At 39.1% G+C, this 576,716-nt stretch overlaps 18 protein-coding genes, 1 long non-coding RNA gene and 82 other non-coding genes across 123 annotated transcripts in view; 9 read left to right on the plus strand and 92 right to left on the minus strand.

Annotated features, from left to right (window-relative positions):
* The first annotated feature begins 1,039 nt into the window (after positions 1 to 1,039).
* LOC144078622 (G-protein-signaling modulator 2-like) lies at positions 1,040 to 20,028 on the plus strand. 4 transcript variants are annotated; one of them, XM_077606866.1, is made up of 16 exons: positions 6,487 to 6,884; positions 9,398 to 9,453; positions 9,570 to 9,619; positions 10,742 to 10,877; positions 12,488 to 12,627; positions 12,853 to 12,976; positions 13,146 to 13,261; positions 13,689 to 13,844; positions 15,145 to 15,253; positions 15,798 to 15,951; positions 16,157 to 16,242; positions 16,351 to 16,530; positions 17,229 to 17,391; positions 17,882 to 18,067; positions 18,158 to 18,255; positions 18,422 to 20,028. In XM_077606866.1, exons 1-16 carry the CDS (start codon positions 6,722 to 6,724, stop codon positions 18,587 to 18,589), a joined length of 2,085 nt encoding a protein of 694 aa, XP_077462992.1. In that variant the 5' UTR covers positions 6,487 to 6,721; the 3' UTR covers positions 18,590 to 20,028. The 4 variants fall into 4 exon arrangements, with proteins under 4 accessions (XP_077462993.1, XP_077462992.1, XP_077462991.1 ...); XM_077606867.1 differs by lacking the exon at positions 6,487 to 6,884 and adding an exon at positions 1,040 to 1,159 and having other exon boundaries at positions 9,398 to 9,619; XM_077606865.1 differs by having other exon boundaries at positions 6,633 to 6,884; positions 9,398 to 9,619.
* On the minus strand, positions 19,855 to 26,551 carry mcoln3b (mucolipin TRP cation channel 3b). Its single transcript, XM_077606869.1, has 14 exons — positions 26,363 to 26,551; positions 25,076 to 25,293; positions 24,836 to 25,003; positions 24,449 to 24,602; positions 24,294 to 24,369; positions 24,126 to 24,222; positions 23,678 to 23,777; positions 23,477 to 23,589; positions 23,245 to 23,394; positions 22,666 to 22,767; positions 21,984 to 22,106; positions 21,677 to 21,883; positions 21,456 to 21,583; positions 19,855 to 20,246 (listed from the first exon to the last, which is right to left on the minus strand). The coding sequence occupies exons 2-14, from the start codon at positions 25,289 to 25,291 to the stop codon at positions 20,207 to 20,209; spliced, it is 1,674 nt and encodes a 557-aa protein (XP_077462995.1). The 5' UTR covers positions 25,292 to 25,293; positions 26,363 to 26,551; the 3' UTR covers positions 19,855 to 20,206.
* A 13-nt stretch (positions 26,552 to 26,564) lies between these two features.
* On the plus strand, positions 26,565 to 44,367 carry dnai3 (dynein axonemal intermediate chain 3). 4 transcript variants are annotated; one of them, XM_077606862.1, is made up of 22 exons: positions 26,565 to 26,730; positions 27,686 to 27,758; positions 27,935 to 28,119; positions 28,421 to 28,525; positions 28,842 to 28,967; positions 29,075 to 29,274; positions 30,808 to 30,918; positions 31,113 to 31,309; positions 32,195 to 32,286; positions 33,231 to 33,320; positions 33,468 to 33,560; positions 35,385 to 35,501; positions 36,682 to 36,755; positions 37,259 to 37,409; positions 38,039 to 38,117; positions 39,678 to 39,793; positions 40,810 to 40,870; positions 41,055 to 41,197; positions 41,410 to 41,617; positions 42,035 to 42,126; positions 42,338 to 42,451; positions 43,686 to 44,367. In XM_077606862.1, exons 2-22 carry the CDS (start codon positions 27,713 to 27,715, stop codon positions 43,794 to 43,796), a joined length of 2,511 nt encoding a protein of 836 aa, XP_077462988.1. In that variant the 5' UTR covers positions 26,565 to 26,730; positions 27,686 to 27,712; the 3' UTR covers positions 43,797 to 44,367. The 4 variants fall into 4 exon arrangements, 3 of the variants coding, with proteins under 3 accessions (XP_077462988.1, XP_077462987.1, XP_077462990.1); XM_077606861.1 differs by lacking the exon at positions 26,565 to 26,730 and having other exon boundaries at positions 27,504 to 27,758; XR_013301263.1 differs by lacking the exons at positions 26,565 to 26,730; positions 41,410 to 41,617; positions 43,686 to 44,367 and having other exon boundaries at positions 27,504 to 27,758; positions 42,338 to 42,448.
* LOC144078624 (uncharacterized) lies at positions 38,397 to 41,481 on the minus strand. Its single transcript, XR_013301264.1, has 4 exons — positions 41,404 to 41,481; positions 41,118 to 41,178; positions 39,657 to 39,754; positions 38,397 to 39,468 (listed from the first exon to the last, which is right to left on the minus strand). It is a non-coding gene; the product is annotated as an uncharacterized LOC144078624 (long non-coding RNA).
* A 4,890-nt stretch (positions 44,368 to 49,257) lies between the features above and the next one.
* On the minus strand, positions 49,258 to 49,328 carry trnag-ccc (transfer RNA glycine (anticodon CCC)). Its single transcript has one exon. It is a non-coding gene; the product is annotated as a tRNA-Gly (tRNA).
* A 170-nt stretch (positions 49,329 to 49,498) lies between these two features.
* trnag-gcc (transfer RNA glycine (anticodon GCC)) lies at positions 49,499 to 49,569 on the minus strand. Its single transcript has one exon. It is a non-coding gene; the product is annotated as a tRNA-Gly (tRNA).
* Positions 49,570 to 50,221: 652 nt separating this feature from the next.
* trnag-gcc (transfer RNA glycine (anticodon GCC)) lies at positions 50,222 to 50,292 on the minus strand. The gene has a single exon. It is a non-coding gene; the product is annotated as a tRNA-Gly (tRNA).
* A 652-nt stretch (positions 50,293 to 50,944) lies between these two features.
* On the minus strand, positions 50,945 to 51,015 carry trnag-ccc (transfer RNA glycine (anticodon CCC)). The gene has a single exon. It is a non-coding gene; the product is annotated as a tRNA-Gly (tRNA).
* A 170-nt stretch (positions 51,016 to 51,185) lies between these two features.
* Positions 51,186 to 51,256, minus strand: trnae-cuc (transfer RNA glutamic acid (anticodon CUC)). The gene has a single exon. It is a non-coding gene; the product is annotated as a tRNA-Glu (tRNA).
* Positions 51,257 to 51,426: 170 nt separating this feature from the next.
* Positions 51,427 to 51,497, minus strand: trnag-ccc (transfer RNA glycine (anticodon CCC)). Its single transcript has one exon. It is a non-coding gene; the product is annotated as a tRNA-Gly (tRNA).
* Positions 51,498 to 51,662: 165 nt separating this feature from the next.
* On the minus strand, positions 51,663 to 51,733 carry trnag-ccc (transfer RNA glycine (anticodon CCC)). The gene has a single exon. It is a non-coding gene; the product is annotated as a tRNA-Gly (tRNA).
* A 651-nt stretch (positions 51,734 to 52,384) lies between these two features.
* trnag-ccc (transfer RNA glycine (anticodon CCC)) lies at positions 52,385 to 52,455 on the minus strand. Its single transcript has one exon. It is a non-coding gene; the product is annotated as a tRNA-Gly (tRNA).
* Positions 52,456 to 52,625: 170 nt separating this feature from the next.
* trnag-ccc (transfer RNA glycine (anticodon CCC)) lies at positions 52,626 to 52,696 on the minus strand. The gene has a single exon. It is a non-coding gene; the product is annotated as a tRNA-Gly (tRNA).
* A 170-nt stretch (positions 52,697 to 52,866) lies between these two features.
* Positions 52,867 to 52,937, minus strand: trnag-gcc (transfer RNA glycine (anticodon GCC)). The gene has a single exon. It is a non-coding gene; the product is annotated as a tRNA-Gly (tRNA).
* Positions 52,938 to 53,372: 435 nt separating this feature from the next.
* On the minus strand, positions 53,373 to 53,443 carry trnag-ccc (transfer RNA glycine (anticodon CCC)). Its single transcript has one exon. It is a non-coding gene; the product is annotated as a tRNA-Gly (tRNA).
* Positions 53,444 to 53,854: 411 nt separating this feature from the next.
* trnag-gcc (transfer RNA glycine (anticodon GCC)) lies at positions 53,855 to 53,925 on the minus strand. Its single transcript has one exon. It is a non-coding gene; the product is annotated as a tRNA-Gly (tRNA).
* Positions 53,926 to 54,095: 170 nt separating this feature from the next.
* trnag-gcc (transfer RNA glycine (anticodon GCC)) lies at positions 54,096 to 54,166 on the minus strand. Its single transcript has one exon. It is a non-coding gene; the product is annotated as a tRNA-Gly (tRNA).
* A 170-nt stretch (positions 54,167 to 54,336) lies between these two features.
* Positions 54,337 to 54,407, minus strand: trnag-gcc (transfer RNA glycine (anticodon GCC)). Its single transcript has one exon. It is a non-coding gene; the product is annotated as a tRNA-Gly (tRNA).
* A 170-nt stretch (positions 54,408 to 54,577) lies between these two features.
* Positions 54,578 to 54,648, minus strand: trnag-acc (transfer RNA glycine (anticodon ACC)). The gene has a single exon. It is a non-coding gene; the product is annotated as a tRNA-Gly (tRNA).
* A 652-nt stretch (positions 54,649 to 55,300) lies between these two features.
* Positions 55,301 to 55,371, minus strand: trnag-gcc (transfer RNA glycine (anticodon GCC)). The gene has a single exon. It is a non-coding gene; the product is annotated as a tRNA-Gly (tRNA).
* A 170-nt stretch (positions 55,372 to 55,541) lies between these two features.
* trnag-gcc (transfer RNA glycine (anticodon GCC)) lies at positions 55,542 to 55,612 on the minus strand. The gene has a single exon. It is a non-coding gene; the product is annotated as a tRNA-Gly (tRNA).
* Positions 55,613 to 55,782: 170 nt separating this feature from the next.
* On the minus strand, positions 55,783 to 55,853 carry trnag-gcc (transfer RNA glycine (anticodon GCC)). Its single transcript has one exon. It is a non-coding gene; the product is annotated as a tRNA-Gly (tRNA).
* A 1,223-nt stretch (positions 55,854 to 57,076) lies between these two features.
* On the minus strand, positions 57,077 to 57,147 carry trnag-ccc (transfer RNA glycine (anticodon CCC)). Its single transcript has one exon. It is a non-coding gene; the product is annotated as a tRNA-Gly (tRNA).
* A 202-nt stretch (positions 57,148 to 57,349) lies between these two features.
* trnag-gcc (transfer RNA glycine (anticodon GCC)) lies at positions 57,350 to 57,420 on the minus strand. The gene has a single exon. It is a non-coding gene; the product is annotated as a tRNA-Gly (tRNA).
* An 893-nt stretch (positions 57,421 to 58,313) lies between these two features.
* Positions 58,314 to 58,384, minus strand: trnag-gcc (transfer RNA glycine (anticodon GCC)). The gene has a single exon. It is a non-coding gene; the product is annotated as a tRNA-Gly (tRNA).
* A 170-nt stretch (positions 58,385 to 58,554) lies between these two features.
* trnag-gcc (transfer RNA glycine (anticodon GCC)) lies at positions 58,555 to 58,625 on the minus strand. Its single transcript has one exon. It is a non-coding gene; the product is annotated as a tRNA-Gly (tRNA).
* A 170-nt stretch (positions 58,626 to 58,795) lies between these two features.
* trnag-gcc (transfer RNA glycine (anticodon GCC)) lies at positions 58,796 to 58,866 on the minus strand. The gene has a single exon. It is a non-coding gene; the product is annotated as a tRNA-Gly (tRNA).
* A 170-nt stretch (positions 58,867 to 59,036) lies between these two features.
* Positions 59,037 to 59,107, minus strand: trnag-gcc (transfer RNA glycine (anticodon GCC)). The gene has a single exon. It is a non-coding gene; the product is annotated as a tRNA-Gly (tRNA).
* Positions 59,108 to 59,277: 170 nt separating this feature from the next.
* trnag-acc (transfer RNA glycine (anticodon ACC)) lies at positions 59,278 to 59,348 on the minus strand. The gene has a single exon. It is a non-coding gene; the product is annotated as a tRNA-Gly (tRNA).
* Positions 59,349 to 60,000: 652 nt separating this feature from the next.
* On the minus strand, positions 60,001 to 60,071 carry trnag-gcc (transfer RNA glycine (anticodon GCC)). The gene has a single exon. It is a non-coding gene; the product is annotated as a tRNA-Gly (tRNA).
* A 170-nt stretch (positions 60,072 to 60,241) lies between these two features.
* On the minus strand, positions 60,242 to 60,312 carry trnag-gcc (transfer RNA glycine (anticodon GCC)). Its single transcript has one exon. It is a non-coding gene; the product is annotated as a tRNA-Gly (tRNA).
* A 170-nt stretch (positions 60,313 to 60,482) lies between these two features.
* On the minus strand, positions 60,483 to 60,553 carry trnag-gcc (transfer RNA glycine (anticodon GCC)). The gene has a single exon. It is a non-coding gene; the product is annotated as a tRNA-Gly (tRNA).
* Positions 60,554 to 61,776: 1,223 nt separating this feature from the next.
* trnag-ccc (transfer RNA glycine (anticodon CCC)) lies at positions 61,777 to 61,847 on the minus strand. The gene has a single exon. It is a non-coding gene; the product is annotated as a tRNA-Gly (tRNA).
* Positions 61,848 to 62,049: 202 nt separating this feature from the next.
* Positions 62,050 to 62,120, minus strand: trnag-gcc (transfer RNA glycine (anticodon GCC)). The gene has a single exon. It is a non-coding gene; the product is annotated as a tRNA-Gly (tRNA).
* An 893-nt stretch (positions 62,121 to 63,013) lies between these two features.
* trnag-gcc (transfer RNA glycine (anticodon GCC)) lies at positions 63,014 to 63,084 on the minus strand. The gene has a single exon. It is a non-coding gene; the product is annotated as a tRNA-Gly (tRNA).
* A 170-nt stretch (positions 63,085 to 63,254) lies between these two features.
* Positions 63,255 to 63,325, minus strand: trnag-gcc (transfer RNA glycine (anticodon GCC)). The gene has a single exon. It is a non-coding gene; the product is annotated as a tRNA-Gly (tRNA).
* A 170-nt stretch (positions 63,326 to 63,495) lies between these two features.
* Positions 63,496 to 63,566, minus strand: trnag-gcc (transfer RNA glycine (anticodon GCC)). Its single transcript has one exon. It is a non-coding gene; the product is annotated as a tRNA-Gly (tRNA).
* A 170-nt stretch (positions 63,567 to 63,736) lies between these two features.
* trnag-gcc (transfer RNA glycine (anticodon GCC)) lies at positions 63,737 to 63,807 on the minus strand. Its single transcript has one exon. It is a non-coding gene; the product is annotated as a tRNA-Gly (tRNA).
* Positions 63,808 to 63,977: 170 nt separating this feature from the next.
* On the minus strand, positions 63,978 to 64,048 carry trnag-gcc (transfer RNA glycine (anticodon GCC)). Its single transcript has one exon. It is a non-coding gene; the product is annotated as a tRNA-Gly (tRNA).
* A 652-nt stretch (positions 64,049 to 64,700) lies between these two features.
* On the minus strand, positions 64,701 to 64,771 carry trnag-gcc (transfer RNA glycine (anticodon GCC)). Its single transcript has one exon. It is a non-coding gene; the product is annotated as a tRNA-Gly (tRNA).
* A 170-nt stretch (positions 64,772 to 64,941) lies between these two features.
* Positions 64,942 to 65,012, minus strand: trnag-gcc (transfer RNA glycine (anticodon GCC)). The gene has a single exon. It is a non-coding gene; the product is annotated as a tRNA-Gly (tRNA).
* Positions 65,013 to 65,182: 170 nt separating this feature from the next.
* On the minus strand, positions 65,183 to 65,253 carry trnag-gcc (transfer RNA glycine (anticodon GCC)). The gene has a single exon. It is a non-coding gene; the product is annotated as a tRNA-Gly (tRNA).
* Positions 65,254 to 65,664: 411 nt separating this feature from the next.
* Positions 65,665 to 65,735, minus strand: trnag-gcc (transfer RNA glycine (anticodon GCC)). The gene has a single exon. It is a non-coding gene; the product is annotated as a tRNA-Gly (tRNA).
* Positions 65,736 to 65,905: 170 nt separating this feature from the next.
* trnag-gcc (transfer RNA glycine (anticodon GCC)) lies at positions 65,906 to 65,976 on the minus strand. The gene has a single exon. It is a non-coding gene; the product is annotated as a tRNA-Gly (tRNA).
* A 411-nt stretch (positions 65,977 to 66,387) lies between these two features.
* On the minus strand, positions 66,388 to 66,458 carry trnag-gcc (transfer RNA glycine (anticodon GCC)). The gene has a single exon. It is a non-coding gene; the product is annotated as a tRNA-Gly (tRNA).
* Positions 66,459 to 67,440: 982 nt separating this feature from the next.
* Positions 67,441 to 67,511, minus strand: trnag-ccc (transfer RNA glycine (anticodon CCC)). The gene has a single exon. It is a non-coding gene; the product is annotated as a tRNA-Gly (tRNA).
* Positions 67,512 to 67,713: 202 nt separating this feature from the next.
* Positions 67,714 to 67,784, minus strand: trnag-gcc (transfer RNA glycine (anticodon GCC)). Its single transcript has one exon. It is a non-coding gene; the product is annotated as a tRNA-Gly (tRNA).
* Positions 67,785 to 74,548: 6,764 nt separating this feature from the next.
* On the minus strand, positions 74,549 to 74,619 carry trnag-gcc (transfer RNA glycine (anticodon GCC)). The gene has a single exon. It is a non-coding gene; the product is annotated as a tRNA-Gly (tRNA).
* Positions 74,620 to 74,789: 170 nt separating this feature from the next.
* On the minus strand, positions 74,790 to 74,860 carry trnag-gcc (transfer RNA glycine (anticodon GCC)). Its single transcript has one exon. It is a non-coding gene; the product is annotated as a tRNA-Gly (tRNA).
* A 408-nt stretch (positions 74,861 to 75,268) lies between these two features.
* Positions 75,269 to 75,339, minus strand: trnag-gcc (transfer RNA glycine (anticodon GCC)). Its single transcript has one exon. It is a non-coding gene; the product is annotated as a tRNA-Gly (tRNA).
* A 411-nt stretch (positions 75,340 to 75,750) lies between these two features.
* On the minus strand, positions 75,751 to 75,821 carry trnag-gcc (transfer RNA glycine (anticodon GCC)). The gene has a single exon. It is a non-coding gene; the product is annotated as a tRNA-Gly (tRNA).
* A 170-nt stretch (positions 75,822 to 75,991) lies between these two features.
* trnag-gcc (transfer RNA glycine (anticodon GCC)) lies at positions 75,992 to 76,062 on the minus strand. The gene has a single exon. It is a non-coding gene; the product is annotated as a tRNA-Gly (tRNA).
* Positions 76,063 to 76,232: 170 nt separating this feature from the next.
* Positions 76,233 to 76,303, minus strand: trnag-gcc (transfer RNA glycine (anticodon GCC)). The gene has a single exon. It is a non-coding gene; the product is annotated as a tRNA-Gly (tRNA).
* Positions 76,304 to 76,466: 163 nt separating this feature from the next.
* On the minus strand, positions 76,467 to 76,537 carry trnag-gcc (transfer RNA glycine (anticodon GCC)). Its single transcript has one exon. It is a non-coding gene; the product is annotated as a tRNA-Gly (tRNA).
* An 8,866-nt stretch (positions 76,538 to 85,403) lies between these two features.
* Positions 85,404 to 123,319, minus strand: syde2 (synapse defective 1, Rho GTPase, homolog 2 (C. elegans)). Of its 2 annotated transcripts, none has more exons than XM_077607175.1 (8): positions 122,963 to 123,319; positions 113,379 to 113,659; positions 112,663 to 112,996; positions 104,081 to 105,213; positions 98,946 to 99,072; positions 90,064 to 90,245; positions 89,327 to 89,558; positions 85,404 to 86,603 (listed from the first exon to the last, which is right to left on the minus strand). In XM_077607175.1, the coding sequence occupies exons 1-8, from the start codon at positions 123,078 to 123,080 to the stop codon at positions 85,909 to 85,911; spliced, it is 3,102 nt and encodes a 1,033-aa protein (XP_077463301.1). In that variant the 5' UTR covers positions 123,081 to 123,319; the 3' UTR covers positions 85,404 to 85,908. The 2 variants fall into 2 exon arrangements, with proteins under 2 accessions (XP_077463301.1, XP_077463300.1); XM_077607174.1 differs by having other exon boundaries at positions 121,112 to 123,319.
* Positions 123,320 to 131,321: 8,002 nt separating this feature from the next.
* On the minus strand, positions 131,322 to 137,136 carry c8h1orf52 (chromosome 8 C1orf52 homolog). Its single transcript, XM_077607180.1, has 3 exons — positions 136,705 to 137,136; positions 136,230 to 136,440; positions 131,322 to 132,197 (listed from the first exon to the last, which is right to left on the minus strand). The coding sequence occupies exons 1-3, from the start codon at positions 136,972 to 136,974 to the stop codon at positions 132,043 to 132,045; spliced, it is 636 nt and encodes a 211-aa protein (XP_077463306.1). The 5' UTR covers positions 136,975 to 137,136; the 3' UTR covers positions 131,322 to 132,042.
* Positions 137,137 to 165,199: 28,063 nt separating this feature from the next.
* On the plus strand, positions 165,200 to 245,295 carry col24a1 (collagen type XXIV alpha 1). 2 transcript variants are annotated; one of them, XM_077607642.1, is made up of 61 exons: positions 165,200 to 165,751; positions 175,866 to 175,939; positions 178,791 to 178,855; positions 179,283 to 180,649; positions 183,343 to 183,396; positions 188,247 to 188,300; positions 191,769 to 191,822; positions 192,256 to 192,309; positions 192,963 to 193,007; positions 193,386 to 193,439; positions 195,980 to 196,024; positions 197,871 to 197,924; positions 198,610 to 198,654; positions 199,938 to 199,991; positions 202,214 to 202,258; positions 203,289 to 203,342; positions 203,451 to 203,495; positions 203,924 to 203,977; positions 204,100 to 204,153; positions 205,033 to 205,086; positions 206,093 to 206,146; positions 206,228 to 206,281; positions 207,317 to 207,361; positions 207,922 to 207,975; positions 209,466 to 209,510; positions 212,175 to 212,228; positions 214,066 to 214,119; positions 215,842 to 215,895; positions 216,981 to 217,034; positions 218,770 to 218,823; positions 218,954 to 218,998; positions 221,559 to 221,603; positions 222,257 to 222,310; positions 222,867 to 222,920; positions 223,005 to 223,058; positions 223,415 to 223,468; positions 224,313 to 224,366; positions 224,641 to 224,748; positions 225,847 to 225,900; positions 227,396 to 227,503; positions 228,143 to 228,196; positions 228,485 to 228,538; positions 228,659 to 228,715; positions 229,810 to 229,863; positions 230,311 to 230,364; positions 231,113 to 231,166; positions 232,225 to 232,278; positions 232,830 to 232,937; positions 234,928 to 235,035; positions 235,111 to 235,218; positions 236,529 to 236,582; positions 236,703 to 236,765; positions 237,212 to 237,265; positions 237,360 to 237,395; positions 239,026 to 239,061; positions 239,867 to 239,893; positions 240,672 to 240,737; positions 240,857 to 241,019; positions 241,140 to 241,249; positions 242,777 to 243,013; positions 243,973 to 245,295. In XM_077607642.1, the coding sequence occupies exons 1-61, from the start codon at positions 165,689 to 165,691 to the stop codon at positions 244,117 to 244,119; spliced, it is 5,238 nt and encodes a 1,745-aa protein (XP_077463768.1). In that variant the 5' UTR covers positions 165,200 to 165,688; the 3' UTR covers positions 244,120 to 245,295. The 2 variants fall into 2 exon arrangements, with proteins under 2 accessions (XP_077463768.1, XP_077463769.1); XM_077607643.1 differs by lacking the exon at positions 178,791 to 178,855.
* Positions 245,296 to 246,168: 873 nt separating this feature from the next.
* Positions 246,169 to 265,732, plus strand: znhit6 (zinc finger HIT-type containing 6). Its single transcript, XM_077608036.1, has 10 exons — positions 246,169 to 246,377; positions 250,205 to 250,270; positions 252,873 to 252,979; positions 254,363 to 254,448; positions 255,734 to 255,837; positions 258,456 to 258,524; positions 258,971 to 259,051; positions 259,131 to 259,211; positions 262,774 to 262,898; positions 265,248 to 265,732. The coding sequence occupies exons 1-10, from the start codon at positions 246,199 to 246,201 to the stop codon at positions 265,472 to 265,474; spliced, it is 1,125 nt and encodes a 374-aa protein (XP_077464162.1). The 5' UTR covers positions 246,169 to 246,198; the 3' UTR covers positions 265,475 to 265,732.
* Positions 265,733 to 270,604: 4,872 nt separating this feature from the next.
* ccn1 (cellular communication network factor 1) lies at positions 270,605 to 273,159 on the minus strand. The gene is made up of 5 exons (XM_077607104.1): positions 272,802 to 273,159; positions 272,500 to 272,719; positions 271,967 to 272,311; positions 271,677 to 271,879; positions 270,605 to 271,567 (listed from the first exon to the last, which is right to left on the minus strand). The coding sequence occupies exons 1-5, from the start codon at positions 272,847 to 272,849 to the stop codon at positions 271,265 to 271,267; spliced, it is 1,119 nt and encodes a 372-aa protein (XP_077463230.1). The 5' UTR covers positions 272,850 to 273,159; the 3' UTR covers positions 270,605 to 271,264.
* A 7,296-nt stretch (positions 273,160 to 280,455) lies between these two features.
* On the plus strand, positions 280,456 to 362,720 carry ddah1 (dimethylarginine dimethylaminohydrolase 1). Of its 3 annotated transcripts, none has more exons than XM_077607934.1 (6): positions 280,456 to 280,871; positions 314,490 to 314,589; positions 323,524 to 323,597; positions 351,723 to 351,842; positions 357,806 to 357,949; positions 361,677 to 362,720. In XM_077607934.1, exons 1-6 carry the CDS (start codon positions 280,578 to 280,580, stop codon positions 361,791 to 361,793), a joined length of 849 nt encoding a protein of 282 aa, XP_077464060.1. In that variant the 5' UTR covers positions 280,456 to 280,577; the 3' UTR covers positions 361,794 to 362,720. The 3 variants fall into 3 exon arrangements, with proteins under 3 accessions (XP_077464060.1, XP_077464062.1, XP_077464061.1); XM_077607936.1 differs by lacking the exon at positions 280,456 to 280,871 and adding an exon at positions 295,911 to 295,931; XM_077607935.1 differs by lacking the exon at positions 280,456 to 280,871 and adding an exon at positions 307,816 to 307,957.
* On the minus strand, positions 326,542 to 326,612 carry trnag-gcc (transfer RNA glycine (anticodon GCC)). The gene has a single exon. It is a non-coding gene; the product is annotated as a tRNA-Gly (tRNA).
* Positions 327,836 to 327,906, minus strand: trnag-gcc (transfer RNA glycine (anticodon GCC)). Its single transcript has one exon. It is a non-coding gene; the product is annotated as a tRNA-Gly (tRNA).
* trnaa-ggc (transfer RNA alanine (anticodon GGC)) lies at positions 328,564 to 328,634 on the minus strand. The gene has a single exon. It is a non-coding gene; the product is annotated as a tRNA-Ala (tRNA).
* On the minus strand, positions 328,927 to 328,997 carry trnag-gcc (transfer RNA glycine (anticodon GCC)). The gene has a single exon. It is a non-coding gene; the product is annotated as a tRNA-Gly (tRNA).
* trnag-ccc (transfer RNA glycine (anticodon CCC)) lies at positions 329,280 to 329,350 on the minus strand. Its single transcript has one exon. It is a non-coding gene; the product is annotated as a tRNA-Gly (tRNA).
* Positions 329,721 to 329,791, minus strand: trnag-gcc (transfer RNA glycine (anticodon GCC)). The gene has a single exon. It is a non-coding gene; the product is annotated as a tRNA-Gly (tRNA).
* Positions 330,801 to 330,871, minus strand: trnag-gcc (transfer RNA glycine (anticodon GCC)). Its single transcript has one exon. It is a non-coding gene; the product is annotated as a tRNA-Gly (tRNA).
* Positions 331,507 to 331,577, minus strand: trnag-ccc (transfer RNA glycine (anticodon CCC)). The gene has a single exon. It is a non-coding gene; the product is annotated as a tRNA-Gly (tRNA).
* On the minus strand, positions 331,860 to 331,930 carry trnag-ccc (transfer RNA glycine (anticodon CCC)). The gene has a single exon. It is a non-coding gene; the product is annotated as a tRNA-Gly (tRNA).
* On the minus strand, positions 333,017 to 333,087 carry trnag-gcc (transfer RNA glycine (anticodon GCC)). The gene has a single exon. It is a non-coding gene; the product is annotated as a tRNA-Gly (tRNA).
* On the minus strand, positions 334,076 to 334,146 carry trnag-ccc (transfer RNA glycine (anticodon CCC)). The gene has a single exon. It is a non-coding gene; the product is annotated as a tRNA-Gly (tRNA).
* trnaa-ggc (transfer RNA alanine (anticodon GGC)) lies at positions 335,862 to 335,932 on the minus strand. The gene has a single exon. It is a non-coding gene; the product is annotated as a tRNA-Ala (tRNA).
* Positions 336,225 to 336,295, minus strand: trnag-gcc (transfer RNA glycine (anticodon GCC)). The gene has a single exon. It is a non-coding gene; the product is annotated as a tRNA-Gly (tRNA).
* Positions 336,578 to 336,648, minus strand: trnag-ccc (transfer RNA glycine (anticodon CCC)). Its single transcript has one exon. It is a non-coding gene; the product is annotated as a tRNA-Gly (tRNA).
* On the minus strand, positions 337,019 to 337,089 carry trnag-gcc (transfer RNA glycine (anticodon GCC)). The gene has a single exon. It is a non-coding gene; the product is annotated as a tRNA-Gly (tRNA).
* trnag-gcc (transfer RNA glycine (anticodon GCC)) lies at positions 338,099 to 338,169 on the minus strand. Its single transcript has one exon. It is a non-coding gene; the product is annotated as a tRNA-Gly (tRNA).
* trnag-ccc (transfer RNA glycine (anticodon CCC)) lies at positions 338,805 to 338,875 on the minus strand. The gene has a single exon. It is a non-coding gene; the product is annotated as a tRNA-Gly (tRNA).
* On the minus strand, positions 339,158 to 339,228 carry trnag-ccc (transfer RNA glycine (anticodon CCC)). The gene has a single exon. It is a non-coding gene; the product is annotated as a tRNA-Gly (tRNA).
* trnag-gcc (transfer RNA glycine (anticodon GCC)) lies at positions 340,315 to 340,385 on the minus strand. The gene has a single exon. It is a non-coding gene; the product is annotated as a tRNA-Gly (tRNA).
* On the minus strand, positions 341,374 to 341,444 carry trnag-ccc (transfer RNA glycine (anticodon CCC)). The gene has a single exon. It is a non-coding gene; the product is annotated as a tRNA-Gly (tRNA).
* Positions 343,160 to 343,230, minus strand: trnag-gcc (transfer RNA glycine (anticodon GCC)). Its single transcript has one exon. It is a non-coding gene; the product is annotated as a tRNA-Gly (tRNA).
* Positions 343,887 to 343,957, minus strand: trnag-gcc (transfer RNA glycine (anticodon GCC)). Its single transcript has one exon. It is a non-coding gene; the product is annotated as a tRNA-Gly (tRNA).
* Positions 344,249 to 344,319, minus strand: trnag-gcc (transfer RNA glycine (anticodon GCC)). The gene has a single exon. It is a non-coding gene; the product is annotated as a tRNA-Gly (tRNA).
* trnag-ccc (transfer RNA glycine (anticodon CCC)) lies at positions 344,602 to 344,672 on the minus strand. The gene has a single exon. It is a non-coding gene; the product is annotated as a tRNA-Gly (tRNA).
* trnag-gcc (transfer RNA glycine (anticodon GCC)) lies at positions 345,043 to 345,113 on the minus strand. Its single transcript has one exon. It is a non-coding gene; the product is annotated as a tRNA-Gly (tRNA).
* trnag-ccc (transfer RNA glycine (anticodon CCC)) lies at positions 345,396 to 345,466 on the minus strand. Its single transcript has one exon. It is a non-coding gene; the product is annotated as a tRNA-Gly (tRNA).
* Positions 345,749 to 345,819, minus strand: trnag-gcc (transfer RNA glycine (anticodon GCC)). The gene has a single exon. It is a non-coding gene; the product is annotated as a tRNA-Gly (tRNA).
* On the minus strand, positions 346,110 to 346,180 carry trnag-gcc (transfer RNA glycine (anticodon GCC)). Its single transcript has one exon. It is a non-coding gene; the product is annotated as a tRNA-Gly (tRNA).
* trnag-ccc (transfer RNA glycine (anticodon CCC)) lies at positions 346,463 to 346,533 on the minus strand. The gene has a single exon. It is a non-coding gene; the product is annotated as a tRNA-Gly (tRNA).
* On the minus strand, positions 347,542 to 347,612 carry trnav-gac (transfer RNA valine (anticodon GAC)). Its single transcript has one exon. It is a non-coding gene; the product is annotated as a tRNA-Val (tRNA).
* Positions 347,905 to 347,975, minus strand: trnag-gcc (transfer RNA glycine (anticodon GCC)). The gene has a single exon. It is a non-coding gene; the product is annotated as a tRNA-Gly (tRNA).
* trnag-ccc (transfer RNA glycine (anticodon CCC)) lies at positions 348,266 to 348,336 on the minus strand. Its single transcript has one exon. It is a non-coding gene; the product is annotated as a tRNA-Gly (tRNA).
* Positions 362,721 to 364,192: 1,472 nt separating the features above from the next.
* On the minus strand, positions 364,193 to 373,781 carry mpl (MPL proto-oncogene, thrombopoietin receptor). The gene is made up of 12 exons (XM_077607606.1): positions 373,500 to 373,781; positions 373,271 to 373,391; positions 372,801 to 372,985; positions 372,412 to 372,569; positions 370,177 to 370,327; positions 368,528 to 368,642; positions 368,267 to 368,436; positions 366,924 to 367,066; positions 366,190 to 366,349; positions 365,434 to 365,515; positions 365,208 to 365,295; positions 364,193 to 365,108 (listed from the first exon to the last, which is right to left on the minus strand). The coding sequence occupies exons 1-12, from the start codon at positions 373,588 to 373,590 to the stop codon at positions 364,629 to 364,631; spliced, it is 1,944 nt and encodes a 647-aa protein (XP_077463732.1). The 5' UTR covers positions 373,591 to 373,781; the 3' UTR covers positions 364,193 to 364,628.
* Positions 373,782 to 375,295: 1,514 nt separating this feature from the next.
* On the minus strand, positions 375,296 to 397,377 carry tie1 (tyrosine kinase with immunoglobulin-like and EGF-like domains 1). 3 transcript variants are annotated; one of them, XM_077607604.1, is made up of 24 exons: positions 397,126 to 397,377; positions 395,052 to 395,348; positions 394,850 to 394,960; positions 394,596 to 394,688; positions 392,817 to 392,948; positions 390,350 to 390,490; positions 390,110 to 390,238; positions 389,750 to 389,895; positions 388,431 to 388,575; positions 388,199 to 388,357; positions 387,935 to 388,075; positions 387,108 to 387,410; positions 384,824 to 385,114; positions 383,681 to 383,874; positions 383,400 to 383,546; positions 383,257 to 383,320; positions 382,998 to 383,108; positions 380,743 to 380,933; positions 379,445 to 379,558; positions 378,551 to 378,621; positions 377,240 to 377,280; positions 377,042 to 377,138; positions 376,866 to 376,965; positions 375,296 to 376,768 (listed from the first exon to the last, which is right to left on the minus strand). In XM_077607604.1, the coding sequence occupies exons 1-24, from the start codon at positions 397,187 to 397,189 to the stop codon at positions 376,697 to 376,699; spliced, it is 3,354 nt and encodes a 1,117-aa protein (XP_077463730.1). In that variant the 5' UTR covers positions 397,190 to 397,377; the 3' UTR covers positions 375,296 to 376,696. The 3 variants fall into 3 exon arrangements, with proteins under 3 accessions (XP_077463730.1, XP_077463729.1, XP_077463731.1); XM_077607603.1 differs by having other exon boundaries at positions 394,596 to 394,751; XM_077607605.1 differs by lacking the exon at positions 387,108 to 387,410 and having other exon boundaries at positions 394,596 to 394,751.
* A 9,227-nt stretch (positions 397,378 to 406,604) lies between these two features.
* On the plus strand, positions 406,605 to 413,982 carry c8h1orf210 (chromosome 8 C1orf210 homolog). 5 transcript variants are annotated; one of them, XM_077608228.1, is made up of 5 exons: positions 406,605 to 406,739; positions 409,270 to 409,451; positions 409,546 to 409,658; positions 409,795 to 409,974; positions 412,043 to 413,982. In XM_077608228.1, exons 3-5 carry the CDS (start codon positions 409,586 to 409,588, stop codon positions 412,243 to 412,245), a joined length of 456 nt encoding a protein of 151 aa, XP_077464354.1. In that variant the 5' UTR covers positions 406,605 to 406,739; positions 409,270 to 409,451; positions 409,546 to 409,585; the 3' UTR covers positions 412,246 to 413,982. The 5 variants fall into 5 exon arrangements, with proteins under 5 accessions (XP_077464354.1, XP_077464351.1, XP_077464352.1 ...); XM_077608226.1 differs by adding an exon at positions 408,288 to 408,360 and having other exon boundaries at positions 406,636 to 406,739; positions 409,270 to 409,658; XM_077608225.1 differs by having other exon boundaries at positions 409,270 to 409,658.
* A 1,688-nt stretch (positions 413,983 to 415,670) lies between these two features.
* On the plus strand, positions 415,671 to 435,173 carry ap1m3 (adaptor related protein complex 1 subunit mu 3). 2 transcript variants are annotated; one of them, XM_077608048.1, is made up of 12 exons: positions 415,671 to 415,918; positions 418,387 to 418,543; positions 419,620 to 419,687; positions 420,400 to 420,530; positions 422,124 to 422,271; positions 423,248 to 423,374; positions 425,992 to 426,134; positions 426,251 to 426,322; positions 427,494 to 427,652; positions 428,781 to 428,906; positions 428,986 to 429,061; positions 434,061 to 435,173. In XM_077608048.1, the coding sequence occupies exons 1-12, from the start codon at positions 415,877 to 415,879 to the stop codon at positions 434,081 to 434,083; spliced, it is 1,272 nt and encodes a 423-aa protein (XP_077464174.1). In that variant the 5' UTR covers positions 415,671 to 415,876; the 3' UTR covers positions 434,084 to 435,173. The 2 variants fall into 2 exon arrangements, with proteins under 2 accessions (XP_077464174.1, XP_077464175.1); XM_077608049.1 differs by lacking the exon at positions 415,671 to 415,918 and having other exon boundaries at positions 418,389 to 418,538.
* A 2,731-nt stretch (positions 435,174 to 437,904) lies between these two features.
* Positions 437,905 to 451,020, minus strand: tmem125a (transmembrane protein 125a). 2 transcript variants are annotated; one of them, XM_077607378.1, is made up of 3 exons: positions 450,746 to 451,020; positions 439,533 to 439,810; positions 437,905 to 439,461 (listed from the first exon to the last, which is right to left on the minus strand). In XM_077607378.1, exon 3 carries the CDS (start codon positions 439,441 to 439,443, stop codon positions 438,745 to 438,747), a length of 699 nt encoding a protein of 232 aa, XP_077463504.1. In that variant the 5' UTR covers positions 439,444 to 439,461; positions 439,533 to 439,810; positions 450,746 to 451,020; the 3' UTR covers positions 437,905 to 438,744. The 2 variants fall into 2 exon arrangements, with proteins under 2 accessions (XP_077463504.1, XP_077463503.1); XM_077607377.1 differs by having other exon boundaries at positions 437,905 to 439,810.
* Positions 451,021 to 460,924: 9,904 nt separating this feature from the next.
* ebna1bp2 (EBNA1 binding protein 2) lies at positions 460,925 to 466,405 on the plus strand. Of its 2 annotated transcripts, XM_077607852.1 has the most exons (10): positions 460,925 to 460,985; positions 461,553 to 461,634; positions 461,948 to 462,031; positions 462,464 to 462,636; positions 463,360 to 463,483; positions 464,054 to 464,143; positions 464,241 to 464,316; positions 464,464 to 464,557; positions 464,644 to 464,812; positions 465,269 to 466,405. In XM_077607852.1, exons 2-10 carry the CDS (start codon positions 461,560 to 461,562, stop codon positions 465,314 to 465,316), a joined length of 933 nt encoding a protein of 310 aa, XP_077463978.1. In that variant the 5' UTR covers positions 460,925 to 460,985; positions 461,553 to 461,559; the 3' UTR covers positions 465,317 to 466,405. The 2 variants fall into 2 exon arrangements, with proteins under 2 accessions (XP_077463978.1, XP_077463977.1); XM_077607851.1 differs by lacking the exon at positions 460,925 to 460,985 and having other exon boundaries at positions 461,068 to 461,634.
* On the minus strand, positions 465,976 to 468,549 carry cfap144 (cilia and flagella associated protein 144). Its single transcript, XM_077607853.1, has 4 exons — positions 468,363 to 468,549; positions 468,183 to 468,242; positions 467,731 to 467,834; positions 465,976 to 467,648 (listed from the first exon to the last, which is right to left on the minus strand). The coding sequence occupies exons 1-4, from the start codon at positions 468,478 to 468,480 to the stop codon at positions 467,553 to 467,555; spliced, it is 378 nt and encodes a 125-aa protein (XP_077463979.1). The 5' UTR covers positions 468,481 to 468,549; the 3' UTR covers positions 465,976 to 467,552.
* A 24,562-nt stretch (positions 468,550 to 493,111) lies between these two features.
* On the minus strand, positions 493,112 to 497,169 carry dmrt2b (doublesex and mab-3 related transcription factor 2b). Its single transcript, XM_077607395.1, has 3 exons — positions 496,906 to 497,169; positions 495,614 to 495,719; positions 493,112 to 495,415 (listed from the first exon to the last, which is right to left on the minus strand). The coding sequence occupies exons 1-3, from the start codon at positions 497,080 to 497,082 to the stop codon at positions 494,598 to 494,600; spliced, it is 1,101 nt and encodes a 366-aa protein (XP_077463521.1). The 5' UTR covers positions 497,083 to 497,169; the 3' UTR covers positions 493,112 to 494,597.
* Positions 497,170 to 532,593: 35,424 nt separating this feature from the next.
* lrp8 (low density lipoprotein receptor-related protein 8, apolipoprotein e receptor) overlaps positions 532,594 to 576,716 on the plus strand; it is a 102,995-nt gene continuing 58,872 nt past the window's right edge. For all 4 annotated transcript variants that reach the window (XM_077606487.1, XM_077606489.1, XM_077606488.1 and 1 more), the window contains exons 1-3: positions 532,594 to 532,842; positions 533,575 to 533,700; positions 570,374 to 570,496. In XM_077606487.1, the coding sequence (XP_077462613.1) occupies positions 532,776 to 532,842; positions 533,575 to 533,700; positions 570,374 to 570,496 (316 nt within the window). In that variant the 5' untranslated portion in view covers positions 532,594 to 532,775. The remainder of the gene's footprint in view (positions 532,843 to 533,574; positions 533,701 to 570,373; positions 570,497 to 576,716) is intronic.

Genomic DNA, 576,716 nt, shown 5'->3' on the forward strand with positions numbered 1-576,716 from the left:
TGATAAATTATGATACATACATTTTTACCCGTGACCCAAATGAGGATAAAGCGGTTAAGAAAATGAGATGAAATACATTTTTATCAGGGGGAAAATATCACATAGCGCAAAATTCATGCATCAAATACGATATTCTTGGCAAGCAAGAGACTCCTACTAGATCTGCATTTTGTCTTTTTTGATTCTTACTTCATTCATCATTTTATGAACCGCTTTGTCCTCATTAAGGTCACAGGGGTGCTGGAGCCAGAGGCGGGGTACACTCTGAATCAGTGCCCAGCCAATCGCAGGGCACAAGGAGATGGACAACCATGCACACTCACACACATACCCAGACCTAGGGGCAATTTAGAGTGTCCAATCAGCCTGCCATGTATGATTTTGGAATGTGGAAGGAAACCAGAGTACCTGGAGGAAACCCACACAGGCCCAGAAAGAACATGCAAACTGCACACAGATGGATGTGACCTGGATTTGAACCCAGGACTCCAGAGCAGTGAGCCCATCGCGCCAACCACTCACCGTGCCTCCGGATTCTTTCTTTGTTTTTACAATTGTGTGTGTTTTCAACTTGATGTAAAATCTAATCTGCTGCAATTTTCTAAACCGTCCACTCAAATCTCATACATTGGTTTCAATGTCATTTAACCACAGTGAATAGCATAAAAAAACATTCAAACCTTGGGAAGTATTCCAGGAAACCTCCTGGGAATATAATGGATACAATCCTTTCCTGTATGCACTGGCTGATCCATGCACTTACTGTACTGCAGGGGGCAGCAGACGTCTATAACAAAGGTTTAACGACTGTAAACCCTATGTCTTACACTTTCCTCTCACGGCGACATTTAGTCAGAAATTTACTTTATTCATTTTATAAATTGGATACATTTTTAATAGTTGTTAAATAAGACTTTTATTTAGCAGTGATTTCTTTTTTAAAGTACTATTCTACTTAGTACTAAAAAATTCCAATGGTCAGTGAACGCAACACACGAGTTTCTAAATAAGAAGCAGATTTTTGGGAGGTGAGGGGAGTGGCTTTCAAAGTTGTGCTTCCAAAGGCAGCGCTGTCTTCTTCCTCACAGATGGACGGATAAATGTCGCTATAAACATCTGGAAAAAATAAAATAAAATTCTTGGGGACTACTTGAAAAAGGTAGGAATATTTCTTCCAACAGTTTAACAAATTAGTGGAGTTACGTACGTCCTTTGAAGTTGTGTTCTCAATTCTATCGCCTGGAAGTGAGGCTATGCGGTTCATTGACTTCTAAGTAAATTTCAGCTTTTTAGAGTTTTACATTTGAGGTTTTTCAACTGTGGGATTAACAATCTATTTTAACGGGAAACGCGATTACATAGTCATTGTAGTCTGACTCATTCTTAGACGACGTACATTTTCTGTCAGTCTTCGTTAGTAATTTAAGAGTCATCGCGTCCACTCAGACTGCTCAATCAATAGCAACCAAATATCCAAAATTGAGTCATTTGTCTATTTCTCATTTGTTAGCAAGAAAAGTAATGATGATTTTATTACTCGAGATTTTCAGCTTTAAGTGATTTTACAGTGTTATTCATGTCCATCTTAATAAGCCATTATTACGTATTATTATTTTTATTATAAAAGGGATTGATTTAAAAAATGATTTGATCTTTTACTTTTTATTTTAAATCACCTATATGGTCTTTCCTCTATATTAAGGTTTAGAATTATAGGTCTCAACAGCATAACATTAACTCAGTTCAGTGGAGTTCACATTGGCTGGGCGTTTACATGTTGGAATTATATGGTTAAGGATGCCAAATATAGTCTTTTAAAATATACATGTTATGTATTCACTCACATTTCATTTTCCCACCTGCTGGTTTTTAGGACTGTATTGAATTAAACCATATTCATCTGGACGCAGCCTACTTCAAGTCTAAATTGTACAGTAGAGTTGTAATAACAGTGGCAAGCCAAATTGTAGGTATTTATTATACACAGTTTTTGTATTCAATGCAATCTAGTCCACGGGCGGCCCGGCGGCTTAAGTGGTTAGCACGTCAGACTCACAGCTCTGGGATCCTGGGTTCAAATCCAGGTCGGTTCACCCGTGTGGAGTTTGCATGTTCTCCCCGTGCTTGCATGGGGTTTCTCCGGGTACTCTGGTTTCCTCCCACATTCCAAAACATGTAGGCTGATTGGACACTTTAAATTGCCCCTAGGTATGAGTGTGAGAGTGAATGGATGTCCGTCTCCTCGTGCACTGTGATTGGCTGTCCACCGATTCAGGGTGTCCCCCGCCTCTGGCCCGAAGTCAGCTTGGATAGGCTCCAGCACCCCCCCGCGGCCTTAGTCAGGATTAAGTGGTTCAGAAAATGAATGAATGAATGAATGAATCTAGGTAGTCCAATGGCTAAAAATCATGATTACTAGTAGAGAAATTTGAAGTGCAACAGGAAACGTGAAAAGATTTACTATGGAATTTTATCAGTTCTTTTCATCGATTGTCACTGTTTGTACATTTTTTTATTTTGTTTCTGTCAAAAATTCCATCATGTCATTTTTATGGAATCATGTAAAACAAGTCACACTGAGTCATAGTAGTAGTGGTGGTAGCAGTAAATTTTAATTGATAAAAACCTTACATTTATAATGACAACAAAGATCAGCAATTAATTATAGGTCACTGACAATAGAGCTCAGACAAATAGTTTCATTGTTGATCATAACAAAGGTTTATAGCAGCAGTAAAACAGTTGGACGTATAAATAAATAAGAGACGTATAGACCATTTCGTAATTTACATATTGCAAGATAACAATTGTGTCATTGGCCTCCTTTCTCTTGACAACTATTATATGGCATACATTTGTCACAAGGAAAACATTAATTGCTCAACTGTTAAGAGCAAAACATTGTACAACTGTTGACAAGCATTATTTTCCTAGACAAAAGTTTTGCTCTTCAATGTAAAATTTGTACACTAAGCTTTTGGATGATTCAACACGTATTCAGTCAACAATGGAGAGGAAAACAACAAATTCAGCTGGAATTTTGTCAGAAAGCACATTAATTGTGTGATATTATTTATACAGAACAACTTGCCGAGCCAAAAGAATAATTTGCTATTGGTACATTCACGGAATAAGACCATGTTGAAGCCATTCTACATGGTGTATTTCTTAGGGCTTTTAAATAAAAGTACGTTTTGTTACCTAACAATTTGAATGATGCAACCACATGTAAATCTAAATCCTTGACTGTGTAATGGGTAATAACCAGACAGCATGTAACCCTGTTACAGTATTTATACTGTATAAAATGCAGCTAGTGACGGCCAGACAGTTTTTAAGATGCCCGGCTTTCACTTACTGCATGTCAATGAATGTATTTATTTTGTGTTTCTTTTCTTACACTTTTTTCACTAAATCATGTTCATGTTCTGTGTCCGTTTCAATTTTTAACCACTTGTGATGGAGTTACAATTAATTCTATCTGATGGTGGTAACTAAGCCATATTAACCCAGTTTAAATCAAACGTTATGAAAAGGCTTTTATACGTTTTGGAACTTTTCACTATTCAGTTAGAAAAGTTGAGAGAATGTCTCAGAACTTTTGATCATGGTGTGATTTCAAAATGCTGAGAGATGCTATAAATGAGAAAAATCCTCGCTAAGTACTGGAGGACATAGTGTTTGTTTTATTGTCGATGAGGTTCCAGATTTCATGTATACATATAAAAATGAGAGTGGAAATCACTGAGCTCAAAGTTTTCATATCCCTTTTTCCCCACAATACCCAAGGGGCTACGTCAGATCCACCCCATCTCATCTCTCAAACAAACCCATCCATCAGTTTTTGTCATTTATGGTGGGGCCGTACACCACAAAACTTTGAATTAAAATGCACTATAAATGTTACGTAGATTAAAATGGAGCATTGATTGCGTTTACAACTGAGAGTTTTGTTATTTGTTAATTCATTTTCCGAATCCCCCACCTCTTGCCCGGAGTCAGCTGGGATAGGCTCCAGCACCTCACATGACCCTAATGAGGATAAAGCGGTTCTGAAAATGAGATGAGATCATCCTGATGATATCATGAGAGGGAATAGCACAGAACTTCCTCTTTATTATTGAGCAAGAGTTGTTTTTTCGAACACATTTATAACATTTAAGCCTGTCTAACAGATGCTTGAACCACAAGAATAGATTGAATCAGGATGCATAAAGTCCCAAAGAATTAGAAAATACATAAGGTTTGGACCTTTTTGTTAAAGTGTATCCTCTGACAGAATTTTGAAGATGAAACATGGGCCTTGATCAGAGTTAGATTTTTTTAAATTTAAATTTTGGATCTCCTGGCAATGCCCAACATTTTCCTGCCACTGTAATGCACACTAGCTCATTGTATTATGTATAGTTATGTATAGTATAGTATATGTATAGTTCCATACTAAATCTTTTCACGTTTACTATACATAACTATATGTATAGTTAGTGTAGCAGTTGTCATGGAATTAAATTTACTGTTCTGCTCAATACTTGACAAATTTACATATGGAACATATGGATGTTTCTTATAAACCCCCTCTCAGCCAAAATGATGTCATGGGATGGCTCTGAAACAATTTTATTATGAAATATTCACTCTTATTACATGTGGTTATTTTGGTGTTACATTATAGTTTACATAATCTGAAATATTTTGGCTCCAAGGTATTGTACACAAGCCAGGGCAAGCCTTAGTTTTTTCCGGATGAATTTCTCTGCTTACATTCCCAAACAAACCTGTAGGACAAGATAGTTGCTTGTGGTATTGTAATTGCTGGATTTGTTTCATTGCAGTAGCAGCCATGTGCGAGTTTTAATTTGGCTCACAATCAAACAAAGGTTTGTGCAATACACATGGTGTCATTATGTTTATAATGACGTTTTTACTAACTCAAGGGCTGGTTTGTTGTCAGGTTTAGGCCCGCCACAAAATAAGCTATGTGATCGAACCATACTGAAACTGAACTACCACTAAATGGCAGTATGCAGGATTTTGCAAGTATTATTTATGCGTAGCTTGCCATCCAGGAAAAAGAAAGTGTAATTTGAAAATAAGGTTTTTATTGATTCGGCTTTCCATTAAAATCAAATGTAATATTATGAGCAGGAATTTCTTGATTTATGACAAATTTTAAATTCTGCTTAACAGTATGTAGTGAAGTGGGATGCTGATTTTGTATAGTGATTTGTTGTTATGTTAGGGATATGCCGATGCTGATTTTATTTTACTTCCAATCGAACCGATTCTTATCCCAGCCAACTAGGGCATTAGTGGACACCCTGAATTGGTGGCCAGCCAATCCCATGGCACATGGAGACAGACAACCATTCATGCTCACACACTCATACCTTGGGGCAATTTAGAGTACCTATTCTACCAGCCTACCCTGCATGTTTTGGGATGTGGGTGGAAACCGGTGTACCTGGAGAAAACCCATGCAAGCCCGGGGAGAACATGTAATCTTCACACAATGAGGACCGACCTGGGATCGAACCCTCGACCCCAGAACTGTGAGGCTGTCACGCTTACCACTCTTCACGGTCCACCCAATTCCAATTATTATATTGTAAATATTAATGTTTAAAATATTAAATCAGTTACAAAATACAAAGTTGATTTCAACATTTACATTTCAAAAATCTCATCTCATCTCATTTTCTGAACCACTTTATCCTCATTAGGGGCTCCGCCATCCCTACTACCTTTGTTAGGATAAGTGACACTAGATGTGTCAAAGAAAAAAAATAACTGTCTCAATGAGGATTAGCGTTAACGTTGTTATTATCACAGATCACAGACCATTTTTATATGGTCACCCTAACTTTATTCAAATGTGACTCTTTGACTCAATTAAATGTGATATATGATGTTCATTTGGGGGTTATATCGCCCATTTCCTCTCCCACTAAATTGGCCATTGGACTTGTTAATGAAGATTTTTCTGTTGAAAAATGAATTGATTGAATAAGCATGTGTGACAACTGATAAGAGATTCATGGTACATATTTATTTCTGTGCAGCGTGATTGGCTGCCTACGAATTCAGTGTGTCTCCCGTTTAGTGCCCAGAGTTTGATGGAATATGCTCCAGCACCCCCTGCGACCCTTGTGAGGACAAGTGGTATAGAAAAGGAATTATTTTATTCCTCCCTTGTGCCACTTGACCCCTCAGGTGCTTATCAAGAAGTTGATATCATTCTGGTATGTGGTATTGTGGCTGTATTATTTTATAATTGGTCTGCAGAACCATATGAAGACCCCCCCTCCCGCCTTTTGACATCACTTGTTAAATGATTATTTCATGGGGTGTTGAGCAAATAGCCTTAGGGTTGACTGGAGCCACTTAAAGAAGCTATAATTACCACTGAGATCTGACTTAATTGGAAGTGACACAAACCATCATTTGTCTGCCATATGCTGGTCAATGGTTACTAAGTGATTGAATCAAGTAATCTAGTCCTGAGACAATTAGTGATATCTTCCGTTTCTTTATTTCTATTCATCAACATGATGGTTTCGTTTTTCTCTCAACATAGCAGCTTTCCGTCACTGGCAGTGACTGTTCGGGCCAATGTGAACGCTGAGCGGATTAAGTCCTTTTGTTTTGCTGTTACCGCAGGTTAGCGAAGCTCCATTTAGGACAGCAGTAGCTGATTTAGTGGAGCTGTGTCTTTATTCTGTATATGACATTGAGTGACTGCGACTGCGTTATGTGTATGCACATGAAGGAAGTGGAGGCAAACGGTGTTGTCTTGAAAGAGATATATTCGCTTCACAGGCCGAGAAGGGTGAAATGTCTGTCGTGTCAGACTGCCTTAAGTGCATTAGAATGGGAAGGAGCAACAGGTACGTAAATCTTGCTTCCTCTCTGGACTGATTAATGCTTTGGTCTGGTAAATGTTTGGAGAATGATTTCACCTGCCCCCTTCTTGATTAATCTCTTCAAAAGGGGCTGGGTTAGGTTTATAGGTTTTATTTCATGAGCAAAATTTTGATGACAAATATGCTTAATATATTTTTTTAAATGGAATAAAAATAGTTTTTTTTATTTTCTTTTGCAATAAATGTAGTTATTAATTGTGGTTTTATTTAGGCATTAGGGATTTAACTGCTTGTATGGTATAGTATGTGACAGGATGAGTGTGTTTTATGCAAGTTTGCATCAATAGTTTACAAAATTGAATGGAAAGTAAAATATTTATTTATTTTGACGGACAGGGTGAGAATTTACCTAGGTTTTTACACGGTCATAATTGTAAGCAGGAAAGTTGTCAGATGGATGTTTTACATTGGAACAGGCAATTTCTCTGTTCATGCATTGCTGTTGTTATTTTGGATAAATTGGGTTGAATTTGGGTGGGAGCAGGAGGAATTGACCTCTTTAAGAAAAAGGAATGTTATGTTGAATGATAAAATCGCTCCTGGTATCTTAAATTTATTGATTTGTTGATATAATTAGTCATTCATTCATCTTCAGTGCTCCTGATCTTCAGTACTGCTTATCCTTACGAGGGTCGTTGGGGTGTTGGCGCCTATTACACTTAACAATGGAGTTATACATTTTCAGGCAATGGCAGGGCACAACGAGACAGACAACTATGTGCACATTCACTCATACCTAAGGATAATTTGTCCAATCACTCTACCAGGGCAGCCCGGTGGAGAGTGCCGTCGGCCTCACAGTTCTGGGGTCGAGGTTTCGATCTCAGGTTGGTTGGTCCTCACTGTGTGGAGTTTGCATGTTCTCTCTGGGCTTGCATGGGTTTTTTCCTCCCACAAAAAACATGCCTACCTAGGTATGAGTGTGAGCCCAAATTGTTTTCCATCTCCTTATGCCCTGTGACTCCCTGGAAAGCGAGCCCCCGCCTTGTGCCCAAAGCTAGCAGGGATAGGCTCCAGCACCACCCACAACCCTTGTGATGATAAGCGGTGCGGAAAATGAATGAATCAATCTCCTATGCATGTTATTGGGATGTGGGAGGAAACCGGAGTACCTGGAGAAAATCCTCACAACTATGAGGTGGACATGCAAACCACTCAATGTGCTTCATCATTATGTATTATTGAGTTAAATATTTTATATTTGAATATCAAGAGCAACATTTTTATGTGTGTGGAATGTGTTTGTATCATATGTGTATAAAATGGGACAAAAATTATTTAGTGACCCACCAATAAACGGCTCGGAAGAGGAATAGCAAAGTTTAAAGTATTTTAGAGTAGTACCGGAATTCCGGTATACAATTTACATATTTTTTTAAAAACATTTTGCATGAAAAAGTTAAACATTATCAAACGCCAAACTATGGCAATGTGACGCTCCATTGCATGTCCTAAAAAGGAGAACTTGTTACTTGTTAAAGGCAACAATGTCTGGTTATCAAGTTGTCATCACTATTAAGATTATGCTGTGGATTACTTGTCGGTCAATGAAACCATTTGAATCTCAAGTGGAAACACACGTTGACCCCAAATAAACCTTGTAAAATGATGGTAAATCACACTGTAATCGGAGTATATTGCCAAGATTTTTTCTCAGCATTGGCGTGCCCCTACAAAGATATGTGAAATTGTTTTTCAATAGTGTAAAACCAATATTTTAATCACTAAGTTCTTTGCCCATTCTCTTTTCCATTGACGCTTTAAAACAAAGTGCAATGCGCTTTAAAAAAAGAATGCAGCTTTCTCTTTTTAACTTGATGCTGTGATTCTCACCTATTTTAGTGTGAAAATATGTATTCTTTTCATATGATTCATTATCATTTGCTGTTCTAATCACTAGTGTACCAATACCGATCCTAGAACTCAAAGGGCCACAGAAACGAAAGTAAAATGCTGCTATCGGTATGGCTTTGTACTAACAAAATAAGCAGTGATGTCATTTACTGACACATGAAAAAGTGAACACAGCATTCCTTTGTCTCCTCTCACCCTGTACTCACTGTTGTGATCATGTACTCTTACGAGCAGCTATCATTCCAGACCAATGAGAGCGGGGCGTTACTTGCTCTGAACTAATGGCAGTACAACTTAATTGTGCTAAGGAAAAACTGCATTTCCCCCCTTCTTGCTACTGTCACAATGAAATTTCCCGAATACGGGATGAATAAAGTTATCCAATCCAATATGTTCCTGGCCTAGGCAGAGAAATATAATGCGATTCTACCAGCTTGTTGTTTCTAAAACAATAAATGGTCCATGTTACATATGCCCTATTTTACCAGTGTTTTACACTGTGGGATAGATTGATTTCTTTGTGTATGAATCAAACATTTGGATTAGTATATGGATTTGGATGGAAGCCTGCATAAACATCAATCATCCCTCTAATCAATCTTATCTGCCCTGCTCCCCTGCAGAATGGACTCTTCATGTTTGGATTTGGCCCTGGAAGGTGAAAGGCTCTGTAAAGCTGGTAATTATCACGCTGGTGTGTCTTTTTTTGAGTCTGCCATCCAAGTTGGAACCGAGGACCTCCAAATCCTCAGTGCCATCTATAGCCAGCTTGGCAATGCTTACTTTCACTTGCAGCAGTACAACAAAGCCTTGGAGTACCATCGACATGATCTTACACTCACGAGGTATGATGTTAGATAATGATAAAACCAAATATTGCACCATTTACTTTTTCAAAATATAATGAGAAACAGTTTTGATAAAAGAACTTTTGTGAAACTATTTTAGATGCAACTTCAAATCAAATACATACAGTAATATCTTGAGATATGAGCTTAATGCGTATGTCGATTTACTCGTATTTCAAATCAACGTTTCCCATAGAAATGAACTAAATACAAATTAATTTGTTCCCACCTCCTGAAAAAACACCAAAAACAGGATATTACAATAGAAAAACATATTTTTATTGATTCCAATTCGCCATCTAAAACCCATTATTCAGTGCAACGCGGAGTGCGCGGAGGAGAGAGAGAGAGAACGCGCTTGGAACATAACATAAACATAAGTTTAACTTAAATGAACTTAGATCACGATACAGACACACTTAAAAATATGTTTTAATCATAACTTACATAAAACTTAATTCTAATTTTTTAAATTTTCTTCTTCCGGCTTGGCTCTTTTTGCCTCGCTTCCACCTTCACTTTTAGTTTTTAAAGTTTTTAAAAGGAACCTATATAGGGTTGTTTTCTTTTGTCTCCCTTTCAAGATATTTTGAAAATGACGCACACAAATGTCCTCACAATAGGGTAACGCACGACCACTTGCCAACTTGTCCGGGTGCTCCTCTCGTATTGGCAAGCCAGCTCCGTCACGCGTACACCACTCATGTTTTTCGATTATTTCATTGTCATCATACACCTTTTCTTCGCACTACCCTTCATTGTACCTGCTTGCTTTGGACACATTGTTTTCCCTTAATTCTGCACTGACTAACGCAAAAAACACAGAAAAAATGCAACGCTCCGCCAAGTGCTCGTAGATATCTTTACACAAGGGAGATGCAGCGAGAAAGACAGTGTGCTGTTTCATAAGCAGCCTCTCGCACCTCGGCCACCTGGCGGTCTCATATGCTCGAATCTCAAAATTTGTCTCGTATCCCAAGGCAAATATTTGCTCGGAATTTTACTCGTATCTCAAATTCCTCATATGTTGAGGCACTTGTATGTCAAGGTATTACTGTATACACAACTATATTTTTCAGTTTTATCAACTACTTAGTTGTCATTGTTTTTATCTTTTAGGACGATTGGCGATGAACCTGGGGAGGCGAAAGCCAGTGGCAACCTTGGGAACACATTAAAGCTTCTAGGACGCTATAATGAAGCTGTGGTTTGTTGCCAAAGACATTTAGACATCACCAGGGCTATGTGTGATAAGGTAGGCAATAGTATAGATTAGCTGGGCTTTATTACTTTATTATTTTAAGGGTGATTATATCGATGAAAATATTGAGCTTTTATCAAAATTCCAGTGTTGAATCAGCAGGCATATTTACAAGTGTTATTTGTAGCTTGGTAAAAATGCATTGAAAAAATTTTGGGGGAAATTGTTCCAAACTTGCTCCCAGTCTTTTAAGTGTAAAACAGACGATACGGTGTGCCCTACGACTGACTGGCGACCAGTCCAGAGTGTAGCCTGCCTTTCGCCCGACAACAGCTGGGTTCGGCTCCAGCAACCCTTTCAAGGATGGGTGGTATGGAAAATGAATAAAAAATGAATGAAAAGAGACGATACGGTGGGGGAATGTTAGCATGTCCGCCTCACAGTTGTGAGATCCAGGCCTTCCTGTGTGGAGTTTGCATGTTTTCCCCATACACGTGTTGGTTTTCTCTGTATACTCCAGTTTTTCCCCATGCTGCAAACTTGTCCTCATATTTGAATGTGTGTGTGTGATTGATTGTCTGTCTCCTTGTGCTCTGTGATTGACTAGCAAACCAATATAGGTTATAACGCACTAAATGTCCAAAGGTAGCTGGGATATCCAGAACCAAAAAACCCTCAGGATGTTAAATAGAATGGAAAATGAATAAATAGAAAACAAAAGACTGAAATATTGTGAGATCTAGTGATTAATTTGTATGAATTTTTGTGGCTTAAGCTTTTCTCTGAATCCTGGACCAAGCGATTTTGGACTCCTGAGTTAGCCCAACGACCTCGACTTTTTGAGGTGCATTTTTGTTAACTGTGTGGATGGTGGTGTCTGTGTTTGAGGCCAAACCACATGGTGTCTATTCAGAAAAAAACTATTTCCACATCTGACCACAATACACTTTATCCACTGAGCGTTGATCCATCCCAGATGTGTCCACGCCTACAGACTGCTCCAGCACTTATGAACACTGAGCATGAGGCTTCTTTTGGGTAGTTATGTATTTTAGCTTGCATTTATTTATGTAACTACATATGGGTGTAATTAGCAATTTTTCTATCCACAAAAAACAAATGATGACTTTTCTTTTTTTTTCCAAGCTGCACCCATTTTTCTTTTTATCACTAATACCAGTGTTTGGTATATACTGATTGCATCTTTTTCTCAAATTAAAAAACTTATTGACCCACCCCCCTTGAAGGACTGTTAAGTAGGAATTTAGAACTTGTCTTAACAATTAAAATTAAAATATTCGGACCTCTTTCATTATGCTCCTATTATCATATTTATATTATGGCAGTTGACAATAAACATCCCTATGTTGTATTATTCTTAATATTAATTAATAATAAAGAAAATTAGTCATGTTAAAAACAATAATGGTGAATGTTATTGAAATACTGTCTGATGTGAGCATATGTATTTTCAGGATTGTATTAAGAAATAATTTTTTTCATTCATGTCAGCCAAATAACCCATTGCGTGCACTTTGTAACAGTTGTATCAGGCTCAGTTAGTGCATGGAAGCTGGTCTTCTGTTAGTGTATTTTAAGTATGTTATTACAGCACTGCTAGTTACAGTGGCTCCATCACTGAAAATCTGTTGTGCACGTTGTAGGTTGGGCAGGCCCGAGCACTGTATAATTTTGGGAACGTTTACCACGCCAAGGGCAAAAGCATCTGTTGGTCTGGGACAGAGCCAGGAGAATTTCCAGAGGAAGCAAGGATAGCCCTACGTAAAGCTTCTCAGTATTACGAGTGAGTTAGTGTCTCGAACTTCAAAATTTTGTTCTTTTTTTGTTTTTGCCTTCTAATATATTTTCTCATTTTAAATGGTTGATCTGTTGTCTTCGTCCTCATACTATTTTGATTAAAATATTGAAATTTGGCACTCGCACATCAATGTTTAATTTATAGTCTTAATTTATATGGCATTCCAACTTTCTAATATGCAAAATGACCTTCCTTTGGTTGTTATTTTAGGGCAAACCTGCTTTTGGTAAAGGAGTTGGGGGATCACGCAGCTCAGGGTCGGACCTATGGGAACCTTGGTAACACCTATTATTTACTGGGTGATTTTCAAAATGCCGTAGCAGCACATGAAAAGGTTGGTTTAACACAACACAAGTCAAAAGTACGCATTATTATCTCAAAATACCATGCATTTATCGGTTAAGAGATTATATGTGCCTTTGTCTTGACTACTTCAGAATGGTAACCACCACATTTATAATTTAAAGAATAATCAAAGGAATATTAACCCTTCTGTTTGGCAGCGCCTTCTCATTGCCAAAGAGTTTGGGGACAAGTCTGCTGAGAGGAGGGCACACTGTAACCTTGGCAATGCTCACATATTCCTCAGCCAATTTAAAATGGCAGCTAGCCATTATAAGTAAGTTCAACCTTTTTGTAAATTTGAATTTTTTTTTATTTAACTTGCGCGGTCTCTATATTTTATTAAATAGCAGATCTGTGTGCAGGTTAAACTGAGTAAACATCTCAAATATTTGAACCTGACAAATGCTCACTCATAAAAATTGGATTTGATTCAGAAAGGCGTACACACATAAATAGACATTAGACTTGACACCCTTACACTGTGAACCATTTTTTATTATGAAGAGAGAAAATGGAAACTCTTTAAGACAGTAAATCCGATGCCAACGATTTCTCAATTCAAAGCTAAAATGTGAATTGTTGATGTGACTGCTTTAAAGAAAAAGCCTCAAAATAACAAAGGTGGAAAATGGAAGGGGGGGCTGCCTTTTCATGCATCCAAGAAATCTTTGGCATGGTTGACTCTTCTGGTTTTTCCTTAGGAGGACTCTACAGCTGGCTAGGCTTTTAAAGGACAAGGCTGTGGAGGCCCAAGCCTGCTACAGTCTGGGCAACACCTACACACTCCTTCAAGACTATGAAAGAGCCATTGATTATCACCTCAAACATCTGGTAATTGCTCAGGACCTCAGTGACAGGTAAAGACTAGAGGGTGCATCGGAAATATCAAACGAAGAATGTGTTGTGTTTAGGTGGCTTGGCAGCTGATATGTTAGGGCGTCGGCCTCACAGTTGTTGGGTTCTGGGTTCGAATCCAGGGCGGTCCACCAGTGTGGAGTTTGCATGTTCTCCACACCGGGCCTGTGTGGGTTTTCTCCGGGTTCTGCGGTTTCCTTCCACACTCCCAAAAACATGCAGGATAGGCTGGTTGGACACTCTAAATTGCCCCCTAGGTATGTGTGGATGTGAATGGTTGTCCGTCTCCTCGCCTGCGATCGGCTGGCAAGTGATTCAGGGTGTACCCTGCCTCCAGCCCAAAGTCAGCTGGAATAGGCTCCAGCAGGATAAGCGGTTAAGAAAATGAGCGAATGAATGTTGTGTTTATGTGACACAAGTGTAATAGTGGAGTTTGTCTGGGAACATTTTTAGAATTAAAATTGCTTTCACTGTGATCAAATTTCAGTATCGTTCGTAATCGCTTTAGTTTGATAGAGGAACAAAAAAAGAAGAGAGAGCAAAACAAATGAGGTTTAAAATGTTAGATTCGCTAGCAATAAATTTTATTGCAATATCGAGTAAATTGGCCTTTCATATAAGCCCCCCCCCCCCCCAGGTACAGTTGCTAAGCCGACAACCTTAATGATTCCAGATGTCTACCGTAGATATAGCAGTATAACGTCCTTCAGATTGACGTGTACAATATGCAGCGGAGGGTTTAATTGAAAATATAGAAAGCAAGCCAATAAGGCACACAGCATTGACGTTGAACACTTAAAGCAAAGAAAAAGATTGGGATACTGAGGTGTCTGCTCAATCACAAATTATTTCATGAAAAATAAAAACTAAATAAGTTGAAGGCGCTTTTGAGGAAGCACTGCTTTAATATTAGCACACTCAGAAAGCAATGCCAACTAAGACAAAAGTTTTGGTCGCTAAATATAGCTAATGAAATAGTTAAACATTATAGTGAGAACATGCTACAAATATATAATATTTAATAATAACTACAACTTTAATATCAAGTTATGAATGTCCTTGTCTCAACGTGCAAGTCAGACAAGACAGCTGGCTAATATCATCTGCCATTAGCGTATGCTTACCTAAAGAGAACATGTCTGTGTTCTTGATTATTTTGGTTACATTTAAGTGGAAGTGACGTCGTACATCTCGATTATTTACCCTGTTGGAATCCAGTTGTTTTACAGGAAACGGACAATTGCTGAATGAATAACGGTGAGGCCTCGGCCCTGTCATATGTAATCTGTATTTTTCTCACAGGATTGGGGAGGGAAGGGCATACTGGAGTCTAGGAAATGCTCACACAGCCCTGGGGAACCACGAGCAAGCTATGCACTTTGCTGAAAAACACCTGGAAATTGCCAAAGAGGTGAATGATTAATGTCAACTACATATTTCTGTTAAGTCTTCATCTAGCAACAGCATTTCAATTTCGCGGTCTATGAGTAAAAAGTGGTGCAAATTCTCTACTTGCAGATACCTGTGTTAAAATTAAATTGACTATAAAGCTAATTCATATACTACAGTATCAATAACTAGGGTTCATTGTGTTCATTTGTGAGCCAAGGCAGAACTGTTAACAAAAGTGAAGGAATGTGGTTTTCCACACCAAAATTCTCAAGAATCTTCATTGGTTTCAGGGACATTTTGAAGTGTTTTGTGTGTGTTTTCAAGGACATTTTGGAGTGATTTGTGTGTGCGTGTTTTCTGAGTAAACCCCACTATTCAGTTTAATATACTGCCATGAATCATAAGAAAATCTTTTAGTGCTTCTAAAATATGTTTTTATTTTATTTACTTTTGCCAAAGATTTTGCTTCATGGGAGCAACACATCCTTGTATTATTATGAATAAACAAATGTATAAATTTTAAAAACGTGGCAACAATACAACCTATGTTGTCATTGCTTTAGACTGGAGACAAAAGTGGTCAAGCAACTGCACAGATGAACTTGTCAGACCTGCGGTTAGTTGTTGGTCTAAAGTCCAACATTTATTCAAACATCCTCAGCAAAACTAACAACACATCTCTATCAGTAAGCCAACAGAGTTACCTCAACATGTCAGGTAAATATGAATTGGTCACTTTCCGAACTGTTCTGTTAAAAGTATTTTAAATCACACAGGGATATTGGAAAAAATAATTAAATATTTATATTTTAAGGAATTCCTTCAGTTTTAAATACCTTGATTTTAAATTGTCTTTGCACTTTCTTGTTGCGATGGTCATCTTTAAACTTTAGGGTAACATTTGGCTAAATTTGTGTTTAAGGGACGAAGTCACCATCAAGGAGGCAAGGAAGTGCAGAAAACCTGGATGGGAGTACAAATCAAACTGGTGATTCATCCCTCCATCAGGTTTGTGTCATATTCTTGGGATAAACGTGTCAAGCCTTTTTGGATTTAAGCAAGACTATATCAATTCTGGAAGTCTCTAATATGAGTGTATTACAATGAAATTTGCAGGACTGGGATGAAGATAGAATCTCAAAGTCATCAAAAAATAGCACGATAAAGGCTTCCACTAAGCTCTTCCTCTTTCACCGACTAAAAAGCAAGAAACATAAAAACAAATCTTCAAAAAACCAGCATGAAACCTTGTCAGACCACTCAGTTCCTAATCTGGACCCGCCAGCGTCTCCTAAGGTATAGTACTTTTTAAATGCAGCAGCTTGCGGGTGCACTCTCAGCACAAAGGCAACTGCACACACACACAATGTACATGTATTTGTATTAATATGTCTGAAAGATGTTCCAATATGTTTTCACTTATGAACCAGACAGTCAACCAGATTGTCTGCAAAGAGATCTTGTAGTGTTTGTGATCATTTCAACGTGGGTGCTTTGCACATATGCAAATTAATTGGTTCCTAAACTTTTTTCATATCTTGGATTTTTCGTAAGTAGAGCAGTATTTTATACATACATTCTGAAATTTGATCCATGGTCCTCAAACAAACTACCAACTAAATCCTTTAAAAATGTGAGAAAGGCCTGCTTCTTTTCATTCACACTAGTAATCAGTTACAAATGCGTGACGACGAACGGCGGTCAATTTTTTTTGTCGTTTTGAAAAGAAAATAACAGATGCAGGAAATGTATTTACATTTTGGAACATGGATCTTGTTTTCGTATATTGAAACCGTAATTTCCATATCAAAGGGTTTCGTAACCAAAAATTTTGCATGTTGAAGTATTCATAAGTAGAGGTATTGATTAATATTTTTTTGTCTCAATACGAAGTCCTGAAAATCTGACGCATTTTGTACTTCTGTACACTTTAGACAAGTAGTATAGTCAATTCTATTGAAATTGTTTTTCTTTTATGATTTTGTTTCCCATAGCCACCATCTCAGGACACAATTGGGGAGGACAGCTTTTTCGACCTTCTCTCTCGTTTCCAGGGAAACAGAATGGATGACCAAAGGTGCAGTCTTTTAGATGGCTCAAACCATCGGCCTGACAGTTCCTCTCCCTCTTCTACCCCACCTGTAGCTGAAAGGAAATGTAAGTCTGTCCCTTTTGTCTCAACATCTGTATTCACACCATGCTAAAGTTAAGTTTCCATACTCATTGATTAAAAAATGGTCATATAGTACCGTACCATATAGGTACCCTATAGACTTTGAACCTGGATGTTTATGGTGTGAATGCAGAATATCCACCCAACTTTCCCTGTAACATATTGAAGGTTGCAAATCATTAAAGTAACTTAAAGCCCCACACCAAATCCCTGCTTTTGAGAATTAGACGAGGTTACTTTCTTTGCTCTGATGGCCTACCTTTTAAACTAGTTATCAGGAAATATCATTGAAACTGTGATTTGTGGAACAAAATCAAATTTTTAGTCTGTGTTTTCCCTTGAAATTTTAGAATAGCATTAGTAGTCAAAAGTAACATCTGCAATCCCAGTGCTGACACTGTGTTGCAAAGTGACTATAAACGATCCGTTCATCGTTTATTACTACTTTATACTATTGCTGATTTTTGTCTCTAGCTATACTGGAGTGCGAGGTACCATTACAGGATCCTGGTCATTTCCTGGAGCTGCTGGCCAGCTCCCAGGCCCGTCGCCTGGACGACCAACGAGTCAGCCTGAGCCATTTTCCTGGCTTGCGATTCAGCACCTGCAACCGGCCCAGTACACCCTCCACCTCCAGCGAAAATCAAGAGCCATCGCAAGGTGATGAGAGACGATATCTGAACTCTTCCTCACCACATACTTTTACAGTTGCTTTTATGCTTTTATTCTCTGCTGCCGTTTCCTGTGCAGACCCAGCTCACACACCCTCCCAGTACAATTTCGTCGAGACCTGCGCTAGCCAGCCAGAAGGGGACGAAGTCTTCTTTGACATGCTAGTTAAGTGCCAGGTGGGCAAAAGTTGCTTTAACAACAACCTCACATTTGAAAAGGGTGTGCCACCCTTCTATGACCCTCCACATTTAACAAAGTTTACTTAATCTCCTTAATGAGGCTCTAAATAAAATCACGATTCAAATTCGCCTTGTTTAGCTTTTTTTTCCTTATTATTTTAAGGGCTCCAGACTGAATGACCAAAGGTGTGCAGCGCCACCATCTGCCACACGTGGACCAACAGTTCCTGATGAGGATTTCTTTAGTCTCATCTTGCGTTCACAGTCAAACAGGATGGAGGAGCAGCGAGTTGTACCACCGTCTGATATCAGTCAGTCCAAACCAGACTGACACAAGGAACTAAATTCCAATTTTTATTATTTTAGGACTCAAATTGAATATTTAAGCTCTTGTGTTGTTTGATTTTTTTAATGTTCTTAATCTTGTGGCAATCATGTGAGAACATCACATGTTCCATGTGACTACTTATATGGGCAATATCATATGGAGAGTCAATTTTCACAAATATAAAGCTTCCACACTGAGTTCTTGTTTTTGGCTAGGTGGCAAAATCTCGCAAATGCCAGCATACTTTGATAGTGCCTCGAAATCGGTGGTTCCAAACCTTTTTCTCACCCAATACCGGTTTTGGCGAGAATATGATGCGAGAGCCACTTTTCAAGCACATCCTAAATCTCGGAAAACCTCAGTAAAGCACATTTATGGAAAGGTCCGGTACCACATACACAGTGAAAGACTTTCCGTGCTGCTAGCTACACACTCCCATCGTTTGGACGTAAAAGCCTTTACACCCAGCGCACACGAGGCGCCATTGACGTTGCCCCATCCATTCAGTGTGCCGAGCGTCTGTATGTCACACACATCACAACAGAATGAAGAGCAAATGAGGTAGCAAGTGTGTGGGTTGGTGCAGCAGTTTTGACAGATTGGACGAGTTCCCGCGTAAATGGGTGGGTTATACTTACGGTGTGATTGGGTTGCTCACTGACATTTTGGTCTGGCAACCTTGAGGTGCTGATGATCTCTATACTTTAACATCAATGGCGTCTGGTGTGCGTGGGGTTTAAACTAAAATAATGATTTCTTTCGCGGACTGGTAGTGGTCCGCGGACCGGTGGTTGGGGACCACTGCTCTAAATGACAATGATATATGGAACAATGAAAGCAAGAAGGGAATTCTGAACTTCCAATATTGTATTCCTATTGGAGCTCACTGGGAAGTCTGTTATGCAAACGCACAAACTTGGATATGTTTTCGGATTGGTGCCGCCTTTGCTTTCAGAATAATACAAACCTAGTGTTCCGGTTTGGGCATATTACTAATATGGGTTTGAGTGTTGCCACATTATTTTCATCCCTTTTTCAAATTATTTAACAAATGTTTTTGGAACTCTATTGTCCCTGGACTAGAGTGTCTGCAGCAAATGACACAGCCATAAAACTAGTTATATTTGAAATATTTTAAGCATTAACTGCATATTTAAGTGCCATGACTATTTTTCTCCTTCAAGTCCACACTTTCTATGGTGGAAAACGTTCACTGGTGGAATAAAAATAATACGTACTATACTGAACCAGTCTGAAAACAAGCACCGTAGAAAAATAAAATCATTTTATTGTTAGGTATTTAATGATACTTCCATAAGTGCAAAACCTTAACTCAGGCATTCAAAGTGACGTAATAGCATTTCAGATTTTGCAGGGGAATCTTTTTGTACGTACCAATACAGCAAGCTTTCCCATTACATTGAAATAAAATCTGGACCAATGTTTGTTTCACATGTGTTGTTTCCCTCATATTCAAAAGAAGCAAAGTAAAAGACTTTACTCTGCAAACATGACAAATTGTCCCTTGGAGGATGTTGTTCTCCTTTCTTATTCAAAGTCTTGTTACCTGTACAGTATTAATATTTTTCACTTACTTTAATTTTCAATAATATAGATGCTCTATTCATCCGAAGTCAACCTCTCGTGATTCTCTTTGCACCTAAAACGAGAGGATCAGTTCGGATTTAGTGACACCTAGTGCTAAAATTGCTGATTGCATTCCTCCCTCCAGGCCTTCAAATGCCTTATCTCATCTCATTTTCTGAACCGCTTTATCCTCATCAGGGTGGCGGGGGTGCTGGAGCCTATCCCAGCTGACTTCGGGCCAGAGGCGGTGGACACCCTGAATCGGTGGACAGCCGATCACAGGGCACAAGGAGACAGACAACCATGCACACTCACAAACATACCTAGGGGCAATTTAGTGTCCAATCAGCCTACCATGTTTTTGGGATGTGGGAGGAAACCCACGTAGGCCCGGGGAGAACATGCAAACTCCACACAGATGGACATGACCTGGATTTGAAACCAGGACCCCAGAGCTGTGAGGCCGACATGCTAACCACTTGGGCCACCCCTTCAAATGTCGTTATGTGCAATAAATATATCAGAATGTGCAGAGACAGGTGTTGCCCACACATATTTTCAAGATTGACTTTATGGGGAATTCCCTTAACTGTTGTGTCAGATGCAGTGTTTCCAGGATTGGCACAGTTTGTAAAATCGCAGCCAATTCTAAAAAAAATGTTGTTGCAGGGAAGTTGTAAAAATGTCCAATTGTTGAATATATCGGCACGCTGAAAAAAATTTAATGAATAAATATCCTTTAAAAAAATGAATTGTCACTCTGCCATTTCAAAGAAAGAGTGTGTGACCAGAAGGAACATAAGGACTTCTAAGTCAATCACTAATTTGCAACAATGTCAAGTACGGTACACGGTCGATTGGTCGCCGGTCTTTTGGTCGCCCGGAAGGTTATTGATAATTACCATTTAAATCGTTGCTCAAATTCCCTAAATACAAACTGCGAATTACTATTTAGTCATACTTAATGCCCTATTAATTATTAGCCTAAAGAAAAGCTCCAAATTTCCCGGACTTTTATTGTTTTTGGTTGGAGAACTTGTTAAGACCCTGACTGACGTACCTTCCTAAGGGGAGAACTCATGTACATACAAACTCTTATACACTCACGTCGGCTCAGTGAAACTGTTCATGGCCATTGTTCGCTTTTATTGATGCGTAGACCGTGTTGTTTTACCTTGTTTTGTCGCTGTCTTTTGGTCGTCGGTTTTTTGGTCGCCCGGACCGCGACAACGGGCGACCAAAAGACCGGCGACCAATCGACCGCACACGGTTTTTGACCTACTTGTTTATGCAGCACTGCAAGAAGCAACTATTCTTGTCAAGTCTGTAAACTCCGGAATTTGGGAGGTCTTTGCACTCTGATAGGAATCGCTGGAGTTCAGATGTAGGTGTCCCACTCTGTTGCTGTTGCTGCAAATTTGTCAGTTTGGTTTTTCACGATTGAGTATTTCTTAAAGGGTCAATAGTAGATAATATCCAGGAAAAGTGGATGTATGGTACTACCTTGATGGTGTCGTAGGTGTCTGTGATGATCGTGATGAATAGACTGAGGATCATGTAGATGAATAGGGAGACAAATGTATAAAGGTAGACCCTGCTGAATATCCATATCAGGCTGCTCTTCTGTTTCATATTTTTAAAGGTGGGAAACATATCATCTCCATTGATCAGGGAAAATAGGCACTCCGATACAGTATTCAAGGTCCGGAACTTTAAGAGTCAAAAAAGAGAAAAAATATTGTCCACCGTTAATATTTGTCAACCAACGTATTTTGCTAGTCTGAAATGAATTCTGCACTTTGAGGTTTACCTTCTCGTGATAGGGGCCAAGGACAATCCATCCACAAAAGCAGTAACCCAGGTAGATTATTCCAGCACAACATATGAAACGGATAACATTTGGAAAAGCTGCCCTAAGAGTCAAGATGAGGATCTGGGGAAAAGGAAAAGAAAATTTACCTCTGGAATTATGGAGTCTGTTTTTCAACATGCAAGTTTACTGTATGCCAGGTAATGTGTTTAGGCAAGCATATGCACAAACAGTATTTTATTTCTCCTTCAGAAAAGTAAAAAGTCTGCCAAATAATTATATATTTTATACGTACATCGATTTGGGAAATTGGTGCACATCCGGAACTTTTTGTTCCATGAACTAATGGATTAGAGTTCCTGGACATTTTTGGGCAAACCCCCCAATAGTAGTAGAGCTGATGTAAACAGGAATATGATGACTAGGAAAATCAACTTAAAATTTAGCATAAACACCCAGATTCAACACCTCCATAACCCTAAAAAGATGCAGTATGTGCTGCCTTGACAAAAATAAGCATGGAAAAAAAGTGGAACAAACTACAGTGATCTACATGCTGGAATTTCATACCTCTATTATCCAAATACACTTAATGTCAGGATTTTTAAGTATATTGAACTACATCATACAACTTATTTTGCATGTTTGAAACAAGTATCAAGACTCACATTCAAACACTTACATTGTACTTGCGAAAATAGCCCATGTAGCGGATGACCCCAATCCAAACAAACATGGTGCCAATACCTAGAAAGATGCTGCATATGTCATAGCTTGTTAGGACCTGAAGGTAGATGAAAATAAAGCTTTATTGAACACTGATACAAAATCAAAATAATAATAAATAATACTAAAATTGGGTTCCTAAACTGCATGGGGGGCCAACTCTGGTCCTCAAAAGCCTCTATCCAGTCTGTTTTCCATGTCTCCCTCCACCAACACACTTGAATCAAATAATCTGGATTGGTATGCATCTTCTGGACAGCTTGCTGATGAGTTGAAAATTTGATTCAGGTGTGGTAGAGGAGGATATAGAAAACAGACTGGATAGGGGCTCTTGAAGACCGGACTTGGCCACCCCTGCTATACAGCTACCAACTTTCAAGAGGATTGATTCATGGACAACAGGGAAGTAGGATTTCAAAATTAGTGTCCACAAGAAGAACAACTACAACCTGAGTGGCAACTTGAAAGGCCTTCCTATAATAAAAACATCTGGCTCTCAAAAAGAATTACACCCAAGCGACTGCATGGCTATTACCTTTGTTTGAATATCAATCTTGAGAATAGAGCCAGTGATAGTTAACAAGTCACTAGCAATGATTAGGATGTACCAGCCATTAATAAACTCCAGCCTGTCCGACCAGGGGACATCTTTCCCACTCTGGTTTTGGTAGTAGACAGTGTATTCCTGAACAAAACAGAAGAAATAAAGGTTAACCTGAAGTGAACTGTCCCATCTGTCCTTTAAATTGTGAATGTGTATGATTTACAAACTGCAGCTGAATCCCTCTAAATACTGAGCGCAAGCAGAGAGCGAAAGAAGTAATGCATGTTATGATGATGAGGCAGTCAAATACCAGGGTCCAATAAATGCTTTTGGCACCTGAAATAACAAATTAAAATTGTAGTAGACCAATTTTAATCTGTCAGGTAAACAAAAAAATGTCAGTCAGTTCAACAAATGAACATACAAGCTCCGGTTACTTTCCAGTCCTTGCACTCATTGATCTCCACATCATTTTCGAGGTCAACCTTTATCCTCCCACTGTGTGCTTCATTGTTGAAAGTGATCTGAAAAACAGATAGTTTAGTCTTCCAAGAGCTGTGTCCTTCTTGGCAACAATATTATTGGACCCAAGCAGAATCTATGATAGCCATTCATGGACCTGTATCAATGAAATAAAATTACAACGGTGGTTTTCAGTGCTTTGTCATGTTAATGGGATTTTCTATCTCATTTTTTAAAGTCAAATGAAGCACCAGCAAACCAACTTTTTTGGCAGTGTCAATCAAAACAGAGCATTATCTTTGTCAACAAACTATTTCATTTCATTTATTGCAGCAAATTATAATAACGTTGAAACCAGGTACCAAAACTAATACTTAGAAATGAGATTAGGTGGAAATTGAAAGGCGCACAAGAGTGTTGAAGTCATAGCAGTCTGGCAGTTCTCTGTGTCTGACTGTTTGTAAATTGATGGCTTTTAGGATGAATGAAATCTTGATTGACAGCATTCTGGAAAACAAAGCATTTAAATTAACAGGGTCCTTTTTTCTCTATCACACTTCTAAACAAACGCAAAATACCTTTGGAAGTACAACTCAAAATGTGGCATAATCCCAGGTGATGATGACCGATTCATTGGATAAATGTCAATGCAGTCTGAAAGAGACAAGCCATGATCTAAGGTCACTTTAAGACTTTTTTGTGGTCATTTTCCCTGATTCAGAAATCAGTTTACCCATTTCCACATGAGCATCAATTTCAAAAGTGTCATTGCCAGGGTAGATGCTGCCATTCCTGTAAAACTCCTGGCAAAGTGTCAAGGGTGAATAAGCAGAGCCATTTTTTTCATATCCGTGGTTTCCTACTGTGATGTTGTTGAGCTGTTCATACTGGGAAATAACAATAATAATAAAGATGTTAGAAATAAAAAAAGTTGAGTGCAACAACACAAATGACCACATGAATCAGCATGTCCGAAGTTCACAAACAGATTGTAACTTGAACCACATTCCCATGCAGCATAATGGAGGTTCATGAATGATTTACATTTAAGAGGAAAACACACAGACAAATGAGAATTGTGTCTCAAGACTAAGAAAATGAAAAATGATACCACTCTTACCTGTTCAATTACATATCTTATGTGATCATAAACATCTTCTTTTTTATAAAGCGCATATGTATCGACACCCCCATCAACGAAATCCTTCAAGAAAATGTGTTGAAATGCCAAGAGGTTTTCTTCCTTAAAAGTTACAACCATTTGGTTGCTTAGCCCAAACGACACCAACTGAGATAAAAAAAACATACGCAGATCAAAATGGGGAATCAATATATAAGTGTACTTTTACATGATTGTTACCTGGATTGTGATAATGGCAATTTTGATGATCTGCAGGAGAAGTTTCCACGGTTTCCGTCCACGAGCATGGTACTTTTCACAAGGATTCATGAAATAATATTTGATTCTTCTTCTGAGACACTCCACATTGTCTACTTGCATTGATTGATACTGGTCCACCCACGTGGAATTGGGGTCCGTCTCTTGTACGTCATATGAATCGCCAGACTCCAGCATAACTGAGTACGGTAGAATCAAGAAAATATGGATACTTACAATAAACTACCAGATTTAGTCATTCATTTTCTGAAGCACTTTAACCTATCCTAGCTGACTTTCAGGCCAGGGCGGGGGACACCCTGAATTGGTGGCCAACTGATCGCGGGGCACGAGTAGACAGTCAACCATTCACGCTCATGCCTAGGGGCAGTTTAGAGTGTCCAAACAGCCTAACATGCGTGCTTTTAGAATGTGGGAGGAAACCGGAGTACCCAGAGCAATGATCCCTCTAACTTTTTGTTTGTCTGGGCAGAAAGACAACCTCCCTGAGCACATTGAGTCCCGGTGTGAGCAACATAATCATTGCTCGCTATGGGCACATACAAGTATCACACCTGCCATAAGCAGGTGTATGTCTACTACACATTAATGATTTAGTAATAATATAATGTAATGATTAATATCTATGAATGGGCGGCCCGGCGGATGAGTGCTTCGGGCATCGGCCTCACAGCTAAAAAATATATATATAAAAAAATGTAATGATTAATATCTATAAATGGGCAGCCCGGCGGATGAGTGGTTCGCGCGTCGGCCTCACAGCTAAAATAAATAAATAAATAAATAAATAAAAATGGCATTTTATTTTGTGCACTCCATATGATTTGCTGTGCGCAGAGAAGATGAGAGTAGTGCGCAATTGCGCACACGCGCAGCTTAGAGGGAACATTGACCCAGAGGAAACCCACGCAGGCACTGGGAGAACATTCAAACTCCACACAGGAGGCTAGACCTGGATTTGAACCCAGGACCCCAGAACTGTGAGGACAACACGCTAACCACTCAACCCGCCGGGCCACCCACTACTAGATTTAAAATAATGTATTTACTTATGTAAACACGTTTACTGCCAAATCCCTTTAAACTGTGAGCGAATGAGAGAACAAGAACTCCCATTTTGAAGAGATTTGACGTCTATTACCGTCAATCGCAGTGACTGAGTTAATATTAGGTTCCGGTTTAGCACAGCATGCATGCAGAAATTGTGATGAATATGTAAATATATACTTATCTAAGGAGTTGGTTTACCTGTTGCGTTGAGTTTGACTTGAGGAAAGTCTACGATGCCGGCCAGGAAGCGAGTTCACCTGACAAGGTTTCGGATAACGCTTTAAGACGTCTCCAGTTTTATTTCATGAAAAGGCGCTGATTGTTTCTTGGAGCTGTCCGTCAAATTGGTGACGCCCTCTTGTTGCTAAGGGCAACCAAACAGTTCCTTTCAAAGCGGAAAGGAAGCCGTGGAAAGGATAAACAACTTCCCTGAATACATTCCCTTTCATTAAAGTGAGAAAACTGCTAAATGGTAGCATTTTAAAAACTTTGATCACATGTGATACTTAATCGTGATCTCAATGAGCTTTTTGCTGTGCTGCAAGTGCTGTCTTGTTACGACAAAGGTGAGCATAAGGTCTCGAATTTATGTCTCGATCTCCCCTGAAATTATATAATTTTGCATTTTTGTGTTTCGTTTTGATTTATTTTTATTAGCCTGCACCGATTATTTATGTCGACTACTACTTATCTAGTATGATGACTACTACTTTATTATGTTTTCATATCATCTCATTTTCTGAACCGCTTTATCCTCATTGGGGTGGCAGGGGATGCTGGAGCCTATCCCAGCTGACTTCGGGCCAGAGGCAGTGGCCAGCCAATCACAGGGCACAAGGAGACGGACAACCATTCACGCTCACACTCACTGAGGGGCAATTTAGAGTGTCCAATCAGCCTACATGCATGTCTTTGGAATGTGGGAGGAAACCGGAGTACCCGGAGAAAACCCACGCAGGCTGAGGGAGAACATGCAAACTCCACACAGGTGGACCAACCTGGATTTGAACCCAGGTCTCCCACTGTGAGGCCAATGCGCTAACCACACAGCCGTTGGGCCGCCCATTTATTATGTTGACTACTTATTTATTGATTACTATTATTATTTATTTTTATTATTATTGTTATTACTATTATTATTATTACTATTATTATTATCATTGTCATTATTATTATCATTATTGGTATTTTTCTTATTATTATTAATATTTGTATTATTATTGCTATTATTATTTATTATTCATCTGTTCATTTGTTTGTTTGTTGTTGTTATTGTGCACTTCGTAGTGAGGCTTTAAATCTCATTATATACTTGTATAATAACAATGAAAGCATTCAATTCAAAACTGCGCAATATAATATTTTAACCACAAGATGTCCCTCCTTGATTATAAATATCCCAACTTTTCCTCACGGCTGCTGCATGAAAAACAAAATACTACGGTGGTGAAAAATATTGTTTGTACTGCGAGATGACGATACGGGGTATTTATCCATTTATATCGACGTTTATTCTTCCAGAGTTGAAAGTGATAAACCAGGGCAAACATGCCAAGCTCACCCGAAGAGAGTGCAGCAGACAGCAATGGTCCAGGTGGGTGAAACGTGAAAACAATTTCAGAAAATGACTGTCATTCAAAGTAAATATATAATATTCTTTAAAAAAAACATATAGGACTACAACTAAGACAAAAAACTGAACTGTATTTTGCTTGTAATATGTGACAGCATTTTAAGCCTCTTATCAGATCTGATTGAACTTTCGTCAAGGTCCCCCTGAGGGCATCATCCCAATGGTCCTGACGTCTGCCACTCAGGAGCACTTTGGTTGCATTGCTGATGAGAATGTCACAGCGGAGAACCCCTACAAGCTGCTGCAAAAAGATGATATCTTAGAGGACATGAAGGCAAAAGCTGCAGTGTCAGATTTCAGCCCTGTGAAGCAGCTTATTCTGGTGAGGTTTACTTTATTGTCCAATGCATCACTTGGACAGTAGCCCGAAGACATTGTCATGATGCACAGATCTGTGCAAACATTTTTATTTCATTTTATTATGCGTGTACACTATACACTATACATAAGAGAGAAATTATTGAGTGAGTGTGTACTGCAAAAGTATTTGAAAGCAGGCAGGCAATTTTTATTTCATTATTTTCTTTATAAATTATTTTAAAAAACTAAGTAATTATCTATTTATAAGTTTCATACTTCTGCCATTGAAATATAATGGTGTTTACTTTCCATTCTCTTTTCAGGATTATCCAGAAAGTGAGCTTTTACTAGTTTTTGATAGAGACTTCACCTACGGCCAGTTGTTTTATCTGGTTGTGTCACCAGAGGCAAAGGAAAGAATCCTCAATGTAAGTAGTTGGCTGGCACCAGCACCCCCCATGACCCTTTTGAGGATAAAATGACTGAATGAAGGAACGATAAAATACAGTACATTTCAACATACCATCACCAAAGATAGGTATCTTTGTTTTTGGCTCTTTTTTTTCTAAATAATAATATATGATTAAATAGTTGTTTCATGACAACAAGAGGCTCAGTTCAATATTATCGAAAGTGTAAAGGTTCTTCTTATATTGATGTCTTGTAAAATTTATTATCACGTGTATAGGTATGCCTAATGGTATAGCAAGCGAAATGTTCTGGCTTGTATTTTTTCTTCTCCAGCCCCCTGTATCTGATCCTAAAGAAGATTTACCAGAAGAAATTAAAACTCCAGAACCAAAAGAATGGGTATCCCTCGGAAGTGAAACAGAAATAGATGAAGAAACTGTGAAAGAGACAAGATCAAAGGTTCTACAATGTTAAAAAAAATCTATATATTTATATGTATGGTTATATATATAGGTTTTTTTTTCCAATGAATTTTGGTCACTTTTTTTCTTCTTTCTCCCTGTTAGCTAAGGTACAAGTTATCCAGAGCTCGGAAAGATTTTGGGAAACTCGTTTCTCTTTCGGATCGCAACGTAATAGATGCAAAAGATGGCATTCTGGAGTGTATGTCCTACCAAGACAGGCGATACAACATCACACTGTTGGAGAGGGATTGCGGTGTGCAGGCTATTCCCCTTCTCCAGAGCAGCAGTGCCCAGACGCAGTGGTATGAATACAGCAAATGCATGCATACTTTTTTTATTTAGTCAAATCCAGTGGTTCTTAGTTGTTCCTTTGTTCCCCAGGAGTCCCACTAAAACCAATCAACATTAAGAACACTAAAATAATTTAAAACAAAAAACAAGTGTTTTATTGTTTACAGTATCACAATAGCCATTTTAAGCCACTGTTAGCTATGGAAAAGAAAAGAAATGAAGTTGTACTAAAATAACAATTTAAATAAAATGTATTGAGCATGTATGTTGAATGCAAATTTTAGCGAAAGAAGGGTTTGTAAAAATATTACGAAATACAAATGCATACAGGTTTTTCCACCGAAATGTTGTGCTGCCATTTTTTTCTATGGCTTTGCAAAGTCCTGTGTTGTCTTTAGCAGCATAAATTTTGAGAATAAATACAAAATTGGGCACTTTCAACCTGCCCCTGAGAAAAACGTGACGTGAAAAGTGGTTGGCTGCAATGAAATGGTAAAACCTTGTGTGTCATCAATTCCAAAAATTGAATGCATGTCCATTATCTAAGTTCTTTTATGGCATGGATTGGTCCACCCACTACACATGGCTGCTACAAAGCAAGCCTCCAGACAACTCGTACACTCAGAAATGTTAAATATTCTTAGGAATCGGACACTCATTGGAGACGCAACAGGCAAATGGAGCTTTTTGTATGTGCTGTCAGAGTGTTTCCAAAACAAACTTGTTCTGGACAGTGTTTAGGTTAATTGAAAATACATTTGATATGCCCTCTTAAGAATAACGTCTGGCGACAGGTCAGCTTTATTTTAGTCCAAGTGTGTAATGCACAAATGTACATGACCAATGCGCTCACTTTACTTTGGATAAACATCACAGTTGTTTCTCACCATCCAAATCTGAATAACAAATCCAGCCTTGAAGTAACCCTGGCCCTGAAGCTTTGATAGGCATTTAAACTTTAGTGCATGTATACACCGCCTGTATTTAAAATATATTTGTTTTCCAGACCAAATATCCACCTCGGTAGCTGACATAATTTCATTAAAAAAATTGTGAGGCAACAAAAATGGATGCGGTGAGCCAATTTGGGGGATCTTCTTGAAGTACTGCACCCAATGAATATCTGTTAATCATTGTAATATATTTTCGGACAACGCGGCCATTTGTATTTCTTTCCGTGTAGATTCACATTTAGTTGAATTATAAAAAAACATGCCGTTACAGATCCAAAATGGCAGGAAGTTTTTGTTGGGCAGGAAACACATCACGAGTCATTGGACGGTGTAAAACCTCTTTAGTAGTAATTGAAAGTTAAATACAACTGAACTGTTCCAGAAAAAAATCAATTTGAATATCTGATTCAGGAATCTAACAAGAGTAAGCCAGCATCCCACAACACATTGTTCACGCTAGTAAATACATATTATGCAGTATTTCATTTTAATTTCATAATTGCTTCAGACAGAATTTAGGTATAAACTACACATTGTATCTGTATGGTCCTTAAATACAGATTAAATTACATTTTTCCATGTACCTTACAGGAAGTTTATGAGAAATAACTGCACACAGTACACGCCAGGAGTATTGAGCAAAAAAGAAGAGACGACTCCTCAGCCTAGCATAAGTGATTTCTGTAATACAGTGACAAACAGGTAATAAAAAGCTACTACTGTTTTGTATTGCTTAAGAAGCAAGTAATAGAATCAGCAAATGTCTTTTCTGAATCATGAGAATGTTATGCAAAGCAGTTTTAGGTGGTATGGCTGGTTTTGTGGTTTCTGTAAAAAAAATTGAGTTGTTGGACGACAATCTACAACTGCTGAAAATATCTCTCTCCTTTTTGTAGGGTACTGCATGCCCTTCAGCAAGAGGAGATTATGAATGTGTTCAAAGATGACTGGATGGTCCTGGGAGCAGAAGCCGATGATTTAGACTGGTCGGGGAAGGTTTCAGACGTTTTGATGCTGAACCAGGCCTTTTCCGATCCAACTTACACTCAGGACATGGAGATCAGATGCATGCACTGGCATCCCACAATCCAGAGTAATTATTAACTCAATTAAGGCAACTGCTTTTCCCCAACAGTTTCAAATATTTGGGAGTAGTAGTTTTCCCAAATATACAGTACTATACTAGACATACACCTTTAACAATGTTTTGTACTGATGCTATAATGTATCGTGACTGGACGTTTCGTCGAAAGACGTTTGGTCCCCGGACGTCTGGTCCCCGGACGTTTGGTCGACCAGATGTTTGGTCGACCGGACGTTTGGTAGAACGGACGTTTGGTAGAACAGACGTTTGGTAGAAAGGACGTTTGGTCGCTGGGTTCGCTCGCTGTCAAATTATGACAGAGAGTGTACTGTTGATATTTTGATATTAGATATTTAGATATTAAACTCACTCTCTCTCTCATGATTATAATTTTGAGAGCTGGTTTCAACAGTAACAACCCGGCGACCAAACGTCCGTTCTACCAAACGTCCGTTCTACCAAACGTCCGGTCGACCAAACGTCTGGGGACCAAACGTCTGGGGACCTAACGTCTTTCGACGAAACGTCTGAGTACCGTAATGTATAAACATGTATAGACTCATGTATAGCCACTTACATATATGTATATATAGACCGTTTTTTCTATGCCTCAGAGTGCAGGAGCAAGGATGCTTTCCTAGGGCTATCCATTATCTGTCCCTTCTAATGGCGAGTCAAGAGTAATAGTGTGTGTGTGAGTGTAGAAGCAGAACAGTGTATGAATTAGTTTTTGATATTTCTTACGACGCAAGCTATTTATACTCACTTTAATGGGAATGTATCGTTGTCTCAGGTTTCTTTCAATCTTCATTCATTTTCTGCACCACGTATCCTCACAAGGGTTGGGGAATCTTTTAATGTGTTCTCATTTAATGTGATAAATTGCTCTTCAAGGTGTGATTGCTGTGGCAATGACAGAAAAGAAGATCAGGTCCACTGGACCGCTCCTGGCTTTTTATGCCTTTTCTGACCCTACTCATGCCAAGGTATGCAAAACAAAGTTAAATGTGTTTACAGTTGATAGTGCTATACTCTTTATATCTGGATGCATATACCAATTGTTCTATAGAAAACATAGTGCTGTCCCCCGTTTGGCATTGCATAGTTCAAATTATACACAGTATTTTAATTAGTCTCACTTGACAATAATTTAATTTGTAGGTAAATTTTGGGGGGCAGAGAAACAGCAATATTAGACTGCAAAGAAGCTGGTTAAGAATGCATGAGGGTTATGTCAAGTAAACGATATTCTTTTCTTGTGCTGAATTTGAGACCGATTATAGACCGAAAACAGACACTTTGATCAATAGGCGGTGGTCTATCAGCGTAATCTAATTCCTTTCGATGACATCTCTGATCCATTTTAGGAATGCGTTTTACATTCTGAATAAAACCATATAGCACAATATTCTCTGAGGAATAAAATCAATAGAAATGAGGATAAGTAAGTCTTAAGAAGGGTTAGAATACCTGATAAATCAGACCAATCTGGTCCTCGAGGGCCGCTGTAGGTGCAGGTTTTTGTTCCAACCGATCCAGCACGGACAGTGTAACTATAATTAGAATTCTGCTGAAATAAGAAGCACCTGACTGCAATCCACGGATTGTACTTCTAAAATACCAGATTGGTGGAAAGGTTTCCTCTTATGCGTTGGAACGAAAACCTGCACCCACTGCGGCCCTTTGTGGAATGAATTTCCCAGGTCTGTAATAAATACTGATAATAATATATTTTTTTTATTGTTGTGGCAGAATGGCGGATTATCCAAGGTATACCGTTGTTGTATTTTATACGCTTGATTTTGTGGATTATTACATTTACTTTTTTCCACAAAGCAAACAAGCATACCTAAATGCATTTTATGTTTTTATTAAGTATGTCTAGTCCAAACGATCATATTTTTGCACTGATGGTGTGCCTATTTTGCAGATACTGTTGGAGTGCCCAGATGAAATTCTTGCATTTGAATTCTGCCCCTCTGATCCAAATATTATTGTTGGAGGCTGCATCAATGGCCAGGTACTTATTTTGACTGTACATTGTGTCTCAGCTGCTTGCCTGCACTGCTGCTTTTGACCTTGTCTTCATCCAATTCTGCTGCTCATTCTTTTTGAATAGACTTGGTGATCACCAAATAATGGGCATGGCATTGTGTATGTGCCCTAGGTCGTATTGTGGGAAATATCTGCTCATGCTGTACATTTACACCCTGTCCAACATGGTCAAAAACCTCAAGAAACTGCAAAACCTGGCATGCCGGTAAAGAACCCCAATTCTGTCTTTCATGAACACCATGTTGGCACAATGACACGTGGATGGTATTTTGCAAGCAATGAGTTATTACATGTTGTTTACATTGCACTGATTGCAATGACTTTTTTGACTTTTTTAGTTGATGACAATGCGACAAATCATTATTCTCAAACAAGCCACAATTTTCCGTCTAGCTGTAGAAATTATTCATCTATTTATTCATTCATTTTCAACACTGCTCATCCCTGTCGGTGTTGCAGGTTGCCAATTCTAAAAGAAAAAAAAACTAGTGGAAAGCAATTTATTTCTTTTTGGCCCTGTGAAAAACAACATAATCTCAAAGAATGACACTGAGATAAAAAAAAGAAAAAATAATGGCATTGCATTTTTTTAATTGATCAGAAAATTAAAGAATAAAACAGTCATATTTGGTGGGCAACAAAAGTTTCAGTCGAAATATAGTTTAGTGCAGTTGTGTCCAGACTACGGTCCGTAGGCCAACAGCTGGCCACGGCCCCACCACTAAATATGGGAATATCATTAATGAAGCCGGTAAAAGATGTTTAAATTCAGCCTACATTCTGTTGAACATATCAGTTTCAACACTAGATGGCGATAGAGCTCATGATTTAAACATTGCCGCTCATTATCTGAGGGCTCAAAACATAACATGTTGAAAACAAAGTAGGAAACTAGAAAATATCAGTTGATGATTGAGTCCAGTAATAAAAAGTAAGCAGTCGTCCTCGAGTCTCATTTTCTTGCGATATACACATTGTAAAGGAAATTATCTTTCAAACTTGATAAAAAGTAGATGAAAGATATATTTACAGTGTAGTTGAATTTACCACAAACACAAATAAAAAAAAACAATTTTCGGAATCCCATGCTTAATATACACAGGTTTGAACAAATAAAGTATAGTTAAGAATCATTTTTAGTATAAAAAAAGCAGCTTTGATGAAAAAGAAAAAAAAATTGTCACTGAGATAGTACAGAGTAACAATGAAAGATTGCAATTTGGTACTGCTGTCTTAAAACACCTTAAATGGTGTTAATGAATGCTTAAGAAAATATCGAATTTGGCTTAATATCACAGCAAATTGGGAGAAAATATCTAATGCATGACTCACTGTTTCTGTGGAGCAAGTTATGACCGAAAAAATAAATACATCACCAAAAGGACAATAAATTGTGACAGTCCATTATCAGCGTATATTCTTCTTCTATATCCTTTATTCTAAACACCAAATAATTTACTACACCAATTTACCCTACACTATAACCTTGGCTGCTATTTAAAGAGACATCTGTCCCCCAAATCTTTTGTTTATTTCTGTTGTCCCTACAGTTGGCCAGCTGCCTCCATTCCTCGCCCTTGGTTTCTGTTTTGTAATTTCCGTATTCCCTCCCTCTGGGTCTTTCTCCATTCTCTTTGCAACTTGCTCTTCATTTCCCAGAGCCGACAGCATGAGCTCTCACCCTCCAGCTGTTACACAAACCTCACCATCCTCATCTATCACCACAGTTTGTCCCTAAATATAATGCACATGCAAATCAGATCAGTGCCCTTGCATTTATTTGTGATGTAAACAAGGCTTTATTTCTGTATTAAGGGGTTCTGAAAGGCACCCGTTGCTTGTTTTTTGACGAAATGAATGAGTGCAATCCCTTTATTTGGAAGTATTTTCAATTCCTGCCACATTGAACGTGACATTTATTGACCAAGAAAAACTCAAGTGTGAAATGTCAATGAAAACATATGACTGATATATGATGGCACTCTTCTTTAGACTAATACTCAATTCTATTCACTCTTACCGCTGACAGGGCATTGAAGACAACAACAGGAAAGCTCCGCTAGTGCGCTACAGTGCAATGTCAGCAGTGGAGTTTAGCCATAAGGCACAAATTACAGATGTCCACTGGCTCCCCCAGACGTTTGAGGTACAGGTCACACTTAAGTTTACATAATGCATCAGCCAGGGCAACCATGTTTCACTGTGTAAAGAACAGAAGAGATGTAGGAAATGCGAGGTTGTGATGGGTAAACTTGAAAGATAATGATAATCATGGTCTAATAGGGCCAGATTTTGGAACTGTTCAAAGTTAATGCATAGAAGTCAAGGATTTGGATAATGGAAAAATCTAGGCTATAGTAAAAGAGCGTCAATACAACTACATCCGATGTGAATATTTTCCAACTTTCCCACTATTTTACTGTTAACCATGTCCTTTTATCATCACGCATACTGGAAAGCACCAGCAAATCCAGAATAAATAATTAAAACCTTGGGCCTGCCTCGGAATCCCGACCTAGATCTCTACAGCTACAACACATTGTAAAAGACAGATGGCAAAAAAAAATGTAAAAGGTGAATCCTGCTCATGAAACACCTGTTTGGAATAATCTACTGGTGAATCAGGCTAACTGGGAAAAATGTGTTAGCAAAGATGGGGTGAGTTTCACCTCTTCGATCAGAAATAAGTATGTGACAACAGAATAATCGAATAGTTTAAGGACCACGTGCCTCAATGTAAAATTGCAGCGATCTGGGATTTCATCGTCTGTGGTCGATAATATGATCAAAAGGTCAGAAAACAGAGAAATCACGGCATGTGAGAGGCTGAAAACCACACCGGATATCTGTGGGTTTCAGGCCCTTTAACAGAACAGAAGTGTAAATTTAGAGGAACTCTATAGAAACCACAGTAGGTGAACACAATCCACTTGGCATTGAAACTACAGTGCGAGGAAAATGAACAGGACCCAGAAGGCCAGGCTTTATCACTGAGTGAATTAAAATAGAATGTGTCATAGTGGACAACTGTTACATGTTCAGACAAATCACAATTTGAAGTTATTTATGGAAAACTGGGGCGCAATCTCATTCAGAATCAGTAGTACACAAACAACTCAATTTGTGAACAGCGCACTGATCAAAGATGTGGACTAGCTTGCCTGTGGTCCAAATTCTGTCTCCCGTTCAAAATGTGTGCCACATTATGGACTGCAAAATATGATATTGAAACATTTTGACATCCTTGCATCCTACCATAATCTGTTTAAAGTATTAAGTTTGATTGATAGTTTTTAAATTTGTAATAACCCTTGACCCTGAATTAGGTAAATGCTCAAGGAGTTCCAGTGGAGAACCAAAGCAATATTTCCATTCAACTAATCACTTGCTCCCCTGACAGGTACGTCATTAAATAATGTTTCAGTGGTTAAGTCATAGCTCTAGCGTCCTGTGTTCAAATCCACGTCGGTGTATACTACTACTAGTTTTTTTTTCATTTTCTGAACCGCTTTAGCTTCATTAGGGTCATGGAGGGGGGGGGGGGGGGGGGGGGTGGTATTCTTGGGCCTATCCCAGCTGACTTTGGGCCAGAGGCAGGGTCCAGCCAATTGCAGAGCACAAGGAGACAAACAACCATTCACGCTCAGACTCATGCCTAGGGGCAATTTAGAGTGTCCAATCAGCCTACCATGCATGTCTTTGGAATGTGGGAGGAAATCGGAGTACCCGGAGAAAACCCACACTGGCCCGGGGAGAACATGCAAACTCCATACAGGTAGACCGACCTGGATTTGAACCCAGCTCCCCCACTGTGAGGCTCACGTGCTAACCACTCATCCGCCGGCCCGCCTCCTACTACCAGTTACTACTTATTAAAAATGATCGCAATGATTTTTTTTAAAGCTCTTTAAAGTTCTGGGATATCAGAGTGCCAAAACAAGTGCGCCAGAGTGCAGCAGAAAAGAAGCAGGACGATTTAACATCTCAGATGGCTAATTACAGTGTTGACAACCCTTTCAAACACTTGGAACGGACATGGAAACCCTTTATCACGGTAATAAATACATTTTTGGTTATTGTTGTTGTTTTTCCCCAATAGCTTTTTTTCCAACTTTTCATATTGGGTCTTGCTGGTAAAAAAGTTGCATCAGAATTTTATTCATTTTCTTCCATACCACTCATCCTCAAAAGGGTTGGGGGAAGGCAGACTACACCCTAGACTGGTCGCCAGTCAGTCGTAGGGCACACAGATATACAAACAACCATCCGCACTCCCAATCATACGGCCTCCAGCGGGAATCGAACCTCTCCACCACGTCGGACATTAGAAAAAAATAGAGGCTCATATCGGCAGTATTCGTGTTGGTCCAAGTTCCTACACAATACACAGTCATGAAACTAAACTGAAGAAGACGAAATTCCCAAAGATGCAGCATCATTTTGACGGCACTCGGCATAGTACTACTGTAGTTTTTTTGAAAGAGGCAAAATGGCAATAAACCTGTTTTTGTGCTTTTTAGCTAATTTTACAAAGAATAGGACTCTGGTTTGTGGCTCTGTGAAGTCCCATCTATAAAGTTCATAAGTACCTTCCCACGAGATATGGGACCAGAAATAAAATTTTGGGTTCTTTATTCTTTAAGGTGATTCTGGTAAAAAAAAACATTTTTGTTCATGTTTTAGGTTCCCTTGGTAAACATGGAGCGGAATGGGGATTATGCCCCGATAAGATTCAGCCTGTACCCCTTTGCTACAATTTCAGGTGAGAATAAGAGTTGTATGCCCTAAATAGCTCATGAGCAAAAGGATGGTGTCACGTCACGCGAGCGTGCAGGTGTGAAAACAGAAGGATCCAAATGCAGGGAAACAGTGACCCAAGGATCATTAATAATTTAATTAAAACTCAGAGGGTTTTTATTAAAGACCAAAGTACCCAAGTAAAACCAAAATGCAAAAAAAATCAGACAAAACAAAAATACAAAACTTAACCACATTTTATTAAAGACCAAAGTAAAAACAAAGTGCAAAAAAATCAGGTAGAACAAAAATACAAAACTGAACCAAAAGCTAGATAATAAAACATACCTTGGATGCACACCTGTAACACTGGTGTGACAGGGATGCAACAAAAAAATGAACAAACAAAAGAGGACATAAATACACAGAAATGGGTTAACAAGACATGGAAAACGGGGGGCAACAACAGGTGGACAATCAGAACAAGTTGCACAGGGAAAAAGTCAAGACAAAATCAAAACCAAACACCAAAAGCACATAAACCTAACGGATGGAAGATAAATAAATACTGTGATGACGAAATGTGCATTAAAGTCAAAACTTGGAGGAACTTGTGAAAAACACCATATGGTGGGAAACGAGTGAAAGGTACAATTTAAAAAAAAGCTCTCGTGGACACGAGAAGGTTGCTGCCTACTGGCACATTCTAAACCAGGGGTGGGCAAACTATTCCCCAAGGGCCACAGTGGGTGCAGGTTTTCATTCCAACCCATTGAGAGGGCACCTTTTCACCAATGTAGGTGTCCTACAAGTGCAGTCAGTGGATGGCAGTCAGGTGCTTCTTGTTTTCTGCAGAAATCTCATTGGGTAAACTGTCTGCGCTATATTGGTTGGAACAAAAACCTGCACCCACAGCGGCCCTCGAGGACCGGTTTGCCCATCCCTGTTCTAAACCCACAAGAGGTTGCCTTCTACTTTCTATCTTAAGGTTGTCAATTTCACAAAAGCCCAAGAACAAGGGATCCAAACCGGTCCTCAAGGCCCTCTGTGGGTCTTAGTCTTTCTTCCAACTGATGCAGCACATAGAATTTAAACAATGCGGTTTCTCATAAAACAAGCAAAACCTGGCTGCAATCATGTGATTACACCAGATTTGTGAAAAGGTGTCATCTTCTTTGCTTGGAATGAAATCCAGGACACTCTTGGCTACTGGGGTCAAACCAATTCAAGGCCAAGTGGGTGCTAGTTTTCTTTCCAACCAAAGCAGGTGTGGGCAAACTATTCCACTATTCCGGTTTCCTCCAACATCCGATTCAGGGTGTCCACCGCCTCTGGCCCGAAGTCAGCTGGGATAGGCTCCAGAACCCCCCGCGACCCTAATGAGGGTAAAGCGGTTCAGAAAATGAGATGAGAACTTTTGGACAGGCATTCAGCCTGTATAATGTATGACTTTTGGGTCAGTATAAAAAAGCCTCCCACAACATGCTGGTAAAAATGTGTCATTCGTTTTTTGTTTGATATTTAAGTATGCAAATTCCTTTGAATCATTTATGAATAAACTTACAATAAATTTGTGATGCTCTAGAAAGTGGTGGTGAAACCTCAGCAGTAAATCCAGACTACAGCCAGGTCCAAATACCCTCCGCCAAAGGACTAGAACCTCTGTCAGACATAAATACCAAGATTTACATTGGAACACAGGTGAATTGTTCTTCAAGCCATATTACTGTATTTTCCAGATTCTAAATCGCACCTGAGTTTAAGTCGAACTAGCCAAAGAACGCACCACGAAAGGAAAAAAAATAAATCGCACAAACCAAAGAATGACAAGAGGGACAAAAAAGTCACAGTAGAGTAAAAGTTGTAATTTTGGGGGGCATTTTTTTAAATTGATCAGAAAGCAAGAACAAATATTATACATTAAAGTAATATTAAAATAGAGAACAACAGACAAAATAAGCACTTGTTATTGTAACATATGAACAGATTCTTGGGGGTATAACATTAGCCTGAAAAACACATCAGCCTAAAAAAAACACGGTACTCGGACGTTTGGTCGCCCGGAAGGTTATTGATAATTACCATTTAAAATTGTTGCTCAAATTCCCTAAATACAAACTGCGAATTATTATTTTGTCATACTTAATGCCCTATTAATTATTAGGCTAAAGAAAAGCTCCAAATTACCCGTACTTTTATGTGACCTATATTGTGTTTTGTTGGAGAACTTGTTAAGACCCTGACTGACGTAGCTTCTTAAAGGGACAACGCATGTACATACACACTTTTATAGACTCACACGTCCGCTCAGTGAAACTGTTCAGGGCCATTGTTGGCTTTGATTGATGCGTAGACCGTGTTGTTTTACCTTGTTTGGTACTCGGACGTTTGGTCGCCGGACGTTTGGGTCCGGGCGACCAAACGTCCGGTCACGAAAAAACACAATAGCTGTTGGAGGTCAAAGTGAAAACAATAAGACATTGTAAGTCGCATGCCCACCCAAACTATGAAAAATAAAGTATGATTTATAGTCCAAAAATATGGTATTCCTCAGCATTTCAAGTGTATATTTCTTTAACAATACTTACTACGTCAAACTGCAATATTATCCTTCCATTTTTATAACAATTCAACATTTTGTACTTATGAATGGGTTTCATGCTACAATGTAAATAATTTAACTAGACATGATAAGTCCTACTGTATGTTTTTTCCAGGATGGAGAGGTAGTTTACACTGAGTGGAAAATGGAGAAAAACGACCTTGATCAACTACTTAGTGAGTTATATTACTGAATACCATCCTAAAACGTTAAATCAAAAATGCCACTGTTTTAGACTTAATCAGCAGTGTAACCGTGTAAAAGTTTCTAAATGTGACTCAGTAAGTGAAATATCCTTTGTATTAATTCAGTCTAACTCCATTTTAGATAATAACCACCAATTCTTCTGTCTGTCCTAAGGTCCAAAGCCTCTTCATTTATTCAGAATCCACCCCTGTTTGGTCAATACAATAGAGCGCTCACCTTTTTTTAAAGACATTGTCTTAACTGGAACTTCACTTTTCGGAACCTCCAATATTGCCATCTGGAAAGAAGGAGTGTTGGTAAAATCCCTTTAATCCTCATTCTACGCCTTTCCAGATTATATTATATTAGATTAGATTAGAACTTTATTTCATCCCATATTTGGGAAATTTCAGACAGACACACAAGACATTGTAGACCTAGGTAAAAAAAATATAGATTGTCCTTCGTCCAAGTTTATAAAACAAACAAACTAAATACAAACTTCAAATTCTTATAAACTTACTTTCAGGACGGCCCCATTTTCCTGTTCCCGAGCTTGGAAGGATTAGCTACTTCGGCATGCTGGTCTTTGACCCGGCCGGGAGTTTTCTTTATTGGTAAAGGGGATGGAAAAATTGAAGTGTGGAACATTCTGGAGAAGTTAGGAGAAGCTGTGCACGTGCAGGAACACATGACTAATGGCAAAATAACCTGCATCAAACCATGGACCGTCACATGTGGGTATTTGTAAAAGATTACGCAAGCTAGATATTTATTAGTATGATTTAATTGCGTTTCACAAGACTGCAATAACAAGATTCCACATGAATGAATATTGTGGCTTGTCCTGTATTGAGTTTTGTTGGAGGATTTCAAAAATATCACAACTATCTCTGGGAATGTATTAACCATTGTTTGTAATATTTTCATTTTCAGAATTTTCTTAAAACCACTCCTTAATTTATGCACTGATTTGACTGTGCAGATGAATTGTGTGAAGAGTTTATGTCTCTTACGATATTTTATTGGCCCACCATTTATTTGCTTTTGTTTATGTCAACTTGTTATTGTTCCAGCAATAAACTGTCCAACGGGATTTCCTATCTCGAATACAGTTAATGAGCATTTATTTTTCTGGCTTTATGTTTCTTCAGCTAAACAGCACTTCCTGGCCGTGGGTGATGATCTTGGAATAGTCCGTATATTTCAAATTCCACCCGTGTTCTACATTGCTTCCAGGAACGAGGTAAAACAGAATAGGGAGTGTGCCTTTTATAAATTATTTTCATCAGAATTTCCAGCTAAATTATTCTCTTTATTTAATCATTTAGTATTCATGTTCAGTCAATGATTTGAAGGGCTAATGCATTTTTAATGGATTTGATGTCATGTGCTTTGTAATTAACAGCTACTATATGACTAAAACCTTTTTTCCTTCCTTCTAAATGTGTGTGTAGAAGGTGAATGTTGGAAAATGCATTGATATACAGATACAGAGGCTAAACGATCTTTTGGCGAGGAAAGAACTCTGGGAAAAGCAGGCACCCACAACAGAGGAGCCAAAGAAACCGGTGAGACGTACTACAAAATTTTCAGGAAGACATTCAGTTATTACTTGGTTAAATTGGTTAATTTATAGGTATAATTTTAAAGTTCAAATTTCCTTTTCATTTCCTAAAAACTGTTATCCAATGCCCCATTCCCGGGACCCTGGTGATTGACTGTTCTTGGCTCTCTAGTCTCTCATTCTTAATACTTGATATTTCTATTGAATGTTTTGACAGTCTGATCTTGAGTTGTCTCTATGCTGTATAGCTCCAATATAGGGAAATATGTTTAAGGTAGACCAGTGCAGACAAGTGTGGTATTGATTCCCGCTCAGTAAAAGTGTAATTATGAGCACGAATGGTGGTCTGTCTCTATTTGTGTTCGACAACTGACTGGCGACTAGTTTAGAGTGTTGTCCAAAGTGTGCTGGGATAGGCTCCAGCACCCCACTACCCTGATAAGGTTAAGCGCCATGGTACATGAATGAATGAATGTTTTTTATTAGGCTGGTTTAGCACATACTGTATAAAATTTAGTTGTCGTCATCTTGAATCAAGATTCCGGCCTTCCTGTGTTGAGTTTATATGTTGGCTTTGTAAACCCTTAATTGTCTGTGGATGTGATTTTTGTATTCTTTTTGGGGGCGGGGTCTAAATGTGTCCCCGAGTCGTCAAGTGAACTGTTCAAACCGTATTCTATCTCTTTCCCAAAGTCATTTTATGTTAAGTCCGGCACACATACGAGCTTTGTGAGAAGGGATGGACATCTGTTTATTGCCATCCCATAGAACTGTACATGAAGACGGCATTGTTCAGGTGTATGTATGGATGCGCATGCATGGGGGTATGCTATTATTATTATCTAAGGTTTTCTCTGTGTAATTTAAGAGAATGCTCGGGTAGAACAGCCTGACAGATTTTAATCAGACTATGTGGAACTTGATTAGGAACAAGTGAAGTGTACAAGGGTGGCGGTATTATGCTGCCAGGGCTTTCAGGGGCTCATACTCAAGAATAGTTTTTGACATCCGAGACTTCCGAAGTCATTTTTGACACCCCTATACAGGACATGGATGTTATTAGGGTATGGAGGACAAACTTAGCTACATTGCAATGATTACATTGTAATCCTTGGCCGTTGGTAAAGTTAGAAAAAGGCTGATTTGAGTATCAATGTGATTCAAAGATTTAGGATTGAATGTTTATTCTTTTTTTTTCTAATTATATTGCAAATATGATTCCTTATTTTTCTCCAAAGGAGAGCGAGAAGCCAGGGACCCCCACAGAGGAACAGGATGAACTGAAGGATTATAAAAATTTTCTGGTGATTGAAGAAAGCATCCTTAAAAGCATGGGACTAACGCCATAATGACACATGCATGGTTTGTTTCACATATGCTTTATTTGACATCATTGGGGTGATCCACAATTATAGAATTGTAGCAGATTCTCAATAGGTTATGTTTATTAAATCTTAAACATAAAAAATGTCTTAAAATATCAAATACTTTTATAAGAAAAAATAGTATACTAAATAAATAGCACATAGGTCTAAAGTAATTTATCCCCCATCCACCTACTGTACGTGAATCTCTTTCTGCGTAATGCTATCCATGAATGATTATTCCTCAGTCCTGAAGGTTGAGTATTTAAAACTGACATGGGTGTCATTTTACGGCTGGTTTGATTTCAAGACATACATAAATTGCTGTTAGCCATCTCAGAACATTGTGTACTTATTTATTATTCATTTCACAGGATATTAAGAAGCACATTTTCCATTAAGCACCGATATTTTGAGGTCTGAATATGTGTTGTTTAATTCAACAATCTCTTGATTCATAAGAGTAGCTTCCTGTAAAGGTAGAGAACGTGTGAAATATTTGTGTCACTTTCCATAAATGATGCTCAATTCTGTTAATTTTTTAAAAAATGGTCAAGTCTACTGATTAACAACACTGAGATAAAAAAAAAAACCTTTGGTTCCCCCTTCTGATTTTAAAAGGATTTAAACAATCCGGAGCAAACTACTGTATTTAAAAAAAATATTTAATATCAAATCATATAAAATAATTATATCAGTTGCACTGTATTGTTATTTGTGCCCTACGACTGACGGGCGACCAGTCTCGGGTGTAGTCTATCTTTTGCTGGGTTAGGCTCCAGCAACCCTTTTGAGGATGGGCGGTATGGAAGATGAATGAATGAATAAATGTATTGTTATTATTCTATATATAGATATATATCTATATATTTAGAAAAAAATGTACATAAGTTGCACTTGAGTATTTGTCACAGGCCCAGCCAAACTATAAAAAGAGTGTGACTAGTTTAAAAAATACGGCATTGTCCTCTTCTATTCATGAGATTAAACATGCACTGTAACTACAATATAGCACTGGACAAAAATATTTTGCCATTCTTAATTGCTGTAATAATAACAAACTATTGAACAACACAATGTCGTGTGAATTTAATAAAATATATCGTATCTTGGCCTATAAGTTTGTATCAAGCATTATTGGTGTATGAAAATTGACATAAGGATGTACAATGCCACAAAAATGCAAACATTCCTGTATGTAATCAAAAAGTGGAATCCCCAAAGTGTGCTTAGTAATACATGCTCACTTGAAAAACTAAAGAACAGTCAATCACAAAAAGACAAAAAGCTTTTTACTTTCCTTGTTAATGTCGCCGAACCCTTTTCTGCCACACTGTCGACAACATTTATGAGAAGGTTTTCCCCTTGAAGTATACTGCCAAGAGCTCTCTGGACTCAATTAGTTTCACTCCTTCAAAGGAGAAAAATGTGGATGCCTCAGAGCGCCAAGTCCACCTCAGGTCAAGAGCGACCTAGCAAGCCTGTACTTACTACTTGACAGCTGCTATCTGGCCACAAAAGAGGCTCTGGTGACAGAGGGAAAGAGAGGGTCGGAATTGAAAAGGAGCTCAGAATTTTAGAGGACTATCCCTACCTTGTGCCATGTTTTCACACTGTGTTTGGAGTGTCAAAACGTAAATCAGGAAGGAGAAACGGGATGAGGTGAAATGTTAAATAAAAAAATAAACAAAGTAAAGTGAATTGGGCTTTTCTTCACCGAGGCCTCGTCTCAGAGGAAAGGAAAGGACAGAGTAGTTAGACAGCAGGACTGTGAAGATTTATGATATGGCTGATTTAAGGAAGCCATCCATAAGGCCCCGAGGCACCAGTTAGGCCTTGGTGACAAAGGGGGCCTTACTATTCACGTGTCCCCTCTCTCAAACTTTCAGGAATGTGTTTTTTCTCCTTGATGGAGCCTCTCACTCTCTCCCTGACCAGCTTAGGAATGTGCCTTCTGCAAATCAATGCTCACACAACAGACACATGCACACGCCAGCATTCCACTATAGTGGTTATTAATAAAGTACTGCAGCGCTTTAAACAGTAGCATGTGCTGTTAAGAAAAAGCGCTTCATTGGGTAAAATAGATTCACAAAATCTCAAAAACCTTCCTTGGCCGTTGAATGTGTCCATCGCCTCTCTGTCTCGATACGGTATTTCTGTAATACAACCATTTTTGGTTGTGTTCACTGAGTATTGCTTCTCTCGGTCGGCAATTTTACTGTGATATGGGTTTCAGTTTCATTCAGAAAATGACTAGATATTCCATTGCATTGAATATTTTGTCTACAGAAGCATAGAAAAAAGGTGGACACTACCGTATAAAAAATTGTGTGTCCTCCCAAAGATATGCATGGTAGGCTGATTGGACACTAAATTGACCATAGGTAAGAGTGTGAGAGTGAATGGTTGTCAATCGCCTGTCGTGCAATCAGCTAGCAACCTAATCAGGGTGTCCCGTGCCTTTGGCCAAAGTCAGCTGGGATAGGCTCCAGCACTCCTTAGTGGCCTATGGCTCCATAGTTCTGGAAACTATGTAAAACAATGAAGCAGGCTGTGACAAATTTTTCACAACATGTCTTCGTCATTTCACATCTTTAGAATAAAGAGGTAAGCAATCGGCTAGCGGGTATTCACAGTGCACTGGCTGAGAATCGGACCCAGGCCTCTCGCATGGGAAGCGAGCATATTACAACTGAACGACCAATGCCTGTCCAACAGTTGCAAGAATTGGTCAAACTTCCTTGAATTTTCAAAGATGACGTTCTTACATCTATATGAAAAATGAAGCAGGCTGTGACAAATTTTTCACAGCGTGATTTCAACATTTCGCATTTGTAGAACAAACAGGTAATCAATCGGCTAATGGGTATAGACAGGGCATTGGCTGGGAATCAGACCAAGGCCTCTCGCAGGGCAAGCAAAAATTATATGACTGAACTACCAATGGCTATCAGACAGTTGAGAGAACTGGTCAAACTTCCTTGAATTTTCAAAGATGACGTTCTTACATCTATATGAAAAATGAAGCAGGCTGTGACAAATTTTTCACAGCGTGATTTCAACATTTCGCATTTGTAGAACAAACAGGTAATCAATCGGCTAATGGGTATAGACAGGGCATTGGCTGGGAATCAGACCAAGGCCTCTCGCAGGGCAAGCAAAAATTATATGACTGAACTACCAATGGCTATCAGACAGTTGAGAGAACTGGTCAAACTTCCTTGAAATTTCAAAGATGACGTTCTTACATCTACAGACGCTCCCCAACTTACGAACGCAATTGGTTCCGAGCGATTGTTCATAAGTTGAATTTGTTTGTAAGTTGATTCAGTGCCATATTTTGTATTATAATTTATGTTTAAGGCCGATATAGGTATATTGAAGGTTTATATAAGTGCATTTGTATGTTTAAGGCTTGTATAAGTAACACACATTGGTTTGTACTGAATTTTTTTTTTAATAAAATGGAGAGAATATGTACAGTACTGTAGAGAGAGAGAGAGATTTATGTATTAGAAACTGGCCAAAAGAAGCGACCTAATGACGATTGCACAGTTTTCTTCTTTTTTTCATCATAAATGGTGCTGTAGCACTGTATGGCATCATTCAATTGATTTGCAAACTTTGTGCAACGTTCAATATTTGGGTCCTGCTGCTCGATCTTTCTGTTTATAAATGGTACTGACGGTCGAACGATTCAATGCCCGTGAAACGCTCACCACTCTCACGCGCATCAAGCTTCGTTATTATTGCCACTCGTTTCAAATGAAATGGCTTGCCTCTTCCTTGCAACTCCCTCAAGAGAAGCCTTTAGCTTTTTACCAACCATATTCAATATTGGATGCATGAGATATTTAATGATACAAATGAAAAAGGTTCTTTGCACACTGGAGATACATTCACACACTTCCGCATTGCAACGAAGAAGAAGGTAGATGCTGGGTGAGCTGAGCTCTCACAGCGCCAGGCGTCGGTATTAGCGGCGGAAAGAAGTACTACTCCGAAAAAGGCGCAAAATACAAAATTGGACTTGCGAACATTTTTGGACTTAAACGCAATTTGCAGACATGTTCGTATGTACCGTTGTTCGTAAGTTGAATGTTCGTAAGTAGGGGAGCGTCTGTATATGAAAAATGAACCAGGCTGTGACAAATTTTTCACAGCGTGATTTCAACATTTCGCATCTGTAGAATAAACAGGTAATCAATGGAATGATGGGTATACATAGTGCAATGGCTAAGAATCAGACCCAGACCTCTTGCATGGCAAGCAAGAATTCTACCACTGAACTACCAATGCCTGTCAAACAGTTGCGAGAACTGGTCAAACTTCCTTGAAAATTCAAAGATGACGTTCTTGAAACTTTCTGAACCAATGAAGCAGGATGTGACAAACTTTTCGCAGCATGTATTCGTTATTTCGTATCTATAGAATAAATAGGTAATCAATCAGCAAATGGGTATAGACATTGCATTGGCTGGGAACCAGACCAAGGCCTCTCGCATGGCAAGCGAGAATTCTACCACTGAACTACCAATGCCTGTTAAAATAAATGCGAGAACTGGTCAAACTTCCTTGAAAATTCAAAGATGACGTTCTTGCAATTATATGAAAGAATGACGCAGGCTGTGACAAAATTTTCACAGCATATCTTCGTTATCTCGCATCTGTAGAATAACCAGGTTAATCATTCGGCTAATGGGTATTTATAGTGCATTGGCTGGAAATCAGACCCAGGCCTCTCGCATGGAAAGCAAGAATTCTACCACTGAACTAACAATACAATATCCAATATCAGACTGTTGCGAGAACTGGTCAAACTTTCTTGAAAATTCAAAGATGACATTCTTAAAACTATATAAAACAATGAAGCAGGCTGTGACAATTTCTTCACAACATGTCTAAGTTATTTTCGCATCTGTAGAATAAACAGGTTATCAATCATCTAATAAATATAGACAGTGCATCGGCTGGGAATCAGAGACAGACCTCTCGCATTGCAAGCAAGAATTCTACCACTGAATTACCAATGCCTGTCAAATAATAGCGAGAACTGGTCAGACTTCCTTAAAAATTCAAAGATGACGTTCTTGCAACTACATGAAACAATGAAGCAGGCTGTGACAAACTTTTCGCAGTATGTCTTCGTTGTTTGCATCTGTAGAATAAACAGGTTATCAATCATCTAATAAATATAGACAGTGCATTGGCTGGGAATCGGACAAAGGCCTCCCGCATGGCAAGCGAGAATTCTACCACTGAACTACCAATGCCTGTCAAACAGTTTGGAGAACTGGTCAAACTTGCTTGAAAATTCAAAGATGACGTTTTTGCATTGATATGAAACAATGAAGCAGGCTGTGACAAATTTTTCGCAACATGTCTTTGTCATTTGGCATCTTTAGAATAAACAAGTAAACAATCGGCCAATGTGTATTTCCAGTGCATTGGCTGGGAATCGGACCCAGGCCTCGCGCATGGGAAGCGAGAATTCTACCACTGAACTACCAATGCCTGTCAAACCCTTGCAAGAACTGGTCAAACTTCCTTGAAAATTCAAAGATGACGTTCTTGCTACTATATAAAAGAGTGAAGCAGGCTGTGACATTTTTTTCACAAAATGTCTTCGTTATTTCGCATCTGTAGAATAAACTGGTAAGCAGTCAGCTAATGGGTATACGCAGTGCATTGGCTGGGAATCGGACCCAGGCCTCTCGCATGGCAAGCGAGAATTCTACCACTGAACTACCAATGCCTGTCAAAAAGTTGCGAGAACTGGTCAAACTTCCTTTAAAATTAAAAGATGACGTTCTTGCAACTACACGAAACAATGAAGCAGACCGTGACAAACTTTTCGAAGCATGTCTGCGTTATTTCGCATCTGTAGAATAAACAGGTTATCAAGCATCTGATGAGTATAGGCAGTGCATTGACTGGGAATCGGACACAGGCCTCCCACATGGCAAGCGAGAATTCTACCACTAAACTACCAATGCCTGTAAAATAACAGCGAGAACTGGTCAAACTTCCTTGAAAATTCAAAGATGACGTTTTTGCATTTATATGAAACAATGAAGCAGGCTGTGACAAATTTTTCGCAACATGTCTTTGTCATTTGGCATCTGTAGAACGAACAGGTAATCAAGCATCTGATGAGTATAGACAGTGCATTGGCTGGGAATCGGACGAAGGCCTCTCGCATGGGAAGCGAGAATTCTACCACTGAACTACCAATGCCTGTCAAACCCTTGCAAGAACTGGTCAAACTTCCTTGAAAATTCAAAGATGACGTTCCTTCAACTATATAAAAGAATGAAGCAGGCTGTGATAATGTTTTCACAAGATGTCTTCGTTATTTCGCATCTGTAGAATAAACTTGTAAGCAGTCAGCTAATGGGTATACGCAGTGCATTGGCTGGGAATCGGACCCAGGCCTCTCGCATGGCAAGCGAGAATTCTACCACTGAACTACCAATGCCTGTCAAATACTTGTGAGAACTGGTCAAACTTCCTTGAAAATTCAAAGATGACGTTTTTGCATTTATATGAAACAATGAAGCAGGCTGTGACAAATTTTTCGCAACATGTCTTTGTCATTTGGAATCTGTAGAATAATCAAGTAAGCAAACGGCCAATGCGTATTTCCAGTGCATTGGCTTGGAATCGGACCCAGGCCTCTCGCATGGGAAACGAGAATGCTACCTCTGAACTACCAATGCCTGTCAAACCCTTGCAAGAACTGGTCAAACTTCCTTGAAAATTCAAAGATGACGTTCTTGCAACTATATAAAAGAATGAAGCAGGCTGTGATAATGTTTTCACAACATGTCTACGTTATTTCGCATCTGTAGAATAAACTGGTAAGCAGTCAGCTAATGGGTATACGCAGTGGATTGGCTGGGAATCGGACCCAGGCCTCTCGCATGGCAAGCGAGAATTCGACCACTGAACTACCAATGCCTGTCAAATAGTTGTGAGAACTGGTCAAACTTCCTTGAAAATTCAAAGATGACGTTTTTGCATTTATATGAAACAATGAAGCAGGCTGTGACATTTTTTTCGCAACATGTCTTTGTCATTTGGCATCTGTAGAATAAACAGATAAGCAATCGGCCAATGCGTATTTCCAGTGCATTGGCTGGGAATTGGACCCAGGCCTCTCGCATGGGAAGCGAGAATTCTACCACTGAACTACCAATGCCTGTCAAACCTATGCAATAACTGGTCAAACTTCCTTGAAAATTCAAAGATGACGTTCAGGCAACTATATAAAAGAATGAAGCAGGCTGTGACATTTTTTTCGCAACATGTCTTTGTCATTTGGCATCTGTAGAATAAACAGATAAGCAATCGGCCAATGCGTATTTCCAGTGCATTGGCTGGGAATCGGACCCAAGCCTCTCGCATGAGAAGCGAGAATTCTACCACTGAACTACCAATGCCTGTCAAATAACATCCAGAACTGGTCAAACTTCCTTGAAAATTCAAAGATGACGTTCAGGCAACTATATAAAAGAATGAAGCAGGCTGTGACAAATTTTTCGCAACATGTCTTTGTCATTTGGCATCTTTAGAATAAACAAGTAAACAATCGGCCAATGTGTATTTCCAGTGCAATGGCTGGGAATCGGACCCAGGCCTCGCGCATGGGAAGCGAGAATTCTACCACTGAACTACCAATGCCTGTCAAACCCTTGCATGAACTGGTCAAACTTCCTTGAAAATTCAAAGATGACGTTCTAGCAACTATATAAAAGAATGAAGCAGGCTGTGACAATTTTTTCACGTCTTCAATATTTCGCATCTGTAGAATAAACTGGTAAGCAGTCAGCTAATGGGTATACGCAGTGCATTGGCTAGGAATCGGACCCAGGCCTCTCGCATGGGAAGCGAGAATTCTACCACTGAAGTACCAATGCCTGTCAAATATTTTAGAGAACTGGTCAAACTTCCTTGAAAATTCAAAGATGACGTTTTTGCATTTGTATGAAACAATGAAGCAGGCTGTGACAAATTTTTCGCAACATGTCTTTGTCATTTGGCATCTGTAGAATAAACAAGTAAACAATCGGCCAATGAGTATGGACGGTGCATTGGCTGGGAATCGGACCCAGGCCTCTCGCATGGCAAGCGAGAATTCTACCACTAAAATACCAATGCCTGTAAAATAACAGCGAGAACTGGTCAAACTTCCTTGAAAATTCAAAGATGACGTTCTTGCAACTACATGAAACAATGAAGCAGGCTGTGACAAACTTTTTGCAGTATGTCTGCGTTATTTCACATCTGTAGAATGAACAGGTAATAAAGCATCTGATGAGTACAGACAGTGCATTGGCTGGGAATCTAACCAGGGCTCTCGCATGGCAAGCGAGAATTCTACCACTGAACTACCAATGCCTGTCAAACCCATGCAATAACTGGTCAAACTTCCTTGAAAATTCAAAGATGACGTTTTTGCATTTATATCAAACAATGAAGCAGGCTGTGATAAACTTTTCGCAGTATGTCTTTGTCATTTGGCATCTGTAGAATAATCAAGCAGGCAATCGGCCAATGCGTATTTCCAGTGCATTGGGTGGGAATCGGACCCAGGCCTCGCGCATGGGAAGCGAGAATTCTACCACTGAACTACCAATGCCTGTCAAACCCTTGCAAGTACTGGTCAAACTTCCTTGAAAATTCAAAGATGACGTTCTTGCAATTACATGAAACAATGAAGCAGGCTCTGAAAAACTTTTCGCAGTATGTCTGCGTTATTTCGCATCTGTAGAATGAACAGGTAATCAAGCATCTGATGAGTATAGACAGTGCATTGGCTGGGAATCGGACCAAGGCCTCTCGCATGGGAAGCGAGAATTCTACCACTAAACTACCAATGCCTGTAAAATAACATCGAGAACTGGTCAAAATTCCTTGAAAATTCAAAGATGACGTTCTTGCAACTACATGAAACAATGAAGCAGGCTGTGACAAACTTTTCGCAGTATGTCTGCGTTATTTCGCGTCTGTAGAATGAACAGGTAATCAAGCATCTGATGAGTATAGACAGTGCATTGGCTGGGAATCGGACCCAGGCCTCTCGCATGGCAAGCGAGAATTCTACCACTGAATTACCAATGCCTGCCAAATAGCTGTGAGAACTGGTCAAAATTCCTTGAAAATTCAAAGATGACGTTCCATTTTATTCTTTGTTGGCATCGGTGAGGCAAACCTTTCGCAGTCGCCGGGAGTTGGTTGCGCTCGGGAGGTGATGCGATGTATCCATCACGGCAGAATGCCAGCAAGTCTGAAACTATCACTTGGTTGGGCTCTTGCCTGAGAAAAGTGCACTTTGCGGAGAAGCACCTTCAATTTCGTCATATGCAGCTGGGTATGATGACAATTTGGCTTTTGTCTAGTCAATGATGATGACAAGCCTAAGTCTGATTTTATTTATGTTATTTTGCATTTATATGAAACAATGAAGCAGGCTGTGACAAATTTTTCACAACATGTCTTTGTCATTTGGGATCTGTAGACTAATCAAGTAAGCAATCGGCCAATGCGTATTTCCAGTGCAATGGCTGGGAATCGGACCGAGGCCTCTCGCATGGGAAGCGAGAATTCTACCACTGAACTACCAATGCCTGGCAAATCCTTGCAAGAACTGGTCAAACTTCCTTGAAAATTCAAAGATGACGTTCTTGCAACTATATAAAAGAATGAAGCAGGCTGTGACATTTTTTTCACAACATGTCTTCGTTATTTCGCATCTGTAGAATAAACTGGTAAGCAGTCAGCTAATGGGTGTACGCAATGCATTGGCTGGGAATAAGACCCAGGCCTCTCGCATGGCAAGCGAGAATTCTACCACTGAACTACCAATGCCTGTCAGACATTTGCGAGAACTGGTCAAACTTCCTTGAAAATTCAAAGTTGACGTTCTTGCAACTATATAAAAGAATGAAGCAGGCTGTGACAAACTTCTCGCAGCATGTCTGCGTTATTTCGCATCTGTAGAATAAACAGGTAATCAAGCATCTGATGAGTATAGACAGTGCATTGGCTGGGAATCGGACCCAGGCCTCTCGCATGGCAAGCGAGAATTCTACCACTGAACTACCAATGCCTGTCAAATAGTTACGAGAACTGGTCAAACTTCCTTGAAAATTTAAAGATGACGTTTTTGCATTTATATGAAACAATGAAGCAGGCTGGGACATTTTTTTCACAACATGTCTTCGTTATTTCGCATCTGTAGAATGAACTGGTAAGCAGCCAACGAATGGGTATACGCAATGCATTGGCTGGGAATCGGACCCAGGCCTCTCGCATGGCAAGCGAGAATTCTACCACTGAACTACCAATGCCTGTCAAAAAGTTGCGAGAACTGGTCAAACTTCCTTTAAAATTCAAAGATGACGTTCTTGTGTTTGTATGAAACAATGAAGCAGGGTGTGACAAATTTTCCACAGCATGTCTGCGTTATTTCGCATCTGTAGAATAAACAGGTAATCAAGCATCTGATGTGTATAGACAGTGCATTGGCTGGGAATCGGACCCAGGCCTCTCGCATGGCAAGCGAGAATTCTACCACTAAACTACCAATGCCTGTAAAATAACAGTGAGAACTGGTCAAACTTCCTTGAAAATTCAAAGATGACGTTCTTGCAACTACATGAAACAATGAAGCAGGCTGTGACAAACTTTTCGCAGTATGTCTGCGTTATTTCGCATCTGTAGAATGAATAGGCAATCAAGCATCTGATGAGTATAGACAGTGCATTGGCTGGGAATCGGACCCAGGCCTCTCGCATGGTAAGCGAGAATTCTACTACTGAACTACCAATGCTTGTCAAAAAGTTGCGAGAACTGGTCAAACTTCCTTTAAAATTCAAAGATGACGTTCTTGTGTTTATATGAAACAATGAAGCAGGGTGTGACAAATTTTCCACAGCATGGCTGCGTTATTTCGCATCTGTAGAATAAACAGGTAATCAAGCATCTGATGAGTATAGACAGTGCATTGGCTGGGAATCGGACCCAGGCCTCTTGCATGGCAAGCGAGAATTCTACCACTAAACTACCAATGCCTGTAAAATAACATGGAGAACTGGTCAAACTTCCTTGAAAATTCAAAGATGACGTTCTTGCAACTACATGAAACCATTAAGCAGGCTGTGACAAACTTTTCGCAGCATGTCTGCGTTATTTCGCATCTGTAGAATAAACAGGTAATCAAGCATCTGATGAGTATAGACAGTGCATTGGCTAGGAATCGGACCCAGGCCTCTCGCATGGCAAGCGAGATTTCTACCACTGAACTACCAATGCCTGTCAAAAGGTTGCGAGAACTGGTCAAACTCCCTTTAAAATTCAAAGATGACGTTCTTGTGTTTATATGAAACAATGAAGCAGGGTGTGACAAATTTTCCACAGCATGTCTGCGTTATTTCGCATCTGTAGAATAAACAGGTAATCAAGCATCTGATGAGTATAGACAGTGCATTGGCTGGGAATCGGACCCAGGCCTCTCGCATGGCAAGCGAGAATTCTACCACTAAACTACCAATGCCTGTAAAATAACATCGAGAACTGGTCAAACTTCCTTGAAAATTCAAAGATGACGTTCTTGCAACTACATGAAACCATTAAGCAGGCTGTGACAAAGTTTTCGCAGCATGTCTGCGTTATTTCGCATCTGTAGAATAAACAGATAATCAAGCATCTGATGAGTATAGACAGTGCATTGGCTGGGAATCGGACCCAGGCCTCTCGCATGGCAAGCGAGAATTCTACCACTAAACTACCAATGCCTGTAAAATAACAGTGAGAACTGTTCAAACTTCCTTGAAAATTCAAAGATGACGTTCTTGCAACTACATGAAACAATGAAGCAGGCTGTGACAAACTTTTCGCAGTATGTCTGCGTTATTTCGCATCTGTAGAATGAACAGGTAATCAAGCATCTGATGAGTATAGACAGTGCATTGGCTGGGAATCGGACCCAGGCCTCTCGCATGGCAAGCGAGAATTCTACCACTGAACTACCAACGCCTGTCAAATAGTTGCGAGAACTGGTCAAACTTCCTTGAAAATTCAAAGATTACGTTTTTGCATTTATATGAAACAATGAAGCAGGCTGGGACATTTTTTTCACAACATGTCTTCGTTATTTCGCATCTGTAGAATAAACTGGTAAGCAGTCAGCTAATGGGTATACGCAATGCATTGGCTGGGAATCGGACCCAGGCCTCTCGCATGGCAAGCGAGAATTCTACCGCCGAACTACCAATGCCTGTCAAAAAGTTGCGAGAACTGGTCAAACTTCCTTTAAAATTCAAAGATGACGTTCTTGTGTTTATATGAAACAATGAAGCAGGGTGTGACAAATTTTCCACAGCATGTCTGCGTTATTTCGCATCTGTAGAATGAACAGGTAATCAAGCATCTGATGAGTATAGACAGTGCATTGGCTGGGAATCGGACCCAGGCCTCTCGCATGGCAAGCGAGATTTCTACCACTGAACTACCAATGCCTGTCAAATAGATGCGAGAACTGGTCAAACTTCCTTGAAAATTCAAAGATGACTGTTGGAATAATGATTCAAACCTTTTAAATCATTATTAGTAATATTTAATTAAAAAAGGAAAAACATCTTTCAACAAATTCTGCTTACAACTTGCAAGGAGATGCCTTGTGACGTCGTCTCAGTCCACAATGCATTCTGAATTGCAGTAACTGAATCATTGTATTTAATCGCGACATTCGAAAAACATGTTTATGTAATCAGTACAATAACACCCTAGATGTTTAGAAAAATAACAGTGTGAGGAATGCATTATAAGGTAAACAAAGTAGTATTATAATGTAAACAAAGTATTCTAAAGTAAACCAAGCAGGATTATAATGTAAACAAAGCAGTATTATAATGTAAGCAAAGCCGTATTTTCAGATCTGCTGCTGGAGTCTCGTCATAACAGTCTCATTGGGTCCTGCCGGAGAAGTGTCCGAAACAATGTGTCCTCGAGCTTTGGCCTTGAGGAGACGATGATGTGGAGGAAAAATGTCCATGTTCCCATGACTGTTTATAGCCTTACTACTTATTTAAAAAAATGCTTACAACACATATAGAATTTTCCATAATAATTCTAACAATGACGTTTTTGCATTTATATGAAACAATGAAAAAGGCTGGGACATTTTTTTCACAACATGTCTTCGTTATTTCGCATCTGTAGAATAAACTGGTAAGCAATCAGCTAATGGGTATACGCAATGCATTGGCTGGGAATCGGACCCAGGCCTCTCGCATGGGAAGCGAGAATTCTACCACTGAACTACCAACGCCTGTGAGAATTCTACCACTGAACTACCAACGCCTGTCAAAAAGTTGCGAGAACTGGTCAAACTTCCTTTAAAATTCAAAGATGATGTTCTTGTGTTTATATGAAACAATGAAGCAGGGTGTGACAAATTTTCCACAGCATGTCTGCGTTATTTCGCATCTGTAGAATAAACAGGTAATCAAGCATCTGATGAGTATAGACAGTGCATTGGCTGGGAATCGGACCCAGGCCTCTCGCATGGCAAGCGAGAATTCTACCACTAAACTACCAATGCCTGTAAAATGACATCGAGAACTGGTCAAAATTCCTTGAAAATTCAAAGATGACGTTCTTGCAACTACATGAAAGCATTAAGCAGGCTGTGACAAACTTTTCGCAGCATGTCTGCGTTATTTCGCATCTGTAGAATAAACAGGTAATCAAGCATCTGATGAGTATAGACAGTCCATTGGCTGGGAATCGGACCCAGGCCTCTCGCATGGCAAGCGAGAATTCTACCACTAAACTACCAATGCCTGTAAAATAGCAGTGAGAACTGGTCAAACTTCCTTGAAAATTCAAAGATGACGTTCTTGCAACTACATGAAACAATGAAGCAGGCTGTGACAAACTTTTCGCAGTATGTCTGCGTTATTTCGCATCTGTAGAATGAACAGGTAATCAAGCATCTGATGAGTATAGACAGTGCATTGGCTGGGAATCGGACCTAGGCCTCTCGCATGGCAAGCGAGAATTCTACCACTGAACTACCAATGCCTGTCAAATAGTTGCGAGAACTGGTCAAACTTCCTTGAAAATTCAAAGATGACGTTTTTGCATTTATATGAAACAGTGAAGCAGGCTGGGACATTTTTTTCACAACATGTCTTCGTTATTTCGCATGTGTAGAATAAACTGGTAAGCAGTCAGCTAATGGGTATACACAATGCATTGGCTGGGAATCGGACCCAGGGCTGTCGCATGGCAAGCGAGAATTCTACCACTGAACTACCAATGCCTGTCAAAAAGTTGCGAGAACTGGTCAAACTTCCTTTAAAATTCAAAGATGACGTTCTCGTGTTTATATGAAACAATGAAGCAGGGTGTGACAAATTTTCCACAGCATGTCTGCGTTATTTCGCATCTGTAGAATAAACAGGTAATCAAGCATCTGATGAGTATAGACAGTGCATTGGCTGGGAATCGGACCCAGGCCTCTCGCATGGCAAGCGAGAATTCTACCACTAAACTACCAATGCCTGTAAAATAACATGGAGAACTGGTCAAACTTCCTTGAAAATTCAAAGATGACGTTCTTGCAACTACATGAAACAATGAAGCAGGCTGTGACAAACTTTTCGCAGTAGGTCTGCGTTATTTCGCATCTCTAGAATGAACAGGTAATCAAACATCTGATGAGTATAGACAGTGCATTGGCTGGGAATCGGACCCAGGCCTCTCGCATGGCAAGCGAGAATTCTACCACTGAACTACCAATGCCTGTCAAATAGTTGCGAGAACTGGTCAAACTTCCTTGAAAATTCAAAGATGACGTTTTTGCATTTATATGAAACAATGAAGCAAGCTGGGACATTTTTTTCACAACATGTCTTCGTTATTTCACATCTGTAGAATAAACTGGTAAGCAGTCAGCTAATGGGTATACGCAATGCATTGGCTGGGAATCGGACCCAGGCCTCTCGCATGGCAAGCGAGAATTCTACCACTGAACTACCAATGCCTGTCAAAAAGTTGCGAGAACTGGTCAAACTTCCTTTAAAATTCAAAGATGACGTTCTTGTGTTTGTATGAAACAATGAAGCAGGGTGTGACAAATTTTCCACAGCATGTCTGCGTTATTTCGCATCTGTAGAATAAACAGGTAATCAAGCATCTGATGTGTATAGACAGTGCATTGGCTGGGAATCGGACCCAGGCCTCTCGCATGGCAAGCGAGAATTCTACCACTAAACTACCAATGCCTGTAAAATAACAGTGAGAACTGGTCAAACTTCCTTGAAAATTCAAAGATGACGTTCTTGCAACTACATGAAACAATGAAGCAGGCTGTGACAAACTTTTCGCAGTATGTCTGCGTTATTTCGCATCTGTAGAATGAATAGGCAATCAAGCATCTGATGAGTATAGACAGTGCATTGGCTGGGAATCGGACCCAGGCCTCTCGCATGGTAAGCGAGAATTCTACTACTGAACTACCAATGCTTGTCAAAAAGTTGCGAGAACTGGTCAAACTTCCTTTAAAATTCAAAGATGACGTTCTTGTGTTTATATGAAACAATGAAGCAGGGTGTGACAAATTTTCCACAGCATGGCTGCGTTATTTCGCATCTGTAGAATAAACAGGTAATCAAGCATCTGATGAGTATAGACAGTGCATTGGCTGGGAATCGGACCCAGGCCTCTTGCATGGCAAGCGAGAATTCTACCACTAAACTACCAATGCCTGTAAAATAACATGGAGAACTGGTCAAACTTCCTTGAAAATTCAAAGATGACGTTCTTGCAACTACATGAAACCATTAAGCAGGCTGTGACAAACTTTTCGCAGCATGTCTGCGTTATTTCGCATCTGTAGAATAAACAGGTAATCAAGCATCTGATGAGTATAGACAGTGCATTGGCTAGGAATCGGACCCAGGCCTCTCGCATGGCAAGCGAGATTTCTACCACTGAACTACCAATGCCTGTCAAAAGGTTGCGAGAACTGGTCAAACTCCCTTTAAAATTCAAAGATGACGTTCTTGTGTTTATATGAAACAATGAAGCAGGGTGTGACAAATTTTCCACAGCATGTCTGCGTTATTTCGCATCTGTAGAATAAACAGGTAATCAAGCATCTGATGAGTATAGACAGTGCATTGGCTGGGAATCGGACCCAGGCCTCTCGCATGGCAAGCGAGAATTCTACCACTAAACTACCAATGCCTGTAAAATAACATCGAGAACTGGTCAAACTTCCTTGAAAATTCAAAGATGACGTTCTTGCAACTACATGAAACCATTAAGCAGGCTGTGACAAAGTTTTCGCAGCATGTCTGCGTTATTTCGCATCTGTAGAATAAACAGATAATCAAGCATCTGATGAGTATAGACAGTGCATTGGCTGGGAATCGGACCCAGGCCTCTCGCATGGCAAGCGAGAATTCTACCACTAAACTACCAATGCCTGTAAAATAACAGTGAGAACTGTTCAAACTTCCTTGAAAATTCAAAGATGACGTTCTTGCAACTACATGAAACAATGAAGCAGGCTGTGACAAACTTTTCGCAGTATGTCTGCGTTATTTCGCATCTGTAGAATGAACAGGTAATCAAGCATCTGATGAGTATAGACAGTGCATTGGCTGGGAATCGGACCCAGGCCTCTCGCATGGCAAGCGAGAATTCTACCACTGAACTACCAACGCCTGTCAAATAGTTGCGAGAACTGGTCAAACTTCCTTGAAAATTCAAAGATTACGTTTTTGCATTTATATGAAACAATGAAGCAGGCTGGGACATTTTTTTCACAACATGTCTTCGTTATTTCGCATCTGTAGAATAAACTGGTAAGCAGTCAGCTAATGGGTATACGCAATGCATTGGCTGGGAATCGGACCCAGGCCTCTCGCATGGCAAGCGAGAATTCTACCGCCGAACTACCAATGCCTGTCAAAAAGTTGCGAGAACTGGTCAAACTTCCTTTAAAATTCAAAGATGACGTTCTTGTGTTTATATGAAACAATGAAGCAGGGTGTGACAAATTTTCCACAGCATGTCTGCGTTATTTCGCATCTGTAGAATGAACAGGTAATCAAGCATCTGATGAGTATAGACAGTGCATTGGCTGGGAATCGGACCCAGGCCTCTCGCATGGCAAGCGAGATTTCTACCACTGAACTACCAATGCCTGTCAAATAGATGCGAGAACTGGTCAAACTTCCTTGAAAATTCAAAGATGACTGTTGGAATAATGATTCAAACCTTTTAAATCATTATTAGTAATATTTAATTAAAAAAGGAAAAACATCTTTCAACAAATTCTGCTTACAACTTGCAAGGAGATGCCTTGTGACGTCGTCTCAGTCCACAATGCATTCTGAATTGCAGTAACTGAATCATTGTATTTAATCGCGACATTCGAAAAACATGTTTATGTAATCAGTACAATAACACCCTAGATGTTTAGAAAAATAACAGTGTGAGGAATGCATTATAAGGTAAACAAAGTAGTATTATAATGTAAACAAAGTATTCTAAAGTAAACCAAGCAGGATTATAATGTAAACAAAGCAGTATTATAATGTAAGCAAAGCCGTATTTTCAGATCTGCTGCTGGAGTCTCGTCATAACAGTCTCATTGGGTCCTGCCGGAGAAGTGTCCGAAACAATGTGTCCTCGAGCTTTGGCCTTGAGGAGACGATGATGTGGAGGAAAAATGTCCATGTTCCCATGACTGTTTATAGCCTTACTACTTATTTAAAAAAATGCTTACAACACATATAGAATTTTCCATAATAATTCTAACAATGACGTTTTTGCATTTATATGAAACAATGAAAAAGGCTGGGACATTTTTTTCACAACATGTCTTCGTTATTTCGCATCTGTAGAATAAACTGGTAAGCAATCAGCTAATGGGTATACGCAATGCATTGGCTGGGAATCGGACCCAGGCCTCTCGCATGGGAAGCGAGAATTCTACCACTGAACTACCAACGCCTGTGAGAATTCTACCACTGAACTACCAACGCCTGTCAAAAAGTTGCGAGAACTGGTCAAACTTCCTTTAAAATTCAAAGATGATGTTCTTGTGTTTATATGAAACAATGAAGCAGGGTGTGACAAATTTTCCACAGCATGTCTGCGTTATTTCGCATCTGTAGAATAAACAGGTAATCAAGCATCTGATGAGTATAGACAGTGCATTGGCTGGGAATCGGACCCAGGCCTCTCGCATGGCAAGCGAGAATTCTACCACTAAACTACCAATGCCTGTAAAATGACATCGAGAACTGGTCAAAATTCCTTGAAAATTCAAAGATGACGTTCTTGCAACTACATGAAAGCATTAAGCAGGCTGTGACAAACTTTTCGCAGCATGTCTGCGTTATTTCGCATCTGTAGAATAAACAGGTAATCAAGCATCTGATGAGTATAGACAGTCCATTGGCTGGGAATCGGACCCAGGCCTCTCGCATGGCAAGCGAGAATTCTACCACTAAACTACCAATGCCTGTAAAATAGCAGTGAGAACTGGTCAAACTTCCTTGAAAATTCAAAGATGACGTTCTTGCAACTACATGAAACAATGAAGCAGGCTGTGACAAACTTTTCGCAGTATGTCTGCGTTATTTCGCATCTGTAGAATGAACAGGTAATCAAGCATCTGATGAGTATAGACAGTGCATTGGCTGGGAATCGGACCTAGGCCTCTCGCATGGCAAGCGAGAATTCTACCACTGAACTACCAATGCCTGTCAAATAGTTGCGAGAACTGGTCAAACTTCCTTGAAAATTCAAAGATGACGTTTTTGCATTTATATGAAACAGTGAAGCAGGCTGGGACATTTTTTTCACAACATGTCTTCGTTATTTCGCATGTGTAGAATAAACTGGTAAGCAGTCAGCTAATGGGTATACACAATGCATTGGCTGGGAATCGGACCCAGGGCTGTCGCATGGCAAGCGAGAATTCTACCACTGAACTACCAATGCCTGTCAAAAAGTTGCGAGAACTGGTCAAACTTCCTTTAAAATTCAAAGATGACGTTCTCGTGTTTATATGAAACAATGAAGCAGGGTGTGACAAATTTTCCACAGCATGTCTGCGTTATTTCGCATCTGTAGAATAAACAGGTAATCAAGCATCTGATGAGTATAGACAGTGCATTGGCTGGGAATCGGACCCAGGCCTCTCGCATGGCAAGCGAGAATTCTACCACTAAACTACCAATGCCTGTAAAATAACATGGAGAACTGGTCAAACTTCCTTGAAAATTCAAAGATGACGTTCTTGCAACTACATGAAACAATGAAGCAGGCTGTGACAAACTTTTCGCAGTAGGTCTGCGTTATTTCGCATCTCTAGAATGAACAGGTAATCAAACATCTGATGAGTATAGACAGTGCATTGGCTGGGAATCGGACCCAGGCCTCTCGCATGGCAAGCGAGAATTCTACCACTGAACTACCAATGCCTGTCAAATAGTTGCGAGAACTGGTCAAACTTCCTTGAAAATTCAAAGATGACGTTTTTGCATTTATATGAAACAATGAAGCAAGCTGGGACATTTTTTTCACAACATGTCTTCGTTATTTCACATCTGTAGAATAAACTGGTAAGCAGTCAGCTAATGGGTATACGCAATGCATTGGCTGGGAATCGGACCCAGGCCTCTCGCATGGCAAGCGAGAATTCTACCACTGAACTACCAATGCCTGTCAAAAAGTTGCGAGAACTGGTCAAACTTCCTTTAAAATTCAAAGATGACGTTCTTGTGTTTATATGAAACAATGAAGCAGGGTGTGACAAATTTTCCACAGCATGTCTGCGTTATTTCGCATCTGTAGAATAAACAGGTAATCAAGCATCTGATGAGTATAGACAGTGCATTGGCTGGGAATCGGACCCAGGCCTCTCGCATGGCAAGCGAGAATTCTACCACTAAACTACCAATGCCTGTAAAATAACATCGAGAACTGGTCAAACTTCCTTGAAAATTCAAAGATGACGTTCTTGCAACTACATGAAACCATTAAGCAGGCTGTGACAAAGTTTTCGCAGCATGTCTGCGTTATTTCGCATCTGTAGAATAAACAGGTAATCAAGCATCTGATGAGTATAGACAGTGCATTGGCTGGGAATCGGACCCAGGCCTCTCGCATGGCAAGCGAGAATTCTACCACTAAACTACCAATGCCTGTAAAATAACATCGAGAACTGGTCAAACTTCCTTGAAAATTCAAAGATGACGTTCTTGCAACTACATGAAACCATTAAGCAGGCTGTGACAAAGTTTTCGCAGCATGTCTGCGTTATTTCGCATCTGTAGAATAAACAGATAATCAAGCATCTGATGAGTATAGACAGTGTATTGGCTGGGAATCGGACCCAGGCCTCTCGCATGGCAAGCGAGAATTCTACCACTGAACTACCAACGCCTGTCAAATAGTTGCGAGAACTGGTCAAACTTGCTTGAAAATTCAAAGATGACGTTTTTGCATTTATATGAAACAGTGAAGCAGGCTGGGACATTTTTTTCACAACATGTCTTCGTTATTTCGCATCTGTAGAATAAACTGGTAAGCAGTCAGCTAATGGGTATACGCAATGCATTGGCTGGGAATCGGGCCCAGGCCTCTCGCATGGCAAGCGAGAATTCTACCACTGAACTACCAATGCCTGTCAAAAAGTTGCGAGAACTGGTCAAACTTCCTTTAAAATTCAAAGATGACGTTCTTGTGTTTATATGAAACAATGAAGCAGGGTGTGACAAATTTTCCACAGCATGTCTGCGTTATTTCGCATCTGTAGAATAAACAGATAATCAAGCATCTGATGAGTATAGACAGTGCATTGGCTGGGAATCGGACCCAGGCCTCTCGCATGGCAAGCGAGAATTCTACCACTGAACTACCAATGCCTGTCAAAAAGTTGCGAGAACTGGTCAAACTTCCTTTAAAATTCAAAGATGACGTTCTTGTGTTTATATGAAACAATGAAGCAGGGTGTGACAAATTTTCCACAGCATGTCTGCGTTATTTCGCATCTGTAGAATAAACAGGTAATCAAGCATCTGATGAGTATAGACAGTGCATTGGCTGGGAATCGGACCCAGGCCTCTCGCATGGCAAGCGAGAATTCTACCACTAAACTACCAATGCCTGTAAAATAACCTCGAGAACTGGTCAAACTTCCTTGAAAATTCAAAGATGACGTTCTTGCAACTACATCAAACCATTAAGCAGGCTGTGACAAAGTTTTCGCAGTATGTCTGCGTTATTTCGCATCTGTAGAATGAACAGGTAATCAAGCATCTGATGAGTATAGACAGTGCATTGGCTGGGAATCGGACCCAGGCCTCTCGCATGGCAAGCGAGAATTCTACCACTGAACTACCAACGCCTGTCAAATTGTTGCGAGAACTGGTCAAACTTCCTTGAAAATTCAAAGATGACGTTTTTGCATTTATATGAAACAATGAAGCAGGCTGGGACATTTTCTTCACAACATGTCTTCGTTATTTCGCATCTGTAGAATAAACTGGTAAGCAGTCAGCTAATGGGTATACGCAATGCTTTGGCTGGGAATCGGACCCAGGCCTCTCGCATGGCAAGCGAGAATTCTACCGCCGAACTACCAATGCCTGTCAAAAAGTTGCGAGAACTGGTCAAACTTCCTTTAAAATTCAAAGATGACGTTCTTGTGTTTATATGAAACAATGAAGCAGGGTGTGACAAATTTTCCACAGCATGTCTGCGTTATTTCGCATCTGTAGAATAAACAGGTAATCAAGCATCTGATGAGTATAGACAGTGCATTGGCTGGGAATCGGACCCAGGCCTCTCGCATGGCAAGCGAGAATTCTACCACTAAACTACCAATGCCTGTAAAATAACCTCGAGAACTGGTCAAACTTCCTTGAAAATTCAAAGATGACGTTCTTGCAACTACATCAAACCATTAAGCAGGCTGTGACAAAGTTTTCGCAGTATGTCTGCGTTTTTTCGCATCTGTAGAATGAACAGGTAATCAAGCATCTGATGAGTATAGACAGTGCATTGGCTGGGAATCGGACCCAGGCCTCTCGCATGGCAAGCGAGAATTCTACCACTGAACTACCAACGCCTGTCAAATAGTTGCGAGAACTGGTCAAACTTCCTTGAAAATTCAAAGATGACGTTTTTGCATTTATATGAAACAATGAAGCAGGCTGGGACATTTTCTTCACAACATGTCTTCGTTATTTCGCATCTGTAGAATAAACTGGTAAGCAGTCAGCTAATGGGTATACGCAATGCATTGGCTGGGAATCGGACCCAGGCCTCTCGCATGGCAAGCGAGAATTCTACCGCCGAACTACCAATGCCTGTCAAAAAGTTGCGAGAACTGGTCAAACTTCCTTTAAAATTCAAAGATGACGTTCTTGTGTTTATATGAAACAATGAAGCAGGGTGTGACAAATTTTCCACAGCATGTCTGCGTTATTTCGCATCTGTAGAATAAACAGGTAATCAAGCATCTGATGAGTATAGACAGTGCATTGGCTGGGAATCGGACCCAGGCCTCTCGCATGGCAAGCGAGAATTCTACCACTAAACTACCAATGCCTGTAAAATAACTGTGAGAACTGGTCAAATTTCCTTGAAAATTCAAAGATGACGTTCTTGCAACTACATGAAACAATGAAGCAGGCTGTGACAAACTTTTCGCAGTATGTCTGTGTTATTTCGCATCTGTAGAATGAACAGGTAATCAAGCATCTGATGAGTATAGACAGTGCATTGGCTGGGAATCGGACCCAGGCCTCTCGCATGGCAAGCGAGATTTCTACCACTGAACTACCAATGCCTGTCAAATAGATGCGAGAACTGGTCAAACTTCCTTGAAAATTCAAAGATGACTGTTGGAATAATGATTCAAACCTTTTAAATCATTATTAGTAATATTTAATTAAAAAAGGAAAAACATCTTTCAACAAATTCTGCTTACAACTTGCAAGGAGATGCCTTGTGACGTCGTCTCAGTCCACAATGCATTCTGAATTGCAGTAACTGAATCATTGTATTTAATCGCGACATTCGAAAAACATGTTTATGTAATCAGTACAATAACACCCTAGATGTTTAGAAAAATAACAGTGTGAGGAATGCATTATAAGGTAAACAAAGTAGTATTATAATGTAAACAAAGTATTCTAAAGTAAACCAAGCAGGATTATAATGTAAACAAAGCAGTATTATAATGTAAGCAAAGCCGTATTTTCAGATCTGCTGCTGGAGTCTCGTCATAACAGTCTCATTGGGTCCTGCCGGAGAAGTGTCCGAAACAATGTGTCCTCGAGCTTTGGCCTTGAGGAGACGATGATGTGGAGGAAAAATGTCCATGTTCCCATGACTGTTTATAGCCTTACTACTTATTTAAAAAAATGCTTACAACACATATAGAATTTTCCATAATAATTCTAACAATGACGTTTTTGCATTTATATGAAACAATGAAAAAGGCTGGGACATTTTTTTCACAACATGTCTTCGTTATTTCGCATCTGTAGAATAAACTGGTAAGCAATCAGCTAATGGGTATACGCAATGCATTGGCTGGGAATCGGACCCAGGCCTCTCGCATGGGAAGCGAGAATTCTACCACTGAACTACCAACGCCTGTGAGAATTCTACCACTGAACTACCAATGCCTGTCAAAAAGTTGCGAGAACTGGTCAAACTTCCTTTAAAATTCAAAGATGACGTTCTTGTGTTTATATGAAACAATGAAGCAGGGTGTGACAAATTTTCCACAGCATGTCTGCGTTATTTCGCATCTGTAGAATAAACAGGTAATCAAGCATCTGATGAGTATAGACAGTGCATTGGCTGGGAATCGGACCCAGGCCTCTCGCATGGCAAGCGAGAATTCTACCACTAAACTACCAATGCCTGTAAAATAACCTCGAGAACTGGTCAAACTTCCTTGAAAATTCAAAGATGACGTTCTTGCAACTACATCAAACCATTAAGCAGGCTGTGACAAAGTTTTCGCAGTATGTCTGCGTTATTTCGCATCTGTAGAATGAACAGGTAATCAAGCATCTGATGAGTATAGACAGTGCATTGGCTGGGAATCGGACCCAGGCCTCTCGCATGGCAAGCGAGAATTCTATCACTGAACTACCAACGCCTGTCAAATAGTTGCGAGAACTGGTCAAACTTCCTTGAAAATTCAAAGATGACGTTTTTGCATTTATATGAAACAATGAAGCAGGCTGGGACATTTTCTTCACAACATGTCTTCGTTATTTCGCATCTGTAGAATAAACTGGTAAGCAGTCAGCTAATGGGTATACGCAATGCATTGGCTGGGAATCGGGCCCAGGCCTCTCGCATGGCAAGCGAGAATTCTACCACTGAACTACCAATGCCTGTCAAAAAGTTGCGAGAACTGGTCAAACTTTGTTGGAATAACGATTCAAACCTTTTAAATCATTATTAGTAATATTTAATTAAAAAAAAGGAAAAACATCTTTCAACAAACTCTGCCTACAACTTGCAAGGAGATGCAATGCGACGCCGTCTTAGTCCACAGTGCATTCTGAATTGCAGTAACTGAATCATTGTATTTAATCGCGACACTCGAAAAACATGGTGATGTAATCAGTACAATAACACCCTCGCTGGTTAGAAAAACAACAGTGTGAGGAATGCTTTCAAGGTAAACAAAGCAAAGCCGTATTTTCAAACAATAATGCGATTATCGCCATCTTCTGCTGGAGTCCCGTCAAAACAGTCCCGTTGTGTTCTGCCGAAAAGCGTGTGTGAAAACAATGTGTCCTCGAGCTGTGGGGCCTTGAGGAGACGATGTGGAGGAAAAGTGTCCATGGTTCCATGAATTGGTTTATAGCCTTATTACTTATTGAAAAATGCTTACAACACATATAGAATATTCCATAATAATTCTAACATTCCCTCCTTTTACTATATGTTTGTTATTCATTTTATGACAAATTCAAAATGAGAGGGATATCACCGTTGGCTGTTTTAATTTTACCCGCTTAGGCTCTACTCGTTCGGCAGGTCTGAAAAGCAGAACACAAGATCATTTTCGTCCAATCCATCCTCGTAATTACCATGCTCCTGGAATTCACTGTTAGTGTCAGCACTTCAGTAGGAGATATAATTCATGCAATTTGGAATTTGTAGGGGCAATCGCAGTGGTTATAAGTCGGCTCATCAAAGATCTTAAGCAGGGAATAATACAACACCCACATAATGTCAAAATCGTAGCAAAAAGGGCTACCACAAATTAGGCCAAATCATTATTAGTGAGGCCACAAATCTGTCAGCGGACATTATTCTACTCCAGGATGCTTTTTCATCTTGCGGTTTAGGGTCTGCAGGCCATCGTTGGCCCTGGTGTGGGACCCAGTGGGGGGCGTGTTGTTGAGTGCAACATTTTTAAACGTTGCATACGCCCCCTGCTCCTTCAAGAAGCATTTCAACCGCTGCACGATCCTGGAACGCCGTCAGACTAGTGGCTGCCAGTTGTTCCTTTATCGCCACAAATCCCTGTTCAGTATAATTTCCAAGTTTTTGGACATTGTAATGCAGGTAATTTATCCAATCAACATTTTTGTTTGGAGTAATTAAAAGAAAAATATACTCCCAACCTGCTGCGATCTGATTAGCCAACTTATACTCATCCTCGTGGATGCCAATCGCATCAATGTATGTCGGATCACCCTCTCCATGCGACGCCGTCGCGAGGGGCCCGCCATCATACCTGATTTCTGTGCGGCCAATTGTATCTCCTCTACTGTAGATGGAAAAACAGACACTGGTAATAGCAGTGAGACCAAGGCACAAAGTCCTGCTGTCATTTTGGCAGGAGTCGTATAATTTGTTTTGACCCCACCACCACCATAGGTCAGAACGTGGAATCAGGGGTGCAGTCTGTTTTAGGACGTGGGCACACCACGTCACATTTATCGCTCCCAGTTCCGGACCGTGCCCTGTGAGGACTAAGCAGGTAAAATGATTAAACGCGACATGTGTTGAAAAGTTAGGCTTGTCCTTTGCTGCCGTTGTAACTGGGTAGACATTATTCCATTTCATACATTTTGGACTTACATCTTTTGTCATTATCTCCTTTACACAATCAGGGGTAATTTGCGCGGGTACTACTCTTAAGAGAGGTCGGCCCCCCATACATGTTATACAGGTTTGATACAGGTTTGATTTATAATAGCTGCATTTTCCATCAACAATAACCAATTATTTCTTACCGCCTCCCGTTTGGGAACTCCCCGTTGCAGAAATGAATTCTCTGGTCATCTCAGATTTTAATCTTACTATGGCGGATCCGGGTGTTTCCATCTCTGACGACCTTCTTACCGTCTCCATGGACATGGTTCTCCACCTGCCCATGGACTTAGGAAAAACGTCAGACAAAGATCCACAAGTTAATTTGTCAGTCTGAATTATGATTTGTAATGCCCCCACCGCATGGGTTAATTTTATCGAAGGCCTGATGGTTTTTTCGCACGCGTGTGTCATCCAAGTTTGCCAATCTAGACCAGTTTCTGCAACAAGGTTTCCCCAATCTGTTTTAGGACTGTTATGTACCACACATATTCTATAAAATCCATGTGTATCCTTTGAAATGGATATGTAGCTTTTGTAGCTTGACATAAGGGGGAATCGCCCGTGTTTTGGCCATATATCTGCATATAGATTGAATATATAACCTCCCCCTTTTTTGAGGCATGAAATTTACCATGACTCAAAATGGCAGCCCTCCCAGATAAGTCTTTTGTTTTTGTTTAGTCCCCCAGGTTCCCAAAATTTCCCATTGCAGAAATCAAAAAATTTCATTTGGCGAAATTCTTTTCTTTTTGTTTCTGTCCTACTCTGCCACCGCCGTCCTTGAAAGGCTTATCAGCGATTTCAGAAATATTCCACCTTGATATTAGAATATTGATATATCTTGGTGGCTAGCCAATTGAAACACAAAAGACAGACACTCATCCACGCTGGCACTCATAATCAAGAAATTTAGAGTGCTCCCCCAATCATCAAGATTGATGCCTGAAGAAACTAGATAATTAATGTATTAGATTCCCATTCTAATCAACCCATCTACTTAAAGCATTTCTCCAAGGTTGATATTTTATAATTTGGAGATGATATTTTTAAAACATAGACATTATTTCATCACTTGTTTCACACCATGGAAGGCCCTACCTGAATTTAGATTTTTTTGTTTGTTTGTAGATATTCCCCTTTATCTAAGCTTGTTATTGCCCATCGTTATCACCGTAACATTCAGTTGTATTAACCCCATAATTGCAATGCAGTAAGTTTTGGCTAAATTCTTAATGTGTATGCCTCTAAAGCAATAGACAGTAATAACGTCCCAATAGTCATCAATATGACCTATAGCAAAGCATACGCCCCCTTCAGGTCAAACAAGGAAAGTCTTTTGTGCACCTAAAGACGCTCCATGTTTCTTCTAGGGAAACTATGCCTATCCTTAACCAATTATCTTATCTACCCCAGCCAGGTTCAATTTACCTAACAATTTGGACGAATGCCATGAAATTTCTCATTTCCGCATTGTTAATTTCATGTCTGATTTCTTTAACAACCAAATAACCCTTAATACCTAAGACATAAATTGCAAATCACCCCATACTATGTTTACTTAAGATAAGAGCCATTTCTTATAGCTCCCTGTTACCACAAGAAAAATCTACAATAATTAAATTAGAGAAATCCACCTTTTACTAGGCATTTCCTAATTACAATTTTCAATGCCTAATAAAGGACCCACAAATTGTAACCAATATGCCATAATATTGTAAAAAAATCCATTCATTTTTCTTTAACCAGCCAATCTCCTATATTAAAGTAAAAAGAAACCAATAATAACAGTATTATTCCCAATTCCAAAGCCAAACAGATCTTCTATCACCTCAAAAGACATTTCTGATTAAATCCCAAAAATAAATGCGAAGATAATCGCGGAACTCTGCATCCCTTGCAGACCATGTTTTGTTCTTATTCTGAAATGTTTAAACGGAAGCGCGCCCTTACCCGCTGACTGTGACCTTCACGCTCGCTGCAGAAGCAGCTTATCAATGTTGACATTCCTAAGTGCTCTCTTTTCTTTGTGCCCAATGCTTCCCCTCTTGTGCCTCCTGTGAGCAATTATTTTTTAGAGAAGACTAAATTAATAAACTAAATTAATTACTCTCCCGATATCCAACTATATCATCATGTCATCATAGTTTGCCAAGACCCCATAATCACAATATGCTGCAAGCACAACTATAACATAGCAAAACACATTTCTGCCCTCAAGTTTGCTTCAGCACCCCCAAGGCCAATTATTTTAATATTCAGCCGCACCAAAACAGAGCGCTCCCCCCGCAATCAAAGCATTATTCGGCAAGTTTAGAGTCTGACCAAAACGCAGTTTTGGCAACCCCGCTAAACATTTAATTTGCTGTTTTGTATTTCTGTTAACCAAAATATTCCCGCTAGCAGACGGGAACGAAACCAGGATAAGCCACAATAAGCCATTTCATTCTTTGAAATAACCATTTTAATTGCCCAAAGAATGTGATATCTGGTTTCAAATTTGCTCAACATCCTCATGTTCAAAATCCTCATTCAAATCATTTTGAGCAGGCCTGCCTTGTTTTTAGAGACATTTTTGTCCAGGCAATCACGCGATATATGTAATATATATAAGTATAATTTGAATGAGCATGCAACACATTTGAATGAGCATGCAACACATTTTTTAGCTGCTCCTGATAAATGCTGCCCACCGCGTGGTCTTCAGCGAGGCCGCTGTTGGCCTTAAAACAAGCCGTCATCCTGATTTGATATTCTGCAAAAGGCTCACCATCCCTCTGCTTAGCTCTGCTGATCACGGTATAATTAACTTTTGTTTTAAACTTCCCCGTAACCCGATCAATCAGTTCATGCACTCACAAATTCAAATTACCACCGTCATGACACAATGGGCCACCATCAGCGATCATGGGATATTGTTCAATAAACACATCACTCATTGGCGGCGCCCCAGGCTGGGGAGATAGCGTTTTCATATTTGTCGGAGGGGGCCCTCCTTTTTAACAACAACAACAACACACTTCTTCCCCACCGGGCTAGCCGTCCTCTTTTCTGTGGAATAACACAGCCTCTGTGTTTCCAGTCCCACCGTTATCAACTGATTTAACGCATCCATCACTCCGTTCCCTTGCCATCATAAACCAATAATAGGTATCATTATATCCCTCCTGCTCCATTTTGTTAAGATTTCCCCCATGCTTAGCACGTATTTTATCCTGCAGTATCAATATCTTATGCATATTAAGCTGGCCAGCAAATCCATATTTATTTATCCATAAGTTTAGGTGTTTAACCCTTGTAGCGCTTTGATTTTCAACAAATTTCCAATCTTTACACGGCAGACGCATCTTTGGATCGTCGTCAATAGCCGCTTTTACATTTGCGCTGCCCATTTTTAGAAGGGAGCGCGCTCGCACTTAGTTATCAGTTAGCAAATTCTTTTTCCGCGGAACGACACACGTAACACACGCAACACAAATGTATACCCTAGCCTGATATACTGTCAGAGTTATATTTGTACCTATCCGGACCGCGGTACAGGACACCCCGAACTGCCCCAAGTTTTATAGACTCATGCTCTGTCTCGTTACCTGGCATCGACTAGTATACCCAGGGTTTTAAAATCGCTAATCCCCAGGACGCGAGCCTTACTTCTCAAAATAAGGCCTTCGCGTGTGATGCCCTTCACGCACTCGGAACCCGTCTCAATATGCAGCCATCACACGCGGACTCGGCAGAAATGTCGAAAGATGCTTACCAAGAGGATAGTCGTCAACCGATTAGAAAACAGGCGCTGCTGAGAAATAGTCCAGCCTGGAAAAGGGATTCTCGCCGTGCACGGTCACTCCAGATATTAAACCGCAGCGTCTGGATTCCCTATCGGTTTGTTGACCCCGGCTACTCGAAGGACCAAATGTTGGAATAACGATTCAAACCTTTTAAATCATTATTAGTAATATTTAATTAAAAAAAAGGAAAAACATCTTTCAAACAACTCTGCCTACAACTTGCAAGGAGATGCAATGCGACGCCGTCTTAGTCCACAGTGCATTCTGAATTGCAGTAACTGAATCATTGTATTTAATCGCGACACTCGAAAAACATGGTGATGTAATCAGTACAATAACACCCTCGCTGGTTAGAAAAACAACAGTGTGAGGAATGCTTTCAAGGTAAACAAAGCAAAGCCGTATTTTCAAACAATAATGCGATTATCGCCATCTTCTGCTGGAGTCCCGTCAAAACAGTCCCGTTGTGTTCTGCCGAAAAGCGTGTGTGAAAACAATGTGTCCTCGAGCTGTGGGGCCTTGAGGAGACGATGTGGAGGAAAAGTGTCCATGGTTCCATGAATTGGTTTATAGCCTTATTACTTATTGAAAAATGCTTACAACACATATAGAATATTCCATAATAATTCTAACAAACTTCCTTTAAAATTCAAAGATGACGTTCTTGTGTTTATATGAAACAATGAAGCAGGGTGTGACAAATTTTCCACAGCATGTCTGCGTTATTTCGCATCTGTAGAATAAACAGGTAATCAAGCATCTGATGAGTATAGACAGTGCATTGGCTGGGAATCGGACCCAGGCCTCTCGCATGGCAAGCGAGAATTCTACCACTAAACTACCAATGCCTGTAAAATAACATGGAGAACTGGTCAAACTTCCTTGAAAATTCAAAGATGACGTTCTTGCAACTACATGAAACAATGAAGCAGGCTGTGACAAAGTTTTCGCAGCATGTCTGCGTTATTTCGCATCTGTAGAATAAACAGGTAATCAAGCATCTGATGAGTATAGACAGTGCATTGGCTGGGAATCGGACCCAGGCCTCTCGCATGGCAAGCGAGAATTCTACCACTAAACTACCAATGCCTGTAAAATAACATCGAGAACTGGTCAAACTTCCTTGAAAATTCAAAGATGACGTTCTTGCAACTACATGAAACCATTAAGCAGGCTGTGACAAAGTTTTCGCAGCATGTCTGCGTTATTTCGCATCTGTAGAATAAACAGGTAATCAAGCATCTGATGAGTATAGACAGTGCATTGGCTGGGAATCGGACCCAGGCCTCTCGCATGGCAAGCGAGAATTCTACCACTAAACTACCAATGTCTGTAAAATAACAGTGAGAACTGTTCAAACTTCCTTGAAAATTCAAAGATGACGTTCTTGCATTTATATGAAACAATGAAGCAGGCTGGGACATTTTTTTCACATGTCTTCGTTATTTCGCATCTGTAGAATAAACTGGTAAGCAGTCAGCTAATGGGTATACGCAATGCATTGGCTGGGAATCGGACCCAGGCCTCTCGCATGGCAAGCGAGAATTCTACCACTGAACTACCAATGCCTGTCAAAAAGTTGTGAGAACTGGTCAAACTTCCTTTAAAATTCAGAGATGACGTTCTTGTGTTTATTTGAAACAATGAAGCAGGGTGTGACAAATTTTCCACAGCATGTCTGCGTTATTTCGCATCTGTAGAATAAACAGGTAATCAAGCATCTGATGAGTATAGACAGTGCATTGGCTGGGAATCGGACCCAGGCCTCTCGCATGGCAAGCGAGAATTCTACCACTAAATTACCAATGCCTGTAAAATAACATCGAGAACTGGTCAAACTTCCTTGAAAATTCAAAGATGACGTTCTTGCAACTACATGAAACCATTAAGCAGGCTGTGACAAACTTTTCGCAGCATGTCTGCGTTATTTCGCATCTGTAGAATAAACAGGTAATCAAGCATCTGATGAGTATAGACAGTGCATTGGCTGGGAATCGGACCCAGGCCTCTCGCATGGCAAGCGAGAATTCTACCACTAAACTACCAATGCCTGTAAAATAACTGTGAGAACTGGTCAAACTTCCTTGAAAATTCAAAGATGACATTCTTGCAACTACATGAAACAATGAAGCAGGCTGTGACAAACTTTTCGCAGTATGTCTGTGTTATTTCGCATCTGTAGAATGAACAGGTAATCAAGCATCTGATGAGTATAGACAATGCATTGGCTGGGAATCGGACCCAGGCCTCTCGCATGGCAAGCGAGAATTCTACCACTGAACTACCAATGCCAGTCAAATAGTTGCGAGAACTGGTCAAACTTCCTTGAAAATTCAAAGATGACGTTTTTGCATTTATATGAAACAATGAAGCAGGCTGGGACATTTTTTTCACAACATGTCTTCGTTATTTCGCATCTGTAGAATAAACTGGTAAGCAGTCAGCTAATGGGTATACGCAATGCATTGGCTGGGAATCGGACCCAGGCCTCTCGCATGGCAAGCGAGAATTCTACCACTGAACTACCAATGCCTGTCAAAAAGTTGCGAGAACTGGTCAAACTTCCTTTAAAATTCAAAGATGACGTTCTTGTGTTTATATGAAACAATGAAGCAGGGTGTGACAAATTTTCCACAGCATGTCTGCGTTATTTCGCATCTGTAGAATAAACAGGTAATCAAGCATCTGATGACAGTGCATTGGCTGGGAATCGGACCCAGGCCTCTCGCATGGCAAGCGAGAATTCTACCACTAAACTACCAATGCATGTAAAATAACATCGAGAACTGGTCAAACTTCCTTGAAAATTCAAAGATGACGTTCTTGCAACTACATGAAACAATGAAGCAGGCTATGACAAACTTTTCGCAGTATGTCTGCGTTATTTCGCAGAATGTAGAATGAACAGGTAATCAAGCATCTGATGAGAATAAACTCTTCTACAAAGATCCTCCACTCCACGGAGCCTCAAGAATAAATGTTAACAAAAGATTTAAAATGCAGACTCTTAACATATCATGTATTATTGTCACATACAAAAGTGAATTCAAACATACCTGTCTCTGAGTGACAGGCCAATGGTGATGGAAGGAGCATGCTCTTGTGGATCTGAGCTGCCGCATTCTTCTGTTCTTTTCCTCCATCTATTCTTCAATTTCACCTTTTGCTCTCCACTGGTCTTCTCTCCCCTCCTGCATCATCTCGCTCTGATCATGCTGGCAGCCCACAACAGTTCAATCTGTCCGCAGCGTGCTGAGAGATGTGTGCTGAACCCCTCAGAAGCGTTGCCAAGTACAGTTGGCTGGAGGGTGGGGGGAAAGACCCTCAAAAACACATCAGAGAGCTTTTTATCTTTGTAAAAAGTTTTAATAGCTCTCCTATTGAAGAACGCTGCATGCATGGAATTTCGGCAGGGCCACTGAATAAAGGCTCTCGGCAATTAATGTGACTCAAATCTCTCTCTTTATATGAGCTGAGTGAGTAATTTCCCTCGTCGGAGAAAATGGCCTAGCCTTGACCTCTTCCTCTAATTTATTTCATCTATAAGGGTTTTTTAACACAGCATCGCTTTAAAGTTTTTGTGTTGTTTGGTACGTAAATTGTTTACTTGTAAACTGAGTTAGAGAGAAACTGGTTTGAAGTCAACATTAATAATTCATCTGACTGGGTCAAAGCAAAGAGTGTTGTTCATTCCACAAAATTTAAATAAGCAAAACAAAAATGCAAACTATACTTAATTACGTTTCCAAACAGGTAAAATAAGATCAGCCCATCAGAGTGTGTCCCCAATTGAAATCAACATTAATACATTTTTGTTTTTGGTCAAGGTTATCCCTATTAAATTTGAATTAAAAAAATGCAAACTACATTTAATAAATAAAACTGGCTCATCAGAGCTCCGTTCCAATTGCAAAAATCCCAATAATCCGCTGCATTGTCAGTCTGGTGTGCGAAGAATGACGTCATACAAAATGCACATAAATCAAATCACGTTTATAATTAATAAGAATATTATGATGTTTTCTCTTTACATAATGGTATGTTAAAATAAGCACATGGGGATTAAAAACAAAAATAAAACTTCATGACTCTTCCATAAAGTTTATTTTGCTACATAACGTAATGTCGGAATCATGCATCCAATGAGATGCTGCCTGCAAGTCGGCGTGCGGACACCTCTAAGTTCGTAAAATGTTGTAGGGGCAGGCTCGAAAGCAAAAATTCTAGGTGACTTCACTCCACCCCCTTTTTAGGCCCACCTCCAAAATCCTGGCAGCTGTTACAAAGAGTTTCTTGTTCATACTCAAGACATTCAGCACTCAATTGTTCTCAGCCTGTGTACTTTTTCAGCACTTATATTTAATATACTCAGGTACAGATCCTCAAAATGATTGGACTATCCCTTTAAGTGTTAAATTTCGAAATTCCAAGACCAAACAAAGCATGACAATGAAGCTTGCATCCTTTGACGTTTAGAGTAATGTGCTTGAAGGCATTTTCTTCAGTGCTTCTGTGAATGGAAGGCCCTTCTGACCATTTGTTTCCATTCCAGAACAATTCATTACTTACGGGTGAATTTTTCATCTTCATCTCATTTGTGCTGATCTTTCGCAGCACAAATTTGTTCACAAACATTTTGATTACTTTGCTTAGTGTCCTGCATATTATAAAGTCTGAATCCAATTTTGGCTGAGTGTAGCAAGTAACATTTAATGCAATGTCTTGAAGCTTATATGCATGACAACAATTTCGCAGGTTAAGTGTGTTATAACAGTTAAGATTAATGATAGAGTACCTTTTTATTTCTTTACTTTTTTCAATGAAGGCATATTTGGCTAATTTTAGGATCAAATTCAACAGCAATTATGATAACCAGGTTGTCAACGCTAGACTGAGAGTGAAAGACACCATTAGAGCCACAATTTTCCAATGCTGGAATAATGCATATGCAGCTGTTTCTGGCGTCATTGTGGTCAATGAGAAATGGAACGATTTTGAGAACATGTTTCACATCCCATTTTCCATCTCTTAGGTCATATCCAAAATCTGCTTGTAGAATGTTATCTTTCTCAAATTACAATAAAATGTACAGTACACTACTGCATGGTTTCAGTTTAATCCTTAAATTGGAGTCTTTCAGTACTGCATGTAGTTGCAGGTTTTCTGCATTTTCTGCCCATTTCAAAAATACATTAGTTAGGTTTACTAAATACCGCAGTTGTGTGACTCGATTCAGCTCGAATCTCGGATGATGCACTTTAACACTGTATCCTTACTATGTAGTCATTTTTCATGTTAGCAGTCGGAACATGTCCACCTCAAATCCACTGGGAAAAGTTAAGTACGTAATATGTAATTGTTTTTGTAATGGCCTAAAATGCTCATTAAGAGAATGCAAAATATGACATGCAAGGGAACGGAACTGAGGTAAACTTTTATTCATGACCTAATTTAAAGTGCAATGTTAAGCAAGGAGACATATAGTAGGGCTGGCTGACACTGACAATATACATAGTATTTCATATTACTTAGTAAGTAGGGAGCCCGGTGGTTGAGTAGTTAGTGCCTCACAGTGGCGGACCTGGGTTCAATTCCAGGTTTGGGCCACCTGGGTGGAGTTTGTATGTTCTCCCCAGGCCTGTGTGGGTTTTCTCTGGGTACTCTAGTTTCTGCCCATGTTCCAAAGACATGCATGGTAGGCAGGATAAGCAGTTTGGAAAATTAATAAAAAAGGTAAATGGTTTATCGTATTACTAAATTTTATTTTTCATGACCCTTCAACTGTTTGTGAGGATTCATCTTTGTTTGTAAAATGTAATCAAGCAGAAAAATCAACAATAGTATCATTTCTGAGGAAAATATACTGTCCTAAAAATGTAATCACACTTGGATCATACTTATTCATCCCAAAACAACAACCTCGTAGCAACTCCTCAAAAGCACCACCATAAGCAACCTGGTCTGTTGAATGAATTAATCCCAATTTAATGTTGTCTCACATCAAGTAGAGGTACAGCAAGAAACTAAATCTGGCAAATATTGGGCATATAGTAACGTATACACCTCACCATACACCAAACCAGTGAGTATACCCGAATCTCTGACCTTTGCCAGTGAATATATGGCATAGACAAGTGTACCATGTAGCCTGCACCACTGAAACAAAATAATGAGATCGGTTCCACAATGTTTACTTATATCATATCTCAATTTTTGTGCAAAACAAAAGTATTTCTATCTTACTGTAAGGGAGCATGTGGGGGGGGGACCTTTCGAACAAAGGCCATGTGTTTTTGTAGTTGACTTGCAGCCGTGACAGAAACTTAAAGGTCATAAGAGATTAAGGGAACAGGGAAAGAAGATCTGGTTTCACATGCAGGTGGCTTTCAAGGATATTTACCAAAGGAGACCATATCTCCACACTTTCCCAAATTAGAAACAAACCAAGATTAGGTCCAGTTCGCTTTGACTGGGAACTGGTACCAAATGACTAAACAGGACAGCTATTGTCTCTCTCCTCTCCTTTAGATGAAAAACCTCACAATTCTTTATTTTATTTAATTGTTTTTAAATCAGATAAATTGTGCAGCAACCTTTAACCGTGCATGTGGTCTTTATCTTGCGATTGATGACTGACAATGACCATTATGTCCAAACAGATCTCAAACGCAAGCTATGAAATTTCTCATTCCGTGCTGACTGGATGAATAACCATCAAGTCTAGAAAGAGCTTCTGCTCTATTTGCTTTCTTCAGTGTGTGAGAAGAGTTGAGATGTAGCAGTACAACTCATGACTGCTTACTATGAAAACTGAGTAGTTTGTCCTTGGGCAGGACACGAAGACAAGAAAGTCATGTAATGGGTTTCCAAAGATGGACTCCAATTTATAAAATTCTCAAGTATCGTTCTCTCACTCTCTCATCTTCAATACCACTCATCCTCAAAAGGGTTGCAGGGGTTGCTGGAGCCTAACCCAGCTGTTTTAGGGCAAAAGGCAGACTACAACCTTGACTGGTTGCCAGTCTGTCATAGGGTACACAGAGACAGACGACCACTCACTATCACAATCACACTGCCACCAAGTGGGAATAGATCCCACCCGCCTGCACCAAAGTCGGAAGGAAGAACCACTACACCAGTGGTTCTTAACCTGGGTTTGATCGAACCCTAGGGGTTCGGTGAGACGCTCTCAGGGGTTCGGTGGCGCCTCTGCCATGGAGGTCGAGACACATCGACTCATCATGTCTATTCATGATAACATGCCCCGCTTGACCATTACTGGCTGCAGATGATCACTTGACGTTGCTTGGCCAATCAGTGCTGCGAGGAAAAAATCACTTTTTATTTCACACTCAAGTAGGCCCACATGAAACTGGTGAGATTCAGTGAATGCGCATATGAAACTGGTCGGGTTCGATAGCTCCAACAAGGTTAAGAAACACTGCACTACACCATCAAGTGACCTCAAGTACTGTGCTATTGAGAATTAAGAATGTAGAACTGTTGCAGTATTTGCTTATGCAGCTGTGGAGTTTTGGTGACATTATATCCCAAATGAACAAAGTAGTAAAACTTGTATCTCTAAGGATGTATATTGTGTACTTTATATTGAACAATTTTGTTAGTATTTACACAACATACAATATTTTCTTAGCTTTTTTTTCATTTTCTAAAAACGGATGAGTGGTTAGTGCATCGGCCTCACAGCTCTAGGATCCTGTGTTCGAATCCAGGTCGGTCCACCTGTGTGGAATTTGCATGTTTTCCCCTGTGTTGTGTGGATTTTCTCTGGGAACTCCGGTTTCCTCCCACATTCCAAAAACATGCATGGTAGGCTGATTGGACACTCTAAATTGCCCCTAGCTATCAGTGTGAGTGTGAATGGTTGTCTGTCTCCTTGTGCCCTGCGATCGGCTGGCCACCGATTCAGGGTGTCCCTCGCCTCTTGCCCGGACAGCTGGGATTGGCTCCAGCACCCCCCGCGACCCTAATGAGGATAAAGCGGTTTGAAGCGGAATGAATTCATTGCTGAATGAATAATGTTTTTTTTTAGAGATCCTGTCATCATGTAAGTAATACTCTTAAACCTTTGATTTTCAATGTATAACCAACCACCAAAGATGACATAACATGTTGAAAGGATACTGTGTAATCCACTATGACAAGTCCATGATTAACATTCTATACATTCTAAGATGTCAAATAGCTGGCGCCAGAGCTGTAAAAGCTACAGTTTAGCAATATAGTGTTATAAAACATTTTGCTGTGGATAGATGAGTACAACCTGTCCTATAAAACTTAAAATTTGTGGCTGTTCCAGGAAGCCACGAGAGGTGATCTTTCTTCAGTGACTCAAACAAGGTAAAGAAAGTTAAAATACACACAAAAAAAAAGATTATGTTGATGAGAAGCCTGCGTAGTCCTAACTTGTCTTGCAACAGCCAAGAGAAATCAATTCACCTCATGGAGATAGACGGCCATTATACTGCTTGGAAAACTTTTTGTTTAGAGTATGAATTAAGACATCTGAAGTCAACATTAAACAAATAATAATAATAATATGTATATACATATATATGAATACAATATTTTATATAAATTTTGCTCTTACGTGTAAACATTTGGCACCGACGTTTTGTCTGCCATAGGTGAATAATGACAGCTGCATGCTGGGAATGTCCCTGAAGCTATAAAACAACTTTGGGAGTTTCCCAGATGTTGGCAAGGGCACTTCCATGGTTAGTTGCATACAGGGCTGAATTTAATGTGATATTCTTGAGATTAAACTTACATGAAACATGACAAAAAGTTAACACACAGCACAAAATAATATACTTTATTATGATGATCATACGTGCCCAGGATCAACACAAAGTAATTAATTTCATTTCAGGATTCTTTTCTTGTGGCATTTTCTCTCCAGAGGACAACAGGATTTGAAAATTCAGCTGTGCATTGCATATAATACACGCCATGTTGAGACCATATCCAGATGTCAATAAAGAGGCTTGCGTTACACTGGGATCCAAGTTAGTGGATGTTGCGCTTCTTTGTGTAGCCCAAAGAATACAATCAGGCCGGCACATAGTATTATTGCATTACGATATGATGCCATAATCACCATTCAATAAATGCTAAATTAATAAAGGTAGAATTTGTACAAGAATGAAAAATAATTCAAATTTCGCTCTAAGTGTCCTTTCTTATTAATTGAAATTTCTTGCTTGGCCTAGACTCTAGGGCCTAGAGCTGGATGCAAACACTGAAAGTAAATAGAAGTAAAATTACAGGTGTTTATCTAGGTTAAATTATCTTAAATGAATCGTTATTTTTTGTCTTCGTATAAGAAGTCCTCTGGAGAAAAATTGAAGCAGTCACCTCTATTGAGACAACATTGTGACAAACAAATAAGTTTACATTACAAAATGTCTTTTTACACATAAATACTGAATACAAAGGATGATGAGAAAGCCTTATTTTATGTCAGTAAAGCTTTTGACCATGCAACGTTCAGTACCTTAAAAAATGTCCCAATACCAAGAATGCTGAACACAGCTCAGGCCACCTGAGACAATATCAACTATGTATATACAACACGTACATCACAAATATAACAACTTTCACTTACATGTACAGTTTAAGTTGTACCATTTGTCTAGCACTTATAGTCTAGCGCTTACAGGTCGCCTGACGGGGAGAAAAACAACTACTCTAAAGTTAACACAATGAGGTCAGAAGCATTTAAATGCATACTACATACTGCATGGTAATACATGGTAATGGGTGTGTGCGTGTGAATGAATATATATATATATATATATATATATATATATATATATATATATATATATATATATATATATATATATATATATATATATATGTATATATACATATATACGTACACATATATACATATATATGTGTGTATATATACATATATACGTACACATATATACATATATATACATATATATATACATATATATATGTATATATATTTATTTATATATTCCTAGACAAAGACATGCCAGTACTCCAAATACATTTATATTAAAAAAATGTCCATATAGTTTAAATACTGACTATTGTAGTTGCAATTCATTACAGTCACATTTAACTGTTTCTGTTTCACCATTTTGCCTAAAGATTTGAGAAAAGATTGACTGACTTTAAAAATAAAAAGTTTGATATGAAAATGTTAAGGATCTAGATTTGTGCATTCACTTATTGTTAGAGATTTGGATGCTGACCAATTTTGACCAATTTTATTAAAATGCACTTCAATAAATAGTGAATTAATTTTATATCCTTTAAAATTATTTGTTTCTTATTTACCGATTATTTATTTTTCTGTTTGTTGTTATTTGTGCACTACGTGGTGAAAACTTTAAATCTCATTATACTTGTATAACGACTATAAAAGCATTCACTTCAATTCAAATATTTTTGCAGTCGGATAAGGGAACTTGTGATGAAACAAGCACTGCCCGGCCATTTATGGAAATACCATTTTTTATATGAAGCAGTATTAAATGTGATGAAGATTCAGAGATGCTGATGTTCGGACATTGATAGTTATTTTCCAACCAGTATTAACCGGCATCCAGCCCTTAATTGCCATAAAAAAAATTACCTTTAGATAGCAACTTTAGCAATGGTGCTCATACTTCACCGAATTTGAACTACTGTAATGTCTCCTACAACAGCCAATCTGTTTGCCCACAAACTACAGAGCAATATAAAAAAAATATATTACAAATATGCTTCTGTTTACTCAGTTGTAGGTCATACATAGCGACAGACAACCACATACTCGCAATCACACAGCTATCAAGTAGGAATGAAACCCACACTAGCCACTTGGAAGTCAGGCAAAAAAAAACACTACACCATTGGTTGGCATGGTGCAATTTATGGTATATAAATTAATACTCCAGACATATTTTAGTAAACTCCAAAAGTATGTGCTCATACTTAATATGAAGAGATGCCATTCTCTTTAAACATCAGTCCAGTGCTGTACTTTAACTGAGCCAAGAATGATGACAAATGAAACCACAACTTACGTTATAAACCTGTAGGGATAATACAGATGTGAAATGTAAAATGTCATTGTATTCTTTGTTGGAGAACAGAGGGCAAATAGGCAATAAGATATTTAGGAGTCTGATATTTTCTCTACAAGCCTCTTTGGGGCGAATTTTAGGGCAGTACGCTCACATTTGCGGTGATAAATAAGGATATTGACTTTGGTAGTTTGGATTTGAAATGCAAACTTTTTGAAACACCAGGTTCAGGAAAGTGCAACTTAAGATCCATGGCCCTTGTCACTTCATAAAGGTACATTTTTTAAAGTGTTTCTATCAAACATAAGAAACACGCAGACTGACGCACTCTTTACGGTGACCTTGATCATATTTTTTCAATAGGTGAAATGATGAAGAATTTGAATTCATTTTAAAGCACAGTTTTGAAAACCAAATGGCCTGTTGTGGTTGGAAAGAAATACGTAATGAACGCCTTAATGTTTCTAAAATTCTTTCCTACGGTTGAAAAGTTGTGGAAGTGTTCCATGACAAATGTTGCTTCAGAAGCCTGCCAGGAAAGAAAATATCTGTGAGAGCACAAAGACGTTTTAGTTTGAATTTAATACATTTAATAAACTAGATGCCCGCTTTGAATCCTGTCAAGCAGTTTTGCATTCTGAACAACTCTGGTGATTTACTCCGACACAGAAATACGAGATTATGCAACTTATTATTTCAAACGCAGTGGAAAAGCATCCAAGTCTTTATAGCATAAAGAATATTAAGTGTTTCCGGGTGGATTTTGCATGTGATGGACCACCTTCACACAATTAAGGCACCTTTTAAACCCCTAAGGGGTCAATGGTTTCTTCTAATAAGAAGAAAAGCAACGGTGTGAAACTAGAGCTTTAAGGAAAACATTAAGACGAAGGGCAGGGTGGGCGTCAAAGAAACATGAAATATTCTCTCTGGGAAAGAAGTGCCCTGTTACATATGATTTAATTTAAACTGATTTCAAAAGATTTGTCCCAGTTTTGTGATACCAATACAGGACCAGTGACAAATCTCAAATATTTGAGAGCAGTCCCCAAGTGCCTGTGAGAGGACTCAGTATCCAACATTAAGCTTGTTCTTATTGAGTTCTCTCTCAAGGTTCCCTATGAGAGTGTCAATACTCTCCTGAAGGTCTCTCAGGTTAACCCTGTTGCTCAGCACGGGGCTAATGTCCTGGATCTTCATGTAAGCCTGGTAGGCATGCTCCCTGTGCAGCCGTGGAGGAAAGATGTGCTCACACACACTTTCCTGCTCTTCCTCTAAATGCTCCCATTGGCCGGAGCAATCCTTCACTTCCTGCTTGGTTTCCTGCATTGTCACCCCGTCATCATCGTTACCATCAGGCTGCTCTTCCTCATTCGCATTCAGGGTCTGCGCCTGCTCAGCAGGACCCAGGAAAGGACAGCTGCCCTCCCCTTGCACGCCGGCTTCTGCATTTTCTTGCCTTTCTAAGTCCTCATCAGCTGCGTCCGTATCTTCTGAGGGAACGTCGTCATAGTCGGCCTCCTCTTTGCCGTGAGGAACCAGCAAAATCTCGGAGGGGAAGTAGCTATCGCCACAGCCGCTCCAGTCGCCTGCGTAGCGGTTGCTCGGGCTGTCCAGACGTCCCAGTTTGGGCCGCAGAACACCCGCGATCTCTGCCTCAGTCAAGTTCAACACCTGTGGACGCTCTTTTTTTCGTCGAAGGGGAGGGGCCACGAATGAGTAGCAGGGGTCAGGCCAGGAGGACGGATCATGAGAGTCACCAACTGTAGAACAGGAAAAGAGAACGAAGCCTTAATGCACCAGGCATGGAGGGATTCGTGTATAACGCGCACCAAACTTTGCTTCAGTTTTTGGTACAAAATTTTACGCGTTATAGTCGAATAAATTCAGTACATTTGGGATTACTGAGTGCTCCCAAAAATCTTTATACATACGTACTCATGATTTTCTGTAATTGGCATTTTATTTTTACTTCCCCACTTTGCTTAGCGTCGAGGCTGTCAGCACACATAGCAACTAAAATCAAATTTCTTCAAACTACAACAAAACACACAGCATCAGAATTGCTTATGCAGCTATTCTATTTGGTCTGTTAAGCATGCATATGTACCTTTATAGAGACCAGAAATTATGTTTTCATGCTTTATTCACTCATCAAAGAGGGATTTAAAAGCTAGATCATCTTTATTTTAAGTACTTAAGGATAGACAGGTGTAAAGTTCTCTTTCTTTTACCATGATGTGAGGTACTGTGCGATCTACACTTGAGACGACTGAACAACAAAGAAACATTTTAACATTATAAGATCTCTTATAGTATGACTCAGACTTGCGTTATATAAAAAATGAATAAAGTCATTTGTGCGACCCTTGAAAAAGATACTAAATCAAGCATGGATTGTCAAAACGTTGAAATCCTCGCAGAAAGTCTGGAATAACTTTCAATCATTTAATGTGGTAGGAGAATATGTTAAGGATGGTGGACAAAATAAAAAGCACAATAATGACGGACTACAAAGTCCCTCTGTGGTATGAAGACCGCTGCCTAGAGCAAAGAGTTAAATTTAAAAAAAATCTCATCTGTCAGCAGGTCGCTACCAGATTTGTGGGTACTTACCCTCATGTCATTAGAACTCAAACTAAAATGCAATTCCTTTATGCAGATTGTAATAAAGAAATTTAGTGATCATACTACTAAGTTTGTGAAAACCTTTTGCGCATTTTGAGCAGCAATGAGACCAAACAATTGACACACGCCTTTTATAAATGATCGGCTCTCATTTAAATGTTGAAGTCCTTACAGAGTGGACTCCATGAGCTGCAGCTTCCTACCAACCAGCCAGCTACCTACATTACCCAGAGGGGAATTGAAGATTCTAAATATGCTCTTAAGCGCTTGAATGCCTGTTATTACATACCGTATGGCTGGCAACTAATACAGGGTGAACTGGTTCTCAGTCATTTTATAAATTAGCAATACATGATACAAGTACCAGTAGAAAATGGATGATTTGGTGGCTCAAAATTCCTCGTAACTACTAAAGATAAATACGCAATAAGCGACAACATGCTGCAATGAATACATGCTGGAATCACACCACAGCACACATGACATTGCCACACTTCCTTTTGCCTGAATTTTATCATTGCTGTTCTGACTGTGCTTTATATAAATGCCCTAAGATTTGGTAATAGGACATAGTGGTGCCCTCCAAAAAAATCAGTCAACACTCCATCACAACCAGGGTGCTTTTCATTACCTTTCTCTCTGTTTGTGTACCTATAATTGTTGCGCCCGCTAGCCTTCCCTAACTGGATTGGAGGAAAAATAAAACAGAAAACAGGACAAATGTTAGGGCTTCATCCTAGATATTAAGTGCAAAAGCTGCATACACGCCCTATATTTGCCCTCAAGTGACCCTTTTAATTCAATCACCAATAAATTAGCCGAGTGCAAGAGCATGACCTTGTGTTCTCTGTAAAAGCACATTCAAGAGACTAGTAATAGTGAATGCACCCGCTATCAATCTTATACCTTCTGTCTAGTTACGTGCTTAAGTCTGCTTACATATTCAACTGGGGAAAAAAAGATGCTTAGAACAAGTTTCTCTAATTAATCCCACAAAGGGCCATAAGAGGTGAAGGATTTCACACCAACTAAGAAAAACAACACCTTTTTACCAATCTGGTGTCTTACAAGTGTAATCCGTGACCGGACGTTTCGTCGAAAGACGTTTGGTCTCCGGACGTTTGGTCGACCGGACGTTTGGTCGACCGGACGTTTGGTCGACCGGACGTTTGGTCGACCGGACATTTGGTAGAATGAACGTTTGGTAGAACGGACGCCTGGTCGCCGGGTTCGCTCGCTGTCAAATTATGACAGTTTACTGTTGATATTTTGATATTAGATATTTAGATATTAAACTCACTCTCTCTCTCATGATTGTAATTTTGAGAGCTGGTTTCAACAGTAACAACCCGGCGACCAAACGTCCGGTCGACCAAACGTCCGGTCGACCAAACGTCCGGTCGACCAAACGTCCGGGGGCCAAACGTCCGGGGGCCAAACGTCCGGGGACTAAACGTCTTTCGACGAAACGTCCGAGTACCGTGTAATCAGTTGATTGCAGTCAGGTGCTGCCTGTTGTAGGAGAAACCTCATTGGTTAAACCGTCTGCACTGGGTCAGTTGGAACAAAAATCTGAGGCCATTAGACTCAGAGGTGTACTGGAGAAACACTGCCAATTCCCACCACGTTAAACCTGATGCTCCCAGTTTGCACAGCTTTGAGGAAGTGAATTGTGTGTTTAATGAAACTAAATAATGGATAACATTTTAGCCTGTGTTTATGCATCAAGGAAGCGGAGTTCCTCCTCCTGCTGGGTGATTTATCTGAAGACCCCAAATCCGCCTTGGACTCCACTCCGCATGCGTTGACTGTGTTGTACAATAGTTATTTACAGACAATAGAAATATTAAATAATTACCTGGCCAGAGCTGTAGCAAATAGTGCAAAACTTCAATGTGCTTTTTGAAGTGTAGGGCACTGGCTAGTTCCTCAGAGTCGATGAAGACTCTGTTGCTGTGACAGGATGCCTCCTGACGCTGGCTGAGCAACACGGGGCCAAAACACACTGCCAGGTTCTGACATGTCATCTTGTTCACTTCCTGGTGGGATGCCACTAACTTGAGGTGGTCAAGAAGCTTCCGTAGGGTCATCTGAATAAGGCACATCATTGTTTTGTTTGACACTTTTACAGAGTTTAACTAGTGCTGGCTGGTAGCACAGCTCACTATGAGCTATTCAATAATCAACAGCACGCCCATGACTAAAGTGCAAGTTTAGTTTTAGATATGGAAAAACGTGGGGAACCAGCTAGTCAACATGAAATATTGTGCTACATCTTACTCTTAAGAGCATAGAAATATTGAAGTAGCCACAACAGTAGGAACTTCTTCTTATTGAACCAACCACTGCATTAGACTATGCTTCTAAAATTTACTTCTAATGTAAAAGAACTCATACATATTTCATTCCAATAAAAGATTTCAATGTTCCATTTAAGTAGGTACTCAGTATGGATTGACAACAGTGAAGTAAAAGCCAGATTTTTTTATAGGAATCACTGTCATTATTCCCCTTACTACTCTGACTGCAAATGCCCTTTTCAAAATCAAAGACAACATGAGAATGAGCCAAGGATATTTGGTGCAATTTCCTTACCCTTTCCACCTCTGGCAAATTTTCCAACAGGCTGACAGTGTGCTCCGAGTCGAGGTGGTCATTCTCACAGCCCGCTACTCCCATCCTCAGAGGTCTGGCAGCCATGGAGTCCAATACTGCCTCATATAGCTGCTTGGTGATCAAAGGATGGGGCAGCTCTCGTAAATAGTCCTTTAATACACCTGTTGATTATGGAATACAAATTTGTAATAGTGATGTCCTGATCCGACAGTCAATCGGCGCCCAATACGACAATATTCGGAATATGAGAAGGTATCGGATTTAGTCCCAAGATTGGAGCTGATCAATTAGTAGCATATGTTTTCAGTACTAACGAGGTTTTCGACTGCAGTAAATCAAACCACTAGCTGAGTGGGACAATTCCTCTTTACAAATTATAATTTAAAAAGAGTATTTCTTGAGGAGGTATCACCAATGCTCACTTTATGAAAAATATTAATGATCATTTAATAATTACATTATTTTAAAATCCTGTAATCAAATCCTATCGGATCAGTATCAGAAAAAGAAGTTAAAAAAAATTGGATCAGATTGGAAGTGAAAAACATCAGCATTGGGACTTCCCCACTTAGTAATGTAGTGTAACAACTTTAAATCATTTGGACTGATTTGACACACTAAACTATTTTAACAGAAGCCTCAAGGCTCGAATCCAACACAATTTCACCACACTCAAAAAGATTGCACTTCGCTGGGGGTGCTCCTTCGGTGCGTGCTTTCTCCATGAATCTCTGTTGCGGCTCTGTTCCAGCATGGGGAGCAGATAGGCAAAGCTTCGAGTTTTGACAGACGACACAGCAAAAATTAATCAATCAATTCAGGGAAGTTGAGTATTATGGGGCTACAGAGTAAAATATGCATACCTCAGGCACTGGGAGTGAATGGTACGTTAATTCATTTAATTGTCTATCAATAAATTCAATGTGCATAAACGATGCTGTCGCTTGGCAGTATTCACAGACTGTCAACTTGTTGCATTATTGTGTCGGTTGGATTGCCGCATGCTCAGCAAAGAGAGTAAGATAACACTGCTGCCTCCCTTCTTATCTGGCTGAGGCAATCAATACGTAAAGGTAAAAATCGCAATTATACCTTTAGCTCTCATTTTTATGCTGATTATACCAATAATGTTCCCATTATAGGTAAAATAAATAACCTGCACAATTGCAGTATGCTGGAGAGAATTGCTATTGCTATTATAGTTTAATATATCGGCAAGTCCTATACATGTGTGGTTGACATGGCACAGCCAGAATGCAGATGTTAGAATAGGAAAAAATTGGACCCGATGAGCACCCCTTTATTTCTGCTGTGCTTTGTGCTGTATCTCTGCTACATTGCAGCCAAATGTTTTTGGTGTATTTGGTAGTGTATGTACACCTGTGATTTAAGCCTCCAGTAGCCACAGGAAAATATTGTCTGTCTCTAAAGAGACCTTGAAGTATTGTAGGCATGCCTTTTATCTTAAGTGAAGATAATGGATAAGTGCTGGAATAATACAGGCTGCTGGCAGCGTGACAGCCGTTTGTGGTAACTGTCTGTTCTCATTCTCTCTCTCGCCCTCTCTTTTGCTTTCTCTCTGGCTCAATTTTTTGCATTTACTACCAATGTAATAACTTATTCTGTTTTCAGGATACTGAAATTTCCAAGTCTATCAATACCTGTGTTTCAGTGTGTTTGTGTTGGTGTTTGTGTACATGTTGAGGCCCAACTGAAATCAGTTGCCTTTTTTAATTTCCCTTCTCCCCAGACACCACTAAAAGGTCGAATTACTCATTGAGTAGTTTGTACATCCAGTCCCACATTGTCTATTTTTGATTGTGAACTTGTTATAATCAATACAGACGTGGATTAGCTTCTTGTCTGCTCACTTTCAGTGCCCTTAAAGCTTGCCCAATGTTCAACTGCTTGTTTTACAATAAATAGTTTCCCATATCAATCTGTTGATACCAATAGAAAAGCAAAATAGCAATAAGGAAGAAATGACCAATCTAAAACTATGAACAATTTCAAAACCGACCATTTGCAAAAATACTTAACTTGCAAATGTGACTGCAACCATAAAAAAAACAAAAAAAAAACAATTACTTCAACTAGGGCACACTCACACATCGACAGATGTTATGCATTATACAGTTAAAAAAATTAACCAATTCATAATTAAAATAACCGATAAAGTCTCCTACTAAGAATGATGGAAGAAACATATTTTATACACTTTTAATGTCATTTTAGGCACAAAAGCTGTAATTTATTGAATTTTAAAGAACTACCATCTTATAACAAATTACTTTTGTTTTATGATTAGAAAAGGCTATTCTAAAAAAATAAAAGCATAATATCAAAGCAGCCCATTTACAAAACACTGCACAAACATTGTGCATGTGAATACTATTTAATTTTTTTTCTCTGAAATGTGGTCACACCTAATAAACTCATTGGATTGTGGCTGCCACAGCTACAGGTAATTAATTTCCCTGCTCTGGTGGTGCTGAGTAATCTTGCCTCCAGACATGTATAAGCAAACAAACAGATGAGTGAGAATAAAAATCCCTTAGGAGAATTAATAAGTACAGTACAAAGTGTGTTATTTGCTATCATCACACACTTTTCTGATTTGAACCTTGAACTCTTGACTCCCAGTCCCACAAGGTATTGTGCATTCCTGAGGAAGTCAATCGGAGCAACACAAGAAAAACAACACAGTCAAACAAGGGCACTGTCAGCTTGATGGGCACTCTGACAGCTCCAAAACTGCAAGTCAAATTTTAACAGGGCTTAAGGCAAACATGCACTTTAAGCTTCATCAAATGCCCTGCAATCAGCCTGTCTGTAATGTACATCCAAACAGGTACAGTTGCTGCATGTTTTAATGTATTCAAACATGAATCACATTCTTGAATGCTTCTGTTCACGGTTATCTTTGTCACGTTTATCGTAAATCTGGTATGAGGAGAACCTTGATAAGAAATCATAAACATTCATTCTACACTATGACTCTGAAGACATACTGATTTTGATAACAGATTACAGGGAAATGCTTTGTGGACATTGTCTGGTTTCCTGTTATCAATCTGGACTTGGGCTATGGAGATAAAGTATTTTTTTAAGCACAGGAATCCGACTGCCTGAGAAAATTTAGACTTGTATTTGGTTCTATATTGGTAAAGCAGCTAATGTGGTTAATTTGGATTGGTAATCCAAATGGCTTTAGATGTACATAATGTACTTCAGTGTTTAGAGCAGAGATCCACAGAAATAAATCATTAGCCTACTGAGTCAGTGCGTGTTTACTTTTGTGCTTTAGGCCTTGTTAGAACCTGACACACTCCAAATGTACAAGTGCTTATATACTTTTTCTTTCTCATGCACACAGACACACACACACAGACACTAACACATGCATGCACAAGGTCCTGGACTCTGGGGTAAACAGGTGTGTTTCCCTACGGGTGCTTCAATCTCGTAGTCAATGAGACAAAACACTGTTAGAATGCTTGGTTGCAAATTCAGTGTTTGGCCTGTGGGTTTGTCCCAGTTTCTCGACATGGACAATGTAATGAGAGATAGTTTAATCTGAGGTAAAGATGAACTCCTTATTTAACCTTTTATCTTAATATTACATTCTGAACAATTATATGATTTGTAAAGTAAAGTTTGGGGATGGATTTTTGTTGTTGTTAAAGAATGACTACCATGTCTGTGGGAAAATGAGTCCTTGAAAGTGTTTTTAAAAAAGTACTGTTGATTGCCACTGGATGCTGACTTCAAAACAGAGCAATTACATTGAAGTTGATGAGAAAGTGTTCAATCTCACCATCAAGATGAATGCGTTTGTAGCCTGGTACACATTTTGAATTAAATGCTTCCTAACAATTGTACTGTTGAGCCGGATATTTTTATTACGGTAACGTTCAAGTCATAATCTTACTTAAAAAGTAAAGGTCTGGCCTTGAAAACGTGTAGTAATCTTAAGTCTATTCAAAATTGCCTTGCCGCCAACTTGACTGTACAGTAAGAAACATACTGTTGTGAAATAGGGATGGGTACCTCTAGGTAATTTATGATGAGATATATTTGCGATACAAGACTTACAATAAACATCTCATGATGATGATATACAGAAATTATCACTACATGGGTCAGGAAATCATTCTCCAATAGTGTACAGTACAACTATTACACAGAAAAACAAGCTCTTTTCATCATTGTACTGTGAATTTCATTCATTTTCCGTACCACTTTTTGTCACACCCTGAATTGGTATCCAGCCAATCGCAGGACACAAGGAAAAAAACTAAAATTCACGCTCACACTCATCACTAGGGGCAACTTAGAGTGTTGAACCAGCCTATCATCCATGTTTTTGGAATGTGGGGGGAAACCAGAGTAACCTGAAAAACCCACACAATCCCAGGGAGAACATGCAAACCCGACACATTGAGGACACACCTGGGATAAAACCCTCGATCTCAGAACTGTGAGATCAACGCACTAACCACTCGTCCACCGGGTCACCTGTGAATTTCATTGTGTTTATAACTAGTAAACGTCCTGCCCATATCCCTAACCCTAACCTAAACAACTTCAAACGGATTGGACAATATGGCCAATGTTTTTATAATTTCCTGTCAATTTTTTGTTCACTCCCTGTTGATTTTTGGGGAATTTCTGGGTCGATTCCTGTTGATCTCGGGCAATACAGATCACTTCCTGTTGACTTTGGGTCACTGACCAGGAAGATAAATGACTGAATGAATAGGTAGTGACTCAAAATCAAAAAACAAAAGTGACCTGTAAATGCCCCCAAAACCTAAAGTGTATGTGAATGCTCTGATTTCAGGGCCATTGCCGTCAATGGCAGCCAATGAGTTAACCGACAGTTTTCTAGTGGAAAATGTTGTTAGCAACCAATTGGTCCCTGTTCTATTAAACAGGGACACCTTTTTAAAACGATATAGACAAAAGCACATTAATTCGATAAACTTTTGAAAAACAAAGTATCACAACATATCACCATTTTGACATATTGTCATGGCCAAATAATATATAATATAGGTGGTACTGTTTCTAAAGGAGGCGGCATGCCAGCTTGAGCAGATAGCACATCAGCCTCACAACTCTGCGGTTCTGGGTTCAAATCCAGGTCGGTCCACCTGTGTGGAGTTTGCATGTTCTCCGCTGGTCTGTGTGGGTTTTCTCCAGATACTCCGGTTTCCTCCCACATTCCAAAAAAACATGCATACTAGGTTGACTGGACACTCTAAATTGCCCCTAGGTATGTGTGTGAGTGAATGGTTGTCCGTCTGCTCGTGTCCTGCGATCGGCTGGCCACCGACCGATTCAGGGTGTCCACCGACTCTGGCCCGAAGTCAGTTGGGATAACCTCCAGCACCCCCCATGACCCTAGTGAGGATAAAGCGGTTCAGAAAAGGAATGAATGAATGACTCATCTTCCAAGACACTTGTGATGATTAGGGTAGCAGGGATGCTGAGGCCTATCCCAACTAACTACTATGAGCAGTAGGTGGAGAAATCCTTGAATCAGTTGCCAGCCGATCGCAGGGCACACAGATGCGAATACCAGCCGTCTGCATACTCATACCTAGGGTTAATTTGAAGTGTTTATCTTTGTGTTTTAACAAAAATACAAAGAAAATAATGTACCTGTAATGTTAATGATGAGCAATGGATCATTACAAATGCTGTTTTTAAAAGGAGTAAGGAAAACTTTCCTTGAAGTGAAAATTATAATTTGCTGCTATGCCTAGCAATAACAGTAACCTGGATCCTGACACGACTATTTCAGTATTCTGAATGTGCCACCAAACCCAACAAGACACATAATGCACTGGGGCACTGCGTTACCTTCAACCTCTTGTTTAAATGTATCGGAAGGTCACTCCCCTTTTGAGCGCTGCAGTCAACACAGAGTCTGAAGAACAAACATGGGTTTGTTCTCCATCCTGCTCCCCTCCCTGCAATTCTGTACGCCCCCATAGAGCTCATATGAGTGTGTTTGTTTGTGTATGTATGGGGGCAGGGGGTCTGAGGGGATGTATGTGCCGTTTCCTTGTCCCCTGGAACGTCAAAAGTTACAAATTGTTGTGTATTCATATTTTACGGACTCCCAAAAGGACCCATGCACAAGTTCGACTTTTCATGCTGGTGGACTGGGATGCTTTACATGTATATTCATCAGCAATATCCAGAATTAAATGTACAAGTTAAAAACTTTTTTGGGACACACACGCGAGCCTGAGGTGCTTTATAAATGGCTTGCCTAATTCACCCTACTCTGGGTTCAGCTAATCCCCCATGCATGGGCCAAATACCATCTGTGTTTGTTCGGCAACAAAGGAGGCACTTGTTAATGACTTTCCATGTCTTCACTGGAGGGCTGCTGAGGGTGCGGATAAAGTAAAGAAGCAGGCTATGGAAAAGACACATTAGATGGAGCAAATTAAAGACCACAATTTATCGTCAATACTTCTAATAGAGCTTTTGAGCAGCGTGGCTTGTGGAAAACATACATCATTCAAAGGGAAATTGTTGGAATCGCTTCCAGATATTTGTATCAGATTTCCTATAAAAAGCCTTCATTACTAGACACATTAAATTCCGATTCCTGTTACATTTCGCTCGCATGAAATTTGTTAGCCGAATGCTTATATTTGTTTTACTTTTTTTTTTGAGACAGATGCCCCTTCTGACATAAACCGTACATTTATCCAAACCGGGAAATGGCCTACAAATGTGCATTGTCTTATGACCACTATATGTAGGGCTGTAGAGGGGCAACCAAGTTTAGATGGCAAAATAAGAAAGAGGAATTAAGAAGCTTGGGCATATTCAGAAGAGAGACAAGTAAGTATCTTCGTAGGAGTATCAGGCAGGAAACCCTTAAAAAAAGGTTTTTGGAAGGGAAGACATGAGAGCAGTTTGTATTAGAGAGAAGGATGCAGAACATTGGCCCTAGTGGATAAGGATTGCACTCTACGGCAACCCTTAACAGGATAAACTGAAATAAAAAAATGTTTCCCCAAGTATGAAATTGGTATACAACAGTTTACTGTACACTCCTAGACATCTCTAACTAGATGGAAGCATCAGAACAGTTGCTGCCAGCCAGTACTGCGTGGTTCAGTGGAATTCATCATGGGACATGAGCATAGCAATAAGATGGTGTTAGACTGAACACACTTCAGAACTTAAACCAGCCTATCCCTGGAGTTTATAAGCTACTGATGAAGATATTGTTAAGTCAATTGAATCACTACAGAGGTCCACTCATGTTGACAATGCATTTTGCAGTTCTTTAAATGAAATATGCTTGTGATTCAAAACAACGGCGAGCCTTGCACTGAGCATGTTTTGCAAGATTTGGATTGAACCCGGACCTCTGGATAATCCTTTTGACAAGCTCCACTTTAAAATTAGCAGTGTGACAGGCTCATCCACTTGCTTTGTGCACTCTTCCCAAAGCATATTTTACACTTGAATTAAACATTTTTAAATTATGAACTATTTTGCATTCCTGGGGGAAAAAAAGAAAAATAGTGAAATTAAGTGAAGCGTGGACATTTGCCATCTTTTCCCTGTCGCTGTCCTTTTTCACTCATCCAAGCTTATCAGCAACTCGCTTGGCAGGGCAAATTTAGGCAGCGACAAAAACCAACAACCCGCGCTGGTGCTGGCCCTTTTTTCTAACCTGCTCAACTGTTAACTGTGTGTTTTTTGCTCTGCCATGCAAATGCATGCTGATCAAAGTGGACATGATAGGACAACGCCTATGTGGGGCCTCTTACTAAAACCAACAGCGGCTCCTAAACGAACAAGGGGTTCCATGGCCTCTTCCTCTTTTTGGTGACAGAAAATAATGCCTAAGTCCCTTTCTTCTACCCCAACCCCCATTTGTACTACTGCAGCAGCTATCACTCAATCCAAGCAACACTGCTACAATTTCAATTTCCTCTAAAATGTCATACCATTGGAACAATGTAAATAAACAGTAAGATTACAGTAAGATTGCTCACTTACTTGATTACTATAAAAACACAATACGAAAAAAACTAAAAATAAGAATAGTGATAATAATAGGGCAGGCATTTAAAAATAACCACGAATTTGACTGAAAAATTTGAGTTTTTAGTGAAATACTATTTGAGATAACTATTTTTGTAGTAGATTTGTGTAAAACACACACACACACAAAGTCCTGATATGATTTAAATGTGACCAGGAAGGGACAGTAGAGAACATGTAGCAACTAGGAACTTGACAAAGAAGGAATGACCAGAATGTACAACATATTCTGATAGTGAGAGTGTGTGTGGGCCCTTGCTCGAGGCTTCAGTATATATACTGGTATGTTGACTTCAGGAATGCATTTACAATACACATCACACACTCTAGGAGGCACACACACACACGTGCTGACCTTTTCGGTGCAAACGCACAAGTTCAGACGTGCTTAGGGAGGTAAGAAATGTTTTATTTGTTATACTGGATCAAGGTGACCTGTTAAGAATATGCCCACATACCCAGTTTAATGTATCTAACTGGGCTGCACATATAGAAGGTTGATTTTTAAATATAAATAAGAGTATAGTTCAATGGATACATATTTTGTCATTTTGATTGCTTTTTATTTTCCTTTAGTCTCTTGTTTTGCAGACATTTTCTCAGAGATTTGGAGAAAAATGTTAATGAGCCCAAGGTTTTAGCAAACAAATGTTACAAATTATAGAATTAGTATGTTGAAAATGTATTTCAACTCACACACAACTTTATCATTTTGTGCATCATAGCCTGCAGCAAACAGATGATTTCCATACACACACTTGCACTTTGTTGCTTACCTGTAATTACGTTGATGTCAGGATAGGTATTTTCACATAGTTCCACAGCATAACTGTCCCTCTCAAAAGCTTCTCGTAGCTCCTTCTTTACAGCTGCAGAACCACAAAGACGGTAAAGCCCCACCACCTGGAAAACACACGCCATGCATATGATGCCAGAGTCAAATCAAAGTAAAAATACTATGACCCTTGAATGATTTATGAATGAAACCATTTGAAGTAATGATGGATTAGTGTCATTGTGTGATGCTTAGTGAGGTCCTATATTTTGGGGTTGTTGTTGGTCATATTACTTCATCAGTTAATTGTGCAATAGGTACTTATGGACAAGTCTGTTACAAAACATTTATCATCGAGTAAACATTGATTCATTCATCTTCCGTACTGTGCATTATCATAAGGGTTACGGGGGCTCCTGTAGCCTATCCCAGCTGATTTCGGGTAAAAGGCAGACGACACCCTAAACTGGTTGCCAGTCAGTTGTATGGCACACAGAGAGACAGACGAACATTTGCACTCACAATCATAGCGCCCCCCGCGGGAATCGAGAGCGTGGCTGCCCACAGTGAAGTCAGGCGAGTGAAGCCCTACACCATGAGGTGACTTCATAGAGTAAACAGTAATATGAATATCACAATAGCATACCAAACGATTGCGGAGAAGATTCCTTTATTTAATATAAATAATTTCTCAGGTTAAAAGCAGTGGATATGTATGTTAAATTTACATTTTTAGATAAAGATTTTTAGTCCTGTCTGAGACATAAATTAGTGCTCAAAGCTGGCGCAAATGTTTTAAAGCTGTTAAATTCAGCACTGTGGAAATACATTGGTAGGCCTGAAAATGTAAATCCATACTTCAACTTTGAATACAATTTGCATGTTAATACAACTTTCACAGCATTGTGTTTTGTAGATCTACATTTAAAGGTTCATGAATGTCAAATTTCGCATCGTTAGTGACCAACTGAGTGTGGTTAAACATAAATCTTTTCTTTTTACACTTTCCTGACCTAAGACACCAAAGAAACTACAAAGCTTTATCCAAACATTGCCACTTGATACTGAAACCTGGCACCAGTTGTCTCCCAATGTTAGGATTAAGACCAGCTAACTACATACCATAATTTCTTCTACATGTGTCTGTCTGGTATGTGGCATGGCTGACCAACTGGTGTGGTTGCCCGAGCAACGTGTTAAGTCAGTGGGCTGTGAAAGTCGAGTTGGACCCGGTTCCACAAAAACACACACACACACGACAGCTCTTTCCGGGCTCTAGAGTAGAAGCACGAGTACGTCTCTCCAGGTCAAGCTATTTCTGAGCTCACCGTGTTGAGTGGAACTGCGTTTTGTAAACCTCACACGAGTGGAAGAGACAAGGACAGATTAGCCAAAGCTTTAGCTTTGTGTGCAAGTAAACAGAAGTCAGGGGACACAATGAACAACAAGTCCATTCAGAAAAAAAAGAATATGTGTTTGGGGGAGCGCCAAGCACAAGCGGGTAACAGCTGTTAGCGGAAGAGGGCTTGTACTCTATATACTGGTGCTGCCAAGCAACAAAACAGGCAGCAGCAAGCCTGAATGTAGAATAGGTCAAACCAAAAAAAGTTGCTTCAACAAATACGGGGACTCTTGGGCGGGTGCGGAGACCAATGATGGGATCAGAGGGATTTGCCTTCAGTCTGAAATCAGTTTAATTAGTGAACTATCAGTTGCACAAAGAAACGGGGAAATAGTACTTGACTTTATTAAAGCTCTTGAGTGTGGGCCAAACGTAATTTCAACAAATTGTACTTCTATTCAGACTCAGTATAAAATGCAGTCAATAGCATCTGCTATATTTTTAAGACTAAAGCCACAGGTTTAAAAAGTTCACCATCAATAAATGAGCTAATTTCCATTCATCAATGTACTGCATTTGTCATTTGTTCTTAACCTTTTCACATTGTATTTACTGTTTCATTTATTAATTATCTTTTTTATTTGTGGTTATAATGACTGATTGTGTGTCTTGAGCAATTTACAAGAGCAGTATAATACAGTTATCTGCCAACACAATGGGTTTATAGTCATTAATCACAACCACATTTCATAATGAAAACAAAACTATACAGTGCACTGTGAAATTTGGGGGAGGGGTGGGGGTTTATTAAGTTTTTTACATCTGCCCTGAACTCTACAAAATATGGGTACATCCAAAAAAAGATAACTCTATACCAGGGGTCGCGAACAAGTTAGACACAAAGAGCAAAAATGTTAAACTGTGAGTTTCAAAGAGCCACACCATGCAGTGACCTGCCAAAACACAGACACACACACACACACACACACACACACACACACACACACAAAATCACACAATTAAAACCATATTATTATAAGTCCTGTCAAATTATTTTAAAATATAATTTATTATTTGTTTTAATTGGCCCTGATTATTTTAAGAGTGTTTTAAGAGGAAATAAAAATAAGAGAAATATGAAGCGAGGCAAAGAGCCACTGTACAGTAATCCCTCAAATATCGCGGTTATATAGACCAGACATAGCCGTGATAATCGAAAAATCACGAAGTAGGGTCACCACTATTACAGCTTTTTTCTTCTTCTTCAGTGCTGATTCATAGTAGCAAGAATGGCTTCCGCTTACGAGTTAGAGCCTGGATTTTTACATTTTTTATGAAATTAAACAAATAAAAAGATTTATTTTTTCTTCAGTGCTGAGTCCTAGCAGCAAAAGTGGCTTTCGCTTACGAGTTTCTTTTTTATGAACTTATATATGTATACACATACACACACACATATATACATACATATATTATACATATTCCACTAATTCATTAGATTTATTGGCGGGATGGTTTGTTATGCTTTATCCTCTTTTTTGTGCATATCCAAATTTAAAATATGCAAACTAACAACCCCAATTCATTAAATTAATAATTTTAATTGAAAATATCTTCAATATATTGCTTTTCTTTGTCTTTAATTCCCGTGTTATCTTTCTGTGGATCATCCCATTCCTATCGTGACCATTTAATTTATACACTGTTTGAAGTAAATGTGGGCAGGATTTGGCTGTAGACAAGGAATAAAAAGCATATAGCTTTACCCGCTAGACTTCAGGGTCAGGCTCAGCCTTAAAATAAATACACCTGAGTTACATTAAAACCATCATTTCACTCAAAATATAGTACAGTGTGGCTTTACCATGAGCGCAAAAAACAACATATAGAAGACTAAAATCAGAATTAATCAATTGTCATTGATAACTCTGCACTTGTATTTTACATTTAACAAGATTGCGTTGATCCATGTCAACTGTAAATATACAAATCTTTGTAGAGGTTTGCGGGGCTGAAACAGTTTGGACAAGTGGAATGTATTTTCACTCCCAATACTTACGTATCCCTCGCTTACTGTGTTCATTTTTAACTGACTAGTAGGGCATTAGGTTCTTTGTGTTACTGAGATAGTACTCACATAAAAAGAAACGATGGTCACTGCATGAACACACCCATACAGCAACTCTAGTGTTTGAGAGGCATCACTGGTTTGATTTTCAAAAGCCCCACAATATCCAGCATCTTAAAAGCTTGCAAAACCCTGAGGTCATGCAATTCTTTGTTACTCTGACGAACAACTTGCATCAAAGTGCTGCAAAATTATTTGTAAAACGACACTATACCCTGTGTCTGGCCTTGCGTGTTTTAGTGACAGAACATGCAGATTCCTATGCGATCTGGTGTCATCACTCTGCAGCTTCTGACTGCCAGAAACCCGGGGGGTATCCTTTACTTGTCACTAGTACTACTTAATCTCCGAGTCATACAGACTCAACACAATATTTTGGTAATCAAAGACAGGAACAAACTGCTGGGTGAGGGGTAGGGATGAAAATAGAGACAAGTAATTATAATGAATCTAGACATAGCAGAACCAATTTCACAAACATTGGACAGCTGAGCAGGAAGCCCTTTTAAAGCACTAAGGACTGTCCAAAATGTGTGTATTAAAGATGCCGATGTAAAAATGTATTTTTGCTATTACAAAGTCATTTTCATCCAAGCTACAACTAGAGTGGCTATGATACTGATTAAGCCCATCAGTTCTTATTAAATGTTCTTTCAGTATATATTCTAACATCAATTATTTAATAATGACCTTTTAAACATATTTCAGAACTGCCAACCCCCGTCGACATCATTTCAGGAGTACCCTTGTCCGATTTACAAAGTTTTTCCGGAGTGAATGCGATTCACGCAAAAGCGATATAAAATGTAAAAAAAATAACATGACAATTTACATCAAACAGTTAGTATCATGTTTTTACATTAATTGAAATATTGTGTTTTTGCAAACTATTGAAAAAGTACAACATAAAGAAAATAAATTTATCTTTGTGTTTGGGTCCTTCTATGTGGGTTTTACAGTCAGTAATTCCACCAGGTGTCATGATGAAGTCGCACATGCATGTTGTGCAATGTGAAAATGTCGGTGCTTTTGGAGATGGCTTCAACATGGGATATTTCGTCGAATATGAACCAAGAAACTTGGGTCTGGGTTTCTTATTAGAAGTTTCATCCATTTTGTGCTTACCCCGAGTAGGCATATTGATAAGGTTTACCCGTGCTTTGTACGTATACTTCCTTTAGAACAACTCCGGAAATTATAGGATTCTTTTCAAAACAAAAGACTGGTGGTTTAGTCTGCCTTAATAATACTTACTTCCCTCATAGAAGCCTTAGAAGCCAATGATTTTGTGAAGTGCAATTCTTTTTTCAATTTATTGTCATGTTGCGTAATGACCAGCCGCAGGGCGAGTACTTGCATCCCTATTATTCCATGCACACATGCGTTCTGCTTAAGGCTACAGAGTATATGGACATAAACTGCTTATAATGAACTGTATACATTTAAATTGACATGAATAGTTTGTAGAGTGAACGTCATCCAGTCTATATTAATCCACAAAAGCAAATAGGATCTGAATATAAAGGATTTTCAAAGTAAAGTCTTTTTTACATAAAAATAGGAAAATATCTATTGAACAAAAATGTGTTTGCAGACAAGACCGGATGAGATTTTCTCATTTTGTAGGACATACACATATAGTGAGAATTCAAATGATTGGACTCACCTGGCAACCCCGTTTCTCAATCTCGTTGATGCATTTGCTTATAAGCAGGGGCACCAAAAGTCCTGTGTCCTCCCTCTCGACCACCCTCCATGCCTCCACACCAAAGATTTGGGGATCCCTGTTGCCATTTGGTCCTCCATCCAAGGAGTTCTGCCACTGCTCCATCAGGTTCAACTTGACATATATTAACCCGCGAGGCTCCAGTTTAACTGCTAGCTGATGAGAACGTATTACCCTGAAGAGTGCAGGTAGGACCACTGTTCCGTGACAGCAAACTCGATTTCGTCTTGGAGTCGGCTCCCAGCTGAATACAACAAGCTTCAAATGCTGGGCATTCTCCAGCTCAATGTTGAAGGTGTGATCCATACCCAAAAAGGCTGTTCGACATGTAAGGAGTGCAGTCCGTGCTTTATTAACTGAGTCCACTTGGATGGCGCAGTAAACATCTCGAGAGTCAGTACGAGGTGGTTTGAGATCCTCAGCACCGTAAAAGTGCAAGCTCATCAGTCCAGAGATGTACTGGCTACATTTGGGCTGCTCAGTGAAGCTGTAATGTCGGAAAGCATCTATGTCCAAATCTGTACCGTTTAGTTTTGATATTCCACTTGGTACTTCAGCGTCCCTACATCTTTGTCTCTTTCCCTCAACAGAACTGTGCTTCCCAGATTTAGCCACCAGCTCTGGCGAGTCACCATCACTTAAGTATCCACCTTTACTGGCAGATTTGGAGCCGCCGTTGTTTTTCTTCTTATTGAAGCTGTGCTGAGTAGACACGCTGCTGTCCAAGTGGTATCGTGAGATCACATTTCGGCTGGCAAGACCAACACCAGACACAGCCAATCGTTGAGTGCCTGAACTTTGAGAAGTTGCTTCTAACCCTCCATTTGTGGCTCGAAGTGAATGGGATCTGGACTCTAAATGGCCACCTCCATTGCTGTTATTGCTGCTTTGCCCTTTGACGCTGAGTTTCCGGCTTAGCTCTGGAAGCTTCTTCATCTTCATAGATATTTTCCTGACAGTGCGTGGGGACTTGATCTTGTCTGGGAATGACCAGTTAATGGAACTGCTTTTCTTAGTGGGGTTTGGGCTTGAAGGAGGCGAGAATCCAATATTATTGGGCAAGCCAGGAACATCTGCAAAGAAAATCAAATTATGAAGGTAAGTTTAAAAAGGAGACCGGTCATGTTGAATCTACCTTACATAGTGGTATCCTAACAACACGGAAAAGTAGAGAGCAGCAAACTTTAAATGGAATGTGTCCGATCATGTGTAATATAATTTCCACATTGGTTGTCTTAAGCCAGTAACACAGAGAAAAAAACATATTTCCACATTCAGAGATTTAACATGATTGCCTTCATCATGAACCACTCAGGAGGGAACACCTTACAGCATTGGGGCCACAGTTCATGCTGGATTAAGTCCGTATCACATGACTTGGCAAGTCCTTTGATGACTGCTTTTAGAACTAACCTCATTTGGATCACGCTATATTGCCCACTCAAAGCAACACGAGAGAATAAATGATGCAGTCTAAAGTGTAAAGCTTCATTCAGGCATCAAATATGTTATAAAAAATTATTGGATTAGGTAATAAATTGGTTTTATGAAGGATCCTAAATTGTGCATAAACCTTTTAACACCTAAGTGGTTCTTTAGAGATAGGTCAAGACAAAGAGGAAATGAACAACATGGAGATAGTCTGTGCTAGCCTATATCATAGGCTCAATGTTCAGAGGGACCATAGTTACATTTTGGTTTCCACAAGTGAGAGGGAGGAAGCTGAGGTGCTGAAACAGCATGCAGCATAAGATGGGGAGAAGGACAGGGTGTAACCAAAGCATAGGGGACAAAGACACCCCTTGTCCAAGCACTGAGAGTTCTGTATGTCAACTGAAGGACTTGCAAGCAGCTAATGAATGTACAACTGAACACTGCTGTTCACTAACAGTCTTCAGCCAACCATGCTCAGCCACCTTTCCCCCTTCAGTCAGTAGCCTTCCTTACCCGAGCTTCCTGCCAATAATAGACAAAATGGCAGTCTGATAAGAAAGACATCGATGGAAAGTATGGAAGGTGAAAATACACCAAATAACTCTAGGGCAGGGTCTTATAGAGTTTTCACAGGGCCCGGTCAAATCTGAAACATGTGGCCTTCTAGGAAAATATACATCAGTGCTGGTACAAATGATCTCATTATTATTTCATTCATTAGTGGTGTGAAAAACATTGGTAAAAAGAAGCCAAAAACACCCTTGGTAAGCACTTAAGGCAACCTCCATGCATATTACCTCGCATGCATTGTGTGATGAAAACATCTTAAAACTATATTGATCTCAGCTAGTTTTTTTTTCTAAAGAAACTGGAGCGTAACAGTACCATTCCCGCTCCAATCTTAACAATTTTTTGCAAGAAGCCATTTACCATTGACGAATTATATCACTATAAAATAATTAGATTGCAAACAAAGAAAAGAACAAAGACTTCCACGGCAAGGTGAAATGGGCTCTTCATACAACAAATGAGCACGTCTGTCTCACAGTTCTGAGCTCAAGGCTTCAATCACCAGTGGGTTCCAAATTGCGTGGGTTTTCTCCAGGTACTCCGGTTTCCCCCCTCATCCCATAACCATTCATGGTAGGCTGGTTGAACACTCTAAATTGTACCAAGGTATGATTGTGAGCGTGAATGGTTGTTCGTCTCGTTGTGCCCTGCGATTGGCACGTCAGTGTCCCCTACTCCACACAGTTGCCTGGGATAGGCTCTAGCACCCCCGACCATTGTGAGGATATGTGTAACGCAAAATGAATGAATAAATGAAAAAAAATCACTTCAGGAAAGGAAGACCTGAGTCTGAAAAGATACAAAATATTAATTGATTTTATCAGGGTTTTTTATTTATTTATTTTTTATAGACTTCCAAGCTCATGGATCATAATAAACAGTACCATGGAGGCCTTACACAAAAGGTGAAAATTTGAATAGCCAAATCTTATTTAAGAATTTTAGAATTTCCTCTAACCATGCACCATAGTTTGCCATCTTTTTTGTATATAATTTCACATTATCCATCGGACTTTTGAAAGGAACTGAATATTTCTAAGCACAAATGATAGCTTGAATTACGAGTTAAATTTTTCAACCTGCTGACATCTTGTAATTCACAAAACTCATAATTTGGGGTAGTTGTAAATAAAACTATCATACTACTAGTCGTAATAATTTACCTCTGAGAAAACTGAAGAAACCATGGTAATCCAATATTTACAATTCAATACAGCCTTTGACTTATGACAGCTATAATATCTTATTAATGCTGGTCAATAATTCTGAAACACACATACACAGACATGTAACTCCTCTAGGCTTTAGCTATGGGGCAGCAGCACTGACAGTAACTCAATACTCATGAGCTGAGGTTTAGGGGCGACACTTTGACACATTACCCTCCAAGGCTATGTTCATGGGTCAAAGGTCAAAGGTCTGCATTCCTCTGCATGACATCTGAGCCCTTTAACTACATCTACTTCACCACCTACATCTTGCACATGTTCGTAGTAAATGGCTGGAGCTAGAATGCAGGTTCATACTGTATGTATACAAGAGGAAAACACATCCATGCCCTGACCCTGGAGACTGGGCACCCAGCCTCTAACACCTGCCAAAACAAGCGAGGAATTTATGACGAGAGCCTTTCACAACACTGGCACCAGTCAGGTGCAGGAGAAGGGCGTGTATATGAGATGACGTGATTAAGTTGGATATGGTTTGTCACATTAACTCTTGCTCAGAGGTTGAATGTTAAATGAAAGAGGCAGCCTTATATTCAGTCTTGCATTCTCTGATAATAATCTGCGATCACTGATGAAGGAAAAATGCAAACCCACTTACTTTGATTGAGGCTTGTGAGTGTTGTATCCACACTGAAAAAGGGTATGTTAAATGTGAAAACCAACAGGACCATTGTGTGCAGTGTAAATAAAGTTGTGAATGGCACACTTGTCCACAAGTTTCTTCACTAGGTGGCCGCGTAGATCTGCTCTGTGCTACTTCCTATTCACATGGCTCACACCCATCACAAGGCATTTCACCAGTTGCAGGAGATTGGCTCCTTAATCACAATGGTTACAAAACCTGCGTTAATATATACAAGTATGCAGGCTTTCTCTTACACAAGATGGCCACATGCCAAAGCAGCCCTCATGGGGTTAAGCTCCATTGCAGCCATTTGTGTCCTACCTCAACACCAACAGAAAAGTAGCTGCATTGGTAAAGGCAATAGGAGATCAATAGAGCAGCCAGCCTTCACTACATGGGGTAGAGGGACCTAGTCCTTCTGTGACGAGTGGGAAAAACACTAAAGTTTAATTGACATGACGCCTACCAAATTGTTAAGAATATAGCAACTGATTAACTACTAAACTGAAAATATACCAAAAACTATTATCCCTAAACTCAACTCATCTTAAAATATTACTCATAGAAAAACAGATACTGTGATACTTCACCATCTTGCGTTTTTTTATTAAGTATAAAAAAAGTTTTAAAAAATGTCAAAATTCACACTAAAACTCAAAAGCAGAGGACAAGGGGTAAAAAATGGCGGAAGTCAGGGCTCCGCTTCTTCTCCAGCGCTGAATTGGGTGGCACTAAGCGCTAAAGAAGAAGCCATTTTTCACCATAGAAGAATCATATAGAAAGGCAGAGAACGACGACATCTTGCCTTCTCCCGTTTTGTTGCGAGGGAATTTCCCATCACGCACATCACCTGTGGAGAAACACTACGCCGAGCCTATTCCAGCTTTATTCGGATTTTGAGTTACTGTTGAAAATGCCTCCTAAGCATCCTGACATCCAATTAGCCCAGGAAAAAACAAGACATGACCACAGTGACCAAAGTAATGACGTTGCTGCACATGCAAAAATTATAGCATGCCATTGTGGCATGAATGAATAAAAGAAAGAAGCAAACATTCGGAAGACGGCCACAATATCCTTTTGAGTGGTAAGCACTATGAATAAAAAAATGAACCAGCATTATGAGGGATTTACGCCGTAGATATTGCCGTGAAGCTGGCATGACGAGAGGACGTCAACACACTGGGAGCGAGCCACTCACTTTTTTTAATTTTATTTTTCTTAGCTTGACCTGTTCATCTGCTCAGATAATAATAATAATAATAATAATAATAATAATAATAATAATAATAATAATAATAATAATAATAATAATAATCGGACATAGGCCCTGTCGTCATCTAGGTATGTTCATAAGATGAAGAGTTTTAATGTGCCACATGGGATTTTAGTGTACTTCTATTGTGAGTTTTTTTTTCATGCAGAGGACAGCGGTCATAAAAGGTTATAGCTGGACCTATGGAAGGTGAGAAAAAACTGATGAACAGAAAAAATGAAATACATAATGAAACAAAGATGCTACCCTAGGTAAGTAGCGGCAATATCGCAAAATGAATATTTTACCAGGGCCCACGATGTGATGTTGGGGAGGCACTTAGTAATTGAAGGATAAGAAGAGGAAAGATCTTTTTTTTTCCTTTTTAAAGTTAGAACATGTTCAATCCTTTAATACTATTATTCTCACTTCAAAGGATTAAACAAGCGAGAAGGGGAATCTTTTTTTTCTGTTGTAGTTGCATAATAACACTGTTTCGGCTTAATTTAGGCTTAATTTGTCCAACTAGAAGAAATGAATCATTTTATTTTGTTTAAGAAATTGTTTTAGGTTGCAAAAATAATAATGTCATGAGGAAAAGAAAGGCCATGTAAAGATGACAGAGAACATTTTATAATGTTTAAGTATATAATTTAAGTGAGGGTTTTACTAGAGTACTGAGCATTTTGAGTTGCTTGTGATTCCAAGAAAACTATGAGACAACTACCGGTATGTGACCTAAAGTTCACATCTAACACCAGACTATGGAATCTATTCTGGATATAGAGTGAGGCTCACACAGTGTTGGTCTGTTATCTTGTTGCCATCCTCCCAGCCAAACCATGCAATCGTCTGCCAAGATTAAATTCTTGATTCTGACTTCCAGACTTGAGCTCGGGTGTAACTTTAGCAACATGGGCTCATTCTTGCATGCAGAAGGTAGGGACGGCAAAACAACCACGGGAAAAAAAGGGTCTGATCCTCTTCAGAGCGCTGGGCAAGTGAGATACCACAACCTGCCACTAAAGAGACCATGCACACTACCCCCAGAGTCTATCAATCATTATTTTCAATATAAACAAAGCACTCAAAAAGACAAAAAGTCAGTCAATAGGCAGCACACAAGGAGTCTGGAGCCTTATAAATTGTAAAATTCAACGATTTTAAGGCAATTTTAAGGGTACAGCTTATACGCAGAGGTGGTCAATATGCGAGAAAATACGGTAGTTTGAAAAATCACAAAGAAATGGCAACCGCGCACATCCCAGACTCCTAACTTGGGGGTACAAGGCGGCCAACTCTCCTAGGCGTTGTCATTTAAATGTCCTACGATACAGTTTAAAGACTTTGTTACATGAGAAGCTTATACGTGGCTAGTTAGCTGCTAAAATGTTATTTTGTTCTAAAAGCAATGTACGTAGATGTCAAATGTGTTATTTTAAATAGTGATAGCCCTGGTGAACTGGTGTAATAAAGATGCTGAAGAACAGTGATAAATAAGTAGTAAAAAATAAGTTTGCAGAAAAAAATTAAGTAAAATAAATAATTAAAGCATTGTGTGAAATATTACTTTTGTGAGTAATGAACCCGAACACTAATTGTTATTGAAGGAATGCAATTTCTTCATATATTTTTACGCAATAACTTTTCAGTCCTTGCCATAGTTTATGCAGTTTTCTGATATTAGCTTGTCATAGTTGAGAGATTTTAACATATTTGGCAACAGTGCAGTACAACACGTCATGTTTTTCCTATTCTTGGGTACCTGTCCTTGCAGGTTTTGCTTTTTATTTTTATACATATTGTTATTTTTAGGCTATTTTTGGAGCCACCAAAATATCCAGTTAGTTCAAAATATTGCTGTTGCCTCTAGAAAAAAATACATCTGAGTTGGCTTCAGCGCCCCTAAACTAGATAAGAACAAGGATTTACATAAATCCAACATTGCAATTCAGGGCTGCCGGATGAGAGAAACATTCTCGAGCCTTATCACAGCATAAATATAACCTGCCCAATCTGGCAACATTACTACAGCTAAGGAATCACTGTTCATGGGCTCTTCATACAGCAATTATGGCAGTGGACTGTTTGTACATTGCAGAAAATGTTTTTCTTTTGTAGCGGTGCCAATGGCGCTTTGTGTGCAGCAAATGGCGCCATCGTCTCTCGGGAGTCATCGGCAGACTGTACTGATGGCGCAAGGCCAATGGTGCCCTGTGTGCGTCGGACATAAAGGCCTTTTCAGAAGACCGGTAGCAGTGCACACCTTTCCGCAGGTGTATTTGGACATAAATAAGCTTTTTTGAGGTTTCCTGGACTTCTGGACTCTTGCATTTCAATGCCAAAATTAGTAAAACCGTGTTTGCAGCTGTTATAATCTTTTTGCTTTTTACACGGCAACACGCTTGTTTAATAACATAAACAAATTTAAATGAAATTGGATTACGATGCAGACACACTCAAAAATAAGTTTAATCTAACCTTACACTAAACTTAATTCTAATTTTGTATTTAAGTTTGATACCGGCCGGGTTGGCTGTATTTGCCCCGCCTCCACCCTGACTTTCTCCATCGATGTGCTGTTTGCTTTTGTATTCCCTTCAAAATATTCCGAAAATGATGCACACAAATGTCCTCACAGTAGTATAACGCACGACCACTTGCCAACGAGAAGTAATATGTACTCGTACAAGCGATCGCTACGCCATTCGCGCTGAGTGACGGAAAAATAAACACTGAAAAAAATGCTACGCTCCGCCCAGTGCTCGTAGATTTCTGTTATACACGAAAGAGATGCGGCAAAAAGAAAGTGCGCTACAATGATAAACAGCCTCTCATGTCTTGGCCACCTGGCTTTCTTGTATCTCGAAATTTTTCTCGTATCTAGAGATAATTATTTGCCCGAAATTTTACTCGTATCTCGAAATGCTCGTATGTCGGGGTGTTCGTATGTCGAGGTACCACTGTATAGGCTTAGCTCAACATGCTCTCTTTGGTTCAAACTACCATGTTGTCACATTGGAGAAAAACGAGTTGGAAGACAGGAAACACAAAAAAAGAAGCTAAGTTGGTTAAGAAACAGTGAGCCGTGTGCTGACTGTCACCACTTTCTAAATCAGTGGTGTTTGAACTATGGTCCGTGGGCCAACTGCGGCCCACTGCCCAATTTTATTGCCCCGCAGGAAACTATAAAAATATCCTCGAATATGTCCTGTGCAAAAAGGCTAAGTTCAGGCTACACAGGAGGAAACTGGAGTACTAGAGTATCAATTAAAACTGTTAAGCAAACATGATAACCACTCTCTCACCATGACTCCACATTAAAGCCAATAAAATAAAAATAATAATTTGAGGATAACAAGATATGTGCTGGGAAATGGGACAAAAGAGGTATATTTTCTTAACTTACCCATAGATTTGCTGGTAAAAGGTCCTCCTTCCTCTTGATGTTTAGAAATAAGCGCTGCACTTTGCAGATGTAGCGCATCATTTCCCTGAACATCAACTGAACTGCTTTCTCCGAGCGACTTTGGTCCACTAGTTTCCAGGGTCCTTGCAATTTGACCCGCCTTTCGTTCTCTACGAGGCTCAGCATGACTCGGAGGAAGCAGCTGGACCGAGGGTCTGTTGGACATTCCAAGGTCATCATCCTCAGGAATTGGGTTATACCAGATCTCTCCTTCATCATCAGCATCATTCTCCTCTGCTGGGTCGACACTCTTGGGATGAGGTGGCACGCTCACCTAGATCAGGACAATTGACAATGAAAACAAATTCAGGAATATTCATATGCATATATTTGCATTAATATTAAGAATATGTTCCTTTTATTGACGTTGTATTACTCAAAGGTGTCAAGTTTCGTAATGAGCTCGACAATTAGCCTAGTTTAACTAGGTAACATTACAAAACTCTATGCTAATCCATGCTCAATAGTTTAATGGAATTTAAATCTAGAAAGGTCTGACCTCAACACCATCACAACAATTTATAAGTAGTTATATAGCAATTGTGAAGCTGCTTAGTCAAAAGTAAATGTCTCACTCAAGAGGAAATCAACACATCTTTAGAATGTCAAACTATCCATCAAGTTTTTATCAAGAGACGCAATAGTGTTAAATTAACCTTGTGTATTTGCAGGGGTGATGGACGTGGAGTTAGTGCCCCAGCACTTCTTGTTTGTTCTGCAGAAGGACTGGATGGCGGCTGCGGATAGCCCAGGAAGACATCCTCCTCTGGTCCCAGCTTTCCTTGCACCTCATCTTTATTGGAATGGTTCTTTCCAATTGTGCTCTGCTGCAGCCAGTTGCGCTTCTTCGCAACCGTGATGCTATGGAGGTGCGGCCGCCTTGCTGAAAGTTCATTTTCCCTGGAGGACTCTTGAGCTTGGACATTCTCAATAAGAGCTAAATGGGCAATAAAAAGACAATGTCAGAGAATTGGAAGGGCACCATGTCAAGCCTGGAGACGTTAGAACCAAATGAATCATGACTATAATCCATCCATGCATGTTTTAAACCATTGTGCCCCATTAGGATCGTGGGTGCACAGGAGCCAATAGCAGCTGACTTTGGTATAGAGGAAGGGTATATGCTGAAAATGTTGTCAATCACTAAGGGCATGTATAGACAAACAACCATTCACAATCATATTCACAATTATGGCCAATTTAGTCTCCAATTAACATGTATTTACAATCTACGGCAAGTAGCCAGGGAAAACCAAAGAAAGCCCAAGGAGGACATGCATGTCTCATACAGGAGGCCCTAAGCCAACATCCAAAACCAGGCCCTCTCCGCTGAGAGATATACATGTTAACCATTACAACACAGTGCACCAGATTGATTCATCGCAATAATCTCAATTAGAATCTAAAATGCAAACAATACAGATTAAATTCAATGTAAGGAAACATCTGTATCAAGAAACAAAAGGGGTGTCCACAGTAAAATAATACATTAAGGTCATAAATATTGGAATGGCTATGATGTTTGGATGGGTGGATATTTTTTGGATGGATGAATGTAGTCTGGCTATTTTTCAACATATTTTCATAATCACCAAAATATCCACCAGATTGGCATAAATTCTCAGGAGCGTGTTCAGTAATTTTGACCAATACGCACTCACAATCATATCGCGACCAGCAGGAATCGAGACCATGCCTGCCCGCAAAGAAGTCAGGCGAGTGAACCTCTACACCACGAGGCGGCTCAGTGACGATTCATTTCACAAATTTCAGTTTTGACAATTTAAGGTTCAAATATTACTGATTTCTTTTTTAAATAACAACAGCTAACAGTTTCTGGTTTCTGAGGAGAACAGCACAGGCCATCAGAGATAAATATGTTGTTTATATGTTGTGCTGAGGGAAGTTCCTGCAGCAATATTTAAAAGTTTTTGTCCTAGTACCAACAACCAATACCATTAAAATGCCTTGATGTGACAAACATCTTTTTCCCCACTATAATTAATTTTCTTTCACACATCCGCAAAATGTAAGACTGCAATACTTCTATTACAAAGAATTCAAACCCCTCGCGACCCTTGTGAGAATAAAGCGTTTCAGAAAATGAATGAATAAATGGTTTGATAGCAAAGAAAACATAAAATGATCATACTCCTCTGGTTTCCATCCAAGCTGGAATAGCGCTATAGTACCCCAAAAATATGCAAATACTGCTGAAAGTGTTGATTTAGTGTTTTCACAGTAGCTCAATGTTTCCCAATGTTTTTTGAGCTGCGGCATTGAAAAATTCTCAAGGCACAGCACCATCTGAAAATCTTTTAATTTAAAACTGGCACCTAAGTTAACAATATACAGTGGTACCTCTACATACGAGCAGCTCTACCTAAAAGATGCTCGAGATACGAGGAAAATTTCGAGATGCGAGAAAGCCAGGTGGCCATGACATGAGAGGCTGTTTATCATTGTAGCGCACTTTGTCTTTTTTGCCGCATCTCTTTCGTGTATAACGGATATCTACGAGCGCTGGGCGGAGCTTGCATTTTCCCGTGACACAGAGCTTGCTCGTTGTCATGGAAGATATTGTGTCACTTGGAAATTCCTTGGGGCTGGAGGTTAACGAGGCAGATGTGAATGATCTAATCGCCGAGCACCACGAAGAACTGATGAAACAGGATTTAATCGAGCTCCAGGAGAGTGAATATTTGGAGGTGTTGCCGGAACTCATAGCGAGGAGTAGGTGGAAGAGAGGGGCCGCCTGGCTACAAAGGATATCAAAAGACATGCTAGCGAAGTGGCAAGAGTTTTCTGATTTTGTAGAAAAGAGGCACCCTGACAAGCTGGCAAGTGGTCGCGCGTTATCGTATTGTGAGTACATTTGTGCGCGTCATTTTCGAAATATTTTGAAGGGAAGATAAAAACAAACAACTCTTGATGCGTTCGTTTTAAAAACTCCCGCTGAACGTCCGGGTGGAGTCAACCCGGAGAACAAAGGTAAAAATTTTTTTTTAAAAAATTAGAATTGAGTTTTGTGTAAAGTTACATTAAACGTGTTTGAGTGTGTCTGTATATATATTAATCCAAGTTAATTCAAATTTGTTTGTTCTGTTAAGAGTGCGTTGCCGCGGAATAGTCCGCCCGCCCTCACCTGCCTCTATGTCCCACTCGCTGTACCCTCCGCGAAATCCGTCTAATTTTAGTTCTATTAAACACATTTTATTACTATTAAACCACTAGTTATGTGTTACTTTGTTAATAGATGGCGAATTAGAAGAAATAAAACATTTTTTCCAATCCAATGTCCTGTTTTTGGTGTTTTTTCAGAGGGTTGGAACGAATTAATTAGTTTTTAGTTCATTTCAATGAGAAACATTCGTTCGAGTTACGAGAAGATCGACATACAAGCTCAGTCCCGGAACGAATTAGGCTCGTATGTAGAGGTACCACTGTAAAGTCGTTCTTATCAAAGTTTTATCAAAAGGAATCAGATCCAAGTTATTCCAAAATCTATTGTTTCACACCATCCTAATTTAACCAAAAGTTCATTTTGATGAAATTCTGACTCCTTGTAATTTCTGGAAGCACATCTGACCATTGCTCACGGCACACCAGTGTGTCGCGGACACAGTGGTTGGGAAACACTGCTGTAGATAATGATTCAAAATATTTAGGTGTTTATTTTAACATTACATATTCAGTAACTACATACAAATGCATACAAATATAACTTTCTAGTATTTGCTTGAGCTGAGTGTCTATGATGTGTATAACAACAAGCCAATCAAGGGCCTCCACACTACTCTAGATGATTAAAAGCAACAACCCAATTTAGGAGTCAACTAATGTCCAAGCTCGTATGGTGTCGGTCCTGGAAGACAAGAATGGTACTGTAGTCAGCAACATCTTCTTTGAGGGGTCTTTCATAACTGGAAAGAAAAACGTGTGCTAACATGAATAGCATTCCAGATGACAACTCCGGGTTTACAGCCTTAACACTCTCTCAACCATCACACTCCTTCTTTGGACAAACACATTCTAAAGCAACAATTCATGACTAACGGTTTTGTAATTTTGTTATCGTTTTATGCTTGTTTATGTCCCTGAAACTCTGAAAAGAATAAGCAGTAGCAAATAATAATTAAAAGTGCATGAATATAGATTGATGGACAGATTGATCTTGAGATTTAGAAAGCTATACTACTAAGCTATGTTTTGGCTTTTAGACATTTTGGTCTTTTTAGTGATTTCTTTTATTTAAAAAGAGAGAGCAGTGACCTACGTGACAAATACATTTGCATAACAGATCTGCACAATCTGCTTTCCTGTTGTGTGGTGCTTTGTAGAGAATGCAGTGAGACTACATAAATCTCACACCCCTATAAAGGTACCAGATGGCCAAAGCACAATAATATACGGTTTGCATGTCTGTGTGGGCGGAAGAGAGAAGAAGTGGCGGTAAGATGGGAAGTGTTACGGTTTGGCGACAGAGCCAAAAACAGAGAACGCTTTTTTCCCCTTTATGTACTATTAAAACCTGTAGTACTGCCCCTAAAACTCTCCCTAAATATATTCTGTATCCAAATCTACTAAATGAGGCATTTACTTTCTCCTTGCAATACTTCATCCAGTTTCCCACAAGTCTTCCTTTTAGCTTGTCTCCACAGATACTCTTCTTTTGATCAGAGAAAAACCTAGATCAACAACATTTCTCACTCCATACAAGTACCACTTTGTTGTATGTAGCGTTTTGGCATCGCTTCCAAATTGGGATCTTTGCCGTTTACCATACATCCTGTTGATGCACATTCATATGGTAATGTCAACCCTCTGAGTAGATTTTCCTCTTTTTACATCAGCAGACGTCTGACATTGTCGGTGGTTACATTACACGTCAACACTCACATCCTGCTGGGCTTTCTTGGCAGCATTGCCAAATGCATACACTACATCTTCTAAAGTCCATTGTGTTGAACCCAAATTCCTAAACATGTTCAAATAAAAACAATATTGCCAAGATGGCAATACGTACATATTTATTGGGAAAAATTAGCTGAGTGGGATGTAATGTACGACACGATTTCATTCATTCATCTTCCATACCGCGTATCCTTGCAAGGATTGCTGGAGCCTATCCCAGCAGACTTTGGGGGAAAGGCCTATTGTACCCTAGAGTGGTCGCTAGTCAGCTATAGGGCACAGAGAGAGACAGACAACCATTTGAATGCCCAAACAAACCACCGCCAAGTGGAAATCGATCGCACGCTTGCCTGTACCGAAGTCAGGTGAGTGAACTCATACACCATCAGGTAGGCCTTGGCGATATGACAAAAAAAATTATCATGATAAAAGAAAAAGTATCAGTCGATATCCTATAATTATCTCAATAACTATCACATCTTTTTTCTTTCAAATTTGTATTTTTGTTGTTCTGTTGTGGAATAAATATAGGACAACTCCAAACTTACACCATGAAAAGTAATGAATAATAAAATCTGCAAAAATATTGACAAGCATCTTTATTTTTATAAATTTGCCTTCAAACCAAAAGTTGCTGCGCAATATGAAATAAATAAAATAATTAACTGAAGACATCATCACCATTGGCATGCAGACTATTTTAGCCTCACAAAAAACAAACAATGTAAATTTACCTCACATGGCCATTACAAAAAAAGTTAGATGAACCCATTTTAACCCAACTTAGCAAGTTTTAGATTTTTGCAACTTTTTCAAAAGATTTGCACAAAATGGTGAAACTCCTTGATATCAAGTAAGAAAATAATTACAGGCTGTCCTCAAATGAGGACAGTGGGGTAAGGACATTTTTGATAAGGCTGCTCTTTGTGCACAGATATTTTGGAGGTATTTAAAAAAAAAAAAAAAAGAAAGAAAGAAAATGACGGAGACATCACTTGGATCTTTTAGTGCCTCGGCTCAGTGTTGTCCTGCATCTCATAATATCTCATTTTGGCTGTTATAGCCCTTTTGCGTTCATGCTCTGTGTTAGCAGCTCTATAGCTAACCATGGTAAAAAAAGCCATTTGTTCCTTGCATCTTCTTTGTCTACTGAATATTGGTATGGAACTAGTATTTATGTCACATCAGCACCCCCATTCTTTGCGGTGTTCAAGTGATGTAATTGCAGTATAAGTATGGAAGGTTTTTATTATTGTTGACAAACATTATTTGACGATAATTATTGTTCTCATTTTACCATCAGTTGGCAGTATGAATAAGTTAGAAAGGGTGCTATGAAAAATACCAATGCATTTCTACTCCATTATTTGTCTGTATGTCTTTAAAAGCTCGATTTAATGTACAAACACATCACACCAACAACTTATTGGGCTTGTAAAAAAAGGCAACCTAGTCAGCGTCTGACGTATTGCTCTAAATAAATATAACGCTTCTGACATAGCGGCCTATATTACTTCAGTGCGCTAATGTCATTCTATTCATTGCTGGAATACTCTGAGCAAGCATGCATTGGTCAATCATGGGACGAAAGTGACGCCACGCAAACAAGTTAAACAGCAGGAATGGCATCCCAAAAATTCAATCCAATGTCTCCTTTAAATGCAAGTTACCATGGAGCTGCCCTGAGTTAATGACTGGGGAGGAAGGCAACATGACAGCCCTACCCCCTTGCCCTCAAACACAACCAGAGAGTGCACTGGCTCCTGTTCTGTTCTGGATTCCACTGGCCACAGCTGTGGAAATGTTCAGTGGGAAATAAAAAAGCTTGGTAGATTCCAAACTCTGGGGACTATAAAGAGTAAGGTTCCCCAAATTTATCATTCAGCACTCAGTGTCAAGGTAAAATGTTCTGATATTGCTCATCTAGCAAGTACACTATCCGTTAGAAATAAACAAACGTCTTGGGTTTATTATGACAATAATTTATGTACCGTGCAATGTGTGTTGATATTATGGATATATTCAAGTAGGTTTTGGTGAAGTGCAGGAATTTTGAAATTGGATCAGAACATTTTACGAGACACTGGTTTCAGTGAATTATAGACTATGATATTCCAGTGGTGGATGAACACAGAGGCCTTCCTCTGAGCAGCCACACATATCACACACTCAGCGCTGACAGTCAACAACAGCTTGCAAAAAAACACCTCAACTCTTTGCTCATAAAGGAACTAATGCAGCAGCTCAAACGCAGAGAGCAAAAACATGATCAGAACAATTAGTTAATATTTTATATTCCTGAGAGTGACGGTACTCTAAAATCTCATATCATTTTCTGAACCGCTTTATCCTCACTAAGGTCGCGGGGGGTGCTGCAGCCTACCCCAGCTGACTTCGGGCCAGAGGCGGGGGACACCCGGAATTGGTGGCCAGCCAATTGCAGGGCACAAGGAGACAAACAACCATTCACACCCACACTCATACCTAGGGGCAATTTAGAGTGTCCAATCAGCCTACCATGCATGTCTTTGGAATGTGGGTGGAACCCACAGTACCCGGAGAAAACCCACGCATGCCCGGGAGGAACATGGAAACTCCACACAGGTGGTCCAACCTGGATTTGAACCCAGGTCCCCCACTGTTAGGCCGACGTGCTAACCACTCGCTCCGCCGTGCCGCCCATGCTCTAAAATGTCAAATAAATATGTTTATGCCATATTGGCAACATTTATGGGTCAGTGTGCATAGGCAGGATGCATTACATTTACAAAAACACCATCAGGCTTGTAAATAATTAGATTTTGGATAATTCAGGCTAATAAAGAACTTCACAATGAGCCTGAATTTAAAAATATATGTATGTAGTGTACTTTCTGTATTGAACCAAACATCAAAATGCCATGGCTAAACAATATGTATACAACAAATCCATTGAAAATTAATGAATCGCGCATACAATTCAAGAGGAGAAAATAAACCTTGCGGCATAGTTTAACAATTTTCAGGAATTGAAAGCCTGAAATTATACATATTTCTATTCGAACAAAAAAGATGTCACAATCTACTGGAAATGGTTTCATGATACAGAGGGTTTCACATTTCATAATCATGTCATTCAGACACACAAATCTCACCACCAACACCAGAAGAACTTGAAAAGTAAGAATTGGTTAGTTGTTATTGAACAATAATGTGAGTCATCCCATCTAAAACCTGATGTGCTAGTAATTCAATGTTAAAATGGGCCTAGATTAGTTTGAAGGAGAGACCCCACCACCGGTTAAGAGAATCTTTCAAGAAAGCAAAGAGGTCTGAGCTGTCTCTTCCCTTTGCTTTACATCCAGAAGAGGAGTGCCACCAGGCGGAGTGTACTATGAGTGGAGGATGGTGACAGTAATCATACAGGAAGGAGGGTGAGTGCTCGCTGATTTAGGAGTTCCTCAGGAGTTGAGGCCACTCCATGCGGCCATCCTACCTGAGTTTTGCGGTGTCTTGCTTGCAGGAGACTTGAGGGATTTTACCACTTGGCAGGCCATTTGGACCCCTGATCCACTCAGACTGGCCTCAGGAGAAGGACGTTCATGGGTTTGGCTCCTACCGCAGGATGAAGATGAACCTTCTATCCGTTGCTTCATTTCAGATGACAACAGGCGACCTTTGTGCATCCACTGTTGCATCTTGTTGACAGTGACACCATGGCCCTTGAGTAAGTGGTTGCACGTTCCTGGAACTTCAGTTGACTCTTGTATGTTATAATGACTCAGAGGCATTAATAATCCCTCTGCGTTGCTGTCCGAAGAACCAGTTAGGCTGTTGATGGAACCACTGCTTTCAACAAGGTTCCCACCAGCAGTTACATGAAAAAGCTTCCCACTGCTGGCGTCATCGAAGACCACCTGAGGTTTTGAAAGCTCACCAGCATCCTCACTGTCTTTATCTGATTTTAGATCTGAAACCATTTCATTATCATACATGACTGGACTAGTTCTAAGAAGATTTGTGCACTGTAAAGGTCCTCCTGGATACTTGATATCTCTGTCACTAGCACAGCGCACCAAAGAGGATGTTATCTTAGGCAGAGGAAGATTCACCATACTCTTACTTTTTAAACAAGGTCTATGACCAGACTCAATGGTTCCGCCAAGACACAGTAGCAAGGAATCTGTGTCAGAAACCTGCTGGGTGCTGTGTTCACCTCCAGAGGACCACGAGTCACTGTCCATGTTTCTGGCAGACAACCTTGAGCACAAGCTGTCCCTAGACTGGCTACTGCAAGAAGAGGGTGTCTGATGCTCACTAAAACCAACATTGACCTGCTGGTCCAAATTAATATCATTCATAGCATTTATCAGGAGATAATATGCCTCTTTCAGCTGGTTCCTAAGCCTGTCTGTTTCCTGGGCACTGCGTTTCTCATCAACATGTCGTTCATCATGACTTATCTGGGGCAACGCCGCAACATCTCCACTATCACTTGCACTGTTTGTCCTAGTTTCATAGAAAGGCAGAATTTCATTATCATAATAATCCTCATCTTCACTTTCTAAAGGATACTTGAGTGATCCCTTTGTATCACACATGGATGCAACACTAATGTCACATATTTCTAGCTCGGTTGGGAAGAAGGCTGGGCTCTGCAGAGGGCCCCTCAAGTCGCCAGAATATGCGGGGTCATAGCTCTCAATTGTTCTAAAGAGGGTTTCTTCTGTTTGAGCATTGCCTGGATTTGTAATCACTGGTGTCTTCAAACTTTGGTTGTTGGCATTATGTACATTCACAGCAAGGACAGTCTTTGGCACATGTTGAGATTGTCCTTGAGCTGGGGGCTCACCATCAGAAGCAGGGGAGTTCACAGTTTGTGCATAGGAATAAATATGATTAGAATTGTCCCCGAATCCAATTGAATCCCCGACGCTGCATTGCCAGGGGGCTGAAATGAAGCGTTTCCTCTGGGCTGGCGTGTCTACATAGGACAGCCCTCCTGAAATGGTGATCGTGTCATCACACGCCGGCTCCCAGTGGCTCCCATTAGCCCCTGTAATCGCATGTCCCACAAACTGCACCTCTCTTTGAAGTGAGACCCCCGGGAGCTGGCCATTAACCCGAACCCTGCCCCCGCTGCTGTGCAACGGCGGACACGAGCCTGCTAAGTGCACTGACCGACCCAGCCGGAGCAACTCAACCCCCGCGGCTTGCACCACCGGCCCGTCAACACAATTCTCGTACGTGCTCATTCTCTCTGCCGAGTAATCCAGGCCTGACAGCGGCGTGACTAGCGGGCGAGCCTCGGCGGAGTCACGCTGCATTTGCAAAACTTTTTCTTTACCTTCTCGGCCCACGTTCGCAGCTACGGTGGAGCCCAATCCAACGCCGAGCGTTTCTCCCTTCTTGTTTTTTTTCCCACGGAGTTTCGCTAGTAAAGTCCTCCGCAGAGGATCAGCCATTCCTTTCCAATGCCCCCGAAAAGTTCACTTCCTCCCGATTCCTTTCCTTTCAACGCGCCTACTCCAGGGGGAAAGAGCTGAGTGGCTTCTCCTCGCTCGCCGCGCTCTGAGCTCTCCCCGGGAGCCTCGTCTCCATTCTCTGCTGTCACCTCCGCACTGGAGGCACACTCCGTGACGTTCGCTCGCTCGCTTGCTCGCTTGCTTGTGCTGTCCCCTTCCAACCTCTCTCTAGCTCGGCCACCCCCTCCCTCTCTCTCTCGCTCGGCCACCCCCTCCCTCTCTCTCTCGCTCGGCCACCCCCTCCCTCTCTCTCTCGCTCGGCCACCCCCTCCCTCTCTCTCTCGCTCGGCCACCCCCTCCCTCTCTCTCTCGCTCTCCCTCTCTCCCTCGCTCTCCCTCCCTCTCTATCTCCCTCCCTCTCTTTGTCCTTCCCTCTCTCTCCCTCCCTCTCTCTCCTCCCCTTCCTTTATCTCCCTCCCCCTCTCCCTCCCTCTTTCTCTCCCTCCCTCTCTCTCTGTCCGTCCCTCTCTCTCACTCCCTCTCTCTCCATCCCTCCTGCTCTCTTCCTCCCACCTTCTCTCCCTCCCTTCTGCCAACACTTCCTCCCAAAACTCCCTCCCTCTTCCTCTCCTCTCCCTCCCTCACTCTCTCCCTCCCGCTCTCTCCCTCCCTCTCTCTCCCCTCCCTCTCCCTATCGTCCTCCCTCCAGCTCTCCCCCCTTTTCTCTCTCTTCCTCTCTCCCTCCATCCTTCCCTTACTCTCTCCCTACTTCCCTCTCTCCCTCTCTCTTTCCCTCTCTCACACCATCCCTCCTACCCTCTCTCCTTCTCTCTATCCCCTCTCCCTCCCTCTCCCCTCTCCCTCTCCCTCTCTCGCTCTACCTCTCTCTTTCCCTCTCTCTCCCTCCCTCCTTCCCTCTCTCCCTCTCTCCCACCAATCATCTCTCCCTCTCTCTCTCTCTCTCTCTCTCTCTCTCTCTCTCTCTCTCTCTCGCTCTCTCTCTCTCTCTCTCTCTCTCTCTTTCTCTCTTTCTCTCTTTCTCTCTCACACACTCCCTCTCTCTCCCTCACATTAGATGAAGGTGAAAGAAAATCTTTCATGTCTGCAAAACTAAAATCGCTAGGGATTCATTTAATTCAAAACATATGAATACATTTCATTGAAAGCTGCTAGTTACGTACGCTCTTGAAAACGTGTTGTTTCACAGTAGAAGAGGTAATGCGTGTTTACAGTAATATTGAAGGGTTCAACTATGTACAGAGGGCTCTTTTACAAAAGGTCTCTCTCATAAGACACTGTTCCGCTCTGTTCCTACTCTTTGCTTTATAATGGCTATTAATAAAGTTAGTCCCAGTGTGAGTGAAAAGAAGAAACATGCCATTATCATAGCATTAATGAGTCTGGTTGTCACCCCGCTTGAGGGCGTATGCCTAGCGCATTTTACAAAAATAATGTAAAGTCATCAAAAGCAATTGCCGTTGGATGGATATTTCACCAAACGTTACATAAGTTTATTTTTTTAAGTTGTGTGTTTGCGTAGGATTGTACGTATGTTTACTCAGCTGCCAAACATGCGGACCCATCTATCCACCCCAGTGGAAAATCTCTTTGGTGTCTTATTAATTTTAATGATTTAATGAATCATTTTGATGTATGTAATCGTGATTCATAGTGACCTCACAGCTCAAGAGGAAGCTAGTGCATAGATATTCTATGGATAATGTGTACAGATGTCTGCTATCATAGCTAACAGAGAGCATTAACATTTAAGAAATGAAGCTGTGAATAAATACAGATCATGCACATTTTAATATCTATACTTTTTGTTAAAAAAAGGGCCGTGCCTTAACAAAGTTTGGAATGACTGCAACACTGTACATATTACGTCAACTGAGATGTATTTTCTAAATACACTGTCAAATGAATTCCTCCTCTCTGTAAAATAATGTAAATGAATTTTAAAAAAGAAAAGGCAATTCCATGTCGTGGGAGTATTAAATGTACCTCCCAAATCATAGGCTACTGGCAAGCTTTTGCATTTTGCACATATTTGCCACTGAAATGTGAAATAAATTAAGTTCTTCATTTTCACTGGTGGGTGTGAAGGCATTTTAGCAAACAGCCGAGACAACAACCCTCATGTTTCAGTAAAATGTGTGGAACCTTTTGCAGGATGAAAAAAAGAAACAAATATTAGGTTGTGATAATTGTGAGCTTTTAATAGTCACAGGGTTTTTTATCATAAGTGGTCTTTTTCTTGGGTCATCAGAATGGAAAATATGAAAGCTGTACACATTTTACACAAGAATCGCCAAATGATGGAGGTCTGCCACTTTATCTGATGTATAGTTTGAGTAATCCCCTCTTCTAAAAAAAACTGTCCACATTGACAGGACAATGCTTTAAGAGAGCTGAGGCAGCATAGAAAACAATCAAACATTCTTCATTTGAACCTTAGGCCATTTGTTTGCTGTTGACTTTACCTGGAATGCGCAAAGAGACGAGCTGCTGAAAAGCTGCTCGTGTATTCGTGCACGTGCACAGTTGATCTGTCGTCAGAACACAAATACACAAACACGCAAATAAACTCAGAACTTATTAAAAAAAAAACAGTCCTTTGCTTGAAAGCTTTTAACTCGGGGCATGTCTTGCCAAAACTATACATTCTGGGTCCCATCCTGAGACCACCTCACACAATCACCACTACCCTCAGTCAAACATGATAAGCATCTGTTATTACACTGCAGGAGCCGTGGAGTCCCTGACGCCTCAGCTTGCCTCCCCGACTGACAGACTAGACTGTCTGGGCAGTTATTTTCAGGTCAAAACCTGCAGGCTGCATAATGTGTTTTTATGAAAAAAGGGACCCAGAGGGGAACAGAATGAGCAAGGGGGTTGGGAGCAAACCTTTAGACTCCAAGCACACACTGCAAGGTGTGGACAGTATTTTCAGAAAAGGTAACGGGCATAAGTGGCATATTTATGTTAGGAATGTTTTGCATACCTGACATACTTGTTGTTCCCACTACCCGTTTGAGGATAAGTGGTCCAGAAGATGAATGAATACTTGCGCTGATATGCCCAGGAGAACCACACTATACACAGCACCGCTGATTACCAGTCAATTTTTTTTTCCAAGATGGCGCCGTTCACGCGGCAGCCAGTGGCAGTAGCTCTGTCCACTCTTATGTTTTTCGTGTTTTACAGCCCTTCTATCTTTTTTTGAATTACATTTTAATATTTCTTAATACATTCCTTTTTACTTTACTTTGTACTTTATACTTTTTACTTTAATGTTTTTACAACTTTGCTTGTTCTGTTAGCCTGGCTTCTTTCTGCTGCTTCTTTTTTGGAACCATTCAGCCATGCCTACGCTGTCATACACATGGGACTAGCTGTTACAATACGCAGCAGAAGGAGCAACACCTCAATGCCGCTGGAAATTCGGAGCTGGACAAAAGTGCCGGGAGAAAAAGCAATGCTTCTGACCAACCATTCCATCATGGGATAAGATGGAAGAGCTGTCGGCGCTTACTAGGCCGCAAACGTTGTCGAGGGGTTCTACTCTGCTACTATTGTCTTCAGCTCCAGACTAATGAGGAACTGTGCGGATAAGCTTGGAAGAGTGACTCTGCATATCCTCTACCTCGGTCACAGTTCCCCATCTTGTGGAAGACTTCCTGTGTGTGGTTCCAGTTTTTGTCCAACTTTACAACGTCTTATTGAGTCTGTATCCATCTTTGCTACCGCAACCAAGATGGTGCCGTTCAATTGGCAGCCGGTGGCGTTAGCTCCGTCCACTCTTGCTCGTTTTTGTGTTTTTGCTGCTTTTCTGTCTTAATGATTTGATTTGGTGATTCTTAATGATCCCATTTACTTTGATTTGCTTTGTACTTTGTGCTTTTGCTTTGTTGTTCTGTCTAATCACCCTTTTGCTACTGTCACAATGAAATTTCCCAAATACGGGATGAATAAAGTTATCCAATCCAATCCAAATTCAGCCTTTGTGAAGGTAGTCGCAGAACATCTGCTTTGTTGCCCCCCTTTCAGAAGAGAACGAAAACTGAAGCAGATGGAAATGAAAAGTGGATGGACTCTATATTTGCGTATGGGTGTGTGTCTGCACCTGACCATGCATTGGAGCTTCGCAGCTGTTGGGTCTCCACTCCTGATGGCTGCCTATTGTTTCCACTCTCTGTGTCTCTGGCTAGCCTTCTCTATCCCGGCTGTTTTATAGGCTTTTGCCTTTTCTGGGTGAACTCCCCAACTAAATTTATATGCTGGACACAAGCCTTTCTCAGGGTATAAATTAGGCTGATGATCCCTGTCAGTGAAGCAGCTTTATATCCTAGAATCGCATTATATTGGAAGATGGTCATTCATATTTTACAATGAGATAAAATTTACTTGAATGTCAAAGGTTGATGTAGTGGCTTGCATGTGATATTTTGGCACTCTACAATTTGCACTGTATTTTCAAAGGCAGAACAAACAACCAGATCTAGAAAATGAAACAAAGTACTTAATTAGAAGTCACAGGGTGAGATAATGGCTTTATATGTTAAATTTAAAATAAATTTAAAATAATTTAAAATAATGAATATTTGCATTTGGTTTTAATTGATACTTATCATAGTTATATTTCATATTTCATGATTTTATGTGTTCATGATATGATGCTACATGTTCTACATGTCGTGTTTCATTGAGGCAATCTGAATTCTACACCTGCAAGTATAATTTGAAAACAATTTGACATAATGATAATAATGGCCTACAGTGTAACACCAAATACAAACAAGATAGATCGTTATTGAGCACATCAGTGACAAAATTAAATTAAAAAAACAAATCAACACACAGTTAAAAAATAAAATAATGTCACATAATGGTAATCTTTGAATGTTTATGTATTTATTTAAGCATGTTTGTTTTAAAATTGATTTATTTAAATTATCTTTTAAATTTCTTCAATGAATTTAAAGATGTACTTATTTCACTTTTTAGTCATTTTATCATGGCATGAATGAATTTGATCTATTGTTGCCCCTTCAAACTCAGTAGCAAGCGGGGATTTTGTCTGCCGAGTAACAAACTGTTGCTCTTTTGTGCTCTTCAACTTATGGACAAAAGCTGGAGGATGTGTTCCAATTAATAAACAATCTTTGCTCAATATCTTGATCAGAGAGAGCTGGGATGGCCCCAGGAATACCAACATATCACTCGTTTTGTGACATGGAGGAACATCTGCTAAATTGAAAAAAAAAATTCTTTACTAACTTACAAGTGCACTTATGCAGAACTTCCGCAATCACTGCAGTGTTGGGAAACGAACATGACACTAACGGCGCCCCCCATTCCTGCTTACCACTGAGTTTGATAGGTCAAATGAGAATTTTCCATTTCACGCTGCACTTGAGGCCATCAGCCAAGGCAGGAAAAAGTGTCTAGAAAGACAAATTTGTTCCACATATCGGTGTGTTAACGTCAGTAGAATGTCTAAAGCTGGATTTTAAGTCATTCATGTAAATGAGGCGCTGTCCTTTGTCGATATCCCAAGCATGGCCAGCAGGAGATGGGGCCCTGATCCACTGGGAAAGGGATCGTCTATGAATAGCAGCCTGATAATTTGCTCTGCATACATTTCCCCTGCATCCTTAACGGAGGGAGAGCTTTGATTTGATGTGCAAGACACACAATCCATTTTATATCTCTTCATTCACATCACACAATGAATGGCGCCCAGACAAGCGGCACACAAAAGCATGCAACCATACAAAAATATAGTAGAATGTGTACAGAAAGATCAGAGCCAAGTTGAATGAAGGAAGCTCTGAAGACATCACTTTTGACATTGAGTGTCATGTGAGCCAATCAGGAATTTGCATAGGTCTGACCACACTTTCATTTTAAACATTCATATTTTGATAAGTTGAGAGGCCTGTTACTAAGAATAACGTCATTTTTTGGAAACCCACATAGACAACACAGCTTTTGGACAGGGCATTTGTGCAAAGAACCCATAGATTAAATAAAAATGGATACACACCTGCTGTTATTCTCCCGTTTTTTTTTTACCCATTTCCCCTCGATTAGTCACATACTGCTCCATTTGGCTGCAAACATATTACATCTTGAATGATGATTGCAACCACATTGATGAGACTAGTTCCTTGTTCACTGCCGTTGCTGTGAGATTTTGTGAGTATCGGTTTATACTACATCGTTTTGCTGCTTTTAGAGTCTGTAAAGCGCCTGTAACAGGATTCGTGAAATTGTAGAGCAGAAGCTGACTGGGAAAGTGAGAGCAACCTCAGTTTATGGAGCCTCCAGAACTCCGACAGTCTCGAAGAAGACAGAGAATCGATCTCATAATTGGCTGATAACGAAGTGCGGGACATCCATTGTAAACACAATAAAAACAATAACAATTCACTTTGCTGTGTATCAACTTTTGAAATGTGAGAAGCTCTGAATAACCATTGAGAACTGTTCACTGTCTTCTGAAATAACCCCAACCCTAATGAATAATTGAAATAAATACTTACATATTGCTCCTTTAAGAACAAAATCACGAGGGAAGAATTTGTTAAATGTGTTAAAATGATTTTTGAAGGCACTTCAACATACTCCATGAAAAATCAAAAGACTTCTAAATATTCATTCAGAAGCTCAAGCAATGCATTCCATTTACGGTTTCCTTCACATAAGGAGCATTTTCAGAAAAATGTATTTCTGTATTTAGTTTTACCACATCATACTTTAGACTTTTAGTTGACAAGACGTGTGAAGGAACATTACTCTAACTCTGCTTTTGGTTTACACTCAACACCCCCTTTTTTATTCTACATTGGATTTACTTTATTTTCCCTTTTACTAGTAGCAACAATAAACACAATAGTCCACAATCACATAGAAATCAGACAACAATACAGTCTCATGACAACACACCTTGCCAAATTGGGCTTTTAGGCTATTTTCAAATGTTTGAGGTGAGACAAAAATGCATTGGCAAGGTTGATCAAACCTACTTTTGACAAAAAATGCCATTTTTAGAATTAACTGTTTTGATTAATTTCAACAGTTGAATTTATGTGTTCAGCTGCATATCTTTCCATGCCAATGATTTTTCTATTCAATTTATTGGCGAAAAGAAATGCACAAAGGCTAATGGCCATGTAAAGAAGAAAAAGAAGTGTGTAAAAAAAACACGGTGTTGTCACTGGTTCATGGCCAACGCGTCATTCAGAGCTTATCTGGTCATTCAGAGCTGATATCTGGTATTTTGGCGCCTCGCAGTGGATGAAGCTGATATTTGCAAATCATTTCTGAATTACACTAAAATTAAACAGAATATAAAGAAAAAATCATTCATTTTATGAAACTGATCCCACCTAACGTCAGGCACTAGGCAGGGGACACCCTGAATCAGTGGCCAGCTGATAGCAGGGCACGAGGAGACGGACAACTATTCATGTCCTACCATGCATGATTTTGAAATGTGGGAGGAAACTAGAGTACCCAGAGAAAACCCACACAGGCCCTGGGTAAAACATGAAAACTCCAAATTCATTTTCTGAACCGCTTTATCCTCAAAAGGGTCACGGGGGGGGGGGGGGGGGGGTGCTGGAGCCAATCCTTGCTGACTTTGCACGAGGAGACAAACAACCATTAAAAAGTCAAAAGAAGCAAATAGTGATTTTTTAGAGCCTCACTAAGGTGCAACACATAAAAAGATTTGTGCATGTCATATGAAAAATCGCTGTAAGTCGAATCAATGTGAATATTTATTAAGCTACCATGCATGTTTGGAAAACAAAATATATTGAGTATTGCTTGGGATGCACATGTTTTTTTGTTTTTTTAACGTGTGATTCTAAAGGTTGATTAATATATTTGTGCCATCAGAAACATGTGAATTTCTAAACTGAATCTGAAATGCAAAACTTTAATTTTAAATACTTAACTTGAATAATTAAATATAACACTATCTGAGTTACGTAATTTGAAGTTGAATTTTTTTTATTTGAATCAATGCATCGATAAATTAATATTGATCATTTTCAGTTAGACTTATCCTCACAAGGGTCAAAATAAGTTAATTTGAACTGGATTGAAAATTCAACTGCTTTAATTTTTCACATTCAGGTCTGATGATACAAATTCAAGTCGCAAAATTTAGATTAAAATTTGTTGTGACATAAGGGTAGTTAGGAAAATGCTATCACAAATGCAAAGATATCCTCTGGCCATTCACGTTTTTATTTATTCACATATTCCCTTCATAAAAAAGTAAATCCAAATATTAATATGGTACGACAGGCTTTATGCACAATTACTAATATTCCTTTCCTACATTCTAAAATAGTGAAGAAATGGTAACACAACTTTGAGGACGTAAGATTTTCTCCCTGGCTGCAGATTAGACACTGACGTCCAATATCAAGAGGCCTTTGGAGTTTTTTGGGGGGTGTTTTTTTATGCAGTCTACACCAGGAAACAAAAGATGGGAGCATCAAACTGGTTTTACATTTTTTCATACCTACAACTTGACGTCATCTTCATGATTTGTCTCAAAAACCAACCCATCACCAACTTTTCTCCTGAATACAATTATTTTTAAACAAAAAAACATAAATATATCAATCACAAATTCATGTTAAGTTATATTGTGTATAAAAAGATTGGTTTGAAGTCATATTGGTTCATTACTTGAAATGGCATCATAATAACCGTCATGTGCACCCAAAAGGATGCCAAGGGCTGAATATGTGCATGAAGACAATGCAGCTACCATGATAACCACTTACCAAAGTTTTGCTTAGTTACATCCAGAACCAGTTTCGCAGTCCAGTTATTATTAAAAACAGAAATGAATTAGTTATTTCATGATATAAACTAAATTAAAAAGTTCAAATAGGGAAAAAAATGAAGCCAACTCCATTTTTTAACCATTTGGATTTCACTCCAGCTTTTGTCTAAGGATTCTTTTCTCCTCTTCAACAAAACTCTTGTCCGAAGTGGCTTGTCCCATGTCTCGCTTCCGCTTCTCTTTTTGCTGGAAGCTCTCCACCCGACGTTTCTTGGATGACGAAGGGGACTTCGCGGATTCCTCATCTAACAAGGAGATGAAAAGGTGGTGATAAAATAGCAGCAATTTAAAATTGTTATTGTAATTAGTATTGAAAAAGGCAACAGAAATGAGCAAATCCTTCAATGTTAAATGGCAGATTTTTTTATTTTCCAAATAAGCAAACACATTATTAGTGTGATCATGAAAGTTTTGATTTTTCTTAGATTGGTTTGATATACCTAATGAGCAAAGATGAGAGAGACCAAAGGTCATGTACGGTATTAAGTATTAATCTTCCACAGATTGCTATAATAGTACAGGAACTACTACAAAGAATTAACGCTAAAAGGCTATGTTCACACTTCCAGTCACCTGAGATTTCTTTTTCCATATGCAATACACATCTGATTTTTTAATGCATTCTGAATTTCACATATAACGCTACAGAAAGCACTTTCCCCTTCGTGATACAATATTGTGAAGCGATCGGGTTAATAGAAAGCTGGCTCCAGCAGCATAAAATCTTGAAATCTACCACCAAGGCATAACACAGAGATCTCCTGAAACGACCACATTTACTTTCGTAAACACTGTGGCACGTGACGACGTGTTACAATGCGCATGCATGTGACACATTTCATCACATTTGTATTTGCAATTTGAACAGCTACAATTAGAAAAAAAAAATGTACTTGAAGAATTTGAACTAGGCAGTATGCCTTGCAGCTTAATCACTGCCTAAATCACATTTGATGGTCTCTATCTCACCATTCATTCCGCTAAGCTGCATGTGGCTCTTTGCTTCTTATCATATTTTGTATATACAGTTGTGGTCAAAGGTTTACATACTCTTGTGAAGAACATAATGTCATGGCTCTCTTGAGTTTCCAGTTATTTCTACAACTCTGATTTTTCTCTGATAGAGTAATTGGAACAGATACTTCTTTGTCACAAAAAACATTCATGAAGTTTGGTTCTTTTATGACTTTATTATGACTAAGCTTCTGGTTCAATCTTTGACCACTCTTGACAGAATTGGTGCAGTTCAGTTAAATTTGATGGCTTTCTGACATGGACCTGTTTCTTCAGCATTGTCCACAAGTTCTCAATGGGGTTTAAGTCAGGACTTTGGGAAGGCCATTCGAAAACCTTAATTCTAGCCTGATTTAGCCATTCCATTACCACTTTTGATGTGTGTTTGGGGTCATTGTCCTGTTGGAACACCCAACTGCGCCCAATACCCAATCTTCGGGCTGATGACTTTAGGTTATCTTGAAGAATTTGAAGGTAATCCTCCTTCTTCATTATCCCATTTACTCTCTGTAAAGCACGAGTTCCATTGGCAGCAAAACAGCCCCACATAATAATACTACCACCACCGTGCTTGCACTGTTGCTCTTGGGACCTGCAGCTGCTTTGAAATGGCTCCAAGTGACTTTCTTGACTTGTTCAAGTCAAGGATTCACTTTTTCAGACCCATGCTGAGCTCCCTTGACTTTCCCATTGTAGCGTTTGTGGGCGTTTGCATCCAATGAGCCCTATTTAAATGGCCTCAGAGAAGTCACCAGCTGTAGTCACTCAATCACTCACAAGAAGTTAAGAGGCCGTGCTATGAAGCTCATTTCACTGACACAACTTTCTAAGTCACCAAAATTGCTAATTCGTGTTGCTGTATGTATATTTTTGACCCAGCAGATTTGATCACTTTTTCTGAATGTTTTTGTGACAAAGAAGTATCTGTTCCAATCACTCTATTAGAGAAGAATCAGAGTTGTAGAAATAACTGGAAACTCAAGAGAGCCATGACATTATGTTCTTCACAAGTGTATGTAAACTTTTGACCACAACTGTACTGTGGCTCTTTGCCTCATTTCGTTTCTTATTCTCTCTTAAAACACTCAAATTCATCAGGGCCCCTTAAAAACAAATAATATATTATATATTATTATGTTTTGTAAGGGGAAGAAAGTGTTATGGTGAATTCTATGGTTTTAATTGGGTGTTTTTGTGTTTGTGTTTTGGCAGGTAACTGTGTGGTGTGTCTTTTTGACTCTCACAGTTTAAAATGTTTGCTCTTTGTGTCTAACTTGTTCGCCACACCTGCCCTAGACCAGTGGTCCCCAACCACCAGTCTATGGATAGGTACTGGTCCGTGAGGCAACTGGTGCCGGTCCGTCAGAGCAGTGGCGGTCGGTGCATTTTCTGGTAGCGCCTTCAACATATCAATCCAACCCTCAAAAACTATTTTATGGCTATAAAACCGCTACTGCAGCTACAGTTGCGACACATAAAAAATAATCAATAAATTAATGCACAAAAATGGGGTAAAATCCACTTCCTAGCAGCATTTCATGATTAAATACAAATACTGGAGCTTTTCAGACATTAAAACCAGGCCAGGGAGTGATTTTCCCGGGAAAAGACAGCGATGAACGTCAATGGCGTACGGGCAAACATTGCCCGAAAATGGGGTAAAATCCAGCCGAAAACAGCATTTATTGATTAAATACAAATACTGGAGCTTTTTAGACATCAGAACCGGGCCCGGAGTATCATTTCCCCGGTAAAAAGACAGCGATGAACGTCGATACGTCCATACGTGAAATGACAAAAAATGCACTAAAATTAGGTAAAATCCACTTCCTAGCATCATTTATTGATTGAATACAAATACTGGAGCTTTTGAGACATTACAACCAGGCCAGGGGGGTTATTTTTCCCGGGAAAAGACAGCGATGGACGTCAATGGCGAAAAGCCAAAAATTAAACTGGGGTAAAATCCACTTCCTAGCAGCATTTTGTGATTAAATACAAACACTGGAGCTTTTCAGATATCAGAACCGGGCCCACAATTGAAATATTATTTAGGAATAAAGCCATATTATACTCACCAAAAATTATTTTTAACTGTACACAATATCCATCCTCCTTTCTTTCTTCCTTCTTTCCTATCGCCATCGAAGCTAATTATGAAAGTCGAGCCTGTCCTATTTCTGGCATAGTCCGTTTTGAAAATGGCTTTAAATCAACACAACAATATTCTATTTGGTGGTGCAGCTAAGTTAGCGCGCTGAAAGTGCCCCACACACAATTTTCCCGGCTGTAACAGGCTTGGTAGCTTCGGAGTTGACCGCCCTTTCTTAATTATGTCCATTTTTTTCCTGAAAAAGACCGTCTAGAAAATAGCTTTGTGAGCAAACAGAATCTATTTGTTTTTGCTTCTGTCGGCCATAGTGGGTGGAGTTTGGGATTTCGGCTGCCTCGGTACTGCTTTGGCCCGCCTACTAGCCAATCATAGTTTGTGAAAGCAATGACATGTCCCAGCCAGCAAAATGCTAACCCATTGAAAAAAGATTGTGGGGTTGCCAACTCGAAATCTGATTGGTTAAAAGCAACAGTCTAGTTTAATGCAGCAGACCCCGCAGAACTGATTGTGAAGGCTTTGAGGCAGATCTGATCTGGCAACAAATAATGGCTGAAATGTGATTGGTTAAATGCTTCAATATGAAAACACACATCTGGAAGCAGTGCAACCAGGGGGGAAAGCAATGAAAGGAAGCGAATAGACCATTTGGAATAATAAGTATTGATGGACAAAATATAATATGATTCAGATATTTCTTAGGCCAGCAGAGAAGGCCTTGAAGGCCCGCCACTGCGTCGGAGTAATAAATATTAACGTTTTCAATCTCGCCCTTCTACGTGAAATGAGAAAGATTGTTATAATATTAAATAATTTCTATTATGCTTGGGACTTTTTTTGTTTGCTTGGCGATCGTGGACGTCGGTCGTGCACTGACCCCACCCCCACACAATTTTGTCTTATATTGTCACCCTCCCCATTACCTGGTCCACAAGAAAATAGAAAGCGCTTTACCAGTCCGCGATGAGAAAAAGGTTGTGGTTCACTGCCCTAGACAATTCGCCAGTCACGATGCATGCACCAAAGTCATGGGAATGAACCACTACACCATAAAGTGGCTTTAGATTTCACCATGTACGACTTATATTATCATGATGACACATTTTTCCTTATGTGCATACGGAAAATCAACTAAGTTGTACTGATTGAGTACCTGAATCAGCTTGTTGCTCCTCTGGAGGTAGAAACTGTGCTTTTCCTGCGTGAGCCTTTGGTGCATCTTCACCATTGTCCTCATACACATTGGACCACTTTATGGCCATGTCCATGCCTGGGGGTGGTCCCTTCTTCTTCTCTGGCTCTGCTGCATAACTTAGGGGAGGGGGCACTGCATTTGTCAGCCATGGTTTGAACTCCCTAGGTGCCTGAAAACAGCAGAGGAAGGTTTAATCAAATCTGGAGTAATGAAGTCCATAGTTTGCTAAAGCACATTTGGTATCTGGGCCTTTAGGAGGAGGTACTTGCCAGACATAAAGCACCTCTTAACTATCACACCGAAGAACCCAGCAACGCAATTGGAAAATGCACAATGAAAGAACGCAATTGTGCGACGTACATTATCTGGAACAGTCAAGATTATGTTTCTGAAAACTAGATACTCGATAGTAAAGATTCCTATCTCATTTTACCTCCTCGGGAGGCTTCACCGTTAGGTTATCCCAGTCAATCTCCTTGTTCAGAGGATTGTAGAGAAACGCTGGTTTGGACACGGAATTAAAAAGATCGTCGGGCTTTGGTAAACGATTTTCGCCCGATTCTTGTTTGCTTCCTTGGGGAGAACATTTGTCTGTCTGCGGTTCCTGGCGTTGATCCCTCCGGGTGTCCTCATCGCTACTATCGCTCAAGTCGTCGTAGCTCGAAAAGAAACCTAAACAGCCCGTCTTCTTCTCGTCAGTCATTATGAAAGGACAAATATTGTATTGTACACATTGATCATTTAAGATGAATCATAGACCTCGTTTGTATTGGTAATTGATTACGTTCTCACAACCTTACTCCATTTTGAAACAGCCTCCAATACAGAAGTAAAGTGGTTTGTTAAAATATGTCGTAAATACTGTCGCAAAAACATCATACGTCAGTGCCGTTGACGCTAATGTAGAAGGGGTTCAGTCGTAAGAACATTACGCCTTTGTTGAGAAGATATTATAGAAAACACATGCACCTATACCTTTTGACCACTAGAAGTCAGTCAAATCATGCTAAAATAATACAAAACAAAAAGGCAAACACTGGAAACCCTGGCGTTTACATTCAATTTGAAGGAAACGTAATTACAAATCGGTACAGTGAGGTAGAAATGAATCTGCATTTATTTAGGATTTTTTTCTTTAGAATTATCAATGTTAGATTGGATTGGATTGGATAACTTTATTCATCCCGTATTCGGGAAATTTCATTGTGACAGTAGCAAGAGGGTGAGAATGCAGATACAGGAAAGGCATAGTTACACATAGTTACAAGTTAGACAATACAGTCGCAAAGGCTGCAGAACAACAAAGCAAAAGCACAAAGTACAGAGCAAAGCAAAGTATATGGGATCATTAAGAATCACCAAATCAAATCATTATGGCAGAAAAGCAGCAAAAACACAAAACGAGCAAGAGCGGACGTTTGCCTGTTTGTAGCAATCTCATCTGGTCATTTAGTTGAAACAGCTGCAACCTTGCATGAAATATTTCTCTAATGTTAGAGCAGGGGTGGTGAACAAGTTAGATACAAAGATCAAACATTTTAAACTGAGTCAGAAGCATTCATTCATTCATTTTAGGAACCGCTTTATCCTCACTAGGGTCGTGGGGGGTGCTGGAGCCTATCCCAGCTGACTTCAGGCCAGAGGCGAGGGACACCTTGAATCGGTGGCCAGTCGATTGCAGGGCATGAGGAGACGGACAACCATTCACGCTCACACTCGTACCTAGGGGGAAATTTAGTGTCCAGTCAGATTTGGAATGTGGGAGGAAACCGGAGTACCTAGAGAAAACCCACACAGGCCCAGGGAGAACATGCAAACTCCACACAGGTGGACTGACCTGGATTTGAACCCAGGACCACAGAGCTGTGAGGCTGACGTGCTAACCACTCAAGCCGCCGGGCCGCCTCCTTTGAAGCAGCATAAAAGAATCTAATCTTCCAAATTATTTTTTAAAATATAAATTATTATTTGTTTTTAATGGACCCTGATGAATTTGAGTGTTTTAAGAGAGAATGAAAATAAGAGATACATGAAACGAGGCAAAGAGCCACAGCATACACAAAATATGATAAGAAGCAAAAATTCACACGTGGCTCGAGAGCCACATGTTCGCCCCACCTGTGTTAGAAGGTTAACAGGATTGAGAGTGATCGCTGCCTTTGGCCCTCTTCACAGGTCAAACAGGCCTGACAGAGCGTAGCATAGAGGAAACATAAATCATACATTTACCATAAATAGCTACTACTCATGTTCCATTCCTCTGTCTTATCTCTTTCCATCCCTTCCCTTCAGGTTCTGTAACAGAATGCTTCAAATACACCCTTAGTATTTTAAAGGTTAGCAGCGTGAAGGCACGGCTGTTGTGCCTCAAGATTTACAGGAAGTCCAGTCTGAACAAATCCTCGAGGTGTGACAGCCTCTTTGGCAAAATATTTGTCGTTTTTGCTCTGAGGCTAGGGATTACATCTTTCCATTGGAACATTACCTTTTTGGAATTGATTGTTTCCCTTCTTTCTCTATTTCCTCACTGACCTTTCTAACATTTTAGATTTACAAGTCATGAACCCATGCTACAATATGTAATAACTAGTTATCTAAGACCACAATGGTGTCTCTCATAGAAATAAAAATGCACTGACATTAATGGCTCACAGTCACAGGCATACATTTTTAAATAAGATAATGACAATTACACAATGACAATTTTTAGGTTCTAAACTGAATAGAAAAAAGTTGAGGAAAAGACAGGCGAATATGCCTTCTTGTTGAATTCTTTATTCTCCCAAATGGACCGAAGATGACGACACACAAGGTACTGCATTGAATGGGAACAAATTGAAAGGAAAGAATCATGTTAGAAATTCCAATAAAAAATAAAGGCGAAATTAGGAAAAAGGGTTCTTTGGGGGAGATCTCGTGTGATGCCCGACCCAACGCTGAAGTAATTCTTATGCAAATGAGCAAGTTTATCCAGGGTGGTGCATGGAATAGCAAACGATAGGAAAATAATCCAGTACTAAGGAGTAAACAATAAATTCCTACCCTATCGTTAGTGAGATAGCCACGGGAAAGTTTATTTTGTCTACAAAATAATGGCAGCCACTTTTATGCACAAGCTTGCAAAACTATAATACAACAGAAATCCTGCAATATGTATGAATTTATATACAAATAAATATATTTCTACAAAGTAACCCAGTAGGGGAGCGGTTAGGACATTCGGCTCACAGTTCTGTGATCGAGTGTTCTGTCCCTGCTGTGTTCCAACCTTCCTGTGGTGAGTGTGATAACTTTGCACTTTGTATAACTGTTAATATAACCATAACAGCAATAGACGGCGGAGCCAGGGTTCACACACGTGTAGCTCTTTATTGCAACACTCAGAACGCCCACACAACACCACTCCATCCGAGTCACGCTGTATTACACAACGGTCACTAGGTGGCGTGGTTAAACACACTTGTATAACCTGAGGCAATTGTCATTTCTAGTATCAATATATTACACTCCTCCCCTTTAACTATGAAGTTCCTATTAAGACTTAACACTCAACTTCAAAAATTATCTTTGCCTCATTAACTTTTTATAACTTTACTTCTCAATTTGTAACTAAATTATTACTGCTAACACAACCATTAGACTCAATATTCCAGTCTTTGACATTCCAATCTCAGGAACTCTTTTTCACATTTTTGTATGAACAGGAACTCTTTTATTTTAGGAACGACGTTCCTCACAACTGACCGATCACAAATTCAGTCGCTTCGGAGGTGCTCTATCTCTCACTCCTCCTTCTCCTCCTTCTCCTCCTTCTCCTCCTTCTCCTCCTTCTCCTCCTCCTTCTCCTCCTTCTCCTCCTTCTCCTCCTTCTCCTCCTTCTCCTCCTTCTCCTCCTTCTCCTCCTTCTCCTCCTTCTCCTCCTTCTCCTCCTTCTCCTCCTTCTCCTCCTTCTCCTCCTTCTCCTCCTTCTCCTCCTTCTCCTCCTTCTCCTCCTTCTCCTCCTTCTCCTCCTTCTCCTCCTTCTCCTCCTTCTCCTCCTTCTCCTCCTTCTCCTCCTTCTCCTCCTTCTCCTCCTTCTCCTCCTTCTCCTCCTTCTCCTCCTTCTCCTCCTTCTCCTCCTTCTCCTCCTTCTCCTCCTTCTCCTCCTTCTCCTCCTTCTCCTCCTTCTCCTCCTTCTCCTCCTTCTCCTCCTTCTCCTCCTTCTCCTCCTTCTCCTCCTTCTCCTCCTTCTCCTTCTCCTCCTTCTCCTCCTTCTCCTCCTTCTCCTCCTTCTCCTCCTTCTCCTCCTTCTCCTCCTCCTCCTCCTCCTCCTCCTCCTTCTTCAACAATTGAGAAAAGCATTGATAATAATCCGATTTTATTGTTATTACAACAGTAATGCTAATAAGAATCCAAATGATAACAAAGACAAGGCACGACTAAAACACTACCTTAATAACGATGAAGAAAGTTTATTGAAGAATATTCTCGAACTGATTCAAAAACAAAAACCTTCAGTTTGAACTCCACAAGAGCATCTAAATACAGCACCAAAGTTCCTCATAGTTTTCCAATGGTATTTATAGTTTTTTTTTAAACGAAACGCCGAGCGAAATGGACAACAGTAAACCAATAAATGGGAACCTCTACTTTAAAATTTAATTGGTTTCAGAACTTTCTTCATAACTTTGATTTTTCGTGGATTTTTCGTAAGTAGAGCAGTACTTTATGAGTAAATCTGTAATTAGTTCCACGGTCCTCAAAACAACTACCAACTAAACTCTTTAAAAGTGAGGTCTCAAACTAAGAGAGAGTTAGGCAGACAGGCGAGCAGGCAGGTAGAGGGCCAGACAGGTAGGTGGGCCAGCCAAGCCGAGAGAGAGGTAGGCGGACGGACAGGCAGGTACAGGACCACACAGAAAGGTGGGCCAGGTAATCAGAGAGAGAGGTAGGCAGGCAGCCGAGGGATTTGTTGAGGGGCAGATACGTTGTTGTCCGGTGGCTGCTGCCTGCGTTTCTCACCTGGCAGGCACTCAGCTGAGCAAGGGGCGTGCTTTATCTACGTTGTGGTGTTGCCAGACAGGTCCAGACTCAGCGTCTGTGTCAGCCACAGTAGAAACATCCGGATGCGTTTTTGTCATTGTGAGTTGGCCGCTGCTAAGTTACTACACGGGTCTTTCTCCAGAAGCTGGACATTTTGTGTACCATTGCTGTGGTGGACAGAGCAGGGTCCCTTTAGGTAAAATATGTTTAGTGGGCCCTGGGTCACTCCATATCTAATTTCCTCTGCTCTTCAACAAGTTCAACTCCTTCAATTTTAGCTTGACACAGATGACTAACTTCCGTATCCTAGATGAATGGGTCTAGACCAAGATGAAAAGTATTTCCAAAGCTGCTTCCTGCTGCCAAAATAGAAAAAAGCAATTTAGTAGTCAGTAACTCACTGACTCCCCGTGAGAATAATCCTATAATTGAATTTTGGCCTCTCTACACTTGACTGCCTGGTAAAAAACAAACAAAACAAAAACAAAAACGTTAACTTTAATTATGGACGTCATTAAAGAAAACAAACAACCGTTCATAGATAGACTCTTATTCATAAGTTCCCTGTAATTGACAAGCAAGCATTTCAGGTTGTATCATGTCTCCTGTTGAACGTTAGGTGAGATAAGCAACCACCCCTGTGACTCTCGTGAGGACAAACAGCACGGAAGATAAATAACTGAATGAATACTGAGCAATATACAATGTTAATAACACATTGCATTTGCAGATCAATTTGGCCTAAACACAATGCATTGGAATTGAGATCTATTAATAAAGCAGTTAATGATATTACCAAGCTGAATCATGCATTACCTGCATTTTATCAATAACATCTAAATGGCATGAATGAAATATTTGATTGTTCACAGTTCATTACCTGCCTACCTTTTGTTGCCTTCGAGCAACTTGACTCATGCGGTAGAGTGCTTTCATCCCAACCCAAAGATTGTGGTTAACAACCACAATCCTCCCCGTGACAATGTCTGAGGTATCTTTGCGTAAGACGTCAAATCTTCATGTATTGCTGAGGCCATTTCATCTGTTTTTTTCTTCTTTCCATTGCTACATCTTCTATTCTTCATTCTACAAATGAGGTAACATTGTACTGTAAAACAGGGGTCGGGAACCTTTTTGTCAGAGAGTCATAAACAATTCACATTTTCAAATATTATTTCTTGAGAGCCATACTCAGAATTTTAAAGTAAAATTATATTAAAATGTGTACAGTTTTTAGTAATTTCACCACTTTTAAAGTGAAAAAAAATCTCTGAATGCTTTTGACAACATTTTTACACTGTTGCCAATCAATGAGTATCAATGAGAGTATGCGTGCAGAAGAGTCTAATAAAGAGAAAATATGATTAAAAAGGTGCTAGAGGTTGTGTCGGTGCCACAGTGCCTAGGTGACGCTTCTATTAGTGCGTTTGGGACTCAGATCTCTCATTAGTGATTTTCATATTTTACCTGTCAGGTTAGCAGAGAGCCATATGCACCCATCAAACGACCCACATGTGGCTTCCAAGCCATAGGTTCCCTCCCCTTGCTGGAAAAAAGAACAACTCAAAACTGCAATAAATATCCATTAAATAAACATCTGTGATAACAACCTCTTCTACGGTCTGCCAGTGATTTAATTTATTTACAATGTAGTACGGAAAGTTTGTCTGGCTATGGTTAACCCAATCAATCTGATGACTTGCCTCCAACGTGTTTTTTTTCTGTTATGTAATGCTGAGTAGGGTTATGTATTATGAAGACAAAGTAAACTAACTTCACTTTGATTTTGTTCTGTGCTCTTTCGCTTTTGCGGCCTCGCTTTCTGCTGTAGGGCGCCTGTGTGATAGGGTGTGTATGGAAAGGATTGGGGGCGCATTTCACACCTTCGGGGCAGCTTGGTGGGGGGTTGGCAGCAGCTTGATGAGCTGTGTGCACCTGGCTTACCCCCAACCTCGTTGCTACAGACATGGTTTAATGATCAAAGAGGTAATCCTTCCTTCCTCCTGTCCCGTCACCTCCTAATACATTATCTCTCCCGTTTCCCAAAGTTTTGTCTTCTTCTTCAACACTTCATAAAATCCACCTTCTGCTCACACATACGTATTCTCAAGCTACCTGCTTCATTCGATGCCCATGGTGAACCCTGAAGGTCTCACTGTGGGATTTTCCTGACTCATTAGCCCTGCTCATTGAAGTGGAGCCGTCTGCAGATTCCTTCCAGCCATGCTCATCAGCCTAGTCAGTTGTCTGGCTGTGCGGTGATGAATCCAATCGTCAGAACCCGCTGTGGCTTTGTTTAGTGCTGGATGAGATGAGCAAGAGGGGGCCAGGTGGGAGGATGAAGAAGTACAATCTGGCTCTGATGCAGTCGTACGTGAATGTGGCAGGACAGCACCACACCCTAAAGCAGTGCAGCGTGTTTAACGCATCTTAACAGTGTAGTTACAGGAGTGTTAACGCCTGTCAGTTATATGGATGTTCATCTCCGTGGTGAACATCTCTTTGACCCAAGGTCTGATGTGTGAATCCTGTCTTGTTGACCTTTGTGGCAAAATAAAAAAGAGTGAACACCATGGAAAGCACTACTTCCAAAACAACGTACCCAAAGGATTTACAAGGCTGCCCCAGTGTGGAAGTACAGTGCGTACTTGTATGGGGGAAAGGTTGAAAAGCTTTCTGTTTAGCATTATTGCCCTTTGCATGCATCTGCAGCTGCATTTAGCCTTCAGAACAATGCACCTTGATTACCTTGTACAAACAGTATATGAGGACAGCGATTGAACATTGCATTCCTGTAATTCTTGGACTGTAATCCACACCCACCCAATTTGACATGATAACTATTTGTTCATATATGAGCCAGACTGGACTATAAGCCACGTGTGTCCTTATTGCATTGTGTGCAAGACCCTATAAAAATCCACATATAAAATAACCTGGATTATAAACCATGAGGTTCAAGTAGAGGAAAGTAGCAAAGCCTAGCCTGGAAAGGCCTGCAAGTGAGTGTTAGAACTTGCCCCTCTGGAGATTAGCCTTTTGAAAAACCCTTTCTATATCACAATATATGATCAAAATCTGTCATACTCATGGGATAGGGTTAGGAGATTGAAAAAAAAATGTTTTTTAAAATTAACTGGAGCTAAATTGTCATGGGGTAATTACAAAGTAATCACAATTAACAATTAAGTTGAATCTGATCGATTGGGCTTTAAAAAATCCCAAACAAATGCCATTACATAGGAGCATAATATATTCATTCGTTCATTCATTCATTTTCTGAACCGCTTTATCCTCACTAGGGTCGCAAGGAGTGCTGGAGCCTCTCCCAGCGAACTTCGGGCCAGAGGCGGGCGTACACCCTGAATCGGTGGCCAGCCAATCACAGGGCATAAGGAGACGGACAACCTTGCACACTTACACCCACACCTAGGGGCGATTTAGAGTGTCTAATCAGCCTACCATGCATGTTTTTGGAACGTGGGAGGAAACCGGACTACCCGTAGGGAAACCCACGCAGGTCCGGGGAGAACATGCAAACTCCACACAGGTGGACCGACCTGGATTTGAACACAGGACCCCAGAACTGCGAGGCCGACACGCTAAACACTCGCTCCACCTCCATTTATATATATCATATATATATATTTATATATATATATATATATATATATATATATATATATATATATATATATATATATATATATATATATATATATATATATATATATATATATATCCAAATTTTGCGTCTGCTTCTTGTGGGTCATCCAGAGTTGTACTCCAAATGGATCTGGGAAAGATAGGCTTAACCATTATCTATTTATCATACATACATATTTGGTGCCCATGATACTTCAATTGTAGTAGGCCCTGAAATGATATGATTTTCTTTGAGAAAAAAAAATAACTTTGTCCAGGACATGTGAAGTTCAGATTGTATCCTTGCCACAGAGGAGTTCAGAAAAACCTACCCTATCAAATTAAGATAATTAAGTCTTAGGAGGTGTTTTCTTGCCTTCACCGTTCTTCAGCATAATAATTTTAGCAATGGGTCGTGCATGAGTTGGGAAGAAATCCTTGTGGGATTTCCCAGATCTAACATTGGACTATGTGCTGATGCAGAATTTAATGGGTTCTTTCAGGTCCGTGAAGTTTACCGACTTCATCATGTTTCATACCAGAAACAACCAAATGTTTTCTGAAATTTTTTGACTGCATAGTCACTCTGAAAATGAAAAGGGTATTTTTATACAAGTTTCTGAAATGTCAAACTAAGCAGAGATCTGACCCAAAATTTTAAATAATAAGACTGACAACTTCCTGACAATGTTGGGTGGTTATTTAAGTAACTTTAGTGTTTATTGAAACAAACAGTTTTTTTTCAATTATTTCTCTATTTCTACTGAAATTGTCGGTCACATGTTTGCAGGATATCTGTTTAAGTTTAAAAACCTGAGGGATGCGTAATTTTTTCAAACTAACATTTGTGACAGAAGATCAAGACAAGTTTCCTTGTCTCTTTGTTTAAAAAAAATAAACATAGAGCAACACAGCCACCAGGGAAGTGGAATCTGTGCGTCCATTTCGAGCTCATCTCGATTCATGTGATGCACAAGGAAACGTTACAGTTAGAGAGCACTGGCAGAAGGGAAGGTGAAGTCATTTTTGTCTTCTTATAAAACAATCCTGTCAAAAACATCTTGTTATGTTTAACTTTTTGTCCTCCTTTTTTGAGTTCTGAAAGGAGTCATTGTGCAACTCAAAGAACAGACACTACAAAGTCTGTGTTTGTCACTTCAGGACTGTCTTGTTTTCTTTTAAGTGAAATAGTTTTTTTCTCATTTCTTAGTTACTCAATTCTATTTATCTGGCAAATGATTAGCTGACTTTTGTATTTATGTTTTTATTAACTGCATAAGGTGGTGTATTTTTTGGATAGAGTTAAACAAAAACATGAGGGAAATTTTTTGAAAAACACAATATTTTAACATTTTTAGATCATTTTATAACATCAAAATGAAAGTTAGTTATTTAAATATATAGTTTTTGTAGAAGAAAAGATAACTGTTCTCTTCCTCTTCCATATTTTTACATTAAATTGAACAGATTATGTTATTTTGGGAACATTTATTACGTCACTTTTATTATATAATCCCAGTTGACATAACCAGTGTCCTGGCCAGCTCACTGTTTGGGTTTCCATCCAGTTCAAAGGTGCAGTCAGCTTAAAACTGTCTGGAAGTCTCAATGATGACCTGAAGTCTGTCGCTGATGATTTTGCAGTATTACCGTGCATATTAGAAAAGACACATTATCGAATAAAGTCATTAAAATTTTGATTCTGTACTCCAATTATTCACCACCACATACAAGTACAACAAACACAACAATGAATTTCCGTTCTTGTGAAATAAAACCACTGGCGACACAATAAACTGAAAAGTTATATACCATATATATATTTTATGGAACAATGATTTAAACCTCTCTCTCTTTCTTTCTGTCCCTCTCTATATACATTCAATCATTCATCATTAATCATACTTGATAACCACAAGTAAACTATCACAGTGCTTAGACTATTGGAAACCCATTGACCATGAAACCCAAGGAATCTGGTACTTTTTTTTTACTACAATTGCAGCATAATTCATACCTGTGATTTTTTGCTAGACAACATCTCTCAAGGCGGCCTGGTGGACGAGTGGTTAGCGTGTCGGCCTCACAGGTCTAGGGTCAAGGATTCAGTCCCAAGTTGGTGTGTAGAATTTGCATTTCCTCCCCGGGCTTGGGTGGGTTTTCTCCAGGTACTAGTAGGCTGGTTGAACACTCTAAATTGCCCCTAGGTATGAATGTGAGCGTAAATGGTAGTCTGTCTCCTTGTGCCCTGCGAATGGCTGGCGAACAATTCAGGGTGCCCACCGCCTGATCCCCATAGTTAGCTGGGATAGGCTCCAGCACCCCCGTGACACCTGTGAGGATAAGTGGTTCAGAAAATCAATGAATGAACATCTCTCACTTGTTTTACACCGGCCTCGTAGTTAAACAGCAGACTCCTCTTTCTTTAAACACTTCATTATGCTCACCATATGGTCACTAACTTCATCTGTTTATGGTTTAGTATTGGCCAAAGAGCACACAATAATTTTTGTAGTGTACTTTTTTTTTATTTTTTAAAGGGTTGTGACTGCTAAAGCCAATAAAGAATGAGACTCAGTAGACATAAGACAGTTTTTCATCATAGCCAACCTTAGGTCATTGAACAGCAGTACTTTCCTTTTCGCACATCAAGATGTGTTAAGGGTATTAATTTCCTGAAACTGCCCCACTCTGGGGAAAAAATGCTTTGACATTCTGCCTTTTTGCCCAGACATCCACTGGAGCAAAACTGTGCCACCTGTAGGCAAAACAGTTTAAGTTCCTAGCTTCAGTCACAGATGGACAATCACTGCTGCCATCATATGTTTGCTATCAAGATTACTGCCAACTTTAGTGTGACTTCTTGACCAGACGTCATCATCATGACTTCATTTGTGTATGCTGCCCAGACTGCCAATAGTACTATAAAGACATGAAACACTAAAGACTTAGGTCACTTCTCTATTTGGGAAAGAACACTCATTGAAATTCCTCCTTTTATATTCTGATCAAACACCCTGAAAACAGATAAATCTTGCAAATGGTTGAGTCGTGTTGGCACCATGAACAGACAACCAAAAGACCAACAGATTCTCTCCGATCTTCTTGTATAATGTACAATGACAATAATTGGAATTCTATCCTATTTTGTCCTGTCCTATTCTATCCTATCATATTCCATTCTGTTCCAGTGTATCTTGGTAAACAAAACGCAATAAAAAAAGAATTACAGGGTTAAAATCGTAATATTATGAAATCGTAGTGTAGAGCGTGAATTTAGAGTCGTGACATTATGCCATCTAAGTCGTAGGATTTTTACGAGAAAAACATATGAGATTAAAGCTGTAGTATTAGTGTAATAAGTCATAATGTTAGGAGAGTAAAGTATTTGCATGGGTGCAGTGTGACTAATTTAGCTATACTAGCTGTGTTGTACTTCAATTATCTTAGTTCATCTGACAGCTACATTGACATACTAGTGTAAATATTTCTATTGATTTTAATTTGAGGCAGATGAGTCAAAGGATTAAGCATTTCCTTATTTGTGAAACAGATTCCAAAACAAAGCCTCATGAGATGCTCTTAATATTGTCTAATTTAACAGAGGAGCTTAAATGATTAGCAAATTAATACTATATCCCTGGTTAATTGATTGGAATTCAACGACATATTTTGTCATCTAAACTTGAATGTTTACTTAGAAAATGAACAGAATATTATATTTTTCGACAAACTTTCAGAAATTAGTGACAACATAAGAGTATTTATATAAAAAGAAGAATTAGATTACATGGGTGTCCAAACTATTTAACAAGGGGCTGCATTGCCTGCAGAATTTCATTCCAACCAACAAGACAGCATGACCTGGCGGTTGAGTTAGTGCGTCAGCCTCACAGTTCTGGGGTCCTGCGTTCGATTCCAGGTCGGTCGTCCTGTGTGGAGTTAGCATGTTCTCCCTGGGCCTCTGTGGATTTCCTCCCACTTTCCGAAAACATGCACGGTAGGTTGGTTGAACACTCTATATTGCCCCTAGGTATGAGTGTGAGCATGAATCATTTTCCGTCTTCTCGTGCCCTGCGATTGGCTGGCCACCAATTCAAGGTGTCCTCCGCCTTGTGCTTGGAGTCAGCTAGGCTCCAACATGCTCGTGATCCTTGTGAGGATAAGCAGTTCAGAAAATGAATGGATGAAGGAAAACCAAAATAGACAACACATTTTTATCTATCTGATGTCTTGCAAATGAGCTTGTTGGCATAATTGTGCACACATTTGACATTTATGCTTTTCTTACACAACATATACATATATTAGTGATTAGATCAGAAAGATTCTATTTTGGGCTATTCTATTTTGGGTTTTCAAGTGTCTATGTGAGTTTGTCTCCTTACTCACACCTTTACCTACCTCTGCTATTTGGTCGTCACCTCCTGGTCTCTCACTAAGAGGTGGTGATAAGCAACTGGTGGGCAGAAGAATTCTAAGAAGCCTCTGATCAGAAGACTGGGAGAAAATTCTGGGGGGGCACTAGGGAGAAAAATGGCTCACTGTCTCCTGTAACTGTTATAATTGTCAATCTAAGAGTCTTCTCATATTTTATATTTTGCTAGATGTTAGGTATATTTACTGACAAACCTGATGGGGTGCAATGGTCCCTATGAAATAGTGAAGAAGATAAAGAATGGTGCAGCTGATTTCTCTCAAAGAGGGCTTCCAACTCTCCAATAAACATCATCAAATTGTGCACATAGGATCTAACAAATGATGGGGGAAAAGGATTTTTTATTGGCTCTGGGAGTTTCACAGTGCCAAATTGTATTCCAAACATTGAGGGATAAAATCCATTTGGGTCATCATATAAGATTTAAGACTACCCAGTAAAAGAAAACAATTAATGACTTAGATAATGAAGGAAAGACAAGCACAATACACATTAACATTGTAGAGATTTTGCTAAAGAGGATGTTGTTCTTTTTTTTAACTTTTTATCTTTAACAGGTGTAATATCTCTCTAAATGGTGTGACGGCATAGACATTCCTCAAGTTATCTTCCTACTAAAAGCCACAATAATGTGAAGAATATTGACTCAGCTTCCTGAGAGGCCTTTGCAAGGGTTGACCTGAGATGGCCTGTGGTCAGAGCACACGTGAAATATTTGACTCCCTTTAAAAGGGCAGGAGACACAGCAGCAAGATGGTGTGAAGTTGTTGGGGATTTTTTTTTTCAGCTCGGACATTTCCGACCGCGACGGAGGAACATTACTGTACTGGAGTCTAATCTCAGTGTTTAAACTACGTCATGTTGGCACCTGCAAAGTCTCCTCTAACACACACACTGCTTTTGAGCTCCCAGTTTACATCCAACTATTGTGAAAACTTCTTCGGAATGAAATTAGGTTTGTTTTGATGTTTGTAAATTGTGTTACACATTTGTCCAAATATAATAAATTGTGCATCCACACATGGACAATGAACTTGGAAGTTTTCTCATTACCATAAACATGGCTATCATCACAGTAGATTGCTAGTTTGTTGGACTTAACCATTTGCCTTGTCCGAACAAAGTTATTTAAACTACACAATGGCACAGCCATGCTGATTCCTGCCAAAGAGGTGTCAATCAGTCCAGAGAGGCCGTTGTAAGGAGTCATTGCTTTTAATGCTTCAAACTGTTTCAATCTCGTAGCAATGGGGTTACGGCCGTATTGCCTTGCAATATCAGTCATGGTTGGATATCAGGGCCCAGTTCTTAATTTCATTTCCCCCAGTAATTTTGAATAAAGAAAAAAGTTGCTCCAGCCACACTAACAAAAAACTGAAGAATAAATAGTTATAGTGAAGCTGTTAGACTTCAGTGATGATGAATGCTTGTCAAAAGAGAGTTGTTGTTGTTAGACAGCTAATGCAGCAATCCAGCAGAGGTTGTCAAGCAGAACCCAATGCAACTGTGACATTTTCAAAATAAAATAACGGATACAGGAAATATACTTGGCGGATTTCGGAATTTGGATCTTATTTTCGTCTATTGAAGCACTGATTTGCATATAAAAGGGTTACTGAAAATGTTGTTTGTAGAAGCATTCATAAGTTGAGGTACCACTGCACGGGGTCAACATATGTAAAATCAATCCCATACTTCAGCTGCACATTGAAACTTGTGAAAGAACAATGTAACCCATGAATAAAAACAATGAGTAATTAATGATCATATAAAATATTTGTGATTCTCAATAAATGAAGCATTAATTCACTAACGAGAAATCGTCTCAAGTGTTAGAGACATGCCTGTTTATAAGCTTTCTAAACCAAAATGAGAAGCTAAATACCAGGCAGTGAGTGCCTCCATGTGAAACATGTGCTCCTCCCCTCTGCCTCTCTCCACCCCAAAGGGACTTTCACTTTCCACACACACTCCCAAACTTCCTCTCAGCCCAAACACCCACTTCACCCTGGACTCCCCTAGCCCCTCTCCCTGTTTTCCCATGGCTGCCTAAGCTCTGTAAAAGCACCTCGACACATAAACATTCTCAACACAGACACACAGACAAAAACTCTGAAGATAATTTCACAGATTGACTGCTCTTCTATTCCGCCATCTGTTGAGCATGCTCCCAGCTGTTACCCACTCTCTCCTAGTTAAGCAAAATAAGAGCGCTGGTGACATGCACACAAGACAGAAATGACATGAAGCATGGGATAATTAGAGACAGAAGCCGCTCTTTCGAATAGACAGTCTGCAGGTAGCTGTCAACTTGATCCTGAAGATGTTTACCTAAGTATATGCTAACTTTCCGCAGTCACGTGTAGGTCAAACTGCCTGACAAATAGTTAGTTTATAGCATACAGACATCTTATCAATCATACCACAAACACGAATGAACTCACATGACTCAATATAGCCTCCTCAATGACAGACTTTACAAGACTTTTATGCTCTACCATCTATAGAGCCATATTTGAGTTTGATTTATTTAATTAAGGGACAATACATATTAATGAACATTTTACCTTTTGTCATTCGCTGGTTCACTTTGACTTCAGGTTGTATGAGGAAGTCACTTTCTCACTACAAAACATTACCTTGAAGGAAATTCTGGTCTCAAGTCTACATCTAAAGGTCAGATGTAGAGTTCTAGAGTGTTACAAATAGAGTATGCCAGGTACTAATGCATATGGTTATGGGCCAGAGCCAGTCACACTTCTGAGTCAAAACCAAGGACAGCCTAACAACATACTGTGAGATGACACATAGGTTAGTTTGAAGTATGCAGAGTAATACCGGACCAGTGTGACGGGTCTTATTGCTTACTTTTTTGCAGTTGGCATGAGATATGTAAATTGTCAGTTATTAACCCATTCACCAACCCTCCCCGATTTTCGTGCTCTCTATGTTAAGCAAAGTACAGTCACTTATGCTCATCAATAATAATGTTTAATAAATTAATTAGTTCCAGGCTCAAACTGTGACTGTCGCCAATTGTATTACTCGTAACCGTACCAGCAATTAAAAAGTAATTCAAGTTTAATTTTTCTATGGTTATGACCTCTCTCTTGCGATCAAGATTTTAGCCCGAAAGATACCTTGTGGAAAATCATTGATTTTCGTGACCAACATTTTCAAGTGGGGAGGTCACGACGCCTCATGTAGTGTAACATATTTATGAACTGCCGATTTGGCAGTATAGACGCGGCATGGCCACGTAGCAGAAAGTCTGGCTTATCAGAATTTTTGGGAAAATATTGACTGATAGGGAAACTTTGTGAATGGCATGTGCTTTCTCTTTCTCGCATTTACATTTGTTTTTGCCCACCCACCTCACGTAGATAAAATAATCAGTACATACAATTTTTCCGTCGTGTTTATATAGAATGTGTTGATGAGAACAGGCAACCGTCAACATTATAATATGCCGTGCCTCCATCGTCATTACTAGTCATTGCTGTCAGCTGTCAGACTGCGCTCTTCATGGCAGGACGCAATGATCAGGCAGGCTCTGGTCCTGCAGTGTGACAACTCGTCTGTTCCAAGACACATTGCGAAATCATAATACAATGTCAATAATCTGACACTGCGGTTATCAGGAACGAGCCAACAAAATCGTGTAGTCTGGTTCAGGCATTAGTAGTTTGCACAGATGCTAAGGGAAAGAAAGCTGAGCTGTCACATTAGTTGCTAATTCTTCTTAAGGGTAGGATGCTTTGCTGCCATGGGAGTCGCTGAACAGTGCACATGTTAGACCAGGGGAAGTGCTATGCGTAAAATGCTTAGCTTTGTAGGACCAAGCGTTTCAGAAGATGAAACCGACTGGCATGAGATTTTCAACAATCTCCCCAATACACTGGAATGATTCAGGAAACCAGTCCTGAAGTGTTTTGAGGACCAAAACACTAGGGTACAAACAAACAGGATCTTACATTAGGCAAAATCGGTCTTCAATGCAGGGTTGATTCTGCAAGTTTTTCCAAAGGCAAAGAATAGAGAGATCTTTTCAGTCGGTATATTTTAACTTTAAGAGGCTCAATAGAAACAAAATATCCAGAAAATCACATGGTATGGTTTTCTTTTTAAGTGATATAGAAAAAATATTCCATGAAGTATATGATCTGGCAAGCTTTCACTGGCACTTCTATATTCTGCACATGGTCCTTAGGATTACAATTACACACTTCTTGATTCTTTGTGAGGAAATTGGAAACATGTTATGTCATTCAAAAGAGTTGGTACATCTTTTAATGGGAATGAACTCTAACCTAATCTTGGAATATGTCACAAATGGTGTGCAAATACATTTGCCCATGCAGCATTCATCGCTGAATAAAAGGTTGCTACACTTTTATTCCTGGAAGAGGGTGTAAACATCTGTGTGAATTATTGCTTTTCTGTGGTAAATCCAACAAAAAGGAGAGGATGCCTCATATTATTCAGGCACCAGAGGTTTCAGATCATGTTTTTAAGCAACACAAAAGGAAAGGTCATTGTAATCCCAGTATTTGCAGCATCTGGAAGACTTGAGGACTTCGTGCACATTTGACCTGCACTACAAGCAATTACATTATGTACTTGAACTATCATCTTTCAGTGTGCAACTGTGTTAAAAGCCTTTCTATCACTCAGTAGCGTCTAATAGTTTCTTTGCACTCCATCTCTGTTCTGTGAGCATTGGAGGGATATAATTATTTGGAAAAGGGAAGTGGCGTGCGTTGGTGGAGTGGGATGAGCATCTGAGGGATTCACAGAACGCTGTTTGTTTTAAACGGATGTGTTCATCTGGAGCTGTATCACTGGAAGTGGGTCAAAGACTGTTTGATTGAGAAAAGGTGTACACCTTATGGTGCTCTATTCACACAAGAATAAACAATAAGGCTCATTACCATACAGTATAAACAAACACACCTGACAACTAATAACCATTTCTACTTATGTTTACAACTACAGGGAATTTGGAGAGAGTGAATGGAAGATATTTTTCCAGTAATATCTTAGCCATGCAAACTCCATGGTTTTAGTATGGTATACTTTTCAAAAAACCTAGTACACCAGATTGATTATTCTATTTATCTGCGATGAATATATTACACGTATAATTTTGGAATAGATTGAGCTTTTTCATCTGAGGAACCTTCACAAAATATACGGCTGCTGATTAGATGATGCCTACTCTCGTCACACTCATCACTGACAAATCCACATTAGGCCCAGTATGAAGTATTGGTCAAGGAAAAGCCCCAAAATATCATTTACTGTAAGAAAAAAAGCTTTTTGTAATGTTCTTTGCTCCACTTTAAATTATGGAATTGTTTACATGACAACGGACATGAGCGTGAAAATCCAAAAACCTTTCCACAGAACCATTTTGTTAACACGGTGACAGCGTTTGGGAGACAGAAAATGCCAAGACGCACTATGGGAGGTTTCATGCACTTTCCATTTCTGTGTGCATGCAAATTTCCCCCCCACAAAAGTAACCGTGGAATAAAAATGACAGCCATTTTTTGCTTAAGCCCTTTGTTTTGTAAACGTGGCCTAAGTGTATTTCTGACAAAACTTTGTAATTTGACTTATCTACAAGCACTTTTTTTCACTGCCCTCTTGTACTCAAGCAGATAGTAATTACCTAGTCACCTTTGCAACTCCCACCTTATTAGCCAGATTGTCTCGGTCATCAAGTGGCTAGTGAGTGGTGATAAGGTGTCCCCAAACTATTCTAAAATGGGCCGCATTGGGTGTACAATTTCATTCCAACCAAACAAGACGACCCATTTTCACCAATAAGCCGTTTTACAAGTTTAATTAGTTCATTGTGTCAGGCCCCAGACTAGACTGGTGGCTGGTTGCGCCTGTCACCCTATCACAGGACCAGCCCCTAATGACTCGAGTGCTGCCTGGTGTGAGTCATTAGCCAGCAAGGAGTATTTAAAGCCACCAGGAACACGCTGGATTGTCTAAACAGTTCACGGTTAGGTACCCTCTCGCGGTTTCTCCTTGCCTGCCTTATTGATATGCGACCTCTTGTTTGCTCCCAGGATTCCGATCACGCTCTGCCCCACGACCACGGATCACGGACCACGGACAACGGCTTCGCCTTCGACCCTGTACCCTCCACACGGACTCCACGGCTACCGACCTTCCTGCTACGGCTAACGACCCGCCACCGCTATCCCCTCTTGTGCTCGCCTGCCTTGCGGACGATCTTAATAAAAATTTGAAGGAACCAGACTCGCACCCTCTCCTACTTTGGGGTCCTCCCTCCCAGATCGTAACACATTGCTCTTTTTTCTTTAGCAGAAAATGCATTGGTTAAACTGTCTGCTCTGGGTTTGGTTGGAACACAAACCAGGACCCACAGCGGCCCTTAAGGACTTTTTTGGTGATCCCTTGGTTAGACACTTGAGGTTGGCAAGACGGTACTATATGATGAATGAATGAATCAGGCAGCACCGTATTTCGTGCAAGGCTACAAGTCAAGGATATGAATCGCATAATTGGTAAAAGAAGGATTTATGCTGTAGTAAAATACAAAGATGTGTGTATAGTTTCGGAACCCTGGCAAGGTGTCCCCAGGGCACACCACCTGGTTTCTGTTGTCAGAATACACTTGATTAAAAAAATGGTAATTTTTGGCTTTGGGGTAAAATTCCTAAAATGCTCTATGGCCTTACCAAGTGAATCTAATGTAACTGTTGGAATAATGATTCAAACCTTTTAAATCATTATTAGTAATATTTAATTAAAAAAGGAAAAACATCTTTCAACAAACTCTGCGGCGAACTTGCAAGGAGATACAATGTGGCGTCGTCTTAGCCCCCAGTGTATTCTGAATTGCAGTAACTGAATCATTGTATTTAATCGCGACACTCGAAAAACATGGTTATGTAATCAGTACAATAACACCCTCGCTGGTTAGAAAAACAAGTGTGAGGAATGCTTTCAAGGTAAACAAAGCAAAGCCGTATTTTCAAACAATAATGCGATTATCGCCATCTTCTGCTGGAGTCCCGTCAAAACAGTCCCGTTGTGTTCTGCCGAAAAGCGTGTGTGAAAACAATGTGTCCTCGAGCTGTGGGGCCTTGAGGAGACGATGTGGAGGAAAAGTGTCCATGGTTCATGACTTGATTTATAGCTTTACTACTTATTGAAAAATGCTTACAACACATATAGAATATTCCATAATAATTCTAACATTCCCTCCTTTTACTATATGTTTGTTATTCATTTTATGACAATTTCAAAATAACAGGGATATCACCGTTGGCTGTTTTAATTTTACCCGCTTAGGCTCTACTCGTTCGGCAGGTCTGAAAAACAGAAAATAAGATCATTTTCGTCCAATCCATCCTCGTAATTACCATGCTCCTGAAATTCACTGTTAGTGTCAGCACGTCTCAGTAGGGGATATAATTCATGCAATTTGGAATTTGTAGGGGCAATCGCAGTGGTTATAAGTCGGCTTATCAAAGATCTTAAGCAGGGAATAATACAACACCCACACAATGTCAAAATCGTAGCAAAAAGGGCTACGGAAACTGCAACGGATTGAGCCAAATTCCGATATTCTCCAAACATATCCCGCCACCAGCGCTGCCAGACGGATTCACTGACTCCAGAATGCTTCTTCATATTGCGGTTGAGGGTCTGCAGGCCATCAATGGCGTCGGTGAGGGACCCCTCGGGTGACGTGTTGTTCGGTATGTAAGTGCAACACTCATCTCCGAACATTGCACACACGCCCCCTTTCTCCGCGAGCAGCATATCCACTGCTATGCTATTCTGGAACGTCATTAGGCTGGTGGCTGCTAGTTGTTCCTTTATCGCCACAAATCCCTGTTCAGTATAATTTCCAAGTTTTTGGACATTGTAATGCAGGTAATTTATCCAATCAACATTTTTGTTTGGAGTAATTAAAAGAAAAATATACTCCCAACCTGCTGCGATCTGATTAGCCAACTTATACTCATCCTCGTGGATGCCAATCGCATCAATGTATCACCCTCTCTCCATGCGACGCCGTCGCGAGGGGCCCGCCATCATACCGGATTTCTGTGCAGCCAATTGTATCTCCTCTACTGTAGATGGAAAAACAGACACTGGTAATAGCAGTGAGACCAAGGCACAAAGTCCTGCTGTCATTTTGGCAGGAGTCGTATAATTTGTTTTGACCCCACCACCACCATAGGTCAGAACGTGGAATCAGGGGTGTAGTCTGTTTTAGGACGTGGGCACACCACGTCACATTTATCGCTCCCAGTGCCGGTCCGTGCCCTGTGAGGACTAAGCAGGTAAAATGATTAAACGCGACATGTGTTGAAAAGTTAGGCTTGTCCTTTGCTGCCGTTGTAACTGGGTAGACATTATTCCATTTCATACATTTTGGGCTTACATCTTTTGTCAATATCAATTCTTTGAAAAACGATACAGTATGTACAGATATTACAGTCCGGCATTATTCGATTCAATCCAAGATCAATATATGAGTACAGTTCAATGAGCCTTTATGCCACAATAATTGGTATAAATTATTGTAATAAATATTGGTATAATTCTAATTATAAATTATTTCCTCTTTTGTGTAACACTTCTAAACAGAACTTGTAGTATGAGACCTTTATATAACACTAAAAATTTTGCATTATCTCCTTTACACAATCAGGGGTAATTTGCGCGGGTACTACTCTTAAGAGAGGTCGGCCCCCCCATACATGTTATACAGGTTTGATACAGGTTTGATTTATAATAGCTGCATTTTCCATCAACAATAACCAATTATTTCTTACCGCCTCCCGTTTGGGAACTCCCCGTTGCAGAAATGAATTCTCTGGTCATCTCAGATTTTAATTTTACTATGGCGGATCCGGGTGTTTCCATCTCCGACGACCTTCTTACCCATGGACTTAGGAAAAACGTCAGACAAAGATCCACAAGTTAATTTGTCAGTCTGAATTATGATTTGTAATGCCCCCACCGTATGGGTTAATTTTATCGAAGGCCTGATGGTTTTTCGCACACGTGTGTCATCCAAGCATGCCAATCTAGACCAGTTTCTGCAACAAGGTTTCCCCAATCTGTTTTAGGACTGTTATGTACCACACATATTCTATAAAATCCATGTGTATCCTTTGAAATGGATATGTAGCTTTTGTAGCTTGACATAAGGGGGAATCGCCCGTGTTTTTGCCATATATCTGCATATAGATTGAATATATAACCTCCCCCTTTTTTGAGGCATGAAATTTACCATGACTCAAAATGGCAGCCCTCCCAGATAAGTCTTTTGTTTTTGTTTAGTCCCCCAGGTTCCCAAAATTTCCCATTGCAGAAATCAAAAAATTTCATTTGGCGAAATTCTTTTCTTTTTGTTTCTGTCCTACTCTGCCACCGCCGTCCTTGAAAGGCTTATCAGCGATTTCAGAAATATTCCACCTTGATATTAGAATATTGATATATCTTGGTGGCTAGCCAATTGAAACACAAAAGACAGACACTCATCCACGCTGGCACTCATAATCAAGAAATTTAGAGTGCTCCCCCAATCATCAAGATTGATGCCTGAAGAAACTAGATAATTAATGTATTAGATTCACATGCCACATATCTAAAAATAGAAATTTGTTCAATTGCCACCGCCCCTTACCCCATTCAGTCAGCATGTAGATTGCCATGCGAGTGGCTGTGATTAACTATCTATTCGCCATTAAGGCAATAACGGAAAAGTTGTGACACATTGAAACACACACACACCCCCTTTTTGTATTTTAACCGTTTGTAAAAACTTTATCTCACCCCCTTTCAATGTTATCGAATTTTGCCCATTCTAATCAACCCATCTACTTAAAGCATTTCCCCAAGGTTGATATTTTATAATTTGGAGATGTTATTTTTAAAACATAGACATTATTTCATCACTTGTTTCACACCATGGAAGGCCCTACCTGAATTTAGATTTTTTTGTTTGTTTGTAGATATTCCCCTTTATCTAAGCTTGTTATTGCCCATCGTTATCACCGTAACATTCAGTTGTATTAACCCCATAATTGCAATGCAGTAAGTTTTGGCTAAATTCTTAATTTGTATGCCCCTAAAGCAATAGACAGTAATAACGTCCCAATAGTCATCAATATGACCTACCAAAGCATACGCCCCCTTCAGGTCAAACAAGGAAAGTCTTTTGTGCACCTAAAGACGCTCCATGTTTCTTCTAGGGAAACCATGCCTATCCTTAACCAATTATCTTATCTACCCCAGCCAGGTTCAATTTACCTAACAATTTGGACGAATGCCATGAAATTTCTCATTTCCGCATTGTTAATTTCATGTCTGATTTCTTTAACAACCAAATAACCCTTAATACCTAAGACATAAATTGCAAATCACCCCATACTATGTTTACTTAAGATAAGAGCCATTTCTTATAGCTCCCTGTTACCACAAGAAAAATCTACAATAATTAAATTAGTGAAATCCACCTTTTACTAGGCATTTCCTAATTACAATTTCCAATGCTTAATAAAGGACCCACAAATTGTAACCAATATGCCATAATATTGTAAAAAAAATCCATTCATTTTTCTTTAACCAGCCAATCTCCTATATTAAAGTAAAAAAAAACAATAATAACAGTATTATTCCCAATTCCAAAGCCAAACAGATCTTCTATCACCTTGAAAGACATTTCTGATTAAATCCCAAAAATAAATGCGAAGATAATCGCGGAACTCTGCATCCCTTGCAGACCATGTTTTGTTCTTATTCTGAAATGTTTAAACGGAAGCGCGCCCTTACCCGCTGACTGTGACCTTCACGCTCGCTGCAGAAGCAGCAGCCTTATCTTTTGTTTACAAATTCCAAAGTGCTCTCTTTTCTTTGTGTCCCCCTCCTGTGCCTCCTGTGAGCAATTATTTTTTAGAGAAGACTAAATTACAATATGCTGCAAGCACAACTATATCATAGCAAAACCCATTTCTGCCCTCAAGTTTGCTTCAGCACCCCCAAGGCCAATTATTGTAATATTCAGCCGCATCAAAACAGAGCGCTCCCCCCGCAATCAAAGCATTATTCGGCAAGTTTAGAGTCTGACCAAAACGCAGTTTTGGCAACCCCGCTAAACATTTAATTTGCTGTTTTGTATTTCTGTTAACCAAAATATTCCCGCTAGCAGACGGGATACAAACAAGATAATCCGCAATAAGCCATTTCATTCCATTAAATTGACAGTATATTTAGGTACTATTAACAAGTATGCCTAGCAGCATCACACAAAAATTTTAATTGCATCCCATTCACGAACAGTGTGATTTCAGGTTTAATTGTATCAAGTGCCAATATCTCCGCTAAATTTAGTTCCACTTCCCTCTGCTCAAATCCATTTCTTGTTTTGAGCAGGCCCCCCGACTAGTCATGCCGATTTGCCTTCACTTTTAGAGGCCCTGTTATTTGGGCAATCGCGGGATATATGTAATATATATAAGTATAATTTGAATGAGAATGCAACACATTTGAATGAGCAATCAGTTCATGCACTCTCAAATTCAAATTACCACCGTCATGACACAACGGGCCACCATCAGCTTTTGGATTCGAACATCCAAATTTATTAGGAGCCTGCTCCTTGCCCACATTAGTATTAGCAACTTCGATCATGGGATATTGTTCAATAAACACATCACTCATTGGCGGCGCCCCAGGCTGGGGAGATAGCGTTTTCTCCCCATGTCCCCCACGGGCCCTCCCGACCTGGTCATATTTGTCGGAGGGGGCCCTCCTTTTTAACAACAACATATTTCTTCCCCACCGGGCAAGTCTCCCCGTCCTCATTTCTGTGGAATAACACAGCCTCTGTGTTTCCAGTCCCAACGTTATCAACTGATTTAACCCATGTATCATAAACCAATAATAGGTATCATTATATCCCTCCTGCTCCATTTTGTTAAGATTTCCCCCATGCTTAGCACGTATTTTATCCTGCAGTATCAATATCTTATGCATATTAAGCTGGCCAGCAAATCCATATTTATTTATCCATAAGTTTAGGTGTTTAACCCTTGTAGCGCTTTGATTTTCAACAATCCAATCTTTACACGGCAGACGCATCTTTGGATCGTCAATAGCCGTTTTACTGTTTCCACTACCCATTTTTGGAGCGGATTTGTGTGCCCCCGTAGTACCTTTTTTTTGTACACGGCAGACGTTTATAGACCACACCGTGTCTACCTGCTAGTGACTAGTATCCACAGGGTTTTTTAAAATCGCTATCCCCAGGATGCGAGCCTTACTTCTCAAAATAAGGCCTTCGCGTGTGATGCCCTTCACGCACTCGGAACCCGTCAACAATATGCAGCCATCACACGCGGACTCGGCAGAAATGTCGAAAGATGCTTACCAAGAGGATAGTCGTCAACCGATTAGAAAACAGGCGCTGCTGAGAAATAGTCCGGCCTGGAAAAGGGATTCTCGCCGTGCACGGTCACTCCAGATATTAAACCGCAGCGTCTGGATTCCCTATCGGTTTGTTGACCCCGGCTACTCGAAGGACCAAATGTTGGAATAATGATTCAAACCTTTTAAATCATTATTAGTAATATTTAATTAAAAAAGGAAAAACATCTTTCAACAAACTCTGCGGCGAACTTGCAAGGAGATACAATGTGGCGTCGTCTTAGCCCCCAGTGTATTCTGAATTGCAGTAACTGAATCATTGTATTTAATCGCGACACTCGAAAAACATGGTTATGTAATCAGTACAATAACACCCTCGCTGGTTAGAAAAACAAGTGTGAGGAATGCTTTCAAGGTAAACAAAGCAAAGCCGTATTTTCAAACAATAATGCGATTATCGCCATCTTCTGCTGGAGTCCCGTCAAAACAGTCCCGTTGTGTTCTGCCGAAAAGCGTGTGTGAAAACAATGTGTCCTCGAGCTGTGGGGCCTTGAGGAGACGATGTGGAGGAAAAGTGTCCATGGTTCATGACTTGATTTATAGCTTTACTACTTATTGAAAAATGCTTACAACACATATAGAATATTCCATAATAATTCTAACAGTAACCTTTTTAAACTTTTAAAAAGTACATGTAATACATCTGTTTGTTTTTGACAATGTACTGGTCTGAAACAAGGCCCAGCTGTTCTATCTGTTAAAAGACCAACAAATGAGCATCAATTGATTTTTAGATACCTCTTTTTCTACTGAGTTTTGGCAAATTGGAGTTTAATCCAGCAGACTTCAGGTGAAATGTACATCACAACATTCACCTGTAAGTAAAACATAAAACGTTCACACTCATGAAAATGAAGCCAATTATTATTTTACACTTAACATCCGTTACCACAGTCCTCTTTGTCATGCTGTCACATTTAACATAATACCAAGACGATGACAAAAAAATGACCAGCAGTACTTTTTCATTCCAAAACGTCAATCGGAGTATTTTTAGTGTTTGAAATGGTCAAAAAGAGAGTTTAGAGGGATCAGTCCATCATTGGGAGGTTGTAATACAGATACGGAATTAATGGAAGTGTCCATGAAAGCCATCGATAGGAAAAAAAATGAGGTATTTTCAATGGCAGTGTGCTTTATAATCTGATGCGCCGTATAATCCAATGCACTTTATAATTCAAGAGGGTTTCAATATTGGTTAATCATTTAATGAAATTCCATTTAGCAAAGCTCCATCTAGTAGATGTATAACACAAACCCTACTAAACACTACTACTACAGCTCCATCTAGAGCAGGGCTGGGCAAACCGGCCCTTGAGAGCCGCTTTGGGTGCAGGTTTTTGTTAGAACCGATTCCAGCAGAAACTTTAACCAATGAGATTTCTGCAAAAACAAGAAGCAACTGACTACAATCCACTGATTGCACTTGTAAAACACCAGATTGGTGAAAAGGTTGGAACAAAAATCCACACCCACCGTGGCTCTTTGAGGAATAGTTTGGCCACCCCCAGAGGATCTACAACACAACCCACTACTACTACTTGAGCGCCATCTAGTGGATGTATACCAATCCCCTACTGGTACTACTTCCACAACAGCTACTACCACCACAACCATGGCTACTACCATGACAACCACCACCACCAAAATCACCACCAACAAGACCACCACCACCACCACCACCACCACCACCACCACCACCAAAACTACCACCACCACCACCACCACCACCAAAACCACCACCACCAAGACCACTACCACCACAACCAACACCACCAACACCCCCATCACTGCCAACCACCACTACTTCTATGTTTTACAATCTGGAATGAAATAAATTTAAAATTCATCGAAGGTGCGTTTTATAATCCAGTGCGCCTTATAGTCCGGAAAATACGTGATGTAAAGCCCTTGGAGTTTCTAAAATAAGTATTTATTAAAATCACAAAAATAAACATGGCTTGCTAAGATTAAATCCACAAAAAATGAGTTTGTATTTTATTGACAAAAAGAGACGAGAAAATAAAGCTAAGTCTGCAAATTTCAAACGGGCAACAACCTTTTTTTTTTAGACAGCGGCTTCCTCCTTGGTGTTCTTTCGTGATCACCATACTTCTTTAATATTTAGCACACAGTGGAGTTGTCAACATGGATTGGAATTGCGAGTGATGTCGATTAAGTGTAGGAACGTACTGGGAAAACACACTTTGAAAAGCTTGGAGAAGCACCACCAATTTCGTTATACGCAGCTGTGTATGATGACAATAAAGGCTTTTGATTAGATTTTTGCTTTGAAAACTGAGAGGGACTTTTCTGAACTGCTACCGATTTTTATGTACTCATAAAGAGAAATGATCTAATAATTGAGTTGTTTGCGCGATGACCTCAAAGCTCTTGGGTCCGCTTTGAATCCAGGCTGATCCACCTGTGTGGAGTTTGCATCTTCTCCCCGGGCCTGCGTGGGTTTTCTCCGGGTACTCCGGTTTCCTCCCACATTCCAAAAACATGCATGGTAGGCTGATTGGACACTCTAAATTGCCCCTAGGTGTGAATATGAGTCTGGATGGTTGTCCTTTGTCTCCTTGTGCACTGTGATTGGCTGGCCACCGAATCAGGGTCTCCCCCGCCTCTGCCCTGAAGTCAGGTGGGATACGCTCCAGCACCCCCATGCCCCATGTGAGGCTAAAGCAGTTCAGAAAATGAAATTCAACCTAATGGTTGTGTATATCCGATAGATTCAGGATTTACCTTACTTCACTGCCATGAGAATGTATACATGTTATCGTCAATTATCGTGGATGAGAAAGTAATTGTGTACTAGTAGTTTGGACAGACACTGTATAATTTTGTTGAAGGTCAGTTCATACTACCAAACTAATTAATGTAGAAATTTAAGCAACGTCAAAGGGTTAAAAAATTTATATTCCTTCCACAGTGTATCAGTTTAATGTAAAAGGTAAAATTCACAACACTTCTGATATCCATTTTCTATTCAACTAGAGTAAGTAAGAGTACAAGTGCTGAAAAATCATTTTAATGCCCTGAAAAATCATTTTGATGTCCTGAAAAATCATTTTGATGTCCTGAAAAATCATTTTAATGCCCTGAAAAATCATTTTGATGTCCTGAAAAATCATTTTGATGTGCTGAAAAATTCTTTTGATGTGCTGAAAAATCCTTTTGATGTGCTGAAAAATCATTTTGATGGACAAAAAGTTGCAGATTTCCAATTAACCTTACATATCATCTCAGAATGAAATAATAAATTGCAGAGATATAACTTTCAGAGCACACGCTGGGGTTTGGACCATTCAGTTCCATTTTAAGTAGACTGGAGGCTTAAGTGCGCACATGTCCAAATCTTATCCGTGATGTCACAAGGCACAACTTGGTGAAATCCAACACCAGCAGCTGGTAGGTAGAAGTTGAGTTGGGCTGAATGTTGTCCCATCAGTGCAAGTCAAGGCACATAGCGCAAACCACTCATTGCCTGGAGGAACGACGCAGCACGCAGCCCTTGTAGAAGAAGCCTTCCCAAGGCATCTTATCACGGATGCTCTGTGACACATCGTCAGTCCTATTTGGATCTGGAATTCTGTTCAGTTTGAGCGCTTTGCTGCCAAAAGAAGCCGCCGGTAGAGAGGCAAGAGATCTATCTATCTTTCTTGTGGACTATCACACGATGTGGAATCTCTGAGGTGGCAGAAACTTTACTCCTCAGACCACTTGACGCTTCACTGGGCTGCTACCAAGGGTTAGCCCATGAGCCGGCATTCCCTTGCGTGTGATTCTGTTTTCACTCCGATTTCTGCTGCCTGGACAAATGTATACAAATGCATTTAGGAGCTCAACGGAGAAGGAGTGGACACGTTTCCGCGGCAGCAACGTAAGTGTGCTTTTGCGTGGCTAGCACGAGAACGTCAGACGACGCAGGTTCGAAATCCTCACCCAACATGCTTTTTGGTTTTTATTTGTGTCGTAATAATAACAAACATGCTGCTCTTTTATTGGCGCATGTTCCTGAAAGGCTGCCAGTTGAATGAACATTGTTCAAGACTCTCCAGTAAAACACTTTGGTGGTGTAAACCTTTCATCTCTCTCTCATCTCATTTTCTGAACCGCTTTATCCTCCCTAGGGTCGCGGGGGGTGCTGGAGCGTATCCCAGCTTACTTCGAGCCAGAGGCAGGGGACACCCTGAATTGGTGGCCAGCCAATCACAGGGCACGGAGAGACGGATAACCATTCACTCTCACACTCATACCTAGGGGCAATTCAGACTGTCCAATCAGCCTACCATGCATGTCTTTGGAATGTGGGAGGAAACCAGAGTACCCGGAGAAAACCCACATAGGCCCGGGACAACATGCAAAACCCTTCATTTGTTTTAAATAAGAGAAATGCAGATACTATAGCTTTGTTTACATTTGTAATATTATTTCAAAACGTCAAGGTGCTTCCTAATGTCTCCATTTAATATTTTTTAACAGGTATTGATAAATCAATAAAAACTGTAGAATATGATACAGCTATGCCTTAGAAAATCAGCCTGCAGATGATTTTATGCAGGCTGGGCGTCCAAACTGGTCTGAAGAAAAAGTTCTTATTCAGCATGACAGCAGAATAGAGAATGTCAAAGACGAGTTCTTAAAAAAGTAGAAAACAATATTTCTTGAACAGTGATTACTAAAGTATGCATTATTTGACAAACAGAAAATATTGCTGGAGAGCGCTCCTTGCAAGAAACTAGCTAGATTCCCAATGACCAATACTCAGATATGAATTCTCTCCAGATGTTAGGAAAAGGGGCTTAAAAAGGGGGAGTATTGCCCCCAGAAATGAAAATGAACTTAGAATTATTCTGATATAAACTCCTCCTGGATGAAAATGAAATATAAGTTGACCAAGAAATCTCTTTAGCTCTTTATAAGTGAAATCTGGCTTTCCAGATGATCAGCCACTGTTGTGGGCATTGCTGCTGATTTTCTGTCATTGGCCCAATACAAACTAGCCAGGAGTTATCAGCATCACTTTTGATTGGCAGCAATTGAAGAGGTTAATTTTAACTTTGGATCTGACAGAGGTGAAAGCTTCTCAGTTTAGGTCAGTGGAATTGATTGCAATTGAGCAACAATTGACAGACAAAAAGAATGTTCAATTGTTGCAGAAGGCCTATTATTTCCTCAGCAGTGGTTAAGTGCACTTGACCAAGGTAATGAACTTTCCAAAATAAAAAAACATTGACATAGATGTCTATCAGTTTAAACTGATAATTCTCATGGAAGATTTTTTTTTAAATTGTCCATGTCTTTCAAAAGTTTCTTAGAACTCAAACTGATCACAGGAAGGGCTGTAAGGATGTCCCTATTGAAATTAATCAAATCAATCATTGATCCTGTCTTATGGTGTGAGAAGAAAGACTTGTGACAAGGGCTAAGGCATGAGGAGACAGCTTTCCATGGCCAAGGGTGTCTGTCCGACCGGGGTGTGGCTTTCTCCGGTCTTCTTTTTTTGTAGGGGAGATGTTTGGTGGCAAAGAACATGGCAGCCACATGGTTTCACTGGCTTTTATTTGCCCTCGGGCTCCTGTTTGCCAAGTACCAACTAATGCCGTTGCCTCAATACTTCTCACGACTACTCTTCTGCTTCTCACCCATCAGAGCGCCTCTATTTTTTTTTTTACATATGCACATTGCCTACTCTTACATATAGCCTTCGGGCAGGGATAAAAGTGGGCTTCTCACGCGATAATGGCCATGTTTATATGCAGCCAATATTTAGGTTAAAGTAAATATTTGTGTTTAACAACATCACAACAACTGTTAATTGTTGATCATTCCTGGCTTTCTAGTGCATGTTGACAAAATGACAGAACATCCACACGGCAACAACATGATAAAAAGCCCATGGATAGCATGCTACTAGAATGCAAAAATGTGCACCTCATTATGAGTGTGACATCATCTTCTGTTTGGAGATTTTTCTTTTTAGTGGGCTGGGTGAAGGCAGCTAAGAAAGGAAATCTAATTGGGATCTACTTTCATTATGAAGTATTTTCTGTCACCTCTTCGATTGAATTCTTCAAAATTATAGTCTGCTGCCATTTTAACGACACTTATAGTATTTCATAGAGCCTTAAAATGTGCACACAGGATTGTTAGTGAATCAGATTTGTATAAAAAAGATTCAAATGAAACTTCTGCCATCAAAAAAATGCCTTGCGAGTTGCAACCCCAAATTCAGACTTAAAGCAAAAAAAAAGGAACTTAAGCAACCAGTATTCTGAAAAGTAAATCTCAACACTTACAATGTTTGAAATTCCCCTTTTGTAGGCTCTTGATGCCAAACTTTCTCACTGGCGCCATCTATCTTTTTGCTTGCAAAATAGAGTTCTCTCTCATGCTTCCTCTCTTTTCTCATGTACATACTATAAAACTTCACAGGAAGTGCGTCTTCATTGGTAGGTTTCCCGCGCTCTGGAAGTTATTTCAAGTTTACTGCTCTGTTTGGTGTGATTAAATTAAATGACAAATAATATTTTTTAGCATTAAAGTGAGCCCTGGTTGTACTTTCTCAATAAATGCGCTGTTTGCATAAAGCTCTCACCAGCATAAAATTGCCCCACTCAGCACAGGTCTTTGCCTCATGGTTTTACTGTAGTTGAAAATCTCGTTGGGGGTATCTGATACTGTCCTATAGTCTGAAAATAGCCGTATTAGGCGCCAGTACTGAGTATTAGATCAAGACATCACTAGTTCTGACCAGTTAAGTTCCCTCTTTGAACTAAACTCCAAATCGCTATTGAGCATTGCCCCATCAAGATTCATAATTCATAGTTTTTTCTGAAGCCACCTGATGGTGTAGCGCAGGAGTGGCGTATACGCGGCTCTTGAACCGCATGCGGCTCCCGGCCAAAATAAATGTAGCTCTTTGCTTCTTATCATATTTTGTATACACTGTGGCTTTTCTTCTCGTTTCATGTTTCTCTTATTTTTATTCTCTCTTAAAACACACTCAAATTCATCAGGGCCCATTGAAAAAATGAACACGTTTTTTGTAAGGGGAAGAAAGTGTTGTGGTGAATAACATGGTTTTAATGGTGTGTTTTTGTGTGTGGCTGTCTGTTTGGGCAGGTCACTGCGTAGTGTGGCTCTTTGGCTCTCACAGTTAAAATTTTTGGCTTTTTGTGTCTATACCCCTGTGTAGTGGTTTACTTGCCTGTCTTCGGTGCAGGAAGGTGCGGGTTCGATTTCTGCTGGTCGTGGTATGATCGTGAGAGTCTGTCTCTCTGTGCTCCACGGCTGACTGGCGACCAGTCTAAGGTGTGGTCTGTGTTTTGCCCAAAGTCATAGGTCATCGTGACCGGACGTTTGGTCGCCGGACTTTTGGTCGCCGGACGTTTGGTCGCCGGACTTTTGGTCGCCGGACGTTTGGTCGCGGACGTTTGGTCGCCCGGACCCAAACAACCGGCGACCAAACGTCCGGCGACCAAAAGTCCGGCGACAAAACAAGGTAAAACAACACGGTCTACGCATCAATAAAAGCCAACAATGGCCCTGAGCAGTTTCACTGAGCGGACGTGTGAGTGTATAAGAGTTTGTATGTACATGAGTTGTCCCCTTAGGAAGGGACGTCAGTCAGGGTCTTAACAAGTTCTCCAACAAAACACAATAAAAGTACGGGAAATTTGGAGCTTTTCTTTAGCCTAATAATTAATAGGGCATTAAGTATGACTAAATAATAATTCGCAGTTTGTATTTAGGGAATTTGAGCAACAATTTTAAATGGTAATTATCAATAACCTTCCGGCGACCAAACGTCCGGCGACCAAACGGCCGCGTACCATAGGTCATAGTCATAGGATAGGCTCCAACCTCCGCAACCCTTACAAGGATGCACGATACGGGAGATGAATGAATGAATGTTTTTTTCTGAACGTGTGAGATGTCATCTTTTCACTTCTGATTGACGTAATTGACAGTAGACATGTGATAGCAAACACTTCAGTTAATTGTGAGTTATTCCAGGTTTCCTTTTCCTTTTCTCTTTCAATTTCCAATGTGTGCCATTTTCTTCCTGTCGATTTAAGATGATCTCATGAAAAAGACCAAAAAACCCTTTGTTGACAGAAACTGGCCACACTTATTCATTTCAGTATTTTCCCATCGTATTAGTCACCACAGTAAAGATGTCTGGAGCAGAGACTCTCCCCCACCCATCACAGAAAAAATTAACAAAAAAACCATTATCAGCAATCAAAATTTGGATCCCAGTTGATGCATTGTAAAAGTTAAAAATCTGCTTGTGAAAAAATAACCCAAGGATAAAGGCCCTATTTTTGTTTGGATGCAATTTATAAACCTGTGTTTTTTGTTGTTTTTGTTAAGTGTGTCAATTAAAATTACGCATTGTTCACCCTGCTGACTGTACTCGTGTTCCAGTAAAGAATTTTTTTTTTTTACACTGATGACTCGTGACATAGTCTGGGGTGGCAAACTGAGAATGATAAAACAACCGTTTGGGTTTTATTTTCCTTGCGGAGTCAGCACTCCACCACGCTAAACTGTGAATGCCATAAATCTCAGTAAAATTCTCTTTAGCCTTTGGCTTTGTCAAAGTATTACTGAGAGCATGTCATGTCTTGAAACAGGAGGGTCTAAGCCTAGCTTTCATGTCGTGGGTGGAGAACTACTGTGTGTGGGGGCATTTATGCTGCATTTAGCCAACCTATTACATAACAGTAGATTAAGGTAGAGAGAAATGAAACCTTTCAGTAAAAACAAAGCCAGAGCTGCCAACCTCTGTCAACTCCATTTCAGGAGTACCTTTTGTCCCATTTCTGGAGTTTTTCCAGAGTGAATGCAATACATGCACAATCGATATAAAATGTAAAAAAATAAATAAAGTAGGACAATTTAAATCAAACTTTTATTATCATGTTTTTACATTAATTGAAATATTGTATTTTTGCAAACTATTGAAAAAGTACAGCATAATGAAAATAAGTTTATCTTTGTGTTTGGGTCCTTCTACGTGTGTTTTACAGTCAGTAATTCCACCATGTGTCACGCTGAAATCGCTGGTTGAATACTCTGAATTGCCCCTATGTATGAGTTTGAGCGTGAATGGTTGTCCGGGATCTCCTTGTACCCTGGGATTAGCTGGCCACCGATTCAGGGTGTCGTCCGATTGGTGCCCGTAGTTAGCTGGGATAGGCTTCAGCGCCCCCCTTCAGCCCTTGTGTTCAGAAAATGAATTAATGAAAGAAGTGTGTAATTATCATCATTGTGGTCCGGTGTGGTCGTGAGGTAGAAGAGTTATTCCCGTGCCCAGAGGTTGTGGGTTTGATTAACCTTGTCTAAATATCATTGAGTAAGATAATGAACATCGCATTGGTCAGAATGGCATGTCATCATTAGGTGAATGATAACACAGTGTGAAAGCGCTTTATGTTCTAGAAAGGCGGTAAGGTGCTATAAAACCATTTACATTTCATCATTCTCTCACTTGTTATGCTGTGCTGATATGTCTGTCTAATGCATAGTCATAACTAGTTCACAATGAATGAGTTGAATAGTAGAGGACTAAGAAATTACTTTTACTTTAAATGTTTCAATAAACACTCCCCAAAGGTCAGAAACCATGCATACAAAGATCACAGCTTGCATACATTGTTGCTGTCTGCATTTCTTTTTTAACACACAAGTGCCATTGAAATGTTGCTGTATTTCTGAGACAGTAGTTAAAGCTTCTAACATCTGCAGGACCTTCTGCAAACGGAAAAGTGTAAATGAATGAAGACGACTCTAAGTTTACTCACAGCATCTTGTTTGGCCGCTGTTTTGTAGGCCGAGTCAATCTTTACTCTAGTGTTAACTGACCTCTTGACTCTGTACTAGCAATATCCACCATCCGATCACTTGATCACATGAAGATTGGGTTTTTAAAATGTATTTGTTTTTCATTTCAGATGGAAGTGAAGTATTTCAGTTTTATTTGCATTGTACCAAATTGATTTATTGACCTTTTAATTCATTGGCTGCCTTTATGGCGATAGAAGTCCAATCCATTTGGAGTCTATAATGGATTGGATGTCATTGACCGTCAATGACACTGAAACATGATCATTGACTGGGAGATATTTAATTTTTTTTCGTACTTTCGTTCATTTTTTCATTCCTTCATTCATTCATTCATCCAATCATCCATTCATTCATTTTTTGAACCACTCCTCACGGTCACGGGGGTGCTGGAGCATCTTCCAGCCAACTACAGGCACCAGGTGGAGGGCAGCCAGCCAATCACAGTAGTTCATTTTTATTTTTTGAATTCCCAATATTCTATTTTTATGGATTTTCATTTTTGTAAAACTGAATAATCAAATGTTTGTAAGTTGCCTTTCACATCTGATGCACCCCCAGCTAACAAAAACAGGATTCTTTTTTTTAATGGTTTGATGGTCCGCATTATAGGCAGAAAACAGTATAAGTATAGTCAATATTGGCAGCAGAGAATGCAAAAGAAAACTGACAAACATTTTTGCCGTTTGGGTTGTCCATAACATATGTATTTAGGTAACATCTGTTTCACCTGCTCAAATCAGTTGGGAACTCTCTCATTTAGAATGCATCATCATTTGACATTGTTAATGTGAAAACACGAAAACAACATACAGTACTGTATTAACTTCTTGTTTACGTCTTGCTTTTGTTTGAGCTTATCAAGATTACCATGCAGAACTTGGTTAATAGAGCACTAGCTTTATTGAGTGACTAACTGCCTTATTACTTTTTTGAGATGCTTTGCTTTGACTTGCAAAACAAAAATCTAAAATAGTATGATCAGGACAATAATTAATAAAGCAATAAAAACAAGAAAGTAACTACTTTTTGTCCTTCTTTGTCACTACTAATGTGGAATGTGGTAAAGTTAGACATTGTCGACATTCTGTGAATTTTTCCACTCATCTGACAGATAATAGTAAGAAGTAAACAGGAATGCATTTCCTTTTCCCAATAGTAAGTGAAAAGCTAAGTATGCTCCTTTGCCAAGTTAATTCAAGCCCTGGGCCTCTCTGTCCTGCGCAAAACTGAATGAACCATTGTTGAGGATCCAAGTTGTGATTATTTATAGTTTGGACATGACACTCTTTCCCCACATAGTGGTATTTCCCTCAGTCAACAGAACAGTGTTTGGGGAGCTTTGTCTTACTTTCAGTGCAAGGACTCTGACTTACTTTTAATAAAGACTAGTACTAGGTTACTTCTATATATATTTTTTTATATTTTGTTTCACGTAATTAAAGTTTTTAAAAGCAAAAAATATACTAATTGCCTTGTATGTGCAGTTTTTTTTCCACCTGTCACCCGAGAGATAAGTTGTGTTTGGGTGTCTCAATAGATCCACTACTTAGGCCATTTTATTCTGTGTTTATTACTATAGGGCACTTAAGGCTTTAATATGTGACTCAAACAGGGACCACACAAAAATCTGCATCATATAATCCCTTTTGACAGCCCAAAAGGGAATGCTTGAGTTATATTTAGCTTTCAGTCCCATTTGAAGTTTGTTTTTAATAACTGACAATTTAAGAACGAAGAGATTTATTTTCAATTCCCCACTCAGTAGATAAATGATTGTAATACCACATGTTGTCACCCCCCACCCGTCCGTTTGATTTTTCATACCACGTCCCTGTTCCTTCACATGGATACCAGACTACATTCTTGAAGGAGAATAGGTTTTAATGTGTTTTTGCAATTACATGCATTTCCATTCTCACTTAGCGCTTTCCCTCGCCTCATCCTTTTCTACTTGTGATCCTCTTTCCATCCCTTGAGTGTGGGAAAGCAAACATGACGGCCTGTCTGAGGCTCTCAGCCATATAAACACACAAACTCTTGCATCTTTTGGGTTGATTCTCCTTGGCAGTGTAGGTGCAGTGTTTTTTTAGACAGCGTCCACGTGGTTTGCAACTCTAACACTTAAGTAACTAGCCATAGCTCACTCGCTGGTTTCAATGGGACAGCAGAAATAAACCCTTTTTCTGTCCTATAGTCGTCATCCCAGAAGTTGCTAGGGGCCTGTGCCCGATGTTGTCAGCAGCTTCGATAGAGCAGATGCCTGTCAATGTGATTGATATAGTCTGTATGCTTTTATGTGTGGTAAATCATAACCCTTTTTAAAGGAACATTAAAACGGGTTCTTATGTCAGTGGAAATACTAGTTTAGGCTCCAAATTTGAAAATACCATGCTTTGATTTGTTGTGTGTTTGTCTGTCTCACCTCTTATCTCATTTTCTGAACCGCTTTATCCTCATTAGGGTCGCGGGGGGTGCACCGGCTGGAGACACCCTGAATCTGTGGCCAGCCTATCGCTGGGCACACGGAGATGGACAACCATGCACACTCACACCCATACCTAGGGGCAATTGAGAGTGTCCAATCAGCCTACCATGCATGTTTTTGGAATGTGGGAGGAAACCGGAGTTGTTGTGTGTTTGTGTTAGACAATAATTTACATATTATACCACTATTAACAGTTTAAATTCCTCTTATGTTTAAAACCCCATCTAAACATTGCAACGTGACTGACTGTTTGTTGAGTCAACAAGAGTCAACACAGTACACTGGCCTATATTGTAGGCTGCGTCTGTTGTGGCTTAAATACTATATTTTCTCATGTATAAATCATATTTGTAACAAAAAAATGATTACTGAATCAAGGGTACAGCTTATATGTGCACAAATTAGACTTGACATGCATGAAACGGCAAGGGGACAAAGACGAAACGCAAGACAATACGGCCGATATGGTAATTTATTTCAAAATACAGTCATACCTCTACTTACGAATGCCTCTAGGTGCGAAATTTCCAGATTTATAAAGCTTTTTATATGCAAATGAGTGCCTCGAGATAAGAAAAATATTCAAGTTACGAAAACCCCCCAAAAGTACATGCATTCCATATCCATTATTTTATTTTGAAAATATTGTCGTGGATGCATTGATTCTCGCTTTAGAACAGACCTGGGCAATCCAGTCCTCGAGGGCCACTGTGGGTGCAGGTTTTTGTTCCAACCGATCCAGCACAGACAGTTTAACTGATTAGATTTCTGCTAAAACAAGAAGGACCTGACTGCAATCCACTGATTGCACTTCTAAGACACCAGATTGGTGGAAAGGTTTCCTCTAATGGGTTGGAATGAAAACCTGCACCCACTGCGGCCCTTTGTGGAATTAATTGCCTTGACTGGGCTCTCATTGGCTGTCTCACAACAACCCTCCATTTTCTTTAACCCATTGTCTGCTTAAACTTATTTATGCTGTGGGCGAGTGCCTCAATGTGAATCACGGCGAAACTGTCGCATGGGCAGGCGATGGGCCGTGTGGTCAGTAATGAGGACATTGACGAGATAGTTGGTCGATGTGCACCAAAACGGAGCATGAATAAACGCAACACTCGGCAATACACAAGAAATTCAGCGAGAAGGCAGCCGTGTAGGAAGCAGTCACCATTGCAACAGCACAAATCAGAAAAAAACAGGGGAGAAACGAACTTTCCGACTTTGTGGAAAAACAACCTGGACAAACTCTCAACTATTGTGCCTACTGCTTTGTGTGTCGACCTATCAGCTACCTCTCGTGTCACCCACATGTTCCTTGTTGTCTTATTACGCCATCTGTCGATATAAGCCTTCATTTTTTTGTATTCCTTGTTTGATTGTCATTGTGTTACGCTTCCTAGTGATCTGTCCTGTTGTGTTTACCAGCAACCCCCCCCCAGTAAGGTTCTTCAATTCATGATTTTGATTTGCTACAAGTTTATGTCAAATTAGTACTTTTTAGTTATCACCAATTCCCGTTTTTTGTCTTGTGTTGCCTTACATTTGGGTCCATCCCTCATTCAACGTTCACTAGCCAGCGCCCTAAGCTTAACAGTCGGTGTTGAAAATAAATAAATGAATGCCCATTTAATTAATGTTTCCATGTGCTTTTTAGGTGGAACTTTTTTCTGCTCCTGTCAGTATGCTCTGCAGCACTCTCTGGAGAAGAAGAAGACTATCTAGCACAAAGTACGTAGCCTTAAAACTTAGTACTTTTGCAATACATTGTACAGTAAGTAACCATGGAATACAATTTCAGAATTAATAGAATTAAATATAGTTTTACGATGGCGGGATGTGTTTCTGTTGTGGTGAATTTGTACTCTCACCTGTTTCAGAGTAGATTTTCTCATCTATTTTGAAAGTTGGGGCACACAAAATGATTAGGCAAGACAATTGCTTCCGAAGGAATAAACTTATCTGATTATCCAGGACTTAATGTATGCTTTTACGGAACTGCAAGCAGAGCTCCACAAGTGGCTCATGTTATATTGGCCTTAGACCAGGGGTGGGCAAATTGGTCCACAAGGGCCGCTGTGGGTGCAGGTTTTTCTTCCAACTGGTCCAGCACAGACAGTTTACTCAATGAGGTTTCTAACTGTAATGGTGGTGAGGTGGGCATTTGAAGATAGCTCACTACACAGAGAAAAGATAAGTTCTTAAATGTCAATTCCATCACAGAATGGTTAGAATAAGGTTAACAAAGCTGGCATGAGAAAGTACAAAGCAGATCTATGAATTTCACCCCCCAGTTACTCGTGTTTGTGTGTGGCCATCACCCCGCTACCGCAACACAATAGTTTTAGAAATATAATAAAGATGATGGCAACAATGTGTTCATTTATACAATGATTTTGAGGATTTGAATCACACTATTCCCATATTTATGATTGAGACACATAGACATCCCTAGAGTTTCATGCCTGTCTGCCCTTCACCTCAATCGCACGCTCACCTTGCTGGTCCTGTACACCTATATTAGCGCAGATCAATCTGCTAAATTCCCCACAGTATGTACCGTAAGCACTGTAACGACCTTTATTTCTTTAGCAGCAGATGACTAAGAGGCAGAGAGTACTAGATCATTTTCCTCAGTTCCACCCTCAACATGTCAGTTCTTGCGCTCAGTGCCGCAGAATGCACATAAAAGCCTGTTAAATCAGCTCTCTATGATTGCTGTCTCTAAGCTCACCCATTTTTTCTCCTTCCAGTGGACTTATCAGTGCTTTTATCTATTTTTAGTCAATGGTTCTGAATAGGGTAAGCATGATCCTAATATTAATGCACAATCAAACAAGAGTATCCAATGCGAGTAGGACCTGAGTAGCCCGCACCAAAGTCAGGCGATGAATAAATTAATTAATCTGTGACCCTTGAGGACAACCAGAACTACGTACACACAACTCTAATGGGTAATATTTCATTAGGAATTATTGCGCTAACATTGTTTAATGTTCCATTAATTTCTTACCCATTCCCAATAATATGTTTAGTTCAGTTTATTTACACCCAAACATGATTAACTGCCTGACAGCACAAATTCGGCCCATTAAAAAAACTCATATAGTAATCCTAAATACCGTACAAGCAACATTCAATCATTTCAATCTTCAATACATCCACATGAACCATTGCACCACTACTACGTACTCTACAATATAAGAAGTAACTCCAATTACTGTCATCTTTCCACCCAAACCTTCCTATGGCACGTGTGCTCACGCACATATTAAAACAGTAAAAAAATTGTATCTATTCTCAATTTTTATTAACCTTCTACTTCAGCTTGCTCAATTCGCGTGTGCTCATGGATACCCAATTCAAGAAAACCTTTAAATATATTTGACACAAAATGCAATGTCAAACCCTCCCAGTTTTGTGATGTTTAGATTTTTTCCCCCAAAATCTAAAAACAAGACTTCGCGTTTAGTTTTGATCAAAAGGAGAGCATGAATATTTGGCACCTTATTTTACTAGAAACTCGATCTTGAATTGCAGCGCACTTGTATTTTCGAGCCAGTGCAACTAACATTACGTATGTTTTGGAATTTGTTAGACTGTCCACGCCAATAAGGTGTACTTGTGCAACGAGGGTGCCGACAGGTGTCATCAATGTCATTCATTCATACTTTCTGAGTCTTTGTTGAAATCAGTCAATTTAATGGAGTATATTGTTATTATCATCTCCATTTGTGAAATCATCCCAATGGCTGTGACATGGTCTAGAGTGCAGGTACATATAGATTGTCATACATATAGACAATGAAGGAGGCAGTCAGGACAAATATCCTATATGCTAGTGTGCTATCATTCTTTTGTCACTCATTGCCATTTGGGCTAGAGCTTCTCTCTGAAATATGTGGCAGAAAAATAAATGGTTGAGGTAGCCAGTTTCCTGGGAAAACTCCAGATTTTTTTTGTGTCAAACCATCTTCATTTCATCCTGTACCTATGAACTGTGAGTACAATATGAAATATATTTTTTGGTTTTATTTGCTACACAATCCAGCAGAATAAAAATTATTTGGAAATTGAGATTGTACAATTTCTGAACCTGTCGGTCATATTGTTTTGTAGTCTGAATGACTTGTGTGAACTGTAAATTCCTATTAGTATTGTATTGGACTGTAAAATAGTTTGGTGATTAGACAACAGTATCAAACCTGTAATGAGAAAGGCTTCGATTGCTTAGTTAATTGGTTGTTTTGCTGAGGGTTTGTTGATGGATCCATCAAAAAACTATTGAAGTTTACATTGCAGTCCATGTCCAAATGGCTCCATCAAATAACTTGCGACTGTGCTTTGGCGGGATTATCATATATGTATATTTTACATTATTCATCGATTTCTATGTCTACTTTTATTTTTACTCAACTACATAGCCTAAATAAAATGTATCCTTGAATTCAATAAATTTCATTCAACCACATTTTTAACTGTAGCCACTTAAAAAAAAATCAAAAGAAACCATTTATTTGACGTAATTCTTGAGTTGCGGTGCACCAAGACGGAAAATTGTTGTGCTTTACTGTCATTGCAGGGATGGGGAAGAGGGATGTCATAAAGTTGAGATGCAGTCCATCTGGATATTTGGGTACAGCGGCAGTACGTGTGTGTTTATCTCGCTTTCTGGTTATCGCTTCCGCCTGCTTGAGCCCAGTAGACAGCCAGGCTAACCTTGGTCATTATCCACCAAGCGGATCTTTAACGACATCCTTCAAGTTAAATTAGTCCATAAATGTGTTTAAACTAATTAAAAATATAATGAAGCGTCTAAACACTCATATTAACCACTTAACATAAATACAAAATACTTTTCAGAAACTTAATTTTGATACAGTAAAACAGATGTCACATACTTTTACTCTGTTATAATCCATGGTGAATGTAATGTCTTCCAAAGTTTGATTAGTCGTTAGATGCTATTGCGCAAATAGCTCTTTCAGGTTTATTATACAAGACTATCGACCACAGAGGCCTGGCATAGAATGCTTTTTATTGCTACTTACTTGGTATTCGTTCTTTTTTTCAGGAGTGGATATCCTCTATCAACTTGGGCTCAGATTTCAGAGTATAACAGACAATCTATACGAAAGAACTGCCAAACCTTCAACCACATATACCATTGTTCCCTCTCCCATAAATCTCCCATTTTCTGGACAAGGGGTAATACTAAACTCAAACTCGCTTTATGAGGCTCCTGTGGGCAGTCTGTTTCCTTCAGGGTTTGCTGAAGAGTTTTCTGTTGTTGTAAGTCTAAGCTCCTGGCGAGCAAACGGTGCTTTTATTTTCTGTGTCAGAGATGGCAGGAAAAGGTTGCGTTTTGGCATTCAGCTCCTGCAACACAAAGTGGCAGTCTACACAGGAGAGAAGACCGCCATCTACTTTTCATATAACTGGCATGATGGGCATCAGCGCCCTTTTGCAATTGGTGTTCAATCACACTCAGTGTCCTTTTATTCGGACTGTGGCGCAATACATCAGTTCGAGCAAACCCTGGGGAGGTCTCAGTCACTTATGAATACCGATGGTCTGCTTAGTTTGGGGAGAATGAATGCTAACGCTGCATTATTTGATGGTCGAGTCTGCCAATTAGATATTTATCCCTTGGCCAAAGCTGCTGCACACTATTGCAACTACCTTAGGAAACAGTGCCGGCTGGCCGACACATACCGATTGTCTCGAGCACATCTTGATTTCACAACGGAGGCAAAGGATATTTCTTCCAATACAGTAACCATGTCCTCTCACGGAAAACCAAATATTCATCAAATGTTAACAAATTCAAAGGGGACAGCGACCTCTGAAAATATACTTAGATATTATTCAACCTCAATCCCAATATTAGAAGCTCATCTGAAGGACCAGGGCCCAATTTCTAAATTTGAAACCATTTTAGAGTCTACTATTTCCCCTGTTACGGTTGACAAAGGAATTCCAGTTAGTCACAGTGGGAAACCAGCTTTGGAATACACCGTAAGCGTAGCTACACATCACAACATGTTGTCAAAGGAACCGAGACGTCGAAGGGAGCTTGATGATTTTGTGAAAATAAAAGAGAAGAACAGCTCTGAGGACCAGCAGCCAACCAATTCCAGTCTAGGCCGGATTTCTGTGACAAAAAGTCATGTAATAGATTCAGAACACAGGTCCACTTCCAGAACGAACACTGAGGTCTACAGCTTTGAGCCTCAAGAGGCCCAGCAGCACCTAGAGATTCATCCAATGGATGCCCTTTTGTACCATAAAAATAATGTAGACTCCTTGGAGCAATACCGAATGGATGGCGGCTATGATGAGAGGGACATGGGTGGATATGATTATGGGGATGAAGAAGAAGACCTCTTCTACGACTATGAAGACATCTTTCGTGGGCCCAAAGGAGAGCCAGGTTTTCCGGTGAGTAAATAACTTAACACAATTCAAGTTTTAAGCCTTAATTAAGAGGTCTGAAATAGTGGAGACACATGTTCAAGAATATTAAAATGAATACATTCTAATGCAGTCCTTAAAAACATATTAGCATATGTTATGAAACATGCTTCTTTTCAGAATTTCAACTTCAGTAAGCGGGGCTTGAAGTTACCCACTTAGCGATTGTCACTGAAAATATCCATGTTGTTTATGGAAAAAAATGACGACTCACGTGCCATGCTAGCTTAACTTTAGGTTTCCAGGAGGGCGTTATGATGGCCATTTGAGGAGCATACATATACTGTGAGAGAAACATTTGGAACATTTGTTAAGCATTATACAACATGTTACAGAATAACAAAGTAATCATGTAAGGCACAGATTCTCGTCTCCCACTCTAGGTCAGTGAAAGAATGAATGAATTTAATCTTTAAACAGGGCAGCCCGCTGGTGCGAGTAGTTAGCCCGTCGGCCTCACTGCTCTGGGGTCCTGGGTTCAAATCCAGGTCGCTCCAACTGTGTGAAGTTTGTATGTTCTCCCTGCGTGGGTTTCCTCTGGGTACTCCAGTTTCCTCCCACATTTCAAAAACATGCATGTTAGGCTGATTGGACACTCTAAATTGCCCCTAGGTATGGGTGTGAGTGTGCATGGTTGTCTTGTCTCCATATGATTTACATCAAGGTAGCTGTCAAAATAACTATGCAGCTGTTAGTAATGTTACAGTTCAGACTTTCAGGTAGTTATTAATGTTTCCAAGAGTGTATGGCTTTCGGTATTTTATCTTAATGATGTAAAACGTTTTTACTACCCTGTTAGTTTCCATTGTATTGCCTGTAGGCCTATAGATGAGACATAGCTCAACTTGCCCTTCCTAGTCTCTTTTCCATTTTAGAATCAGAGTACAATACAGTAGAGGTTTGAGCATGATATCTTTTTTTTCTTCTAAATGTGTCTTTCATTGAAAATTTAGAATTGGTCATTATAAGAAACTACATTGGCAACTTGGTCACTGAGCTATTTAGTTATAATGGTAAAATTTAATGCTCCTTTTTACAGTGTTCCTAAACCCAAAATAATTTTAAACAATGTTATTTTTAACAAAGGTGACATGATATACTAAATGAACCTAATGACATCAGTCATAAGCATTCATATTCCTGACAAGTGTGATGTCATGATTTGGACACTGTCAAAAGAAGCATTAAAATCAAGCGTAACTGTCATGCTTTGTATTTTGGAGAGCTCATAAAGCTACTATTGCTTTTTTAGCTTGTTATGATAACATGGAACCCAGCCTAAAACAACCACATTAAAGTGTGCAAACAGGTCTTTTTTATCTCGCAGTTCACAGTCTGGCACAAAATATTGCCCAATTTACATAAAAACTCTTTGATTAAATATCTTGGCCACTGTCACTATTTCCAGGCTTGTTTTGAAAGCACGGTTAATTGAAGTTCAGTCACCCTATCTGTCCTGACCTCGGCTTTTGAACTTTGAAACAAGCTGGTTTCCTTCCTTTTCAGGAGCATTTCTCCGCCTTGAAGGCATGTTTCTAATTAGGATTTGCTTGTTCGCTGGTATGTACGCAGGTTACTCATGGTCAATTAAAAGTTTCACAACTTTAGAGCACATTCACCTTCACCCTAATCCTTGATTCATTTTCTATTGCTTATTCCTACATTAATTCCTCCTGGCTACCAGTAGTTCAAATTTGTCCTCTGTAGAGGACATTTGTAAACCTAAATATTTCCCACCCAGTGCATCAAATCACATTAACTCCTTTTGTGCTCCATAGAGGACATTCAGATCTTTCCAATGATACTAAATTTAAAATAGATCTTATTTTTGTTGTTGTTGCAATATTCCAATTACTTCACATTGATTGGGGAATTTCAAAATAAATGTGATTGGACTACATCCGTCAAGTTTCTCTCTCTCTCTCTCTCCCTCCCATCGGCGAACTCCCCATTGTATTGAATTATGTCTCATTTTATTATTAAACATCATAACCACTAGTTAGTTGTTACTCTGTTAATAGATGGTGAATCACAACCATTAATTTTTTTTTTCTATTGTAATATCCTGTTTTTTAGTTTTTTTTTTCAGGGGTGGGAACAAATTAATTTGTATTTAGTTCATTTCTATGGAAAACGTTGATTTGAGATTCGGGTAATTCGACATACGAGCTCAGTCCCGGAACGCATTAAGCTCGTATCTCAAGGTATGACTGTACTTCAAACCTTTGTTGTACAGCTTGAACAATAGCTTAATTATATAATAGTGATTATATGTTTTACATTAATTCCAGAGTTTTACAATTATTTTTCAATTCTTATAGTCTTGTTGCTCAGTTGATAGAACTGATTCACACTTGGACGTGCACGTGTTGAGTTACATGAATTCCTTTCATTATTGTAAAGGTTTTTCTTATTCTTCAAGTCTTATAGTAGCAGTTTTTCCTTCCAAATGGAATGTAACTTCTCTGAAGAGTGCTTCGTAAAAACCCCCACAGAATCCCCATCTTTGAACCTGACAGTTCTTGCATTAATAGAGCACATACAGAGTACTCAATAGAACAGTGAACTGCATGTTATTGCTTGCCATTAACATACTCTTATGTTTTCTTCCCTCTCTCTGTCTCTCTCAAACACACTCCACCTCTCTCTCTGTTATCAAGGGTCCTCCTGGTCCTCATGGTTTACCTGGGCCACAAGGAGCAAGAGGTTCTAGGGTGAGTAAGATTTACCATTTTTACAATATTACAGAGCTTTCTTGTTTATATTCTTAACACTTTCCTTTATTAGAGCTTAATGCATTGCGACTGTAGGGAACACCACAAAAATCATGGCATGCATTCAGCCAAAAAAAGCCACCTGAGCAGTATGTATGCAATACATGTTACACATCGATACAAACACTCTTATTTGAGGTTGATCTTGAAAAAGCATTATCAAGCTCATTTTGTGTGTAGGTTCCTCACTGTTGCTGTTCTTTCTCATTCGAGGTGGTGTTGGCATTGCATTGGCACTGAAACACCACTTCCGGCTTTCCATTACCGATGTCGACTACAGGGCGCGGCCGCATTATGAGCACTGATCTGGTCTAGTCTGTGGTACTTGTGCAGTGGAATTAATGGATGGAACATTTTTTTTAGTACATACAGAACACAGTCCAACACTTATTTAGTGTACAAATTTTACAGAAAAGCGGAATGGAAGATGAATATACGTTTATTTTGTGTGAAATGTGTAAACCTGGATCACATAGAGCAAGGGTGTCAAACTTGGGTTGGTTCGCGGGCCACATTAACGTCAACTCCATTTCATGTGGGCCGGACCATTTTAGATCTAATATCTAGATTGTTTTTATTTTTTAAAATTGGATTAAAAGAACTGGATCAAAAGCCCTAAATAGTCAGTTTTTATAGATGTTAAGCAATGTTTATTTGAGCTTTTTTTCTTTGTAATGGAAAATGTCTTTTAATCATGTTTTTTATTTCAAATGGAAACTAAATATTTTTTTAAAGTGGAAAACAGAAAATATTTGTATATTTATTTTTAGATTTTACAAAATGCTTTATGAACTAAAAACACAAAAGAAAAAAAAAAGATTAAACATTGCAATGATTGATTTTAAAAAGGGGAAAATCAGGAAATGTAATGTACATCTATAATCATTTGAATTTGATCCTAAAACAGAAAGTCAGCGCTCATGATTTACTTTCTCGGGCACTGGTGACATAGAGAGAAGTGGTTCACTTGTCTTCCTCAAAGCTTTGAGAATGAGGCTTCAAACTCTTCCTGCGTAGTTTCCATCATCTGAGCCCGATGTTTGATCCCTTGTTGCAGACCTGATTAATTATTTGTGGACTTATTGTGCCAGTAGGTATCGACTTAGCCAGTTGAGGGCATGCGTGCACAGCCTTCAAATTGTTTATATGCTGGGGCACACTTGTGGTTTTTCTAGTTAACATCATTTCATCAATGAATTGGCTATTAGCCATGATTTGATTACATTGCACAAGATAATATTGTTTTTTTCTTTCTTCTCTCTTGTCTTCTTATGTTGATTGAACTGATAATGGCTAGTCAAAAGTGAAACATGTCTACTTGTTAAAAGGTTGGAAAACACATGGAAACCCTCTGTGTCATGAAGCAGAGAAAGAGTGAAGCTTGAAGTTATTTTGTGGTCGGAAGCAGTGTGTGGTTCAGTAGTTTTGTCGCTGCTGGCTCAGCATAGTGTGACAGACTTTTTCAGTTTCGAACCGTTATCAAAGCCTCTGAACTATGCCACAACATATGGTGGAGGCATTTGTCATGGAAACAAACAAGGTTACTTTGAAGCTTTTAAGGCAGTTTCCACCGTGCTGATTGAGATTGATTTTGTTATCAAGAATTTGATGTTGGAAATGTGGTTATTAACTTTGTCCCAAATTAGGGCCTGCACCCTCTGTTAGCCTGCCATTGACATAGGAACTGGGCGTACATAGACCGATCTCCCCAGTGAACAGATAGGATAGATGTTTCCCAAAAAACATTGCCAGAACAAGCATTGCCTGAAAGCACCAGGGATACGATTTGCAGGAATGTAGTATATTTATTGCTAGTGTGTTGTGTCTTTCTGTCTGGGTCTGTGTGCGCATTTGTCTGTCTGTTTTCTGTGCATGCGCGGTTGTATTTTATGTCTTGAATACCTAAATTTCATGGAATAAACTGCGACTGTCTGTCTGTTTTCTGTGCATGCGCGGTTGTATTTTATGTCTTGAATACCTAAATTTCATGGAATAAACTGCGACTGTGATGCAGCATGTATATTTATGTTAATTGAGCAAACAAAGTGATATAAATCAGGCAAAATAAATATAAAAATACAAATATTAAAATAAAATACTCAACTGAAATTTATTGAGCATTTTAAACACTCAGCATACTCATAACTGAAACCTTTAAAGCTCAAACTAAAATACTAACCACAATAAAAATAATAATGATGACAATTAGCATTATATTTATTAAGGGTGTTACAAAAACGTATTCTATTTATATTACATCATGCTTTTCTTATATCGATTCAAAATCCGTCTGAATCAACTGTTACAGCTGTTTTTGGAAAAATAATCAATATGGTGGCTGCATTTCCACTCCCTTGCCTTTCAATCTGGCGGCATAACTGCCCAAAAAGGTGTGCTGAAATCATAGCCTGTTGACCAACTTGTGTTCCTTTAAAAGAATCTGAAGCTAAAACACTAATACAGTAATCCCTCGAATATCGCGGTTAATGTAGACCAGACATGGCTGCGATAATTGAAAAATCTCGAAGTAGGGTCACCCCTATTATAACTACTTTTTTTCTTCAGTTGTGAGTCCTAGTATCAAAAGTAGCTTCCGCTTTCGAGTTTCAGCATGGATTTTCACATTTGTATGAACTTTAAAAAATATACATTATTATTTTTTCAAGAATTAATAGCAGAAAAAAATTGCGAAGAAGTCAATTTGTGCTAAATGAAATCACGATAATCGAGGGAAGACTGTACTTTAAATGTCCAATGGTTTAAATGTCCAAAGAAAAACAGAGTTTTACATCAGTATTTTTGCTCCTAAATTATGTTGGACAGTTATAATTCTGAATAAATTATTATTTTTTTCTTTTGGGCCTGTGGTGGTTGGTATACCTGGAATGCTAATGTTTTGATCTGCCATTTTTTCAATATTTGGTTGGGATTGAGTGCTATACATTCTTTAAGACATTTTTCATAGTTAAAATCCTGTATTTAAGCAGGTCTGGACTAAAGCTGGTTAAAAATATTAAGTCAGTAAATGTTGGCACCCGATGGCACAATGCATGTTGCCTGTAGTTGGCTGAGATAGGCTTCAGCATCACTCACAACCCTTGTGAGGATAAGCAGAGCGGAAGATGAATGAATGAGAAAATGTTATAATGAAGGCCATATGTTCAAACATAAAGCAAAAACAAGTTTACTTTGGTACTGAATAACTTTTATGTAAATTTTGATTATTTTTTATGAAGTGATATACAAAATTAGCTATAATCTTCTTAAAGTGTTGTATCGGGATGTATAGGGATGCAATCGAATTGTGACCTGTGAATCATGATACAAATTGTATCACTAGATATGAAGCAATACACACCCCTAATAATTATTATTACTATTCCTAGAAAATGAATAAACTAATCTATTCAATAAAATTATATTTAATTAAAAACATAAAGACAAATTAGTATCATGGAAACAGTTCCGAGTCCACTGATGAAAATGCCAAAGTCCTTATGGGGGCCACCTGCTGTTCCAGTGGCTTGTTAGTGGTTTTAAGGTTGTGTTCAGATTTTCCAGAGGAGGAAAATCGAAAATGCCTGCCTTCCCTTTGGCATATGGGCCCCAGAGTCTGACTCCGTCTTTGTTTCATGGTTTAATAATTTGTGTGACAATGTCTGAAAAGGAAAAAGATTATAATCTCTAATTACCTAGATAAAGGATACTGAAATTGGAATCTCACATTCACAGCAGGGGTATCCAAATCTTGGTCCTCAAGGGTTGCTAAAGGTCCTGGTTTTTGTTCCTACCTATCTAACACAGACAGACTAACCAATCAGGTTTCTGCTTAACAAGCAGCACCTGACTGCAATCAAATGATTACACTTATAAAACACCACTTTGGTGATGTGTCTTGTTTGGCTGAAATGAAATCATACCTGTCAACCTCTGCCGAAAACTGCCCTTATAAATGATTATGATTCCCCTTACAAACCCCCAAAAAACCTTACAAACACCGGTGTTTGTATGGTTTTTTGGGGGTTTGTAAGGGGAATCATAATCATTTATAATGGCAGTTATCGGCAGAGGTTGACAGGTATGTGAAATCATGTAGCCCCTGCGGCCCTTGTGTAATAATAGAGGGCCTTGATTTACGGCAACATGAGCACATGACTTTCTGCCAACATTCAGTATTGTCAGGCATATTTCACGAATACCGGATGAAATAAAGTTCTAATATAATCTAATCTAATATCCGCAAGGACAAATGCTCACTAAAATGTAATAATACCCACTTCTTGCAGAATAATCTGTCAAAATGTTGTAGTAAGTTTCTTTTTCCATGCACCATTTACTAAAATGGAGCCTAAGATGGCCCACTGAGCGTTCATCACCTCTTATATAACCAGGAAAAGCAGCAGCATCTTTGTTTCAAACGTTGATACTTGGATTTAACTGAATGGGGTAAAACTAGTCTGATTTTAACGATACTATGCAAATCCTTTGTAATTACTCTTCATCGTTTTAGACCTAAGTCACATGTTTTCTTTTGAGATAGCATCCATTCTTGCCGATTAGTATGAAGAACAATGTTATTAATGGGCAACAATAATCTGTAACAATTTATTTAATTTTATATTACCCCACCAGCATGGTTTCCAAAAACATGCCAAAGCCATACCTCCGTGTAACAGCTGGTATTCATTAGTTTATATGAGTCATCTTCAACACTTTGCTCTTATCAGGGACTAAACATAGCAGTCCTTTTGAGAGCTTAGTTTACCATGTTCTCTCTCTTACCATTTCAGGGTCCTGACGGTCAGCAAGGAAAGTCTGGACCTGCAGGACCACCTGGACCCAAGGTGAATGTCTTTCTTTAAAAGTGGTTTTCTGACAATACAAGACAGGGTTCTAAGACAGGGGTGACGAACGAGTTAGACACAAAGTGCAACATTTTTAAATCAAAAGAGCCACACCTTACATCAGAAGGAGCATAAAAATCTGATCTGACAAATTATTTTTTAAATATAATTTAATAAAAGCCTAATCAAGTATTTTTCTGTACAAGGAAGAAAAAATAAGCACTAAGTTCATCATGACAATAAAGTAATGCTGGCGCAAGTTCTCAATCATTTCGCAGCATGACCTGCCAATCATCATTTAGAGGAGTGGTCCACAACCAATAGTCCACAGACCGGTCAAGCTCTTCCTATTTTTCACAGACCAGGGATTGGGGGGTACATTATGACTACAGATAAAAGCTGGGCAGCGGGGTGGATTTTTTGCCAGATGACGGCTGTAGACAGGGGGGTTAAGACAACATGATGGCAAAACAAACAAGTCCCAAGGACAATTGCATTTATTTTTATTGTTGCACAAGAAATACATGACTTTTCTCATTTCAAGTAAAAAGGCTAAATTGAAACGGCTGTAGTAGTTTTGGGGAAAATCTTAGAGCCACAAAGCTCGGAAAATCTCAAGAAAATGACCGATTTATACATTGGATGGGTCAAAAGTGGAGCGTCACACCCAGCAATAGCGAGGCAGCTTTTCGGACTTGGCCCTGGGCTGGCTGCTGGTTGGTGTGTGCCGTGACTGCACCCTGGAGGTGCCACCTGGGAAAGAACAACAGGCCCACTTCCTCAAGGGCAGCTGAGTGCTGCTGGAGCTCAAGGGCTGGGGGAAAAAAAACTTTGACTCGGACACAGAGTCAGACCTGGAGATGGACCAGAGCACAGTGTGCTACCAGACATATTTATTGCATGAATGAATGTGGACATGAGTACGCCTGTATGTGTGTGTGTGTGTGTGTGTGTGTGTGTGTGTGTGTGTGTGTGTAGGTGCAGCAATGTTGACAGATTTGGGCAGGTTCCTACCAAAGGTGGGAGTTGGAGAGTGTATTTCTGATCTGGAAACCCTGAAGTGCAGCGCACCATTGGCTCATGATTTCCATACTTGACAGATTACGATGGAGCCTCGTGTGCTTGAGGTTTAAAATCTTAATATTTATTTCTCCGGTGGACTGGCACCACGTGGCTTGCGGTACCGGTCTTCCTGCTGGTGGTTGGGGACAACTAATTCAGAGGAGACAGCCAGGTTGTTAACATTACAAATGACAGGATATTATTACAGCCTGAATACATGCGTTTTACGTTGTTTGTAAAAATATATGTGAAACAGAGACCTATGTAGGATGAACAAACTGCATGGCTCTATTGTTGTGTGTAAATACGCTTGTTAGTTAAGCATAGTTTGAACGTGTTTTCAATCAGTGTAAGATTTTCAAGTCAGATTTTAACAATGCAAACATTTTTATGCTGTTTTTTTCTCACTAACACAACATATTACTCTACATACTTAAATGCATTTTGACACATTATGTAGAAACTCAAATAATAGCTTTTTTAAAGACATTTCATACAACCTCTTATCAACTCACCTCTGACTCAAAGAGCAGATGTCATCATATCCAAAACTACATACAGTGGTACCTCGTCACACGACCGCTCGTCATACAAAATTCTCGTCTTACGACGGAAATTTCGATCGAATAATTCGCCCGTCATGCGATCAAAATTTCGTGATGCGACCAAGCTTTTTTGCATATCTTTCGTGTATAACAATATCTACGAGCACTGAACGATTAATTCAGACGAGTTTTTCCTCCCACGCATCGACCAGGAAACGCACCGCGCATGCGCGGGAAAAAAGAGGGATTTCTGGATAATGAAGTATACTCGTGCACACTACGCCGATAGGCAATGGCACTCTTTCTCAGAATGAAACTTCATTACCCACAATCAATACGTGGGTAAGCTGAGCTGTTGCATTTCCTGTTATTTTTATTATCTAATACGAGGAGTATTATATTACTTCTCGTTCGCTGCTCCTAAGAACATCAGCGGCACTGGCTCGCAATTCCCTCTTTGCAATATTTCTGGTCGCAACTCTCTCTCATAGGCGCTGTTCAAAGCAGTTGCAACCAGAGCCATTTCAACGAGGGAGTTGCGAGCCGGTCTTTATGAGCAGCGGAGCGATCGCTAAAATGTACTACAAGACTATTTCTCGTTGGCAAGTGGTCGTGGGTTATCCTATTGTGAGGACATTTGTGTGAATCATTTTCGGAATATTTTGAAGGGAATACGTAGTACAACAGCAAACAGCCCATCGATAGCGAACGTGAGGGTGGAGGCGTGGCAAACCGCCAACCCGGAAAAACGAAGGTAACAAAAGATTACAACAAAATTAGAATTCAGTTTTGTGTAAAGTTACATTAAACGTATGTTTGAGTGTCTGTATATATTAATCCAAGTTAATTTAAATTTGTTTGTTCCGTTTACAAGTGCGTTGTCGTGGGAAAAAAAAGGGAGCCCCCCCGGAACGGATCAAGATCGTATGTCGAGGTACCACTGTATACATAAGCTGAGGAACATGAGCTATCACCATTGTCCACTTCCATGAGTGACTACAGCTGCCTCACCAGTAAAACACTGCTAAATATATATTGAAAAATCTAAATGAATGTGTGTTGACAATTTTTGTAGCAAATAAATTATTTTTTCATTCCGTGGCCTAGTATACAAAAAGCAAAACAATGACTGGATATAAGAAGCCAGCATGATTCCAATGTCTAATATTTTGGGAAGATATGATCAGTTGCTATGGTAGTGCGATTTGTTGTTCAGCTCTTTCTATAAGGGCGGAGCGCTATGCTCATCTAGTTTTCCACACATTAAGAAAACTTGTGATGTTACCGGGCAAGCTTGGGCCTGATTGCCGCCAAGCTTGTTTTTCCATCTTGAGGGTTGGGTACCCTGTGTGTAACAGGGCCAGAAAGATGCATATGTCCATTTCCTGTGAGGTTTGTCTTCATTAGGATATTTGCTGAGCTGGCATCGATCCTGCACGATTGCAGTATGTGGGCGTGTCTCATTGAGATTCATCAATAGATTTCCTGTAACTTTTTGCATCAGGCAGTAAATATTGGCAACATGGCAATAATTTCTCCTCCAGGTGCATTGGTGCGCACCTGTACTGTTCTAAATCCCAGGGTGAAAAAAACAACTATCAAAATGTCAGCTAATTCATGCAGAATATATACCTCAATTTTGATTTCCTCTGTCAGAGAGGAAACGCTCATATTGATACATTCCTACCTCAGTCACCAAAACTGATGTTACAATTGCACAATTTAATGTGTTGACACAATAAAACAAAAGCTTTTTGGTTGACATAACTAATAAAAAATGATTTGCTTTGTTTGAATAATTTCTGAATGTCAAAACAGATTTAGGTTGCTGGCCATTTATTTTACAACCTTTTCAACCTAGGGTGCAAAGGGAGACCCAGGACTGTCTCCCGGTCAAGCTTCACCAGGAGAAAAGGTCAGGAATTTGCCACCAATCTCTGTGTCTAGACTTCTCTCTTTTGGCTGTGTGGGGCTTTCTTTGCTTTTTTCCTTCTTGCTCTCCCATTTGTCGTATGTCATACTTGTCTCTTTTTCTTCCAAATGTGATCTCCCCATGGAACTTTTCAGCATAGATTGAAATATCTGTACGTAGCTACAACTTTTAATTCTTTATCCAAAGTCTTCAAGTATTTTATTTTATTTTTTGCATCATTCAAAATCCATACTTTTTCTGTTTAATTCGAAAGCTAAAGTAAATTCCACTACTGTGTTTGGAAGGAGCTTTTCTGATGTTCATTGATGCCCTGTTGCTTTATTCTGCGTCTTCACCCTCATATGCAATACTTGTATATTGCAATGTTTTATAAAGCTATGCCTGATTCTAATTTCTCTTTTGTTTGTTCCAAAAGGGTAACAAAGGTTCGCCAGGTCTCTTTGGCCCAGAAGGATTTCCAGGTTTGCAAGTAAGACTCAGTCTCTTGTTTTAATGGAATCCATTCATAATTTTTCAAACCAATTATCCTCAGAAGGTACACGGGGGTGCCTAATGCCTATCCCAGCTAACTACGGGCCCCATGCAGGGGACCTTGTAATGTGGCCGGGCCGCCTTGTAATACAATTGAATGAGTTAACGACAATATTGATTAGACAAATATAGAGCAGCACAATTGATGGGTGGTTAGCGTGTTCGCCTCACAGTATAGTTTGCATGTTTTTCTGTGCTTATGTGAGTTTTTCCTTCGTACTCTGGTTTCCCAAAAACATGCATGGTAGGTTGATTGAACACTCCAAATTTTCCATTGATATGAGTGTGCAGGTGAATGATTATTTGTTCCTGCAATTGGTTGGATACCAATTCAGTTTGACCCACTGCCCAAAGTTAGCTGGGATGGGCTCCAGCATGCCCTCGAACTTCATGAGGATAAGAGCACAATTTATGTCATGTAGAGGATGAGCAGTGTCCCAGAGTAGGATCAATTTGGGAATAGGTAAAAAGCTACATGTTTTTTCCGGACACATTACCAGCATGAAGATTCCATTTCATGAACTCTATTGTCGATCAATTTACCCCTACTAATGTTTCAGAAAAATTCATGTGTTTCATGCTATTCTCTAGGGTCTAAAAGGACAGCCAGGACCTCCTGGGCTGCCAGGAGAACAAGTAAGTATCCTAAAAGGCATTTTATATAAAAGGTAGAGTATAATGTAATAATACTGTGTTGTATAATAAGGATTGTTCTTTATTTATTCAAGACAGACAAAATGTCAAAGTTAAAACAAATGTTTAAATCAATCAGTAAAAAGAAAAGGAGTCAATAGAAAGTTTTTTTAATAGCAGCAGAGAAAGGGGTTCGATAGTAAGGAACCTACACGATACAGATGAATTTGGCTTGGTGACTCCTGTCCGAAGGGACACATTTATTCTAGCTTTGGTAACACGTCTGATTTGTGTTTCTTCTCTTTTACTTTCTCTATCCATCTGATCTACCTGTTCTCTGTTAATTCATTGCTTCCCTCTCTTTATGATTGTTTACTGTAGGGCATACCAGGACTTCCTGGGAAAGCTGGGTTGGAAGGTTACCCTGGCAGGCAGGTGCAGTGAAAAATACCAAAATATGGTTTTTGTTCATGCATTTTCTTTGGTTCTTTATTGCTCTTTGGAGCATGCTGAGTCAAGATTTTGGCTGCTTATTCATTTCTAGTACTGGAGGAATAAGCTTTGAAAGAAAAATCTGTGGTATGCCTGAGTAATTTAAAACACTCAAGAATTTAGCATTACACTACTACACTTTGGTTAGTTTATGTATTTACGAGTACCCCAAACATCTTTCTTTTTTTCTCTCAGTCATGAGTAGTTTATAGATATACAACACTTTATTAAAGGCTTGTACTCTAAATGCCCATTGGCGACATGCGTTGATAGAATGTAACATTCAGCCATATATATATATATATATATATATATATATATATATATATATATATATATATATATATATATATATATATATATATATATATATATAAAAATTAAGCTCGTATCTCAAGGTATTACTGGATATATATATATATATATGTGTATATATGTGTGTATATATATATATATATATATATATATATATATATATATATATATATATATATATATGTATATACATACATACATACATACACAGTAATACCTTGAGGTACGAGCTTAATTCGTTCTGGGACCGAGCTCGTATGTCAATTTACTTACATCTCAAATCAAATTTTCCCATATAAAATAACTAAATACAAATTAATCCGTTCCCACCCTCTGAAAAAAAACACCCAAAATAGGATATTACAATGAAAAAACATGTTTTTAATTGTTCTAATTTAATTGTTGTATCTGGTGATACAAATTGTTTTATAAGTTAATAAATAAATATATAAATAAATAAATAAATAAGCGTGTTGCTGAAATATATATATATATATATATATATATATATATATATATATATATATATACATATATATGAATATACATATACATACATATATATGAATATACATATACATACATATATATGAATATACATATACATACATATATATGAATATACATATACATACATACACATAGACGTACATGTATACATACATATATATGAATATACATATACATACATACAACAGATGTACATGTATACATACGGTAGGTCTTAGCCATTTCTTTTGTTAAAGAAATTATGATCTCCAATAAAATGTGACATTATTGTGTACAGTATTTTGTGGAGTTATTACCTTTGAGACAGACGGTAGCGGGTAACGGCGGAGGAGAGAGACTCCGGTTTGCTACACTTTTGTGACAGACATTAAGTAACATAACATGAACTTTAAATTTTACTTAAATGAACTTCGCTTAATTAAAAATGGATGTAACCTTGTTGTGCTATAACCGAGGCAAATATGTTAACATATTTCGTTAAGTCCGAACTAGCTGCTTCTCCGTGCCTCACAGCCGAGTGTATCCCTAGTTCGTTTTTTAAAGTTATCAAACCAGCCACGACTCACTTCAAAGGTTTCGGCTGGCGTCGAAGTATCCCCTTTCTCAGGTGCTTGCTTTGCTTTCAAGTTCTCGCAGATTCCGCTAACCCTTTATGGTCCCTTTATCCATATTAAAAGAAGCCCCTCCCTCTCGTCATGAATATCACTGGCAGCTTGAAAAGGACCACCTAGCGGCCGCATCATATGCTCGTATGTCAAATTTGTCTCGTATCTCTGGGCAAAAATTAGCTCGGAATTTTCCTCGTATCTCAAATTTCTTGTATGTTGAGACACTCGTATGTTAAGGTATTTGTGTGTGTGTGTATATATATATATATATATATATATACACACACACAAACACCTTAAATATATATATGGTGGTACCTCTACATACGAGCAGCTCTACCTACAAGATGCTCGAGATACGAGGGAAATTTCGAGCAAATAATTATCTCTAGATACGAGAAAAAATTCGAGATGCAAGAAAGCCAGGTGGAACGTCCGGGTGGGTCAACCCGGAGAACAAAGGTAAAAAAAATTAAAACAAAATTAGAATTCAGTTTTGTGTAAAGTTATATTAAACGTATGTTTGAGTGTGTCTGTATATATTAATCCAAGTTAATTTAAATTTGTTTGTTCTATTAAGAGTGCGTTGCCGCGGAATAGTACGCCCACCCCCCCTCGCCTGCCTCTATGTCCCACTCGCTGTACCCTCTGTGAAATCCGTCTAATTTTAGTTCTATTAAACACATTTTATTACTATTAAACCACTAGTTATGTGTTACTTTGTTAATAGATCGCGAATTAGAAGAAATAAAACATTTTTTTCAATCCAATATCCTGTTTTTGGTGTTTTTTCAGAGAGTTGGAACAAATTAATTTGTTTTTAGTTAATTTCAATGGGAACGTTCGTTCGAGTTACGAGAAGATCGACATACGAGCTCAGTCCCGGAACGAATTAAGCTCGTATGTAGAGGTACCACTGTATATATATTTGTATTTTTTTTTCTCTGTATATATGTTAATCTGTATAGATTAGTTTGACTCACCATTTGTATATTTGGCACTGTCGTAAGAGAAAAGAAAGTTCTTATCATCGGTCTTTTATTGTTGCAGGGGACTGCTGGCCCAGAAGGTAACCCGGGGTCTAAGGGAATTCGTGTAAGTTCTGCAACATTTAACACTTAATTTCCCAGAAGAATTAGCAAAGTGACAGAGTTTCAATCTTGCTACAGAAAGCTGAGTTAGTTTGCAAAACAATGGAGGCTGCACTACTTGTAGGTGTTAAGACTCGAGAACATCTTTAAGAATTCCATAAACTACAACAGCAATATTAGCAGGTTAACATTTTTAAAGAGATATAGCTCATTAAAAAAAGCTTTCTCTTCTTTTTTTAACATCATTAGGCATAGTTAAAAGTCTATTCACTTGGAATATATCGAGGCACTGCACATAAGATTCTTACCTATATTTTCTGATGTTCTGTAAAACAACTCTCTACATGATCCAGTGTTTTTTGTGTACTACAACCCCCAAATTTCCACACTGTAAGCAATACATTATCCAGATGGGTGGTAGCCAATTACGAGGTGATTGAAATTGGGACCACTCAATGCATATCAGCTAATTTAAAATTTTACTACATGATTGCTAAAATGGATGGCAAGCATCTCTTTTAAAAGAGAAGTTAATTCATTCATTTTCCCTACTCCTTACAAGGGCCACAGGGGTTTGAACAGTAGGCAACTATGAACAGTAGGCGGGGGACACCCTGAATTGGTTGTCAGCCAATTGCAGGGCATAAAATTGAAGCGAACGATCAATTTTGTTTATTTTAAAATTGTATCAGAATCACTGCCTGTCAGTGAAGGCTTTAGTTGTGTAAGTAGTAGGACAGCCAGAAAATAACAACACTAAACGTGCGTTTTTATATGAGTTATACCCTTAAGTTGATTAGGACAGGCACAGACGATGATGATAATAAATACGCTTAATATGACCACCTTGGGACCAGACCATTTTGGTCGTAATATCTGAATGGTCATAAAAAAACGAAGCCGCCATAACTGCACCTGAATCAACGTAAATAACAAATAACGTTTATTAAACGTAACACTGCAAAACAAATTGAAAATGTAATGTAACTACGGTAGTTAGTTTTTGGTGCTAAAAACGCGGTAATGTCCCGGTGATCAAGATTATATCGCAAAAAATGACAAATTTTTCCAGCAAAACTTTAACTTTTAATCTACTGAAAACACTTTGTTTCCAAGCTTACGTGGAGTTGATGGAGCATTTATTTGTACTGTAATAAGAGAGAAAATGCTGGTTATATTATTCGACATTTGGTCATATTAAACGAAGAATTTTAAAAGTAGAAATTCTGGATCGTACCAAATTGGTCATAATAAGCGGCTAGTCATATTATCCGTGGTCACAATAAGTGGCGCCTGCTGCAGTTGATTAATCACTGGTTCTTTATTAAATTAGTTTACTCAAGGGATTATATATTTTATATCATGTTATTTATTATTATGTTACTCTGGGCTTGACATTTAAGGCGTAAATGTAGATTAGAAACAAAAATTGTGAAGAGAATATCTGAACAATAGCCTGCTACTGCTACATCAAGTCAAGACAACTTTATTATTCTTAAGTATGTATTTATACATACAAAACTCAGAAAAGAGCATTTGGATATTATTTAGGTCAAGAGTATCTTCAAACTATTAAGAGATTATATATTTGCCAGTTAATTTGAGAATCCATTAGCCGATTAATCATGGCAGACCTATAGTTGTTATACAATAGATGTACATTAATCCTGAACACTCTGGATGTAGTGCATCCTTCATTGTATAATGGTATTATAGGCAATAGTTAAATATGAAAACTGCTAATGCATTAACATAGCTAAAGACCTAGCTAAACTTTAAATCTGCAACTTACGTATCTTTGACCTGTTCTTTAAGTTTTGACATGTTATACTGACCTTTGCATATTCTAGGGTTTCATTGGAATTGCTGGCAATGCTGGGCCACCAGGACTAGAAGGGGAGAAAGTGAGTGACTATTAAAATCCTTTTTGTTCTCTCAAACATCAATCATAAAATAAGGAGTCAGTGATGGGTAATCATTTCCAACCACAAAAACAAAAAAAACTATCTGTGTATCTCAGTCTTTCCATTTAGCTAATGAAAGGATAAATATAGTTGAATTTAAATTAGGCAGCACAGTGGAGAGAGGTTAGTGCATCTGAGATCAAAGGTTCATTACTAGACTCTGGCCTTGCTTAGTGGAGTTGTTTTAATTCATCATATAATATTAATTCATTCTCAAAAGGGTTACGGGGTTTGCTGCAGCCTATCCCATCGGACTTTTGGCGAAAAGCTTACTACACCCTAGACTGGCAGCTCTAAAAAAAACAAAAAACTAAAAAAAACAAAAACAAAGTAATATGTTTTCATCACAACTCAGATGGATTACCTTAAATCACGTTGGAATCAGCCAGTCCACCCATAAGGGTCAACATTTCTTTGTGATCTTCCTCTACCGGCTTTCTCTATGCATTAGAATTTGCTGTGTTTCAAGATTCCTCCCATTGACTTCAAAGGGCTAAATGAACTTGCCTACTATGTTGTTGCAGCTATGATTATTTTAAGTGATATTTAAATAAAATCTAAATCTAGTTGAGTTGAGTACTATTAGTACTGAATAACTGTACAATTTCTACAACTTTCTTCATAGGGCATACCTGGTCCTCCTGGAAATCTTGGTTTAAAAGGCAGGCAGGTAATATGCATTTTAATTTTTGAGTAAATATACAATGTGTACATTGTCTCTGAATCCATGTATTTTGTAAATCTATACTAGATTGCTTTCAAGGTGTAAATAACCTTCTTTCGGTCCTGATTCCTTTGCATTAATACAGCAGTTAATGCAACCGCACTAAACTCTCACTACAAACCATGCACTGCTGCTTTCCTATATTATTGGTTAGGAGAATGTAAACAGGAAGAAGGTTTGCTTTGCAGACGAGCGAGCCAGAAGTGAGTAAAGCAGCACAAATAAACACAAAATGGAGCAAAAACACCATTTGTTGAGCTCATAAATATCTGTACGAAGTAGCAGGCTAAGAGACACCAGCATTTTCAGAAAAAAAAGTGAGGCTATTAGGCATCTAGCAAGTGAAAAACCAAAACCTTATCTATTAGTCAATTTTATTTATGCCAGCCAATCGCAGGGCACAAGGAGACGGACAACCATACGCATACACACTCATATCTGGGGGCAGTTTAGAGTGTTCAACCAGCCTACCATGCTTGCTTTGGAATGTGAGAGGAAACTGGAGTACCCAGACAAAACCCACGCAAGCCCGGCGAGAACATGCAAACTCCACCCAGTGAGGGCCGACCTGGTATCGAAAAATCGACCACAGCATTGTGAGGCCAAACCACTTTAACACCGGGGCAACCGTATATATGTAGTCATACTATATAATGTTATTGTAAAAGAAACATAGTTTTGTACAGTGTTAGCTGCTAATGCTCTGAAATATTGTACCAGGTTTGGTTCTGTGCCTAAACAGTATAGAAATCTACTAACCACATTTGAGGGTAGTTAGCCACAATTACCTTTAGGGACTTAAATAATGGACCAAATGACATTCTTTTTCTAATCAGATTATTTGCACACAATTAATTTTAAATGCACATATTTTCATGTAATAGTACATACAATTGAGGGCAGCCTGGTCAAGGAGTGGTTAGCACATTGGCCTCACAGTGGGAGACCTGGGTTCAAATTCAGGTCGGTCCACCTGTGTGAAGTTTGCATGTTCTCCCCGGGCCTGCGTGGGTTTTCTCCGGGTATTCCGGTTTCCTCCCACATTCCAAAGACATGCATGGTAGGCTGATTGGACACTCTAAATTGCCCCTAGGTATGAGTGTGAGCGTGAATGGTTGTTTGTCTCCTTGTGCCCCAGCACCCCCCGTGACCCTAGTGAGGATAAAGTGGTTCAGAAAAATAAAATGAGATCAGAGACATACAATTGATTGGGGATTGTTTCCACTCAGGGTGTTGTAGGTGATGTTGGTGAACGAGGGCCAACTGGTCCCGATGGCAGTGAGGTAGGTGTCTTGTTGGCATACATAATTAGTCTTTTTTAGGTCACTGACATTTTCTCTTTTGAAACATTTTTTTTCAATCAGTTAAATGCGATTCTTCCGTCCTGTCATCTACAATACTTAATGAGGATGATTAAAATTTTGATTTCCACTAATTATTGGAGTACTGATTTAATCTTCCAATATTTTGAACTGATTCATGCATAAGATTAGTCAAAATGAGGGTGTAACCTGGTTGTAGTTTTAATCTGTGATATTGATTATATTTGCAGTCAAAGTAAATTTATTCTGCAAACTGTAGGTTTTGAAATTGGTCACTGTCTTGTTATGTAAGTACTGCACATGACCACGTCTTATACGAGATAAATTGTAAAATGCAACGATTTTAAGGCAGTTTTAAGGGTACGGCTTATACACGGAGGCGGCTAACAGAAAATACGGTACTTTTCTTGGCTTGCTTCCTTTCTATCTACATTTTTATATATGAATTCCAGCTACCACACGAGTGTGTTCGCGTCAAGGGAGTGATTGTTTTATGTAAGAAGAAATAAGGAATATTTTGGAACCTGGAAGTTTTCGAAAAAGCTTGCCACCTAATTGAAACAAAGTGCACAGAACCCTGCTAAAGCGGTGTGACACTTACAAAGCTATGGCAGTCAAGTGTTTTGACGCTTCGGGAAAATATAACAAATTGTTTGTTTTTCCCACCTGAGCCCAGCGGCTGCACATATTTTGGAGTAGAAGCAGGTGATGCTGCACTTTGTCATCCAACATTGAAAATCTTAGTATATATTCTTCAATTATAAAGAATCACCTACAGTTGTGGTCAAAAGTTTACATTCACTTGTGAAGAACATAATGTCATGGCTCTCTTGAGTTTCCAGTTATTTCTGCAACTCTGATTTTTCTCTGATAGAGTGATTGGAACAGATACTTCTTTGTCACAAAAAAACATTCATGAAGTTTGGTTCTTTTATTACTTTATTATGGGTGAACAGAAAAAAAGTGATCAAATCTGCTGGGTCAAAAATATACATACAGCAGCGCTAATATTTGGTAACATGTCCCTTGGCCATTTTCACTTCAATTAGGCGCTTTTGGTACCCATCCACAAGCTTCTGGTTGAATCTTTGACCACTTCTCTTGACAGAATTGGTGCAGTTCAGTTTAATTTGATGGCTTTCTGACATGGACTTGTTTCTTCAGCATTGTCCACAAGTTCTCAATGGGGTTTTAGTCAGGACTTTGGGAAGGCCATTCGAAAACCTTAATTCTAGCCTGATTTAGCCATTCCATTACCACTTTTGATGTGTGTTTGGGGTCATTGTCCTGTTGGAACACCCAACTGCGCCCAAGACCCAATCTTCAGGCTGATGACTTTAGATTATCTTGAAGAATTTGAAGGTAATCCTCCTTCTTCATTATCCCATTTACTCTCTATAAAGCACCAGTTCCATTGGAAGCAAAACAGCCCCACAGCATAACACTACCACCACCGTGCTTGACGGTAGGCATGGTGTACTTGGGGTTAAAGGCCTCACCTTTTCTCCTCCAAACATATTGCTGGGCATTGTGGCCAAACAAGAGGCCATGCTATGAAGCTCATTTCACTGACACAACTTTCTAAGTCACCAAAATTGGTGTATGTATATTTTTGACCCAGCAGATTTGATCACTTTTTCTGTTAACCCATAATAAAGTCATAAAAGAACCAAACTTCATGAATGTTTTTGTGACAAAGAAGTATCTGTTCCAATAATTCTATCAGAGAAAAATCAGAGTTGTAGAAATAACCGGAAACTCAAGAGAGCCATGACATTATGTTCTCCACAAGTGCATGTAAACTTTTGACCACAACTGTAGGTTACAAGTGAGTGCTCCCTGACTTTATCTGTTAGCTCAGCTGTTTCCTAGAAGAAACGTGTGAGTTGCCAATTTTTTTTACCTAAACAGCGGATTAAATAATGTTAAATACAAATTCACACATTTGTTGTTTTCTTCAATTTATTTTGCACCTTTGTTTCAGCCAATTAAACAAACATTAAAAGTATAGTATATAATTTTTATTCCTGTTGTACCAAATTGTGACCCTGTACCGAGGTACGTACCGAATTGTGACTTGTGTGTGGCTTAAATTGATATTCACATGTAAAGAATTTAGAGTTTTCGGCATTTTAAGTATAAACCGTCCTGTTTATTTAGGATGTTGCTGTGATGTTTCACAGGGGCCTGTTGGTGGGACTGGTATTGCCGGTTTTCCGGGTCTCAGGGTAAGTTTGTACTTTGCAATGGTATTATTGCAGTGGTACCTAAACTTACATAATTAATTTGATCCAGAAGAGGTTTTGTAACTTGAATTTTTCGTAAGTGGAGTCGCATTTTACATTTAAATGCCCTCAACCATTTCAAGGCCTGCTTCTTTTTTTCTCACACCGGTAATAACTTTCTTGTGGCCCATGATGAAAAAGAAAGAATAACGTCACATTAAGCACACTCAGAAAAACTCATGAAACACTCCGTGACGAACAAGGGTAAAAGGCACATGAAAAACATTGTTAAGACGCAGCTCCCTCCAAGCCATGGGGTGTTAGGAGATAGCCAATGGCCAGCGAGGTGTTGGTTGATTGCCAAAGGAAAAACAACCCTATTCTGCCAATTTCAAAACAAAATTCAGGATACTACAAGTGTATTTAAATTTAAGAGGATGTTTGAATTTTTCATTTGCCTAACCTGGATTGAATCCCCATGTTATAGGTGTATACTGTGATGGTTTGGTTTAGTAAATCAATATTTCACTTATTTTTGCCATATAGCTTAAATGCATTCATGTAAATCAGGTGCCTGTTTGTTGTTTCACTTTGAAATTTATATCCTCTTCTCGCATGGCAAACTAGCCTGACTTAAGTTTAGGGTGGATTTTGAAAGAACCAATCACAGAACCACGGATGTCACATTAATGGAATACGATTCATGCAATTGATTATCGATAATTACTAGTAGTTCTCAAAGGACCATGGCATTCAGTCACAATAACTGCCATTTCTGTGTGAAAAATATCAGAGTCCATTGTGTATTGTTGTATACATTATTTATTTTGAATGGAGAACAAAGAGTTTGTTGGCGTGATTTGCGGAATTAAGAATACACTGGGTACAGCATAGCAATCGATGTGGTGAGAGCCACAGACCTAGGACATTTTAGTGATTTTTTTACATCAGAGAACAAATTAGTTTCAACGTTAGACGTGCTGTGGGTATTATTGTGTTTTAAAGATTCTACTGTCTACCCCCTTTTTTACAGGGGGACCTGGGCCATGAGGGTCTTCAGGGATTGCCTGGTCTGGTCGGATCAAATGTAGACCCACTTTGATAATTTAAATGCTTTAGATTTTTTTTTCTTTTTTGCAACTACAATATTCATCTATTGTTTGTTGTCCTCCTTTCTTTCTTCCCTCTGTGGCAGGGTCCAGCCGGACGAGCTGGCCTGCCTGGATTGAAAGGTGATAAGGTGATCTAAATATTTATATATTTGTATCTGTGTGTGATGTGGCAAAGACAGTAATGCAAGATAATAGTGTAAGATTTCCTCCACCTATCTTACTGTCCACTGTAATAGTCCTATATAAAATAAGTAATACAAGAAATGAGCCAGTTGTCAGAATACTGCTTAGCAATTATGTTTGTTATTGATGAAATAGTAAATCCAGGTTAAATGTGAATCTTTGTAATATATATTTTTCTATTAACCTCCAAGCATACTGAGTGAAAGAAACATGCAAAACCAAAAACAATACGGTTATGTTAAAAATAGTAATTCAATGACAGTCGAACTAAAGGTTATTGATTGTACATTCGATGCACTGGATTTATAAATTCTGCAGTGATTTCTGTATTTGGTTGTGTTGTTATAACTTTGTGTGATGCTGTGAAATTTAGGGTGAAGTGGGTCAACAGGGTGAACCAGGAGAGATGGGTTTCCAGGGTGATAAGGTACGTGCCCCTTCTGTAATTTAGTAATTCATTTAGAAATTTGTATATTGGATGTTTTTTACTTGTAGGAAGCCATTTTGATGCAATGATTGTCAGTGTGTGTATGTCTGTGTGTCTTTCAGGGAGCTCCTGGTTCATCTGGTCCTCCTGGTCCAAGAGGAAAACCTGGGCCTCTGGTATGTTTGAATCTTTATGTGGGTATTTAATTAAGGGTTTGTTGAGCTTTATAGACAAACCTATGTAAACATGTGATCTCTGGACAGATTTTTCCAGTAGCTTGTAAACTAAAGTTCTTTTATCCCAGTTTCTCTTAAGAGTCATCAATTTGCTCAGTACTGCCAGAAACAAGGCATGGAAGGAGTTGAATAGCAGTATGTTTCTATGTTTATAAAATGTTATTTAATACATTAATTTAATATATTAAATATTATCATTCAAAATAGGACTATATGCATGTGGTGCAATCACAGGTAATTTTCCAAAATACTTTAGGAACTTGAGCTCACCCATAGAAGCTCCTCATGACATTCTTCATGGATTATATTGAACACAAATGCCAATCTGACAGGTTGGCATCGTCTTTATGCCTGGGTTGCCCTTGCAAGAACCAGAAAATCTTTCAGTAATCAGCATGACAAATGTGGTTTGGTTTAACAAGGGGGAAAAGTGACCTCCATGTCATAGTGTTTCAGAGCAGTGTAAGACAGCAACAAATATTTAAGTATGCCGCTTATCAAATATTGATTTTCTAAACAATAGATTCATCATTCTCATGACCTTGCATTGGGTAGTAGTTATGGCAACACACAAATAGTTGAGTCCTTTGATAAAATGTTTTGAATAATATAAAAAAAGTAAAATAATTGCAGTACATTTCAATGAGATACTTTATTGACCTGTTTGAAAAAAATCTAATATATATATATATATATATATATATATATATATATATATATGTTTCTTTCTGTTTAGAATATCAAGAATGTGAATACTGAGTGAGAAATATACACACAATTTAACAGGAAATTTCAAGTTTCCATAAACTGTCTTTTCAGGGTAGAATTGGTGAAATCGGGCTTCAAGGCTTACCAGGACCTCCGGGACCAGAGGTACAATTTTAAAATTTTATTTTATTTAATAATTTTTACTTGTCCTGTTCAGCTGCTTGTATTGTCTAAATCAGTGATTTTTAACCTGGGTTCGATCGAACCCTAGGCGTTCGGTGAGTCGGTCTCAGGGGTTCGGTGCCGCCTTTGCCGTGAAAGTCAAGACACATCGATTCATCATGTCTGTACACAATAACATGCCCCGCTTGAGGATCACTGGCTGCAGATGATCACTGGCTGCAGATGATCACGTGACATTGCTTGGCCAATCAGTGCTGCAAGGAATTTATATATCTTGAATTTGAAAAAAATATATATATATTTTACACTAAAGTAGGGTTTGGCAAATGCGCATATGAAACTGATGGGGTTCGGTAGGTCTAACCAGGTTAAGAACTAGTCTAAATGCTGAAACAATTTCAATTTCAAAGTTCAACATGTTTTTGAAACGACGTTGGTCTAGGTGGGCCATCAACAAAATAGCTTTTTCAAGAAAGGGGAGAGGTCCCAACAGGAAGTTGAAAATGACCTTTGCCATTTTTTGTAACCCTAACTTAAAAGTGCTATAACGTGGCTGTACTTTAATGTATGTGCACCAAATTTATTGTACTTGATGATTGCCCTGCAGTAATGGGTTCTGTAGGGCTCTTTTGCCAAAATTATTTTCCTGTGGTGGCCTTTTGTTTCCCAAAATTAGGAAGTACTTTGGTCTGGCTCTTAGAAAGTATGTATGCCCATGGAATTTGGAATATAAGGCCATCTAACCTGACCACCACACAAATGGCTGAACTTAATTCCCTATTTCTTGTAATAAGCTATAAGGAGGTAGTATTTCATTTCTATCAGTCAAATAGACACTGATCACTGTAAACTTTAAATGTAATGAAGCAGGTGTTTCTTAACATAACAATAGATATTTAGAAACACCATGTGCTATTTTTACCTATACAACCTACAACTTTTTTACACAGAAATTAGTTTCATGCATTCATGCTCAGCCATTTTCTAGGGTTTTCCTGGAGATATTGGGGTACCTGGGCCCAATGGGCCCCCAGGACCTAAGGTATGGTAACAATTTCTCTGTGTTTTGTATCAGGCTGATGTAAAAAAAAAGAATCCATTAATTCACTGTGTTGCATTTTAGGGTTTGCAAGGAGCTAGAGGTCTTGAAGGCCCATTAGGGCCAAACGGAATGCAGGTAAGATATTGTAACTAGTTTTAATTATTTCAATATTATTTACTGTTACGATATATTGGGTGACAAAAAAATATCTTCTTGTGGAGAACAATAACTTAAACTTTATTTTTCGTGGACAAACCAAGTGTGGCTCTCGAGCAGTGTGTTGACGTCCCCCCATGTCATGGCTGAGAAGCTAAGTTGTCTATCAACAGAGCCACCTTCACGGCCTTATCTACAGCATAAATCCCTCATAATCCTAGTTCATTTTTTCTTCCTAGTGGTTACCACTCGCTTGGTGTCCTTGGAAAAGCATTTTGTTGCCGTTTTCCAAATGTTCGCTTCTTCATTCTTGATATAACGCAACGCAGATTCATTTATGCTGTAATAGCGTCCTACATGGGTATACTTATTGCCTGCTATTGGCATATCTAGCGACCTCACTTTTTTGGTCACTGCCATCATATCTAATTTTTCTTGGGCTCACTGGATGCCTTAAATGGCCAGGGATGCTTAGGAGGCATGTCTAAAGCCGATTCGAAAGCCAAGCAAAGCTGGAATAAGCTCGGCATGGTCTTCCTCCACAAGGTATTTGCACAATGCGAAACCCAATCCAAACAAAAGGGGAAAAGGCAAGACGTCGTCCTTTTCGGCCTTTTATATCGTTTGGCATGTCATTCTTTTACGCTGAAATTTCGCTTCTTCGGCGGTGCTCTTCTGCCATTTTTCATCTCCTGTCTTCCGCTTGCAACTTTAGTGTAAATTTTGAATTTTTTTAAAACATTTTTTATTTGGATACTTAATACAAAAAAAACGCAATGTAGGTTGTCAGTGTCTGGTTCGACCTATGGATTGATCCTTGGGGCTGATTGTTTTTTTTGTCTTAGGGCTGTTTAATTAGATTCTTTTTCTATTCATTGAGTATACTGGCGTGAAATCAGCTCTTTATTCCACCTCATTAATTTTTTATCAAGATTCAAGGTGAGAAGAAGAGAGTGTGTAAATGTTTCTGCAGATACTGTATATCAGTTGATATATTCTACTATGTTTTTGCAGGGTGGAGAAGGACCACTTGGCCCATCTGGCAATCCTGGGGCAAATGTAAGCACTCTCAGTTGCTTTAAATAGTACAAATACTGTGCATGCATTCTTTTCTATTGGGTTATAATTTGCACTATTTTTCATAGTTTTGGGCTGGCGACAAACACTAAAATGCGACTTATCTATATTCTATATGTATTATTATTATTTTTTTTTAATCTCACCACTGACTGCCTGATGTTTTTTTGGCTATAGTTATCTGAAAATTCTATGTCAACAGATAACTATTTAGCCTGTTCTCCATTTTACTATTAATACTTTGACGCATGTTTGTTCTCTCTTTTTGATAAAATAAAACATTGCCCTCCCAAAATTGCAATTTCTATTCCAGTGCGATTTATATCTTATTTTTCTCTTCATTTTGCATTGTTTGGCTGGTGCATCTTATACTCTAGTGCAACTTAATGTCCAAATGAGATTCTTGCAGATAGTTTTAGAAAATTAATCTTACTATCCAAGCCAATGGAATGAACTGTGATAAATCAGTCATGATCTGAAACATGTTTTGAATTTTACACGTGGGATTATGTGTACTGAATCAGTGTTCTGTGTCATTTTAGGGGCGACCTGGAAGAAAAGGCCACATAGGTGAACCTGGTCCAGATGGTCTCCCTGTGAGTCTACTTTAATATTGTCATTCATTCATTTTCTGAACAGCTTATCCTCACAAGGGTCGCTGGTGGTGATGGAGCCTATCCCAGCTAACTATAGGCACCAGGCAGGGGACATTTTGAATCGGTGGCCAGCCAATCGCAGAGCACAAGGAGACGGACAACCATACATGCTCACACTCATACCTAGGGGCAATTTGGTGTGCTCAATCAGCCTTCCCTGCAGATTTTTGGAATGTGGGAGGAAACAGGAGTACCTTAAGAAAATACTTGCCGCCCCTCTTTGATATAGTGTTTATCCAATATTTTTCAATAATCTGTAATGGAAATTAGAGCAAAACTGCCTCTTTGTTTACTTATAAAGTTACCCCAAGTTTCTTTACACTTTTAAAGGCTTACAACTAAATTCACAGAATGGACTGGTTACAGCTCTGCCTGTCATTTAATTATTTTTTTCTTCTTAAAAAATTAAAATTAAAATTTGTTTTGTAAGTCATCTAGACTCCATGATGGCTGTTTTCCAACTCAGCTCAAGCACTGATTAAAATTATTTAACATTTAAAACACATATTACTGCTGTGCTGTTAAAGGTTACACATTAACTTATATTGCAGCAAAACAATGGGGCTCTCTCTAGTGATCCAAGCACTAAAGATAGCTTGAGCGACAACTACTGATTGAAAAGGAAGGAACCCTGAGGACATGAAGAAACATTTTGCGTTGGTTTCATGAGAAACCCAATATTTCCATATGAAATTCAATGGGGTATTTCTTTACTATTACTAGGCACACTGAATAACCTGTAAAGTTGAGATCTATAACTATACATTTGTTATGATTACACTTTAAAGGTAAATAAGTCTTACCTAGCTTTACAATGCATTTATTAAAAATAAGAAAGCACGGCATGGTGGTTAGTGGCTAGCACGTTTGCCTCACAGTTCTGAGATTAAAGGTTCTTTTCTGGCCTCTGACCTTCCTGTGTGGAGTTTGCATTTTCTGCCCCTGCCTACGGGGGTTTTCAGATTCCTCCCATGTCACCCAAAAACAATGCATGATAGGTGTGAATGATTGTCTCCTTGTTCCTTGCAATTGGCTGTTAACCAATTCAGGGCGTACTGCCGATGGCTAGCTGGGGTGAGGATAAGTTGCTCAAAACAGGAAAGAAAAAAATGGAAGTAAAAGAACTCTTCCATTTACAATCAAATGTCTGTAATTAATTCTTACTGTATTACATTTCAGCAAACAAATGTACTCACCTTTTTTCATTATTTCTTTTAAATTTATCATTAGATTTTTCATTGAAAATATGCATTTAGTATTTAAATGTAAAAATCATGAATTACTTTCTTTTTTATGAGTGTATGGGCATGATTGTGTTATTTTTAGACTGGGAATTGTTCAAGCTTTGTGCTCAAATGTCATGATGTTCGCACTTTCATTCTAATTTCCAAAAACTAATCAGTATTCTGCTTAACATTTCCTTCTTTCAGGGAGAGACAGGGGACGTTGGAAATCTTGGAAAAATCGGAACACAAGTGAGTTTTTTTTCACACAATAAATATTCGACCCAGAATGAACCCTTACCCTGTTGAAGTTTTTCATGAACCACCCTACCAAGTTGGAGATCATTACTGGAGTACACATATCAGAAGATTTAAGTGGTAACAGAAAACACTTTGAAGCTCTAAACACATGGAGGCTCAAATGATGCTATTACATCAGTTTATAGATAACAATGAGTCATAAAACATGAGATCTATTCATGAGACCGTTATTGGCTATTATCGGAGAAGAGGCATAGACCCTTGGCTAAGTGTCCCATAAACTGTCTCAAGTAAAATTTAACTGGGTGATTTTTTTATAGTGCACTTTACTAAATTTGAGTTAGATCCTGTTTAGTCTTCACTCAAATGCCCGAAAACAAAACTCGATCATTTTTTTAAAAAGATGCGCAGTGAAATGTAGTTCATATCAACATGAGTGCATAAATTTTCACAGTTTCACATTTACAGTACAAGCACGGGAAACAGATTGCAAAGGTTAAGAGATCTAAAGGGAGTGAAATACCAGCATGCACTCAAATTTGTGTTAAAGTTTCATACAGAAACTCTTAAGAAAGAAAACCAATGGTAAATGATAGACAGTGCCACATTGTACCACTTCTTGTCCTAATTAAGGGATTTGTGGTCGAATTCGAGAAAGCCATTATGCCTTCAGGCTACAACCCTTCTAGAGCACTTTGCTCCTAAATCGTTGGTTGTTTTTCTTACTTGCATGAAACGAGAAAAAAAAACCATTTAGAGAGTGCTACTTTTTTACTATCAGTCATTTTTGCTGAGCTGGATAAAGGCAAATTGATGCTAAGCCGTTAATTTACTGTGTACCACTTAACTTCAAGGCCTTGACTGCTTCCCACTCAATTTGTATTTTTTGGAAAATGCTTGTTTTAAGCCACTGTCTGGTTCATGCTTTAGCTGACATCCGCGCTGCCATTTAAAATAGGACCTTATATGTACATGTAGTTGTTCCAGACTAGAATCGTATTGATTTGTTTGTTGAATTAGTCTTCTTGGGTATTCAATCTCTAAGTACATACATTCTAAGATAAAAACTGTGTTGTTAATACAATTCCTTAAAAATTGAGTATCAACCAAGGCTCAACGGTTCTAATTGGTGAATTGGAAATTGGCTCATTATGTACCGTACAGTAAATGAAGTTAATATGAACTGGCAATTTCACCCACATCTTCACCAAAATTAATCTTTTCACAAGTGTTTACAGGTGTCTTGTGGAATCGTGATAACACTTAAAACAACATTTGATGATATCTATTATGCATATTAGTTTGCCATTTATTTATTTATTTTTCGCAACATTGTTCGGGTAATTATTAGGAAGCTGTAGACACAATATTGGATTGGAGTCAAAGAGGACTTATGCCTCAGTACTAGAGAAAAACATTATAACAGCATTGGTCCGTGTGGTTGGTCACTCGTGAGCCGGTGTTGATCTGTAGCAGGGCAGCAATATAGGTTATTTTGAAATCGGATGTTTTGATAATCTTAAATTCTTGGGTCCGTTTCCTCATTCTGTCACAGTATCACATTGAGCCTTGCTAGTGAGTTCATTTTATCCTTAATTCAGTCTTTATTGACAAGAGTATGTTAATGTCATGTGAAACGTGAATTATTTTGGCTGGTGAATAGCTCGGGTATTCAAAGAACTGGAGTGGATTAGGAAAGGCTCATTCCCGTAGACACTGTACCCAGATAAGATATGGAAAATGTATAAAAGAATGGAAAATGTATTAAAGAATGGAAAATGTCATTAATCTAACCACGATAATTATCTGTCAATCCCAAATAGCTGGTTTAGATCCGTGTTTCTCAGGGCGACATGGCCTAATAGCAATTGGGTTTGAAGTTCTATAATACATTTTGCCTTTTTACACGAGTGGGCGTAATTGGAAAGAAAAATGTAACCAGTTTTAAAAACGTTCCCTCATTCATCAAATGTATAATTTACATTATGACAAACGATTTACAACATATTTCTTGTACATAGTACAACACACATCATTTGAACTGGTCACTAACAAAAACATTCTGTTCGTGAATGAAAGTAATCCCACCAAGGCCAAAAAACAGTTACCTGCAACAATTTTAGGTTAGATATGTAATGGTATGCAACTTTTTTTGTTTGTTTTTGACCGCAAGACAACATCGTGCATATTCAAATGTTGTCTTAAACTTTTGTGGACAAACAGTTAGAGCCCTTTGTTTTAATTACCTCATTTCTGTACTACATCTATTCTCCTCCAAATCGTCCTTATATTTACAAAATAGTGTAAACATCAGTCATTATTTTGCTCCTTTGCTCTTATGTTTAAATAATTGATCCATCTATTGAATCAACTTAACCTCTGTCAGATCCTGAAATTTATTTGAGTTGGTAACTTGACACTATGTGTCATCTTGTAGCTTTATCCTTTAGTAAGCCCTCCCACCTTATTGCTAACCACGCATTGCATTGCTAACCACGCATTGCATTGCTAACCACGCATTGCATTGCTATGACCTATGGCATTCCATGTGTCATGATCGGTTGGGAAATAAACCTCAGCTGAGGAAAGATCGACTCTCAAATGGGCATAGCCCACTTTCCCTCTGTGTTTTTGACATATTTTCTATCTCTTCAGGGTCCGGTAGGCCTCATAGGGGTATCTGGCATGATTGGAGGTCATGGTGAAAAGGTAAGAGAGTGTGTTTCGCTATCATCATGTTGTCAATCAGCATCAGTGGCCCTGTAATTAGGGTCATGCTGAGCAGCCATAAATGGAGGCCCCAGAGGCCTATGAACACATGCCTCAGATAAACAGTTAACACTTATATATTTGGATAAAAAACAACATTTTCACCATTCTGATACAATTATTGCCCCAGCCCCTCCCACTATCGTTAAGTTTGTAGTTTAAAACCAAATGGGTTAACATGACACAACAGTTAAGTCTTAAGGGGGCCAAAAGCGTGTGCTACTTGAAAAAATGATTAAAGAGGTAGAGAGTACCTCGATTATGTGCATCCCAGTGGAAAGAGTCAGAATTTATTATGCGTAATAGTGGGAGAAAAATGTAAATAAAAGCAATTATTTCCCCAAAATTGCCGTTTTCAAATTCCAGTACTATTTCAGCCAATCAAATATGAGTATCTCAGATTTTTCCCCCTACTCCTCACACGTCAACTACCCACTGTAGTATGCGTATCTAGGAGAAAGAAAAATATTTCGACATTGAAAATGTACCGCACCTATCAAGACTGTGTCTTTGCTTTCTTAGCTAATTTTTACCTGTTTCGAGGGTTTTAGCATTAATATGCTCTTTGCCTGGCCCATGAACATAGCTGGTTCTTAATATTATTTCCTCCTTTATCAGATGTCAAAGAAATTTGCGTAATTAAATTCTTTGAGCAACAATATTTTACATTAAAGTCCCTTATACTACCATAATTTTCCAATTATAAGTCGGATCAGCATAAAAGTACATAATGAAAAGGAAAATATATCAGTTGCACTACAGTACAACTGACATTTTTGGGAGGGAAATGTTTTATTTTATCAGAAACAAACAACAAATACGTTAATGTAACAATAGTAAAATGGAGATCAGCAGCTTAAAATGCATCATTAACAACAGATTTTCAGATAGCTATAGTCTAAAAAAAACAATAACATAATATGCTTTCAGTGGTCAAAGCGAAAGAAAGGAAACATAAGTCGCACTTGAGTATTAGTCGCAGGTCCAGCCAAACTATGGAAAAAAAGTGTGACTTCTAGTCCGTAAAATGCGGTACTTTTTCGGAATCTAAGTAGCTACAAAAACACTTTGAACCATGTGGCTAATTAGAGTCAGATGCGCCTTACATTCTTAAAATTATGGTAGTTTTCTTCCCCAAATTAATTTGGACCTGTTAAAAATGACATATATATCTAGCCTTATTGAGTTAAAGAAAATATGTATAATTGCTTTTTCTATGTGCACTGTATTTACTTATTCCAATGTACTGCTTTTATCACCTCCTTTAAATACAGAAGTGCCTTGTGTGTCAGAACATGTTTCACAGGTGCTCAATTGTCAGTTGATTCCTCTTAAAGTCAAAACCTCCCCCTCGTTAAGTCACTCAGTCCCAATCACACTTTGACAGCATGAAAATTCCTTTCACTTGATGCAATATTTATTTTGTTTGTTAATATCTTCTGGAGGTTTTAAAATATTACAATCCATCTTTGATACAACTTGGCTAAGTAATCGTATGTCATGAAACCTCTTAAATGTATAAGGCAAAGTTGTGCATCTCTAACGTTTAATAACGCCAAGTGTAGTGTTCACCTCACTGACAAGGTTCTGATCACCTGTTGATTTTAAAGCGCCTGCTTGCTCTAGTGAAAACCAACCAGCTATGTCTCGTACCCTCCAAACTTCAGTTTCATAGTTCTTTGATGAGAAAACATGTGTGTGGTTTTTTTTCAATCAGTCAGGTCGTAGTTTAATAAACATCTGAATTAAAAAATATTTTTTGGGGTTCATTTCCCAGGGTGACCGTGGTCCAACTGGTCCAACGGGTCCCGCAGGAGAGAAAGGGCCACAAGTGAGTACATAGTTAAATTACTAAATCCAATATTCAGATTATTCTTATTAAAATGTTTTCTTTTATTATCATGTAAAACAGATCTGAAAATTCTGACAATGCACTAGTATATTATTTAGTAATTTCATTATTTAATTGTGTCATTGAAGCATCGCTGCTGGGCTTATAACTACCATTTATTCAACTTCCAATGTTTATCTATGACTCAAAATAACTATGTACTTTGTATTCTCAAATCTTATCTTATCTCTAGCTATGATACCTCTTATGATTCTGCCTAAATTTCAATTTAAAAAATTGCTACGCTTTATTGTCTTGATGTTTTCTCCATAGAATGGATAGATTTATACAATACTGACGAGGGTCGAGGGAACAGGTGGCCTAACCGGTGGGGTGCAGGCTTTCATCCCAACCAAAGAAGACGTTAAATTTTCACCAATCTGCTGGCTTAAAAAAGTATAATCATTTGATTGCCATCAGGAATACAGAAGAAACCTCATTGGTTAAACTGTCTGTGCTGGATCAGTTGGAACAAAAACCTGACATCTCAGGGGCCCTCAGTGGAATATAGTTTGGATGCCCTTGCTCTAGGGGGTCCTGTGTCGTGCAACCTGAACAGGTTGCTGGTACAAGCAGACATTTTGGAGTGTTTAATTAACCTACCATGCATGTTTTTGGGACATGGAAGTAACCAGTAACATATCGTCTGCGCACTGGTAGAACATGCAAAAACCAAACAGTTCTTTGTGTGGTTCAGATTAGGGAATACAGTCATACCTTGAGATACGAGCTTAATGCGTTCCGGGACCGAGCTCGTATGTTGATTTACTCGTATCTCAAATCAACGTTTCCCATAGTAATGAACTAAATACAAATTAATTAGTTCCCACCCTCTGAAAAAAAACACACAAAAACAGGATATTACAATGGAAAAACACATTTTTATTGGTTGTAATTCACCATCTACTAACAGAGTAACAAATAACTGGTTATGATGTTTAATACTAAAATGAGACAAAATTTAAATCTAAACCTTCTTGTGCAATAACCAAGGCAAAGAGGTTAATGTATTCCACCACGCTTTTCGAGGCGAACTCCCTGCTTCTCCATACATATTGGCGAGCCAGCTCAGTCACGCGTACACTACTCATGTTTTTCGATTGTGTTGTGCTTAATATCGATTGTCAACATATGCCTTTTCTTCGCACTACCCTTGATTGCATCGGCTTGCTTTGAACCCATTGTGTTTGCCTTAATTCTGCACTGACTAACTAAAGAAAAAACACGGAAAAAATGCAACGCTCCGCCAAGTGCTCGTAGAGATCTTTGCACGAGGGAGATGCGGCGAGAAATAAATCATAAGCAGCCTCTCGCGTCTCGGCCACCTGGCTGTCTCATATGCTCGTATCTCAAAATTTATCTCATGGCAAAGATTTGCTCGAGGAGAACATGCAAACTCCACACAGTGAGGACTGACCTGGGATCGAACCCTCGTGCTAATTTAGGGATCTATAAATAAACTTGACTTAATTTGGCTCAAGTATAGTTTACACTTGTGATCGGTCAAAATGAAAATATGCGAGCTTACCTCAGATTCAGGGTCAGTCTGCCATCATGTACGGAAAACATGGATAGTGACCACTGAAAGCAAAACCTCATGCTGTGACATTACTTGGACTGCAATAATGCTGTTTGCTGTCTGTGTTTCTTTCTTTGCTTAAGGGATATCCAGGGTTGCCTGGGAGTCCTGGTGACGTCGGCATGGAAGGCGCACCTGTAAGTGCCATATCCTCATTTACAATACTAGCATTATTGCTGTACATTTGTGGATGAAGCAATGAATTCTTAATTCTTATTGAGGAGTAGGTGTTATATATCAATTACAACTTGTACACTTTGCAAACACAGCTTAATTAAAAGTATTGATTTCCAGTGGCGGTCCGTGCATTTTCTCGTAGCGCCTTCAACGAATCAATCCAACCCTCAAAAACTATTTTATGGCTATAAAACCTCTACTGCATCTTCAGCTGCGGCACATAAAAAATAATCAATAAATCAATGCACAAAAATGGGGTAAAATCCACTTCCTAGCAGCATTTAATGATTAAATACAAATACTGGAGCTTTTCAGACATTACAACTGGGCCAGAGGGGTGATTTTCCCAGGAAAAGACAGCGATGAACGTCAATGGCGTACCGGCAAACATTGCCCGAAAATGGGGTAAAATCCAGCCGAAAACAGCATTTATTGATTAAATACAAATACTGGAGCTTTTTAGACATCAGAACCGGGCCCGGAGTATCATTTCCCCGGGAAAAAGACAGCGATGAACCTCGATACGTCCATATACGTCCATACGCGAAACTGCAAAAATTGCACTAAAATGGGGTAAAATCCACTTCCGAGCCTGCAGAACTGATTGTGAAGGCCTTGAGGCAGATTTCTGACCCTGGCAACAAATAATGGCTGAAATGTGATTGGTTAAATGCTTCAATATGAAAACACACATCTGGAAGCAGTGCAACCAGGGGAAAAGCAATGAAAGGAAGCTAACAGACAATTTGGCATTATTTAATAAGTATTGATGAACAAAATATAATATATGATTCAGATATTTCTTAGGCCAGCAGAGAAGGCCTTGAAGGCCCTGACGGCCCGCCACTGTTGATTTCATGGATCACTTTTCCTGAACCCCTCACTTAATTCTTAATTTGCCTTCTAATAGAGTCATTGGCGTAAACTAAACAATTCTATCACATTTCATTCATCCGTAAGGAAATAATCAAGAGTAGTTTCCAATAAACACTGTTTCTTTTAACATTACTTTTCCAACCAATATTGCTCTACATTTTTCTGACAGGGTCTACAGGGGCAACCAGGGAGTCCTGGCAGTGCTGGTACAAAGGGTCGTAAAGTAAGATCTGAAGTTGTGTTTTTTTATACAGTAAATCTGTACATATTTGTTCCCTGATCCTGTTTTATTTGCAAAGTATTTAAAAAAATGTATTTATTGTATATACAGCGCAGGCCAGACTCATGGCAAATATATATTCTTTTGATACCATCTAATGTCTTTAGACCAAGGGAAACATTATTTGACCTCTATCTTATTTTTTTTAGCAATTACAAATGCAGTTAAAGTTCATTCATTCATTTTCTGAACCCCTTATCCTCACAAGGATCACGTGGGATGCTGGAGCCTATCCCAACCAAACATGGGCACAAGTCAGAAATAAAATACAAGGAACAAAAAATGACACATTCTGGACACTGCATTTTTTTAAATTGTGATCTATGGCATCCCACAGTAATTTACCTATGCTGCTTCAAACCAACAACTTTTTATCCGAATTTCCCATTTCAACTTCTGTATTTATGTATTCATCAGTATATCTTTTGTTCTATGCAATGAACCACATACCCAACCAGACCACACATGCAACAAGTGAAGATCTATCAGAGCTGAGTTGGCTCAGGGTCTGATAGCTTGTTGAATCGGATTTTACAAACTGTTATAAAGACATTGGACTTTCTAGTGCTGAAGGTTATGTGGTCCATGGTTTGTAACTAAAAGATAAGATGTAATCATGCTCCAATGGCACTGAAGTTTCTACACCATTAATCATAATAGGAGTGAGGAGTGCCCTTTTTAATCTTTAATTAATTCATTCATTTTCTGAACCGCTTTATCCTCACTCGGGTCGTGGGGGGTGCTGGAGCCTATCCCAGCTGACTTCGGGCCAGAGGCGGGGGACACTCTGAATCGGCCAGCCGATGATCGCAGGGCACGAGAAGACGGACAACCATTCACACTCACACTCATACCTAGGGGCAATTAAGAATGTCCAATCAACCTACCATGCATGTTTTTTTGAAATGTGGGAGGACATGCATGGCGGCCCGGTGGAACAAGTGGTTAGCGCGTCGGCCTCACAGCTCTGGGTTCCTGGGTTCAAGTCCCAGTCGATCCACCTATGTGGAGTTTGCTTATTCTCCCGGGCCTGCGTGGGTTTCCTCCGGTTTCTTCCCACATTTCCAAAAACATGGATAGTAGGCTGATTGGACACTCTAAATTGCCCCTAGGTATGGGTGTTATTGTGCATGGTTGTCCGTCTCTTTGTGTGTCCTGCGATCTGCTGGCCACCGATTCAGGGTGTCCCCTGCCTCTGGCCCGGAGACAGCTGGGATTGTCTCCAGGACTCCCCGCTACCCTAATGAGGATAAAGCGGTTCAGAAAATGAGATGAGATGCAAGGGAAGGGCATTCAAACTCCATACAAGTGTACCGACCTGGATTTGAACCCAGGACCCCAGAGCTTTGAGGCCGACACACTAACCACTAAAACCACTGAGTCGCCATCTTTAATTCTATATTTTAATATAGGGGTTATCCTTGTTATTTAAGAACAATAAATTTTTAATTAGGAGCCATGAATAACGTCTAAAGATTTGGGGATACACAGTAGGATGTTACCAAATCATTTATCAAAATGTCTCATTTAAACAAAAAAACGAGAAAAAAAGAATACCTCCTGACTTGAGACAATATTGGAGATCGAACAAATCACGGTAAAACAACCTGGAGACTTGAATGTGAAAGACAGATACAACATGTTGATTATTTGAATAAAGACTTTATATACACCTCAGGGGCCTCGAGGTCATGATGGTCCAGTTGGAGAAACAGGCCCTGATGGCACCAAGGTAAACATTGCAAATTCGTAAAATCTGTCCTTAATAGTTGGTTGTCCCTATAAAAAAATTGTCTTTTTATTTTTTTCTCTTATGTTTTTTATAGATTTTGTGTCTTTATATGAATATTTTCTGCTTTCAGGGCAAAATTGGAGACACTGGGATAAAAGGAGAAACTGGCTTCATAGTAAGCACATTCCTTGTACATGTTTATACGAAGAACAATAAAGATTATAAACATCTTAACCATTCTTTAAAATTTGAGAAATCGTCCACATAACTCACATATTGCTGTCTTATTGTGTCGTGCACTTGAAATGCCTAACAACAAAACACATGCATGGAGTATTATCTTCCGTGAGTTTCCTTCTGTTATAGTACAAAGACTGACCTGTGAGAGGAGGCCTTGTGCCAGTTGGCGTGCCAATTTCCTAAAAATGCAAAAAAGTCACAGATTGGATTGGATTTGATAACTTTATTCATCCCGTATTCGGGAAATTTCATTGTCACAGTAGCAAGAGGGTGAGAATGCAGATACAGGAAAGGCATAGTTCCAAGTTAGACAATACAGTCGCAAAGGCCACAGAACAACTGCGAAAAGACTGTCAATAGATGTTACACAATTAAGAGTATCAGTTATTTGCTTATTTTTGAATGACACCAGTACAAACTTCTTTCCTTCCCTTTCAAGCCACAACCCAAGAGTCTGTTTGTCGGCCAATCTCCATGTCGAACACACACATAAGAATCACATGATCATGTTTATAGAACTGGTATAACATATTTACCCAGAACATGACCATTTTGCTATCTGTTTGAGGAGGGAAAATTTAACATGCAAGACATTTCTAAGTATAAAGTGAAATAATAAAAAAGAAAAAAATGCAATTTCTTTTATCTGTGAAAATTAAAAAATTACGTTAAAAAAATGTCACCCACTGAACAGATACCAAAACAGATGACAAAAACAGATACATTCAAAACAGGTAAAAACTACTTAAGAAAATTGAAACACACTGTTGACCGTTTCTGTACCCGTTTCCACTCGTTGCCTTCTCTTTTCTTGTTTAATTGACACATCTATGACAGTAATAAGCCAATGTGCGACATTCAATTGATACACATGCATTTGTTTGGCTAAAATAGAACTGGGATTTAAGTGTCTCACTAGCTTTTTTGCTTACCTCTTATTAAATGTGAGAAAAAATAAAGTTGTAGTGAGGGACACATTGTAGTATACAGACACTCCTCAACTTACGAACGCAATTGGTTCCGAGCGATTGTTCATAAGTTGAATTTGTTTGTAAGTTGATTTAGTGCTATATTTTGTATTATAATTTATGTTTAAGGCCGATATAAGTATATTGAAGGTTTATATAAGTGCATTTGTATGTTTAAGGCTTGTATAAGTAACACGCATTGGTTTTTACTGAAAAAAAAAACATTTAATAAAATGGAGAGAATATGTACAGTACTGTAGAGAGAGAGCTAGATTTATGTATTAGAATCTGGCCAAAAGAAGCGACCTAATGACGATTGCACAGTTTTCTTCTTTTTTTCATCATAAATGATGCAGTAGCACTGTATGGCATCATTCAATTGATTTGCAAACTTTGTGCAACGTTCAATATTTGGGTCCTGCTGCTCGATCTTTCTGTTTATAAATGGTACTGAATGTGCAACGCTCACCACTTTCCCGACGCGCATCAAGCTTCGTTATTATTGCCACTCGTTTCAAATGAAATGGCTTGCCTCTTCCCTGCAACTCCCTCAATAGAAGCCTTTAGCTTTTTACCAACCATATTCAATATTGGATGCATGAGATATTCAATGATACAAATGAAAAAGGTTCTTTGCACACTGGAGATACATTCACGCACTTCCGCATTGCAACGAAGAAGGTAGATGCTGGGTGAGCTGAGCTCTCACAGCGCCAGGCGTCGGTATTAGCGGCGGAAAGAAGTACTACTCCGAAAAAGACGCGAAATACAAAATTGGACTTGCGAACATTTTTGGACTTAAACGCAATTTGCAGACATGTTCGTATGTACCGTTGTTCGTAAGTTGAATGTTCGTAAGTAGGGGAGCGTCTGTACACCAAAAACTATAGTTCAGTAAAGTCAATGTTCCATTTGTAACATCACAATACAAACTGCTTTCCGTTCGTTATTTTAGATTTTTTTTATTTACCAGTCATTAAATAACTAGGCTGTTTTGTTATAAGTCATACATATTGTTCCATGCATAATATATATGAAATGATTGGCCTTCCATTCATTTTATATTTAAAGATACATAAAAAAATTGAACAGATTTCGTGAAAACGATGAAAATGATGTGGAAATCTGTCTGTTCTGCAAGCCTTCAGTTTGACACTAAAGTAAAAAAATAATGTTTGCCCTTAATTGTTGATTGTCGTACTATGGTGAAAAAGCTCATAACCTTTATATATTTAAAGATATTGACATCCCAGAAATGTGATTATATTATTTGCTTATTTGCTAATATTAGCCATTGTTTATCTTAAAGGTGTTTGATGTCATCAGTAGAGTGATTTTATGAGCAGTTACAAACCCCCCCAAAAATCTAAACAATAGGATTTGCTTACATGTATACACAAAGATTGCTTATGTAATGATTTATTCTTTTGAATCCTTCATTTAAATAGCTAAGTTAAACAATTACTCCAGTATCATATTTAGTCAATTGTGTCAAACCACTTCATATCCATGTTTCTTTCTTTGAAGGGCAAAGTTGGTGTTCCAGGAGAGAGAGGCCTTCCTGGGAAGCCTGTGAGTAATGTCACATTTTAGTATTGAAGATCATAACCACTAGATAGGTATTTGTTATTTTGTGAGTAGGTGGTGAATCAGAACAAGTAAAAAGATGTTTTTCCATTGTAATATCCTGTTTTGGGTGTTTTTTCACAGGGTGGGAACAGATTAATTTGTATTTAGTTATTTTCAATGGGAAAAATGATTTGAGATACGAGTAAATTGACATACAAGCTCGGTCCCGGAACGCATTAAGCTTGTATCTCAAGGTATTACTGTACTTACTTGGGACAGCTACCCACAGTGCATTTTCCTCACTCAACTCAGTCAATGGAAAGTACTGTAAATGTTTTTCAATTGAATTTGCTATGATTAATGCATGAAATTTACAAGTCTAGTCTGCCAATATTAGCTTCAGTACTGTTTCAAGTTAGTGCCCTGTCTCATCTTAGCAACACAACGTCTAGACTTTAATGAAGAGCCTCTTTCATGGAATAACGACCAACAGCGTTATTGTCCCATGTGTATCAGGCAGCACTTAAAATCTCATACATATTCATTTTGTTTGTGGTTTTCTCCTTAATTGCGATGGTCGTGTGGAAAAAAAAGAGGAGGTTGATTTATTCTTAGAGAACACAACAATTAATGGTTGACGTTATGCATGTCTCCAGGGTAAACCAGGTATTCCAGGAAGTAAAGGAGAGCTGGGACCTCACGGTGAGACTGTAAGTATGCCTCCTTCTTGCTTATTATCGCTGAATTATAAAAGCCATGTGGAAACCACATTTGCACTTTATGTTGATGTGCTCCAAATAGTCAGTGCTGGTTGATGTTGCTTCCTGTGGCTAATTACTAGGGTTGAAAGTGCTTGAGTGGAAAACAGAAGGCATTGTTTTAGTTTCGTCTCTGTTTTCTGCTCTCCATTTCTATCACATTCAAAACTTATAACATAACTCTTCCTACTTGGAGCTGTGTCGATGTTTTTTAATATTCCTGGAAGTCAGCCATGCCCTCGGGGAAATCAAGAATGTCAAATAATCAAATATTTGTCAGGGTGTGAGGTTTCCATAGCACAAGGGGAGGTATTAGTTATGGGTCTCATCTTGCTTCTGTCGATGTTATCAGGTTCCTCTATTGCATACGTGTAATCCTGCCTGTTTGTGTTTGTTTGAACGACTTGTGTATTATGTCTGTTCTGCTGATATATCACAGCTTTATGTAGGAAGCCAAGCAATGAGGCTACTCAATTCAAGGTATTTTACAATGTTTATTTTCTTGTAGGGACCCAGAGGACCTCCTGGAGAGTTAGGACCTGATGGAGAGCAAGGCCCTGATGTAGTTTTCCTTGAATATTCTTCAACTGGTTGATAAGTTGTTGACATTTATTTTTCTAAATACCGGTGCTTTCAACTTCCTTAGGGCGCACCTGGTTTAGAGGGCGAACCAGGTGCCATTGGAGAGTCAGGGTTGAAGGTATGTGTAACTTTGTAATGTTATGCAAGCACCAGAAAAAACGATTGAAATATTTTTTTAATTACATTTTTCAAAAGTGGATATTATTTTGTAATAATAGCAACATAGAAAAATATTTAATGTGCTTGTTTGATTTGCTTGAAGATACTGTTCAGACCATGTAGCTGTGTATATATATATACATATATATATATATATATATATACATATATATATATATATATATATATATATATACATATATATATATATATATATACATACATACATACATACATACATACATACATACATACACACACACACACGCAAACAAAAGTTTAACCCCAAGATGGCATTGTGTTTTGACTCCATAGGGTGATGCTGGGATTCAAGGAGATGGAGGTGAGGAGGGACAAGAGGGAATTAGAGTAAGTAACCTTATACTACGGTCTCTTTTTGGTGTATAAATAACCTTTCCCTTCTTTTTATTGATCTGCTCAGGCTCTATATTGATTCCATGATTGATTCTTTTGTCAAAGAAACGTATTAGTATTTACTAAGTAATCAAGTGCACTTGTAATTCAGTTTAAAACCAGACCAATAATTCCTCATCTCTCCTTATCACTATTTCTGAGAATGTCTGTGTATGTAGATGTATGTATGTATGTTGAACACATTTGACAAAACAGAGAGAATACTCATAATGGCTGGCTCGCTCTGCTTTAACACTTTCGTTGGCCAAAAATGTCACTACTGAAAGTCCACCACCACAACATCCCTGTTCCATTCTGGATTGCCAGTTAAGAACTTTGCACTCTAGCTTTTGATGCGAATGTACCCAGTCCGCGTTCTGTATCACAAATGGTTCATACTATTGTTGCAAATCTGTATATCCGTGCATGACGGTACTCTATGGAGGCACTCAAATTTGATTATTTTAGTGCGTTTTCTTGGCCTAATATGGTATTGTGATTGGTTATAGTCTGATAACAACAGTTCATTTGGAAGACGTGCTGAGAAAAAAAATATGGCAAGCAAGATACCCAGGGCATCATCGAAGGATAAAAGGCTCAGGACCTTAAGGGCTAATGATAAAAATAACATTTTCTTTAGGATTATACTAGTGCACAGTTAAATGAAAATCACATTAAAACAGTTGGGGCATGCACAAATGAAGCATTTTAAGATAGACTGTGTATTCCTGTGTTCTGTTTCTTAATTGTCCAATATGTAAACTTGAGAAAAAATATATGATAATCACTGTCTTTATAGGGCCCCCCTGGTTTGCCTGGTGAAGATGGTCCTCAAGGGAATGATGGACCCAAGGTAAAGAAGAAAAAAAAATCAAAACCTTCATAATGCAATCTGATTCCATTATACGTACTGTGTTTCAGTACTTTTTTTTTGAACGAAGACAGTTTAAGGTTAATGACAACAACATATAAACTGCATAGTGTATGTATGTTTGTGGAATTGGGGTAAGATATATTGTGTATAAAAAGTATCCACGTTACTTTTGTATTCCTAATTTGAAGCATTTGGAAAATGTAAAACCATATTTTCTTTTGCTAGTTTGACATTTTTCCGTCCCACATTTCAGGGTGAACCTGGTGAGAGGGGGACAGCAGGAGAGCCTGGGGACAAGGGGACAGAAGGAGTCCCTGGACCTCCAGGGCCACCGGGACAACCTGGGAAACAGGGCTTCCGCGTATGTATAACATTGATATAGTTTTTAACTGCAGTTAGTAGGAACAGAAAAAAGACCTCGGTGCTAAGGAAATAAATGCCATCTCCCTCTAAATTCTCATGAATTAATTGGTTTGTTTATGATGACTTATTTTTCCTTATACACACTAAAACTTAAAGCCACCAAATGAACATTCCTCAGTCCCAACCAAATGATGCAAATGTTCTCCAGCAGAGGTCACCCTTCTCTACATTTAGGTGACATAAACAAATTGGAATGCTCCTGATGGATGTCTTTTAAGGTAGTCCAAATAAGTGCACAACGGAATAATAATTTTATTTTTTGGCAACTGAAAACCGAATCATCAAGATATTGTGTCAGAAAATAGGATAAGCGGTTCAGAAAATAAACGAATGAATGTATTGTAATTAAGGCTAATCAATTATGTAGTCCAAACGATTAAACTTCCAAATGATATCATAAACGTGCTATGAGAATAAATAGGAATCACAATTTTCTCTAGCCTAGAGGAGAACAATATCTAAATAGGGATACAGCCAATGAGTGCACCAAAAGTGAAATGATTAATTTTTTGCAATCTTCACGATATGGATATTTCATATCCCATTGTCACAATGATGATATTTTGAAAAAGAATTTCAATCCAACAGAAGTGGATGGAATTACTGATATATTTTTGTAAAACTAATAAAATATGGAAATTAAATGCTTATCTTATAAGAAGTGCAGATTTGTTATTATTAAATGACCAACCAATCATATGGACCCTAATTCATTAAGTTGTTCATCCTGAGTATATCACAACAGTAGAGGTTAGCATAATACAATGAGGACTGAAACCGATCCACAATCAACAAATAAGATTTTAGGATACCCTTAAAAAGTTGTTAATTACCTAAGGTTGCCACAATTTAGCACCAATACACACGTCAAAATGAACATCCACATAGTGTCTTGACACCAAAGATAATCAGATGTAAAATTTCTGGCTAAAAATGGCAGGTAGGGTCCCCACAAAATAATTTTCAAAAGGATTAATTCACTGTACTCATGAATGATAAACGTTCTTTTGTGTCTGGTATTTATTTTCCATTGCAGGGGACAGAAGGAAAACTAGGGTCCCCAGGAAACAGGGGACGCAGTGGAAAGAAGGTAAAAAGAAAGAAAACATTTACAGACTAACAAGCAGGACAGCACAATGAACGACTGGTTTTCCACATCTGCCGGATATTGGGTCCCAATCTGGGTTCTGGCCTTTCGGTGTGAGTCAGGGGTGTCAAATGTACGGCCCGCAGGCTAGATGCAGCCTGCTTGGGGTCCAATCCGGCCGTGAGATTGTTCTGCCTGGCAGGCACTTTTTAGCTCATTCTCAGTTCTACATTAAATTTTAAGCCACCTGCCCAGGGCAGGTAACCCATCTATCTTACTTCGTGAGGTGGCAATCCACCTGCCCTAATTTATTACATAGTAATACCAAACACAGATATGGTGAAACATTTTCTGAGTACTGGTACAATGACGATGAGCAGACGAAATCCCAAACGGAACATGATTGATGTGCACCGCCCTGCGTAAAAAAAAAACCTAATATTCGTTGCACAATGGCGGCACCTTTAAGAAAGCAGCGAAAACACGTCCCATGCGCATCCATCTATGCAGAAGACGAAAATGTGTCACAAAATGGCCACCCCCATGGCAGGAAGCCAAACAGATGAAGCGATTGGGATTTTCCTTATTTATTTTACACCACATAATCAAAACCTTACCAGCTGTCAAAACCTAATTAGCTGCCCGAAAAGACTACTTGGCTGCCCCGAGCATTCGGACACTCCTTAATGTGAGCCCTGTTTATACTGTTAATATAGATAGAATCAACTGCTTTTATCTTTTTCAACATGGAGGTGATAAAATTTGAATTTTTTTGAGTTGTGTGATTGAGCGCATGCACAACTGCACTCTGCTCAATTCCTTATCCACAGTCACATCAGTTCTTTTGGTCTATGAAGTCAAAACTGCACCGTCAATGGCAGCCAATGAGTTTACTTGAAATCTTAAAAATCCCCCAACTCCAACAGGAAGCAAATTTGGAAATGCCCCAAAAATTAGCAGAAAGCGACCAATGAACGAACAGTAAGCAGCCCGCATATTCCGCAAGAAGCAATAGGATATGATTTAAGATGTACAGCATGTGACCTATGAGTACCCTAAAATAAAAAGGAAGTGTCACAAAAGTAATTCATTGCATGCCATTGACAACAATAGATGTCCAATTCACTTAATCTGGCTGTGGATGTTGATTATTCAGTGCCATTGACGACACGTAGAAAGTTAATTTGCCCCTCCCAATCAAAGTGGATTGGACGTCTAGCACCGTCATTGGCAGCCACTAAGTTAACTTTTTGGGCCAAAAGTAAACTGGTCCGGCCCACATGAGATTTAATTAGCCTGAATGTTCCCCGCGAACCAAACTAAGTTTGACACCCCTGGTGTAGGGTTTACGTGTTTACACCTTGTAGATTGATTGAAGATTCCAAATTGTCCGTAGGTGTGAATCCAAGTGCGTGGAAGGTTGTTTGTCTAAATATGTCCTTCAATTGGCTGTGTAATTGAACATCTTGCACAAAGTTGTCATTGTGTCTCCTTCCAGGGTGAGAAAGGTATCGCTGGTCTTGTTGGCGAACCTGGAGACCGTGGCAACATTGGCGTACCAGGCGAAACTGCACCGAAAGGCGTCAGAGGAACCAGAGGGCCTCCAGTTAGTGTCCAATTCGCTTCATCTTTCCTTATTTTGAGCACTGAAATTAAGTGCTTATAGCCTGTTCAGAACAGTGAACATCTGAATGGTTATATAAATGAACATTAGATCCTTGCACATTTTAGCAGGTAGCATGAGCTATAATATAGATACATTGATCAAATACATTATTGGAATTATAACTAGAAAATTTATTGTTGGACAACATAAGAAAAGACTTCAAATGTTCAAATTTAAATATAAATACACTTTTTAACCTACTTTGGTTCCTTTAGGTATATTTTAAGTAAACTGTCTCCAATTTTAACTTCTGGATTATATTAATACATTTGTGTAAGGCTGAGAGAGTAAAAAAATAAGGGAAATTCCAGGTTGAAGGAATCCATTGTTCGCAATCCAGTTCTCCACAAAACTGCTTCTTTTTTATGCCTAAACCCATTTTGACCATGCTGTGATAGGTGTGGAGAAAATATTTATCTGTCTATCATAAAATCCCAGCATGTGTGTGGTTGAAGCCAAAGCTATATTTAGCTAAACCATCATTTGAAAAAAAGAAAAAAGATAAAACAAGATAGGGAAAGAAAGTATTTCTTCAAACCACTGTTTATATTCGTGATTTCTCCCCCCAATTTTTTTAAGGGTCGCCCTGGCATCATGGGTATGGAAGGGCAACCAGGACTGGCAGGATACACAGTGAGTTGCTCTTTTTGTGTTTTAAAAGAACATATTTGCACAATGTAAAAAAAAAAAGAAATGTAGACATGTACATTTGACTTCTCCACAGAATTGTGGATACTGACTATTTTTAAACATGTCATGCTTAGTAAAATATAGTTTTATTGTTACGACTGGTTGTACATCAATCCTTGTTTTATAAGCAGGATTTTCTTTTCCAGATCTACTGAATAACTGAATGTGTTGAAAAACATCTGTTATTTTTTAACTATTATGATTAATATTCTAATTATTTTTGTCTGTTAGGGCCATCCTGGTAAGCAAGGGCCAATTGGACCCACAGGGCCTAAAGGTGAAAAGGTATTATGGCCTGTATAACTTTCTTTTTGTTAATTCTAAGCTTTGAATGGAAACACATTGCTCTTAACAGGATCCTGAATGGACGATTAAAAATTTAAGTGTGCAATTGTTTCATTTCAGGGTTATCCAGGCGAGGATAATAAGACCCCAGGACCACCAGGGCCCTTAGGTGAACCAGTAGGTCTTGCTTTGCTTTCAAAATAATTAATGATCCCTTCACCCCCACACCTTTGTTAAACATCCATATTTACCTCAAAAGCTATCACAAACCAATGGTTTGCTGTTATTATGTTAGAACATATGCAACAATTTTATTGTTTTCTAAAGTAAATGCAGATGTTTGCAAATGTCTGATTTTGACTTAACATAATCGTGACAACAACGACAAAGATATTAATGTTTCAATCCTTAGGCGCCCCACCAGCTGGGTGGTTAGTTTGTCGGCCTCACAGTTCTGGGGTGCTGGTGCAAATCCAGGTCGATCCACCTGTGTGGAGTTTGCATGATCTCCCTGTGTGCCAGGAACTCTGGTTTCCTCTCACATTCCAAAGACATGCATGGTAGGCTGATTGGACACTCTAAATTGCCCCTAGGTATGAGTGTGAGTGTGAATGGTTGTCTGTCTCATTGTGCCCTGCAGTTTTCAGAAATCATAGAATCTGGGTAATTTTACTGTGCACAATCTCCTTATGCCGCCTGATGTTGTAGTGGTTCACTCGCCTGACTGCGGTGCGGGCAGGTGTGGACTCAAATCCCGCTGGGGGAGGTATGATTGTGAGTGCGAATGGTCATCTGTCTCTCTGTGTGCTCTACGGCTGCCCGGGGGGCTCCAGTCTACGGTGTAGTCTTTTACCAGAAGTCAGCCGGGATCGGCTCCAGCAACCCTTACGAGAATGCCCTGGTATGGAAGATGAATGAATGAACAAGCTCTCTATACATATTAATAAATTATTATTTTTTAAAAAACACCTTACTTTGATAATCATTTAGTGGTGGATCAATCAATTATTTTTTTTTGCCTCTAATAATTACTAGTAGTAGTTTTGCACATTGCTAGCAGAATTTCTCAGAAAGAAATAAAATACCCAGAGAGCAAAGGCTGTGTCAAAATCACCATTGTGCTGTACTTGGAACACCTCTGCATTGTAGTGATTGATCGATCACCAATTTCTAGTAGTTTAGATATGATCCTTAGAGTATTATAATTGTATTTTTCATTCAGGAAAATCTGCTGTTTGATGCATATTCTGAGGTCAGTTGTTTCTTAACAGGGGGCACCAGGCGAGAGGGGAGACCGTGGAGAGCCAGGAGATGAAGGATATCTGGTAGAAACCTTTTATTTATTTTATTATGATTATTTTTAAATGCTTTATCATAATTTGGTTGTACTCTGCTTGTATTTAAACATTTGCTCTTTTTCAGACATTTAGCAAAGAGTTTTATATTCATAATAATAGAACTATATACCGGTACTTAAATTAATTAAAAAATATATAGTAATACATTTTGTAAAAACTTGTATGTGCAGGTAATCTATATATAGTCAAAAATGTGAAAATGATTAATAACGTTGATAATGTTATAAAAGTTTTATGTTAAGATTCAAATTTCTTATTACAAATAAATATCAAATTCAGTCATAAATTATAGTTGTTAATATTATAAGTTATTATTTTTACTCCTGCCACAAAGGTGTAGGAAGCACAGTCAATAGTTCATCCTGAGAGTTAGAAGGTGATTAACTTGGTTGAATAACAATTATTATGTTTCAGGGACATATTGGTATCACTGGATCTCGTGGGGCTGTGGGACCACCGGGCCTACCTGTAAGTCAGTAAACCTCTGCAATAAATTCATTTGATTTGTATTATTTATTAGGATATTGTCTGGTTGAAAAAAAATATTTTTAGACCTCCTCAAAGGAGGTCTTAAAAACTCGCTGGGTTTATTCTTGTTCTAACTAAACTTTTGTTATTCATGGTTAAATCGGAATGAAATTTGGTAGGTATATTCTTATGATTTGTATTTGCGCTGAACCTCAGAGCTAGAATTTTTTAAAATTTTATTTTGTGTCAGGGCTGTTTATTAGATTAAATTTAAAATTGTTACTCATCCATTATTCGTAGAAGAATCAGAATAGTTTGGGCTATATATTCTGTGCATCAGTCCTCGATCCCGATTTTTTTTTTCAATTTATTTGTCCCAGGGCTGATTAATTACATAAATTAATGGCAATTATTGTTGCCTGTAAGATGCAACTTAGCCAGTAGAGGGCGTGCACTGTCTTTAGTAGTTAAGGCCATGCATTCTCTTCAGTTATGCTTTAAATGTGTCTGGGATAATGAGACATTTAGGGAGCGAGTCGGGCGGTCGTAATTTATTTTGAACTTGTTTACTTAATATTAAATAAAAAATAATTCTTAACTATTACACTATTATTATGGATGATGCTGATGAGTTGTATGCTTTAGCGATTATATAGACTAAAATATTTAATGTACATGTGCCTCATTATATATATTTTTTCCATGTATGGAAAATGAAGGATCCAATTACTTTCATACTTTCATTCAGGGATCACCAGGTATGACGGGAAATCCGGGCCCTAAAGGAGAGATGGGAGCCCAGGTAAGTTTTTAAAATGTACTGTTTTGTCAATATTCATGGTCATCCATACTTGTGAATTAATTTTTATTTACAGCTTTTTTTTGTTCTCTCATTATCTGTTTAATGCTTCTTTTTTCTTCTGAAACTTTTGTTTGCCACAAAATGTTTGACCTGTTTTATTTCACACTGTTTTTTTATTTTTTATTTTTTATACTACTATGAGAATAAGTAATACCTTGAGATACGAGCTTAATGCGTTCCGGGACCAAGCTCGTATGTCTATTTACTCGTATTTCAAATCAACCTTTCCCTTAAAAATGAACTTATTACAAATTAATTCGTTCCCACCTTCTGAAAAAAAACACCAAACAACAGGGTAGTACAATGGAAAAACATATAAAACATATTTTTATTGGTTCTAATTCACCATCTACTAACAGAGTAACAAATAACTAGTGGTTATGATGTTTATTACTAAAATGACACATTATATTCAGTACAACCTGGGGTGCGCGCAAAAAATCTGTCTCGTATGTCAAGGTAAATATTTGCTCGGAATTTTACTCGTATCTCAAATTCCTTGTATGTCGGGGCACTCGTATGTCAAGGTATTACTTTATTTACTTCTCACACAGTGGACTCAACTCATTCACTTCCAAACATGTATTAAGAATGTTCAACTGCCTATAAATAAAGAATGATGAAGAGTAGAAACAAACTATGATTATAGAAGGGAGTCTAATCTTTTTTTTAAGTTATGTCTTTATCTAGCCATAGAACACAATATTCTGTGGTGCTTGAAAGAAGGGAATGTCTTGTTACAAATAGCTGGGACTAAATGAGATAATTGTGGTGTTTTTCGATCTGCAAATGTTCACATTGCTGTGTCCACTAAAGACGTCCTTTCTTTAGTGTCAAATGAGACAATGTGACATCTCTTCATCAGGCTCACATCAGAGACAGTTTTGAAAAATCTTTAAAATTTCCTTTGCTCTTTGGGTTGCAAATGAAATACATAACCATGCGTTTTTCGAAATATCTGTGTTTGTTTGATTCCCTGTATTTGTCTGTTTGTTCAGGGCACAGCCGGGAAGAAAGGATCAAGTGGGTTGAGTGGAACTCCTGGAGTTGAAGTGAGTATCAGGGTGGCCTTACACAATAGGAGTACGAGGTATTTGACAACTCTTTTTTCAGGGTGCTTGTGCTATGGGCAATCGATCGATTGTCAGGCATATTTATTTTCTAGTGTCAGCAATTAAAAAGAGATCTGAATTATGCGACTCGCTCGCTGAGCTCCACGTGTCAATCACATTAAAAAATATTACATATCAAATTTTGACCACCACAATGCGTATGAAAAAATGTGGTTCCAAGAATTCTACAAACAACATCTTAACACCTTTATTATAACATGAAAATCCTTCTGCCAGACTATGTAAATGTATGAGAACTACTAGAACTTAGTTGTGACTGTGATTGGGATAAATTGTGAACCTGAATTAATCCCTAGAACCAGGCAAAGTTTCTTAAGTGCATTGCAATTTAAGATCACACTGAAATGCTAGCTAGTGCAAACAAAGAAATAATGGAATGAGATCCAAACATGTTTTAGATAATATGAAACCTTTTCAGAATGGGAGTATGACAATTATTAAACATTTATGTTTTTATTGACATTGTGTAGGGGCCAATGGGTTTACCTGGACCCAAAGGCATAAATGGTTACCCCGGACCTGATGGTGCTTCAGGATTCACTGGCTTAAAAGGATTACCAGGAAAGCAAGGACATCAGGTACTTAGAGCCATCCATACTTATTTCTCATTTTATAGATGACCTAATCATGGGGGCATCAAACTTCCCTTTCTCAGCTACTTTGCCCAACTCTTTCGGGGGACCCTCAGGCCTTCCCAGGCCTGCCTGAAATAATTGTGTCTCCACTCTCTGTCTCCCGTAGAGATAGCCCTTAACCCCTTATAAAAAGGAACCTAATTTTGGCAGTTTGTATCCGGAACCTCGTTTTTTCTGTCGCAACCTTTAGACAATGTCCATAGATAAGGCTAGGAATTTTGCCTTCTTCAACACGACAGACCAATACAGAAATTGTCTCAATGAAGAACCTAGACTAATCTGCGTGTCGATCTTACACTTCATTCTTGTTTCACTCATGAACGAGTTTCTTGGAGTTGCAGTTCTCCATTTCAAGTGCAAGACCTGACCTGAACAGGGCATTTCACCCTTTCCCAACTGAGGACCATTGTTAGAAATTTGGTTGTACTAATTTTCATACCACACTCTCCACAAGTTGATGTAAATTTCTCCAGGAAGATTTAAGCTTGAGGAAGCCAACAAAACCACATTATCAGGAAAAAGCAGAGCTGCTTAGTCAACCAAACGGAACCCCTTTTATTCCTTGGCTACACCTGAACATTTTGTCAATAAATGTTATGAACAGAATTGGTGAGTCCTTCACTAGATCAAAGCCGACTTACTTCCAGAAACAAAACCGACCAAATGCCACAAAATGCAGACTAAATTCTAACACCAGTTACACTGGGATTGAACAGCCATACGGTCCAGCATACTCTTGGAACATTCCCCAAAGAACACTCCCAGTGACCCAGTTAAATTCCTTCTGTAAGTCCACAAAACATGTATGTACTTTAGACTTGTAGGAAAACTTCCACACACAGTTTGTTATTGATTCATTTATTTCACATACAGTTTTACTTCAATTCTTGTACTTTTCTACACATTTGTTGTTATGAATGCACGTGGCTATTGTGGCTGCAGTATGAGCAAAGGATTCATTACAAACTTTGGATTTCTGAGACAAGGTTAATTTTGAATGGCAGGTTTACTGTTTCACAGTGCCCTTATTAGTACTCCTTCTTTAACTTGTATTTGTCTTAAACATACAATCCGTTAGGATCTTTTGCAGTTTTAAGTAAATAACATGGTTTGATCTAGATGAAATGCTTTGAATCACCTTTCGCGACAAAAGGTTTCCCAGTGCGTGCCCTATGACAGACTGGCGACTAGTCTAGGGTTTTGTCTACCATTTGCCACTGCCAGTCAGCTGAGATAGGCTCAAGCACCCTGCGATCCGGACAAGGATGAGCGGAGTTCCAAGTGAATGAATGAAGCTTCCCAGTGCATACACTTTTTGGGTTCAACTTACAAATTCCAACAAGGTTCAGTCATGCTTATCCACTTTCATCTTGTTGATTGAGGGATAGAAGCCATATGCGAAGCGATGACCCAGTCAATCTGTTATTCTAATATCACTCACTCCATTCTGCCTGACCACACTGCTGATGGAAAAGGAAACCACTTTAGTTTGCATCGTGAAAAGCCAACTCTGTGACAGGCAACCCGTAGTATGGTTCACTTTTGGGAGCCTATTGTCAAAAAAATTAGGACCAAAAGGGGAGGCCAGATATCAACACGTTGGTTTCAAACTATGCACATACCCCGGAGAAATTGTGTTTGGCTCTAAAGTTCTAGGTGCTATGCATTTATCCATTCATTAGTTTTTAACAGTGCTTAGTTTTTTAAGGATTACAGTCTACTTGATCCCATCCTATATTTCTTATGGGGAAAGGCAGATCAGCTCTGAACTGGTTACCAGTCATTTACAGTGCACACTCATTGTGTTGGAACTAAACTCAAGACTCTCAACACTTACTTCCTGTGTAATTTTTCAGATCAGCCTGCACATTTGATTTCAGACCCTGTAATGATTTGTTAATTGGAAATTCCCCTAATTGTTGGCTGCTTTCAGGGCCAACAAGGCTTGATAGGACCGGTGGGTCCTGCAGGTCGTCCAGGTCCTCGTGGAAGTGTTGGACTCCCAGGATCACCTGGAGAACTTGGGCCACCTGGTCAGAAGGTAAAAATAACAGCATATCAAAAATAAAATGCATATTACATTTTTATGACAATGCCACTTCTGTTTTTGGTCCAGGGGGAGATTGGCCTTCCAGGAGATCGGGGATTCCCGGGCCTCAGAGGGATACAAGGGGCTGAAGGTGACCAGGGCATGAAGGGTGAGACAGGACCCAAAGGGCAACCAGTGAGTACTGGCACATAGGTTAGATTAATGCAAAAGTCAACAACAACAAAAGTTAAATTAAAACTATAATTGACTGATGTTTTTATTCAACCGTTTAATTAAAACTGTAAAGTCTTGGGGCCAGGATTAGGGGGTGAACCTTAGTTTTCATTCTGTGCCATTTTTCAGGCACTCTGGCTTTTTCTCACATTCTAAATTATACATGGTTTGAAATTTGAAGACACTCAATTGGTGTAAGTGTGATTGTTAACTGTTCTTTCTCTTTATATACCATTTGATTGACTGGTTACTAGTCCAGGATGTACTCCTACTCTCGTTTTGTGATGCCACCACAGATTGGTAGCAATTATGTCAAAGAGGACAAGTGTAAAGATGGCGGAAAACCTGAAATGCAACAATTTGCAATGGAACACAGCTGGCCGACATGGCAAAAACTGATAAATAGCCAATGTACAGATTGTGAAAAAAACAAGGTCATTTCATTTAACGTCCATAGATGTAAACAGAATCCCAGGTATTCTGAACCAATGATTATCATGTATAGTTTTATCATGTATTAAGTTGTATTTATTTATGTTTTACCTCACAGCACATTCAGAATTATTTTATGCTTTCAGATTTTTTTCCCATACACATAGCATAGTGTTAAGGTTCTCCATAGACCTCAGATGGAAAAATTCATCTTAGGAAGGCCAAGTTATGTAAGATCCTCACACTCCAGAGTCCCCAAAAAGGTGTTCCACTTTACTTATGTAACTTCTCAAGGAAAAAAAAACAACAACATTCAATCCTTCTCTATTTTTTTTCTGTACTTTCCCTCGTTTTCTCCATTGATGTTCATGTAACTAAGACCAGACTTAAACCCGTGGGTCAGATCCTTTTTCAACATCTAGTGAATAGATTCCCTTGGCCGAAGTTTTTGGCCCGAAAGTGGATCTGTCTAGAGGATGTGGATGACTGGCTGTATAAACATTGTGGCTGCCACCTTGTACGAGACAGATCTTAGAGTTGGTTGCAGACACTGCACTCCTGTAAGAGTGCGTTTGGACGTTTGTGTGTGTGTGTGTGCGTGAATTCTGTCTGGGGCTATTGTTGATACAGACATTAATGGATGTGCATGTGCCCTACTTCTTGTGAAATACTGAGGGGCTTTCTATACGCTGTTTCATTTGAGTTGGCTTTGGCCTAAAAAAATATATATTATAATAATCAGGACATATACAGTATGCACTAAGAGAACCCCATTTGTATATTCCATTTTTATTGGATGAATCAGATCATTAATAGTATTATCAATTTAATTTTGCCAGGGTGAACCAGGTCATCCAGGCATGCTGGGTTTGCATGGACTTCCAGGTCCAAAGGTGAGTGTAGTAGTTGCAGTAATCTGCTTAAACATGAAAGTACACCATTGATAAGTTGGCTCAATTATAATGTGTATCTTGACATACTGTACAAGCATGTATTTCACTCTTTTACTACAGGGTCCTAATGGAGATATGGGACTGAAAGGTTTCCTTGGTCCTAAGGGCCCAATGGGGACTATGGTAATTTTTCTTCAAATAATTGTAAAACTCAAACCAAGATTCACACATAGGCTCAAGGGCTACTGAATATTTAGTATTGTTCATTGACATTGACCCAACTCTGTAGTGGGACATAGTTCATAGGTGGGCAATTATTCCTCAATAACCCGCAGTGGTTCCTGGCCTTTCTTCCAACTGAATTGATGCAGCACAGACGGTTTAACCAATGAGGTTTCTGCGGATACAAGCAGCACATGACTGCATTCAATTGATTATGCTTGTAAGTCACTGGATTGGTGAAAAGGTTTCGTATTGTTCATTTGGAAAATGAACAATACTTAAAATTTAAAAACCTGCATCCACTGTGGCTGTTTGTGGACTAATTGCCCACGCCAATGTGGTCCGAAGTCTGACAGTCTTTGCACCTTTCCTTCATGAAAAGACATTTACACTTAAGTGTATTTCAGGGATTTACTGGACCAGTCGGGCCTGAAGGAAAGATGGGCCCAATGGGAAAACCTGTAAGTTTCAAACCAATTAATTTATTGTGTTCTGCATGTGAGAGACAGAGTTATTTGTTTTCTGCCCATAAGCATTCATTTTCCATTTCTACAGGGGGCACGGGGTCCAAGAGGAAGCAGCGGTGAAATGGTAAAGACTGATTCTAACATTTATTCATTTTTCCGAGTTGCTTATCCTCGCAGGGGTGCCAAAGCAACATATCCCAGCCTACAATGGGCACTATGCGGGGTACATCATGAATTGGTTGCCAGTCATTTACAGGGTACAAGGACATGGACAACCATGCACATACCCTTCTATTTGGGAACAATTTTGTGATCAATCACCTTACCATGTTTGTTTTTGGTATGTGGGAGGAAACCGGAGTACCTGGAGCAAAACCAACGCCACCATAGGAAAACATGCAAAGTCCACACAGGAATGCCGGAACCCACCGCAGATTGAACACTAGATTTCAGAGCTGTGAAGCTGACATTCGAACTACTCTAGCACCGTGCTACCTTATTCTAACATGTAAACAAGAAGTCACGAAGTTAGAAGTTCGATTCCAACTCATACAATGTGTGATTGTATTATGATTACACACTACTCGGCATCAGACTTAAATTTGAGCAGATTTATAATTGCAAAATCACTACTTGCTTTATTCATGGTGCCACCTCAAAACATCTTGTGGCTTTAAGTTTAACTTTAAAAAATGGTGACTGTTTATTGATGCCTAAGTGCATGTCAGACTGCAGTTAGCTTAACATTAATTTACTTTGTCATCGCCGTCGACGTGAAAAAAAGAATACCGTGCCAGAAATACATACGGTATTCTCATTAAAGTTTGATAGCAAGGCTCCCACCGACATTCTGTTGCAGTTTTGTCAATTTCAAGTTCAATCTGACAAGAAGTATTTTTTTTTACCTATCTGTCCACACTCATCTTAGTTTTCCCCTTCTATTGATGTAATTTTGTTTGCATTCATCACTTTTATGTTGGTTTTAGTCAGTTACAGCCAAAAAGCACCACTCAGACTGGCCATACTGTACCTACTGCAGCATTTTTAGGTGGACACACACATTTCTTGAAGCATTTTTAAAAATGAAAATAAATAGACTGAATTGTGTATGCGGGGTCTATGTAAAGACATCTTTTACTCCTTTTTCGATCCAACTAGTCTGCCCATAAAGAATTGGAATTTTATTGTCACGTCACATCTCTTCTTTAGGTGTAAATGAACTACTGACTCTGGACCCAAAGAAGCCACTCATCAATGTTGCGTCATGTACCATATTTACTAAGGCCTGTGACCATGATGATGCGACATCATTGAAAAGCGAATCTGCATTCAGTCATTCATTTTTCGTTCATAGGCAGACCCTCCTTGCATAGGATTCTGAGCTACTATAGTAAAATGCAGAGCATACGGATGATTCAATCACTAAGCACTTCTTTTACATGGTTTAACCTGTTAAGCCAGAAGGTTCTTTTGATCGTACAAACTACACTAAAAACAACAATCTGGTTTCTCAATCGATACCAAGTGGTCAGTGGGACGCCCATTGAACAACTTTGCGTCACTGTTTCGAACAAAAAAAATATTACACCAGATATTTATATCAATTTTTCTCTGGGAACTTTTTTTCTTCTTCAGCTTCTAGGTCTTACAATGGACTTTTTCTTGAAAAACACAAACTTTTTGGTTTATAATTTGTGTCTTGTCTTTTCTACTTTTTTTCTCTCTAAATTTACATTTGACATTCATGTTTTCAGGGGCCTCAAGGACCACATGGAAATCCAGGACCAAGAGTAAGTTTCTTTTTTTCATGTCATGATTTGCTGATTTGTGTGTCTGAATCCTTTTGAATCATTACGTGTGATGCATATGAGTTTAATTTGCTATTCCCAATCTATCTTTCTTCACTGATTATCCAAGGTTAGAGGAGGAACATGTAAAATTTGCTCATCAGTGATTTATTACATACCCCTAATTTTTCAGTAGACATTAAAGAAACATTTTTTTACAAATAGGTCTGACACGGTTTACAATATTCAAGCTGAGATTTTCCCATTTTGATTTTATGTTTGTAATGTACTCTCCACAATCAGCCAATTATGAGATCAGTTCATATTTTGTCTTCGACCACATTGCCACAGCTCTTTAGGCTACATAAGCTAAGGTTCCTGCAATTTTCAGAGTCAGAATGAATAATGTTGTGTACCAGTAAAGCAAAAATAAATGAAATAAATCTTTTTGTGAATGTCAAATGAGGCAGCTCCAACAAGAAATGTATGAAGTGACACTTTTTGATCACCAGAACTTTGTCAGCCAGACTGTTATGTTGCTTTCTCCGACATTTGTCCTACATATCATTTACATCGATACACCAAACACATGGTGAAACTAAAAACTAATTAATATCAAACCAAATGTCTGTAATGCTTACTGGAAACATTTTAAAATTGTATAACACTGTTTTGCACGGCCAACTACACAGGAATTGGATTAGTCGGCCTCAGGTGCATCAAGTTTAGTGCTGCTTAATACCTATGTGCTATTGATAAATGTTCGAATTTAGCTAATTTAATGGTTTCATGTTTCTTTCTCCCATAGGGCCCACCTGGTCCTCCAGGCCCTAATGTAAGTAAGATGATGAACATCAGAGCTTCCAACTTCTCTGGAATTTCAGGAATTTACTCCGGACTAGTAACGCAAATCCTGGGACTCCTGACAACCTCCCTAAACCCAGAAATCCCAAAAATGGTCACGTAATTTTTTTTGAAGCAACCATTTCAGAAAAGTGCCAAATTTCCAATTTCAATGCCTCGAAATTCACACCATCGCTACAGCTTCCGCCATCTTACTTCTGCATTTGATTCAACTGAACTATAAACTAGATGAATTCGGTAACACGAGTGAATTGAGAATCATCGTTATTTTTATTTTTTTACATTTTATATTGAACCTGTGCGAATCGCATTTACTCCTGATGAAAACATAACATTTCTGAAATGGGACAAGGGTACTCCTAAAATGGGGTCGACGGAGGTTGATAGCTCTGGAACATACACACAAATGATTCATTCATTCATCTTCCGTACCACTTATCCACGCAAGGGTCGCGGCGGGTGATGGAGGGTATCCGAACCAACCATGGGCAAGCAGGCAGCTGACACCCCAAATTGTTTGCTAGTCAATCGCAGGGCACAATGAAAGTCACATTAGACTATAAATCACATTTTGGAAGTAGTAGAGTAGTAGATGGCACATCAGGAGCGCCTTTCTCGTGGCTGTCAGAGTGAGGGGAAAAAGACACATACAGGTCACACCTGAGTAGAAATCGCAGGCCCATCTAAACTATGAAATATATATTTAAAGATTTTGATTTAATCACTGAATCATGATCTTTACTCAACAGAGGCAACTTTCTGATGACTCGGAATTCTACAGTGTGTCTGACTCCAGCACTGCTCATGAAAAAGAGGTGATTTAAATGCAGAGTGACAAGGGATGGAAAAGTGGCTTTATGAAATACATAAACATTCTTAAATATATATATTTTTTGTTTCTTGGTTTTTTGATGTACCTGTCATTTTTGACCAGCAAAACACTGCTGCGAGCCTTCCAGACCAGAATTCTGAAATTTTCAAGACCTTACATTACCTGAGCAGCGTTATTGAAAGCATCAAAAAGCCTCTAGGTGCCAGAGAGAACCCCACTCGTGTCTGTAAAGACATGCTGGACTGTCACCACAAGCTAAAAGATGGTGAGATTTATGGTTTATCTGTCTGCCCAACATTAAATTTAAATCAAACCTTACTTTTTCTCCCTCTGCCTCTCTCTTTCTGTCTGTGTATTTTTTTCCCATTGCATTGTGATTTTAAAGGGTGGTTCTGGATTGATCCAAACCTTGGCTGCACTTCAGATGCGTTCCAGGTCTTCTGCAACTTCACTGCTGGGGGTCAGACTTGTTTACATCCAATAGCCGCTAATAAGGTAATATTAATAAACACACAAATACGGTACCAGGGTATCAAACTTGGCAAAATTTACATATCTAGTGGATTAAAAAAGTCAATAACTCTAATATACATTGTACTAGTAAGAAATATTTTGCATTGCTCAATTGACTCTCCTTTGGTATGGCATCCTCAACATGTTGTATGGGAAGGATAGGCTTGGATAAACATTTTTAACCATTATACCTCATCACAGTGTACAGTATATAGGGTGCAGTAATAATAATTTCAAAAAAAACCAGTTTGAAATCCCTTTTTTCCACTTAATTGCACTTAATTGAGTAAGGTGATACAACGCCACGATTTTATCAAAGGCCCAAAATTATAATATAATCAGTGCTTAGTTTACATAGGAAAACTGTTGGGTCCACAGGGCTTCAAATATTGAAGAGCTAAGAGTCCCAAAAGAAATGTTACGAGTCCCCAACATTGCGCAATAAAAAGGACAATCTGAGAGGAAGGGAAGAAACTGCATTTACAAGAGATAAGTAAAAACGAACAACAGATATTGACACATTTTGCAGCACAATTAAAACATACAATGAATTTACATTTGCAGATTTATGCATTCCATTATTTTTGATAGGTTGCGTTCAAGTATCACAATTCATGTTGCGCTTATTATCATTCTCTTCTGCAACCATGAATATAACAGTCCATTTTGGTGAAAAAGTCCACTTTGTACTGGGATTCTTTAACTTCGACATGCTTGTTATGTTATTTTTCTTGATCTTACGAAAAGTTTTGTGTTCACTATTTTATGATGTGGCTCATCGTTATCTGACAAAAAAAATCCCAATTGGATTGTTTTGAACCTAATGATGTCACTCGTAGTCTGCATTATCTTTTAACTAAACTTTCTCTGCTGATTGCCTCACAACACTGATATGAAATGACGTGTGGAAACGAGATTGTGCAGATGACGAGATCACGACAAGATCTAATCTTGAAATGAGAACACGAACGGCGAGTTCAAAACAACAATGTTCACAAGGGATAAAGTTTTGTAAATAAAAGAATAAATGGACAATAATAAATATATTTATTTTTAAAAAAAATCAATGGACCCTCCCACATTGGTTTAAAAATATAAAGTCTTGCCAAAAATCATGTGTCCATAGCGCAGGGGCGCAAGACAAACGAGAGTAATGGAATGAAAACTTGATATTTAAGAGACAGGATCGCAGGATTATTTTACATACTGTACATACAATGTCACTTGTCGAGTTTTTGGACCACAAATAAGGGATAATAGGCCTGGTATCAAATTAAAAAATATGTAAAAGTATACTAATACATAGTTATACAATATTAATTGTCACACCTTACGTTGATATACATACAAGGTGGGAAATAAATCAATATAGAAACATTCTCATTTCTGTTATGATGAACCATGCAGTGTTCGTGTATCTCTCCACCAGAGGTAATTCTCAAAGCGTCATTTTTACCCAATTGTATTTGACAGCTTAATGGCACCTCTCTCTGTGCATAATCCCTACAGATGTTCTTTGGTGTTGGGAAAGTCCAAATGAAGTTTCTCCATTTACTGAGTTCTGAGGCCAGCCATAGCATCACATTCCATTGCCTAACGGACCATTCCAACAATACCGCAGACGGCTTCAGATCTCCTGGCCACATACCGCAGGGGAACGGCAATGTTCGGTTTCGAGGCTGGAACAATCAAATATTTCAGACTGACACACTACTTGAACCATATTTACTACAAGATGAGTGCAAGGTAGTATTGCATCCAACCTATTTATGATAACAAAGTGTGTGGTGGGCTATTGTTTAGATCAGGGGTGCCAAACTCCGGTCCTCGAGGGACCCGATGCAGTCTGTTTTCGATATCTCCCTCCTCGACCACACCTGAATCAAATCATCAGGATTGTTATCAAGCTTCTGGACAGCTTGCTGAGGAGTTGATCTTAGACATGTCTCATTACCAACAAAGGGCAACAAATTAAACCATAGTCGCGGCCAATGTTCCCTCCAAGGTGCGCGCGTGCGCAATTGCGCACTACTCTCGTTTTCTCTGCGCACAGCAAATCATATGGAGCGCACAAAATAAAATCCCTTTTTTTTTTTTGCTGTGAGGCCGACGCGCGAACCACTCATCCGCCGGGCCGCCCATTCATAGATATTAATCATTACATTTTATTATTACTAAATCATTTGTGTAGTAGACATGCACCTGCTAATGGCAGGTGTGATACTGGTGTGTGCCCATAGCGAGCAATGATTATGTTGCTCACACCAGGGAGGTTGTCTTTCTGCCCAGACAAACAAAAAAATAGAGGGAACATTGGTCGCGGCATGTCTCTTGATATGATCACGATAAAAGATCCCTTAACGAGCAGCTATATGTAAAAACGGTCCTGGCAGGCCTACACTACCTTCCAGTCTATCTCTGACATCCCATGTTCCAAAACATTTGGCTGTCAGGTTAAAGATGGCTCATGTATGCATCTATATTGGTGCATGTTCCTTACACATGTTAAAAATCTATATAACTAAGCTTTTCTGTGGTAAACAATTTATTCCCAGAATACAACAAAACCTCTTTTTTCAGTTTTGTCAATTACTCACAGTTAGTATTATTGCTATTAGCGGCAGTGCTCAGCCCACATTCCTTTTTGTAAAATATTGACTTGATTAAACATTTTTGTCTTCCCATATCCATCTTTTGTGCTTCAGATCCAAGATGGCAGCTGGCATCAGTCACGTTATTTCTTCCATACTCAGGAGAGTCAACAGCTACCTATTGTTGACATAGAGGATATTCCCACTCCAGGTCCCCATGTTCAACAACATATTGATGTTGGTCCTGTCTGCTTCCTTTGAAGCCCTATTAAAATGCCGTACTCCTTGATTGGCTTTGTGTCCACCAAATGATTCTACACATAAGATAAGTTTTAAAACTCCAACTGCTTTGTTTTCTCAAGATTCTGTGGGGAAAAATATCTCACACTATGTGATTAGTGACACTTTTATGACCCACTTAATCTGGACCATGACCACTCATGCCATCGTATAGTAAGGGTAGCTGTATTTAACAAATGTATTTGTAAAATATGTTTTATTGTTAATCAAACCGTGCTCAGGATAGCTGTGTATATGGATGTATATTGCCCTCTAATCAGATGGTTAAACCTCACTATGCAAACCAAACCAAACCAATAAAGACACCTGCAGACAATCATATACAGGGGCCCAATGAAGGAGAGTTCAGGGCCTATTAATAGGAGCACTGCATACCCAAAGATCTACTATATGAGTGCAATAGCATGTGTATGTTATTAAACCATTTCCATTCAAAGGATATAAGGACATTGTTATCATAATATTTTATTTTTGGTCCTACACAATTGGACCAGCTCATCTTGACTGATGGTACTCTACCTCTTATCTTGCTTTCTAGAAAATTTCCGGTTGGTTCCGCCTTTGTTTCCTTTATGTATGTACCGGTTACATCAAGGTTTATGTTGTAAAAGTACTTATGTTGCGATGGTCGCTTTTAATTTATAAACCATGATTTAGTGTGCTACATATTAATGTAGCTTTGCTTATGTGGTAGGTTCTTCAGGGGAATCCTATCATAGGTGCTGCAACAAAGAATGCGTCATCATTAGATTTTTGCATTTCCTGTGTATATTTTGCCAACATACTGTATGTTAATTTATATTCAATTTTGTTCATTTTTCACAATACTGTACAACAGTAGATTATACTCAGAGAACTCTGTCCACATTTATCGAAGTATTTATATGTTCTTAGGTGTGTTTCGATGTTTGCACCTTCAGCTGTATATTTATCACACTGTAACCAGTACCTAAATTTATTCAATGAACTGGCAGCTACAATTGGCCAGAGTCAGAAATCGTTGAAACACCGTCATCATTCTTAACTTATATTACTTTGAGCAAAGTATGATTATTTGAATTCTGTGGATGAAAAGAAACCTGGGTGGATTTGTGTAAATAGAAAATATGATGAGAAATAAATTTTATCCAACAATAATTTTGTGTGTTACAGAGAATGATGACCGACTGCATTATAAAAAAACTAACAACTGGCAAAAATGTCACACCACAGATACACAAGTTAATTTGGTGCCTTCTTCCATCTTGTGGAAAAGCATGTTAGGATACTTTTTCCCCAAATATTTGTCAGTGGCATGGGTTGAAGAACATAAGCATATCATTTTGTATGCTGCAGCCCATCCCAGGTGGACTACACCCTAGATTGGTCGCCAGTCAGTCAGAGAGCTGCTACTTTCAAACACAGCCACTGAGTAGGAAGTGATCCCCACAACACCAAATTATAAAGAACTAGTGAGGCAAATATTTGTCTATTTTTGAAGGGACTCCAAATCTCTAACAGTAAAACTGAACACAGTACATATCTTCTGGTTCCCTACATTTTTAATCCGTGCTGCCTGAAAGTACAGTTTTGCATGCGTCAATATATATCAAGTCAGATATATATATATATATATATATATATATATATATATATATATATATATATATATATATATATATATATATATATATATATATATATATATATATATACATATATATACATAGTATATATTTGTATATATTATAGACATATGTATATTATACATATATATTTGGCTTCGTTCAGTTTAAAATCACTATATTTTCCCTTAAAATTATACATTTTATACATTTTTAAGTTTAAACTTTTGACCTGTCGTCTGTGTTTTATTAAAAATTGAAATTTGCCACTTCCACATCATTGCGTTTAAATTTTATTCATAATTTCTATCTCGTCCGCCCTCAAGAATCATCGTTTGAAAATAAAACAAGAAAATGACCTTATCCGGTCCCAACACTGAGGGGCGCTAAAGTGCTAGATTTAAACCGGATCTGGTTCATATCCACAACAAGCCGCATGGTAACCAGCACTATTAGCCTAGCCATGATGTTTTCCGCAAGTTTAGATACTCGTCATATGTCGTCCAGTGAAGCTTCCCCGTCGGTACCCAAAATATCTTCTCAAATGATATTTCAGGACAGTACAAGTAAAGACGATGAGATGAAGGGGACGAAAAGAAAGATTTCCTTGTCCAAGTAAGTGTTCCGAATTCAAACCACGAGATCAAACTTATGTTATCAAACAAATGACAGTCTTAATGTGCTTCCAAATAAGAATTTTCTATCCAGCTAGTAATAACTTCATACTGAAATCCATATATGTTATTTTAATTAAACGATCTTTAAATTATAAAGAGGTTCTCGATGACACCGACTAGAAACAACGCATAAGAGTAGGGTTCCCACATGAATCTCGATATGATACTAGTGATACATTTACGTGACGTTACATTACGTCAACTTGATTTCATGTGGACCAGACCATTTTAGATATAATAATATAATAGGTATTATAATAGGTAATATATAATAATATTTTAGATATATCAAGTCAAACATATCAGAATTTCTTGCTTCATCTGATCTCCCAAGTATCACAAAAAGGTTGGAATGCAGATCCATCATTTCGAGTTTCCGCCGTCCTAATCTTCAAAAAGTGGTCAACAGCAAATTGAATGATTTCGACATCAAAGGCGCTGTTCGGGCCCTCAGTTCATCGAACACGTTTGTTCCGATTGACGACAGTGTCATTACCAAATTGAAAGTAAAACATCCTCCTGCTCCTTCCCCGATCATTCTCCCAGACAATGTTGACCCACCTCAGCTAACCTTCACCCCTGAGTGTCTATCGAAAGCCATTTTGTCTTTCCCTAGTGGATCCGGTGCCGGTCCAGATATGTTGAGACCACAACACTTGAAAGATTGCATCGGGAAACGCCAGGGAGACTCCGCAATCGCTCTCATTTCATCTTTGGTGAAGTTTTGCGAGTTAGGAGCAAATGGGAAGTTTCCAAGCTTCATTCGTGACTTCTTTTTCGGAGCTCAATTATTCCCTCTATCCAAAGTCAATGGAGATATCCGTCCAATAGCAGTTGGAAACACTTTACGTCGCTTGATTGCTAAATGTCTGATTTTTCCACGTCTGTCATCGTTGAAAAACAAACTCCTACCCCAGCAGTATGGCGTGGGTGTAGCTCGGGGTTGTGAAATTATCTCACATGCGGTTCGTGAATTCATCCAGCATTCGATCTCACCCACAATCATCATGAAGATCGATGTCCGAAACGCATTCAACAGCCTTGATCGCAACTCAATATTTCAAGCCATCAAGAGTTTCGATCCCTCACTCCTGCCATACATCAGTCAATCCTACGGATATTCATCCAACCTCTATTGTGATGACCACATAATCCCCTCAAGCTCCGGTATACAGCAAGGTGATCCCCTTGGACCGGCTCTCTTTGCTGTAGACCATATCTCAAAAGCAGTGTCATCCAAGCTCAACTTGTGGTACTTGGATGATGCAACGTTGGGTGGTGACCCTGATGTGGTTTGGTCGGACGCTGCGATGGTCAAAGAAAATTTCAGAAGCATTGGCCTTGATATCAACGACGCCAAATGTGAAGTTTACCTTTCAAACCTTGCCCCCCACAAAAGTCAGAGTACGATTTGTCATTTTCAGGAACTCTTCCCCTCAATTGTTGTTGCACCTACTAATAAATGGTCATTGTTAGGTGCACCTCTCCACAAAGATTCAATCCAAGAGTTCCTTGATGCACGACTCAATGACTTGAAGCGTTTAACCTCAAATCTTTGCCAAATTGACAATCATCAGGCCATGTTCATCCTACGCAATTGTCTCTTCATTCCCAAACTTCAATACTTGATGAGAAGCTCCCCGACATTTCGCAACATGAATTGTTTACAGAGTTTCGACCATGTCATAAAAGATTGTTTATCCTCGTTGCTGAATGTTGACTTTTCACAGTCCGCATGGAATCAGTCGAAACTCCCAATTCGTCACGGTGGCATTGGTATCCGTTCCCTTGTTGACTTGTCCCTCCCCTCTTTTCTGTCATCATTCTATTCTACAGTTGAGTTAGTGCGACCTGTTTTGTCTTCATCTCAAATTGATCCTCACAAATCAATTGACATTGATGGCGCACTAAATGCCTGGAATGAATGTCATTCTTCAACTCCAATACATCTCGGAGTTCAGAAAGAGTGGGACGAAATCAATTGCCTGAGGATGAAAGGCAATTTGATCGATTCCTCGAATCAGTGGGACCGCAGTCGAATATTATCAGCGTCGACGTTTCCCTCCGGGACTTGGCTGAATGCCTTGCCAAGTGTGACTTTGGGCAATAAGCTCTCCCCCGATGAGCTTCGCATCTCGACTGCTCATCGTCTTGGTGTCAAAGTTTGCGACCCGATTCCGTGTAAGTGTGGTCATTCAATAGATAGCCGAGCTCTCCACCCCTTGTCCTGCCGTGTCCAAGCTGGTCGCTTCCCGCGTCACTCCAACATCAACGACATCGTTAAACGCGCACTATGTCAAGCTGGTGTTCCTTCAATCCTCGAGCCAAGTGGCCTGGTGCGTGCAGACGAGCGAAGGCCTGACGGCTTGTCGATCTTTCCATGGAAGATGGGAAAGTGTTTGACGTGGGATGTGACCGTTGTTGATACCTTTTCTCAATCATCAATTGCTTCATCTGCAATGAAAGCGTGCTCAGCTGCGAACAAGGCAGAGTCAATGAAGGCCGTCAAGTATGCACCGCTTGTCGATAGATACTTGTTCCAGCCCATAGCCTTCGAAACCTCAGGTGTATGTGGGGACTCCACTTTGAAGTTTCTGTTAGAAGTAGGTTCCCGGCTCGTGGCTGTTTCAAACGAGCCACGCGAGTGTCAATGGCTGTTACAGCGCATTTCTCTTGCAGTGTGCCGCGGCAACGCATACAGTGTCCTCGACTGTGTGAGGAAGGTGTGAAGTTATGTGTTATGTGTCATGTTCCACTTAAATTTTTAAATTTTTATTATTATTTTTTTTTTTTTATTTATTTTATTTTTTTTATTTATTTTATTTATTTTATTTATTATTCTTACTTTTTATCCTTGTGAATCTTTGTATTTTATGTCTTGCAATGCTATTAAGTGAATAAATATGATTCTTCGATATAATGTGTATATATATTTTAAAAATCTGATTAAAAAAAATGATCAAAAGCCCTAAATATTCAGGTTTTTATAGATATAAAACAGTTTTTTTCTCATCTCATTTTCTGAACCGCTTTATCCTCATTAGTGTCGCGGGGTTGCTGGAGCCATTCCCAGCTGTCTCCGGGCCAGAGACGGGGGACACCCTGAATCGGTGGCCAGCCGATCGTAGGGCACAAGGAGACGGACAACCATGCACACTCACACCCATACCTAGGGGCAATTTAGAGTGTTCAATCAGCCTACCATGCATGTTTTTGGAATGTGGGAGGAAACCGGAGTGCCTGGAGGAAGCCCACGCAGGCCCGGGGAGAACATGCAAACTCCACACAGGTGGACATACCTGGATTTGAACCCAGGGCCCCAGAGCTGTGAGGCCGACTCGCTAACCACTTGCCCCACCGGGGTGCCTACAATTTTTTTTTGATCTTTTAATCATTTTTTTTCAAAAGGAATCAAAATGTTTTCATTATATCCAATATTAAAGTGGAAAACAGGAAATACTTTATATATTTATTTTTAGATTTTACAAAATGCTTTTTGAACTAAAAAGAAAAAAAAATGATTCAAAAATTGCTCCCATTGATCCTATAAGGATTTATTTATTTAAAAAGGGGGAAAATCAGGAAATATAATTTACATCTATAATCTTCATTTGAATTTGATCCTAAAACAGAAAGTTGGCACTCATGATTTACTTTCTCGAGCCGCACAAAATGATGCCGTGGGCCAGATTTGGCCCCCGGGCCACCACTTTGAGATCTGTGATATATAGACTTCTTTTTTAATTCAAGTATTCTTCCCTACAGGTGTGGTGTTTGTGGCTTTGAGGAAGCAAAGTACAATTGTCCCGCCTGTCTCAAACATTCGTGCAGGTAAGATACAAGACCCAAGCAAACTTTAATTTGTTTTTTTTTTTAGCTTTAACACAACTACAATACTACACGCTACAAAGGAGTATACCATCTTGGAATGTGCCTTAAAGACTATGGCATTGGTATTTCCAAAGTACTTGTTCTACACAAACTAATTCAGACTCCTGTTTACACTAAAATTCAACGATTTTAAGGCGCTTATACGGGGGGTGGCTTATATGCGAGAAAATGCGGTAGTTTTCTTTCATATTTGCTAGATCACCTTGAATTGGGTGCCAGCCAATCACAGGGAATAAGGAGGCAGACAACCATTTAAGCACATATTAATACCTAAGGACAATTTAGGGTCTTCAACCTCCTTACCATCCATGTTTAGGAATGTCGAAGGAAACTGCAGTATCTGGAGAACATCCAAAGTCCACACAGAAGAAGAGAACTTGTAGAAGTAGAAATCTGCTATCGAGGAATGAATGTGAGCAGGAGTAAAACAGATTACATGTGTGTAAATGAGGAGATTCCCCGGGAACTCTAAACTTAACAAGGAGTGGATGTAAAGAAAGTAGAGAACTTCAAGTACTTGGGGTCAAAAGTGCAGGGTGATAGAGAATGTGGAAAGGGAGTGAAGAACTATGTGCAGGCAGGCCGGAACAGCTGGAGGAAAGTATCAGGTGTGTTATGTGATAGGAGAGGAGGAGGAGGAGGATGCAAAAGACAGGGTGAGGTGGAAAAAGTTCATTTGTTGTCGCGAACTCTCACGGGATAGGCTGAAAGTCTAGTGGTAGACAAGCACTAAAATGTGGTCTCTACCAGCAGCACAGACAACATTGGATTGGATAACTTTATTCATCCCGTATTCGGGAAATTTCATTGTGGCAGTAGCAAGAAAAGGCATAGTTATAAGTTAGACAGTACAGTCGCAAAGGCCGCAGAACATCAGGCCAGTATGAGAATTCCTTCCAAAGGTGCCTCAGTCCACCATGTTGATTGCAGCTCATATTCTGGTGCTGTATTGGAATATAATCTTCATCATCTTTAATAGCATTTTTGTAATTAGAAAATTGCTGCAGAGACCACTACATTTTATTTATCCATGTAACAAATAGTTGATACTTTATATAAAATGCAAATCAAATACTCTGCCTATTTGAGTCTTCATATTTAAGAAATAAAAATCCTTAAAATAAAACAATAATACAAATCTAATAATAATTATAAATATAATGATAAAAAACCCAACCCACTATAAGTGAAAAATGCGACATCGTGGATGCCCTTTTCTTTGAAAAAAAGGACAGTTATGCAATACGTGTTAGAAAATATCTTTCACTGTTGCTTAAGACAATATTTTTTCTGCCACATACCCTTTAGTATTTTCAGTTTCTATTTCTTTTGATTCATTGCCTGCAATAACATACTACTAGTACTCGTGGCAATCTGTGATCTTTTCGTCCTTGAGCTCTGTTGACGTTTAAACATTTATAACCTAATCCTCAAAAATTTGCTGGCATATTAAAATTCATTCCTGACATTGTTGGGGCCAAGAGGTTTCCTTAAGCCTCTTTTATAAAGTCTTGTAGTTGAAGGCATCAGTCAGCATTTCGTGTGCTTATTATTATTTATTTATTTATCATTTTTATTCTATGTTTTTCTGGCTCTGGTCAAATTCCTGTCTCATCTGTCAGCCTGTTGCTTATAATGAATGCTATGGCTGGTTATTTTTATTGATGTTTTTCATTGCAAAGTTATGAAATATTTCTATTTCATTGTCAATCTTTTTTCTTATGTAAGAAAGACATTTTTTTGGGAAAGACTGTTGGACCTTTAAGTCAAATGTAATCTGTTCTTTGACAGTAGTAGCTGTTAGATTTATTAATGTTTGGAAGCTTAGGTCTATTTTTTTACATATGAAATAGAAATAATTTCATGCGGTGGAGCATTTTCTCAACTAAACTACCCACAAAATCTCAAAATGAAATGGAATATTCTTCATTGCCATATCAAAGCACAGGCATAAAAAACACTCCTTTAGCTTCAAATTGCAATGACAAAGACATAGCACAACCTTAGCAACGCTCATTTGAAATTAAAGCGAACTTTTCGGGTACTCACAAATTGTTTTCACTTGGCAATATGTTGGTCAAAATGAGTGATTGAATTTTATTTTCTATATACAGTTGCAATCACCTTTGCATTATCAAACGTCTGTACAAATAGGTATAGATTTTAATAGAGTAACAATCGGACATCGCGTCATCTCCTTGTTATGTTAGTAACTTTCTATGTGATTGCCATCTCAGGATTTACTGACTGAGAGACAAGACCACTCACCGCTGTCTAAAGACTGTCTACCAAAGTCAGGCGGTTTTATAAATACCTGCATTTGTGAACTATGATCATCCCACGTTCAGTTCCATTTTGATTTTATAAAAGGGACATGGCTTCAATGTTCACATTTGATGGTTCTCTTGATAGCAGGGCATCTAGCTGTGGCCAAACTTAAAAAAATTTTCCTGCTAACTTTAGTTAAAAAATATATCCTATATAACATTGTTAATAGTTATGCAAGTGTGAAACACATTTTCTCTTTCTCTCTGTCTTCAAGTTTGCTTTGTGTGAAGAAACATAAGGAAAAATCAAGATGTAGTGGTGTTAGAAACAAAACAGCCTTCCTGAAAGTTTCTCATTTTGATGAAATTGCTCTACTCAGTGGTAAGCATGCCCTTATTCCCAAATTCTTTACATGTCAAGTTATATACGTTTGCATGCAGGTTGGCAATGTAAAGGCAATGTTTAAAATGTCTTATTTTGAACGAATGTGAATAATAACCATAATTTCATGATGAGCTGCAGGAAAAGAGAATCTTTAGAGGCTGAGAACTGAACAATTGGCTCTAAATAATGAGCAGTGCTATGAAAAAGTATCTAACATCTTCCTTTTTAATTATTTTGAGTATTTTTTGCATATTTACCACACAACCCAGGCTCAGTCCACTAAACCTATTATAAAATCTCACAATGACAGCCCAAGGAAAACAAAATGTGTTTTCTCAATAATTATTTTAATTACTGAGTAGGAATATAATTACAAACCTATCCTGCTTATTTGATCAGGTAATCATCCAACCTAGGTTAATCAAAATGTTACTAAGCAGAGTTCTGTCAAGACTGAGTTATGTTTCACTGGCCACAACTAAACCTGTTTGCCAGCAGATTTGTGCAATTATGAAATCACTTAAAACAGACAAGTACAGTCGGCTACACTATCTCAAGAAAAATGTCGTGCAAAGATCCCCAAAAATTCATGAAGAAATTAAGTTAAAAGTGATTGATTGAAAAGTGAGTAGTCTGCGATCTCTCAAAATTGCTGTAGTAGAATGGCCATTAGTTTGTGCCCTCAAAGTCAAGTGGTCTTAGATCATGAATCAGGACAACAAAACACAAGTGCAAATCCAGTTTTAAATGGCTTAACGGGGAAAAAAATAAGATTTTGGAGTGCGCAAGTAAAAGTCTGGATTTAGTAAATCCACTTTAGATGCTGTGGTGTGACCTTAAACTGGCAGTTCAGGCTATTTGGCAGATTTTCAACCATTGTGCTTATAGTGAGCTATAATTCTTACACACGACATTATGTGAAAGACTCTTTAGCAATAATATCAAGAGCTACATTTCAATTATGGCTGCAAAGCCTGGGACAACGCATCATTAGTTTCAAGAACGCAATCGCCAATAAATATATTAAATATTCATTTAGAAACGGCATTTTATAATTCCTTGGTTTGTCTCTGTTTTTGTTGTTGTTGTTGATGAAATGAAACCTTTGTGCATGATATATATATGCAAAAACAGACATTTAAAAAAGTGGAGAATGTTTGATCTTGGTACTGTAATCGATTGAACAAAAGAGTTATACTTATAATTTTTAAATTCTATTTTCTAGATAGTGGAAAATAGGATGTGAATATTTTACATGTTAATGCCCTTGTATTACTCTATGATTGATATGAAATAGTTCCAATTTTGTTTTATTTTTGTAAATATATTGTTTTTTCTCCACTGAGTATCATCACTAAGTAGTTATCTTCTAATCTGTAGACTACAGGTTTCTGGAAGATACGGGAAGGATTGCTGGTTGCGCCCAAAGAGACAATCTCGCTCGTGTTCCTCATAAGACAATTCAAGTAAGTCCGTCTTTTTTATTGAACATTATCTATTGAGTTACATTCCAGGTAGTGCACCTCATGCTAAAAAACGCAATATACACCTGAAATGAAAAGAGCCATATGAAAGATGATTTCTTACTTCGTGTTGCTACCTGGTAAGATTAAAAATAAATGATCTCAATTTAGTTATTAAACTTACCCTAAAAATTGGCTGTGAAATCTGCCCCAGTATCTGTTCTAAATTCTATTTGTTGGTCTTTTAAAATCTTCAAGGAGCAATAGCCACCCTACAATGTACAAATGTAAATGCTTCAAATTACACTGGGTTTGTTTGTGCACCAATAAAGAATCATTTTAATGTGGTAGGTTACGAAAAAAATAAAGTTAAAAAAAACACCACAGTTATTCTTCCAACTGTACGTGTAGTCTCCACATCAATGATAACCATAGACACATTAGTGAGCCTCTGAAAACCTCTAGATACCATAGCTGTTTATTTGTGAAATGTAGCTATAACTCCAGAACAGACAAGAGCAAGATGGGTCATCATTCACAATGCACCAGTTGTGTTATTAACTCGCACACATTTTCAACCAACACAACAATACAGTTCAAAAATGAAAACACCCTCAGAAAAAGACTGGTATACACCAAATACTGGACACCCAATAAACAGAAAAGCCATCTAGTGTTTGCAGTGACAAATTCTTAAATCCATACAGTATATATTGTTTGTAAATAGGATAGTCTTATTTTATTCCAGTTTTTTTTTCCCTCTGAGTTGCTGTGCACCCATGAATGCAACCCCAAGCTTGTGATAAAGGCTTGGCGCATGATGTGTTTGAGGATTTGGCTTCCAGACCATTGAAAATGCAAGAATCTAGTAATAGCCCTATCTTTTTAATAAATCTATTTTACTACCTCTCTTTCCTTGCCAATCTGAAGCCATTAAAGCTATATGAGCACCAGAAAATTAAGTAGTGTGCCCTTTTAAACTGTGGAGGCACTAAAAATTTAAGTCTACTTTATTGATGCAAAACAGATGTTTCATATACGACATATTTGTATAAAAATGCTACGTCCACCCACACTCTTCCATTTCGCTGAAATATCAGCCAACATTTGTCTTAATAAAATATCTCTGTGGCTTTCTCTCACATCCTATTTTAAAAAACAGTGGTCTTGTGTCTGTCTCTCTGTCTGTGTTTTAATGTTATCTGTTACTTCTACTAAACAGACAGTCTCGAAGTGTAGCCCATATCTTCAACCTGTTATTTCAATAATACATGGTCTTGGTTTTCAGGCAAAGAAGTTGATAGTAAAGGCCAGAATGATGAACATCAAATTGAAAACACTACCCAGCACCTTTACCAGGAGAAAGGAAAACTCCACCATCTTCAAATATGGGTAAGAAGTCAGCCAGTCTGTGATGAGTAGTGCATGCTTTTCATACAGTGGAATATGAGCACTTAAATGCGTAAGTGCTGGTTTTCAACAACTTTGTTTTATACCGTATATTTTAATTATAATTTCCTTTCTCATTAATGTTTTCACAGAACAAAAATGTTCAACTCCTATTGAGTTGGTAAATTAATTAACATAATCACAGGGTGGCAGTCATGCTAAGACCCCAGGGTAATATGGAATCTCACTCTTCTAGAATGATTTGGACATCTCCCAGTGCAACGGAGTTTGTGCTTGAAAACCTACTAATATTACTGCAGTACTGCAGTGAAATACGTGTTATATATATATATATATATATATATATATATGTATATTTATATATATTTATATATATATTTATAAATATATTTCTATATATTTATATATATATATATATATTTATATTTATATATATATATATTTATATATATTTATATATATATTTATATATATATATGTGTATGTGTATACCTATACATATACATAAATCATATTTTCACGACTATAAGGCGCACCCTCAATGAATGACACATTTTATTTTTTTTTCCATACATAAGGCGCACCGCATTGTAAGGCACACCGCTCTGCATAACACTGGTCTACCGCACCGCATTCGAGGCTGGGTTTACATTATGCATCCACTAGATGGTGCTGCGCTAAAGGGAATGTCAACAAAACAGTCAGATAGGTCAGCCAAACTTTATTAATAGATTACAAATCAGCTTTCTGACAACTCCATTTACTCCCAACATGAATAAACAACAGTTTTTTTATTTTCTCCGAGGTTAAAGTATTAGTATTTTTGTGACACAGCAATAGCATAATAACTCATGTTGAACAGGTGGGCGAATGCGGCATCCAACACGCACGTCTCCGTCTCACCAAAGTCGTCATTAATCGAGTCAGTAATTTCTGCCTTCCTGAAAGCTCGGACCACAGTTTAGACTTCCACTGGGAATGACGGCGAACATAGAATTAATGTGCTAGATTGAGCTCAACCGAAACGAAACGCCATTTTATATATCAGCATTCACCCCGCACCGGAAATAGAGTCGGGGCTGCTTGCCGTAGTTAGGAGAGCTGTGTAGCCTATCGACTGATTTATTTTATTTTATCGTGATAACAATTTTAGTTATTGTCCATATATATAAGGCACACTGGATTATAAGGCGCCCTGTCGATGTTGGAGAAAATTTAAGACTTAGATGCGCCTTATAGTCGTAAAAATACGCTGTGTGTATATGTGTGTGTGTGTATATATATATATATATATATATATAGATATATATCTATATCTATATATATATATATATATATATATATATATATATATATATATATATATCTATATCTATATCTATATCTATATATATATATATATATATATATATATATTTCTGTTTTTCTTTCCTTCAAGCATATTGCTTGACACACTAGCAACCCTTATTCTTTGTGCTATTTCCTTATGATGAGGCAAAACCACACCTGTATTGGCACACCCTTCGGTCAAGGGAGGCCAGGTGAGCAAGGTGTGTCAATTCACTCCTCTTCAACACGCTGATGGTTATGGAAAGGAGCAATTAACATGCTTTTAGTCAGAGTTATTGACATCTCATTTTCTTGTAAATTATCAAAACTTTCAACATTTTTCGTCAACTAAGTTTTTCTTTCTTTATATTTTGTATGTCCGTCTTGTTTTTTAATTGTATGATCCTATTTTGGGCACTGAAACCCATCCCAGCTTTATACTTTGCAACTTTACTGAATTCATTTTGCGACAAGCACCCTTTTTGTAGTGGATTGCATAGTTTCCATTTGCTGTAATAACAGAATAATGGGATCACACCTGGTGCCCCACCCTCATTTTCTTGCATGTATGGACAAGGCTCCCACAGTAATATGTAGAAACACACTGACTCAGTAAAGACGAAACCCAGACCTGTTTATTCATGCCTAATCATTAGCTGCCATTTTATGTCATGTTTGCTATATTAAAAAAACTCACAATTTTCTTAAATTATTATTTTTGTTGCTGTAAATCTACTATTAAATAACAAAATTTGAGCGGGTCGAAATATTTTTGAATGCTACCAGCTAGCCGCACCCGCTGATTTTTGACCCTGAAGAGGCTAACCTCTAAGTGCCATATAGTTCGCGGCTGATCTGCCACGGTCTGCTCTGACCAACGTGGTAAATATGTTGCCATTTTAACCAATACGTCCGAATGCTGAGCGCCAATCTATGCTATTTGAAGTAATGTCACCACTTTTAAAGTACAAACGTTCTCTGAGATCTTTTGACAGCATTGTCGCGCTGTTGCTAATCAAGATAATCAAGGGGAGTATGCATGCAGAATAATCTAGTGGGGGGGGGAAAGGTTTAAAAGCGCACTCTCAAAATAGTAAATAATTAATATTGTACATAGATACAACAGACAAAACTTTGCCTCTGTCAGGCTAAAAACTAAGGTATATCGCAGACTTGTGAGAAGTGGTTATCTGAGGTTTTTGTGATGTGATAATAAAATATTGGCCTGTATTTTAAAAGATACTACAATAACTAAATCTTGTTCCATTTAGAGAAAAGGTGTTTATGTGGCACTTGAAGATTTTGTTCCCTCAGAGTGGTACAGAATTTAGCCAAAAAAGGTAAGATTCCCACTCAAATCTAAATATATCTATAATTAAAGTTAATCTTGCTTGAAACTCAATATTTTTCTTCTGTTAAGATGCACAGTGGATGAAAATTGCTGTGTAACATAGTCAAAGTTAATCTATATGTTTTATTTAATTTATACAGCATAATATTGTATATCTATGTAAATTTATCTTAACACAATGGTACTTACTTGTATGGGGTAAAGAGACAAGATAGTGTGGTGTCCACAGTCATTTTGTTAACATCCCATATTGGTGGCCTGGTTTCGATTCCAGCATGTGCAGGTTGCCTCATGTTAGTATGCATGATGAAAAACTTATTTGGGATGTCCAAAACTTACAATTATTTATGACTAAACACACATCCCTAAAATTAGGATTTGTCTATAATAGCGTGTTTGACAAACAAATTGATTTTTTTTTAAATCTCATTTTAGGGTGTGTGATGGACTAACCCTAGAGGAGATCTTGAAGGCCTATATACACCCAACAGATTCAGACCCTGTAGTACGGCAGAAGTGAGTAATCTATCCTTTGGGATGATTGAGTGTAGAGCTTCACATTGAGATACTGTGTTAATATGAACTTGTGCTCCAGGTTGAAGAGGTATGTACTTACCCCCACTGAGGAAGTCAATGTTTTCATGAAGGCAGAAGGAAGGAAAGCCAACTCTGTCAGGTGAGCTAAAGTGGATATGAATAATGTGTTTATTTCTTAATCATTTTCCATGGTCAGGGTGGAGTAGCAAATTCTGGGTTGTGTAACACACTCAATGTTGGCAAATTAAACCATTTTGCACATCTGACTGGTAGGTTCTAATTAAACCCCCTAAGCCTATTTTGTCTTTTTATTACCAAGACTTGTTTAGAATGGCCTGGTTTAACTGGTTTAGGTTTGTAGCTTCCTGGTTTAATTTCTCACTAAACACGCTAAATTGGATTGAATCATACTTGTAAGATCACAGTGCGCCAGGATACAAAAAACAAAATCTACTTTGCGGAATAACAGTCTTGGGGTACCGCAGGGGTCAGTGCTCGGCCCACTGCTCTTCAATCTTTACATAAATGATCAGCCAAGCTGTTGTCCTTCAACTGCCACCTTCCAAATGTATGCCGACGATGCCGTTCTATATGTCCACGCAAAAGACAAAAAACATGCTGCACAGGAACTCACAGACTCTTGACTCTCAACTTGTCTTTAAACGACAGATGAAAAACACGCAAAATTAAATTAAATTTGTCCAATTCTAGGTTCATTAGAAACAATTTAACGCCGGAGTCAGCAAAATTCAAAATCATATCACACGGCTTACTGCCTAACAAGTTGGTTATCGGGCTCCAAAACAACGCTAAAACCAATTGAAACCATTTATAAGCAAGCTTTAAAAGTATTGGACAAAAAGCCAAAAACACACCATCACTGTCAGATATTAAAAAAACACAAACACCTGAACTAGAACAATACTGTTAAATATGCAGATGCCACCTTTCTTCACAAAATCTTCCAACACAAAGCTCCTTCACTACCAGTTTAGTACAAAAAATATTTCAACATATCAACAAAAAGCCGGCTCTACAGGTGACTGTGTAGTTCCCTTCAAAAAGAGTGCATTCAGACTAAGCACATTCTCTATCCGTGCGGCACATACCTGGTACTCAATACCAATTAGCATACGTGAACTCCTGTCTCTGAACCTTTTAGCCAATCATCTTAAAGCCCGGCTGTTAGACGAACAAAATTGTGATCACAACGCTGTCTAAAACTGTCCGTGTGTGTATGTGTGTCTAGTATGTGTCATCGTTTATCTACAACCTACACAAGGGACTAAAGATGGAAATTTGCCCTCGGCTACTACCTTACATATTTACATATATGTTCATTAACATGAATATAAATGTTCATTAATATGTGCCGTCCCTTATTAAATTATTCAAACTCAACCTGTAACCTACTTGTCCAAACTGTTTTTTTTTCTTTACTCTGACCAAATATATCAACCTTTCGGACCATAAAATAAAAACAATTCTACATTTATTGTTCAAAAGGTTTCCTTTTTATGTCGTATTGACAACCAAACATGGTCGTCAAACTATTTTGACGCTTGATAATATTTAGTCAACTCATAAATTTGAACATTCAATGGAAAACATGAGACTGAATAGTTAGTTATACATATTTAATACCTCAGCAGAAACAGCAGGTACTTTTGGTCTTTGGGGTTTTTAGCCTTCATTTATAATATGGTCCAAATGTATTCTATACAGTAGAAGAACAGTAGCAAAGAAGATGGCGCAAATGGGTAGAGCTTTTCACAAGGTTGTTGTAATAGTTAAATTTACTTTACGGATCATTCCCAAAGTCGCTTGCACACCAGTCTAAACAAATTCGCTAGCGCACTCTGACTTGTTTTTTCTCTACTATTCTCTCATCCTCCCCACGTGTTATAATCATGTTCTTGACAGTGTTTTATGACATTTATGGACAAAAACACATGATCCATGCAGCGCTGTAATGCTTATTCACAAGAGCAATGACACCTAAAAACTCAAATGGCATTATCTCCTGTTTTGCTTGCTGTATTGACGTCAGATAAAAACGACCATGAAGCTCCACCTACGCACTTTGAAATGAGGTGTACCACAAGCACGGGGATGATGTTATTGCGAAATTATGATATTAAAAATGATATGCACACAGGATGTGCCGACGTGTGCATCGACTCGAGTGTTAAATTCCGGGCTCTGAACTTGCATTAGCACGACACACAATCCCTTCTGTGCAATAACTTCGGGGTGTGCTATAACAATGCAATATCTTAGATTGTGCAATATTTTAGAATTACCTTGCCCGGACGTGACTTTTTAAATTACTTCTGTTTTTACTGCGAAAACACACTTTCGTTATACCAACAATTTCGTTATACGCAGCTGTGTATAAAGACAAAAAAGGCTTTTGATTTTGATTGATTGATGGATAAATTCCCACACCAGAGGGTTCCGCCAACTCCAATCATTTTAAATCCCACCACCACAAATACAGTCAGAAAGGCATCTACCACATCCTTGACAAATAGCTTCCACAGGCACAGAATCTTCAAGATTCAAGCAGGCAGGCACCCACTGTACCAGCTTTTTGTTAAAAAAAATTTGGTTAAGTATGCTGTTACGAATTCTATTAATTTAGGAGATAGAAGAGAATCAGATCGTGCTTTTTTTTTTGGTTCTTTTACCCTGGAGTGGTATGTTGCAAGCATTTTGTTGTCAATTAATTATGTTGAACTCCATTCAGTTTAATTCAGATCAAACTTTAAGGGAGTGTCTATTAGCTGGAATTTTTTTTTCAGTTTTGCCAAAGCTTAATTCTTACTCCTTTCAAATAGCAGGTGAACATTGTACAGTATTAAAATGTGTGCGTTGTTGTTACTGCATTATTCTGACCTGTAACAACCTATATAATATAATATGTAACCTATAGTATAATATACTCTGTAAAATAGTAGTCAATATAATCAATCATTTTGGGTTTCCTGATTTAATTTGAATTAGGAAGCTTTAGCTATTTTTTGCGCAAGAATGTCTAACACATGGCAGTTTATTTGTTAGATAATGTCAAATATTCTGGAACCCTTTCTACCTTCTGTGAGGGAGAGTTTCTTGTAATTTAGTGCATTTTGGGGGGACCTGCAAATGTCAGACTTGCAGAGTGCTTTGATTGGCTTATTGAATGGGTGTCTGCTCAGGTGGCTTGGTCTCCTTGTGCTATAAGCAAAACAAACAATAGCTCTACAAATGTTTTTGTGTTTGCTTTGACAGCTTGTGGGGAGTCTGCCAGTTGTGGAATAAATCCACCCTTATTTTCTGTTGTCTTTTGGTGATGACAAATGTTTCTGGAGTATGTTGATTGTAAAAGCAAACCATGTCCCTCAAGAATCCAGTTAACTATTTTGATGGGTGTTTTATGACCATCCCTTATTGCTGAAAGGACTACTTGGAGACGAGAAAAGACTCGTGTCATCCCAACAAGCAGTATGGCTTGCGCTATGGAAGCTGCTTAACTTGACTTGGACATTTGTGTAAGAAGAACTCGATCGAGCAATGCACCACAATATACCTTTAATGATTTATTTCAGAGTTTTACAGAGAGGTGGATAAAAGCTGTTGTTTTAGATTTACTGTATTACTTAAATTGCATGTTGTTACTGTCGATAATCATTAATTGGTCTAAATTTCATCTTGAAAAGGTACCACAAGTTGGATTTACGGAAGAGCTTAAGAGACAACTTGACCAACAAAACTTTGATCGAGTATCCTATACTCCATGTGGTACTACGGGATCATTGGAAGGACTTCCCATTGGAAGAATCAGGTAAATAACTGATGGATTCAAAATATAATTACTGTAATTTTAGGACTATACGCCACTTTTTTTCTCCTGCTATGATTCCTGCGCCTTCTAGTTCAGTACAGCTAATTTGTGGATTTTTACTGCCTAATGAAATATATATCATCTTTGGTGGTAAATATCCCACTATACAATGTAGACCTTCTGTCTTGTATTCAATTTATATATATATATATATATATATATATATATATATATATATATATATATATATATATATATATATATATATATATATATATATATATATATATATATATATATATATATATGACCAAACATTTTTTCTTTATATTTTTGAGTGGGTGTGGCTTAGAGTCAGGTGCACCTTATAGTTAACAATTATGATATTTCATAAATAGTATATCAGACCTTGACATCTGGAACACATAAATTTTAAGTTATTAACATTTATGACTGATGCTTTGCTTCATTTGATTTTTCTATTGAACCCTATACTTGGCTGGGTGGGAATGAGAGGTAATAGTACCAAAGCAATTCCAACAGGATCATATCATGGTCTTGGTTTCTCCAACTGGGACTGAAAACATCCCATTTCTCATATTTTAGCCATGGTAACGTACTACCCTGACAAAAAATAATGTGGTCTGTGCAAAATCATAATCTCTGCTTTAACCTCGAGAGCAAGCATTGCCAAAGAGAGGATTAAACATGGCTTACTGTTAAATAATGACTTCATGTGATGTGAAATGACATGGGAGGAGGCGTTGTGCTTATATCACTTGCCTATCACTCCCCGCGGAGTCTTACGTGCCATGCTATTATTAAGACACAACAATTATGTTGAGACATTTACCTCAGATTTCGTGTTTCTTGACACACGAAGCTCTCCAATGTTTTTTCTTGTAATAAATCAAACTTGGCCTTTATCATAGCATTAATGTCAGATCCATTCAGCATGATTGACAGAGATATAAAGTTGTTTTGGTGTGTTTGTGTATGTTTTCCATGATAAGGCCTTGCTGTCTCACAGTTTTGATGTAATGCCAGTCAAAAAAACATCCTGATAATTGCTCATTCCATAGCCTGGAAAGCTGGACAGGAAGTGATAACAAGCTATCAGATAGGTGTTATAGCAACGGAAATCAGCTGAAGTGTTGCACAACGTGCAGGGGTCAACAACTGGTTTCGTAGGGAGTGAAAAGTGTTGAAATGTTGCAGATATTACAAACTATCAAAATTGCACAACATAGATGAAAAGATGGAGAAAAAAAAGAATTGGATTCTATGCCTTGGCGAGATCAACCTGGTCGCAAAATACAGTATAGATGTAGTGAATTCATACTTAACAATTTCATGTATACACCATTGGTTAAGAAATAAAAGGCAGCATAAAGAGCCCTGTCACTCAAAGGCACCAGTTCAGTCATTGAATGGTGTGATCCATTAGTCAATATCCACAAACTTTTTAGTATTGCGTTCGTTTTGCTCTTTTTGTAGCAACCTGCTTTGGTGACAAACAAAATGGTTTTTTTTGTTACCTTAAAATAAATATATAAATAACATCCAGTTTACTGTAAATGTGTGATGCTCGCTTTCTTGGTGAACGGCGAAGTCGGTAACTGTAATTTGTTTTGTGATCTTAGCTTCAGTCTCGTTCGTTCACCCAGCATTCTGAGTAAAAACAAATGCAATTTTTCATCCTTCACCTTACCATGACAAAACGCTGTTGCAAAGGAATTCCAAAATCTCGGTGAAAAATGGACATACCACGACTCAACTTAATGTTTGTTCTTGTAACTAGTGATGGATCTTTTATCACCTGATTTCGCAAAACTAATGCAAAGTTCATTGCGTTGACAGGCTTAAATACTGAGTGATTGCATATTTTGTCAGTAAGGCTGAGGAGCCTTTACAGTCATGTCAGGCCTGACAGGCATTGATCCAATAGAAACATTTATGTAAATACGAGAGACAAATACCAGAAAGTATAAAGACCCTAAGTAAAAAAAAAATTCCAAATGTTATTGCGTCTTTATTAGGATCTGAATTCATGTATTTAATTATAGTTTAAATGCATGTAATTGATGTCTAATTTGTTTTATTTTTTCACCCCGCAGCCTTTCTTTCTGACATTTCCATCCTGTTATATTACATAACTCAGTCTGGCATGGTGCCCCAATATTAGCACGAGCAAGGGCCCAAATAATAGCGTCATCCTTCCCCTCCTGTCTGACCTATCCCTCATTTTGTAATGTTTACATACGACTCTAGTTATGCATGAGCAAAATCATCACACTAAGCATATGCATGTTCAGTCAAAAATGTCAATTCCTGTTTGTATTGTTTCAGTGGAGCCTGCATCAGCCGGGAATAATTGTGGAACGAAGAGCATATCTGTGGGCCAAGCAAGCGAGGACCTCCCCTTATGGTCCCCATCCTCACATTGTCCTCAGATAAAAAGAGAAAACATCTTCAATGCAACACCATCATCGATCCCCCCATTAGAGAAAAAGGCAAAGAGAGAATTAGGGGAGCTACAACTGGAAGAGGGAGAGATTCTAGATAGTGAGGATTAAGTGAAGGAAGAAACTATAATGAACATGAATACAATGATAGAGATATCTGATGATGCTGAACACAAAGACTAGATAGGAGACTGGAAAGATGAATTGCATTGACAAACATATTGGCATGTTGGCAGCAGTTTGACTGCTAAGGTTTTGGAGCGAGTTGGAATGAGTTGAGTTTGCTAATAATTGTAATTGAAAGTCAAACAATGTTATTTTTAGGGGCACACTCAATAAACAAAAATAAAAGAAAATCTAATACAGTGATACCTCGAGATACGAGCTTAATCCGTTCCGGAACTGAGCTCGTATGACAAGATTCTCGTAACTCGAGCGGACGTTTTCCATTGAAATGAACGGAAAACAAATTAATTCGTTCCAGCCCTCTGAAAAAACACCAAAAACAGGATATTGGATTGGAAAAAATGTTTTATTTCTTCTAATTCGCCATCTATTAACAAAGTACCACATAACTAGCGGTTTAATAGTAATAAAATGTGTTTAATCTAACTAAAATTGGGCAGATTTCGCCGACGGGAGACAGAGACGTTTGGGGGCGCGAGGGGGTGGGGTTCGTTTTTTTCCACGACAACTCACTCGTAAACGGAACAAACAAATTTAAATTAACTTGGATTAATATATACAGACACTCAAACATACGTTTAATGTAACTTTACACAACTGAATTCTAATTTTGTTGTAATCTTTTGTTACCTTCGTTTTTCGGGTTGGCGGTTTGCCACGCCTACGCGCTCACGTTCGCTATCGATGGACTGTTTGCTTTTGTATTGCCTTCAAAATATTCCCAAAATAATGCCCACAAATGTCCTCACAATAGGATAACGCACAACCACTTGCCAACGAGAAATAGTCTTTAAGGGACGATCGCGGGACCATTCCTAAGAAAGAACAACAGGAAATGACATAGCTGAGCTTCCCACGTATTAATTGTGGGTAATGAAGTTTTATTCTGAGAAAGGTTGCCATTGCCTATGGGTGTTGTCTGCAGGAGTATACTTCAATACCCAGAAAGCCTTCTTTTTGCATGCGCGTTGTGCGTTTCCTGGTCCGAGGAGGAACTCGTTTGAATTAATCGTTCCGTGCTCGTAAATATTGTTATACACGAAAGATATGCAAAAAAGACCTGGCTTGGTCGCATCACGAAATTTTGACCGCATAACGGGCGAATTATTCGATCGAAATTTCCCCCGTAAGACGAGCATTTTGTATGACGAGCGGTCGTATGACGAGGTACCACTGTACATTGGAAATTATCATTTATTCCCTGCACCCTCCATGGTTAGATGTCCGGCAAAATAATCTGTTGTATCAGGAACATTGATTTATTCATTTGGCCAGCCAATTGCAGGGCATAGGAATTATGCAAATAGTAACAAATGGTTCTGTGGTTGCTTAGAAAGCAAAACGTTTTGTGGTACCTCAATGTGCACTTTCATGCACTCACCCATCTGGACTCTATGTACTGTATTCTTACCTAATGTTAGTTGAGTAAAACTTGAAAGACAGTAATAACTGACAGTCCAGCCCGTTGGTGGGGCCTGTGTTTATGGATGTGTTTTTACAGCCAATGCTAACCTCTTTTGGATGTTAACTCCTATTCACTGACTTTCTTTGAAGTGTAAGCCTCTGATGACGCATTTTCCAACCTTTTCCAGTCAGGGGGCAATGATCTCACATTTGAGTGCATCCTTTTAGTCGGGACAACTAATGGGCCAGAGACCTCTAGCTGTTACCTCGATTGAATGATGCCATGCAACAGTCAAAGTTGGCTTTAAATCATGTCTGCTTAATCATTATTCAAAGCAGTAACTTGGGTTAAACATCTTTTTCCTACAGTTCTTATCTAGTATATGTAAATAAAATTACAAATCGGTTTCCTTGAACACATCACATTTTTCTCTAGATTAGTAGAAAGCACATTGAAATTATATTCCATTGTTGCATTTAATACAAGGGTGTCAGACTTGGGTTGGTTCGCGGGCCGCTTTAACGTCAACTTGATTTCAGGTGGGCTGGACCATTTTAGAAATATTTAGATTTTTTTTTTCTAAATGGATTAAACGCCCTGAATATCCAGTTTTTTATAGATCTAAAACAATGTTTATTTTAGCTTTTTTAAATATATTTTTAGATTTTACAAAATGATTTTTGAACTAAAAACACAGAAAACATTGATTAAAAAATTACAATTATTGATTTAAAAAGGGGGAAAATCAGGAAATTTAATGTACATCTATACTCTTCATTTTAATTTGATCCTAAAACAGAAAGTCGGCACTCATGATTTACTTTCCCGGGCCACACAAAATGATGCGGCGGGCCAGATTTGGCCCCCGGGCCGCCACTTTGACACGTGATTTAATGTATATGTAGTCAGATTTTAGTGCTTTTTGAAATTTACATCAAAGTATCTTCTATTAAAAATATGTATATACTTTAACGAATCTGCTTGCAGGTATTCTTCAGATTGCAGTGTTGGTATGTGGAGTCTTATATTTTAAATGCTGCCCCTAAACACGATTGTATTGGTGCAACACTGCTACGAATATTGTAGACCACTCATCATACAGTGTTAAAATGATCTAGTCTTTCATGAAATTTTAAACACTTGATTTTCTGCATACTCTTGCCGAAACAAAAGTACATTCTTAGATAAAATTCATTCCACATATTTGTTGCTTGGTCTACTGGCAATATACCAACCAAGTTTACTGAATTGTTGTTTCCTTTTTAACCAGAAGATGGTGCATCTAACGTGTCTTTGACTTAAAACCTTCCCTGCTTTCTGGCTGTAAATTCCTTAAAAGTTGATGTCATCCTGAGTTGTCCAAAGTGGATCTAGGCTCTGGAAAACGTCTGACACTCAAGTGTATTAACTTCCATCATTTTGTAATGCTTCTTGGTTGCCTTGTATTACATAGTGCATGATGAAGTTTTAATGCTAATGTGTTTTTCATACAAACTTTTTTTTGTTTAAAGCTTGAATGTGTTAGCTACTAAGGGAATGGATCCTGGAGTGGAAGTTTGTTGTCTCTTTTTTTCCCCTTTGAAAATAAAAATAATAAAAACATTTAAATGTGTTTGTAGTTGAGTAGGTCACCCCACTTTGTTTGGGTCAATGAATCACTATTGAAAAATGTTGAAAAGATCCTCCTCTCTCTGTTGCACATGCATCAAAAAGGAATGTGAATGAATGAAAAGACTGCTCACATAACAGTCAAAAACCATTACATAACCAAGTTAGCTGTATTGTGTTAACAAGACAAATGACAGCCTGATTGCATGGAACTTGCAGTGTAAATAAGGCACTTTGGTGAAAATGTGTTTTGAGCACGCAACACAAAGGCAACGAGCAAAGACAGGTTCTCTTTGACTATTTTGACTGTAAATCAAGGGTACTGGGGAAAGCACACTATTATGATAAGGTATGTAAACTGAAGTATTTTATGAAAGCATTATCTTAAAATTAAGTGGCCACATTTTATGCAGTATGGATCTCCATCAGAGATGGTTGGGAGTTTCACTTTTTGAAAAAAGCATCCATGTGCATTGTGCCCCCTACCCTCTACAATGGAATGTGTTTGGAATTTTCGAATTTAATGAAATGTGTCATGCGAGCGCAAGGAGTATTTGTATATTTTTAGATCATCCAAGCTAAAGTGAACATGCTGCTCTGAAATACTTTCCAACATCTGCCGCCCATCAGGTTGTCTGCTTTTCCGAGCCATTGCTGCATTCCTGAGCCACTCCCAGTACCTGAATAAAAAAAGGAAAGGGAGCCGATCCCATCCCTACTCCGTTTCAAGATCATGTTGTAGTTATTTAACACAAGATGCAAGCCTTTCCGCACCAGACTGACTTCAGAGTCATAAAAGTAGCAGACAGCAGCATGAGTTCAGGTTGCCAATGAATCTGCTGGTTCTTATAATAGCATCACACTTACAATAGTTCTACAATGTCTAACTTTTCTTAACAAAAAACTTTTTGGGCTCCTGTGGAAAGTGAGGAGGAAGAATTCAAATAAAATCGAATAATTTGATGTACAAGATCATTAAAATGATGATTTTTTGTCTTAAAGGTCTATTGCTGGCTGGATCCGAGCAGAATTTAATAATTAGCATAAGTTTATCGAAATTTTGACTCACTGACGGGCGGCCCGGAAAGGCGAGTGGTTAGCACGTCGGCCTCACAGCTCTGGGGTCCTGGGTTCAAATCCAGGTCATGTCCATCCGTGTGGAGTTTGCATGTTCTCCCTGGGCCTGTGTGGGTTTCCTCCGGGTACTTCGGTTTCCTCAATCATTCCAAAAACATGCATGGTAGGCTGATTGGACACTCTAAATTGCCCTTAGGTATGGCTGTGTGTGCATGGATGTCCGTCTCCTTGTGCCCTGCGATCGGCTGGCCACCGATTCAAGCCCGGAGACAGCTTGGATTGGCTCGAGGACCCCCCGTGACCCTAATGAGGATAAAGCGGTTCAGAAAATGAGATGAGATGACTCACTGACCCCATATTTTTCCCTGCTTTCTATAGCCAAGTATGTTAGACAGATACAAATTTAAACTAATTTAATGTGTAGTATAATAGACGGCCAAGTGAAGAGTGGTTAGCGCAATGGCCTCACAGTTCTGAGATTGAGTGTTCAATCCTACGTTCGGACCTTCCTATGTGAAGTTTCCATGGTCTCCTTGGGCTTGCGTGGGTTTTACCCAGGAACTCTAATTTCCTCTTACGTCCCAAAAACATGCAGGGTAGGCCGGTTAAACACTCTAATATTGCCCCTGGCTATGAGTGTGACCTTGAATGAATGTCTGTCTCCGTGTATCCTGCAATTGGCTGGCCAATTCAGGTTGTCCCCTGCCTGCTTGCTAACTGTATAGTTGGCTGGGATAGACTCCAGGACCTCCATGACCCTTGTGAGGATAAGCGGTATGGAAAATGAATGTGTGTAGTATATAGATGTGTACTTGCTTCAAATAGCAGTCCAAAGCAATAAAAAGTCAGGAGAAGTGGTATTATATAAGTGATCAGTCTTGCTCCTCTTTTGTAGAATTTGCTGGATCTGCAGAGTTATCTAACATACCGTTGTGATTTTCTGTTTGAAGACAACACAGACAGTGTCATATTTCATAAATAAATTTATTTTGTTTGTGGCATATAAAATTAAATCATTTTACAATTTATTCCAGTATGAATTATAATATCCAAATAAAGTAGCTACATTTTCTTAGATAAATAATATTAACAACAATGAAAAACATTCATTCATTCTTTGACATGCATCGCTTTGTCTTTTTTTTTCTTTCATGAGGGATGTTCACTAGCTGCCACAAAACATGAACCATAATGCCCACGTCAGGAAATCATGAAACCACATGCTTGATAAACAAGCAGGTTACATTGTGGGATGGAATGCTAATTGATGTTACGTGCGTGCATACGGACACACATAAGCGCACAAAAGTCTACAGTCTTGGCCATGTCCGACGTTAAAAGATCAAAATATACATGGTGAATTGATACCAGTAAATAACGTAAATGTACAAATATTACATCTTGCTCCATAACGAAGCCAGCATAGATGCTCCCCTAATATGAAGCAATAACAAAAATAAACAGTGCACTTGATAAAGTCCTCCTCATGTAAGCCCGCAATTCCTTAGGAATCTAGTTACAACAAGAAGCTGGTAGTTTTGTGGTGTCTTATTCACACCCCTGCATTCATCTGGACTGCCGATGGCTGCCACTCCTGTGTGGGGGTGAAGGAACGCCTTCGCCAATTAGTCTCTAAACTTGTGGATGTCGTTGGAGAGACGGTAGAACGGGTAGGAGGCTTCGTTTGCGTGGGGACAGTTGTAGGTGCACTTGCAGGACTCGATCATCATGATGTTCTTGTTGAAGGTCTCGCCATCCTCGCACCGGAACTTGACTCGAATGGTTCTGGTGTCGTGGGGGCTGCAGCAGCGACCGTCCACGCAGGCCCCGCAGTACTTAGGTCTGTACTTCTTCAAACTGGAGCAGCCAGCATAAGTGAACTTCACTGGTTGACTGGACTTTTTGGTTCTGCTGCATTTCTTTCCTTTCTGAAAATGAATGAACACAGCGGCGGATAAGACAGATGCTCGAGCCTGAAAGTGCTGATGTGCTCGTATTGTTTAAGGATATTATGGTGTGTAAGGGGGGTAAATCTACCTTGAGACTGGAGTAAGGAGACTGGGTGCATGGTCGCACTTCACAGATTCGAGTCTCTTTAACCAGCTTGCAATCTTCATTGTTGTTGGTGACTCTGGTAGAGATGCCTGTTCCACAGCTCTTAGAGCACTGAGACCACGGTGTGGTTTGGATGATGCACTTCTGGCTATTAAACATCTGAATTTCAGCTTGTGGTCGGTAGGCTGCAGCCAAAGGGAGAAAATATCAAGTTAGCAAACTTACATTTTTTAGGATGGTAGTACATGTCGAGTCAAAAGTTGTTTCCTTACCAGCTAGTGACTTGAGTCCTCCCTTCACGTTGGCGATGAGCTCGTTTTTCTTTGTCAGGTCTCTTTCCAGTTCGTCTGGAGTCTTGTCTTTGCCAAAGATCTTCTCCATGATGTCAGTGGCCTTGCCATCATCGCACACCCACTCTTCGCAGCACTGGCCTGCTACCTTGACCAGTCTTGGGTTGGCGCAGCCCAGATTGGGCAAGGAGAGCTCCTGAGGGCACAGTGGGACACATCCCACTGCGCCATCAATGCATGTGCATTGATGTTTACAGTTAGGCTGGAAGCTTTCTCCGTTCTGGTAGATCCTGCTGTTGTACTCGCAGGGCCTCCCCTCTGACTTGGCTGCAGGAGGAAGAAGGAAAGACAATAGTATTAATTCCCTGCTCTTCTGTTAGATAAAGACCGTCTAGAATGCTATGACTTTATCTTCAAAAGTTTCCTTCATCTGCATTTCGCAGTGCCCAAATCCCAAATTTGTTCTAAAGCTCATTTGTAGGAGAGACAAAAGCACACACGTGCGTTCTACATACCTCGGCAAATGCCACGAGTCGCAGCAGCAGCAAAGGTGGCCCCGAAATTACACTCCAGCCCTTTGGTGTGGTCGCAGGGCTCGGTTAAGCTGCAGTCCTCATTCAGCTGCCTGGCGCAAACTTTGCAACAACCGCAACCGTCTGGAACCACGCTGACACCGGGAGCACACCTAGGTATCTCCACTGGACACTCGCACACGGATGGGCAAGAGGAGAAAGCCTGTACGGATAAAAAAAAAAGCCACTTAGCACTGGAACCAATATTCCCTCTTGAAAAAAAATATGGGAGATGAATAACTTACCATGTGGATGCTCCCCAAAAAGGTAATGACAACAAAAATCATCTTCATTTCGGTTAAGTTTCTTGCAAACAGCAATCCTGGTCCGAGAATGAGAAAAAATCGGCAAAATGTGTCTTGTTGGATGAGTAGTATTCCCTCTTGCTGTCTCGGCTGCTGGTCTTTGGAGATCCAAGCTGGGCTTAGTGAAGCTCTCGGTAAAGTCTGCTGAGCTCCGGCACTCTCCTCGCTTATATACTCTACTGGGAAGCTGACGTCGTTCCGGGCTGCCTGCTGAACTGTTCCCAAACTATGCCAGGAATGTTTCTCTGCCTTTTTCCATCCAAGACGTAAGCTCCTCCCCGTCTAAACTGTGTACTTTTTTTTTCTGTCTCCCACTCTCAACTGGATTTTTTCCCCTAATGGTGCCCATAGGAACGCACTTTTCCTTCTCACATACCCCTTCGAGTTTATCGTAACCCGATTCGAAATTCTGTCTGTCAAAAGTAACAAACTGTCTGGAAAAAAAGCAATGTTTTTTTTTTCCATTTTGTGAACGTTTGTTTTTATCATGCTTTTTATGTAATCACATTTTACGTCTTGCCGATCACACAAATGAGGGTTGACAAAAACATGATATGTGAATTTTGTGAATGTTTGTTTTTATAATGTTTTGTTTATGTAATCACCACATGGGGGGGCGGCCCGGCTGCTGAGTGGTTAGCGCGTTGGCCTGACAGCGGGGGTCCCGGGTTCAAATCCATGTCAGTTCACCTGTGTGGAGTTCGTTCTCCCCGGGCCTGTGTGGGTTTTCTCTGGGTACTCTGGTTTCCTCCCACATTCCAAAGACATGCATGGTAGGCTGATTCGAGACTCTAAATTGCCCTTAGGCATGAGTGTGAGCGTGAATGGTCGCGTTTCATTGCCATTGACGGCACTTGACGTCCAATTAATTGAAAGGGGTAGAAAAGTGAATGGTCGTGTTTCATCGCTATAGACGGCACTAGACGTCTAGTCCATTTTTTTCCCGGGGAGGGAGTCCTGCCAACTCACCCACTCAATAATGGATTGGACTTCTAGCATCGTCAATGGGAGCCAATCAGTAAATGCGCATTTAGAATGTGTTACTGCGGAAACTGTTTACAAAAACAGTAGCTTTTTTCACATGAGAGACTGAAGATGTGGGTTGCAATACGTTTAACAGAGTCTATTTCTGTCTCCCCGGTGCCTTTATTCAGCAGAGTTAAGCGCTTCCAGATGCGCTCCACAACGCAGACGTAACTATATTGCCATATTTGGTATGGCAGTAGCCTACATTATTAACATATCCCCCCTTCCTTTTTGGCAAGCAGACCACAAAACATTCCTGACTGCTTAAAGGCTTGTTAAAAATGTTCTTCGCGCTAGGAAATTCCTCTGCATTCATTGCTCGGGGTAGTTTTTAACTTTTCACGCCATCTGTCTATCATGTGTCCAAGGGGAGAAAAAGTAGGTCCTTCAAAGATAAAAAGCTTCCATTTTCAACAAGTGGAGGAGGATTAGTGGGAGAGGACGATCCTTTGGTGGATTTTTTTTTAGATCACCGTGTTTAAATGGGTGGCCCGGTGGGGCAAGTGGTTAGCGCGTCGGCCTCACAGCTCTGGGGTCCTGGGTTCAAATCCGGGTCGGTCAACCCGTGTGGAGTTTGTTCTCCTCAGGCCTGCGTGGGTTTCCCCCGGGTACTCCGGTTTCCTCCCACATTCCAAAGGCATGCATGGTAGTCTGATTGGACACTCTAAATTGCCCCTATGTATGGGTTTGATTGAGTGTGTATGGTTGTCCGTCTCCTTGTGCGCTGTGATTGGCTGCCCACCAATTCACGATGTCCCCCGCCTCTGGCCCGAAATCAGCTGGGATAGGCTCCAGCACCCCCTGCGACCTAGGATAAAAAGGTTCAGAAAATGAGATGAGTTGTGTTTAAATGACAAATGATAACATCTGATGGAAAAAAAACGCAAATAGCTTTGTATTCCCAAAAATACATGAAAAATAAGTATTATTTCAAGAAGGTATAGTTTATTTCTCTGTTATCGCCATGTCCCCTAAGACACAAAACGACTGAGGGACGTCTACTGAGGTTTTGTTTTGGTTTGAATCATTTTATTCTATTTTCGCCTATACTATATTTTACCTTTTCGTTGACTGTCTTCATATTTATTGGAAACCAGTTGGATAATTAGGGCGCACGTCTGTTTCCAGACGCTAGATGGGGACATTTAAAAGGATGGACCCAGTATTTGTCCCAAATTATCTGTTACATTGGACATTTTAAGGTGAATAATGTTAAATTGATATCCAAGAAAGTAGTGGTATGCGCGTGTTTAGACTGGTGGGCGTGTCTGTGAGAGAGGGGGTGTGACCGTGTTAGCACATGGTCGTGGTTTCCCTCTGCAGTGCTCAACACAAAACTATGTTTCCTTTGAAATGTCGGCTTGGTGAAATAAGGGTAAGGTATTTTTTTGTTTATTTTCACATAACTTGGGCTTCCAGCTCACAAAACCCATACCAGAAGTTTAAGTCGTTGAACCATGCAGTTTACGTAACTTCACGGGAAAAATAGTTGTAATGTTAAGCAATTTTACGTAGATTGCGAGGTGCGAGTTGTAATATTATGAGAAAAGTTTAAATATGTGATTAAAGTTGTTATATTATTTGTTTTTACATTACGTGAGTGGTAAGCACGTCGGACTCGCAGTTCTGGGGTCGAGGGCTCAATCCCCACTGTGTGGAGTTTGCATGCTCTCCCAGTGCTTGTGTGGGTTTTCTTTGGGTACTCCGGTTTCCTCCCACATCCCCCCAAAAATGCGTGATAGGCTGGTTGAACACTCTAAATTGCCCCCTAGGTATGAGTGTGAGCGTGAATGGTTGTCCATCTCCTTGTGTCGTGTGATTGGCTGTCCCCTGCCTGGTGCCCATAGTTAGATGGGATAGGCTCCAGCACACCCGTGACCCTTGTGAGGATAAGCGGTTCATAAAATGAATGAATGAACGTAACATGAACGGAAGTTGTTTGGTTTTGTGGGCTTCGACTTTTGCTGACGTTTGGTCTGTGTGAACACAAAACTGATGTTGGCGAAGGGAATAGCTCAAGCATGGCGTTGTAGCGTTAATATTAACTTTGGTTTGAATCCAGCTTTACAGTACTTGTAACTGAAAAAAATGCTATAAAAGAGTAAAACCCAACACTGCTTTAAAATTTCTGTCCCTCCAAAGTAGTACTTCGTTTTTTTTTAAGTTTGATTGCAAATGTCTAACTGTTAACTAAGTCAGAGAAGATCTCATTTCTCAATTTGCCAACAAATTTAGACATAAATTTTACTGCGTAACAAATTTATTGTCTGATTGAGTTCTTGTCACTTATTCACCTTCGCCATTAATGTGAATGTAACCCTAACTGTCTGGTGTGTTTAAATACCATTGTGGAAAATCACGGACATGTTATAAACATCTATTTCAATCCCGGAAACAGCGAGAAGCTGCTATAATAGAGCCAAGTAATGACGTTTGAACCGACCCAGAGGTGAGACCATTTATCAAATGACTGAAAAAAAACTACGGTGAAATAAAGCTTATTGACGGAAGGGCTTGTGAGAACATTTACTTTTGGTTTTGTGTAATGATGAAATATAAATCTAAACTGAGTAGAGCTAAATTGACAAATACAGGAGCAGAATTTTATATTCTTCCCCACACGAACATGTGCCTTTGCTTATTTATTTTTTTGTGCCACCCGATGGTGTAGTGGTTCATTCTCCTGACTTTAGTGCAAGCACCTCAGGATCGATTCCCACTCAGCAGTGGTGTGATTTTTAATCCAAATGGTTGTCTGTCTATACAAGTACCCTATGACTGCCAGGCGACCAGTCTAGTCTGGTGTTCGCCTTTAGTTCTGATAGGCTCCAGCAACTGGCAAGCATGATTTGGACAAATGGTGTTGAAAAGGAATGTATATACTTGCTGGAACAGTGAAGGACCTTTTTTGAATTTCATTCACAAAGTATAGAAAATATATTGGTAAAACAAAGAATTATGAGTGGTTGGCCTCACAGTTCTGGAGTCTGGGGTTCAAATCCAGGTCTCTGCGGAGTTTGCATGTTCTCCCTGGCCTGTGTAGGTTTGTTCTCGGTACTCTGCTTTCCTCCCACATTCTAAAGCAGGGTTGGGCAAACTTTTCGGCCCGGGGGCCACATTGACTTTAAACATTTGACAGGCGGGCCATGTCAGCACAAGATACGATACATATAAAAACTGCATCCATTAACAGTACATATGAAACATAAACAGAAAAAAAGGACTAAAGTATGAACATACTCATCACTCATCTGGGATTTATGGGGTGCTTTCTTGGTTTTCATCAGACTAAAGGTCTGTTCACACATATGTAGAGCCAAATAACACCAGAATCCTCTGTGCCATCTTCTGGATGTTTGGAAATTTGGCTGCACTTAATGAAGCATAAAACTCAGAGACTTTCAGGGAGTTGAACTTGTCACATTGGAGATCAATCAGTTCCAACTGCAACTCCTGTGGTACCCTTTCCGGGTCTTGTGAGAAAGGAAATGACACAAGCTGTCAATTTTTCCAAAATCACAAAACCGACGGCAGAATTGCTCATGCAGGTCATCCAATGATTTCCTGTATTTTGACCGATTTTTTTTTTTAAAAAAATTTAAAAAAAATTTTTTAATAATAATTTGGACAACGTCGGCAGGCCGGATTAAAAGGCCAAATTATTATGGCCCACGGGCCGTAGTTTTCCCATGTCTGTTCTAAAGACATCCATGTTAGGGTGGTTGGACACTCTAAATTGCCCCTAGGTATGAGTGTGAGTGCGAATGGTTGTCTGTCTCCTTGTGCCCTGCGATCGGCTGGCCCCTGATTCAGGGTGTCTCGTGCACGAAGTCAGCTGGGATAGGCTCCAGCACCCCCGCAACCCTTGTGAGGATAAGCGGTTCAGAAAATGAACTAAACCTTTGTTCCATTACATTTCATTTGTTCAATGTTTGTATACAGCTGCCAATCGGTGTAATTGCTGACAGTTTTATGAGCCTTTTGCAACGGCCTAATCAGGCAAGTCACAGTAGATTGAGCGTTTCATTACAGTCATACCACACGAATAAGGGATAGTGTTTCCGGTGCCACTTCATCCACAGCTGGAGAATTGGGTCTTCTTTCAGTCATTGCTTTCATAGCTGCAGTGTACCTGCCAGGTGTACAACAAGTATGTGGGGTTTCCTTTGTTTAAGTAAGCCAAATTCCTCAGCCTGGAGAAAAACTCGGGAGTGGTTTTTGTGCCATATCTTTCAATGATGGAGGGAAAAAAAAGATTCCATGTGTCTGTGTGGGTGCAGGTGTTTGTGTCGAGGGGGCTAAGGCTGGTGAGCCTGACTTGAGTGGGAAAAAAAGGAATGTTGGGCTCCTGGAATGTTTCAAGCAGTCGGAGATAATTAAGGGAATCTGGAACAAGAAAAGACAAACCAAGGTCCTGCAGTGGAAGAATGTGCTTTTAGGATGTCTGAAGAAACATTCTGTCTATGCAGAATGCTTCACTGGGTCCAGAGCTTCCCTCAGATAGTACTTTTGGCAATACAACACCTTCTTCTTTTTGTCTCACATGCACTTGCTGTAATCCTTTTACTCTGCAGTACACTTGGAATATTGCGAGGGAATCACTATTTTCCTGCATTTTTACCTTGGTGTCCTTAAAGTATTTTTATTCATTCACTTTCTAAACTGTTTTATCCTCACAAGGTCGAGGGGGTGCTGGAGCCTATCCAGGCTGACTTCGGGCACCTGGCAGGGGACACTCTGAATTGGTGGCCAGCCAATCGCAGGGCACGAAGAGACAGACAAGCACCTACACTCACACTCATACCTAGGGGCAATTTAGAGTGTTAAACCAGCCTACCAAGCATGTTTTTTGAATGAAGGAGGAAACCGTAGTACCTGTAAAAACAACCACACAAGCGCGAGGAGAGCATGCAAACTCCACACATAAGGACCAACCTAGGATCGAACCCCGGGCCCGAGACCGGTGCAGCCAACGCGCCTACCTTACCACTCAACCGCTTAGCCTCCTAAAAGTCTTATTTTTTTGTAATTATAAAATACCCCAAATATGTGCCTTTTCCCCAATATAACCCCCTTCTTTTCATTTTTTTGTCAAAAATGACTTAATAAATAAATACATAACTATACACATTGAAATTATTGTGCACCTGGTCTTTTTGTCTGTTGCTCCATCCTGATCATTTTCTTACTATGTATTTTGTGCATAAAAAAAAGTGTATCAATGTGCATTTGCCACCGTTTTATATAATATTTTTGTCACTTCTTCTCGCACGACATTTGCACCACCTCAGGCAGCTGCCATTTTACCAGCTGGCAGGAACTATGCTTGCTCACTGGCAAAAGTTGGTCTCCTCGCCTCGGTCACGTTAGAAGGTGGGTGCTTGAGCCTATTCCAGCCAATTATGGGCACCAGGCAGGTGACACGCTGAATTGGTTGCCAGCCAATCGCAAAGCACAAGGAGATGGACAACGATTCGTGCTCACAATCCTCAGCTCACAATACCTAGGGGCAATTTAGAGCAGTGGTCCTCAACCATCGGTCCGTGGTCCAGTATCGGGCCACGAGCCCCCTGGTGCTGGTCCGTCAGAGTAATAAATATTAAAGTTATTATAATAATAAATGATTGATATTATGCTTGGGATTTTTTTAGTTTTGCCGTCATGGACGTCGTTTGTGCACCAAGCCCACCCCCACCCATTTTTGTCTTAAGTTGTCGCCCCCCCAATAGCCGGTCCGCAAGAAAATAGAAAAGCTTTACCAGTCCGTGGCGAGAAAAAGGTTGGGGACCGCTCATTTAGTGTTCAACTAGCCTACCAAGCATGTTTTTGGAATGTGGGAGGAAACTGGAGTAACCGCATGCTCCGGTTTCCTCCCACATTCCGAAAACATGCATGGTAGGCTGATTGAAGACTCTAAATTGCCCCTTGGTATAAGTGTGAATGGTTGTCTGTCTACTCGTACCATGCGATCGGCTGGCTACCAATTCAGGGTGTCCCCCACCTCGTGACCGAAGGTCAGCTGGGATAGGCTCCAGCACCCCCAGTGACCCGTGTGAGGATAAAGCAGTTCAGAAAATGAATGAATGAATAATAATAAGTTTCATGTCATCTTATTTTCTGAACTGGTTTATCCTCATTAGGGTCGCAGGAGGTCCTGGAGCCTACCCCAGCTGACTATGGGCAAGAGGTGGGGGGACACCCTGAATCGGTTGCCAGGCAATTGCAGGGCACAAGGAGACGGACAACTATGCACACTCACACCCATACCTAGGACCAATTTAGAGTGTCCAATCATTCTACCATGCATGTTTTTGGAATGTGGGAGGAAACCGGAGTACCCAGAGAAAACCCACACAGGCCCGGGGAGAACATGCAAACTCCACACAGGTGGGACGTGACCTGGATTTGAACTCAGGACCCCAGAACTGTGAGGCCGACGCGCTGACCACTTGCACCACCGGGCCGCCATAATAATAAGTTAAAAAATAAAAAAAATAAAAGATGACCGGAAACGAACCCTCTTCTATTCCCAAGCATCTCTTTCAGATGAGCTGTCAATCAGCCACAATGGGGCAAAGGTAGGAGTGAACAAGTCGTGGCAGACAGTCGTGACAGCTGATTGTCACCGATTCGCTGATTTTGAGGACACCCTACCACCAGTAGTGACGCGCGCCAAGTCAAGGGGAAAAGATGGCTGATTCAATGGCAGGTTTTGGTTGTTACACCCACGCTGTCGTCCGGGGAATCCCTGCGTCTTTGGCCATGGAAGCGCTCCGGACCGACCAGGCTGAGGTGGATACAATCAAGGCGCAGAGGGAACACGAAGCTTACGTGCACGTCCTGAGGACCGTGCTCGGACTCGAGGTAGTGGATCTGCCCGCGGATGAGACGCTCCCGGATTGCGTGTTCGTCGAGGATGCCGCGGTGGTGTGCGGGGACACGGCGCTCATCACCAGACCCGGTGCAGAGAGTAGAAGGAGAGAGGTAAGAAAAGTCGCAACATACAAGCAACATGGAAGGCATGCATGTTACATCACCGCTTTGAATAGTAGCGCACTTAGTTAACTACGTCTTTCTCCCTTTGACACTTTGCCCGGGACCAACATAATCGCAAATATAAAGACGTGTTCTATTTATAGGTGTACTAATGACACCTCTCAGTTAAAAGATTTGGTTCTCTTAATGGTTAACTCCATAGCAACCGAGGTGCAGGTGTTGGTGGACACATTAGTCCTTACAGTAACCAATAGGAAACGCCCACCTCGATGCATCACTGTCAAATATTTCAGACAAAATCCTGATCTCATCTCATCTCATTTTCTGAACCGCTTTATCCTCATTAGGGTCGCGGGGGGTGCTGGAGCCTTTCCCAGCTGACTCCTGGCCAGAGGCAGGGGACACCCTGAACTGGTGGCCAGCCAATCGCAGGGCACAAGGAGACGGACAACCATTCACTCTCAAAACTCATACATAGGGGCAATTTAGAGTGTCCAATCAGCCTACCATTCATGTTTTTGGAATGTGGGAGGAATCAGACAAAATTCTGCTCTAAAATAATGTCTGTTTTGGATAAACACTGCAGATTAAACCCAATGGCTACTGTTAATACAATTATTTCCGTAAAATGTGTTTTCATGTATAAGTTATGTCTACTGTGCATGTGTTTATAATTTTACATTGTGGCTGACATTTCATTTTGCCTGACTTGTTGCTAACACAAGGTGTGTGTGTGTGAGTGAGTTAGTGTCAGAGCAGAGAACAGAGACATTGGGGACAAGGGTTGGTTGGTTTCTGTGAAAGAGGCTGTCATTTCATGTCAGTCACTTGGTTTCAAGCATGAACTGTAAGGGGCCCTTTTAGTTACTGTAAATTTAGGAACGGGCTTATGTAACGCTGCTTTCAACACGTAATATCAGATTCATTGTCATCTATTTTTGCTCACTGTGGTTTAAATTTCATTTACAAATGCATACAACTAAAATTCTGAATGAAAGTCATTACTTTTACAACAAGTTGCATATGTTGACACACGAGGACAATATATGACAGGTCACAGCTACAATTTGAATGGCTGCACACTGTGGGATATTGAAAAATGTCATTCTACAACTCTGTTGTGTCTAATCATCACAGACCTGTACTTTTATTTAAGTATTTTTTCAGGCCTGCAACACAGTGCAAGAGGACCAACGATGAAATCACATGAAATCGCTCTTGTATTTTCATAATAATCTCATTTCTTCCGGAGTTCCCCCCACGCATCACGTAGTGAATCTATATGGTCCTTTTATTACTGTAAAGGCGGTGGTCGAGGGGCTTGCATGTCCGCCTCACAGTTCTGACATTGATGGTTCAATCCCTGGTGTGTTTCGACCTTCCTGTTTGGAGTATGCATGTTCTCCCTGGGCCTGTGTGGGTTTTCTCTAGGTATTCTGCTGTCATCTCAAAAAGATACACAAGAGACTGTTTGAAAACTTTAAATTGGGTATGGGTCTGATTATGATTGGTTGTTTGTCTCAGTGTGCCCAACTATTAACTGGCGACCAATTCAGTGTGTCCCCCCATCTACTGCCCGTAGTTTGCAGGGATAGGTCCCAGCAAGACCTGGAAGCTGAACATAATAAGAGACGTAATACCAGCTATTTATAATATGAGTAAAACATTTTTTGTTGCAACAATTAAGCACTGCTTTCAATTTGATCTAAATTATACCAGGTATACTAATACCCGCGATCTTCCTATTTTTTTTCCAGGCCACCCAAAAAATTCTCAGCTGTTATGTATGTTGATATACTAAAGAAATGACCAAGTCAAAACAATCAATTCTACCCATACATTTATTGAGAAATATATTTAGGATTTTTACAACGTATGTAGATGTATTTTACAGAAGCGCTAATGTACAATTCAACTTTATTTGTATAGCGTTGTATCTATGTGTGCATGCTTATTATGAGAGAGAGAGAGAGCTGTGCTGCTGCTCTTAAAATCCTCAAATTTGCGTTGGTCGCGGTGGTGTGTGTATTATTTACTCAAAGCAGTGCAGTGGACAGTAGTTAGCCTCACAGTTCTGAGGTCAATGATTCACTACCGAGCACTGGCATTTCTGTGCAGTTTGCATGTTCTCCCTGTGCTTACATGGGTTTTCTCTAGGTGGTCATGTTCGCACTTGCGGGCGCTGAGAGGGTGGCAGTCTGTATTAGCAGGACAAGGACAAGGATTTCTCATTTATTTTTTAATGCGCTGTTTGAACAACTGCAGCATTTTACCTGTGGTGTTAATTGTGGAATATTTTATTTTTTCTTCTGACTTTTTTTGGGCGGTGCGGACATGATGACATACACATGCAACAAGCTTCTCTTCTGCCGGCATGGTGTCAAGGGCCCCTCTAGACACATCTCACAGGAGACACAGAGAGGCACCTCCCGTTAAAGTCAGAGCAAAGATCAAGAGGAAAAGGAAATTTAAACCTTTTCTGCTATTGATCATTATGGAGAAATTACAGTCAAAGAACTAACAGCACGAGTGAACAGTTAGCATACAAACAAGTAGTTTGTTTCACAGAAACATGGCTTCATGGGAGGATACCAGAAAAAAAGTAGTGAGAAGAGTGGCGGAGGACCAGCGGTTTTTGTGAACTCTAAATCGTGTCATCCCATTCATGTCAGTGTGAAGGATGGTATCTCTACTCCTGATATTGAACTGTTGGTGGTACGATACCATCTGCCACTGGAGTTTAAACATGACATCGCTGTAACAGTTTGCATCCCAACTATCTGGTGTGGCAGCCGTCGCGCGCAATATCATACACACGGCCGAAATACAAAGTCTGCGTCCGAGTTCCCTCACACTGATAACCTAAAGGCTATTGGTGAAACAGCATGTGGTCAGCAGAAGGCATGAAGATCTGGTCCACGGACTGAGAGGACTCTCCAGCAGTGCCTCAGTGTCACAGGCTGGGAGTTGTTCCAAGAGGACCACGTAGAGGACGTAGAAGGTCTCGCTCGTTGCATTATGGATTATATACAGTTTTGTGAGGATGGCATGGTCCCAACCAAAAAGGTTTGCTGCTTTCCTAATAACAAACCATTGATACAGAAGGAGATTAAAGGCCTTCTCAACATCATGTGAAAGGACTGAGGCGCTCAAGCCTCCCCCCCCCAAAAAAACTAAGGCAAAAACTAAGGCAAAAAGGTGCCACAGAAGGAGGATTTAGGCCAGAATGGAGCAGAACAATACAAAGGAAGCGTAGAGGAGAAATAAACTGATGATAAACTCCAACAAATAGCAAATAGGGTTGAGAATGACCTTGATTTCACTGCAGAGCTGAATCTGTTCTTTAGAACGTTCAACACACAATGAGCTCAAATAATGGGTCTTGGTTTCAACCCACCATCCCTGTCACAACTTTTCCCAACACCAGAAGTCTAAAGGGACTCAATAAATCCATTGTCACCCCCATTTACACCTTTTACTAGCAATCAGGTGAGAAAAGACCTTACTAGACTCAAAGTCAACAAAGCCAGCGAAGCTGGACAATACCGACAAGGTGCGTGCTGGGCAGCTTGTAGGAGTACTTTAACACTTCTCTAACTGTTAGTTGTACGATTTGGTCTATCCCTAGACAAATATCAGAGAGAGGCCAAAAATGCCTGTGTGCTTTGGAATTAACAAGTCATTGTCCTACTGTCAGCCACCATGCATTTATGAATGCAGCTGATTCACACACATTTTTTTAGAATGATCTGGGAATACACTTGTGTTGAACTAAAGTCTATCCATGTGATAGTTTGCGTCAGTTCTAGTTGAGAGAGAGAGAGATAGAGACTGTCTGACACACGTTTAGACAAACCTTGTCTCGCACACCTACACACAGACACACACACTATCCCTCTGTCACTTCAGAAGACGCACAGAGCAGCAAGCTGCAACACTGCTGCTAACTGGAACCCCTCTCAGACTCGCAAGATGACGTGCTCACACTGAGCTGTCACCGGGGGTGTGTGAATGTCTGGTTTGATATGTGAGACCACAGGAAGTAGACCTTAAATGGTGGCATTGGGAGGGGAAAAACAAGCCATTTTTGGTGTGCGATCATGGAAAAAGCCATACATTTTCTCTAAAAGAATGGTCTTACAATTTGTATAATTTTTTTCAATTGTCCCCCCGGACGTTTGGTAGAACGGACGTTTGGTACAACGGACGGTTGGTCGCCGGGTTGTTACTGTTGAAACCAGCTCTCAAAATTATAATCATGAGAGAGAGAGTGAGTTTAATATCTAAATATCTAATATCAAAATATCAACAGTAAACTCTCTGTCATAATTTGACAGCGAGCGAACCCGGCGACCAAACGTACGGTCGACCAAACGTACGGTCGACCAAACGTACGGTCGACCAAACGTCCGGGTCCAAACGTCCGGGGACCAAACGTCCGGGGACCAAACGTCTTTCGGCGAAACGTCCGGTCATGGGCTAGGAGTCTCTGCATCAAGGGGGAGTCAGATGAAGTGGCTTGGGCATCTAATTAGCATAACTACTGGACGCTTCCTTGGTGAGGTGTTCCGAACACGTCTCACTGGGAGGAAGCCGCGGGACTGACCTAGGACACGTTAGGAAGACTATGTCTCCCGGCTGGGCCGGGAAGGCCTTGGGATCCTCTTATAAGAGCTGGATGAAGTGGCCTGTGTCTGTGCTTCCCTGCTGCCCCCGCAAACCAACCTCGGATAAGCGGTAGAAAATGGATGGGTTAATATAATGCACATCTGACCAAGAGTGACAAATAGAATTTTGATGTTTATTATTTTATGAACACATTTCATAGCAGTCTGGTATTACAAATAATTTGGTATTACACTGATATTTTTTAAAGGGTAATTTTATTTTTTTATTATTTTAATGCCCACGGAAAAACCACTTCCAAGATGCGGAATTAAGAATAGCTCGCCGCAGCATGAGGATTTGTCTCTGCAGAATCAACTGTTTTTCGTCATTGATTCTTGTGGGGGTAGTAGTGTGGGACTATATTGATATAATATGATTGTGGGTTGCCTCTTATGATGTAATGTAAATACTAATTACAAACCCCTGGCCTGGCTCTGGTCATTTCCTTACTGGCTTGTAATGTAACTTTTTCTTAATTTTCATTTGCTCAAAAGAACTGCGACAAATCAGATGATTTTGCAATCCTTTGCGTCCCTTAACTGTTCAGTTCAAAAAAGTAAATTGTTACAAAGCCTGCCAAATTTAAAATTCTATAACTAGATGCCTTACACACACACCTTACTATAAGGAGCAGGGGTCCACATTTTAATATGGGTTTCTTACATAGAAAGATGTTTAACAGCAACATTTTCTTCATTAAAAGTCTCATCATTAATCAATTAATATCAACATGCCAGTTTGCATATTCCTTATTCATATGTAGCTAAACAGTGGTAGGCTCCGGCAACCCCAGCAACCCTTTCAAGGATGGGTGGTATGGAAGATGAATGAATGAAATCCAACATAAAGTGTTTTTGATGTTTTTATTTCAAGTCATTTCCACATCTTGTTTCTGTACAGTACTGTGTGTGATTCTTATAATACAACATTATGGATCCTCTACAGCAGGGGTGGCCAAACCGGTCCTCGAGGGCCGCTGTGGGTGCAGGTTTTTGTTCCAACCGATCCAGCCCAGGCACTTTGACCAATGAGATTTCTGCAGAAAACAAGAAGCACCTGACTGCAATCCACTGATTGCACTTGTAGGACACCAGATTGGTGAAAAGGTGTCCTCTTGATGGGTTGGAATGAAAACCCGCACCCACTGCGGCCCTTTGTGGAATAGTTTGGACAACCCTGCTCTACAGCGTCTAACTCATGTGTCTCCTACTAATATGTCATAGCCTTCATTATAGTATTTGTAATTCAGTATTTAACAGTGAGTCAAGTACAGCCTGTCATATTTGCTGAGTGAATGCTGTTGTGTCTGGATATTAGTGGAATGCATGAGTTCATCACTAAAATGGATGATTTTCATGAGCCTATTAAATTTTTTTACAGTGTCTGCACGAGCCCATTCATTTATTCTCAGACATTATAGGTGAGACTTTATTTTCCACTTGAGTGTGCGTCAAGAGACGGTATTTGACAAGTAGGCGCCACAATGTTCTGAGTACTAGGAGGAGGCCTCTGACTCTTTTCTACCTATGTGTTATTTATCCACGTGTGTTACACTGAAGGTATGCAGGATATATATATATATATATATATATATATATATATATATATATATATATATGTATATATGTATAATTGTATATATGTATATATGTATATATATATAATATATGTATGTATATATGTATATATATATATAATATATGTATGTATTTATGTATATATATGTATCTATATGTATGTATATGTATGTGTATATATATATATATATATATATATATATATATATATATATATATATATATATATATATATATATATATATATATATCCTGCATTGATCATCACAGATTTTTTCAAAGTTAAAAGAAAAGTGGCGGCAAAGTGCTTAACGTGTTGGCCTCACAGTTGTGGGGTGTTGATTGTTCGATCCCAGGTGGGTCCTCACTATATGGAATTTGCATGTTGTACCCGAGTTTGCGTGGATTTTCTTCAAGTACACCGGTTTCCTCCCACATCGCAAAACATGCTTGCTAGGCTGGTTGAACACTCTAAATTGCCCCTAGGTATGAGTGCGAGCACAAATGGTTTTCCATCTCCTTGTGCCCTTCGATTGAATGGCCACCGATTCAGTGTATCACCCGACTGTTGCCCATAGTTAGAAGGATAAACAGTTCAGAAAATGACTATATAGCCATTAGTGACTGAGCATACACAAGGCTTTAAAGTGAATACCAAAATGTTACATTCATTCATTCAGTCATTCATTTTCCATACGGCGCATCCTCGAAAGGATTGCGGGGGTTGCTGGAGCCTAACCCAGCAGACTACTCCCGAGACTGGTCGCCAGTCAGGTGTAGGGCACACGGAGAGACAAACGACGATCCGCACTGACAATCATACCACCAACAGCAGGAATCGAGCCTGCGCCTGCCCGCACAGAAGTCAGGCGAGTTAATCTCTACACCATGAGGCGTCTTATTTAACATTCAAGAATCCAAGAATTTTATAGTTTCAAATAAAACCTAATGAAATCTAATTGATACTGTGATCAATAACTGTACAGGTAGATATTGAAAATGGAGACTTTTTTGCCAGCGTACGTAGACATTCACAAGTCTACGATGGATTTGGTTTTGTATGAATATGTGAAAAGTTGGTTGAGGCGGGGCAGGTATTACGGCTGGGCAGTGTGATGTGTGACTGTGTGTTACCTCCTCTGTCTCCCCTCAGCTGTCACAGTGTGGTGTGATGTCCGGTCTCAGTCTGTTCTCACGCCAACCTGCACTCCCCTTTTCTCCAAAATGTATCCCATTTCATCATATGCAAAGGATCCACAGAGCCAGATGGATTGAGAAATGTGATGAAATGATACATCAGTTATATTAATTGTGTCATAAAGGCATTTGATTGATTTCGATTTGATTTGACATTGCTTTCAGATACGATGAATATAATCAAATATGAGAGGCCAAGGTCAGGAATGATGCCTGCGATCTCCAAAATAGATTTTCAATTGATTAAATTTGAACACAACACAGTCCTGCCTATTCAGGGTTCACCATTCACACCTTCACCCTTCACTGATTTTCATATGAAACATATGAAACATAACTCATATACATTCATCTGAACCGAATGCTCACTCAATTTTTTTCACCCATGGAACTACTATATGGTTAGAGTTCTAATGTTCCAGGGGGGACACCCAGATTCCTGTTTAGTTTTCCCGGCCAATGGTGAGATGTCTGGTGTAAACTTGCGGGTTGAGAATTCTTAACACTAGACTCTGGTATACTTGCAAGTATCATCATAGGTTCATTTGATAACCTACCCTTGCCCACCTGTGCCACCTTTAAGCCCCAAAACCAGTTCCGTCGAAGACCCGAGCCCAGTTTCCAGTTGTTGGTGACGTTTGGGTCACATCTATGCAGTATGTGTTTATACTCCATTTTTTACCAATATACAGTATGAATGAGCCCAGGTTGGGTATAAAAAGAGCAGAATAAGACCGATCAGACTGCATAAAAATAATCTGACATATCTGGTATTTGGGCATAGAAATCAGACAAGAAGTTGTGGCATGAGTAACACCTCTGGTATGCAGGCTTGATTCCCGCTGGTGGCGGTAATATGCTTGTGACTGCGGATGGTCGTTTGTCTCTCTGTGTGCGACCAGTCTAGGGTGTAGTCCGCCTTTCGCCCGAAGTCATCTGGCATAGGCTCCAGCGAACCCCCTCAACCCTTACGAGGATGCGCGGCACGGAAGATGAATGAATGAATATTTAAGAGTAATTGCAATACCATTTATTTCATTCATTAAACTCTTCTCGCTGCAACCATTCTCAACCCTAAATTTAACCGCAATGTTTAATGCTCAAGTTGTGGTTTATAAAATAAATAACGATTCTTCCTTTTTTTTCCCCCTGACCACTTTTGCCTACTACCCTCACATAATTTAAAGTTTGCAAGCCACTCCTCTAAACTAATTAATAATTAATTTTGTCTACCCAAAAAGAGCAGCAAATATTATATTTCAAAATACAGTATGTCCAGAGATGCCTCATCCAGATTATATCCTCAATTTAACAAAACAAATGGCTGAATGTTAAGACCAACCGTATGGATACATGTACATCTATGTATGTATATGTATGTATGTATATGTATTGTATTTATTTCAGCAACACGCTTATTTATCTATATATTTGTTGATTTATGTATTTATTTACGTGTTTATTTATTTATTTATTTATTTATTACCTATCTATTTATGTCTAAAATGTATTTTCTTGTGTCTGCATTCTCACCCTCTTGCTACTGTCACAATGAAATTTCCCGAATACGGGATGAATAAAGTTATCTAATCTAATCTAATATAATTGGATTATTTTAATGGGTTACAGTAACCCTGCAATACATGGGAATGTCTCCTTTTTATCCAAAATGTAGTTCCAGGAACTAACTACAAAGCAGGAAGAATTGCAAGGTTATGAAAACAATCTTTTCCTCAGCACATAATAGAGATTGTGGCCTGTGTCCACCCTTGGCAACCTGCATAGGTCATCGTTACGAATGAGCGGGAAATTAAGTCTGACAGAATGACAAGCATCTCCGCTTCTAGCATTTACCATCAACTCATCTAATTACTGTGGGGCTCTGAACCCACAATAAGAACTCATCTGCTGGAGCCTAAAGCAGCGGGAGGTTCCAGCAGACTTCTGGGAAAATTAGTAAGCGTGGAAAACACAAACACACACATGTAAGCACAATTTATTAAGTACTCTTCTTGTTCTTGCACCTGCTGCGCTCACTATTAGCTAATACTTTTAATTGTCCTTAATTTACCGCACAGCAGACACTGAAAAAACACAAATGTCTGTGCTTGTGTGTGTGTGCTTGTATGTGTCCGCACACTGATGAACCCATGCCATTGTGTCATGATCTTAAATAAATAAACTGATGGCACTGAAAAATCTCCCACACCCTCATGTTCGCCTGCACCAGTCTCGGTTGGTGATCACAAGTCAGAGTCCTACTGGTCAAGAGGCACCCTGATGAACTGGATTCTTGATGGCCAGTTGTTGCGCTAGTAGTCAGTTTGCAAAATGGTACAGGAACACTGATTTACACTTATTCCCAGATCGGCAACATGCGGTCATTTTTAGACCCAAAGGAATCATTGGGTTGATTGCACTAAGAATAATTTGACTTTTTAATAATGCATGTTGATCTTCAACAACAAAGAAGCAGGACTTATTGTGGTAATGTTAAACGTAAACACAATACTTTAGTAATGAATAGAATGATATGAGTAAAATAATATAGTAAGACACAGGAGTGACGCACCTCGGTGGTTAGCGCGTCGGCCTCACAGTTCTGAGATCGAGGGTTCGATCCCAGGTCGGAAACCTTCCTGTATGGATTTTACATGTTCTTCCTGAGCATGCGTGGGTGAATTTGTTGTCCATTTCTTTGTGCCTGCCAATTGCCTGGCCACCAATTCAGGGTGGCCCTTTCCTAGTGCCCCTAGTTGGCTGGGATAGTCTCCAGCACCCCCGTGATAAATCGTATGGAAAATAAATGAATGAATGACTCAGGATTAAAATCCATTCTTTCATAATGTCTTTCATTTTTTTAAACCAAGCATTAGTTTGCAAACTATTTTTGTATTGTATTAATTACTTCCAGATATGAGGTATGATGAGAGCAGGATGCATTTGCATGCTGACTTTAGGTCTTTAACTAGGACCATCTTTTTGCTGAATTATTACTTAATCAACATTCAAATCTATAAATCAAGGGTGTCCACAGAGAACATGCAAACTCCATACACGAAGGTCCAAACCTGCTATCGAACCCCCCATCTCAGAACTATGAGGCTTACGCGCTAACCACTCACACACCGGGCCATTTAAGTCTTATAATGCATGAAAATAAATGTGGTAATTGAAATTGCCGCTTTTCATCCTTAGTCCAAAAAATGTTGTATATTACCTTCCTTTTCTCTGTCTTACACAAGGGTGTCAGACTCGGGTTGGTTTGCGGGCCGCATTAACGTCAACTCGATTTTATGTGGGCCGGACCATTTTAGATATAATATTTAGATTTTTTTTAATAAATGGATTAAAAGAACTGGATTAAAAGCCTTGAATATTCAGTTTTTTATAGATCTAAAACAATGTTTATTTTAGCTTCTTTTGTATATTTTTAGATTTTACAAAATGATTTTTGAACTAAAAACAGAAAATACTGATTAAAAAATTAGAATTATTGATTTAAAAGGGGGAAAATCAGGAAATTTAATATATAATCTATACTCTTCATTTTAATTTGATCCTAAAACAGAAAGTCGGCACTCATGATTTACTTTCTCGGGCCGCACAAAATGATGCGTCGGGTCAGATTTGGCCCCTGGGCCGCCACTTTAAACACCTGTAGTCTTACATAATCAGACACTAAGAAGATTTTTTTTGTCTAATTCACATTACTTCTCCCAGCATGATTTTGTAAATGTCATGAAATCCTCAAGAAACAACACATCTCATCAGTATTTTCCCTATGAGTTTTGCTATGCCCCACATTAACCACGTGATGCTTAGTCATACACACCTCTTCTCTGGTTACCATCCAGCACCTTTAAACAATTGTCTCTCCAGCCTGCAACTGTCCACTTGCTCTACTAAGAAGATGACATCACCCCGATTATTTTTAAAGGGCACAAATGTGAATATTCCCATCCTGACATAGTCTATTATGCATTACGAGGAGTCAGAACTGAGTCATCACATTTAAATGAAGCTGGTTTAACTTTGTTTTTCTTCTCCCCATGCCGACAACCTTTATTGTCATCAGTGCAAATGGTTGTCTGTCTCTGTGTGTGCCCTAGGCGACGACTTTTGGGTGTAGTCTGCCTTTCGCCCAGTCACCTGGGATAGGCTTCAGCACCCCGCGAGCCAAAATAAACAGTGCTGAAAATAAATGAGCTTTTGTTAAATGAATTTCTATTAGGCCATGGATTTTCTGTTACTTATCCTGTTGAGAATTACAGGTGAGGCGTTCTTGTTTCTTTTTGAAAATCACTTTCAGTGTCAAACCAATTTTAGATTGTCTGATCAAGATCCTTGTATCAAGTCCTATTGTTCTGCCAAGTTTAGCCACATGTATGCTGTCTCTATGAAAGCAGTTGAACACTCGTGCTTTTGTCTCTTGAAGTCTAGACTAGACATAAACAAGTCCGCAGATGGATGAACTGACTGATCAGACAACTGGGAGGAAGTGGTCATGGAAACTAATCAAAAAGAGTGGTGGTCTAGTCAGAGAGCTAAGCTTAGAAAAATCCTCCTTTTTTGTTGCTCCCCCTACTCTTTTCATGCTTGTGGTCATCCATGTCATTTCAGTCAAAGCACCTGCTTTCCTCATCATCTTTTCATAGCCATCACACTCACACGCGGGTGAGTACTGAGCTGTTGTATGGCCATCTGACTTCAAACATGAGCCACTTCAGGAATGATAATGACAGAAACATGTTTAGAAAAATAAGATTGTCCTCCAGGATCACACCATTGCTTCTGTATGTGTTGGTTCTCGGGGTATGTCATGATTCATGGTGCTTCAATGTTATCTGTGTCCCAGCAGTTGGTCGTCCTACTGAGAATGAAGCTGTAAGAATAGATTGGCAGCAAAGTAACAGGAATTCTTCCATCGTTTAAAGCACACCTGCCCTATGTCTAAGCTAAGACACACATGCACACACTGGGAGCCTGTGAGACATTCCCAGTGTGCTCCAACTCACATTCCGATCCCCTGACCACATGTCTGCTTTTATATGATCATATTTACGGTTTATGAAGAAAAAATGTCCCCCTTCAGTTTGTTTTGTTTGACACCAGTTGGAAAAATACTTATTCTGCATAACCCTTTGGATAGATCAATCCTTGGGTCTATTTTTGCATCTCTATTCATTCTCTCATGGCTGATTATGATGATTTTTGGTGACACTTTTGAGAAATGATGTTACTATACATATGTAAATCAGGCACACTGAAGGCAAATAACACATTTCAAACTCAATAATTCACCCTCATTATGAACATAGCATTGTGACACAGAGCATGAGGTAAAATAATTCATCATTAATCAGTTGTGTCATGCGTTTATGACAACTGAGCCAACCAACAGTTGGAAGGTGACAACAAAAGTCACATGTTAGGTCACTAGAACTTTCTTGTTCTGGCGGCATGGTGTCAAGGTCTCTTTAAATATATTACTGAGCCCTCAGCACTAGTCTACCCTGTAACAACCTGGTGCCAATTTGAATTATGACTCATTGTGATCTAAGCACTTTTTTTCAGTTTAGCGTCAAGAAGATATGTCAAGGACACCTGTTGTTGTAAGAAATGGGGATTAAATTAAGGCTCTCGCCTCTGCTTTTCTTCTTCTTTCTTTTTAAGGGTGGGGGCATGCAACGTAAAGCAAAAGTCATTACTGCATTAACAAGATTTTTAAAAAGCTACAGCGTCATTCATGATACAAAGATGCAGAGTTGTAACACCTAGCAAAGAGAATGTTGGTAATATAGAATAGGGATTGTAAGGACTATTCCATTTGTCAACCCCTGTGAGAAAATGACTATTTGCTAATCCTATGATTTGAATTTGAGGTGGGGGTAGTGGTCCTTGTTGAAAAAGATACAGTACGTTCATTGAGTAAATTTAGTCACCTTGTTAAATCTCCCTTATTTTTCAAAGGACATTTTCCGTTAAAAAGGAAGAACCAGGCAATGGACTCAAGCAGACCTTTGAAAACTTGCAGCATTTGAAAATAGTTTTTTTTTATAGTTAAGAAACATTTGCAACAATTCCCACCATGCATTGCTATGGTGGTAATAAGATGGGATATCCCCACCGGGCCAGCTTGTGCAAAAATAACCTTGCTGTCGCTGCAGGAAGTGCACTAACCAAGAGATTTTTATTGGTATTCCAGCGATCATGTGTCAACTAGCAAGCACAACCCACTTCAACATTCTTGTGTTTGACTATTCGGTAACATTTTATTTGAATGCTTCTTATGACATTGTCGTAAGACTGTCATGAACATGAATGAAGGCTTATGACAGCTGTCATTAAGTAAGACTAATACTAACCCTAAACATAAAGACAATTGTAACAATGTAAATTTTACATCAAAAGTCACATTTTACCAAATATCTCTTAATGACATCTGTCATAACCGGTACTCGGACGTTTCGTCGAAAGACGTTTGGTCCCCGGACGTTTGGACCCCGGACGTTTGGTCGACCAGACGTTTGGTCCCCGGACGTTTGGTCGACCGGACGTTTAGTAGAACGGACGTTTGGTAGAATGGACGTTTGGTAGAACGGACGTTTGGTAGAACGGACGTTTGGTAGAACGGACGTTTGGTAGAACGGACGTTTGGTCGCCGGGTTTTACTGTTGAAACCAGCTCTCAAAATTATAATCATGAGAGAGAGTGAGTTTAATATCTAAATATCTAATATCAAAATATCAACAGTAAACTCTCTGTCATAATTTGACAGCGAGCGAACCCGGCGACCAAACGTCCGTTCTACCAAACGTCTGTTCTACCAAACGTCCGTTCTACCAAATGTCCGGTCGACGAAACGTCCGGTCAACCAAACGTCCGGGGACCAAACGTCTTTCGACGAAACGTCCGGTCACGGTCATAACCATTCATTCAAATTGATGACAGACCCATGACATTATCATAAGAGGCATTCAAATAAAGTGTTACCAAATGGTCAAACACCAGTACTTCAAAGTGGGTTGGGTGAAGACTTGCTAGTTGTGAAGTTCCAATAAAAATAATCTTGCTTGCTTTTTCGTTGAGGTACATGTCATGATTTTGACAGTATTGTGACAATGTTCTAAAAAGAATTCAAATAAACTGGAACCAACTACTATTTTGTCTGAAAGCATCAAGTCATGGAACACAACCCAATAATTCAGAAAGATGTGTGATCATAAAAATATATTATTACTTTTAATTATTGATTTTTTAAAATATAAAACTATGCTTTATTAACTGGCAAAGCCTGGTCACTTAGAGACAATAATTATCTTCTTCAGGAATAAAATGGAACAGTTATTAATTCAACATTCCTGACAAAAAAGGAAAGAAAAAGATTACATTCTTTGCTTGGCAGCATCCATGGTTATGCAACTCTATTTGACCGTAGCCAACCCAGAGCAAGCTGCAATTTTGGTTTATCTTAGTGGTTTTCTAGCCTAAGCCTCATTCCTGAACAGTACTCCTCAAGCCAGTGTCAGTAATTGAAAGAGAAAAATAAAAAATAAAACAAGGTGCTCAGCACTCAAAGTGGACAGCTTCCAAATTGGCCAGGGTAAGTAAACAATCTTCCAACAGTCAAGCTGCACTACCTATACACAACTTTCCTGAATGGGAGTATTACATAATACAAAACATTTATATGCAGACAGTATATATTCACGTTTTTGAGACACCCACGATGTGACTCTCTTTGTCTATCTACCCACACATAATATTCATTTATTTTTCGAACCAGTTATCCTCACAAGCGTTGCGAGGGGTGTTGGAGCCTATCCCAGCTAACTATGGGCACCAGACGGGGGACATCATGAATCGGTGGCCAGCCAATTGCAGAGCAAAAGGAGACAGACAAGCATTTATGCTCACACTCATACCGAGGTGCAATTTAGAGTCCTCAACCATGCATGTTTTAGGATGTTGGAGGGACCACTCGGCCGTATACTATAAAGTATGACAGTCCACCTGCTTAGCGTCTTGCTCTGTGTATAGTTCACGCCAAATATCTCATTATTTTCTCTCTTTCACGCACGCTAAAAATATATTTCCAGGTTCACATGAGTGGGATCTGAACTTATGAGTGTCCGTTGAAGACATTCGTCTATAGTATGTTTCACAAAAATACTTAAAGATACAAAATACAATACTCATCTATACTGACTTTTATTCATTCATATGTAATTACAGATAAACATCAAATACTATATGGCCAAAATGTAGGCCTGGTGATTCAGACGAATTGAGAAAGTTTGCCTGTGATTACAATATTATCATCATCATTTTCGTCTTACCGTAGCCACCCTTGTCTTTATTGACGGGGCTTGATTAGTTTATCATTTAAAATAATGTGATACAATACAACATGTGGTATTTGGTATTGAATGTCATGCTTCCAAGTAATGTTAACGACAGTGCTCTTTGAGAAATGTTTTATTTTTTTTAAGATTTAAAAGATGCCACATGATTGAACAGTCTAGCGTGATCGTAGGACTTCCGATTACAAGTGTGTGGTCATGACCAAAGTAGCGGAGTAATAGCAACATTTCCGTTTCACAAATCTACTCAAGTAAAAGTAAAAAGTATGGCGTAGGAAAGCTACTGATAGAAATACATTTTTATCAACAAGATTACTAAAGTAATTATAATGGAGTAATTGTAACGCATTACGACCCACCTCTGTGTTTCAAAATGGAACAGCTGGGTGTTTATACAAACCATTTAATTGTAATTAGCAGAAAAACTAAAGCTAAATGTCTTGTCATCCTTACCATAGTTTGTCAGTGTATATTTTCTTTAGGCCTTCCTTTAGAGAATCTCTCCTACCATGTGTTCAACTCTCTGAGATTGGGTCCATGACATCAGAGGGTGATAACAAGGGAGCCACCGACAACTTTGGGAAAACTCCTAAAAAGACTGGGCCAGAAATCATAACAAATTGTTAAGGATTTGGAAAGCTTTCGCAATGATCTCTGAAGTCAGATCTTTTTCCTCTGGGGTGACAGCGCAAAACAACAAATGGTCTTGATTTCCACAGTTTTAATGTAAATGTTGCTGGGAATGTTCAGTCTATTAAGTTGGAGAAATTCTTCATTTTTCTTACTTGGCCCTCTTCAAAACTTTTCCAAGGCAATTCATCTTGTTTACCAATAAGCATTTTAGACATTTATTCTTCTGGTGGTACTTATTGTGTTTTGTAACCTTAATCGATGCTTTGCTTAATGTCTTCTCAATTTCTATTTCCAACTGCAATCAATTATGAATCATTTTCTCCTACTCCAAAGAAAGTTTAAAGTGTGCACTAAAATATTACAACATAAGTAACATTAGTTTCAGGGGGTGACATTACTATTCACCTCTTATTTCTGATTTGAATATATTGGTGGACAGTTCGCTAGAATAAAAATCCTATTGCCTGTTGAAGGAAGAACACACTTGGTGCAATTGTATTTTGTTTGCTCCCATAAACCAAAATTCCTTTTATTCAACCCTAAAGAGGAAACATTGTTCGGTCTAAATGTGCATGCAGGATTGATATAATCTGCCTGTATAGTTCTACTCTTCAACGGCGGCTAGAAGAATTCCAAAAATGTTTCAGATCAGACCTACCACCAGGAGTTTCTTGGTGTTTGTGTATATTGCTGGCATAGACCAGTGGAATGGAATGATGTTAGGTCAAGTAGTAACGCAGGAACTTTCTTTTAATATTACTTTAGCTTTCCTGATCCATTTCTGAGCTTGCCATCTTTTCATGATAGCAAATGCTCACCAACTGTGCAAAATATTTTTGAGAACATCCAAACATGTTCCTTAAGAATGCCTACTGACATGAATGCATGAACCCTAGATGGCCAATGCAATCAAATCGTTACGGTAAAATGACAGGTCGTTTCGATTAAATGTCCTTTCCAATAGCTCATTGAAATTTGCAGCTGGAAAAGTATATGCATCCTCCAGTTTGTTTTGATAAATTCCCCATACGCATCTTGCGGTCCTGACCAAATGGTTCCTTTCATTATGTAAAAGGAAGCCATCTGTGCTTATATTTTTTTTCCACTGTAGTTTTCTTCAGTGTCTGATTATTAGGCTAAATCTTTTTTTTCCCGTTTTCCCCTGCCGGATAATTCAAAATTGATGCTTTTCACTCATTTCATAAACTGAAAATGTAGTCATCTCTACGAGAGTACGTTAATGTTTGGTTAGTAAATATGAGTCACTGTGTGTTGTTTGGTGTTCCCAATTTTGTAGTTATTCATGTGGACCCTCATTCATTCAATATCCAATTTGCAGAAATGACCCTAGGAAATCACAATGTGCCCTTCTAAAAACTATATCCTTTATAGAGAGGCGTACAACTCCAAAACTCCCACAATAAACACACACATGGACTTGTGAGCATGTGCACTCATACACAAACACACACACACACACATGAACGGAGTAAGTGCTTGATTACCAAACCTAATGGATCACTTTGCTTGGAAGAACATTCCATAAAGCAAAGACCCATATAATTGCTTTTCAAGGTAAGTTATCACCCCTCCTCAACATTCTTAACCTACTTTTCTGTTCTTTTAATTACCTGACATTTACAGATTCAAGGTGAAATATAAACATGGTTAGTGTCAATCTAGACATGAAGTACCCACCCACAAAAGGTTGTGTGGCCTGAGCAGCCACCACCCAAAGAATTGGAAACAGTGAGAAGTGAATTCCTTTATTTTTGCTGCAAACTTGAACATGTGATTTTGATATTTAATAGTGTTGGTGGAGGGAGACATAGAAAACAGACTGTAATTAAGCTTTAATTTTCAAGTATTTGCAACAGTACAATATATAATATAATTATTCTGTAGGGCGTCCCGGCGGCTGAGTGGTTAGCGTGTGGGCCTCACAGTGGGAGTCCTGGGTTCAAATCCGGGTTGGTCCCCCTGTGTGGAGTTTGTGTGTTCTTCCCGGGGCTGCGTGGATTTTCTCCAGGTACTCCAGTTTCCTCCCACATTCCAAAGACATGCATGGTAGGCTGATTGGGCACTCTAAATTGCCCCTAGGTGTGAGTGTGAATGGTTGTTTGTCTCCTTGTGCCCTGTGATTGGCTGGCCACCAATTCAGGGTGCCCCCCGCCTCTGGCCCAAAGTCACCTGGAATAGGCTCCAGCACCCCCCGTGGCCCTAATGAGGATAGAGCGGTTCAGAAAATGAGATGAGATGAGAATAATTCAGTATTTGGCATTACAGCTAATCAGGGGTGTCATACAAAGGGCCGCAGTGGGTGCAGGTTTTCATTCCAACTCAACAAGAAGATACCTTTTGCAAGTGTAATCAGTTAATTAAAGTCAGGTGCTACTTATTTTAGAAGACACCTGATTGGTTAAAATGTCGGCACTGGATCGGTTGGAACAAATACCAGGACCCACTGTGCCCCTCGGCGGAATCGGTTTGACACCACTGGATGCAAACCTCTTCTTTGCAGCCAATCTCAGATGATTTATTGTGGGGTTTTGGTCAAATACATGCACTATACAGTGGTACCTCAACATATGATCGTAATCCGTTCCGAGACTGAGATCGTATGACGAGGTTCTCGTAACTCGAGCGGACGTTTCCCATTGAAATGAATGGAAAACAAATTAATTCGTTCCAGCCCTCTGAAAAAACACCAAAAACAGGATATTGGATTGGAAAAAATGTTTTATTTCTTCTAATTCCCCATCTATTAACAAAGTAACACATAACTAGTGGTTTAATAGAAATAAAATGTGTTTAATCTAACTAAAATTGGGCGGATTTCGCCGAGGGGAGAGGGGCACAAAAGGGGCGGGGGGGGGGGGGGGGGGGGGTTGGGCTGCATTTGTTTCTCTCCACACAACCCACTCGTAAACGGAACAAACACTCCACCCTCACGTTCGCTATCGATGGGCTGTTTGCTGTTGTACTATTTCCTTCAAAATATTCCGAAAATGATGCACACAAATGTCCTGACAATCGGATAACGCACGACCACTTGCCAACGAGCAGCAGTCTCTTATCAGCGATCGCTCCGCTGCTCATGGGAGCTTCGGGGGCGCTGGCTAGCGGCTCCCTTTTAGCTTGTAGCATCTGTGTTCGCATCCGCTATGAACGGCGCCTATGATAGAGTTGCTACCAGGGATGCTATTGCGGGGAGTTGCGAGCCAGTGCCCCTGATGTTCTTACGAGCAGCAAACGAGAAGTAATATAATACTCCTCGTATTAGATAAAAAATAACAGGAAATGCAGCAGCTGACCTTACCCACGTATTGATTGGGGGTAAAGTTTTATTCTGAGAAAGAGTGCCATTGCCTGTCGGCGTTGTGTGCACGAGTATACTTCATTACCCAGAAAGCCCTGTTTTTCCCGCGCATGCGCGTTGTGCGTTTCCTGGTCTGAATAACTCATTCGGTGCTCGTAGATACGTATTGTTATACACGAAAGATATGCAAAAAAGACAGTGCCATGCCCACCTGGCTTGGTAGCATCACGAAATTTTGATCGCATGACGGGCAAATTATTCGATCGAAATTTCCGTCGTAAGACGAGAATATTGTATGACGAGCGGTCGTATGATGAGGTACCACTGTATATGGCATAAGTCGAGATACAATGTGCTAGTCTAAATTAGACATGGGAAGATGGGGCTTTTTATTACGGCTCGCAAACTAGTAAAAAAAAAATCTAATCAGTTGGAATGAAGATTAATCCTTTAGAAATATTTTCCACTATTCATCATCATGGTTATGATTGTTGTTCAATATTAACTGTATTTTTTAAATTTTTCTGGTTGGTGCACCTAGTTGTGTACTAAGTATCTAAAAATAATAATTTTGTGCAATCATTTCATCAGATTGGATCTTATTTCAGTAACTTTGAAGATTTGTAATGTGGACAAAAACAAATTACTAACATCTATACAACATTCACCTTTTCCTGGCACATTGATCTTTGCCAAATAAGTGGTTTTCATGGAACACATTTTTTAATCATTATTTTGCATGAATATTAACCTTTATTATATACTGTATTTTAGCCAAACTGTTCACAGTTTTAGGGTTATTAAGTTCACCCTCGCACAGGGGCATCCGGAAGTTTGAATCTGTTTGGACAAGGTGCAGAATCATTGAGCATGTACATAAAAACATTTCACTCAGGTGAGACAGTCATGAACCGTATACTCACTCACACTTGCATCTGGAATTTGCACTTCAGGCCCATCTGCACAGCCAAGTGAAAACATTCTTGCATAGGAAACTTGTTGTTCTCCCTCACAAGTGCAGCCACAGTCAAGTTTGCACATAGTCATTCATTCTTTGCAAGCTTAACTTTCCATGTCAAAGCAAAGGCACTGCCGAGGGCTATTTTCCTAATGCATCCTTCACCCAGTGAGGTCACAACATCCAGAATCCCGAGAATGCCAGGAATGATGAGGTTTAAGAGCTTTGAGGGGCAGTGTATGTTATCAGATGGACGGATACTGATTGAAAAGACCAAGATTGTAATGTGATGCACTACAGTTTATAACTGAACTGAAAGATGACTTGTGGTTCTGTGCTATTTTTCTCAAAGTCAGGTTAAGGAGTGTCAAACCAATATCTTGCGGGGACCACATCATTGCAGTCCCACATATGCCAAACATTGATGGATGAGGAGGTTTTAAACAAGGGGGCCTTTACTTTAACAGTTTAGGCCAAGTTTAGGATCAGTTGTTGGCTGTATCACAGATTTATGACTATTATTTTTTTGTCTTAAATCCTTACATAAAGTTAACAATAGCCTAATTGCTCTGTTGGGGGAAAAAACAAACACCTGAGATGAAGTGTCCGTGTTACCAGAAAAATACAGGCTATGTTACTAAAAGTACAATAGCTATAAGTTTGTTTAGACGAATTTCATGCAAAAATACATTTAGGACTTTGTTTGTCTAATTAATCTCAACCACAGCTGCTACATCGGAGGGTTCAAATGATCATTTGCCATGCCTGTGAATATTCTCAACTATCCAGGGCATTCAGCTTTATAGTTATTGAATCGATCACAACTGGACTGGACACATCTGAGAAGACTTAGCGGTTCATGCAACGAGGCTATCCATGAAAGCATTGGGTGTGGAAATTCAGTGAGTTATGGTCCAGATCTATGAATTAAGAGATTTTTTGAAGGGGGCAAACAACAGTTATTTCCCTCACAAAATCTCAGCAATTATGTCCGAAGAAGAAGAGAGGCAAAAGGCCTTTTAACACTACCAGAACACTCCACTTGAGCTGTAATAAATGCCCAGAGATATCCAGAGACCTGTCATGGATTGTTGACATTACATAATTGTATTCACATAAATCCTGTTGTATTGCCAGGTAACTTAAAATGTATATAGACAAATTAGATTCTAGGGCTTCACACAGAAAAGCAGTGAAACCATGCAAGCTTCCCAATTCAGGATCTTTTAAAGTTTGGAAAGATCTGTGATTGATCTGATTGTGTAATCATCTTTGTAGTAGGGGGACTGTAAGCAAAATGACAGCCTAATCAGCCCCCTTTCTCAGTGGTTTTACAAATGTATAATTCTCCAAAGCCTGACAGTTGCACAAGTGTGTTTAATTATGGCAACATTCTTTACAAGGTCTTTACATACAGGCTGTCAGTCAGCTGTTGGATCCCACAGTGATTGGTATGCGGAAAAAAACGAATTGTGGTATATTGCTGTCATAATTAAGTAGAATAAATAAAACTTGCATCAATAATCATCATCATTTTAGATAAAATGATCTCCTTTTATAATCTCTAATATCTTCTGAAAGCGACCTAGTTATTTTTTGAAAGACAAGATGTTCCGTTGTCCAGACAAACCATGTGGGTGGGAGCCCACGGTTGGTAGTCTCTATTTCTTCTCTCTTTTACATGGATCAAGCAGAGATGTTTGCTATTCCCTCAAGTGTCTGGAAAGTACGTTGTTTCCATTACAGTCTGTCTCATTTCACTGCAGTAGTGGTATTGTTATTGAGTGGATGCTTAGGGGTGTTCTGTGGCCTTGTGAGCCCAGTCCACAGCAATGCACAGTAGAGCAGGCCATCATAGAACACATATGGGTTACATTTGGAGCTTCAAAGACAAGTTGGAATGGACTAACTACTGGCAAAGTTATCATAAGGTTAGGGAAAATAGATGGTGTTGACTTTACACTAGCTCCAAATTCTAAGAACTGTGCACTTGTTTGAATTGATTCTGATAATTGGTTTCTGTCTGGACCTATCTAAGCTGACTTTATGGAGTGAAGTAGTATTGAACTCATTTTGTTTGATATATATATATATATATATATATATATATATATATATATATATATATATATATATATATATATATATATATATATATATATATATATACACACACATACACATATTGCATTATGATGACCTATAGACAGAGAGTAACAACAATGGTAACAACCAGAAAATACACTGTTAACATCACAAAATTACTATATTATTTCCGTACTACAGATCTCACCCAAATTTGGCAAAATTTAAAACCAAATAAATACAGTATGTGCCATACCATAAGCCTCAGGTGTCCACATCTTATTTTTTATGTTACCCAAGAAGATGTTACACATAAAGATTTCATTGATCAAAATAAGCTTTGTTAAGCAATATTAACATCAATACTCCTAGTTACGTCTGCCTCACTGGGCATATCAGAATGGCCAGACATCGCAAGTCCCTTTCGTGTTCTCTACATGGAACCATCAAGGAAGGCACTTACATTTGAAAAACAAGTCACTACAATATGAAAGAAAACCCAGTTTGCCTTGATGTTGAAGATTGCAGTGGATGAAGTCCTCTTATAAATATTAGTATTTAATAAATGGTAGTATAGCCATAGGCTTTGATGAACATAAAGCTAACGGATGTCAGCGCTAGCCCTCGCACAGCAGCTTCATTGTAGCACACTATTCGTCACCTTTAAATTTCAACACCCACGGCAAGCCTTAAACTGTTCTTCGGTAATGGCACCAAGTTTCGGTAATTAAGTTCTCTCAGTGCCACGTTGACTGTGTTGGGGAATATACTCCAAACGAGCTTGGATACACCTGGGAACTCAAGAGTTATTTCATTCATTTTACGTGCTATTTGTCTGCACAAGGGGTGTGTTGGAGACTCTCCAAGCCAACTATGGGCACCAGATGGGGGACACCCTGAATTAGTGGCCAGCCAATCGCAGGACACAAGGAGACAGACAACCATTCATGCTCACACTCCTACTGAGGGTCAATCACACTACCATGCATGGTTTTGGGATGTGGGAGGAAACGGTACTCGGATGATTCGCCTAAAGACGTCCGTTCGGCCGAATGAACGTTTCGCCGAATGGACGTTCGGCGGAACGTCCATTCGGCGACCTATCCGTCTGTCAAACGTCCGTCGGCGAAACGTCTTTAGGCGAATCATCCGCTCACGGGAGGAAACAACACTACCTGGAGAATATACTGTCCAAAAATAAATGTAGTAGTTTTCCTACTTTAAAGCACACAACTAGCGTTCTATTGACTGTCGACCAGTCAGGAGAAGTTTGGCAAATGGAGCTTTATAGGTAGAAGCACCACCATCATTATTGATGAACCAGGACGAAAGGATAGTCAGACGGATAAATAGCCCACATGGTTATGTCTTTCAAGTCTGACTTGATCTGTCCCGGCTGTTTAGCATCTGACCGCTTGCTTCCTGCAGAGATGGAAAACAACTGTCCGGAAAAGTCCGTATTTGCCAATATTTGGGGAATCTTTTGGCCCAAAATAATTTTCCCCTTTCAAGATTAGAACTTATAGTTCTTTTCTTAGTTTTCCACTTCAGACCCTTTCTTTTCGTCTCATATTACAAGGCTGTTTTGGGAAATCCCTCATAATAGACGGTTAGTCTAGTGTTTGCCGGGCATACCCTCCTGCTTTTTTCCACTTTGGGAGCCATCCATCACATTCTTTTAAAAACGTGGGCGTAACCATGTGGTATTATGCTGTTTTTCTTCAGTGGAACGCACTCCACAGTCCAGGCTGTTTTTAGTATCGATCTTTGGAACATTTGAGCAACAATAGAAATGCAAGGCATCAAGTAGTTTCTTCAAACTCTGCATAGCCCATATGCTTTGAAAGGTGTTAGGAAGCTTGACTTATTTAATTTTTCAACAAACAGAACAGTTACCTAACAATTTTGTTTGAATAGAAATGGCCTCATAAGTAATGACTCCTGATATCCAATGAAGTCAGGATTCTCAAATTTAGGGACTTCACCAGTTGCAGAACGTTTGGCCAGCCAGTTGCAGGGCATGAGGAGAGAAACAATCATTCACACACTCACTCATACCCAGGGGCAATTTAGAGTGTCCAAACAGCCTACCATGCATATTTTTTGAATGTGGGAGGAAACCAGAGAACCCAGAGAAAACCCACACAGGCGCGGGTAGAAGATGCAAATCCACACAGGAGGACCGACCTGAATTCAAATCCAGGACCCCAGAAATGTGGGGTCGACGTGCTAACCACTCATCCGCTGGGCCGGCTCTTTTGAGTATAAAAGATATCAACTCTTGAGTTGGACGCTAGTGCCTCCCATTATCAGATAAAAACAGTTTAATGTAATGACTTCATTTAAATTGATCAACTGGAAATTTCACTTTGTTGCTGCATAAAATTTCGCCTCCGCTTGTTCCACATGTGTTGAATTGATGTTGTTTTGATGCAACGCCTGTCAAAACTAGAAGTGACGTGTGGAGGTATCTGACGCCAACAACAGAAACCCTCGCTGAATAAATTATCCCGCATGTTGATTACTTAATCAGTTTGGTATTTTACATATGATGGAACTCAACCTGGAGTGATTCTCAGTGTGGAATGAAAGTCATAAAAAAGGAATACTACATACCTACTTTCCTTCCTTTGTTGAAGCTTCACATTCTAGATTCTCTCCAGTTAATACATCAAACCACTTTTTCTCCTGAATGTAATAGGTAGAGCTTCAAAACTTTAGAATAAACATACTTATGGTGGTTGAACATTCTCTCCTGGAGTTCACTTTGGGCCTCACATATGTTGAAACAACTTTAATATGCAGGAGCCTTGGGATTTTTGCTTTGGTTTTGTGTGGCCTTATCTGGTAGATCTAAAACAAACACAATGGGGATTCCTTATCATAGTCTCAATTGAACAGTCTCTGGCACATGTGAGAAGGGTGCCAAGTTTTGATTCTGTAAGAGTAATAACCACTGGTTAACCACATCGCTCGGAAAGCCTGAGCAATTATGTGGAAAACAACTTTTTGTGACAGTTGTCAGGAATTCCACTTTCCATTCATTTAGTGCCTCAACATGACCATATGTGCTTCTAAAACTCTCCTTGGCACATGCACAGGACAGTAACAGCGCCTTTTCTTTCTTTTTTAACTTCAGTAGGTCTAATTATTCAACAGCAGTGTAATGATGCTGTACAAACCTGTCCCCTATTGTTTGTCAGATAATCATTCATCCTTGTAATTCCTGCCTATGTTCTTCTCATATCACCTTCTTGCGCGAAAACTTCAGAAAAATACAAAAAATAGAGTTATATTTTGGTGCTGGTAGAGATATGGTATTTTGATGTATCGTGGCATGCAAATAGTATGTAGAACATTTATGTATATGGTATATGTATGACAGACGACAGTGTATGTGTTACTGTTTGTAGAAAAACGGTGTCATTGTTGGAAGTGAAAGATGATACAGTTCATTGAGTGTTATGTAAGATTAATTTCAAGCAGAATTTTGGCTATATTTTCCCATAATCCATGCCACAGCATCGGTTCTTGTGTCTATTACCTGTTTGTATGGTGTTCATAATAGAAAGCTATCGGCCGATATATTTATGAAAAACTCGACCCTCTATTCAAAGCTTGAGCTTTCTTGGAGGGAGCCTTTCCATCTCTGACTGTATGACTAATATTTGTAGTATAAGGATAAGCGAAACGGAGATGAATGAATGAATATTCAAGTAGTGTAGTATTCCCTGGATGATGTCAATAAAGTAAATATATAATTGTAATAATTAGCCCCGTGAGGCTAAGTAATATTAATACTGGTTAAAAATGAAGATTTAGCAGATTCATTTTCCATAAACTCTGTATGAAAGAAAATTAAACTGAAAAAATAAGAGCACAAGCTAATAAATCATTTCGCTGTTAGGCAAACAAACGGTCAACTCAAAATTGTGTTGGTATTTTTGAATTCAATCAAAACACACTGATGTTCCACATAAATATCCAATAGCCCACAAAAACGGATTTTAGGGCTGATGACTTTTATTGCGACACATGCCTTGAACCTTGAGACTCGAGGCCTTCTTTACCCTTTGTGCATGTGGTTGGATGTCTTTCAAGCAAAGAATGGCTTTGTGCGTGTGTGGGCAACTTATTAGGTAGAGGAAACTGGTTTGAAAATTCTTCGAAGAAATAGTATTCTAGCCTGGTATTCTCACTGTAGTAACATGTGATAACACCAATGTTAGCCATCTATTTATTGAACCAAGGCAAAAGATTCAACGAGGTAGGTAAGTTTATTGTCTTTTGCCCTCTGTTTGGTTTAAGAGGTTCACCATAGAACAAATAGCCTAACAAATAAAGGATTTGAGCTGTCGGCAGAACTACCTCTGTTTCCAATAGACTTTCCATGTGCCAACACATTATAGCCTGCAGCTATTAGGGGGCATGACTGTAAGTAGTAGACAGCAGACATGTTATTTATTGCCTTCATGATTAGACAGTACTCTTTATTTGCTGGAATACACTTATATTTCTGTTTATTTTTGTAGCGCTCAACCCTGCTTGGTTGTCGATAATGAACTAGTGTGTAAAAGTACTACAAAACCTAATTGAAGTTGCACATTACGTACTAAGAAATTTAATTGTTACAATAACATTACAAAATTTCAACCTATATGAGTCCATTAATTATTTTCAATAACGCATTGGCGACAAGGAAATTCTCAAATTTTGATAATTATAAAACTATTTTTTTAGTTCCTGTTGCGGCCCGGTGAGCGAAGGGTTAGCACATTGGCCTCACAGTTATGGGGTCGAGGGTTCGATCTGCCCCTATGAATGAATGTGATTGTAAATGGTTGTCCGTCTCCTTGGCCCCTGCAATTTGCTGTCCACCAATTCAAGTCCCCTGCCTGGTGTCCTTAGTTATCTGGGACATGCTCCAGCACCCCCCCCCCCCCCCCACGACCATTGTGAGGATAAGCAGTTCAGAAAATTATTGCATGAATGCTTTACAAATGACACAGAGACTCAATCTTTGAGTCAAATGTTCTGTAAGGTGTTAAATTTAAGTTGATCCCAAATCCAGTACGTCCTACAAATTTACGACCAAATTGAAATTTCCTGTCAAAATTGATGTGTCCATTTTACGATCTGATGCGCCTCATAGTCTGAAAATCCTTATACAGTCATACCTCGTCATACGACCGCTCGTCATACAATATTCTCGGCTTACGACGGAAATTTCAATCGAATAATTTGCCCGTGATGCGATCAAAATTTTGTGATGCGACCAAGCCAGGTGGCCATGGCACTGTCTTTTTTGCATCTCTTTTGTGTATAACAATATCTACGAGCACCGAATGAGTTATTCAGACCAGGAAACGCACAACGCGCATGCGCGGGAAAAAGAGGGCTTTCTGGGTAATGAAGTATACTCGTGCACACAACGCCGACAGGCAATGGTACTCTTTCTCAGAATAAAACTTTACCCACAATCAATACGTTGGTAAGCTCAGCTGCTGCATTTCCTGTTATTATTATCTAATACGAGGAGTATTATATTACTTATCGTTTGCTGCTCATAAGAACATCAGGGGCACTGGCTCGCAACTCCCCGCAATAGCATCCCTGGTAGCAACTCTATCATAGACGCCGTTCAAAGCGGTTGCGACCACAGATGCTACAAGCTAAAAGGGAGCCGCGAGCCAGCGCCCCCGATGCTCCCATGAGCAGCAGAGCGATTGCTGATAAAAGACTGCTTCTCTTTGGCAAGTGGTCGTGCGTTATCCAATTGTGAGGACATTTGTGTGCATCATTTTCGGAATATTTTGAAGGGAATAGTACAACAGCAAACAGCCCATCGATAGCGAACGTGAGGGTGGAGTGTTTGTTCCGTTTACGAGTGCGTAGTCGTGATAAAAAAAAAACGAAGCCCCCCCGCCCCTTTTGTGCGTCTCTCTCTCCCCTCGGCAAAATCCGCCCAATTTTAGTTAGATTAAACACATTTTATTACTATTAAACCACTAGTTATGTGTTACTTTGTTAATAGATGGGGAATTAGAAGAAATAAAACATTTTTTCCAATCCAATATCCTGTTTTTGGTGTTTTTTCAGAGGGTTGGAACGAATTAATTTGTTTTCCATTCATTTCAATGGGAAACGTCCGCTCGAGTTACGAGAACCTCGTCATACGATCTCAGTCTCGGAACGGATTACGATCGTATGTCGAGGTACCACTGTATATGCCTAGAGCAGTGGTTCTTAACCTTGTTGGAGCTACCAAACCCCACCAGGTTCATCTGCGCCTTCACCGAACTCCACCAGTTTCAAATGCGCATTCACGCAACGCTACTTTAGTGTAAAATATTTTTTTTTTCAAATTCAAGATATATAAATTCCTCGCAGCACTGATTGGCCAAGCAATGTCACGTGATCATCTGCAGCCATTGATGGTCAAGCGGGGCATGCTACGTGAATAGAAATGATGAGTCGATGTGTCTTGACCTCTGTGGCAGAGGCTCCACCGAACCCCTAGGGTTCGATCGAACCGAGGCTAAGAACCACTGGCCTAGAGAATACTAGCCTTATAATTAGCGACATGCACAAAGCAACCTTGAGTTTTGAAGCCTTGACTGACTTAAGACCATGTAGTTTTAAATCTAGTTTGAGAGTTGACGTGAGATTGTAGCATCTTTAGGTGTCAGCCCAAAATTAGATGACTGTACTGTAAATGTGTAGAACCATGCTGTTGAATATACCTGCCTACAGTCTTTATGTCCCAGGTGTCTGAAATGAGAGAAGAAAGATTGTATACAACGTGTTTGAATGAAGCAGCTCCTTTACTCGAGGCAGACGGCCAGATCCGTGTGGTCGATGTGGTATGAAAGTCTCCAGCCCTGCAACTGTGTATAGCTTCAAATTGACCTACTTCTTAATGATTATGTAATGCTGTTAAGCAAGGTGGGAGTGTTGCATGATGTGAGGGTGTCATGGCTTGGTTAACCACAGGTATTTTCCTACATACACCGAAGATTTGTTTGGATTAGGCAAGGGCTTTCCATGGAAGATCTGCTTTCCTTTGCTTTCAACTAAATGAGGAGTTGGCATTTCAGATTTAAGTTCCTGTGACAGGGTACATGTCTATTTTTCTCGCTGTATTGCTGTTTTTATTGTATTTGGCTGTTCATTGCTGTCCCGTGTCATGGGATATAAGCCCATTTTGAGAATTTGAGCATGTCAAGAATCTAGATTTCGATAAAGTCTCATGGTGTAAGCAGAATCGTGGATTTTCAAAACTCAAAGGTTTTTCCCTTTTTAAGGTGGGTCTGCAGCCATTTAAATGAAAGTTGGGTACAAGGCTGTGTCTCTTTCTTTGAGTTTTTCAGAGAATACCTGACTTACAACCCACACAGGTATGGCGTGAACAGGCAAACTTCACACAGGAAGGATTTGAACTCAAAACTTCTGAACTGTAAAGCAGAACTTATGACCAGTGATCCACTATAAAGTCTATAGTCTACACTTATTGTATTAATATTTATGTTTGCAGTATTGAAGCAAACTGTTCTCTCCTCTGCTATCCTGCTATCCGAGGATGATTCTTGAGAATGCTTTTGTTCCATTTCCCCAAAGGCAGAGTTCTAGCAGACATGTGGTCCTTTTTAGTAGTTTGAGTTTTTCATGTGATATCCTCAGGATGTAAAGAAAAGGTACAAAAAGAAAAAGCCAAAAATAAAAGGCTGGCTATTCTGGCCCCATGTCTCTTGTACTGAGCTAGAACACCGAGAATACGGCCTGCACACCAATTGGCCTGAAAAGCCCTGCATGAATTCTAAAAGGCCTTTTTTTTATTTAAAGCAGGGTGCAGTGTAACCTTATGTTTCTTAGCCAAACTCTCAGATGGAACGTTTTTACGGGACTAGACGACAAGGATCCTGCGAAATGAGTTGGCACCGATGGAAGCTGAGCTATTGGGTGTCTCTTACATTAAGAGGTAATCCACTTGCAGCTGGGGTGCCAGTTGGAGCATTTCTAAGCCTTCCGTAAAGGTTGAGAGAGCATGGGGAATTTGGTAGTAACAAAAAAGTGAGGGAATAAACAAAGTAGGTTTGGAGAATGGAGGACTGTGAAGGAAACCAAGGCTTTCCGTTGGACTGTAAAAAAAAAAAAAAAAAAAAAATGTGAATGCTAGATAAACACTAGCTACTATGGAATTGTTTGCAGTAAGGTCAACTTTTTGTATCTTCAAAATAGGATAAGGAACATGATTTTTAATTCACAGTAATGAGACCAACTAAACACTAGTAACACATTTAGCAGCTTCGATAACTGATTGAGAGGATGGGTCATTTTCACATAATTCAGCAAATAACGGTAAAGACACTTTCAGAAAATGAATAATTTACAAAATGCAATTCAAGCATTCTGATTATCTCTAATTAGCAACACTAGCACTGCCTGGAAATATCTTAGCTGGAACTTTAATGAAAACATAATTAATTAAAATTTAAAAAATATGGGTGAATATTTGGAATCTTTCCTTGTGCCTTTCTTTTCTGATATCGTTCCCTTTCTTTCTCTAAATATTTGTGATAGGCTCCAGGGTCATTTTTAATCTTCTCCCTGCATTTGCGCATCGCTGCAGCATTAGATTTTTTCGCAGGTGGCTTACCGCCTTTTTTCTTAAATGGATTCATGTTCTGGAAATTTTACAAATCAAAGCAGGAATTAGTATACACATAAACATAGCATAACATGTTAGCGTCATCTCTACATATCTGTTGTATATTTAAAAATATGTATTTCATCTCTACATATCTATTGTATACACCTTTTAATAACGGTAAAGACAAAATTTATTAACGGTAAAGACACAACATTCCACCTCAGCCTTTGACATTGGTAGATGGTATTTCTTGGCACTCAGTAAATGATAGTGTTCTGCATGCATACACCATGCCCAGTTCATTAAAAAGCAAAGTAATTATGTTCACCAAGTTTTTAGGACATCGGTAAAGACATGGAATTGTTACGACATTTCACAGGTATGGTCCTTACCTTGGTTTTAGTTTCATTCTCATGGCTTCTGCTTAGCTGGCGTTGACAATATGGCTGACAACATCCTGGTACTTCTCCCACACCAGCCACCTGGTGTATTTACTGTGAATTTTTTGGTGTATTTCTCATGTGATAACGGTAAAGACACACTAACTGATATGAAAGGTACATCAGTAAAACTGTTTGCAGTTGCAATTCTTTTGCATTTTTCTCAAAGACAACTTGAGTGAAAATACTATTGAAACAAATCTAAACAACACATTCTAAATAGAGACAAACAAATAAATCATAACCCGACTTTTCATTCCTATAAACTGTGACACTAGATTCTGGACATCTAACGGAGTGGACAAATTCAACATAAACTGGCTCTCAATGTATTTGTGTCTCAAATAGATTTCTCTTAAAATTGGTGCCAAATGTAGTATAATATGTGGCAAACAAAGCAGTAGTAATTAATTTTTATAACTTTGTAACACATAAAGGGAAAGTCCAGGGCCATATCTTTACCGTTATTTGCTGAATTATGTGAAAATGACCCGGATACATTACTGAAATTGAGTTGCATTTCAAAATTCACTTGTTCTTCACTACACGTGCAAAAGAAACCATGCATATACAGTTCTTCTGTATGGATTGACATTAGGCTAATCATGGTGCTAAAATCCTTTGTCCATTATCTCTTAAAGTGATGTCATAGGAAATGGCTGTCAGCTTAGGTAAAGGAACCCGCTATGCAGTTCCAGTAAATATTTTGTATGCTTACTGCATTACTAATGCAATGCCCAAAGAATGACAAAGTATCTACTGTTTTATATGTGGTGCCACACTATATCAGACATCATATGTTCAAGATATTTAAAAGCGAATGACTTTTTCTCTGAGACCAACTATTCTTTGGGGTTTCATTTATTGAATCTATGATTTGGAGCAGCATGGAAATATTGATATTTTGAAAATGCATGGTACTGTACCTGTATGCTAATTGTGTGGACTTCCATAAATAAGTGGATGCAGAAACATTGTGTTGGCTAAAAAGCACAATGAAGAAACTGAGGTCATAATGAGATAGGGCTTGTGGAAACACTGATGCTCTCATGCCTGGCCTTGGAAACTACTCCTATAGGACCCCCCCCCCAAAAAAAAAAAATCTGGACAGTAAAATCACACTGGGCGGTCAGAGAGCAGATCAGCCATGAAGCAGCCAAACTAAGACCTGCTCTCCTCAAGGTCTGAGTTCATGCCGAGGACATGCAGCTAAGCACAGAGTTTCCCATTTTCCATCTCAGTAAAGCATTTCATAGTATTATACCCTACTAATCCAGGTTGTCATCTTTTTCCTACAAATACCGGAGAGAAAGAAATAAGATAAATGACCCAAAACATGTGATCAGGATAGGGCACTGTTAAAGTTATTTGATCTTGAGTCGGTCCGTTTTAACCAGTAGTATTAACTTATGAAATGACTTCATTTCAGGGCTCATTACAATGATGTCATTGCAAAAAAGGGATTTATTTCATAGCATCTGGTCTCGCAGGAACCAATTTGCTGTTAAGTAATCCAGAAAGATCTTCAGAATGATTTTCTTCATCCTGTTTACGTGTTGTTCAATGGAACTAGACCGTATAACACCCTTGACGTGTACAAGTATTTTTTTCCTCTCGAAACATTTCACTGTTAGTTAACTCTTCTGTTGGTTTGTTGATATTGATGCCAATAGTTGATTTTTATGTATTTTTGTTTTGTTCTTGTCAATCCAGACAGAAGCAATGAAAGGTGCCTTGAAGGAGCTGAATCTGAACATTGTAGAAATGACTGATGAGAATGCCACATTGGATGGAGGAGATGTCCTTTTCACAGGTAAATAAAAGTATCCTTAAACTCTTATGAGTGTTTTGCAAGTCCACTGTATTTCCAATGGAACTAAATCTCATTTAATTGATTCTTTAATTGACATTTTGATAGTGATCAAAAAGTAATTTCAAATTAATCTAGTGTTTGGTGTTCATTTAGTCATTGGCATTCATGTATTATTTATAAGCAGAAAAAAAGGACATTAAGGACATTAAATAGCAGTTGTGCGCTTTTATCAGAATCTCCACCAAAATCAACAAATACTAAATCCACTACAGAAATAAGGGAAAACACACCATGACCAAGAAAGTTCATCCTTTGTTTCAGTTAAAAACCTGGTGTGGAAGGTTGGCTTCACTTTCGACATGTATTTTAACTCAGCAACAAATTTCTTTTCTCAATTCTACATCTTAGATTGTACTTGGTAGGCTTTAAAGTGCTCAGACACAAATTGATGCTTTTGTTTAAACCACAAAGAGAAAAGAAAAACACCCTTATATATCTTATTGTTTGGTTTCCACTTGGCCTAATAGATAATTGTATTGCTTACGTGGACATGTCAGCTGCAGATAAAAATGTTGATCTTTTCATGTGTGCGACGGCAGAATGAAGTTTAATGAATGGCTGGCCTTCCCCCCACTTTCACTGACAAGTATTTTCAAATCAGTGTTGCTGATTAAAAGTTTTATTATTTGTCAATATTCAAGTACACAAATATGTGCTCGTGGGAGGTGTGCTTTTGTCAAAAACACAATAAATATGTGTGACATACTAGAGTGTTTGATCTATTAGTGTGACATACTAGTGTTTGATTTATTAGTGTGACATGCTAGAGTGTTTGATTTATTAACGATTGCATGTAAAGAAGCTATGACGAGTTTGGATTGAATGTGTGTATCGGTGTTCAATTGTTGATCCTTGGATCCACATGGCAAGTGTGGGGCATGTTAAAGAAGATCGGTATTCGATTATTGATGTCTTAGCAAGTAGCTTGAGGCACGGGAGGTGTGCTGAATCATTACAGTAAAAGTTGGATTGAAGTAACAACAACATCTCGCTGTTCTGATTATTTCCCCCTGTGTGTCAAGATCGAATGCAGGGTGTAACATTTTGGAGGCACCGCTGGGATTGCTGTTCAGATGTCCAGTGTCCAAGACCTGCTCACTGAATTCTGAGCCAGCTAAATCCCCCCAAACACTACAAACCAGGCAGATGGCAGTGAGAGGAGGTGTTGCTGTTTAAGAAGAACTGGAAGTTGGCGGTTGAGTACTTGTCATCTGAGGCCTACGAGATCATCAGAGGGACATCCACCACGACGAACGACCTATGATCAGCTTGGTGTCCCCTCCTGTTATAGTACTCAGTCACCACATCAGCTGCTACCTGCTTACCCTGCACCAAAGAGACTCCTCAAAGTTTCTTAATGCGAGTCTTGGGTCTTAGGCAGAAGGTACTGTTTGCATCTCGAGAATCAGAATCAGGACTCCAGTATGACCCAAGTTTAGTCCAGCGTATGTGCTTGCACACAATACTCACTGGTCTCCAGAGTGACAGTGTGAGGGTAGATATGCAGCCTCTCTTGCTGGACTGTAAGACTTCAGATGAACTGTTACTAGAGCGGTTAAATATAGCCTGTGCTAATGAAGTGGAAAGGAGAAATAAAAAGAAGTTTAGTACCCCACAGGCAGCGACACATGTTAGCAAGGTGCAGTCAGAAGAACTACGACCTACCAATTGCCCTGTAGAAGAAAAACCAAAAGTGTCCCCTGAGGTACGAGCGGAGCTGACTGAACTTAAGGCAAGTGTTGCTTCTCTTAAAGATCTCAGTGCAGAAATAGCTCAGATAAAGGAGATACTACAGCAGTCTACATTTCAGCCTCAGTCCTACCCCCCACCCTCAGTTAGAAGACCAGTTGGGGACCCCCAGCCACCTTCTGCTCAACAAAATTACTACAGCCAGCCCCCAGCACCCCACTGGAACACTAGCCGCCCTGCTTATGTCCCAAGGAGGTGTTTTGCCTGTCAGCGAGGAGGGCGAGATGTACAGTGCACACACTGTTATCGCTGTGGGAGTGGAGAACATTTCCAAGTTGGATGTAAAACACGAATTGTCAGGCCGCTAAGAGAAGCCCCTTTAAACGACTAGTGGTTGCCCCTGCGGGACGAGTGTCAACCATGAAGAGAGAGAAGTCTCAACTATTTATACATGGTGACTGTATTTCCTAGCAGAGACAAAGGCACGTCCTACCGGCCACCCCCGGCAGCAATAGGTCATCAACATAAAATTACCTCCCTAGTTGGAAGGCAATGTCTAGTTCAGTGTTATTTGAATGGCCACCAACTACAAGCATTATGGGACACGGGTTCGCAAGTTTCAATTATTGACGAAAGGTGGAAAGAGGAATATTTACCTGGCGTGCGACTGAGAAATGTCTCAGAAATATTAGAAACATCTGCAGATCTGACATTGATTGCAGCAAATGGGATTGAGATGCCTTATATTGGGTGGGTTGAGACAACATTTCATTTGGTCTCAGGGGTACACAGAAAAAACCCATTGACAATTCCAATGCTTGTGACAAGCGGGCATCATCTGTCCCATCCCATTATTGGTTTTAACGTTATTGAACACATTCTGGCACAGACCGAAGTGGATCAACAGTACCTTGCTGTGAGGAGGGCTTTCCCAAGTCTCAAAAGAAACGAGGTGAGGACTTTTATACAGGCCGTCAGTGCGGAACAGATAGACCAGTATGTAGTGAGAGCTAGGAAAAACAGGGTTTTAGTGCCAAAACACACCATTATTCAGATTGAATGTCGTATAGCTGCCAAACCTTTCAAAGAGGGCACGAGTGTGCTTTTTCAGCCAGATGTGAATGCCCAGTGGCCAGAGGGTCTTGAGTTCAACGACACCTTGGTCAGGGTAAGAAAGGGTGTTTTCCCTGTCATTACAATTGATGTCTCGAATCCTACAGGCCATGATATTCTTTTACCCGGGCGCACTGTAATTGGCACAGTACAACAAATTTTGACTATACTTCCCGCTGAGATTTTTGAACCAACCCCAGCACCAACTGCAGTGAACCATACCAGCATTCGCACCCCATTCAATACAGGTGAACAATGGGACCCACCTGTAGATGTAAGTCACCTGACAGAGGAGCAGAGAAAGGTAGTCAAAAGAATGCTGAGAGAAGAGTGTCACTCCTTCTCAATCTCAGACAATGACATTGGCTGTATTGACAGATTACAAATGACTATCTCTCTCAAAGATTCTGAGCCAGTAAAGCGTTCATATATGTCAGTGCCCCGACCATTGTACCAAGAGATGAAGGGTTATCTCCATGACTTAATAGCACAGGGCTGGGTGAGAAAGTCAAACTCATCATACTCCTCGCCGGTCGTGTGTGTCAGAAAAAAAGATGGAACTCTTCGGTTATGCGTAGACTATAGAGACCTAAATAGGAAGACACATCCAGATAGACAGCCGATCCCCAGAGTTCAAGACATCATGGATAGCTTGGGCGGGAACTCCTGGTTTTCCCTCCTAGACCAGGGGAAGGCATATCATCAGGGGTTTATGTCTGAGGAATGCCGAGCACTGACTGCTTTTGTTACACCATGGGGACTGTACGAGTGGATCCGTATCCCTTTTGGCCTCATGAACGCCCCTGCATCGTTTCAGCGTTGCATGGAGGAATGTCTGGAAGGACTTCGGGATAATATCTGCATCCCTTACTTGGATGATACGCTGGTTTTCAGTAAGACTTTTGAAGGGCATGTAGAAAATGTGAGACAAGTACTTTGTCGCCTCAGAGAGTATGGCATCAAACTAAAACCCAGCAAGTGCAATCTCTTCAAAGCTGAGGTTCGCTATTTGGGCAGGATAGTTTCTGCAGAAGGCAGCAGGGTGGATCCTGCAGATTTTGAAGCTGTTCGATCACTGAAAGACATCAAACCACACACTGTGGGTCAACTCAGAAAGATGCTTGGTCTACTGACTTATTACAGACAATATATCAAAGACTTTTCCAGAAGAGCGAGTTGTCTGTATGACCTTCTGAAAACAGACCAGAGTAATGCCCCAAACAAAACAAAGACAAAGAAACCAAGCCATGTTGTTCCCTCAAACAAGCCGATCACATGGACTGACGAGCACCAGCAGGCGCTTGAACAACTGATTGAATGCCTGCTCCATCCACCAGTATTAGGATTCCCAGATTTTACCCAGCCATTCATTGTACACACTGATGCCTCACACCAAGGGTTAGGTGCAGTGTTGTGTCAGAAGCAGGATGGCAAACTTAGAGTCATTGCCTACGGCTCCCGCACATTGACAGCAGCTGAAAAGAATTATCACTTACATTCTGGTAAACTGGAATTTTTGGCTCTAAAATGGGCAATCACTGACAAGTTTCGAGATTATTTGTACTATGCCCCAGCATTCACGGTATATAGCGACAACAACCCGCTCACATACATTCTATCCACTGCAAAATTAAATGCAACCACTTCCAGGTGGGTTGCAGAATTGGCTGATTTCCACTTTACAATAAAATATAGGCCAGGGAGGGAAAACAATGATGCTGATGCTTTGTCAAGGATGCCGCTGGATGTTGAGTCGTTGATGAAGGAATGTTCTGAGGAACTACCACCCGATGCCATCGTTGCCACGATCCAAGCAATCAAGGTACAGGAAATGTTCCCTTTGAGTCTGCCTTCATTACAGATGTGTTGTTCAGTGACAGATGTAGAGGAGACAGCTGCTGCGTCAATCAGCCCTATACCAAAAGAAGAGGTAAGGAAAGCACAACAATCTGACCTGTTCATTCGTCCTGTGTTGAATTATAAACTGTCAGGTTGTAAGCCATCAGCGGAGGAGTTGAAGTTGCTCAGCCCAAAGACAAAATGTTTGCTCAGGCAGTGGGACAAACTGATAACAGACAGTGACGGGATTCTGTACAGAACCACCACAACCCGTAAACAGTTAGTCTTACCGGAACAATATCGAGAAACAGTAATGAAAGAGTTGCATAATAACATGGGGCACCAGGGTGTCGACCGCACAGTATCCCTTGTGCGTGATCGTTTCTTCTGGCCGTATATGCAGTCTGATATTGAACATTATGTGACTAAAACCTGTCCTTGCCTAAAACAAAAAAAACCATGCCAGGAACAGAGAGCACCATTGACGAATATTGTGACAACACAGCCCTTTGAGCTCGTTTGCATTGACTTTCTTCATCTTGATCGATGCAAAGGCGGATATGAGTATATCCTCGTTATTGTCGATCACTTTACACGTTTTGTCCAAGCATATGCCACCACCTCCAAGTCAGGAAAGGCTGCTGCAAATCTTATCTTCAATGACTTTGCCCTGAAGTTTGGGTTCCCCTTACGTATCCACCATGATCAGGGAAGAGAATTTGAAAATAATTTGTTCACACAGTTGAAGAGACTCAGTGGCATGGCTGGATCCAGGACAACACCTTATCACCCGATGGGTAATGGTCAGGTGGAACGAATGAACAGGACATTGCTGCAGATGCTAAGAACACTGAGTGAGACACAGAAATCAAATTGGAAGGAGTCTTTGAACAAGCTTGTGCATGCGTACAACTGTACCCGTTGTGATGTGACAGGTTATTCACCATTTTACCTACTGTTCGGGAGATCGCCGAGGCTTCCAGTGGACATGCTCTTTGGACTGTACAACAAGTCCGATACAGATGGACAGCAGGACTATGTGGAGAAATGGAGACGAGGGATGGAGGAGGCGTACACCATTGCCACCGAGAGTGCACGGAAAGCTGCAGAACGAGGTAAAAAGCACTATGACACCAAAGTGAGGAGCTCTGTGCTACAACCAGGAGAACGCATCCTGATAAAAAACCTGACACCAAGAGGCGGACCTGGAAAACTCCGTGACTTCTGGGAAGATGCAGTTCATACGGTGGTGAGGCGAATGGGATCTGATCTACCAATTTATGAAGTCAGGCCAGAAAAAGGTAAAGGGCGTTCCAGAGTTCTGCACAGAAATCTACTGATGTCCTGTGATCATTTACCTGTTGAGGCAACACTAGAAGAAGGAAAAATTGGCAAAAGTATGCAGAGAAAGAAACAGCAGCCCGTATCTCATCTTCAAGAGTCAGACGAAGACAGTGGTGACGAATATGACTTTCACTACGAGCCCCTCCAGGTGCTAAATGAGAGCGATGCCCAAGGGATGGAGTCTGAGCACAGGCCACTGTCAGCGAATCAGAGACTCGGAGTGAAGGGCCCTGCTTCCGGACCAGTACAACGAGAAGAGGACTATCAGCGGGAGGACCTGCCTGGTGAGGGAACAAATCTGGCTGTTGAAGATCCTCGTGATGATCATTTATCAGAGACCTCTCCGCCAACCACTGTGAATGAACCTGAGGCGTTGACTTATGAACGGCCAAGAAGGGAGAGACATCCACCACGACGAACGACCTATGATCAGCTTGGTGTCCCCTCCTGTTATAGTACTCAGTCACCACATCAGCTGCTACCTGCTTACCCTGCACCAGGAGTGGTTCCTTGGTTAGTACACCTGCAGCCATATTACATTCAACCACCCTTTATGTATGGACTCCAACAGGCTTGAGCCTACAAGGGTGACATGTATTATGCGAACATGGACTGTTACGGACTGTGATTACAGTTTCCATCCAGTGAACGTGGACCGTACGAGTTGTGGATTATATTTGAACTGTGGCCCTTGCCGCCTGGAGTTTTCATGAGTATCAGTTTACAGAAGAGGATGTGAAATGACAAGTTCGCTTGACTGTTCAGCATTACAACCAACAAGGGGAAGATATTTGGAATGTACTGATGTCGGGACGACATTTGTTTTTGTGGGGGAGAGTGTGACATACTAGAGTGTTTGATCTATTAGTGTGACATACTAGTGTTTGATTTATTAGTGTGACATGCTAGAGTGTTTGATTTATTAACGATTGCATGTAAAGAAGCTATGACGAGTTTGGATTGAATGTGTGTATCGGTGTTCAATTGTTGATCCTTGGATCCACATGGCAAGTGTGGGGCATGTTAAAGAAGATCGGTATTCGATTATTGATGTCTTAGCAAGTAGCTTGAGGCACGGGAGGTGTGCTGAATCATTACAGTAAAAGTTGGATTGAAGTAACAACAACATCTCGCTGTTCTGATTATTTCCCCCTGTGTGTCAAGATCGAATGCAGGGTGTAACATATGCAATTAGTAAGAATACACACACACACACACAGGAGCGTGTACAACGCTTTCCTGGAGTATTGGAGTAACAACCACAACAAAGAGACATGTTATTCATATATAAAATTTTGAAAATCAAAACGAGCCATGAAAACATTGAGCAACTTTAACAGCTTTTCTGTTATTTCAGTCCTGCATTGTACTCAATAGTTTGGTTTCCATGCTTAAAAGTAAAAAAGAAGGTAGATTTATGACATCTGTCTACTGCTGTTGCTCGCTTGCCATTCGATTCACTCACTTGTTTTGCAAAGGGGAGAGTGGGCTAGAAAGTTGTTTGTGTGTGTCTGTGTATATTTGTTCTACTTTTACTCTGATTTCGTTTAAAGCACTTTGTGCTACATTTCCCTACCTGAAAAGTATTGAATAAATTAGGTGTTGATTGATGGATTGTTGTATCAAATGCAAGACTTTTTATCTTACAATCACATTGACTTTCATGTGTTTTCTTTTGATACCTTAGGTTTGGATCAGTCTCACAAAAAAACAACAACTGTCAATTCACGGTCTTTTACTGTAATCCACAAATTATATGGAATTTTTGGACCTAAACAACAGATGCAAAAACGAGTTCAAGCATTTGCAACCTTTACTTATAACACAAGTAGACTATTGTGTGTCTCGTGGTTGGAGTCTGTGTTTAGACTCTTCTAAATGATATTCTACTATGTGACCCCACTGAGGCAGTGCCTTGACAGACTAAACTAAATTTCCCCTGAACATAATCTGCAGCGAAAAAAACAGTAGCATACTATATGAGCAATTCAAATTAGCATGGATTGGATTGTTATCAAAGGCCTTCTACTCCTCTGGTAATCTTTAATTACACTAATAAAATACAATAATATTTTGGAATAATACAGCCTGTCTTGGTTGATCAGATAAGTATGGCTCCTGTCTTTACTATAATGCCCATTTAGTGTCCTTAATTGGGTACATAGGCAATAGTCCCGTGCTCCTGTTTCCGTGTTTCACATCGGAAGGGTTTTTTGTTATAAAGGCTCAACACTTATATTGGTATTTACTTAGTGTGATCTGCCATGTTACCAATTCTAGTGTTTGGAGATCAAAGCATAACTTTGGATGCTCCTCAAATGTCATGCAATGAATTAATTTGAGTATGTGGTCATTATAAACATAGAAATAAAACAAATTAAGGAATATGTAATTGGTTAACCATTAACACTTCATAACAGTTTTTTTTTCCAGAAGTGGATTGGACTTTTGACTGTGGCAGTTGGGCTTATTTGATTGTTAGTTTGATGATTAAGAAAATTGGGGAACATAGTTTATGATTTCAAACATCCCATGTGGTGTTTTATGGCCATGGCTCATGTTGTACTGTTAAAAAAAACCTTTCAAACATGCTATTTGGGAATTTTCTGTGTACACATGATAGAAAAAAACCCTGATACCATTAAACTGCAAGTATACAATTTTTGTATTAAATATAAATGTATTAGTGTAGTGTAAGCTTACAAAATTGCCGTTAATAGTGAGAAATAGAGAATCTGTTCTCAATTCCCTTAACTGGATAAATAAAGGTTAAATAAATGTTAATGTAAGTATCACTGTTATTTTTTTAATTTACAGAACATAGGGGTGGTGAAGATTGAGAATAAGTTTTGTTTGTTCAGCTGGATCTTTCTCTGTTTCTCTTTGTAGGTCAAGAGTTCTTTGTTGGCCTTTCCAAACGAACCAATCAAAGAGGAGCTGAGATCCTCGCTGATGCTTTTAAGGTATGATAAATGATAAAGTGGTACTTGGAATTGACTAAATGATTAAAGCAAGCTTATCTTTATGACCTGGGCAATCAGATATGAAATGTCAAAAAAGTATGAGGGCGGCCCGGCAGCGAGTGGTTAGCGCGTCGGCCTCACAGTGGGAGACCTGAGTTCAAATCCAGGTTGGTCCACCTGTGTGTAGTGTGCATGTTCTCCCTGGGCCTGCATGGGCTTTCTCCAGGTACTCCGGTTTCCTCCCACGTTCCAACAACGTGCATGGTAGGCTGATTGGACACTCTAAATTTCCCATAGGTATGAGTGCGAGCGTGAATGGTAATTTATCTCCTTGTTCCCTGCGATTGGTTGGCCACCAATTCAGGGTCTCCCCCGCCTCTGGCCTGAAGTCAGCTGGGATATGCTCCAGCACCCCCCACAACCCTAGTGAGGATAAAGCGGTGCACAAAATGAGATGAGATAAGAAAAAAGTATGATTATCCTATCTGAACCAAGCTTCCCTTGCGCCAGAACACTACTGGTACCTCCATCCTATTTTAAAGTGGTGAATAATTTAGCCCATTCTATCATGCAAGATAAATATAGGAGTCAGGAACTTTAGCATGCGTTTCTTCCATTACGCTATCCTTCCAATACCCTTATATGTACTTTGTGTGAAGAAATAGGTTCATAATTTTCAAAGGATGTGTGTCTGATCAGTCACACAACTAGGGGTTTTGAAACAGATTTGTGTTTCCACAATTTTCTCTTAAAGATGATTAAATAAAGAATGAACATCCTAAGTTCTCATTCACTTTGTGGATCTTCTTGAGGAGGACACTAACTAAAAATGCTACTCCTGTTATTCTAGGACAGATTAGAATACAATTTTGTACTTATATCCTCTTGATATAAAGGCATCAATTTTTGGATCCCAATTTTTTGTGTCTCAGGGTTTATTACTTAAAGGCGGACGGATCACAATAGAATTTTAAAAATATAGTCTGGGGATGAGATGCATCAATGCATGAGTTAGATTTTTATCTTTTTTGTCTCAAGACAAAATAATTGTGGACTTGCTGCCTCTGGGTTCTGAGTTAGCCAATAAAGGGTAATCTTTGGTTGGCTTTTTCTTGTCGCTGAACTGAAGCAAGTGAGCCAGGAAATCATTGTGGATTTTTAAATCATTTAAAAAATGTCTCATGGAGTCCTAACATAAATCCCTGTGACATTGTACAGCAAGTGAAACTTTGTAAACTTCTTCCTATCATACCTCCAGAATATACTAGGATTTTGTTAGCTAATAGGTATATTCAGTGCATTGGCTAGGAATCGGACCCAGGGCTCTAGCAGGGCAAGTGAGAATTCTGCCACTGAACTACCAATGCCTGTCAAAGGGTAGTGATGTGAAATAGTACACAATATGCTAAGAAGATTGAGAGTCAAAGCTAAACTTCCTTATCGTTAAAAAACTGAACTTCAACAAAAAGTTAAATTTGATAGTTAATAAATGGAACCTATTGCGAGAACTGGTCAAACTTACTATAAAATTCCATTCTCACAACTATATGAAGCAAGGAAACAGACTGTGACATATTTTTTGGAGCATGTCTTCATCATTTTGCATTTGTAGAAGAAGCAGGGAATCAAGCAGCTAATGGGTATACACAGTGCACTGGCTGGGAATCAGAACAAGACCTCTCGCATAGCAAGCAAGAATTCTACCACTGAACTACCAATGCCTTCAAAGAGGTTATATTATGAAAAAGTACACAATATAGTAAGAAGATTGACAGTCAAAGCTGAACTTCCTTATCGTTCAAAAACTGAACTTCATCAAAAAGTTAAATTTGATAGTTAATAAATAATAATAATCGGACATAATAATAAATGTAAACTATTGCGAGAACTGGTCAAACTTCCGATTAAATTAAAAGATGACGTCATTGCAACTATATGAAGCAATGAAGCAGGGTGTGAGAAATTTTTCACAGCATGTGCTTCACCATTTAGCATCTCTATAATAGACTGGTAACCAATCGGCTAATGCGTATACACAGTGCACTGGCTGGGAATCGGACCCAGGCCTCTCGCATGGCAAGCAAGAAATCTACCACTGAACTACCAATGCCTTCAAAAAGGTAATATTGTGAAAAAGTACGCAATATAGTAAGAAGATTGACAGTCAAAGCTAAACTTCCTCATCGTTCAAAAACTGAACTTCATCAAAAAGTTAAATTTGATAGTTAATAAACATAAACTTTTTCGAGAACTGGTCAAACTTCCGATTAAATTCAAAGATGACGTCATTGCAACTATATGAAGTAATGAAGCAGGCTGAGAGAAAATTTTCACAGCATGTCTTCGCCAGTTAGCATTTCTAGAATAGACTGGTAACCATTCGGCAAATGCATATATACAGTGCACTGGCTGGGAATGGGACCCAGGCCCCTTGCATGGCAAGGGAGAATTCTACCAATGAACTACCAATGCCTTTGGAAAGGTAGTGATGTGAAAAAGTACACAATATAGTAAGAAGATTGACAGTCAAAGCTAAACTTCCTTATCATTCAAAAACTGAACTTCAGCAAAAAGTTAAATATGATAGTTAAGAAACGTAAACTTTTTCGAGAACTGGTCAAACTTCCGATTAAATTCAAAGATGATGTCATTGTAACTATATGAATTAATGAAGCAGGCTGAGAGAAAATTTTCGCAGCATGTGCTTCACCATTTAGCATCTCTATAACAGACTGGTAAACAAAATCTGAACTTCATCAAAAAGTTAAATTTGATAGTTAATAAAGGAAAACTATTGCGAGAACTGATCAAACTTCCGAAAAATGCAAAGATGACGTCATTGCAACTATATGAAGCATGGTTTGAGAAATGTTTCACAGCATGTCTTCATCGTTTCACATTTCTAAAATAGACAGATAACCAATCGGGTAATGCATATACACAGTGCACTGGCTGGGAATCGGACCCAGGCCTCTCGCATGGCAAGCGAGAATTCTACCACTGAACTACCAATGCCTTTGGAAAAGCTGTGTTGTGAAAAAGTACACAATATAGTAAGAAGATTGACAGTCAAAGCTGAACTTCCTTATCGTTCAAAAACTGAACTTCATCAAAAAGTTAAATTTGATAGTTAATAAATAATAATAATCGGACATAATAATAAATGTAAACTATTGCGAGAACTGGTCAAACTTCCGATTAAATTAAAAGATGACGTCATTGCAACTATATGAAGCAATGAAGCAGGGTGTGAGAAATTTTTCACAGCATGTGCTTCACCATTTAGCATCTCTATAATAGACTGGTAACCAATCGGCTAATGCGTATACACAGTGCACTGGCTGGGAATCGGACCCAGGCCTCTCGCATGGCAAGCAAGAAATCTACCACTGAACTACCAATGCCTTCAAAAAGGTAATATTGTGAAAAAGTACGCAATATAGTAAGAAGATTGACAGTCAAAGCTAAACTTCCTCATCGTTCAAAAACTGAACTTCATCAAAAAGTTAAATTTGATAGTTAATAAACATAAACTTTTTCGAGAACTGGTCAAACTTCCGATTAAATTCAAAGATGACGTCATTGCAACTATATGAAGTAATGAAGCAGGCTGAGAGAAAATTTTCACAGCATGTCTTCGCCAGTTAGCATTTCTAGAATAGACTGGTAACCATTCGGCAAATGCATATATACAGTGCACTGGCTGGGAATGGGACCCAGGCCCCTTGCATGGCAAGGGAGAATTCTACCAATGAACTACCAATGCCTTTGGAAAGGTAGTGATGTGAAAAAGTACACAATATAGTAAGAAGATTGACAGTCAAAGCTAAACTTCCTTATCATTCAAAAACTGAACTTCAGCAAAAAGTTAAATATGATAGTTAAGAAACGTAAACTTTTTCGAGAACTGGTCAAACTTCCGATTAAATTCAAAGATGATGTCATTGTAACTATATGAATTAATGAAGCAGGCTGAGAGAAAATTTTCGCAGCATGTGCTTCACCATTTAGCATCTCTATAACAGACTGGTAAACAAAATCTGAACTTCATCAAAAAGTTAAATTTGATAGTTAATAAAGGAAAACTATTGCGAGAACTGATCAAACTTCCGAAAAATGCAAAGATGACGTCATTGCAACTATATGAAGCATGGTTTGAGAAATGTTTCACAGCATGTCTTCATCGTTTCACATTTCTAAAATAGACAGATAACCAATCGGGTAATGCATATACACAGTGCACTGGCTGGGAATCGGACCCAGGCCTCTCGCATGGCAAGCGAGAATTCTACCACTGAACTACCAATGCCTTTGGAAAAGCTGTGTTGTGAAAAAGTACACAATATAGTAAGAAGATTGACAGTCAAAGTTAGACTTTCTTATCGTTCAAAAACTGAACTTCATCAAAAAGTTAAATTTGATAGTTAATAAACGGAAACTATTGCGAGAACTGATCAAACTTCCGAAAAAAATGCAAGAGATGACGTCATTGCAACTATATGAAGCAATAAAGCAGGGTTCGAGAATTTTTTCAGATCATGTCTTCATCGTTTCGCATCTCTAAAATAGACAGATGACCATTTGGGTAATGCATATACACAGTGCACTGGCTGGGAATCGGACCCAGGCCTCTCGCATGGCAAACGAGAATTCTACCACTGAACTACCAATGCCTTTGGATAGGCACTGTTGTGAAAAAGTACACATTATTGTAAGAAGATTGACAGTCAAAGCTAGACTTTCTTATCGTTCAAAAACTGAACTTCATCAAAAAGTTAAATTTGATAGTTAATAAACGGAAACTATTGCGATAACTGATCAAACTTCCGAAAAAAATGCAAGAGATAACGTCATTGCAACTATATGAAGCAATAAAGCAGGGTTCGAGAAATTTTTCACATCATGTCTTCATCGATTCACATCTCTAAAGTAGACAGATAACCAATTGGGTAATGCATATACACAGTGCACTGGCTGGGAATCAGACCCAGGCCTCTCGCATGCCAAGCGAGAATTCTACCACTGAACTACCAATGCCTTTGGAAAGGCAGTGTTGTGAAAAAGTACACATTATTGTAAGAAGATTGACAGTCAAAGCTAGACTTTCTTATCGTTCAAAAACTGAACTTCATCAAAAAGTTAAATTTGATAGTTAATAAACGGAAACTATTGCGAGAACTGATCAAACTTCCGGAAAAAATGCACAGATGACGTCATTGCAACTATATGAAGCAATAAAGCAGGGTTTGAGAATTTTTTCACATCATGTCTTCATCGTTTCGCATCTCTTAAGTAGACAGATAACCAATTGGGTAATGCATATACACAGTGCACTGGCTGGGAATCGAACCCAGGCCTCTCGCATGGCAAGCGAGAATTCTACCACTGAACTACCAATGCCTTTGGAAAGGCAGTGTTGTGAAAAAGTACACATTATTGTAAGAAGATTGACAGTCAAAGCTAGACTTTCTTATCGTTCAAAATCTGAACTTCATCAAAAAGTTAAATTTGATAGTTAATAAACGGAAACTATTACGAGAACTGATCATACTTCCGAAAAATGCAAAGATCACGTCATTGCAACTATATGAAGCAGGGTTTGAGAAATGTTTCACAGCATGTCTTCATCGTTTCGCATCTCTAAAATAGACATATAACCAATCGGGTAATGCATATACACAGTGCACTGGCTGGGAATCGGACCCAGGCCTCTCGCATGGGAAGCGAGAATTCTACCACTGAACTACCAATGCCTTTGGAAAGGCACTGTTGTGAAAAAGTACACATTATAGTAAGAAGATTGACAGTCAAAGCGAGACTTTCTTATCGTTCAAAAACTGAACTTCATCAAAAAGTTAAATTTGATAGTTAATAAACGGAAACTATTACGAGAACTGATCATACTTCCGAAAAATGCAAAGAGGACGTCATTGCAACTATATGAAGCAGGGTTTGAGAAACTATTGCGAGAACTGATCAAACTTCCGGAAAAAATGCACAGATGACGTCATTGCAACTATATGAAGCAATAAAGCAGGGTTCGAGAATTTTTTCACATCATGTCTTCATCGTTTCGCATCTCTAAAGTAGACAGATAACCAATTGGGTAATGCATATACACAGTGCACCGGCTGGGAATCGAACCCAGGCCTCTTGCATGGCAAGCGAGAATTCTACCACTGAACTACCAATGCCTTTGGAAAGGCCGTGTTGTGAAAAAGTACACATTATTGTAAGAAGATTGACAATCAAAGCTAGACTTTCTTATCGTTCAAAAACTGAACTTCATCAAAAAGTTAAATTTGATAGTTAATAAACGGAAACTATTGCGAGAACTGATCAAAATTCCGAAAAATGCAAAGATCACGTCATTGCAACTATATGAAGCAGGGTTTGAGAAATGTTTCACAGCATGTCTTCATCGTTTCACATTTCTAAAATAGACAGATAACCAATCGGGTAATGCATATACACAGCGCACTGGCTGGGAATCGGACCCACGCCTCTCGCATGGCAAGCGAGAATTCTACCACTGAACTACCAATGCATTTGGAAAAGCTGTGTTGTGAAAAAGTACACAATATAGTAAGAAGATTGACAGTCAAAGTTAGACTTTCTTATCGTTCAAAAACTGAACTTCATCAAAAAGTTAAATTTGATAGTTAATAAACGGAAACTATTGCGAGAACTGATCAAACTTCCGAAAAAAATGCAAGAGATGACGTCATTGCAACTATATGAAGCAATAAAGCAGGGTTCGAGAATTTTTTCACATCATGTCTTCATCGTTTCGCATCTCTAAAATAGACAGATAACCATTTGGATAATGCATATACACAGTGCACTGGCTGAGAATCGGACCCAGTCCTCTCGCATGGCAAGCGAGAATCCTACCACTGAAGTACCAATGCCTTTGGAAAAGCTGTCTTGTGAAAAAGTACACAATATAGTAAGAATATTGACAGTCAAAGCTAGACTTTCTTATCGTTCAAAAACTGAACTTCATCAAAAAGTTAAATTTGATAGTTAATAAACGGAAACTATTGCGAGAACTGATCAAACTTCCGGAAAAAATGCACAGATGACGTCATTGCAACTATATGAAGCAATAAAGCCGGGTTCGAGAATTTTTTCACATCATGTCTTCATCGTTTCGCATCTCTAAAGTAGACAGATAACCAATTGGGTAATGCATATACACAGTGCACTGGCTGGGAATCGAACCCAGGCCTCTTGCATGGCAAGCGAGAATTCTACCACTGAACTACCAATGCCTTTGGAAAGGCAGTGTTGTGAAAAAGTACACATTATTGTAAGAAGATTGACAATCAAAGCTAGACTTTCTTATCGTTCAAAAACTGAACTTCATCAAAAAGTTAAATTTGATAGTTAATAAACTGAAACTATTCCGAGAACTGATCAAAATTCCGAAAAATTCAAAGATCACGTCATTGCAACTATATGAAGCAGGGTTTGAGAAATGTTTCACAGCATGTCTTCATCGTTTCACATTTCTAAAATAGACAGATAACCAATCGGGTAATGCATATACACAGTGCACTGGCTGGGAATCGGACACAGGCCTCTCGCATGGCAAGCGAGAATCCTACCACTGAACTACCAATGCCTTTGGAAAACCGGTGTTGTGAAAAAGTACACAATATAGTAAGAAGATTGACAGTCAAAGCTAGACTTTCTTATCGTTCAAAATCTGAACTTCATTAAAAAGTTGAATTTGATAGTTAATAAACGGAAACTATTACGAGAACTGATCATACTTCCGAAAAATGCAAAGCTCACGTCATTGCAACTATATGAAGCAGGGTTTGAGAAATGTTTCACAGCATGTCTTCATCGTTTCGCATCTCTAAAATAGACAGATAACCATTTGGGTACTGCAAATACACAGTGCACTGGCTGGGAATCGGACCCAGGCCTCTCGCATGGGAAGCGAGAATTCTACCACTGAACTACCAATGCCTTTGGAAAGGCACTGTTGTGAAAGAGTACACATTATAGTAAGAAGATTGACAGTCAAAGCTAGACTTTCTTATCGTTCAAAATCTGAACTTCATCAAAAAGTTAAATTTGATAGTTAATAAACGGAAACTATTACGAGAACTGATCATACTTCCGAAAAATGCAAAGATCACGTCATTGCAACTATATGAAGCAGGGTTTGAGAAATGTTTCACAGCATGTCTTCATCGTTTCGCATCTCTAAAATAGACATATAACCAATCGGGTAATGCATATACACAGTGCACTGGCTGGGAATCGGACCCAGGCCTCTCGCATGGGAAGCGAGAATTCTACCACTGAACTACCAATGCCTTTGGAAAGGCACTGTTGTGAAAAAGTACACATTATAGTAAGAAGATTGACAGTCAACGCGAGACTTTCTTATCGTTCAAAAACTGAACTTCATCAAAAAGTTAAATTTGATAGTTAATAAACGGAAACTATTACGAGAACTGATCATACTTCCGAAAAATGCAAAGAGGACGTCATTGCAACTATATGAAGCAGGGTTTGAGAAACTATTGCGAGAACTGATCAAACTTCCGGAAAAAATGCACAGATGACGTCATTGCAACTATATGAAGCAATAAAGCAGGGTTCGAGAATTTTTTCACATCATGTCTTCATCGTTTCGCATCTCTAAAGTAGACAGATAACCAATTGGGTAATGCATATACACAGTGCACTGGCTGGGAATCGAACGCAGGCCTCTTGCATGGCAAGCGAGAATTCTACCACTGAACTACCAATGCCTTTGGAAAGGCAGTGTTGTGAAAAAGTACACATTATTGTAAGAAGATTGACAATCAAAGCTAGACTTTCTTATCGTTCAAAAACTGAACTTCATCAAAAAGTTAAATTTGATAGTTAATAAACGGAAACTATTGCGAGAACTGATCAAAATTCCGAAAAATGCAAAGATCACGTCATTGCAACTATATGAAGCAGGGTTTGAGAAATGTTTCACAGCATGTCTTCATCGTTTCGCATCTCTAAAATAGACAGATAACCATTTGGATAATGCATATACACAGTGCACTGGCTGAGAATCGGACCCAGTCCTCTCGCATGGCAAGCGAGAATCCTACCACTGAAGTACCAATGCCTTTGGAAAAGCTGTCTTGTGAAAAAGTACACAATATAGTAAGAATATTGACAGTCAAAGCTAGACTTTCTTATCGTTCGAAAACTGAACTTCATCAAAAAGTTAAATTTGATAGTTAATAAACGGAAACTATTGCGAGAACTGATCAAACTTCCGGAAAAAATGCACAGATGACGTCATTGCAACTATATGAAGCAATAAAGCCGGGTTCGAGAATTTTTTCACATCATGTCTTCATCGTTTCGCATCTCTAAAGTAGACAGATAACCAATTGGGTAATGCATATACACAGTGCACTGGCTGGGAATCGAACCCAGGCCTCTTGCATGGCAAGCGAGAATTCTACCACTGAACTACCAATGCCTTTGGAAAGGCAGTGTTGTGAAAAAGTACACATTATTGTAAGAAGATTGACAATCAAAGCTAGACTTTCTTATCGTTCAAAAACTGAACTTCATCAAAAAGTTAAATTTGATAGTTAATAAACGGAAACTATTCCGAGAACTGATCAAAATTCCGAAAAATGCAAAGATCACGTCATTGCAACTATATGAAGCAGGGTTTGAGAAATGTTTCACAGCATGTCTTCATCGTTTCAAATTTCTAAAATAGACAGATAACCAATCGGGTAATGCATATACACAGTGCACTGGCTGGGAATCGGACACGGGCCTCTTGCATGGCAAGCGAGAATTCTACCACTGAACTACCAATGCCTTTGGAAAGGCAGTGTTGTGAAAAAGTACACATTATTGTAAGAAGATTGACAATCAAAGCTAGACTTTCTTATCGTTCAAAAACTGAACTTCATCAAAAAGTTAAATTTGATAGTTAATAAACGGAAACTATTCCGAGAACTGATCAAAATTCCGAAAAATGCAAAGATCACGTCATTGCAACTATATGAAGCAGGGTTTGAGAAATGTTTCACAGCATGTCTTCATCGTTTCAAATTTCTAAAATAGACAGATAACCAATCGGGTAATGCATATACACAGTGCACTGGCTGGGAATCGGACACAGGCCTCTCGCATGGCAAGCGAGAATCCTACCACTGAACTACCAATGCCTTTGGAAAACCGGTGTTGTGAAAAAGTACACAATATAGTAAGAAGATTGACAGTCAAAGCAAGACTTTCTTATCGTTCAAAATCTGAACTTCATTAAAAAGTTGAATTTGATAGTTAATAAACGGAAACTATTACGAGAACTGATCATACTTCCGAAAAATGCAAAGATCACGTCATTGCAACTATATGAAGCAGGGTTTGAGAAATGTTTCACAGCATGTCTTCATCGTTTCGCATCTCTAAAATAGACAGATAACCATTTGGGTACTGCAAATACACAGTGCACTGGCTGGGAATCGGACCCAGGCCTCTCGCATGGGAAGCGAGAATTCTACCACTGAACTACCAATGCCTTTGGAAAGGCACTGTTGTGAAAAAGTACACATTATAGTAAGAAGATTGACAGTCAAAGCGAGACTTTCTTATCGTTCAAAAACTGAACTTCATCAAAAAGTTAAATTTGTTAGTTAATAAACGGAAACTATTACGAGAACTGATCATACTTCCGAAAAATGCAAAGAGGACGTCATTGCAACTATATGAAGCAGGGTTTGAGAAATGTTTCACAGCATGTCTTCATCGTTTCACATTTCTAAAATAGACAGATAACCAATCGGGTAATGCATATACACAGTGCACTGGCTGGGAATCGGACCCAGGCCTCTCGCATGGCAAGCGCGAAATCTACCACTGAACTACCAATGCCTTTGGAAAAGCTGTCTTGTGAAAAAGTACACAATATAGTTAGAATATTGACAGTCAAAGCTAGACTTTCTTATCGTTCAAAATCTGAACTTCATCAAAAAGTTAAATTTGATAGTTAATAAACGGGAACTATTGCGAGAACTGATCAAACTTCCGAAAAAAATGCAAAGATGACGTCATTGCAACTATATGAAGCAATGAAGCAGGGTTTGAGAATTTTTTCACAGCATGTCTTCATCGTTTCACATTTCTAAAATAGACAGATTACCAATCGGGTAATGTATATATACAGCACACTGGCTGGGAATCGGACCCACGCCTCTCGCATGGCAAGCGAGAATTCTACCACTGAACTACCAATGCCTTTGGAAAAAACATGTTGTGAAAAAGTACAAAATATAGTAAGAAGTTTGACAGTCTGTTAGGTTCATCCAATTGTATGTTTATCCTTCGGTATTTCCAATTCAGCTTTCAATAAAAAAGGCATCTGTAGTCACATCACCATTTAATTCTTGCAAGAAGAGAATACATCCATCCGCGACTCCGGTCAAGATTATTCTAACAACTCGAAGTCCGTTTCGCTAATTTATTCATAAGGTTTTAACGCCATGCCCCACAGAATTCTAAACATTCGTAGAGTCTCACAACAATTTTGCACAGTTATCAAAACAATTGTAGGTCCTGTCGAATCGTCCCGAAACAGTCCTTGGTTCCCAAGAGCGCTTGTTGTGAGACCATCTTCCGAAGCCGTAAACAGTCCTCAGTTCCCAAGAGCACCTGTCGTGAGTCCTCTGAAGCCGAAAACAGTTCGCAGTTCCCAAGAGCAATTGTTGTGAGACCTCTCCATGCCCATGGCCATTCCCTGTCCTCTTGATGTGAACCAGTCCTTACTTTAGCAAGGCATGCATTAAAATGGCTTTTATTAATACAAATAACTCTAACATAAAAGCACAGCGTTCAACACATATATATGTTGTTTAATATTGTTACACATTCAGGATGAGCATTACTATTCCTAATAAGCAAATATATTGATTAATATAGTAAGCATGTTTATAATAAGGCTTTCTATTCCTAAGTAAGCATTGCAAACACATTTATAATAATGATTATTCCAACACAGTCAAAGCTAGACTTTCTTATCGTTCAAAAACTGAACTTCATCAAAAAGTTAAATTTGATAGTTAATAAACGGAAACTATTGCGATAACTGATCAAACTTCCGAAAAAAATGCAAGAGATAACGTCATTGCAACTATATGAAGCAATAAAGCAGGGTTCGAGAAATTTTTCACATCATGTCTTCATCGATTCACATCTCTAAAGTAGACAGATAACCAATTGGGTAATGCATATACACAGTGCACTGGCTGGGAATCAGACCCAGGCCTCTCGCATGCCAAGCGAGAATTCTACCACTGAACTACCAATGCCTTTGGAAAGGCAGTGTTGTGAAAAAGTACACATTATTGTAAGAAGATTGACAGTCAAAGCTAGACTTTCTTATCGTTCAAAAACTGAACTTCATCAAAAAGTTAAATTTGATAGTTAATAAACGGAAACTATTGCGAGAACTGATCAAACTTCCGGAAAAAATGCACAGATGACGTCATTGCAACTATATGAAGCAATAAAGCAGGGTTTGAGAATTTTTTCACATCATGTCTTCATCGTTTCGCATCTCTTAAGTAGACAGATAACCAATTGGGTAATGCATATACACAGTGCACTGGCTGGGAATCGAACCCAGGCCTCTCGCATGGCAAGCGAGAATTCTACCACTGAACTACCAATGCCTTTGGAAAGGCAGTGTTGTGAAAAAGTACACATTATTGTAAGAAGATTGACAGTCAAAGCTAGACTTTCTTATCGTTCAAAATCTGAACTTCATCAAAAAGTTAAATTTGATAGTTAATAAACGGAAACTATTACGAGAACTGATCATACTTCCGAAAAATGCAAAGATCACGTCATTGCAACTATATGAAGCAGGGTTTGAGAAATGTTTCACAGCATGTCTTCATCGTTTCGCATCTCTAAAATAGACATATAACCAATCGGGTAATGCATATACACAGTGCACTGGCTGGGAATCGGACCCAGGCCTCTCGCATGGGAAGCGAGAATTCTACCACTGAACTACCAATGCCTTTGGAAAGGCACTGTTGTGAAAAAGTACACATTATAGTAAGAAGATTGACAGTCAAAGCGAGACTTTCTTATCGTTCAAAAACTGAACTTCATCAAAAAGTTAAATTTGATAGTTAATAAACGGAAACTATTACGAGAACTGATCATACTTCCGAAAAATGCAAAGAGGACGTCATTGCAACTATATGAAGCAGGGTTTGAGAAACTATTGCGAGAACTGATCAAACTTCCGGAAAAAATGCACAGATGACGTCATTGCAACTATATGAAGCAATAAAGCAGGGTTCGAGAATTTTTTCACATCATGTCTTCATCGTTTCGCATCTCTAAAGTAGACAGATAACCAATTGGGTAATGCATATACACAGTGCACCGGCTGGGAATCGAACCCAGGCCTCTTGCATGGCAAGCGAGAATTCTACCACTGAACTACCAATGCCTTTGGAAAGGCCGTGTTGTGAAAAAGTACACATTATTGTAAGAAGATTGACAATCAAAGCTAGACTTTCTTATCGTTCAAAAACTGAACTTCATCAAAAAGTTAAATTTGATAGTTAATAAACGGAAACTATTGCGAGAACTGATCAAAATTCCGAAAAATGCAAAGATCACGTCATTGCAACTATATGAAGCAGGGTTTGAGAAATGTTTCACAGCATGTCTTCATCGTTTCACATTTCTAAAATAGACAGATAACCAATCGGGTAATGCATATACACAGCGCACTGGCTGGGAATCGGACCCACGCCTCTCGCATGGCAAGCGAGAATTCTACCACTGAACTACCAATGCATTTGGAAAAGCTGTGTTGTGAAAAAGTACACAATATAGTAAGAAGATTGACAGTCAAAGTTAGACTTTCTTATCGTTCAAAAACTGAACTTCATCAAAAAGTTAAATTTGATAGTTAATAAACGGAAACTATTGCGAGAACTGATCAAACTTCCGAAAAAAATGCAAGAGATGACGTCATTGCAACTATATGAAGCAATAAAGCAGGGTTCGAGAATTTTTTCACATCATGTCTTCATCGTTTCGCATCTCTAAAATAGACAGATAACCATTTGGATAATGCATATACACAGTGCACTGGCTGAGAATCGGACCCAGTCCTCTCGCATGGCAAGCGAGAATCCTACCACTGAAGTACCAATGCCTTTGGAAAAGCTGTCTTGTGAAAAAGTACACAATATAGTAAGAATATTGACAGTCAAAGCTAGACTTTCTTATCGTTCAAAAACTGAACTTCATCAAAAAGTTAAATTTGATAGTTAATAAACGGAAACTATTGCGAGAACTGATCAAACTTCCGGAAAAAATGCACAGATGACGTCATTGCAACTATATGAAGCAATAAAGCCGGGTTCGAGAATTTTTTCACATCATGTCTTCATCGTTTCGCATCTCTAAAGTAGACAGATAACCAATTGGGTAATGCATATACACAGTGCACTGGCTGGGAATCGAACCCAGGCCTCTTGCATGGCAAGCGAGAATTCTACCACTGAACTACCAATGCCTTTGGAAAGGCAGTGTTGTGAAAAAGTACACATTATTGTAAGAAGATTGACAATCAAAGCTAGACTTTCTTATCGTTCAAAAACTGAACTTCATCAAAAAGTTAAATTTGATAGTTAATAAACTGAAACTATTCCGAGAACTGATCAAAATTCCGAAAAATTCAAAGATCACGTCATTGCAACTATATGAAGCAGGGTTTGAGAAATGTTTCACAGCATGTCTTCATCGTTTCACATTTCTAAAATAGACAGATAACCAATCGGGTAATGCATATACACAGTGCACTGGCTGGGAATCGGACACAGGCCTCTCGCATGGCAAGCGAGAATCCTACCACTGAACTACCAATGCCTTTGGAAAACCGGTGTTGTGAAAAAGTACACAATATAGTAAGAAGATTGACAGTCAAAGCTAGACTTTCTTATCGTTCAAAATCTGAACTTCATTAAAAAGTTGAATTTGATAGTTAATAAACGGAAACTATTACGAGAACTGATCATACTTCCGAAAAATGCAAAGCTCACGTCATTGCAACTATATGAAGCAGGGTTTGAGAAATGTTTCACAGCATGTCTTCATCGTTTCGCATCTCTAAAATAGACAGATAACCATTTGGGTACTGCAAATACACAGTGCACTGGCTGGGAATCGGACCCAGGCCTCTCGCATGGGAAGCGAGAATTCTACCACTGAACTACCAATGCCTTTGGAAAGGCACTGTTGTGAAAGAGTACACATTATAGTAAGAAGATTGACAGTCAAAGCTAGACTTTCTTATCGTTCAAAATCTGAACTTCATCAAAAAGTTAAATTTGATAGTTAATAAACGGAAACTATTACGAGAACTGATCATACTTCCGAAAAATGCAAAGATCACGTCATTGCAACTATATGAAGCAGGGTTTGAGAAATGTTTCACAGCATGTCTTCATCGTTTCGCATCTCTAAAATAGACATATAACCAATCGGGTAATGCATATACACAGTGCACTGGCTGGGAATCGGACCCAGGCCTCTCGCATGGGAAGCGAGAATTCTACCACTGAACTACCAATGCCTTTGGAAAGGCACTGTTGTGAAAAAGTACACATTATAGTAAGAAGATTGACAGTCAACGCGAGACTTTCTTATCGTTCAAAAACTGAACTTCATCAAAAAGTTAAATTTGATAGTTAATAAACGGAAACTATTACGAGAACTGATCATACTTCCGAAAAATGCAAAGAGGACGTCATTGCAACTATATGAAGCAGGGTTTGAGAAACTATTGCGAGAACTGATCAAACTTCCGGAAAAAATGCACAGATGACGTCATTGCAACTATATGAAGCAATAAAGCAGGGTTCGAGAATTTTTTCACATCATGTCTTCATCGTTTCGCATCTCTAAAGTAGACAGATAACCAATTGGGTAATGCATATACACAGTGCACTGGCTGGGAATCGAACGCAGGCCTCTTGCATGGCAAGCGAGAATTCTACCACTGAACTACCAATGCCTTTGGAAAGGCAGTGTTGTGAAAAAGTACACATTATTGTAAGAAGATTGACAATCAAAGCTAGACTTTCTTATCGTTCAAAAACTGAACTTCATCAAAAAGTTAAATTTGATAGTTAATAAACGGAAACTATTGCGAGAACTGATCAAAATTCCGAAAAATGCAAAGATCACGTCATTGCAACTATATGAAGCAGGGTTTGAGAAATGTTTCACAGCATGTCTTCATCGTTTCGCATCTCTAAAATAGACAGATAACCATTTGGATAATGCATATACACAGTGCACTGGCTGAGAATCGGACCCAGTCCTCTCGCATGGCAAGCGAGAATCCTACCACTGAAGTACCAATGCCTTTGGAAAAGCTGTCTTGTGAAAAAGTACACAATATAGTAAGAATATTGACAGTCAAAGCTAGACTTTCTTATCGTTCGAAAACTGAACTTCATCAAAAAGTTAAATTTGATAGTTAATAAACGGAAACTATTGCGAGAACTGATCAAACTTCCGGAAAAAATGCACAGATGACGTCATTGCAACTATATGAAGCAATAAAGCCGGGTTCGAGAATTTTTTCACATCATGTCTTCATCGTTTCGCATCTCTAAAGTAGACAGATAACCAATTGGGTAATGCATATACACAGTGCACTGGCTGGGAATCGAACCCAGGCCTCTTGCATGGCAAGCGAGAATTCTACCACTGAACTACCAATGCCTTTGGAAAGGCAGTGTTGTGAAAAAGTACACATTATTGTAAGAAGATTGACAATCAAAGCTAGACTTTCTTATCGTTCAAAAACTGAACTTCATCAAAAAGTTAAATTTGATAGTTAATAAACGGAAACTATTCCGAGAACTGATCAAAATTCCGAAAAATGCAAAGATCACGTCATTGCAACTATATGAAGCAGGGTTTGAGAAATGTTTCACAGCATGTCTTCATCGTTTCAAATTTCTAAAATAGACAGATAACCAATCGGGTAATGCATATACACAGTGCACTGGCTGGGAATCGGACACGGGCCTCTTGCATGGCAAGCGAGAATTCTACCACTGAACTACCAATGCCTTTGGAAAGGCAGTGTTGTGAAAAAGTACACATTATTGTAAGAAGATTGACAATCAAAGCTAGACTTTCTTATCGTTCAAAAACTGAACTTCATCAAAAAGTTAAATTTGATAGTTAATAAACGGAAACTATTCCGAGAACTGATCAAAATTCCGAAAAATGCAAAGATCACGTCATTGCAACTATATGAAGCAGGGTTTGAGAAATGTTTCACAGCATGTCTTCATCGTTTCAAATTTCTAAAATAGACAGATAACCAATCGGGTAATGCATATACACAGTGCACTGGCTGGGAATCGGACACAGGCCTCTCGCATGGCAAGCGAGAATCCTACCACTGAACTACCAATGCCTTTGGAAAACCGGTGTTGTGAAAAAGTACACAATATAGTAAGAAGATTGACAGTCAAAGCAAGACTTTCTTATCGTTCAAAATCTGAACTTCATTAAAAAGTTGAATTTGATAGTTAATAAACGGAAACTATTACGAGAACTGATCATACTTCCGAAAAATGCAAAGATCACGTCATTGCAACTATATGAAGCAGGGTTTGAGAAATGTTTCACAGCATGTCTTCATCGTTTCGCATCTCTAAAATAGACAGATAACCATTTGGGTACTGCAAATACACAGTGCACTGGCTGGGAATCGGACCCAGGCCTCTCGCATGGGAAGCGAGAATTCTACCACTGAACTACCAATGCCTTTGGAAAGGCACTGTTGTGAAAAAGTACACATTATAGTAAGAAGATTGACAGTCAAAGCGAGACTTTCTTATCGTTCAAAAACTGAACTTCATCAAAAAGTTAAATTTGTTAGTTAATAAACGGAAACTATTACGAGAACTGATCATACTTCCGAAAAATGCAAAGAGGACGTCATTGCAACTATATGAAGCAGGGTTTGAGAAATGTTTCACAGCATGTCTTCATCGTTTCACATTTCTAAAATAGACAGATAACCAATCGGGTAATGCATATACACAGTGCACTGGCTGGGAATCGGACCCAGGCCTCTCGCATGGCAAGCGCGAAATCTACCACTGAACTACCAATGCCTTTGGAAAAGCTGTCTTGTGAAAAAGTACACAATATAGTTAGAATATTGACAGTCAAAGCTAGACTTTCTTATCGTTCAAAATCTGAACTTCATCAAAAAGTTAAATTTGATAGTTAATAAACGGGAACTATTGCGAGAACTGATCAAACTTCCGAAAAAAATGCAAAGATGACGTCATTGCAACTATATGAAGCAATGAAGCAGGGTTTGAGAATTTTTTCACAGCATGTCTTCATCGTTTCACATTTCTAAAATAGACAGATTACCAATCGGGTAATGTATATATACAGCACACTGGCTGGGAATCGGACCCACGCCTCTCGCATGGCAAGCGAGAATTCTACCACTGAACTACCAATGCCTTTGGAAAAAACATGTTGTGAAAAAGTACAAAATATAGTAAGAAGTTTGACAGTCTGTTAGGTTCATCCAATTGTATGTTTATCCTTCGGTATTTCCAATTCAGCTTTCAATAAAAAAGGCATCTGTAGTCACATCACCATTTAATTCTTGCAAGAAGAGAATACATCCATCCGCGACTCCGGTCAAGATTATTCTAACAACTCGAAGTCCGTTTCGCTAATTTATTCATAAGGTTTTAACGCCATGCCCCACAGAATTCTAAACATTCGTAGAGTCTCACAACAATTTTGCACAGTTATCAAAACAATTGTAGGTCCTGTCGAATCGTCCCGAAACAGTCCTTGGTTCCCAAGAGCGCTTGTTGTGAGACCATCTTCCGAAGCCGTAAACAGTCCTCAGTTCCCAAGAGCACCTGTCGTGAGTCCTCTGAAGCCGAAAACAGTTCGCAGTTCCCAAGAGCAATTGTTGTGAGACCTCTCCATGCCCATGGCCATTCCCTGTCCTCTTGATGTGAACCAGTCCTTACTTTAGCAAGGCATGCATTAAAATGGCTTTTATTAATACAAATAACTCTAACATAAAAGCACAGCGTTCAACACATATATATGTTGTTTAATATTGTTACACATTCAGGATGAGCATTACTATTCCTAATAAGCAAATATATTGATTAATATAGTAAGCATGTTTATAATAAGGCTTTCTATTCCTAAGTAAGCATTGCAAACACATTTATAATAATGATTATTCCAACACAGTCAAAGCTAGACTTTCTTATCGTTCAAAATCTGAACTTCATCAAAAAGTTAAATTTGATAGTTAATAAACGGAAACTATTGCGAGAACTGATCAAACTTCCGAAAAAAATGCAAAGTTGACGTCATTGCAACTATATGAAGCAATAAAGAAGGGTTCAAGAAATTTTTCACATCATGTCTTCATCGTTTTTGCATCTCTAGAATAGACAGATAACCATTTGGGTAATGCATATACACAGTGCACTGGCTGGGAATCGGACCCAGGCCTCTCGCATGGCAAGCGAGAATTCTACCACTGAACTACCAATGCCTTTGGAAAGGCAGTGTTGTGAAAAAGTACACATTATTGTAAGAAGATTGACAGTCAAAGCTAGACTTTCTTATCGTTCAAAAACTGAACTTCATCAAAAAGTTAAATTTGATAGTTAATAAACGGAAACTATTGCGAGAACTGATCAAACTTCCGAAAAAAATGCAAAGATGACATCATTGCAACTATATGAAGCAATAAAGCAGGGTTCGAGAAAGTTTTCACATCATGTCTTCATCGTTTCGCATCTCTAAAATAGACAGATTACCAATCGGGTAATGTATATATACAGCACACTGGCTGGGAATCGGACCCACGCCTCTCGCATGGCAAGCGAGAATTCTACCACTGAACTACCAATGCCTTTTGGAAAACCTGTGTTGTGAAAAAGTACACAATATAGTAAGAAGATTGACAGTCAAAGCTAAACTTTCTTATCGTTCAAAATCTGAACTTCATCAAAAAGTTACATTTGATAGTTAATAAACGGAAACTATTGCGAGAACTGATCAAACTTCCGAAAAAAATGCAAAGATGACATCATTGCAACTATATGAAGCAATAAAGCAGGGTTCGAGAAAGTTTTCACATCATGTCTTCATCGTTTCGCATCTCTAAAATAGACAGATAATCAATTGGGTATTGCATATACACAGTGCACTGGCTGGGAATCGGACCCAGGCCTCTCGCATGGCAAGCGAGAATTCTACCACTGAACTACCAATGCCTTTTGGAAAACCTTTGTTGTGAAAAAGTACACAATATAGTAAGAAGATTGACAGTCAAAGCTAAACTTTCTTATCGTTCAAAATCTGAACTTCATCAAAAAGTTACATTTGATAGTTAATAAACGGAAACTATTGCGAGAACTGATCAAACTTCCGAAAAATGCAAAGATGACGTCATTGCAACTATATGAAGCAATAAAAGAGGGTTCGAGAAATTTTTCACATCATGTCTTCATAGTTTCACATCTCTAAAATAGACAGATAACCAATCGGGTAATGCATATACACAGTGCACTGGCTGGGAATCGGACCCAGGCCTCTCGCATGGCAAGCGAGAATTCTACCACTGAACTACCAATGCCTTTGGAAAGGCAGTGTTGTGAAAATGTACACATTATAGTAAGAAGATTGACAGTCAAAGCTAGACTTTCTTATCGTTCAAAAACTGAACTTCATCAAAGAGTTAAATTTGATAGTTAATAAACGGAAACTATTGCGAGAACTGATCAAACTTCCGAAAAATGCAAAGAGGACGTCATTGCAACTATATGAAGCAGGGTTTGAGAAATGTTTCACAGCATGTCTTCATCATTTCACATTTCTAAAATAGACAGACAACCAATCGGGTAATGCATATACACAGTGCACTGGCTGGGAATCGGACCCAGGCCTCTCGCATGGGAAGCGAGAATTCTACCACTGAACTACCAATGCCTTTGGAAAGGCACTGTTGTGAAAAAGTACACATTATAGTAAGAAGATTGACAGTCAAAGCGAGACTTTCTTATCGTTCAAAAACTGAACTTCATCAAAAAGTTAAATTTGATAGTTAATAAACGGAAACTATTACGAGAACTGATCATACTTCCGAAAAATGCAAAGAGAACGTCATAGCAACTATATGAAGCAGGGTTTGAGAAACTATTGCGAGAACTGATCAAACTTCCGGAAAAAATGCACAGATGACGTCATTGCAACTATATGAAGCAATAAAGCAGGGTTCGAGAATTTTTTCACATCATGTCTTCATCGTTTCGCATCTCTAAAGTAGACAGATAACCAATTGGGTAATGCATATACACAGTGCACTGGCTGGGAATCGAACCCAGGCCTCTTGCATGGCAAGCGAGAATTCTACCACTGAACTACCAATGCCTTTGGAAAGGCAGTGTTGTGAAAAAGTACACATTATTGTAAGAAGATTGACAGTCAAAGCTAGACTTTCTTATCGTTCAAAAACTGAACTTCATCAAAGAGTTAAATTTGATAGTTAATAAACGGAAACTATTGCGAGAACTGATCAAACTTCCGAAAAATGCAAAGAGGACGTCATTGCAACTATATGAAGCAGGGTTTGAGAAATGTTTCACAGCATGTCTTCATCATTTCACATTTCTAAAATAGACAGACAACCAATCAGGTAATGCATATACACAGTGCACTGGCTGGGAATCGGACCCAGGCCTCTCGCATGGGAAGCGAGAATTCTACCACTGAACTACCAATGCCTTTGGAAAGGCACTGTTGTGAAAAAGTACACATTATAGTAAGAAGATTGACAGTCAAAGCGAGACTTTCTTATCGTTCAAAAACTGAACTTCATCAAAAAGTTAAATTTGATAGTTAATAAACGGAAACTATTACGAGAACTGATCATACTTCCGAAAAATGCAAAGATCACATCATTGCAACTATATGAAGCAGGGTCTGAGAAATGTTTCACAGCATGTCTTCATCGTTTCGCATCTCTAAAGTAGACAGATAACCAATTGGGTAATGCATATACACAGTGCACTGGCTGGGAATCGAACCCAGGCCTCTTGCATGGCAAGCGAGAATTCTACCACTGAACTACCAATGCCTTTGGAAAGGCAGTGTTGTGAAAATGTACACATTATAGTAAGAAGATTGACAGTCAAAGCTAGACTTTCTTATCGTTCAAAAACTGAACTTCATCAAAAAGTTACATTTGATAGTTAATAAACGGAAACTATTGCGAGAACTGATCAAACTTCCGAAAAATGCAAAGATGACGTCATTGCAACTATATGAAGCAATAAAAGAGGGTTCGAGAATTTTTTCACATCATGTCTTCATAGTTTCACATCTCTAAAATAGACAGATAACCAATCGGGTAATGCATATACACAGTGCACTGGCTGGGAATCGGACCCAGGCCTCTCGCATGGCAAGCGAGAATTCTACCACTGAACTACCAATGCCTTTGGAAAGGCAGTGTTGTGAAAATGTACACATTATAGTAAGAAGATTGACAGTCAAAGCTAGACTTTCTTATCGTTCAAAAACTGAACTTCATCAAAGAGTTAAATTTGATAGTTAATAAACGGAAACTATTGCGAGAACTGATCAAACTTCCGAAAAATGCAAAGAGGACGTCATTGCAACTATATGAAGCAGGGTTTGAGAAATGTTTCACAGCATGTCTTCATCATTTCACATTTCTAAAATAGACAGACAACCAATCGGGTAATGCATATACACAGTGCACTGGCTGGGAATCGGACCCAGGCCTCTCGCATGGGAAGCGAGAATTCTACCACTGAACTACCAATGCCTTTGGAAAGGCAGTGTTGTGAAAAAGTACACATTATTGTAAGAAGATTGACAGTCATAGCTAGACTTACTTATCGTTCAAAAACTGAACTTCATCAAAAAGTTAAATTTGATAGTTAATAAACGGAAACTATTGCGAGAACTGATCAAACTTCCGAAAAAAATGCAAAGATGACATCATTGCAACTATATGAAGCAATAAAGCAGGGTTCGAGAAAGTTTTCACATCATGTCTTCATCGTTTCGCATCTCTAAGATAGACAGATAATCAATTGGGTATTGCATATACACAGTGCACTGGCTGGGAATCGGACCCAGGCCTCTCGCATGGCAAGCGAGAATTTTACCACTGAACTACCAATGCCTTTGGAAAACATGTGTTGTGAAAAAGTACACAATATAGTAAGAAGATTGACAGTCAAAGCTAAACTTTCTTATCGTTCAAAATCTGAACTTCATCAAAAAGTTACATTTGATAGTTAATAAACGGAAACTATTGCGAGAACTGATCAAACTTCCGAAAAATGCAAAGACGACGTCATTGCAACTATATGAAGCAGGGTTTGAGAAATGTTTCACAGCATGTCTTCATCATTTCACATTTCTAAAATAGACAGACAACCAATCGGGTAATGCATATACACAGTGCACTGGCTGGGAATCGGACCCAGGCCTCTCACATGGCAAGCGAGAATTCTACCACTGAACTACCAATGCCTTTGGAAAAGCTGTGGTGTGAAAAAGTACACAATATAGTAAGAATATTGACAGTCAAAGCTAGACTTTCTTATCGTTCAAAAACTGAACTTCATCAAAAATTTAAAATTGATAGTTAATAAACGGAAACTATTGCGAGAACTGATCAAACTTCCGAAAAAAATGCAAAGATGACGTCATTGCAACTATATGAAGCAATAAAGCAGGGTTCGAGATTTTTTTCACATCATGTCTTCATCGTTTCGCATCTCTAAAATAGACAGGTAACCAATCGAGTAATGCATATACACAGTGCACTGGCTGGGAATCGGACCCAGGCCTCTCGCATGTCAAGCGAGAATTCTACCACTGAACTACCAATGCCTTTGGAAAGGCAGTGTTGTGAAAAAGTACACATTATTGTAAGAAGATTGACAGTCAAAGCTAGACTTTCTTATCGTTCAAAAACTGAACTTCATCAAAAAGTTAAATTTGATAGTTAATAAACGGAAACTATTGCGAGAACTGATCAAACTTCCGAAAAAAATGCAAAGATGACATCATTGCAACTATATGAAGCAATAAAGCAGGGTTCGAGAAAGTTTTCACATCATGTCTTCATCGTTTTGCATCTCTAAAATAGAAAGATAATCAATTGGGTATTGCATATACACAGTGCACTGGCTGGGAATCGGACCCAGGCCTCTCGCATGGCAAGCGAGAATTCTACCACTGAACTACCAATGCCTTTGGAAAACCTGTGTTGTGAAAAAGTACACAATATAGTAAGAAGATTGACAGTCAAAGCTAGACTTTCTTATCGTTCAAAATCTGAACTTCATCAAAAAGTTACATTTGATAGTTAATAAACGGAAACTATTGCGAGAACTGATCAAACTTCCGAAAAATGCAAAGATAACGTCATTGCAACTATATGAAGCAATAAAACAGGGTTCGAGAAATTTTTCACATCATTTCTTCATAGTTTCGCATCTCTAAAATAGACAGATAACCAATCAGGTAATGCATATACACAGTGCACTGGCTGGGAATCGGACCCAGGCCTCTCGCATGGGAAGCGAAAATTCTACCACTGAACTACCAATGCCTTTGGAAAGGCAGTGTTGTGAAAAAGTACACATTATTGTAAGAAGATTGACAGTCATAGCTAGACTTACTTATCGTTCAAAAACTGAACTTCATCAAAAAGTTAAATTTGATAGTTAATAAACGGAAACTATTGCGAGAACTGATCAAACTTCCGAAAAAAATGCAAAGATGACATCATTGCAACTATATGAAGCAATAAAGCAGGGTTCGAGAAAGTTTTCACATCATGTCTTCATCGTTTCGTATCTCTAAGATAGACAGATAATCAATTGGGTATTGCATATACACAGTGCACTGGCTGGGAATCGGACCCAGGCCTCTCGCATGGCAAGCGAGAATTTTACCACTGAACTACCAATGCCTTTGGAAAACATGTGTTGTGAAAAAGTACACAATATAGTAAGAAGATTGACAGTCAAAGCTAGACTTTCTTATCGTTCAAAATCTGAACTTCATCAAAAAGTTACATTTGATAGTTAATAAACGGAAACTATTGCGAGAACTGATCAAACTTCCAAAAATGCAAAGATGACGTCATTGCAACTATATGAAGCAATAAAACAGGGTTCGAGAAATTTTTCACATCATGTCTTCATAGTTTCGCATCTCTAGAATAGACAGATGACCAATCGGGTAATGCATATACACAGTGCACTGGCTGGGAATCGGACCCAGGCCTCTCGCATGGCAAGCAAGAATTCTACCACTGAACTACCAATGCCTTTGGAAAGGCAGTGTTGTGAAAATGTACACATTATAGTAAGAAGATTGACAGTCAAAGCTAGACTTTCTTATCGTTCAAAAACTGAACTTCATCAAAAAGTTAAATTTGATAGTTAATAAACGGAAACTATTGCGAGAACTGATCAAACTTCCGAAAAAAATGCAAAGATGACATCATTGCAACTATATGAAGCAATAAAGCAGGGTTCGAGAAAGTTTTCACATCATGTCTTCATCGTTTCGCATCACTAAAATAGACAGATAATCAGTTGGGTAATGCATATACACAGTGCACTGGCTGAGAATCGGACCGAGGCCTCTCACATGGCAAGTGAGAATGCTACCACTGAACCACCAATGCCTTTGGAAAAGCTGTGTTGTGAAAAAGTACACAATATAGTAAGAATATTGACAGTCAAATCTAGACTTTCTTATCGTTCAAAAACTGAACTTCATCAAAAAGTTAAAATTGATAGTTAATAAACGGAAACTATTGCGAGAACTGATCAAACTTCCGAAAAAAATGCAAAGATGACGTCATTGCAACTATATGAAGCAATGAAGCAGGGTTTGGGAAATTTTTCACAGCCTGTTCATTGTTTCACATCTCTATAATAGACAGATAACCAATCGGGTAATGCATATACACAGTGCACTGGCTGGGGATCGGACACAGGCCCCTCGCATGGCAAGGGAGAATTCTACCAATGAACTACCAATGCCTTCGGAAAAGGTGTGTTGTGAAAAAGTACACAATATAGTAAGAAGATTGACAGTCAAAGCTAGACTTTCTTATCGTTCAAAAACTGAACTTCATCAAAAAGTTAAAATGGATAGTTAATATACGGAAACTATTGCGAGAACTGATCAAACTTCCGAAAAAATGCAAAGATGACGTCATTGCAACTATATGAAGTAATGAAGCAGGCTGAGAGAAAATTTTCACAGCATGTGCTTCACCATTTACCATCTCTATAATAGCCTGGTAACCAATCGGCTAATGCGTATACACAGTGCACTGGCTGGGAATCGGACCCAGGCCTCTCGCATGGCAAGTGAGAAGTCTACCACTGAACTACCAATGCCTTCGGAGGCGCTGTGTTGTGAAAAAGTACACAATATAGTAAGAAGATTGACAGTCAAAGCTAAACTTCCTTATCGTTCAAAAACTCAACTTCATCAAAAAGTTAAATTTGATAGTTAATAAGCGTAAACTATTGCGAGAACTGGTCAAACTTCCGATTAAATTCAAAGATGACGTCATTGCAACTATATGAAGCAATGAAGCAGGCTGAGAGAAAATTTTCACAGCATGTCTTCGCCATTTAGCACTTCTAGAATAGACTGGTAACCAATCGGCAAATGCATATATACAGTGCACTTGCTGGGAATTGGACCCAGGCCCCTTGCATGGCAAGTGAGAATTCTACCACTGAACTACCAATGCCTGTTAACAAATTTGAATGTGAAGGTCAATGATGTGAAATAGTACACAATATGCTAAGAAGATTGAGAGTCAAAGCTAAACTTCCTTATCGTTAAAAAACTGAACTTCAATAAAAAGTTAAATTTGATAGTTAATTAACGGAACCTATTGTGAGAACTGGTCAAACGTACTTTAAAATTGAAAAATTACATTCTTGCAACTATCATACCTGTCAACCTCTGCCGATAACTGCCCTTATAAATGATTATGATTCCCCTTACAAACCCCCCAAAAACCTTACAAACATCGTACGAGTCGTACAGTGTTTGTAAGGTTTTTGGGGGGTTTCTAAGGGGAATCATAATTATTTATAAGGGCAGTTATCGGCAGAGGTTGACAGGTATGAACTATATGTAGCAAGGAAGCAGGCTGTGACATGTTTTTCGGAGCATGTCTTCATCATTTTGCATTTGTTGAAGAAACGGAATCAAGCAGCTAAAGGGCATACGTAGTGCACTGGCTGGGAATCAGACCCAGGCCTCTCGCATGGCAAGCAAGAATTCTACCACTGAACTACCAATGCCTTCAAAAGGTTATAATGTGAAAAAGTACACAATACAGTAAGAAGATTGACAGTCAAAGCTAAACTTCCTTATCGTTCAAAAACTGAACTCCATCAAAAAGTTAAATTTGATAGTTAATAAACGGAACCTATTGCGAGAACTGGTCAAACTTACTCTAAAATTTAAAAATTACATTCTTGCAACTATATGAAGCAAGGAAGCAGGCTGTGATATATTTTACCGAGCACGTCTTCATCATTTTGCATTTGTAGAAGAAACAGGGAATCAAGCCAATCCCAGTTGCCACAGGCAGGGGACACCCTGAATTGGTGGCCAGCCAATCACAGGGTACAAGGAGACAAACAACCATTGACGCTCACACTCATACCTAGGGGCAATTCAGAGTGCCCAACCAGCCTACCATGCATGTTCTTGGAATGTGGGAGGAAACCGGAGCACCCGGAGGAAACCCACACAGCGAGAACATGCAAACTCCACACAAATGGACATGACCTGGATTTGAACCCACTGTGAGGCCGACACGCTAACCACTCAGCCGCCGGGCCGCGCTCTATGCTATGTTTAAAATTATATTTTCAGCTATGTAAATGGGGGCTTTTAAAGAAAAATCATTTTACGATCGCCAATTATTCTTTTAATGTTGTCTTGCAGGATTATGCTGTATCTACTGTGCCTGTTTCACAAGGGCTCCACCTGAAGAGCTTCTGCAGCATGGGGGGACCGGGCCTCATTGTCATTGGCTCCAGTGAACCTGCTCAGAAAGCCCTCAAAGTATGGAATTTGTGTGTGCGTAATGTGTTTATGGAAATAACGTCATCTTAAGGTAATGATTTTGCCAAATGTCATTATGGGAACAGTTGAATCATTGTCTTGGCAATGTATTATTCTTCAACTGGCACAGCAGATGTTTTCTTCTTTTTAATTCCTTGATAGCCACTTGACTCCACCTTGTTTGTATGTGCTTCTTTTCTACCTGACAGACTGGCCATTCTCAATATGCTTATGCTACGCATTCCTAAATGCAGGCTTACTTCTTTTTACATCCTCATTACTGCTGATCCCTGAACAAGTATTCACATAAACAGCTTGATGACAGAACCGAAAAGACACTCCTTGATCAAGCTCCACTACAGAAATGACAAACAATAACACAGATGAAGTCAGAGGAAGGGCAATTTTTCGTGCTGACATAAACTGCGTTATCTTGTTTCCTCTTCAGATGGATGAACAACTGCAGGGGGGGAACTAATATGTCTTGGCTAATTCCGAGCATGGTAGAGTAGTGGTTTACGTAGTTTGATAAATTGTAGTTGGAGCAGATTCCGTTACCTTTCACTTCTTTTTTCGTTCATCAAATTCTTTCAGAAACATTTGTTACGTGTTACAAAGTTTGTAATGGGTATTATGTTAAAATAGCTACTCTCTTAGAGGTAATTAAAACTTCAAAGAATGTGGTGTATCATACCTTACACACAGAACATTAAAATCTAGGGATTTTGGCCCCACAAGTTTGGCATGATCAATTTCACCTTGATCGTGTTTCAATCACTTTTTCCTCCTTGTGTGAGCTCTCCCTCTACTGGAAAAGGGTTTGAGTAATCAAAAATCTGCTGAATGTAAACTTAAATATTTCTCAGAATTCATACATCTAAGGCACCCGCAACAAATATTTAGCTTTCCAACCACCTGTACAATGATAATGGCTATAATATATGGCATTTATGTGTTAATCAAAAAAGTATATTATCTTTAATAAGAATAGTATATAATATTGGTTTTTCAATACAATGAAATGTTACAAACAAATTGTGATGTGTAGATTGGTCATTTTCTTATGTAACACTAATGGTAGTCTTCATATGACTTGTGATACCTATACCACAATTTCAGAACTAATGCTTTGAAAAAAGTAATTAAAAATGCTTTAGGGGCCTTCAAAAAACTCAAATGTAGCCCATGTATCAGTGGTTTGTTGACAAGTACAAAATAAATTTAAAATCCGGGCACGGCAACATGCTTGTTTCATAACATAAACAAATTTAAATGAACTTGGATTACGATGCAGACACACTCAAAAAAAGTTTAATCTAACCTTACACTAAACTTGATTCTAATTTTGTTTTACATTTTTATACCTTTCTCCCGGCCGGGTTGGCTCTGTTTGCCCTGCCTCCACCCTTACTTTCTCTATCGATGGGCTGTTTGCTTTTGTATTCCCTTCAAAATATTCCGAAAATGATGCACACAAATGTCCTCACAATAGGATAACGCACGACCCACTTGCCAACAAGAAGTAGTCTTGTATTAGCGACCGCTCCACCAACGGGAGCTAACAGGCTAAGGGGGGAAAAAAACACTGAAAAATGCAACAGAGACATTACAAAGAGGGAGTTGCGACCAGAGACATTACACGAGGGAGTTGTGGGGAGAGAGCCAGTGTCCCTGATGTTCTTATGAGCAGCCAACGAGAAGTGATATATACTCCTCGTATTAGCGATCGCTCCGAATTTCGCGCTGAGTGCCGGAAAAAAACACTGAAAAAAATACAATGCTCCGCCCAGTGCTCGTAGATATCTGTTATACACGAAAGAGATGCGGCAAAAAAGACAGCCTCTCATGTCTTGGCCACCTGGCTTTCTCGTATCTCGAAATTTGTCTCGTATCTAGAGATAATTATTTGCTCTAAATTTAACTCGTATCTCGAAATGCTCGTATGTCGAGGTACCACTATATATATATATATATATATATATATACATATATATATATATATATATATATATATATATATATATATATATATATATATATTTGTTAGGTTTATCCTTAGGTATTTCCAAATTCAGCTTTCAATAAAAAAGGCATCTGTAGTCACATCACCATTTAATTCTTGCAAGAAGAGAATACATCCACCCGCTCGTCCGGTCAAGATTATTCTCTTGAGCGGCATTATGTCCTGCCCATTTAAGGCCTCAAATCAAAACAATTACAATTATCGTTTCGATCCAATTGCGTAAGCAAGAAACAAAACAATTCCATATCAAGCAAACCTAGCGTCAAACCTAGCGTCACAATTTAAAACAATATGCGAGTAATCCCGGAGGTTAATTGATAGCCATCCGCTGAATCAACAACAATTTAAGCGTCCTTCACAGATCTTCTTTGCGAACTTGTATCTGGGGAAAGGGTTGAGGCGTATCTTCCAGTAATCAGTCCTCGGAGCAAGGACTCAGTGTATTGTTAAGTCATTGCGAACTTGTATCTCTAGCTGGAGCCAGCTGTCCTGGAGAGTGACCTTGGAGTAAGCGTTTGTCTTCGTTGAAAGCACATATTAATTCTAACTCTAACATAAAAGCGATCAACACATATATATATATTGTTTAATATAGTTACACATTTAGGATGAGCATTACTATTCCTAATAAGCAAATATATTGATTAATATAGTAAGCATGTATATTATAAGGCTTTATATTCCTAAATAAGCATTGCAAACACATTTATAATAATGATTACTCCAACATTCCCCCCTATATTATAAATTTGCACATGATCTCCTTAATAAAACTTCAAACACATTTATAATAATGATTACTCCAACAATATTCAACTCTTAATTGTTCTCAGCCTGTGCATGCTTTAAACTTCAAACCACACTTAATTGATTAAAGAATTATGAATATATATATATATATATTCATAATTATTTAATCAATTAAGTGTGGTTTGATTAATTGTTCTCAGCCTGTGCATGCTTTAAACCTAAAACCACACTTAATTGATTAAAGAATTATGAATATATATATATATTATATTATAACATAATTATATAATTATGAATATATATATATATATATATATATATATATATATATATATATTCATAATTCTTTAATCAATTAAGTGTGGTTTTAAGTTTAAAGCATGCACAGGCTGAGAACAATTAAGAGTTGAATATTTGAGTTAGCAGCCTGGCGGCCGAGTAGTCAGTTGGTTGTTGCATTTCCTCACATTCACAAAGCCTCACACTCATTGGTAAATTAATTCTGTAGACTTTGGAGACATCTAAACCACGCCCTAACAAGCTATCGTAACAAGGAGACCTTTTTTCCGATTTTGAAACCGTATTTGTAAATATAGTTATAGTTTTTATTATTTCAAAGTGCCCAGCTTGTTAGCAACACTCTTTTCTTTGACCCAGTCAAAGGTTGAGTTCCACCAAAGAATCCCTTTAAATGAATTGGAATCTTCTTTTCATAGATTTGGTAATGAAGCTGTCTTTTTTTGGAACCGAGGTAAGCCACATGTTTTAACATAGGTGTCTTGTTAATTCTTCTTGTCTTATTATTCCTCATGACCTCTAAATGATCTGTAAGGTTAAGTGCATGACCTCATGTGCTGTTGTTTTACAGCAAAATTCCAAACTCATGTAAATATTTGTATAAACTTGTGTGGTTAGGTTTGCCAAGAATGAGAACGCTCATTGACCAGATGGATTTCATCATCAGTCAGTCTCTTTCACCACCGAGCTTGTCCCATGAAGTCATTCCCCCTAAATACCATACGAAGTTGCATACCCTCTCACTTAACCTTAGCACCAGCCACTTCTTACTCAGCCCAATCACATTTATGAGGTCACCACTTTATGCTGTTTGGGGTTCCTCGTAATATATTTATAATGTCTATTAAGCACAGTGCAGCAGTGAAGGTCTTAAACTGAGTTTTTGTGCCTTGAAACCAAATGTGATATGACCTCATGAGTTGTTAATACTAAAGCTTTCCTGATAGAGCAAGACAAATATAATACATTAAAAAAAACATATAGTATGTAGTAGTGACATGAAACTACTTTAATTGAGATTCCCTGCTGTAGTAGTAGAAAGTAGCAGCTATAGACAAAAGTGGTTCCCAAATTTCACTTTATCTCATTAAAGCAATTCTACAGTATCCCAATATCCATTTTCTATGTAAAGCCCTTGTTCAATTCTTTGACTTTGGCACTAAAGTACTTTTAATTGTACAATATCCGTTTGCTGTGCTTTCATTTACTGAACAACTGAATAAATTTACAATTGCACATTACCAAAATCGTGACCGGACGTTTCGTCGAAAGACGTTTGGTCCCCGGACGTTTGGTCCCCGGACGTTTGGTCCCCGGACGTTTGGTCCCCGGACGTTTGGTCGACCGGACGTTTGGTCGACCGGAAGTTTGGTCGAACGGACGTTTGGTAGAACAGATGTTTGGTAGAACGGACGTTTGGTCGCCGGGTTCGCTCGCTGTCAAATTATGACAGAGAGTTTACTGTTGATATTTTGACATTAGATATTTAGATATTAAACTCACTCTCTCTCTCATGATTATAATTTTGAGAGCTGGTTTCAACAGTAACAACCCGGCGACCAAACGTCCGTTCTACCAAACGTCCGTTCTACCAAACGTCCGTTCTACCAAACGTCCGGTCGACCAAACGTCCGGTCGACCAAACGTCCGGTCAACCAAACGTCCGGGGACCAAACGTCTTTCGACGAAACGTCCGAGTACCGTCCAAAATAAATGTACACAACTAGAAACCGCAACAGAAATGGAAACAGGTAACATTTAGAGACAACATAATATACATAATAAAAAAGTTAATCCGCGGTCCACAGCGAGAAATATTTTTTCTCAGATTAGCTCAAGTCTAACAAGTGTAGTATTGGTTGATGTTTTTCTCGCTGACCAAATCTGTAACATTATGTACTTTTTTACATCAAAAAGTAGATGTCAAAGCGTGTGATGCAATGTGAACTGTGATTTTTGGTGACGTCAACATTTCACCTCCCATCTGCCACTCCTAATCCCTCTGTGTGTAAGAGGCAGTTTTCCCGGTCACGCACATGAAGATTGTTTTCATTTAGCACGGCTAACCACCCCTAACCCCCTAGTGACCTGGGGATCTGTCTGCTCACACACATCCACACACACACACACACATTCTTAAGTTTTTAGCGCAACTCAGGCAGGATATTGCATAAACTTATTTTCATTTCCTGCACATTTATCTTGACCAAAACTGCTATGTTTATCCTTAAACTCAAATTATATGTATTTTTTCTTCAATATTTAACAGTATTTCATTCTCCTCTGCTTATATATATATATATATATATATATATATATATATATATATATATATATATATATATATATATATATATATATATATATATATATATAAATGCAACCCTTTGCATTTGTAAAACACAAGCCCTTTACTCACGCACGTGTGCGAAACCAAACATTAATTATTTATTTTTTAGAACATCAGAATACTAGTTAGATATAATCTTAAAAACTGTATTTCTTTTTAATCTAGGTAAATGAGCTTAGGTTCGCTCTTTATCTTGTGTCACGCACCCACCCTTTGTTCTGCTTATAAAAATGAAAAGACTTGCTTTGTCCATAAAATCCTTACCAACCTCACCCCTTCTTGGCAGCATGGTGGGCATCCCAGTCCTGCCACCCCACCTTTTAAATACATATGACTTCTGCTGGAAAAGGTCCACTCCTGTGTTCTACATTAATACTGTTCCTTTTTCCCCACAGGCCTCAAAGTGCTTTTGCAGAGCAATGTAGCTTATTGTTGTGGCTTTTATTTTTTCTTAATGTGTCTGTATATTCCGGTAACTCCTGTGGACTCTCATCTTGTAGGGTCTAATTTCTTTTTGGTCATTTCAATGTCCTGTGTTTGTAGATCATGCAACAAATGAGTGATCATCATTATGACAAACTGACGGTGCCTGATGACCTTGCTGCCAACTGTATCTACATGAATCTGCCCAACAAAGGACATGTCCTCCTGCATGGCACAAAAGAGGAGTATCCAGAAAGTGTGAAGGTAATATTTTTTCTCACTAACGCAAGAAGGTTTTAAGAAAGTGTTAAATCCTCTTGGATTGAAATCATCCTATAAAGGGATTTGAGTCATCAATAGAATACCATTTGTCTTTACGTTAATGTTAAACATTTCCATATAGCACATTTGTGTATCATAAAGATCTCTTGAAACATGGTCACTTGCAGATGAGAGTCAGGTGTCGCGTTTATGTCTGAAAAATGTAGGTACAGTGTTACCTCTATTTATGAAATCAATTCGTTCCGGAAGAGGTTTCGTAAATTGTATTTTACATTGAATTAGCATAATTTGTTCCATTATCTTTAATACTACCCCATGAACCCTTCAAAAATGATGAAAGTATACTAATTATGTGTGAAATATTTATGGAAATGTAAGCATGCATGCAAAAAGAGAAAAAAGATTAGAAAATTATTTATTAAGGATTTTAAATGAATAAGAATTGCACAGACATTTTCCAATGGGGTGGAATTGGGAGTGGCAGCTGAGCAAACATACATTTTCACACAGTGCGCTAGCAGCATTTGATGATTAAATACAAATACTGGAGCTTTTCAGACATTACAACCGGGCCAGGGGGGTGATTTTCCCGGGAAAAGACAGCGATGGACGTCCATGGTGAACCGGCAGAAATTGCACTTAAATGGGGTAAAATCCACTTCCTAGCAGCATTTATTGATTAAATACAAACACTGGAGCTTTTCAGATATCAGAAACGGGCCCGGACTTTCCCCGGGAATTTCATACCGTTGAAATATTATTTAGGAATATAGCCATATTTTACTCACCCAAAATCCGTTTTAACTGTTAACCAGATACAGTTTGCTAGCTCTGGCTAGTCCACTCTATCACTAGCCAATCATAGTAGTGAAAGCGATGACATATCCCTATGCTTGCGAGAGGGCAATGACGTATCCCTACGCCTGCGAGAAGGCATTGTGGTGTTGCCAACTCAAAATCTGATTGGTTAAAGCAACAGTCTTATCGACACTTGTGTAATGCAGCAGAGCCTGCAGAATTGATTGTGAAGGCCTTGAGGCAGATATCTGACCCTGGCAACAAATAATGGCTGAAATGTGATTGGTTAGATGCTTCAATATGAAAACACACATCTGGAAGCAGTGCAACCAGGGGGGAAAGCAATGAAAGGAAGCTAACAGACAATTTGGAATTATTTAATAAGTATTCATGGACAAAATATAATTAAGATCAGTCTGTGATTCAGATATTTCTTAGGTCAGCAGAGAAGGCCTTGAAGGCCCTGAAGGCACCACTGCTTCAACCTCAATATGTATGCAGTGGTTAAAATCCCAAACCTGCCAGCTATTTTTAGAAGGAAGAATTCCGAAAAATGTGCATATTTGGATTGAGACCTGTGGCAAAGAGTCAGATTTTCTCCCAGAAGATAAACTGGCAGGATTCATCATGACCATAAAATCTATTTTTCTGTCGCATTCCTTCAGCTTTGGTAGAGCCTTGACAGAACATTTGGCAATGCATGAAATGAATTTTTGTACCATGATCCAGTTTTAAATCGTTCAAACCCACAAGAAATTGGCTTGGATGCATAGTGCAAAAAGTGGAAAAATATTAATAGTGGTGGATACACATAATAAAATACCAGGGGTTTTTATGCTACTGAATATCTTTTCATGGCGTTGCGCTAAAATTGCTTCAATCAAATACTATAAAATTCTAGTGCATTCATATTTCTTCTGGAATCCTATCACTCTACAAAATATCGTTCCAGTTTTCTCATAAAGATGCAAAAGCTGTAGGTTTATTAAGGCAGGGGTCATGAGGATGAAGGCAGAGTTGAAGGGGTGGGAGAGGAAGCAAACTGGTGAACACTGGTAGACATCTTTAGCGTGTATGCTTTGAAAATTGAGAAAAACAGCACACAAACGTGAAATATAGTCTTCAGTCTAGTTCAGATCTACTTCAATTTAAGAGGAACGTTCTACTAAAGTCTTTCTTTGGAAACAACAACCGAGTTTGGCAGTCCCCTAGGGAAAAAGAGTTTTGGATATTGATTTCTTGAAAGTTTGACTACAAATGTCTTTGAAATGTTGAAATATAAGTAGTATCCTATTGTAACAGAAGCAGCCTAATGGGAAAGAACTGCCACATAACCTTTGGGTTTCAATGCCCATGGCCTTTTCAGGTCCACACTTTGCCCATTTAACAATTTTGTTATCAACATTCCTTCTTGGGAAACTGGTACACACCTCAAGAAACTGGGTTTTTCCCATAATACAGAAAAATCCCAGTTAGTTGCAAATGTAGTAGATGCCCTTTCTACTCACCTCGCTAAAGAAGTCAAAAAGGCTCTCTCTCTCTCCAAAGGCACATTTTCTTAGCCAAAATGTTTTGTTGGACCGTCTGACAGAGTGCATACAGCTAATATTGTTTAGTGGTGTGTTTTTTTCTCCCACCATTACAGTTTTTTTTTCTTTTTTATGATTATTATACATTGGTTCACCAAGTAGGACACAATAAATCTGCAGTTTGGCCTGAATTGTGTTGTGAGTACTGAGCTATTCTTTGTATTCATCTTTTTATTTGTGTTTCCACAAACCCATTCCTGTGATTATTACACTAGAGCTGGCAGTCATCTAAGAATTAGCAGTGACTTGAGACCTACTTGCCTCAGTAGCTTTTTTATTTTGATGTAATTTACATATTTTCTGAATCAGACGGTACAGCTTTTGCCATTCAGACATGACAGTTTGATTGGAGCACAGCTTACTTGTTTAATAGTTCTCAGATAATTGAGACCAGACTTTGATTTGAAGGAGAAACTACACAGACTGGGTCTTTGATTTAAGCATACTTCTCAATTGGGAAGGACTGGGGTGGCTTGCTAACAATGAGTTTCTTGCAGAATATGGATATCATGACATCTAGCCTGACTCACATTCTGAGTTATAGTAGAGTACAATAAATATGTTGCCAATACAAAGAGAAACACAAAACAACAAAAGCAATATTGTACATGCTAACTGTGAGGAGTTGTAAAAGGCACGGGTAGTTAGCGTGTCGCCCTGGGTTCAAATCCAGGTCACGTCCACCTGTGTGGAGTTTGCATGTTCTGCGTGGGTTTCCTCCGGGTACTCTGGTTTCCTCCCACATTCCAAAAACATGCATGGTAGGCTGATTGGACACTCTAAATTGCCCCTAGGTATAAATGTGAGTGCAAATGATTGTCCGTCTTCTTGTGCCCTGCGATTGGCTGGCCACCGATTCAGGGTGTCCCCTGCCTGTGGCAGCTGGGATTGGCTCCAGCACCCCCCGCGACCCTAAAGCGGTTCAGAAAATGAGATGAGATGAGATTTAACTCCATGAGAAAGGCCAAATATTGTGAATGCAACCCAGTAAAGTGCAATGCAGTACTATAGCTGCAGACATGATTTGGGGATGTGGGAGTAAACCAGAGTACCCGGAGAAAAGTCACGCAACCCCATGGAAACTCCACACCAAAATGTTCGAACCTGGGATTAAACCCTTGATCTCAGAACTGTGCGGCCGATGCGCTAACCACTCGCTTGTCGGACTGCCTTGCTGCAGAACAAAACCCCTCAATACTAATGTAAATAATCCATCTGTTTGCATCTCGATTTTTGTTCATTTAACTTACAATAGCTACTAAATTCATGTAACCTTATAAAGACAACAGCAATTAGTCATTAGTCATTCTTTGTTTCCATAGGTGTTTGACAAATTGAAGGACTACATGCTGATCCCTGTGTCCAACAGTGAGAAAGTCAAAGTGGACGGAGCCCTTACATGTTGCTCGGTGCTCATCAGCAAGAGGGCTGACAACTGAAGAATCTATATTTCAAAATATGTTTAGAATCCAAGCCTTGGTTTAACATTATAGGACCCGGTATTAACAGATTTAGGAATTTTATTAAGGGGCTAAACATAGTATTTGGGGCAGATATAGAACATTTTCTTAATAAGTGTCACATTTTGTTTGAGATTTTGGTGGGTGTGTATATGTGCGTGTTTTGCCCCGGCAATTTTCGGATCGGTTGGAACAAAAACCTGCACCCACAGTGGCCATCGAGAACTGGTTTGGCCACCCATGTCCTAAACCATGGATTGTTTGTCCTACCATTCTTGGAAAAGGCCTAAATTAATCAGAAAGAAGCACAAAATTAAAACAGTTACACTGTATTATTGATCAGTTGTTGAAGTGAAGACTCGATTAAGATCTAACACTCTATTGTTGGTGTTCTTCTAATAGATCTTTAAATCCAGTTAATAAGGAAGGCTAAAATATGTTAGTTTTAACAAATCCGCAAAAGCTGTGCTGTATGTGTTTAAACGTGTATTCGACACACTGTTTGTAAAAATCTGACACTGTTTAGACTATGTGGCTTCTCAGCACTAATGTGAGTGAGAACTGAGGAAATGACATCAGAAGGTGATGCTTGCGTATGGGCAGGCAGGCAGTGATGAAGCATGGAAAGAATTTGGTTTGTTCTGTTTTAGAGGAAAGGCTTGCGCGGTCAGTAAACACTAACTCAGAAATTTGCTCCGACTTCCTCTCTTTTGCTGTTGAGTCATAGACAAGTTTGTGTCAACTTCATTGTTTTTCCATTGTGCAATCAGGCAAACTTTGCTAAAAGTGTAACAATTGTAAGGAATTGCACAGCAGCTGACATGATGCTACAGGAGCGCATCATTGCTGCCAAAAATAATTTCAAAATGTTTACTGAGACTTTTTAAAATATACATATATTCTATATATCATGAGCATTCCTTTCCCTGCTGATTGAAATGATTTTTAGATAATATATTTTTCCCCATTCTCCACCACACGCACACACAATTTCACAGTGTGGCAGCTTTGTTTGTTTGTTTGTTTGTTTTTGTGGCTATTTTAATTCTTTTAAATTAACTTTATAAATGTATAAATGCCCATTACAAACAGCTGAAATGTGATTGGTTAGATGCTTAAATATGAAAACACACATCTGGAAGCAGCGCAACAAGGGGAAAAGCAATGAAAGGAAGCTGACAGACAATTTGGAATTATTAAGTATTAAGTAATACTTAAGTATTAAGTATTCATGGACAAAACATAATTAACATGAGTCTGTGATTCAGATTTTTTTTAGGCCAGCAGAGAAGGCCTTGCAGGCCCTGATGGTCCGCCACTGGTAACATGCACAATTGATAAAATATTTTTAATGAACATTTTTTTTAAAGCAACAAACAATTGATGCAATAGATATGCATCCGATTTGACAAGGCATCATCTGCATTTATAATTTATGATTTATATTTATTCACTCATTTTCTGAAGCGCTTATCCTCAAGGGTCAAGGGTCACATCGGGTGCTGGAGCCAAACCCAGCTGACTTCGGGCCGGAGGCGGGGGACACCCTGAATCGGTTGCCAGCCAATCTCAGGGCACAACAAGACGGACAACTATACATGCTCACACTCATACCTATCGGCAATTTACAGTGTTCAAACAGCCTTCCCTGCATATTTTTGGTACCCGGAGAAAACCCACGCTGGGTCGGCTGGAACATGCAAACTCCACACAGGAAGACCAACCTGGATTTGAACCCAGGACTCCAGAACTGTGAGGCTGACGCACTAACCACTCATTCGCCAGTTATCTGCCAGGCAGCCTTGATCTATATTTAATCTAAACGTAAATAAGAAAACAATACCCACCTCATAGTGTAGTGGTTCACTTGCCTGACTTCAGTGCGGGCAGGCTCAGGCTCAATTCCTGCTAATGGCGGTATGATTGGGAGTGCGGATGGTCGTTTGTCTCTCTGTTCCCTACGACTGGCTGGCGACCAGTCTAGGGTGTAGTCTGCCTTTCGCCCGAAGTCAGTTGGGTTAGGCTCCAGCAACCTCCGTAACCCTTTCGAGGATGGGCGGTATGGAAGATGAATGAATGAACGAACAAACGAATGGATGAATGAACGAATGGACGAATGAAATCCACATTTCCACATGCAGATGATCAAATAACAATGTCATGTAAAACAAGGTAATAATGTCCTCATATCTAGAGAAAGTTATATTTTATTTAACTTAACAAAAATAAAAGCATAGGTCATATTAATAACTGCAGTATAACCTTAGTTTGTGATAAGCTACCGCCATCTAGTGGCTTTTAAACACAACTATGAGGTAATCTCAAAAAGGACAATTATACACCAATCAACCTTCCCAGGGGAGAAGCAAGTATGATTTCACCTGCTTTTTGAATTTAAAAAAATGGATGTCTGGAAACCATAGAATTGTTGTTAATGTAATAACAGAGCTTAACATGTTTTTTTAAATAAACAGGCATTACATCACAATATTTTGCATTGCAATTCAATACATATATTTAAGTCTATATACAAGCCCCCACGGCCCTAGTGAGGATAGGTGGTTCAGAAAATGAATGAATATGTATACAAAAATTCATGCCAGCCTCACAGGCCACAACAAAACATCAGGTTAAAAAGGAGTATAAGTAGAGGTTAAGACTCATTCTTCACTTTTCACTCTATATCTACAAGTGTTTAAATGAATTGAATTGAAAAATGTCACAATCAGTGAGAATAAAAGTACAGAAATACCTTGACATTAGAGATTAAAAGTATCCCGGCCATGTAATGCCTCACTTTTTATGGTGATACATTTAGCTGGAAGTTAGGCTAGTATAAAGGTTTCCAGGCCCCCTTAGACATGTGTGCTTCTCATGGACTGTGAACGCAGGTTTGGAAAGTGGCAAGTAGGAATGATTTAGGAGATTGGTGTCCAAGCAATCAGGGACATTCATAGAATTGTCAGTGAAGAAACAGTGGCACGTTTTTGGATGAAGCTCCCCTTCGACCTCTGGACTTCTTATCTCTCTGAGCTGCTCACAGACGTACTTGTTTCCCGTTGAAGAAACAATGACACTTTCTCTGCTCAGAGTCACATAGTCTGGAAACAATGTCAGTTCTGGCCTAGGGTTCCCCTCTTGCTGCTCTACAGCCTGTTGGCCTTGCTCCAGTGACAGAAGCTGTGTAAATTCCTTGCATGCTTTAGCCAAAACTGAGACCTCATCCTGGGGCATGACCTCGACTATAGAAGAAGTGGCTTCCTCACCATATTGTTTTGCAGTAACTGGAGGGTCCTGTAAGTGGAGTGAGTAAAACATGGCAGATTTGCCGTGACATGAAATTCCAGCAAGAAAAATATGATAACAAAGTATGAACATAAATTCTTAAGATACCCATTTCTGCATGTTGATTTCAGCAAGAAAGCCTTGAAGGACTTTATCAAGGTTTGGCACAGGTGGCCAAAAACATTGTTTGAGCTTGCTATAAATGACATGTTAAATGCAGACATTAACATACAATTTGTTGTATGTTTACCAAAGAGATTAAGGACAGAAAATCACAATATCACATCTTTTTAAAATACGTATATATTGTAGATGTGAAAATGTTAAGTCTTACCTGAAGTAAGTAAAACCCAAAGTGATGAAGATAAGAGCAGTTATGAGCAGTGTGGCAGGGACACACAACATGAGCAAAGTGTCTGTAAAAGAGACATCAAGGTATGATATTGATCTTTCGACTAATAACGTGAATTGCTTTGATCTCAGCCAATCGATGCTATCTAAACCAATTGTATTCTAAGTCTCAAGATCAGCTGTAATCACAACAAGAGTTTTTACACAGAAATTTGAGGCTATGAGGGTCTTGGTCTTGTCCCAATCTTGACTCCAAAAATTCTATTTTGTCTCATTCTTGGACTAGCGAGAGGGCCGATTTGGGGATTTTCTGTTAAGACCAGGTCTTAAAATTCATTGTGATTCCAAGGAAAGACTCTTGGAAGGAGAAAAGTACATTGATTTTTGGTGTTACTAACATTCCACTACCCCTGTAAGTGACTTCTTTCCTAACGATGTAAAAAAAAAAAATCCCAGGGTTAGACCCTGAATTTGTTGCCAATTGCAGGGTACGGGAAAGACAACCATTCTCGCTCATGCCTAGGGACAATTTAGAGTGTTCAACCAGTCTATTATCCATGTTTTTGGGATGAAGGAGGAAACCGGAGTACCCGGACAAAAAACACGCAGGCATGTGGAAGAACATGCAAACTCCACACACACACACAGCCCTAAAAGTTTTTGTCTATTCTTTGTCTCAAATTGGGTGGTCTTGATCCCAACAATGTAAAACTATATGCACTAAAGCACTATAGCCTACCTAGATCAGTAGGGGTTTCCCCACTAAGAACATCAGACCATTCACTCCAGTGGCCAGAATATATGGATCCATTAGGTTTAGTCCTGACCTTCACTTTATAATGGATACTTGAGGGAGCCTCCAGACATGCATCGGTCGCTGAGCCCTTGGGGGAAATCACCTGAGGACACATGTATTGATGTAGATTCGATATTCAATTAATGAAAAAAAACATCAACTTTAACATGGATGCATAAGTTGCATTTTACGAATGGCAAGCTATGATGTCTGTTAAACAGAAACTGAGCCTCAGTGTATTTGTTTAAAGACAACTGCAGTGATGAACGCCAGGTCAACGATGAGTCTTAATACGATTGGAAAATACACAGACAAAAAAAGGTAAACGCGTGCTTTTAGGAAGACGAAAACTATGTAACTGGGGTATGTGGTTTGATTTTAGACACATTTGTTTATGATTTGATTGGTAATATTTCTGAGATATTGTGACATATTTAGCACATGAAGTGATCATGGATATGGATGAACATTTAAAAATTAGCTCGCACCTCATGATTTATCACAATGATAGTGTAGTATATTACTGCGTGCACATATTATGGAATAGGCATAGGAAACGGATTTTGAAAATCACAATTTATTATCAGTTGGTGTATTTATTTGCGCGTTGTCAACCTAGTGGCTGAGGTGAACAACAACTCCAGCTCATGTTCTAAGGTACAAGCATCACATCTTACCAGCCATGCTTTGCTATCTCTGAATTGGCAGCCAACCTCATATTTCAGATGGGATGACAGAGTCATCATAGGAGTGTCCCACTTTAAACACAACTTATCTTTTTCCAGTGATCCTCTCAGATGAGTTGGAGGTGATGTTTTGACTAAAATAAAAAAAATCACACAAATCAAGCTATGATTTATTGTCTTACAGACAGTATGCCAGTTAAATTTGACACAATCCGCATTACTGTATCATTCTATTTTCATTTTATGCTAAGTACAGTGGTACCTCGTCATACGACCGCTCATCATACAAAATGCTCGTCTTACGGGGGAAATTTCGATCGAATAATTCGCCCGTGATGCGGTCAAAATTTCGTGATGCGACCAAGCCAGGTGGCCATGGCATTTTTTTTTGCATATCTTTCGTGTATAACAATATTTACGAGCACCGGATGAGTTATTCAGACCAGGAAACGCACAACGCGCATGCGCGGGGAAAAGAGGGCTTTCTGGGTAATGAAGTATACTCGTGCACACAACGCCGACAGGCAATGGCACTCAGAATACAACTTTACCCACAATCAATACGTGAGGAGTATTATATTACTTCTCGTTGGCTGCTCATAAGAACATCAGGGGCACTGGCTCACCAACAACAACAACAGCATCCCCAGTAGCAACTCTATCATAGGCGCCGTTCGAGGGGATGCGAACACAGATGCTACAAGCTAAAAGGAGCCGCTAGCCAGCACCCCCAAAGCTCCCATGAGCAGCGGCGTGATCGCTGATAAAAGACTGCTGCTCGTTGGCAAGTGGTCGTGCGTTATCCGATTGTGAGGACATTTGTGTGCATCATTTTCGGAATATTTTGAAGGGAATAGCAAACAGCCCATCGATAGCGAACGTGAGGGTGGAGTGTTTGTTCCGTTTACGAGTGCGTTGTGTGGAGAAAAAAAAACCGAAGCCCCCCGCCCCTTTTGTGCCCCTCTCCCCTCGGCGAAATCCGCCCAATTTTAGTTAGATTAAACACTTTATTTCTATTAAACCACTCGTTATTTATTACTTTGTCAATATATGGCGAATTATAAGAAATAAAACATTTTTTTCAATCCAATATCCTGTTTTTGGTGTTTTTTTCAGAGTTGGAACAAATTAATTTGTTTCTCATTCATTTCAATGGGAAACTTCCGCTCGAGTTACGAGAATCTTGTCATACGAGCTCAGTCCCGGAACGGATTAAGCTGGTATCTCGAGGTACCACTGTACTACAAAAAGCATCTTAGAGAAAACAATGTCTCAAGCAAAGATGAATGCTACTTGTTGAGAAAATCAAATAAAAAAATACTACATTCACTTACTGATGTTTTTCAAAATAAACTCCTGGGTATAGAAAGTCCTGGTGAGAGGAATGGCAGCAGTAGTGAGTTTGACTTTCACGGTTTTGGACTCATCTCCCTGAAAACTGCACTGGTCAGTTGTGTTGCCATCAAGCAGACATTCTTTCCAATCAGTCCAGCCCAAAGACTCACTGCAAGACATTAATTGTCATTACAAATGCCAGCAAAACAAAGTCTAAAAAACTGAATGACCAAAATGAATGACAAAATTTCAATTGATACCTGATATAAATCCTACTGAAAAGACTGCAAGGGTTCAGTTGGCTGTATTTGCTGTTGTTCCACCGACAGGTGATCATTTGCAGATCTGAGGTGTAGCACATGAGTGAAATGTCCCCTGGAGTAAGAAAGGGCCAACTTCGAATAACTGATTAAAGAGTGAAAACACGTTTAAACAATTTATTGCCTTAGATCTTGTCGACTGTTATTCTTGCTGTTAGCAAACTCCACAGATTTAAATCCTAAAATGTTAACTGCCAACAAACTCAACCCTATTGATATTAAATCATACTATCCATCCGAGAGTAACGTTTGATCAAGGCATCACGGCCTGTGTGCTATATTCTGTATGCATCTGTGGCAGAACAAATTTGAACAGGGTCTTTCTTGGTAGGATGAATATCTGAGTAGTACAGTGGGAAATTGGTGTCCCGCAATGGCAACTGGCCGAGCGCCATCTTATAGCTCCGTGCATCATCACAGCTTTGTTTTAGACACTTCACTCGCCCAACCATGCCCCCTTAACGCCTGCAAACTGGACTACCAACAGCACTCCCCAAAGATCCAGGGGGTGCCTGGAGCGGTACTCGGTCGTTTGGTCGCCGGTCTTTTGATCGCCAGTCTTTTGGTCGCCGCTCTTTTGGTCGCCCGGAAGGTTATTGATAATTACCATTTAAATCGTTGCTCAAATTCCCTAAATACAAACTGCGAATTATTATTTCGTCATACTTAATGCCCTATTAATTATTAGGTTAAAGAAAAGCTCAAAATTTCCCGTACTTTTATTGTGTTTTGTTGGAGAACTTGTTAAGACCCTGACTGACGTCCCTTCCTAAGGGGACAACTCATGTACATACAAATTCTTATACACTCACACGTCTGCTCAGTGAAACTTCTCAGGGCCATTGTTGGCTTTTATTGATGCGTAGACCGTGTTGTTTTACCTTGTTTTGTCGCCGGTCTTTTGGTTGCCGGTCATTTGGTCGCCCGGACCCAAACAGACCGGCGACCAAAAGACCGGCTACCAAAAGATGGCGACCAAAAGACCGGCGACCAAATGACCCCACACGGCCTGGAGCCTATCCCAGCTGACTTCGGGCACCAGGCGGGGGACACCCTAAATTGGTGGCCAGCCAATCTCAGGGCACAAGGAGACAAACAACCATTCACACTCACACCCATACCTAGGGGCAATTTAGAGTATCCAATCAGCCTACCATGCATATTTTTGGAATGTGGGAGGAAACCGGAGTACTTGGAGATATCCCGCCTAAGCCAAGGAGACCATGCAAACTCCACACAGGAGGACCGAGCTGAGATTGAACCCAGGAGTCCATAACTGTGAGGCCGACGTGGTAACCACCCGCCACAGATTTACACAGATTTTCACTCCTAAGAAATTATGAAAAATTGTGGCTGTAACTAAGGCAATGTGAAAAGAAAGTAACCTGCTAAAATATTACAAGCACCTAGGTGGATTTTTTTCTGTGTTTTGGCGCTTTCATTGCACCTACACCAGCAATACCAGCAAGACCAGCACAAAACACAATGGATCCAGCATATGTGCTGGCCGCAATGTGTTGGATGTTTTGTAAAACATTTCATCATCATTATTTAGCCATTTGTTTTCAATCATTCCTCTGTCTACGTACCTGCATTTTGTGGCGCTACATCCCTAACAGGGTTTGACCAATGACTCCAGTGTCCTGCACTCTCAATATTGCCACACTTGACAGCAACCCTAATTTGAACCTCTTCCCCTGGCACTACGGACACTAATAAGTCACCCCCCTCGTCACGCCCCTGTTGGAACAAAAACAAACAAGTGATTTAGAGATTGTATTTTTGACAGGCAAAATCCCATTATACTTTTTAAACAGTAGTACATGTTTTTATCACGCTTACCACTGGGAGAAAAGACACATGTACCCAAAGTATGGCACCATAGTAATAACTTGTATAAAGTACTGAAACACGAAATTCAACTTTAATTTAAAAAATAACCAATGCACTGTTTAACAGAATTATCAATAAATAAATAAACAGTTCACAACCAGAATGATGTTCCACTTGGCGTAATATTTGGGTAGTTTCATAATCTTTAAGCCACAACTCTCAGCAGGAATTTGAGCCCACTCATTCTTGGCCTTTTAATGGTTAACACTCCAAGAGTTTCAGCTCCTTCCACAGATGTTCAATGGGAGGTAAATATGTTTACGTTGCATTTTTACGTACTTAAATATCTTGACACAGGGCGTCATGTTTTTCCCTAGAAAACTTTGAGTCTTGAGATTTTATTGTGCTTTGCATAGATGATGCAAGATGCAGCAAAGCAGGCCCAGCCCAAAACTGAATATTCTTCAGGTTTTCTTGATTAGTGTACTAATTTTTGTGTCTGGAATGGCTCTACCCTACTTTCCTCTCTGGATAGGATAGTCTCACAGAATTTTTTTGAGTGGCCAACATGCAGTTTGTAAAATTCGGGGAGAATGTACAATTAACAGCCGAGACTAATATTAAACGTCATTAACAGACAGGTACCAACACACACATGTGACTTTTTATATTTTTATATTACTTATTTATGTTTTTACTGGGAAAACGTACTTTGTGGAGTAGCACCACCAATTTCGTTATACGCACCTGTGTATAATGACGATAAAGGCTTTTGACTTGACCTCACCTAATTTATTTGCCTGGTGTTTGTATAAAGGGTTTTCGACATTATTTAGTCACACTGTTTGAAAAGATTATAGCACTATCGTATGTTACGATTTTTAATGTACTATAACATCATAGGATTTCAGAGTGGGACCTCTATAAGGAGAGCCATTACTTATGGGGAGGTTGAAATGAGGAGAGTGGCGACATACCGTGTAGAGTAAGATAGAGTGGCCATTCATAGATCTATTGAATTATCAAAAAACGATGGTACCATGTCAGAAGCGGCTCGTTTGTCCCTCCTGGCTTGCCGTTAGATTAGAGCAGCTGCAAGTGATCCTTGATTACTTCCTGATGTGTGTATTTAAGCACCACGGAAGTGGTTAGTCATTGTCGGATCGTCCTGCGTGACACTGCATACATCGCCGCAAAGGTACAGTTCTCCCTGCTCCGGTTTTGTTTCATTTTGGGATGTACAAGTCCTTGTTATTTTGTAAAGCTTTTGAGTCATTAAAGTTACTGTCTGAGCTCAGTTCGTCTCGCCTCCTCCTGCTTCCCCGCTACTGGGTCCAAATCCCTCCAATCGCGCCACGACGTCTTGCCGCGATCGTAACATACCATGTCATCACCACGATGTCGAATCAAATATTTTGCTGCTCTGTGGATGTGTTAGACCAGGGGTCGGGAACCTTTTTGACGAAGAGAGCCACAAACAATTCATATTTTCCAATGTTATTCCTTGTGAGCCATACTACAAATTTAAAAGTCAAAATACATACATGTAAACGAGTGCCTTTTCAATTTTTTTTTAATTTCACCACTTTTAAAGTGGAAAAAAATGAATATTTTTTAAAAGATTCTTTTACTGTTGCTAATCAATGAAAGGATGCATTCCAGAAGTGTACTGCAAAAAATAAATAAAGATTAAAGCAAAACAAATGAAGATTAAAGCAGTTCTAGATGTAATATCTCAGTTCTGTCACCAGCAATTTCCATATTTTAGCTCACAAGTTAGCAAAGAGCCAGATGCACCCATCAAAAGAGCCACATGTGGCTCCCGAGGCTACCCCTGTGTTAGACAATAAATAACAGCCCATTGACGGACACATTTTTGGAAATAGCCCGCTACTCTGGTAGCAGATTTAATTGGTTGTGTCATTTCACACTGTATACAGACCCAATTGTTTGTATAGTAAAATTCTAACTTTCCAAATACTCGCTTGTACCTCTTTTGTCCTTTCTCCAAGTCCCTTGGAAGTGTATCCAATCCTATATCGAACCTTATCCTCCCAGTATTTTGGTAAATTTGTGAAGCATGAAACCTGCAGCTCTCCAGCTTTGCCATTATGGTGTAAAGACACATTTAAGGGGGCATCCAAGAGAACTAAAGACAAAGAAATGTCAAGAAAAAAAAGAATATGGTTAAATTTATGACTTGAGATGCCACTGTACAGTATAAAACTAAAAATCTTAGTCATTCTATTTCATTTCATACCAAGTCTTTCCAACTTTGCAATCTGCTAAAAATTGTCTGACACAGAAACCCAAACAACATAGCAATTAAATGTATTGATTAGGCATTAAATGACCAAATTAAAGGAAATACAAGTCTTACTGTGATCTTCCACACTGACAATGCGACTGTAGATGCTGGTGTTGCCGATGCGCTCCACCACATGAAGGTGTATATCCACATACGTGACGACGTCCAAATAAGGAAATGAGCAGATGTGTAAAAACATTCCTTCTTTTGTCCTCTGAGTCAACAAATTACATATTTTCTCTCCAGAGCGTCTTGATCTTAATGACAGAAAGAATTGCTGCATTTTATAAGAATCATATCATTGTAGTCACATATTAAACATACAATATACAAGTGTATATATAATGTCTTCAAATTGTGTACAAACTGAAAAGTATCTTATCAAAATAACCATCAAGATTCAAATCTGATCCAAATATATAATATAAAAAGTATTCTTTATAAGAGGTATTATTTATACCTATTAATACCTATCCTCCATTCTTGGACAATATTAGCTCAGCAGGTAAATAATTATTAATCAATTTATTCATGTAACATACTCGCCAATGCTGTAAAACATATCATAAATCCCATTGTCTGTGGTCTCAAAGAAACAGGTAAAATCCTCTTCTGTCTTTGTGAAACATTTTGGGTCCTCTTCATCCTGAAGGAGAGAAATATCTGCCCCCAAAATTGTTACTGTCAGACAGGACCAACAGTCAAGTGTTGTACATTGACATTATTTAAGAAATATTTTGTTCAAACGGAAGCGTTTTACATTTTCCTTACCATCTTGCAAAAGACGAGTGATTGTCACAAGCTCACAACATATCCAGAGCAAAGAAAGTATTCCGATCCACAGGGTGAAAGGTATCTTCATTGCGTCGTTTAATGTTATGATGAATTTAGGTTAGTTTAAATTATCAGCCAATACAAAAACAAACAAAAAAAATACAGCACGTTTGTTACATGCATTGTCTTTGCTTTCATGTCAACAGTGTTTTGACTTAAGAAGATTGATTGTGGGCTGGACGGGGGTAGGCCAAGGGACTAGTGTGACAAGAAGGAAGTGTTTGTATGTGTGCTCTAGCAATATGGGAGTTTTCATCAGTTAATACAAAATGACAAAGGCTGTTATACAATGAAAGTTGCAGTACTGTAAATTGTAAAAGATTTATGTTTTACAGTGCATGCTTCTGAAAACATAGGTTTTCTGCTTACAACATCCATGTATTTTAGTATCTTGATGAAAAGGAAATAGACCCTAGTAATGTATGAATGCTATTTTTATAACGGGACAATGTTTTAAGTGATACAGACTCTGTTAGAGTGATGTTTACCACCTTTTCACGACTCTCTGTTCCAGCCCATTTGTACTGATTTCACGTTTTCATTAACAACTTTAGCAGTTTTTAATTTAATGGACATTTTAAAGCAATTTTTCAAAGCTGGAGTTTTTTTGTCAGATTTAGTAATTTTCATATCAATATATTACTGTCACATCTGATTGTTTCTTTTGCTTTTATCATGCCCTCTTTGATTTGAGTTATAGACAGGGTAAAATGGGTTTAATTTTAAATATGTTTTTAAATGTTTTTTTTTGTTTGTGTTCTGCTAGGTAACATTATTTATTATTTACTCATTCATTCATTTTCTGAACCGCTTTATCCTCACAAGGGTCGCAGGGGGTTCTGGAGCCTATCCCAGCTGTTTTTAGGCACGAGGAGACGGACAACCATTCATTCTCACCCATACCTAGGGGCAATTTAGAGTGTCCAACCAGCCTACCATGCATGTCTTTGGAATGTGGGAGGAAACCAGAGTACCTGGAGGATACCCACGCAGGGCTAGGGATAGGCTCCAGCACCCCCCACATCATTATGGGGATAAGCAGTTCAGAAAATGATTGAATGAATAAATGATGGATACTTATGGTCTGCTTTTTCTGGGGAATCAACTTGCCAATTCATCTTGATGTTTCCTTACTTGTTTGCTAAATGGAAATACTATACTCCTTTGGGAGAATAAAGACATTTTGATAATTAGGACAAATTAAATGTTCTCTTCCCTTCTTATAGTTGATTATGTAATGGTCTTAGGTAAAGTCATCGGAAGGCCATGACTGACATTTCTGACTTTGTTGTTTGTTTATGAAGAAAGGAAACGCCTATGACACATTCTTGGACTTGAGAGATGATTAGGACTTTTGGCACCAGTTGTTGTAATCGTCACTATTGATGAGTTACTAACTGCAAAAATAAATTCATACACTACTATAATAATACAACTACGTACTTTAATTTGATAGTGCATTGGAGTTTGCATAGCAGATCCAAAAACACATTGAAAAACAAAGAAAGTTACTACCAATAACAAGGATAAAGAAGCATTATAGAAACAAATTAGCAATTGTTTATGTATCAAATGTAAAAAGTCAGTCGATTATATATATATTTATATATATAAATATTATTTATATATATATATATATATATATATATATATATATATATATATATATATATATATATACACATATATATATATAATATATGACAAAAGAGACACTAAAGACACTAAAAAAATATTGTTAAAAAATGTATGGATGTATATATGTTGTTATGGCTTTAAACATTGATACAACCGTTAATGGCCTTCCTAAATAATTACATTCAGGCTAAAGGAAGTTCTGATAACAAAATACAGTACTATTATATACAGTATACTGTACAGTAGTTCACGTGGCAGTGATTATGCATAGGGCTCTGTTTCTGTGAACGGCATAAATCTTGAGTGGCGATTGGCACAACTCTACATTTAGACCGTCTGTGTTTATATTAAGGAAAATGACCACAGACCGGCAGATCTGAGTCAGAGGCTGAGCAACTATAGAGATTTTTAAGGCCATTTTTTTACAGCCATTTAATCAACGAGGCTCCTCTTATTCCATTCAAATGGAGCGGAGTCATATTCTCAAATGGAAACATGGTACCATTGTCTCTGCATAAGAGCATGTCTCTTATTGCAGCAAACACATGAAACACGGTCGTTGCTCGTTGTCATTGACGATATGATAAGGTAACCTCATCAAATGCATAATTCATTCATCTTCCATACCGCCCATCCTCGAAAGAGTTGTGGGGATTGCTGGAGCCTAACCCAGCGGTCTTCGGGCGAAAGGCAGACTACACCCTAGAATGGTCGCAAGGGCACACAGAGACACAAACGAACAACCGCACTCCCAATCATACCGCCACCAGCGAGAATCGAGCCCCCAACAAAGTCAGGCGAATGAACTTCTAAACTACGAGGCGGCAAATGCAAAATTAGTTGGTGATAAATACAAGTGACTTCACTACGCAACTGAGCTCGCGATTGGTCTGCCTGTGCCCCGTACAAATATTTCAAAATCGTATTGGACCAGCCATCTACCTACAACACCAAGACTTTTGAGCAGTGCTGAATTTGAATGGACTTTTTACCTCCAAATTTGACTCCGACTAGCACATTTCTAAGGGCCTTTGCACCAAAACGCCCAACTTGGCGCAATGAGCACTTGCATAAAAATCAAGAACCCCGTGTGAATCCTCTATCATAATAGAGTCCATAAGGTATCATAAAAATGTTGATGATAAGTGCTACATTGTATGTGTTCCCAACAGTCATCATCGGCACCCCACAGACCCTGTGGTGTAACAGCAAGCCAAATAACTCAAACAAGAAGCCTGATAATTTTACTCCCCACAATTGTGACAGGTTTGTTGTGACTGCCTTCATCCAAGGACACGCTCCATATTGCTAATGCCTCAGGTATGTTCCCGCAGTGTCCTTTCACAGTCCTGCATCTATAGTTGTGTGGTTTTAAATGGGCGCCTGGTCCTCCTGTCTCTGCGGTAACCAGCAGGGAGATGGCAGTAACGTGAGGACAATCTTTTGGGCTTCCTTTTGAGGTTATGTGGCACGCCAGGGCCTGGGGGGTCTGGTAGTCAGGCTTCCTCTGCGGTAGCGTCTATTCCAGCATAAGTAAAGTTCTCGAAAAGTGCCATGTTCACGTAGGCCTGTGAAAATGAAGTGTTATATATTAGCTTTGCTTGTCTTAATGAGAGCTTATACAAATTGTATAACCACAAAGAAAAGTGGACTTTTTTTTATTACCTTCCTGGCCTCCTGCATCCTGTTGAGCTGCACTGAGACTTGGGAGAAAGGGGGTCTTTCATACGGCCGATCCCTCCAACACTGTTTCATCAGCTCATACCTGTATGGGGACAGATGAAATTGCCTTATTTTGTCACGATAAGAGCCTTGTTGAAATAGGGGAAATCATAACTTACACTTCATTGTCACAATTTTTCGGCTTCTCCATCCTGAAGCCTTGAGGCAGTTTTTCATAAAGTTCAGCACACGTCATACCACAGTATGGCGTACCACCTGACGCACATGCACAATTGTATTATTGAGATTATAATAGTTTGAGGGTAAAACAGAATGCTGTTTAATTAGATGATTTGTAGGTACTGGTGTTTACTTACCGAGGCTTACAATCTCCCAAAGCAGGATTCCAAAAGACCACCTAAGAAAAAGATTAAAAAGTGCAACATTAATAGTTGAAAATGCAATATGGTAAAGTGAAAATCTTGCATTGTACAGTATAAAATTCGATATTGTTGTTGTCATGCATCAGTGAGTTTACAAGATCATCATTTTAAATCCATATATTTTAGCTGTATTTTTTAAATTATTTATTTCAATATTGATGATGTTGACAAGTTGCTGTAACTCTACAAGCCACCCCCTTCTATCAAGTTGTTTTTCAGTACATATAAATAGATTCCAGTTGACGTACCAACGTCTGCTAGGTTGTAGCCAAAACTTCCTTGTTGTGCTTATCACACTTAACACACTACTCATCCCTTCACCACCAGATGGATGATTTGTTGTTTTGTCTTGACAGCCGTTTTCTGTGCTAGGTAGATTTGAGAGCTCACTATAGTGAAATAAGTAGTTTTTGCTTCCATGAAAGCAGCAACGTGGAATAGTTTATATTAATAAACGTTTAAAGTTTAAATGAATAAACCACTTTAAGATTTTTTCCAAGGATTTCAATTCACCAGATGCACCAGACTTTGTATCTTTGAAATGCTGTAACCATAAGCAGTGCTAAAACACTTGTTGTGCTGTATAGGGCAAGTTAATGTTTTGGGGAATTTGAAATAAAAAATGCAAGTTTTATTTGAACTATCATATGATTAATTATTGTACATTCATATCTGTATAATACATAAGTTAAATTTGCTGTGAAGTCATTTTGATTTTTTTTTTAACATAAGTGCTTAAAATATGACTTCTGACTCTTTCAGTGCGATTCTTTTCAGTTTTTGTTTTAGGTGTGTTTAAATGAAACATTGTTGTCGTCACATGCCACAGCCCAGTGTCGTCACTGCTTTCTGGCCTACACCTACCACTAAATAAGTCAGTGGCTCGTCCGTTTAAGCAAGGACCAATACCATAATGCCTTTAATATGCGCTTTTCCTGGATCCCATAATGTACTAAACAACATGGTGACGTTATTTAAACTACTGGAAAATGAGAAGATGAAAAAAAATTCTCTAAATGCCACACAATGGGATTCCTATTTTATGGCCCTCATTCCCACACACACTTATCAGACTTTCAATGTTGTATTCCATGAAAACAACCTACAAGAACTCATCTAGTACATACTACTGTTAATTTTGACGCATACGCCCTCTGCTGGCTTCTGTAGTTTTGTAAAGTCATTGTTTTTTAACAAAGCTGATGTTAGCATTACATGATGATGAAAACTGCAAATGTTACTCACACATCACTTTTGGTTGTATACACACTATAGTTGAGGGATTCAATGGCCATCCAGCGAACAGGCAACCTTCCCTGGAAGCAAAGAATTCTTTGATGATGCGGAATGAGTGCAGATATAAATGTTGGCATGCATACAAAATCTACTAATTATTTCTTCCATTCATTTTCTTAACCGCTTTATCCTCACTAGGGTTGGGGGGGTTGCTGGAGCCCATCCCAGCCAACTTCGGGCCAGAGGCAAGGGACACCCTGAACCGGTGGCCAGCCAATCGGAGGGCACGAGGAGAGAGACAAACACTCACGCTTACATTGATACCTAGGAGCAATTTAGAGTGTCCAATCAGCTTACCATGCATGTTTTTGGAATGTGGGAGGAAAGCGGAGTACCCCGAGAAAACCCACGCAGGCCAAGGGAAAACAGGTGGACCAACCTGGATTTGAACCCAGGACCCCAGAGCTGTGAGGTCGACGTGCTAACCACTCAAGCTGCCGGGCCGCCTACTAATATATTTCTATTCTGTTAATGCATAGACCTATGGCTATGGTAAATGAGAGTATTTATATAGCACATTTATTTAGAACATTTTCACTGATTGTGAGGAACTTTAAATAGGCTCACGTTTATCCATACATTAGATAAACTAATCGTGCTACTTCCACCCTACTGAATGCAGATTAGTGTCCAGTGTCCTGTCTCAGAACACTTTGACAGTGGGCTGTTGTCACCAGTAACCCATTTGGTCCCCCGGTACCTTTTTGCTTCTAACTATGCCATGCCGTAACTATAATCACAAATGTTTGCAGAAACATAAATACCCCTTGCTTGTTAAATTACTCCAAGTAGCACACTAATAATTAAGAAAATAAAATAAAAATTTGTTTGGATAACACTTACCATTGTCTTCTTTACATAAACTTCCTCACCACGGGAGAGGCCAAAGTCAGCTATCTTTGCCACAAGGTTGTCTCCAACAAGAACATTTCTGGCAGCCAGATCTCTGTGAATAAACTGATTTCACATGATTGAAGAAGAGAAAATATGTTATTTCAGAATATATTCATTAGAGGCACCCAATTAATTAGTTTCAAGTAAGTATCAAATAAATTTTCAAGGAAATTCAAAGTATAAACATCAAAAGTTGCTTTGGCACATTACGGGAGTGTCCAAACTTTTTTGTCTGAGGGCGACTTTCAGGAAAATCAAAAAATGTTAACATCTAATTCTTCCAGTTTCATTTGTTGAACAGATGTTATTCAAGTAAATAAATATGTCCTAGTCCCATGGGTCACTTCTGCATATTATTCATTCATTTTCAGTATCGCTTATCCTCAAGATAAGAGTCGCAGGGGATGCTAGAGCCTATAGCAGCCAACTATGGGCACCAGGTGTGGGTCACCCTGAATTGGTGGCTAGCCAATCGCATGGCAAAAGGAGACAGACAACCATCCATGCACACACTCATACCTTGGGGCAATTTAGAGTGTTCAACCAGCCTACCATGCATGCTATTGGAATGTGGGAGGAAACCAGAATACCCAGAGAAAAACCACGCAAGCCCAGCGAGAACATACAAACTCCCTACAGAAGGGTCCGAACCTGGGATTGAACCTTCGATCTCACAACTGTGAGGCCGACGCGCTAACCACCTGTCGACGCGCTAACCACTTGCTCACCGCGCCGCCTCCTGCATATTATTTGATCCATATATTTTCACACACTGGGATGACAACTTTGATGTGACAGTAGTTTATACTTGAACAGTAAATCATTATATTCATTCTTTCATTAGTTTTCTGAACCACTTTATCCTCATTATGGTCGCGGGGGGTGCTGGAGCCTATCCCAGGTGACTCCGGGCCAGAGGAGGCAGACACCCTGAATCGGTGGTCAGCCGATCGCAGGGCACAAGGAGACGGACAACCAAGCACACTCACACCCATAACTAGGGGCAAATTTCGAGTGTCCAATTAGCCTACCATGCATGTTTTGGGAATGTGTGAGGAAACTGGAGTACCTGGAGGAAACCCAACCCATACAGGCCCGGGGAGAACATGCAAACGCCACTCAGGTGGACCAACCTGGATTTGAACCCAGGACCCCAGAGCTGTGAGGCTGACACGCTAACCACTTAGTCGCCGGGCCGCCTAATAAATGAATAAATCTTTATAATAAATCCTTAAACACAATCTTACTTGTTTGTCACTGAGGTAGTGCATCCCCGTCGCCACATCAACAGCGAACTGCAGTAACTGCTGGGAGGTGAGTGTAGAGGCTGTGCCGTGCTCCTTGGCGAAGGCAGGGTCGGTCTCCAAGACACGACTCTTTCTTAAAAAGTCGAGAAGATTGCCATAGGGGGCATACTCTATGGCAATGTACAGGTAACCTGGAACAGGTATAAAAAAAGTAGTCTTGATAACAACATCTCAGACAAGCGAATTAAAAAATGGTAACCAACAATCAAATGGATATTACAGCTGAAATTAGTGATAGAAATCTAGCTTTAATATGTCCTTAAGTTTGTGATACAGTGAAGGGTACCTTGGCCAGACTCTAAAACACAGGTGTAAAGTGGCGGCCCGGGGGCCAAATCTGGCCTGCCGTATCATTTTGTGTGGCCCGAGAAAGTAAATCATGAGTGCCGACTTTCTGTTTTAGGATCAATTTAAAATGAAGAGTATAGATGTATATTAAATTTCCTGATTTTCCCTCTTTTAAATCAATAATTGTAATTTTGTAATCTTTTTTTCTGCGTTTTTAGTTCAAAAATCATTTTGTAAAATCTAAAAATATATTTAAAAAAGCTAAAATAAACATTGTTTTAGATCTATAAAAACTGAATATTCAGGGATTTTAATCCAGTTCTTTTAATCCATTTATTCTAAAAAATCTAAATATTATATCTGAAATGGTCCGGCCCACATGAAACCAAGTTGACGTTAATGCGGCCCGCGAACCAACCCGAGTCTGACACCCTTGCTCTAAGACAGGGGTAGGGAACCTATGGCTCGGGAGCCACATGTGGCTCTTTTGATGGGTGCATCTGGCTCTCTGCTAACCTGTGAGCTAAAACATGGAAACCATATACTACATCTAGAGCTGCTTTAATCTTCATTTTTTGCATTAGACTCTTCTGGAATGCATACTCATTTATTAGCAACTGCATAAGAATGTCAAAAGTAGTTTTTTCCACTTTAAAAGTGGTGAAATTACTAAAAACATAGGCACCCATGTACCATGTATATTTTGCCTTTTAAATTCGGAGAATGGCTCTCAAGGAATAACATTAGAAAATATGAAATGTTTATGGCTCTCTTCGTCAAAAAGGTTCCCGACCCCTGCTCTAAAAGATAAAAGCTGGTTATGTATTTCACTAAGTGGCAGCATGAGGGAGCACTTGAATAGAGTAACTAAGATCAAATCTCAGCTCTTCACAGTTTGTGTGTTTTTTCTTAACATGTCGGGGGTTTCGCCAGTTATTTATGCTTAACTTTTCAAAGGTTTTCAAGATATTCAGAATTACCCATAACTCCAACTGAATGATCCAGTGTATGCACAGTTCCTCAACCAAAGTCAGCTGAAATACACTTGAACTCATGTGAGACAGATGTTTCTGAAAATAACTCCTGATGGATATTACAGTGACTATATGTTGAAGTAACAAGTGTTTTTTAATGGACTCCTATATAATAAATCACAGGCAGCTTTGCAACAATAAATTCTCCCTCCTTAAATAGTTTTTTCATATTTTTGGTTAAGAATCATATTGTACATCTTTTTTCTTTGGTTTTTGTCCTCTAGTTTTTTTCTTTTAATTTGCCAGGTCAATCAACAGTGGTAAGATGATTGAAGGGCCAAATGAAAATGAAGAGCCTGTTAAAATAATAATCTATATATTTGAAAACTGACTTAGTTATGCATTTACCCCCCCAAAAATGTTGACCATTCTCCTTTTTGTAAACAACTGTAATTTACACTTGTTCAAACACTGTCAGACTTTCTATTTAAAAGATGTAGCAAAAAAAACAGCTACCACACGCTTACCTCGGTCAGAATGGGGTCAAGGAAATGTTACACAATAAGATAAATAGACAAATGCATATTTTGAATGGATCCACTGTAGTAGATTCCACGTGCAAGATAGAGTTACAGCAGGAATATATATATATATATATATATACTAATATTTTTCTGAACCTATACAATATATTTATTTACCCATCCACAATAACAAGCGTTGGATAAAAATGTTTTCATCATGTGCCACTCCATGATCCCGATCGCCGTGGTGAAACGAATAATGAATGGGAATAAATAGATAATTTAATTGTGTGTTGAAACTGATTGTGATCAAAGATGAACACACCTAGATATATGTTTCACTATTTAGTAAACAATTACCTCAATTCATTGTACAGACCATTTTAAAAGCCCCTAGTGTGTCTCTCACCTCTGTTCTCACAAGCGCCAATTAAGTTGATGATGTTGGGATGCTGGCCTAATTTACACAACACTTCCAGTTCCCCTGCAAAGTCTCGGTGGTCATTTTCTGAAGCAAACTCTGCAGTGAAAAGATAGTAAAACACAGTTTTGTAAAATAGATATACCAAGAAACCAACCTTCAGCTGAAACAGACTTTAAATCACCAGAACAACTATTCGTTAACGGCATTTGCATGTGAAATTTGTTCATGCTAAACTGAAGATCACCTTTCAGCATTTTTATGGCTGCGCTCATCTTGTTGCCATCCTTCTTGATCATGGCTTTAATCACCTGTTTCAACATTAATGTTAGGTCAGTTGTGTACACAAGTAAATGATGGTAACTTATAAAGAAAAGATCAATTTGATACCTGTCCAAAGTTACCCTCACCGATGACATCCTCAAATTTAATGTCTTCCCATTCGAGGATTGGATAAGTAAGGGGCTCAGGGGTGGGCTTAGGTCTTCGGGTCAATGTCAGAGTTCCAGAGTTGAACTGTAGAATTGTCTCCTCACCCTATTGATATCATGAGGGCTCATCTTAGTAATGTTGCAAATAAGGGGTATGTATAAACAAAAAATAGTTTAATAGAATTTGGGGACATCATTGTGAAATTCAAAGCAAAAGTGACAAAATCATCCGGTCCTTACTGATCCAGATTGATAGGTGAATGTGCGACGCCGGTTGAGTAGGGTTTTGCGGATGAAGAAAAATGCAAGCAGTGCCAGAAGGATGGTCACACATGTTACCGTCACTGAGGCTACCACTGCTACCAACAGCTGATAGTTGTCCCCTGCTGATTTCCAAGAAACACCCTGGGTGGTCGGTGTTAAACTTTCCAAGCCTTTTTTTGAAGGGGAGATTAAAAAAAGAGAATACAGGTGGAAAGAAAAAAAAGGACAGATGGTTTTCAGCCAGAAGAGATAAATGGACCTTGTCATATTAAGTAAGTCTATATGGACCCTGTGTGGGTGGTCCTCTCTAATGTTTGGAAAACACAAAACTGACTATAAATCCAGTAAAGATATTTGCGATCCAGGACATCATCAATTGTCGAGGACATAATCACATTTTGCCAGGAACAAAAAAATGCAACTTGCTCTTGTTCCATGGGCTGGATTTGTTCATTTATTTAAATAGGGTCTGGCCCTTAGATACTCTACCCCAGAACAGGGGTGCCAAATATGGCCACCAAGGAGGTCCAATCTGTTGTCAATCTGCTTGTTCTGCTTGGTTGTTATACAGTACATACAACATCATGTGCTTTTATTTTGAAATTCACGTGTCAAGCGTAGACAAATTGAGGTTGTTTCTCCAGAAGCAATGCCTGCACATCATATAGTGTTCGTTAGGCAATTAATTGTGCAGTTATAAATGAGAATGTGCAGTTGCATGTTTAATGAAAATTTTCTGCAAATGGAAATATTGAGCTGCATGTCACTGTAATACTGTGCATGCACATACATTTACAAGTGCACTTGCATTTTGAAAATGTTACACTTTAAAAAGCAGGATGTGATTAGTCAAGTAGATGTTCAAAGTGGACGTGGAAATGTATGCGAATTTGAAACTATCTACAACATCATAATTTTATTCATATATATATATATATATATATATATATATATATATAATATATATATATATATATATATATATATATATATATATATATATATATATAATATATATATATATATATATATATATATATATATATATATATATATATATATATATATATATATATATATATATATAGACAGAGGTTATGGTTGACTTGGCCAACTTACCGTTCCCTTGTGTACTGGCTTTAACAAACTTGCTCCACTCCCCCGGCACCTTGGAAAAAGCCCTCACTCTGAACTGGTAAAGTGTACTGCCGTTGAGCGCGGTAACATCTTTAGTTGTCTTGTTTCCGTCATCTGTGTCCAGCCAAAGGTGTGGGTTTGCCTGGCCTACTGGCTGATACTCGATGACATATTTCATGATGCCACCATTTACATCCTCAGGGGGCTGCCACTTTAACTGGATAGCTGACAAGGACAGGAACAGGGCCTGTACATTACGTGGTGGTGATGGTCCTGACAAGAACACATGAAACTTGTTAGAATCATTACCAGTGATTCTGTATTTAGCATGAAACACGTATGCAAAATTAAGGCATACTAAAAATCTCAAGGTTCATGTATTTTGAAAAAAAGGGCATCCAGTTATCATACCTGTCAACCTCTGCCGATAACTGCCCTTATAAATGATTATTGATTCCCCTTACAAACTCCAAAAAAACCTTACAAACACCGTACGACTCGTACGGTGTTTGTAAGGTTTTTTGGGGGTTTGTAAGGGGAATCAATAATCATTTATAAGGGCAGTTATCGGCAGAGGTTGACAGGTATGAGTTACTTGTCCACGCTAGTTGTGTGAGTCAACTCCACTACGAACCACCAGCCATGTAAAAAAAAGTCTGTAAATCTATAAGTTGCTCTTATCCCCCTATTTATTTAGTAAAAGAAGCCTCATCATCATTAAAGATTAGATTTTAGTACAGATTTACGCCCTTCCAAACTAATTTGAATTACTAGTTACCAGGGGTGTGCAATATGACGATATTAGATTGTTAATATAATCGACATTTTGACTATCTCATACGGCCGACAGATTGTTACAATCGACTTAAAAAAGGGTCGGGAAAATATTTCTCATGAGTCATGTGTGTGGAGTCGGTGGCCTCGGCTGACATAAACTGTCTGTGACAGCTGCTGGTTAAGTGATACACTGATCTTGGACACCTCAAATGTGTGCCGCAATAATATGTTTCAATTTGGCGCCCTTTGCTCATCTGCCCATTCAGATTGTACAGCGACCGGACCCTCTTAAATGGTGTTGACTCAATCGGGGGAAACTTTCCAAGGGTCAGCATACTAGCCTGAAAGTGTCGGTGCATTCTCACAAGTGCTCCTTAAGAAGGAATCTTCATTGTACAAGATAAAGTTGACAAATTGGTTCCTGGCTCAAAATTTGTGATTGTGATCTGTCATATAAATGTGTCTCTTTAAGAGATCAAATCTTGAACCATTAAGTTAGAACATAATTGTTGTAAATTGTGGCACAAATTACATTTATAACCCTTTTGATCCTTTACCGTCATTCATTCATCATCTCTACCACACATTCCTGGAAAAGGCTGCTGGAGCCTATCCCAGCTGACTTAGGGTGAAAGGCGGACTACACCCAAAACTGTCTTTATAGCCAAACATATCGTATTTGATACATGATTTTTGAGCAATGTGATATTTTTTCCCCAGATAAAAACTAACATAGGAATATGATACAAATTTATGGCAAATTATGTTTGAAATGTAGTCTTTTTTCCAACAGACCATTAAATAATTCTAGTTTGCGCTCAATTAACTAGGGGTTTAGGATTCAAATGGTTAAAATACCTATTTATGTATGGAGGTTTTATGTTAGAAAAGTGTCAGAGTTGATTGCCTTTAATGTTTACATTAATTAATTCATTCATTTTCCGTACCACTCATCCTCACAAGGGTCATGGGGGGTGCTGGAGCCTACCCAAGCCAACTATGGGCACCAGGCGGGGGAGATCCTGAATTGGTGGCCAGCCAATCACAGGGCACAAGGAGAAAGACAACCATTTACGCACACGCTCATACTTGGGGCAATTTGGAGTGTCCAAACAGCCTACCATGCATATTTTGAGGATGTGAGATTAAACTGGAGTACCCGGAGAAAACCCACGCAAGAGAACATGCAATCACCACACAGGATCGATCTCAGAACTGTAAGGCCTACGCACTAACCAATCGTCTATCGGGCCACCTGTTTACATTAAATTGTGTTACTAAATTGAACAGCACTGCACAAGTTTTACTGTTCAGAAAGCTAATTTGTCTCAAAATATGTTTTTTCTCTTTTAAGGGTTTGCTTACCTTTTTTATTATTTAATACATTTATTCAATAAAAATGCTTTGTAATTATAAACAGGATCATGATAAAATCGATGACTATCATGATTATTTTCTTTTTGCCATATCGTCTACCCCTACTAATTACCCTGGCTGTTGATAAGGATGTGGTAGGGCTTTGAAGGTGGTCCCTGGCTGCCACAGTTGATGAGGCGCACCACCACCGTGTAGTCTTGTTGATACTCCAGGTTGTAGAAAATTTTGGACAGAACATTTAACACGGTCGTCTCCTCCAGTAGTTTCTCAACGTGTGGTGGCGGCCCAAAGAGCTGCACTAAAAAGCCACTGGCTGAGTTGGCATTTATGCCACTGTTGCTGGGCATTTGCCATTGCACAGTGACATTATGACCTTCCACCAAGCTGATGTCAATCTCAGGTTGAACTGTGGGCTCTGCAGTGACAGAGAACACAGGATGAACTGAGTGGGCCTTGCGCATTTTACCTAATCATAACGGTACTTTCTTTACTTAGATATAATGTCTGTTGTTGTTATCTGCCAAATTTCACGCCATATTTTAATTGACTGCACACAAATATCTCAAATATAGCACACCACACCACAGTCAATATACAATTATGACGTCCGAATAACGTGAGAGCTCAGAGATCGTTTGGTGGCAAGGCATAATGAATACAGTAACTCCCGAACATGCCTTTTGCACTGTGCAAGGTGGCCCATTTGGAGAAAAACTGACTCCTTGCACGAGTATTTACTTAGAATATAACTAGTTTCCAAGTTCAATCACAGCAGAGAAACCAATTTCAAACAGTTCCCAAACTCAGTGCTTTCTCCGGAGTCCTCGGATTTCTTAAACATGGCAAACTGTAGCATGTCTATTAGAATGCCCCAGTTTTAGACATATTTTATATTTGTAGCCAGGAACAAAATATTTCATACATTTCCAATTTCCTTACCAGGACAATCAGTCTCCATGATGGCCTCTGGTCCAGGGGCCCCTTCTCCTCCCGCGCCGGGACGCGTTAGCTGAACCCGCACACGGTAGCGCGTTGAAGGCTTCAGGTTCATCAGTGTGATGGGCTCTTTGTCACTGTACACTGAGAGAAAATACGATATTAGAATGACAACAAATTTCATAAATGCCTACTCCAGGATCATTTTGATCCAACTTTGACCAATAATAGCAGTTATGTCAATCTCATAATGAACGATATATTTACCAATTATGGATGACCAGGAATCTTTGTTCTCTACAGGTTTATAGAGGAGTGTGGTTGAGATAATGGGGCCATCTCCTTTGTGGCAGTCCATTGGCATCACAAGTAGCTGCTTACTTCTCTTTTCCAGGAGTATAGGAGCAGTTGTGGGGACAGGTGGTTCTATAGAAATATAACATCAAACTTGTCACTTTCCCTCTCCTGATGTTGACTATTAAAAATAATACAGAAATACCTTTGACAGTCAGATTAAATTTACGGGTGTCCTGGCCTCCATTAGTGGAAACTCTGCATTCCCACAATCCTCCATGCTCAGCACTCAGACGTGGAATCTCAAACATGGCGATACTTTTATTAGAATCCATGACAGTGTGTGATGCCTGAGAGAGAAATAATTGTGAAGTTACATAATCATAGAGAATATATTGAAATGTATGCTGCAGTAGGACAGCAAAAGTTGACATTAGTGCCTTAAAGGAACAAACAACACCTTTATCATGTGCATCCCAGTAGAACTAAACATTTAATTCATTGAAAAGGCCTCAAAATGGAATTTTATGCTTTGTAATAGTGGATGAAAATGTAAATAAAATCACACATTTGCAGCAGATGGCCACCTTACATGGGGGAAGCCTTTTTTTTATCAATGCTAATATTATTTTAGCTAATCAAATGTGAGCATTCTAAATTGTCCGCCCTTCTGGTGATGTCATTAATACTCATTAAAACGGGACTATTGTCGAGTCTAAGTGTGTATGTGATTTGCATAAACTGACTTCAAAAAAATTCTGCTTAATGATGTCATTTAATGTGTTTGATCGTTATCTTCTCTGCTGTCAGAAGTCTAAGAAATGTGCCGTTTGCACATTCTTTGAGCAACCGTCATTCATTTCAAGGTAATATATTGTCTTGTTGTCTATCCCTTTAAAATGTATGGTTTACAGTTTTCATGTTTTTTAAACTGTTTCTATGACCTGAAAATAAATATCATTGAAATAATGTTTTGAAAAGTCACCCTATTCGGTCCCTATCTGCGGGCAGTCAGGGTTCGAGTCCCACTCAGGGGCAGTGTGATTGTGAGAGTGAGTGGTTGTCTGTCTCTTTGTGTGCCGTATAACTGACTGGCGACCAGTCTAGGGTGTAGTCTGCCTTTTGCCAAAGACAGCTGGGTTAGGCTCCAGCAACCCACGCAACCCTTTCGAGGATGGGCAGTATGGAAAATTAATGAATGAATGAATTGTTTGCAGTAAAAATAAAAAATAATTTAGTAATTAATTTATCAACCTGGTCTACTTGTGATTTCAATCTTATCTCCCTCCAATATTTTGTTAGCTTTTTGTTGCATTCTACCCTAAAATTTGGTGCAGTTTCTGAAACGCCCATCCCTTCAACTGTGCCTGATCACCTTTGAATATTCATTTTTCATACATTTTCCGTACAACTTATCCTCACGAGGGACACGGGAGGAGCTGGAGCCGCTGTGTTTTAAGAGTGGTTACATACAGTAGACAAGTTTTGTTTTTTGGGGCGGAGGTTAGTCGTTGGTCTTCATACCTTGAGCACAGTGCTATCCATCTTTCGGAGTTCAATGCTGTTATGACTGGGAAGAGGATTGCCTGTGGCTGAACAATAAATTTTTGGCCTGGAATTGAGATTCCATTCCAAATTACTATCCAAGTCTAAGATCTCTGGGGCCCGATCTGGTGAGAGAAGAGAGAGAGATGTTTCACAAAATGGCAATAAGAATGACGGCAAATGAGAAGAAATACATATTTTAACAAAACCAATACATTACATTTTTGTCCAGTGTTACAGGACAAAAAAATGAAATCTGAAAGTGCTACTGTATGTATCAGAATTCAGAAAAGATGACGATATCGCTTTCCGATATAGACAATGAGATGGAAAACCTACCAGATTTTTCACAGTTTTGTCCCCTCCATCCTAGGGTACACTCACACCCACTAAAGCGATTGCATACTCCTCCATTCTGGCACCTACAGTTCAACCTGCAGTCTGGTCCATACATGTCATTATGGCAGGCTGACAAAAAAGAATCAAATATAAGTATATAAAAGGTTGCACAATCCTGAAACACACAAAATATATTGGGGAAGTATAATTCAAGGGCATGTAAAATGAAATGCGACGTACCCGTTTCACACCGAGTTCCATACCACCCACTACCACAAGAACAGCCATAGGGGTCTGGTAGGCAGAAGCGTAACCCCTTGCAGTTCACATCTGAGCTCCACGATTCTTGGCAGTTTCGGCCAAACATTCCCACTCGGCAGGCTACAAACCATCAGAGAAGGATAAGTGTGTTTAAAAAAAAAATGAAAATGCAATTCATCATAGGTCGGGCGCATATTTAAACGGCAAGTGTCTTTCTTGGGGGTTCTCAGATAACGCATATGGTTTGATTCGCATAATCAAAAACAAGTGTAAAGTTTTTCACAAATGCAAGTTAATCCACTTACAGGCGTAACTGGGATGGAGCTTGTCATTTGCCCAAAACTGAAGCGCTGTTCATTTTGTTTTGGGAACAAATTGTAAAACTAAAAATAGATAAATTTAGCCTGCGTCATTCAAGTCTGTAGACATATTGCAGTGTCTTTTTTTTAATCCTCAATAGTGCAACTGAGAGATGGACAATATTGCTTTGCTGAATGTAATCGTTAGTACATGGAGATGCAGGCAAAATAGAAATATTCATGTATAGATCCTTGAAATGCAAAAAATAGAAGACATGAATTAAAAAAATGCAATGAAGGATATGGTTCGCGAGTCATATATGAAGCACGTCTCAAGAAGGAGTTATGCCATGTTAACTCCATTTAACTGTGCATTTTACATGAGCATTTACCAAGGTTTGCTGACCAAAGTTTAAAAAAAACAATCTCACACAGGATACATCCAATCTGATCTGGTACAAGTTAATTAGATGAAAAGCATATATGGGTCCCTTTTTATCGGCTCGATGGCTTCCCTAAAATATTTTATATTCATCCATTTATTGTCCGTACCGGTTATTCTCACAATGGTCGTGGGAGGTGCTGATAGATTTATTTTCAGTGCTTTAGCTAGCTCTTCTTTAGATTTTAGAATGTCAAATTTTTATTTAAAAATAAAAAAACAAGATCTATTAGGCATTATGCAGTACAAATCCACACCATTTGTGTTCATGTTGAGAATACTTCATCCATGCTTTGTCTCTGCACTCTTAATCTCTTATTCCTAGTCCTTCCTCATTTTTCTTCGGGATTACCTGTATTTTGTATATCATGTTTGGGTTTGTAAATTTACTTGGTAGAATTTTGTTAAATAGACCAAGTAATGGTGTGCAGAGAGAACATGGCTCCTGTAGCGCCTCTCTCTGCCTCGTTCAACCTTTTTTGTAAACATCTGTTGGTTCTTCATTTGGCTATGTAATTTAACTGTGCATTGGTTGTTATGCTTTAGAGAACAAGTGTGAGTAATGAACATTATTAAGAAATAAATGCAGGATTTATCCTTGTTTGTCATTAATGGATGTTTGTATAATTTTGCTAGTGAAGTCATAGAGATAATTTAAATTTTAATTTGTGCAATATAATCTGATATTTTAATATACAGTTAGGAGCCCTGCCTCTGAGTGAGCGAACAAGGTACAGTTTCCACTGCAAGGTATATAGTTAGTTTTAGTGTGAATGTCAGGCAGTCGACCTGTTGTTTGATAAAGGTATCGCTTACCAAACTATCTCTGACAAAAAGCCAACCAGTGAGCAAGACCCTGAGGGACTTTAATCAATGCAATTCAAGAATGTCAAGTAGTTTCTCTTCTAAGTTTATAAAGAAAAAAAGTTCCGCAAATAGTTCTTAGTTGTTCCTAAAAAAACCTTCATTTTAATTTCAATGGGTGGTCGAGTGGTTAGCACAGTTATGGAGTCGAAGGTTCGATCCCAGGTCGGTCCTCACTGTGTGGAGTTTGCATGTTCTCCCCCAGATTGCGTAGGTTTTCTACGGGTACTCCGGTTTCCTCCCACATCCCAAAAACAAATCTGGGTTGGTCCCCCTGTGTGGAGTTTGCGTGTTCATCCCGTGCCTGCATGGGTTTTCTCCAGGTACTCTGGTTTCCTCCCACATTCCAAAGACATGCATGGTAGGCTGGTTGAGCACTTTAAATTGCCCCCAGGTGTGAGTGTGAATGAGAATGGTTGTTTGTTTTCTTGTACCCTGCGATTGGCTGGCCACCAAACCATTCAGGGTGTTACCCTTCTGGTGCATGGGATAGACTTCAGCACCTCCCACGACCCTTGTAACGATAAGCCATTTGAAATGAATTTCAATGAGGCTGTTTTGCAAAAGGTTTCAAATAAATACAGGAACTTTTGATAAATCCACATCAATCTCGCACAAAATAAAAAGGGCAATCCCTATTAGTTCCACACAAAAAGACTTCTGATAATATTGTATTTGCCTTTTAAGCATGCAACATCCCCCAGATTCTTTTCCGCCTTCCTAGTACCTTTTACAAATACATTAATAAAACTTCAGACAATATTGCATTTGCCTTTTAAGCATACAATATCCCTTAAATTCCCTTTCGCTACTTCTCACAACTACATAAATGAGTACCAACCTGTCTCACAGCGTGTTCCCATAAATCCAGGAGGGCAGATACAATCTCCATCATGATCATGACAGACTCCACCATTGAGGCATTCTGGACAGTCCTTGTCACAGTAATGTCCCCATTTCTTATTTGGACAATCTACAAAAAAGGTTTAAAAGTTACTACATATGCTAACTGCTTTTTATGTATATTTATGAGATGTTCCCCGTTCATATTATGAGATATAATGCACACAGGAATTGAGAAATAGCACGAAAACCATAATCCTGGATCAGAACAGATGGTGTTTTGAAATGTCTGAGTAATGTCTCTTAAGAATAATAAAGTACAGCATGTGGACATATCCTGCTGTGATTATGCACCTCATTCAAAGTGTGCAAAATCAGCTCTCATTTCTCTTTTCTTAAATGTCCCATTCCATGTGTTGTGTCAATAACGAGAAAAACTGTTTGGAGATTTATTGCCAATTTGAAACTTACTAACTTACCAACTACTGTACATCCAGTTAGTACAGTGGTACCTCGACCTACGATCAGGTCTACCTACGACATGCTCGAGGTACGATGAAAATTTCGATCGAATAATTCGCCCTAGATACGATCAAAATTTCGAGATGCGACCAAACCAGGTGGCCATGACATGAGAGGCTGTTTATCATTGTAGTGCACTGTCTTTTTTGCCGCATCTCTTCCGTGTATAACAGATATCTACGAGCACTGAACGATTTATTCAGACGAGTTTCTCCTACGCATCGACCAGGAAATTCACGATGCAAATGCGCGGGCAAAAAGAGGGCTTTATGGGTCATGAAGTATACTCGTGCACACAACACCGATAGCCAATGGCACCCTTTCTCAGAATAAAACTTCATTACCCACAATCAATACTTGGGTAAGCTCAGCTGTTGCATTTCCTGTTATTCCTTCCTTAGCCTGTTAGCTCCCGCGATCGCTCATTCAAGACTACTTCTCGTTGGCAAGTGGTCGTGCATTATCCTGTGAGGACATTTGTGTGCATCATTTTCGGAATATTTTGAAGGGAATACAACAGCAAACAGCCCATCGATAGCGAACATAAGGGTGGAGGCGTGGCAAAGAGCTAACCCGCCCAGAACGAAGGTAAAAAAAATTAAAACAACATTAGAATTCAGTTCTGTTATTTTTTAAATTTGAAATTTTAAAGTTACATTAAACGTATGTTTGAGTGTGTCTGTATATATTAATCCAAGTTAATTTAAATTTGTTTGTTTGTTTACGAGTGCGTTATTGGTGTGGATAAAGTCCGCTGGGATAGGCTTCAGCACCCCACAACCGTGTTAAGGACAAGCGGTGTAGAAAATTAATGAATTGAAGGATGCTGGGTATGGAAAAATGACGTCAACATGTGTTTGTTATTGTTATTTCACTGTCGTTTCACAATTATTTACTTGATTTCATCATGCAAATTCTAGTAGCTTATAAACAAAGTATCAAGCCTTTTTTAAAAATTGATTATACTTTTTTCTTTACATCCAATGTCCTCAACTGAACAATGGAAGAAATTTACTATTGTCACGCTATTACCAAAATTACACTTTACCGATTTTCTGAGCATTGTAGCTGTGAAAGTATGTACAGATAAAACATTTTGTGGGCTTGCCTGTTACATACTTGACTAAAGTTCACAGTATGATGCACGAGCATCTGTCAACCATTAAAGTTATTGCTACATATGGGGCTCAAGGTGTTAAAATCAAGATGCTGGGTGTGTCCCCTTTCAGCAGGAGTACGATAAGGGCCAACAAACCTCTGACGATGAGTCTCATCCATGCCCCGTGAAGAGGACTGTCGCCCACGTAGCTGGCACTGTAGATGCCTTGATTGGCAGAAGCTGCATTATCTATTGTCAGCACAGCAGTGCGGTTGACCATGTCATTCCACTGAGTCATATAATAGTAATTTCCTACACAAAGTGCATAGTTGTTGATATAGCCTTCAATGCATCCTGTGACGGGATTTTTTGTTTTGGTTTTAGTGAATATGTTAAAAAAAAAGTCTTACCGTTATACTTCCAGGTCACATCCCTCTTTTGGGAGCTCAGTAGCAGCATGCTAAGGTGGACAGTTTCTCCTTTATTGGCAGTTATTGTCAGGTGAGTTGGGATAAAGTTAGCTATGAATAACAAACATGCCGTCATTTTTTCCTCTTATAAAAATGTCATTAAAACACGACTGTCTGAATATTGAATGAAATGTGAACACACCTCTGCCGAAATTGTTTATCATTGTCACAGTCTCAAGAGGAGGATTTTCTTGAGTTGATTCACAGTAAAATATGCCAATGTTATCCAAATCTCTAAACTCGCGGGCCACAATTTTCTTGTTTCTTTGTTTATGCAATTTGAAGTTTGGCATTTTTGGGAATATGAGGATTTTGTTGTCTCTTTTGATGTCTAGTTCCGCATGAGCAGGGGTGCGCTCTCCGTTGATACATGAGATGGAGAAATGATTGACCGGGATGTCCTCTGCTGTGGATATCATTGTCAAGTCAATCACAGCATCTGTAAAACATTAATTTATGATTAAAGCAATCCACATGAAGCAGCATATTTAGAATTTTTACCTGTTGCTTCACACATTTCATTAATAAATTAAATATATAAATAAATCTTGTAGAATGCAGAATAATGACTGGTGGTTAAAACACCTGCCTCACTTTACTGAGGTTTAATTATTGAGTCTTACATCCTGTGGAGTTTTCATAGTTTCTATTTTATTGTGTGGGTTTTCTCCCGGCACACCACATTTCCCTGATATTACTAAAACATCCATGTTAGTCTATTTAAATACTGTAACTTGTCCATCCATGTGATTAGTCCACATTAATCTTGTGATTTTCTGGCAACCAGTCTAAGGTGTAACCTGCCTCTCACCTCAAGTAGGCCAAGATACACTCCAAGTTGCCAATAATATTATTGATTACAGCTTGTACAGACAATTCAGGGATTTTTAGTGCTACTATTTTTTTTTATGTTTAAGGCACATTAATACAAACTAAAGATATAGCAAAGCCCAGCAAAGTTCAAATCTGAATTACAGTTTATCATTAAAAAATGTAGCGTTGAGATGAATGAAAAAATTCTCTCAACATTAATATCACCTGTTTTCCAAGAATAGAGAGATTTAAAAGTGCCAGGAAAGCATCATGTCAATCAGTGCAGAACAAAATAAAGGTAAAATAAAAATAAATATTCATTAATAAAATAACTGTCAGGGCGGGCCGGCGGCTGAGTGGTTAGTGGGTCGGCCTCAGAGTGGGAGACCTGGATTCAAATGCAGGTTAGTCCACCTGTGTGGAGTTTGCATGTTCTCCCCGGGCCTGCGTGGGTTTTCTCCGGGTACTCCGGTTTCCTCCCACATTCCAAAGACATGCATGGTAGGCTGATTGGACACTCTAATTTGCTCCTAGGTATGAGTGTGGGCGTGAATGGTTGTTTTTCTCCTTGTGACCAGCGAATGGCTGGCCAACAACTCAGGGGGTCCCCCACCTCTGGCCCGAAATCAGAAGGGATAGGCTCCAGCACCCCCCTGCGACCCTAGTGAGGATAAAGCGGTTCAGAAAATGAGATGAGAAAATAACTCTCTTGGTAAAGACCCCAGGTCTCATCTCTCTCCAGGTCTCCTATCTACCTACCTTACTAACTACAATAACCACTTGAACAAATCACTCTCATCAAATTATTATTTTAAATAATATGCTCATTGTTGTCAATAGCATAGAACAATTCTGAATCATAGACAGAATAGTACGTTAAACGTGCCTTTGTATTGGACATTATTATTATTATTATTATTAGCTATATTCTTATTGTGGAAGTGATATAATGTGTGTCTGGTCATTGAATAGAGTATTATCAATTATGCCATGATCATATCATAAAGCTAGAACAAAAGTGAGTATTTCAATAAAATAAAATATTAATATTTATACACTAAACTTCATGAAGGAATGTATAGCCAGTGTATGAAAAATTGCTCAAGCCCTATTGTATATACATAAATAAACCAAGTCCTGAACCCAATAATATCAGTTTATCCAACATTCCTCAGGCCCCAGATCCACAGAACAATGCCAGGAAACATGGATGAACTCCTTTTCCCTCCAGAGAGTTCAAATTCAGCTCGAGAGTCCGCGTGACTCAAAAAGAACGCGTTGCTCTAATTTTATATGTATATTAAAGTTAACTATAAAACATGACATGCACTGACATAATTCTGAATTCTAATACATTGACGCTCCCAGCCTTATGATAAAAGATGGTTGATCTTCATTCTTACCCGACAGGTCCAAGATGCAAAGCACCCACAGGCACAACATCTTCATGTTGTTTATAATCCGCATTGACAAATGATTACTGTTTGTAAATAGTCCCAAAGTGTGCCTGTTTTTTTAATCTAGTGGAAGAGTTGACAGCGTTGTACATCAAACGCAGTGGCCATGCGTCACGGCAAAAGATGCGCCTTTCTCCGCATAACTCGGCGGAAAGTTTCGAACGCAATAATCTCCCGTCGGTGAATGTTGTCGGTAACTGCGCTCCTGTCGAGAATCGAATCAGAGTTTAAAACTCAAAGCGAAGCTGTTTTCACGGGGTGGGAAAGGAAGGAAGAACGTCACAGACTGTTGGCGCTCCACATCGTATTCCGATGAATGTATTTATGAGTCTAAACCTTGTTTCCCTGGCGTTGGAACACAGGATATACTTGAAGTCATTTGATATTGTCAATATTATTCCTCAAAACGCAATTGGGTTGATGATTGCAAACTTTAATAGAGTTTCTACATGAAGGAGACAATCTCTGCAAAACTTCAATTGAGGTAAACACTGATGCGATAAATCAGGGGTGGCGAACATGTGGCTCTCGAGCCGAATGCGGCTCTGTGCTTTTTATTTTGTATAAACTGTGGCTCTTTGCCTCGTTTCAAGTTCCTCTTATTTTTATTCTCTCTTATAATACATTCAAATTCATCAGGGCCCATTAAAAACAAATACTAAATGTTTTTTGTAGATTTGGGCGTTATGGTGAAGAATGTGGTTGTAATTATATTTTTGTGTGTGTGCCTCTGTTTTGGCAGGTCACTGCGTGATGTGGCTCTTTGACTCTCACAGTTTAAATTTTTTGCTCTTTGTATCTAACTTGTGATTTCAACATGTCTGCGTCTCATATGGTTTGTTTTGTAGTTCATGGATCGATCAAATTAAATTTCTGTGGCAAATAACGAGACAATATTTTATTTTGAGAAGTCACTGAAGTAATGTTCTCCCCGTGCCTGCGTGGGTTTTCTCCGGGTACTTCGGTTTCTTCCCACATTCCGAAGACATGCATGTTAGGCTGATTGGACACTCTAAATTGCCCCTAGGTACGAGTGTGAGCATGGATGGTTGTTGGTCTCCCTGTGCCCTGCGATTGGCTGGCCACCAATTCAGGGTTCCCCCCGCCTCTGGCCCCAAAGTCAGCTGGGATAGGCTCCAGCACCACCCGCGACCCTAGTGAGGATAAAGCGGTTCAGAAAATGAGATGAGAAGTCACTGAAGTACTACAGTATACTTGTGACCTGTGGGAAGAAAATCCCTATGAGAACAGGATTTGTGGTTTACCATGATACAAAAATTAGTTCGGAATGTGTCTTCTTGCTGCTGTATGTTTTTATTTATCCAGAAAACAAGCATAGGATAAATTGCAGCCGGTATCATGTTTTGCCAAATGCAACATCTTTGTTCTGTCACTTCAATGAGCTTATCCCTGCCGCTTTAAAGTCCATGCACCCCCTTCCCCCTTTCCCATCTTGCAGACTGGACATAATGAACAATATGATTGTTGTGTCTAGTGCCATTTTGTCTCTGATTATTTTAAATGCTAACTTTGAAATATCAACTCACACACGCCTTTTTCTCATTTACACAGCAATAAGTGTCAGACTGAATTGATGTTTTCTTTACGTTTCCCTTCAGCTTCAGACAATCAGGTTTGAGTTGAGTCCACTTCTTATTGTTTGAGTTTTCCTGTTTTCAATTTCAAGAGCCCACTAAGTTGTTGTTTTTTCATCCTGAAAGGAATATCCAGTTGTATGCTAGTCACCTAAAACAAAGTGTAAATTAGTATGTAATATTTTGCCCATCAAGTCTTCAACTAGTGAATAACAACAAATCATTGTTGATTTATTGCCAACCTGATTGTTCATAAAGTAGTAATAATAAGGGATGGTAGGAGGTAAGTATCGGCCTCACAGCTCTGGGGTCCTGGGTTCAAATCCAGGGTCGGTCTACCTGTGTGGAGTTTGCATGTTCTCCCCTAGCCTGCGTGGGTTTCCTCCGGGTACTCCTGGTTTCCTCCCACATTCCAAAAACATCCATGGTAGGCTGGGGGATACTCTAAATTGCCCCTAGGTATGGGTGTGAGTGTGAATGGTTGTTTGTCTCCTTGTACCCTGTGATTGGCTGGCCACCAATTCAGGGTGTCCCCTGCCTCTGGCCTGAAGTCAGCTGGGATAGGCTCCAGCACCCCCTGCCACCCTAGTGAGTATAAAGCGGTTCTGAAAATGAGATGAGATGAGGAACATAGCATAGATTGTCTCCTTGCGCCCCTGCGATCGGCTGGCTATCGATTCAGGATGTCAGCTGGGATAGGCTCCAGCCCCCCCGGCACTCTAATGAGGATAAAGTGGTTCAGAAAATGAGATGAGATGAGAGGAGGTAAGAACAAAGTTGGAAAAAATCAACTTTGGGACAGTCAAGGTATTAACACCCCTATTTAGTCTTCTTGACCAACACAGCGTTGCACACACCATTGTAAGATAAATGCATCAGATGTACTTTTGATGTGCTCATAATTTTTTTTCCAAAAGCACTCAATTGAAATCTAAGACAGGCGGCACGAGGAATGAACGTTTAACATGACAACCTCAAAGTTCTGACATCAGAGATTTAGTAGTATGATTATACAGGGGCTGGCAGCATGGTAGTTAGCATGTCACACTCAGAGTTCTGAGATTGAGGATTCAATCTGTGGTGGGTTCAGAGCTTGCTGTGTGGAGTATGCATGTTCTTTGAATGCATTTGTGGGTTTTCCCCAGGTACTCCAGCTTCTTTCCACATCCATAAAGCACACATGGTTGATTAACTATGTAGTATTATTGGTGAATTGGTTGAAAGGAACAACCATTCACGCTCACACATATACCTAGGGACAATTTATAGTGGTCAACCACCCTACTACACATAGTTTTGGGATGAGGGAGGAAACCAGAGTACTTGGAGAAAACCCACGCATGCACGGTTAAGACATGCAAATTCCACACTGGAAGGTGAGAACCTAACAGTGATTGAATCCTTGATTTCAGAACTATGAGGCTCACATGGTAACTACCATGCTGCCTGCCCCCATACAATCTTTATTAATTATTTCTTATTTGTCATAGAATATTATCAATATTAGATGGTTGATCCATTTTTTGGGACTCATCAATTGCATCTAAATCTCAAATTTGCCCAATCTTGAAATCAAAATCACAAGAGGCCAAAGAATGTGGCATATCATGAAGTTTCAAGTTATTTGAGATCGCATTGCTAAAATATTGAGTGTGTGTACCAAATACACTGGTTCGTCCTTCCATTTGTACATAATTCCACATTCTGCCCCTCATTTTGGAACAGATTGGCCAACGTCTAGAATATGTATTCTGTTCTGGGCTGTCCTTTGGACTCTGTGGAGGAAGTGGGAGAGCGGAGGATGCTGAGCAGGATGATGTCCATCATGGACAGCACCTCCCACCCCCTGCATGAGTCTGTGGAGTCCCTCCGAAGCTCCTTTAGCAATAGACTGCGGCACCCTCATTGCAGGAAGGAGCGCTTCCGCAGATCCTTCCTCCCATCAGCTGTCAGGCTCTTTAACAAAAAAATGGCTGGGTGTTAAGACCTACCGTATGCATGCATGTACATTTATGTGTATGTATGTATGTATATATGTGCTAAGCAACACGCTTATTTAATTATATATTTATTCATGTATTTATTTCTTGACCTACTTATTACCTATCTATTTATGTCTAAAATGCCTTTCCTATTCCCGCATCCTCACCCTCTTGCCACTGGAACAACGAAATTTCCCGAATACGGGATGAATAAAGTTATCCAATCCAATCCAATCCAATGTATGCTGACTCGAAAATACATACACATAATTTTGCACTGACGCATACCGTGACCGGATGTTTCGTCGAAAGACGTTTGGTCCCCGGACGTTTGGTCCCCGGACGTTTGGTCCCCGGACGTTTGGTCCCCGGACGTTTGGTCCCCGGACGTTTGGTAGAACGGACGTTTGGTAGAACGGACGTTTGGTCCCCGGACGTTTGGTAGAACAGACGTTTGGTAGAACGGACGTTTGGTCGCCGGGTTCGCTCGCTGTCAAATTATGACAGAGTTTACTGTTGATATTTTGATATTAGATATTTAGATATTAAACTCTCTCATGATTCTAATTTTGAGAGCTGGTTTCAACAGTAACAACCCAGCGACCAAACGTCCGCTCTGCCAAACATCTGTTCTACCAAACGTCCGTTCTACCAAACGTCCGGTCGACCAAACGTCCGGTCGACCAAACGTCCGGGGACCAAACGTCTTTCGACGAAACATCCGAGTACCGACGCATACAGTTGCAGTCTACAAAAAAGGTCCTTATCTGCCGTGTAACTATTTGTAATTGGGTATACTGGGGTAAATTAATGTAGGTATTGAGAGCTGGAGCAGTGCAATCAATGTGTACCACAGGCAATGCTTACCCCTATCATTTGTATTCCATCATATTACATTACCTGTTTCATTGACACCATATCTTCTGCATAATGTATCTTTATTAAACACTGCCAGATTGTCTCCCACAGTTTGTCAAGTACTACATTTACAGAAGTGTGATACTGATTGTTTGTATTGGTTACGTACATTTTGTTGTGGTTTCAGCTAGGGAGGTGGGGATAGCAAAGCTTGGAGTGAAAACTAACAACTCAGGCTAGAGCTCTCTGTGACTTTGTGAGAAAGTTTGTATTAAATTCCCATTTCCCTTTATTGTGAGGTGAATTGGCATGGCTCCACACGCACTGATCTTGGCGAGCCCTTAGAGCCTGTAGGCTACGGTGTCACTCATAGCCGGAATAGAGGAGTGAGATAAGGGAAATATTAACTTTAAAAAATAGTTGGAGCTCAGCCTGAATGGTTATGAAAGCTCTGAATGGCCAGAGTGGTAACTTGGATATCCCTAAAAGATAAAGAACCGAAAAACTTTAATAAGTCACTTGTTTTGAAAGCAATGTATTGAGCTTTCAAAGTAAAGGAAGTACTTTCTACAATCACTAGAATATTACCCTTTCATATGAACTAATAATGAATGAAGCAGGTTGTTTGTTTGTTTTTTTAATTTAAAAAATGCATTGGCAGGGGATTTGTAACAATTTGTAAATCTTCAAAACTAAAATAATTCTAGGGAATATGGTATCAGACTGTGCGTAGGCGAGCTAGCTTGGATTTCACAATTTGCTTTGCCTTCAGACATTTCATAGTAATATTTTTGACAACAATAAAAACAGCAAACTGATGATTTTCACCATTGCATAGGTCAATGTTCACGATGTCAACTTGTGTATCTTGACAATACACGTTTTGATTTTGAAATGTTGATACAGTGACAGGCCTAAACTTTAAAGTACTCCTATAATTATTTTTCATTATTTTTCACGTGGCCCGGTGGAGCGAGTGGTTAGCGCGTCGGCCTTTCAGCTCTGGGGTCCTGGGTTGAAGCCCAGGTCGGTCCACTTGTGTGGAGTTTGTGTGGGTTTCCTCCAGGTACAGCGGTTTCCTCCCACATTCCAAAAACATGCATGGTAGGCTGATTGGACACTCTAAATTGCCCCTAGGTATGGGTGTGAGTGTGCATGGTTGTCCGTCTCCTTGTGCCCTGCGATCGGCTGGCCACCGATTCAGGGTGTCCCCTGCCTCTGGCCGGCAGACAGCTTGAATTAGCTCCAGCACACCCTGCCACCCTAATGAGGATGAAGCGGTTCAGAAATGAGATTGTTTTTCCACAACCTTCCTTGTCATTTTCTAGGTTAAGACAAGGCACACTGAAAATACCAAGAATGTCCTTTTTCAAACTATTATTGTATTTTTTTCTTTCCTCTGCAAACAGTGACACTCATTAATAAGTGGCTAACTGGACTTTTGCAAGGATAAGCGTTTCTGAAAATTAAGAATTAATGAAAGTTGCTCACTCTGATTGCCTGGTGGATGAGTGAGTGTGCGGGTGCGTGTTTATCTCATGTATGCAGTCTATTTGAAAAATCTCACTGTTTTATTCACTTCGGCAGCGGAGCGGAACCCATGAGCAGGAAGCAGACAAAGGGAAGGTTTTAATGGAAAAAAAAAATCTTATAAACATTAAAATTGGGAAGAAAATTTAAAGAATTACAAACTTAGTTGGGGCAGATGAAAAAAAGGGAGACAAACACAATATCGAAGGGCGACATAATGAGAGACAGAAAATGTTCTTGGAATGTGGGCGAAAACCAGAGTACCCAAAGAAAACCCATGCAAGCCCAGGGGGAACATGCTAACCCCATGCAGAGAGGTCTAGATCAAGGTTCAAATCCTTGATCTCAGAACTATGAGACCAACATGTTAACCACTCGTCCACCAGGGCATTTTGTGTAATAAAGAGAAAATATTCCCCTTTCTTTTTAATTGTAGAAGTATGGAGCTCTTTACACATTGTTATGGGCGATTTTAAATGTGCAAAAATAGTTTTCCATAGCTCAGCCGCTTTTGAAAAGAAAACGCCAGTCTGAAATCGGCTGGCTGACCTGTCATCTGTCACCAACCCCAATCTACCAATGTGTCTCCCATGGTGATTGTAGACTCTAGGAATGGTGATGAGGGTGATGTGGGTCCATCAGCAGATGCAAAATAAACTGACCTTTTTGCTGACATCAAAACAACCCTCTGTGCTGACAGGATGTTGACGAATGTTAATTTTGCACTTCTGTTAACCTCACAGGTAGCTGTATTGTATGCAGACATGCATCTCATTACTGGTGTTGTGAAAAGGCTCGTGACGAATCCCAATCATAACAACATGGAGACAACCTTTGGATCTAACATGGAAGGAGGCCAGAGGGCCCCTCCTGTGGGATTGTGTGTGATAACAAATTTTTATACTGTCAGCAGACAAGTAAAAAAAGTGAGGGCATGTGTTATTTTTTTCCTCTTTACCCGTAGAAATGGTGTGTATATGTGCTATAAAAAGTTGCATTCAAACTTTGGTCTGCATCGCAAATTCAGATAATTTTTTTAAATCTGAAAACATAAGAATGTTTAATAAAGAGAGAGAGGGAGAGAGGGAGAGAGGGGGGGGGGGGGGGGGGGTGAGAGAGAGAAGGAAAAAGAGAGAGATGAGCTATTGTTACTTGTTCCCTGTCCAGAGAACTTGAGCCAGACTCAGGAAGAGGGACTGCTGCTTCAGGCTGATATGTGTGTGAAGGAAGTGAAGGCAGTGCAAGGGCAGGAGTCAAACTCCAGGCAGGAAAGGATTGTGGAGGTAATGGCAGTTATGGAGAGGCAGGGTGGAGAGTCTCAGCTCCTGTATGAAACACAATTTCTGTTGTACTTACATTCACAGCAATGCAATGTAGTTTTGAAGGCCATTGAGGCTTGTTTACTTGGGAATATACTGTATGTATGTTTGGAGGAAGGTGTTGGCATATTGAATTACATTCATTTTCTGAGCCGAGGAAAGAATAACCTATCGCTGCCCTGAATTATAAGAGGCCGCAAGTGCTGAATCTGGGTCATCATGCACAAAGTCAAGACTACATAGTAACATATTTTGAGTGAATCGTATTTACAATTATATATATTTTTAAAAACGTGGTACTGAATGGAAGAAAACATTTTAAAAGTTTGGATCTAGTACTTGCAGCAGTTTCCTTCCCATTTCTTAAAGATTTGAAGCAGATGTTTAACTGTGTGTTTATATTATCAGATTTTCAGATGGAGACCACATATGGACTTGCAAACTAAAAAAAATTGCAAGCAGTATAAAGTGGTCACTTTATGAATTTACAGCAAGTTTGGTTGAAGTAAAAGAAGAATAAAACACTTGGCAGCCAAAAGGAAAGCATAAGTGAAAGCTTAATTTATATAGATAGTCTCATGGTGATATTTAACAGTCACAATGTGAATTGTTTGTTATAAACTCGTCCTCGAGAAGTCTGCCTCTATTGTTCTGTTCAGTGTGACACATGTTGTGATTTCCTCCTCCAAAGGATTTAGCATAGCTGTCCTATCTTCCTTTCAGAGATGGCCATGGCCTTAGACCTTGATTTACTTTCTGAGTGGGATGAATAGCAAAAATTGGGAAATTCCCCCTCTTTTTCCCAACTGCTGCAAAGGGTCATGCAGTTTTTTATAATAGTCTGAGACATATGCGGCTGTTATCTGGAAAAATGAAGAATTTACAAGTTATTTTATTCAATTTAGGTTAAGATGACAAAATTTATGGATTTGTTTTGGTGAAGAAGATTCACACTTTTGATAATCTGATGTTTTTGAAAAGCGTTTGGTGACAACGGGAAAAATTGCTATCACTCACAAATGCGGATGGAAAATTTAAAATAAAATGGATGTACAGTACAGACAGTCGGGTCTCTGGGGTGTGAAGAACGAAGGAAAAGTTCAAAGTGAGACTTGGGGGATGCAAAAAGGATACTGAGCACATTGGCTAGTGTCCAGGAAATAGCCCTACTGTCTATCAGACTCCCCTTTGTGTTTCCTTTCTGAGGCATTTTAAAATAATAATAATAAATAAATAAATAAATAATAAAATATATTTAACATTAAAATAATAATATATACAACACAAAAGGGTATTTTATCTGCTGTATTCAATAACAAAAATGTGTGTGCTACATGCTGAAGGCTGTACACTCACTAGCTAAACAGGCAACACATGGACCCTTAAGTCTGCAAATAATTCCTCCGTTTTGATACAAAAAACCAAAATAATAATAATCGGGTTCAAAGGATCCATAAATATTGGCTCATGCAACACAGCATAAAGTTTCGAGATCGGTTTCATGAATGACGGAGTGGAAAATTGGATTTCACAAGAAGAAAGAAAAACTACTACTTAAATTACGACATGAGAGGCCTCCGCCCCGTAAAACGAATTGAGAAAACATTCCCTCATACACACAACTTCTGAAAGTTAAACAAAGCAGAGTCAACTTACTGTATTTACAGTAGAACTACAGTAGATTTTACTCAAAGCAGGTTAGATATACAAGTTGCAAGAGTTAAATTATTATTTTCTTTTGAGGAGTCATGGAATATCTGTACATACAAGCTTCTCAAATACTCTGGGTTTTTAATCAGTCTGCCTAGATTACTTCTAAATCATAGCAAACGCTGGCAAAAGAGGAAAGAGGCAGCCATTGATTTTCTATACTGATTTTGCTGTTTATGTATGCAGGGCGCTGGAGCCTATCCGAGCTGGCATCATGTGACGGGTGCACAAAAGTGCTATATCTACAATCTGGACTCGTCAGGAGTTTCTGACTATGTAATGGTGAGGTGTCTAGATACCTTTTTATCACTTTCTGCCGTGTTAAGTGCCAATGGATGATGGCACTTAAATGAGTTCAAACACCAAGTAGGAGGAGGCTCACCTTAGCTCCCAAGTTACTCATTCACAGCTCTTCAGGGAAGTAGGTGCAAGGCACGCCTCCCTCAACCTTTGCACAATGTTTCTCAGTTTAATAAACACACAAATTGTGTGTATTTGAAACCACAACCCAGGCATACAAAACACTTAAGCTCTGTAAAGACAGTAGCGAAGTTTCTCGTGATCAGGTATTGAAAGCCTTTGACTTGTGTCTTTTGCCTTGTTTTGCACATTGTTGTTTTCTGATGTTAATGAGTTCTTATATGGCAAAGAAAATCTTCCGTGAGTGTGATTTCAGTTTTTTGATATCTAACATGTTTAATGTAAATTATTACAATTCCATTGCCAGCAATTTAACTAAAGTGCAATAAGCATTCTTTCATTTGTAGTATAGGAAAACATGGTTTGTGCAAACCTTAAATTCCATACCATTGGCCAGAGGACAATGCTGACTTTGTTGACATTAGCCTTATATTATTTATACACTAAACATGAGTGAATTATGCGCTCTTTCCTCACTACCTGACACATTTTTGTGACCTGACAAATACTTGAATTGAACAAAGACTTAAAGATTGGATGTGTTTTTGTGTAATACAAGGTTGTCCATTTATTTGTGGGTTAACGTGGCAGTGCACCAGCACAAAGTCACTTCAGAGTAAATTATTGTTATGAGTTGTTGTTCTTTTCCATTCTTTTTTTATTCCTTCTACCATGTTTTTCCAGTTTTTCCACTGTTGATTGAAATAGGCCATCTTCGGGCAAGAGACAGCTTAAATACTTGACTGGTCAATATTCAATCACACTGCATTCATTTTGAATTAATAAAGAATTGGGCAAGTAAGTAAGAAAGACTGTTGACCTCAGCTTGACTGTGTTCAGATATGCACAAAACACAATGGCATTGTCAAAGTCGTTTTTAGATTTCAAACAGGATGAAAATACTTTTTGGCAATGGCATAAGTGAGGAAAGGGGGAGTCTTGTATGTAGTATTTGAAGTTTTGGGTTTAGGATCGACTCTGGGTGGGATGAACTGTGATTTATGAAGATATATGACTGCAGCTGCAAAGAGGAAAAGAAAGCCACAGTAATATTTGGAAAAATCAAACCGTTTGAAAAGATTTTAGACACCATTAGCAGAATATAACAATTGGAAACGAGAATAGTTAAGTCCTAAATGATTATATTTGGGACAATAATTAATACGTGATGAAATAAATTAAAATCATTAAATTCCACAAATGTAGGCACAATCAGCTATTTGTATATAACCCAAAAACTACTTCAGTAAAATGTGGCTACCTTTTACTCTTGAAGTGTACGCCATAGATTTTCCTTTGTGCTTTCTCTTTGTGCGAACAGAACAGGAAGAGATAAAGTCCCCCTGTTGGTTTGTTTATAAGCTTAGCAAAGAAAATGTCTGGTAAAGACATCAAGGAAGCCAAATGGCTGGAAGTGTGAGACCAAGTCGTTGTTGTTGTCAAGAGATATTGATTACATTAGAAGAGGGGGGGACAAAGAAATAAAAAGGAGGGGAAACAATCTTAAATTGATTATTAATGATACAAATTGTGCCCTGCAATTGGCTGGCAACCAGTTCAGGGTGTATCCTGCCTCCTGCTTTTGGTTAGCTGGGATATGCTTGAGGACCCCTGTGACCTTTGAGAGGATAAGCCGTGTACAAGATGAATGGATAATTGCAAATCACTAATCCTTCATCATTTGTTTTATAAAGATAAACATCATTTGTTGGTTTGGCTACAGCCTCAGAAGGAACAAACATGGGAACGAAGACATACCAATACAGGGTAAATAACAAAAAGTAATCGTTCTCTCTTAAACAAGACTCACTGATGAGTCAGACCAGGAGACCATATGATGAATTGAACGTTAAAGATATACAAATCATAACATAAGTCACAGTGTTTTAAAGTTATATTAACATTCATAGATAAAAATGATCAACTCACAAGACCAATCAGTAGGTCTACCTGCACCTAGTAGGGATTGCTAGATGCACAACTTTTCTCCATCATACTGATTTTTTTTTCTTGTTTAGCTGAATTGGTGGCAAAATATAAATAATATTGATTCAATTGTACCGCACTCCAAATATAACCGTAATCAATATTGTTAAATGTATTTCTTTTAAACTCTCCAAACCGTATCTTGATATTAAAATCTGATCAACATTCGTGTTTAAAACAGTGCGGCTTTGAAAATTTCCAAACCATATCTTTCTGTTGAAATTTGATCCATCCTTTATGTACGTATATAAGTGTGTGGCTTTAGGTTGTGTAGATTAAATGTTGAGACTTTACCAGAATATCTCTAGCCTATATTTAAAATGCTCACAGACTGTGAGTGTGTAATACCCGCAAAACTAAATACATTCACACCAACACAATGGTTTTTGCAAGTAATTTGTGTCAGCGAGACCTAGGGAAGAGTGTTCGTCAGTATATCAGGCTTCCTGTTTATGGCACACTTTTCCTGTTATGGTTCCTATCCTCTAGAATTCTTGACAACTCAAAAGCAATTTGAATTTCTGGATTCGATTTTTTGTTGCATATATGCATTACAGAGTAAAACAATATTTACTTGCACATGTAATTCAAAAGAATTAACATACCCCTTTCTTTTACATAATGCCATTGTAGATTTATACAATCACTGGATTAATAATGGTTTTATTTCCCTGTTTTTGTTTTTCCCAGTCTTACTGAAAGCCAGGGAATTTTACACTGGAGCCTTCTGTCACACAACCTTGCCCTCTAGTGGGATTCTCTTGCTACTACATCATTCCCAGTCAAGAGTGAATCCCTGCAACTCTGAATACTTTCACTGAAGTAACTTTAATCCATTGAAGAACTGCTATCCCAGTTCCAAAACTGATAGTGTCAGTTTATCTGTATTAAAGTACATTCGAGATACTGAACCCATATGTATATTTTGCCAGTCTTGCTAAAGAACCTACAAATTGTGCCAAACAGGAGAGGACACTTCCCAATAGAGTAAAGAAAGGCAAAAATAATGGATGCACTGGCCAATACAAGCACCCTGGCCAATACAAGCACACTGCCCACAGCTACATCAGCTCCAAATGGTAAGGGATTTCTTTATTTCCTTTATTTAGGCTCACTGGAACACCAAACTAGTCCAGAGCAGAAATGATCAAATGTCAGCTAAGCAGGGATTTTATTTACAGTTGGTGTCATATGTGATTGTCTCTGCGTTCTCAGACATAAGGAAGACTACCTCTCACAGATGGGAGTTCTTGCTGGCAGTCTTGGTTACTGCCATCTCAATTTCCATTCTTATCGCCCTACTGGCAAAATGGCAAGTGGTTTGGCGCTACCTCTCAAGTTATCGGCACACTCGATTGAGGGAGATGGACACAGTCAGCCAGTTTGAGCAGTCAGGTTGGTTCTCTATTTGTTCAATTTCATAAATCAACATTATTGGACCCAAAAGCTGTCCATGTCTTTTTTTTTCGTGCTAATTAAGTATTGTGTTTCCTTTTTAACTGAGACACAAACTTGAAAGACTAAATTGAGTAAGTGTGAACAATCTTGGTCTGGAGATCAGTTATAACACTTAAGTGTAGACAAGCAGGAGGGCCCATCTTCGCCGATCCCACCTGCTTGTTTAGAACCAAAAGACAATTGTTGCGCTATTAAAAAAAATATCTTTTGAAAAATGGTTGTTTAACAAATAAAAGATTGAGTTTACACACTTAGAGAAGGTGAAGAAATTCAATCATCTATTAGGATCCGACAGCCGTTTCTGGCCACCATAAAAAAATTAAACTCTCTACGTTGCACGGTTTGGACAAACGTAGCGAAAGAATCTTAACACACGCACACACTCACACCCATAAATCACGTTTTATAAGGATTAATAGATAACACATAATTGTTGACATAATTTAATCATGCATATCCATCCAGTTTCCATACCTGTGCGGTACTCATCTCAAATGATCTGATGGATATTCATTCATTCATTTTCTGAACCGCTTATCCTCACAAGGGTCGTGGGGGTGCTGTAGCCTATCACAGTTGACTTAGGGCATGAGGCAGGGGATATCCTTAATTGGTGGCCAGCCAATCAAAGAGCATGAGGATACGGACAACCATTCATGCTCACACTCATACCTATGGGCAATTTAAAATGTTCAACAAGCCTACCATGCATGTTTTTTGAATGTGGGAGGAAACCGGCGTACCCGGAGAAAACCCACGGAGGCCTGGTGAGAACATGCAAACTCCACACCGTTGGACCGATCTGGATCTGATGGATAAATTCGCATAAAAAGATTATATGCCAAAATACAGTGGTACCTTGACATAGGATCGTAATCCGTTCCGAGACTGAGATCGTATGACGAGGTTCTCGTAACTCGAGCGGACGTTTCCCATTGAAATGAATGGAAAACAAATTAATTTGTTCCAACCCTCTGAAAAAACACTTGTATTGGAAAAAAATGTTTTATTTCTTCTAATTCCCCATCTATTAACAAAGTAACACATAACTAGTGGTTTAATAGTAATAAAATGTGTTTAATCTAACTAAAATTGGGCGGATTTCGCCAAGGGGAGAGAGAGACGCACAAAAGGGGCGGGGGGCTTCGTTTTTTTTTTCCACGACAACGCACTCGTAAACGGAACAAACACTCCACCCTCACGTTCGCTATCGATGGGCTGTTTGCTGTTGTACTATTCCCTTCAAAATATTCCGAAAATGATGCACACAAATGTCCTCACAATTGGATAACGCACGACCACTTGCCAACGAGAAGCAGTCTTTTATCAGCGCTCACTCCGCTGCTCATGGGAGCATCGGGGTCGCTGGCTAGCGGCTCCCTTTTAGCTTGTAGCATCTGTGGTCGCAACCGCTTTGAATGGCACCTATGATAGGGGTTGCTACCGGGGATGCTATTGCGGAGAGTTGCGAGCCAGTGCTCCTGATGTTCTTATGAGCAGCGAACGAGAAGTAATATAATACTCCTCGTATTAGATAATAATAACAGGAAATGCAGCTGCTGAGCTTACCCACGTATTGATTGTGGGTAAAGTTTTATTCTGAGAAAGAGTGGCATTGCCTGTCGGCGTTGTGTGCACGAGTATACTTCATTACCCAGAAAGCCCTCTTTTTCCCGCGCATGCGCGTTGTGCGTTTCCTGGTCTGAATAACTCATTCGGTGCTCGTAGATATAGTTATACACGAAAGAGATGCAAATGCCATGGCCACCTGGCTTGGTCACATCACGAAATTTTGATCGCATCACAGGCGAATTATTCGATCGAAATTTCCGAGAATATTGTATGACGAGCGGTCATATGACGAGGTATGACTGTAATGAAATGAGGATTATTTAAAACTAAAAGCTCTAATGTTGAATTACAGGCATAATGCTATGCTTTCAAAATTACAGTCCATATGATGATGTCCTGTTTCGGGAACCTTCTGAGATGCTCATTTTTCTAGGTCTGGAGGTGGGCTTTGACATACATGGGGAAAGTGATATAAACCTTCGCCATGCTGTACATGCTGAAGATGATGATGGCTTCATTGAGGACAACTACATCCCAACGAGTGAAAGAGTAAGAGCTGAAAGAGCAGAAAAGAACATGGAGGACAACGAGGACACAGAGGACGAGATGGATGAAAATGAATTCACGATTACTTAGAAAGAGTGGAATTCTACATCATCTGATGGATCAACGGGCAGCCCGGCGGATTGAGTGGTTAGGGTCCTGTGTTCAAATCCAGATCGGTCCACCTGTGTGGAGTTTGCATGTGCTCCCCGGGCCTGCGTAGGTTTCCTCCGGGTACTCCGGTTTCCTTCCACATTCCAAAGACATGCATGTTAGGCTGATTGGACACTCTAAATTGCCCCCTAGGTAAAGATGTGAGTGCAAATTGTTGTCCGTCTGCTTGTGCCCTGCGATTGGCTGGCCACCGATAAGGGGTGTCCCCCGCCTCTGGCCCGAAGTTAGCTGGTATAGGCTCCAGCACCCCCAACGATCCTAGTAAGGACATAGCAGTTCAGAAAATGAATGAAGGAATGAGGAACCAACACCCGCACCTCCAAGTGTTTATAAATAGCACCATATCCACTCCAGGCAATGTTTTACTTGTTGGGAGGGAGGTCTCAAAAACTAATTTACTTTGTTATTGTTCTTCCTGTTTTTGGCAAAGACACTAAGCAAAATTACTACTTTTCCAATGTCAGAAATGTGGTCGCTACATTCTTGGTGTTTATAAGCATCAATCCACGGGACATGATTTAGTTTTGTTTTCCTTTTTGTCTCAAAGCTGGTTAATTATATTCATTGCGGGATTAAAATTGCATCTCGTTTTAATCTGTGAAGCACAGGGATATGCTCCACCAGTGCGGTACATATATTTTTTCTGTATTTTTGGAGGAGCCAAGTCGGTGGACTTTTTACAGCAAGGGTGTCAGACTTGGGTTGGTTCGCGGGCTGCTTGAACGTCAACTTGATTACACGTGGGCCGGACCATTTTAGATAGAATATTTAGATATATTTTTAATAAATGGATTAAAAGAAATGGATTAAAAGCCCTGAATATTCAGTTTTTTATAGATCTAAAACAATGTTTATTTTAGCTTTTTATATATATTTTTAGATTTTACAAAATGATTTTTGAACTAAAAACACAGAAAAAAATGATTAAAAAATTACAATTATTGATTTAAAAGGGGGAAAATCAGGAAATTTAATATACATCTATACTCTTCATTTTAATTTGATCCTAGAACAGAAAGTCGGCACTCATGATTTACTTTCCCGGGCCACACAAAATGATGCGGCATGCCAGATTTGGCCCCCGGGCCGCCACTTTGACACATGTGTTTTACAGAGTGATTCACCATGAAACAAAGTATTTCAAAAGTATTGGCTTTATTCTTTGAGCTGATGGGCTGCACACAAATTGCAGCCGCCCCTATAGTGAGAGAACAAATAAGAGTGGATCTATCTCGTGAACTCGTGCAGCCTATTACCTCATTCTATATATTCATGAACTGGGAAATTTCAACAAGAGGGTCATTTTCAGCTGTACTTTTCCACAATTATTTCCCACTTTGAGCGCAACCAAAGCCAACTTCACACCTCCAAAACTTTCGAGGGGGAATTTGAACCTTTTTTACATCCCACATCACGCGGTGAATGTATCAAATACAGTAAATAGATCCAAAAACTGCACTGTACGGGATATGTAAAGCATACAATGTGTGTTAATACATGTAAAATAAATAGTTTGTTGGGCAAACCCTACTTGATGGTTTTTCACTTTTCACTTTTGTATTGGTCCTTATTGACCGCAAAAAATGAGGGATTACTGTATATTGATTTAAATGTCAACCTCCTCCTTGAAATATTAAAAGTCGCTGCTTTCATTTGCTTTTGTGTTGTGTTTTGACCCCACTCCTCATACCTTGCACAAATAATAAAAACCGCAACATTCTTGTGCAACGATGAATAATACATTCGTTGGTGTTACACCATTTCTTTGGGTGACGGCGAGGTCTGTCTTTGGCCTCTGGCACAGTGAAAACAGGTAAAAGTAAAAAGAATGGGGAATTAAAAATGAATGAACCTTCTGAAGGTCAAAGGTTTTTCCAGCAATTTTGCATTTTCCACAAAACAGCAAATTAAATCATACTGGTTCATTTTGCTTCAATGTTCCATAGACATTTTTTACTATTGTGTTTAGGCAAGCCAAACCTAAATGTTTCCAGTAAATGGACGTTGGGAAAAAATTACAAATACTTTGGTTACTAGGTGAAATACTTCTCTTTAATAAATCATGTGATGTTTAAAAAGATCAGCATTTTTCATGTGACTGTAAAACAGCTGCTCCGATTTTATGTTACGGTACATGTAAACACCAGATCGGCTGAAGGGTAATTTACCTCTGTGAGTATTAAGAGGGAATGTGGGAATTTCAGTCGACGGTGCTATCTCAACTGCTTTACTTAGGAGGGGACGTTGGACTTGGAGACTTGCCAAAGTCATGTGCACTCTACATCAATCCAATTATTTTATTTTTCCTCGCGTTTGGTAATGTAGTGGCGATTCATATTTATAATTTAATCACCCAGCAAGATCTGTGAGAAACTACAGTAGATAAACGTCTTGCCCTTGGACTTCAGTAAATAATTATTTAGCGGTCCATGCCTTGTTGAATATGAAAGACCAAAACCTCTAACATGGGATAAATAAATAAAAGTGGAAATAAAAAAAGGCTATTAATACAAAAATAGGAAATAATATTCAAAATTAAATGTAAGTACAAAAATAGTAGCAACCACAAATGATTTTGTGAATTAGATTTTTCGTAAATGGAGGCATATCTTACATAATAAATAAATAAAATAAGAGTATCAGACATTGTACCATATCAGTATTGCGCATATGTACATCGCAATGTCACAGTACAAATGAGACAAAAAATGTACGCATTATTTTTACTTTTAAATTCAGAGTATGGGCGGCCTGGTGAATGAGTGGTTAGCGTGATGGCCTTATAGTTCTGGGGTCGAGGGTTCAATCCCAAGCGTTTTCTCACTGTGTGGAGTTTTCATGTTCTCCCTGTGCTTGTGTGGGTTTTTTCTGGGTACTCTGGTTTCCTCCCACATCCCATAAACATGCAGGGTAGGCTGGTTGAAAACTGTAAATTGCCCTTAGATATGAGTGTGAGTCTCCTTGTGCCCTGTGATTGGCTGGCCACCATTTCAGGGTATCCCCCACCTGGTGTCTAAAGTCAGCTGGGATAGGCTCCAGCACCCCCAGCGACCCTTGTGAGGATAAGCAGTTGAGAAAATGAATGAATTCTCTCAAGGATATAATATATCCTTTAAGTGTACATTATAAATTTAAAAATACCATGTATACTAGAGTATCTGGATTTTTTTAATCATTTCAGCATTAATCATTTCATTATTAAGTGTTATTTCAGTGACGACTCACATTTGCTGTTTAACATTTGAAATGAGCACTGCTGAAGGTATCGCAAAATCAGGTCAGACGCGAAGTATTCTATTGCTTCACGGCTTTTAATTTCCTGACCGGAAGAGCTATATTTCTTTTTGCAAGCTTGACACTACTTAGCTGAGGAAGAGCCGCAAGTTTAAGTCAAAAGAAACGCAAGGAAAGGAGGATGGATGGAAGAGGCTGGTGAAGAAGGGTAGAAAGATGATGGGAGCTGCAATTATATTACACAAGTGACCTACTTCTAACTGTAGACATTGAAGGCTACTTGTAGTATCCGAGGATTTAACTCTCTATAACGAAGATGTCAGCGTCGGCGTTATTTATTCTGGACCTGAAAGGAAAGGTTAGTTTTGAAGATTTGTGCTCAAATTAACACGTGCTTCACCGGCGCATTAATATAAACATTAAAATCGTTAAATTCTGCAAATCGTATAAATGCAAAGCTGTGGGAACTCTCTGTTTTTCATGAAAGACAGACGTGTCAATAAGAACTTGCCAAACTGGTTCCACGAAACACAAGCTTTTCTTTTGGAGCATGTAACTTGTATATCCAGTGAGCCTTTTGAAGTGCATGCAAAAGAAATATTTCGTTTTTCATTCAAAGGGTTTAGAATCTATGAACACGACTAAACTTAGAGCACTGAAAAGAATTTTATTGTATTTTTAAAAAATCAACTTAGTTTTTTTTTATTGACATTGCATTGAGTCTGACCCGCTGTGAATGTCGTTTTATTAATTAAAATAAATAAATAATGTACAGTACTGTGTGACCAATTCATGATTACACTTAGGGCAGTGATTTCCACAAAATAAAAAATAAAAAAAATCAAGTGGCAAATAGTAAAAAAAAATCTCAACATCGAATGTATGCGTATTCTCCACAGTAATGCAATTTTCTACTTGATAATTTTCATACAAAGGGGTCCCGGGTTCAAATCCAGGTCGGTCCACCTGCGTGGAGTTTGCATGTTCTCCCTGGGTCTTTGTGGGTTTTTTCCAGGTACTCCGGTTTCCTCCCACATTCCAAAGACATGTATGCTAGCCTGATTGGACACTAAATTGCCCCTTGGTATGATTGTGTGTGTGGTTTTCTGTCTCCTCGTGCCCCGCGATCGCCTGGCCACCGATTCAGGGTGTTCCCTGCCTCTGGCACGAAGTCAGCTGGGATAGGCTTCAGCACCCCCGCGACCCCAATGAGGATAAAGCGGTTCAGAAAATGATTGAAAGAATGAATGAATAATTTTCATTCATTTTCAATACTATACCACTTAGGGTGCTGTAGCCTTTTCAAGCTGACGTGAGGCAAAAGGTGGACTACTACACCCTAAACTGGTTGAGTGACAGTCAGATAAATGATCACAATGGTATTGTAATACTACAGTGATTCTAAGACATGTTATTCAAGACAATATATTTATTTGTAACAGAATAGGTAACATGTCAATTGATGGTTTTATTTGTTCACTGTATTTTTATTTTTCCATCTTGCAAAGTGAATTGCCACAATGTAGAACATTTCTGTCTTTAAATGTGTAAACTTAAATTTGCATAGGTTTAAGTGAATTCAAAAATACAAATCCTTGTTTTGGCAGCACAGTGGTCGAGTGATTAGCGCGTCAGCCTCACATTTCTTAGTTTAAGGGCTCAATCCCCGTTGGGTTCAGACCTCCCCGTGTGGAGTTTCGATGTTCACCGTCAATTCTGTTTACAAAAGTCTGTGTTAATTTGAGAACAAGGAAAGGTACTGACAACATTTGTTAAACAGTTTTGCCTGGTCGTGTAGTGGTTCACTCACCTGACTTCGGTTTAGGCAGGCGTGGGCTCTGAGTTGTAGTATGATTGTGAGTGCGAATGGTCATTTATCTCTGTGTGCCCTACGGCTGACTGGTGAACAGTCGAGGATGTAGTTTGCCCAAAGTCAGCTGGGATAGGCCCCAGAAACCACCGCAACCCTTACGAGGATGCACGATACGGAAGATGACTGACACTTTTAATTCCATATTCATGTTTTATTGCAGAACCTAATCTATTGGGCTTAAACTTTCTTGGTTGCGCTTATCTGTCCTCATTAATGGTAATTATGGCAAAGTTTAAAAAAACAGCATTGGACCTACATTACCTTAGACCTATTTCTCTTATGATCTGAAGCGTCCCAGAGATGCTACAGATAATTACTGATGACTTAATGTGATTAATTGTGTTGACTAAAGACTGAGTTTCATCTATTGACAATGATTCTGCATTTCCTTAACTAAACTACCGTATTTTCACGACTATAAGGCGCACTTAAAAGTCTTAAATTTTCTCCAAAACAGACAGGGCGCCTTATAATCCAGTGCGCTTTATATATGGACCAATACTAAAATTGTTATCACGATAAAATAACATTTAATCAGTCGATAGGGTACACCATCCTCTACAGCTCTCACAACTACGGCAAGCAGTAAAGTCAGTATCATCAGCATCAATAATTTTTGTCTTTTTTTTCTCAAAACATTTGAAAAGTTTTCCTAACACTTCCAGGCTATTATAATTTATCCTCTGGTAATGCCATCACATACCTTTTTCACCCCACCATTAAAATCCATCTGGGTCAGGAGGTAAAGAAGAATTTACTGCTATAAAATATATTAGCAATTTACCAGTGAACTGTTCTTGGTCTTTGCATGTTTTCAGCGCTAATTTTCAAACATAATTCATATGCAGGAAACACAGCATGATAATGACTCCACACTGTAAATATATCAAGACATTATAATGCTTCTATGCCTATGTTATTTACCTCTACATTATTTTATGTTATACATTCAGGTCTTGATCTCTCGTAACTACATGGGAAACGTGGATATGAATGAGATTGACCACTTCATGCCGTTCTTAATTAAGCGGGAAGAAGAGGCAGAGATGACTCCAGTGATCACCCGTGGTTCCTCACACTTTCTGTGGATCAAACATAACAACCTGTACTGTATCCAATTACAATTCATTTTTATTTATGTTCTTAATATCTTGGTAACAAAAGATAGGAAACTACGCAGACAAAATGCATTTTCCTGCCTTATTACATTTTTTTTTTTTATTGTCTATAGCAGCATCTGAGCTTCATTTTAGTTGAACAATTTTGTTTACCTATAGTAGTTGAATTTAGCCTCACAAAAGCTTTGTGGTGTTACGTAGAATAACATGCAGGATTTTTTAGGTCCAAACGGAGATATTTTTAATTTAGCTTTTTTATTTATTTGTGTAACTTTCCTATGGCCAAAGTTTTGTCTGTCAGAACACTGATTTAACTTAAAATACAAGGCTTTGCTCAAATGAATCCGAGCGGAAAGAATCTTGTTTAATATTTTTTGGTGAAAATCCCTTTTATGAAATTTACCAATTTTGTCATACACAGTTTCTGGGTGTGATGACAATTAGGCTTTTGTTGTTGATGATGACGACAGGGCCTATGTCCGATTATTATTATATAATAGTGGAGAAAACAGAGAATAAAAGCCAATACTTCCAGGAAACAGGCAAAATAGCCATTGTCAGACAATTTCAAATGCCAGTATTATTTTACTCAATCAAATACGAGTAGTTCAGATTGTCTTATTTATTTATTTTTGTCTTATTGGAGAAAAATACATTAACAGCCCCAAGAACTGAACTACCACGTGCAAAATGGAGTAAGAGAGATATTGCACAGAAAGTATATAAAAAAAAAAGTGTGCTTATTGTCTTAGCTACCATTTACCTGGTTGGAGTGTATCACCGTTAATGCATTGTACGCATGTGGTGTGGCTGAAGTTTGATTTGTTGCGTTACACTAGTAAGCAGTGTCATTTTTTGTATTTAAACATTTTCTCTATCTCTAGGAAATTTGTGATTTGTGTATTCTTTGAGCAAATTTACACTAGCTCTTGTCTATTTTCTATTAAGAAAGAAAGAAATTGATGTAACCTCAATTAATTACAATATATTTCAAATCTATTACCATACACATCACACATTCTACATTTTACCCTACATGACTTTTTTTCTTAACGGTCTGCTATACAGTGGTGGTCATGACCAAGAAGAATGCCAATGCTGCTCTGGTGTACTCATTTCTTTATAGAATTGTCCAGGTTTGTAACTTTTTTAAATTTATTTTCTCAAAAATAACAATATCTCACGTGTTCCTTATGCAGTATTTTTGATTAAGAGAACAATTTTAGTGAAACTGATTCCGTTTCTTGCCTCTTTATTGCTACTTTTATTATTTTAGAAAACAATACACAGCTAGGTTTCTCGTGAAAATAATAAATTATTCAAACAGAGTAGGCTTTCTTCAAATGCATTTAGTTATGTATTTCATGAGCACTTAGAGGAAAATAAATTGCAATTTTTCATGATTTTTTTTTAAGAATGCCCCCATCCACACACATCAGCCAGATAATTAAAAAACAAAAAACAATGTATATTTATTTAAATAAGAAATTCTAGCTACTTTTAACAGTGGATTCATTGATTTAGCAAGTATTGTTATGCTCGCTTAAACGTGACCATTCTGTGCAATGTTTTATCTAGTTCTCTTAGAATGTAATGTACCATAGAAATTTGGTGTTATTAATGCTAAATATTGTAAATAACAATGTTAATAGTGTTTGTCAATGATGGTCTTGTGGTACATTTGCAATGTTAATCCATATTCAATCATGTGAGTTATATAAAATGATAGGCGGTACAGAAAATGAAGTAATTTCTACTCCATAAACTTGCATTACATCTTATCTAAAATGTTTACGCATGTTTGTAACATTATTTGTAGACACTAAATGGGTTTCTTTTTTTGTTAAGGTGTTTCAGGAGTACTTTAAGGAGCTGGAGGAGGAGAGTATTCGTGACAACTTTGTCACTGTGTATGAACTAATGGATGAAGTCATGGATTTTGGATTCCCACAAACAACTGACAGCAAAATTCTTCAAGAGTAAGAAAAAAAACTTACAATAGTATATTTTTCAGAACAGCTATAATGATAACGCTGCTGCTGATGCTAAATATTGTAAGGAAAAAAGGAAATCTACTCGTTGAGTTTTTCCTTTTCTTCATTCATCTGTTGAACTTGTTCATCAATTATCCCTTCTATAATTCTATTCAGTCTTTGTGTGCTCATTGCTCTGTGAATGTTGTTTGCCAAGGCTTGCCGTTTTTGCCTTTGCTGCTGCATCCTGTGCATTTTCTTATTTGTCATGTCCGAACAAAAGGAATTAGTTGGATTTTTTTTGGGGTCTTTGGTTCAGCTTTTGTGCATTTGAGTATAACACAAATTGGCTAGCTTTAGGAAGTTGGTTCCCTTTAGTTTAAAGGAAAAAAAGAATACAATAGCAGCTCAAATTACTTGATTTATATGAAAAAAATAAAAATAAAAAGTGTATGTGAGGATGTATCCCAATTTATAATTTTGAAATGATATCTGAGGGTTTCTTGATTGTATTTCATTGCGTGACATATACATAAGATACAATGAATAATGGAGCTTTATCCGTATACTGAAATGAACTGACCAAAGTGCAATGACAGCGCCAGTGGAGCGTGCTGTGCTTTCACTATCTATTACAGGGTTTTTTCTGTTTTCCCTTGCTCGGGCAGGCAATTCTGCCTAACTAAAGACCTTAGTGTTTTCTCCACAACTAGCCCTCAGTACCATCAACGTTTTTCACTGTCAATTCACTGCACACACCACACCAGCAAATTTAACCCAACTGGTTTTCTATTGATACTGATATTGTGTCTATCATTTTTCCACTGACTATTCCGTTGTACAATCCGCACATTACAAAGTACCTATACGTGCGTGCCAAGCTGTGGGAATGATCTTTACACCGTTGTCTTGACCAACCGTATGTAAACATGTACATCTATGTGTATTTATGTATGTGTGTGTGTGTATATATATATATATATATATATATATATATATATATATATATATATATATATATATATATATATATATATATATATGTATATATATGTATATATCTGTATATTTATATATATTTATACATATATATATATATATATATATATATATTGCAAAACGCTTATTTATTTATTTATATATTTATGTATTTATTTATTAACTTATTTATTACCTTTCTATTTACGTCTAAAATGTCTTTTCCTGTGTCTGCATTCTCACCCTCTTGCTACTGTGACAATGAAATTTCCCGAATACGGGATGAATAAAGTTATCTAATCTAATCTAATTGTTAATAGCACGATAATTAAGGTGATTCTTGAAAAACCATCTATCTAAAAATAATTTACAGAACCAACAATAACGTCTTATGCATGTCACAATTTTTAATTAAACCCATAAATATTCTGTATACAAATAATTTGTTTTGAATCAGAATAAATTAAAACATAAGATTATCGAAAATAACGCTTTGTGATTGATTAATAGAAATGGAAGAAATGAGAAATAGATTATGTGATTCCAGCATGATTACTGTTCTTGATTACTGCCTGATTAGAAATAAACCCATTAAACTTTCTTTTATTTTTTTTCTTATAGGTACATTACACAGCAAGGTCATAAACTGGAGATTGGCGCTGTTCGACCTCCTGCCACTGTCACTAATGCTGTGTCCTGGAGGTCAGAGGGTATCAAGTACAGGAATAATGAAGTTTTTATGGATGTCATTGAGTCTGTAAATCTATTGGTGAGGAAACATTAATATATGTATGTAAATACATACATACATACATACAACTAAAATACAACGAAAATAGATTTAAGTCAGCTACCTCGTGGTGTTGAGGTTTACTTGCCTGACTTCGGTTCGATTCCCGCCGGTGGTGGTATGATTGGGGGTGTGGATGGTCGTTTGTTTCTCTGTATGACCTATGAGGGACTGGCGACCAGTCTAGGGTGTAGTCTGCCTTTCGCCCATAGACAGCTGGGTTAGGCTCCAGCAACCCCCGCAACCCTTTCAAGGATGGGGGGTATGGAAGATGAATGAATTTAAGTAATGACGGCCCGGTGAATGAGTTCTTAGCACGCTGGCCTCACAGTCCTGGGATCGAGGGTTTAATACCAGGTCCTGTGAGAATTGTGCATGTTCTCCCTGGGCCTGCGTGGGTTTTCTCTGGATACTCCCGTTTCTTCCCACATCCCAAAAATATGCATGGTAGGCTGAGTTTTGGTTGAAAACTCTAAATTTCCCCTAGGTATGAGTGTGAGCGTAAATGGTTGTCTGTCTCCTGGTGCCCTACGATTGGCTGGCCACCATAGTTTGCTGGGATAGGCTGCAGCACAACCCATGACCCTTGTGAAGGCAACATGCAAATTTCACACAGGTGGAACGACCTGGATTTGAACCCAGGACCCCAGAACTGAGGCTGACGTGCTAACCACTCAGCCGCCAGGCCACCCTGTGGTGTATTCAATACATTTAAATTGATTATAATTTGCAAATTGTCACCATTTATATTTACCAGATTAAATAGTTTCAGAATCTATATTTTTTTTAAATCATTGTTTTTAATTCGTCACTTCAGTAACAAAATGAATGGACTCTCCTTAGGTATTATATTTTCTTACTGTTGATAATTTAAAACATGTGGAGACTATGTTTATGTGTGTTTATATTTATATTTTTAAAATGGGTAATGGATTCTAAACTGGTTTTCTTTCAGGTTAATGCCACTGGCAATGTCCTGCGAAGTGAAATATTGGGCTGTATTAAGCTTAAAGTGATGCTTTCTGGGATGCCTGAACTAAGGCTGGGACTTAATGACAAAGTGCTGTTTGAAATCACAGGCAGTAAGTAACAGTTCATACATCTCTGTATCTTCAGACATTTTTATATGGATTAGGTCCCAACTTTCAACATCCTGAATTATCAGTAGTTTGCCTTCTTGTTGGGTATTGGGTAAGGTCAAATAAGTTCTGACTGATCAGTCACATCTAACTCAGTCATTCAATCTAATATCAAAATGTTTGACTGTTGCTGTGCACATGTTCTTCTGAAACACTACATTTTTCACTCAACAGTATTAAATTGTCAGTTTTGTGAATCATTCAGAGGTTTTTACCTTTAAACGCTGCCATATTCACCCAATAGCCTACTTGAATCCAGCAGCATTATCAGAGGAAAAGCTGTTATTTCAAATAACAGATTTGTCTCAGTAATTCATACTTTTAGCTCTCTGTTTTAAATTGCATTTCCCACACATCCTGAGTAATGTGCTCGAATACTTAAATCTAATACTGATGGTTGCATTCATTTATGCTCTCTAATTAGTTAAAGTAGAACTCTTTTATCCTATTGTCAAACACCCTTTTAATTTTTATTTCCTCAAATACCACAAATTTGGTAGTTCTTCTGATAACACTCCATACTGGGATTATTAACCACAACAGTCCCCTTTCTACGTTTTAAATATATATTTAGAAAAAAACAAATAGTAAAAATCCAAAAGAAATACATGTAAAAACGAACAAAAGTTTGCCTTAAATCCGAAGAAAAATTACCCAACATAAATCATCAAACACTGCCCTCTTCTGGAAAAGATCTACTACGACAAGAAGGCGATTCGCTTAATTGTATTCTTTGAAATACAATGCATACAAGACAGATTATACATTATTGGCTGTTCAGTCATATCTTAACTTTGCTCAAAATGTAAAACTTATTTCAAGTCATTAATGTTCATTTGTAAAAACTGCTGATCATTTTATTATGATAATTTTGATTTAACAAATTTCAACAGAAAATATTAGAGAGGGATTAGAAGATCATCTGGTATGATATTTTTTTTCATTTTAATCTGTTTATTTTTATGATGTTCTGTATAGTGAGAGGAGTTACTAAGCAGAAACACAGGGGACACTGTCACATCTGCCCTACCCTAGCTTTTTCAAGCACGCACATGCACAGACTTGTCCCTTGTTATTATCCCTCAGGTTGTTGCAGTGACAGAATGTGTCTCAAATGACCTCTGCTCTGTACCTTGGCTAGAAAGCACAATGACTTTGTGAGGTTGTAACTGACAGATCATGGAACAGAGGAAAGCAGAATAAATTCAAGTGTTCTCCCAGTTTTGCGTTAAAAGGGTAGGACTTTAAGATATTCTTCACTCAAAAAAAGGAAAAACGCGCATAGCAACACCTAATTTATATTGTGTGTAGTCTTTCTTGTGAGAGAAACAATAGACATTCATCATTGAAAGCAGGTAGGTTATGTTTTAGCTGACTTGGAATGAGGGGGATTTAGCTGAAGGCCCGCTGTTCCAGCAGTTTTTCACCACTCAGCACTCACAATTAGGCACAGAAGAGGAGGACATTAGGGTCATTTCTTTTCAAGGAGAACGTGGATGCTACCATTAAGGTGCTCACATTTTAACAATGTCTTGCAATAATCTAGTTTATTATCTACTCTTGAGAGGTCATTTCTGGAAAAGATAACACAGTCTACAAGTTTTGTCTGTTAACATTAAATGCTCTATATCGGAAAGAAATGCAATATATATTACTTTTGGTTTTAAGGCATTCCCTTTAGTTTGCATAGAGTGTTATTTTAGTAGCCACTTCATTAATTTACCAATTAATATGAGGTGTTTCTTTGTTTTCGTGTTTTCAATCTCATCATACAATTAGTAGATTTTTGCACTTACAAATTAATTATGCTACAACGCTAACTCAAAATTATGAAAATGAAAAGTATACTGATTTGCATACACAATTAGTATTAGGACAAGCTGTGTTTTGATACGTTTATTTTCAACAATTTCGAAGAGCTTTATTTAAAATGTGAATATAACGCCAACCTTCTATCACTGAAACGCCACTGTGGCATAACTAATTACAATTCTTTAAATTAAATTCATGTATTTTCATTGATACAGTGAGAATCAGGTTGATGGACTGATTGAATCATTATTAAATCATTATCGGTTTTTATCTATTGTCTATTCATGCTCAAACAAGGATATCTTAAGCTGCCTGACAGTTTACTGTGCCATTAGAGAGATGGACAATTTTTTATGGCATTCAAAGGATTATAATTGGTTACTTTCACATCTCTTAGGGGCTCCGAGTGTATTGTTCTATGGTGACATCTTTGGAATATTAATAATAATAATAAAAAAAAACTGAATAGCAGTGTCTGAAACTTTCACTTTCAAGGTACCTACCTAACTGTTAGATGGTAGCATGCTATATATAATCATTGTGTGTGTGTCTGAGCCCATTTCTGTAGCTTCATTGAATACATCTGGCATTTTAAAATGGTTGGTCATATACATGGCAAGTGAAGTTAATTGGGGTTCAGATAGACAGAAAGAAGTCTTCATTACTTGACCTTGTTTTGAGTACAAAGTTCTCACTACTGTTTGTTTATGCGTGTCTGTCTGTGTCTGTGTGTGCACCTGTGTTTCAGGAGAAAAGAGTAAAAGTGTGGAGCTAGAGGATGTGAAGTTTCATCAGTGTGTTCGGCTGTCGCGCTTCCAGAATGACCGCACAATTTCTTTCATCCCACCTGATGGTGAGAGCGAGCTTATGTCCTACCGGCTCAACACTATGGTGAGCCCTGTCTTTAATTTTTTAATATCATTACTCAGTGGTCATTTATGTTTTATTGATGCTGTTAATGTCATTGCTTCCCCGTCTGAACTCGTCTATTCTTCCCATCCATCCAGGTAAAGCCACTCATCTGGATCGAAAGCGTGATAGAGAAGTTTTCCCACAGTCGTGTTGAGATCAAGGTGAAGGTAATGGCAAATGATAGACAAATAAAAATATCAGCAGATTTTCAGTCCAGCCCCTCATTTTGGAAGCTTGTGTGTACTTATGACATGTGACTTGCCAAAAAAAATCACATTTCCATTTGCATTGTAGTTTAGCTGCCTGATATACATACAGACACACACATACGTACTATATGGGTTGTTTTATTTATTTGGGAGATAACATGCGACATATGCAGTAAAATTTAAAAACAGTTGAATGGCTTGAAATTGTTTTTCAATATGTTATACAGTATTTGTATTTTAGGATTTTTTTTCCACAAAATTGTGTGCCAGCTTGGTGGTTAATGTGTCTGCCTCACAGTTCTGGGATCGAGTGTTCGAGCTCTGTATGGAATTTGCATGTTCTGTTCTCGCCGTGCTTGTTTGGGTTTTCTACAGGTACCCCAGTTTCTTGTCACATACCCCAAAACATGTAGGGTAGGCTGGTTGAACACTCTAATAACCCATAGTTGGGTGGGATAGGTTCCAGCAACCCCACCACCTTTGGCAGGATAAGCGATATGGATAATAAATGGAAAAAAATTGTAATTTATTACAACGAAACAATAAATATGCCAGTTTCCAAGTCGCATGAAACACACCATTTAAGGGGGAGGACATACTTTTTTAATGGATGTTTTTTATATAACCTTTCGATTATTTTCCTCTATGAATATATCACAAATATTAACCTCAATAGAAAAAAAATTGTGTTCTGGGCCACCTGATGGTGTAGTAGTTCACTTGTCTGATTTTGCTGAGGGCAGGTGCAGGCTCGATTCCCGTGGGTCCCGATATGATTGTGAGTGCCGATGGCCGTCTGTCTGTCTGTGTGCCCCATGGCTGACTGGTGACCAGTCTAGGCTGTGGTCTGCCTTTCGCCCAAAGTCAGCTGGGATAGGCTGCAGCTAGCCCCGCAACCCTTACAAGGATGCGTAGTACGGAAGATGAATGAATGAATGAATGAAATGATGTACTTTAATTGCAAGAACATGAAATTTACAAAATAAGATTATTATTATTGGTAGTAGTGATTAAAATGTACCTGACTCCCAAATATAAATGGAAAAACCCCTATGGATTTCCATGTGGATGCTCTCCTTTGCTGCAAATTTCAAATGGAATTTGGGTTGTCGTGTGTTTATCATTGCAGGCTCGTAGTCAGTTTAAGAGCCGATCAACTGCCAACAATGTGTCCATTTTGGTGCCAGTCCCCAGTGACGCAGACTCCCCAAAGTTCAAGACCAGCACCGGCAGTGCCAAGTGGATGCCCGAGAAGAATGCAGTGCAGTGGGATATCAAATCTTTTCCTGTTAGTGCGAAACCTCCTGAGCTTTCATTCTTTCAAGTATTTTCTTGCTTTCAGATTGTGACATTTCTTGCTTGTAAAATGGGAAATGTCACTAAGGTCATGTTTATTTAGACTGAATGCAAAACTGATTCCAATTAGATTCTTCTTCAAATCTGGTATTTGGGGATGACTGTTTAGAAGTGTCCAAATCAGATCTGGGTTTGTTAAAACTGTGCCACAGTTTTGACCAATCTTACAGGTTGCTATGACAACAAAGGGGTCAGCCACCATAAGGTGACAGGCAGTCAAAACACATTTAGGGTGTTCAAACTGAGAAGCATCCTGTCCTTACCGGATATGAAACTACCTTTGGTATGCGGTTTCAAATCATCTCACAAAAATAGATTCTGTGCTTCGTAACCGAACAGACTTTACGAGAGTCATCGATTTTTAATCTAGATGGACTAATAATCTGATTTTGCTGCCAGTTAAGAGTAGTTATTACACACAAATTTACAAATTTTTATACATTGGTCAATTTTTTTGTTTAATTATTTGCTTTTGAATGAGGTTTAAGCATTGTAATAATTATCCTCTCCTTTGAATTTGGTGCATTTTGGCGGTGTGAGCAAAGAGTGAATTTAGATACCTTAACATACTGACTATGCATGCTTTTATTACTTATGTTACATTTTTGTAGATGACACTGCTAGAATTCAAAATGCAAGATCCATAGGTAATCCATGAATAATACTTTTTTTACACATATAAGATAACAGAAAGTCTTTAAAATTTTAGGACTATTTTCAAGAAGACTGTCCCATTAATGATCTGTTCCTATACATATCTAGTATTCAAAATCTTGACTATCTTGGAAAACAACTCTGGATGAAACCAAGTACTTAACGTAAATATCATTGATAGAATACTGTAATCATGCACATATTTTGTTGTCACAATTATTATTGAAGTGCTGAAAGTCATTAAGGTTTATCCTACCGCACAATGTTGATTTAATCGGTCATAATCCTAAATTGTCCCGTGATTTTAGAATAATTGACGGCATCAATGGCAGTCCAGGATGTACCAGATATACAGCCTTTTGAACAAGCTTTAATAATCCTTTTTTTTTCTTCTTTGTATCTGAAGGGTGGCAAGGAGTACCTGATGCGGGCACACTTTGGGCTACCTAGTGTGGAGGCTGATGAGTTGGATGCAAAAAGGCCAATCACTGTTAACTTTGAGATTCCCTATTTTACTGTGTCTGGCATTCAGGTTTGTGCCTAAATCAGCAAATAATGCTGGTTAACTTAACTGTTTAATCATTAGAGTTCAATCATTATTTGTGTCCTAGGTGCGTTATCTCAAGATTATAGAAAAGAGCGGCTATCACGCTTTGCCTTGGGTGCGCTACATCACACAAAGTGGAGGTAAGAACACAATTAATTGGTTACTTAGTACTTACCCAAAAGTTCAGAGAGGCTCGGTTTAGTCTATTTTCTTTTTTTTTCTTTTGATAGTTGTGGAATATATCAAAAAATGTTTACTTAATTTTATCAACAAAATACGGTAAACAAACACATGCACTTTCTCAGAAGACATGCCAATGGCATCGACTGATGCCTGACACCAAAACCAGTAAAGTGCCTGCCAAGTAAATACTCACGCTAGGTTTCAATGTGGTTCGATATTTTAAATGGTATACATTCAGAGGTGTGTCGCCAACTATATGCATATTTTCATGGTGATGGTGCAAAGCTCTCCTAAATGATGATGCTTTGTCTACCATTCTCTACCATACAGTTGGTATGAGGTAGTAATGGTGTAATGTTTTTTTTTTCTCTCCACATAAATTCACACCCTCCATATTTATTATCTTTTGTTTGGCTGACTACTGACTTCAATAAGTTCATGGAGGGTTCAAATACCTTTCCTCCCTGTATTCTTTTTTCATGTTGTGCCAAATATTCGTTCTCTATTTGTTTTTGTGGTAACAGTAGAAGAATAGTGTCTATTGTTTTATGTGTTGTAATTAAAAAAACTACATACTTTTTCTTGATGTGTAATATAACATTGGCAGTCCTGGGTTCAAATCCAGGTTGGTCCACCTGTGTGGAGTTTGCATGTTCTCCCCGGGCCTGTGTGGGTTTTCCTACGGGTACGCCGGTTTCCTCCCACATTCCAAAAACATGCATGGTAGGCTGATTGGACACTCTAAATTGCCCTTAGGTATGGGTGTCAGTGTACATGGTTGTCCGTCTCCTTGTGCCCTTCAATCGTCTGGCCACAGATTCAGGGTGTCCCCCTCCTTTGGACCGGAGTCAGCTGGGATAGGCTCTAGCACCCCCCACAACCCTAATGAGGATAAAGTGGTTCAGAAAATTAGATGAGAGCAATGAGATAATATAACTTACACATACTGCATGCACAATTATTAGGACAAGCTGTGTTTTGATACATTTATTTTCAACAATTTAGAAGAGCTTTATTTAAAATGTGAATATAACGCCAACTTTCCATCACTGAAACGCCACTTTGGCATAACTAATTATAATTCTTTACATTAAATTAATGTATTTTCATTGATACAGTGAGGAAATCAGTTATTGAGATTTTATGTGAAATGTGTTTGTTTTCTTCAGATAAAAAAAACTCTTACAATTGTGTGGGAAGTGTTTTTTTATCAGCAAAATTGCATACCAGTGCAAATTAACAACCATTTATCATAATTTTCCCTTATACATGGTTTACATTTGTTCTATACCAGTTTTATACCCAGTTCCTATTCATCAGTCAAGTTAGTGGCTTGTTTAGATTCTATATTCCATTGCAGTATCTCAAACTTCATAGTCTAGTTTTCAACATTCCTCCATCATCATATGCTAGAATAAAAAAGTTAATGGCTGCTTGAGTTGGGAAGGTTCTTTCAATGATTTCACTTCTTATGAAAGCAATGACCAGATAGGTAGTTTGAGGAAAATTGTGTATGAACCTGGTAGCATTTTGGCATAAACAATGAGGATTCCAGAGACGTAGCATCGTTAACTTAAGCTTGTATCCTTTACCTCTGTCAATGGACTTTGGTGAGATGAGAAAGAGAATACAAGCACGTTAAAAATATATCTTATTAACCTGCAAAGCTTTTCGTTACCTAAAGGGGGGAAAGTAAATGATAAGCAAAATGTATCTCAGTATACTTTCAACAGACCATGCCAGAAACCATTAAGTTTCATACTTGCCATTCACTCTGGGAAATAAACATGACTGTAGAGCATACATCATGTTCATTACTTTGTCAAATAAGAGTCAAAAGCTGTAGAGATAGAAGTGCCAGCAGGCGCCCTGGTACATCTCATTTAAAAGATGGAGTTGGCACAACTGAAGGCAAAGATTGTATTAATTACGTCGTACTGTTACTATCAGCCCAAAGACGACCATGGTCACATTTTACTGAAAAAAATACCCCACAGACAAATCCATTTTGAGTAAAACACCCCACAATGCCTTTTTGCTTGGTATTGTTGAGTGATGACAGTAAAGCAAATGTGGTTTATCATTTGTCCTCTTGTCTTTTCACAAAGCATATTTGCAAGCAGCCACGTGAATTTCGTATTTCTATCGGATGTGTTTAATTATCATTCAATTATTCATAACAGCCTTAATTTTGAAAGACCATGAAACACAGTCTTCTGCATCATCTTCTCTAACTCCAACTACCTTTATCCCTTCCCTCACAACATCCTTAAACCCAATCTTTCGTCTTCTTCTTGGCCTCCTGTCTTGTAGTTGGAGGCTCAGCCTCCTTGTACCAATATATGCTCTATGTCCAGATATGTGCAAACCATTTCAGTATGGCCTTTCTGACTTTTTATCCAAATCATCTAACATGTGCTGTCCCTCTGATGGACTGATTCCTGATTATTCCTGATCCCATCCAAAGACACTTAATGCTAAATGGACTTACACTTCCCACCTTCAAGGCACTCAACAAGCTTAGACAGGATATTGTCTTTTACCCACTGATGATGCATTATCTGGAGCAACATTGGGTTTAGTATCTCGCTCAGGGATACTTAAACAAGGGCAGGCAATCAAACCTGCGACCTTTGGGTTAGGGTATGACTGATCTACCATTGATCCACGCATCCAAACTATAATACAAGTCATCCGAAACCTTTTGTTTGGCCTATCCCACCTCCATTTTCACCTTACACTGCATCTCTCTGTACTTCTATCTGCCCTCTTCAGTCCTCTGTGTATCACTTCTTCTTAGCACACCTCTTTCTCTGTATACACTTCTGCACCCCCTCCTTCCACTATCAAATTTCCAAATCTACTTTTCTTCTAGATGACACACCAAATGCTCTCCAATCTGTCTCCTAGATCACATTTGATGTAGCTGTGCGGTCATCTGGAAGCACCTCCTGACCATCCTGTCTAAATCCCTTCCTGAAAGTCATAGAACACTCTCCCTCTTTCAGATTCCACAATGTCATCCTCTGCTCTATTCATATTCTTTTTGGGGTTGATGGTGGTGTAGTTGGAATAGATGTAGTCTACCTGCACACTTACTCTAACATGTCACTCTTTGTTCTTGCCTATTTTGGAAGAATGTATTCACTACAGCCATTTCCATTCTTTTTAAAAAGTTAACCCTGCGCCCGTCTCCTGCATACCAAACTTTTTCCATTACCTGTTTCTGGCACCAACATGACCTTTGAAGTCTGCACCAAAGTCTGCACTCACCATCTCTTCGTCAATATCTGCTGCAGAATGTTCCCTTTATCTTGTGCAGCATAACCACCAATGACAGAACATTACACCTTCAATTTGTAGTTTCAGACTCATCACTCTTTAATTTGGACACTCTTTTTACACTTAGGACATTGCTAACAAACCCTTCCTCCAAAATAATACCCACTTTGTTATCTTCCTATCTACTTCCTTATAAAACAACCTGAACCCGCCCCTAAACTTAAGATGTACAGTCAATGTTCCCTCTAAGCTGCGCGCGTGCGCAATTGTGCACTACTCTCGTCTTCTCTGCACAGCAGCAATCATATGGCGCGCAGTATTTTTATTTTTATTTTTACCCCTTTCCCCATGATGGCGCCGTTTAAGCGGCAGCCAGTGGCAGTAGCTCTGTCCACTCTTGTTTTTCGTGTTTTACAGCATGTTTTACATGAAAAATTAGAGGGAACATTGACATGCACCTGCTTGTGGCAGGTGTGATACTGGTGTGCCCATAGCGAGCAATGATGATGTCGTGACCGGATGATTCGCCTAAAGATGTTTTGCCGACGGACGTTTGACAGACTGACAGGTCGCCGAATGAACGTTCGTTCAAACAGCGTTTAATGATTAAATACAAATACTAGTATTTGTTAGTTTAATGATTAAAGACAAATACTAGTATTTGTCTTTAATCATTAAACGCTGTTTTCAGCTGGATTTTATCGAATTTGAGAGCATTTTGAGCCGTTTGGCGAATGGAAGTATAGGGACGTTTTTTTGCCTCCATCGTGACATTTTACCGAGGAATTCACTTCCCTGGGCTTGGTTCTAATGTCCAAAGAGCTCCAGTATTTGTATTTAATCATTAAATGCTGTTTTAGGATGGATTTGACCCGATTGCTGTCATTTTACGGCTGGGTTCTGCTACATCTGCCCGCCCAAGAGTGCTTATTCCCGGGCTGCCATGCCCGCCCAAGAGTGCTTATTCCCGGGCTGCCATGCCCGCCCAAGAGTGCTTATTCCCGGGCTGCCATTGATGGTAGACTAACATTGATTTTTACTATAATCTGGAGAACGCAGGCGGCGGGCCGGATCAAAAATCCTAACGGGCCGTATATGGCCCGCGGGCCGAGGTTGAAAAACTTGTACACACAACGATCCGGGGGCGGGGCGAGCACGCGAATCCTGTTTCGGCGAAACCTCCGTTCGGGCGAATGAACGTTCGGCAGAACGTCCATTCGGCGACCTGCCCGTCTGTCAAACGTCCGTTGGCGAAACGTCTTTAGGCGAATCATCCGAGTACCGATGATGTCGCTCACACTGGTACTCAGTGCGCTCAGGGAGGTTGTCTTTCTGCCCAGACCAACGAAAAATTAGAGGGAACATTGTGTACAGTCTACATCTGCTTACGAATTCCTCTAGGTATGAATTTTCAGGTTACGAAACCCTTTGATATGCATGATTTACATCCTCTTACAGTCTTATTCAATTTTACTAACCATTGTTGTTAATGTCATTCCTTTCACCTTTACCTAAGGAGATAAATTATTGAGTATTTGATTTAGTGAACCACTGTTACAGATAGTATATGTGTAAATCATTTTTAAGGATTTGATGTTGCCAATGATGGGATGCGCAGAAATGATGATAGGGACAAAAGCTGTGTTAATGCACTGCTGTTACATCTTTTGGCAGATTACCAACTCCGGACAAACTAAAGGGCGAAGATGCTGCTAGACGAATGGCCCACTGTGTCTTCCTCCAATGTCCTTCGGTCCGGTGTGCATGAAACAACAGCAACCTATGTCATGCAGAAATACTTTTTTCTAACATTTTTGCAGAAGGTTTTGTTTGTTTTGTTTTTTAGATAAATCATTTAACAAATTCCCCTTTTAAATTTTTGTTCAGCTCAGTAGCTTCACTGAGTGACAGCTAGAGATCAATGCGAGCCACTGACCACTTTAAAAGTATTTGCATAATTTATTCAGCCAACATGGAACCTTTTAGCATTTTAAAACCTGGGTTTGTCTTTGTGGTAGTTCTTTTTTGTCATTTTTATGTCTCTACTACTATCAGAACCTCTGTGGTAACGGTATTGACCAAAATATATTGTTGATGTATCATCTCTCCAAGCACTTTGAACATAATCCTCAGTCAAGTGAACCGAACACCAGTCAACATGTCAATGATTAATAAGTGACAATATTCTTTTCGACTTAGGCAGTGTAATATTACACCGCTAACAGGCCCGCAGAGGCTGTAACCTTGTCCTTGCGCCCAAATCCTACTTGCAGCCTTGGGTCAGCATGATTGAGTTGAATGCAATAATGCTGTAATTTCTGCATGTGTTTTTAGAAAATGACAATTATTTCCAAGTTGGGTTTTATATGAAGAGAATTTACCTTAGCCTAAACTGACTGCTTCACAATAATTATTGCACTGCTTCAAAAACTAAATTTAGAGTAAAGTATTGTAATTTCTCCTAATTGTTATTGACGCCGATCCTATTTACTACAAATCTGAGTTTGAGTTTGATTTATTTAATAAGAGACAGCATATTATGAACATATTTATCTTCATGTTAATGAACATATATATGTAAATATGTAAGATTGTAGCCGATGGCTAATTTCCATCTTTTGTCCCTTGTTTTCGCATGCATCCAAATCTGTTTAAAAGTCTGCCAAACCTGCTGTGTGATTTGCTTTAAAAAGCTAATATTTATGGTATTGGTTATCATTAATTTATCATTAACCAACTGGCTTATGAAGCAATTACACATATTTGAAAATAAAGATCTTTTACATTCTAAAATATTGAGCAGTTCTTTGGAATGTTTCATCCAATTATAAATAATCATAAATACTCCTGAAGTGGAAATGGCCACAGGCATCTTTAAGCTCCCTGAAAGACACAAACAAGCTTACCCAAATAGTATCTTTTGTACTAGTGTCTTAGTAGTCTGTTCTTACAGTTAAGCACTGACAGATTTTCATACTCAATAGCATGAATATCTGGTGGCTACACAAAACAATCTCTAAAAATATCAAACCAAACCAATGTGATTGTTTCCAGAGGAAAATGTGAAGCGATATCTATTCTGATGACTGATTGAGTGCCATTCATTAAATGAGCACTTTGTAAGATGTGCTCTTCACTTACGCCTTAAATGGCCTTAATATTTCATAGACATAAAGAAATATGTTTTTAGAACTAGTTACTAACACAGTTCTCAATGGTCAAGACGGGTATTTCCCATTTTAAAAGATGATTTGTGACCATGAAAAGTTGTTATTGGTTTGATTCTGGGTTTACAAAGCACGTGTTGATTTCCACTATCAGCCAATTAATCCAGGTTGCCACATTTTGTAGGCTGCATGAACTAAGATTGCTACCATATTCACACTATTTAAGGTTAAAAACACAGACTTTGGGTACAAATAGACCAATATTGCCAAATGAGTCATGAAAAATTCAGAAACAAAAGAAGGATATACATTGGAGATGCCTTCGAACAAAGGAGACAAATAATAACGTGGAAAAAATTAAAGACAGGCTAAAGTTGCACAATTTCTCCACAAAAGATGATGCACTTTTGAGTTTTCCTGTGTTCCTTTCTGGCATTGTACGTTGACAATATAATTATGGAAAAAGATGGTACGTTGGTCCTGACATTGTGTAGCACTAGGAACTAGTTCTACTTCAACTAAATTAGAGAGCAAAAATTATATTATGTGACCTAGATTCTAGGTCAATTGACCAGAGCAAAGATAGCGTCTTCATCAGTGCACATTTGTAGTAATGGAAACTAGAAGGGATGGAGGAATAAAAGTGTGGTAATAGGTTGTTGCACGGTGTTCTCACACCATTGCAAAAGAAACAAGATAAGTGGAGGCCATAACTCCTCGCTCTCTCTGCACACCATGTGTTGATATGGTAAATTTACATTTGGAATATAAAGTTTTGGGAGCATTGACCAGGGAAAAGCATCTTGCAGTTGCAAATGTGTTTGTATGCATCATTTATCCATTTACATTCAGTCACTGAAAACGTGTCAACTAACCAAATTCCTGGAATTGGGCTGATGGTGCCTAGTTCGGCTGTGCACATTTTGTTTTCTTCAAGCCAATTAGAAAAAAAAGCCTTATGACCTTTGAGTCCGTGTGTGTGTGTGTGTGTGTGCATATGAAACAAAGAGCCTCGTTCTAACCTGTGCCAGCCCCTGCGGGCTGCTGTCTTGTGCACCGGACCTCCATTTATTTTTTTTATTTTTTGTCCTCTCCCTAACAATGGCTCACTATGTGACTCCTTTGTGTCGCAGCAGCATATGCAGAAACAGATAAACACAACACCCAGCCAACCACTACTCTACTATGCAACCAAATGAGATACAATTTGATGACAGTGATATACTTTCTGAGAGGTAATTTATGTAGTCATAAAGTATTTCATCTGACAGGTGGGGTGGTCATACGTCCTGATTTATGCAGGATAATCCTGCATTTGCAATTATTTTCAGACTAAGTGCCTATCTTTTTTCTCTAAGGTTGAACTCTGTGGCTTTTTATAGCAAATCGGCTTATTTACAGAATGTTGAGGATAACTAAGCATCATGTTTTCTCTTTAAAAAGGAACATTTCATTTCACAGTGCGGCAAATCATTATGAAGGTTTGAAAACACTGCTCTTGTGTTTCAATGAAACAACATCCTTAAATATGCTTTAGCATTATCAAAACTGAGATGGGGATACTTTTCCATGTTAATTCTGACTTGGTATCAAGAAGACCATTGGTGCTATTAGAGAATAACCATTTAAGTCAAATCATGGATAGTTAGACGGTTCAGATGACAACAAAGCTACGGGAACCGCCGCTTAGTCAGACTTCTCTGGGGATTTTATAGATAGTTATGTAACGGTACAGAAAAACAGTTTCAAAAGCTGTTTGCGACCATGACAGGACAATACGTCAACGCCGATAGGGGAGAATTTGAAGTCGTTTGTGGTATGCACACTTCGAAAGTGGCAGCGAATGTCTCCAAGCTACCAACTTCAAAGTGGACAGGAGTCTCGACAGATGTACCGATAAAGGGTGTTTCTACTTCTGTTAGAATTGTAGTCAGAAAAGAAAAGAAAAAACATTCTCTGTAACGGATACCCGTCTCCCAAGTATCTGGCTTTTCCCTAATATGGTATATATAAAAATGGGATTTTTTTTAAAGTGCATATTGGCAGACATAAGCAAGAGACAGCACTGCTAGACTGCGACCTTGAGCAAGTAAACACTGCCATCTTAGCAAACATGGTAAAACGCGGATGAAATTCACAGTATCCCAGCTGACATGTTGCTGCGTTCAATGATGAATCTCAACAGCAGATATTAAGAATGCACTTATACAAGAAAACACTGTCTATTTTTCTTTTTTTTTCTTCTAAAAACCAGTGTGCTACTTTTTGGTGTTGTGGAAATAGAAACCCTACAAATAGGAATTATTATATTTTTGAAACACAGTAAAGGATACAAAAAAACACAGTTATTTGAATTCATTGTCCATTTACTGAACTTTCGATCAGTGATGAGAGATACAGCTTAAATTTCCCTTCAACACAAAAAGCTCACATTTTTTAACATGGCTTGCACTGCACACTGAAGATCCAGTCAATCCTCAATGTTCCATTGTCCCTATGAACCATTCAGTTTTCAGAATCTGGCACCTAGAGTACCAGGAGAGTTGGAAAATAAGCAAAAGCTCCAAAGGAAGGGTAGTGCTGTGTTTTGAACTCAAACCTTGGAGCTCTGAAGCAAATGTGCTCACAACTAGAACAAAGCGCATATTGTTGTAAAATTCCTAACGTAGAAAAGAGCTTTGTTCAATACAGCACATCATTTCAGAAGTTCTAAAGTTGTGAGTCAAATTGAAATTCATAAGCTATGCAAACTATTTACTATGATAAACTATCAATCATAGTACGGTATGAGCTTGTTTGCCATGGACTGAAAAGCCTTAAATGCTGACTTTAGTTGATTTTAGTTGAGTCGATGTGCAATAAACCTCTGAGGGCAGAGTTTGTTCTTAATGAATGCACTAATTTTACCTTTTAGATTCAGCAATATGGGCATTTAAATTTGTTACATGTGCTCAAGGTAATGTGGGACACTCATTGTGTTTGCATTTCCTCTCCTTTTTTTACTGATATGCTCATCCTTTCTGCTGAGGTATGGCTTCCGCTGGAGGAGAAAATGGAAAAAAAAATTTAGCTTATCAATCATGTGGCATCTTTTTTTTGTAATGTTTGTCCTCGAAGCATTGGAAGTCTATTAAATGTACAGAAATTAAGAGCTGCAGCCCAACTGTGGGTGGCAATTGTCCATTTTACTGTCATATGAGATTAGCCAGGCTGGAGGTAGTTTCTCTCTGAGCTCGGTGGTCCATACGTCCCGAGATTGTAAAGATGTTCAAAATCCTGTCCACATACCTTCGTCCATTTCGCGTCCTTTCAAGTAGGATAACTACAAGAGAGTAAATTCCAACACCCAGAACTGCAGCCCCTCCTCCCGTCAGCAGCACCACCCCAGAGATGTACATATCATTAAGTGCTTGGCCTGGTTTGGGCATATGGTTCACCAGGGCCAGATGCAGTAGAACCCCTCCGCAAATGAGCAAAGACACCCCAGCAATCAAAACCACAAGGAAATCAGATAATCCCCCGCTTTTGAGCAAGTTAATTTGCTGCCGGCTTCGAATGCAGTTCATGTCTTGCACGGCTGAGCTGAGCAGCTGTTTGAGCAGAACCCCCAAGGCCAGCAGGCAAAGGGCTGTGCCCGCGCCCAGCCGCCATTCGCTTGAAACACTCGTGGTGGTGGAGAGGAGGCCGACTCCTCCCAGCCCGCAGCCCACGATGAGAAATACGGCGATGGAGTAGCAGAGCAGAGACTTTGCGGGTTCTCTGAACCACCACAACTCCACTTGTTCCTCTAGGATGCCGTGCTGAATCTGAATTGGGTCAGCGGGACCGTGGAGGCCCATTTCAGGGTCGCTAGGTCCCCTCAGGGGGGGAATATAGTCCAGTTCAGGCATTCTGCTGCCACTCCCAGCCTGATGAATAAAGCAGCCACCAACAATGAGAAAAAAAGAATCCACTTAAAAATCCTTTCAAGCTGTGTCACCTTCACTCATAGCTCGTGACAATTCCGTGGAGGTTTAGCAGAGGGTCACTTTGGATGTTAACCCGGAGGTCTCCAAGGTAATTTGAGAGGCTTCACCATGGGAAAAGGATGCAGCGTGCTGTATGTATAAAAGCACTTGCCTGTGTATTATTGCTTCATCCACCAAATTCAATTACCAGTCAATTCGGGACACTTAGTCCAAGTTGGAGGAAAGATTGGATCGGCATTCACCTTCTTGCTTGTAGAAATGTAAATTTGGAACAGGCAGGAGACCAACCCTGGAAGAAAAGGCAGAATGGCTTGTACACAAGAACGTTTCAACCCTTTTGTGCAAAGCATTGCTTGAGTTCTGAACAAAAAACACACAAATGAGCTTGTCTGTGCAAACTGTTGAAATATGAATTAAAGAGTTGAATGTATTTAGTTTTACTTTTAGCAATAAGATGACATTATTTTTTGACACGTTGCATTTTAGTAAGAACTGCAATGCAGATGTGTTCGAAATACACCTAATTAACTTTGAATGCACACATGCTTTCAAGCCACAGCTCAAATGTTATTGTGGCTCATTATAAACAACATTTTGGGGCTAATTATCTCTATTATAATGAGCGTTTGGTACTGCAGCTTCACCTGACAGCGTGATCTTTCCGTTACACTGATTTACATCGATTTTCTGCAGATTTGCAAACAAAATACAACATGCATTAAAAAAAATACGTAAAGGAAGCATTGCTTCTAACCCTAAATTTCAAATGAAATTATCATTTTTAAACTGGATTTTCAATGGCGATCTGACAATTCCTTTCTCTTGGGGACCCGCCCATCTTGTTTTGAAACTTTGCTGCTCGTTCACTCCAAACAGGAGATGTTGCTACAACTTCTATTGGCTAGCACACCACAGGCTGGAGTTTACTTTGCACTCCATGGCCAATTCTGGGCACTGAATTTACTTTAAATTTGACTTTGACTCCTCATGCCAGATGTTTGGACACTGTAATAATATATTATAATGGTTTACTGGGTTCCCATTCCTTCCACCAATTGTCCTTTTTATGCAAACATATCTCATTATAAGTTTCCACCTTAGTTGGTACTCATACACCTCTCCAAGCTATTGTTGCAGAGATTTCAAACCCATTTTTTCTCAGATATTTGTGCCTTTTTGTTGTGTTTAATGCTGGCAGCAAAATCATTCACTTATACTGTATTCAGGCTGATATATTATTCTTGTTGTTTTAACAATGGCGGGCTCGCAGAGCCGAGCAATGGAAGATAAAAGCATCATCTGACTAAACACACCAATAACCACAATTGAGGCGCAGCAAGAAAACAAAATGTTATCCACACGTCAAGTGTTGCCCAGCCTTGCTTTACAAATGAACGTCTGAAAATATTTTCTAATAGTAGACCAATTTTTTTCTTGGATATGAGGCAGCAACAGTATTTATTTCAGCTCACACATACTTGTGACATAGTCAAAGTCCATATGCTATTCACAGCTACCACGTAGCCTAACTGAATGTCATGTACATGTATTTGAGAACCGCTGTAATTTTCTGTGCTGGCTTGAACAGCGTTATGGTCCCCAGTTAATTGATTTTTATAGTATTTTGTCTTTTTGTGACCACATTTTGGCCACAATTTGTAGTTCTTTGGAATGCACTTTTCTTTCAATTGTGATGTTGCCTGTGTATTTGATCTTCCACAGCTTCAAACCTCATCACAGGCACTATCACATACCCGCATGTAAATTTATACAGCAAACACACATGCTAACAAATATCCTCAAGGAAAAAGCTGTCAGCAGGTTGACTTTAAAAACCTGTCAGCAGCTTCATTTTTTATCAAAGTCAGCATTGTGTGGCACGAGACAGAGCATCCCAACACAAGCTGACAGAAGTTAAACGAGTCCCCGCATTCAATGAGGAAAAACCCTATTCAGCAAAAATCTGTATCTTAACGAACATAACTACACATTTATGACTGAGATCATGTTTTAGTGCAATGGGCAAAATGATTTAAAACATTCAAATTGGATTCTCTGATATAAAGATTTATTCTGGAATTGATATTAATGGACGTAGTGTTCACCTTGTTGACAGTGACATAGGAAACGAGCAGACGAGGTGTGAAGTACAGTGGTGCCTCGAGATACGAGCTTAATGCGTTCCGGGACTGAGCTCATATGTCAATTTTCTCGTAACTCAAACGAACGTTTCCCATCGAAATGAACTAAAAACAAATTAATTTGTTCCAAACATTTTTATTTGTTCTAATTCGCCATCTATTATCAAAGTAACAAATAACTAGTGGTTTAATAGTACTAAAATGTGTTTAATAGGATACTAAAATTAGACGGATTTTGCGGAAGGGAGAGTGAGAGAGTGACAGAGGTGTTGTCTTTGTCTGCTCGTATGTCGAGGCACTCGTATGTCGAGGTACCACTGTAGTAAAATATGGTATTTATTGTTAACATACTGTTTTTCAAAGCCTTTCACATGCTGTGACGGACAGTATGCTGAAGGATAGTGTTGGACCTGTTGTAAATTTACTAAGAAAAAAAAAATTCAATTTGTGAATGGTTGGCCGTCTCTCTGTGTGCCACGGCTGACTGGCGACCACTCTAGGGTGTACTAGTCTGCCTTTTGCCTGAAGTCAGCTGGGATAGGCATGTGCATGCCTTTGAAGGCCAAAATATAACCCACTCAACAAGGCAAATGTATAATACCACTATTTTATATTTGTCCCAAGCAATAGACATTAATTTGAGCCAGTAGGAGTGCTTAGTCACCTGTAACAGGTTTGATTCAAAGAGCAAACAGGAAAATTCTCTTCAGTGTGTTAATCTTCATATTCTTTGGTTTCAAAGTTGAGTCACTAATTAATCCAAGCTGGACAGAGCACAATGTTAGGTAGCACCACAAAAACAGGACAGTCAGTTAGGCATGTTGGTGTCATGTTTTGGGAGCCTGAGCATAATTGGGACCATTAAATACACATGTAGATCTTTGTCCATGGCTTTGACCGTGATAACCACCATCAATGACTGAACAGGTTTCTGAACAACAAATTAGAAATAAAAATGCTGATGACAACCAGGACTAAAATAAAAAATAAAATCTGGTTTGTTGACGAAAAAGTCCCATTGCTAATATCTTCTAATACTGATTCCTGAGTAGAATAGATTGGAAGCTAAAATACTATTGGACAAAACAATCTAATATCTACGTTTTGGGAGCAGTGCAGGCAAGAGAAAGGCAATAAGAGCAAGCAATTAGATGGTTAGGAATAAAAGATGAGAATTGTATCAAACTAAAACAATCACTCTTGTACAATCTATTGAAAAATTGTATCACATTAGCATTCCAAAAGTATCACAGCGAGACAAGAAACAAGCAAGTTTAATGTTAAATCACTACAAATTTAATGGTGTGAAACTCCTTGGAAAATAATAAGTTACTCATCAAGGAGTAAGAATTGCACACTTTTCAATACCACATTTCATTTAAAACTGATGCTATTCAAGAGAACTGCACAAAATGGGTTTCTTTATTGTGATGGGAACATGCAGGCTGAGAAATGAGTGATAACAGACGGACAGTCCAAACATCCTTTGTTATGCAAATGATTTAAGAGTTATGATGAAAACCTTAAAGCATAATCATAAACCTCAAACATAAATTCCAATCTTTATCTCTCAGTGCCTGCCTCTTGGAAGTGCTCAGCTTTGCAAGGTCACCAGAAATTATGTGTGTGTGTGGGTGTATGTGTGTGGGGGGGGGTCATGTTCTACTCCAATTACCTGGGATGCTTTGGGACTACGGTATTCCCCTTCTGTTATCTTGGCACTGAATTCATTTTACCTGCTTTTACTGTCTCATCTTGTGTTGATACTTTGTTCTTTCAAGATTGGTTGCTTGGCAATATGCTAATTAGAGTATCAGTCTTTAGAATAGTAGGTTAAAATGTAGCAGTAATTTACTGTTGCTGTATCCTGGGGTGTCATTTTGTCATGTAAAGCCATCAAATAATGCTTCACTCAAATACCTGTAGACCCACATTAAGGATGCTGTCAAATTCCAAATATTCTTCACATCCATGGTATTGTTGCAGAATAAAGAAAACAATAAAGCATATCAAAGGAGAATCCCCTGCTGTGTGGTTATGGGCCTAGTTTGGGGCAAAAGTAGTAATAGTCGAGGGGTATGCATTTGATTAGTTACTTTGTGTCAAAGGAATACACTCCTCCTTTTTATCTACCCGTTTTATAGTCATTCTTGCAGCGCCCTATTCTCTAGCGAGGCAGTGATTCTCCTGACATCCATGCAGGAAGGAAGGGATCAGGGTGGGCTCCATGTCCTCAATGTGATGGGCACTGATGGCAGGTGCCACAAGAATTCGGGAGAAGGCTTGTGGGACATAGAAGGGTAGTGGATGTTTGAAGATTGAAATGGCAGTCATTTTAAAAATGTTTAAAATGTGGCCGGAAAAAAACAAATGAGCAAACACAGTGCATCTATATTTTTGGGGGTTGGAAAATGCTTCCTTTTCAACAACTATATTAATGCATGTTCATGCAGCCTCAACATACATTGGAGTAAAATTGCTCAAGTCATCTATAATATTCATTCATTTTTTGAACCCTTTATCTTCACAAAGGCCCGCAGGGGGTCCTGGAGCTTAACCCAGCTAAATACACTAACCAGCTAGATTGTTCAACCAGCCTACCATCCATGCGAAAGGGGTGTGGTAGGAAAATGAAGGATCCGGAGAAAACCCACCGAAGAACTGGGGAGAAGATGCAAGCTTCACACAGGGAGAACCCCCCTGGAATCAACCCCAGAACTGTGTGGCCAACACGCTAACCACACCGGGCCACCCCTACTATGATATAATAAAACAATTATAAACTAACCTTCCTTATCCTCTGAATGGTAATAAGTCCCATTCCCAAACGATCGACACCAGTAGATGGTCAGATACTACGTATGTAGTACAAATTTTACAACCTGGTCATTCCATTTGGATTGGTCCTCACCACTGTTAGGCTGCAAAGTGTTCTATAAACTGTACATAAATTGCCGCAATCCCTTACCATGGCAAAAAAAGTATTAAGGTTAATATTAAAGTTGTAGACTTTGTGTGAACAGGTTGGATTCAGCGGAATGCCCTTATTTCTGATGCACAAATAAAAATTCCACAATGTGTGCTTGCATTACTTTACTGTCTTAGAACTTGATTACGGAGCAGATACTCATCACCATGAAGTAAAACAACTTTGAGATACAGCAATCAGAAAATAGATTGGGCTCCTCTTATCCAGTGTCATAATCTGTGATATCATTCATGGATTAATGGGCTGTCATTTTCAGAGTCACTCCAAAAATTGTTTTCCAAGATACAAGTAACCTGTGCTTTTGTTGTGTAGTGATAATTACAAACATGAAAATTTCCTACATGTTGACCAAAGTCATGTGTCATCAGCATGCCTCATGTCCATATCAAATTGAACAACCACACATAGAGGGACGTCATAAAGACAGTTAATAATGTGAAGACCTTACACAAATCCAGCCAAGTTCATGCCCCTATATACTCAGTGGCCTCTATAAAATGATTTTATTTAGCCTATTATTTATTTATTTATCTATTTATTGTTATTTGTGCCACCCCAATCACCAACTAAGGCCTCCACAAAACCCAAGGCCCATTTGTTTTGGGTGCTTAATCACCCACTTTCTACACCCTTCCATTCTTCCTTCAACTATGACCATTGTTGCACCAATAGTACTCTTTATCTCCTTAACTATGTCTTTCATGTCTGTCTGCTTATGGGGTTATTGAGCTCCAAGGAGAGACTCCTGTGCCTATTAAAGGGACTCTTCTTTTGTCTCATTCCACCCAAGAGTTACAGCAATGAACCTTGATCTGATTTGAGCTTCCACTGAAGTCTCTGCTGCAATAGCCACATCAGCTATGTAAATAGCATTGGCATTATACCAGCGTGACAATGTTTAACCCACTAATGACAACAAGGAACATGGAAACACAACATGTAAAGCTAAGAACAGCCTAGCAGGTCCTCACTTGTAATTCTGCACTTTTTCAAGATTTGTTGATCAAAGCACAACAGTGGCCATCTCACTCCACAGAACATGCCATGATACTCTAAATATTGGTTCTTCTTTTTTTAGTTGCAGTTAAAACAATCTTCTCCTTTCGTCTGTGCTTCCTTTTTCTCTGTCCCCTCAAAACCCCTTCATGTCTACGGTTTTCTCCCAATAAATAAAACAATAGGAGAAGATCTACCTCTCATGTGACACATTAAAATTGTCTGGTCTACAAGAACAGTCAAAATGTCATTCTCAAAAAACTATATAAAATTGTATATCTTTTGGATCACTAAAAGTATACAGTCATGCAGTCATTGGAGATTCACCAATCATGTGACATTAAAAATGGCTCTAAGTGTGGACCGCGGATCTCTAGGTGTTAAACTGCATATTGTAGTCTTGGCTGTCACCATATTATTGCCCCTGCAGCTGAACTTCCCCGATCACGTTCTTATCTGACCTAGCCTCTCTCTTCTTGTCTTTAAGTTACTAGGTATCCTCTTGCCACATGGTGTCCCTTCAGTAAGAGTAGTCGTATAGACAAGAATGCTACTGCTTACTCAACATTAGGTAGCATACAGTATATAAAATGATGCTTTTTTATCACTATTCCCTCTGTTCTTTTTTTCCAGTCTCCCCCACAAACCTTTTCGTGTCCAGCTGTATTCACTGAATAAACAACACGTGGTGCATCAAAAATGTTCAGCCTATAAAGACACTCAGATTCCCATTCTAAGCAGCTGAACAGGACACGTCTAAAAATGAAAGTCTACAAACAAGATCTGCATGTGAAATATTGATGTGTTGAAGGGTGAAGTCTGAATCCCAATATTGACCTCATGACCACATATATCATTGTGACAGGCCTGTTTAGTCATTTACACCCTTAATTGAGATAATTAACGGCTAAAAGAAGTTAGAGCTTTTTCTTCTCCTCCTTCAACCATTGCGGGTTGACAAAACCGCTATTAAATCAACCCAACAATATATTTGCTTGTGTAGCTCGCTCCAGATACAGTTTGGTAGCTCTGGCTAGTCCACTCTATCACTAGCCAATCATAGTTGGTGAAAGCGATGACGTATCCCTACGCCTGCGAGAAGGAAATGACGTTTCCCTACGCCTGCGAGAAGGCCTTGATGTCACCAAATCGAATTCTGATTGGTTGAAGCAACAGTATTATCGAAGCTTGTTTAATGCAGCAGAGCCTGCAGAACTGATTGTGAAGGCCTTGAGGCAGATTTCTTATCCTGGCAACAAATAATGGCTGAAATGTGATTGGTTAAATGGTTCAATATGAAAACACACATCTGGAAGCAGTGCAACCAGGGGGAAAGCAATGAAAGGAAGCTGACAGACAATTTGGAATTATTTAATAAGTATTCATGGACAAAATATAATTAACATCATTTTGTGATTCAGATATTTCTTAGGCCAGCAGAGGAGGCATTGAAGGCCCTGACGGCACACCACTGATATAATGCATGCTCTAAGATAGGTGTAGTACTTTAACAACTCAGCTCTATGTGAGCTAATTTGAAATGGATGATGCATGTGAACTGGAAAATTGATTCATTTTAAGTTCATATGTTGTATATGTCAACGGTCGTTAGTCTGCCTGTCATTGTTGATAGTCAATTGTTTTCTATCTCAAATTGGTCAGTGTGTGGAGTTTCTGTGTTCTATTTAAATGAAGTAACGACTGTTATTGACTGGATCCAGAAAAGGTTTAGTAAAGTAGCCTACTTTTAAAATGACTAAGTGCTAAACACAGCAAACCCAAGAGACAGTTACAATCCAAAAATCATCAGAGCTGAAATAAGTATTTGGCAGATTTGTAAGTACGGGCAAAAAACATTTTATTTCACAATGGAATAGCAGATCTGGTGCCCATCATGCTTTCCTCAGATGTAAAATCACTCTCCTCCACCCATTAGGCATCACACTACTACTACAGTTAGTAAAGCAACAATAGCATAACAGCAGCAGCAAAAAACACAAACAAACAAAAATAACAAAGTGTGTTTTTTTGTGTAAGGCTGATTTTGGGACATTGGAAATACTTAAAAACAACCAATTTGTAAAATGTACCAAATAAAGATGTTTAGCTAGAAGCAGGGCTTTTGCTCCAGTAAGAGCAATGAAACAGCTAAGCTCAAAAGCACCATTTAATTCTGGCTCTGTTAGTCAATCTCCAATCCACATTTTCAATGGTGTGAGGACATTAATTCAATAACTCACATAAAGCACCTAGTTTGAATCCCCTTAGTCCCAATGATGGAGGGGTGGCTGTGAAACCCTGTGGACAGCTGCTTACTTTAGTTGGTCATGCACAGCTGCTAAATTCAATTACTAATCAAATCACTTTTTAACACGCTTGCACCTATATCTCCCCTGGGAAAAATGCTACCGTTTTTGTATACTATATATTGCAATTTTCTCAGTTTCACAATGTGGGTACTGATGTAATATTCAGCAGATCCTAATTGAAATAAAGAAGAACAAACAAAAGGAACAATACAAATTCATCTGAGTGGTTTCATGTCTGTTCTTATTAACCCTGAGTGTTGAAGTAACATTTTCTCCTCACACTGAGGCGATACATCTCATGAACAAAAAATATTTCTCGGGTGTTTTTTTTACATTTTGTGACAAACTCTTAGTGAGGACTCACTTCTCTACTTTATACTTTATGAAGAGTCACTGGCTTGCATTTCTCTTGACAAGAGTTTGTGTTGAATTCCTGTTCCCCTTCCGCTATAAACCACTACCCCAGTGTTAAAGTAATTTGAATAATGTAAATTCATTTTTCGGTCCTGACTAAACCTTTTTGCATGAACGGATGAAGCAAGCTCAGATGAAATTTTTTCCCAGGCCACCTTGACATGATATATACGTGATCTCAAGCAAGATGTGAAAGTGGCATGGCGCTGTTATTTAAATTCCACGTTCACATAACCGTTTTATGTGGGGAAATCTGCTTGCACACGGAAATGCAAAAGTGCATTAAAACCTCCAATAGGGAAATACTCATGGCCTCATCATTGGTCTTTTACCCTGCCGAGTCTCCAATGCACCAGAAATTTAATGGATTTGCTGAATTATCCTTCTCTAAATGACTCTGTAATGAGCGTAGTCAATCGTGGATTCAACTGATTTATAGTGTTCACCACACTTAGGCCATGTAGAAGATTGGTGCATTAAGACATGTTGCTTTCATTCACTGGTCATGCGTATTGACATCATCAGTACCCCCAATTCACTGGAAAATAAATCTTGTAGCAATGTCGCCTCCTAGTGTTCTGGAGTTCAATGTGGCCCAAAACTAAATTTTGCATTGTCAACTGTTTAGATGGCGACGGCAGAGTAGAACATTGTCAAGGTTGTCACTTTGGAAGGATTTTTCAAATGTTCATGTTTTCAACTCCCAAAACGCTGCCAAGTAAACAAAAGGGCTTTCTGGAAAAGATTAAGTTTGTGGGCGTAGGGCGGAGCCCGAGGGGAGGGGCTAAAAATAAGTATGATGACGTGCGGTACGATAATACAGTGGTTCCTCGAGATACGAGCTTAATTCGTTCCGGAACTGAGCTTGATTTACTCGTAACTGAAATGAACGTTCCCCATAGGAATGAACGAAAAACAAATTAATTCGTTCCAACCATCTGAAAAAAACACCAAAAACAGGATATTGGATTGGAAAAACATTTTTATTTGTTCCAATTCGCCATCTATTAACAAAGTAACAAATAACTAGTGGTTTGCCAGGACTAAAATGTTTTAATAGTATTAAAATCAGAGGGATTTAGCGGAGGGGAGAGAGAGAGAGGGACAGAGAGAGAAACGGGGGAGACTGAGACTTTTTGCACGGCAACAAGCTCGTAACATAACATAAACAAATTTAAATGAACTTGGATTACGATGCAGACATTCAAAAATAAATTTAATCCAACTTAACACTAAACTTAATTCTAATTTTGTTTGACATTTTGATACCTTTCTTCTCCTGGGTTGGCTCTATTTGCTCCGCCTCCACCCTGACTTTCAGATGTAACCTATCGAGGGTTGTTTGCTTTTGTTTTCCCTTCAAAATATTCCCAAAATGATGCACACAAATGTCCTCACAATAGGAAAACGCATGACCACTTGTGTTTGTATTGAAATAATGGATTGTATTACTCAACTGACTATTACATGGAACTGATTATGCTTAATTGTGATGGGCAAGTTGAATGAGTGTGATATTTCAAGATGTAATTGGCAGTACTGAACGGACTTTCGTTTTTTGCTGACTGGGAAAATACACACCTCTCTTAGAGATATTTAACATTCAGCCGTTGTCTCTGTTGCACTCGGTGTCGGTCACCGATGTCACAAACATAAACACATGAATCACCCATAAGATGTTAGCTACTGTACACTGGATATCTTCAGAACTGTTTTTCCTCACTTCTTTCAAAAATGTTTCACCAGAGACTCCTCACTAATGAGGACTATTTATTAGGTACTGCTTTCAGTCTGACTTGCTTTTATGTCTTTGACTACATCTTATGATTTTTAAATTTAATTTGTTTACTTTGTTTGATTGTATTTACCGTAATGACTTGGGCAATTCAAGATGTGTCCGTAGATGAGTGATTGATCTGTATATGAATAAAGTGGCACTAAAGGCTCATGGGAGGGAATCTTATGTCTGTTTCACTCAAAATGATTACTACTACTGTAGAATTTCTAATATATAGGGAAACCGATCTCTAGCAGTGAAACATTAGCTCTATTATTTGCATTTGTGCATTTTATAAATATGGGCCATCCCACGGGTGCAAAGGTTAGGCCGCAGTCACCAGGTTTCACTTCCTCGATGTAAATGAAAACAAACAGGACCATACAAATGAAATACAGCAGTAAGAAGAATAATGAAATACCTTTAAATATTTGGGGGGGTGTTATTACCTCACACAAACAATTGAATTTAATGAACATCTCATGCAATAAATTTCAGCTATAAAGACATTCCTAATTTATTCATAATAATTCAGGAAATAAACTTCAAATAAAGTTGTTGAGGAGAAACATGAAAGAAAAAAAGGCATTCTTCTTACATTGTTCTCAGCCGATGCATAGCGTTCTTCCGTGATCGGAGCGTCCTTTTTATCTGGTATCCAGGTTGAGTCTGCACAGCCTAGTGAATTGGCAGCCAGCCGCGTGCGACTCTGCTTGAAGCTCCCTTCGGTTTCTGTCTACGCGCACTAGATTGCATCTGCCGGTCTGTACTAGCCCTTCCCCGGACTTCCCCCCGGTCTGCTGCAGGAGTGGCAGAGCGAGGCGGCACGGGACGCGGATGGGAGGGGACACGGGCGGCGGATCGACCTCTGCACCGAAGCGACTTCTCGATGGGGAAGTGGAGCATGTGGCTCGGTTTCTGACTACACTATACATCTCTGAAATATTCCATTTACACAGTGGCAGTGTGTTAAACATTTTTTTTCTTTTTAAAATATGTTTTATTCCTTTTACTTAATTTATATAATTTTGTTTATTCATGCTTTTGTTGATGATTACTATTTGGGATGCAATTCTTCCAGCAATTTTCCATTCTTTCTTCTTTTTGTACTTGCAAATTTAAGAGAAGTTCTGTGCCAGTGAATGAAAGCAGACCCTACGACATTTGGTTAGAACTATTCATTCATTTTCTTAACTGTTTATCCTCACAAAGGTTGGGGGAGCGGGGGTGCTGGAGCCTATTGCACCTGACTTCAGGCTCCAGGTGGGAGACACCCTGAATTGGTGCCCAGCCAATCACAGGGCACAAGGAGACGGACAACCATTCACGCTCACACTCATACCATGGCACCTGCATGTCTTTGGAATGTGGGAGGAAACCGGAATACCCAAAGAAAACCCACACAAGCTCGGAGAGAACGTGCACACAGTGATGACAGACCTGGGATCGAACCCAGAAATGTGAGGCGGACGCACTAACCACTGAGCTGCCGGGCCTCGCCTCGCTACAACTAATTTGATGAAATTGAGGGTGTACTGTTCTTGTATATATGCCAAAGTTCTCATCTCCATTAGGAAATTTCAAGACATATATGTTTCCTAATATTATTTCTAATATAACGGACTAAAGTTATATATATATATATATATATATATATATATATATATATATATATATATATATATATATATATATATATATATATATATATCATACGAGTTAAAAACTTGGATTTTGTTTGTAGAAAGCATTTATTATTACCCGGATTATTTAGGGCTGGGGTCAGGAACCTTTTGATAGAGAGCCATAAACTATTCATAGTACTTTCCAATGTTATTCCTTAATAGTCAAACTCAGAATTTAAAAGTAAAAATACATGAACAAGTGTGCATTTTTAGTCATTTCAACACTTATAAAGGACAAAGGCTTTGAATTCTTTTGACATCATTGTTACTCTGTTTCTAATCAATGACTTTCAATGAGAGTATGAATGCAGAAGAGTCTAATGAAGAAGAAAAAAGATTACTAAAGTGGCGCTAGAGGTAGTGTCAATGCCACAGTGCCGACGTGATGCTCCTATTGGTACGTTCGGGACTCACCTCTGTTATCAATGGTTTCCATATTTTACCTCAGAGATTAGAGGAGAGCCACATGCACCCATCAAAAGAGCCACATATGGCTCTGGAGCCATAGATTCTCTATTTGGATCCTTTTAACGCCTGGCAGTAAAATTATGTTTCTGCTGAATGAATCCAAATTTCCTAGCAATTTGGATCAATTTTAGTACATTTCCTTTTTTTAAACTGTTTTGGTTGTGCAATGTCATATTGTTTGCAATAGTGAAATAGTGGCAGTTTGTGTTTCTTTAACCAACAAATTTCCAGATAATATATCATTAAGTGTTGAGTAAGCACTCAGTTTATGCTTGACATACACTCTGTCTTAGAGCATTCTTTAAAAAAAGGACTAAAGTATGTGACTTACAAACTATGAAGAAATATTCATTATGCAAATTATACTAATAATTGACATTAAAACATTTTAATTCAATCAATCCAATCAGGAGGGATTATTTACTGTGTTTACTTTATAGCTGATTAGTGGAAATGAGCAAAGTTGGACAACTGAAGTGTATGACCAGTACAGCATCCCACTTGAAGTCTGCAACACCAAAGAGGACAGTTGAGATTTAAAAAAAGGGATGGGAATTTGTCCTTCTGTACAGTATATAATGGCTCTTAAAGATGCAGGGAATTGTGGAAAACAAACATCATGTATAACAGCGTTGGTTTGAAAATTAGTCATTTATTTTCTTAGTTTGGATCCAATTGAATATTGTTTTCAGAATGAGGCTACCTCTTGTTTCTTCACATTCAATATTTCCACTACATCAGGGCCATGTTCCAAATTTAGATCAAATATTTCATTCACAGCTAATTGTTTACTCATTGAAGTGTTACCACAGTTTGGCACATACTCAGACAAATATTATTTATAGACACACACAAAAAGGTGTGTGCTGTGTTGCTTAGATGCAAATGTCGTTCAACATGAAGAACATGCACCAGGATTTCACATTAAAGTATCCACGCTGTAAACTTCGATAAGTTACCAAAACTCAAAATGTTTGAGGCAAACAATTGCAAATACAAGTGTTGACAATGGGACAACCAACCATCCTGTGGGTGGCCGATTTGAAATCAGCAACCAAATTTTTTTTTGAATCAGTTAAAAAACCCTCATACAACAGAAAATAAAAAATAAAAAGGTTGGCCATTGTTATGGAGCTGTTTAGAATTTAACATTTTCTCTCCCCCCAAATAAATGTACATTCAAGACTCATTTTAATGTGCTATTTCAATACTTTTACTTCCAGCAGGTTTGAAATCTGTACTTTTCTTTATTTCATTTTACCAACGTGACAGTCTTATTACTTGATTACATTGTTGGGGTTTCTGAATAGGAGACGCATAATCAAACACATGCTAAACATGAAAATAAAATCTTGGATATATTTGTGGATTTTGCAAAGAAATGTGTGACTCACGGATGTGTGAACATTTTTCAGACAAATCTCTCTTCGGCTGCCAGAACTACCGCAGGCAAACTGCAAGTAGCGTTAAGCAGTTTTCCCCTCTTCCTCCCTTAAACAACCCGAAAAGAACCAATGCTTGTTGTTTTAATCAAAAGGGGTCAAATCTTATTGTCATCCGATCGACTAGTAAATTGTGATTGATACGTTGGGCACCAACGGTTTAACGAATGGACCAGGTAGTAATCATTCAAATTAAATCAACATAAAATTAAATCACGTCACTGAATATTTGTTAAATTACCATATTTTCACGACTATAAGGCGCACTTAAAAGTCTCATATTTTCTCCAAAATAGACAGGGCGCCTTATAATCCAGTGTGCTTTATATATGGAAAACAATTTTAAATGTGTCATTCATTGAGGGTGCGCCTTATAATGCGGTGCGCCTTATAGTCGTGAAAATACGGTGATCTTTTAAGAAGACCTGACAGGCTTTTTTCCGTTCTACTTTCATTAAAAGGTGACAAAAAGCTCTAATTATCAGTTGTTGGCATGCATGTTGTTAGGGGGAAAATATTGATGAGATACTGTAAACCACAATACTGCACATTTAAAAGTAAAAGCTAGTATACTATTGCCTCTCTCAGCAACACAGGTCGCAGTGACTTGTTTTTCACTGTGTTCCTACTCCGAGCCACCACGCTTCTCTTTGGGCACTCCCTGCGGCAGCAAAACTCCATCTGTGTTCATTACACCTCGAGCTCCATTCCCGAAAAGGGGGATTGCTCTTGTGAACAGATGTATGGCAATCTGTTAATTCTGGTACCGACACTGAAATGGGGTTGAGATGCATTGTACATTTTACCCTTCTCATAGGCTTGGTATATGACCCTGAAATGATTGATCTTGGTTTTATAATCCTGCACTTTTGCATAACTGTCCACAAAGACTAAGATTACAAATTGAAAATAATGTTTCTGATATTCCTCTCAGGCTTTGGCTCATATAATTTTCAATATTTTTTCTCGTTTTATCCTGTCCCTGTTTAGGGATAGTTTGCACAAAACCATCCCTGCAACAGTTCTCCTGTCACAAGTATAAAAACATTCATTCACATTATGCTTAACGTACTTTGGTTATTAGGGCTCTTAAATACAGATATGTTTAGGTTGGGTCTTTAGACCAATTACATTAAGGCATTATTCCTTTTTTACTCGAACTTCATAATATACATGTATTTATTACAGTTATTCTAGCCCAGTGGTTGTTAACCTGGGTTCGATCGAGCCCTAGGGGTTCGGTGAGTCGGTCTCGGGTGTTCGGTGGAGCCTCTGCCATGGAGGTCAAGACACATCGACTCATCATGTCTATTCACGATAACATGCCCCACTTGACCATTACTGGCTGCAGATGATCACGTGACATTGCTTGGCCAATCAGTGCTGCAAGGAATTCATAGATCTTGAATTTGAAAATAATCACATTTTATTTTACACTAAAGTAGGGTTCGGTGAAAGCATAATGAAACTGATGGGGTTCGGTGAAAGCATAATGAAACTGATGGGGTTCGGTGGCTCCAACAAAGTTAAGAACAACTGTTACAGCCATTTAAAAAAAAAAATCTAATTAGGAGTCACAAAACAGTCTTGAAACAGAACAGCTGTTGCACTTCAAGGAAATCATTATTCATGAACAGGAGGTGAACGTATGAATTCACCCACAAATGTATGCATACATTCACATGCGTGTGACAACACATGCACATACCCCTACACAAACAAACATACAATTCCACACTTACACAAAATCAAAAGGTCTAATCCACCAGAGCATTTTGATTAAAACAGTCAATTACATCAAATAATTACACACATTAATATTTCAGAGAATGTGTGTGTGCGTTAGTGTGATTTTTCCGTTAACATCGGACCAAATGGAGACAACACCGTACATCCGATTTGAATCTGGTTTTAAACAAAAATTGCAAATATCCCACTTTAGGTTGTTACTGTGCTGGATTTTTTTTATTTGGGCTCCAGTTTTTCAAAAAATCTATTTTTCTAACTGGGAATTGCATTTTTAAGGTCAAAAAGTGCAACACGAGGCTCATTTTTTCGGTACATGCGAAACCTTTAGACAAAAATTACTTTGTTTATTTAAAGCACCATGGAGACACAAACATTTTAAGCCTATCTTTTTCCGGGTCAATGTCTGCATGTAGCTAAGAATTGATAAAAACCCTCGATTTTGGATAGTCGAGTGTATTCTCAAAAATAACCTATTACTAAGTTTGGCACGTTTTACGGCTGCATTTTACATCTAACAAGCAGAGGGGCCCGGCTTCTGTTACTTCATTTGATGCTTCATGTCCAGGTGAAGATCAAGTGTTGGTTTCAGTTTCACCTCCTTCAAAAAAACCATTCATCCAGACATGGTTGGCAAGTTTGAGGGTAGCCTTTTACAACTTTGGGTCAATTTTTCCGGTACGCGCAAACGAGCAAGACCAATAATTCTCTGCTTTTCCATAGTACAATACAGAGAGGGCGGCCCGGTGGAGCAAGTGGTTAGCATGTCGGCCTCACAGCTCTGCGGTTCTGTGTTAAAATCCAGGTCACGTACACCTGTGTGGAGTTTGCATGGCCTCCCTGGGCCTGTGTGGGTTTCCTCTGGGTACTCCAGTTTCCTCCTACATTCCAAAACCATGCATGGTAGGCTGATTGGACACTAAATTTCCCCTACATGTGGGTGTAAGTGTGCATGGTTGTCGGTCTCCTTGTGCCCTTTGCCACCAATTTAGGGTGTCCGCCACCTCTGGCCCGGGGTCAGCTGGGATGGGCTCCAGCACAGCACCCCCGGCGGCCCTTATTAGGATAAAGCCATTCAGAAAATGCATGTCTTATTCCAAGTCATATGTTCCGCAGATCTAAAAATCGATAAAAACACTCGATTTTGGATCGAAAGTGAGAGGCTTTGTTACCAAAGCAGGTGGGACCAGCGAAGCCCCTCTGCTTGTAGTACATAAATACACAATACAAAGTACAAAGTACACAATACACTAATTTTTACTGCAAATGAATAACTGCACCAAATATGAGTTATTGGCCACCTTTTACTACTAATAATCGATATTGGTCTTAAAAAACTCATATCGGTCAATCACTACTACCTACCTACTCATTATCTATCTAATTAGTCCATCCATAGTTCTCTTTTTACCCTTGGAAACTGAAGAATGATGTTTGTTTGGCTTTCAATACTGATTTTATGAAATGATATTGATTTTGGCAGAGCACAGGCATACTTGCTCAGACTGGCAAAGATTAACAATAGCAGTGACACATCAAGGGGCTTCCAATTTTACCCCTGATAAAACCTAACTTATTAACACTAGCCCACATAAGACACAGAACTAAGCAAAGCAGCACAATGAACTTTGTTGCGAATGCCGGACAAGAAATTAAACTCGTGATGAATGGGCAAAGTTTTGGACAATATTGATGCCGTCTATTGAGCCCATCTGCACAACCATGTTTCATTGCTTAGAAAGCCTGAATTAATGGACTTCTTGATTGCAAAATCAATTTGAGGATTGCCAGGGATTCTTTTGTGCTCATTTTCTCCCCTTTTGGACACTTTTTACACGACGCTGACTTATTAGTATATCCACATTTATTGTAATGTACTATTGCTTGTAAGGTTTGTAAAACTGGATAATCACTCGGGGCAAACTTAGTATGATTGCAAATAAGGTTATGATGCCTATAATTTCTTTTGTCAGGCCTTAATTCGGGGTGACCATTTAAGACTTTGAAAGCTCAGCGACTTCTGAAAGTGAAATATTTGAACACATAACTCAAGGAGCACAAACGAGGAAAAAATATAACGGGGAATGAAAATGTTAAAAGGGTTGTACAATGATGAGATAATTCAGCAAGATATCCCAAAGGTTCTGTGCAAAGCATGTCATTCTGCATCCAAAGCAGCTTGGTTTTACAGATGAAAGAATATTACAGCATAATTATCATAGCGTTGATTAATCTCATTGAAAAACAGAGGGGAAAAAAAACAAAAAAACATGTCACCTCTTCCACCTGGCCATTTGTATAACAGGGATGTTTCATATCACATCTGTCTACCCTTCAGGGAGCATTTTGACCAAATATTAAATAAATGAACGTTGGTAGAGAATGAAACTCATTGGGATAATGACAAATTTCTGGGCGGTGAAATCATGACAAGCCGAGAAAAGACCATAAAAATGATGAATTATTGCTTGGTCATTTGCTGGGATGGTGGAGGCTTGTAAAACAAGAATTAAAACTAATGCTTTTTTACCTAACTTAATTTAATAACAAATTAAAGAAGGCAAACAGGAGCAGACTGGACACAAATATAGGGATTGATAGAATGATAATTAAGGAAATAAAATTAAACACGTCAAAAATTAGAGAGGAAAAAAATGTTTATAGGGGACTTTTACAGCTCTTAATTAAAAACAGTGACCAATTCATTAAGTGGATTCAGGAAACTGAGCATTTAATTGATTGAGACAGTAGTCTTTTATTTCCACTGTTCATAAATACTGCACTGCATTTTCAGGTATTTGTTATAATGAGAAAATGTAGTTGCGAGCTCAGCCCGACCTTTGGAGATTCATTGTGCCCACAATTGTCCGAAGATTCATGGAAGTAAATAGGCACTTTTTTTTTCATTACCTACATGTTTACAGCAGCATTATACAATAGTGCTGAGGACACTAACTTGTTCAATAAATCGATTTTCTCAAAAGTGCTGAACAATATTTTCTTTTATTTGCTAAATTCTTTTCCTTATCTATAATCCTTGTAAAGTGTGATTAATGGGTGTGCGAGTGTGTGTGTGTGTGTGTGTGTGTGTATGTATGTTAAGATTCTCTCTCTACGTTTGTCCAAACCGTGCAACGTAGAGAGTTGCATTTTTTTATGGTGGCCAGAAACGGCTGACGGATCCTAATAGACTAGTGATTGAATTTCTTCACCTTCTTTAAGTGTGTAAACTCAATCTTTTATTTGTTAAACACCCATTTTTCCAAAGATATTTTTTTTTATTAGCACAACATTGTTTTTTGGTTCTAAACAAGAAGCTTGTGAACTACAAAGATGATTTTTACCACTTTCTGAAATGATCCTCTTTTTTTTCACCGTTTTGTGAAAGGACTTTTATAATGTTTTTCTTTTTTTAAATGCATTTATTTTTTTAGTTCGGTCATTAAATATGCTGAGATAATCTTGTATCATTCATTCATTTTCGGAACCGCTTTTCCTCACAAGAGTCACAGGGGTTACTGGAGCCTATCCCAACCAACTATGGGCAACAGCTGGGGATCACCCTGAATTAGTGGCTAGCCAATCGCAGAGCCCAAGGAGACGGACAACCGTTAAAGCTCACACTCAAACCTAGAGACAATTTAGAGTGTTCAACCAGCCAACCCTGCAGGTTTTTGCGATGTGGGAGGAAAACTGAGTAACCGGAGAAAACCTACACAAGCCCGGGTAGAACATGCAAACTCCACACAGTGAGGGGCAAGCTGGGATCGAACCCTCGACCCCAGAACAGTGAGTTCGACGCGGTAACCGTCTAACGGGCCGTCTTAAATCTAGTAGGTTCAGAGATATTTCACTTGGAAGCATAACATTTATCAAATGCAGTTTCATACATCGAAGCAGCCTGAAAGTGTATAACTGGACACAAGACAGAGAAAAGAACATCACTTTGATGATGAGTATGGTTGTTTGGAGTGAGATACTACTTATTCGCAGTAGTCTATCTGCCATGTCTTCACAAAGTAAGTGGAATTTGCAGGAGTCATTTTCACTGCTTTTGCTGGTCAGTATTTGGACGGTACCTCAACATCCTCTTAAAGATCACAGCTGTATTCTGAGGCATTTTCAAATGGAAATGTATTATCATTTCTACAGGAGCCCATTCTCATGTTTTGTATTGAACATTAACTTCTCATTTTGAAATACAAATGTGATGATAACATACCTATCAACTTATACCTTTCTCCCATATTTTATAAGTTTTTTTTTAATCATTTCAAATTGTGTACGCCGTATAACAACTTTTGTATGGGAAAAATGTTTTTTTTTGTTTTTTGTAACAACCAATCTTGTCTTCCTCCTTTCGGCTCTGTGTGGAGTTTGCATGTTCTCCCCAGGCCTGCATGGGTTTTCTCTGGGTACTCCGGTTTTCTCCCACATTCCAAAATATGTGCATGGTAGGCTAATTGGACACTCTAAATTCCCCCCAGGTGTGAATGGTTGTCTGTCTCCTCGTGCTCTGTGATCAACTGGCCCGAAGTCAATTGGGATAGGCTCCATCACCCCCCACGGCCCTAGTGAGGATAAAGCGGTTCAGAAAATTAATGAACGAATTAGGTCCCCAATGTCCTGTGCAATTTTATTGATGATAAAATGTGTTCATGCTAGAGAAATGTGCTCAAGAATATAAAATGACAACAACAGAAAAACAGGCTAAGAATCTCAATAGACATTTTATCTTTATGTTGAATTTGCAGAATCCATCAGGTATAGTACAGCAGCATATATTAACATTTTTAATCAATGGGGACGGTTTGGTTCCCATGAAGATGGTGACGTCTAGTGGCCAAAATGAAATAATAATTTGTCCATTAACTCAGAATGGTCGAGTGGAGCGCTACTGAACTTTCAAGATCTACTTTTCGAGGAGCCAACCTAACACGATATACATTTTTTACAGGCCCCTGACAGAGCTCAGCAGTAATGTATGCTCAATGGTTCTCACAATTTATTAACACATAAGCTACCAAATATCAAGAGAAAAGATGCACCCATATGTTTATTTAATTTCACAGCGTCCATGAGCATATGATTATTACCGTAATACATACTCACATGCTCATGTACGTTTTTACGGATGCGCACATCGCGATGTCGGGGTACAAATAAGACATCGCCCACGCCTAAAGAAAACAAAATTTTACTGTCATGCAATCTACCGATAGTTCCTTGGCGAACGATGTATGGAGAACCCTTAGTGAATCTTTTGTTCATTATTTCATCCATTAACGTACCAATTTCCTGATGTAGTAAAACAGTCACAGTCAACACTATGATTTACTGTAGAAATGCTATTGTTTTTTTCATAGTTTAATTCATATTGTTATTTAACTTTGATGTTTTGTATTTACTTTTATCTGATGTTTGTTTTGCTTCCAGTTTGTGTCTTCAAGGCTAGGAACCTTTGCCGTAAACGTTCCTTAATCTACGGACTATCTTTGTAAGCGCACAAACACAGCCTCTTCCTCATCGATTTCACATATTTACACTAGATGGCTAATGCGCGATGTGATCCAACTGCGACGGCCGTTATCACTGTTGGCCATTTGGTGTCAGTTAAATTCCATCAACATAACATTACGGGCAAATGTAAAATACTCATATTTTAATTGATTTTAAAATAGTTTGACATTTATTCGTGAGCCTCAGTAAATTAACTGCATCCATACATTTTTTCCAACATCCACCCAGGAACTTTTTTTTAAACTGTGCCAAGATTTAGACTATTTTAGTGGAGAAAATTATTCACTTCAGATATATAATAAAAAATATTCACTTCTGATATATAATAAAGGAAGAGCCAATCGCAAAAAAATAAAATCAGCTTTAAAATGGCCGCCGTTAATAACACCGCCGGCTCCAACCCTTCACATCTAGCGCCGTATATGTGATATCTATTCACTTCCTTCCCACGTGAAGTTTAGCGTATAGCCGCAAAGTGTGTGATCCGAGCACATGCTACTCAGTATTAATTGATCATTTAATCCGATTATATGGTTATTGCTAGTGAGATCATGGAGCCAGTTGAGGATGATGAGATGCTCAGCGAGGAATCAGAAGACGAAAACGGCGAAATGACAGATTCTCAAGTGAGTAGTAGGCTAGTACTTGTCTTCACATCGTCGGCTAACAGTTAGCAAACCATATACTTTTGCTTTAACATATTACTTGAACATATAACTATTTAAATTATAGAATACACCATCCGATACAATCCCTTCAAGCCAGGAAAATTTTCTTCCAATGTACAATGTTTGGCTTTCTAACGTATTTAAAAGCAACCTTTTGTCAAAACTAGTCTAGCAAAAACACCAACGATGTGATAATATTATGGGGTCTTTTGTGCTCAACTTTACATAATTCATAACGATTGATGCATATTGTCTTATTTTGTCTGTTTAGCTCCAGAAAGCTTTCGCAAAAGGCCTTTTGAAACCTGGAATGAACTTGGTGTTGGATAGACCTAAACATTTCGCCAATGATGTGGTAAGATTTTGTTGATTTGAACTAGTTCTCATCGCATTTTCTGAACCGCTTTATCCTTACTAGGGTCGCGGGGGGTGCTGGAGCCCATCCCAGCTGATTTTGGGCCAGTGGCGGGTGACAACCTGAATTTGTGGCCAGCCGATCGCAGGGCACAAGGAGACAAACAACCATTCACGCTCACACTCATACCTAGGGGCAATTTAGAGTGTCCAATCAGCCTACCATACATGTTTTTGGAATGTGGGAGGAAACCAGAGTACCCGCAGAAACCCCACACAGGCCCAGGGAGAACATGCAAACGCCACACAGGTGGACCGACCTGGATTTGAACCCAGGTCCCTCACTGCAAGGCCAACACGCTAATCACTCATCCGCCGGGCCGTCCTGAATTGAACTAGTTACACGATTAAATCACGTGACTCTTGTATACAGGCTGCAATGAAAGAATGTTTGGCTGACTTGAAGAAAGATCTTCCCTGGTTGGAAAGATTGGACTTAACCAACCCACCTGCTGAGGATGTCCTCGCTAAAATTGGAGGAAAACTGGAGAGTGAGAGCAACGGAGAAGTCAATGCAGATGATGATTTCCAGAGGGAAATGTACTTGTGAGTGTCGAAATTCATTTTTATGGAGCAGTTTTGGATAAGTAGTTACTTAAAGTGAGCAATATCGTGATCAAACATGTTTGTGTGTAAGCCTGGGCGATATGACAAAAAATATATAATATAATCCTGTATCGGGACATCCCTATTATCACCACAACAAAGTTTCACATATTGACTGTGTTAGTCCGCGACTGTTTTTTTAATGGCAGTGGCTCCTTAGCCGGTAACCGGTCAAATAGTCCCAGAGGCTATTTAGCCGGTAACCTATTATTTAACATTGAGTGAATAGGGGATTTTCTAAACCATTCAACCAATCTTATTGAAATTTGATGTGTTATTGCCAATTGATAGATTTTAACATTAGGTGAATAGGGATTTAATGACTATTATTTAGGCAGTGGCTCCATAGCCGTAGTTTCTTACTATTTACCCCACACATAATTCTTACCGGCTAAACAGCCATATGGGGCCATATAGGCTATTGGACCGGTTACCGTCTAAATAGCCCCTGGGACTATTTGACCGGTTAGCGGCTAAGGAGCCACTGCCTTTTTTAATACATTGAATTTATTTATTCATACATCAGCATTTGTTTTTGCGGGAATATGATGTCACATTAGTCCCTCTCAATGAGGACTGATCTAAAATTCTCAGTTAATGCTCAACTCTTTGAGAGGTCATCAAGCTTGGCTCTAAAATGTTTGATGTTGAATGCTCCCATAGCTACCGGCAGGCACAAGCAACAGTTCTTGAGGCATTGCCTGTCTTGAAGAAAAACTGCATTTCTACCAAGAGGCCCAATGACTATTTTGCTGAGATGGCCAAGTCTGACCAACAAATGCAAAAAGTGAGTTTCCCCACTCTAAAACTCATTTTATCAGGGTGGGGATTTCACATGGATTGGATTATAAAAGTTGCCTATTTTTCAGTATACAAATGGATATGGTGGAAGTTCAAAACTATACAGCCTTTTATACAGACTTGATCAGTCACAAATGTGGATTTTTTTTAACTACTTGATTATTTTTATTGTATTATTTATTTGTAATCCTTTTTTACTTTTTACGAGCAGCTTCTGCTGTACTGCAGCATTATGACATTAAGATTTAATATAGGGTAGATCAAACTTTTTGCACTTAACAGGTTCTGATATATCAAATGGGTTGTCATTTGCACATGTTCTGTACTTTCCTTTTATGGGCAAAACTACAATTTGTGAATTTCCAATTGTTGAATTCTAATGTTTAGAAGTCTGACATTTGTAAGATAATCTCCATTATTGTAGTCTTAGCTTTTAGGATTTTTTTCTACTGCCTTGGTTGCTTCACCCACAATGATTTTTGAAACTTTCTAAGATTCACTGTAAAATGCATCTCTTTTTCCACGCACATCTTTTCTTGTCTGTTCCACCATGCAGATTAGGAAGAAGTTGCTTTCTAAGCAGGCGATAATGGAAAGGTCAGAGAAGGCAAAGAAGTTACGTGAACAAAGGAAATTTGGCAAAAAGGTTACTCTTCTTTCTTCTCTCATTTGAAATGGACACAATTGCTTTTTTTTAGTTCATTTGTAGACTAATCAGTAATGATTGTGTTATGGCAAATTAGGTGCAAGTAGAAGTGATCCAGAAGCGACAGAAGGAGAAGAAGGCAATGATGAATGCCGTCAAGAAGTACCAAAAAGGTTGGTTAGGGGAAAACATTTTTTTTCTTCCCGCAATTGTTTAACACCTTTCATTTGATTAAATTGCCAGACAGGCTTGTAACATGATCGTCTTTCTAATGTTCTGTCGTGCATGACAAGCAACTGCTCTGATTTTCCCACTTTCAGGAATGACTGACAAGTTGGACTTCTTGGAGGGCGATCAAAAGGAACGGAATACGCCCGCTAAAGGTGCCTCTCAGAAATCAAAGAACAACAAGGGGTAAGGTTTTCATTTTCGCCAACTTTGCATCAACTGTTAGCTCTATTAGTCCCCCAAACAGTAATTTCTCATTGCACCTTTTTTAGCCCTAATGCCAGGAGAAAATATAAGGATCAGAAGTTTGGGTTTGGCGGAAAGAAGAGTGGAAGGAAATGGAACACTAAAGAAAGCCACAATGATGTCTCCAGTTTCCGTTCTAGCATGGCTAACGCTAAGGGTCCAAAAGGAAAGAAAGGAAAAGGAGGAAAACAAAACGTAAGTATGGTTATACATAACGGAATATATTCTTTCATTTTCTGAACCGCCCTCAAGGCTCATGGGGGGTGCTGGAGCCTACCCCAGCTAACTACGGGCACCAGGCGGGGGGGACCCTGAATCGATGGCCAGCCAGTCCATAAAGGAATATGAACCGTATTTCCCGCACTAAAAGGGGCACCATAAAGGCTTACATTTTCTCAAAAGATGACCATGCGCCTTATTTATGGATCAATATTGTCTAATCGTGGTATGACATTCCCTTTTGCCCAGCTCCATCTAGTGGATGCATAATGTAACCCAGCAACCATGACTTTAGTGCGCCTATTTAGATGCAAACCGTTTTAAAATATGTTCTCTATTGAAGGGGCGCCCTATCGTGCGGAAAATACGCTACTATTCGTATGAGTTTTAAGAGATACCGAGTTTGTAATATTTCTTGACACTTTCTTCTAGAAACGTCCAGGGAAGTCTGTGCGCAGGAAAATGAAGAGTCGGTCATAAAACACCGAGGCTTTTCAAAAGGATTTGAACTTTGTTCCAGGCTGGATTTCACCACAGCTGATGTCCATTGAGGAACTTCTTTGAGACATTCTGTTCAAACCTCCCTCTCTCAAAGTGTTTGATTGAGGGTGCATATAGCAGACTTGTGCTAAGTGGAGGGATGAAGACTTTACTGTTGTGGCCATTTGTAAATCCATGCTAACAAGCGTGTTGATATTCCACAGGCTTTGGCAAACTTAAGCTTAGTAAATGTCACCCAGATTTTAAATGTTGCCTATTTTATGTGATTTAATTTCATTGTCCTCATTGCTCTCACAGCTTCATTTTTGAGTGATTCTTGGGGGACTTATTTCCATTTTGCTTTACTTTGATCCTTTTGGCTTGTGTAAACACGTGATTTTAAATTTTATTTTAAAAAATGAGCCTCGGTTACTTCATTTATTTCATTGATATGATTGCTATAGTGTGCACGCAATCATAAAATTGTAAATGCATCACAATTTACTTGCTTTAAGTAGATTGTTTAGGAAGAGTAGCATCTCTTGGTCTTTCATGGATGAGCAAAAAGGCCATTTAATTCTGATTTGAGGAAATGCAGTTATGATTTACGATATAAATTGGAAATTCAATGACATTGGTTCATTTTTATTTCGGTTACATTTTGTACTTGACAAGTTGAGATCATGGTAAAGTATATGTATGTAGATTTAAAACTTTGAAAACTTTACAGTCTTTATCCATCTTTAGTTCTAACATGACAGATTTACACGATTGCTTTTTCAACATGAGTGACAAATAATATGAAAGCACAGTCTGCATATTTATAAAATGTCTAACTTCAACAGGCCATTAACTATCCAGAGACACTCAAACTGCTACCTACCTGCTTTATAAAATAGCTTTAATTTAAGCTATCCTTTACAATGCTAATAGCAAAAGTAAAAATGATGCAATGTTTTATTGCATCAACCAGTGGTGTGCCGTCAGGGCCTTTAAGGCCTTCTCTGCTGGCCTACGAAACATCTGAATCACAAACTGATGTTAATTATGTTTTGCCCATAAATACTTATTAAATAATTCCAAATAGTCTGTTAGCTTCCTTTCATTGCTATCCCCCTGGTTGCACTGCTTCCAGATGTGTGTTTTCAAATTGAAGCATTTAACCAATCACATTTCAGCCATAATTTGTTGCCAGGGTCAGAAATCTGCCTCAAGGCCTTCACAATCAGTTCTGCAGGCTCTGCTGCATTAAACAAGCGTCGATAAGACTGTGGCTTTAACCCAGGGGTGTTAACCGGTCCTCAAAGGGCCGCAGTGGGTGCAGGTTTTCATTCCAACTCAACAATAGGATACCTTTTGCAAGTGTAATCAGTTAATTAAAGTCAGGTGCTACTTATTTTAGAAGACACCTGATTGGTTAAAATGTCGGCACTGGATCGGTTGAAACAAAGACCAGGACCCACTGTGACCCTCGGCGGAATCGGTTTGACACGTGCTTTAACCAATCAGAATTCGATTTGGTGACACCAAGGCCTTCTTGCAGCCGTAGGGATACATCATTGCCTTCTCGCAGGCGTAGATACGTCATCGCTGTCACCAACTGTGATTGGCGAGTGATGGAGTGGACTAGCCAGAGCTACCAAAGTGTATCTGGAGCGAGCTGCACAAGCAAATATATTGTTGTGTTGATTTAATAGCAAGCATTTTCAGCACTAAATCGAATAAAAATGTTTGCCAGAAATACGACAGGATAGGCTCGACTTTCAGCATTAGCTTCGATGGCGATAGAAAAGAAGGAGGATGGATATTGTGTTTAGGTAAAAATGATTTTTGGTGAATAAAATATGGCTATATTCCTAAATAATATTTCAATTGTATGAGGGTATTATTGATGATTTTTTCGTGTCGCAAGCTGTAGCTGCAGTAGAGGTTTTATAGCCATAAAATAGTTTTTGAGGACTGGATTGATTCCGACAGCTGAAGGCATTGCCAGAAAATTCACGGACCGCCGCTGGCATTAACTTCAGATTTTTGGGGGGAGTCTTACAGTTTGGATTTGGCAATAATTGCGTTTTCTTTCCATTTTTTAACATTTTAACATAACACTTGTTAATGGCCATTTTTAAGAAAACACATTTATCTTGGTGTCATTTTGAAAATCACAACAACCTGGATTTTGAACAGGACTGGGTATACACTTTCTATCAATGTCATTTTGATGGTTACTTTAGTTGGTTTATTTTGAAGTGCGTAGTATCGACTCTTGATGCTTGGTAATATCCGTGCTGTGCCTGAAGAAATTCAATCTATTGTCATTGCGATTTGTATTAATCTGGAGAGAGAGAAAAACATGAGTTTAAGTATGGAAATCCAAGAGATCCCTATATAGACAATAAGTCTTTGAATATTCTCACCAGAGATGTAGACACCCATCCAATCTCCTGACTTTCAGTCAATGGTGTTGGGTATTTCTTAATTGGCTCCTGGCGAGCTTTGTGGAAAGCTTCAATGAAATCAGCTTGCAGGTGAAGAAGCAAGTGCATGGTTAGCAACATATTTTGTAACACTGCCCCCCATTTGCCAACAGTTTTGGCCTATACGTGCATACTTCCTTAAGCAGGTATACATGCACATCTCTAGCAGAGGCTCCGCGCTGATGTGATCATTAATATTTCCACAGAGCCATATTTAGACACTACGTAATCCATTAAATTATTTAAACACTGCTTTTCCTTTGGGTGATAAAGAGTGGCCAACAACACCTTATCAACACAGATTATGACATGCTTTTCTGAGGAATATGGGATGTAGATGACAGCTGGTTTCGGGTCATTTCTAAAATAAAGATGAAGGGTGTTATACTCACAATTTTCAGGAATCACTTCTTGTGGTTTTCTGCACATGGGTTTGTCTGGTAAAATATGTACTTGGAAAGAAATAGGAGAAAGCAGAGAACTTTCTGATGCAACCAAACCATTTCACAATTACCTGGATAAATATTTAATCCTTATACTCCGGCATTTTTGTAAAAAAAAAATATACTCACACTTTCGATGTGGATTGATGCTAAATTCCGTGTGAAGTCTTTGTTGTCTTTGCTCTTTACGGATCATCTCAATCTGAATTGCATTCTGATGGACTAAATCTTTTGCTTTTGTTGCCATTTTCTTAAAACCAAGCACTCAACAGATAAAGTGGTGGACTTGAAATTGGTGGACCTGTTTTTGTCCTATGCACGCTCCATTGCCTAGCAACAGAAAACTCACTCCCATGCTGCAAGAACAAAATTAGGCCACAGGGTGAGGCTGCACACTAAGCTTTGAACATTGTGTGTGACTGGGTTTATACAGTAAAAGCTGTTTCCATTGTACTTGTGCATTACTACTCTACCTTAATATTACAGTAATCCCTGGAATATCACGGTTGATATAAACCAGAGATGGTCGTGATAATCGAAAATTCGCGAAGTAGGGTCACCCCTATTATAACTTTTTTTCTCCGCAGTGCTGAGTCCTAGTAGCAAGAGTGGCTTCCACTTACGAGTTTCAGCGTGGATTTTCACATTTTTTATAAACTTTTAAAAAACAATTATAATTAATAGCAGAAAAAATCGTGAAGTAGTGAAGACGCGATAATCAAGGGATTACTGTAGAAGTTTAATGTCTTGATTGAAAGAGTTGTTGTTTTTTCTAACCACAGTCTATTCTTATCTGGTGTCATCAGAGAAAAATAGTTTATAATACAGCTTTATTATGTAATGATTCATCAACTTAGTTGTTATTATTTCCAAGTAGTATTCAAACCCCATGTTATGTTGCAAGTTCCTCCTCTTAGAAGTCATGGAGGGGTTTGAAATTTTCATCATAGGTGCATGTCCAATGTGAGAGAGCTGATCTGAAAATGAAAATAAAACAATACAACGTATGACAGCTTGTATAATACTGGTGCAAATATATCAGCACCTCTCAATCAGCTAGAATTCTGACCTTCAAAGACCTGTTAGTCCGCCTTTAAAAGTCCACATCCATTCCATGTATTATCCTCAATCAGATGTACTAGTTTGCAGAGGGTAGTTGCAAAAATACACCTGCCTACTGGATACAATCAGTAAGGATCAAACTTGTAACATTGCCAATATCAAAGAGCTGTCCAAACTCAACAGAGACAAAATTGTAAAGACAGAGAAATTACCAAGCAGTTTGGTGTAAAAAGGTCCACTACTGGAGCAATCATGAGAAAATAGAAGAAGCTAAACATGACGGTCAATCTCAATCAGAGTGATGCTGCATGTAAGATATCACCTCATAGGATCTCAATGATCCTAGGAAAGGGGAGAAATCAGACCAGAACTATACAAGAGGACTTGCTCCATGACCTGAAAAGAACTGGGACCACTGTTTCCATGAAATCATGCATGGCATGAAAGGTTCCCCGCCTTGAACCAGCACATGTGAAGGTTTGTCTTAAGTATGTCAATGATCATTTGGATAATACAGAAGAGTCACGTGAGAAGGTTTCGTGGTCAGATGAGACCAAAATGGAACTTTTTGTTCGTATTCACGAATCATTTTTGGAGGAAGAAGAATGACGAGTACACCATTCTTACTATGAAGCATGGGGGTGTAGCATCATGCTTTGGGGTTGTTTTTGTCTTCCACACCGGGTCATGCATTGTGAGAATTTGGGGAACAACAAACATTTGAGCTCTGTAATTGCATACAAAGGCTACTGCACAAAAAATATTGGTTTTCTAAGATGTTCAAATACTTATTTGCAGCTGTATCACACAAATGATTTGTTTAAAGAAATCATACATTGTGATTTCTGGATTTTCTTTTGAGATAATCTCTCTCATAGTGGACATGCACCTACGATGAAAATTTCAGACAACTCGATGATTTTTAAGTGGGGGAACTTGCGATAAAGCGGGTTATTCAAATATTTATTGAACACACTGTATATATAAAGACAAGTGCTTAGCACGTCAGCCTCACAGTTCTGTGGTCGTGGGTTCGATCCAAGGTCAGTCCTCACTGTGTGGAGTTTGCATGTACTCTGGTATTCTCCCACATCCCAAAAACATGCATGGTAGGCTAGTTGAACACTCTAAGTTGCCCCTAGTGAGTGTGAGTATGAACGGTTGATTGTCCATCTTCTTGTGCCCTGCAATGGGCTGGCCAGCACTTCAGGGTTTCCCGTGCCTGGTGCCGAAGTCAGCTGAGATAGGCTCCCGCATCCCGTGCGACCATTGTGATGATAAGCGGTACAGAAAATGAATGAATGATGAATTATGGATTTCATGTTTTCGTGACTGCAATTTTTTTTGTGCAAGTACTTGTACATACAGTCAGTAGAAATTGGATTGGATTGGATAACTTTATTCATCCCGTATTCGGGAAATTTAGTTGTGACAATAGCAAGAAAAGGCATAGTTATAAGTTAGACAGTACAGTCGCAAAGGTTGCTGAACAACAAAGCAAAAGCACAAAGTACAAAGCAAATCAAAGTTAATGGGATCATTAAGAATCACCAAATCAAATAATTAAGACAGAAAAGCAGCAAAAACACAAAACGAGCAAGAGTGGACGGAGCTACCACCACTGGCTGCCACTTGAACGGCGCCATTTTGGTTGCGGTAGCAAAGACGGATACAGACTCAAAAGATGTAAAGTTGGACAAAAACTGGAACCACACACAGGAAGTCTTCCACAAGATGGGGAACTTCTGCAGACTGTGACCGAGGTAGAGAATATGCAGAGTCACTCTTCCAAGCTTATCCGCACAGTTCCTCAGTAATCTGGAGCTGAAGACAACAGTGGCAGAGTAGAGCCCCTCGACTCCGTTGCTGGTAAGTGCCGACAGCTCTTCCATCATATCCCATGATGGAACGGTTGGTCAGAAGTGTTGCCTCTTCTCCCGGCACTTTTGTCCAGCTCCAAATCTCCGGCGGCACCGAGGTGTTGCTTCTTCTGCTGCGTATTGTAACAGCTAGTCCCATGTGTGTGACAGTGTAGGCGTGGCTGAATGGTTCCAAAAAAGAAGTAGCCGAAAGAAGCCAGGTTAACAGAACAAGGAAAGTTGTAAAAACATTAAAGTAAAAAGTATAAAGTACAAAATAAAGTAAAAAAGGAATGTGTTAAGAAATATTACAATGTAATTAAAAAAAAGATAGCAGGGCTCTAAAACACAAAAAACATAAGAGTGTACAGAGCTACTGCCACTGGCTCCCGCGTGAACGGCGCCATCTTGGCGTAAATGCTATAAAAGCTATATTTTATGCCCTGGGAGAACAAAGTGTTCAATGGTGGTATTTACTGGTCCATGTACACACAAGCCCAGTTCTGCCTTTTGGCTTTGCCAATCCTGTAAGTGTCTGGACTGAATGGAGACCCCATGGTTGTGGGAAAACTGTGTTACCATCAGATGGAACTTCTGTGTCACCATCGCTCTTATCTTTAATCTTTTGTTTTGTCTCGCTGACAGAGACTTCGTCAGAAGGGAGAGACCCCAGAAGCAATAATGGGATGTATCTTATTTCAGGTAGCCACGCCATAATGGCAGTACCTCAAGTACCGTTTTTCATTTTTTAAAAAAATAAATACAGCATTGAATTATAACATACGCGGCCAGACAGGCAAGTGGTTAGCGCATGATCCTCACAGTTCTGAGGTGTAGGGTTCGATCTCGGCTCGGTTCTCACTGTGAGGAGTTTGCATGTATTCCCCGGGCTTGTGTGGGTTTTCTCCAGGTACTCTGGTTTCCTCCCACATCCCAAAAGCTTGCAGCGTATGGTTGGTGAACACCCTAAATTGCCCTTAGCTGTGAGTGAGAGCCTAAATTGTTGTCTGTCTCCTTGTTAGCTTGGTTAGGCTCCAGCATCCACCATGACCCTTGTGAGGATAAGCGGTTCATAAAATGAATAGTAAATGAATAAATATTATGGTTAAAAGCAGCTTAAGTGAGTCAGAATTTAAAACGCTACAAGGGATTTTATTTTTACATGGGACGCAAAACAATATAGCCAATAGACTAAGTTGCTTAGATGCTTTTATTTTATCTAGCTTACAGAAACATTCTTAAACAATTTGGAAAATGAAAAATATACTTGGGAAAAGGTTGGTATTCAAACATCCTTGAGGCGGCCTGGTGGCGCGAGTGGTTAGTGCGTCGGCCTCACAGCTCTGGGGTCCTGGATTCAAATCCCGGTCATGTCCATCTGTGTGGAGTTGGCATTTTCTCTCCGGGCGTGCGGGCCTGAATGTTGTTCAGGATCTTGCCAAGTTCAGCCTAATGAGGATAAAGTGATTCAGAAAATGAGATGAGATGAAATGTCCTTGTAAGTGTGGTATCTGTTTCATGAACAACTCCTGTCTTCTGTAAGTGTGTATTTTACACATTTATATCTAAGCAACAAATAAAAAAATCCAACTTTGTTTTATAACATGAGGTCCTCGCGATTACTCACAATCAATTGCAATATCATATTGTGGAATCCAAAAATATACTCAAAGATAGTGGTTGCAAGTGACTGGCAATCGAGGTGTACCCTGCCTCCTGCCTATCGTCAGCTGGAATAGGCCCCAGCACCCATGTGACCCTCATGAGGATAAGCAGTACAGATAAGCGATGGATAATATCTAGCGTACGGTGGCATGGTGGTTGACCGGGTAGCATTTCTTTTCCAAGGGTTCCAAGATCCAGGATTCAGACATCGATCCAGCCTTCCGTTGTGGAATTGCATTTTATATCAGCCTACAAGGGTTTTCTCCAGTACTTCGAGTTAATGCCATAACCCTAAAACATGATTCTAAAGCCTCAGTGTCACCGGCACTGAGGCAATCAGACAGACGTTCTCGAACAGACTGAATTTAAATCGATCATAATCATTGTGTTCAGTTATGCCCGAATGCTAACGTTAACACGGCACTTAACCTCCTGCTAGCGGCTGTTAACAAACAACAGCTTGCTCACCCCGATGGAGTTTTTATTGTCGCTGGTGATTTCAACAAGGCGTGTTTAAAGACTGTTTTACCTAAGTTCATTCAATACGTAAATTGTAATACTAGAGGAGACAAAACTCTTGACCATGTCTATTCTAACATCAAACATGCTTATAAAGCCACTTCCCTACCTCACCTAGCTGGATCAGATCACCTCTGCCTATCTCTCACCCCCGCTTACACTCCACTCCGGAGGCAAACAACGCCACAAATAAAGACAATAAAAACTTGGCCCGACAACGCACTCTCTCAGCTGCAGGACTGCTTTTCCCGCACCAACTGGGAACTTTTTGTACACGACAACCTCCAGGACTACACGGACTCTGTTCTTTCTTACATAAAAAACTGCATCGACAACGTCACTATAGATAAACGAATACGGGTTTTTCCTAACCAAAAACCCTGGATGACCAATGAGACACAGGCACTCATCAAATGCCGAAATTCCGCCTTTAGATCAGGGGACAAGATAAAATATAGCGCTGCCAGAGCTGAGCTGAAAAGAGGCATTAAAAAGGCCAAGTCAGCATATACCAAAAAAATTGAGGAGCACTTCACAGAAAATAACCCAAAGAAGATGTGGCAAGGAATACGACATATTACCAACTACAACAACAATACTATGTCTGTTAATGCAGATGCCTCACTAGCGGAGAATTTGAACCGTTTCTTTGCCCGCTTTGAGACTGACAAATCAGGCCCAGTCTCAACACCCCCACCACCACCCTGCAGCAATACACTGACGTTCCGGGAACAGGAAGTGAGACTGGTAATGTGGTCTGTGAACACCAGGAAGGCTGCGGGCCCTGACGGAGTACCTGGGAAGGTGCTCAAAGCCTGTGCTGACCAGCTGGCTGGAGTCTTCACAAATATTTTCAATTGTTCCCTGCAACTATCCATCATTCCATCTTGTCTGAAATCTGCCACCATCATCCCTGTCCCCAAAAAGCCAACCATTGGCAGCATGAATGATTATAGGCCTGTTGCCCTCACGCCTGTGATCATGAAGTGCTTTGAAAAGTTGGTAGCCCGCCATATCAGGAATACAATCTCTCCCTCAATTGACCCTCACCAGTTTGCTTATAGGGCAAACAGGTCCACTGATGATGCTATTGCCATTGCTCTTCATACAGCACTGAGCCATCTGGAACACCCTGGGAACTACGTGAGGATGCTCTTCATTGACTACAGCTCAGCCTTCAATACCATAAAACCGGACATTCTGACTGACAAACTCTCCCACCTTGGACTATCCTCTTCAATCTGCTGCTGGATAAAGGACTTCTTGACCAACCGACCACAGACTGTTAGACTTGGTCCCCACCTCTCTTCCTCCATTACACTAAGCACTGGCTCCCCTCAAGGCTGTGTACTGAGTCCTCTTCTGTACTCCCTGTACACCTACGACTGTGCACCCACCCACCAGTCTAACGCCATCATCAAATTCGCTGACGACACCACTGTGGTCGGACTCATCTCAGGAGGGGATGAGTCGGCTTACAGAGATGAGGTCAACAATTTGTCTTCGTGGTGCTCGGTGAACAATCTCACACTGAACACCACGAAAACTAAAGAAATAATCTTGGACTTTCGCAAACACGGCACAGATCTGGCCCCACTCCTCATAAATGGAGTATGTGTAGACAGGGTCCAGTCCTTTAAATTCCTGGGGGTCCACGTCACGGACAAGCTCTCATGGTCTACAAACACCACGGCAGTGGTGAAGAAGGCTCAGACACGACTCCATTTCCTCAGGGTACTTAGGAAGAACAACTTGGGCTCCAATCTTCTGAGAACCTTCTATAGAACCACTGTAGAGAGCATCCTGGCGTACGGCATCACAGTGTGGTACGCTGGAAGCACGGCGGCAGACAAAAAGGCCATGCAGAAAGTGATTAACACTGCCCAGAGGATTGTCGGCTGCTCTCTGCCCTCACTTGAAGACATTGCCAGCCCGCGTTACCTCAGCAGAGCCAAGCACATCATAGGGGACCCTTACCACCCTGGTCACAATCTGTTCCAGCTGCTGCCCTCTGGCAGACGCTATAGGTCCCACAAAGCTCGGACAAATAGGCTTAAGGACAGTTTTTTCCCCACATCCATCAGACATCTAAACTCGCGCTAACATACACACATTCCCTTCTGCGGCATATGAATAGATGTTTTGGTTGGTGATCTGCCTCCTACTAGCTGACTTGAAGGAAGGTAAGTGGCAGACAGGGTGCGGTAATCGAGAGGTAAGCGACCTGTATGTAATCGAGAGGTAAGCGACCTGTATCCACAACAGCGGAATGACAAATTCGTCGTAACTTACACTTATTTAGGTCTTTTGCCGATTAAACGTAGCTTATGGAGAAGCACCATCAATTTCGTCACACGCAGTTTCTGCGTGTGATGACAAGTAGGCTTTTTTGTGTTGTGGTAATGACGACATGGCCTATGTCCGATTATTATTATTATTATTATTATATTATACAGCCCACGTTTACTTTCTGATGAGTCGCTACACTACCTGTCGGAGAAGACACTCAAGGCTTCAAAATGCAATTATTTAGCATAACGTAAATCAAGCAGCAGGAGAAACTACCTGGCCACATAACAAATATCTGGCTTACTTTCATAAAGAACTCAATGTGTTGAAATGTTTTTCATTTGATAATTATGCATGGATTCAATTTAAGATTAAAAAGTTTTTTTTATACATTCCCAATGCAGTCAATATTGGTCGTGGAGAATGTATGGAGGTATCCAATAGCCAACAGACACATCTGTTCTATGATGAATGCTAAGTAACTCCACTATAAGTGTAGATAGTTGTTTGACTAGCAACCAGTTAACGTTGTACAAGTTTCTTACTCAAAGTCAGTTGCAAAAGATTCTGAATTGATGCGAAGCATAGCTCTATAATGAGGCACCCACTTCTAAATTTAATCTATAATGAGAATCAGATAAATGCCTCTATATTCTGAATTTAGTACACAATTAAAATAATGAATTGCGTTAATTGTAGTGGCTATAACAAAAAAAATAGAACGTGTTGGTGTCAGGACTCTCAACTTCATCTCAGGTGTGTGGAGGTGGGCGTAGCTCCCTGTATCGCACCTGCGTTCCATGTCATCAGCACAGCAATTAAACACAGGCCAGCCAAGAGAAAGATGTCGATATATTTCCTTGCCAGTTTGTCATCGCTTGCCTTTGTTCGTGTATTTAGTCTTTTTTATTTGTTGTCATTTTACCATTCTCTTGTAGCGCCTTGTCACAGACCCTTTTTGTTCATTCCTTTTGGTATGTTTTGATTGGAATAAATCTTGTAACACGACTCATTGGTCCAAGTTGGCTGCTTTCGGGTCAACACGTACGTACATTCACTCCCACTGACTGTAATAACGATTACATGTCTAGTTGTTTAGAATGGTTTTACACAATTTTAGTGTAGTGATATAGGCATTTCATAATAATTATGATATCAACTAAATATTTTAAATATAAAGGGCAAGAATATTTTTTGGGGGGCATGATAAATTCCATGTCAGCAATTCAGCAATTCATTCAGCCTGGCTTGTTCTCTTTCCCTTTGTAAGCAAACTAGCTCTCTCTGTGGGAGAGGGCACTCAAGCAATGCTGTCATTTATTGCGGGTTTTCTGGGAAATATGGTCCTAAAACTGTTATTATGACAGGCCTAAAATGAACGTTGGAATATAAAATAGCAATTTAATAGCAATATTAAGATTCTAGTATTATAGAGTAAATATCAAGAGGGTAATACTTTACCAATTTGTTTTATATTTTACATTCTCTTGTCAGAACTGCTCCAATTCACAAATGTTTACAGCCTTTCTGCCCTGCATCATTAACCCTTTGTAGCTTTAGGGCTAATAACACGAACCTAAGTGTCCATGGCTCAGATCCCCTGAATAGGGAGATCATTAAGGAAGAGTGTCAGGGTTATCACTCATGTCAAATTCCTTTGCAAAGTGGCCACTTTGTTTTGGAAAGAGATCCGGCTTTGTCACGCCTTGGTACTCACTCATTCCCCTTGAGTAAAAATAAGAGCCCAAGACATCAGAACAAAATGATCTAGGAGAAGAACAACAATAAGAAATGAATCACATTGCGATTATAACAACAAGAGCAAAATCCACAGAAATTAAGTCAACATATTAAAGACAGGACGGCCCGGTGGAGCGAGTGGTTAGCGCATCGGCCTCACAGCTCTGGGGTCCTGGTTCAAATCCAGGTTATGTCTATATGTATGGAGTTTGCATGTTCTCCCCAAGCCTGCGTGGGTTTACTCCGGGTACTCCGGTTTCCACCCACATTCCAAAAACATGCATGGTAGGCTGATTGGACACTCTAAATTGCCACTAGGTATGGGTGTGATTGGGCATGGTTGTCTGCTCCAGCACCCCCACGACCCTAATGAGGATAAAGCGGTTGAGAAAATGCTGATAATGTTAAAAAGAAAAAAAAACCTTCTGAAAATGTTATCATTTTCATTATCAAGCATTTAAATTTGTAAGGGAGTCTTCACAAGTTGATTCATTTATTTTCTGAACCGCTTATCCTCACAAGGGTCATGGGGGTGCTGGGAACCTATCCCATCTCTGAACTGGTGGCCACCCAATTGCAGGGCACAAGGAGACGGACAACTGTATATGCTCACACTCACACTTTGTGTTCAAACAGCCAACCTTGCATGTTTTTGGGATGTGGGAGGAAACCGGAGTACCCAGAGAAAACCCACATAAACCCAGGGAAAACATGCAAACTCCACTCAGTGAGGACCGATCCGGGATCAAAGACTGTGAGGCCAAGGTGCTAGCCACTTGGTCGCCGATGTTAAACATAAACATTCAAAATTAATTGACTGGTAACTCTCATAAACTTTAAATTCTTCTTGAAATTTGGGAATATAAATGCAAAAATGAGAAAATATTGTAATAAGATGTGCATTTAAGAAAAATAGTTGAAAGTTCAAATGTACAAAGTATAAAACGTCTTTGAATGGATCACAGGAAAGAAAATTTGTTTAATACAGTTTGTTGAAAAGTTCTGCTGCATATTGTACTATTGTATTGTGAATATCTGGAATTATTTCCAAAATAATTTGCTGTAACTGACTACTCTTTTCTTTCCTTCTTCTGCCAGAAATTGGAAAAAACACCAGATCTGTCAACGCCCACTTTAATCCAACCGAGAAAAGTAGGATCATGTTGCTGGGGTGGAAAATTGTTTACCAGAGCTTTGACACGTGACATTTAGGATTGTAGACTTTGACAATGGATTACAACATTTGTTTTCAATTTCAACACAAGCAATTGTTATAACAAAGAGGACAAAAAAACTAAGTTTTAACTAAACCTTTGGGTTTTGCATTATATTTGACACCTCTATCAGCTACATGGGAAGAGACCAACGTTAGAGGCAATTTGAAAAAGGGATTTAAGTGGAATTCTACTTCACAACATACTCAAACATGCTATATTAATAAATGCTGATATCACATAATTTAAGGAATAATAAAGAGAAGAGCTCTAGAAAGGTTCTCCATCCTTGTGAACATTTATACATAAGTGCCGCCACCGTGACCGGACGTTTCGTCGAAAGACGTTTGGTCCCCGGACGTTTGGTCCCTGGACGTTTGGTCCCCGGACGTTTGTTATAACGGACGGGCCGTCCACCGGACATTTGGTCGCCGGGTTCGCTCGCTGTCAAATTATGAGAGAGAGAGAGAGAGAGAGAGAGACAGAGAGTTTACTGTTGAAAGCGAGCCATCAGGTAATCTCTTGCTCTCAAAATTATAATCATGAGAGAGAGAGAGAGAGAGAGAGAGAGAGAGAGAGAGAGAGAGAGAGAGAGAGAGAGAGAGAGAGAGAGAGAGTCCGTTCTACCAAACGTCCGGTCGACGCCCCGTCCGTTCTACCAAACGTCCGGTCGACCAAACGTCGGGGGACCAAACGTCCGGGTACCAAACGTCGGGGGACCAAACGTCCGGGTACCAAACGTCTTTCAAAGAAACGTCCGAGTGCCCCCCAAACCTGTGATTCTCTACACGGATTCAATGTCTACAACAGGTAGTAAAACATGGATTTTGAATAATAACAACATGACTGTGTGCATGTGATTTGGAAAAGTGATGAATCATTCTGAAATATATAATAAACATTTTTTTTAAACTCAAAAGATTTGACTTCTTATTTATTTAATTTGTTAACGTTTTACTTCTTCTAAAATGTGACAAAACCTGGCATTTCAATAGGAGTGTCTCTGCTTTTTCAATCACTGTTATGATACAGCCCTAAAGACCTTACACACACTGTAAATCAGAGGGCTTACATGGCTTTACACTCGGTACTGGTCTGGAGCCAAATGCTGCTGCCAGCATCTCATCAGCCAATGTTTCAACTGGCAGTGTCTCAATAGTTCATCATTTGACCACCAGCCTGTTAAAACGTACCAGTGTGTAAAAAGGTGTTAATGCATGTATCTCCTTTTAAAATGGCAATGTGTGAGGAAATATCTATCCATTTTCAAGTGTGCTGGAGACTATCCCAGCTAAGCATGGGCAGGCACCGTGGTATACTCTGAATTAGTTGCCAGGCAATCCAAGGACAAACAGTCTTTTAAATTCATATTCATAGCAGAGTGGAGTCTACAATTAGCTTGCATGACTTGCCTGTTTTTGGGACATTGGAGGATATTGGGGTTATACCGAGAAAGCCGGCGCAGACGTGCCAACTGGAGTACCCGAAGAATACTCACACAGGAGAGAATATGCAAACTCCACACAGGTGGACCGACCTGGATTCGAACCCAGGACCCCAGAGCTGTGAGGCCGACATGCTAACCACTCATCCCCGGCCCGCCTATTTGTATTTATGTTGTGGCTATTTGCACTGGTGCTTTGGCCAATTTGCAGTTGTGCTTTTCTTTCGTGTTTTGAAACAGCGTTCGTGTTGGGGCAATTTTCTTCCATACTTTTTTTTCTTTTTTGCAAAGCATGCAGTTTGCCTGACAATTCTCGGCCTCTGTAGTTTTTTATGCTTGTTTCCTGCAATTGGGGGGGACCTATTACAATAACTATTGCAAGTTCAGTCACCCTCATTAATATAAGCAGCTCGGAAGATGAATGAATATATTGTGCTATACAAATACCTATGCTGTGCCCAATGGGGAGAAACAGTACAAATATGGATGTGCAGTTTTACAGACTTGTTTCTATGCGTCAGTGCAAGGTCTAACCTGCCTGTCATCCGAGTCAGTCAGATGCAATGGGCTTCAGATGTCCCATGACCCTGAGCATGACGAGTAATATTCAACATAGAGGGATCAACTTTGTTGCCAGGTAACCGCTTGAAGCCAACATATAACAGCATGCGTGAGTGCCCTTAGAGCTGCGTCTCCCAACCTTTTTTTTAGCTGCGGCACACTTTTTTTCCATTTAAAAAATCTCAAGGGACATCACCATCTGAAGCATTTAAAAAATCACCATCTGAAAATCTTTTCATTGAAAACTTTGTCGCCTATATTAACAATAGTCATTTTCATCAAAGTTTTATCAGCAGGAATGACATAAACCCCCTCTGAATTAGCTAATGTCACAAAAAGTTGATGTTTGCGGACCCTGAACAACTTCCTGTTCGAGTGATGCAAAAATAAGTAGTAGTGTAATGCTTTTCTCCAAATATTCCTTAAATCTCCTAATATTAAGAAAAAAAAACAATGTGCTCACACTAATTAAGCCGACAAAAGTTAATGCCCTAGAAACCAAACAACTTCCAGTTCAGGTTAGATAAAAATAAGCAACAAAATAAATGACTGTTTCACAATTTGAATCTTGTATAGTATAATCTATAATTTAACGTTCATGTTTTGATTTTAACCTTGTAATAGTTCAATTTTAATCTCTTTATATTCATATTCATTTTTCTTTCTGAATATTACATTGTATGATTTCTTGCAATTTCCCGCGGCACACTTGACCATTGCTCACGGGACAGTGGTTGGGAAACACTGCCTTAGAGAATACATTTAATTGCGAATCTCTTGTGACTGGCAGCATCAAAGCACTGAGCAATTTCTGATTAGCTTTTGTCTTAGTACTGTAATTATACACAAAAAACACCCAAAGACAGAGGGATGCTACCCTCTCGTCTACCGGGGTAAAACCCAACACACAGGCACCAAGCCGGGCAATAAGTATGCCCACACCCGCTCGGCCCCCCTCAGAGCGACTCCGGAGTGGAAGAGTGTCCAACCACCCTCGAGAGGAGTGGTACATGAACCCAAGCTGTGCATGGAGGTAAGCCCGACTACATCGAGCTGGAATGTCTCAGCTGTTGTTGCACCCGACCTCTTTGGTGTCTCTCACAGGTGGTGAGCCCATGTGAAGGGGAACCCACGTCATCTCTTCGGCTTATGCCTGGCCGGGCCCCATGGGTGTAGGCCCGACCACCATGCCCTCACCATTGTGCCCCTTCTCCAGGCCTGACTCCAGAGTGGGGCCCCGGTGACCCACATCCGGGCTGCAGAATATGTTGTTTAATAGTCCTTCTCATCTCAAGAGGTCTTCTGAGCCATTCTTTGTCTGATCCCTCACCTCAGACTAGTTTGCCATGACCCTGCCAGCAGCACAAGGCCCCAGACAACATAGCTCCGAGGACCACCAGGACACACAAACCCCAGCACCACGATAAAGTGATTCTTTGTATATTAATATATCACACAAAAGGATGACCAAAATATGTGATTTGACACATCTTTACAGGTCGCTGCATGAACACAATTGATGCATCATGCTCAACGCAATGGGTAGTGGCTCTGTGACAAATATATATTTTTTATTTGAGGCAAAACATTCACTTTTACTTAAAGATTTTGTGTGTTTGAGGAAAAAAAAAGATTCACTCACCATCAATAAATAGTTCTTATTGAAAAAATCACAATCACTAAAACTTCAAGGCCCAGTTTCTGTTCATTTGCCAAAGATTTTGCGACATAAACTATATTATAACTAATATACAAATATTTTGGATAGAGTTTGAACACATTTGACAGACACTGTACTTAAACAATAATATATTGTATTTAATCAGGTAAATGTTTTTTTTATTAAACTTGCGTTTGATAGTAGACGACAAATTATGTTGAACATTTCTTACTAGTTTTAAATTATAATAAACATATCTTTGACAGTTACATTCAGAATGTTATCTTGAAAAAGAAGACTGTGTATTTCATCTATATCATGTGCAGGTATATATTACAGTGGGTAACAAACTAATGTGGACGATTTCCGAGTAGGTCCTAAAAGATTGTTTCAAACAGAATGGGAAAATTCTACACTCACGCACAGTTTCTGGGATCGAGCAGTGTCAGACAGAAATGTATAAATGATGGACAGATTGTGGGAGGACCGGGCCCAACATCGGCATCTACGTTGATGATCCGCAGTCTTGCTGTCTCCGTTCTCCTTTTGGTTGTTGAACTCTTTCTGTAATTCTCCTGCCTTCCTTCTTGGGTTCTATTCTCTGCTAAAAATATTGAGTATTATTCACAAACATTCTTAAGAAAAAAGGTATTACACTTTGCAGCTCCTTTCGAGCAGAACAACTCATTAGCCACTGGTTGTTTGCTTCCGAACACCCTACACATTACCCACAAACATTTTGAATTAAGCTAAATTTTATCTTTTACTGGTCATTGTACTAAATTAGATCATTTAAAATTCCATCTGTAACAGTTTAATCATCATAAAACTTGTCACAAATGTTCTGCTTTTTCTCAGGCCAGAAAGACACATTTTCAATCAGCGCAGATGGAATTCTCCATGTGTTCCTAATGACTAGTCCAAGCCTGGTTGTATATTTTCAGAAAATATTTAAAAGTTAGGTTCTGCTATCTTGGTACATAGTTCCTATTTTCTTCACACTATCAAGCAAAGATTGTTTTTACCGGCACATGCAGGACAATCTACACATTGCCTTGTTGCCTTGAACAAAGATGGCAGCAACACTTGGCCCCTGAGAATTGCATGTTGCCCCTTCTTGGCCCCTGTTTCTGAAAAGACTTTGAGCCACCGATGATTGCTGTGTGACCATTCAGTCATTATGTCAACATGTACTCGCTAGTACAGCACTAGAAAGCTTGACATGATCATCAATCCTGGTTGTGATGACATGAAAAATTGAACAACAGCTGCAATCAAAATGGGGTGACATGATGAAGCGCTTCTAAGAGGAATTTTTATACTCGCTTAATGTTGTTGTGCTGTCGTTTTTGGCCACATTTGAGCACTTGACAGGACTTGACATGATATAAAACTTCAGATACTTTTCAATGCAGTTTTCCAAGCTTGATTTTTTTCATATTTGTTTTTCACATATAAAAATAATGATGATTATTAATAATGGTGATTTTGGTGAGTTCTTTTTGGTCACTATATAGACTAAGCGGGTGGCCCAGTGGAGCGAGTGGTTAATGCGACGGCATTCCCAGCTCTGGGGTCCTGGGTTCGAACCCAGGTAGGCCTACTTGTGTGTTGCTGAAGCTTATCCCAGCTGACTTCAGGCACCAGGCGGGGGACACCCTGAGTTGAAACTTGAAAACATAACATTAAATAACAAACATAACAAAATATTCAGGCAATGCTAAAAATTAATTAAAAAAAATCGACTTGCACACACACTTGAATTTATTCCTTTGTAAAACCTTAAATTTGATGAAAATGAGAGCAACATGAGTCCTACTTTTGTCACCCACCCATCCAAAAACTAGAATACTCCTTTATTTTCTAAGAGGCAAGTAGATCTATTAGCAAGCCGTGTCTCTGCTGTGTATTCTCATTTGTCCGCCTGTGATTACGGCAACCCAACGTTTTTTCCCCTTATGGTCACCCTCATTCAGGTATCTGAGACTCGCTTGGGGCAGTGATTGAACACACAGGAACTTAACTACTTGAAAGTCAGGAAGGGCTTTCCCCACTTATGTGTTGATTGATAAATGGTAGTCAAGCCCTATTGACTCAGAGCCAGATTTTCCTTCCTGTAAATGTGGTTACACAGTGGACAGAGGCACACAACTAAATCTCTCCACTGTTCTGTCCTGGTCTGTCTTTCTTACTTCTGCGTTCCATTTCTCCCACATCCAACAGTGTCACCTTTGTCTACAAATACACTCCTGATCTACAATGACTAATGTTACTCTTTTCAAGGAGAGCACATTAGTATGATGGATTAATAGAGAAAAGTGTTGACTGCAAGTTGTGATTCCAAGGAATTTCAAGGCACACAATACTTTACATATAAATCTATGTTTTACATCAAGATCACGAGCAATTAGGTAAAAAAACATCATTTAATAATAACACTTTGACCAGTGGGTGTCCAAAGGCTCGCAAAACAAAATTTTAACACTCAAGACAGGAGAAAATTATTTTCATGTCACTCTGTGTGCTTCAATTAATGTCCCTTCTTTTAATCTGCTGTGACTTCATCCTGCATCCTGCACGACCGCAAAATGAATGCACACATGCATTATGATGAATAAAGATAGAATTTGATGAAGGAGTTTTCCATAGTACAATAATAGGCATCAGATGGATAGATGTTGATGCGACTGCTTTAATCTCTCGGGACGGGACGGATCCCCTCGTCCAACCCTGTCCATACCTAGTATATGGTGTAGAGCGTCCCTATTTGTGCTGTCGAGTGTACTAATTTTAATGTTTTTAATGTCTGTTTTTTTCCATATCTGCCATTCCTGTTCGTTTGAAGGGGACTGAAAGGCTGCATTTTTTTCACCCTTCTCAACCCAATGTTTCACTTTCACACTGATTCAGGAGCTCCGTCAATGGCGAATCGGTAGGCATCCTGACTTTATTGTAAATGTATATATGTATGTCATAACTGTCCGGCTGGACTGTAGCTGGAATACATATCATTGTACAATGTACAATATACAGTATGTATATGAATGTATGTATGTACAAGGACAATAAAGATTTCAATTCAATATTCATTGGCATTCGTCTCTTGAAACTTACGATTTATATCTGGGGAGTACAACTCTACAGTTTTGGCCTTAGGGAGGATGGTAAGTGAACTGTAGATTACACAATAATACACCACAGGCAGAAATGGACTCCCTCTGTATCGCCATTTCTTTAAATCAAGGTGCACTCTAAGCTCTCTCCTTCCTCAGGCGTTTTCCACGAACCATTTTTCTCCAGATAACATTTTTTTTCTTCTTAGGCAATGACATTATATAAAGTTGTTTACGACAGAAAGCACCTCATGTATTTAGTGATTCATCACCTGTTTGGTGGAGAAGACTGCACAAGCACCTGGTAACTTGTTTCTAAGTATCAGGTATAAAAAGTTATTTGCCAATGTTTAAGGTGAACAATAGCTCAGTGTAAAGTACAAGCACATGGCAGGTTGATTTACAGAAAAAATACTTTGTAGAAATTTCTGTGACCTGTAGTGTATGTTTGGTAAATTACATTTTTACTATCCAAAAGTAAATCAGGCTTTTTGTCAATAGAGTTATTTTATTTTTTTGTTATATAACAAATACATTAAAATAATAACATAATATATAATACATAATATTGAATTATTAGAATTAAGTAATTCTTGTTTTATTCAAAAAGTGAAGCAAATTTATCTTCAAAGTGAATAATTTTTAGTTTTTCGCCAAAAGCTCAATTTGCATAAAATTATATTATTTAATCTCAATTTCTCACATTTTTTGTTGTTGTTGTTGTTGTCCTGGCCCTTTTCGTATCCACTGACTTTACTATATCCATGTGTATCATCTTTTAGAATTCATGTCCCATCTATCAACACCCTTTTCTTGCTCTGTAAAAAGTTAACAATTTTACCAGACCAGCATTACACATTTAGGATCCCCATCATATATATATAGATACAAAGTTGCCTGTCTAAAGAGCTAAATTTCATAACCCAATGCAATAAACATGACAGGCTTTAAAAAGGTCTCATAATACTCTAAAATAGGAAAGTGCTGCCGATGGGACTCTGTTCAATATGATAGGCACAATATAACAGAATATTCTATTTAACAAAGGTTTCAAATGAAAAACATTGGATTAAATCATCACCCGTCAATAATTCAGTGTTTCATTGTCTGTTTTGCATTAACCATAAATTCCCACTGAGCTCACATTTGCCATAAACTGTCATGAGCAATATCTTGCTTGACAAAAAAGGAGAATAAAATATGCTGCGTATCTTGACAAGATAGAATCACAGCTATATATACTAAACTTGAGAGTTGCAGCGATCTCTAATTGCATACACTTTCTTTGAATGGCCTTGACTTCAGCGCAAGTCAAGACTGAACTGTTATTCTTAGAGGTCGGAGTGAGAACGTGACATTTTGTATGTCATTAAACTATCAATTTCTTTGACTACTACATTTTTTATATGTTTAACAAATTATGCATGCACATAATTATTCACCTGGAGTCGGATGCCAATATAACTATTTAAGCATTCAATGGCATACAATCAGGAACCGAAATAACATTTGGAGGGTTTTGATTACCCGGAATCTAAACGTGGCCAAGAGATTTGTTTGAGTTTCGTCGTGTAAATGTTTTTCTAGACTACAATCAGAATCAAGCTGGCCAAATACGGTACTGATGAAATAGTTCGGCTGTGTGGATATTATTGTTGCCACACTAGCTTGAAGAAGTTAATTTTGGATTTTGGGGTGTGTTAAACAGAGTGGAAGTCATTTAATCATGCTGAGACTGTTAGAGTGAAGATTTTCCAAAGCTATAAAAAGAGGTGTGGAGATGTTTAGCCTTTATTATTATTGATTAACAGAATGTGAGAAAATAGATAGCTAGTTGCTCTTCTTGTTACTTCTTCACACATTTAGATAATATTCATTTCTATAAGTTGCTCATAGATAAGAGGGTTATCAGCAAATTTTGTTCATTTTATTCACAGGAAACAGAATGATCAATGTGAGCATTGTACAACCATATGAAATTAAAGTAATTTACTAGCACCTATTTTGGTAAAAATGCTTTCCAGAATTTTTTTAAATAACTTAATTTAATGACTGTCTCCTTGTGCCCTGCCATTGGCTGGCCACCAATTCAAGGTTTTCCCCCGGCTGGTGCCCGTATTTAGCTTGGATAGGCTCCAGCACCCCCGCGATCCATGTGAGGATAAGCGGCTAAGAAAATGAATGAATGAATTTAATTAAAAGGACCCACAAAATACTCAGAACAATGTGAAAGTGCTTATGGTTTGCTCAAAGATCAAACAACACTCAGTACAAGAGGTCTTGAACTTTTCTGAGAAAAGTTTAAAATACAAAACAAACCAAAAAAAACTCATTTAAGTCAGTAACTCAATTGAATGATGATTGCAAACATCGACTACATCGAAAATTACCCTGGAATTCTTATTTGTAGCCTAACACTCCTGCACTGGTGCTTATTCTTTTACTCCATTTTTGGAAGTCTTACATATGGTACCTTCCACATTTAGACGTATCCAGTGTGATTCTTACTAAAACTGCATACTCTGCCAATAAAGTTCCATGTTTTGATATAATAACCTGCTTTGTGGGGATATTGGATGAAAAATATATATATTTAAATAATACATCCAGCACGATTTTCTATCTTTTCAAATGGTCAATTCATTGGAAATCCTTGAAAAAAATTAACTGTTCTGCTGCATGTCAAATGATCGCTATTGAGCATTATCCATACATTTAAATACAGGACCGTATTTTCACGACTATAAGGCCGATATAAAGTCTTACATTTTCTCCAAAATAGACAGGGCGCCTTATAATCCAGTGCGCTTTATATATCGACCAATACTAAAAATGTTATCACGATAAAATAAAATATATCAGTCAATAGGGTACACCATCCTCTACAGCTCTCACAACTACGGCAAGCAGCCCCCGACTCTACTATTTTTCCCGAAGAAAAAGTACTGCGCAGTGACTGCTGGAATATATAGTTCTTTTGTCAACCCAGTATGACGGCGAGCACACTAATTTGGTGCTCACCGTCATTTCGGCTGTATTTACAAAAGAAATCCTGCCGCTAGATGTCAACAGAGCATTCAAAGCTAGACTGCGAACTATGTATATATATATATATATATATATATATATATATATATATATATATATATATATATATATATATATATATATATATATGGATGAATATCGAGCCGCAATAGTGCTGGCAACTACGGCAAGCAGCCCCAGACTCTATTTCCGGTGCGCAGTGACTGCTGGGATATATAGTTCTTTTGTCAATACACCCAGGATGACGGCGAACACACTCATTTGGTGCTCACCGTCATTTCGGCTGTATTTATAAAAGCAATCCTGCCACTAGATGTTGGCGACAACAGAGCATTCAAAGCTAGACTGCGAACTCTATATATATATTATGGATGAAGTCACGAAAATGAAATGATGACGTGAGTACATTGTAAAATGCCTAAATAAAGTACAACCGAACTCAGTTTTGCTTCCGTTGCCTTTTTAAAAACGTGTTTTAGCGTGTGGGTGTAGCGTGCATGTTTAGCCATGCCTGGCTGCGTCTATAAAAACGGTGCGTCCTTTGTATGTTTAAAATACAGAAATAGCACTCGTTACTGACACTGCGGCTAAAAATACGATGCACTGTATAGTCGTGAAAATACGGTACATAGAATTATACATGCTATGCATTTTCCATAGGCAAGGGAGCACTTGTGAGAGTAAGACAAAGTGCAATCTTATAGTCTGCTTTGGTTTCTAATATTGCAGCAATAGTTCTTCGGTGGCCAAGTGGCATCAATGCAATGGTAACTGGATCACAACACAGCTGCAGCCCGGGGCACTCGGAGTTGTCCCATAGGCTGCTGGAAAAATGACAAAACAGCTCCACACATATATTTTGCAAGGAGATACACAGCATGAAAGCTCACATTATAACCAATGTGGAAAAAGCAAATAGTACAGGATGAAATTAAATGGAGCGGTGGGGAATAAAACTCTAGCCCGCCTGTTTCAATTAAGTTTTTTAAAGCTGTTAAATTTTGACTGCACCCACAGCAGGTTAGGTTACACGTAGGGCTGTCTTTTCAAATAAGAGCTAGTGTGTTTGTTATTCTGTTAAATGAGGGGTGATACTGGGGGTCAGCCAAAAACCCTACAGTAAAGTAGCTTCAAGAGGTGAATTTCTTCCCTTAGAACCAGCTTGTTCCTATTAACTCGTATAGGTGTAGCTCTAATTTGAATAACCATGTTGCATCAAAATGAATTTCAATTAAAGGCTACAAGTCGAACATCCAGACATTGTTTTGGCTCGAACAGTGTTTTTATGACACTTGTGGACAAACATGATTTTCTTGTTTTCAAAGAAATTTTATGACTATATTTCTTGACACTGTCAAGGATGATGGAGTGTCCTGATGTATTCTAATATACTACTTTGTAGTAAAGAATCAACATGTGAGACTGGTGGCCAAAAATGGTAGTGAAACCAGGATACAAATATTGAAACGCACAACAACTATTTCAAGGGAAGTTTATGACATTCTTACTTGACGACACTCTTCAAGATGGTGGAGTGTCCTTGTGGACTTCCTGTGTGTGGCTCCAGTTTTTTACCTAGGTCTACAATGTCTTGTGTGTTTTGGGCCTGTCTTGCTACTGCAACCAAGCTATTTCCCAAATACGGGATGAAATAAAGTTCTAACCTAACCTAACCTCCTGACGTAATGCAGTATCCTTTGTATTTAAAGAATCAATATGGAAGACTGGTGGCCAAAATTGGTAGTGCAACCATGATCAAAATATTGAAGCGCTCAATATCCATTTCCCTTTGGATTTCCAAATAAGCGCTTTGCAATGGGGAAGCATGCAGCATTATCAAACCAATGTTGCATTTACACGTACACACCACCATAATGTAACCTTAGACCAATGTCTCTCATTCAGGCTTGGCTAATAGACACCAAAAAGCATGCAGGGCTGTTGCACAGTTTGACATAGGAGAAGCTAAAGTGCGTAAGACCTTGGCAACACATCAAACGGTAAGTCCTGAATTTAGATACTTAATGTTGCAGATACTTTGATGAAACGGTTAGAGCACTTACTGCCAGTAGTGCGATGATATCGTTCATCAGCATGTCGAAGACAGCTGTCTTCCAAGAATGGTAGAGAAATAAAGTTGTTCTACATGCCCAGACACCCTGTTTCCATATAATCTTTGGGATTTAAAAAAAAGAAGCAATATCCGATTAGATATCAGAATAGCCAATGTTGTATATAACAGTAATGCAGATATGTCTAAAAAGCAGATTGTGCTATTAATTGTGCCTGTTAGGAGCGGACTACGCTTGATGGTATTTTTTATTTAATTTTTATTTTTTGGTAGTTTATGAACACTATTAAGCATAAAATATTATAAGCCACAGAGTTTAAATTAGTTATTTATTTTCTCGTGTTGGTTACCTTTTTTGTGTTTCTTTCTATTTCCAAGTTGAGCTAGACGAGCATACAGCTGTATTTGGCTCAGTTTTAAATCTTTTAATCACACAACGAAGACGTCAGATTGTTTGTTGGTTTTTACCGTTTGCCTGAGCTGGATTGCATTTTCCATCCACGTTGTTGGATGTTTTCTCTGGTCTTTCTTTGTCTGAATAAGATCTGATGTAATCCCAGTAATTTACACTGCTCCAATACTTTTCAATTTAGTTGCTTTATGTTGCATTTTTTAAAGTTTGTATAAAGGTTTTTTACAATTTCCTATTTTGTGAACATTTAGCCTACCAGTTTTCTAACCCTACTTGGTCCCGTCATCATTAAATATGTTTTATTTGTTTTCTTTTTGTTCAGTGCAGTATGTTACAAATCGCCAAAAAAGGTCAACATTTTGATCAAAACCATGTACCCATCTGACGAGGTCAATGAAGATTTTGTAAAAAAAATTCATTATTCCTTATCTGCTTTGTTATAAACAATACACTATTTTCACTGTATTGCCAAAATGTGTTTATCAAAATGTTTGAGTATAAAATCATATTTAGGCTGTTGTCTCCAGACTTGAGATATTTATATCTTTATAAATGTATGGGAGCAGCTCGTTTGTCCCTCCTGGATTGCCGTTAGGTCCGAGCAGCTGCGAGTGATTCATGATTACTTCCGGATGTGTGTATTTAAACACCACGGAAGTGGTATTCATTGTCGGGTTGTACCGCGTGAAACTGCATACATCGCTGCAAAGGTACTGTTCTCCATGCTCCGGTTTTGTTTTGGGATGTACAAGTCCTTGTTATCTTGTAAGGCTTTTGAGTCATTAAAGTTATTATAATGAGCACAATTCGTCTCGTCCCCTCCTGCTTCCCCGCTACTGGGTCCAAATCGTCTCGGCGGAATCGTAACAATGGTTTACTTTTTGTATTTTAGTTCGAATACTAGTAATATTTTAAATGTTTCTTCCTACCACTATTTAGATAAAAAGTACTCTTTTCTTTTGAAGGAGTAATCCCTAAAAGACTCTATGACTTATGGAAATAAAGTTATGATTTTATTTATTTATTTTTTCATTTCATTCTATTTTATCGATACTAGCAATACAATGTGGAATTTTATGCACATTTGAGGTATACTTTTTAACATAAGTCCACGCTTTAATAAAGATTTGCATAAAATTGCACGGAGCTTCGAAGCCAAATGCAGATGAGAATCTGTTGTTGACGCTAAACAAAACAATGAAAAAGTGGTCTGGCTTGGTCATGAAAAATGGAGCTTTCTTTCAAACTGGCACTAGGAAATGAATCCATCAATTTTGTATACAGCTTGGCGCTTATCCTGTTCAGGGTCGCACTGAGCTCGAACCTCATCCTTCATCTCAATTCATTTTAGATGAAAAGCGGACTTTGAACTGGCCACTAGTCGATTTTAAAGCACAAGTGAAGACAGTATCTCTCTCTCTCTCTCTCTCTCTCATTTTCTGAACCACTTTATTAAGACAGTATGTCCATCCTAATAAAGGATTCAGGAATCTATTTTAAAAAAATTTTGTTATTATTTGTTTTAAATATTTGGGTGACCATCACGGAGAAGAGTTTTGGAAGAAGAGTCTATACTTCGGTTCATGCCTAGTCTTGGTTCACAACCAAACGTTAAATGAAGTTGGCCAAGCGTTTTGAAAAGGAATAATATAAAAAAAGCATTTCGAAGTAGATATCAGTGGCTCACATAGAGAGCTAAACTGCAAGATTTGAGTAGGTGTTGAGAGTGATAGTGTGGAGTTTCTGAACTAAAAACAGGTTTCAGCTTGTAGGAAGTGCTTTGTCAGCGCAATGGTTTTCACTAAGAAAACCTTGTGTGTGCCTTTGCCCATTCCAGCTCTTCCTCTGACCAGCAAAAGATAATATTATTAAAACAGTCATTATGAATTGAAATGGTTCCAAGTTAGTCAAAGTAATGAAGCTAGTGTTTCTATCAAATTCTGTCTGAAATCTATCGAAAGTGCAGTGCATTTCATGAAGAAAAACACTACCAAGATGCCAAGCAAACTCTCAAAGGACAAACAGAAATGATACATTAAGCAGGAATTGGTCTTACCACTTGCTTTGTAGCAGAGAAAACTGATTTATATCCTCTGTGTTATGATCCACAAAAGTCATTATCATCCCTTTTTGATGTGTGCTTATCATTTAATCATAGATGATGAAAATGTGTTTTCACCCAAAAAAGATAACATTCTTGGACGTGTCTCTGTGAATTTTATACATTGCATCACATTTTCACATAGTAATTGCTTTCAAAGCCATATCCACATCTTTTTTTGTGGAAGCTAACCCTCAGCTCGTCTGTGAAGCATTCCGATGTGATGGCAGATATAAGCAAACAAAGGGAGTCCTATCACCTGTGTTGACGCCACAAGGTTCATAGTTGTTAACCGTATCAGACCTCCATCTCACTGATATTACAGAGCAGTGTAGAAAAAATAAATAAACAGGGAATAAAAAAGTAAAAAGTGGATATAGATCAAATGCATTTACAGATAAATTGGCTGTGCCAGGTTAGCATACAAAAATGCTACCTTGGCAACAATGACTCTATCCATACAGTATTAGTATGGTTGCACTATTTAGATATCAGAAGGATTTTACAAGAAGGTTTCTGTACTAACTTCAAAAAAATATCTGAAATTCAAACTACTTATTTTCCCATCTGAGGTGACACCTAATGCACATTCCCGCCTTCTTTGCTGCAGTGGGATCTTCCTCATATACCCATACTTTATGTTTTCAAAACAAGACATCTTCAAGTTCCCCTAATGCCCTCTTGACCTCGAGAAAGAGAGGTGAAAAAGAACATAGAGCCAGGTCAAGTGAATGAGATTGCCCCAGAATGGAAATGTTTTGCCCAGCCAGCAACTGACAGGTGTTCAAGAAATTAGACGAGTAGGACTGTCATGGAAAGGTTTTCTGCCAAAACTCTCTTTTCAACCCTAACTTGAATAAAGTGAATGTTACAGAATATTTTATTTTGACATGCCGGTTGATCCCCTGACTCCCAATGAAGGTGAAAACCAATTGTTATATTTGAATATATACATTTCTGTATTGTCTTGTATTGACTTTCTGCACTAAGAAAAGCTAATACAGCTAATGCATTATAGTAAATAACAATCTATTCTTTTTGTGTCTTCTTTATCAAATATTTTTTCCTGTAGTTTTTCAATGGGTAATAATTTCTTTATATCCAGATCCAGACCAGCTTCATTCATTCCTTCATTCATTTTCTGAACCACTTTATCCTCACTAGGGTCATGAGGGGTGCTGGAGCCTATCCCAGCTGATTTCTGGAATCGAACCCTCGTTCTCAGAACTGTGGGGCCGACGCGCTAACAACACAATGGGCCACAGTTTAAAGTATACATTTTTTGTAATTCAAATACAGTATAACATTAACCAAACAGATTTTTCATGTAACATAATTTTATTCCCAATGTTTCCTTTATCATATTAGATGATAATTATCAGATTGATCTATAAATTACACCTTAACAACAATTTGCCAATTGGCTGAACTTGGACAATGTAAAACATATAACATTTTGGCACAGTATTTTTAGTACAGGGGTAGTGGGTTTCAGAACTTTGCTGAGTGCTATTCTAGTTTTAATAAAAAGCAGCTTCTGTCGGTGTAATACAAAGTCAAAGTGATCCCGGCAGATGAACAAAGCCAAGTAGTTTCCAATGACTTGTCATGCCTTTAGTAGAGCCTCTACTGAGAAAGGTAGTGGCTTCACAGCTGGAGTCCTGCCTGAGCTGCCAGGAAGGTTCCTGACAGGATTTTCACGTGGATGCGTCAGGGCAGCAGGAGTGTCAGCACACCAGTCCCTCTCTGTCAACGCTAACGGATCAAAGGTCCTGTTCGGGGCCTTGACATTTCGCAAATCCAGGATCTCTTGATCTGATACAAAAATAGAGTGTGTGACACTAGAGGCTTGAATTTCTCTTGGTTTTGAGTGAGCTTTGAAGTCCAATAAAGTGCCACGACAGTATTTGAGAGTATGTTGTAAAGACCGTGGTATTAGCTCTGATGTATGTTGCTTTTCACAGTCTTTCCAGGTATCTTGCATTTGATCCTTATGATCGTTTGTTTGCCCAGAGCTTCTGTGGATCTGGGAGTCACATTTCGTAGATGTTGTGCCCTTAAAGTGAAAATAGTGATAGAAATGGAAGTCCCAGTCTTGAAGAGGCTTAAATTGATTATTACATACAGATCCAAAGCCTGACATCTCTGGAGATGAAGGGACTTTGTTGAATGATGGCAAGCTAGGGGTGATGGGTAGAGGCAGTTGATAAAATGAAGGGAGGATGGTACTATGGGGAAGGCAGAGGTCATTCTGGAACCCTCGTTGTCTGAGCTCCCGCTCCAGCATCACGTTCTCCAACTCCTTGTCAGCAAACGTTCGTCTCTTCCTCATGCGGGCACTAATGGCGGAGCTTGTAAATTGTGTATGATCACACTGCGTCTGCCTTGAACAACATGAACTCTTGACCTCCTGTGTCGTCAGCCCTGCAGTTCCCATAAAGACATGTTCAGGTTATATTTGTATAACCTGAAGTCATTTGAAAACAAGCTTTTGCATTTATGTAACCTGTCTATTACAGTTTTGAAGTACAGAGGGCAATTTGTACATACGTACATTTTTTATTGCTATGGAAACACCTAAATTCAAAATTTACGAATGAGAAGGATTTGATTTAACTTCACCGTTCAGGATGCTTTTGGTTTGCACCATACTTGCTTCTGTTGCCCCAGTGGAGTGTTGATAGAAAGTCCTCTGTGAACTAGTTGCACGCTTTACACCTCTCTTTCCCTGAAAGATACAATGCAACAATGTCAAGATTTTTGGACCCAGAGAATCAATTGACAAAATAAATAACTGCTGTCTTACTCTATGTTCTTTTTCTGCAAACAGACCAAAGGTTACTGTTAGGTTTATCATTATTATAAATGTGTATCAATATTAATCATTATATATGTGCTTGCAACGAAGAACGCTTTGCTTTAATTTTAGAGTTATTGACATTAATACAAAGGGCATTTTAATACATCTCTTGCAAAAGTAATGACTGTGGTTCGCATCAAGAGAACTGTGAATTGTTCTGGGCATCAAGATGGTTCACATCGAACTGTGGATTGTTTTGGGAAGCATCAAGATGTTCACATTGAACGGTGGATTGTTTTGGGAAGCATCGGCTTCTCAAGATGGTTCACAACAAGCACTCGGGAATTGTGGATTATTTTGGGAAGCATCAGCTTCTCAGGATGGTTCACATCAAAACTCTCTTGGGAAGATTCGACAGACCTACAATTGTTTTGAGAACTGAGATAAATTGTTATGAGACTCTAAAAATGTTTAGACTTCTGTGGGGCATAGTGTTAAAATCTTATGAATAAATTAGCGAGAGAGACATCGAGTTATTAGAATGATCTTGACCGGAGACGCGTGTGGATCGATTCTCTTCTTGCAAGAAATAAAGGATATGACTTCAGATGCCTCTTTTATTGAAATATGAATTTGGGAATACCTTTGGTGAACCTATCAGTTACAAAATTTGCGGGGTAGTAAGGATGTATGTTGGACGGACGACGTCCACTACGGCAAAAAAACAAGTCCTGGGTATAATAGCAATTATGTATTATTATTATAAAAACTTTTCTGATTTAAAGTAGGAAAGCGAGGTTGAAAATGTTAACATTTATTTCTCTGACGGACCGGCACCAGGTGGCTGGCGGACCGGTACTGTTCCATGGACCGGTGGTTGGGGACCACTGACAATGGTATAGTCTGCCTCCGCCCGAAGATGAATGAAATGCTACTAGCAAAGCCGTGAATTTGGTTTCTACAGAAACCTGTTGTCGGACAACAATGACCCAACTTGGTTGCATCTTCATTTTTCCCAAACAAGTATATTGGAAACGATGTGTTGTATTTTAATTGAATTGAATCGACCAACCTGTCCGTAACAAAGCATGTACATGATGCATCGCCCTCTCACCTCTGCAGCCTGCTGCCTCCTCAACGCGACCTGCGCAGCCATGACGCGCTGCCGCTGCACCACCAGCAGGCAACAGGCGCAGCCGCAGTCCCTCCAGCGGCATAGGCGTTTGTGACCTTTCAAGCACGAGACCACGCCGTGGTTCCGACAGCGAGCACATTTGGGACTCCGGGTCATCTTCAGCGACTTCTTCCTTCTGCAACGATGGGTTCTCTCTTCAGTTACAGTGGGTCAGTGCTCACTCCAAAACGTTTGTCATGACAAAAATAAATACACACATAAATAAATAAATAAATAAACAAATAAATAAATAAAATCAATTATATATATTTTTAATTGTACCTCGTTTTCAGTTTGTATCAAGATTTTCTTCCCTCCAATTGATTGGACTTCTGTGGCAAATCTAGAAATGTCCATATTTGTAAAACAAAATATTTTGAAATTGCCAGCGTTATGTTACAAGATATACACATTCAAAATGTGATGCGTGTAATGTTATTCATACACTATTTAATTATTGTAAGATAAATAAATTTACTGGATTATTCAGTTGTCATTTGCAGTTTAACACAAATTTGCAATGCTAAAGAAAATATGCATACCCCTGTATGGACTCCCTTTACACATCAAAGACTGATACAGCATACAAGTGTAATTCTGTTTTAAGGTGGAAAGTTTATTGCCTACCGTCAGACGTGAAAAGTTAAGCCGCTCTCAGCTGCTATCAGACGCGCCTTCTATAAACAAGAGGGACACACATGCTTCCAAGTTCCTGCGCAGCAAACATTTAGGGGAGCCCACCTTCAGGAAAGTCACTTTCTCTATTTAAGCTCCTCACCTGACCTGCCTCAATATACCCGGCCCACCCGGGAAGTTGTCGCTGCCTCAACTTGCCTGGTTGGGAGAGAAGACTAATGGAATATGCATTAAGGGCTCCATATGAAATGTTATATATATATATATATATATATATATATATATATATATATATATATATATATATATATATATATATATATATATATATATATAATTGCAAACTCAGCCAAAGTCCAATAAATAAATGGTCCTTATTAATTAATTTTCTGATGTTACAAATGGGCTCTTTACATATATATGGGTTTCATTATGTTAGTTATGTGTACTGTGGCATAAGATACTTCACTAGCTACTATACTAACTACTATAACCATTTAATACAGTCGTAGTAGTATGACAAGCTTAAAATAATGCATTCCTGAGTTACTGACTGTGGACCTGACACACGCAGAGTGAGATACATAGTGTGAAAAGTGCGCGTCCTACTGTTCAAAACGTGTAGTGACATTCGTGATTATTATTGTCTTCCAAAACTGACCCATCGGATTGGATTGGATTGGATAACTTTATTCATCCCGTATTCAGGAAATTTCATTGTGACAGTAGCAAGAGAAAAGGCATAGTTATAAGTTAGACAGTAGTCGCAAAGGCCGCAGAACAACAAAGCAAAAGCAAAAGCACAAAGTACAAAGCAAATCAAAGTAAATGGGATCATTAAGAATCACCAAATCAAATCATTAAGACAGAAAAGCAGCAAAAACACAAAACGAGCAAGAGTGGACCGAGCTACCGCCACCGGCTGCCACTTGAACGGCGCCATCTTGGTTGCGGTAGCAAAAACGGATACAGACTCAAAAAGACGTTGTAAAGTTGGACATACAAATGGAAAAATGTTCATTCAGTCAAATTATTAGATCCTGTACAGGTAACAGTAAAATTTTAACCCTTCCAGCCTCAACAATCTATGACTTTATGACTTCACAAACTCACAATTCGGATTGATAAAATTGCGCATTTTTATTGTCTGTCAGGCAGCTTATGTATTACAAAAACCATGTGAGAGCATAAAAATAATTGAGAGGGGTGATCTTGTTTACATTCTAAACATGGTTGCAAACATGCATTTGCTTTGTTTCACTGTACGGGGGTGTCAATTGTGTAAAGCAAAATTAAAACTAAAATTAGGCGGCCGTGCGAATGAGTGGTTAGGGTGTCAGCATCACAGTTCAGGGGTCCTGGGTTCGAATCCAGGGTGGTCCTCCTGTGTGCAGTTTGCATGTTCTATCTCCAGCCTGTGCGGGTTTTCTCCGGGTACTCCGGTTTCCTCCCACATTCGTAAGACATCCATGGTATGCTGATTGAAAGCTCAAAATTGCCCATAGGTAGGAATGTGATTTTGAATGGTTGTCCGTCTTCTCGTGCCCTGCGAACAGCCAACCATCGAATCACGCACCTGGATAAACTAAAAAACCCTTCCTACTTCTACCTAAGCACATCTTAACACTCCATCTATTCACTTATCTGGCAGCAAAATAAACGATATTTTTACATTCTGCTAAATGATCCAGCAGCGGATTAAGGACAACAGAACCACAGTACACATTCACTTGTGGAAAAAAAGTTCACCAGAAAAAAGAACCCTTCATAACTCATAGAATTTCATCAAGAGTGGCATTTTGTTGTGACAATTCCTTCTTCCCCAGTCTTTCGACTATGACCTGAGGTTGTTTATATTCTTGTGCCGCTCACCCTAAATGCATACAATAGAGATGGAGTTTGACAGCATGCTCCACTCTCCCCTGTTTGGCCTGTCATCATGTCCTGCTCTCTCTGCCTCTCCATCCAAGCAAAGAAACCTCAATCATCTTCTGATTTAACTCAAACTAAACAACAAAGACAGATAACCTGTGAGCTACCCTCAAGGACAGTTACTCCAACTTCAGGCTTTGTGCTGACATTTAGAAGAAGTAAGTAAACACAAGAACTTGTAGACTGCAACCCCCCAACTAAATCCTGAGCTGAATTTTAAGACTCTTCAAAGAGCAGAGTAAAAACATTGGTTTGCGATTCACGATGCCGTTCCACAAAGCTTTTAGCAGCTTTATCCACCACTTCTAAGGAGTATAAAGGACACCTGAGCAGTTATCAGCACAAAGCAGATGCCAATAAGCTGACAGCTTTCGCAAGAGAGGTTAAACCTGCACCTGGGGGACTTTTTGGGCTTTCAAGCTTGGTTAAGTCTTGATTTGTACACACGCCACCGAAATAAACACACTTTAACACCATCATATTAGACACAATGAGGCTGGGTTTTTAAAGTTTTTATTTGCTCTGCGTATATTGCAATTCGGACACGGCTTTTCGATTCCAACTTTGAAGACAGATTTGATCAAAATCTTAAAACAAGCGGAAAACAGATTATCCATTTTGAGTATTTGGAGCTTAATGAGGTTTAAAATAGAGCTAGAATATGCAAAAGAAAAAGGTCAGAGTCAAACAAAAACATTTGGATCTTGTAATTAAAAAAACAAACAAACAAACTATTTATCACCTGATCAAAAGTTTAAAACCACAGGCTATAAAAGCCAAAATCTTTTCATATTTCTCATTTTCTGTCAGGAATTCTCAAGGTCATGTGCTCCTGATGGCTAAAACTAAGAGCTTTTCTCTTTTTGGTTGCATATTGACTTCTTTACTTCATAGTAGATATAACAAAAGATGAGAATATTTCCCTAGATCGGGGGTGGCAATCACGTGGCTCTCAAGCCGCATGCAGCTCTTTGTTTCTTATCATATTTTTTATATACTGCGGCTCGCCTCGACTTGCCTCGTTTCATGTTTCCCTTATGTTAAATTCTTTCTTAAAACACTCAAATTCATCAGGGCCCATAAAAAACAATAATAAATTGCATTTTAAAAACAATTTGGCTGATAGGATTTTTTTTATGCTGCTTCTGATGTAAAGTGTGGCTCTTTGACTCTCACAATTTAAAATGTTGGCTCTTTATGTCTAACTTGTTCGCCACCCCTGCCTGCCCTTGACATTCATGTCTCAATACTATAACTTGGACTCAAATATAGCACAAGAAAACAAATCCAAATAAATAAAATACTTTTCCTGGAGCTGAACAATTTCCCACTGAGAAACCATGCATATTTGAACTACTATATGATTAGCACGTGTATTATCATATGATGTGGTTTGATTACAGCCTTTCAGTTACTTCTTGTCTCCGCTCCCTGATGACTGCATGTGACAGCAGAGATGGTATGGAGAACAGTCAAGGGTAAATTATCAGTGCACTCATGTGTCACCATTAAATATATTCATGATTCAAATGAGCTTTCTAACCTCAGTTGTCATTTTAATCTTATGATGCTGGAATGGAGATACCATGATAAATGTGATTCTGGTGGGAATACATTTCTATGTGAAAAGAATAAAAGACATGTAAAACATTTTTTGGGGGGGAAAACATCAGTCTCATCAGCATTTAATACAAAAATTGGACAACACATTATCATACAAATAAGTGCTTTGCTATACTTAATTGAGCCCTAATTGCAGCTTTTTCCAACTAAATGCCAGCCTCACCCAAGATAATGATGAAATACCCTCCCACATCCGGAGACAATCAAACAGATAGTGAAGAAGATTTTGGCAGAGGTTACTGGAGCTGTTCATTTATATGCCATTCCATTCCTTTTCTCCCACTGCCAGTGTACTCGAGTTGCAGCTCATGAGGTAAGAAAAAATGGAATGAAAAGGATAGAGAGCATTGAGCATTGCAGGTTTTTACTTTGAAGTGGAATTCCTTGAACTTCAAAGAAAATGAAGAATAGATTTGATTGGTGTCAAGTTGAACTGTTGCAACACTCATGAAAGACACCTTTATGTATTTTTTAAACATGGCGGTCAAACGCACGGTGCATCATATATTGACTTCCTACCTGGAAATGTTATGAATTAACATATAATTCATATATATATATATATATATATATATATATATATATATATATATATATATATATATATATATATATATATATATATATATATACATATATATACACATATATACATACATATATATACATATACATATATATATATATATATATATATACTTCATCTGATTCTTCTCAATGCAGATGAGCAGCAGATTTACTCCATCTCCTTGCAGATGATGAGCTTCTCTCCTATCTTTAGAGACAACCCAAGGAAAAAGCTTCTTCTTTATAATGGCTACAAAGTCCGCAAAAATGGAAATGCTGCACCGATCCACCTGTTAATTTCCCATTTCTTTCTTCACTCATTTAGTTTATTTTACAAAATGCAATTACATTTCATTCATTTTCTGTACTGCTTATGCTCACACGCGTCCCAGGGGGTGCTGGAGCCCATCCCAGGCAAATATGGGCACCAGGTGGGGAATACCCTGAATCGGAGGGCACAAGGAAATGGATAACCATTCATGGTCATACTCAGGGACATTTTAAAGTCTTCAACTAGCATACCAAGCATGTATTTGGGATGTTGGAGGAAAATTGGGGTAACAAAAGAAAACCCACACAAGCCTGGGAAGAACATACAAATTCTAGATAGGAAGGTCCAAACCTGGGATTGAACCTCAATATGAATCTGAAAACTGTGAGGCCGATCCGTTAACCACTTGACGACAGGGCCGCTTTTTAAGGTTTCATCATAGTTTTTTTGTTTTGATCTGTTTTAAGAACACTTAAAACAGAATGTATTGCTAATTTGAGGACAAATTTGATGGCTAACATGAGGATTCTGCTTATCTACACGAGAGTTGTGGGGGTTCTAGCCAAGAATGTGGGGTACATCCTAAATTGGTTGCCAGCCAATCAGCCAGGGAACCAAGAGACAAACAACGATTCATAGTCGCACTCATAATTGTTCAATCAGGCTACCAAGAATGTTTGGGATGTAGGAGGAAAATGGAATTCCCGGAGAACACCCACGCAGGCAAAGGGAGAGCAGGGAAAGTCTACACAGTAAGGCTGGAGCCCACCAGGGATTGAACCCTTGAATTCAGAACTTCGTGGTGGATATGCTAACCACTCAATCAATTCATATTTGTCAATGAGCACTACAATACTGTTCATAACAATGGATTCACAACAACAAACAATTTAGAGCTATAGTGTAATTAGGCATGAGGACTTTTGTACAGAATTATGAAAAAGGTTGCATTTGATAGCAGGATTTGTAATTCTTGAAACAGCAATGCTATTTTTTTTAGAATTCAGTTAACAGTTTTTAGGTGTAGGAGAACTGATGATGAGGCATGCCTTATCACTGCTTTACTAGTGTATTTTTAGAAATGTAGAAGCATTTCTCCTTCTGTCAGCATAAAACAAGGTGAAAGTGGTAAAGTATGTCAGAGTGAGCCTGGCTGTTGTCATGTTTTCTCTTCTTACTCTGCCACGTAAACAGGAAATCACAATTTCACCTAAAATGAAGATACAGGAGAGTAGTAAATTAAAAAAAACTGCAAATGCTCCCAATTGTGGGAGGCAAGGGAATGCGGTTGCATAAAAAGACTAAAATGCTGAATGAAAAATGAGAATGGGAGCTATGAAAAGTGAAACATCCAGATTGAAAACAAGTTATTATATACATGGCTGCATTTTGTTGCCAAAGGTGTGGCATGTGTGCATCTGAAGTTGGAGGTCGTTAAAATTGCTCTGGGTCTTTGTTAAATGTCACATTTGACAGGTTTGGATGTGTCTGTTGTAGTTGTCACTCTGATGTGACATGCAGGGATTGCGGTTTTATTTACTCATCCACCTTCATGTCCTCAGAAATGCGTGTGCGCGTGAGTGTGTGGGTGCACAGTTATGTACATCTGAAAATGTAAGAAATGGAAAAAACACATCAGGAATATGATGTAAACATAACTTGTGCTTGCTGTCAGAAAATATACCACACACGATTCAGCTGATATAAAAAAAAGCAGATAAAAGTTGGTCTCAAAAGAAAGTCATGGGGGCAGTCCATATCAGTGCGAGCACGTAATCATCAAGCTGCATGGGATGACAAAGCTCTTGACGAAAAACAAGGTTGTTCAGATGACCTTTCAGATCTAGCAACCATACGTTTGTCAGTCATAAACTATTCCCTATCACTGACAGGAAAAATACGTCACAGCAAAAAGTAAATGTAAAGATGTGTACAAATACTGCATCCATAGTACGTTTTTTATCAATACAATATAAAAGCAAAAAGCTTGAGGCTTTAGCACCAAGGAAGTAGATTTAAAAAAAACGGATAGGCTTTACATTTACATTTTACATGTCAAAAAGTATTGCAAAAATTTCGTTTAGTTCATTATAAACATACATAGCATAACATACTGCATGGACTAAGATTTTACTTGTGTTAAAATGACAGTAGAGCAAATCTGAACATGGTATTTTGCTGGAAAAGTCAGCTATGAGAACCACTATACTACTAATGATAGTGTATAATCAGTGAAATACTAAGTGTAAATCTAGGCACGTGAGAAACCAAATATTTTTTTAAGTGACCTTACAGTCAAAAATGAACAATTCTTCACACCAAGGTTTGCACACTTGGTAGTCATTAGAATCATCATATATGTACAGTATGTGTTACCCTAATTGCTAATTGCTACCAGCAAACGAGGTCACTGATGCTGTAGTTCATTTGACTTTGCTGTGGACAGCCTGAGATTGTGAGTGTGTATGGTTGTGTTTCTGTGTGTACCCCACGACTGACTGGCTACTAGTTTTGGCTGTAGTGTGTCATTCACCTGAGGTCAGCTGGGATAGGCTGAATGAACCTGTACACTGACAAGGCTCAGCGGTGTTGAAAATGAATGACTAAATATTAGCGAAAGAAGGAAACTTTGAAAACATGTTTTTCCAATATAAAAGCTTTTAAAAATAAAACAAACAAATGTATCTTATCAACGCAATGCTTTGGAAAAAGTGAGATGCTCAGAGTCTTGCTAATAAAAATATATGGCAATACTTGGCAAGCAATATTTGGTTTTCTTGCACCATCTAGTCCAAGCTGACCTGGTTATGTTACAGATGTGTCCTTTCCTATTGCATTTCTCATGATGAAATCGGCACTGCTCTCGATGACAGCCCATTGAAAATTCACATCTTATTTCAAAGATGTCTTCTTTGGGCAACAACCATCTGTCCCTCTTTGAAATTGTAATAGAGCCATGTGGAATGGCAGATGCAGGTGTGGAGAGGGTGAGAGAGTCATTGTAGCACTGATGGGTGCAGGTTGATGGGGATGTAGGCCTTCTGAATGCAACGATGAAAAGAAATATGTAGAAAGACTGGCTACAGACAGAACTGAGGGAACGGTGTAAAGGAGGAATGAATGTGACAATGAAAAAGAAAACTTTGCCATATCTAGCACATGGGAAAAATGGTAATTGGATGAAATAAAAGAAGTCATATGAGGGTGAAAATAGAATAAAATATAAGGGAGATCAAGAAATACAGTGTCTGGCAAGGCTTCAATAGAGCCGAGAAAGCAGGAACCGCGTAAGTCAGGTGTAGCTTTGCCTCGGGGCGTTCGGGAATAGCTCATAGGTGCTGGGACTAGCGGGAGCTCACCAAACATATTAGACTAACTCTATCATCATCAGTGTACATGTACTTCAGGCGTTTAAAAACAGCACCATCAACACCATCTGCCTAACATCCTTGGAGGATTCATTGTTTTTTTCATTTAGTGAATATTTATCTTTATTGTCATACAATGCAAATTCGTGTTTAGCATTCAACATGCATCCGTAAACACATTAAGTATCATGGCATGCACAGTATGGCTTTGCGAAAGCTACTTTGTCTTAGTGGCTAGACTGAGAAAAATAATGATTAGAGCTTTTCTTTGATGTAGCACATTAAACTTGGTGAAACAAATCTATTAAATAATAAATGTATATGTACGTTTGAAAAGGATAACATAAAAGTTTTACATTGAAGTTAAAATATATTGTTGCATCCCACCACCAGGGTTGAGGCTACATTTAATTGTTGTAACCTAATCATTTCAGAATGGATCCAAACCATTTTTTTTATAAACGACATTCCCTTGTTATCATATTTGTTGAAATATTTTTTAGGTAACTTCATAGTTACATACTTGTAGCAATAGTTGTCATACCTTTGATTCTTGAAACGGCACTTTAAAAGTTAAAGTAAAAGATGCTCAAAGCCAGCATAGATGATATTGTAATGGCCACTGTTATTGGTTCGCTCACCCAAATGAGTTGTCTAAGTGACATTGGGACTGTACAATCATGTGCCTGAGTGTGTTGTTTAATTAAAAGAACTTTTTTGCGAGGAGAGGTGGCGTCACTGTGAAGAGGACAAACTTTACTTCTCACTCAATGTATTACATAATTTGTGGCATTATATTCACAACAGTAGTAGCCATGTGAATGAGTGGTGAGCGTGTCAACCCCAAAGTTCTGAGATCAAGGGTTGGATCCCAGGATTTTCTCCGGGTACCCCGGTTTCCTCCCACATCCCCAAAACATGTATGTTAGGCTGTTTGAACACTCTAAATCAGGGGTCACCAAACTATATAACTATATAACTAAATAAATGCTATATAAACGCAATTGTGAAACATTTCAATCTAAGAAAAGGGCAAGCACACGTGATGTTTTCTGAACAATACATTAATTCATTCATCTTCCGTCACATGTGTCCTCGTAAGGGTTACGGGGGTTGCTGGAGCCTATCCCTGCTCCCTTCGTGTGAAAGGCAGACTACACCCTAGAATCTAGGGGTCACCAAACTACGGCCCGCGGGCCGGATATGGCCGGTCAGCACATTTGGCCCGGCCCTCTGAACAATACCAGAGACGCTATCGAATTTTTTTCCTATTTGGCCTCGAAGACTGGGACGTTTTAATCTTGTGTTGGGTTCATTGCACCCCCGCTGAGCCCACAAATCATCCCAGTGAAGCGGGGCTTCGCATTGCTTCTTTGGTGACACGCGCGGGGAGAGTGTTTCCCTTTGATGCACGCGGGCACGTCCACCGGTGCATGCGTGATGCATGCGCGAGCACAGTGTTACCAAGACATCTGGATGATCAGACGTGAGGGCGGAGCCCTGGGACCATTGCGGACTATTCAAGCATATAAAAACTGTGCAACCTGTTTGAGAATTGTTCTTTTTGACCCAGAGCTGTGGAGGGGAGGAACTCTGAATTGGATTTATATATTAGGAATAAATATCTTCTATGAAGAACCCAGAGAGAGTTATTTAGTTATTATTTATTTCATAAATAGTTTTATTTATTTACTGTTTTTTTTTCTGTGAAGAACTCAGAGAGGGTTATTTAGTTATTATTTATTTCATTAATAGTGTTATTATTTGTTTCCTGACTTTTTTTCTTTAAAGAACCTGGAAAGGGTTATTTGGTTGTGTGGCTTTCTGGAAAACAATAAATTTTTTAAGCTCCGATACGATCGTCACACTTTTTCTGTTACAAACTGACACCGGCCCCCCATCAGAGAAGGGAAAAGTTATGTGGCCCTCACAGGAAAAAGTTTGGGGACCCCTGCTCTAAATTGCCCCTAGGTATGAGTGAGAGTGCGAACGATCGTCTGTCTCCTTGTGACTGGCTGGCCACCAATTCAGGGTGTCCCCCGCCTGTTGCCCGTAGTTAGCTGGGAAAGGGTCCAGCATATCCCTCAACTGTTGTGAGGATAAGTGGTACGAAAAATGAATGAATTAATGAATATTCAATTCAAATTCAAGATGAGTTATGAAAATGGTAAACCACTATTCGAAAGTCATACAATTTGTTGTTTTCCATGAAAAGTCCAAAAGTTCAACTTTTTTAATCAGATGACTTGCAAAGTGACTTGAGAATATATAGTCAAGAGATTGAAAAGGTTAAAAAATAAGCATTTTTATTGGATTTCATTTTCTTCAAGTCAAGCTTTTTTTCAATATAAGATTCCTTTGCAGGAATTACAGCATTGAAGAACATTAGCATTCTATTTGTTAATTTGTTCAGTTAATTTGGTGGAATTTTGCCCCCGCGCAACCAGAAGTCCCTGTTCACCTCTCGCCTAATTAATTCACAAGACTGCCGACACTTACAGGCGAATCTCATATAATTGGAATTTAGGGAAAATGACTATCAACACACCCACTCCCCAATGGCCAATCAGAGCGGAGACTTTACATTCAAACATTAATTATTCAAATGTCATGCAGTTAGTAACAGATTAATGGAAATCTGGTCTATTTACAGAGGCAAGCATAAAGACCAACAGAATTGCTTGAGAAAGGACATTCTGAGCATTCTCAACACAAATTGTCATGCAAACCTGATGTAATATAATATGATGGAAAAAAAACAAGTGAGAATGTATAAAAATAATAGTAACAGCACAAGGTCACCTTTAGATTTAAGGGATATTTTTATACTTAGAAATGAAGACAGAACAAACCATAATGGAGATCTGGTGTAACACAGCTATGTGAAGCAGGCACTCATCCTGCCAAGTACAACTTTTCCCTGCACACTCACATCTCCTTCATGCCTTCTACTGCAGTAACAATATATTCAACACCACTCAACAAATATTCGGCATAGAGCCTCTCTACATTGTGCTACTCCTGCATTAGAGGAACCTTTTGCCTCTAGTTGTATGTCAGCTCTCTGAATGTGTCACTGTGATGCATTCTTAATTATATCACATTAGCCCCCATATCACGTGGAAAGGCGCCTGAGTAAAAGAGCCAATAAACACATTTGGCCTGCAGCTTTGTCCCTTGGGTGTTTGGAGTCTAGCTCCCATGTGTGAGTGTGTCAGTGAGTCGCTGTGTCACTACACGGTGTTTCCACGACCAAAGTTGTATTAATGTGCCTAACAAGGCAGGGTATCACATATGTGAGTACGTTAATACTTCCAAAGTGCTTCTGTACAAAAATATTTGTGTGTACCAACTTTTTTCTAGGCATATGATGCATACTGTAGAATGTTACTGCTATCTCTTATGGGTGTATTGTCATGCAGATGTGCATCGCCCAGGGGATTCGATCCGTCATCGTCAATTGCCCATTCTGTGCGGTAATGAGGTCTGGGCACAGATGTAGTCAAAACAGGTCATTTGAAAAATAATTCCTTCTGTCCTCTGAGATCATCTCATAATTTACACTGCTAACAGATAGAGTTGGTTTCTACTTGTAATCTCCCTCATGTTAAAACGGTCTATCAAACTGCTGCGTAATCTTCTAGGGGATTATTCTTGGAAAAGCAGCAGGGCTGCACCGTTGCTAACATAACCCACGCAATCATTGACCCCACACTTGCACACAGGCAGGGCTATTTGTCAAAATGTTTCTTTGACGTCATTCGACTTCATGGAGCTTTGTTCTGATTGAAGTGTAATACACTTGTGAACTGTTTTTATTTGATTTGGATTCTAGAGAAATAAAATAGACATAAATAAAATGCAATTTAGCTTTAAAAATGTTGTAGCAGTTACCCAAGTGATGCCCATGTAAGATGATTTTCAAAAACAATTATGAGTATTGTTATACATAAACAATATGACATGGAAAATATTTGTAAGAGCTATCCTATATACTTTATTTTTGGGAGCCTTGGTGTATGGTGCTGGATAAATGACAAAACCATTATATCTAGTATCATATTAATGCTGCTTTGTTTAGTTGTGCCATTCTTCACGTATTTTTGCTATACTTTACACTGATATTCTCCTATTCCTTGTGATTTTGACTTTCTTCAAGCTTTTCAACTTGCAAAAAATGCATTGCAGTTCTAGGTTCTAGTGCAAGCTATTTTTGTTTGTTTGTTTTCTGTGAAGTTTGACGTTTGTGACGTGTCAAAGGAATCTAGTCTCATGATTGATTGAGCAGGGAGCATGTGGCTGTTCTGTGTGTTGATAGTTGTAAACCTGTGTCATATATTATGGGGAGCAGGCTGTTGCCCATGCATCGTGCACTCCATCTCCACTGCGCTGACTCGTATAAAGCAGAGGTGATAGGCAGTAGGCAGTCAGAGCTGATATCAAAACACCCACACACACACATATACATATACACATATATATATATATATATATATATATATATATATATATATATATATATATATATATATATATATATATATATATATATATATATATACATATATATTCGTTTTTTGAACCGCATTATCTTCACTAGGGTCGCGGGGTGTCACTCTCACACACATACCTAGGGGCGATTTAGAGTGTACAATCAGCCTACTTACCATGCATGTCTTTGGAATGTGGGAGGAAACCAGAGGACCCAGAGAAAATCTACTCAGGCCCAAGGGAGAACATGCAAAGTCCACACAGGTCGACCGACTGGGATTTGAACCCAGGGCCCCAGAGCTGTCAGCCCGACGTGCTAACCACTCAAGCTGCCGGGCCGCCTAAGACTCAAACGGACTTCGAAGATGCATTTTGAAGGAGAGTGGAGTCCATTTTAAAATCTGGGGGCTGACTGATGTTGAGAGACTTAACATTTTGGCCGGAGAAAGTAACAGTGATAAAGGGAGATGAACTATAATAGCTTTGGTCTTTGAAGAGTTATATTGTTGGAAATTTTACGTCACCCAAACCTCTTTCTCTTCCAAGACACTGGACAAAGTTTACAGTGGCAAGGTACGGAAATCATGGGATTAGTTTTCAGATACAGCTTCTCGTCATCAGCAAAGCAGTTGAAAAAAGATTCCAAACCTACTGTCATGATGATGTTGTGTTGCACTTTTTTGTTTACTGTACTAGTTGCTCTGCTTTACTCCTCATTCAACCCCTCCAGTTAATCTGCACTTGGTATGATTCAAGGACCAAGTTCTAATTCAAAGCTGAATATTTTCATTTAGAAACGTTCCCTCATTAGCAGAAATTCATTGCTTGAATTACTTGAATGAATTGTAGGAGTATTCTGGCAGCTGTGTATTTGGTTGTCTGTGGCATATGTTGATTAGCCTCTACTGTGAGCTTGACAAAACACTCTGGAGGATGTCAATTAATGTTTTTCCTCTCAAAAGACGCTATTTAATTAAGCACAGTCAGCCTCTTCAGTGTTGAGTTTCCTCATTCTGTGAATAAGCAATCTCTACAAGTACGTCTCACAAATGACTTCTTTTGCCGCCTGCTGTTTGACAGCGACAAAGCACAAAGGTTGAATGTCAAATATTTTTTACACAAGGGAAATTTCTCTGCTCAGATGCATTTAAATATGTTTTCTGTAATGTTCAGTGCTGTCTGATGGTGTAGTGGTTCACCCGCCTGACTGTGGTGCGAGCAGGCACGGGCTCGATTCCTGTTGATGGCGGTATGCTTGTGAGTGTGAATGGTCATCTGTCTCTGTGTGACCTACGTCTAACTGGTGACCATCTAGGGCAGGGGTAGGGAACCTATGGCTCGGGAGCCATATGTGGCTCTTTCCATGGGTGCAGATGGCTCTCCACTAACCTGTGAGGTAAAATAGGTAAATCACTGGTGAGAAAGCTGAGTCCCGAACGCACTAATAGAGCGTCACTGTGGCGTTGCCACTACCTCTACCACCACTTTAATCATAATTTTGTTTTTTATTACTCTTCTGCATGCATGATATCATTGATACTGATTTATTAGCAGCATAGCAATGCTGTCAAGAGAATTTGGAGACTTTTTGTACTTCAAAAGTGGTGAAATGACCAAAAAATAAATCACACATTTTCATGTATTTTTACTTTTCAATTCTGAGAATGGCTCTCAAAAAATAACATTAGAAAATAGGAATTGTTTATGGCTCTCTCTGCCTGACCATCTGACCCCTGATCTAGGGTGTAGTCTGCCTTTCACACGAAGGGAGCAGGGATAGGCTCCAGCAACCCCCGTAACCCCTTACGAGGACACACGTGACGGAAGATGAATGAATTAATGTATTGTTCAGAAAACATCACGTGTGCTTGCCCTTTTCTTAGATTGAAATGATTCACAATTACGTTTATATAGCATTTATTTACAAGAAGCATTAACATTCCAAAAGTTAGTGTTTTATGCATGAAAGAAGATTTGTTTAATTGTCACCTTTATGAATCCTTTTCCCCTTTATTATTTCACCAGCAGTGTTCCTTTCTGACGTAAAATCAAATTATGCTGCAACAATGTTAAAAGCTGAGGATGTATGAGATTCTTTTGTACTTTTCTGTCTGTCACAATCATCAATCGGCGGATGAGTGTTAGTGTGTCGCCTCACAGTTCTGGGGTGCTAGGTTCGATTCCAGGTTAGTCTTCCTCTGTGGAGTTTGCATTCTACCTGGTGCTGTGTGGGTTTTCTCCAGGTTCTCCGGTTTCCTCCCACATTCCTCAAATATGCATGGTAGGCTGGTTGGACTCTCTAAACTGCCCCTAGGTATGGATGCGAATGAGTATGGTTGTCCGTCTCCTTGTGCCCTGCGATCGGCTGGCCACCGATTCAGGTTGTCCCAGGCCTCTGGCTCGAAGTCAGCTGGGTTAGGCTCCAGCGACCCTTGTGAGGATAAGCAGTTCAGAAAATGAATGAAGTAACTCTGTCTGTTCATTTGTCCATTCTGATTTTTCAAATTGTCCTCAGATTACTTCGGAAGAGCCTTATGATGGACATCTGACATATTTGTTTCGAGAATGGGAAGCCCAAGTGCTCAACAATCCCAAACTAGCCCCCATACACACTCCGTAAATGAAGGTTAAAACACTACAGATTCAAATTTCAAATCTCTAAACTGTGAGGAATCTCTATGGTCCACATCAATCGAAATGATCTCCTCATCTGTTTTGCCTTGCTCTTCTTTTATTATACTATTTAAAGCTTCAAAGTCAGCCATTGTAATTTGTCAAAGGTTTGGTGATTCACATTCTGTGTGCTAGCTGCACCCATTGGCACTGCAGATAAGATTGAACAAATGTTTGCATATGCAATCAGGGTTTTATGAAATTGCTGCCTTCCCTGTCTCTAAAATCATTTTATTTTTGACTAACAGCAAAAATTGTCCCCCAGCAATTTTACCTTAGGGTCATGATCAAATGTTTCATCATGGTCATACAGGAAAATGATTATTTATAGAATGAGAGCATCTGGTTTGTAGCATGCCTGTATGGCTAATTAGGCCTCCAGCAAGTGTCTATATAAAATAGACTAGACTCATAATTGTCCGTGCGCATCCAGATGAATAGCTAATTGGTGGACAAGCCTACATAGATTGTTAAACCTTCTGTGACTTGTATGGAAGAATAGGAAGGGCATAATTTAAACTATATAGACCCTCATTATGTGTTATGAATATGGTTCACTGTGATGATTGTTGTACATTATCTGGTTACCAGCTATTTACAGGCCACAAATGTACAAACAACCATTCACTTTCAAAACTGTAGACAATTTATTATTGCCAATAAACCAATTGTGCATTTGTTTACAATGTGTTAAACCGAATAACTTGAGAAAGCCAATCCAGGCATAAAAAGAACATGAACTTTTCACAGGAACACCAGAGAAATTTCAATCTCTTAACTGTGATTCACATGAGCTCACAACCTAATCCATGCTGTCCTCTTATGCATAATTTGAATCAAAGAAAGCGACACTAATTTCCAACATAGGCATGGTATATTCTGTTTAAACTACTACTTTTAACCTCTGTAAAGGGGGATACATTTTCATTTTAGTCGGATGTGTTTGGCCACTTGGTGACTGAAAAGAAAGTGGTTGTTTAGTTCAATACATTGATTTAGGCTTGCGCGTAGGTATGAGTGTGTGTGTATGGTTATTCATAAAAAGAATGAATGAATGGATAAATATATGTAGCTACATCAGTGTATAAACTCTCAAACCTGGCACTGAATCTCTCATCCTCTCATCATATTAGGATGGTTCCCCACTCTGAACCACACCATGTTCAATCACAGTTTCTTTCTGGCTTGTTTTCTCCAAGACACCTCTCTTGCGTGCCATTTTTATTTCAGTCCTTCCTCCAACTTCTGTTTCTTCTTTTCCTTTTTCATCACTCTATTGTAGTTTGGTTTCTGGTTCCTTTTTCAAGTTTTTCCTTGCTTCATATCCTCCCTTGCTCTGCCATGTTTTACAAAACACATTTATTTTTAGTTTTATAGTCATTTATTTATTTTTGTGAAAACTTATAGTTACTGTGTGTTTTTATGCTATTTGGAAAGGCATGATATACTACAGAGCATATCAAATTATTTTGAAATCTTGGTTTTTGGTTCACGTCTTGTTTTTTTTCCTCCTTGATGGCTTGTCCCAGGGTTTCTCATTGATTTCACCCGTTGTTGTCTGCTCCCCTTGTGTCTCAGCCAATCCGCTTCCTCTCGCGTTACCTACCTTTTCCTTGTTCTTGTCAACCCCTGTCTTTCTATTTAAACTCTTTGTCATTGTCTTCCTGTTTTTGGATCTTTTGGTTTGTTCTAGTTTGTCTGCCTGTGTTGTATTTATGTCCTGGCAGGCGACCTACTCCAGCCTTGTGCCGTATTTCCTTGTGTTCCTCCTGAAAGGTTGTTTTGTTCGCACTTTCAGTTAGTAGTACTTTTTGTTTGCCCAGGTTTTTGCGTGGAAGGTTATGTTTTGGAGAACAGTTTGTTATTGAATAATTCTTTTGTGCACCTACATCCTTGTGTCTACCTGACTTTCCTGCAAGTGGTTCAATTCCCTGTTCAACATTAACATGGAGATTGTTTCAATGTGAATGCAGAAAGTCTACTGATTTGTAATCACATTGAAACCCAGGGTAGATAAACCAAATTAGGTCAAGGGCCTCACTAATACATTTGCTTGTCCAACAATCTAGCCTTTCTAATGTGTATTTCAATTGGAAGCAAATCAAATTTAACAAATCATTCTGTTTGTAGGTATCGGTGATCAAAAACAATCTCCAATCCTTAGAAATAGATATTTTTCAATACATGCATTATGCCCACTTCCTAGACAGCATAGCTCATCAATAAGGTGTTCATTGATTGCGCTTAGATTATCTTCTCTCATCTCACTTTCTGAGCCGCTTTATCCTCGTTAGGGTCGCGGGGGGTGCTGGAGCCAATCCCAGCTGTCTCCGGCCCAGAGGCGGGGGCACAAGGAGACGGACAACCATGCACACTCACACCCCATACCTAGGGGCAATTTAAAGTGTCCAATCAGCCTACCATGCATGTTTTTGGAATGTGGGAGGAAACCGGAATACCCGGAGGAAACCTACACAGGGGAGAACATGCAAACTCCACACAGATGGACATGACCTGGATTTGAACCCAGGACCCCAGAGCTGTGAGGCCGACGCGCTAACCACTCGCTCCACCGGGCTGCCCGTGCTTAGATTATTGTTAATTAATATTTTGATGAATAATTATTGCTATCTTCAGTCATAGTGCAATAGTTCAAAGAAATAGAATTGGCTGTACTGAGAGCTGCCAATGTTGTCGAGCTTCAGGCTGATAGTCATTTGTACTTATTTTCTTCTTTTTTGCTTTTCAGCCACTTCCACTGTTGCGTTTGATGCAGCACGAATTTGCTATGTCAATTGATTGTGACAACCGGATTCACGTTTGAAAATCAGTTATTTCAACCACAGAAGAACAGCGAAGAAGTGAATTTTCTCTTTACGTCACACTAAACGTTATTCAAATTGCCCGTCACCGAGTTGCACCTTTTCGCATGAGATGCATTGACTTTGCATGTACCTTTCAATGCTGCACAAATTGCTCTAGCCGTGTTCAGTCTGAATGGATTAGCAGAATGGGGCAGCCATAGAAGATGAGGCCTACTCCTCCGTCACTTGAATCCACAGTGTGAGTGCACTTTCGGTTTTACAATGTACCCAGGAAAGTAGCACTTAACTTGATCACAATTGTATTTCAAGGAGAGAAAACTGCAAATTAGGTTCTTTGGAAACACAATAAGCATTCTGGCTTACATGGCGTGACATTAACTGAGAAGCTAAAAGAAATAAAGAGGGGACTTAACAGCCATGAACTACACTAAATTAATCACCCTAAATTCCTACAGCCACATGCAGTGGGGGGACAATGTAGAGTTTGCGATGAAATAAGGACCGAATTATTGTGGTAGCCTCCAATGCTGTAAAATGCTCATGTATGAGCTTTGAATTTTGATGCATTCATTTATCATATTCATTATTAAATAATTACAGGAAAACAATTTTTCTAAAGGTCAAAATGTTTTCACGAACAAAACATAAAACAACCACAAAATTATCCCAATTCAAATATCAGTGCCTGTACTGGTTGGCATTGCATGATTGTAATAAATAGAAATACAGTCTCACATGTAATTTAGATGCAGTTGATAATTTAGGACTACTATAGGAAGAAACTAAAATAACAGTGCGGGAATTAACAAAACAGCGAGAAGTCCACAATGTCTTACACTTCACTAGCACACACTAAACTCAACATGAGAGGGTAAATTTCATTTCAAAAACACTTGATGAATGCTTGGCTAGCAGTCAATTTTGCAGAAGACTAGTTTTATTATACTGTACTAATAGGCTTGAGACACAGTCCAATGTTTCCCATCAACCTGAATTAACTAATTGCACCAGAACATATAGAAACAAAGATCTTCATTCATTCATTTTCCATACCGCTTGTCCTCACAAGGGTCACGGGGGGTGCTGGAGCCTATCACAGCTAACTACGGGCTACAAGTGGGCGACAACACCCTGACAAACAACCATTCACACTCACACACATACTTATGGGCACACAAGGGTCATGGGGGGTGCTGGGAACCTATCCCATCCCTGAACTGGTGGCCAGCCAATCGTAGGGCACAAGGAGACGGACAACTGTATATGCCCACACTCACACTTTGTGTTCAACCAGCCTACCCTGTATATTTTTTAGATGTGGGAGGAAAAGGGAGTACTCAGAGAAAACCCACGCAAGCTCAGGGAAAACATGCCAACTGGCCACAGGAAGGTCCGGACCTGAGATCGAAACCTCGATCTCAGTACTGTGGGACCGAAGCGCTAACCAGTTAGTCAGAAGGCCAAGCAAATTATATAATCTTTGTTCATCTTCTGTACAGCACATCTTAGTAAAGGTTGCAGGGGCTGGAGCCTATTACGGCTAACTTCAGGTGAAAGGCAGACTACACCGTAGACTGGGAGCTAGTCAGCCATAGGCCCCCCAGAGAGACAAACTACCATCTGCACTCACAATCATACCACCACCAGCGGGAATCGAGCCCGTGTCTGCACCGTAGTTAGGCGAGTGAACCTCTACACCATCATTCATTTATCTTCCATACCGCCCATCCTCAAAAGGGTTGCGGGGGTTGCTGGAGCCTAAACCAAGTGTCTCCGGGCAAAAGGCAGACTACACCCAGTCAGTCGTAAGGCACACATAGAGACAAACGACCATCCGCACTGCCAATCATACCGACACCAGTAGGAATCGAGTCCGCGCCTGGCCGCACTGAAGTCAGGCAAGTGAACCTCTACTGTCTACACCAAGGGTGTCAAACTCGGGTTGGTTCGCGGGCCGCATTAACGTCAACTCCATTTCATGTGGGCCAGACCATTTTAGACCTAATATCTAGATTTTTTAGTTATTTTTAAAATTGGATTAAAAGAACTGGATCAAAATCCCTAAATAATCAGTTGTTATAGATCTAAAGCAATGTTTATTTGAGCTTTTTTTTCTTTGTAATGGAAAATGTCTTTTAATCATGTTTTTTATTTCAAATGGAAACAAAATATTTTTTTAAAGTGGAAAACGGAAAATATTTGTATATTTATTTTTAGATTTCACAAAATGCTTTTTGAGCTAAAAACACAAAAGAAAACAATAATTGATTTTAAAAAGGGGAAAATCAGGAAAAGTAATTTAAAACCAAACATCATTTGAATTTGATCCTAAAATAGAAACTCATGATTTACTTTCTCGGGCCGCACAAAATGATGCAGCGGGCCAGATTTGGCCCCCGGGCCACCACTTTGACACCTGTGGTCTACACCATCAGGCGGCAGCAAATGTTATAATAAGACAAAATAAAAATAAAATATTTTTTTTTTTTAGCGCAAGCTGTGATAGCATGCAGAGCGATGTAATTGTTTACATGTTATCTTTATTTTTATACTGAAGATTCTCCGTTTTATTGACAGCGATATTTGTTCTCGTAGCTCCAAATTGTGCTCATGTATCGGTCTATCACCTGTTTGGCTGGATTTTTGCTGTACTGTGCGTTGTTTCTCATCTCACTTTTAAATATCAACACTCATTATACCCTGATTATGCATTCATCATATTGTCCATTTACATACTTAAATATGCTTCCTCCCACATCCTCTCTATAAATATTATGAACTCCTTCCTCCCCTCTTTGTTTCCTTTCCACTTTTGGTTCTTTTATCAACCACCCACAGGTTTCTATCATCAGACTCCGGTCTCTCAATCATTCGGATGTAAGAAAATGTTGGAGGCAAGTAGTTTCATCCATTATGATGAAAGTGACAGTGCTCCGTTTCTATTTATATCGTAATTTTTATGCAGTGCTTAACACTCAAACACTTGAAATGCTTGTAGATCAAGTTCTATCACTTATTGCAATCTGTTATGGAGGGTGTTGTTTATTAATTATATCTTTCTTTGTTGTTTTATATGATCTAGCTCGTTCCTTAAGAAATATAGTATATAATTCTTCCTTTTCATTTTAATGTTATTTTATTTATTTGTGTTCAAAATGTCAGTTGTTATTTAACCTTTTACAAAAACAATGGCACTGCAATGGCCTATGGTCATTGTGTGGTGGGGTCGAATTTTTGTTTTGTTTTGCCCTCCCTGCCTAAGGAAGGTGCTGCCACCCTTAGTCTGTGTTTTTGTGTTTTCCAGGTGCTGGCAGGTGACTTGTGAGAAGGTCTAAAATAAACACTGCTAGGGCTGTTCTTCATCTTCCTTTGGTCTAACTTCACCATGCATCAAGTTTAAGTGTTGAGTTAGCCTGTGGTCGTGTGCTTGAGGTCTTGTCCAGCTGTAGCAGGGTTTTATGAAGAAAATATAGTACTTAAATGGGGACATCCAGTTGAATATGGTGTAAGTTTGGTAAAGTAGTGACTTATCTACAGAAATTGACACCACCAGCATCAGTGTCTTTGACAGAGTACCTGACTCAGAAGTTGGAATGACATGGTGACCAAATATAACGATCCCTTGGTCCTGAATGTGGAACAGTATTTTATTTGAAAAAAAAAAGTGGTCTCCAAAGGCTGTCACAACCTTTCTTATTGCAGGTACTGGCATTTCTAAACATTAAATAAGGCAATTATGTTTTATTTATGAATATAATTATGTTCATTAATATGTGCCACCCCTCATTAAATAAATCAAACTCAAACTCATTGATGTACACCCATAGTCATATGTTCTGAGACTTTTCACTTGAATAGGAGAGAGTTTCAAAACCTTTGTCCAGGGGTGTTCTTGTGCATTAAATTGAGAATTTACAAATCTTCTGTGTCAGGCTTATATATATATATATATATATATATATATATATATATATATATATATATATATATATATATATATATATATATATATATATATATATTTGTTACTTATAACTTATACTTTTCATCATTATGAGTAAAATTTTTGCCTTATTGGTTGTCTAGGTCCTATCACTCGCTGGCAAGCATTCCAAAGTGTATTCTTCCATCGCACTGATTTCAGGCTCAAGCAACCTTTGTGGGGATAAGCGATATTGAAATGAATATTACTTTGAAATATTTTGAGAAAATTCTAATTATTATAAAATTATATGCAGTACAGTACAGTCATTTTCATTATAATAACGATATCATGACTATGCAAGTAAGCATTACAAAAAATGAAATATATTCAATATGCAGGAAATTAAACATTGTTTAATGCTGTATTCTAGGTGAAAAAAAATCACTGTCGTCAATGGATTATTTCAGATATTCGCACATTTTTAGTCCCCAATTTGAGGGCTGCTGTGAGGGAATGGTGTCGTGGTGGGATTGGGCCTCGGACAGAGAGAGAGGGAGAGAGAATTAGGGTGGATGTTAAAATCAGTGTCTTTGCTCACTGCTTAATCCATTGCTCATTCATTCATTCATCTTCCGTCTTCCAATCCATCTACGTACAAATCCAACCAATCACCCAGGATGAATACACATCCATCCTGTAAATTCAATTGTATACGCCTGTGGAAACATTGGCCCATTTCAGTCATTTGCTTCATCCACAGTACATAATGTATGCATTCAGATCTGATCTGAGTAATTGATTGCTCAATTGTGTTACTGTACTGTGTTGTCCTCAAAAACAACTGACTGCCATGGTTTGTAGCGCCACTCCTGGGGTTTCCTCCAGTAACCACGATTGGAAAAAATAGAATATATATTGTTTTCGCTCTTTTGTTATTGTTCTAATAAAGTTGTATGAATTGCTGCTACATATCATAATTGAGTGAAATATATAAATCATAGGTGATAAGGTAAAAATAAATTATTATATCACACATAGTAGAAGCATCAGTTGTACATATTTCTAGCATCTGCTGGACTTAATTGATGCTGTAATTGCACTGCTGCAATTTAGAGGATCACTTTGTGTTTACAACCAGTGGTTACCCTCCACCTTGCCATGTTTGTGGTTGGGGGATTCTTTCAATTTCTAAACACCATATGGTCAGGATTTTTCAAACCAAAATAAACATCATCTTGGGACTTTAGTGAATTAAGTAAATGTTTCCTCTCATGTGAGCAAGATGCTCACAAGGGAATCCATCTGACCCAATTTTGGCAACAAACTATTCATTCAGGAAACAGTGACATAGCTCGTGATATATATATATATATATATATATATATATATATATATATATATATATATATATATATATATATATATATATATATATATCCTTTCAATTCCTGGCTGCTAACACCCTTCTGTAAGATGCACTGTGGTGATATGAGCAAAGGATATAGAGCAGCCTTAAAAATTGTTAAATTTTGTCATCAACATTTACCATGGAAATTATCTGAAATACAGGCATGCATAAACCCCTCAACTTAGAAAACGGACATCAATCTTTCCATCTACGCATCCATCTATTCATCAATCCAACCATCCAACCACGCACATATAGTACGTAGATGTATGAATGCATTTATATGTACAGGATGACCTTTACTAAATACTGTATCCATTTCAACAGCACTACGAAACAGAATGCTCACTATGGAGTGAGCCTGACATCCAGATAGGGCAGTGATGATCAGGAGATTCAGGCAAACAAAAGTCCACATAACAAAAATCCATGACCTGATGGTGACAAAATTCATAACAAAGAAAACAAAACATTTCAATGTCAAAATGAGGGCAGAGCATATTTCATTGACTCAAACATACAAGTCACCGTAATGCAATGGTGATTTGATGTTTTCCAAAAAATGGTGTTGGTCTTTATTAGTGACAAAATGTCTATCGATCCATCAATCTTCACGAGGGCAGGAGCAAGAAAGGCCAGAACGCTCTCCCCAACGACTTCATCCAGCTCTCTGTAGGGGATCCCCAGGAGGATTCCTGTGCTAGTTGGAAGACTTATTCTCCGCAGTATGACCTAGGTCTCCTACTAGTGGTACGTGCCAGAAACATATCACTTCAAATGCATTCAAGAGACATCCTAATCAGATGCTCAAGGTGCCTCATCTGGCTCCTCTCAATGTGAGAAACCAGTGCCTCTATTCTCAGCCCCTCCCAGATGATGGAGCTTTTCACCCGGGTTCTGATGTGCGTGTGGGGGTAGGGAGGTATGTAGCATTCTTTCCAATTACGCGCTTCCAGGTTGCATTGTGTTTGCCAATGAGCATTAAAGTCTCCCAGCAGGACAAGGGAGTCCCCTCCAGAATTGATGCTGTCTAACAAACCCTACAAAGACTCCTAAAAGAGAGTGCACTCTAGGCTGCTGTTTGGTGCGTGGGCACAAGGATTGGTCAGGACCCGTCCAACCACCTGAAAATGAAAAGAGGCTAACCTCTCGTCCAACATGGTGAACCCCAACATACAAGTGTAAAGTGTCCAAGCAGGTCCTGTGGATTCTGAGGAAGACCACACCACCACACAATTTTGACTTACTAAGTTGTCGCTGTACCCATTAGCCGGTCTGCGAGAAAATAGAAAGAGCATTACCGGTCCGTTGTGAGAAAAAGGTTGGGACTGCTGCTCTACACCACAAAAACGTGACGCTATAGGGACAATAAGCGTACTTTAGAATATTTTGTAACATCAAGATGGATCTGAAGGACAACAAAAGTATCTTCTTCGAAGTACCCAAAGGGTTTAAGAAATGACAAAGGGTATCTTGCCAAAGCTTCACTTGACCTATTTTCATAACCCCTTGTTTGGCTCAATGTTGGCAACATGTGGCCGACAAGGCTGACCCCCTATCAAATAGCAAATGATGGCTGCAGCAGATGAAAAAACCAGAAGACCACTCTTGCTGTTTAAATCCTTACACCTAATCCCTAAAGGAGATTTTTTTAGAGAGAGAATTACCTCTTTGTGGACATCAACAATATATTTCTGGTTGTCCTTTAACATCAGGTAAAGTTCATATCTAATCCATCTTCGTCACATTACACTGTAGTAAAAATATCATCAATTAGTCATTTGTCCAACTCCAGTAATAAAAAATATATTTGAATAAATTCTGAAGTACCAGTCATTTGCTTTAGGCCACCCCCTGTATTAAACTGTTTTTAAATTCTTAAAAAAAAAAAAGGAACACTTTCAAGCGAGACAGGATACATATCTGAAACCGAGCAAGACATTACCATTCTTTCTTCTATTGATAAACAAGCATGCTCTTGCTTGTCTTGTCAATGGTGCTGTTTACTGCTTTGAGTGGAGGATTAGAAGTGATCTTAATTTTCAGTCTTCATCCGCTTGTTCTTAATTCCATGTAAATGCTTGTCTGAATACAAGTCAGGTCCTCACTATAGCCTACTTTGCATCTCAGTTCATTAAATTTTTTTCTCCGCTTTAATCCCTGCTGAATGATAAATAATTGGTTAGCCATCGTGGATTGATATAAGGATCATTTTACATTGTTGGTTTCGTGACATCTGGCCTTTAGTTCTTTTGTGGTTCTTTAGGGTAAATTTATCCTGAATATACTTAGTTATGGTTTATGTGGCACGATTACCATTTGTTGCTCTCAAATGGCACATTTTTGAACAAGCTCCAAGCAAGCTAACACACGTGCTATTTTGGATAACTTAAAATGTAGATACAAATGTAATTCCTTGCTTGTACATTTACTTATGTTTGTATATTGTACCATAATTTTATTGTTGTATATATTTATGTATGTATACACACATGTGAAGATAGACTTTAAAATTGGCTGGAAACCTACTGTGTTCATACACAATGGGGTGGTGGGGAGTGTGGTTGTCATTGTTTTAGGGTAAAATAAAATACGATTTTTGTAGATGCTGGCCCGTAGAGTATTATGGAAATGATCCTCATTTACATGAATTGGGAATGAGGGAAAGTAGAGGTCGTTCTGTATTTATCTAAAATTTCTTAACATTTTTAAGTTCCAAATGTTTAAAGAGCCAGTTGATACTAAGCAAGTGAAAAGCCACAAAGTTGCATTTGAGTAATGGAAATTAGACACAGTGAGAAAATAATTGGAAATGCTGTTTATGATTTGCATTTAGATGAGGATATTTTCATTTTGCACTGGATAATGTTATGATCTGCCCTGTGGGGAATAGTGGAGGTGTGAGAGCGTGAGCTGTGCTGACTGAGCATGGTTCAGCATAACACGCACATTCTTCATTCAAATTCATACAGTTATCTTGAGCCATAAATGTTGAACAGACTTGTAAAAAGAAAAGTTCATGCAAAAGATGACACGAATGTTTTTTTTTTACATTACAAATGTGAAGAATAGAAAAAAGGAACAAATATTTAAATGTTTGTCGTGTGTTTAAAATGTTCCTTTGTATTTGTTATGGTGGCATACATTATATTGTGTTTAGAAATTCAATGAGAAAACATTATTGGGGAGTTTTTTGTTTTCATCTCTGAACTGGATTTTAGACCTGCAGAGTAGAGTGCCTTGTGTCCTGTGACTTTTTGATCTTGATGAATGGAAAACAAAGAGTTATTGTTTTTATTTTCACAAGTCATAATTTTACAGAGAGTGGAGCCTCTTCATCTTTAGAATCCTAATTGTTCTGACCTTTTTCCCTTTACTACGTAATGCTCTGACTTCCCTCTATCACATACTTCAATACTTAGCTAGTTTCCCTAGGTTGAGAACTCTGACAGAGGAGTTTGATTCCAGCTGATTTGCATCTTTTTCAACCCCACGTTTGTCAGCCTTCTTCCAATGCTCTAGTTTGCCACTTTCCATTTCCTTATTATAATTCTATATATAAAAAACATGGATTTAGAATGAATGTAAATAGAAGAGAGAAAAGGTATTCCAGCTCATTTTACAGAAATGTTTCATCCGATGATGGTGGAGACACATCATTAAGGTGGGCTGTTTTTTTTGACACAACAAATTAGAAAATATAGGCTTTTCTTTTTACCCACCAATGATGGTCATTAAGCTTCCTGAGTCAATGTCGCATCTCGGTCTTGGGGGAGGGAATAAACATTCCTATTAGTTGTTAACAAAGGATTTCAGATATGGAACCAGACTTGTGTTCTTTGCGGACTCCAGTTATAATTGATTTGTCTGCAAATACTGTACATGTAGATCTGAGAAGCTCTTCGTGCCACACAACAGAGGGCATTTCATGGGTACGGATCTGATCCTCTCACTGGTGTGTAGCTAAGGCTATGTAATCCCACAATATTTAACCAGATTACTAGAGCATGAGGACATTTTGACTTTTGAATTATATATGGGGTTTACACAGCAAGATTCTATTGTATGTGTGATTATCTCCATGTTGCTGTAACGGCCATCACTGTGAAGCAGTTATATAAATCTCAGAAAACAAGTAAATCAGAGTCATGTTTGATTCCAAATACCTGTGAAAAATTATAATTCCTTAATTTTACACTCTTGGGGATATGAATATGTTGACTGTTATGAATGCTTCAATCATATCTAATGCTGTTAACTGAAATTGTTCAAGGATGCGTGACTCATGTTTGTAATAAAACAAATATATTGATATTTTCATTAGGATTATTGCATCATTAATTATGTGTCATCAGACTTTTAGTGTTTTGTCTATTTTATCTTTAATAAAGGTACATGAGCAGCCCCATTTTTATTAAATGTGTCCATATATGTAGGAAACAGTTGTACAAATCTTTTATCGGTGAGTGAAACACTCATAAGTGGATACATTTAATTGTAAATTAACTTATGTGCTTCTAGTTTTGTTTTCCATAGTGGGCCATAATGAATGTTTGAATATTTTAGAAACACCGATTGGTATCAGAGTGCCTAATGTAGAGTAATAATAATAAAACTAAAACATTAATAATGATAATAAAAATGTAATATATAAATACATTTTAAAAAGTCAATGACCTTGTTAAATCATTAATTAAACTTGATTAATCCTTTTTGGGCAAAGCTGAGTTAATTATTACTGATCATATGGAAGAAGATGGAATGATGTACATTTTTGTGACTTAGTTTCATGTCGAAAATATATAATCAATATACAATATCAACATGCTTTACCAAGGTTTTGACAGGTAACTGTTGATTAATATATGTATTCTGACTTTGCATTAACCTGTTCAGACAGATCTAATAGTCAATAAGTAAATTAATTAGAGTCAAATATAAAATAATAAAAGGTTAAAACATTTAAAAATAGTACAGACATTAGTTGTGTCAAAGTAAGTGAAATAATATTTATAACTATAAAATTAAATATATCCAACACGGTTTGATGAAAATTTACTCATGAACAAACAAGAAGCATAAAATTGTGTGTCTTTTATGGATGAAATGTATACAATTATTTCATTTCATAGAGTACATGTTTTCCTACTACTGGCAGTTGGCCAGCTATAGACCAGACCTCAGCCATGGTTTTTGGCTCGTGATCTCCAATGGGATACTGGACACACCACACATACAAACAATCTGCCGAAACACTATTTACACTGAGTAACAGACTGTAGGATAGAATGATAATTTCCTGACCACCAAATGTGTTGCGTTTTTCAAACAACAGCCCAAGATACATCACAAGAAGGAACCAGAGAAGATGTTTAAGGCTGATGGAGCAGATGAGGAAGATAGAAATGAGTAAAAGGGGAACAGAGACAAATAGGAAAAGATAAAAAGGCAGAGAGGAAAAGTAATAATTTACAGTTCTGAAGGTATCTGTCTGACTTGCTCACTATCTTGCAGGCCTGATGAATTCAATATGAAGGGATAACTGATGAATACAATTTCATCTCTGATCCAAGGGATAAATATCTGAAACATTTGAGTGTGAGAACAGGGTGACTGTTTGCTAAATCAGTCTTATTGCTCTATTGAATTACTTCACCATTAGCTATATTAGTCTTTAAAATACTTCTCTCAATTGTCAAACAAAGGCTACTCAACATTGCTGTTCTTTACCCGAGTAAAACATTGTGAGACAAAACTATACTATGATTGATGCAAGTAAATAGTTGGGGATAAGGGTCACTGTAATGCAGTGGCGGTCCGTGCATTTTCTCGTAGCGCCTTCAACGAATCAATCCAACCCTCAAAAACTATTTTATGCCTATAAAACCTCTACTGCAGCTACAGCTGCAACACATAAAAATAATCAATAAATCAATGCACAAAAATGGGGTAAAATCCACTTCCTAGCAGCATTTAATGATTAAATACAAATACTGGAGCTTTTCAGAAATTACAACCGGGCCACGGGGGTGATTCTCCCGGGAAAAGACAGCAACGAACGTCAATGGCGTACCGGCAAACATTGCCCGAAAATGGGGTAAAATCCAGCCGAAAACAGCATTTATTGATTAACTACAAATACTGGAGCTTTTTAGACATCAGAACCGGGCTCGGAGTATCATTTCCCCGGGAAAAAGACAGCGATTAACGTCGATACCTCCATATATGTGATTGGTTAAATGCTTCAATATGAAAACACACATCTGGAAGCAGTGCAACCAGGGGGAAAAGCAATGAAAGGAAGCTAATAGACAATTTGGAATTATTTAATAAGTATTGATGGACAAAATATTATATATGATTCAGATATTTCTTAGGCCAGCAGAGAAGGCCTTGAAGGCCCTAACGGCCCGCCACTGCTGTAATGACACATGACCTCACATTGGAAAACCTGAACTAACAGTAAAAAAATATACAAAAAATATTACAAAAGAGGAAAAAAAAACGTTGAATTTAATGGTTTGACATTGAGTAAATATGTATCCTCAAAATTGCATACAGTAGCTTTTGGGCAGCAGATGTGCTCTCAATACTAAAGCCAACTAGTTTCTGCTATTTAGAGCAACGAATTGGAAAATTCGAGATGTGAATCCAGACTGGAGAGGTATTTTATAAATTCAAATGTATTTACCAGCTTTGAATGTTATTGTGACTGGCAGTTGCCATGTTTCACTCTTGAGATGCAAAAAACAAACAGTGTAAATATGGTTTGAATAACATTGTAAAGTGTTGCATTTTTTTCACTAGAATTATGTGGATTTATTTCAACATTTGCCAGTTATCAACTGAGTCTGCACAGCGATCCTGCTCTTCTGCTCTAGTTCACCTTCATATTTGGAGCTCATTGCTACTGCGGGGCAGCACTGAAGGTGCAGCACAAATGGGGTATTCCTCTGGGCTTGATGGATGAGAGATGACACAGTATACATGCGTGGTAGTTTTGCCTGCATGAATCATATTGCACACAACTCAAAATGGGGAGGATGTAGGCCAATCCCAGCTGTGCACATATTGTTTCAAAATAAACAATCACCATATGATTGAAATTCTATCATTTCACTTCTATTCAGAATGAGTAGTGTTTTTTTATTATTATTTTTAGGCACAACAGCTTTATTTATCTGCTGCATTTCATACACATTGCAAATCAATGTGCTTTTCAAGATTAGGACATCCATGGTCTATTTCTACACTCATATTGACTTTGAGTTGGTAGACATAATTTAGAAATGGTCCATGGTTGTCAACCGATTCAAATGTTCATTCACAAAGTATAATCACTCTTTATTTGCTCTCAAACTTAAAGACGCGTAACTAATTATCCCTATGTTCTCAAGTCATATGCTGCTGTGTTAACTTAAACATGAGTCAGTCTGAGCAGCAGTTAAGCTGCAGCAAACATGAACTGCATGAAACCACTGCTTAAATACAGACCACATTTAGTTCATAACCTGATTTTAATTTCCATAGCTACATAAATGATTTCATAGGTTGAATGTACTTTAACTGCATATGAGTTATAAATGTACATATATGTTCTATCTCCAATGTTTCCTCTAAGGGAGAGGTAACTGGCTGGTGTACCAGAATCCAGGTCCAGACCCAAAATCTATCCCATTTGGGAACAGGCAGAAAAAAAATAAAAAATACGTTCAAGGGTCCAAATCTGACTGGCACATTTAGGCTTTATGATAGAGTTTTAGTGACAGACCAATCACATGTGAGTTAAGCCTTTCCCTTAATCAACTCTGCATTCCAGTTGTTAAACACTCTTTTCAGCCAACAGCAGGCAGACTCTTGGAGACAAAGTAAAGGAGGGAGGTAAACACTTTGCTTTGGGGAAAGTTAAGATAATGACAAAAAAAGAAGAGAAAATGCAGAAGAAATGGTGAAGCTTTGAATGGTGAGGCATTCAATTCAATATTCAATGTGATTTTATCCAGTATTCCCTTAATAGTTGCCACTGGGAGCACTTGTCAAAGACAGGATATGTGAAACATAAGACAAAAAGTTGTGAAAATACTCAATCTGAAGGGAGATGATTGAATCTACTAATTTCTACTACCACATCTTCGGTTTGTCCCGTGAGGGGTCACCACTGTAAAATGGTGGCTAATAATAGGCAATTACAGATTATTCACTTCTAAATACATAAAATAAATTCGAAAATAAGTGCCAAAAAGTTGAGAACAATTAAGTGCTGAATCTGAGTTATAGCCATGAATACTTTTTGTCTGGATTTTTGGGGAGGCGGTTTAAAGTTGCCCTGAGTGTTTTCAGGACCCAGGGGTTGTCACTGCCTGCGACAACCATTCACGCTCACACTCATACCTAGGGGTAATTTAGAGTTTTCAATCAGCCTAGCTTGCACATTTTTGGGATGTTGGAGGAAACCAGAGAAAAAGAATATCTGATCTCTGAATTCTGCACCAAATGTTAACAATCCATTCCTATTTCAGGATGTCAGAGAATATCAAGAGAATCCTACTTGAATTGTCAAATTACAGGCACTACTACTACTACTACTACTACTACTACTACACTTTCAGCTTGTCTTGTGTGGTTGCAACTACAGAAAAAAACTTTTTCCACTCCCCTACGTCAGCCACTTTTATGCCCTCCTTCACCATATCCATGTATCCTTTCCTAGGTCCACCTCCAACCCTGTTTCCGGGTAGCTCCACCCTCAACATCCCTTTACCGATCTTCTCCGCTGGACATATCCAAACCAAGTTTTGTGTCTCTTATCCTATATATTTAATGTTGTTGTTTTTTTGCAATGGAATAGTAATGATATATTATTAAGGCCCTCCTTTGAATATTTGGGTCAAAGCAGAACATGAGAGCAAATAAAACAGAAGCATTCATTGATTCATTTTCTGAACTGCTTTATCCTCACTAGAGTCATGGGGGTGGTGGAGCCTATTCCAGCGGACTTCAGGCCAGAGGCGGGCCCACCCTGAATCAGTGACTAGCCCAGTGGTGGGCAAACTATTCCACAAAGGGCCGCAGTGGGTGCATGTTTACATTCCAACCCATAAAGAGGCCAGCTTTTCACCAATCAGGTGTCCTGCAAGTGTAATCAGTGGATTGTAGTCAGGTGCTTCTTGTTTTCTGCAGAAATCTCATTGGTTAAATTGCCTTTGCTGAATCGGTTGCAACAAAAACCTGCACCCACAATGGCCCCCAAGGACCGGTTTGCCCACCCTTAGGGTAGCCGATTGCAGGGCACGAGGAGACAGACAACCATTGACGCTCACACTCATACCGAAGGGCAATTTAGAGTGTTTACTCAGCCTAGCATGCATGTTTTTGGAATGTGGGAGGAGTACCTGGAGAAAACCCACACAGGCCCAGGGAGAACATGTAAACTCATCCCAGGTGGACCGACCTGGAAATAAAACCCTCCACCCCAGAGCTGTGAAGCCGACGTGCTAACCACCGAAGCCGCTGGGCCGCATGAAACAGAAGCTCAAAATCACAATTACGAATGCCGCAACATTTATTATTTCAAGTAAGAGGGCAATATATTGGTTTCGGCAAGAATATGGTTGAGAGCCACAGTGTCATCAAAAAATGCATTTATGGAATAGCCTGACCAGCAATACAACTAATGGGTACAAGTGATGCAAGCTGTGAACTGCTTTCGCTTTTCTGAAAAACTTTTTTGATCTGCACATATGAGGTACCACTAGTATTGTGCCATTGCTTGGAATAGTTTGGGGAGGAAAAACTAAAACTCTGGCTTCCACAACAATGGCCCACAGCTGAAGATTTAAACTTGGGATTAAAACTCACTGGGGGACTTCTTTGTTTTTTGTCACAAACCAACCGAGTAAGGATTGTTGCTCAATGAAGACCAATATATCAAATTCAATCAACAACCCCATGAGGTGACAGTTGGACTTTAATGCTCTCCAAGGTTATAAAAATAAAGTTAATTGCCAATGCTCTTTCATTTGCTTTTATTGAACGTGCGTCAATAAAACAAAGATGTTATTATAAGTCACTAGGTTCATATCAAGTCTCACGCTACCATATTAAGTGGCGTCAAAATGCTTGACGGAACTTCTAGGAGGAAGCCCGGATGAAGGAACCTTTATTGTATCTTGCCGGTAGTGTTATAGTTTCTCCATGATGAAATCAAGCGATAACGATCATTTAAAGTTGTGGAGTTTTACAGCATTCATTACATTTGACCTAGCTAAATCAAATGATCAACTCATCAGCAAGCTCTCCAGAAGCTTGATACCGATCCAGATTACTTGATTCATGTGTGTTGGTGGAGGGAGAAATGGAAAACAGACCCGATAGGGGCTTTCAAGGACTGGACTTGGCCACCCCTGATTTAATACAATTTCAAATATAAAAAATGAACTGACCATTTTATAGTTATGGTACGTATTTTGTTATTTTAAATTATCAAAATTTTGTGTTCAAGTAAAAATAAAAGCCTGGCGAAAGGTTTGGGAACGGTGCATTTCTGAAGGCAACATCCATAAGATGGACCAGACAAGGAGGCCGACTTTTCCTAGGGGGGAAACCGCAGTACCCGGAGGAAACCCATGCAGGCCCGGGGAGAACAAGTAAACTCCACACAGGTGGACCGACCTGGATTTGAAAGCAAGACCCCAGAACTGTGAGGACGGTGCGCCAACCACTCATCTGCCAAGCTGCTCCATTTATTAGTTATTGTTTTTATCTATTGATCATTTATTTGTCTGTTTGTTTGTTGTTGTTATTTGTGCACTTCGTGGTGAAGCTTGAAATCTCATTATACATACTTGTATAATGACAATATAAGCATTCAATTCAATAAATAAGGGCATAGGCTCATTTCATTCCTCATCAAACAATTCAAAATATTGGAACATGACTTTAGGGTTGCGGCCGGTGGTCCGAGTGATTAGCGCGTTGGCCTCACAGCTCTGGGGTCCTGGGGTCAAATCCAGGTCGGTCCACCTGTGTGGAGTTTGCATGTTCTCCCCGGGCCTGCATGGGTTTTCACCAGGTCCTCCAGTTCCCTCCCACATTCCAAAGACATGTATGGTAGGCTGATTGGACACTACATTGCCCCAAGGTATGGGGTGTGAGTGTACATGGTTGTTCATCTCCTTGTGCCCTGCACCTCTGCCCACAGTCAGCTGGGATAGGCTCCAGCACCCCCCGTTACCCTAATGAGGATAAAGTGGTTCAGAAAATGAGATGAGACTTTAGGGTACCCTACAAACACCTCATCTCATCTCAATTTCTGAACGGCTTTATCCTTACTAGGGTCACCGGGGGTGCTGGAGCCTATCCCAACTGACTTCAGGCACGAGGCACGGACCACCCTGAATTGGTGGGCAGCTGATCGCAGGGCACAAGGAGACAGACAACCATTCACCCTCACACTCATACCTAGGGGCTATTTAAAGTGTCCAACCTGCTTACCATGCATGTCTTTGGAATTTGGGAGGAAACCGGAGTACCCGGAGAAAACCCACACAACCCAGTCCACACAGGTGCACCCACCTGGATTTGAACCCAGGTCCCCCACTGCATGGCCAATGCGCTAACCACTAAAGCACCGCGCCAACCCACCCTAAAAACACTATACAGTAAAAATAATAATATACTAATGAATTGTCACCTTATAACCAATCTATGCCACATGGCAGCCTACTCCGAGTGAGTCCAAGCCTGAAGTAGAGCGACATGTGCCAAAGTTGGTGACCGGGAACAAGATTGCAGGATGGTACGTTCTCATAGTGACTCAGCAATGCCACCAGGTACGACTTCCCAAGCTGGTTTTTTAAAGCAACTGCCAATTACCACACACCACCCTCAACCTCAGCTATCCCGCCCATTAACGTCACTGATTCAAACGGGAGCCGAGGCAGAGGCAAAGAAAGGAGGGAGCCGAAAGGATCACACACACGCATTAACGCGGCTTGAGGGACAAGAGAGCGATTTAACGCCGGGCACAGCTACATCTTGGGGGTCTCTCGGCGTGATTTCTTTCGCATGACCACAATCGGAGGACTTCAAGATGTGGAAAGAAGTCGGCAAGCTCGTACTGTTTCATTTGATGCTAATGGAGCTCCAGTCCGCAAAAGGTAAGACACTTTGCTTCATTCGTAGCGAACCGCCCCGTGTGGTGTGGTATCCCGCATCGCAGGACTGCTAGAATGTTATGATTCCTGTGTTTTGGAAAATAATTGTAGTCAGTAGTACGGGAAAATCAAACAGAGTCAGGATGGTGACAGAAGGTGACAATATGCTGGAGGGCAGATGTAGCCTACACTGGCGAGTGGGGACAGATTGCACGTGTTAAACATGCAGGGTGCTTCCCGAGGATTTGTGACATTATGCGCTGAAATTAATATAAATATATTATTAACATGATTATTTTGGGCAAGGCACAGAACGTCTGTTAGAATCGGCATAAATCATTCTGCGATTAGGTTGTTTGTCAGGTCGTGTCATGGAAAAAGACAAAGCTAAAACAAACAAACAAACAATAAAATAAATCAATGAAACAGTTAAAGAAAAAGTCAGAAATTTTGAAGAAGAAAAAAGAAAAGTAGTATCATTGTTATTGTGCACTTCGTGGTGAGGCTTTAAATCTCACTATACGTGTATAATGACAATAAATTCAATTCAATAATAAATGGCTCTAGACCACACACTGCAAGAATTGCAATTTAAACTTGTTTACATTCCTGAGAAAAAAAGATAGTAGAAAAATCCTGATTAAATAATAGCAACTTCTAGAATCATTATTGTTAAATCAAATTACCATTTTAAAATTTTATTGTCAACTGATTCTTCGTTTTATTATAATACAGGCATTCATACAGAATCACAGTGTGAAACGGGGCAGTTTCAGTGCAACAATGGAAGGTGCATCCCAACCCTTTGGAGATGTGATGATGATGATGACTGCTCAGATAACAGCGATGAGGAAAATTGTCGTAAGTAGCCTTGTCCTTCAGTGCAAAATTATATTGATCCCATCGTTTGCTATGTTTATATATATAAAAAAACAACTGCTGTCTGGACTAGGTATTCCAAACATTTACCAATCCTTTCATCCCATATTTCCTACATGCATCTTCTAAAATGTACCCCTTTACTCTAAGACTTTGCAAATGTTCAATATGTTATGCTGAAAATAAGCTGCTTTTCTTGCTGGGCCTCATTGGAATCTTTTGCAGATATCAGCGTGCAAGGGTTGAAAAACCTTAGACAAAGGGTCACATGGCTTCAGGAATTAGCTTAACTCTTAACAAAATTTTCTGTCCTGCTAATTGTTCTCCTCATACTATTCATCCAACTATATCATGATTAGAATTCAAAGGATGATTCCACAAATGGGATTAGTGACAGTTAAAGTAATATATACATCATGACTCATAAAATTAGTGCAATGAGTATTTCAATATCTATGAATGGATTTGCTATTCCTTATAGATAAGGATAAACTGAAACTGGCTTTTTTGTTTTTGTTTTTTTTCTCAAGGTCACTTTTGACTGTGCATTAACTGAAAATAACTAGTGTAAAATGCATTATTGAATTAAATATAGCGATATGTCCTGAAGCAAAAGTGGGAAGGAGAAGCACACTTTTTTTGGCGTGTACTGTTTTTGAATGCCCTAATGAAATTGCACAGACAACCAGACGGTAATTATTGCTTATGAATTTGTCCTGGCACTAATTGCTTGAATGGTTAAATTAATGACTAATTGATTCACCACTTGTTCTTCATCACCACCACGGCCGTTCTTTGATCTAGCCATTAACAATGTTATAAGACTTTCCTATATGATTGCTGTGAAATTTTCACAATTGAGCTGCCTTGTGGTGTAGAGGTTCACTCGCCTGACTTGGGTGTGGACAGGCGCGGGCTCAATTCCCGCTGGTGGTGGTTTGATTGGGAGTGTGGATTGTTGTTTGTCTCTCTGTGTGCCCTACGACTGACTGTCGACCAGTCTAGGGTGTAGTCTGCCTTTTGCCTGAAGACAGCTGGGTTAGGCTCCAGCAACCCCTGTAACCCTTTCGAGGATGGACAGTATGGAAGATGAATGAATGAATGAATTTTCACAATTGTATTATTGACCACAGAGATTGATTGGGCACTATTTTGAATTTCATGGGCAATAGTGGAAAGGACTTGTAACGAGAGATACTTTATTCATTTTCCGTTCCACTTATCCTTATAACGGTCGTGTGGGTGCTGGAGCCTTTACCAGCCAACTTTTGGCAGTAGGCATGGGGCACCCTGAATTGGTTGCCAGTCAATTGCAGGAATAGCGAGTTCCTTGAAGTTATTTGCAGAAAGATAGTGACTAAACAAATTGCAACACATGTTGTTACATGTATTAATATTCCCACTCTCCAGTTCTGCTATGAATTTGTTACCTATGCACTGCCAGCTATGCTGTGCATCCTTATTAATTTGGATTGTACTTACTCACTTTGCTCTCTTACTTCTTCTGCCCCATGTGTGGAATGTGTTGTCTTCTGGATTCTCTCTGTATGAATACCTCACTCTTTCAGCCCCTTAGGACACATCATTTTTTAATTTCCTGAGGGCAATGAAGTAATGCCAAGAGAGACTATGCCCAGAATAAGCATCAGCTTGTGGTTCGGTCAAGGATAAATCCTCGTTCCCTGTTGCCAGAGTCATGTTTAGTGCCTGGCTTTGTGCCATCTCTTCTAACAGATGCCACCACTCTCTGCAACCTAAAAACACTGTTGAGGAGGAGGAGGTCCAGGGAAATAAATTGATGAGCATAGATCTTAACGAACAAGATGAAACAAAGCTCACAGCTCTAAGTTAAAGGGCAGAACAATTTAGAGAATGGTCCAGGGGACAAATTCAAAATGCATTCTTCCTAGGATATGAAAATTTTCCACACTTTAAGGCACACTGGATTATAAGGCGCACCTTCAATTATCTGAAAAAAATGTGTAATAGATAAGGCACACGGATTATAAAACACAGTAGTAGCAGTCGTGATGGTAATGGTAATAATAGTAGTAACAGTAGTAGGGGATTGTGTTATACATCCACTAGATGGGGTTGTAGTGGTAGTAATAGTAGTAGTGGTTAGGGATTATGTTTTACATCAACTAGAGGGAGCTGTGGTAAAGGAATTTCATATAATGACTACTCTATATTGATCCATATATAAGGTGCATCGGAGTATAAAGCGCATTGAGAAAATTGAAGTCTTTTATTTGTGCCTAATAGTGTCGAAAATACGGTAATATGTGTACAATGCATGTTGGACACAGCAAAATGTGGAAAGTACTCGTTCAAAATTAGTTGGACGTTCCACCGAACGGTCATTCGGCCGAACGGAGGTTCATATAGACGTTTTTTGCCTTATCGCGACATCATCGCGACATTTTACCGAGGAATTCACTTCCATGGGCTCGGTTCCAATGTCCAAAGAGCTCCAGTATTTGTATTTGATCATTAAATGCTGTTTTAGGATGTATTTAACCTGATTGCTGTCATTTCACGGCTCGGTTCTGCTACATCTGCCCGCCCAAGAGTGCTTATTCCCTGGCTGACATGCCCGCCCAAGAGTGCTTATTCCCGGGCTGCCATTGACGGTAGACTAATAAATTGAGAGTGATGAGTTGCAAAGGGAAATGAATCATTGATTTTTACTATAATTTGGACAACGCCGGCGGCGGGCCGGATTAAAAATCCTAACGGGCCGTATATGGCCCACGGGCCGAGGTTGACAAACTTGTACACACACGATCCGGGGGCGGGGCAAGCGCGCAAATCCCCTTTCCGCGAAACCTCCGTTCGGCCGAATGACCGTTCGGTGGAACGTCCATTCGGCGACCTGTCCATCTTTCAAACGTCCGTCGGTGAAACGTCTTTAGGCGAATCATCCGAGTACCGGTTAAAATAGGTTAAGTGCACTCAATTTATTTATTTATTTTTTTAAATGGCCACGTGAGGTAAATTTACATTGTTTCTTTGTGTGAGGCTGAAAATCGTCTGGTTGCCACTGGTGATTATGTCTTCAATTGATTATTTTATTTATTTCATATTGTACAGCAACTTTTGTTTTAAAGGCAAATTTCAAATTAATTAATCAAAATTAAGACCCCTGTCAAAATTTCTGCAGGTTTTATTATTCATTAGAGAGTTATCTTATCTTTATTGCACAACAGAACAACAAAAATACTTTTTAAAATCATATTTTATATTCAGTTTTCTTACTTTCATAATTTCATAACAATTAAAGTAACTTATTTACTTATTCACAGAAGTGTTAAGTTTCAAATTTGAAAGAAAAAACACGATAGTTATCGTGATAATTATCAATATTGACTAATATATATATATATATATATATATATATATATATATATATATATATATATATATATATATATATATATATATATATATATATATATATATATATATATATATATATATATATATTTGTATCGTGATAGCAATTTTTATCATATCTCCCAGGCCTAGATGCAATGCTACTGTACTAACTGTCCCTTCCGGTTTCACCATCTGAAAAGTTGTGGACAGATAAGTGCTTAAGATTTGGATGCCTTTGTGTTTTTGATCATGCTCTCCTCTTCCTTTCCCAGCTCCTCTCCTTCATTTTCAACATGCCTATTGGTAGATTCCTGTCTTGTTGCCCAGGGAGACGGCAAAGCACAGTTGATGGCACTGGGGCTTTTTGAGTATGTGTGTGCTTTCTTTGTTGTGAATGCAGCACTGCTAAACATTTGTGAACACATGGCAACTCTCCTCCTCTGCATAGCTATGTATGACCTATATTACAGATGGGGAATACAGAAAAAAGAGGCCTTATCGTTTTGACAGCAGATTTAAGTGGATTTAAACATGCCTAATCCAGTGTGCCACAGTAAAATTCATCTAGCTGAACCTGTAAGCTTTCAATTTTCCTTTCTCCCTGCATAACTGTAAAGATTATGCAAAATTTCAATCAGGAACAGTTTACAGCCACTCGTAATGAAATAGTAATGACTCGATTGATCATTTTGGAATATTAAAAGGAAGAAAAATCTAGAATTACGAATGGCCCCCTAGACTTTTAATGATTGTGGAAATTTGATGTGGATTAATTCTATCTTGAAGACAAGGAAATAGTGGGTGATCTATTTGCAGAGGTGCATAATGCAAGATATCGATTATTTGAGCTATATTTATGATGATTCCTATCTACAACAATAGACTGGATTATAAGGCGCACCTTCAAGAACCGCATTAGAGAAATTTGTCTTCATAACATTTAAAACAAAGCTTGTTGACCATTATTATTTTAAATATACTGTGAAGTGGTAATTTAAATTTAAGTGGGTGTGGCAAAATCCATCATGAAATCAGAATATCCAAACCTGAATCAAATCAAAAGGATTATTGCTCCGTGTACAACAGAGAGAGGAAGTTCCCGAGACACAATTGCCGCAGAGCGAATGTACGTGTGACACGTTTTTTAATGAGTGAGCAGGTATTCGGTGTAAGCAGATTTCTTCATTGTATGTACTTGTTATGGAAATACTAGCGAGACAATAAGCATTATTTTAAACATTTAAGTGGTCAATCAATAAAGCCAATCTTGGTGAAGTGTGCCAACACTTGTCGTTGATTTATGCCTGGATCAGTCAAAGAAAGAGAGTTTGTCAACTTCAAGATGCCTCCCTAAGCTTTTTAGTTTGACACATGGAAGGACACCAGATCAATTTACAGCAACTAAGTGCAACAGACCAACCTAGGATCTACCTTTGGCAACTGTATGCTGAAGGATCCTGGTTAAAAGCAACTCATTTGCAAGACAAACACATTTTTTTAACAATAAGCATGAGCAAGTCACAGGGAGCAGCGTCTCCTCACCAGTCATACACCTACTCTCCATGTAGCAGACATAACAAATTTCATGCTGCCACTCAACATGGAAGTATTAAAGTTGGGGGTGTCATGCTGACAAATAACAACATATTATTCACACCCCAACACATGCATACACATTACTTTGCAATACGGCTAAGGTCAGACATCTCAGTGTGAAGGCTAGAGGTCGATGTGAACAGTGGCAACACACACTTCAAATACTTGGATATGTAGCAGAGAATTTTGAAAACACCTAATTGGGTATGCTCAAATTGGAAAAAAAAGAAGAAGAAAAAAGAAATAATCCAATGGTTGCCAAGCACAGCCCACAAACATTTCATTTTCGATAGTACAAAGTTAATGAACACATAATGACATCAGCGTTCTGAATGTCTACAGTAATATTCTATTTTTAAGAGATTACACTTTACTATGCACAATTGGATGCCCACGTTCAGTGACGCATTGTGAGCTCCATACTTGCATTTTGGCCACTGAAACGACACAGGTTTCTATTCTATCCACGGCTATGCCTAAATATAAATTCATGAATATCATCCTCTTCAGTATTGCTTTATTTCCAAATATTTATACACTGTATGGATAGGGGCGGCCTGGCGGACGAGTGGTTAGCACGTCAGTCTCACAGTTCTGGTGTTGAGGGTTCAATCCCAGGTCAGTCCTCACTGTGTGGAGTTTGCATGTTCTCCCTGCACTTGCATGGGTTTTCTCTAGTTTCCTCCTACAGCCCATAAATATGCAGAGTAGGTTGGTTGAATCCTCTAAATTCCCCCTAGCTATGAGTGAATGGTTGTCTGTCTCCTTGTGCCCTGCGATTGGTTTGCCACCCATTCAAGGTGTCCTCTGCCTGGTGCCCGGAGTTAGCTGAGATAGGCTCCCACACTGCACTCAACCCTTGTGTGGATAAGCGGTTTTGAGAATGAATGAATTTATGGATAGAACTTATAAATGGTGGTAGACATTTTCATTGTGCTGTCTTTGATCCTGGAATTTTACTTAGCATATTTAACATACTATAAGGCGCACCTTCAATAAAAACGTAAAATGAGTTTCATATATAACAGGGGTCAAAACCTTTTTGACAGAGAGAGCCATAAACAATTCCTATTTTCTAATGTTATTTTTTGAGAGCCATTCTCAGGATTGAAAAGTAAAAATACATGAAAATGTGTGATTTATTTTTTGGTCATTTCACCTCTTTTGAAGTACAAAAAGTCTCCAAATTCTCTTGACAACATTGTTATGCTGCTAATAAATCAGTATCAATGATATGCATGCAGAAGAGAAATAAAAAACAAAAATATAATTAAAGTGGTGGTAGAGGTAGTGTCAACGCCACAGTGACGCTCTATTAGTGCATTCGGGACTCAGCTTTCTCACCAGTGATTTACCTATTTTACCTCACAGCTTAGTGGACAGCCATATGCACCCATGGAAAGAGCCACATATGGCTCCCGAGTCATAGGTTCCCTACCCCTGATATATAAGGTACACCGGATGATAAGACGCACGAGTACTCTGTGTTCCAATTATTATGCAAGTTATATTTTTCTATGATCTTTCCATATAGTTAGTGCACCTGACAGTAAGGTATTTTTTTCATTGTGATGTATGAAAATGATTTCGCAAAGTACGATTCTTCTCTGTCCCATGGAAGAGAGTGGTGGGTCAGAAACTCCATATACTTTTCAAGGGTCATTTTTTAACCAACCAGCTCTTTCCTCATGACGCCGGCCCAAAACATGACCACATCCTTATCCGTGGGAGTCTGGAGGCACTAGCACCTTCAAATATCTGTTTGCTGCTTAATGGCATTTTATCTGCTGCTCTCTTAATCCAATGTATTTGTCTGGCAGAAACCTTCCTCATTTTGCCTTTAACCTGTACGAACCTGTGTGCTCTGAATCATCTACAAATCTTTTAGCAGTTCATGCTTAAGTTTTCATGAAATTTCCAAGGTTTTCATACCTTGTCCAAGGTATTCAACAATTTCACAATTTTCAGCAGCAGAGATCATTTTTCTTTCTCATGTTGGTCTGCTTAATAATGTGGAACATCGTTCTTCAGTAGTTTTCCCTTTATTTGGGCTCACCAAGCAAACTAATTATCACAGGTGTGCCATTTCATGAAATGAAAGTCCTCAAAGTGTAATAGCCTCACTTTTATCAAAACCAGTATCACAATCTATGAACCATCAAGTATTCAGTGTGATGTAGACGTGTTAGGTGCAGCAGTGCAAAGCATCAGTGGGGTAATTTTAGCTGAGGTCAGTGCTGGCCTTGGGCGATTATATCATTCTCAGTGCATTGGTACTCTCTTGCTCATTTCAGGTCCAATTTGTAGCTTTTGCCCCTATAACCGCATCTGTTACATCTCAGTCGTGCCTTTGTTTTGTTCTTATACTGTACAGTGCAGAAAACATATGAACTGGGTGCTTTGTGTGATGTGTTTGCACACATCTGGTAATGTGTGGTAATATAATATATTCAATGCAATTGTTCACATTTTAATTTGTCATATTGACAACTGGAATGTTGATTGATTGGTGATCTAGTCAACAATATACATGCATGTAGTAATTAATAACCATATACAGTGATACCTCTCTCTAATTCAAAGTCAAAAGCCTTTATTGTCATTATACAACAGCTGAGTATTACAAAATGAGTGGTGCTACTCCACAAAGTGCGTGTTTCAGTAAATAACCACTGAGTCACTGTGACAAGACCTGTGAATGCGACAGCTCTTTTTACTTTGTTGTTTCATTTCACACACCATGGGTGGGCATGAACCTCAGAGACCAAACTGTGTATACAAGCAATAAAAAGTAAATTTTCCATATGTCACCTGTGAACCTACACAATTGCAAAAATAGTAAAATGTAGAAAGGTCTTGATAAACACATCATATTTACATGCATTTCAGTTTGTTACCACTGTTTTTTTACACTTGTGAGTTGGTGTGCCCAAACCCCACCCTTTAAACCATTTTATCTCTCTGACACAGTATCATGTCTTTAATCTGCAGCTCAGATTAACCAAATATACTCATGCCCCTCTGTTTTATTATTTACATTTGCTGTAATCTTATTTTTAAGCGTGCTCTGTTACATATGGCATATGCATCTTGGGAGCAACATATGAAATCAGCTTAAAATGTTGTTGAATAAACCTTACTGCTAAAACCACTGTGCTGGGATGATGGCTCAATAAATATATCGGAGGTTCTTCATCTCTAATGTGTTCTTAATGATTACAATGGGCATTTCTTTCCTTGATAATATACACCCAATATTCACTTGTTAGAAGAAAAAAAACACTTACAAAAATTAAAGTTTCTAGGTAAGTAATAAGCCCGTCACCAAATGTAGTCCTTGCTTTCCAGAGGTTTCAGTTTGTTAAACCAAACAACTTCCGGTTCATGTAATGTAAAAATACGCAACAAAATAATTTAGTCTCGCACCATTATGAATTTCTTGGTGGCCCGGTGAAGAGTGGTTAGCATTTCCGCCTCACAGTTCTACGATCGAGGGTTCGCATGGCGTTTTCATGTTCTCGTCAGCCTGCGTGGGCTTTCTCCTGGTACTCCAGTTTCCTCCCTCATCCCAAAAACATACAAGATAGGCTCATTGAAACTTACTTTTACCTTTAAGTATGAGTGTGTGCGTGAAGGGTTGTCTGTCTCCTAGTGCCTTGCGATTGGCTGCCAACCGATTCAGGGTGTTCCCCGCCTACTGTTGGCTGGGATAGGCTCCAGCACCCGCCATGACCCTTGTGAGGATAAGTCATACCTGTCAACCTAAGACTACATAAATCTGTATGACTGCCTACAAAAACCCTTATATGGACTTCAGTATCCTTAAGTGAATCAGCACCAACAAGACAGAACATTTAAATACACTTTATTAATGTGACACAAAATACACTTATACATCAATAATTTCAAAATAATAGAATGTGCATAATAATGTTTGAAAAGAACTATTGTACACGATTGGCATTGTACTCTGAAACTGCCTCCCTTCCAAATTCAATTGTTCTTCATCTGGCTTAAAAAAGCAACATCCCTCCATGTTCATTTTGCATTGCAGCAAGGATGTAAGAGTCTCTGGAGCTAAAGATTTCCTAAACTCAGTTTGAACTTTCCGGACTTGGCTGAAGACGCGCTCACAATCTGCATTGCTGTGGGGAAGAGAGAATATGGCTTCCATAACATTCTTTCACATCGTAAACACCCGATGCTGCAACTTTTATATCCCGATCACAAACCTTACAATGAGCATACTGACTACCCGTTGCTGGTTGTATCATACCATTGAATTGGGTAATCCTTGTGTGAAATATCAGTAATATCTCAAACTATTCTCCTCGAACTCAGTGAGAGTTGTATGCATTCGTTGCTGACATGCGTGACTTCCAGAAGAAAGGGCGCAAACGTTTCACATTCAGTGAAATTCTGGACTTTGGATGTTCTCCCAGCTACTCCGGGTTTCCTCCTACATCCCAAAAACACAGATTAGGCTGGTTGAACACTCTAAATTGTCCCTAGGTATGAGTGTGAGCGTGAATGGTTGTCCGTCTCCTTGTGCCTAGCGATTGGCTGTCCACTGATTCAGGGTGTCCACCAGGGGCCCATAGTTGGCTAGGATAGACTCGAGCACTCCCCGTGACCTTTGTGAGGATAAGCGGTTCAGAAAATGAATTAATGAATGAATAATTGTACATGTCACCGCCTAATACAGTATATACAATGTAACATATGAGTGTAAAGTGTCTCAGCCAAACGCAATGTTTTTAAGAGCTGGTTGGTTTTAAATCTGTTCTATTTTTCCCCCAAAGTGTCTTGCAAACTAAATTTAGTGCTTACAAGCTCATAATTTTGCCATCACTGTTAAGTCATCTTGAAGATGTTAAAATATTATTGAACAAGCTTTGAACTAGTCTTTTTGGTGGATAGAACTATGTATCTATTTGATCTATTTAGGAACACTCAGAATTGGTTTGTTGGTTTTGTACACTCTTTAACATCAATTTTTTTAAAGCAGTCTATGCTATCTCAGAAAATGTCCAAGATGTTTTTAACTACCAAACAATTTCTTTTTTTTACTGTCTGATTAGTTTTGCATGCCACGCCATACACTTATGCGTCAGCAGACGCGTAGCTGCACACTTTGGCAGCAGAGCGACACGTCAATGAGAGGGCCCCTCTTTTTTTGTGCGCGTTGTTGTGCATATTGCATGTGCACACATCTGACGTGTGCGGGCACACAGTATTGCGTAAAACATCTTTTTTTCCCCACAGGACAGTTACTCACAACTTTTTCTTTTTCTGTGATAATAGCTTTTCAACATAACCCCAAATTGATCTTCATCTTGCAATGAGAACTGTACCCATTAATCCTGTGGTTGAATGCTTTCTTCAGGTTTGCCCACAATTATTTTGAATTCTATGCACAACTAAAAAAAACACAAAGAATACTTCAGTATTACATTTCAAAAAGAATACTGGAGCTATTCATATGCGAGGTTCTGTCACAAATATGTGCTTCCATCTTACGGTTGGTTTTAAATACATTGCCTCTTTCCAATGAAAAACTATATTCCCTTGTGTTTTGGGAGCTACATATTTAGTGATCTTTCTATTCGATAGAGGTATTAGTACATTTCATCAATCAAACATTTTCAGACAATTTTAACGGCTGTAAAATGAACCTCTTCCAGAATGATAGGCAAGATAATCAGTTCACCTTATAGATCTTCTATTTGTTTGTTCTATTTCTTTTGCATCTTACTCATGTTTTCCCTGTATTTGCACATGCTTTCAGGGCATTTTTCTAACTACTACGGTGTTAAATTACATTGTTCTTTTTTTAGCCATTAGTCTCCCCAAGAACACTGTGCTTCAAGTGTTGAATCTCTCTAAGAAAATGTTTGTCATAGCAAATGAGTTTCTGTTATGGTTTCTGTTGGACTTGGTTTTCATGTCTGACATGATAACCAATATAATATTGTTCGCCACCAGTACAACGTTAGATTGTAGTAGCATTACGAATTCTTTTATCCTAAATGCACAGCCTGGAAAGCTGCTGCTCTTCACCTTTTATCCACCGCAAGAAAGTAACTCAGAAATCCACCCCCCTTCCCCTCACACACAAACGCACACGCACACAAGCTCGGATAATTAATTTTGACACTCTTCAGCACATCTGGGAAAATATGGCTTATAGTTTTTACGTGTCCCCCCCAAAATTTCAATGGCTCCATCTGGCCACTACTATGAAACATTTCTAAAAGTGCTGCTGACGATAACTGTATATATACTGTGTCACTCTGAATCTATATGATGAGACACTTAACATACCCAGTACAGAAATATCTTTGACTGTCGTCTATTTTGAGGTTAATCAAAAACCCAATCTTTACTCAAGCAGTATTAGATTGTCATTAACTTCAAACGGTCTCTACTTTTGTGTCCAGAACAAATCTAGCACCTTCCTGGTTTCTGAGTGAGTGTTGAGGTGGAATTTTGGTAATTTGGTAAACACACTTGTGAGCAAATTTGGAAGAGGTCATATAGCGCTGTTGCTGGCACAGCCGATTTCTTTGCCGCATTTTATTACATACTCTTTTCAAGGTTAGAGGATATTGATTCCTTTGTAGCTTTGTGCCTGTCAAAATAATATTTTCGGGAATTACATATTTTCTCCGAAGCATTTAAAAGTGAAATTCATCAATTAGATGAGAGATCTCTGAGGGGTAGTCCTATAATCGCCAAGACTAAATGTTGGCAATAAATAGCGTACAGTATCGAACTCCATTATTTTCCACCCATTCTGTTGTATTTTACGTACGTGAGTTGCATTCTCTCTTGTAGAAGGCTGGTTGCTTTACAGCGGGAGAGAAAGAACAAGCCAGAGCGTAAAATTGTTGAAAAAGCATCATTATCAGATTTATATATCAGACAATAGGTTGATGATGATGCCTTTTATCGGCAGTCCTGACTCAGCCGTCTCTTGGACCAGATTGTTGCCAAAATAGGTATGCAGTATCCTTCACCTGAATGCAGAGAGAGAGCTAGAACAAGGCACCGTAGTTATTTGGGTGATCCAGCACAAGAACCCACTCCCACCCTCATCCTCCCGTCTTGATTATTTTTATTTAACTCTGAGTTTTCATTTAATGTGTCTACCATTTTACTTTAGAATTAAGCTAGAACTGGATAAATGAAATGTATAAATTTTTGTGGTCAATGTGTCTTTAGCTTTGAAATTTACTTCACCCTCAGTGTTAAAATTATAATATTGAACTATAAGTTGGTATAATAGTGATCGTGACACTTTTGGCACTTATCCTCCATGCAGTTATGGCCAAAAACAGTAACTTGGGAAATTAGCCATAACACAACTAAATTGAAAGTTTAGGGAAGGCAATAGTGATCTCAAGACAATCAGAATAATGAGAACAAGTTCTGTCTGCATACTGTCTCTACGGGATTGTGAGAGAGTGGAGTGCCGCCTGCCGTGGCCCATCTGCCATCCGTTATGTGTTTCTCATGATTGTGTTTCTTTTGCGATGTCCCCAGTTTAAAGTCATCATGTGAAACTACAAATAGGGTTTGCCTACTTGCTAATTACTTGAAACTTTAAGAAACGTACTTCCGCAAAAATAACATATTATAGGGTAGCTTTTCAAGAGGAGCTTTTGTGAGAGGTTTTCGGTGCACAAGGAACATGGCAACTGTCATTTATTTTCTTGTACAAATATTACTGTTGCTGTTGTCTTGACACTGTCAAGATGATTTCCAAATTCAAAGGTTCCGAACATGCAGTCATCAATTTCCTGGTGGAGTCTCCTTCTGACTAGCCCCATGCAGTTTATTGATGTCCTATCGTCATGCCAGCCCTCATAATGCTGGTTCATTTTTTTATTCCTCAGAGTCGGAGGCGAGGTGTCTCAGAAAAAATATATTTATTTATTTATTCGCAGCATACAAATCGCCACAAAGGCATGCATCTCCAGAGGGTAAGTGTTCACTTCCTGTGTCTCCCTCTTAATTGCACGGCAGAACCCATTAACATTAACATGGTTCATACCATGTGAATTATGCACACAAGAACGCCACAGTGTGGATTCATTTATGCGACAAAGGCATGCTACTACGGCTTTAGCAAATCAAGGAACGTCAATATTTAGCACGCCGATTTCAACTCAACGCCGACTCAAAATCCAAAAAAGGCTGGAATACGCTCGGCATAGTTTTTCTCCACAGGTAATGTGCGCAATTCTAAACATAATCCGAAGAAACCACGAAATGGCAAGACGTCATCATTCTCGGTCATTCTTCTACGGTGAAATATTGCTTCCTCTTCAGCGCTGAGTGCCACCCAATTCAGTGCCGAAGAAGAAGCGAGCCCTGACTTCCGCCATTTTTAATTTTTATCCACCAAGGAGATCACTTCAGACTGGTTTACCAAAAACACTTGAAATCAACAAGTGTGTTATGGTCGGATAAAATCAAGAATGAACTTTCCTGGCGTTAATTTTCACTTGAAATTATTCTGAAATATATATTTTTGAATTAGGGATATCTAACCCACAGTACAAATATCTGTAGACCTGCTGCTATAATACATTGTGCTCATGACATATTTTTTTCCCTCATTTTTATAACCGCCAGCTTGAGTTTTCCATTAATTCCCTTCTAGATTTGAAAAATTCAAATGGCTCAGACCACTTTAATACTACTGGAAATTTAAAAAAAATAAAAATAAATGATCGGGAGGCTTAATGCCTCAAGATGTAACAAAACATTTAAATTTTGCGTGTGTATGCACTAATTACATTATATCCGCACCATGTCTCTCTAGAGAGTCTTTGGGGATGTGTTCAACATTCTCGCATTTGTACTTCACTACCCCACTTTAAGCATAACTTTTTAACTAAGACATTTTTTTATCGCTTCAACAATAGCCACTTCAGCTTTAAGTTTCTCCTAGCTTCATTTCTACTTTGCAATGTATTGTTTTTCATCCTTTTATGGACCAATTTTGATAGGCTCAGCAGAGACAGAATGATCAAAACAATTATCTTACGCACTCTGTCTTTCTCATTCTGTATTTCTTTTCATTTCTACTTTGCACTGTATTGTTTTTCATCCTTTTCTGGACCAATTTTGATAGGCTCAGCAGACACAGAGAATGATCAAAACAATTATCTTAGGCTCTGTCTCTGTCTTTCTCATTCTCTATTTCTTTCAATTTCCATCTATAAAACAACATAAAAATCACTGTTGTGTGATTGTCCACATACTATATATTTCATTTAATCTGTAAAGAGCTAACACGACTGATTTTAGAGCAGTCCCAAGCAAAGGCAAAAACTATTGGCTGTGGTGAGTTCAACATCACATCTAAAATGTCTGGTAAAATACATAATGCTATAGCCATGTGTGTAACTGGATTGGAAAGATGGTGCCCTACCGTTACTGTCACTGTGATGAAGAGTCTCTACAATGGAGTGTTGGTTAATTAATCTCGCTGCGTGTGTGTCTACATATGCTTCAAAGCTGTCACCGTGATAAAGCATTACAGATTGTCATTAGCTCCAATAGTCTGTAAAGCCACCCACCCTAGTAAATATGGAAAAACACGAGCCGCGGCGTTCCCTGATTCCCCCGTAGACCCAAGTCATCCAATAGACTGAAGTGGACATTGACGTTCACTGTGGTAGGAAGTATTTTTGCACATACACACAAACTGAATGGACAATAGTTTGGGGTGATGCTGCATATTTCGGGATCAATCCATTTGATCTGATGACAGGACCAGTATTGCTGTTACAGATATGGGACAGATGCTTTCTAGTTCTGCTCATCGGAATGTTAAATCTCATATTTAATTAGCTTTAATTGTCCATATGCTTCTTTTTTTATTAACTAAATACTAGTTTTATATTGCATCAGTAGAGGGATGGAGGGTATTTTGTTTCATTCTGCAAATGTTTCTTTATTAATCCTTGCATGGAACTTGATTTGCATGTAATCTGCTAAAGGAAATTTATGTTTGTAGAAATATTTTATTTAAGACAGACATTTTGCAATTTAATTTCTGCTTTTCAAAAAATTAAGCAAACATGATGAACTGCATTTACATTTATAGGTTTATTGGTTTTAGACCAAACGCAAGTCTTGTACTTTCCCAAAACAGCTTTTCCAAAATATTCATTGTCAGGATTCTGGTGTCTATCCATCTAAACTCGGGCAAAATTCAGGAGGAAAAAATGTGATTCAATATTTTGAGAAAAAATGAAAATTTTTAATCAATATCACCCTGCCAATAAAGGAAAAAACTGCAAAAACTATAAATTATGAAAACATCTTCAATACAAACATTTTACCATTTTTTTTCTGAGAAAATGCATTGTCTTAAAAATTGTTATTGTGACAGGCCCAGACTCAAGTTTGTTTAAAGGTGACAAACTTTGATAGATTATTTTATTTTGTACGTGAGGACTTTGACAGGAGGACGGCCCGGCGGATGAGTGGTTAGCGCGTCGACCTCACAGTGGGGGACCTGGGTTCAAATCCAGGTTGGTCCACCTGTGTGGAGTTTGCATGTTCTCCCGGGCCTGTGTGGGATTTCTCTTGGTACTCCGGTTTCCTCTCACATTCCAAATACATGCATAGTAGGCTGGTTGCACACTCTAAATTGCCCCTGGTATGAGTGAGAGCGTTAATGGTTGTTTGTCTCCTTGTGCCCTGCGATTGGCTGGCCAACAATTCAGGGTGTCGCCCGCCTCTGGCCCGAAGTCAGCTGGGATAGGCTCCAGCACCCCTTACAACCCTAGTGAGGATAGTGCGGTTCAGAAAATGAGATGAGATGAGACTTTCACAGGAAACAACACGTCAAATGTGCATGACTCGTTTAAACACTGTTTTTCCTCTTCTCAGTGTGTCTTGAAAAAGGTCTCATGTCTTTTATGTCTCTGGTGAGATGATCATATTGACAAACTGTCTACATTTTCCCACACTGCACAATGCACTCTGTAATCAACTTCCACCACGAGGGAGGGATATTTCGTGATTTTGACAACATGGGTCTTTCCCGTGACAGGTGAATTAACTGAGGTCCTGCATGTTATAAATCAAAGAAAACACCATTGAGCAGATAACAGTGGTAATCCAGAGTATTGTATTGACTGCACAGAGTTGCAGCCGTATTTAAACCAACCAATTATACATTTTCGATTAATTAGCCAACCAAACAAAATTATGATGTTCCATTTAAGAGTGATAATAAAACTGTAATGACATAGTGCTGTCAAGCAAGATTAATTTATAAATATTTCAGTTCCTAATATTTCCTTCATGTTCCTGCTACTGTATTGTGGTTTTCAGTCTCTCTGTATGCTCTCTGTTTATGGTGTAGTCTGCCCTTCGTCCGAAGTCAGTTGGGATAGGCTCCAGCAACCCACCCAAACCTTATGAGGATGCGTGGTACGGATGATGAATGAATGAATGTTCCTGCTACTATATTCCAGTGTTTGTTTCTTATATAAGTCTGTTGGTCAGTATCTAAACAGAACGAGTGTTACTGGTTTTATATTGCCTCTTCCCTCGAGTTTCCGTGACCTTAAAACCTGTTGTGTTTCAAATCCATTCCACAATATTACACACATCACATAGTATACACCTGACACACTGATACAAACATGAAAGTGAAGGAACATTGATTTTACAACTGCACAAAGACAGACGATCAGGAACATTCAGTCACACATAAACAGGGCTTATTGCTGTAAAGGGATGAAACCCACTGTTTGTCGGCATGATGCTGAATTTGGGCTCTCAGCCTGAGAACACCTGCTGTTTTGGAAAAGGCAAAATCTAAGAGGCAGATGAACACTATTTCCATGAACTCGCCATGGTGTGTGTGCTTGTGTGCACGTCAATGTGGGAGTCAGTCAGTTCAGGCTGTTACGAAAGGGAATGGAAGAGCAGGCCAGCAACTGATAAATTTTCTTTTTACTTGTCGAGAAGAGCCTTGATATTCATGGCCTCTTGTGACCCAGATTCAACCCTTCATTCTTGTTTTTCCACATTGGCGTAGTGGCATAACTTCAGAAGACTAGTGAGATACCAAGGGGAAGATGAAAGCAACAGAGAGTTTGAGAAGAGAAACACAATGGGAAATTGAAGGTAACAGAGTTTGTTAAATGGTACCTGGCAATGGGGAAAAAAGGGAGGATTCAGCATATAGTTGAGGTATGGAGTTATTTTAAGGACAATTTGAGGACAACACCTGCGTACAGAGAATTTTGGATTGAACCACAATGCATGCTGCAAATTCATCAGTAAAGGTTTTTGGACTGGGGCGAAATATTTGACAGAAATAAGCACAAATGCTATTGAAGAAAAGGAAAATAACTTGAAATTTTAGTATTTTAGGTCTCATTAACATTGGCATTATGTTTTAAGTCAACCAGATGGAGAGAGTGATGGATTGATGGAATCACTGGTAAAAGCCAAGCTTGTAAAACACTAGCTTGAAAAAAATAAGTTTTAAGATGTGACTTGAAACTAGTCAGCACATGGACAAACTTAAAGCTAGTAGGAAGGGAGTTCCACAACCAGGGACTAGACATTTGGACTTGAGTCAGAGGGATCTAGACTTGAGTCGACGAACGTCGCAAATTTGATGGCTTGCAACTCGACTCTTAAAGAAAAATACTACAGACTCAGACAGAAGGGAGTTCCACAACCAGGGACTAGACATTTGGACTTTAGTCAGAGGGATTTAGACTTGAGTCGACTAACGTCGCAAATTTGATGGCTTGCAACTCGACTCTTAAAGAAAAATACTACAGACTCAGACTTGACTCGCTTGGGAAGGGTGGTTCCGGGACTAGAGATCTGACTCGGGAAGCAATGACTGGAGACTGGACAAGAAGACTCAGAAATCTTGAAGTAGATATAAATATTAGGGCCCGTAGCACTTCCAATCTGCTGCTGTCGCTCTTTGAGGACTGCCACCACGAGCGTCTCGGGACGGTCATGACCACGATGTGATCTCCGAGAAGGGTTCAGCTTTGAGATCTTGTGTTAAATCCCGGTCACTGGCCTTCCTGTCCAAATTTAAAAACATGCATGGTAGGCTGATTGAACACTCTAGAGCAGGGGTCTCGAACTCAATTTACCTGGGGGCCGCTAGAGGCCGAGTCTGGGTGAGACTGGGCCGCATCAGGATTTCCACAAGAAAAGCACTGATAAAACATTCCAACGTTATCAAATATCTTTATTTTTTAACAAAAAATAATGAATTAAATAAATTAACTTAAAGATGAATAAAAAATAAATCAATCAGTAATACAAAACCAAATAATACTAATGAGCATACAGTAGATATACACTGGCTAGCTAAGTAGAGAAAATGAATTATTTTTATTCCGTTTCAAATGTCTGTATTAACAGCGCTTTAACCTTTAACTTTCTGAACTTGAATGGAACATTGAACATGAAATATTCTGAACACGGCTTCTCTTGCCTACTCCTTGCTGCTAGAGACCTGGCAGCGCTTCTTCTCACAGTCACATTTGGCTTGAGGGAGGAAGCAGTGGAGACCCTCAGTAGAGCTTGAAGATGCTCATCAGTAAGTCTGGACCTGTACTTGGACTTATTGAAGTTCAAGGTGGAGAAGAGCTTCTCACACAAGTATGTGCTCCCAAAAAGGCACATGGTCCGCTTGAACCTTCGGGAAAGTTCAGGGAAGCTGGGGGTCAACTCTCTCAAAAATTGCCCAAGCTTGTGTGCTTCTCCACTCACCTCCCTGAACTTGGCTTTGAGTGCAGAGTTGCACTGCAGGTCAATGAGCTCCATTTGAAGCTCAGGAGGGGCATCTTGCACATCAAAGGAGAAGGGGTCCGCAAAAATTTGAAATGTGGCTTTGTGTGTCTTGAAGTCTGCAAATCTGTGATCAAATTCCTCCTGTAGCTTCGAAATGGCCTCAACATACTTCTCACCACTGAATGGTGTGCCTGCATCCACGAGAGCCTTGCATGCTGGGAAATGGCAAAGGTTTGTCTGAGAGAGCTGGGCTTTCCATAACACAAGTTTAGTGCAGAATGCTCTCACGTTGTCATAGGCAGCACTGACAAGTTGCCCCTGGCCTTGTAGCTTCTTGTTCAGTACATGAAAGCTCATGTGTGATATCAACAAGAAAAGCCAAGTCCATGAGCCATTTGGGATCACTTAGCACAGGATCAATCAACTCACAAACGGCGTAGCTAGCTTTGACTGCTGCATTACTGTCTTTGGTAGCCTTCTTGAAGAGATCCTGTTGCCTCAGAAGACGTGTTTTAAGACTGGCAACCTGGTTGGCTCTCTCATCTCCCTGGTATTTTTCGTACTCCTCAGCATGTCTCATAGTACAATTACGTTTCAAATTGTATTCCTTGTGCACCGCAACTTTTTCAGTGTAAATGAGACACGTCGGGGTGCCCCTGTGTTCAACAAAGAAATATTGCACTCCCCACTTTTCTTGAAACTGTCTGTGCTCATCACCGACCTTTCTCTTCACGGCAGGCTTTGAAAGAGACATCTCTGGGGCTCTGTAATATGTTTTTCCACTTGGAATGAGTCTCGGGTTGATCTTTCACATTCAGTCGCGCGGGTTTGTGGCGCATGTGCACTTTCGCTCTCCGTTTCAATCGCGGATATGGCTACAGACACTGACACAGGCTGGATCACGGATCATAGCGCCTCATTCAGTTCTATGCTGAGAGCAGCGGAGGAGTGTGCGCGCCGAGCGGAGTGATCGGCCTCACGGCTTCTCCTCCGCCCAGCTGATTGGAGGAATGAGTGAGTGAGCGAGGCACTGGACAGCCCGGCCGATGTCCCGCCCTCCAGAGCTGTATACCTCACCGTGATTGGTTCATTCAGCTCCGAACCAAAGTTCCCTCTAATTTTTTGTTGGTCTGAGCAGAAAGACAACCTCCCTGAGCGCACTGAGTACCAGTGTGAGCGACATCATCGGTACTCGGATGATTCGCCTAAAGACGTTTCGCCGACGGACGTTTGACAGACGGGCAGGTCGCCGAATGGACGTTCCACCGAACGTTCATTCGGCCGAACGGAGGTTTCGCCGAAACGGGATTCGAACGCTCGCCCCGCCGGATCGTGTGTGTACAAGTTTTTCAACCTCGGCCCGCGGGCCATATACAGCCCGTTAGGATTTTTAATCCGGCCCGCCGCCGGTGTTGTCCAAATTATAGTAAAAATCAATGTTCATCTACCATCAATGGCAGTCCGGGAATAAGCACTCTTGGGCAGGCAGATGTAGCAGAACCGAGCCGTAAAATGACAGCAATCGGGTCAAATCCATCCTAAAACAGCATTTAATGATTAAATACAAATACTGGATGATATCGCGATGGAGGCAAAAAAACGTCTATAGACGTCCATTCGCCAAACGGCTCAAAATGCTCTCAAATTCGGTCAAATCCAGCTGAAAACAGCGTTTAATGATTAAATACAAATACTAGTATTTGTATTTAATCATTAAACTAACAAATACTAGTACGACCTGTCCGTCTGTCAAACGTCCGTCGGCGAAACGTCTTTAGGCGAATCATCCGGTCACGACATCATCATTGCTCGCTATCGGCACACCAGTATCACACCTGCCACAAGCAGGTGCATGTCAATGTTCCCTCTAATTTTTCATGTAAAACATGCTGTAAAACAAGAAAAACATGAGTGGACAGAGCTACTGCCACTGGCTGCCACTTAAACGGCGCCATCATGGGGAAAGGGGTAAAAAAAAAAAAAAAAAAAAAAAAAAAAAAAAAAAAAAAAAAAAAAAAAAAAAATTAAAAAAAAAAAAAATTGATCTTTCATATTAAGACGGGGGCCGCAAATTATCGTCCCGCGGGCCGCAGTTGGCCCGCGGGCCGCAGGTTTGAGACCCCTGCTCTAGAGAGAGACTTTGAATGTATGTGATTGTTTGTTTGTCTCATTGTGTCCGGTGATTGGCTGGCAACAGTATCAAGGGGAAACCTGCCTACTTCCCATAGTTAGCTGGTTCATGTTCTGCTAGTTAGCTAAAAATAGCTTTGGCTTGGCTTTGTTTTGCCCAACTTCTTTTGCCTTTTGCTCTTGGTTTGGCTATCACTCCAGTGTCCTGTCAATAATATGTATATAATTGCATGAATCTGTCCACTTCAACAGCAGGTCAGGAATACAAAAAATATTAAGACGTGTGAAGGTCATCGGCTCCAAATGTCTCTCCATGTGCTACAGTACTGTGTGAGACCCCATCTGTCACATGGAGAGGGATTGCCAGTTGCAACTCCAACACACACATTTACAGCATACAGAATTTAGTATGCACTCATCCACAGTTTCTTACGAAGAGAGATGAAGGGTTCATGTATTTATTTATTAACTTACTTATTACCTATCTATTTATGTCTAAAATGCCTTTCCTATTTCTGCATCCTCACGCTCTTGCTACTGTGACAACGAAATTTCCCGAATACGGGATGAATAAAGTTATCCAATCCAAATACGTGATTACCCCATGTGTTTTTGTGTGTTGGTGGTGGGTGCATTATGTATATATATATTTTGGCACCACGTTTAATTTTTTGTTGTAAATATATCTTTCACTCAAACATTTTCTCAAATCCTTTATAATTTATGCACCCTTTATTGTTGAGCCCTTTTCAATTATTCAGTTGAAGCTGTAACTTATCTACACTCACAAGGTAAGATAAAATGAGTCTGAGTCAATAAATTGCCTAATCGGTTTGTGTTTAAGAGACCCTATCAATGCCTAACTACACTGCTCCTGGAAATTGTTTATATTAAAAAATAAAAAAAAATCCATCCAAGAATAATAATTGTATTTTGAGTTTTAAATACAATTTTCAATGATTCGCGACTAGCAGCCAGGCAAGTTTGCTCTTGTCACACTTGCCTCAATATACCCATTTTGCCCATTGAAACCTCAAATTAAATTAACAGATCAACAGAATGTTTACTCCCAGAGCGCACCGCCTTGTGTTGAATTTCAAACCTACGGGATGTGCGGAAAGGATATAATATATAGCGTGACAGCGTCGCGACAGTTTTTCCATTTACGCCGTGATTAACCGAACACATTTGAATATTTGAATATCAAGAGGCTTAAAAACAAGATTTGGACAAAAATTGATATCTAGAACTGATCTATTAACCTTAAGTAAATATGTCAATAAAATAGTTGCTTAATTATGGCAGCCTAATTGGCAGGGATGTGAAATCGAAAGAAACCCGTAACTCTGACGTGGCGCTGACAAAAATTAGTTTAACATCCCTGCTCTATGGCTTAGCAGTAACTTAAATTCATAATGAATTTACATTGAAATCAGATTCACAATTAGGATCCCATAAACCTAACACAATACGGGGTGAGGCATAGGCAGAATAGGAATATATCTAAGAATCTGAATTTCTTAGATTTTTTTTAAAAGAAAACCACAGTACATTTAAATTGCTCAGCTTTATTCGAATATCATTCTGGTTTCATACACTTTTTTATATTCTCTCTCTCTCTTTTTCTTTATCTCCACTATTTTGCTTGTATCCCAGTGTGTGGTATCCTCGTCTGATTTTTCTTTCATTAAGTGTTAATCCACGCCGTGGCTCCAGTGTGTCACAGTGTGCTCATTGTGTAGGATCGATGCTTCTCTTGTCTCCTCCCTGGCTAGACCCTTATCAGTGAAGACAAACCACAGGCCCCTAATGAAGGTCGCTCCTCTTTCCATGCTAATCCAACTCTATTGGAATTAGGGTCATTGTCTGCCATCCATCTCAATGAGGCAGCGGAACCTGGAAAGAAAGTAAGACAAAGAATTGTAGAAATGACGTGAAACATTTCTACATTTCACCAGGATTCTTAGTGTTGGATATCATTGTTATGGGAGCGTGAGATCTCTCCCCGGTCAGATGGAAGAGCTGCTGGCGCCTGCTGAGCGGTCTCTCCGCTGCCACGCAGGCCCAGAGAGAACATGCAAACTTCACACAGGTGGAGGTGACCTGGATTTGAACCCAGGACCCCAGACACGCTAACTCGCTCCACCAGGCCGCAAATATATATATATATATATATATATATATATATATATATATATATATATATATATATATATATATATATATATATATATATATATATATATATATATATATGTATGTATATATGTATATATGTGTATATATATATATATATATATATATATATATATATATATATATATATATATATATATATATGAAATAAGTATTTAGTCAACCTCCAATTGTGCAAGTTCTCCTACTTGAAAAGATTAGAGAGTTTTTAAAAAACATGAAATTGGATCAACAGCCTCATACATAACAAAACGCTGCCACATTTGGATTTGTTCTTGCACACTGCTAGGTATGAGTTTGAGTGTTAGTGTGAATGGTTGTCCATCTCCTTATTCCCCTTTGATTAGCCTGCAACCAATTCAAGGTGTTTGTTTTGATCAAATATTTTGAGGAAGAGAAGAGGTGTACAGTTAAAACCTGGCTAAAGGGAAATGAGAGACACTATCACTAGCTAATCTTGATGCGAAACAAATTGGTTTTCCTAGAATACCTGGACCTCACTGCCTCTTGCTCACCCTCCACCCCCCCTTCCCATTCGTACTGTACCTCTAATAATTTCTACCTCCCATCTTTCCCCTGTTCTACTTCCTTGTCCTCAGAGATGTATAAACACCGCTGTCTCTGCTCATTTCTTCACACACTCATAAAGTTTGCTGACGGCTCATCTGTTTTGTTGTCAGATAATGCTGTCTCTGTTCATTTCCACCTGTGATAGTGACATGAATATTTCACTTTAGTTTCATCCCTGTACTAGATTGTTTGCATCACAAACATGAGAGGTGCATGTTCTAATAAATAAATAAATACAATAAAAAACAACAACAACAAAAATATATATAAATGTATTTATGATTATTTCTTTTTAAATAAAACTTAAATGACAAGAATGATGACTCTAATTAGTCCTGGAGGGTCTTGCGGCTCACTGTCATTAACACACTAACACACCGACAAGTGCAGAAACATTCCTCCTTGTTTATATCAAAATACACTTATACTTACTAGGTACATCTGCTCTGACCTCAATGTGCCAGTATCACACATTTTTTAATACAGAAAACACATATGTACTTAAATTTTAATAGCTTTTATTTTCATGATTTATGAATTAATATTGAAATTAGTGCAAAAATACATCAACACACCTTTTGAAGGAATTTGTTAGCTCATACTGTATGTTGAAGATACAGTATACAGTTCTAAAATCAGATACCCAAACCACAGCAATCCCATTTGCATAATATTATTTGGGACCTAGCTAAATTAGCCTAATCCCTAGAGTAATATTTTCATATATTACAACTCGTCATTAAACTAATGATGTCTAATGTGTAAAGCACGTCAAACTGTTACAGTTATACCTGTACACATGTCCAGCTTCTCATCCAGTTCCATCTTAACAAATCAACAAGGAGCAATTTAAATTTGGCTGCATGCGGCACACCAAAAAAAAAACAAGTGTAGGGCGCTTAGCGGACACTTTCAATCCTCTGCAGGGAAAGGATGCTGTGTTAAGATGCCGCTGGAGTGTCCTGGTGCCTGAGCAAATCAAGGCACATACTGAGTGCTTATCATAATTTGAATTTAAATGATAATGTGTTCTACTTCAGCCTTTGTTCCCCAATAGGTTTTATTAAGGTAGAAGAAACTATCAGCACAAATGTGTATTGACTTAGGGAGGTCTATTGCTGACTGTTTTTCAATGTATTTACTATTTATTTTACAATTCACAAAGTTATTAATTTACTTAGGTCTGCGTATGAATAGATTCCCTTTAGATTAAAAGACTGAATCAATGTCAAACACTTGGAAAAAATGAAAACAGAATGTAAGTCAATGGATTGTCAACTACCTAGTGCAGTGCCCCACAGCTTTGGCACAGAGGTTTTGTTTGATTTTTATGCCTTAAACAGGAGAACCCCGTGAAAACCCACAAAGTCATTATAGAGAATGTAGGAAGATGCAGGAACATCACACAGGAAGATGTTTTTTTTCTTTTTCTTTTGATAAATTCACTGAAACCAGTGCTGTCAGATCTACATTGCTTTTGCCCCCTTGACCCTTAACACCACTGTCCAGGTTTTCAATTTGTTAACTCTCTTACCCGTAGTGTCCTCAATTCCAAGTAGAATTTAGCACACTGGTCTCTTAAACATTTGCTGGAGATGTGCACTCAGCCATGCGCTTTAGCCGACATCCCAACGAGTCATGAAATGAGATTTTGGCTGCCATCATGACATTGCCTGCTAAGAAAGTCACATCTCACTCTGGGTGAATGCCTCGCTGCTTTACAATCCTCCGCCCTGACCCCCAACCTTAGCATGGTCATGCCTAACCATCACTAAAATGGATCGGTGGAGCTGAGCTCTGTAAGCTGCCTTGCGTCAATATAGGACATGTTGTGTGCTCAGATAAATGAATAAATAATATTTAGGAGTTGGAGCTACAACAAATACAATACCGAGGAAAAAGCTTTTCATGCATAAAATGTAATATTTCAGTCTCCTACTCAATATCTTGTGAAATTGATTTTATTCTGTTCCTCCGAAATATTTATCACACTTTTTTATTTATTTATAGAAAAGTTATTGATTTTTTTGTGCTTAAGCCTTATTTAGCAGCATATATTGTTATCTCTCCTGTCATTTCAGTTTTTGAGGGGCGTTAGAACCACAGTTAGTGAGTGTTATGTGGTGTAGTAGTCAAAGTTGATCAACTTCTTTTGAAATCCTAATCAACAATTCTCTTGGAGCCCCATGAAAGGCTTTTTGTTGTATACAGTAATGAGTACATGTTTACTCGTGTTCAAATTTATTACTGAAAAATTTACTGAAAACTTGGATTCTCTTTGCATTTACACATGGATTAAACAACAACAACAACTTTACCTATCGAGACATTTGCATTTTAACCGTATTCATCTCTGGAAGATGTGAAGCTCTGTGTAGCATTTACGTGCTGTGTAAAATGTTTCCTGCTGCTTCTGCAGAAGATTACATCATGCCGCAATGCCAGCATGCGTCATACGCTGCCCTTTATTTGTAATAAACAAATACATTAAATCAATCAATGAATGACAAATGAACAAATGAAAGAATGAAAGAATGAACGAATGAATGAATGAACGAATGAACGAATGAACGAATGAACGAACGAACGAATGAATGAATGAATAAATAAATAAATAATAAATAACCAACCAAAAATACAATGTTTCATCCATAACAATGTGAAAAATACTAATTTAATTTTGCCATCAGCCCAAATTTAATTTAAATAAAAGAAAAAACTAAAACCTGCTTCATGTCCACATTGTCACTTGAGAGTATTTTTTTTCTGTGGCTTTTTTTGTTTACATTCGGCTTTTAGCCTTCCATTATTGGGTTATTGGCAGTAACCCTGTTATGGATGGCCGTGTAAGCATTTCAAAACCTTGATATAATCACATTACATTTTTATAAAAATATGACTACTATTCCTTGGTCAACCCTTTTTTAATCTGAGTATATGGTAATTGCCACTGCTCTCAGGCTATCCTTTTTGTAAAGTGCAAGCGTTTATGTTCTGTGCAAGCTCTAGTCACAAAGAATATTGGTCTCTTGAGTCCAGAAAGTAGTTATTCATTTAAAAAAAACAAAAAAAACAATGCAAAATACAATTTTAGCAAGAAGGAAGCTCATGAAATCATTAGTAGAATGAAACATTTAGACATTTAGTCTTTTAATGACAATGGAAGGATAGTGGTTGAAAATAGAGCAAGCAAGAATTTTGCAAGGATTCAGGTACAGAGTTACAAATTTGTGGGTTGCGGCATAGCGCTATTTTTGTCATTCTCTGCATTATTGTGCAGTTTCACTTTTTTAATTCAACTTTAACACTTATTAAATACAAAACAATTTGCGCATCCAACATTGGTCTGAAATAGCATAAATAATTGATAACAATTAAAACAGGACAATCTAAATGTTTTGAAAACATGAATATATATTTTGAAGAACAGCTGCTTATAAATATAGCCATTGTCAGTTGTGAAGCTTCCTTTAGTCCTGGGCAGACACATTTTGTGTACAAGTAGGCAGTGCACTAAACATGCATGGTACTCTGGTTGAACACTAAATTTTCCCTAGGTATGTGTGTGAGCGTGAATGGTTGACTATCTCCTGGTGCCCTGCAATTGACTGTCCACCGATTCAGGGTGTTCCCCACCTGGTGCCCGAAGGCAGCTGGGATAAGCACTAAACCCCCCGCAACACTTGTTAGCTTAAGCCACGTGTCAAAGTGGCGGCCTGGGGGCCAAATCTGGCCCGCCGCATCATTTTGTGTGGCCCGGGAAAGTAAATCATGAGTGCCGACTTTCTGTTTTAGGATCAAATTAAAATGAAGAGTATAGATGTATATTACATTTCCTGATTTTCCCCCTTTTAAATCAATAATTGTAATTTTTAAATCATTTTTTTCTGTTTTTAGTTCAAAAATCATTTTGTAAAATATAAAAATATAAAAAAAGCTAAAATAAACATTGTTTTAGATCAATAAAAAACTGAATATTCAGGGATTTTAATCTAGTTCTTTTAATCCATTTATAAAAAAAAAACCTAAATATTATATCTAAAATGGTCCGGCCCACATGAAATCAAGTTGACGTTAACGCGGCCCGCGAACCAACCCGAGTCTTACACCCCTAGCTTAAGCGGTACAGAAAATGATTGAATGAATGCATGTCTGATGTAAAGAATGGTATTAAACTGTTAGAACATTAAGAGATGCAGACACTGTATTTGGTTTTCAGTATTATATCAAAATGCCCTAAACTTTTGCCGACTATAAATGATACACTTAGCAATTTTCCCTTGGAGTATCTTTTTTTTTGTAAGTGTTCTGTCTTCCTTTTCCACAACACTTGATGTCTGGCATGTAAATTTACATCCGTTACCCATTGTTTGTGCCGAATTGCACACAAGAAGTTGGTCTGCATTTTACTAAGTGATGGGGAGGAGGCATTTATAAAGTGCTAGACCAGTGCCAGGGACAGAAAGAGGACCAACATTAATCTAAGAGTTCAATCCTATAGTTGTCACTTTGTGTGGGATGGGGAGGGAAAGGGGCCTGACACTGACTTAAAGGCCTTTGGTCGGAACAATGGCCGCAACTTTGTTTTGAGGCAAGAAAAGCCAAAAAGGTCACAGTTGAACCCCACAAAACATTTCTCTCACACCTTTTTCATTCTGTCTTTTACTTTCTCAAAAGACGTGTTTTTTTTTACTTCTTTCAACCAGTGGATATAATTTATAGAAAGTAGAAACCAGATCCGAAATGTAAAATCTTAAAAGTGTACCCTTGGTAAAAATAATATAAAAAAAAATGGATTTTTCCCATAGCTAATTATTTTGATTTGGAAAAACAAAATCTTCTGTCATTAGATTTTTAAACATATATGAAAAATGCAAACCGATAAGGTCAGTTTTTTTTTTATTTAAAAATTTAAAAAATGTGGCAATATACTGTGAATGTATATTTGAGAATAAGTGGGATTAGAAAATGATTATACAGTATGGTTACCGTGCTTATATATAGGAGTTACTGGTAATCAATCCATAAATAAAACATTCATTTATTTTCTGAACAATTTATCCTTACAAGGGTCGTGGGGGTGCTGTAGCCGATCCCAGCTGACTTTTGGGCACCAGACAGGAGGCACCCTGAATTGGTGGCCAGCCAATCATATAAAACATTTATTATGAATTTTACTACAAAAGTGTCTAAGCTAAGTAAGACATCAGAATGTTGCAATAATACAGTTTTGCTGTGTTTGTTTATAGAAAGGTTGCATGCACGAAAATACTCAGTCTGTAGAGAAGTCAATAATTTTGACAGATTGTCTGCAAAAGTGTAAAAAAAAATTGTTTTTGTTTTCCTTTTTAGAAGTAGCTTTTTTTCCTCTTTAATACTTAGATTTGTGTGACTGTGAGTATGAACCTGTTCAGGGTGAACCTCGCCTCCAACCCATAGTTAGCTGGCATAGGTTTCAGCCACCCCGTAGCTCTCATGATAAGTGATATGGAAGATGAGTGATGTCTAATAATATCAGACATGAAAATGTAAATATAATATTGGTGTCTGTGGTGGTGGTGGTGTGTGTTTGAGAGGGAGTGGGGGAGGGGCCTACATATATTGGATTTAATGTTTAATTGTGACTATATTAAATTCTCTATACACCAATGTGTCAAGTGTTCAGTTCAAAGGGTTAGGGGCAAACATTTTTGAAAAAAATGAGAGAAACTTAAATACACTTCTGAAATATGAGACACTGCATTGTGATCAATGCATGCCAGGTGACGCTTCATTTACCAAAATGTCCTAAGTGACAAAATTGCAAAGGGCGCAGTAATTGCAGAATTGTTGTCATGATAGTACCACATATTTTTTGTTCTCTGCTTATATTATGTAGTAGTGGTCCATTTGCCTGATTTTTTTTTTTGCAGGCAGCATGGGATCATTTCTCTCTCAGTGGTGGTATGATTGTGAGTGCAAATGGTTGTCTGTCTGTCTGTGTGACTGTGGTGACCAGTCCATGCTATAGTCCACCTTCTACTCACAGTCAGCTGGGATACAATTTAACACCCTATGACCCTGACAAAGTTAAGCGCTGTTAAGACCATGACCTATAAAATGTGGTCTCAAAAATGGTCTCAAGACCAAGACTGTTCTTGAGTGTTACAACACTACTAGACAGTGCAGTATTGTAAGTGTGATCTTTAAAGCTTTGTTTACATGGTAGACAGAACTCTGCTGTCTGGTCCTTCTCACCCACACACCCTCATTGACTGAATAAGGACTTCCTTGCATTTTGATAGTGCGCCTATCTTTAAAGAATACTAATCATCAAGGCCTTATCCTTATTCAGACTTCATTCAGTCACGGATGGTAAACAGCAAGTGCAGACACATAATAAATGACTAGACCCATACCAGAAAGCCATGTTTGCTCATCAAAAGAACCAGATTTGGTAAGCGACAGATACGTTTACCGAGCTCTTTATAAAATCAAATTCAAAGGCACACTCTGGCAATCAATTTTTGAAGTTGTGGTCCAAATTATTGTGCAAAGACATGGTTGCCCCTTTTTACTACAGCATGATTTCATGAGGGATGAAGCTAAATGCCTCTCTAGCCCTGATGTCTTCTTTGGAGATGATTTTAAAGATCAGCTCATTGCAAGCTCTGCTGTATGAGACTGGATATATTTTCCCCCATCCCTCCACCTTCTATCACACTAATACTTTTTGTTTTTCAAACTAAGGATGGGCCTGGGGGAGTAAATGAGATGGTGCTTTTGTGGAAGTGCATGCCAAATATGTGTGAAAATGTGACTATTATGGGAGTGAATACGAGTGCTCACCTTGCAGCCACAGTTACAACAGTTGAAGTGAAGCGAGGATAAGGATGTACAGAGAGTCCTTGCCAAGTAGCAGGCATTTGTATTTTGTTCACTGGAAGCGGAGTGTGAAACTTTGATGAAGAGCGATTTGCATCTCTGGATGGCTATGAAGAGGTCGGCTTTGTTGGTTGCCACCAAAAAAGTTGCGGTCTTCAAAAACCTGCCAGCCTCATCACCAACTGGCAGCCACCCTCTGCCCTTCACCCTCCACCCTCTTGGCATCACTTTTGTCTGCTTCTGCCAACAGCTATTGCACCATTGTGTTGTGCAGCCAATAGTACCTGCTGGGAGTCCTTTCATTGATAGTGCCTGGGCTTTTTTTTAAAAACAATTATTGGGACACCCACATACAACACACATGCATGCATAGCTAAAAAAAAAAGGTACAGATGAAGGCAAAAGCTGCAGTGCCATTGTAAAATAGAAGTGCAGCATTTCCTTCCAGATGAAAGAAAACCCAAGGTGGTCATTTGATTGTTCAAAAGATTTTTAAAAAATACAATGAAATCAGGTCTTAATGAAGGATGATGGTGTGTGACCCTGTGGCTCAAAAGAGAAGACAACATAGTTGAGAATGTGTCCGTATTTGTATTCCAGTGGGCCAGGGTAACCGTGGATACACCTAGGTAACTGGGAAACATGCAAGAGAGGAAGTGAGAGAGTGGTTATATCACAAACGTGCCCTTGATACCACAGTGATTAAAAGCGCTACACATTGAGAGGTAACTTCAGGTCATTTGTAACCAAAACACTGATCTATTACCGGATTAAGGGTTTAGGAAAAAGGTTAGCATTGTATGTTAATTTACTTTTGTGTAGATATTGTACATGGCAGAAAACATGCTCAATGATATCCCATACTATAGATAACTGTTTAGAAAAATGTTGCAGATAATAACATAGCTCGGCAATAAAATCTCAGTGCTGGAAAAAAGCTGATATGCATTGTTTCACTTAATGAATTTCGGGATGAGAATCTTAAACTGCGTTTGACAAAGTTTTACTCTCGTCGTGCAATGGTTTCCCAAATCAATGTAATCTCACGATGAAGGGCGGGACTTGGGCTGACGATTAGCGTTGAGTATCTGATGCAATACGATGTCGCCATGTTGACCAAAAATGCGATGAATGCTAGCATCGAAAGAAATATGTATTTCGTTTGTCTTTCTGGGGCCAATTTCAGAAAAAAATATAACGAACAAAATGGAGTCACAAATTATGAGATTGAAGTTCCAATGTTACGAGAATAAATTAAAATATTATAGTACAAGATTAAAGTCATACTATTACGAGATAAACTATCTTGATGACTATCACATTTTATTTTAATATGCACCTTTATCCAATTTTAAGAGAACGAAGTAGTAATATTGTGAGATTAAATTTGTTATATCATGAACCGGAAATTGTTTGCTTTTGAGATTTTTGTTCTGTCTAATCTTTCTGAACACAAAACTGGTTTTGGTGCCAGGCATACAGCAAGCAAGGCATTGTAGCATGATTGTATAGCTTGCTGTTGCCTAAAGATAGCGATTTTTTTTTCAGTTTTTAGACAGCAGGTTTAGGCATCTGTTAATTTTCAAACATAATATATAGTTCAATTTTGAATAATCAATGAGATTTGTCACATATTTCCTTTACCACTTTAGATCCCTGGTAGTTGTAAGTAGGGATGTAAATCACTAATTACTACATCTCGATACAATATTGAGTTGGACAGTGGTACAATATTCACTGGTATTAAAATGTCTTTGAAGATTCTATTTGATTGGTTTAGTAATTGTATATTATGTATCCATTTGATATAATCAGAGCATTAGAAAAACCAAAGCAATGTTGACATTTTTGACAGTTTTGTTGCTGAAACATTTCAGACAATGTTTCAGGTTTCAATCAATTTTATTAGATCACTGCTTAACCGCTCAATGTATTGATCCAAAATAATGTTTTTGCTACGCTCAAAAGACAAAAGGGAGTCAGGGGAGTAATACTCATAATTTTGCTCTGTACTGTTTATTCTTATTCGACGTTGTAATCTTTGCGTAAACTCTGATGACAGTGAGCGTGTCACTCCCCTCCACTCAGTGAATGTCCAATTACACTTCATTCTAGTAAAAAAAATGTTTTTCTAAGTCAGATGCTCCCAGGCATTCCTTCGCGCCCTGTCACTGCTGTGCTCCCCACTATTTGAGAAGCAAGCATTGCATTAAGGATAGTCTCAAAAAGGCTAAACTTACCTATTCGTTTTTACCTTACCTAATATTTTTAATGAGAACCTTAGTCATCATAAACTCATTGACAAAGTGGAAACAGCATCTGGTTTATTGGTCAAAGGGATAAAATGGAAGAATGAAGGGAAGGAGTAGTAAAGCGTAAGCATGCCAAGGATACAAAGTGGGAAGAAGAGAGTCGCAGAAATGGTAGAAAGCAACAGGTAGCCTGTGTGTGTTGTGTGAATATTTTGTTGAGCAGAGAGCACTTGTAGAGGCGTAGTCACTTTTTCACAAAAATATAATCCTATATCACATTCACTTCTGGCAAAACTTTCTCGTTGTCACCTTGACACAAAAAAAACGAACACCTTTCCTCTACAATCCTTTAAAACCGGTAAGAAATGGAGAAATGCACAAGGGATGCTATGAGTATCGGTGAAATTCAAATTCAAAAATGCTCTTATTATAGCTGAAGGTTTTCTCTGCAGGTAGAAAATTGATTTTGCTATTTGTATGTCGATTGTCAGCAGGCTCCAAATGCCCTTGCTCATCAAAATCCCCTAAGTATCCTGCACCCCCAACTTCGACATTGCCACTAATTGAATCCAGTGGGTACACCATTTTGGACAATAAGCCCAGTTTTAATTTGTCATGTGGGCTGACCAGCAGTGCACTGCATGTGTGCTTTTTGGGACATGAATGGCGGTAGTAGAGAATGAAGAAAGCGCAAAGCTCACACACAGCAAGTGTTGATTCACAGAGCGACGATGGACATTTGTTTGCTTGTTCAAAAACATGTTTTCTTTGTATTACCTCATTCCTTGGACAAAGAATATATTGTGAATACTTAATCAGTGAGTTTTCCATTTAGCCTGAGAGCTTCCACACTACACATTGTACTGCACATAAGTGTTATTGTATATAATAATTGCCAGCTTTTACTAAATTAGACTAAAATATTATTATTAGTAGTCTATTCTGTATTTTCACATCAGTATAATGTATTGACTGTTCTACTTGAAATACTGTTCTCAATAAACAGTAAGAGGGGATTATAGGTAGTGTGAGAGAATTTTATTTTGGACCAAAGCTTAACATTTGTCTTTAGAAGAACATCAAAATGTGATTTTGTGATTCTAGTTTCTGGTTAGTAGAAATGAAATTATGATACTGCAGTTTAACAGTAATCCATAACCTGAAGTCAATATACATACTTAATCTAGGGTGGTGGTTTTGCTTTTACTATTATTACTGGGGCACATAATATTGTATCACCTTTTCACTTTGACTGTCACTTTGTATGTGCGACTAGTGTGACTGAATTTAATTACATGGTTGAAAGCACTTCCTGACCTTCTCCAACATTTGGTAAAAAAGCAGTCTCCTAAATCACATCCTCATGGGAATGTGATGAGCACTTGGTATTTGTATTGATGAGTGGTTGTAGAGGGAAACCAGGGTAGTTATTCAGAAGCATCCATATTGTTTCTATATATTTTTTTCCATAAAGAACCTACTCAAATGTATTGCAATCCATTATTGTCTTTTCTTGTATCACTTAAATGTGCATTGATTTGCTTTAAAGGTTTGTCCAGCTATGACCCACTCACGATAGAGAACATCTAACTCAGGGATTTTATCAAAAGAACCACTTTGTTCCTTCTTCCCCCCCAAAAAATGTGTCTGGAGCCCATAAAAGTTAATAAGTTTATAAACTTCTAAAAGTTTTAATATGTATTTAAATTTTAACTGTTGGAACCACTGACTACAACAAACAAGCCTAATTTAATATATGATATGTTTAACAGTAGCAACTCCATGCGTTATCCTGTCCTCTTTGGGTTTGTTGGCAACCAGCCAGTGATCAATGGACACACCTTAAAATACAAACAAAAACTACATCAGTTCTGAGTTTGAGTTTTTTTTTTTTAAATAACTTGATAAATTATGTTGTTCTTACCTGTTTAGTGGGAATTCTGTGTCTGCATTTCCCTGCAGATCTTCCCTATGTTGGCGCTGTAAGATGTGACTTTCATCTTCACACAAGACTGTAGAGTCTCATTGGTGATGCGGTAGCGGTATTTGGACTTTATAATGTTCTTGCTTGAGAAAATTTGCTCGCCTAAATAAGTTGAGCCAAAGATGGATATGACTCCAAATGCGTACCTTTTTATGTTTACATAAGTGTTAGGAATGGCACTCCATGTTGCAAATATAAGTTTGTCGGGTTGGCGTAGTTTTTCCATATCACTCCATTTGTGCTCTTTAGTGAGAGCAGCCCTCTGACGGGCAACTTCTTCAAGATCCGCTGACAGGGATTTGGAAATAATCACAATTTTTGTGATTGTTTGCTTCTTTGAACTCTCTCAGAGAGGGGAAGTGAGAGAGTGTGCCATTTTGTACATCTCTGGCGAACACTATCATCTTGTGCTCAAATGCCCAAATCTCCTCCAGCATGTGCAGTGCCGTGCTTCCCTGTCCTTGGAGATTTTTATTCAGCATGTTAAAGTAATTTGTCATGTCCACCATGAAGTACAACCTTTCCAGCCAAGATGGGTCTTCCAGTTCAGGATAGCTGAGGCCTTTACTTACCAAGAAGGATTTTACGTGCTCCAGACAGGCAGCGAAGCGTTTCAGCACCTCCCCCCCTGGACAGCCACCGGACTCTGTTGTGCAGCAGGAGATCTGAATACGTGTTTTCGACTTCTAACAATGAACAAAACTGTCGGTGACTTAACCCATTCGCAATTATTTTGTTCACAATCTTAATAACAAGGTTCATTACTTCCACACATTCAGAGGGAAATGTTTGTGCGCAAAGTGCTCCTTGGTGGATAATGCAGTGAAACGTCTTCAGATCTTGGCCCAGTGACTTTTGAAGTAAATTCACAAAGCCCTTCTGTGTTCCTCTCATACTTGGCACCCTGTCAGTAGACACCGACACTAGGTGACTGGTGTTTGTCCCTTTTTCTTTTAGACAACTCACAACATTATCACAAATTTCCTGCCCCTGCGTTTGGCCCTTAAGCGGTATGAGTTCAATTAGTTCTTCCTGCGGCCTATCAGCATTGGCATACCTGCATAACAGTGCTGTCTGCTCAATATCGTTTACATCACTTGACTCATCACAGGCAATTGAGAATGCGTGAGTTGAATTAATCTGATCCATTTGCTTACTGCTGATATTTGCTGCCATTTTAATGGCCTTAATGGTCTTTGCAGAGAGAGGCATGTCTTTAATTTTCTGAACAATTTCCTTTTTGTTTTTAAAGTTGGCGAATAGATGCTCTGATATTTGAATAAACGTTTTTTATGTATTCTCCGTCTGTGAACGGCTTCCCCCTCTTTACGATCTCCTGAGCTGCCAAAAAACAAGCCGCTCTAGTTGACTGTGGAGAGCTGGTTAGATTCTAACCATTTTCGATACAAAATGTCTTGTCCAGTCTTTACTGAAATCAAATGATTTGATATTTATTGTTCATGGCTGTAAATTCCTAAATATATTATATTTTTTCATTCATTAATTCATGTTCTGAACCGCTTATCCTCAAAAGGGTTGCGGGGGTTGCTAAAGCCTATACCAGCTGACTTCGGGCACAAGGGGTGCCCTGAATTGGTGGCCAGCCAATTGCAGGGCATGAGGAGAGGGATAGCCATTCACGCTCACACTCATACCTAGGGGCAATTTAGAGTGTTCAACCAGCCTAACATGCCTGTTTTGGAATATGGGAAGTAACCGGAGTACCTGGACTAAACCCACACAAGCCCGGGGAAAACATGCAAACTCCTCACAGGAGGACCGACCTGGGATTGAACCCGGGATCCCAGAACTGTGAGGCCAACGTGCTATACATTATAATTTCCTCATCAAATTTTCATTAATGTACGTTTTGTCTTCACAGCAAAGAAGACATGTGCAACCACAGATTTTTCCTGCAAGAATGGACAGTGTGTTCCTGCTAGATGGCGCTGCGATGGAGAGCAGGAGTGCGCAGATGGTTCCGATGAGGCTGATGCAATATGCAGTAAGTAGCTGACCAGAAACAATGCCTGTAAAAGAACAATTATACATAGAAGAGCAACACTGACAACATGAAGGCCAGACACACAGTTGGTGGTCACGTCACACACACAAACAATATAACAGTCACGCTGCATGTACTGAAAAGCTGGTACTCGGTCGTTTGGTCGCCGGTCTTTTGGTCGCCGGTCTTTTGGTCGCCGGTCTTTTGGTCGCCGGTCTTTTGGTCGCTGGTCTTTTGGTCGCCAGTCTTTTGGTCGCCCGGAAGGTTATTGATAATTACCATTCAAATCGTTGCTCAAATTCCCTAAATACAAACTGCAAATTATTATTTAGTCATACTTAATGCCCTATTAATTATTAGGCTAAAGAAAAGCTCCAAATTTCCCGTACTTTTATTGGGTTTTGTTGGAGAACTTGTTAAGACCCTGACTGACGTCCCTTCCTAAGGGGACAACTCATGTACATACAAACTCTTATACACTCACATGTCCGCTCAGTGAAACTGCTCAGGGCCATTGTTGGCTTTTATTGATGCGTAGACCGTGTTGTTTTACCTTGTTTTGTCGCCTGTCTTTTGGTCGCCTGTCTTTTGGTCGCCGGTCTTTTGGTCGCCGGTCTTTTGGTCGCCCGTTGTTTGGGTCCGGGCGACCAAAAGACCGCGACCAAAAGTCAGGCAACCAAAAGACGGCGACCAAAAGACCGGCGACCAAACGACCGCACACGGTAAAGCTACTTAAAGATCCTAAATAAATTCCTTAAATTCTCGAGAACTGTAGGAACAAGTAAAATGGATAATGTTGTTATGTTCAATGGTAAATAAAGATTTTCAGTTTTAGTTGAATATGATGTGTAATGGTTAATCTTCAAAAGTTATATTTATTTAATAACATTTACCGTCTGCGATCGGTTGGCCACCAAGCAGAGTGGCCTAGTGCCCATAGGTAGCTGGGATAGGCTCCAGCACCCATGCAGCCCTTGTGACCAAATAAGTGATACAAATTATGAATGAATGTATGAATAACATTTTTACTACTCTCACTGTGTTAAACCCTCAGAGGTCCTGTTTGCGTGGTTTTGTGTGTGCTGTCTTTTGATGTCTGCTTTCAAATACAGTATCACAAACTGGCTAAGTATCTGGTGGGAAAAAACTGTAATTTTTATGTTATACCTCATGTAGTGTTCTACCCTGTGCCTGTTTTGGTTTTCTCCGGTTTCCTCTTCCCACATCCCAAAATATGCTTGGTGGAACCCCCCAAATTGTCCATAGGTAGTGTGTGCATGTGTTTTTTTTTACTCCATGTGCCCTGCGATTCATGGTATACCGTGCCTGCTGCACATTTTTGGCTTGGATAGGCTCCAGCACCCCCACAGTCATTGTGAGAATAAGCGGGTCTGAAAACGAATGAATATCAAAACGGTCAGTCCTGTATTGTTAATTTTGTTTTCTTATGCAATTATACTCAAAATGAAGGTTGAACTGGGAATTTCGACCTTCCTCTTAGTGTTGGTCAGAGGTTAGTCGGTGCTAATAACAAAGCACTATGCCAAGTGTGAGAACAATTAGGTTATAGTGGGTGTTTCCATTCCATTACCAGCTGTTACATTTTATAGAAGGCAAATATATATAAAGGTCAGTAAAACGACTCTGTGACTAAAGACTGCATTGAGACCACATGCGTTGCTTATGTTTAGTGTTCGTTTTTTTGTGAAAATGTATGTTAAGAAACCTGCCTTTTTTAGTTAGTATCATAACTTAATATTAATCAGTCATGTTCATTTTACAATTTAAAACACTTCATTTTCATGAGGATATTTTAAAACATGTATGCCTCATTTTGCTGAATTCATTCATAAATACAATGAATATATATGTGTATGTGCATATGTATGTATATATATATATGTATATATATATGTATATGTATGTATATATGCATATATATATTTGTATATGTATATATGTATATATATATGTATATATGTATATATATATATATATGTATATATGTATATATATATATATATATATATATATATATATATATATATATATATATATATACACAGTGGTACCTGGACATACGATCGTAATCCGTTCCGAGACTGAGATCGTATGACGAGGTTCTCGTAACTAGAGCAGACGTTTCCCATTGAAATGAATGGAAAAAAAAATAATTCGTCCCAGCCCTCTGAAAAAACACCAAAAACAGGATATTGGATTGGAAAAAATGTTTTATTTCTTCTAATTCCCCATCTATTAACAAAGTAACACATAACTAGTGGTTTAATAGAAATAAAATGTGTTTAATCTAACTAAAATTGGGCGGATTTCGCCGAGGGGAGAGGGGCACAAAAGGGGCGGGGGGCTTCGGGTTTTTTTCTTCCACACAACGCACTCGTAAACGGAACAAACACTCCACCCTCACGTTCGCTATCGATGGGCTGTTTGCTGTTGTACTATTCCCTTCAAAATATTCCGAAAATGATGCACACAAATGTCCTCACAATCGGATAACGCACGACCACTTGCCAACGAGCAGCAGTCTTTTATCAGCGATCGCTCCGCTGCTCATGGGAGCCTCGGGGGCGCTGGCTAGCGGCTCCCTTTTAGCTTGTAGCATCTGTGTTCGCATCCCCTCGAACGGCGCCTATGATAGAGTTGCTACCGGGGATGCTATTGCGGGGAGTCGCAAGCCAGCGCCCCCGACGCTCCCATGAGAAGCCAACGAGCAGCAGTCTTTTATCAGTGATCGCTACGCTGCTCATGGGAGCCTCGGGGGCGCTGGCTAGCGGCTCCCTTTTAGCTTGTAGCATCGAACGGCGCCTATGATAAAGTTGCTACCGGGGATGCTATTGCGGGGAGTCGCGAGCCAGCGCCGCCGACGCTCCCATGAGCAGTGAACGAGAAGTAATATAATACTCCTCGTATTAGATAAAAATAACAGGAAATGCAACAGCTGAGCTTACCCACGTATTGATCGTGGGTAAAGTTTTATTCTGAGAATACTTCATTACCCAGAAAGCCCTCTTTTCCCCGCGCATGCGCGTTGTGCGTTTCCTGGTCTGAATAACTCATTCGGTGCTCGTAAATATTGTTATACACGAAAGATATGCAAAAAAGACAGTGCCATGGCCACCTGGCTTGGTCGCATCACGAAATTTTGATCGCATGACGGGCGAATTATTCGATCAAAATTTCCGTCGTAAGACGAGAATATTGTATGACGAGCGGTCGTGTGACGAGGTACCATATATATATATATATATATATATATATATATATATATATATATATATATATATATATATATATATATATATATGTATATATATGTTCATTGTATTTATGAATGAATTCAGCAAAATGAGGCATACATGTTTTTAAATATCCTCATGAAAAAATAAATAAATAAATAAATATATATATATATATATATATATATATATAGAGAGAGAGAGAGAGAGAGAGAGAGAGAGAGATGCTGTTCTCCTAAGCAGCCTCTCCCATACTCGACCACCCGGATGGCCGCCCGACGGAACCGTCTCGTATGCTCGTATCTCAAGGCAAAAATTGGCTCGGAATTTTCCTCGTATCTCAAATTTCTCGGAAGTTGGGACACGTCAAGGTATTACTGTATAAGGAGGGAGTTTTCCCATCCATTTCTACATGCGTAAGACAGACAACAGAATTGCCAGCATGTAAAGCATAAAGACTCAAGGTTGTGCTACTAAATAATTGTTTTAAATAAACGGGAAGGAAGAGGTGAGTTCTATTGTCTGATGGTTTCAATTTCATGCATGAAGCAGTGGCAAGGATAATTTCCCAGGAGGCTTTCCTCTTTCTATTTCTCTCTCACACTCACCCTTTCTTCATCTCCCTTACTCTGTCTCAGTATGCCCTCGATTCACAGGATTGACGAGAAAACGAGAAAGTAAAATTAAGAAAACATAAATACTACTATAGGTGATATTAAAGTCACAGTAGGCACTGCACTAAGGTAACTCTTTTAAAACTATACTTTTAAAATTTAAAATTTGCAATATGCAAATTCTAACTAGAAATCTTTGATAAAATAAATGTACCAGATGTACATGTTTAAAATTTAAAAACCCTTGACTTGAACTTTGGCATATGAGTGATCTTTCTCATCTAGTGTATAAATCTTGGCAAGAACCCGTTTGTACGATGTGTGCTCATGTGATGGCCAACTCATAAATTATGGATGATACTGTAATGATTTCTGTGTCACTATAAAGACAAACAATAAAGGTCGCTGTCTCACTCTCTCATTCATGTGCTCTCCTCTGTCTCACATTCTCACATATGTTCCTGCCAACTCATAAATCTAGGCTTTGTTTTATCCTCACTGGAGTCACGGGGGGTGCTGGAGCCTATCCCAGCTGACTTAGGGCACGGGGTGGGGCACACCCTCAATTGGTGCCCGGCCAATCGCAGGGCACGAGGAGACAAACAACCATTCATGCTCAAACTCATACCTAGGGGCAATCTAGATTGTCCAACCAGCCTACCATGCATGTTTTTGGAATGTGGGAGGAAACCAGAGTACCCGGAGAAACCCCACGCAGGCCCTGGGAGAACATGCAAACACCACACAGGTGGACCGACCTGGATTTGAACCCAGGTCCACCACTGTGAGGCCTACCCGCTGACCACTCATCCGCCAGGCCACCCGCCAAATACATCGATTGAATTTCATTTGTTCCTTGACCATTAATATTTAGTTGGGCTTCCTATTTAGTGATTAATATTTGGTTGGGCTTCCTATTTAGTGATATTGGGCTGGAGCCTATTTCAGCTGACTCCGGGCCAGAGGCGGGGGGACACCCTGAATCAGTGGCCAGCCGATCACAGGACACAAGGAGACAAACAACCATTCATACTCGCACTCACAGTCATACCTAAGGGGAATTTAGAGTGTCCAATCAGCCTACCATGCATGTTTTTGGAATATGGGAGGAAACCCACGCAGGCGGGAGAACATGCAAACTCCACACAGATGGACATGAGCTGTGAGGCCGCCGCGCTAACCATTCGCGACACCGGGACGCCCTTCTACAATATTAAACCCAATTTTTTTTTAAAAAAATATTTCTTGTGTGTGCGTGTGTTATGGTTCAAAAAGGCCAGTCAGTTTAACTTTATGCAGCACAAAACACAATACATATGGATCCTCTCAGTGTTCTTGACAGCCACCCGATGCTGTAGTGGTTCTTCTGCCTGACTTCAGTGCGGACACTATGGGATCGATTCCCACTTGGTAGAGGTCTGGGCGTGAATGGTTATCTGTTTTATTGTGTCCTCCGATGAGCTGGCAACCAATTTGGGTTGTACCTCACCTGCTGCTCGTGGTTGGCTGGGGTAGGCTCCAGCACCCCCTGCGATCCTTGATTGGATAAGCGTTACGAAAGATGAAAGGTTCTTGACACATTGATGTTGAGAAGAGCGCAATGCAGTCTAATGCCCTCAGATACAATACACTAGTTTATACTCAAATTTACATTGATGATTTATTTTGAAAATTACTAGAAATACTGCTAATTATATGCAGATATGATTTGAATTTTGTATTTGAATTGAAATACATACTAATTAGAATTCTAAATCATTTTTATGAGCATTGATATTGTCAGAGCACATGAAGTAGGTGTGCAGATAAATCTTTTTTGTATTTGCATCTCAGTGCTGATTTATCTGCCTTCCTGAACAACTAACCTTCAAAACATCAAATACGTAATTAAATAGTGATTTGAGGTTAAGAATCATGAAGTTTAATTGGATGTTAAAGGTACATAGAATGTTGAATTATAGTATGATTTGGCATGGATGCAATTTCCAACACTTGGCATATTGTTTCGTGTATTGTCATTTTTAAAGTGAGTTCTTTACCTCCTAGTCTAGATTTTATTTTACATAAGTGAGGTTCGTTTTTTCCTTTGTTTGTATCTTATGAAGAGGATCATCTTAAGAAAGTATAGTTTTTGCAGCACATTAATCACAAAGTAAATCACTGGTGAGTGAGGATGTTCAACAATTAATTGAAGTACAAATGTTCATGACCAATTTTGGTATTCTTAGGTGAATAAGTGTCAATAAATAAATTTAATCCGTTGGTAATGCCCACTACCCCTTCCCTTGATTGCTATGCTGCAGTAAAGGGCAAAATACCTAAACACATTTGAAAACAAACAAAGCACTTGAC

This window comes from Stigmatopora argus, chromosome 8 (genome assembly GCF_051989625.1).
Source record: "Stigmatopora argus isolate UIUO_Sarg chromosome 8, RoL_Sarg_1.0, whole genome shotgun sequence".
Lineage (NCBI taxonomy): Eukaryota > Metazoa > Chordata > Actinopteri > Syngnathiformes > Syngnathidae > Stigmatopora > Stigmatopora argus.

Coding starts and splice junctions, on each gene's coding strand:
- ccn1 (XM_077607104.1), bottom strand. CDS start 272,849: ATGAAGATGATTTTTGTTGTCATTACCTTTTTGGGGAGCATCCACATG. Junction 271,880..271,966: donor AGGACTCAAGTCACTAGCTG/GTAAGGAAACAA, acceptor CTTTGGCTGCAG/CCTACCGACCACAAGCTGAA. Junction 271,568..271,676: donor CTCCTTACTCCAGTCTCAAG/GTAGATTTACCC, acceptor ATTCATTTTCAG/AAAGGAAAGAAATGCAGCAG.
- ebna1bp2 (XM_077607851.1), top strand. CDS start 461,539: ATGGTTATTGCTAGTGAGATCATGGAGCCAGTTGAGGATGATGAGATG. Junction 461,635..461,947: donor GCGAAATGACAGATTCTCAA/GTGAGTAGTAGG, acceptor TTGTCTGTTTAG/CTCCAGAAAGCTTTCGCAAA. Junction 464,144..464,240: donor AAAGGAAATTTGGCAAAAAG/GTTACTCTTCTT, acceptor ATGGCAAATTAG/GTGCAAGTAGAAGTGATCCA.
- col24a1 (XM_077607642.1), top strand. CDS start 165,689: ATGTATACAAATGCATTTAGGAGCTCAACGGAGAAGGAGTGGACACGT. Junction 202,259..203,288: donor CCGGTTTTCCGGGTCTCAGG/GTAAGTTTGTAC, acceptor CCTTTTTTACAG/GGGGACCTGGGCCATGAGGG. Junction 231,167..232,224: donor AAGGAGAGATGGGAGCCCAG/GTAAGTTTTTAA, acceptor CTGTTTGTTCAG/GGCACAGCCGGGAAGAAAGG.
- c8h1orf52 (XM_077607180.1), bottom strand. CDS start 136,974: ATGACTGACGAGAAGAAGACGGGCTGTTTAGGTTTCTTTTCGAGCTAC. Junction 136,441..136,704: donor CGGTGAAGCCTCCCGAGGAG/GTAAAATGAGAT, acceptor TGCTGTTTTCAG/GCACCTAGGGAGTTCAAACC. Junction 132,198..136,229: donor GGAGCAACAAGCTGATTCAG/GTACTCAATCAG, acceptor TCTCCTTGTTAG/ATGAGGAATCCGCGAAGTCC.
- mcoln3b (XM_077606869.1), bottom strand. CDS start 25,291: ATGCTGGAGTCTGGCGATTCATATGACGTACAAGAGACGGACCCCAAT. Junction 24,603..24,835: donor TAAGATATGTAATTGAACAG/GTAAGAGTGGTA, acceptor GTTATTTCCCAG/TATGAACAGCTCAACAACAT. Junction 24,370..24,448: donor TGATGCTCATGTGGAAATGG/GTAAACTGATTT, acceptor TGTCTCTTTCAG/ACTGCATTGACATTTATCCA.
- ap1m3 (XM_077608048.1), top strand. CDS start 415,877: ATGTCAGCGTCGGCGTTATTTATTCTGGACCTGAAAGGAAAG. Junction 426,323..427,493: donor GTGTTGAGATCAAGGTGAAG/GTAATGGCAAAT, acceptor TTATCATTGCAG/GCTCGTAGTCAGTTTAAGAG. Junction 429,062..434,060: donor CTACATCACACAAAGTGGAG/GTAAGAACACAA, acceptor ATCTTTTGGCAG/ATTACCAACTCCGGACAAAC.
- syde2 (XM_077607174.1), bottom strand. CDS start 123,080: ATGGCTGATCCTCTGCGGAGGACTTTACTAGCGAAACTCCGTGGGAAA. Junction 113,660..121,111: donor CAAGACACCGCAAAACTCAG/GTAGGATGGCCG, acceptor TTGCCCATTTAG/CTCTTATTGAGAATGTCCAA. Junction 86,604..89,326: donor TTTGCTACAGCTCTGGCCAG/GTAATTATTTAA, acceptor CCTGTTCTACAG/TTGGTGACTCTCATGATCCG.
- mpl (XM_077607606.1), bottom strand. CDS start 373,590: ATGAAGATACCTTTCACCCTGTGGATCGGAATACTTTCTTTGCTCTGG. Junction 370,328..372,411: donor TTGGAGAAAGGACAAAAGAG/GTACAAGCGAGT, acceptor TTGTTCCAACAG/GGGCGTGACGAGGGGGGTGA. Junction 365,296..365,433: donor TTGGGTTTTACTTACTTCAG/GTAAGACTTAAC, acceptor TGTCATTTATAG/CAAGCTCAAACAATGTTTTT.
- LOC144078622 (XM_077606865.1), top strand. CDS start 6,832: ATGTCTGTCGTGTCAGACTGCCTTAAGTGCATTAGAATGGGAAGGAGC. Junction 13,262..13,688: donor ATGGCAGCTAGCCATTATAA/GTAAGTTCAACC, acceptor GTTTTTCCTTAG/GAGGACTCTACAGCTGGCTA. Junction 18,068..18,157: donor AAATCAAGAGCCATCGCAAG/GTGATGAGAGAC, acceptor TTTCCTGTGCAG/ACCCAGCTCACACACCCTCC.
- ddah1 (XM_077607934.1), top strand. CDS start 280,578: ATGGCTGATTCAATGGCAGGTTTTGGTTGTTACACCCACGCTGTCGTC. Junction 314,590..323,523: donor AGGAGATGTCCTTTTCACAG/GTAAATAAAAGT, acceptor TTCTCTTTGTAG/GTCAAGAGTTCTTTGTTGGC. Junction 323,598..351,722: donor TCCTCGCTGATGCTTTTAAG/GTATGATAAATG, acceptor GTTGTCTTGCAG/GATTATGCTGTATCTACTGT.
- c8h1orf210 (XM_077608225.1), top strand. CDS start 409,586: ATGGATGCACTGGCCAATACAAGCACCCTGGCCAATACAAGCACACTG. Junction 409,659..409,794: donor AGCTACATCAGCTCCAAATG/GTAAGGGATTTC, acceptor CTGCGTTCTCAG/ACATAAGGAAGACTACCTCT. Junction 409,975..412,042: donor CAGCCAGTTTGAGCAGTCAG/GTTGGTTCTCTA, acceptor TCATTTTTCTAG/GTCTGGAGGTGGGCTTTGAC.
- tie1 (XM_077607603.1), bottom strand. CDS start 397,189: ATGCGGATTATAAACAACATGAAGATGTTGTGCCTGTGGGTGCTTTGC. Junction 388,576..389,749: donor TGGATAGCACTGTGCTCAAG/GTATGAAGACCA, acceptor TTTCTCTCTCAG/GCATCACACACTGTCATGGA. Junction 388,358..388,430: donor ATTTAATCTGACTGTCAAAG/GTATTTCTGTAT, acceptor ATATTTCTATAG/AACCACCTGTCCCCACAACT.
- dmrt2b (XM_077607395.1), bottom strand. CDS start 497,082: ATGACCCGGAGTCCCAAATGTGCTCGCTGTCGGAACCACGGCGTGGTC. Junction 495,720..496,905: donor GGAGGCAGCAGGCTGCAGAG/GTGAGAGGGCGA, acceptor TGTATCTTTCAG/GGAAAGAGAGGTGTAAAGCG. Junction 495,416..495,613: donor AACCAAAAGCATCCTGAACG/GTGAAGTTAAAT, acceptor TGGGAACTGCAG/GGCTGACGACACAGGAGGTC.
- cfap144 (XM_077607853.1), bottom strand. CDS start 468,480: ATGGCAACAAAAGCAAAAGATTTAGTCCATCAGAATGCAATTCAGATT. Junction 468,243..468,362: donor CATCAATCCACATCGAAAGT/GTGAGTATATTT, acceptor TTTCTTTCCAAG/TACATATTTTACCAGACAAA. Junction 467,835..468,182: donor AGAAGTGATTCCTGAAAATT/GTGAGTATAACA, acceptor TTCACCTGCAAG/CTGATTTCATTGAAGCTTTC.
- znhit6 (XM_077608036.1), top strand. CDS start 246,199: ATGGTAACCAGCACTATTAGCCTAGCCATGATGTTTTCCGCAAGTTTA. Junction 250,271..252,872: donor TGTCTCAAACATTCGTGCAG/GTAAGATACAAG, acceptor TCTGTCTTCAAG/TTTGCTTTGTGTGAAGAAAC. Junction 255,838..258,455: donor TCCACCATCTTCAAATATGG/GTAAGAAGTCAG, acceptor TGTTCCATTTAG/AGAAAAGGTGTTTATGTGGC.
- tmem125a (XM_077607378.1), bottom strand. CDS start 439,443: ATGCCTGAACTGGACTATATTCCCCCCCTGAGGGGACCTAGCGACCCT.
- dnai3 (XM_077606862.1), top strand. CDS start 27,713: ATGCCAAGCTCACCCGAAGAGAGTGCAGCAGACAGCAATGGTCCAG. Junction 30,919..31,112: donor TGTAATACAGTGACAAACAG/GTAATAAAAAGC, acceptor TCCTTTTTGTAG/GGTACTGCATGCCCTTCAGC. Junction 41,618..42,034: donor CAAACCATGGACCGTCACAT/GTGGGTATTTGT, acceptor ATGTTTCTTCAG/CTAAACAGCACTTCCTGGCC.